This window comes from Typopeltis vanoorti, chromosome 1 (genome assembly GCF_054136105.1).
Source record: "Typopeltis vanoorti isolate ZY-2024b chromosome 1, IOZ_Tvanoo_1.0, whole genome shotgun sequence".
Lineage (NCBI taxonomy): Eukaryota > Metazoa > Arthropoda > Arachnida > Uropygi > Thelyphonidae > Typopeltis > Typopeltis vanoorti.
Genome location: NC_143549.1, coordinates 163668544 through 164245259, shown reverse-complemented (window position 1 = coordinate 164245259; position 576716 = coordinate 163668544). Strand labels below are relative to the sequence as shown.

The window sequence follows — 576716 nt, the reverse complement described above, 5'->3', positions numbered from 1 at the left end:
AGCTCCTTGCAAAGTAAGTCTAGCTTTCCAGGAGTCCATAAAATACCGACCGTCCATGTTCCTACTGACAGCTTGTCTTTTGCCCGTTTTAATTTTATTGCACTTCTTTCGGTAGTAGCTAATCAGTGGAGCATATGCTGTGTTTATTCTCTCAATTACTTCAGTGCACTCTGTATTTTTAAAAAAAACCGTCTACAGGTATTTTAATTCCCAAGACGTAGGAAGGTATGTACGTCTTGACGATACTTCGTGCTACTAAATGATAAACTATTTCCACTGATGACAATAGGCATGTGGCGTGGCTAGGCTTTAATGACCTCACTAGTCAACTACTAATATCGAAACTATATACACTGCTGCTGTATTCTTCTTACAGTAATGTCGTTTTAATAAATAGTTTATCAACATAACGATATTTTATAGCTTTTATTTCATTTCAATTTCAGTCACCTAAATTGACAATATTTTACATAATCATGTTAAGATACTCAAATATCTTAATTCATATTTTATCACCTCGCATGTTGCTCCTGGCACAGGTTTACCATCTTTGCTCCTACAGAATTACACTAAAAGTAAGGTGTTGTTATTACTACATTGGAACTTCCATTGAGACTGAAGAGTCATCACAGAAGACACAGTATCCACAAAATATATCTTAGCTCTCTTTGACCAACAATACACTCAAAAGAGATTCTGGCAATCCATTCTACTCATTCTCCAAGCAAAAATCTAGTCCTCACATATTTACTAACCACACTCATGTTAGTAAAATTTTCAAGGATGATCTCCTTGTTCTACCCCTCCCACCCTCTAGCAAATCTGAAAAATTTCTTCTACATCAACAATATAAAACCATTTTAGTAACTTAAATGGTTATCATATATACACCCATCAAAATTTCTTTAGCCTACAAACCCTCGATATACCATCATGCTAAGCGTCATTGCACAGATCGCTCACCATCTTAGTCACTGTTACATCTGAAGTCTCTCCACCATATCCTCATTTCCAAGATACCAAAATGACAGGCTCTTCGGGACAGTAATTGAGATGTGGCTGTATCATGGCTTATAAAAAAAAGGACTGAATAACTATCTCTGCTTGTTAATGTGTTCTTCAATAACTAAGTAATCCTATGAGCTGGTGTGATCAATTTTGCAATGTCATATGAACTTCGATTCTCTATTCACCACCACCCATTCCTAACTTCCTCAGTTTCCTGGAGTATAAGTCCATCAATGTGCTATACAGTTTGTGATCTTTTAATCCCAAAATGTGTAACTTGATACTTTCTTCATTACACTGGCAACCATTATTCTATTGACCTGACCATTGGTGATAAAAATAAAATAAAACCTACACCAAAGTTACTGCATATCCTATTTTTTTATAACACATATACAGGGTGTCCCAAAATTCACGCAAGATTTAAATTTAGCGCCATTTGTGTTGCCAACGAGGAAAAAAAAAAAAGACAGCGTGACAGCTGACAGTTCAGGGTTATTAAAAATCGAGCGCTACACGAAAGAACAAAGCATTTTCATTGTTGAGCAATATTTTAAAAATAATGAAGGTTTGGCAGCTACAGTTCGCAATTTTCGTACAAAATATGGTCGGAATAGCGATTTAACTTCAACTGTGAAAAGATTAATTTAAAAATTCAAGTAAACTGGATCAATTAGTGATCTTATACACTCTGGCCGTCGTTCAACAGAAGCAGTTCGTGAGAGTGTTGCTGAGAGTCCAGGAACATCAATTCGGCACCGTGGTCTTGAATTGGGCATTTCGAGAAGCTTTCTACAGCGTATTCTTACGAAAGAGTTGCATCTTTATGCTTACAAAGTTCAATTGACTCAAGAACTGATCACACACAGCCAAGAGAGTTCGTTGAATGGATTATGGAACAACAAGTGGATGCTTATTTTTCGAACAAAATCAATTTCAGCGATGAGGCTCATTTTCATCTTGATGGCTTCGATAAAATTGGCGCATTTGGGGTTCAGAAAATCCACGAGTAATTGTTGAGAAACAAATGCATCCACAACGTGTCACTGTTTGTTGCGGATTTTGGGCTGGAGGCATCATCGGTCCATTCTTCTTCGAAAATGCGGCTGGTAAGGCAATAATAGTTAATGGTACTCGCTATCGCGACATGATAATCCAGTTTTTTGTGCCTAAATTGCAAGATATGGATGTGGACGGGATGTGGTGTTAACAAGACAGTGCCACATGCCATACAGCCCGAGAAACAATTCAATTACTGCACGAGTCATTTCCTGGTCGTGTAATTTCCCGTTTTGATGATCAGAATTGGCCGCCCAGATCATGACTTAATGCCGTTGTACTTTTTTTCTTTGTAGTTTTTTGAAGTCTAAGGTTTATGCCAACAAGCCCACGACCGCCCACGTCTTGAAGGAGGAAATTGAGCGCTGTATCAACGAAATTCAGCCATATTTATGCAAAACGGTCTTGGAAATTTTCGACAAAAGAGTGCATATGTCCAGCAAAGCCGTGGAGGCCGTTTACCCAATATGCTATTCCATGCATAACCCTATACTGTATACTTTATGAATCAATAAGAAATTACAATTTTTAATTAAAAACCTGTATTTTCTATCAAAATTACTTCTTGCGTGAAATTTGGGACGCCCTGTAGATAGAGAACAAATCAATATTATCGGCCTATTTAAATCATCCTGCAAGCACTCTACATCACCTTAATTATAATGATACCAATTTGCATTATCAGTAAATCTGAATATTTCCCTTCATAGCATTTCCTATTATCGTGTACGTACAAATTAAAGTCGTCCAAGCATAGAGCCTCATGACATATGGCTAGTCACTTGCTTTCTCCTAGAATGGCTACTTTGGTTATAAACATTCTTTCTCTTAATATTACATAGTGATCAGCAATCATTTAAATAAATTATGGAGAATATCACCGTGTTAAGGATAATTACTTTAATTTCCCAATGTTTCGAATTTCATATTATATTATAAAGAAAAACCTTCATATTACATTTTTTCACTAGAGGTTGATCAAATGCCACTTTGGCATATTGTTTGAATTGTAATATAGAGATGTAATGTACCAATGGTTAAGGTCACATCTGGAGTAGACATCCATATATACAAAGAAAATTACATTACAATTCTCAACCATTATTCTACTAGCCTGACCATTGGTGATAAAAAATAAAACCTACACCAAAGTTACTGCATATCCTATTTTTTATAACATATATAGATAGAGAACAAATCCATACTATCTTTTAATATTTATATAATAATATAAATCAGCTAACACCTTTTATTCCCTTATAGGGAGTAGGCAAGGCCTTTATACCCTATTTAGCTTTTGGAGACTGAGTGGGCAGTTCAATCTCCACTGCTTTTAATATGGCCATAGTAGGGACCTAATCAATAATATTACATGAGTGTTTGTTACACATCCTGGAGTATTAGACCTTTAGAACAAAAGGTTATGCGGGTAGAATATGTGCTATCTGTATTCTTGAGATTTTTAGACTATCGTTATTAAGATTAGGGTGGTTAATTATAATTTCACAGGCCTCTTAAAATTTGAGCTATCATATTTTGGTGTGATGTAATGAAGAGGTGCCTTGCCAGTCAATTCTATGTAGAGTATTCAAGTCATAATCAGAAAGGTTACGTTTGCGATGGTTATTAAATTTAATGTGTAGTTTATGTTCTTACTGGGGGGGGGGGGGGCAACCCCGTTGTTTTCGCCAGGGAACCAGGGCGAACAGCGAAAAGTCAGCTACTGGAACAAATCTGAAAACACACTCCAACTTAACAACACCAGAGTTAAAGATTGGTACTATCACCATAAGAAGCCTGAATGGCAAAGAAATGGAGCTAGCTGAGGAATTAGATAAGTACCAGATCGACATAATATAGGGGTGACTGAAACAAAAAAGACAAAAACTGGTGAGATCTTTCTGAGCAATAAATACAAAATGTTATATTCAGGCAATAACAATCAAGGAAAAGAAGGAGTAGCCATAGTATTCAACACAAAATACGAGGCTAATCTTCTTGAATGGCAGGCAGTCTCGAGTAGAGTGATGTGAGCAAATATCAGAATGGGGAATTGGATGATGAGACTTATTTGTGCCTATAATCCCACAGAAGGTTCTACTAAGGTAGAAGTGGAGGAATTTTTTGATGCTTTAGAAAAAGCAACTGACACAATGAAAAAGGAAAAGTTGGTGATCTAAATAGCAGAGTAAGAAATGATTGTCAGACATACAAAAATATTTTGGGAAAATTTGGAGAAAAGAGCAAATATCTGTTGGGTTTCTGCTCAGGACATGGACTGGATATTACTAACACCATGTTCCAACATAAAAATGTGCACTAATTCACATGGAGAGAAGAGGCAAGGAATAAGAAAAGTCTAATTGACTATGTTATTATTGACAGAGATATTTTCACTCTGGTGCAGGACACCAGTGTACAGAGGATTTGAAATTGGAAGCGATCACTATTTAGACTTGAGCAGGATAAAATTCAATTTCATATTGAAAAGAATAACATGTAAGAAAGTTTGAAAGCGAATAAAAGTTGAGCAGCTCTCAGATGTGAACTGTAGACTAAAATACACAAAGATTATTGAAAAAAAAAAATGAAACAGTTTGAGAACAGGAACCAAACCTTGGAAATTCAGTGGCAAGCTTTGAAGAAAACCCTGATTGATTCAGCCAGACAGGCATGTGGTGAGGTTGTCTGCAAGGATAGAAAAATCAGAACTCCATGGTGGACACAAGAAGTTAAAGAGACAGTGAAGGAAAAGAAGAAAGCATATCAAAGGTTTCTGGCAAATAAGTCAGCTTGTGCTCTTTGAGAATACAGAGACAAATGTAAGAAAGCTAAACACTGTGTAAAACTAGTTAAACAAAAGTCATGGGAAGACTTTGGCAAGAACATAGAACATAAATATCAAGAAGGTGGCAAAATATTTTGGAGGTTGTTGAAGAAGCTTAGAAATGAAGGAAAGATTGCTGTAAAAGGAGTTAGAGATGATAAAGGCGACATGAAAACAGGAGAAAAAGATATCCTTGAAGTATGGAGTAATTACTTCAAAAAATTGCTAAATGAAACAAGCAGTGATAGCACAGTGGTAAAAAACACTCAACAGGCATATATCCATACTTGAAGTAGAAAAAGCCATCAAAGGCTTGAAATGTGGAAAGGCAGCAGGAGTAGATGATATTCGATCAGAAATGCCGAAGTAATGTGGTATATAAGTCTTACAGTGGCTGCACTGCATATTTGCCAGAGGTATTTCCCTACTGAGTGTTCCTGGCAAGATTTATGCCAGTATACTTGAGAAAATGGTTGAGAAGAATTGTGAAAGAAAAGCTTAGTGAAGAACAAGCTGGATTCAGGCCAAATAGAGGCAGTCAGGATCAGATCTTCACTTTACAACAAATAGTCAAGAAAGCATGGGAATATAACAAAGATCTGTATTTAAGTTTTGTCGATCTGAAAAAAGGCATATGACAAGGTGCTAAGAGAGAGAGAAGCTATTTAACACACTACAGTTATATGGTGTCGATGGGGCATTATATCAAGCAATACTTAGTCTTTATTTGAGTTGCAAGTCAGCAGTTAGAATTGAAGTACAGGAAGATGGTTTAATGTTAAATCTGGTGTGAGACAAGGATGTACATTATCCCCTCTGTTATTCATTATCTATATGGATCACATTATGAAGGAAAGTGGTATTAAACGTGATATCAGAATTGGAGATGTTAATGTATGCTCTTTGCTTTATGTGGACGATGTTATAATTCTAAATAAATCCGCTACAAGTTTGCAAGATTCCCTGACTAAATTGAATAACTGTTGTAATAGATATGGTATGAAGGTCAGCAATAAAAAGACAAAGACAATAAAAATAGGTAGAATCGTTGAAAATATCAACTGTGTTATGAATGGAGAACCTGTGGAACAAGTAAAACATTTCAGCTACTTAGGCACGATTTTTAGTGAAGATGGTAAATTAAATATGGAAATAGACAACAGAATCAACAAAGCTGTATGGTAGGAAGTCAATTGAATAAATTCATATGGAATAAGAGAGAAATTAGTCGGAACACTAAATTAGCTGTATACAAGACAGTGTTCAAACCAGTTTTAACTTATGGATCTGAGAGCTGGGTCAGAAGTAAAACATTTGACCAAAGACTAGAGACTTCAAATATGAGAGTCCTGAGAAAGATTATAGGAGTGAACAGATGGCATCAATGGCAGTATCATATTAAAACAGAGGATATTAGGAAAGAACTTGACATTGTCAGCATCCAGGAATGCATTAGCAGAGCTAATCTCAGGTGGTATGGTCACTTAAACAGAATGGGCGAAGAAAGATTAGCAAAGCAAGTGTTCTCTGCCAGGTTGGCAGGAAAACGACCCAGAGGAAGACCAAGATATAGGTGGATTGATATGGTACTGTTAATGTTGGAGTCTTGACAAGTAACAGACTGATTTGGAGGAAAATTGTAGATAGGAAGTTAGTAATGATGTAAATTTTTCATGCAGTACTATCATATCTTGTACATCCTCTTGAGGGTATATGTCAGGAATTTGATAATGACCTCTTTAGGATGAGATTATCATACAATAATAATAATAATAAACTATCCATTGCATTTTAATTTAAAAAATAAAAAAAATTTAACTTGGTGTACAAAACAGTCAACATGTCTTTTTTCAGCTTGTACCATGAAATGAAATTTCCTATTCAAATCCATAAACTTTTTATTCGATAGTTTTTTTTTTTTTTGTTTGTTTTGTTTAAAACAGGCTCACTAGCATTTCTTTCTTTCTTTTTTTTTTTTTTTGCTTTTGTGGATGTGCAATAACTAGGTAAACAATTAATCAGAATTTAGCATTGTAGAAGTTGATATTTCTTTCAATTTTAATAATAAAAATGGTTCAAATGTTCTAAAATTCTCAAACCAGCAAATCATTGCACATCTATACATGCTTGTGCAACCTCCTGACTGTGAGGGTCACATGTGATGCATGACCATAGAATGTTTTTGTGCATGTCTTTTTCACTTTGATGCTACCCACAGGATATATCTTGTTACTGCAAAAGATGAGATGAAAAGTTGATGATTAGTTCTTTTCTCTCTCTGAAAAATTGGAAACAAAAACAAATCTAACACATAAATATGCAAAAAAAGTTGGTAAAAATTTGGTTGGCCTGAAAAATTGAGTACATATTTCTGTTTAATGGTGATTTTTGTGGCATAATATCTCTTGGAGCATGTATTAGAAAATCATGGTCAAGTTAATCTGACCACTTGTTTTTATTTTAATGCATTCCAAAGTAATATCACAAATGTAGACATCACAGTCACTGCATCATTGTCCTCAATCATCCATTGAATATCCAGAAAAATCTACAGAACTCCTGTTATTCAAATGACTTTTTTATATTTACATTAAGGATAAATTTTAAGAATAGTGATCAGAGCTTATTCCACCTTTACCACAAGTTGTAAGACTTGCACTACTTTGCGGGTCACCCAGACTTGCACTACTTGCAGGCGCAAACTTGACTTACTTGTCTGTTTGCTTACTTGGGAAATGGATTAAAACCAGGTTTAAAATAGCTTGGTATCTTTAACACACACACATATATATATATACATACCATACTTATAAAAATGCAGATACTAAAATTTGTTTCTTATATTAAACATCAAAAGGGATTTCAAACTTTTGACGAAAGCACTTAACACATTTTTAGCATGCATACTGTATTTACTGTATGTACCAAGAAGACATAACATGAACCAACCTTTCCACTGTGGAAAAGTTATTTCGTTAAAAAAATGAAAAAGGTATTATTAATTACATATTAAACTTATTCTAAAATAACTGCATTAAGTCTTGAATGTATTTCAGGTATGGAATGGTTTATTGAATTCACATCAGAGTTAAACACAACCATACAGAAAGACATCAACAATTCAAAATCCTGTCCTAAATATTCATCAGTAATAAAATCCACTATTATTTTCATCTCATATACTCCTCCAGTTGGCTATGCCTTCTGCAGATAGAAGAATAAGACCAGAAGTATGGAATTTCCTTTATTACATGTCTGATAAGTAATAGATGCAAGTTATACATTATTGGCATAAACAGACTGAGCATAGCATTGTGGTATACAAGAAAACTGACTGTGCAAAATTTAAAAATTGTTTATTTTAAACATATCAATTTTTAATGCATTATATTTAGTTTTATGTCTAACATATACTGATGAGTTTTCTGTTGATTGTGATAAAATTATTTCTGATTAATGTGTAAGCAATTTGCAGCAAACTATATCTGCAGAATCAATATTATCAGGGCTTCAAGAATATAATTTGGTGTACAGCTACACAATAACATAACCTTTGGTATTACAGGATCACCAGGAGACCTAGACACCTTGAAAAATATTTACTTTGAAGAATATTAATTTCTACCTAAACCAATGTGCTCAAATAAACTCTTCCTGCAACAAGTCCCCTAGTTGAAGCACCTGATATACAGTTATCAGAATGTCAGAACAACTGTGGAAAAGCCAGCTAGACTTAACTATAGTTTATTAAATACTTTGTGATGATAAGCAGAGTAGTGAGGTCTGCTATGCTCAGTCAATAATTGACAAAGTAAAAGAAATTATAGGTTTAAACTTAAACCTGATATTTTAAATGATTTTTTTTCTCTATACTACTAAACATTTTTAGAAATATGCAGAAAACATTTAAAAATGTAATCTTAATAAATCTTTTTTTTTACAGACAATTACTTTTTTGCTCAAATAAAAAACACAAGATTTTTAAAAATAATATTAAAAATATACATATATATACATATATCATTATATAGGTGTAAATATGCGTGCGTGCACACGCACACGTGTGCATGTAATAAAGTTGTCCCCGATGAACACTTTTGTTTAAACATTTTCTTCAAAATATTACTACTTCAACAACAATTTAACATTGAATTTCTCTTTGAAATCTTGGAACGGAAACATTAACAATATATGAAGCATACCACGAGTTTCATGTACAAGTCTTATATGAAAGTTATCTAATAATTTTGTATATATAAAAAAGAAATCTTCAAAATAATTTCAACATGTAAAATGTTTTTAAGAAGTTTTGTGCTACTATACCCTCTATCTATCTATCTATCTCTTTCTATATATATATATATATATATATATATATATATATATATATATATATATATATACACACACACACACACACACACATCACATAAAATTTATTACATTACTTTTCTAAATTGAAATGGAAAGTGGTTCCCAAAACTTATCGCTGTAAAATGAATTGATAAATAATGGGATGAAATGACTAGATAGTAATTAAGCACAGTTATTGTTCTACCTACCGGAAATAAATTTCCCATTGCAATTATTTATATCACATAGATTATAAAATTAAACTCCAAATTTTTAACCAATTGCTCATGCTCTACAATGAAGCATCTTACAGAAGTTGGCAGCATCATTAATCTGATAATAATCATAAGTTATATAGAGCATGTATATCGAATACTTTTAAATTTCATATTCTGAATTAACTCTACATAATCAAACTAAAATTGGAGACATAAAAAAAGACAAACCTAATTTAAATGTTTATGGTACACAATGATGCAAACAGAAATAGAAATTACCTTTTAACATAATAAAAAGTTACTTATTAAAAATTGAACAATATATCAACAGTTTTATAATAGATACTGCATAACTGTTATTGTAGTAGGAAAAAAAAGAGATTCCAATTAATAACTTTAATAATATTGAACAGATTTATTATTATTATCAACTACTATTCTCTTTCATTCTCTCTCTCTCTCTCTCTCTCTCTCTCTAGTGATATTTTCAAATGCAGATTCAGATCACCATAACGTATATATTAAGTTTACAAAGAACAAATGTAAACATTATTTGTCCTGTAAAAACAGATCACATAAAGAGCATATTAATTTTTAAAACATCTTTTAATGATTTAACTGTAGATATCTGTAAGAATAAATTGTCGTTTTGAATCGAGGCATTAAGAATAAATTAAGAGCAAGACTCTGGAAATATACAAGCTCCTAGGCAAAAGCCATCTTCATGATAAGAGGTAGAATGTCATATAAGAAGTGCTAGCACAAGCTCTAGGTACTGGAAAGTTTGCGTATGCTAAGTCAAAACAGTAATTTGTATCAGCATCTTATTAATAGCTACAAATTTAGGAACATAAATAGAAAACCAGATTAAAAATATATATTTTACAGCTTTCACAACAAAAGCTTTAAGCTTTTCTAATAAGTAACATGAAGGACAGCACCAAGATTAGACATGCAGATCTGGCGGTAGGCAGGAAAGTTCACATGCCTTTATTTATCTGCAGCTTTCGGAGCCACAATAGGAGGAGAAATGGGCGTAGAATCATCATTAAATAAGGGATTTTTTACTTCCATTTCACCAGTCTGAAATAAAATATTTTATGATAAGTTATTAGTAATCAATTTATCATATAACATATCACAGTCCTATGAAGATAAAGAAATAAAAATTAATTTTGTTGAAAGCACTTATCCTTGTAATATTCTTTCTCTCATTTTTTAATTATTTCTCATTCTGCTCTTTATACCAAAATATCTACATAATTATATTCTGATAGTTATATTTTATTTGTTCTTTTATGCTTATATTAATTTCACTATTAATGACATGCCAGGTGAGCTTAACTGTTATAAGAATATAGGCAGTGGTGAGCTATAAGGAGCTCATGCAAGCCCTTTGTTAAATTTTTCTCAAATTTGCAAGCCCCTTGTTCTTATTTTTTCAAAAAAAACAAAAACAAAAACACAATTTTTTGAAATATATTAAGTGACAAACTTATACAGTAACCTAACAAAATTTAGTATATTTGGCAGTGTATAGATTGCAGGCATAGATTTCTGTGGCTAATTGGTTCAAAAGACATATTTCGGTGATTACACCACATTTTTTATTATTCAGTTATACAACATACTGAAATAATAGTTCCCAACAAGTTTCGTAAATTGTTGGATTTACATTTTCAGGGATAAATAGTATAACTTAAAGTTTAAACGAGAAATTAATAAATACAAATCATAACTGTCTGGCTATTCATAAACTCAAATAACAGAATGCAGATAAAAAACGTTATTGACGTTGAACAATACTGGATGATGTCACGTGTTCTTGTTCTCGTTCATACAGTCCGAGCTCAGATTGAGATAGATTTTTTATTAGAGCTGACCACACTTGGTGGAGAATCAAACCTTGATTTTTATTGCATTGGGTTGGGTTTTTCAGCATATTAGCAGCTTCTTTAAATTTCCTTATATATTTAAATTTTCATCATATGGAATGGAACATCAGATGAACTTATTTTAAAGATTATCTCAACAATTTGCACAATACCATAAAATTCACTTTAGAACAAGAAGAAAATACAAAACTTCCTTTTCTAGATATTCTATTAGAAGTTAATGAAGAAAATAAACTCTCCTTCTCAGTATATAGAAAGCCGACAACACAGGAAGATTTCTAAATGCAGCCTCACACCACCATCCTTCACAAAAAATAAGCTTAATTAAAACTCTTCGAGACAGAGCATACAATATCTCCAGCACACAAGAAAGATGTAATGAAGAACTAAAATACTTAACACAAATCCTCCAACAGAATGGGTATAAAACAAAAACCATCAAGAGAATCCTTAAAATGCCTCCAACTAACAACACAATAAAACAGCATTACAAAAATGCAATCTCGCTTCCTTATTTTATTATTCCATGTGAAGTAACCTGATGTGATTGTAAATTTGAATAATTCCACTATGTCCAGTGGAAACTTTTGGGTTAACAATTCTATTGTCTCTTTGTGACGGATATTAGTGAAGAGAGAGAGAGAGAATGTCAAAGCTTACTAACATGTCTGTATCTAGTTTAATGTTTTTTATCCCTTTATCTATGCAATTTTTTTATTGAAGAAGCTGAATGGCCCGTGAAGGGACGGAGAAGGTTAGACAGAAATCTTGACATTTTAGACATGGAACTGCCTATAGAATCCACAATAGGTCTAAGTGGACAGTTACTTTTATGTAATTTTGGTGAATCATATAGTCTAGGAGGTCTTGCATAGAGTCTTTTGAGTTCTGTTTTGAGTCTTTTGATGATTTCTTGATCTATGGATATTGTTTCATTGAATAACTCAGTTTTTTTGAACTGACCTTTGGCAGGATCATTATTAAGCTGGGAGTATGTATTGTAATCATGTAGCAGTAAATTCATTTTCCGATTGTATGATTTAGCATCTAAGAATACAGTGGTATTGCCTTTGTCAGCTTCGGTGATATCTATATTATTATTTCATTTTAAGGAATTCAGGGATTTTAATATTGTTGGTGTGGAATATTCAATTTTGATGGTTGGGCATCATACTTGCCAAAAGTCAGCTAAAAAAATACTCAACAAGTTATTGGATGAAACAACATCCACAGATCAAGAGACTATCAAAAGATTCAAATCTGTGCACCAATTATCAATAAATGATAACTGGCATATGTAATTGCTCATAAGAATACAGAATTGAGGGAATGTGGTCAGAGAAATAGACAGAGGAGAGGAGATATGGTAGAAGCATATAAATTAGTCAGGTTTGTGCTGGGGGGGGGGTGTCTTACAGTACAGATACAAGTGAGATTTTGCAACTTATGGTAAGTGATAGTGAAGAACTTAAGGTTATTCCTGGAAGCTGACTGTGTGGTTAAGAAGCATGTGACATCCAAGTTTTTGTGAGATCCAGGTTTTTCTCATGGCATGTGACATGAGTGTAGAATGGGTTACTTTTTTTTTAATTTGATTTTTATGGCACAAAGACATCCAAGGTCATACTGTGCCAGGATACAGGTCACAGTAGTACATATGGTAATTGGTTAGTAAGATAATCACAAACATCCATGCCCTTGCAGGATTCGAACTTGCAGCCTCTTGGCTGGTGAGTGAATATGCTAACCACTCAGCCAACCGGGCTGGCGAATGGGTTACTACTGTTGCGAGCAGCTGTTCGATGAATGTGTGAAAGGAGAGAGATATAAGAGGGTGGTCTGAAAAGTTCTCGGCCTAACAATGAAAAAAGGGATTTGCTTTATGGGAGATACTAAGGCAAGTGATGAGAACTTATACCATCTTTACAATGAGTTGCCCCAGTCCTGAAAATACTTCAGATGCAAATTTTGTTTCCTTACACTTGGATAAAGGATTAAGCCAAATATATAATTGATTTCTGGTGGTGGTGTTACACTTTTTGGATATCCTTCACATGGATCATCTTCAAGGCTGGTACGGCCACGTTTAAACTCAGCAGCCCATTTCTTAATTGTCGAAAATGAAGGAGAAGAGTGACCATAAACTTTTATGAACTTCGAATGAATTTCTTTTGGCGTTAAACCTTCTTTTACAAAGAATTTTATAACAGCACGATACTCAATTTGATCCATTTCAGGGGATACAGACAACACTTTGCATCAGACAGCTGTATGAAACAGACTAATGGTACCAACTTAACACTATCGGCAAGAGTTTTTCCACTGAAGCAGAAAAAATCTTGTAGATAGTGTTGCTGTATATGGTCGAGGCCAAGAACTTTTCAGATCATGCTCATATTTAGGTATGAGTAACAAGATGCCTCCATAGATAAGTTCTTGGATCCCTGAAGGCTATACAAAAAAATAATAACAGAAAACATCCCTGGTGATAAAATATCTATGGCCAGAACAGACTATACTTCAACTGATAAACTAAACATGCTCAAGTACTGTTATTTTTCACTCATCAGATAACTATTAAAAATTTAAAGCTGATAAAAATTTTAACAGCTATTATCAGTGATAATAACAGCTATATGACAACATTAAATATGCAGGAATTTACAGCAAATAGTATAAATGTATTTGGGAAAGAAATTGGGCTTTCACAACACTGCCTAAAAACTAAGCCAAGGAATAAAAAGTAAAAGGATGAATAGAACAGTAAGATGTAATAATTTCAAGGTAAAAACTGTTTCTGACACTGCTGAATATGCATACATTTCAAAATATAGTAGTTTAAAAATTCACTTGTAAATTCTTCATACTTATTCAAACATAAAAAATATGACTTAATTTTTACATTTCATGCACAAGAACTCCACTTACAGTTGCTAATCCTGGACATTCATAAACTGTATAATCACCTTCTTCATTCTCTTCTTCTGAATCTACATCTGAAGCTGATGCTTGACGAGCGGTACTAGCCCTGCCAAGAAGATATGTAAACACAATGAGTGAAACAAAAGCATACATCTGCAAGTACATAACTGTGGTCTACTGGTTTGTTTAATTAAAAATTTTGAGAAATAAGAGCACAACAACAGAAAAATTAACTTATTCAATTTCATCCACTTCCATTCCTATTCAGTATGCACTATAAACACTCAATTTCATCTGATGGTGAATAACTAATAGTTATTCACTATCAGTTTACCAACAAACTATATTAACAACCATACTAATATACTGTACCATGGGGAAATATTCAACAGTAGTTTAGAGAAAATGTAATGAGACATCTCGAAAGAAAGTGAACCTGAAAGAAAGCAAGATGTGGGACTCAACTATTTGATTTAATAATATTATCTCATACAGTGATAACAGAATCACCACAATGCCACTAACTGGGAGAATGATCACGTGGTTTTGACATGTGGAGTGGCTAGGCAGGTAGCTTTATGGAACAAGAGAGATGTGTGGAATTACAGAGAGGACTATGATAAATTAAGAAAACAGATTGGTAATATGCAGTGGCCAAATCAGTTGAAGAGGAGAGAAATCAGCAGTGCTTGGGACATTGTCTGGAATCAGTTATATATAGCAATGTCAGACTATATTCTTAATTCAGATAATAAATAAAGTAGAAATGAAATGGATGAATAATGGAATTATGCAGGAGCTTGTGAGAAAGAGGATATCATGGAAGATATATAAAGAACAGGTTACCACTCAACAGCACAAGGAGTATAAGATGTAGACTAGGAAGGTGACAAATGTAGTAAGGAAAGAGAAATTGGAATATATGAAAAGAGATGGGCTGAAGCAGAAAAGCAAAACCCTAGAGAATTCTATAGTTATATTGCTAGTAGAAAACAGAGTGAATATGGAAGACTGACTTTAGATGCTGGAGATGGAACATGAGTCACATCTGCTGAAGATAAGCGGAAATATTCAATGAGTATTATGTTAGTGTATTTCATATAAGGGGAGTAGCAAAAGTAGTGTTGAATAGCAATAGGAAGGAGAACAGAAGACTGATAGTTCAAGACTGGGAAGTCTTTAGAATATTAAGTAACCTTGATTTTAATAGAGTTGTGAGACTGGATGGAATATCACATACATTACGGGAATATGGAAAAGAACTGGCAGTGCTCTTCACTTGGTTGTTCAACAGAAGTCTGGCAAAGAGGAACAGTCTAAGAAGAGAGGAAAATAGTGCCGCTACATAAGGGAGAATCCAAGTCAGCAGTGTAAAACTAGGCCGGTGTGTATATCTAGTGTAGTGGTGAAGGTGATAAAGGCTCGTTCAAGACAGAAAGAAACCTAGATTGAAACGAAAGAACGAAAATGTACCTGGAGATCATGAAATAGAGAAGTTTTTAATGAAATTAATTATATTATGGTGAACAACACAGAAATACTACAAGATTTATTTCCCATAATGCTATGCATTATGGGAAATAAATCTATATACGAGTTGCCCCAGTCCTGAAAATACTTCAGGTGCAAACTTTGTTTGAGAACAAGGATAAAAAGAAACATCAAGAGATTGAAATTGTTAATGAAAAAAGCCACACTAGACATGTGAAGATATAAAAAAAACCATAAAGAAAATTTTGAGGAAGTAATGGAAGGAAAGTTTTAGAGAAAAAAAAAGCATGAATTAATCAGGCTAATCTGATAGAATAGAGGAAATAGCTTCAACAATAATAGTAGTTATTAAAAGTTTAAGAAAGTCATTACCAGCAAATAGAACTTCTAGAGGAAAAACTTCCTTTACAGATACTTGATTTAATCAAACAAAGAGAGAAGAATTAAGGAAAAGGAGACACAGAAGTAGCAAAGACAATACAGAATTTGTGGAAATGGGAAAGTTAGAAAAGAAATTAAAAATGACACCAGAAAATATAATTTACGAATAATTCAGAACATGATAGAAAACAAAAAAATCTCTGAAATTTTCCTTCCATATAACTCAAATAAGTTTTTAATATATGGAAGGACAATAAATGAATTCCAAATCTGAAAAATAAGTAAGCAATAGTACAATATAAAAGAAGAAATAATGAAAATATATGGCGAGTTTTTATAGGAACCTATACAGAGACACAGAAAAAAAGATACAAATCTCTATGAGGGTGATACAGAACCAGTCATTGTGATGGAAGAATTATGGAAAGCCCTCAGTCAGCAAAGAATAATAAAAGTCCTGGAGAAGATGGCGTATTAGCTGAACACACAAAATCAGGAGGTTCACAGTTTCACAAGGCATATTGGATATGTTTGATGATATTTTATCTATAGAAAAAATTCTGGTGCATTGGAATAAATCTCTAATTATCTTGTTACATAAAAAGAGCAGCAGAGATGATATCAATAATTATAGGCCAATCAGTTTGCTATCAAAACTGTACAAAATGTTTATATCCATTGCATTAAATAAGATCATAAGATTTTTGGATGATACACAGTCATATGAATTATGGAATTAGAATCAATGGAAAAAATCTCAATCACTTATGTTTCGTAGATAATATATCTCTTTTAGCAAAAAATAAAGTAAAAGCTTAGGAAATGCTAAATGACCCTAACAGAAAAAGCAGAAAAAAAGATTTAAAAATTAATGTAACTAAAACCAAACTGATGACAAATTCAGATCAAATCAAACTAAAATTAACAGATAATCATATTGAAATTGTGGATGACTATATTTACCTTGGTCAATTAGTTAGGCTCAAGGAAAAACAAGATAAAGAAATAAGTAGAATCACACAAGGAAACAAAGCATTGTGGCTCTATAAACACTATCTGTTAGGAGATTTACTCATATACCTAAAAATAAAGCTCTTTAATATATGCATTATTCCGGTGTTTACCTATGGAAGAGAGACATGGGAAACAACTAAAAAAAAAAAAAAACAGCTGGTTTGGGGACCAAAGAGCCTTGAAGAGAAGAACGCTCCACATAACAAAAGAGGGATAGAATAAGAAATATTAGAATTAAAGAGAGGACTGGAGTAGAAGATATTGTGAAGTGCTGAAAAGCATGTAAATGGAGATGGGCTGACCATATAAGTAGAGTGCCAGATGAAAGGTGGGCAAAATTAAGCACTGAGTGGATACCAAGAGAACGAAAGGTTACCAAAGAACAAGAGAACAAGACAACAAAGGTTTGACATGGGACGGAGGACTGGTTAAAGACAGAACTGGAAATTATAGGGGAAGGACTATATCTAGCAGTGGATGAAAAGCGGTTAAAGAAGACGAACATATTAGATAGCAAACTGTAACTGAAGCAAACACCACTATAACTGTTGCAATCTCATAACATTTCTAGATCTCTTGCTTCCTTATCTATATCAGTTCTATATTTATAAAATTATTTATAAAAATATTCTATTTAATTATTTCTTTATAAATTTCTTCTTGCATTGTAAGTTTTGTAGTTTCTTTCCACATTTTCTTTTTGATTAGATTCTCGTGGTTTTATCATGAGTGTACAGAGGATTTGAAATTGAAAATAACCATTATAAGTGCTAAGTAGGATAAAGAATGGATATCACATTGAAAAGAAGAGTACATAATTAAAAAAAAATAAAATAAAATAAAGTTGAGCAACTTTTACAGCTAAACTGTAGACTCAGCTATACAAATATTATTGAAGAAAGAATGAAAGAGTTCGAAAACAAGAAACAAACCTGGAGTCTTGATGGCAAATTCTGAAGAAATAGTGACTGATTCAACTAGGGAGGTATGTGGTGAAGTTCTCTGCAAGGATAGAAAAATAAGAATGTCATGATGGACACAAGAAGTTAAAGGAACAGTCATAGAAAATAAGAAAAAATACCAAACGTTCAAAATTGTACAAAATGTTTATATCCATTGTGTTAAATAAGATCATAAGATTTTTGGATGATACACAGTCATATGAATTATGGAATTAGAATCAATGGAATGTTTGCTAGGAACCAAACGTTCCTAGCAAATAAGTCAGCAGATGCCATAAAAGAATACAAAGAAAAGTGTAAGAGGGCTAAGCTGTGTAAAAGTAGCTAAACAAAAGTCACAGGAAGACTTTGGTAAGAATACAGAAAATAAATATCATGAAGGTGGAAAAATGCTCTGGAATTGAAAAATCTTAGAAATGGAGGATAGAGAACTATAAAAGGAATAAAAGATGATAAAGGTAACAAAAAATGAAGATAAGGACATCCTAGATGTCTGGAGCAATTACTTTGAAAGACTATTAAATGAAACAAGCAGTGACAGAACTGTAGTAGTAAATTTTCAAGAGAAATGCAAAGAGGTGTACATTTCAATACTTGAGGGAAAAGGTTACAGGAAAATTCATCGAAAAACAGTTAATCGAAAGACAATTCATCGAATGCAATTCATTGAACAGCAATTCACTGAAAAAGCAATTTGCAGAATAAACAATTCATCGAATGACAATTTAATGAATGGCATTTCGTCGAAAATGAAATTCGTCGAAAAGTCATTTTTCTTGCAAAGTTTAAAAATGTTCAGTAACAATACGGAACATTACTCATGATACAGACAACATATTGAAGTGGTCATTGAAACATAATAATTATTTTCATGCATTTTAGAACATTTAATGTAAGTGTACATACTGCTTCATTGTGCAGATAGCAATTTATCTGTAGAGAAGACATTTCGTTCTACCAAATTTTATCACAATAACTCTAGTCTGACTGAAATTAAAAATTTCATTAAATTTCATCCAGCCAGAGCGGAATTGCTAATATCATTTCGGAACTTCTTTACTGAAATTTGTACGCCTTTCATATACTGAAAGGCGTACAAATGAATAGGTGTTAGAAAAGATTAGTAGAACTTTAAGGCTGCTTAAGATATTGACAGAAGAAAGTTAAAATATTTTGGACACAGAAAGGATGGAAGGAGGACTTCTCAGAACAGTAATAGAAGGTAAAGTTCCTGGAAAAAGAGGCAAGGGTAGACCATCAATGAGATGGATGGATGCCGTGTGTGGAGTGACTGATCTTCAGAGAGTTGAGGCTGCCAAAAAAGCAAACAACAGGACTACATGGCGAGGCCTGGTGTGGAACATCATCGAGCATCGGAGTGACCATACGGCATCTGTAGATGCCCAGTGAACATAGAGAGAGATATTGGCAACATCTTAAATAGGTTTCTCTATTAATATTCTCAAAGGGTTTTTCATAATCAATGAAGGCCATGTCTGTGTTTTGTTTAGAAATTTTCTCTTCGCTTTTCAATTAAGGTTTTTAGAGCGAAAATTGAGTCTGTGCAAGATCGGTCTTCTGGAATCCATTCTGTTATTCTGGTAGTTTGATCGCTACAATACCGGTTAGCTTCACTTTTAATATTCCATCATATAGCAGAATAAGTCTATCGTAATAATAGCAGTCATCTTTACTTCCCTTTTTTTTAATAAACGGAATAATCTGTATTTTTCTCTAAGAGTTTAAAGTTTTGTAGTTGCAAACAAACTAAGGTACACATTGTATATAACGCATCACATTAAATGCATAGTATCTCATAATTTTTACAGACTATTAATGAACCGATATATATAAGAATTCGATACCGAATTTGCTGGGAATTATGAGCATAAAAATATCCTTGACAAATTACAACATAGTATTAAAGAAAATCTGCATTTTTAATATTAATGCAGTTAACAACCTAATTTAATCTTCCTTGCCGTCCAGCATATAAAAATGTACCTTGATAGCATACTGATCTTCTCACATTGAAATAAACATTGGATTAGCCTTGTTGGGCCAGCACTATACCCTCAGGCAAGATTATCTACTATTCCAGATACCTGAGGCACAAAAAAGTATCCTGCAGTGCCATTTCACATTCCCAGCATCAAGAATATTTCTGAGCTCTTAAAGAGCTCAAAAATAAAAATCAAGAGACCCTTTAAAGGAGAGGATTAAGATTATTTCATGAATCAATAAATGACGCTCAAACATTGCTTACTTTTATCTAGATAAATACTAATAGAGTTCAGAGTAGTTTCCTAATTGTCCATTTAAATATATATATCAGTGGCATCGAGTTCCCACTTAGGTTGAGTGTGCTGTCATGTGGCTTATGCAAACTGCACTACAAAATTCCTGCCATTTTGACAGTATGATTGAATTTTTATCAATGTATCGACGTATGAAAGTTTTAAGAGTGCATAGCACATAAGCACTCATATCAATTAATTACATATTAATTGTAGAATAACTTTGATTACTTTAAGTTTTTAATGAACTGTAAACAAATCTGCATGGAGTAGAGATCAATGTGTTTGTTTGAAGATATATTATGAGTTATGTTATATTATATTATGTTATCTTATTCATAATATAAGTAATATAAACTAGATAATACAATATCTGGTTAGTGTATATTTCACTTCGTTTTCTAAGAATTTTCTTTTGTTTATTGAGCTTCAGTATACATTTTACGCAATAATAGGATACATAATGTCCAATCATTATAGGAATTATCTGCACTATCGGGAATGCTACCATGGATTATTATATTTTTTATTTTTAGTGTTAGTGGCTGTTCTGTGTTTTCAATAATGGAAGATGGCTCACACATGTTAGTATTTTGCTGTAGATCAATAACTTCTTATAATACACAGAAGTATTGATTTTTATTCAGGAATAGATAAATTTTTAATAATTCTGTATTGTCCTAGGACTACAATAAAAATGTCCATATACTATTAAAGAAACTTTCCAATTTCAACAGATGCTATAGTGCACAAGCCAGAAGAAAGGTGGCTTTGTTTAACACTAAATACAGTAAAAAGACATTTGTGTACTATATTTAAGAACATTTAGTGTAATTAGAGACAACTTGAACGACACACTTAATGAAAAAAACTCTGCTTCCCAGAATATCCTGCATAAACACAAACAGAACACGTTTATTGTGGCAATAAACATAGCTAACTAAAGGCATTTGCCCTAACATATGCTTTAAATTTTCAGTTGCAGCTGAAAATTGGTTCTTTTTTTTTTTTAGTCTAATGTTATTTAAGATTATTACATGAATTTCTGAATTAATATCTTTAATTTAATCATGACTCTGATAAAAAATGTTTATTCTTTTAATACTTAGCGATATGACATCACGCAGTTCATTCTATTTGTAAATGATCAATTGTTTTTATTCCACCTTGTTTTTTAAAACTATTCCTATGTAGCCACTGAAGATGGTCTGTAATATTCAGATTGAAATATTTGGCAAATTAAATAATATTCTTGTGTAAACGTGTATATATTTTATAAGCTGAAAATTGTGTAACAGCTGTTTATAATAATCATTGGATACAGAAAGCGCTCAATTTATGAAAAGCAAACGTGTAACTCGAAATCAGTTTGAATTGCATTTCAGATACTCAATGTCATCCAGATACTTAACTGCTATTTTTAGATATAAAATTCTCCCAAAAATAGTTGCAACTAATATACTGAAAAACTTTGTGAAAATGTGTCCTCTCAATGCGGAAGCCGCATATATCCGCAAAAAGCTAGTACCCACCAGGGAAAAATGGAACGGCAGACACCCAGGTGAGAAAATCACGTGTTAATATAATTTTAAATATGGAAAGCATACACAGAGGGTTTACACTTCGTGATGAGATCAGATTATCACTGGCAAATACTAGAGTGAGACAAGGATAATTGGAATTTTTTAATACGATTTTTAAATACAGCCATATAATATACACAGAAATTGGAAAAAGTAATCACTTGGGGAAATTATTTTTTTTACAGATTGAAAAATAATTTTCGCAAGAAGGGCTGAAAGAATTCATTTTACTTATTTATACAAAAGTTCCAATCCCCTGTTTTTCTCTTAGGAATTATGTTAGCACATCATCATAAAATGAAGTTTTTTACTTCAGTTCCAACATCCAATGTATTTTTCAACAGCGATTAAGCTTAGGCCACACAGCCTTTCCTGTGTTTGTGTACCTCTATAACACGTATGTATTCTCTTCATCAGTGGTGCACCCAGAGGGGGAAACTTGGGGGCCCTTTCCCCCCCAGAGAAAAAGGAAAAAAACACTAGAAAATTTTCCGAAAAATCTTTTCCTAATTAAAATTCATTTTTTAAAAATTTATGTTGTGTCGTGTCTTCTATTTTTATACTACTTATTAATTAGCGATCATTGCAGATGCTCAGTCATAGGTCGTATGTGATGCATAGTGTGTATTCTCAATCATCTACTCCACTCACCCCATCCCCCCCAAAGATTAAATCCTGAGTGCGCTAATGTGTGAATATATGTAAATGTAAAAAGAAAAAAAAAATATGAGGATTTCTTTATTGTTTAACACAACATATCAAGATTCAGATTTTTCCCAATACATCGAATTTTTTTTAAAAAACTTTTTTGCAGTAAATACGTTTAAGTCTTTCAAAACTTGATATAGGTCATCTGTGACATGTTTATGAGCTTTGTTAAGCTGTATTCCTAGCGGCATAGGAACACTTTGGCATTGGGGAAGTTGCCAAGGGTGCCAGTGACATGCTGTGTTACCAAGTGTTACAGTGCAACTGTCTAACTATATATATTATGAATTTGTCTACAGCAGCGTTTCTCAACCTGTGGTCCGTGACTATGGGACAGGTGGTCTGCAGTCTGCATGCAGACTTAAATTAATTAAATAAATATATATTTTTTAATTATCTAAACAAATTACAATTGAATAAGTAAAAATTATTGAAATCAAATGGAGACTTAAAAAAAATGTCAGAATGTTCAAAGGCGGAAGCAATAAAACTATATTGTTGTTCACTTCACCCCTCTTTTATTATTCGTCATTCTGCCAGCAGAATGACAATAATAAAAGAGGGGTGAAGTGAACAATAATATAGTTTTATTGCTTATGCCTTCCCTTGCTGTTTAGTCAGATTTGAAGTGAACATGTGTTATCCACATTTCAACCAATGGCTTGTTGTTTATTGATTTTTATTATTGAAGGTTTCCCTCCTTCAACCAAGGTTCAGTATATCTTGAGAAGTGCTAAGTGATACTTGGACAAAGTGTGTCCTGAGTTAACCCCAGTATTATATATTTATATATTTTTCGGAAACGTTTTTTAATAATGGAAAAGTGGCTTAGAAGTAGGAGTTTGAAAAGAAGGGCAAATGAAACAGGTGATGCTAACCCAAATTGTGATACAAGTGTTGTAACGGCGAGTAAATTTGATACTATTAAAGAAGAAGAAACAAGCAATTCAAAAAAAAAAATACAGTAGGAAATATAACAGTTCATATTTGGAATTCAGGTTTACTTGGTGTGTAGATGAAAGTGAACAGAAACCTCAACGCGTTTTGTGTTATGAAGTGTTGTCGAACGAACGCATGAAACCTGCGAAACTCCGACTACATTTAGAAACTAAACATTGTAATGTGAAAAATGAGCCAATTGAATTTTTTCAGCGAAGCTTAGGGACATTAAATCATGGGAAAGATATAGTTTCGGCCATGGGTTCCATTAACAGCAAGGCACTGGAAGCATCCTATCTCTTAAGTTTGCGCATAGCGAAAACAGGGAAACCTCATTCTATCAGGGAAAATTTGCTACTTCCAGCTATAAAAGATGTGGTAAAAACGATGTTTGGCAACAAGTTACTAAAAGATGTTGATTTGATTCCTCTTTCAAATGACACTATCAGGCGCAGAATTAATGATATGGCAGGTGATGTAGAATCTCCGTTAATCGAGCCCTTATTATGTGTTACAAATAGACGAGACTACTGATGTTCCAAATGATGCGCAGTTAATATGCTATGTAAGATATGTGCATGATAACAACATTCATGACGATATTCTACTTTGCAGAACTGTCACCCCGAACGACTGGAGAAGAAATATTTCACACTCTCAATAATTACATAATACACAAAGGGATCCAGTGGGAAAAATGTATAGGCTTCTGTTTGGATGGAGCTCGTGCCCTTACAGGCAGACATAGTGGGATTGATTACATGGTCAAGGAAGTAGCTCCAGATATGAATTGGGTACATTGTTTCATACATAGGGAAGCGTTAGCCTCCAAAGAAATGCAACCAGAATTTAAAACTGTGCTATATAACACTATAAAGCTAGTTAATATTATTAAAGCTCAACCATTAAATAATAGGTTATTTTCAGTACTCTACGATGAAATGGGCAGTGAAATTATACAACTTTTGCTTCATTCTGAAATTCGCTGGCTTTCTAGGGGCAAAGTACTAACAAGGTTATTTCAATTAAGGCACGAAATTTTATTATTTGTAAATGAACGCAATTCTGATTTTGCATCACTCCTGGTGTCTGAAATATCTGAAATGTCCAAAATATATTTCAGACATTTCTTCGAAATTAAATGAACCTAAATCTCTCCCTTCAGGGAAATTCTTTAACCGTTCTTGATGCCTACGACAAAATAAAAGCATTCGAGAAAAAAACTGGTTTTATGAATTAATTACGTAAAAGACAGACAATTTGCACATTTTCCAACATTGGAATCCTTTTTAGTGGAAAATCATATTTTTGTTGATTTTGAGTTTCTGGAAAGGGTTTGCAACCACCTCAAAAATCTGAAACGGAATTTTGAAACATTTTCCGAATAACTTTTATAAGAAATTTCTGTGGGTTCGCGATCCATTTCAGGCTTGCATTCACGAGAACGACCTTTCATTATCGAAAAAAAAGAACAGTTAATTGAGCTTTCAAGTGACAGTGTTTCAAGTGATTTAAAATATGATTCCGTGATCTTGGTTTGGCTCGATTTAGGATCTCACCTTTAGTGAGAAGTGAATTTCCTGAATTATCTGCAGAAGCATTGAAAATCGTCATGCAGTTCTCTACAACCTATCTTCGTGAGAAAGGATTTTCATCGCTCCTTGAAATAAAAACAAAATACAGAAATCGTCTTCTTGTGTGCCGATCTTCGACTGAATTTGACCAATACTGCCCAATATCCAGCAACTCTGCAAGGGCCAAGAAGCTCAATCATCTCATTAAAAGTAAGTAGTAACATAATTAGATCATATTTATTTATTTAATAAAAATTAAAATTTTGTTCAATGATGACACACTTTTAATAGTTTACTTCCAATTTAATTAATTATGTTTCCATATGTATTCAAAACATGCTTTTAGATTTATTATGTTATAAATGGCACAGTTTTTCCGAAATGTTGGTAATTCCTACTTAGGTTTTTAAAAAAAATTACAAAAAGTCAAAATGACATATACAGGGTGTTTGGGATAAATTTGACATATTTATAATTAATTATATTTTTCCGTAAGTTACATGTATTAACACACACTTCTCTTCATTTAAAAGTTTGGACCCTTCTTCATTCATATACAAGATGTCAGAAAGGATGGATAGCTGGAACCCACCTGAATCATGGAAGAGAATAACTTGTATCATGATGATTCGTGCCCGCCATCAAAATAAGGATATTACGACTGCTGCCCAATGCTCCCTGAATACAGTAAAAACAATCAGGCATGAACTAGAGACTTGCAATGGTGACTACGAGGATGTAGCAAGAAGAAAGATCCCTAGCAGACGATCTGATTGCGTTCGTACAGCAGAATTCCTCGCAAATCTGCAGGAACAGGTGTTGAAGAACCCTGGCATTGGAATTCGGGCTTTGTTCGTGGAGTTGCTAACTGTAGTCAAGCCCTGGATAACAAGGGTAGCCAATGGTAGGCCGTATGTATGGCAGCAGGATTCGGCCCCTTGCCACAACTCTGGGAAAAGTCAAAAATGGTTGTCTGAAAATTTCTACGACTTCACCAGTCCAAATGTTTGGTCTCCAAACTCCCCAGACCTTAACCCCATGGATTATTTTGTATGGGGCGCAGTTGAAAAAGACACCAATCGCACTTCCAGTAATACAAAAGCCCAGTTAATGGATAAAATTAAAACAGTTTTTGCGGCCCTTCCCAGGGAGACTAGCATCAGCTTGTTCGAGGTTCCGAAGCAGAATTGAAGCTGAGATCGATGCTAATGGTGGTTATTTTGAGTAAATCTTGTTGATAGTATTGTAATTAACTCTGCCTATAATGTTTTTTTGTCAATTCATTAAATTTAATAGATACAAAGAAGATTTTCTTTTTCCTTACGAAACTGTCAAATTTATCCCGAACACCCTGTAGGGAAATAAATTAAAAACAGTATGTTTATTTTTAAAGTAAAACTTTAATTCTAACATTCTAAAATGTTATTTTTCTTGCTTTTCTGTTCTCAAAATTGTCGATGACATTGTTAACGTCTATTTCATTACTCAGTTGAAGTTTTACAGTCAGTAAGGCAAGATTTCTTAAAGCCAAAAAAAGTGCCGTCCAGGGCGGATCCCCAGCTACGCCTCTGTAACTTAGTGGTCCGTAGAATTGTTTTCAGCATTTTACTGGTCCTTGGCCTTAGAAAGTTTGAGAAATGCTGGTCTAGAGAGATAAGTCTAGCTACACTTAAGAGTGTTCCACATACTCGGATAATTTAATATTGCAACTACTGGAATGATTCATTTCGAATGAGTGGTAATCTCAGCTGTGCTGTGTAATGTTATTAATGGTTGAAGAGAATGGTGGGGGTAGTGGTTAACAGTTTTTTAAATTCAACTAATAAACGCAGTCGTTTTAATACAGTATCATAGGTTCAGAAGTTAACTCTGCTATACATTGAAGTGACCGGCTTACGAGAATACAATCTTTGGCATTGTTCGAAGTTACCTTAGCTTCCTCTACTCGAAAGAACACTTAAAATAACTTGAGCACTTATGGGGATTGTATTTTCGTAAGCTCTCAGGTCAAATTTAGGAAACTTTCAGTTTCTACATATATTCGTTTTGAACTCACGTTGTATCTTTAATATCCACTGTATCCACGTGGTTAGCCTAGTGGCTGTGCGCTTCACAACCATATGAATGGGGAAGGAGTGTCCCAGGTTCGATTCCCGTTGAAGACGTGAGGAATTTGAGGATCTTCCTCAGCCATAGCCAAGTTAGCCGGTCTTTGGCATGGGCAGTAGGGTTTTATCCACCAGTTTATCTGGCGTTTTTCATCCCGCAAGAAGGCAAACTGGCTCCGTGAACACACACAGATCTACAGCCATAAATACTTAACCCCCCACGAGGGGGCTCAACTTGCCCCAATAGGGACGAGGGAGAAAAAGGGAGGAAACTCAATACGAATAAATAAATATGTAGCCACTATTTCTATGTAATTTATTATACAATTTCTTGTCTTGTGACATTTTTCATTTTTTTTTTATCCCAATGTATGACAGATCATGTGGATTCATTCAAGTGCCAACAATCCGGAGCAATCCAGGACCATTTCAGTTGCATAAAAAATAAAAAGAAAAAACTATTTTCCTATAGGGATTACTATGAATAACTTGTGTGTTTCTCCTTATTAATGTAGTGCATCCATCGGCATGCTTTTAAAAGCAATATGCCCTAAAAATTAACAATTTTTGAAGAGTCATTTTATTCATCTGTTGCAATATACAGAGATTATAAAAATTAAGATATTTAAGAAAGGAAGTGCATCAGTAGCATATCATGATCTTCAGAGCCTTTGAAAAATTCGTAGCTATGCGTCTTCTTTCAGTGTCCCATTTTCAATAAAATATTGTGTTAGTGGCACCCTTCTGACACCAGCCCAACCAATGCATTCCGACCTCTGCATAACAATATATCTCTTAGCCTTAAATGGAAAATGTTTCTATTATAACAGTTGAAGTTTTTCATGGTAGTACGTGTGATATGAGATAAGTTAACGAAATAATTTTGTTACGAAGGATGAACATGATATGCCACTTCTCTTGATTCTGCACATAGTACGATGAAATCGGCAAACAACACTGCTTAAGTCAGAATCGTGAGTACATTGCAGTGAAATGAATAACCAGTGTGAAGGAAGTTTGGTTTTAAAATTTGAAGTGCCATGGTGTTTTTATAAAAGTAGTATGCTAAAAAAAAAATTTGCTTATACCGAGACATTGGGGTGGGGAAGAAAGAAAAAAGAAGACCATAATTGCTTGATGTGATAGTCAGAAAAAAGAAAATATCACAGAAATAAAGCGAACAGGAAGTTAGATAGCTCTAACATAACAACTGCAGATACTCCTGTGATTCATTTATCATTTTAGTTAGCTTTAAAATTATCATGAATTTTTATTTTTTTCCCCTCTAACTCTTTAGAATAGCAGATTGCACACTATCACTGCTTACTACACACATACAGAATATATATTTTAATTCTGACCATCTGAATTGCATTGCCTTTTAAAATTTGAAATGCATTTTTAAAAATTTTTTTCTTTTCTTTTCTGAAACAGTACAACAATTATTATTTATTATTTTATATTTTTTGAATGGGAGGGGATTTAGAATTTTCCATTTCATTGAAAGGATATAAGTTATGTACAGTTTGAGAAAACAATGTCTTTCCATTAGAAGCAGACTAAATGCAGCAAGTCAAACTACTGTTTTTGTTTATAGTTTGTTCTGATAAATATTTCTCCCTGCTTTGGGAACCTTCTAACAGCTAACATCTTTTGTTTGTTTGTGAGAAAGACATTATGGCGAAAATATTATTTACTACTTTTTATTTTTTTATTGTCGTCTTATGTGAATATGCCGCACAAGTTAGCTGTACAGCAGAAGAGAAAGATAAATTCTGGAACGTGCTAGATGAAGAAATGAGGGAACTGGAAGAAAACAAGATGGCGATTGTCAGATGAGACTTAAACAGATACATAGGGAAACAGAATAGGGACTGTGAAAGGGTGCATGATAGCCATGGAGTGGAAATGATGAACCAGGAAGGAGAGAGGATTTTGGACTTTGCAGTACTGTTTGATCTGGCAATTGTGAACTCCTTTTTCTGCAAGAGGGAAGAGCATTTGATAATATTTAGAAATGGCAACAACATAATAAATTTAGTTTAATCCTTTATCCAAGTGTGAGCAAACAAAGTTTGCTCCTGAAAGTATCTTCAGGACTGGGGTAAGGTGGTGCAATACCAGGGCAACTCCTTGCAAAGGTGGAGCAAGGTACTATCACTCCTATCTCAGTATCTCCCATAAAGCAAAAAATCTCCTTGCGGATATGTCTAATGTTATGCATTAAGGGAAGGGCCACTACCCAGACTAGTTTCGATCTTTATTGAGGTCTTCAGTGGGAGCCAGGCCCAAGTGGAGATACCAGCCAGAAGCATTAGCAAAGTCATCTCCACCTATAGGAGTTGCCACATGGTGTGCCACCTTTTTAATAAATTACTCTGGATTTAGACAAAGATGTTGAAAGTTTATTTTTCATTTGGTGGTGCAACCACCTTACCCCAGTCCTGAAGATACTTTCAGGTGCAAACTTTGTTTGCTCACACTTGGATAAAGGATTAAACTAAATTTATTATACTCTAACCAAGTGAAAAATAAACTTTCAACATCTTTCTCTAAATCCAGAGTAATTTATTAAAAAGGTGGCACACCATGTGGCAACTCCTATAGGTGGAGATAACTTTGCTAATGCTTCTGGCTGGTATCTCCACTTGGGCGTGGCTCCCGCTGAAGAGACCTCAATAAAGGTCGAAACTAGTCTGGGTAGTGGCCCTTCCCTTAATGCATAACATTAGACATATCCGCAAGGAGTTGTGTTTTGCATTATGGGAGATACTGAGATAGGAGTGATGTTAGCTTGCTCCACCTTTGCAACGAGTTACCTGGTGTTGCACCACCTTACCCCAGTCCTGAAGATACTTTCAGGCGCAAACTTTGTTTGCTCACACTTGGATAAAGGATTAAACTAAATTTATTATATTCTAACCAAGTGAAAAATAAACTTTCAGTGGCAACAACAGTTCACAGATTGCCTACGTTTTGACTAGAAGAAAACATCTTAAGGCAGTAACAAATTGTAAGGTAATCCCAACAGATCAAGTGGCGCAGCAACACTGGCTGCTGTACGTAGACTTTATTTTAAAGTCGAAGATAAGAACCTTTGGAAGTCATGCGAGGAAGAAAATTAAGTGGTTTCGCTTAAAAGAAGAGCGTGTGAGAAACCGTTTTAGGTAGAGGGTTGAATGATATAATCACGTAATCACAAGAAAGATAACCAAATATTTCGGTCTGGAAATAGCAGACCATCGTCAGTGGTATTACAAGAACAGTTTAAAAAATACAAGCTAGAATACTAACACTAGATCGTTAAAATTAGAACACGCTGCATGATGTTATATCACTAAGTATGAAACGGAATATTTTGAAGTAGAAACATGACTGAATTTGCTATAAAAAAATAAAATTAAATTAAAAAAAATTAATGAGTAATCTTGATTAGACTTTCCCAGATTTTTGATATAGATATACAGCCATTACGATTCAGGTTGGGGCGATGGAGCAAGGCCTCCATGCTTTCCTTGAACAAACGTTCGAACCTATAACGAGAGTTTCATGTGTTGTTGGATAGTAGAAAGTTCTTTCTGTAGATAATCAAAAGTGGAACAATTAGTTTTGGCTCTTCTGATGAGGCATTTTATAATTCCTGTTTTTTGACATTTCTCAAATCTTATAATCCTCCACAAAACAACAAAGTTTCAATACGTCGAGTGCCTATTCCTTATATCTCCGGTATTTCAGAACCTATCGCAAGAATTTTAAAGAAATATGATTTAACAACTACGTATTCACCTATTAACAAATTGTCTTCTCATTCTCCTTCTCCTAAAGACAAACGCTCACATTTATCTCTTCCTGGAGTTTATCAAATTCCGTGCAACTGTGATCTCTCTTATTTTGGACAAACTGGATGTTCTCTTGAAAAAAGAATCCAAGAACATCAATCATCCATTCTTCACAATAAATCTGAAAAGTCTGGATTGGCTCAACACGAGATTGAAACTGACCACAGCATCCTTTGGTCCAGGACTCGCCTCTTACATAGATCCCGTTATAGGTTCGAACGTTTGTTCAAGGAAAGCGTGGAGGCCTTGCTCCATCGCCCCAACCTGCATCGTAATGACTGTATATCTATATCAAAAATCTGGGAAAGCCTAATCAAGATTACTCATTAATTTTTTTTTTTTTTTAAATAGCAAATTCAATCATGTTTCTACTTCAAAATATTCCGTTTCATATTTAGTGATATAACATCACGTGCCGTGTTCTAATTTTAATGATCTATTGTAAGTATTTTAGCTTGTATTTTTTAAACTGTTCTTGTAATACCACTGATGATCGTCTGCTATTTCTAGACCGAAATATTTGGTTAAATAAATATCTTTCTTGTGATTACGTGATTATATCATTCAGTCTTATGTCGCAAGTATCCTTGAAACAACAAATTAGGGAGAAGGTGTTAGAGAGGATTTCAGATGGACTAGGAAGTGTACAAGATTGGTGGAAACATAATTCAAAGGCAATTCTAAGCTGTGCAATTGAGTTGCATGGTGAAACATCCGGAAAGATTAGAGAGCAGAAGGAGGGTTGGTGGTGGAATAATAATGTACAAGAAGCAGTGACGGCTAAGAGGAAGGCAAAGCAGAAGTGGGACAAGTCAGGAGTGGAAGAGGACAGAGAGGAGTACAGAGAGAAAAAGTGTGAAGCCAAGAGAGTTGTTGCACAGGCGAAGGCTATGGCATATCAAGACCTTTATGATCAATTAGAAACAAAGGAAGGACAGAGAAAGATTTATCGATTGGCAAAATGTAGAAATAAGGCATCAAAGGACATCATACATATGCAGCAGATCAAAGACTCTGGAGGAAGGGTATTAAGGAGGGATGTGGATATAAGAAACAGATGGAGAATATACTTTGAAGGGCTTTTGAATGAAGAACATGAAAGGACTCACAGAGAAGATGGGGGAACCTTATGAGAAGATGGTGCAGAACATTAGTAGAGTGGAAATTAAGGAAGTCATAAAGAGGATGAAGAATGGAAAATCGGTGTGCCCTGACAGGATCCCAGTGGAGGCATGAAGGCACTGGGGGAACGAAGAATTGACCTGTTGCGGGACCTGTCGATAAAAGTTTGTCAACAGGAAAATATACCTGAGGAATGGAGAGAAAGTCCTCTTATCCCCATCTACAAGAGTAAAGGGGTTGCACAAGACTAAGAATTACAGAGGATTAAAGTTGATGAACCACACAATGAAAATCCTAGAGAGAGTTCTTGATGGAAGACTGAGGAATGAGGGAGATTGCAAAGGAGCAATCTGGCTTCATGCCTAGTCGATCGATGGCACATGCTATCTTTGGGTTACAACAGATGATGGAAAAGTTTCGACAAAAGCAACTGGAGCTACATCTGGTATTTATTGATCTGGAGAAAGTGTATGATAGAGTGCCAAGGCAAGAAGTCTGGAGGTGTCTGAGGGAGAAGATGGGACCGGAGAAATATGTCAGGTTGGTACAGGAGATGTACAGAAATGTGAAGACAACAGTTCAAACCTGCCTGGGAGAGACAGAAAGTTTTCCATTGACAGTTGGCTTGCATTAAGTCCGTTCCTGTTTAATATTGTGATAGAGGTGGTGATGGAGGAGGTGAGAGAAGATGCACCTTGGACTATGTTGTATACAGATGACATCGTACTATGTGCAGAATCAAGAGAAGTGGCAGCTAAACTGGAAAGTTGGAAGAAAGTACTGGAAGAGAGAGGTATGAGACTGAGCAGAAGTAAGACAGAGCATGTGTTGCAAAGTGGATGGCAGCCAGGAGACAGGCTGAGGCCTAGTTCTTCTTCTTCTTCCCTACTCCTCACCTCCCCACCCGCTCTTCCCATCCTATTCCCTTTCCTTTTCTCCCAGCACCCAATCTCAAACTCGTACCTGAATATGCATTAAGGGAAGGGCCACTTCCTTCAACTTCTTTTTCTTCTCTTCGGGGACACTCTGACTCCAGTTATTTTCAATAGGCCAATGATGGCATCTTTACTTTCTCACTTTACTTCGGTCTGGGTAGTGGCCCTTCCCTTAATGCCCACAAGGAGATGTGATTTGCATTACGGGAGATACTAAGACAAGTGATGAGAGCTTAGTCCACCTTTACCATGAGTTGCCTCAGTCCTGAAGATACTTCAGGTGCAAACTTTGTTTGCTTACACTTGGATAAAGGAGTAAACTAAATTTATTATAGTCAAACCAGGTGGAAAAAACTTCCAACATCTTTCTCTAAATCCAGAGTAATTTAATAGTTTCCAATAAGGTGAGACACCTTTTGGAAACTTGTATAGGTAAATATGACTTCATTACTTCCACCTCTGGGTCTGGTTCCCACTGATGAGACCTCAATAAAGGTTGAAACCAGTCTGGGTAGTGGCCCTTCCCTTAATGCATAGCATTATGCATGCCTGCAAGGAGATGTGCTTTGCATTATGGGAGATACTAAGACAAGTGATGAGAGCTTAGTCCACCTTTACCACGAGTTGCCTCAATCCTGAATATACTTCAGGCACAAACTTTGTTTGCTTACACTTGGATAAAGGATTAAACTAAATTAATTATATTCTATAACTGAATTAAATAACAGTTTTTTCATGAAAATCAGCAATAAAAAGATGAAAATAGGCAGGAACATAGAAAACCTCAGCTGCATTCTGAATGGAGAGTATAGAATAAGTAAAATATTTCAGCTATTTAGGCACAGCTTTTAGTAAAGAAGGCAAATGTGTTCTCTATTTCAAAATTAAATTTGTAAATAAACAACAAAATAATCAAAGCTGGTATGGTGGGGACCCAGCTGAATAAATTTATATGGAATAAGAAATTAGCCTAGAAATTAGAATAAGTATACAAGAGGAAACAGTTGGAATTGAAAAGGTTTTAAAATGAAGAAGCAGAAAGGGAAATGGCCCCAGTCGAGCATGGAGAGATCACATCGAGTGAGTGGTATCAGTGGAACTAGCTGTAGATCCAGAAATGAGCTGTTGTGTTTGTATACAAATGCTAGAAGTATAAGAAACAAGGCAGATAAAATGGTTGCGCTAATTGCGTCTGTTCACCCAAAGATTGTCAGAATAAGTGAGATATGGTTGGAAGAGGATGACATCCTGACAGGAACAGAGATGGACGGGTATGATGTGTTTCATGAGGACAGAAGGGGTAAAAAGGGAGGGGGAGTGCTATTGATGATAGAGAAAGAGTTATGTCAATATAAAGTAGAGATGCAAGAGGGGAAATAGTGCCAGTGGTTTTGAGGCAGTATGGTGTGAGATAGAGGTGAATGGAATCAAATACTTGGTGGGATGTTGTTATAGACCAGGTAATGTGGATGGTGGTGATAATGAAATGTACAATCAAATTAGCCAAGTAAATAAGAAAAGGGTGATCATTATGGGTGATTTTAATTATGGCAATATACACTGGAATGATGAGATAGCAACTGGAAGTAAAGAAAATGAGTTTCTTGAGTTTTTGAGGGATAACTACCTCAGACAGTATGTGACAGAGGGCACACGAGGATTGAGGGTCCTGGATTTGGTCATCTCATTAGAGGATGTAATTACAAACGAGGAGTCAAATCATCCACCAATTGGTGAGAGTGACCATGAGGTGATTACCTGGGTGGTTGCCAGCAGTGCGAGGACCTCTGTGAGAAAAGGGTATATGTGGAACTACAAGGGGGGGGGGGGGGGTGATTATGAAGAGCTCAGGAGACAGCTTGCGGGTGTAGCGTGGAATGCGTTAGCTGGAAAAGAGATCAATGCAGCTTGAGGGATTTTCAGAAACTGTTTAGTAGATGCAATGTCTAAATGTATTCCAAGGGTGAGAAGGTTAAATAAGGTGGGTGTGAGATGGATGAATAAAGAGATTAAGCATGCGATACAGAGAAAAAGGGCATTGTGGAGGCAGCATAAGAGAAGTGAAAATAACCAATTCCATGAGGTCTACAAAGACCAAGCAAGGCGGGTGACTTGGTTGGTGAGGGTAGCTGAAGAGAGGTATGAACAGCAGTTGGCTAATGAAGCCAAAAAGAATCCTAAGGCGTTCTTTCGATATGTAGCCAGCAAAAGAAAGAATAATTATGGAAGGATGACATTGATTGGAAAAAATGGTATAAAGACAGCTGATGCAGAATGTGTGGTGGAGATACTTAATGAGCAGTTCATAAAGATCTTTCAATCTTGTGAATGTGACTTCATGGAGGGATTGAGAGCAGCTGAAGATGGGGAGGAGAGACTGGCTGTAGGTGAGCAAGAGGTGTATGGGGAGTTGAGTAAACTAGATGTTAATAAGGCTGTGGGACTTGATAATATATCACCACGTATTCTGAAAGAATGTGCCAGGGAGTTGACACCTGCCTTGACATATTTTTTTTAATATGAGTCTTGCACTCGGTCAAGTTCCTAAGGAGTGGAAGGAGGGCAAGATTGTGCCACTTCATAAAGGAGGTGATTGAACTCAAGCATCAAACTATAGGCCTATCTGTGTGTCAGGTGTTATGGTTAAGTTGTTGGAGAAGCTTGTGAGAACTAGGATCCAGAGTGGGATTGATAACAATGGTATTATTTTTGATGGACAGCATGGATTTGCTAAAGGGAGGTCATGTTTTAGTAATCTACTTACTTATTACAATAAAGTGACTGCTTCCTTGGACAGAGGAAAAGGATACACAGTAATATACTTGGATTTCGTAAAGGCTTTTGATAGAGTACCTCATGATAAGTTGACAGTCAAACTAGAGCAGATGGGGTTGGATATTAGATTGGTGCATTGGATTGGAGACTGGCTATCTGATAGGTATCAACAAGTTGTGTATGGGGGAGTGATATCCAGAAAAAGGAAAGTCACTAGTGGAGTGCCTCAGGGGTCTGTTTTAGGTCCATTACTGTTTAACTTGTATATTAATGATATAGGTGAAGATTTGGATGGAGATATCAGTTGTTTGCAGATAATGAAAAGCTGGGACGAACCATGAAGTGTAGTGAAGATGTTGTGGACTTACAGGAAGACTTGAATAGATTGAGTGATTGGGTACGGAAATGGGGATGTGAGTTTAATGTTGCAAAATGTAAGGTTTTAAAATTTGGAAAACAAAGATGGGATGCAGAATTTATGCTTGGTGAGAATATATTGTTGGAGGTAGAGGAAATAAGAGATCTGTGGGTGATAGTGGATAAGGATCTAAAATTTAGGGGACACATCGCCAAAATTGTGAAGACAATACAAAGGCTTCTGAGAATGATGCGGAGGACACTAACGTGTAGGAGTAGGGAGATTCTTATAAGGCTTTGATTAGGCCACACATGGACTATTGAGCCCAGATTTGGTCACCGGGTTTTCAGAAGGATGAAGAGATGTTGGAAAGGGTCCAAAGGAGACTGACTAAGGTAGTTTCTGACCTCTGGAATGTCGAGTATGAGGAAAGATTGAGAAGATGTAATTTGCAGAGTCTGGTGAACAGGAAGAAGAGGGGAGATATGATAGAGACCTACAAGTTGGTAAGGGGGTTGTTATAGGATCAATGCTGGAGAAGTTTTACAGAGAATAGTGGGAGATCAGGGGAGAACCAGAGGTCATCCCTGGAAACTGTATAAAGAGGTTGTGAGTAGGGGAGTGAGAGGCAGGTAATTTTCGTGCAGAGTTGTGAATGATTGAAATGCCTTGCCTGAGAATGTGGTGTCTGTAAAGAGTCTGAATGTTTAAAACATGGTATGATGAGCTGTGTGTGTGATAAAAGGACCTCCCAGATGAGTCTTTGACTCCATGAGGTCTTGGGGTGGTGGTAATAATAATAAAGACATGTTCAAATCTGTTTTAAGTTATGGATCTGATATTTGGAATAAATGAGATCTGAGTTAGATCTCATTAAATCTTATCAATAAAGGAAGTGATCACTGAGAAAGATTGAAAGTGAACACATGGCATAATCGTATTAAAAATGAAATAACAACACGGTTAGTATTCAAGAATGTGTTAGCAGAGCTAATTGCAGGTGGTATGGTCACTTAAACAGAATGGGAAAGATTAGCAAAAACAGGTGTTTGATGCAAAGATGGCAGGAAAACATCCAGAGGAAGAACAAAGTCCAGGTGTATTGATTCAGTCAGAAGTGCCTTAGAAGAACAAAATGTTAGATATAACAATACTGGAGTGCTGACAAGTAATAGACTAATTTGGAGGTAAACTGTTAACAGGATAACAGGAAATTGATGATGAAGAAATAAATACACATAGCAAATACAATAAACTGTACAGGTTGATCTACTTGCTTAATGATCCATTAATGCATGTGCAATCATCCATCATGTCTAGGTGAATAATCTGATCAATATTATTAATTTGATGGATAGGCCATCACTCACTAGTCATTTACACAAAGAGATTTGTTTGTGAAATGTAATCTCTCTCCTCATGAGGTGTTTCCATAGCTCAGTCAATGCACACTATGATGCACAGATTTGGTCACCTGGGTTTCTTGGGGGATCAAGAGAGGATTCAGAGATGAGAGACCAAGTTGGTCATGGGTCTGTAGAATGCTCGCTAAGAGAATAGGTTGAAAATGTGTGGGTTACAAAGTTTAGTTGATAGGTGTAAAAGAAAAGACATTACAGAAAATTATAAGATATTAAAAGAGTTTTATAAAATAGATAAAAAGGAAATTTTTAAATATATGGCAAATAGAGAATGAGGGGGTCATCCATGGAAGATGTGTACGAGTATGCACACTGATTTTTTTGAGTGGAGAGTGGCGAATAAGTAGAATGGAGTGTCAGAATTAGTTGTGAGCGCACCGACAATGAATGAGTTTGAGGAGAGATATGATACATTTTGTCTCTGTATAAATGTTAGTAGATGTCTACTGTGATGAGTCTCCGGACTCCATGGCAATACTATATAATAATAATAATAATATATTTACAGCGTTTAGTAATTTAAATATATCACCCAAATATTGATTCTCCTTAATCATTAGCTTCTGATATATCCTGAAATCAATGCCACAATTAATGCAGTGCCAGCCTGATATGTAAACAGTATGAACCACACATGCTGGTCATGCAACATGTTAAATTCCAGACTACTGTCATGCAGTGGTGTAGCTGGGAGGGGGGTGCGAAGGGGGAAGTCCACCCCGGACGGACCTTTGAACCTTTTTGAACTTTTACAGTTAATTCTAAAATGCAGTCACGAGCAGGGCCGGTCTATACATTGTATATCTATATATATTTTGTCATACTCACACAAGAACATGTAAACCGAAGTCTTGGTGACCCTAGGCAATTGCCTAGGTTCACCTAATGATAAAACTGACCCTGGTCTCGAGAGAACTCAGTTCCAAATATTATAATACTACTGTGAATTTTCCTCACAATTGCTGTAAGTGCTGATAGTTGTGAGATGAGTTTTTCTAAATAAAATCTGATTAAGAATTACCTACATTACTATGAAATAGATTTCGCCAAAGTTATTCACAATTTTGCTAATAGAAAAGCAAGAAAAATAACATTTTAGAATGTTGAAATTAAAGTTTTACTTCAAAAATAAACATAGCGTTTTAATTCATTCCATATATGTCGTTTTGACATTTTGTAGTACTTTTGTTGTTTATTGAGAGGGGAGGCAGCAAACTCAGGGACCAGTTTGACAGAGACAGCAAACTGCGGTCTCTAGTCTTTGGTCAAGTGTTTTACTTCTGACCCCCATAAGTTAAAACTGGTTTGAACACTGTCTTGTATACAGCTAATTTAGTATTCTGACTAATTTCTCTCTTATTCCATATGAATTTATTCAACTGAATTCCTACCATACCAGCTTTGTTGATTCTGTTGTCTATTTCCATATTTAATTTACCATCTTCATCTGAAATGTTTTACTTGTTCCACAGGTTCCCCGTTTACAATGCAGCTGACATTTTCAACAATTCTACCTATTTTCATTTTCTTTGTCTTTTTAATGATGATTTTCATACCATATCTATTACAACAGTTATTCAATTTAGTCAGGGAATCTTGCAAACTTGTAGCGGATTTATTTAGAAGGATAACATCTTCCGCATAAAGCAAAGAGCTGACATTAACTTCTCCAATTCTGATATCATGTTTAATACCACTTTCCTTCATAATGTGATCCATATAGATAATGAATAACAGAGGGGATAATGTACATCCTTGTCTCACACCAGATTTAACATTAAACCATCTAACTGTGCATCCTTCAATTCTAACTGCCGACTTGAAACTCAAATACAGACTAAATATTGCTTGATATAATGCCCCATTGACACCATATAACTGTAGCGTATTGAATAGCTTCTCTCTTGGCACCTTGTCATATGCCTTTACCAGATCGACAAAACTTAAATACAGATCTTTGTTATATTCCTATGCTTTCTCGACTATTTGTTGTAAAGAGAAAATCTGATCCTGACAGCCTCTATTTCGCCTGAATCCCGTTTGTTCTTCACCAAGCTTTTCTTCCACAATTCTTCTCAACAGTTTCTCAAGTATACTTGCATAGATCATGCCAGGAAAACTCAGTAGGGAAATACCTCTGTAATTCTCACATTCAGTTTTATTTCCCTTTTTATATATGGGCACTATTAGAGCTCTACTGCAATCATCGGGAATTCGTCCCTCTGTCCAGGCTTTCTGAACTATGCAGTGCAGCCGCTGTAAGACTTTTATACCACCATACTTCAGCATTTCTGGTCGAATATCATCTACTCCTGCTGCCTTTCCACATTTCAAGCCTTTGATGGCTTTTTCTACTTGAAGTATGGATATGTATTCCTGACTGTATGCCTGTTGAGTGTTTTTTACCACTGCTTGTTTCATTTAGCAATTTTTCGAAGAAATTACTCCATACTTCAAGGATATCTTTTTCTCCTGTTTTCATGTCACCTGTATCATCTCTAACTCCTTTTACACCACTCCTTCCTCGATTTCTGAGCTTCTTTAACAACCTCCAGAATATCTTACCACCTTCTTGATATTTATTTTCTATGTTCTCGCCAAAGTCTCGTCCCATGACTTTTGTTTAGCTACTTTTACACAGCATTTCGCTTTCTTACATTTGTCTCTGTATTCTCTAAGAGCAAAAGCTGACTTATTTGCCAGGAACTTTTGATATGATTTCTTCTTTTCCTTCACTGCCTCTTTAACTTCCCGTGTCCACCATGGAGTCCTGATTTTTCTATCCTTGCAGACGACCTCACCACATGCCTGTCTGGCTGAATCAATCAGGGTTTTCTTCAAGGCTTGCCACTGAATCTCCAAGGTTTGGTTCCTGTTTTCAAACTCTTTCATTTTTTCTTCAATAATCTTTGTGTATTTTAGTCTACAGTTCACATCTGAGAGCTGCTCAACTTTTATTCACTTTAAAACTTTCTTACATGTCATTCTTTTCAATATGAAATTCAATTTTATCCTGCTCAAGACTAAATAGTGATTGCTTCCAATTTCAAATCCTCTGTACACTCTGGTGTCCTGCACCAGGGAGTAAACATCACTATCAACAATAACATAGTCAATGAGACTTTTCTTATTCCTTGCCTCTTCTCTCCATGTGAATTTGTGCACATTTTTATGTTGGAACATGGTGTTAGTAATAACCAGTCCATGTCCTTAGCAGAAATCCAACAAGTATTTGCCATTATTATTAGCTTTGCTCTTTTCTCCAAATTTTCCCAAAATATTTTTGTATGTCTGACAATCATTTCCTACTCTGCTATTCAGATCCCCAACAAGGAACAACTTTTCCTTTTTCATTGTGTCAGTTGCTTTTTCTAAAGCATCAAAAAATTCCTCCACTTCTACCTTAGTAGAACCTTCTGTGGGACCATAGGCACAAATAAGTCTCATTGTCCAGTTCCCCATTCTCATATTTGCCCACATTACTCTACTTGAGACTGCCTGCCATTCAAGAAGATTAGCCTCGTATTTAGTGTTGAATACTATGGATACTCCTTCTTTTCCTTGATTGTCATTGCCTGAATATAACATTTTGTATTTATTGCTCAGAAACATCTCACCAGTTTTTGTCTTTTTTGTTTCAGTCACGCCCATTATGTTGATCTGATACTTATCTAATTCCTCAGCTAGCTCCATTTCTTTATCATTCAGACTTCTTATGTTGATAGTACCGATCTTTAACTCTGGTGATGTTGAGTTGGGGTGTGTTATGAGATTTGTTCCAGTAGCTGACTTTTCACTGTTTGCCCTGGTTCCCTGGCGAACACAAGGGGGCCTTGTTTAACCAGGCGACGCCCCAGCCGGCATGAAATTTTGTCATGTTGTACCATCATTTTTTATTTTGGTTTAACCAATAAGAATACAATTTAGTCGGCTAAATCCAAAATTGCTGAGTTATAAGTCAGCAGTCAGAATTGAAGGAAGTACAGGAAGATGGTTTAATGTTAAATCTGGTGTGAGACAAGGATGTACATTATCCCCTCTGTTATTCATTATCTATATGGATCACATTATGGAGGGAAGTGGTATTATACATGATATCAGGATTGGAGATGTTAATGTCAGCTCTTTGCTTTATGCGGACAATGTTATACTTCTAAATAAATCTGCTACAAGTTTGCAAGATTCCCTGACTAAATCGAATAACTGTTGTAATAGATATGGTATGAAGGTCAGCATTAAAAAGACAAAGACAATGAAAATAGGTAGAATCGTTGAAAATGTCAACTGCGTTGTGAATGGGGAACCTGTGGAACAAGTGAAACATTTCTGCTACTTAGGCACGATTTTTACTGAAGATGGTAAATTAAATATGGAAATAGACAGCAGAATCAACAAAGCTGGTATGGTAGGCAGTCAATTGAATAAATTCATATGGAATAAGAGAGAAATTAGTCGGAACACTAAATTAGCTGTATACAAGACAGTGTTCAAACCAGTTTTAACTTATGGATCTGAGAGCTGGGTCAGAAGTAAAACACTTCACCAAAGACTAGAAACCGCAGATATCAGAGCCCTGAGAAAGATTAGAGGTAAACAGATGGCATCAATGGCAATATCATATTAAAAATGAGGATATTAGGAAAGAACTTTACATTGTTAGCATCCAGGAATGTGTTAGCAGAGCTAATCCCAGGTGATATGGTCACTTAAACAGAATGGGTGAGGAAAGATTAGCAAAAGAAGTGTTCTCTGCCAGGTTGACAGGAAAACGACCCAGAGGAAGACCAACATATAGGTGGATTGATACGGTACAAAGTGCCTTAGACGATAGAAATATAAGATCTGATAATGTTGGAGTCTTGACAAGTAACAGACTGATTTGGAGGAAAATTGTAGATAGGAAGTTAGTAATTATGTAAATTTTTAATGTAGTACTATCATATCCTGTACACCCCTTGAGGGTATATGTCAGGAATTTGATGATGATGATGTAAAAAAAATATATATATATATATATATATATAATTACTAAAAAGAGGGCAAAAAACAAAAACACACACAAAAAAAAAACCCTTTCATGGGTGGGAGCCACATAAAAAGTGGTCATTTGTGATTAAAAAAAGAAGGGGGGGGGGGATGTATCACAGTAAAAGCATAGAGGACGTGACAACTGATCTGACTAGAATGTGAAGCACACTGACAATGAAGATAGTTATTTATTTTAAACTATGGTAGGGAAATGAATTTACACGGTATCACATACAATACAACACTGAAAGACATTTCTTAAAATGATATTCCAAAAATGTAATTAAAAAAAAGAGTATACATGTGAGGTAAATGATGAAGCAATGACAAATTTGATAGCAGTCAGAAATGTTTTGCCAATAAGCAGTATTTTTAAGTTAATTTTATTATCTTAGTTTAAATATTTAACCAAAAGTAATAATTTTTTGTATTTAATCAAAGTATAACACTTTAGCTTCATTTACAGATTGACATAAAAATTGCAGGTATGTGTGGATTACAACCATCTATTGTAAAAGAAGCACAAGACAGCAAAGTTACTGCCAATTGGAAGGCATTTTTCTCATGAACTGTTTAGTAAACATGCATATGTAATAAAAATTCTCTTGAGATAAATTCACAAGCAAGCTACACTGGTGTCCAAAGACTACATTTTTACCTGTACATGAAAACATTTTCATGACTAGAGCCAAATGTAAAGAAATTTATTGCCAACATACTAATAAATTATATTACACAAAAAACATGTTATTAATTTTGTACAAATTAAATTGCAATACATTTTGGTCAAAAGTAACAAATTTCCTAAGGACATAGTTAAGGAATTAATGTACAGTGCTTACAAAAAACTATGCAGAGAGACATTTCAGTATGGAATATGTCTACCCTGAACTGCAATACAACATCATACATGCTTAGCACCAAGTGATTCAGAAATTCTTGAGGTCAACTGGCCCACTCCTCTTTTAGAGCAAGGATAAAGCCTTGTTTGTTTTCTGGAGGGGAATTTCGAGTAGCAATGCATCACCCTACTGCATCCCCAACGTGTTCTATGGAGTTGAGATCTGGGGAGCATGCTGAACACTCAATTTGATTAATATCCTCAGTCTCCAGAAGTATCTTCACTGCTGATGTACAATGTGGTGCGCATTGTCATCCATAAAAATGAATTCTTCACCTACAGCACCACGAAACTATTGAACATGATGTTGAAGAACTTCATTGCGATATCGTTCAACAGCACTTGTAGCTCAGTGCATCTATTAAGCATAATGCCTCCCCACACCATGACCCCAGCAATACCATATCTATCCCTTTCAAGAACATTCTTGCGATGGTAAGCAGTACCACTTTCATGCCAGATCAAGTGTTGTCTAGAATCGAAGGAAACTAAAACAACTCTCACTGTAAAGAGTACAATAGCCCATTTGAGTCGTGTCCAATTTTTATGGATACAACACCATTGAAAATGTGCTCCACAATGACCTGTGGATAAAGGGATGGAGACTACAGAGCTTAGGGTGACCTGCTGTAGTGCATTTGCTGTTATAACCAAAAATCTGTCTTCATGATATATGGTAGAGCGAAGGCAACCTCTTAGCAAACATCTGGAACACATTGAAATGTTGCCCAGAACCGAGATTCAGCACTTTGTGAGATTCCAAACTCTCTGGCAATATCACTAATTCTGTGGTCTTCTTCAAGCTTTCCAATAATTCTTCCCTGCATGAAATCAACTAGTGACGTCTTTGAGACATATTACAAGTCATCCAAGTTTGCAACTTTATTCCTTCACAAAAAAGATCTTCCTGAAAACAAATTTGCTTGGCACTGCATTTTGCCTTTTATACTGTTGAGTGCTACCACATGATCCCTTTGCATGACATTCAAAAATTTAAATGTGTGCCTGCTTTCTAATCAAAATCATCAATTATACAAATTGCCACAAGCTGATTCATCTGAATTTGCAGTTGTAATCATCAAAAATAGTGCTTGTCCTTAGGTTTTAGACATTAGTGTATAATGAGGAATATATGATACAATGACAATTTTTTAAATTATTAATAACAAATTGAATTACAAATGTACTATGCAGTGAACATATTTAAAACAAAAACCAAACTTACTTTTCCACTGCTATCATTTGTTGTTTCTGCTGTTGATAATGGTACATCTGTGCACTTTGAGCCAATTTCCTGTCTCCATTAGGAGAAGTAGAATGTTCTTTGCTGGGACCTGTTACACCATAAGCAGGATAGTCTACTTCTGCAACAGCCTTGCTATTCTTCTGAATTCTAAAAATGACACATTTTGTAACAAGTGTTCCAAACACACACATAGAATTTTTCTACAAATACCCCCTGAGCCTATCATGTAAATAAATAAGTACACTCAACTACAACTGAAATTATTTCATATAATAAATAATATATACCATAATTGATGCAATTTTTATATCCACAATATATATACTATTAATTATATATATTCTTATATATTATAAAAAAATGAAATGTATATAATAAATAACCATAATAACTATCAAGATATGTCGAACTAGTAAAATAATGTGTGTGTGAGTAGAATGCAGTGCTGTAGTTGGGAAGAAAGGTATGATAGACATAATGATAAAATGGATATCTTGCAATGGTGTGATTTCATATGACTCTAATAATAATATGTAAAAAATAGTTCAGGATAATTTTTCATTATATATCAATAATTATTTCATAAACAGAGCCTCCATTGCTCAGCTAATTACAATGATGCCCTTTGGATGTTAAGACTCAGGTTCAAACTCTGTCTAAAATTGTGAAGAACATTTATTATTATAACACCTCCAGGGAGTCCAAAGGCTCATTGAGGGAGGTCACCTATTCTACAACTCTCTGTCTCCACCACTCATCTTACCAACCGCAACTATCTTCATCATCTACACCAACCACCATTACCAGTCTTTTCATAGACAATCACAACCATACCCACAGCAGAATTCAAACCCACAGTCTTTTGGTTGGAAAGTGGATATGCTAACCACTTGGCCAACCAGGCAGGATCACATGGCATTTATTAGGGCTTTTTAACAGAAGATGAGTTAGCCAGTTTCATATGAAAGTAGCAAGGTTTATCTGACTGAAAATTCAGGTTTTTCTTTTCAAAACAGCAAAACTAGCAGAAAATACATGCAACTGATTGACAATAGTGGACTATGTAGATAAGATTAATCCTATATGCTATATCAGCATCACATGTAAAGGAGAAAGATGAAATTATCATACATGAAACATCAACAAGACAGGTATGCAATGCAAACAAATAGTCACATAAAAAAAAAAAAATTAATGGCTTATCACAACACTATACACACACACATGCACTGCTTGGAAAGAAGTTAATAGACACCATACTGTGAGGAAGAAACAGCCATGACACCCACCTTAATAAGATGTAAAAGACCACCTTTTGCTGCAGTCACTGTCAGTGTCAGGGCAAACTTTCCACAAGCATACAATAGGAATCAATGGGAATTTTGGACCATTCTTCTTGTAGACATGTAATGAGGTGCTGAACTGTTGTGGGGAAGATGACCCTTGACCTCACCCAATGCTCATTCATCCCACAGATATTCAACAGGGTTGTGATTGTGGCTCTGTGGAGGTCAGTGAAGTGTGGTGATGTTCATGTTCACAAACCATGTGATTATGGCAGAAGCCTTATGACACAGTGCATTGTCTTGCTGAAAGAGACAATGGTCAATTCCATAGAAATGCCAAAAGTTAGGAAGTATTGCATTGTCCAGAATGTTCAGATATCTCTCTGAGTTCAATGTTAGAGTCACCACAAACAGAGGTCCGAGGCCAAAACAGGAAAAACAGTATCATACCATCACATCGCCACCTCCGAATTTCATAGTTAGAGTCACACACTCTGGTAAGAGACGTTCACTGGTTATCTGCCACACTCACAGCTGTCTATCTGCTTAGAAGAGTTCATAGCATGATTCATTACACAGCTTTCCGAGCTTCCACATCCCACTGTACATGCTCTTTGTAACAATGAAGATGATACTGCATGTTCGTTTGAGTAATGTTGGGCTTGCATATTGCATTCCTACCATGAAAACTCATGTTGTGAGTCTCAATTCTGAATGTTTTTTTTTGTGCAGATTGGTGTTCCAGTCGATGCCCAAAATTCCATCTTTAAAGTGTCGGCCGACAAATGGCAGTTTTTCATATAATCCTTCATAACACCTTATGGTCAAGTTCGGTCAGTGTGTTGGGTTCTTCAGGCACTTATAGATGACTTCCCAAGCTTCCATCTCAGTATGGTGCTCTTCTCCTTCTTTCTTTCCAGGCTTATAAGCCAAGCAGTGGCACACTCGGGATTTAATCTCGGGAGGGGGCTTTGAGTAGACAATTTGAGAATACACACTACACATCGCATATGACCTATAACTGAGCATCTGCAATGATCGCTAATTTATAAATAGTATTGAAATAGAAGACACGACACAACATAAATTTAAAAAAAAATGAATTTTAAATTAGGAAAAGATTTTTGGAAAATCTTCTAGCATTTTTTCGCTTTTTCTTTTTGAGGGGGGGCCTTGATCCCCCCCCCTTTGGGTGCGCCACTGAAGCCAAGTGGCTTGTTCCGTACTCAAGTACTCAATTTGCATCAAGTACCTTTTGGGTATTCTGCTTCTATTCATTCTCAGTAGGTGTTCTTTCCATTTTTCTCTAAAGCAAATGGTTGTTTCATTTAGGGAGTTTGTAATTCCAAATTTATTTCTGATTTCACTACTTTTCATTTTATCCATCTCAATATGGTATCACTGCTTACTGACCTGGGATGGCCCAATTTGTCAAACAGATAGGCCTGCAACTTGGCATCCTATCACAATGCCCTTTCAAATCCAGACACAGTTGCACTGACTTAGGAGCATCATATTCTTTCAATTTACACTAGCTACAAACACGTGACTCATTATAGTTCACCCACCGATTAGAGATCCCTCGACACTTCTGCACATCAGAAAAAGGAGAATCCATTCAGATAATAGGGTAATCAATCTATCTTCTGGGATGAGTTTGTTTATTATTACAGGTCGGAAAATTTAGCTTTTCTTTTACGAACATTGCTGTTTTTAAAGTGTAACTATTTTGCTTGTATAACAGTTGGAAAAACGTATGTAGAGTATTAACAAAATTAAAAAAGGTATAGCATAAAACAAAAATTTAACTAAGTTTATTTTTAAGAAAGTTTTCTATAAAATATAAATAATTATACAGAAAAACAGAAATTTTTTCAAATGAACTTAGTTATTTTAAACTTACAGTTGAGAGAACTGAGACACTTTAATGTCCTAAACTGATTAATTATTTATCACTTGTTGTGACTCTTTTAACAAACCCATGTAAAAAAAATGTTGGAAAAAAAAATACTATTGTCAAATCCTCTTAATCTTCAGAGTCATCTGAATCGGTGTCCGAATCGCCATCACTTTCACTTAAACTGATCACCAAAGGTTTGCATAATTTTTTGATGATTCAGTCTCTGTCCCAATACATATTTTCCAATGAGGTGACATGAGAACAATATTTTACCCAGTTTTGAACTGTAATACTTTCAATCACCTGTTCAGAAAGCTTAAAAAGTTTCGATATGTCAATATCCCCAGTTACATTGCGATGATGAATGAAACTTTTCACTTCTGCCCAAACACACTCAATAGCATTAATATCGCAATGATATGGTGGTAGCCTCAAAGCTAGAAAACCATGCTCTTTGAGCATCGTGTTGAATTTAAATAGTTTAGTTGTGGGCGAGTTTCTTTTGACCAATTTAAGCAATTTTCCGCATATCTGGGAAATGAGAAATGTTATTTGCAGAGAGCCATTCCATAAGAACTTGCTTCTTATTAGACCAATTTGGAACTTTGTTTAATCGAATAGAGTGATATGAAATGTTATCAATTATAACAAAAGCATTTTTAGGATGGTTTGGAATCAGTTTTTCTTCTGCCCACTTTTCGAAGATCGTAGAATTCATTTGCCCATGGTAATCTCCAATAGTTGAATTGGCTTTGTATAGTAAGTTTGAATTTGGTAAAAAACCCATTTCTCCACCCACACACAAAATTATTATGCGTTGCGAGGCATTTCCGGTTTGTAGCACTCCACATTCTTCTTTAGACTGCCAACATTTTCCATAAGTTAAATTACTATCAATCCAAGTTTCATCTAGATACACAATCGGTCTTTTCTCCTCCCTGAAACATCTTATTGCTCTCAAATACTGCGTTCTAGATAAAACAATGTCACTTCGCTCCATGATAAGTTTCCTTTTATTCTGGGAATTTTTAAAACAAAATCCGATTTCATGAAGTATTTTCCTTAAAGTTTCTCTTTTCAAAAAAAAATCAAAAAAAAAATAAATTTTTTCTTTAAGCACAGGAATCAATTTCGGAACAGTTGGCACTCTTTTCTCGACCACGTAAAATTTGTGAATAGTTCTTCTTATAACGTCTTCATCAAAATCATTGAAAGCTACGGTTTCGATGGTTTCTTTCTCTGGTGCTTTTTTTTAGGAGATTTAAATTTTGGCTTACCTTCACCTTTTGATTCCCTATGAATTCTTTTAACAGTTGACCCCGATACGCCTGCAATTGCACTTGCACGTTTCATGACTTGAGAAAGAGTAACAAGGAGACGGCCTTCTGACGATTCTTTTTCGCAGAATGTCAGCACATTATTCAATATTCTTTTGCAAGAGCTACTGAAACATTTAACAACAGAACTTGTTGACTGTACTGGATCCATCATACAAATTAATAATAAAAAATAATGCAAAAAAGTGACAACAAAAATCAAGCTAATACTAGTACAGCAACAGGCAAGAAAGCACGTGATTTTGCATGTTGGCAACCAATTCGTACATCCTTCATTTCTTTCTCCCCTTCAGCATGAATCGACTATTCTTGGCAAAATTCCAAGGATAGACCTACAAACGGTGGGCGAACTATACATGGCATGATGCACCTTGCCCAATGGGGGGTGTCCTTTGACTTATTTTGAAGCAGTGTGTGTGTGTGTGTGTGTGTGTGTGTGTGTGTGTGTGTGTGTTTATTAATTTAAAGCAAATATTTAATGTTTACTTTTTTTTAATGAGCAATTAAAATTGTTTTATTCCCATATTATTTTGCCGGACTAGTTGGCCGAGTGGTTAGTGCATCCGCTCTCCAGCCAAAAGGCTGCGGGTTTGAATCCCACGGTGGGCATGGATGGTGCATTCCAGGAAATTATAATAGGAAAATAATACATATTCAGTGTATAATTGAACATATGCATTTGTTGGCTATAGTAATTTTGTCTCATTGGTTTAAGACTGGTTGCTGAAAAATTTTTTGTATCTCCATATCAACCAAAAGAATAACATGACATACAGCCTGATATTGCAAAATATCTTTGTTAAAATGTTACCATAATGTGAGGAATCTTATAAGGAATTTTTGAACTGAAAAAAAAAAAAAAAAAAAAAAAAAAAATTCATTGTTCTCAGGATCTCCCTCTCAGAAACTTAAGTCTTTCAAAAAATACAAAATAGCTGAAGTACACACACATACATATAATCATACACAAGTAACTGACAACAATCCATTTAATGAGTGGAATGAAAAGTGGATCATAGAATGATCTCTCAGGATGAGCCTTGGGAGTCCATGAAGTGCGATGTTATAATAGCTTATACTGGGCAGTATTAGGTAACTACAGCACCACATCACAACTATATATAACTGTTTAATTAATTTATTTTATATTTAAGAGTTGTATTCTATATTTTTAATTAAATTTGTCAAGAATTTATATTCTTGTTTAATCCTTTTTCCAAATGTAAGAAAACAAAGTTTGCATATGAAGTAATGTCCCGAGTGACTAGGCTACTTATATATAGAGGCTAATGACTTAACATCAATTGGCTTAGTATCCCATAATGCAAAGCGCACATTTTTGGACATGTATAATGCTATGCATTATGGGAATGGCCACAAAATAGACTATAAATTAAAGATACCAAGAAATTATGGACTTGGTTTAATCCTTAATCCAAGTGTAAGCAAACAAAGTTTGCGCCTGAAGTATCTAGAGGACTGGGGCAACTCATGGTAAAGGTGGTGCAACTTCACATCACTTGCCATAGTATCCCATAATGCAAAGCACATCTCCTTGTAGAAATGTATAATGCTATGCATTATAGGAAAGGTCACTACCCAGACCGGGTAGACTTTCAACAACTATCTATCTCTAATCTAGAGTATTTTAATAATAAGGTGTGATGACACCTTTTGGCAATTCATATAGGAAAATATGACTGCTGCATTACTTCAACTTTGGTATCTCACCTCTGGGTCTGGCTCCCACCGATGAGACCTCAATAAAGGTCGAAACCGATCTGGGTAGTGACCCTTCCCATAATGCATTGCATTATACATGTCTGCAAGGAGATGTGCTTTGCATTATGGGATACTAAGGCAAGTGATGTGAAGTCATACCACCTTTACGAGTTGTCCCAGTCCTGAAGATACTTCAGGTGCAAACTTTGTTTGCTTACACTTGGATAAAGGAATAAATCAAGTGAAAGACTATCAACAACTACCTAGACTAGTTTCAAACTTGACTGAGGTAAGTTAAAGTAAAAGGATATCCTCCAAAAACTCTGAGTGGTCTACAAGTTCACTCTGAATGACACGGAGTGATCCTAAAGAATCACTACTAAATTCATCACTCCTGACCTGAATCACTCCAGGACAGGAAATTCAGCAGTGGCTCCACTCAGTGACAGGCAAAAACCTGCCACCAAGCAGAGACTCTCTATTTCCCAGGAAGCAAACAAACCCAAAGATGAACATTATTAAATGTCATCAGTAACAGCCAGACACAGAAAAGATACCAAAATCGAATTCATATACATGTATTTCCTACATTCAAGTAGTGAAAGAGTGTGTCACCTTATTATTAAAGTATCAGACTTTAATAATAAGGTGACAATAATCCAGTATCTCTGGATCAGAGATAGTTGTAGAATATTTTTTAACTGGTCATAATTTAAATTCTCTATATACAAGTAGCCCAGTCATGTAGTTACTTCACATGCAAACTTTGTTTAGTTACACTTGGATAAAGGATTAAACAAAAATATAATTTCTTGGCAAATTTAATTTATATGCCTAACATAGACTAAAAAAATATATACTTTTAGAATGATAATTCATGAATATTCTGATGCTTAATGCTAAATAATATAGAGTCCCAGAAAGACTGAAACGTTCCTCTGATGGAAGACAAATTATGCTAAATACAGCAAAGCAGTAAATGCACCTTTTTTTTTTTTTTTTTTAATGAAATACAATATCAATCTAATGTTCTAAATATTTTTAGACATCTACTTACACACTGCAAAGCAAATCTTTCATGTGGTCAAAACTGAATGTATGCTGCTCCTTATCTGCCATAGTAAAGGATGTCATGTTAATAACTGGACTGCACATGACAGAGGCAGTCTTTATATGTGCTGCCAACTTCAGTGCATACTAGTTTAAAAGCATGTGCCAGTGCCATTTTACCCATCAAAACTTGTTTATTAAAGGGAAGCAGGCAGGCACCTTAATAAATCAATATCAGCGTTATGGAATGCAATACCAGGACGAAGGTCAACCAAGACATTATTGAGCTCTGGAGCTTATGACAAATACCATTTTTTTCATAATAGTAGAATTTATGATTAATTTCCCTTTACTTATTATCAGATTATCTTGAAAATCAATGATTTTCAAGATAATCTGCATGTGTGTGCACTTACTGCATGCACACACACACACACACACACACTACTAGGAAATAAACACTTTCTGATATTTTTTTTAAATGAAAAAAAAAAAAAAAGTATATTATTAAACATAGAAAACAACAGCAATGAAAATTCGATCTATCAAATATCATTATTTATTTATTATTTTCTAATGAAAATCCAATACATTGAAATCTATCAACTTAACAAATGCCCTGTTAAATTAGGAAAGTTCCCTCACTATAATGCATTTAACTATACATGACTAAAAGTGCCAAATGAAAATGAGAAAATTCTGCATTTGTTTGATGAGATTACTGTCTAAGTTTCTGTAAATCCTTTAAAAAAGTGGAAAAAAAAATCAAGTCTTTTAAACTTAGATAATAATCCAGTCTTTTATATTAACTAGAAGCTAATAAAGATAATTTATGCTGGAATTCAAACTGACACTTTTTTTCTTTTTTTTTTTCTCAAGAATTAAAAACGGTTTGATAACTAAACTCTAAGTCCTATGCAAGTAATGAGTTACAAACCTTAACTCCAAAAGGAAGCATCTAACAATCATACATGAAACTTTACTCCGTCACTTTTAATATTTCACTATCTTTTATCTATGTATGAAGTTTCATATTTCAATTCTGAGGGAAATGCTTAAAAAGACTTGATAAACAGGATGAAACTTGTAAATTATACAGGGTGTTCGGGATAAATTTGACAGTTTTGTAAGGAAAAAGAAAATCTTCTTTGTATCTATTAAATTTAATGAATTGACAAAAAAACATTACAGGCAGAGTTAATTACAATACTATCAACAAGATTTACTCAAAATAACCACCATTAGCATCGATCACAGCTTCAATTCTGCTTCGGAACCTCGAACAAGCTGATGCTACAGTCTCCCTGGGAAGGGCCGCAAAAACTGTTTTAATTTTATCCATTAACTGGGCTTTTGTATTACTGGAAGTGCGATTGGTGTCTTTTTCAACTGCGCCCCATACAAAATAATCCATGGGGTTAAGGTCTGGGGAGTTTGGAGGCCAAACATTTGGACTGGTGAAGTCGTAGAAATTTTCAGACAACCATTTTTGACTTTTCCCAGAGATGTGGCAAGGGGCCGAATCCTGCTGCCATACATACGGCCTACCATTGGCTACCCTTGTTATCCAGGGCTTGACTACAGTTAGCAACTCCACGAACAAAGCCCGAATTCCAATGCCAGGGTTCTTCAACACCTGTTCCTGCAGATTTGCGAGGAATTCTGCTGTACGAACGCAATCAGATCGTCTGCTAGGGATCTTTCTTCTTGCTACATCCTCGTAGTCACCATTGCAAGTCTCTAGTTCATGCCTGATTGTTTTTACTGTATTCAGGGAGCATTGGGCAGCAGTCGTAATATCCTTATTTTGATGGCGGGCACGAATCATCATGATACAAGTTATTCTCTTCCATGATTCAGGTGGGTTCCAGCTATCCATCCTTTCTGACATCTTGTATATGAATGAAGAAGGGTCCAAACTTTTAAATGAAGAGAAGTGTGTGTTAATACATGTAACTTACGGAAAAATATAATTAATTATAAATATGTCAAATTTATCCTGAACACCCTGTATATATAGACTGCTGGATGTCTCTGCAGTATACAGAGTACTATAGGGGATCTCTAATATGTCCCTGAACAATGAAGATTTGCTTTTATGTTGCATAAGAAATATACATTTTTACTATCAAATTATGAAGAAAAAAAAAAAACTAAGCTTTTTTTTAACCAAAGAATTACTTATGCACAATGCACTGTTTAAGCTGCATGTTATATAAAGGAATTATAAAAAGAATTATTATTATTATGTGACACCTCCAGGGAGTCCAAAGACTCATCGAGGGAGAATGTGCCAACACCATTGAATGATTTAACCCCTTCTAACTACTAACCGCGCTCAAACCTGCTTAACTTTTTTTTTGCGAGCCATTAGTAGCAGAGGCTCTACCAATCAACCAACCTTTGCTGGCAACGGAAAGTTAAAAAGTGAGGTTTAGTCTCTATTACAGTAGCCAGTAAAATGAGCAGAAGATCTAAATCAGCACTCTTTGCTCAATACATAAATCATTTTACATGACAAGCAAAAACCTCTGGCAGCCAATAATGCCCCCCACCCCCACCCCTTTCAAGACAAAAATATTTATCAAGGCATTAAGGTTCTTAGGCAGTACGTCCTAATAAATTAGATTTTTGTTTTAAATTCTTAATTTTCCAAGGATTTGGCAGTAGCATTGGCATGCCTGTTGAATAAGTCTTACAACAGCACAGGTTCCAAGGGAATGGAAGGAAGGTAAAATTGTTCCACTGCATAAAGGTGGTGATAAGGCTGTAGCTTCAAATTATAGGCCAAACTGTATATCTGGAGTTGTGGTGAAGGTACTGGGGAGATTGGTGAGAAGCAGGATACAGAAATGGGTTGATAACAACAGTATTCTCTGTGGTTATCAGCATGGGTTTATTAAAGGGAAATTATGTTTAACTAACTTACTTATGTACTATAACAAGGTGACAAATACCTTGGACAGGGGATGAATATACAGTGGTGTACTTGGATTTTGCAAAAGCTTTTGATAGACTGCCACATGACAAACTGTTAAAGAAATTGAAACAGATGGGACTGGATAACAGACTTCTGAGTTAGATCAGTGACTGGCTGTTAGATAGATATTAAAAAGCTGTATATAGGGATGCAGTATCCACAAAGAAGAAGGTCATTAATGGTGTATTGAAGGGGTCAGTTTTGGGACCATTTTTTTGAAATGGTCATTTCAAAATTTGACCATTGAAAAAATTGTTGTTCAATTTGTATGTGAATGATATTGGGATGGGTTTAACTAGTGATATGCAGCTGTTTGCAGATAATGCAAAATTGGGGAGAGTAATGCAGAGGCAAGCAGATGTGATAGCCTTACAGCAGGACTTGAATAGATTGCATGAATGGGTATGTAAGTGGAACTATCAGTTCAATGTTGCAAAGTGTATAGTTTTGAGATTTGGTAAGCAACAATGGGATGCAAAATATACACTTGGTGGGGAAACTTTAAAGGAAGTAGAGGAGATGAAAGATCTAGGAGTGATGTTGGACAAGGACTTGAAATTCAGCGACCACACTGCACAGGCTGTAAAGGCCTCACATCAGATAATGGCAATGATGTGGAGGATCTTGACATGCAGAAATAGAGAGGTTATGATGCCATTGTATAAGGCATTGATCAGGCCTCATATGGATTATCGTGTACAGATTTGGTTGCAGGTTTTCATGGTGACAAGGATATGTTGGAAAGGTCAAGAGAAGATTCAGAAAGGTGGTTAGTGGTCCTCGGGATGTGGAATACGAGGACAGATTGAGAGAATGTAAGTTGCAAAGCCTCGTGAATAGGAAGAAGGGGGGGGGGATATGATTAAAGACATATAAGCTAGTCAGGGGTTGTTATCAGGTTGACATGGAAGAGATTTTTCATAGAATAGGAGAAGGGGGGGTAGAACAAGAAGCCATTGCTGGAAACTGTATAAGAGTGGTGTTGGTGAGTGGAATGCGTCCTGAGTGTGTTATGAATGCAGACACATTGAATCAGTTTAAGACATGGTCAGATGAGCACTGTGTGCAATAGTGTGTACCTCCCACAATGAGTCTCTGAATCCATGAAGGTCAGATAATAATAATAATTTTTAATTATTTTTATTAAAAGGAAGGAGAAAAAATATCGATTTACTTTAATTACTTAATAGGCAAACAATGTTTTTAATCTAAATTTCAAAGGTTTTGTGAGCACTTATGAAACAAAATGTTTGATATGGCTGTTTGATATTGGACTTATTTAAAAGAGATAAACTCTACCTCAAGAGTAGGTATATTTGCCTTTATTACTGCTTCTAATAATTTACTACTTGGTAAATAAAACAAATGTATATTTATACTTCTATATTTTTTATCCAAAGGCAAAATGAAATTATCTATTTTTTTAAAAACCAATCTCTTTTTGAAATTTGTCCAATACTCTATCATACTGAAATATATATTATAACATCCCTGGAAAATGTCTATTTCAATTAAAGAGTGCTGATTTAGATGCAAAAATTAATGAATTTTTGCCCAGCATCATCAGAGCACAAATTATAACTGTGACAATCACACAGCCACTATATTAAAATTAGCAACAATTTGTAACTGTGTGCCAATCTGTAAATGGCATAAACTAATGTCCTAATAAGTCACCCTCTATGGGCCAATTAACCATAAAGTTAATATTGAGAAGTCAACTATTTGGTCTCAAAATGATTGCCTCCCATATCTTTGGCAAATTAATGCAACCATACTTGTTGAGGTGTTTATTTTTTTTAATGGTATATATTAGAACACAGAATAATAAGTAAATAATTATTTATTAACTTATTGCTGATATTTCGCCAGTGTTATAACCAGCATCTTCAGAGCACAAAAACACAATTTATCACAATACGCAAGACTATAACAACATAGTGTAATCAATGGACTAGTTAAACAAAATTGTAGCAGCAACACAAAGACTAAAGTCCTGATTTTGGTGCCCTCTATCTGAAAAAGAAAATTGCAGCTATCACACAAGAAAGTGTGTTTCAGGGCTTCTGTTGCCTCTAAGAACAATTTCTCCAACTTGTAAGAGCTTCGGTGCAGTCCTTTTGTGTTCTTCCAGTTGATCCTGTGTGCAGGGGTATCCAGAGCATAGTCTGCTAGGCCCGACTTGCCATAATGATAATGCCGGATGTATCTTTTATGTTCACAGTTCTTCCTTTTGACTGTAATAGGCTTGATTACATGAGCAGGGTACTTCGTAGACTCCTGGATGTGATAAAGGAGGAATGCTGTTCTTGGGTGAACGGATAAGAGTTGCTAATTTGACACACGGTCTGAATATGGTGCATAGTTCATGTTTATTAAGAATTCTAAAAATCTTTTCAGATGTGCCTTTGATGTATGGGATGGTTGGGCCTAGCAGACCATGATCTGGATATCCCTGCACACAGGATCAACTGGAAGAACACAAAAGTACTGCACAGAAGCTCTTACAAGTCAGAGAGATTGTTCTTAGAGGCAACAGAAGCTCTGAAACACACTCCAAATCTCAACAAATATGAATGTATAAATTTGCCTAAAATCTGGGAGAGAGTCATCTTAAGAAAAAAACTAGTACTGGTTGTTTTTTTTCTCTGTTTAGGACTCTGGTCTTGTGCGATAGCTGCATTTTTTTTTTTTTTTTTTTTCCAGATAGAGGGCACCCAAATCAGGACTTTTGTCTTTGTGTTGCTGCTACAATTTTGTTTAACTAGTCTGTTGATTACATCATGTTGTTATAGTCTCGCATATTGTGACAAACTGTGTTTTTGTGCTCAGAAGATGCTGGTTATAACACCAGCAAAATATCAACAATAAGTTAATAAATAATTATTTACTTATTATTCTGTGTTCTAATATATACCGTTAAAAAAATAAATAACATGTATGACGAATACAGGTTGGGGGAATGCTTAATAGCAGATACCGATGCTAAAAATAGTTTTTCAGATCTATAGCAACTTCTGTATAAAACTGATGTCTTCTTCCATTTAATTGTATGTGAAGGAGTATTCTAAGAGATTCAGATACGTAATCATCTTTATGCCAAGTCGTGCCATAAAGATGATCATGATGTAATTTTTGAATTTTTCCAAGCAGATGTTAACTGATAACCAGACTGGCCAAAGCAGGCCAAACTGCAAGCACATGGAACTTTATACACTCCAGGATGTGCCAGAGGATGAAGTTGATCATTAGGATAGCAGATGAAGATAGCTAGCTGCATGAGTGGTTTAAAGTCATGAAGATCGTATTTGTACAGAACTTTAGCTATCTTTACTGCTGTGCCTTAATATATGGAATTGGAATATTTTTGCTGTGATAATGAGTGTTGGCTGTAGGAGGGATGGGGGGGTGCACATGTGTAGTGCCTGTGGTTTTTTTTATTATGTATTTTATCTATTTTACAAGGGCTGTAGAAAGCACTACACAGGTTCCTGAGCTCAATTTTAAGGGCTGTATCATTTCAACATATAGTCCTAGTTCAGTGATGTAATTTGAGAATGTTATACTGTTGAGAAGGGTGGTGGTGTGATTGCTTATATAAATACTTTCCTGTATGTGCAGGTTTTCTGTAAATGGAAAAGGATAATGAGCCATTAGGAAGTCTTGTCACTACTGTAACTAGAAAGGTGAGATAACTGCTTTCTTTTTCTATGGTGAAATTCATTTATGGGCCTCATGTGCCCATAAATGAATTTCAAATTTCACCATAGAAAAAGAACAAATAGCAAACACCTCATCAGTATAGCACAGACAGACCATTGGTTTCAGTGTAGCTGTGTGGAATGCTTGGTTTGCAAAATGTTCCATGTACAAGTTGGCTAGTTGGGGGGGGGGAGAAACCATGTTCCAATGGGGGAATTATTGATGCTATTTCAGATGAACATTTGCCATGGAAATACTTATAGAATAAACAAATTGCAGAGACCAAACATTTGTGTGAAAGTGAGGAGAGTGAGTTGGTAAGAGATGGGTCATTTATCAACCTAATTGCTCTCCTTTGGGTCAAGCAAATTGAGGGAGCTTTTAGGAGCCCCCACTCCAAATGTGAGAGCAGTATTTGATAGCTGGGCAGATTTGTGATTTGCATAAGGTTAACAAGGTAAACATGTGTTTATACCAGAAGAGGCCTGATGTTAGGGTAATTCCAAGAAGAGAAATCTCATCTTATTGGGAAATTTGGGTGTTATCAAAAATAATACTCAGGGAAAGCGTTTTTTTTTTTTTTTGAGAAATAAGATAGAACTGGGCTTTACTAGAATTGAAGTTGACAAGGTTATCTAAGCCCCATTGGAGGATGGCCAGAATTCAGGACAGTGGTGGTTGAAGTGAGTTGTGTAGAGTAATGTTTGTCAAATGAAAGGGAGGAGTGCAATGTACTGTCATCTGCAAAACTTGTATTGGGTTGGAGGTCACCTGAAGTAGGCATTGATATACAGAAGAAAGGGGGATGGTGAGAGAACAGAACCTTGTAGAACTCCAGCATTAGTTAGATGGTGAGAGGATTAGGGAACCGTCTACCATCACATATAGTGTGCATCCAGACAGAAAGCTGGCAATCCAACTGTAGAAGTCCTGAGACAGTCCAAATGATAGGAGTTTGCTTAGTAAGCCTTTGTGCCAGACCTGGTCAAAAGCTTAGGAGATATCAAGTGCAATCACTTGAGATTCACCAAATTTCTCCATGGCATTTATCCAGAGATAAGTGATATATGAGAGCAGATCTCCTGTTGATCAGTAGCGATGGAATCTGTACTGGTGGTCGCTTAATAGCTGGGTGACTTCAAGGTAGTGTAGGAGTTGAGAATTGATGGTTTTCTTTATCACTTTAGATGGACTGAGGTGAGTGAGATAGGGCAGTAGTTAGATGGCAGTGATTTCTCACCCTTCTTAAGAATGTACTGAATATAGGCCAATTTCCAGGCTTTGGTGTATATACGAGTGGAGTAAGAGAGTATGTATAGTCAACATAGAATAGGAGTCAGTTCTGGTGCACAGACCTTCAGGACAATTGGAGGAATGCCATCAGGGCCAGGAGACATGAGATAAATGTTTATATTTTTTTCCTTATCATAAGAAGTAACTAGAATAAATGGTGAGGTGAATTTGAATAATTCAATTATATCAGCTGGGAAATGTGGTTTAATAAGAGTGAGGGGTTTTTGCCAAATATACATTGGCGAACAGTAAAGCAATGCCAAGGCTCACAGTGATGTCAGAATTTGTCAAGGTTAACTTAATTTTATTAAAGTTTTAAAGTGCAGCAAATTTTTTATAAAAGAGTGAGAGTTGCTTAGGATAAAGGTTATTAAGTGATAAAATGTCATTAGGATAAATGTTTAGCCAGTTTGTAGGTCGGGGCAGTCTATGGTGTCAACAATTAGATGGAGTTATTAGGTTTATGAATTTTAGATATATACCATATATCCTGGGTGGTTTGACATGAAGAGGGTTAAGTTTTTTAGTAATCTCTTTGGACCAAGACGTAACTTATTGTAATAGTTTATATACTTTTATCTTTTGAGATTTGGTAGGATTCCCATTTAAAATCTGATAAATAGAGAACTCCTTAAGGAGATGACTCATTTTTCTGTTATAATCCATTTGGTCATAATAACAGTAGCATTTCCTTTGTCAGATCTGGTTATGATAATTTTTTTGTACACTGGTTTTATACAAAAGTCGCTAAAGGTATGAAAGATTATTTTTAAACCAGCATCTGCTACAAAGCACTTCCCTCAATCTCAACAAGCATGGTTGCATTAATTTGCCAAAGATCTGGGAGATAGTCATTCTGAGAACAGATAGCGTGACTTCTCGAAATTAACTTTATGGTTAACCGGCACATAGATAGTGCCTTGTTAGGAAATTAGTCCTATTACAAATTGAACTGCTTTCAATGTTTTAGTGTAGTGGCTATGTGCTTATCACAGTTATAATTTGGGTAGAAAACCAGCAAAATATTAGTAAGTTCAATTAATTTATTTATTTTTCATCTCTTGGTGTTGTTTATATTGTGAAGCACTAATAAATAGTTATCAACAACTAAGCCTTTTGATATGTACATAAATTTTGCATGGAGAAGAAGTTGCATGCTAAACTCATCAAATAGGCAAACTGGAACTAAAATTTTGAAAACCATTCAATCAGCTTGCTTCCTTAAAAAATGTCAGGACACCAACACTATTCCGAAGGGTCTAAAATTCAGAGACAGAAGTTCAATTCGGAAAAAGACATTTTTGCTTGCTGACAAGCCTGGCACTTAACCATGAACAGATCACTAGTGAAAATCGATTCCTTGCCATCACCACATACATGAAAAATTATCATCTGATATACTTAATCCAGAACTGTGATCAATCAGAAAATGCTGCTGCTAAAGAATTTAAAAAGTTAAGGTTCACTATTTCAAAAAATTTGTTTGAGGCTCTTTGCTATGTTGTTGAAGAGCCTCAAATTTTTTAAAATAGTGAACCTTAACTTTTTAAATTCTGTATTATACAAAAGTATAAAAATACACAAAATTCATTAAATAAATTTTGTATACTTTTGTATACAACTATGGCAAGAATGTATACAAAGTATACAAAATTTATTTAATGGATCTTTTGTCACAAGCAATCACAGAATACATTGTCAATGCACTTAGCTGAGAGCATAATTTCACTATCACTCCCAAAAAAAGTACCAGTTTTGAAAATAATGACAAACATTGAACATGGTATCTATGATCTCACCCAAGATGGCTATTAGCATTCACCCTGATGTGGCTAGTATTCTGAATAAATCCAGACCTCCCAAGAATAGCATTCCACTTAAGAAATATCAGCACTCAGAAAGTTATACAAGAACAAAAAAATTATCATAACCAAAGCTCACAAAGGAAATACTAATGTTATTATGGACCAAATGGATTATAACTGACAAATGAATCATCTCCTTCAAAACTCCTCTATTTAGATGGTAGATTGGGATCCTACCAAATTATAAAAGAAACAAGTATATAAACTATTCAAGACATTGCATCTTGGTCAAAAGAGACTACCAAAATACTTAACATGTCAAACCATACAGGATATATGGAGTGCCCAAAATTCATAAACCTAATAACTCCCTTCATCCAATAGTTGACAGCATAAACAGCCCACCTACAAACTGGCCAAACATTTATCCAAATCACTCCCCCTCCCAGAGACGTCGTGAGGAATTTTGGCACCTATGGCCAGGAAAGAAAATTACGCCGTTCTAAAAACAAAAACTTTAAAAATCTCAATTTTTGCGCCTATGGCCAGGAAAGAAAATTGTGCCGCTCTAAAAAAAAAAACTTTAAAATTCTAAATTTATGCACCTATGGCAGGGGCCACATTGGCCATAGCCTAACTAAGTCTCTGTCTCCTCCACACGCACACCACACACACAAAGGCAACTGTCCTTTTTTATAAAAAATTCATTGCAGCATTTTAAAACTTTAATAATAATAAAATTATCCCTGACAGATTCTGACACCATGGAGGGATTTGACATTATTTCACTATTCACCAATGTACCTTTGGCAGAGAACCTTGATCTCATTAAGCTACATTTCCCATCTGATATAATTGCATTATTCAAATTCACCATTTATTCCAGTTACTTCTTGTGGAAAAGAAAAATATATAAACAGCTAGATGGGACTGCTGTATTGAAGTAATATATTGGAGTAATCAACCATCAATTATTATTATTATGGGTATCTCCATGGAGTCAGTAGACTCATCGTGGGAGACCCAACCTATCAAAACAATATCTGTCATATCTGTTCTTGAATTCATTTACCGACGAAGAACTCGCAACTGAGTCAGGCAATGCATTCCGCTCATTCACTACCCTCCAGGAGAAAAACCTCATTCTCATGCCCTTGTTAACCAAGCTCTTCTTTAATTTCCAGGGATGACCTCTTGTTCTTCCGTCACTATCACACAGCTGAAACATTACCCCTGCATCAATCTTATAAAAACCTTTTAGTAATTTAAATGTTTCTATCATATCCCCTCTTCTCCACCTATCAACCAACCTCTGCAATCCACAAGCTCTCAATTTTTATATCACTCACTAACTTGGTCACTCTTCTCTGAACCCTTTTCACAGCCTCCTCATCTCCAAGGAATCAAGGTGTCAAAAGCCTTAGCAAAATCCAGAAGTACCAATGTGTAGCCACTGTGTATCAACCTTGGTATGTCTTCTGAGTCTGGTTCCCACTAATAAGACCTCAAAGGTCAAAATCAGTCTAGGTTGTGGCCCTTCCCATAATGCATAACATTATACACATCTGAAAAGATATAAGTGCTTTGTATAATGGTATGATAAGGCAATTAATATGATGTCATTAATTTCTATATACAAGTAGCCAAGTCATGAAGATACTTCACTTGCAAACTTTGTTTGCTCACAGTTGGATAAAGGATAGAATATAATTTCTTGGCAACTTGAATTTAATTTATAACCAAGTGAAAAACTTTTGTACATGCCATTCAGATATCAACCCTTGATATCTGAGTGTTAATTCTTGCAATAATACTTGCTCATTGCCATCTGGATCTTTTTAATGGCTGTTACAATGTCACTCATCCTGGTCTAAACTCTGATCTAAATATTGAACTTCATATCTCGAATTTAAATTACTAGCGGTGATCTTTCCATTTTCCTTTGGACAGCCCTCAACTTGTTATTCAATTTTTGAGTCAAAATCCATGTTTTGCTTCCACATGTTCATGATCATACACTTGTTGAATATTTTTCTATTAAGGTAAATTGGGATGTCTCTTTTGAGTGCTTCATAGTGTTTTCCAAAGGCTATCCTACCAAGATTAATAACATTGCACACAAATATTGCATAGATATTTTTGTTTTCACTACTATTCCATCAAGATAAATTTTAAATAATTAGTATTTCAAAAATAACAACATAATTCAACTCTTACTACAAACTAGTCATCTATGCAAATGATCACACTGATGGTAAACTAACATTTCCCAATTGCTACTTTCGTTAGTGTGTGCGCGCACGTGCATGTGCAAACATAAGCAGAGATAAACAGTCATGAGCAGAATACTAAATTAAAAGTTTTTTTTTTCACTTGGTTATACTCTAAATTAAGGCAGACAATAAATTATATTCTTGATTTCATCCATTATCCAAGTATAATGCACATAAAGTAACTTTACAATTGGGTTACTTGTATATAGGGACTAATGACTTCACATCAATTGCCTTAGTATCCTATAATGCAAGGCACATATCCTTATAGGCATGTATAATGCTATGCATTGTGGGAAAGGCCACAGTGGGAGCCAGGCCCAGAAGAGATACCAAGGTTAAAGTAATGCAGAAGCCACACATTTCCCATATACAAGTAGTCAAAAGGTGTCACGCTTTGTTATGAAAATACTCTGGAGTAGAGATAGATGTAGAAAGTTTTTTCACTTAATTATACTCTAAATTAAAGATTCCAAGAAATTATATTATTGGTTTCATCCTTCATCCAGCAAAGGTTGGTCAATTGGTAGAGCCTCTACTACTAATGGCTCACGCAAAAACTTAACAAGTTTGAGCACGGTTAGTAGTTGGAAGGGATCAATCGTTCGATGTTGTTAGCACACTCTCCCTCGATGAGTCTTTGGACTCCTTGGAGATGTCACATAATAATAATAATAATAATAATATATATGTAGCAAATAAATAAAAACTGTTTAGTGCCATTCCTGTGTAGTGGCATTATTTTGTCTTTCTTCCAATCCTCAAGCCTCTTCCACCCCCAAAAAGGACTTATTATACAACTAGGTCAAGGGCAAAATTATTGACTATAAATAATTAATTATTTACAATAATTGATTAACTGAATTATTTGTATAACATCCAGAGCTGTGATAGTAAATGCGATTACTTCTTCACAACAAAGTTATAGTTCCAAATATCATCCAAGGCATGAATATTTGAAAATTATTATCCAAAGAAGTTAAAATAGTTTCTTGAATTATAAGGCTATTCTACATCATCATCATGCTTCAAAAAAAAACTTCCACTTTCATTAAATTTCATATTATGTTTATATGTGGGAAACTTGCATTCTGTTCAGAGGACAGTCGAGCTTGCCAAGGCTATTGGCTGACTTTTGAATCTACTTCCACATCTTTTACTTCTAGATGGTTCTATTGCATCACAACACAGAAAATTAAATTTCCCAGACTTCTTACTTTCATTATAATTCTTACAGTGATCATCTCAATAAATTTCCTCCTCTTATCTTATCCCAATTCACAAGCAAACTGGCCAGAAGAAACACATACAGGGTGTATCAAAAGGGTGTATACAACTTTGCAGAACAGAGAATAACCCGGAAAACATACGAAAGCTGAGTGAGTGTCATACAATGCAGTGAAACACATCAATTTTTGGTCACATAACTTTATTACCAAATGATAATACTAGATGGCATGATATGTCACACCATTTGAAAATGGTGACTTTCGATGGTGCGGAGCAAGCACATTGTGTTTTTTGTTAGAGAAAACGAAGTCAACGCAAGTTCAGAGGAATTTCCACATACAATATGGCAAAGAACATCCTAATAGGCACATGATCTACATGTGGTACAAGAATTTTGTGGAAACAGGTTGTTCTGTGCATCATGTCTGCCGATTCTGTTGTGGAAGAAGTTCGGGAAAGTTTCCAGAGAAGCCCAAGAAAGTCAACCAGATAGGCATCTTGTCAAATTGAAATTCCACATGTGACTGTGTGGCATGTTTTACAACAGCATTGACATTTTAAGGCCCTACAAATTTACCCTTGTACAACATTTGAAGAAAGATGATAAGAAGATATTCCAGGATTTCTGTATAGAAATGATCAGTAGGATACAACAAAATGAGGACTTTTTTGGATACGATCGTTTTCAGTGACAAGTGCACTTTTCACTTAAGTGAGCAAGTAAACACTCACAACTGCAAAATTTCAGGAAGCGAAAATCCACATGCCATTGTAGAACATGCTCAGCATCCAAAGGCTAACGTTTTTGCACCATAAACAAGGAGAAAGTGTCTGGACTCTTTTTTTTTTTTTTTTGAATCTACCATTACTGGTGGTATGTATCTGGCGCTACTTGGATACCTAATACCACAATTAGACAATAATGACCACAATGGATACTTACATTTCCAGCAAGATGGACCCTCTCCTCATTACCTGAAAGACGTAAGGTAATGAGGAGATGTAAGGTTTTGTGGAAACAGGCTGTTCTGTGCATCATCCAAGGTCAAAGGAAAGGCTTCATCTGCCGATTCTGTTGTGGAAGAAGTTATCCTTCTACCAATCCAGATGGATTGGTAGAAGGGTGCCTGTAGCATGGCCACCATGTTCCCCCAACCTTACACTGTTAGATTTTTTTCTTGTAGGGCATTGCAAAAGACTGGAACACAGCTCATCCAATTTGCATGAGCTGTGTTCCAGAATTACTGCTGCCTTTGCTGAAGTTATGCCAGATATGCTCTGCTGTATGTGGCAGGAAATTGATTACAGATGGGATCTGTAGAATTACTGGAGACAGCCATATTGAATTTTAATTGTATGTGTGTTATGCTTCAAGTGTTATGCTACATTTGTACAGTAATAAAAATTGTTCATCTATTGCTATTTATCTTCTATTGAAGTTGTATACATCCGTTTGAAACATCCTGTACAATTTAACAGATATAATACACTGGACTCATAGCCTTAGCTGTCTCAGGTGTAATATCCCATAAAAAACTACAGCTGCTTAGAAATTAGTCCTTATTCAACCTATTGAGAAGGGTGCAAATCTTTATTATCAAGTTATTATCCAAATATTCTCACCTCAAGTTTTTCTACAGTAATGCAGAAATTCACTAATAGTTATTAGTTGACTATAGTCAACTTATATGCTACACAGAAAGCTCTCAACTATGAAGCGTGTCTGTAAACTAACTTCTGATTACACACACACACACACACACACACACACACACACACACACACACAGGTGGAGAGATTATAGTGGCCAGTTCAGAGGAGCAGTGACCATAGAAATACCCATAAAAGAGACATAATTCAGCAAAAGAGCATTTATGAGTTATGAGAAAGTGACTGGAGGGAGTCAGTGAGGAGGGATCATCACTTAATTAAGGTGCACCATTCCAAATGTAGTTTTAGGGTGGTGTGTTTAGGCCAGTATAGATTAGATGTGAGAGTTAAACCAAGAAAGGAAAATTGGCCCTTGATGGCTAGAGAAATATTGTAAAAAGTGAGGAAAAGAGAGAGAGAGAGGGGCATAGTTTGTCTCCCTGGAAAAGAGACAGAATTGCATTTTGATGGCATTAAAATTCACTAAGTTATACTCATTCCTTAATTCAGTGTTTAAGGCACTGAATTGAAGACCTTGAATCATGAGTTACCTGAGCACTACCAGGTTTTGAAGAAAAAAAAAAGGAGTGAATAGTGCTGTCATTGGCAAAGCTATGAACAGGATTCGATGTTAGAGAGAAGATGATCATTAATGTACAGGAAGAAGAGTGTTTCAACATTAATTGAAAAATCCAATGAAAGGAAACACCCACCATAGCCTGCAGTGAGCAGCTAAAAAGGAAACTGGAGTAGAATCTTTTAGTACAACAGAAGGAATAGCATTACAGCCATGGGACTTATTGATATTAAGGCAGCTGAGGATTTTTCTGATGTCCTCCTGGTGAAATTTCACAGGAGGCATATTGTGGATAATTTGTGGAATGACAGGAAGAGTTCAGCCTTGGTCATCTATATGGGAGGAAAAAACTTGTGTTAAGAGGTCTGCCATATCTTCAGGAGATGTTACCATTGTGTTGTCAGAATGTGTGAGAGAGAGATAGAAGCATAGAAGGACAAAAGTTGTGTCCTACAGCCTTGGCACATGATCAGAAGGCATGACTGTCATTAGGACAGGAGACATACGTGTGTTGAGGCTTATAAATATCTGCATTCTCTATTTGGCCTCATGGCCCAGACACATTAGATTCCTTCCTCAGTCACCTCAATAGTCTACATCCAAGAATCCAGTTTACAATGGAAAAGGAAAATAACAATAGTTTACCCTTCCTAGACACCTTAATAACATGCCTTCTTAATGGTAACTTTTCTTTCTCTGTATATAGAAAACCTACTCATACAGGCAGATACATTCACAAACTCTCCCACCACCACCCCTCCGAGCAATATGGCATTATTAAAACTCTGACCAATAGGGCCCACAATCTTTGTTCCAGTAAAACTGCCCTTTCAACCGAACTCAAACACATGCACACCATCTTCCTTTCCAATGGCTATAATGACTACAGAATTAAAAAAATAATCAAGTCCTTCCCCATTCCCCGTCCATCTCTTCAGGACTTCAGAAATGCCATTCCTTACATCCATGGTACTTTAGAAAAAATAGCCAGATCATTAAAAAAGTACAACCTCAATACAGCTTTTAAGCCCCACCGTAAACTTGCTACCCTTATTTGCTCCACTAAAGACCAGTTCCCTCCTCGTTCAGTGCCTGGTGTATATAGAATACCTTGTTCCTGTAAACTTGCTTACTTCAGACAAACAGGCAGGTCAGCATACATCCGGTTAGAAGAACACAGTTCTTACATCTGCAAACACGATTATGGTCAATCTGGTCTTGCAGACCATGTTTTGGATACATCCCACAGGATCTCCTGGAAAAAAACTACCATGCTCCACCATAGTAAATTCAAAAAAGAAAGACTATTCTTTGAATCTGCATCTGCACTCAGGAATCAACCTAATTTAAACAAATACGGATGCATCAAACTTCCCAAAATTTGGGAAACTTTAATTATCAGAGATCCCTCTTTACATCCCAGGCCACCTGCAAATGTCCATGGAGGGCGCACCACCTAGATAGGACTTTAGTTTCACTTTGTATTGTATTTGTGTGTCTGTGTTGTTACAAAAAGTTTTTGTAATCCCCAAAGATGTCTCTGTGACAGAGACAAAATATTGGAAGTATTAAATTAGTTTTAATCCTTTTTCAGTGCTGTTAATATTCCATTAAACCTCTAACATGAGGACAGGAGACAGTTTAGTGCATTTAGCTGTTACAAAGTTTTCTTGCAGTTGTCATGAGCTGTAATATATGCTGTAATATAAGCTGGGTGAGAGGCTGGAGTTTTTGACTGCAACCATTGAGCAAATGCTGAATTTTTGGTTTGGACTACCGTTGCTCAACTGTTAGAGAACCATGCTTTGGATAAAGGTCAAGGATTCTGCCTGGAGTGGGAAATAAAAGCACTTATCCAAGTGTAGTGATAATAATTTTATTATTAGTTAGAGCAGATGCTAGGATCAGAAAAGCAGAAGCAGTAATCAGACTATGGAGAAAAGGTCCTGAAGGTTATCTCAATTGGCACTGTTATAGTGACATAGAGTAGGATGCAGCAAATGATTGGGAAAAGGATAAGTTGTAGATAATGAAACATGGACAAGATTATGGTAAGAATTTCCAAGAATTACAGCTAATATCAACAGCATATTTGGAGGGAAAGCCAGTCAAGAAAAAGCCCAAGGTGTTGAGAGAATGAAAAGGATTAACTGGAATTCTGGTGAGTTGATGGATAATTTATTTTAAATCATTGTTGACAGCAAACAGTTCAGCTTTTTTTACTAACTTTGTCTGTGAAGTTGAGGAAGGAATCCAGTGAGAACTAAACATTGAAATCAGTGAAGAAGATTATTTCACTGTTGGGAGAGTTAGATTATCAGTGAAGTCGTTGAAGTTTGGAAAACATTACACGCAACAAATGAAGGTAATAAAGTGAGGTAAGGAGATCTTCAGCCATAGCAGATCATTTAAAAGGGATTTTAGGTCTGATAATCTTTGGCACGGGATATCAGAATGGACAAAAGCAATGATCCCTCCCTTCTTTCAAAAGACATCATGGAGGATATAATGGGGAAATGTTTTTTTGTGAGGAATTCTGATATGTTTTTTGGGAAGATATTTTTTTAACTACAGTGATTGGGATTTTTTGTATTGTGGATCATGGTTATGAGTAAAAAAAAAAAGGGAAATTTAAAGAGTAGAGGACATGAAGTGGGAGTGAAGGACTTAGGGGTTATCATTCCCTCACACAGAGTAACCAGACATCAAGCATGGCCTCATACAGTGCCCCTTGCAAGCTGCTATACTCAGACTACATGGCGAAGGCACAACCTGGCAAAGTACACAATAGTAGGATTATTTGCGAGTTAATCGGGAACCCCCCCCCCTTGAAGAGTACCATCAAGGTTCGGCCCATGCACATCTGTGGTTGGCCAGCCTGTAAAAACTGCTTTACAGCTGTCCTCAATGGAGGAGGTACTCATTTCCTGATTAAAAGATTTAGAAGGGAGAGAAAAAAAGAATGAAGAGAAATTTGAGGGAGGCTTTCACCTATACTCCATGTCACCAAAAAAGCTGGGTGGTGTATCATTTACTTCCACAATCTTGAATTCTAATCTCTAACCATTTTTTGCCAGAGTTTTAATAAGCTTGTTAACTTCAATGCTTGCAAAATTGAATCGTGTTTAATTATTCTCCCAAAAAAAAAGGACTGAGGGTCTTAGATTTGATCATCTCATCAGAGGATGTTATTATAAATAAGGTCTCTCTCTCCAGCTGGTGAGAGTGACCATGAAGTCATTACTTGGATGGTTGCCAACCATGTGAGGACTTCTGTGAGGAAAGGATATATGTGGAACTACAAAGACTGGTGATTATGAGAAGCTTAGGAGACAGCTTGCAGCTGTTGCATAAATGAGGAGTTGGGTTGAAAGGAGATCAATGCTGCTTGGGTGACATTCAAAAACTATCTAGTAGAAGCAATATCTAAATGTATTCCAAAGGTTAAATAAGGTAGGTGTGAAATGGATGAATAAAAAGATTATGCATCAATACAGAGAAAAAAGAATTATTACAGCAACATAAGTAGAGCGATAATAATCAATTCCACGAGGAAGCAATGAACAGGCAAGGAGGGTGTCTCGGTTGGTAAGGATAGCAAAAGTTCAGTGTGAGCAGGAGTTAGCTAATGAAGCTGAAAAAAAAAATCTTAGAGGGGGGGGGGGGTACTTTCAATATCCAGCCAGCAAAAAAACAGAATCTTTCTTTTAAGGTTACACAGTGATCAGCATTCATATTTATGAATTTAGAGACACAAAACACATGTGCTGAGAAGATTATTTTACTGATTATTAATAAAATAATAACTTGATGTCTCAACCCCTGTATTGAGGTCATCATCAGAAGGATATATCTATAGGAGCCATGCTACATGCTGTTGCAGTCTATAAAGGTAAACTAAATCTACGTTGTTAACTAATCTTTTTCTTAGCCTGACCTCTAGTGAATAAAAAAAAATAAAAAATAAAATAAAATAAATAAATAAATAAAAACTACAATAAACTCTGCTAAAGTCCTAATGTACTAAGATTCTTCTGGAATTGTAGAGTTTATATTTTATATTACAATTATTTTCTGGATTTGTACAGTACAGGTTGCTATTGAATGTTCAGTGGAAAAAAAAAAAAAACTTCACCAAGTCTTCTTGTAATGAGATTTTTCTTTGTGGTTGCTATGAAGGTTGTAGATGGGTCCTCCACATTCTTGGAATGGTTAGACTATCGTTTTTATTGAGATTCGGATTATGTTTCAGCATTTCACATGATTCTTTGAATTTCCGCTCAAACCAGGTTTTGGTGTGGTGTAGGGACTTGGTACCTTTCCAATCAATTCTGTGGTATGTTTGGAGTGCGTGGTCAGAAAGGCCGGTTTTTCCAAAATGGAGGTATTTAATGTGTTGTTTGTGTTCATCCTTCCTGATTGGGATGGTTCGCCCAGTTTCCCCTATGTATGGTATGTTACATGTGCATTGTATTTTGTAAACCGCTCGGTGAGCTAAGTGTGGCAGGGGATCCTTGGAAGAACTGAGTAGATGTCTTAATTTTGTCGGGGGGTTTAAAGGTGGTTTTGATGTATTTGTGTAGTGTTCTGTCTATTTTTTCGGAAATGCCTCTAACATATGGTATGGCAATAGCATTCTTGAAATCTTTTTTGTATCTCTGTGGAGGATCTTGTGAATGGTTTTTATACTGTATCCATTTTTTATAAAGGTATGTTTGATGGTCTCATATTCATGGTTAAGAGCTTGTTCATTTGAACAAATAGTTTGAGCTTTGTGTTTAAGGATGCTTATGACCCCTAGTTTTTGTGTCGGGTGGTGATAAGAAGTTTTGTGTATGTACTGGCCTGTGTGTGTAGGTTTGCAGTAGACTGAGAAGGAGAGACAGCCTGAAGGAAGATGTGTCACGAGTGTGTCCAGGAATGGAAGAGAGTTGTATTTTTCTATTTCAATGGTGAATTGGATGCATTTGTGTTGTTTGTTCAGGTGGCTAAGGAATGTATTTAGTGCTTCGTGGCCGTGGGACCAAATGGCGAAAATATCATCGACGTATCTGAGCCAAATTTTGGGCTTCAGGCACATCGACTCTAGAGCTCGTTGCTCAAAGTCTTCCATATAAAAGTTCGCTATTGGGGAGGGGGGGGGGAGTTGTGAGCCCATGGCTGTACCCTCTTTTTGAAGGTAAAAATTGTTTTGCCACACGAAATACTCAGAGCAGTGTAGGTGGGCAGAGAGGGCCGTGATGTCATGTGGAAATATGTTCTGTAAGAGCAAGATAGTATTATTAATTGGAAAATTGGTGAAAAGGGAAGTTATGTCAAAGCTGACTAATAGATCTTGGTCGTTGAGTGTAATGTTTTTAATTTTGTTTATGAAATGTTGTGTTTTTTTTATGTAGGAATGGGAATGACCTACCAATTCCTTGAGTGTGGCTGCTAATTTTTTGGCTAAGTGGTAATTTGAGCTGTCGATTCCTTCCACAATTGGACGTAATGGTGTGTCTGTTTTGTGTACTTTTGGCAGGCCATAAATTCTGGGTGCACGGGCATACTCAGGTATTAATCTTTTAATTGTTTCTTCCGGCCACGTGTTAACTGATTTAAGTAATTCAGTTGTTTTCTTTTTGTTGCATTACATGGGATTGTAATTCACCATCTGGTAGGTGTTGTGGTCCGATATCAAATGGTTAATATTTTCTGTGTAGGTTGTCCGATTTAAAACAACAGTGGCATTCCCTTTATCTGCTTTTGTGATAATAATGTCATTGTTATTTTTTGGTGATTTGAGGGCCAGCTTTTTTGTTTTGTTTAGTTTGCTGCTTAATTTTTTGGTTGAATTTAGTAAACAAGCAATTTCCATCTGTATTTTGTCAGTTAAATTGGCTGGGAGGGATCTTAAACCTCTCTCAATATGATAAATTATATCAAGTTTATTTACCGACCTCGGTGCAATGGTGTAATTTAAACCTTTCTCCAGCAGCGAGAGTTCACCTTGGGTGAGATTGTAATCTGATTGGTTGATAACCAGACAGTGGTCTGATGGTGGTTGGTTGCTCCTAACTTCGTTTGTGGGTGATTGGCTGCTCCTTTTGTTATGCCATTGTAATTATCTTGTGCTTTGCTGTAGTTTTAATGCTTGAAACTTCATTATTAATCGTTTTTTGTTTTTGAGTAATAGGTGCTTGGCCGAGTCGTCTGTGATCTTGTCCAAAATATCCCAAATTTCTGGATTAACGTAACTGGATAGCTCAAATTTTAGTTGTAACACTTTGGCTTGGATAGATGCGAAGTTTTTTCGTGCCTCATAGATCTGTTCCCTTAACAACGCTTTTTCTAGGATGGCATAGATACGGAGTGCTTTAACTGATGTAAATTTCTTCTTTAGTTTAATGCAGCCCCCCCCCCCCCCGAGATGGACGGCCCTGGGAAGAGGTATATGGGGAATTAAGTAGACTGAATGCTAATAAGGCTGTGGGGCTTAATGATATATCATTGTATAATTTGAAGGAATGTGTCAGGGAGTTGAAATCTGCCTTGACATATGTGTTTAATATAAGTCTACATGTAAGCAGTACAAGATTGTACTGCTACATAAAGGAGGTGACAAGATTTTATTGCTATATAAAGGAGGTGACAGAATTCAAACAGCAAATGATAGGCCAATCTGTGTGTCAGGTGTTGTGGTTAAAGTGATGGAAAGGCTGGTGAGAATCAATATCCAGAATTGGGTTGACAACAATGGTATTATCTTTGATGGACAGCACGAATATGCTAATGGGAGTTCATGTTTTAATAATCTATTTACTTATTACAATAAGGTGACAGCAATATCAGATGTGGGAGATGGTTATACAGTAGTCTACTTAAATTTTGCAAAGGCTTTTGATAAATTACTGCATGATAAGTTGATAAGTTGTATATGGGAAGCAATATCTCAGAAGAGGAAAGTCGCTAGCAGTGTGTTTTAGAACCATTGCTGTTTAACCTGTATGTTAATGATATTGGGGAAGATTTGAATGGGGATATTCAGGTGTTTGCAGATGATGCAAAGTTGGAATGAACTATGAGGAGTAGAGTAGATGTTGTTGCCTTACAAAAAGACTTGAACAGACTGAATGAATGGGCACAGGAGGGGAAATGCCAGTTCAATATTGCAAAATGTAAGGTTTTTAAATTTAGAAAACAAAGATGGGATGCAGAATTTACTCTTGGGGAGACATATTGTTGACAGTGGAGGAAATAAGAGATTTTGGGAGTGATGGTTGATAAGGATCTAAAATTTAGAGGACAACATGATGAATTCTAGCAATGATACTGACTTGTAGAAATAAGGAGATTCTGGTTCCATTGCACGAGGCTCTGATTAGCCCACATATGGACTACTGTGCACAGATTTTGTCACCTGGTTTTAAAAGGATGAAGAGATGTTGGAAATGGTCCAGAGGTGATTGACTAAAATAGTTTCTGATCTCTGGAATGTTGAATATGAAGAAATATTGGGACAATGCAATTTGCAGAGACTAGTGGATAGGAGGAAGAGAAGTGATATGATAGAGATGTGCAAGTTGGCAAGCAGTTGTTATAGGATTAACATTGAAGAATTTTTTCATAAAATAGTGGGAGAGAGGTCATCCCTGAAATCTGTATAAGGGTATGAGCAAGGGAGTGAGGTTTTGCAGGATTTTTGCATGGAGAGCTGCAAATGATTAGAATGCATTGTGTGAGAGCATGGTGCCTGCAGAGAATTTGAATGTATTTAAGGTGCGGTATGATGAGTTTTGTGTATGACAAAAGGGAGCTCCTAGATGAGTCTTTAACTTCATGGGGTCTTAGGATAATAATAATAATTAACATATTATAAGTTATAGTAAAAGGTAGAGCCTCCATAGGTCAGTCAGTATAGAAGAAGCCCTTTGGTCAGAAAGACCTGGGTTCGATTCCCATCCATGATGTGAGAAACCTTTATCTGGTCTCTTTTGACTAAAGGTGAGTTAGCTGGTCTCATATGGAGGTAGAGGATTTTTTTCACGAGGAAACTTGAGTTTTTCATGCCTCAGAATAGGCAAAACAGCCCTGTGAACACACACATCTACAGACATAAGACATTTCTGGAATAAGGATTAATCAACTTATTCTGAAGGATTTCAGTTTCGAATGCCTGCACAGTGAAGTGTGGGTCTACGTGTGATCATAAATCAGAATAGCAAAAGGTGGCACTTGCAATGTGCATGAAAGAAGCTGTGCTGCTCTTGGCATAAAGATAAGTGTTTTTATTTTATTAAATTTTAATTATTATTTGTAGTATTTTACTCACTTGTGCACTTAATTGTGTTTGTTTGAAAATTTTATTATGCAATGTTTTTTAAAAAGTATTTTACATGGCACTAATGTGTACAAGAAAAATATCAGCTAAGGCTTCCTTATTCAATGAAATTAACATGATGGATTTCGTATGTAGATGGCCTGATGAATGCCCTTTGAATCAAACATTACTGCACAAATGGCAACTATTCATAGCCTTGTTGAAATTGAGTCTTAAGGAATAAAAAATATTTTTTTTTATGGAGCCAGAAATATTTTATGTTGTACACGCAAGGTTGATTGATCAACCTATAGTACATTAGTACAGTATATGGGTAGTAGGTTGGGAAAGGAGGAACTTGTTTACATTTGATTTAAAAGACTGTATATTGTATTCCTTGAGAAACACAACAAGGGAAGACTGTTCCACAATACAGCAGTTGCGAGAATGAAGGAAGAGGAAAAGAAACTTGTTCAATGGGTTTCAAGGTGCACTGTAAAGGGATGTTGAGCAGCAGTTGCATGTGTTCCAATGAGCTTAGTACAAAGGGGGGAATTATTGATGCTATTTCAGATGAACATTTCCCATAGAAATATTTGTAGAATATACATATTGCAGAAACCAAATGTCTGTGCAAATGAAAAAACCAAATGAAAGTGGGAGAAGTGAGTTGGTAAGCGATGGGTCATTAATAAGTCTAACTGCTCTTCCAAAAATCTGGTTTACAGTCATTTTAAGATTGACTTAATGCTTGTAAATTTCTCCTTATCAAACAAAGATATGCCAAGTTCAAATCACTTTAGGCATTAATATCCAGACTATTTCCAAGGGGAAAAAAAATCTGGTAAGCTTTAATAGGAGTTGAAATCCATCTATTGTTATTCCTTATTCTTACTTATTCATTTCTTTGTTATAATACACAACGATGTTTAAACTGTAACTTGCATATGATATACGATACTTACATGTTAATGTGCAAGCACTGTTCATACTTTCAGACATCCTTTGTAGATTATTCAGATAAAAAAAAACAACAAAAGACAAAAAAATTTTTATTTTCAACCAATAAACCGTTAAAACAGGAAGTTCCATTTTTGTAAACTTAGAGCATTTTTATGAAGGTTTAAACAACTTACTTGTAAAAGCAATATCCAGCAGAAATAACTCCAAAAATTGCAGCTGCACTACATCCAGCAACTATGGCTGTAAACAATAACAATATATTTGGTTTTATGCACTATATATATCAAACATAACTATTTTTGACAGATTAATATAAAATGTGTGTGCCCCTCTGCAGGTCAAATAATAGCCACAAAGTTCTTCACTAAAAACTGGGTTCAAATCCCAAATAGAATGTCAGGAACCATTTATAAGGGCTTTTTAATTGAAGGTGAATCAGCTTGGTTAGCCAGTCTCATATGGAGGGTAGAAATGTTTTGCATCCTGCAAAACAGACAAATCAACACTAGGGAACACATGCAGATGATAGATATAGTAGACTATGCAACAGAAAGTTTCAAAGCTGAGTTAGTTGGTTGTGACAAGTCTGTTGAGTCCAACACATTAAGGCAGTGGTTCCCAACTTTTTCAGTTCACAGAGCCCTTAGCGTATCATGGTTTTCCCACTACATCTGAAGTCAGAACATAGGTCTACCTAATAGTTGTAGTGCGCAGTTGGTGTGGTTAAGTTGGTTAAGTTTAAAAAATAAATGAAACATGTATTTCAAATTTACAAACAATTTATGTAAGTATTAAATAAGTACATATTTTGAACAATCAAATCATTGAATAAATAAATCATAATTAGTTGGATGGGTGAGCCTGATGTTCATTTCTCAAATCTTGGAATCAAACTTGTACAGTGTCCATTAGATGTCCTTCCTATCATCGCATCAACACATCGATGGTCCAATTCTAAAACCACATGGGCTGTGTCATTTCAGTGAAAATATTGAAATATGATGATGATGATGATTCAAAATCACAGCAGATCCCAGGGCACCTTGCTGTAACCTCGGCTATTGGCCATCTGTGGCTGACTTCCCATGCATAGCTTCCACCACAACAGCTCTATACACAGATGATACTACAAACAATGGTTCGTTCCCTCCCTGCAACCTACACAATAGCAACTGCAAAAGTGCTAAATGCAATATCAGAAGTATAATAGGTAAAAAAAACAAACAAACTGCAAATTGATGTCAATGCAGACAAGAGCACTTCAGTGGTATTCACAAGACATGTGTCCCCAGATGATGACGTAGTCATGTTTGGTTCCCATTATATGGTAAGTAGTAGCCAAATACTTAAGGGTACAACTAGATAAATGATTTTGCTTCACAACTCATGTCGATCATATCTGCTCAAAAGCAAACAAGGCAGCTATACAAGTTACTCAACTGTCATAACTCGCTAAGCACAGAACTTAAACTACTCCTATACAAGATGCTGATCACACAACAGATTCAAATGTTAACAAACTACAGATAATTCAAAATAAATGTTTACTAATAGTATTCAAAGCACTGTTGTTCATAAGAAATATACAGCTTCACTGAGAGCTGGCATATTTCTGAGAACAAAAATTTCCTAAGTGAAAGGGCTGCAAAAGTTTCTTTGCAAATGCTGCCATCCACCCTATCTTATTAATTCACCAAGCAGTAGACTATGGTGCGCATGACCTTACAAAAAAAGATTCCAAAACATCCCAAGTGTGTTCAATAATCCAAGTGATCTAAGTGTTCGATAATCATCCTTAATCCAGAAATTTCTTGCAAATCCAATAAAAGGATAAAGGACCATAGTCACAATTAATCCATCATGCGAGAACAGTTAACTGTATAATAAATTTAGTTTAATCCTTTATCCAAGTGTGAGCAAACAAAGTTTGCGCCTGAAAGTATCTTCAGGACTGGGGTAAGGTGATACAGCACCAGGGCAACTCGTTGCAAAGGTGGAGCAAGCTACCAACACTCCTGTCTCAGTATCTCCTATAATGCAAAACACATCTCCTTGCGGATATGTCTAATGTTATGCATTAAGGGAAGGGCCACTACCCAGACTAGTTTCGACCTTTATTGAGGTCTCTTCAGTGGGAGCCAGGCCCAAGCTGAGATACCAGGCAGAAGCATTCGTAGGTCATCTCTACCTATAGGAGTTGCCAAATGGTGTGCCACCCTTTTTTAATAAATTACTCTGGATTTAGAGAAAGATGTTGAAAGTTTATTTTTCACTTGGTTAGAGTATAATAAATTTAGTTTAATCCTTTATCCAAGTGTGAGCAAACAAAGTTTGCACATGAAAGTATCTTCAGGACTGGGGTAAGGTGATACAGCACCAGGGCAACTAGTCTGGGTAGTGGCCCTTCCCTTAATGCATAACATTAGACATATCTGCAAGGAGATGTGTTTTGCATTATAGGAGATACTGAGACAGGAGTGTTGGTAGCTTGCTCCACCTTTGCAACGAGTTGCCCTGGTGCTGTATCACCTTACCCCAGTCCTGAAGATACTTTCAGGCGCAAACTTTGTTTGCTCACACTTGGATAAAGGATTAAACTAAATTTATTATACTCTAACCAAGTGAAAAATAAACTTTCAACAGTTAACTGTGGTATATTCCTTGATTTGACTCCCAATGATGAGACCTCAATAAATGATGAAACTGGTCTGGGTAGTGACCCTTCGCACAATACATAGCAACACATGCATCCAAACGTAGTGTGCTTTGCATTATGAGATAGCACAGCAATTAATGTGAGCAAATATCAGAATGAGGAACTGCACAAGACATTTGTGCCTATGGTGGTCCCACAGAGGGTTCTACTAAGGAAGAAATGGGGGAATTTTCCAAGGCATTAGAGAAGACAGATGACACAACAAAAAAAGAAAAGTTGGTCCTTGTTGGACCAACAAGGACTAAACAGAAGAGTAGGAAATGATTACCAGATAGAATGTTCTGGGAAAATTTGAAGAAAAAAGCAAAGCTAATAATATTGGTAAGTACTCCTGCTGAATTTCTATACAGGAAATGGACTAGTTATTACTAACACCATGTTCCAAAATAAAAATGTGCACAAATTCACATGAAGATGAGATGCAAGAAATAATAAAGGTCTCACTGACTGTTATTGCTGATAGTGATGTTTTCCCACTGGTTTAGTACATGAGAGTATACAGAGGATCTGAAATTGGAAGTGATCACCATTTAGTTTTGAACAGGATAAAACTGAATTTCATACTGAAAAGAAGAGTGTGTAAGAAAGTTTTCAAGTGAATCAAACTTAAGCAGCTTCCAGAGGTGAACTGCAGACTCAATTTTACAAACATTATTCAAGAAAAAATGAACCAAATCTTGGAGATACAGTGGCAAACCTTGAAGAAAACATTGTCTGATTCAGCCAAAAATGTATGTTGTGAAGTTGTTGGCAAGGATAGAAAAATCAGAATTCCATGGTGCACTCAGGAAATTAAAGAGGCAGTCAAGGAAAAGAAGAAAGTGTATCAAAGGTTTCTGGCAAAGTAAGTGAACTTGTGATCATAGAGAATACAGAGAAAAATGTAAGAAGGCAAAGCACACAATGTAAAACTAGCTAAACAGAAGTCATGAGAAGACTTCGGTAAGAAAATAGAAGACAGACATCAGAAAGGTGGCAAATATTCTGGAGGCTATTGAAAAGATCAGAAATGGATGAAAGAGTACTATAAAAGAAATCAGAAATGATATAGGTAACATGAAATCTAAAGATAAAGACACTTTAATTGGCTGGAGTAACTACTTGTAAAGACTGCTAAATGAAATAAGCAATGACAGCACAATGGTAAAAACCCTCAACAGAAATTCAATCATTAATACATATTAGTACTTGAAGTAGAAAATAGCACCAACATTTGACCTGAAAAGCTCAAATTATACACTGCATAATTCAGAAGGCTTGGTCAGAGAATCAAATTCCAGATGATTGGAGTAGAGATCTTGTAGTACGTAATCTATTAAAAGGCATAAAACTAAGTATGAGAATTACAAAAGAATATCCTCTGAGTATTCCTGGTAAGATTCATGCAAGTATACTTAAGAAAAGGCTAAGAAAAATTGTGGAAGAGAAGCTTGGGGAACAAGCTGGATTTAGACCAAATAGCAGTTGACAGGATTGAATTTTCACTTTAAGACAAGTAGTGGAGATGTCATGAGAATATAACAAGGATCTGTCTTTAAGTTCTGTAGATCTGAAAAAAGGCATATGACAAGGTGGCAAGAGAGATGCTGTTCAAAACACTACAGTTATATGGGACATTATATGAAGTAGAACTTAGTTTGTATTTGAGTTGCAAGTCAGCAGTGAAAATTGAAGGAGTTACAGGAAGATAGCTTGATGTTAAATCAGGTGTGAGACAAGAGTCTGGGTGATTTCTGTGTGTTCTTTGAGTATTTTAATAGTAAATTGATAGATACGATTATCTGTGCACATAGCTCCCATAAAGAGGAATACAAAGATGGCGTCCAGGTCACCAAATTTGTCTAAAAATTTTAACTTAAAGGATTTGATTTAGTGTACCGTTTGCAAAATGTATGCATTGAGGAGAGCGATTTGAGTCTAGTTAAACAACGATAGTGGAGTGAATGCGTGCAAAAAGTGTAAAGAATGTGAGGATTTAAAGAGTGTTTCAGGTCGTGTGAGTGATATCGTTGTTGAAAGTGAGAATCTAGATAACAGTGATATGCAAGGTATGAATGGTGATATTTGGGAGGTGGTACCTGATAGCTGTGAGAGTGGTGTTGAAAGTAAGAATGAAGGAAAACATACAGAATGAATGAATGAATCATCGGAGAATAAAAATGATGACACTAATGCAATGAGTGAGATCGCTCTATTACGCAGAGCGATACATAGGGCAAATCGGCAGCTGGACCGTTGGCAAAAATGTTTACCAAGCATACCGACTAATAATTGCCAAAAGTATGATAGAAAAAATAAGGGTATGATAGTGAGTGTAAACAAAATGAAAGAGCGAGTGTTGTATGGAGATTCCTTAGTAAGAGGTGTGTTAGTTGAGAGTTTAACAAAATCGTACCAACCTGGTGCGAACGTTAAGAATGTAAGCGAGTCAATTAGAATGCAAAAGCAGCGGGTGAAAGAATTGATAGTGGCAGCAGGTACAAATGATTTGAAAGGAAACAAAATGGCTATGAGTGAGGATGTGAAGGAATTGCTTGAGGTAGCAAAAGAGAAGAGTGAGAGAGTTAGGATGGTGAATCTGTAGCTGTGGTATGACAGTGAAGAGTATAGAAGGAGGGCCATAATTGCTAATGACTTTATGCGTGAATTATGCAGGACGAGTGGTGTGGAATTTGTAGATGTGTGGAATCAGTTCGATGGGCAAAAGGATTTATATAAAATGGATGGTTTACATTTGAATAAATTTGGTGTACGGAAACTTGAAAAGGCATTGTCGAATGTAGTGGAAGTGAATGTGCAGAATCAGGGAAACTAGAGTTATTAAGGGGAGGGGGGAGGAAGGAGATATGCAGACTTTAGGGGAACAGTTGAGTGTGTGAATGTGCGTAATATGCCCAAGCGAATAGGAAAGACCACGAATCAGAACGGGATAGTTAGTATAAGGCATCAAAATAAGGATGGGATAAATCGGCTTCTGCAATTTATGTATACTAATGCCAGAAGTATTAGGAACAAGAAGGAAGAATTTTTGACCTTGGTTAGCACTACAGGTTATTGGCATTAGTGAAACATGGCTGACAGAAGATGACACAGCTAGTGGGATTGAATGTAAGGGGTATGGTGTGTTCAGGAGTGACAGGGAGAATAAATGGGGGAGGGGGAGTGTTATTGATGATAGCTGATGAGCTACAGCCAAGGAGAATAGAAGTGGAACCGTAGGATAGAGAAAAGAGCACATTTGAGGCTATTAGTTGTCAGATTGAAACTAGTGGAACAAAATATACAGTTGGGTGCTGCTATAGACGAGGTGATGGAATCGATGGTGGGGATAGTATGCATAAGCAAATAGAAGAAATGAGTGGAGGAAGGGTAATTATTATGGATGATTTCAATTATGGTAACACTGCTGGAAAGAGGAGAGGGCACATGGGAGGAAGGAATTGGATTTTATGTGGTTATTAGGGGATAACTATCTGCGACAGCATGTAATGGAAAATACTAGGGGTCAGAGAGTGCTTGACCTAGTAATTGCATCTGAGAATTTGGCTGTAACGAATATGACACGTTGCCACCAATTGGTGAGAGTGGTCATAGGGTCTTGACTTGGGAGGCAGCTAAAGGTGTGGAATTTACAATTAAGACAGGGTACATGTGGAATTATCAGGCTGGTAAGTATGACAAGCTTAAGAGTTTGATTGGTTCAGTGCCATGGCATGTACAACTGCAAGGGCTAGAAGATGATAGTGCATGAGAGGCGGTTAAGAAGTGTTTGCATGAAGCAATGGCTGACTGCATACCTAGAGTCTGAATAATAACTCAAGTAGGGGTTAAATGGATGAATAACACCATTAAGCATGAGCTGCAAAAAAAGAAACAACTATGGAGGGAATTTAAGGAGAAAGGTGACCGGCAGGCACATTAATGGTATAAAGCACAGGCCAGAAGGGTAATGAGTGTGGTAAGAAAAGCAAAAAAGGATTACGAAAGAACATTGGCCATGCAGGCTAAAGAGAATCCTAAACAGTTTTTTCGATATGTTGCAAGTAAAAGAAAAAACGTATATGGCAGAATGATTTTAAAGAATGCCAATGGTAGGGAGGTAACTGAATCAGTTGATATAGTTGAATTACTGAGCAAGCACTTTGCAAGAGTATATCATCCAGGTGATAACATTAGAGTTCCATGTGATATTTTTCAGAATACCACATGGAACTCTAATCAGTAAACTGGAGAAGATGGGGATGGATATAGGATTAGTGAGATGGATAGAAGGGTGATTAATGGAGAGATACCAGAGAGTGGTTTATTCAGGAGTTGAGTCCAAAAGACGGCTTGTGACTAGTGGTGTGCCGCAGGGTTCTGTTCTTGGACCACTACTTTTCAATTTGTTCATTAACGATATAGGAAAGGATCTGAGAGGAAGTGTTCACTTGTTTGCTGATGATGCAAAGTTGGTTAGAGCAATTGTGAGTGCACAGGATGTCAAAATTTTGCAAGATGATTTGGATAGTTTGGAGGACTGGGCTAAGGAAAATGGATGTCAATTTAATATGGTAAAGCATAAGGTTATTATGCATTTTGGGGTGAAAAGATAGCAGCAGTATATCACATTGGTGGAACCGTACTCCAGGAGATTGATGAGGCCAGGGATTTGGGAATGCTGGTGGATAGGGAGTTGAAGTTTAGGGGGCACATCGCAAAAGTGGCTAAATCAGCTCATCAAATCACTTGGCTTCTGAAAAATACTTTAACAAGCAGAGACAAACAAGTTATTGTTCCTCTGTATCGAGCCTTGATAAGACCCCATCTAGACTACCGTGCCCAGATATGGGCGCCAGGGTTTCTTCTTGATGGGGAGGAGGTGGAGAGGATCCAGAGACGAGTGACTAAGATGATAGCAGGTTTGTGGAATGAACCTTATGAGAACAGGTTGAAGATTTGTGGGTTGCAAAAATTGGTTGATAGGCAGAAAAGGGGTGATATGATTGAGACATTCAAATTACTGAAGGGTTTCTATAAGATTAATCCAGAAGATATTTTTGAGAATAGGACTGGTGGTGGGAGATCTAGGGGCCATATATGGAAGTCGAGCAAGAATGTGGTTAGCAGGGATGTTAGAGCTAAGTTTTTTACTTGGAGAGTGGTGAATGAGTGGAATAAGCTGCCAGAGTCTGTTGTGGGTGCTATGACCGTGAATAAGTTCAAGGCGAGGTATGATAGATACTGTGTGAATGTCGAATAGTTGTTCTTGACATGATGTTAGGACCTCCCTCGATGAGTCTGTCGACTCCTTGGAGTTGCCTGAAATAATAATAATAATTATTATTATTCATCATCTATATGGATCAACATTATAAAGGAAAGTGGTATTAAACCTGATATCAAAATTGGGGGTGTTAATCTCGAGGCTCTTTACTTTATGCAGATGGTGTTATATTTCTAAATAAATCTAGCACAAGTCTGCTGGATTCCCTGAATAAATTGGAAAAACTGCTGTGATAATTTTTTGATATGAAAATCAGCAAGAAAAACAAATACAATGTAAACAGGCAAAAATACACCAACAGCATTCTTAATGGAGATCCTTCAGAACAAGCAAAACATTTCAGTTATTTAGGCACAATTTTTAGTTAAGATGACAAATTAAATATTGAAATAGACAACAGAATTAGCAAAGATAGTATGGAAGAAAGTCAACTGAATACATTTATATGAAATAAGAGATATTATTAGTCAAAACACTAAATTAACTGTATACAAGACAATGTTCAAACCAATTTTAACTTATGGATCTGACAGCTGGAGTAAAATAAAATAATTGATCAAAGACTGGAGATCATAGATATGAGAGCTCTGAGCACGATTAGGAGAGCAAATAGATGGCATTCATTGGCAGTATCATATTAATAATGAGGATATTAGGAAAGAACTTGACACTGTGAGCATTCAAGAATGTGTTAGCAGAGCTAATCTCAGGTGGTATTGTCACTTAAACAGAATGAGAGAGGAAAGTGTTCTTTGACTCAGAGGAAAACCAAGATCTAGGTGGATTGATACAGTAAGAGGTACCTTCGAAGAGAGAAATATATCTGATAATATATTTATTATCAGATATATTTCTATCTTCTATCTGATAATATGTTATCAGATATATTTCTCTCTTCTCCAAATTAATCTATCTATCAAGATAGATTAATTTGGAGGAAAGTTGTCAATAGTAAGTTAGTAACGATATAACTTTTTTTCATGTAGTACTATAGTACTATCATAATATCCTATACACCTTCCTTCCCCCCTGAGGATACATGTTAGGAATTTGATGATGATGAAGGTAATTTTTGTTTGCTGTATCCAAGTGTATAAATCCAAAGTTTGCTTACACTTGGATAAAGGATTAAACAAGAATATAAACAAATATAAATATAAACAAATAATAAACAACAATAATAAACAAGAACAACAATGCCAGCCTGGCTGGCCGAGTGGTTAGCATATCTGCTCTCCAGCCAAAAGGCTGTGGGTTCGAATCCTGCCATGGGCATGGATGTTTGTGTTGTCTGTGGAAATACTAGTGGCGGTGGTTGGCAGTAGATGGTGTAGTTGCAGTCAGTTGGTGAATTGAATGGTTATGACAGAGTTGTAAAGCAGGTGCCCTCCCTCGATGAGTCTTTGGACTCCCTGGAGGTGTCAAATAATAATAATAATAATATAATTTCTTGTCAAGTATAATTTAATATAGGTCAGATTATATCGATTCCACTCTTCTGATCCTAGCACCTGCTCTGATTTAATAACTAAAATTATTCTTGCTTAGATGGGTGCTTTTATTCCCCATTCCACTCAAAATCCACAACCCTTATCCTAGCCCTGTTGATTTTCCAACAGTTGTGCTAAAGCAGTCCAAACCAAAATTTCACATGTGGTTTGAGTGTCAAAAACTCCACTCCATAACTGGGGGGAAAAAAATAATAATCAAGAAATCCAAAGAAGACTTTGTAAGAGCTAAATGCAGAAAGTTGTCTTCTACTCGAATAGCACTCAAGCCTTCTGGTCCCTTGCCAAGGCTACAGAATGCAACTTCTGCCCATCCATGTTTGTACCTCTCTCATAGTGGAAGCTAAGGAAGACCGTGTGGCATCTATTTATTGGTTTCAACTCATGTACAAATGGCAAAGGCAAATCTTCTTCCATTATCCAACAAACTATCCATAGTATGCCTCCTCTGATAGTATGCTGGAAAGACATCAGAAAAACACTCAATTGCCCTGATGCTAATAAGTCTCCTGGCCTACACTTGTACTAAGAGCTTGTGCTCCAGAACTAGCACCATTTTTGTATAGCCTCTTCAAGCTGTAATACTTATCTGGCCTGTTCTCAAAACAGGGAGACTGTTCTGACTCTGACTTCAATCTCCCAGTAAACTTTTCCCATCTTTGGACACAGGCTACAGAAAAGTCTGGAGAAACTCAAGTGGTTGCTCTTGATATTTCCAAAGAATTTGATAGTTTCAGCATCATGGTCTTCTTACCAGGCTACCAATTATGGTATTCCTCCTACTCATTGTGAGCGGATTGTCACTTTCCATCATCAGCCTGAAGACTGCACACTATTTAATAGTGTGCAGTCTCAAAAATAAGACTTCCAAATGACACTATTGTCAAATAAGTTTTCAACAACCCTTTATGGGTAAAAGATGACAAAAAATAAATAGAAACTTACCTGGCTTTAGTGATAAAACCAATGTTTCAAATATTCTACCCACATCAAAGATTCAGATTCTATCAGCAAATTGCACCTCAAAATATTTTGATGAAGAAACACTGAACAGAGTAGGAGGGAGTGGAACCGAATTTTCCCAAGAGCTAACAACAAAGTATCATTAACTATCATTATGATTTATTTCAATGTGAATTGTTCTGGCTTTCACATAATTAAACCCCAATAGTATTTTTTTTTTTAAAAAGGGGAGACTCACCAACAAAATACACATCACTGAAGGAATTCTGCTTTTCTGTAACATCATCTGCCTTCTGCTTGTAGTGATGAGCTACAGGAATCAGTATTCTTCCTGCATCTGTCTGAGCATTTGTATTGGATGAAAACTCACTACTGGAAGATGTCTGTTGAACTGGCTGTGGTCGTGGAGACTTTTTTACTGCTTCTTGCATTTTTTCTTCATTATTTATAATCTCTTGAAGTTTTCCTAAAAATAATACCAGAGAGAAAGAATGACTACATAATACAACACATTAAACCATTTATAACTGAAATACATCAATATCCAATGTTTAAATTTTCTCATGCAATTTTATCCATATTCAATTCAGCATGGAAATGTTTCCATTCCTGCTTGTCAGTGGTGTTTATGAATGCATCACCATGCTGTGTTTTTTCACCTTTTTCTTCAGTAATAAGTGAAGGACAAAACATTACAAGTTAAATTATGATTTAATTTCCTTTTCAGTAATCAAACATTTAGTATGTAATTTGTTCCACATATTTTCCAGATATTTCGTACTGAAAATAACAGTACATCATCAGTGTGTAGAAACAAGATATCAAAGGAACTGGATTACAAAGTACATACAGCAGTCGGTGGTTTGCTGATTAAAAACTGTTGCCACATGCTATAAATTAGTATTACATACATACATCTTCAAGGCCCACCTTTCCTAATTGGGTTGTGGGGGCAACAGCTGCATGAGGAACTTCCAATGGTCACGATCCTCTGCCACAAGCTCAGGTGTTCTGGTGGGATTCCCAGACATGTCCACCCAAGGTTTTGGATATAATCTATCCAGCCCTTGGCCTTTCACGTGGTCCCCCACCCTCTGGCTTGGCAAAGAGGGCCTGCTGAGGGAGCCTCTCTGTGGCATTCTGACCAGGTGCCCGTACCAATGTTACTGTGATCTCTCAACATGGAGAAGCAACTGATGAGTATTGAGGGTTTCCTGACTTCCAGAGCTTCTGACTCTGTCGAGTCTTGTCAGCCCCGCAACACCTCGAAGGAACCTCATTTCAGCCGCTTGGATTCGGGTCCACATTCTTTTGGTCATTACCCAACTCTCATGACCATAGGTGAGGATGGGGACATAGACTGTATTGAAGACAGCCGGCTTTGCCTTCTGGCTTAACTCCCACTTCAATACTACCAAATGGCCAAGCTCCCACAATATTGAGCTTGCTAAGCCAATTCGAGTATCCAGCTCTACGTTCTATTTTCCATCATTTGTGAATATGGACCTAAGTATTTAAACTTCTCCACCTGCATGTAGAGTGCACTGGGATGGCTGTCTCGAGACCACAAATGTTTCAGTTTTGGCCACACTGATCTTCATTCCGGTATCTGCACAAACAGCTACAAACCTATCCAGGGTCCGTTGGAGGTCATCTGTGAAAGAGTTAAGCAGAACTAGGTCATCTGCAAAAAGCAGACATCCAGTGCTACATCTTCCAATTCTGACAAAATCACTGCATTGGCTGTGCCTATCAATCCAGTCCATAAATATTATGAAAAGGAGGGGTGACAGAACACACCCTTGGCAGAGGCCAACAGAGACTGTGAAAGGTTCAGACTTTGTGCTGTTTACCTTGACACAAAACTCTGGGCATTCATACAGGGACTTGGTGGCAGCTAATAGTTGGCCATCCACTCCATACTCCTGTACTACTTGCCAAAGCTTATCCCGAGGAACCCGGTCATATGCCTTCTCCAAGTCCACAAAACATGTGTAGACATCCTTGGCATATTCCCAAGATTTCTCAAAGACTTGCCTTAAAGTGAAGATTTGGTCAGTTGCGCTTCTACCAGGACGAAAGCCACATTGTTCTTCCTGGAACTTTCGAGTGCTTGGAAAGAACTCGTCAAAGTTCTTTCCAAGCACCTAGCATACACTATCCCAGACAGGCTGAGCAGAGAGATGCCACGATTGTTACTGCAATCCTTCTGGTCTCCCTTCTTGAAGACTGGTATTATTATGCCTGTCTGCCATTGCTTTGGTGCTTGCCCAGATATCCAAGCAGCCTGACACACTCGAGTCAGCCGGAGAACACCGTCTCGATTTAAGGCTTTTTAGCATTTCGGGCCGAATTTCATCATCGCCAACAGCCTTGCCCAATTTTAGCGATTTTATTGCTAAATGGATCTCTTCTGCTGTGAGACTAGTCATTGCCCCGATCTGCACCTCTTGGATGTCCACAACTGCTGGGCCACCCGGGTTAAGAAGGTTCTCAAAGTATTCCCTGCATCTGTGGAGGATATCCTTCTCGGTTGTTAAAAGTGCAGATCAGAGGCTTTAATTGCCCTTGCTGTGCACGATTTCCTCCCTCGATGGTCTGCCAGAATACTCTGTTTGTATTTGCGTAGGATGAGTCTAATCTTTCTCCAAAGGATTCCCAAGCCTTCTGCTTTGCTGTCTTTACTGCCTCAGCATACCGCAAATGCATCTCAGGTGACCTGACCCTAAGCCATGTTAGGTAGGACTCCATTTTTGCCCGGACAGTTTTTTGGACTTCTTGGTTCCACCAAGGTATCCTTTTCTCACTGCCCGTTGCCATGCCAAGCCGCTTTCTACCACAGCATGAGAGTGCAGAGGCAGTGACAGCTGTTCTGAACAGCTTCCACTCCTCCTCAACATCTGCAGTATGCTTGGGAATCTCTTTGAACCTGGAGGAGATGTCATATGCAAAATTCTTCCTCACAGCCTCATTTTCCAATGCCAACAATTTCACGCAGTATAGCTGTTTAGGCCTACCAGCATTGATGATAGCATCTGGTTTCTGAAGCCATAGACTGCACACCTCAAGGTGGTGGTCAGTTGACAGTTCTGACACTCTTCTCACACGAACGTTCAACACTGAGGAAAATAGGTCTGCTGTGACTATAAAGAAGTCAATCAGAGACCTTTGTTCTAGTGTATCCCTGTACCAGGTATGTACTTATGGACTTCTCGGTACTGGAAGAAGGTATTCATTATGGACAAGCTGTTAGTACAGCAGAAGTCCAATAATTTCACACCATTCGCGTTAAGGTCAGGGGCGCCGTTCCTCCCAACCACACCCCTCCATGTCTGGTTATCTGTTCCAACATGTACATTGAAGTCGCCCATTAGCAGGACTGATTCCATGTCTGCCACCCTGTCAAAAGCAGCATCCACTTCCTTTAGGAAGGCAGAGTATTCTGACTCCAGATTAGGTGCATAGGCTTGCACCACAGCCAAATCATGGTTTTTCATCTGAAGCCTTAACATACATACCCGTCCCCCCAATGGGATCCACTCAGCAACACAGTCTGACAGCTGGGGGCTTGTGAGTATCCTCATACCCACCTGAGCAGACATTGTCGAGCTCACACCAGCATAGTAGAGCTTCCACTCCTTATCCAGGTCGACAGTTCCAGAGCCTCTCCTCTTGGTCAAAGAAAGCCCGACTAAGTCTAGCCGGTAGCGCTTGGCTTCCTTGACCAGTTCCAATTCCTTCCCTGTCAGAGAGAAGATGTACCAGTTGCCTAAAGCCATAGTCTGGTGCCGTTGTCATTGCCATTTCCGTCCTTTTGCAGAACCATTTCTTTGCATTGCCCCTAAACACCTCCCCAAATGAGTAGCAGGCCCATTGATGGAGTTTCCTCTAGCAGAGTGCTGAGGAGTGGTGTCTTAGGGAGACTGTAACATATTTTTCGAACGAGTCCCTCTGCCTAAAACTTGAACGCGTCCCTTGGTAACCCGCACGAAGGACGATGCGGTATGAAAATTTTTTGATGGCCTGATCATGTTACAGTGTTTGATAATGTCCTGTTAGCACAAGACGAAATGACACAGCAAAATAGGAAAGAATCCCCTCAAATACTCTAATAGCATTCGGGGGAAGGAGCAAGAAGAGAAGAAAGAAAGAAGCAAGGGAGGAAGAGGCGGGACCAGTCTACAAATAATATAACAGATGTATATTACATGAAGTAAGGCATGGTCCAACATCAGGTACCTCGGGTTTGCCACGCCCGTATTCACAGTTGTTTAATAATATTATTAAACAACTATTTTTGCTGGTTACATAAGATAAGAATCTCCCAAACGTTTGGGAGAAAGAGACAAACGTTCTGATTCAGATTTGGCCGATGTAAAAGGGCTTCACAATATTCTTTGAAAAGGCATTCATATTTAAACCTGCATCTATGGAGAAGACAAGTTTTATCCCACTGGATATTGTGTTTAGTGTCAATACTATGTTGTGCAAGACCAGACTTCTGAGGTTTCATGTATTTATTATAATACTGATATTCTTTAATTCTTTTTTCTACAGAATGGCCTGTTTGTCCAAAGTATGTTAGATTATATTCACACAGTATCTGGTAAATGCCAGCTAATAATAGAGATTCCAGTTTGTCTTTTGTAGATGGCAACAGATGAGAAATTTTGTTGATAGGAAAATATGTGGGAATGAGATGATATTTCTTCAAAATTCTACCAATTGGTTCTGAGATGCCAGAAATATAAGGGATTGGAACCCTGCGGTCTGTTGAAGAATCCTGAGGTGTTGGAACATAGGAGTCCATTATCTGCTTGATTTGATTAGGGTGGTAACTATTAAATTCCATTAACTTTTTGACTTACACTTTGATAAAGGATTAAACCAAGTATATAATTTCATTATATGTGAGGAGTTCTTGTTGTAAACTTGAAGGAGAGGAGCATACCTTATGTGCTCTATTAATTAAGGACTTGATAACACCAATTTTTCGAGAGGTGTAAGTAAAGGTAGGTTTTAGATATGCTGGTTGACCAATTAGCGGAGGCTGTGCATGTAAGGATGTCCAAGAATGGTAAACTACCAGCCTTTTCTTTTTTCCATGGTGAACTGAATGCGAGGGTGAAGGCTATTGATCTGTTGTAGGAAAGTGGTAAGTTCATTTTCAGAATGAGGCCAAATAGCAAAGACATCATCAACATAACAAAACTAATGAGAAGGTTAGGAATGTATGAATGGATGAAAACAAGGTATCTTCTAGATGGTTCAAAAAATAGTTTGCCAAAGTTGGAGACAGAAGGCTACCCATGGCAATACCTTCAACTTGTCTATAGATCTTGTTTTTCCAGCTGAAATATCCTGATTGTATAACAAATTCAAAAATCTTTGCAATATCAGGAGGGTAATCATCATATAGTAAATTAACAGTGTCAGATAATGGAATGTTGGTAAAGAGGGAAACAATGTCAAAGCTGACTAAGAATGATGTCTTTGCTATTTGGCCTCATTCTGAAAATGAACTTACCACTTTCCTACAACAGATCAATAGCCTTCACCCATGCATTCAGTTCACAATGGAAAAAGAAAAGGCTGGTAGTTTATCATTCTTGAACATCTGCCTTAAATGCACAGCCTCCGGTAATTTATCAACCAGCGTTTATCGAAAACCTACCTTTACTGGCAGATACATCCATCAAAAGTCTGCTCATCACAACTCTCAAAAAATTGGTGTTATGAAATCCTTAATTAATACAGCACATAAGGTGTGCTCCTTTCCCTCAAGAACTTCTCACTATCAAAAAGTTAATGAAATTTAATAGTTATAACCCTAATCAAATAAGCAGATAATGGACTCCCATGTTTCAACACTTCAGGATTCTTCAACAGACTGCAGGTCCCACTCCCTTATATTTCTGGCATCTAGGAACTGATTAATAGAATTTTGAAGAAGTATCATCTCATTCCCACATATTTTCTGATCAACAAAATTTCTCATCTGTTGCCATCTACAAAAGACAAACTGGCACCTCTATCATTAGCTTGCATTTACCAGATATCTTGTGAATGTAATCTAACATACTTTGGACAAACAAGCTATTCTGTAGAAAAAATAATTAAAGAGCATCAATATTATATTGAATACACGACACCTCAAAAGTCTTGTATAACATAGTATTGACACTAAACACAATATCCAATGGGATAAAGCTCATATTCTCCATAGATGCAGGTATGAACGCCATAAATATAAACGCCTTTTCAAAGAAAGTTGTAAAGCCCTTTTACATCAGCCAAATCTGAATCAGAACAACTCTCTCTCTCTCTCTCTCTCTCTCTCCCAAAAGTTTGGGAGATTCTTATCTTATGTAACCATCAAAAATAGTTGTTTAATAATATTTTTAATAATATTATTTATTAATACTAATTTCTAGCATGCAGCAACAGTTTTTAATCGGTAAACCACTGACTGCTGTATGTACTTTGTAATCCAGTTCCTTTGATTGGTTGTTTCTACACACTGATGATGTACTGTTATTTTCAGTAGGAAATATCTGTACTTTCATTAAAGTTAATTACTGTGGTTATCATGTAATTTATTATTTATAATCATGCCACAGGTACCTTTAAAGATTAAACATAATCGGTATTCATTGTCATCATACTCATGAGGCTACCATGAATTCGTGTTACTGAGGGGAGAGAGGGAAAAAAAAGACAAGTGAGAAATAGTAACCATAAGTTGTTGTATTCAAGCAACAATGATCAGTGAAAGGAAAGATTAGCTATAGCAGTGATCCAAACTGTGTTCACAGAGCTCTGGGATCCTGCCAAAATATTTTTGACTTAAAATATTTTGGCAGAATAATTTCAAATATATTTTTGAAAAAATATTTTATCAAAAATATATTTTATTCTATAATCAGAATAAAATTATATTTTATTCTATAATCAGAATAAAATTATATTTTATTCTAAGTAAAATCAACAATTGTTTAAATCTGACAGCGGTTTTGTTTCCATGCATGAGAAGATAGCTTTTGTTTCTAGTCCTTAAAATTTAACCACTGTTTAACTACCTATAAATATTTCCCATTTGAGCTTATTATAATCCTTATTTTTTTATATTGTTACTTTTTTTTTAAGTATTACAATTCTAAAAATTTTAATACCTAAAAATATGCCCTGAAGTAAGCTATACTGAATAAGGTTCCCAAAGAAATGACAAGGGTTTCCATAAGTGTTGGGAGTTTAAAGACCACTGAGCTCTAGCATTCAATTCTCAATGCAAAATAAATTAAAGATACCGAAAAATTATATACTTGGTTTAATCCTTTATCCAAGTGTAAGCAAACAAAGTTTGCACCTGAAGTATTTTCAGGACTGGGGCAACTTTAGCTTCTATATTTGATAGAAAACTGAAATTCAGGGAGCATATTGCAAAGGTGGTGAGGGTAACTCAGAGGATTGCTGCAATACTGAGAAGGACACTGACCTGCAGAGATAAAAGAGTTATCATTCCGTTGTATAAGGCCCTGATCAGACCACATTTAAACTATTGTTCTCAGATTTGGTCCCCAGGATTTGAAAGGGATAAATTGACTGTGGAAAGGGTACAGAGGCGGATAACAAAGATGGTTTCAGGACTGTAAAATTACAGTCCTTGAAACTGAAAGAACTCTTCAATGTAGATATTGAAGAGTTCTTTCACTTGGTGGAACGGCGGGAAGGAGTGATAACAAGGGGGCCATCCCTGGAAGTTACAAAAGGAGGCTGTGCGCAAGAGGGTGAGAAGTGGTTTCTTTGCATGGGTGGTTGAACCTTGGAATGCATTGCCTGTGAGAACGGTTGGAGTGGGGATAATTAATGGGTTCCAGGAGTGGTATGATAGACTTTGTATTTCCTAAAAACGACCTCCCACGATGAGTCTTTTCACTCCATGGAGGCCTGGATGATGATAATAATAATAATAATATATGAATGGTCTATATATATATATATGCAATGAGTTAAAATGAAAACTCCATGATGCACAACAGTAAGTTGAAAAAGTAATCCATAAAATGAGGAAGTCCCTGACTAGTAAGTCAGCATATGCTCTTAAAGAATACTGAGAAAAATGCAGAAAAACTAAAAGTGTAAAAGTGGCTCAACAAAGTCAAAAGAAGAGGTTTTGTGGAAGAATATAGAAATAAATATCATGAAGATAGCAAAGATGCTTTGTAGGCTACTAAGAAAACTTAGAAATGGAAGAAAGAATACAACAAATTGAATAAAACATCATAAAGGTAATATAAAATCTGAAGATAGAAAAACTCTGGCTGTCTGGATAATTACTTGGAAAAATTATTAAATGAGGTAATAAACAACAGCAGAACATAATCAAGGATAAATACTTCAGGTAGAAAAAGCCATCTCATCCTGAAACGTGGTGGAACAGATGATATTAATCTTGAATTAAAAACCTCTTTGCTGGAGGCCACACTATATTATTATTATTATTAACATTTGACCTCCATGGAGTCAGAGACTCATCGTGGGAGGTACTCACTATTGCATACAATGCTCATCCAACCATGTCTTAAACTGATTCAATGTGTCCACATTTACAACACTCAGGCAATGCATTCCACTCACCAACCACCCTCCATGCAAAGAACCTGCTTCTCACTTCTTTGCTCACACCCTCCTTATACAGTTTCCAGCAATGGCCCCTTTCCCATTCTATGAAAAATCTCTTCCATGTCTACCTGATAACAGCCCCTGACCAGCACAGATATGGTCACCATGAAAACCTGGTGACCATATCTGTGCACAATAATCCATATGAGGCTTGATCAAGGCCTTATATAATGGAATCATAACCTCTCTATTTCTGCATATCAGGGTTCTCTGCATCATTGCCATTATTCGATGTGATTTCTTCACAGCTTGTGCAATGTGACCCCTGAATTTCAGGTCCTTGTCCACCATCACTCCTAAATCTCTCATCTCCTCTACTTCTGTTAAAGTTTCACCACTAAGTGTATACTTTGCATCCCATCGTTGCTTACCAAATTTCAAAACCTTACACTTGGCAACATTGAATTGACAGTTCCACTTACTTGCCCATTGATGCAATCTATTAAAGTCCTCTTGTAAGGCATTAACATCAGCCTGACTGTGCATTGCTCTTCTCAATTTTGCATCATCCACAAACAGCTGGATATCACTAGTTAAACCCAATCCAATATCATTAACATACAAATTGCACAACAATGGACCCAAAATTGATCCCTGCGGCACACCACTGGTGACCTTTCTCTTTCGAGATACTGCACCCCCATATACAAATTTCTGATACCTATCTGACAGCCAGTCACTGATCCAACACAGAAGTCTGTTATCCAATCCCATCTGTTTCAATTTATTTAAGAGCTTGTCATGTGGCAGCCTATCAAAAGCCTTTGTAAAATCCAAGTACACCACTGTATATGCATCTCCCTTGTCCAAGGTATTTGTCACCTTGTTATAGTACATAAGTAAGTTAGTAAAACATGATCTCCTCTTAACAAACCCATGCTGAAACCACAGAGAATATTGCTGTTATCAACCCACTTCTGTATCCTACTTCTCACCAATCTCTCCAGGACCTTCACCACAACTCCAGATATACAGACTGGCCTATAATTTGAAGCTACAGCCTTATCACCACCTTTATGCATTGGAACAATTTAACCCTCCTTCCACTCCCTTGGAACCTGTGCTGTTGCAAAACTCTTATTAACCTCCCAAACGACCAGGCTGTCTATAGACGTCCAGCTAAATCTAGATATGATTCAGCCCACCTGTTGAAAGAACAGAGATAAGAAGTGCAATCTGACCCTCAAGTCCATTAGAAAGTGTGATTAAACCCTCACACTGAAGAGAACAGTTAATCGGATTATCTCACGTTCATAGCTGCCTCTCAGTTTCCTATAACAAGAAACGCACTTCCTTGTTCTATGCTGGGTAACTGGATCTTAGTTATATCGGATAGACTAAAAATATCAAAATTATTTATATTTTTGTTTTCTCTTTTTCTTGTACAATACAATTTTAATGTCTGGACAAAATAAAGATCCTTGCACAATTTCTTCACTTAAATATTCCCTTACCTTGGAGAACCAATTTCATTTTTAATTTTTTTTGCATTAATTTTTTTCTAATCACTTACTCGACAAAACATTTTCTTTGTTCTCAAATAAATTAATTTACGATAATTATTTGAAATATTATTTTAAAAAAAAGAAAAGAAAACCGGCTGCCAACATTCCAGATTATATTATTTTTAATAATAATAAATTTAGTTTAATCCTTTATCCAAGTGTGAGCAAACAAAGTTTGTGCCTGAAAGTATCTTCAGGACTGGGGTAAGGTGGTACAACACCGGACAACTCGTTGTAAAGGTGGAGCAAGCTAACATCACTCCTATCTCAGTATCTCCCATAATGCAAAACACATCTCCTTGCAGACATGTATAATGTTATGCATTAAGGGAAGGGCCACTAACCAGACTAGTTTCGACCTTTATTGAGGTCTCTTCAGTGGTAGCCAGGCCCAAGTGGAGATACCAGGCAGAAGCATTAGCAAGGTCATCTCTACCTATAGGAGTTGCCAAATGGTGTGCCACCTTTTTATTAAATTACTCTGGATTTAGAGAAAGATGTTGAAAGTTTATTTTTCACTTGGTTAGACTATAATAAATTTAGTTTAATCCTTTATCCAAGTGTGAGCAAACAAAGTTTGCGCCTGAAAGTATCTTCAGGACTGGGGTAGGGTGATACAACTCCGGGCAACTCGTTGCAAAGGTGGAGCAAGCTAACATCACCCCTATCTCAGTATCTCCCATAATGCAAAACACATCTCCTTGCAGACATGTATAATGTTATGCATTTCAATATATTATTTTTGTTCAAAATCATCGAAATCGAATAATACTTCACAGATTTCCTTTAGGACGTGCTTGATCGACTTTGCTTTATAGAGAATAACATGAAATTCTTTAATCATATCACTAAATTTTATAAATTTTTTCGTTATATAGCAATCTATGGTTCTTTGTACTTTCTTGGTTTCCTTGTATAATTGGTCAATTCAAAATGAAATTAACAGTTATGATTTAAATTTATATGTATATATTTTCTGCATAATTCAGATATTATTATACTCCAATTTTTAAAATAAGCGATACATTTGCTTATATTTTATCATTCAAAATATGTATATCAAATGCATCAAATGTGAAATTTCATTTCCATATTTTTACAACAGAATTGAACTTTATTTCGCCTTTGATAGTTAACCTCCCCCCCCCTCTGCTGCATCACTATCACACATGCAAAAACTGTTATGAAACATAGGTACAGTTTTTATTTAATTAGTTATTTTTCTCTAGTAATTGTTCCACATAACTTTAATTTTTTGATACAGAAACTATGAGGTGATTATTATAAATCAGCAAATTATAAATCAGAAAATGTACATATTATTTCCTGATTAATATAAATCATGAAATTATGTGATATTCGGTCATAGGCCAAATTAATATTTAAAATCACTGTCATCCGATAAATGCAATATTCAAATGAATGTACTGTTTCCATTTCATCTCGAAGGCGAAATTTTAAGTTCTTTTTATAACACAGAATGACATTTTCGAAGGAATAAAATATAAGAGGAACTGGAATACTCTTTCCAGTTTCTCTTGAATTGGAAAGAGTATTCGAGGTAAACTATTTCACCAAAAAAATTAAAAAAATAATATAAAATAAAATATATAAATAATAACGTGAACATTTTCACCTTGCCAAAACTCAACATTGATGTGATATGGGTTCCAAATTTCTTGTTTCGGAGATATATATATATTACAAAGTTTTGTAATAAAAATTTCTACTACAATGAAGTTTGACAGAATCAACAATATTATTACTACCTTATTTCTGTTTCTCGTGTGGGAGAAAAACGGTAAAATGTCACTCTTATAATTATATCAGATGTTATAATGGCAAAAATAGTAAGAAAAAAATCATTTCCACTTTCTCTTCAAAACACAAAGAAAGAACATTGTAAATTCAGATAATGAAAAAGAAAATACTAGATATTTTTCTTCTGTTATCTGATTTTTTTTTCTTGTACTTCAAAGAAGAAATCACTGCATATAACATGGGGTATGCAGCAGGGAAAAAATCTGGAAATTTGTTACATTATAACGAATAGAGAAATCATGTCATGTCATATTAGAAAAAAATTATTCACATAAGATTCTAATATCAGCAGACACAACATTTTCTTCTAGGTTAGATAACTAAAATAGCTAAACCTTTGCTACTATATTACACTAAAATGAATGGGCATGTTCCCCAAGTGATTTACGTTTGTAACAATTGTCTTGCAAACGATTTATAAAATAAATTCTCTGAAATATCTGCAGATTGAATAGGTCTATACCCCCCCCCCCAAAAAAAGAAGATTATGAAACAAATATACACCTTTTCTTTTAAAATAATTCAAATCCTCTTTTTCAAGATAATTGTATCAAATAATTTAGAATTTTTCGATAATAAAAGTGAAACTGATCATTATAAATTAAGAAATTATTTTGGCATAAATAATGTATCAGCATGTAAAAGAAATGTCAGTATTTCTGTTAAGATATCTGTAATCAACAATTGAAAAGGAAACAAGACATTCTTGATGTATTCTGCACCACAGCTTGAGGCACTTTAAATGACTTTAGTATTCTCTCTTTTCTTTCTCAATTGCACTGAGAGTAATAAGCTTTTAGCTTTTCCTCCAGCTAAGACGATATTATCAAGTATTTCTAAGACATAGATTATTTCAGAAATAGCAACCAGCAGCAGCAGTAGTAATATTTAGATTTTATTAAAGAAAAACAAACAAAAATAATACTACTGAACTTTATTTTGTGTGGTAAAGTAAGCCCACACTTTAGAGAGCTGTTGTTGGGTCGGTGCCAAGAACAGTCAATTCATGTTTAAGGGGAGAAAGAAATAAGGCGATGTACGAATTGGTCACCAACATGCGAAATCACGTGCTTTATACGTAAAATTTGCCAACTGCCATACAAGCAAAATAGTTACCACTTTAAAAATTACAATGATCACAAAAGAGAAGTTAATTTTCCGACGTGTAATAATAAACTCATTCCACAATACGGATTGATTACCCTATTATCAGAATGGATTCTCCATGCGCAGAAGTGTCTAAGGGTCTCGTATCTGTGGGCATACTATATGCATATAAACAATTTTGCATGGTGAAAATATAGCATGCTATTTATAAAATTTCAAATTTCATATAATTTCAGCAGCCAGCAGAACAGCTAGTGGTGCACCCAGGATTTAATCTTCAAGGGGGGGGGGGGGGGGGGAGTGGAGTAGACGATTTGAGAATATACACTACGCATTGCATATGACCAACTGTATGACTGAGCATCTGCAGTGATCGCCAATACATGATACCGGTGATCTCTGGCCCGGCTCAGGCAAACAAAGTATTGCCCGAGCACTACTTTGTTCGCCTTGCATTCACAACGACCGTGATTCCCGAGAGCCAGACAATATTCCCACCTTATGTGACCGCTAATTCATAAGTAGTATAGAAATAGGAGGCACAACACAACATAAATAAAAAAAAAAATTTAATTAGGAAAAGATTTTGGAAATTTTTCTAGTCTTTTTTTTTTTTTCCTTTTTCTTTTGGGGGAGCCAGGGCCCCTCGGCCCCCTCCCTGGGTGCACCAATGAGAATAGCTGATTTTAGATTGCAAATAAATACTACAGAATTAGAAGCTTCATGGTAAAACAATCTTATTGCCGTATTTCTTTTGTCAAAACAGTAAAATGAAGTAATAGATTTTGAATGCTGTCTAGAAAAGCTTTCAAACCTGTAGAAATTTAGAGTAGTTATACAATTGAGTTCCAGAAGAGGATAAGGAAGGGGGGAGGGGGTAAGCATTAAAAAATCTTCAAAATTAGCAAAAATTTTGAATCATTCTGTATGTGATATTTTTCATATTATATTTTCAACATCTCTACGAGGATATGCACTGTATATTATCGTAATGTGCATAATACAAAAATAAATAAATAAATAAAAGACAAAGGCGAAGAATCACTGCTAAAATATCATTGGATATAAATTTTTGATACCAAAAAGACTCGCAATTGGAAACCGAGTAATGCAATTTAACATTTGTTGTTCATAAAGACAAAATAAAATAAAAAAATCATTTCTAAAACTGAAATGTGATGATCCATATAACCGTATTTGGCTAGGAACGAAAGTAAAAGGACATATTTATTTCAATAAATATTATTTAAAAATATAAATATTTGACATAATATTTTCAAAGCAAACATTTGAAAATTCTGAAATCCGAAAAAAATTTCTTCTATATTAGTAAAGTGAAAGAACAATCAGTGTAACTCTTCCGGTGCACTGATTTGTAAAATAAAATACACCAAATTTACTATTACTAAATAGATTCATTGCAAAGGTTGATCGGTGGTCATTTCAGGATTGATTATTTTTGCACATGTGAAATTCGTTTTGGGAAGAGACACAATAAGTCAATTGGGAAGCAAAAAAAGGTCAAATATCTTAGGACATGATAACTAATATTTAAGGAATTGACAGCGTATACTAGAAATATAGATTAAAGGAAATTCCAAGCAACACAATAGATATAAAGACAAGGAGACACAAAGGTCACTCAGCAACAGTTAATCCACTGATGGGTCTAGAGAATAGCCGTAAGGAGGAAGGTAATAGCATGATAAAAGGTAGAATGCCGATGAAGTTTTGATCCATGAAAAAAGCTACGGAGGGCTGACTATTTCATCCACCTCAGCTGGTTGGGAGGGGTTAAACAGGCATGCCAATGCTACTGCCAGTTCCTTGGAACATTCCCTTAAGATGTGTGGTGATATGTCATCAAATCCTATCGCCTTATTAACGTCAAGGTTATTCTTTATCATCATCATGCATATCAAGGATTTAGGCCTAGTATGGCCTGTTCTGGCCTTAGAAGTCATTGTTGAATCGTTTAAGAGGACGTCTTGGCTTTCTTTTTCCTAATGGCTTGTACTTTAAGGCTTGTTTTGGTAATCTTTCTGTTTTCATTCTTTGAACGTGTTCCATCCATTTATGTTTATATTTTTTAATTTTTTCTATTACTGGTTCTTGGTTTAATTCTTTCATAATTTCTTCATTTCTTTTGTGATCAAATAGGGTATACTTGGCAGATTTTTCTCATAAACTTCATTTCTGCTGTTGTTAATCTTTGTTTGTCGTTTTGTTTTATTGTCCAGATTTCGCTTCCAGGTTATTTATCAAGGTTATTTATTTCTTCAAATACCTCCTGCTCACTCACAATTAAACTTTCCTCTCCTATGTCCTCTACACTTAAGTTCCTCATGATTCCACCCTGATCAGGATGAAACACCCTTATAAATTGATCACGGAATACCTCACCAATGCCTTCTGCAGCAATTACCATTCTACCACTTTTATCTCTTAACTTCATCTTTTCATGATCATTCTTCCTTCTACTTGCCACATATCTAAAAAACTCTCTAAGGTTTTTCTTAGCCTGATTTGCCAATTTCTGCTCATACTCTACTTTTGTTTTCCTTACTAACTGAGTCACTCTCCTGGCTTGTTCTTTATATTCTTCATGTGACTAATTACGATTATTCATCTTGTACTTCCTCCAAAGTACTTTCGTTTTCCAGATTTCATGCTTAAGCTCCACATTCATGCATTTTACATGTACCTTATTCAGCCTTTTGGCTTTTGGGATACATTCGTACATTAATGCTGTTATGTATTGCTTTGCAAGTTCCCATGCAGAATTTATTTCCTTACTGCTCAACTCCTCGTTACAGGTAATAGCTCAAAGTTGTCTCCTAAGTTTGTCATAATCACCAGCCTTATAATTCCACATATATCCTTTCCTCGCAAAAGTCTGCATATGACTAGCCACAACACAGGTGACTACTTCATGATCACTTTCACCAACTGGAGGAAATTGTGAAACCTCTTTAACAATTACATCCTCTGATGAAATGATGAGATCTAGAACTCTTATTCCTCGCATGCCTTTCTTTATGTGCTGCCTGAGATAGTTATCTCTCAAGAACTGGAGAAATGCATTTTCCTTATTCCCAAATGCTATCTCTTCATTCCAATCTATACCACCATAATAATTACCCTTCCTTTGTTCACTAATCCAAGCTGTTTATACATTTCATCACCACCACCTTCCTAGGTCTATAGTAACATCCAACTAAATATGTCTTCCTCTCAACCTCCACGTTACACCACACCGCCTCATAACCATTGCCACACTCTTCCTATGCAATTATTTATGCAATCCACTACATACAGAAAGCCTCACAAGGTCAATCCCTGATGAATAAAACTGAACTCTCACAATACCAATTTATAGAAATGGAAATAAAAACAGAATGCAAGAATTAAAAAGAAACTTCCATACTCAGTGTTCAAGAAAAGATTTATGCAAGCATATGTGAGAAAAAGCTGAGAAAAATAATTAAATAGCAAATTTATAGTCAAGATTATATTTTTATCTTACAACTAACACTTGAGAAATCAAAAGAGTATAATATCTTTATTTTAATTTTACTGATCAAGAATGATGTCTAGAAAGTTTAATGTAGGGTTGTATACGCTGTTCCCAATTTATAAATATAATCAACATGGATCATATTTTATGGATATGCTCAGTTCTTTATCTCTATGCAGGTAACATTATCTACTGAAATAAATTTGACATATGTTTGCAAGCATCTCTTGCAAAATTATAACTACTGTGACAAACTTTCTATAAAAAAGAATCGGCATTTAAAAAATTATAATTATGCAAATAAGTAGCAGAACAGAAAACATTAACTCTATTCTTAGGAATGAAACTATAGAAAAGGTTATATATTTTAACTATTTAAGCACAATTCTATTGAATAAGGAAAAGAATAACAGAATAAGTAAGGCTAGTATGGTTGGAAGCCAGTTGAATAAATGGAAAAAGAGAAAAACAGCTAGAACACAAAGCTGGGAGTAGTATACAAGACAGTGTTCACTCATTCATTCCTTCTTAATAGCAGGTTCCTTTTTAAACCAGGCAACACCCCAGACAGCATGAAATTGTATCATGTTATACCATAATTATATTTTGGTTAAGACAAATAAGAATACAGTTTGGTCAGCTAAATCCTAAATTACCAGTCTGTCCTCATTCATTCAGTATCCAGATAGATAGATATCTCTTAACAGAAAGTATCACAAGAAGCTGATGATTGACCATTAGATCAGCATCTCTGGTCAGTTCTTCACATTTCTTAAAAGGCTATATGGAAGTCTTCTGGTTATCTAGCCATGACCTTTAAGTTAAGTCACCTTCAATTGACAAGCCAGATAAAAGTTCTTCATGTCCTAGATGAACTTCAAATCTAGGTGTTTTGAATCAAAGGAAATCATCAAAACCAATTGAGCTATGGAAACTCTTCAGACTTACTTCAATCACTCTCTCACAGATGTTCTGTTTGTTTCTGCCTTGTATAGATTATTCTGATGGGCACTGTCATGATAAACTGCTCTCCATTCCTTCCTATAAGTCTGTAAAAAACACAAGCTGGGAGTAGTATACAAGACAGCGTTCAGTAATATACAAGACATTATATTACTGCTTTAATCCTTTACCAAAGTGCAAGCAAACAAATTTGCACACAAACCATCTTCACAACTATACTACTTGTATATAAAAGCTTCTGATATCATATCTATAGCTTTAGTGAGCCTCTGTAGCTCAGTCAGTATAGAGGAAGCATTTTAGTCAGAAAGAGCTTGCTTCAATTCGGATCCATGATGTGAGAAACCTTTATTATTATTATTAAATAGCACCTCCAGGGAGTTCAAATTATATATATATATAATTAATAAAAAATAGAAAAAAAATTCCTTGGATTATCCATGATATGAATGTGGGCATAGGTTTACAAAAACCTTTTGTGGGCGGTATCAGGGCCGTGGAAGTGAGCATACAGGGCATGTGGACGCCACTACGAAGGGGGGCGCCAGGGCACGGTCTTAAGTACATTTTTAAGAAACAAAATTTTTATCATAAAAACAAAAAATTCTTAGAATGATCAATATTAAAATAAATAAGGCCAGATACACCGAATAAAAATTTTTAAAAAATTGTATATTGCTGGCTGTTTACAATTTTGCAGCGAGAGCAGGCTAAATGCTTGCCTCCAGAATCTAAAGTGAAATGGTGAACCGTTTTTATGTGCAGAAACGAATTTTCGTACAAAACATTTGTTGCTACGTAACCAGTCATATGGTACTGTAAAAACTCGATTGTAGCTTAAATATTCCAAAGCACATTACATTCGATTGTTTACTTAGGTTAAGTCCCATGTGAATACTGCAAAAATAAACTTTGTTTGTCTCTGTATAGTTTGTTTTAGATGTTATTGTAAATAACACTCTGGAAGTTAACTGTATATACTGCTTTAATAAGAATATGTTACAGTGTTGAAAACAAAGGCAATGTTTATATCGCCGAAGCTGCATGTAAAAGATCTACATGGCGGCATTAGAAAGATTGTTATTAAAATTTGTTTGTATGAGAAAGGCTTGCAGGCTCTAAGTGTAAACATCTGCTAAGTCAGTCAGAAAGGTTCAAACAAGTTTCCGATGGCCGGCAACTTACAATTAAAAGAAAGCGGAGGAGAACAAAAGGCGTGCCGAACTTGAAACTTAAGATGAAAGAATCCTACTGACTCTTTGGAGGTTGCCAAACTTCATGCAAGGTCTCAGAGGAGGTATAATAAAAAGGGACTGCACAGATCCAGAGATTGCCACAGAAGTAGAGGGGGCCCGATTCCAGAAGCGTCCACAGAGAGACAGGAGAGGTTGCCCAGTTCCAGACGCTGTCAAAGAGGAGGCAGTTCGGTTCCAGACATTGCAAGCTACCAACACTCCTATCTCAGTATCTCCCATAATGCAAAACACATCTCCTTGCGGATATGTCTAATGTTATGCATTAAGGGAAGGGCCACAACCCAGACTAGTTGCAACCTTAATTGAGGTCTCTTCAGTTGGAGCCAGGCCCAAGCAGAGATACCAGGCAGAAGCATTAGCAGGTCATCTCTACCTATAGGAGTTGCCAAATGGTGTGCCACCCTTTTTTAATAAATTACTCTGGATTTAGAGAAAGATGTTGAAAGTTGATGTTGAAAGTACCACCTTACCCCAGTCCTGAAGATACTTTCAGGCGCAAACTTTTTTTTTTTTTTTTGCTCACACTTGGATAAAGGATTAAACTAAATTTATTATACTCTAACCAAGTGAAAAATAAACTTTCAACATTTTTCTCTAAACCCAGAGTAATTTATTAAAAAAGGGTGGCACACCATTTGGCAACTCCTATAGGTAGAGATGACCTGCTAATGCTTCTGCCTGGTATCTCTACTTGGGCCTGGCTCCCACTGAAGAGACCTCAATTAAGGTCGAAACTAGTCTGGGTTGTGGCCCTTCCCTTAATGCATAACATTAGACATATCCACAAGGAGATGTGTTTTGCATTATGGGAGATACTGAGATAGCAGTGTTGGTAGCTTGCTCCACCTTTGCAAGGAGTGCCCTGGTGTTGTACCACCTTACCCCAGTCCTGAAGATACTTTCAGGCGCAAACTTTGTTTGCTCACACTTGGATAAAGGATTAAACTAAATTTATTATACTCTAACCAAGTGAAAAATAAACTTTCAACAACTGTAATACATCTTCATACTTCTTTATACAACATAAGAAGCTGCCAAATTAGGACTTGAGTTCTTTCATTTGTTACAATTTGAATTCTTTCACTTACTCACTGTTGTGTGTTAAATAAACTGTAACATGTTGTTTTGATGTGAGGATGCTGGTTTGAAATCCAGCGAAATATATACCAGTTAATAAACACCCTTTTATAATTTAGTTTTGTTAGTGTTGATACCATTAAAATAAGTTAACAACAAAAAAAAAAAAACTTAACAAGGTCAATAATGTGAATGCATTGTTAAATGGCCACTTAAATGGAAGGTGGAGATGAAAAAAATTAATAAAAAGTAGTTGAGACAAAAAACAGCAAGAAAAAATCATTGGGATAAGAGTCAGTCCAAGAAGAGAGAAATGGTTTTGACTGTTGAGCTGAGCATTATCAAATAAAAGTGGAGAAGACCTGAGGTCATTTTTATGAGGAAACAAGCAAAACTGTGTTTTCGAAGCATTAAAGTTGACTAGGTTGCTTTCATCCATTAAGTTCAGGGTACTTATTACAGATGATCTTGAAGCTTGAGATGTTTGAGCACTGCAAGGCTTGTCATATGAGTAGAATGATTGGAGTGTGCTATCATCAGTAAAACTATAAATAGGGTTTGCAGGCGATGACAGCAGGTCACTTATATAAGTCAGGAAGAGGGCGATTGATCTGACAGAAAACTGGCAATCCAATCACACAAGACAGTCCATACGACGATAATATGTTGAGAATCTCTCGATGCCAGACCCTATCCAAATCCCTTGAGATGTCAAGAGCAATGCAACAGGTTTCTCAAAACCTTTCCACAGAATAAATCCAGAGGCATAGGATGTAGGTCAAGAGATTGCCTGTGGATTTTGACTGGCAAAATTGATCCTGGCAGTAACTAATTAGATGGCCACTCTAAGTGTTGAAGAAGTTGACTGTTAATACCTTCTCAATTACTCTGAACAAAATCGAGATGAGCACAATAGGTTGATAGCTTGATGGTAGACATTTATCACCTTTGGGGGGAACTGGTTATATATGGGTTTTCTTTCATACTGTAGGGTAAATGCCAGTCAAGAAGGGCTTAGTGTATAGATGATAAAGAACAGGTGTTGAGAACATCTCTTGAGCACAATGGATGGAATTCCATCAGTTTAAATTTCATCAATTAGTTTAACTGTGTTTGGATAGAGTATTGTTAGAATGCACTACCATCAACAGAAGAATAAACTGGATATTAAGAAAAATGACATTAAAAGATGATGCAGAAGAAGTATAGGATCAATGGGGTGAAAAGGCACACGAGTGATAATACAATATAGAGTAAAGAGTCAAAGAGTCATAAGTAAGGCAAAACTCAATTATGAGAGAAATATGCTGCAGAACTCACTCTTAAAGAGTTCTATTATTCTGTGACAAACAAAATGAAAGTATGTTATACAAGAATAACTCTGTTTTTTACTGAGAGTAAGAAGGTGGGTGCTGCTGAAGAGGTAGTCGAATTACTGAGCAATCATTTCAACAGCCTCCTGAATACAGGGTGGAACTGATGTGATATATTGCTAGAGAGGAAATAGATGAGAGAATAGAGCTGGACTAGAGGCATTAAAGATTTGCAAAATCTTGAAGTGAATACAGCAATGGGATTGGAGAATAACAGCACAAGTTTAAAAAAAAAAAATTTGCAAGACAGTACATTTTTTTATGCTAATATTATCAAGATGATGAAGACAATGAAAAGTGTTGAGTGAGAGTGGTGCTGATGAGCAGGAATATAGGATTTGATTGTTTCTTTATTCGAGACCTTGATTCCATCATATCTGAACTAGTGTACACTGACCACTAAGATTTCGGGGAAATGTGGAAATAGCACAGGGGGTAGATTACTAAAATATTAATTAGGACACAACAAAATATTAATGGTATGATATTAACTCCCCAACCAGCCATGACATCCAGCTAAATCTGGATACAATTCTGTAACACCCATTGAATAACATGGATAGGAAGTGCAATTTGGTCTCACTATTTCATCCACCTCAGCAGTAAGACTGTAGGATATGACTAAAGTTACTAGATCATCTTGTTCATGGTGGACAGGGATTTGAGACATTGTTTTGTAACTTGTAGAAAGTTTTTTCACTTGGTTATAAATTAAATTAAACTTATCAAGAAATTATATCTTTGTTTAATCCTTTATCCAAATGTAAGCAAAGTTTACACATGAAGTATCTTTGCAACAAAGGATTAAACAAGAACATAATTTCTTGGCAAGTTTAATTTAATTTTCTTGAGTTTTTTGCTTGCATAACAACAAGCAGGCAAGCTACAAATTGTTACATGTGCTTTGAAATACTGAAGATGTGGTTGGCAGTGTTCTTGACCCTAGCTGTGGAGGAGATAAGTTGTTTTTTGAATATTTAGCTTTCTATGAGTGTTTTCATTAATAAAAAATCAGAGTGTGCTTTTAATTAATTGGGTTAGTAGTTATGTGTTATTTTGTAGTTATTTGTATGTATGTATAAATATATATCAATAAAGCGTGTGTGTGTGGTGGCAATGAGTTCTCTGATTTCAGCATGAGACATTCATTTTATGTAACATGTGCAAAATGTATGATCTAGCAAATGTAAACAATTTGTGGGGAAAAGGAAATCATGGTGCTAAAATATGTCAGGAATGTGTGATGATTAAGAAGACAGAGGAATGTGAGGTGTTGAATGCTAGCAGAATTTCAAGTGAGGAAGCAAATTAGATGGCAGGATACATGTGCAAGAAGGAAAGTGCTTACAATTGAAATGTTTTGGTGCATGATGGTAATAGCAGTCTGTGTGTGTTGTTGTGAATGAGAAAGGTGATATGAAAGTAATGCAAGATATGAAAGAAAAAAGAAGAACAGCTTGTCATAGAAATTTTAAGGCTAAGCTTCAGTAAGCGATTCGCAACACCATATGAAAGTTAGAGACTATAAAAGCATTTAGCCAACAGCATAAAAGCTATGAAAGGAAACAAAACATGGGAATTGATGGAAGATATGATATAAGAAAACAGGCAAAATGATCTGTGTGTTGAGGCTTAAGTGCTGTGATGACATCATGTTGGAGGTTTAATGAAATATTTACAGCACTGCAAAAGGATTAAAACTAATTTTAATGCTTCCAATATATTTTGTCTCAGTCACTGAGACATCTTCAGGGATTACAAATAACATTTGTAACAACACACTTAAATATAATACAATACTAAGTGAAACACTTGAATGACTAAAGTCCTATCAAGGTGGTGAGCATTTGTAGGTTGCAAAGTGGGATGTCAGATAATTAATGTTTCCCAAATTTTGGGAAGTTTTATGGAACCGTATTTATTTAAATTCGGTTGATTTCTGAGTGCCGCCAGAGATTCTAAAAACAGCCTTTCTTTTTTGAATTTATTATGGTGGAGCATGGTGATTTTTCTCCAGGAGATTCTGTGGGTTGTATCCAAAACATGGTCTGCAAGGCTAGTTGTGATGGCAGATGTACAATTTGTGTTCTTCTATCTGGATGGTTGCTGATATCAGTCTGTCCAAAGTAAGCTAGCTTGCATGAACAGGGTACTCTATATACTCCAAGCACTGAGAGAGGAGGGAGCTGATCTTTGGTAGAACAGATAAGGATAATAAGTTTATGGTGGGGTTTAAATGTTGTGTGGAGATTGTACTTTTATAAGGACCTGGCTATTTTTTCTGATGTGCCATGGATGTACAGTATGGTGATGGCATTTCTGAAGTCCTTTTGAAGAGATGGCCGGGGAATGGGGTAGGAACTGATTATTTTTTTAAATTCTGTAATCACTGTAACCATTGGAAAGGAAGGTGTTATGTATGTGGTTGAGTTTGGTTGAAAGGGAGGTTCACGTTCACTGGAACAAAGCTTGTGCAGGCTCTATTGGTTAGAGTTTTAATAATGTCATATCGTTGAGAGGGGTGGTGATGGGAGAGTTTGTGAATGTATCTGCCTGTGTACTATTTAAACTATTGAGGTGACTAAGGAAGGAGTCTAATGTGTCTGGGCCATGAAGCCAAATAGAGAACAAATCATCTACATATCTTAGCCAGATAGAAGGTTTGAGAGGGGCTTAGTCGATGGCTCGTTTTTTTCAAAATTTTCCATGTAAAAACTGGCAAGAGGGGAGGTGAGATGGGGGAACCCACAGTGGTTCCCTTATCTGTTTGTAGATTTTATTCATCCAAGAAAAATAACCAAAATTGATGGCAAAGGAAAAGAGCTCTAAGATATCAGAAGGAAAAACGTTTTTTAAGTGTTAAGGTGTCATTTAAGGGAATATTGGTAAACAATGAGGTGATGTCAAAGCTTACCAATATATTCTCTATTATTTAAATCAATTAAGGTTTTAAATTGGATAGTTTTTTTTACATAGGATGTGGTAAGACCAGTGTGTGTGGGGGGGGTCAGATAGTTAGTCAGCTGCTTAGATAGTTTGTAGCAAGGTACATCAGTGGCATTTACTATAGGTCTTAGGGGGAAATTAGGTTTGTGGATTTTTGGTAAACCATATGTCTGGGGAGGGGGGGGGGGGACAAGAACTGAAAGGTTTGAGGTTTTTGTAATCCAGCAGCCAGGAGGATACTCTTTTTAAGTAAATTTTTTTAATTTTTTTAACTTGCGCTTTTATGGGATCATGTTCTAGTGGGATGTAGGTAGCGCGATCTCAGAGAATAATCTCCATTTTTAGATTATATTCTGTGGTGTTAAGGGCGACTGTGGCATTACACTTATCTGCTCTGGTGATGACTATACGTTTTTCTTTCCGTAATTTTCTGAGAGCAGCGAGTTGTCTGGAAGATAAATTACTTTTTGGAGGTGACGAACAGGGCAAGGTTGTTGGTGATATCGAGTCTGATGTTATTAGTTGTTTCCGGCGCTAAGCGACAGATTCCACGTTTTATGTTGTACATTATATCTAGCACTGGCACTTCTTTTGGTGTGACAGCAAAATTGTGGCTGAGGCTTAGGGCACTGATGGCATTTTCATTAAGCCTGTTTTGTGATAGATTGACTACTGTCTGGAGCGTTTGAACTTGTGGTCAGTGCCGTAACAAGGGTGTGGTGAAAGAGGCACCCACTATGGGCCAACTAGGTTTGGGGCAAAAAACGTAAAAAATATAAATAAATAAATAGATATAAAAGTCCGCTATTTTATATTGCATTTTTAAATTTCGGCAATACGCTGCTTTAGACATACAAATTCTGCAACACAACGGAATTCTGCTACATTTGGTAACACCGGTGAGTTCCAATTCGTCTCGAGTTAGATGGCAACGACAGCACTTAATATCACGACTTGAACCACTTGAACATAACATTTCTTTGCAATTGTTCTCATTTTTGTCTCAATTAAATTGTTCCGTCGCGCCATTAACTATTAATGAATGTAATTTCCAATTTTATGATTTGGTAGAATTTTGTATTTCCAAATTCCCGTTTAATCCTAAATATTTGCATAGATAATCTAATACATTCTTCTGTTATTCTCCTAATGTGTCTATCTGCCAATCCCAAGTTTATTATCTTCCATATTATAATTTTAATCCCTTTATGACCTCCTTCGATATCATTCCATCCACCTGAATCCCTCGTTTCACGACCCACCCACAAAAATTATTCGCCAGCCCTTTTTACACCCATCAAACCCAGGATTCAATGAAAATCACAGTCTTCCCACCCTCAATATTTCCATTCATCTCTACTTTTTGTAGATAAGAAAATTTCAAAAATTATTTAATTATTATTAGTCTTGTTGTCATTCACAAGATCAGTTGTGTTGTTGCTGTGTGGTAATTATATATTTATTTATTTTGTGGGACATTATTTATTTAGTTAGATATTTTTGCTATTTTGTGGGACAAAGCATACTGGAAAGGACAGATAATTTTGTTTATATACAACACACTGGCATACTGAATAAGTGCTATAAATAATTATATTAATAAAAACACAAATTTAAATTAAAAAACACTTCTAGTGTAATATGCCATCAAAAAAACCTTCCGGTGCACAGTTTAAAAAAATAAGAGAACAGAAAATTGAAAATATAAAGAAAAATATAACTCCAATTGATATTTTTATTAAAAAATCATCTACACCTCTAGTTCATTCAAGCTTAACAATTGAATTAAATCTGTCTTCTACGTGTAGTCATGTTGATGTGAATTGAAACAGAAGAGAAAAGTACAATTGAACATCAAAATCAGGAAATCGAGAAGCAATGTAATGACGATAATTAATATGGTGGATATTATATTAGAAAATATTGATAATGCAAAATTAATAGATTTTAATGATTCCACAACATGGCACATAACCAATAGTAACATACAAATATTTGTTCAACATGGACCCGAGTTGTGCGATAATAAAGTGTTTATCCTGATACAGAAAATCAACATTTTGATAAAAAAATGGTTTGTAAAACGGAGAACAAGTACTCAGAAATCGGTTGATATATTGCAAGCAAAAAGATGCACTGTTCTGTTTTCCATGTATTCTTTTTGAAAAAAATCAGAATGTATGGACCACTGCGTGGTTTCGAGACTGGCAGCATTTGAATCCTATGTTACCACATCATGAAAATTCATTTCATAAAAAAAAAATTATGTTGAATGGAAAACTTTCAAATCAAAAATTAAGAAAGGTGGTTTTATAGACGATCAATTACAAGAAGCAATTTTAAAAGAAAAATGGAGGCATATTTTAAAAGTTATTTTGGATGCCATTCTGCACTGAGTACAAAATAATGACGCTTTGAGAGAAACTTTTGAAAAAATTGGTCATCTGTAAGTGGAAAATTTTTGAACACGATAGAATTAATTAGTCATAATGATTCTACTATTGAAAGTCATAAGAAAAATTAAGTTAATTATTTCTCTCCTATAATACAAAATGATATAATTAATATAGTTGCTTCTAAAATGAAACAGCATATATTATTTCAAATATTCAAAAACTGACACTTCTCACCAGGAACAGATAACAAAATTTTGCGCTAAGTTAACATTGATCTTAACACGAATAAATGTAGCATTGAAAAAACCTTTATAGATTTTACTGTGACACATGAAAAAACTGGCGAAGCACTTGCGAATGACATCGAAAAAAAGTTAATATCAGACGGATTAAATATTAGAAATATAAGAGGACAAATATGGTAGGTAAATACAAGGGGGTACAAGCCAGGATATTATGTTTAAACAATATAGCGAGGTTTGTTCCATACACTGCTTACAGACTTAATTTAATAGGTGTTCATGCTGCACAAACATCTGTTCAAATGAAATCATGTTTTGGAACAATTCAACAACTGTTTAACTTTTTTGTAAATTCTACTAGTAGATGGGATCTTTTAAAGGAAAAATTATCCGTTCGTCTTAAAGGTTTTAAGTGACACGAGGTGGTCTGCAAAAGCTAACATGGTAAAAGCCTTACGAAATCAAATGCCTTTAATAATACAATTTCTTAATGAAATGTGTGATAGACAAAGACAAGTTACAGTAGACTCTGTAACAAATGCTGGAATGTTGCTAAAATTATTAACAAAATTTAATTTTGTTGCACTATTAATATTTTGGGATACAATATTAGGAAAGATAAATAAAGTAAATTTACTTTTACAAGAAAAAAAAAAAAACCACAGTCGAAAATGCCTTGAAAATGATAAAAGCTCTAAAAAATGAAATTCAATGGTATCGAAATGATTTTTTTCGATTCGCTTCACAATTCGGCAAAAAGTTTAGCCAAAACAATAAATATTGAAACTTACATTCCAGAAAAGAGACGGCACAAAATAAAAAATATGCCTGGTGAGAAAGCTACTGATGATTCGTTTGCCATGAATGAAACTGCATTACTAAAAAAAGAAATGTGCGAAGTTTTAGATCTAATACTCATACAACTCAATTATAGATTTACTGCTTTAGAAGAGGTCTCAAATTACTTCAGTTTTTTAAATGGACACGCTTTAAAAATTATGCAGCTAGATGATCTCAAACGATGCGCAGCTAACCTGGCAATGAAATATAATAGCGACTTAGATGCTCCAGAATTTGTATGTGAAATTGAGAGTTTCAAATATCAAGTCATGGAAGTTTTTGAAAATTTAGGAGATATGGACGCTTTTCAAATGTTACAAAAAAATTACGAACTCTCATTACAAAACACGTATCCAAATCTAGATATAGCATTAAGGATTTTCATAACAATGCCTGTAACAACAGCTTCCTGCGAACGCTCATTTAGCAAATTGTAAAATCGTACCTTCGTTCTTCTACTGAACAAGAAGAATTGACAAACATGTCTATAATATCGACTGAAAAAGATATTACAAAAACATTAAATTATAACGATATAATAGATGTTAGTAAATAAAAAAGCTAGAAAAATTTCTTTATAAAATATGCTGAACTTATCTGTTTTTATTATATTATTTTATATTATACTTATGTCATGTATTTCTTTAATTTATTTGTAATTGAATATGAATAAAAATTTGTTCTTATTTAATAGATTATTTATTTATACAAATACATAATTGGATTTACAAGCAACTCATTTTGATGGGGTTAGTAATAAACATTTAACATATTGCGTTTAGTAAAATTTAACTTGTTACATTTAAATTTTTCAAAATTTTTGTCATTTTTTGAGTTAGGGGGTGCAAGTTAGACGCTTGCCACAGGTGCTTCATACCCTCGTTACGGCACTGCTTGTGATAGTAGTGATTTCGATTTACACAGGTTGTTATATATATATATATATATATATATATATATATAGTTTAGAAGTAATAAGAAAATTAGTTTTAATCGAAAATTCCCAGTGCTCTAAATATTCTATTAAATGTCCAACATGAAGACTCCTATGGAGGTGGCAGGGATTTTCTCCCGGAAACTCGGGTTTTTCATCCTGCATACAGACAAATCAGCCATTCAGAACACAAAATTTTCAGACAAAAAAAAAAAAAAAAAAACTTGCAGTGGTTGTGGGCGGTAGCTTGCGCTGATGTAGTTGATTGGTAGTAGCAGTTTGGTAGTGGTGGAGACAGAGAGTTGTGCAGTGGGTTTCCTCCCATGATGAGTCGGCAGACTGCTTGGAGGTGTCATGAATAATAATAATAATAATAAAAAGACAAAAAGATATGGTGAGTGGTGATATACGACTTCATGATTAGGGGTGTATGAAGGGGTGCGCCAGTAGTGTCCGGCACCTGCATGCAAAACTTTAGTTGGTGCCCCTATCCCCCCCCCCTCCAATAAAAAAATCACTTTAAAAAAAAGTTTTTTTAAATATTTCCTCCTCTTAGGCGCCTTTACTATCCTGGCGCCTGTGTGCGTCGCACATATGGCCGGTGCGCCCCTGAGTGTATGTAGCATGAACAAGCAATGCAAGGAGGTTTTCTAGGAGCAAAGATTTGTGATTTGACTAAAGCTATATGTAGGTAAGCAGGATGAGCTGATGATATGATTGTTTTGGTCAGATTTGAAAATGATTTGTAAGGAGATAAGAATGACAGAAGACATGATAATGTTGATTCATGAGGCAAAAAAGAAGAGCAGAAGAGAGTAGACTGTGAGTCTTTTCATAGTATGGCAGCAGTGAGTTTCAGCAAAGAGTTGTAAATGTGAGGACTCATGTGTGCATACGCTGTGTAGAAAATGGTGTGCAGAAATTATTATTCCATGAAAGAGCAATTGCGTATAGATAGAAAAACTAGATGTGTCTATGTAGTTGCATCAAGTTAAGAGATTGAAATTCTAAGTATAATAACACATGTAATGACACTCTCCAAAAGAACATCAGGGCCAGTTTTGCTAAGAAAGAAAAATGAAAACTGTAGAAATATGGTATACAGGATTTGGTTGAGGAATCAACTCCAGCTTCCTATTTAAAATGGCATGTTTTAAGAGTTATCTGAGCACTCATCAGCCTAGTTTTTTAATTTCCATGTGTATACACTAATGCCACAACCATTAAGAATAAATGCGATTCTTAGCATTGACACAGATAGTGAGACATTGTGGCATTGGTGAGACCTAGCTGACAGAACAGAGAGCCTTACAAGAAGAGAATGCGAGGGATTCAATGTATTCATGGAAAATATACAATATAGAAAGGAGCAGAAGGCAAATGGCTAATGACTGCAGAGAAACTGAATCCAACCATGAAATCTCCAATCAGAAGAATGCACATACATAGTTGTTGCCTTGCACCCATCAGAAAAACATCCACCTTTCTCGTTTATTCTAAGGATAAGCTTTCACCTTTTGGTTTTCCAGGTATCTACCAAATTCCTTGCTCTTACAGCTTATCTTATTTTGGCAAACTGGAAGATCTGCTTTTATCTGTCTTGAAGAACATAAGTCTGATATTAAATATCATGAGCCCAAATAGTATGGACTTGCTGAGCATGCTATCCACACTAAACATAGGGTTCACTGGAACAAGACAAGAATTCTTCATAAAAACTGTTTCCTGATAGAACTTCTTGATAAAAGAAATGTGGGAAACATTACTCCATTGTCCAAACTTAAGCAGATCTGATGATCTATGGAGTTAATGCTTTTTAAATCTGCTAATCTTTCCTAACAACTTTATTTATATATATATATATATATATATATATGTGGTGATCAGCTTTTACTCGGTTGTTATACATTTGAAAAAAATATAGATTTAATGACTACAAGACCGAGATAACATATAAAGATTTTAATGATAAATACTACTAGTTTCGGCATATAGCAGCCTTCTTCAGGTATTTATAAAGGAAAAGAATACTAATAAACATTGAATAACAAATTTAACAAATCTATTGAACAACGTATAGAAGAGCATAAGAGAGACATCTCTTACAAAAGATCTCATGCAACTGTGTTATCCAGTCATGTTCTTTTTTCAAATAATCCTAATGATGACCAACAAAGCCACTCTGTCTGCTGGAATAGATCAGAAAATATCTTTCACTGTGATGATGAGTTTGAAAGGAAAATCGTAGAATCAAGGGAAATCCTACTGAACCTGGTCCACTTAAACAACAATTTAAGTTATAACATCCCAGATAGCCATGATGCAGTTATTCAATATTGGCGTTCATGTGAACTTGCACGCACAATTGCAACAAACAATGGCACGCCAGTTGGAACAACTTGAAAAAATACAACGTTTTTATGTATCGATTATGTGAGGCAATTTGTACTACCTGTAATTTCCAGTTTGTTTAAATAATTCAATGTTTATTAGTATTCTTTTCCTTTATAAATACCTGAAGAAGGCTGCTATATGCCGAAACTAGTAGTATTTATCATTAAAATCTTTATATGTTATCTCGGTCTTGTAGTCATTAAATCTATATTTTTTTTCAAATATATATATATATATATATATATATATAATTTTTTTTTTAATTTTTAGTTAGGAAATTATAGATAATTTTAGTTGTCTTATATTAGCTACTAGGTTGGTACTTTTTTTAGAAATTTCTGTTATTGTTTGATTGCCATTCTGTAATTCTGTACTGAAGATGCCTGTGAAACTTTAGTGAAAAAATTCTACAAATAAATAGGTTTTAAAATGAATTTTCCTCCATTTTTATAGTTTGTTATATCTATTCATATGAGAGGTTGTCATATAAACTCAAAGGGATGGGTATGTAAAATAAACCTGTGATGTGGATATGAGAATGGCTGACTGACAGGTACTAGAAAGTGAGGCTAAGAGAAAGGGGGGGGGGGGGGGATGACCAGTAATGTGTCACAGGGTTATATACTTGGACCACTGTGTGTAACTTGCATATTAATATGATATTAGGGATAAAAAGATGGTGAGGCAAGTGATAAGGGACATATCTGATGCAGAATTCCTGCAGGCTGACTTGAAGAGACTAAGTGTATGGGAAAATGTTGATAAATGTCAGTTTAATGTTTCAAAAATGTAAGATTAAGCATTACGAAGAAGAATATATAACTTAGTATCATATTAATGAGAAAATTTGATTCAATGTTAACAGTGGACAGACAGTTAAAGTTTAGGGACAACTCTGGTAAAATGGTTAAGTCATCATACTGGATAACAGCACTGTTGAAGAGAACTTTGTAAGAAAAAGGAAGTTATTCTCATTCACATAACCAGGATGATAACTGGCCAACAAATTAAAACAAGAGCAGCAACTGTCCAACATCCCTTTTCAGTAGAATTGCTTCTCTTCATTTATTCCATCTACCTCTAGTACAGCCTTCCCCATAATGCATTTCCTAACTCCATCTCTTCAAGAAAAATTTCAACATATTTCTTCTTTCTCAATCCTTGCCTGCACAGCACTGATATGCTATAGGTTCTTAAACCCCTCATGTGTGGGATTTAAAAAAATTGCGCTTATGAGAACAGATAATGTGGTCTTTAAAGTGTAAGGAATAGAAACATAAAAGCCAGTAAGGAGATCTTATAGTACATATAAAAGTAAGATTTTGCAGCCTGTGGCAGGTGGAAGTAAACTCAAAGTCAATCTTTGCCAAGCAATGATGTGACTAGGAAGCATTTGAGGTCCATTTTCTATTCATGGAGAGTGGTGAATCTTCAAAGAGTGTTCAAGGGGAGAAATAGGTATTTAAGTATGACTGACTAAAAATAGCCTCTCCTTCATGAGTTCCTGAACTGCTTGGAGGAGCATACATCATCATCATAATAATAATGAAACAGTGAAATAATTAAATCAATATTTAATTTCATTTGCCTGCATGCACATTTACTATACCTTCTGCAATGTAATTACTACAATGACTGCATTACAATTTCCTTAATTACATATCTAAAAAACTAACACTTGTGATGAAAGACATAATTTTGTTCAAAGAAATTGTATGAATAACAGTTTCACCATATTCTTAATGACTAAGTAATATTAAGTTGCAAATCCAATTCATAACTCAGTTACATACCTGTCTGATCAGCAAGGTTCTCTTCCTCCTGCACATCCTTAACTGGTAGTGAAGAGAATACCTTGACATTAATATGCCCATTTGCACCCCTCTCTGCTGTTTCCCAAGGTCTTGTTGGACTACTTACTTCCCGTGAAGCAAACTTATTTTCTTTCAATGGTCTAATATTAGATGCACTTGCTGATATTTGATTAGCAAACAGTTCTTGGTTATCTCTCCAATCATTCTGACTTAAGCGAACAGGAAGTGAAGGATTCTGTTGAAGCGGCCAACGGTTCAATGACTCTTTAACATTAAAATATGGTCTAGCTTCACCTTCAGCATATGCATGATTTATTCTAGAAAGCTTTTCCAAATAACCTCCTTGAGGTGCAGTTTGGTATAACTTTTGAAATGCTGTTTGAGAATAGTGTAAAGGAAGAGGATAATTTGCATGGTATTCTGGAACATCCTCACCTAGCCGACTTCCTTCAACTAAAATATAAAGGAAATCAGTTTCATTTTCAAAAAGAAATTTTGCTGAATGTGAATGAATTTATTGTAAAAAAGAATTTTACACATGTATACACACACACACACACACACACAGAGAGACAGAGTTAGCACTGTTAGGAACACCCACAAATTTATATATTAGGCAAGATAACAAAATACCATGTTGATATCAACATCACGTGTCACTACTTTAAATGGGCACACACATATCCTCTGTAAGTGATCAGTAAACATTTGACAGTAATGGGGAAACATGGTGACGTAAGCCAATTTGACCAAGAACATATAGTTGGGGCACAGAGGGCAGGTGCAAGTATTTCATTAACAGCCAAACTTGTTGGTTGCTTCCATACCACTATATCAAGGGTATACCAGGACTGGATTAATCATGAACAAACATTCAGCAGAAGGGGTCACATTGGGCAGCCACGCATGGTTGATCCTAGAGGTGAGCATCAGGTGTAATGACTTGTATCTCAACAACAACGTTCAACAGTCACACAGTCCACCCACCAGTACAACACTGGGGTAGTTCAACCCATTTCCACATGCACCATATCTTGTTTCGCCTGGGGTTCCACAGCCGAAGACCAACAAGGGTACCCATGATGATAGTCAAACATCACAAATAATGCCTTGCATGGACCAAAGAACGTTGGCAATGGACCCTCGACGAATGGAAAAGGGTCATCTGGAGTGATGAGTCCGGTTTCCTGCTGCACCATGCTAATTGCCAGGTGTGCATTTGGCATAAACAGAATGAAGTCCTATCCACTGGTTGCACAGTTGGGGTTCAACAGACCAGTGAAGGTGGTGTTATGATCTGAGGAGCTTTTTCCTAGCGAGCCCCTAGGTCCATTGGTTATCATCTCACAAACACTGAAGGGTGAATGCTACAGGAACTACTCAGCTAACCATCCCACCCACATCTCCAGCAGGTCTATCCTAAACACAGCACCATCTTTCAACAGGACAATGCACCCTTGTCATTAGGCTCATACAACTACTCAGTGGTTGGAGGAACACAACAACGAATTCCCCTGACTGTAATCCAAATGAACATGTGTGGGATATGCTAGAACAGGATGAGAGAACTGCTGATCCTCTTCCACAGAATGAGCGTGAACTGAGGGAGTTGCTGCAGCAGACAAGGGTCGAGTTATGCATGGATGTTCAATACCTTGTGGAATCTTTCCTAGGCATCTGCAATTGGTCCACCTCTCTGTGCAGTCACAGAGAGGTGGACCAACATATTATTAGATAGGTGTTCCTAATGCAAAGCTAACTCAGTGTATATATGAATAGATAAGTGTAGTAGCAAGAAAGAGATAGAATCAAGTACAAAGACATTTAATATTTTAAGGTTAAGTTATCCGATATGATTATTTTAAAAATTATTTAACTGAAATCACAAAATATTAAAAATTAATAAATTATACAATATTATTTGTGTTTACAAATAACATTGCATGATTTCAGTTCACTGAGTCTATAAAATTACCATCAGAAAACTTTTTAAACTGATTGTAATTCAAATGCAAATAAGAAACCAAGTCCAACTTAAAAGATCACTTAAGCTAGTAGTCACAACACCTATTCAAAGCAAGATTCCTATTATTATTACTGTATGAGGCAGCTGGGTTGACTGAGTGGATAATTCTTCCTCTCTTTAACTAGTAAGTCATGGGTATGAATTCCCATCTCTCCTGTTGCACCTTGATGTAAGTGAATGCGTTTAGGTGGTAGATGAATTTCATCTTTTGATGTGATATCACCATCCTGCTTATTGGAATCATGAAGTGGCTTGAAAAATCCCTCATAAGATCATCAGAAAAGGATCACCAGATTACCTAATCCTTAGCCTATCAGCAGTACTAATGTGCAATAGTGTTATAGTCATTCGTAAATAATCAGATTAACATAAAAGATAAAAATAAATTAATTTAAAAAATAATAAAATACATATTATTATTAATATGTATTTTATTATTATTCGTGACACCTCCAAGGAGCTCGAAGACTCATCACGGGAGGACACCTACTGTACAACTCTCCGTCTCCACCACTACTGAACCTCTACTACCAATCAACTACATCAGCACCATCTACTGCCCACCACAAGTATTTTTTGTCTGTAAATTGTGTGTTCTGAAGGGTCGATTTGCCTGTATGCGGGATGAAAAACCCGAGTTTGAGGGAGAAAAATCCCTGCTTCCTCCGTATGAGATCGGCTAACTCACCTTCAATTGAAAAAGTCCATATAAAGATTCTTCCCATCACGACAGGAATCGAACTCAGGCCTTTTCCAATCGAAGGGCGCAATGTACCGTTATTCCTCCAGTTGCGCTACGGAGGCATATGATCCCCAATAAAGCGATACATTCATAACAAGAGAGTTCAGACTGATCTAACAAAATTAAAGGTTACTGGACATAACCTTGTATCTTAAATATATATCCCCTGATCTTACTACCACACATCCTAACAATACATATGGAATCGATCTAAGAATCCCAAAATAAGTGTATTTCACATTTAACTCTATTTACATATACCTTTGCAATCACAATCTGAATACGTATACATTAATGTAAATATTATTATTACTGCCATTGCCCTGCAGTTGGTCTGTAACAGGCTGGACAGTCTACGTCAATGGCATCCATCAATGGCGAGTGTGGTCAGCCACCACTTGCTCACTAGTGCATCCCTTGAAGGTATACTCATGGTAGATCCTTGATACGATTGCCCTAAAGAACCCTAGGGTTCTTACCACTTTGGAGATAGAATGACCAATCTGTCTTGCATCGATAATACATCCACGATCAAAGATGATCACTAAGATCATCACATTTACCCTCGTTAGTCGATTGTGATACACAGTTGGGAAGTCCAATGTCTGCCTATTTATCATCTGCATTTGGTTTGGGTATATTCACTCTGTGCAGGGGGGATGCCAGTGTCAACTTTATATCACCCCCATCTCTAATGTTTTGTCCACTGAATGTACTACTTTGGTTCCTGGCCATTCTTTATCTAGGATTTATTGCTTAGGAAAAAAAACATGGAATTGGTGTGCGAAGAGATGGAATGTATGAAGCCTCAGTTGATTAGAGTGCATGGAAAGATTAAGAGGCTTGATACAGGGTTAACTAATGCTATTAGATCAGATGTGAGAGTCCGAGATAATCATGTAGATCAAGTTTTCCCAAACTTTTCCGAACGACAGGAACACTTCACAAATCCTGAAATTTTCACGGAACACCTTGGTTATTTAGTAATGTATTAATTAATAATTGTTAATTTAGCTGATTTTTATTCTTAATTAATAATTGATCATTAATTATTAATTAATTAAACAAACATCATTAAATTAATTTGTGCTGATTTTCATTGACATATCCCATTCTGATCACCAAAAATTTATAATATTATAAGTACTTACGAGTGAATGCGCAGATTTTTTTCTCCTTTGTGCTGGTAGTTTTCCCCTCCTTTTGTACATCCTGGAGATCGTTTTGTAGGCTGGTGGTGGATGACTCACTATCTGTTGCATCACAGACACCTTCAATAAGATTTCTTAATACCAAAATTAAACAAAGTCCCTTGTCTCTTATTCATATTAAAATTTAAATCTGCAGGCCTATTACTTTTAAAAAATCACAGCACTACGGTTTCGAAACTTTCACCCTACAATATGAACTTGCGAAGAAAGTATTCAGTATTACTAGATTTGAGAATCAGATAGAGACTACCTTGATCTTCAATTTTAGTGGAAAAATTTTCTTTATACTTCCTTGCTGATTAGTCACTAACATTTGCAACACAGATATTATTTCTTTCAGTTTTGAGAACACGCCGCCCATTGTTGTAATCAGCTTGCAGATAATTTTTATGATCAGTCAAAAATGGCGGTATCCTCTTTCCCGATTGTTGAAAGATTTCTGTGTGAAAATTAACGATAATTCATGAATATTTCCATGTTTAAAAATACACGGCTTGGTCACTAACATTTGCTACACAGATGTTATTAGGCGTTCTGGGTCTGAGCTTTTCGACACATTCACGAACATTATTCTCCTCAGAATATTTCCACTATAAAATATTTATTCATAAAAAATGCTTAGAAAACTAAAATGACAAATTCCAGGAGAACTTCTCGCGGAAAACACTTATTCACCTTCCACGGAACACAGTTTGGGAAACCTTGAAATAGATGAAAGAGATGGATAATCAAAGGCATGAAAGTTTAGCTAATGTGCAAGGCTTTGTAACTAAGACAGAGATGAATAAGTTAGGAAAGGTTCAAGAAAAGAGTCAGGAGAATAAATATTGTGTAAGGGTCAATATCATATGGGGAATCTATGATAAAAAGTGTATATGATGCTAACATGACTAAATTGAATTTTTCTGGGGCAAAAATTCAGGATATTAGTGTTATTAGAAAATAGGTTGGAAAAGTGAAAGAGTCAATAGTGTTTGTGAGTACAAATGATATGAAAGGAGGAGAAAATGGAATTAGAGAGGATGTGAAAGTATTATTGGCAGAGGCAGCAGACAAAGGGGAGAAAGTGAAAATTACAAGTATATGGCCATGTTTTGATAGGAACAGATTGAACAGAAGAGCCATGATCGCAATAAATCAATTCACAGGTTATGGTAGGAAGAATGGTATACAATTCACTGATTTATGGAGTGAGTTTGAGGGAAAAAATGAATTATATATGAGGGACAGTGTTCATTTAAATAAATTAGGAGTTGAGGGTTTGAAGGAAGCATTGAGTAAAGTGTGGCCTAATATGCAGAAACAGGAAAACTGGTTTTGGGGAGAGATCAGATGACTGATCTCTCCCCAAAATGTGTATGTGCTGGGATCATGGAGTAAGTGAGTCTGGTGTGTCTAGCTGTCTTAGGTGTTTGTACACAAATGATAGAAGCATCAGAAACAAGAATGAGAAATTTATATCCTTGATTAGCACATCTTGGCCAGGTATAATTGGTATAAGTGAAACTTGGTTGACGAAAGATGATATATTTTCAAGAATAGTTCAAGGGTTATTCCAAATTTTAGAGAAGATAGAACAAAATGGGTGGTGGGGTTATTAATGATAGCAGATGAGTTGCAACCAACTAAGCTTGAAGTTTGTCATAAGGCAAGTGCATATGAATCTATTTGGTGTGAGATAAGGGCCAATAAAGTCATGTTTGTTGTGGGTTGCTGGTATAGACCTAGGGGTGAAGGGTAGATTTAGATGACATGCATCAGCAGATTAGCTCTATGAGTAAGGGCAAGGTAATTATTATGGGTGATTTTAATTATGGGGATATAGATTGGCATGAGGAAATGTCAAGTAGAGAAAGGGAATTAGACTATCTACCAATAACTGTCTGGACACTTTATCAATTTATAATTGATACCAGCAGGCCCTAATATCGGGTATGTCCACCTTTGGCTTTGATCACCTTCTGCATCCTTTGAGGGAGGCTTTCCACCAATGTGCAGCAGCCATCAAGTGGAATTTGTCTCGATTCCTTCATCAAAGCAGCACTGAGTTCAGTGACAGATCGAAGATGTTCTGCTCTGGGCTTCAATCGGTGCTTCACTTCATCCCACAGGTGTTCAATGGGGTTGAGGTCAGGATTCTGCACAAGCCAATTTAACACTTCTCTTCATACCATTCCATAACAGCTGCAGCTTTGTGGTGTGAGGCATTGTCGTCCTGATAGTAACACAGGTCTGTTCCATAAAAACTGCACAGTGTAGGCAGCACCTGATTATCCAGAATATCAAGATACTGAGCTACCTTCATGGAACCATGGACAACAACCAGTAATCCCACTCCAAACCAGCTGAATGCATCCCACACCATTACTCCACCACCACCACCAAACTTTACTGTGGTTACAAGTGTTCACCAAGCTGTCTCCACACCCTGCCATCAGACTGGAAACATGAACCTTGATTCATTGCTCCAGAGTATCATTTTCCACTGGTCAATTGTCCAGTTCACATGCTCTTTGCACTAGGCCAGAAGAGCCACCTTGTTCCTTGTAATGTTCGGTTTGTACCGCTGCTCTTTCATGAAAATCCGGTAAACTGAGTTATTTTCATACAGTATTAGTGCTCACCATGGTGTTAATGGCGCTCTGGAACTCATCATGGATTGTCTCTGCCAATTGTAGCCAATTTTTGTGTACCACCCGTTTTAATGCCCTCCTGTCCTTGTCAAGTCATTTTTGGCACCTTGGGTGTTTTTTCCTGCATTAGTGATGCCAGAACATCCCCATTTGTTGATCACATCACCAACCGTTGATATTGGATGCTCCAGTTGAGCTGCAATGGTGTGTATGGACATGCCAACAATGTGACAGCCCACGATGACACCTGTCTCTCAAAGTCACTGAGTTCATGTCATGTTGCCATACTACCTGTATTCAACTGCTATGATGAAATACTGCTTCCTACTATCTGTATGCCAGTTTTATTAAGAAACCTGGAATGTTCCGTAGCTTCAAATAACAGAGGCTGGACAATTATTGATAAATAGTGTATAATTTATAAGGTTACTAAGAGACAATTACTTGAGACAAAACATTTTTTGAGGAAACTCATGGATCAAGAATATCAGCTATGGTGTTACTATCTGAGAATGTGTCCTTATCCAAAATTGTCATTTAGCCTCCAACTGGAGAGAGCGATCATTCCGTGTTAACTTGGAAGGTGTTTAGTCATGTTGAATCTTCAGTTAAGAATGGGTATTTGTGGAATTATAAATCTGGTGATTTTGTAAAGCTTACAAAAGTATTAGTGCTCATCCTTTCCTTGCAGTATATTATGCCATGGCATAATATACTGCAAGGAAAGGATGTTAGTGATTCACAGGAAATAATTCAAAGGTGTTAGGCTGTATATCTAGGGGAAGAAGAATTAAAAAGGTTAAGGTTAAATGGATAAGTAGTACAATCAAGAACAAGCTATGAATAAGTTGTTGTTGGAGAATTTATAAGCTGAGATATGACCAACAAGCTCATGAACATACAAGACGTGAATTACACATCAAATGGTGATAGTGTGGTTGCGCACGTGTGTGTAAAGTTGTAAAGCATTGTAACCCACTCTCCTATATGATGTCTGGACATTGAAGGTAGGACTGTTAACAGAATGCAGTATTTTTGTAGGTCTGGTTGGCCAAGTGGTTAGCATATCCGCTATCCAACCAAAGGGCTGCAGATTCAAATCCTGCCATGGGCATGGATGTTTGCGATTGTCGTTGAAAATCTGGTGGTGGTGGGCGGTAGATGGCATTGGTGTAGTTGATGATGGTAGTTGCGATTGGTGGAGACAGAGAGTTGTAAAGTAGGTGCCCTCCCTCGATGAGTCTTTGGCCGCCCTGGAGGTGTCATGTAATAATACTAATAATAATAATAATAAAAGCCACAGGCAAGAAAGGCTACATGCATAGTACAGAATGCAAAATCACATTATGAAATGAAACTGGCTGAACATTCCAAAGTGAATCCTAAAGAATTCTTATGCTACATAGTGAGTAGAAAGAAAAACAAATATGAAAAATTATCCTTGAATTCTGCTGGTATAAAGGTAACAGAACCTGAAGAAATAGTTGAATAACTAAGTGGTTATTTTGTGAAGGTTTATCATCAGGATGAAGGTACAGTAGTAACTGATGAGAAAGGCATGGATATGATCTTTGAGTTGACAAACCGGAGGTATGTGAAATACTAAAAACTCTCAATATGAATTCTTCCACAGGATTAGATGGGATTTCAGTCCGGGTGCTGCGCAGATGCAAAGGAATTGGCCTTACCCATGACTAGGTTTTTTAATTTAAGTCTCAGCTCAGGTAGAGTCCCAAGAGAATGAAAAGAAGGTATGATAGTTCCACTGCATAAAGGTGGGTACAAAACAGATGTTGAAAATTACAGACCCATTACTATCTCAGGAGTGACAGTTAAAGTTTTGGAAAAGTCGGTGAAAGCTAGAATTCAAGATTGGATGGATAATAATTGGATTCTTTTTTAGAGGTCAGCATGGTTTTGTTAAGGGAAGGTTCTGAAATAAAGTAACACTAGAGTTGGATAAAGGTGCTGCCTATACTGTGATTTTTTTGGACTTTGAAAAAGCATTATACAGTGGTATCTCGCTAATCCGAACTAATAAAAACTGTGCTCGTTCGGATTAGCGAAAAGTTCGGATTAGAGAATTTACCCCCAAGAGACAACAATAACTAGCGTTTAAGACAAAAATAATCAGATTCTAATGATACGTCAATTTAATTCTGTAAATAAATGAAGTAACTAATAGAAAAAAAGCTACTGTACTGTAACGTAAAAATTTAGTTTGTATGTACCTGTATTGTTGAGGATTTTGATTTAATAAAATTGCATAGTTCAGTACATAATTTAATTTGCGTAAAAATATCACTTTCTTGTACAGAACACAAAAAAAAGTTTCACAAAATAACACAAAAAGTTTTTTTTTCTTTGTAAAAAAGTCACTGATTTTCTTTTGCTTCTTGGAAGCTAAACTTTTTTCGGATGCTTCTTCTCAGAGCTGCATTAGCAATACAATTTTGTGGAATGGTGCATCATTCTGCTTAGCCCATTCTATACACATATTAAAACTATAAACTGCCTCTTCATGTTTTACTTTTTTTTCTTCGATTTCTTCATCGTCATCATCGTCTTCTAATTCATTCTGTAACATCATATTTATAATTTCATCATCTGATTTGATTTCGAATTCACTTTCTGTTCTACCTGTAATCCATTCCACAACATTTGGTGAAATATGAACATCTGGATTTATATTTTTAACTAAATTATGTACGTTTTAAATTTCCTCATTTTGTGTATCACCGTAATCATCTTAGTAAATTCTAGAAGGCCACAGTTTTTTCCATAATGCTCAAATTGCTTCAGGTCCGAGGCTTCCCAAACAGCAGCAAACTGAGAATGCTACATCCTTCAAATCGATATTTTTTTATCGATGTGGTAACGTCATAATTTTGGGAAATTTCATTTAAAAGCAGGTCTTTAGGCTATTTTAATTTAATGGATTGTATTATGTTCTGATCCATTGGTTGCAACAATGGAGTACAGTTTGGAGGCAAAAACATAACCGTAAAATTTCCATCCGTACTAATCAATTCATCTGCCGGAGGATGTCCAGGACAGTTATCCAATAATAAAAGTGCTTTCTGTTCCAAATTCTGGGATTTTAAATAAGTTTTAACAGACGGTACGAAATCGTTGTGAAACCAGTTTGAAAAAAAGTTCGATATTCATCCATCCTTAACGTTGACTTCGGTACAAAACCGGAAGGCAGCAGTTCTTAAATGGTCTTAGGTTTCTTGATTTTACAATCATAAGTAACTTTAATTTAGGTTTGCCTGAGGTATTTGCACAAGGCATGATCGTGACACACTCTTTGAACATTTTTCGACCGGGTGCTGAGGCTTCATCTCTGTGAACTAGAGTTTTCTCTTTTAACGACCTCCAACAAAGACCACTTTCGTCCGCATTATAAATTTGATCATCGGTTAAATTTAATTCAAGAATTTTTTCTAAAAAAGCTTTTTGTAATATGGTGGAAAAGTCACTAGACAGTTTTTCCCCTGATATTGATAGGTACTGAATACCGTGGCGTGTCTTAAATTTTTCTAGTCAACCATCACTTGCTTTGAATTTCTGATCCGGGTAAATTTGTGAATGGAAATGCTTAGCTTTCTACTTTAAAATGTCTCCGGAGATGGGAGTAAGACGATTTCTTTCTTGAAGAAACCACGTGTAAACAGCAGAATCAAGTAAAGAAAAATCACTTGTTTTCAGAGTTTGTCTCTTGCTTGGTCCTTCTCCTGTGGTTGAAACATAAGTTAAAATCCTATCTTTGTTTTGTTTTTTATGTCACTGATTGTAGATTTGCCAACATTGTATTTAGTAGCAAGTTGTATGGCTGCTTCACCTTTTTCCAGACACTGAATTATTTTACACTTATCCGACAATGATAATGTTACGTGTTTTCTTTTATTAGGCTTCAACCCGGTAGCCATTTTAACGAAATAAATTTTAGTGTTAAAAACAGTAAAATAAAAAATGAAGTTAATAAACAAAAAAATTGTCTGAAAAATAAAATCGCTTACTAAAACAATCGATAATCATTCACTGAAAACTTACGAAAGCACAAAACAATAAACGACAACTCAGACAACGTTTGATTTCAATAACCAAAGAAAAACTGAGCATTATATACAATCAGGCTTTAAGCTAAGTCGTTGTTGAAGGAACGTAAAGATAAACAAACACTGTGCAATACTGGTGACTAATCAGTTCATTAAGGACAGCGGTGATACATGCCGACAATATGGTACGTACCGTACGTATATAAAAGCAAACGTGAACACACAATAAATCAAAATAGGTCTACAGTATAACTGTACAATCGACAATATGAAAAAAATACTGTACTGTAATAATAATAAAATAAATAATAACATTTAAAATAATAATTATTAAATAAAAATAATAGCACACAAAATAATAATACGTAATAAATAAAACGTTTTTTTTTCTTTCAAACCGCAGTTCGGATTACTGGAGGGTTCGGACTAAAGAGGTTCGGATTAGCGAGATACCACTGTACTGTACTTGAATCTGTTAAGGAAGCTAAAGCAAATGGGAATGGAACTGGATTGGTGAGCTGGATAAATGGGTGGCTGTTAGATAGGTATCAGAGAGTAGTGTATGGTGGAGTAGAGTGAAAGATTAAAAAAGTGACCAGTGGTGTGCCACAAGGCTCTGTTCTTGGTCCACTGTTGTTAAATCTGTATATTAACGATATTGGAGATAATTTGATTTCCAGAGTTGATATCCAGTTGTTTGCTGATGATATTAAGTTGGGAAGAGCTATAATAAATAAAGGTGATATAGCGATCCTGCAGGATGATTTGAATAAGCTTTATCAGTGGATCAAAGAATAATGGTTTTTCTTTTAATGTGGCTAAATATAAAGTTATTCACTTTGGATTGAAAATGTTTCCGTCTGTGTATTCTACTGATGGGATTTCATTTGCTGGAAACTGATGAAACCAGGATCTGTGAGTTATGGTTGGCAAAAAAAATCATTATTCCTCTTTGTAAGTCTCTGATATGGCCCCATCTGACTATTGTGCTTGGATTTGGTCACCTGCGTTTCTCTGTGATGTGGAGCTGGTTGAGAAGATTCAGAGGTGGGCAACTAATATGGTTTCAGAGTTGTGGAATGTTCCATATGAAGAGATTGGAGATTTGTAGATTACAAAAATTGGCAGATAGAAGGAAGAGGGGGTGAAAAGACAAACATTCAAGTTAATGAAAGAGTTTTATAGAATGGAAGTGGAAAAAATTATTCACTATATGACGGGTGGGGACAGAATAAGAAGTTATCATTGGAAAGTTTAATAAACCTTTAGTTAGAAAGAATGCGAGCTTGAGATTTTTTGCTACCAGGGTGGTGAATGAGCAGAATGGCTGGCCTACAGTCCTTGTTAGTTCGTCAGTAAATCATTTTAAGGAGAGGTATGATAGGAACAAGCCTCCATAGCTCAGTCAGTATAGATGAAGCCATTCGGTCGGAAAAGACCTGGGTTCGATTCCCGTCAGTGATGCAAGGAACCTTTATCTGGTCTCTTTTGACTAAAGGTGAGTTAGCCAGTCTCATATGGAGGTAGGGGGTTTTTTCGCCCAGAAACTCGGGTTTTTTGTCCTCCAGAACAGGAAAACTGGTCTCGTGAACACATGCTTCTACAGACATTGGACATCACCAGGAATAAGGAGCAACCAATGTATTCTGTAGGATTTCGGTTCCGAATACCTACACGGTAAAATCTGTGTCAATATCAATTACCTTCTGCCTCCCGTGGTGAAATTCTGATTGAATTGTGGATGGTATAATAGATACATTGTGAACTATGCAGTGGGCCTCAAGCGATGAGTGTTTTGACTCCATGGAAATGCCCATTAACAATAATAATAAATTTATTCAATTGGCTACTCAATATAACAGATTTATTCTACTATCTATATCTATATCATCCATATTTAATTTGCCATCTTTACTAAAAATTACGACTAAACAGATGAAATATTTTAATTCTCCTATTTTACTTGTCCTATTGAAAATGCAGGTAAAGTTTTCCGTTTTTTTTTTTTTTTTTTTTTTTTTCATGCTAAACTTGTAACAGCTCTTATTCAACTTAATTAAAGAATCCTGAAAACTTGCGCTGAACTCATTTTGAAGTAAAATATCAACATCTGCATTAACATTTGATATCTCTGAAAAAAAGTGACAGTTTACTGCCACTTTTTTTCATAATGTGATGTTACTTTTAGAAGATTATGCACTTTCTGTACTATAATAGCAGCAGTGTTACCTTTATCAGCCTTGGTTATAGTAATCTTGTTACGGTATAGCTTTTTTTTAAGGTTATTATTTCTTTTAGTGGAATTTTTCTTTTAGGAAGGAGGAGGGTGGGATTTGAATTTGGTCACAATTTTGATAAGTAAATGAATATTGCTGACTATTACATGAGGTAGATCATATAATATATCCTGCGGTTGTGATGTTATTTCTACTTAAAGTAGAAATAATGGCATGCTTCAGTGCGACTGCAAAGTTATGATCTCCGCTGAGAACACTGACAGCTTCTCCTGTTAAGGCTAGTGGTAATAGGTTAACAATGAAATAAACTCTTGTTTATTTTGTTCCTTGGTGTTGTGAATTATATCGCTAACTAATGAAAAACTGTCAACACTTCAGTGTTTCTACATGTTTGAAAATACTTTGCAGATGATATCACACGTAAAGCACTGAATTTAGTTAAATGGAAATTGAAACTGACATGGAAGTGCAAGAAGTTGGCCTTTTTGATGTTGGGATACTAATATCATCCCTAATTGTGTCAATTTAAACAAAAGTTTCGTTCAGCAATAGCTCAGCGCATTTACAAATGGTTGAGTCCAGCACATAATATAATACTAATTATCTAGCACATAGGCTAGATAATTAGTATTATTTGGCAGTTTATAAATATAGCTATCAACACTGTAGAATGAAACGTGAGCAGTCCTTAATATTTCTGATCTCTGAAGCTGCAATAACCAAACCATTCAAAGAAGTTATTAGTTGCCATAAAGAAAAAAAAAAAAATGAACTATGCCAAACGTGCTATAGACCAACCAGAACTGCTTAGGTGTGAAAGCATCATCACTAACTTTTATTACTATTATTGCACGTGGTACCTCCACAGAATCAAAAGACTCATCACAGGAGACCCAAACTATCCACACAGTATCTATTGTACCTCTCTTTGAAGTGAGTTGTGTATGTTTTGTCTTTCAGTATTTACTGACAGACAAAACACGAAAAACTAACTAGCAAACTATTCCACTCATTCACCCAGATCCGGATTAAGGTATGTCATCACCTTGGGCAGATGGCTGGTTGGTGGCTCCCTCTCCTCAAAAATAAAGTCCCAATTTATTTCCATAAAAAGACATTTATTTTTTGAAATCTTAAATTTATCTTACATTCTTTTTTTTTTTGTTTACAAAAAATGGTTTCTCAATTTAGGACATGCAAAAATATTGATCTATTCTGAGATATTCATTTTTCAAGCAAGCACATAATAACCAACGAGTTTACTCTATTCTCTCTAAGAAATTATCTTTTTGTTTTTCACTCACTTTAGCTGAAAATCTCTCTCTCTCCCTCCTGTATAGTTTATAATTAGCAGCATTAGATAAATCCTTACAGCAACCTCTTAAGTTTGGGAAGACAAGTTTTTCATTGTTCTTTTTCTTGATGGAAGAGTACATCTTATGTTGAGGATCAACATTTTCAAGTTTCATGTAACATCGGAAGTGTATTTTATATTATTATGAAAATTCATATTAAAAATATTCATTTATTAGACAAAAAAAAATCAAAACAGTTTTTGTGTGCCCTTTAAAACCACACACCATAGCAAATGCCTAGTTTTCTCATTTATTAATCAGAGACTGCATTTACCACTCTCCAAGCTAAAAATCTAGTCCTCACAACTTGCTAACCACACTTTTATTCAATTTCCAGGCAAAATGTCTTGTTCTGTCCTCTCTAGTTAAGTGCTGAAATATTGCCTCTGCATCGATCCTATATCAAACCCGTTTAGTAATTTAAATGTTTTTATTATATCCCCTCTTTTTTGCCTTTTTTTGCAACTCCCAAAGCCTCAAGTATCATGACAGAGGCATTCCACAGAGCACTCACCTTCTTGATCACTTGCATCTGGATCCTCACCACCACATCCTCATCTCTGAGAAACCCAGGTGACCAGAGCACAAAACTGTAGCCCACATGTCACAGTAAAGAAGAATGATAACTTCCTTATCTATGCTTGTTCAGAGTTCTTCAATAACCAAGTAATCCTATGAACTATCTTGCTAATATGCCTTCTGAATAACTATCTATGAACAGCCCCAAATCCCTAGTTTCATCAATTTCTTGGTATACATAGCTTGTAACCTTTTCATCCCAAAATGCATAACATTATTCTCCACATTAAACTGGTACCTATTATCTCTCACCCACACTTTAATCCTATTTAAATTAAAATACAAGCTCTATCTACTGTATACATAGCCTTGATTCACGGCTATCCTACCCAATTTTGTGTCTCAGGGAACAGATGAATATTTCACCATTAGTCATGTGCTTTCTCCTGGAATCTGCTACTCTGTATAATATTCTGATATATATATCCATCAGCCACCCTCCTATCCATATAACCACTTTCATAACTATCCTATCTGTTAAATTCTACATAATGGCACTAGATGTGGTATCCTGTTAAACACCCTTGCAACTCCAAGCATCACTGTGTAGCCATTTTCTTTATCCAACTCAGCCGTCACTATATTATAAAAAGTTAGTAAATTACTAAGTCATGGCCTTCACAGAGCCATACTGCCCCCCTCCTACACTCCCAAAAAAGTGCAATTTTCAACCACCCATTCCTAAACTCTTTGACCAACTTTCACCACCACTCCTGAGGTACTGACTGGTCTATAATTTGCTACAGCAGTCTTGGAGCCTCTTTTATGTAACAGAACTATTTTGTTCTAATTATATGAAGAGCCAAAGGCTTCAATTCGGCGACATATAAACTTATTTAAGTTAAGGGATATTGCATCCCATATTGTTTCATAGCCGAATAAGAAACTCAACGAGTTTCGTGCCGAATATAGTAAATATATACAGTTCGGTGAGTCCAAGCATAAGCAAATACCTGGATAGTGTTACAACTGACCTTAAAGGGAGTACAACACTGAGGCAACTCATGGTAAAGGCGGAGCAAGCCCCAACTGAGTTGCTTCAGTGTTGCACTCCCTTTCAGTTGTAACTTTATCCAGGTATTTGCTTATGCTTGGACTCGCCGAACTTTATATATTTACTATATTCGGCATGAAACTCGTTGAGTTTCTTATTCGGATATGAAACAATATGGGATGTAATATCCCTTAACTTAAATAAGTTTATATGTCGCCGAATTGAAGCCTTTGGCTCTTCATATAATTAATAATTTATTAGGACACCTTCTTGGCAATTCTCATAGTAGGGTATATGTAAGTTCTGTTCGCTACAAACTTGGTATTTCTAGGTCTACCTACTCACTGATGAGACCTCAATAAAGGTTGAAACCGGTCTGGGTAGTGACCTTCTCTCACTCATAATGTAGAACAGTAATACAGCTCCTAGGAGCTGGGTTTCACATTATTGGGAAATATCAAGAATAGTGATCAGAGCTTGATCCACCCTTACCATGAGTTGCCTCAGTGATGCACTCTCTTTAGGATCAGTTGTAACACTATCCAGGTATTTGCTTACGCTTGGACTCGCCAAACTTTATATATTTACTATATTCAGCATGAAACTCGTTGAGTTTCTTATTCAGCTATGAAACAATATGGGATGTAATATCCCTTAACTTAAATATATTTTGTTCTATTCCACTTCCTTGGGATTTACCAGAGCTGAGAATAAAAATCTAGTCTGAAGTGCCAATTCCTTTGTACATTCTTGTAATATACAAGCAGATATCCTAATCTTATCCCATGGCAGCATTTGCAATGAGATTTTGCAATATTTTAACTACTTCCAAATCATCAATCTCTAATAACATCTGTCACCACAGTATTCTCACTTGAATGATAGATCCTTGCACACTTTAATGGAAGAAGCTATTAATGCTTTCAGTAGAGGTCACAACTTTGCATTCACACCGAATCAAGTACCAATAAATAAATACCAAATAAATAATCGAGTATAAAGTTTAAATAAACATTCAACAGGATATGATCTACCATCATATCCAAAGTCGGTGTGTGCGTGAGATTTTTGATAAACGATGACAAGACCTGGTGTAAAATGATACCATGGTTTCCTTGCACTGGGTAGGTGTGCATAGTATATCCGAAAGCTTCATTTAATTTTTTTTTTACGAACCAGTTCATATATGGCATTTCCATTTTTCTGCCAAAGTACAGGATGATCTTTAACTGGTTGGATGAGAGGCTAATCCAGATTTGTGCTTTCCTCTTCCTTTCCGTATCTTTAAACACAAATTTGTTTACAAATGTGTCAAAGGTCTTTTTTTTTTTATTCCCTCCAGAAACTATATGACTTTTTAAACACCATACGGAAAACATTTTCTACTAGTTTCAAGAAAAAGACTGAACAATTAAAGGATCTTGCTACGGCGCACTTCTATGTTTGCTTCTAGCAGATTTATTTATGGGATCACTTGAACATAATGCCCTAGAAAAGTATCGACAGCAGACAGTATGAAATGCAAAAGTTGCTTCTTTCGCAGCTATTACCAAATCTTTGTCAACTGGTTTCAGTGCTTTTAAAAAAAGACCGAAGTGTTGAACAAGCAGCTGCTGTCAAACCATCTTTATGTTTGGCTCATTTCAAATGTTCTTTTAAGTCAGAATGTCCACCAAGAGAAGTGGCAAATTTAGAAAAGCAAAGCTGGGCGGGCCACAAGCATTATTCTAGAACGGGTATTCGTTTTGCAATTCACTATTAATTTTACAGCTTCTTTTTTGGCATTGCAACTAATTGAAATAAAAAAATATATATTTAATAAAAACTCATGGAAATATACTATGCGAACTAAATAAACCACCACCACAATTAATTAGAGATGACAACCACACGGTCGTGAGCCATACTGAGACTGACAGCATTATATAACAGAAAAACATCTGCTTTTATTTTATATCCATTCTTGCATTTTCTAAACCTGACAAAATGACGAACTTTGGGACCTGACCTTCAAACTGGGACGTATGATCAGCCTATTTATATAGGAACTCACAAGAACTTTAAACTTCATTTTATCCTATAAAAGAAGATGCCAAAATTGGGACTTCATATGTCCGTTACAATTTAAATTTAGTGTTCATGCCAAAATGATTTTTCATGCTTGCATAGAGCGACAAACTAGTTGAACTGTAAAGATGCTAGAAAACTAGTGAAATATTAGCAGCTATTTCTTTAGCTTTTTTATTCACAAAAGGTTGTGAACATATAGTACATTATTACCATGGATGAACTAAGTCTTTTATTTTTTAAAATTAATTTATATTTTTTCTGTATTTGTCATTTTCATCTGGTTCAAAAACCCTGCTCTAGATGCCAAACATAGAAATTTTCTAAGCTACTTCAAGCCTCCAGTTAAATGGGGAGGTCTAGCAGTGGGTGATGAAATTCATCTCCCACCTAAAAATAATTACAAACATTCATGTTTACAGTGGGATTCTAACCCACTGTAGACATAGATATCCACTCAGCCAACCAGACATACAAATAAATGCTTATTTTGTTCCTTGGTGTTATGATTATAATGCTAGACCTCTAATAAATTTCCAAAGTGCAAGCTGGTCCATACCATTCTTGTTATAAACTGTTTACCTGATGATTTTGGCGATCTTACTTTTTAGGCAAATAACATGGTAAAAGAGGCGAGTTCTAGGTTCCTAAAATGTACAACAGAGACAAAAGCATTGCATTGTAGGATATGAATACCAGCATAACTGATATCAGAAGATTCAGGTATACAAAATTTGAAGAAATATTGCACCGCCAAAAATATCAATGATACAAGCCTGACCACCAGTTAGGATAAAAAGGGAAATCACTCTTTCTCTCTTTTTGATTTACATAGTGACTAGAGTCTGCCCAGAATAAAGTATATTTTTAAGAATATACAGTAATAATTAAAGGTTACTCCAGGAACTTATTACTCTTCTCTAAGTTTTCACTATTCTGTGTGAAGATTTTAGAATGTTGGTTAGAGCTCGCATATAAAAAAAATGGGTTGAAAGAGAATCTATAATTTACAAAGAGCATCATGGGTTTACTACAGGAATGTCATGCTTGGGCAATTTGTTCACATTTTATAATACTCTCATGGCTGAGTTAGACACAGGGAGTGGCTACACTTGAGTTTTGCAAAGGGTTTTGATAGAATACAGCATATATGATAGGTGTGAATAAGAGAATGGATAACTAACAAATATCAAAAAGTGGTTATGAAGAGTGCGAGTGTGCAAAATTTAAGGTGACCATTGGTGTGTTACAAGGTTCAGTATTCAGTCCATTGTTATTTAATCTTTATTTACATTAATGACACTGGGAAGGGTTAGATAGGTGACATGCTGCTGTTTGCTAATGATTCATAGAGTAATCAGGAATGTGACTGGCATGTAGCACTTACAGAATGATCTGAATAGGCTGGAACTGTAAAAATGGTTGCTAGCTAATGTTGGAAATGTAAAGTCCTGAACTTTGATGTAACAAGACGTCTAATGGCATATTATATTGGCAGGATTATGTTAGAAGAAACCGATGAGGCTAGGGATGTTGGAGTTTTATTAGATAGGAAGTTGAAGCTCAAAGAGCCATACAGCAAAGACTGCAAATACAACTCAGAGGATAATTGCAACACTAAAACGAATATTGGCATATAAGGAAGTCATCTTGCCTTTTTACGGCCTTACATGGATTATTTGTGCGCAGACTCGTGGCAATATGGAGAATGGGGGGGGGGGAGAGAGAGACGAGACAGAGATAATATCGGGAGTGTGGAACGTAGGAATTATAGGACAGACTGAAAAGGTGAGAACTATAGACATTAGCAAACAGGAGAAAGCAGGATGATATGACAGAGACCTTCAAACTTCTCAAAGGGCTATGGAGAATACCAGTAATGGAATTTTTAATTTTATGGAGAGGGCATCCATGGAATGAATGCAATCAAGAGAAGGGCAAGAGAGCCAGATTTTTCTTTCATAGGGTGGTGCATGATTGGAATGGCTTGCCTATGGAGATGGAGTGCAAGTGGTGTGAATCTCAAGGAGTCCTAGACACCCTGGAAATCTCTGGTAATAATAATAATAATTTTTATTTATTCATTTCGTATAGGGGTTCCCCCTTTCTTCTCCCTGTCCCTTAGGAGTTGAGCCTTCCTAATAAGGGAATTAAGTATGTATTTTATGACTGTAGATCGGTGTGTGTTCATGGGGCCGGTTTGCATGTTCTGAAGGATGAAAAACCCGAGTTTTTGAGTGAAAAACCATCTACCTCTGTATGAGACCAATTAATTCACCTTTAGTCGAAAAAGACCAGGTAAAGGTTCCTCATGTCATGGACGGGAATCTAGCCTAGATCTTTCCAACCAAAGGGCTTCGTCTATGCCGACTGAGCTACAGAGGCTCTAAAAATAATAATAATATTATTATTATTTATTTATTCGAACCAAACAATTCCTTTCCGTGGATTCGATGGCAGCTATAGTAGCTAGAAGATCTGGTAACCTTCTCACTGAAAGCTGCTTAGCAAGAGATGAGATGGTAACAACAGATACACTTGTTGCTACTCCCGTTAGGACAGGATGCAGTGGCAACAGAATCGCAATATCCATACCAGCACAAACATCATATGATAGAAAATTAAATATCAGCAGGTTCAGTTTTATAAACATAGTATTAAGTTATTAATTATTAATATGGAAACTAAAAATGTATGTCAATATTTTCTTATGACATAAAATGAAAATGATATTCGGGTACGATTTTCTAAATATCTGCATTAATTTTATTCTTTAGCTTGTTAATTCTGAGACCTGTACTATTATTAATGTCAGTTCCTGGCACATTTATTTTGCAGTTCTTGTAACCCACAGATTATATTTGTTATGAGATCAAACTTCCACAGAGATACTTATACATATGTTATTAACCGTTCCGTTTCGGAGATTATCAGTTAGGATAGGTTTGTCTTAAAATTCTGAAGAAATCAAGCTTACTATCCATTTGTCTTCAAAGATCAGGTATGTAAAGTTTACACTGTACAGCACAATGCAAAAACATAAGCAATAGTATTGCCCTTAATCACCTTACCGGCCATTAAAGATCAAACACGCACCCTCAAAAGCTTCGTATCCATCATAAATTTCAATGTAATATCAAATGTATTACAATTTTAATATGAACTTTGCATCCATGGAAATGTGGACGTATATATACATCCTGCCCGGTAGCGTGGTTAAGCAAACGTATCCTTGAATACCTACGTGTGTATTTTAGCCCCCCCCCCCCCCATAAAAAAAGCTTGAAAATTATATATAAGTAGCTTTCATGACCGATTTACTACAAATAATGCAGCTCTTAAAGTATATTTTGAAGAAATTATAGAAATTGGCTCTTCCTCGCTAAAAATTGACGAACTCGGCTTCGGTTACAATAATAAATATATTTCTAATATTCGTGGTGTCGGCATAGCTTAGAGCTAGGAGATTAAGGTTCTGTCTTGCATCTTAAGATGATGATAATTGTCTATCATCTGAGGCAGTGTTTCTCAAAGTGTGGTACGCATACCACGGAGATAAGCGAAAGGTCTTCAGGGGGTATGTGGCAATTTTCGACTATGCATCATTAACGCATGGAATCATTATTAAGAAAAAAATAATTATTTTAAACGTATATATTTCTCAATAAGTTATATATTATGTATGAATTCTCCTACTCAAATTGCGAGTTACTATTGCCACGACGTTCAAGTCCTGGCTACAGTAACTCGCTTCCTGCAGTAAACATATGCCCTCCCCAACAGCGTCACTATACTGAAGATTCAAGAAAAACAAGTAGAAGGTACAGAGACATTTGCTGTCTGTGTAATATATTTCTCAACATATAGTGCAATTAGAAACAACTGGGATAAAAAAGGCACTAACTAATGAATCATATCTCCCCTCCAACAAAAACTGCTGTAGAGACTCAAGCAAAACTATGCATCATTAACGCATGGAATCATGCGTTAATGAATTTTGATAATGTCAATCAAAACCATATGTTGCACCTGCAACATATGGTTTTGATTGACACCACCCTGTCGTGAACGTGTTAAAACTAAGAAATATATAGTGAATGTGTTTCAGATATTATGGAATTCGGTTGAAGAGAATTAGCATTTCAACGCAACTGTTGGCTTGCCTTTTTCTTTGGTTTGCACAATCTTTTGTTAATACCGCACCAATCATATGCACTTCTTCATAGTTGCTCTATCTCTACTGGCCTACTATTGCTGTTTGTTTCAAGCTCTGCTTTTACCTCTCCGTCATTTGTGAAGAATGTTCATTACATATCTCAAGTCTTGTAAATTATTGGTAATTTTTGCTTGAAACAATGGGAAAGAAGATGAAGCTATTTGAGTAGATGACTTTGACGATGCATGCGAGGAAACTGTTCTCGATGCCAAAAGTAGCGATAGCGAATAGGAGCTTCTTGGTAAGTCACACCATTTTCAGTTCTTTTCTGAAAACTTTAGTTTCCGAAAATCCCCGCATATATCTCGCACCACGATTTTTTAGCTTTAATTTTAGGAAAAAAGTGCGAGTTATATTCAAGTAAATATAATTTTTTTAGCTTTCAAATTCTTAAGTATGGATCATTGGTTAAAGACTGGATTTATAAAACGCACAAAAGAGAGCAATATAGCAAATACAAGTAGCTATAAAGCAACAAGAAAACGTTGATATTGTATCTGGATCAAATGAAATTGATATGGGTGTATCATCTGACATCTCTAGAGAACCAACTAGGAAGAAGATGAAAAATCTTCGTAAGTATGATATGAATTACTTGAAATGTAATTCGAGTAATAATATCTAAAAACACGGCCTACAGATTGTAGTAACCCTTTATCTTTTCAAATAGTTTTCACCGCGCGACTTAAAAATCAAATTTTATCTTCGTTAAACTTGCGTTCAGCCCGTATCGCGCATGTAGTTATAAGTAGCAAATTTATATTAGAGGAAATACCCTTTAGCACGCATTACGTCAATTGGTTACCATATAAAGTGTTTATTGTTGAAAATTGTCTTCGTTTTCTGTCAGGAAAGCACATTAAAAATCAAAAGTGTGTTAATCTCAAGCTGAGCACTTTATTTTCTGGTGAGTTACATACAATATATAATGCTTTTTTTATGTAAAAAAATTATTTTTATAGTAATGGCCACTTAGAGGGCTTCTGCGATATGGTTGAAAACGAAATTAGTGAATTAATTGATTAGGAAATAGATTTAAATGAGGAGGAACTGATACAATTAATAGATGACGTCGAACCAAGTGGGGGGGGGGGAGTTTTGTCGAAGATTCTGATTGTGATGAATCCGTTAAAGAATTCAGTTTAAAGAAATTAGCAGAAGGATTGGACTTGGTGAGAAAGTTAGGAAGTAATTTTACGGACAATGATCCGTCAATGAAGCGCTCCGGAAAATTCATGAGACAATTGGATATTTGTTTAGCTCCATATTATGAACTTAATAAAAATTTTCAGCATAGTGGTAAGCAAGGTCTTATTATTGACTGCTTGATAACTAAACCAACCGAAGTATGCAATGAGAATTATACAAACGATGTCCAAGAGATTTCAAGTGATGACGACGTCAGGCCACTCGTAAATAAAGAACATCTACGAAATGCTCGTTTTGAAGACAGTGATGAAGATTAAAATATGCACTTTATTTTATTTTGCCTAAAACATTTATGCATTATGTGCAATGAAGTTTACGTACAATTTGTATTTTTTTTATAATTTTATACTATGCATTTGCTTCATAGTTTATGTTTTCTTAACTTACATGAATTACCTGAATTAAATAAAAATATTTTTTGTTGGGTATGTCATTATATAATTAAAAAAAAAAAAACGATTTCTGAACATAACCCTACTTTTTCTATGTGATCTAAGTCTCACATAACGCGGCTTTTCGATGGAACCTAACATTCGCGTTATACGAGGGTTAGGTGTGTGTGTGTGTGTGTGTATATATATATATATATATATAATCACCTGGAGAAGATAAGCTAGGTTCAGAACTATATAAATACGCAGGAACAAGATTCAAAGAAAGACTTATTTTTAAATAAAATTTATTCAATTGGTATCCCCCCAATAGAATAGAAAAAAGCAATTGTGATTCCTATCTTTAAAAAAGGTAATAGAGATGACCCTAAAAATTATAGAGGTATCAGTAGTATACTAAATTCCTGTTACAAAATATATAGCAGAATCTTAAATAGCAAACTAATGAAATATTCCGAAAACTTTATTTTAGAAGCAGAATGGATTTAGAAAAGGACGATCATGTATAAGACCCGGCCTTTTGCCTAAAATTAATAATAGAGAAAAGAAGAGAATACAATTTAGAAACACATATTGCATTTATTGACTTTGAAAAAGCATTTGACAGTTAAAAGAAACATATTATTTAACATATTAAAAGAAAGACAAATAACAAATAATATCCTAAAAGCTATCACAAGTATATATGAAAATAATCAAATACAAATAAGATTAAATCACGAGCTATCATATACTAGAGAGATAAACCAAGGGGTCCGACAGGGATGTCCCCTCTCAGCAACTCTTTTTAATATCTACTTAAATGAAATATTAATAAAATGAAATAAAAATTTACATCAAGGAATTAAACTTTCTCCTACAGTAAACTTAAACACTCTCCTCTTTGCCGACGACCAAATAATAATTACAAATTCTGAAGGTAATTTACAGAAAGCTATTTTAGATCTAAATGAGATATCTAAAGATTATGGTATGATAATATCAACAGAAAAATCAAAAACTATGGCCTTTAAAGGACAAGATCCAACAAGAACTAAAATAGTAATAGATAACAAGATCTTAGAACAGGTGAATTCATTTAACTACCTAGGATGCATGATCACATATGAAAATGAAAAAAGATATAAACGTAAAAATTGCAAAATATTTAAACATAACAGGTGTAATTAACTCTATATTTAAACCAAACCTAGTTCAAAAACAAACCAGACTAAAAGTATACAATACATTAGCCCTACCAGTCTTAAGGTATGGAAGCGAAATCTGGACAATAAAACAAAAAAGACAAACAAAGATTAACAACTGTAAAAATGAAGTTTATGAGAAAAACTGCAAAGTATACCCTACTTGGTCACAAAAGAAACGAAGAAATTATGAAAGAATTAAACCAAGAACCAGTAACAGAAAAAATTTAAAAATATAAACATAAATGGATGGAACACGTTTAAAGAATGAAAACAGAAAGATTACCAAAACAAGCCTTAAAGTACAAGCCATTAGGAAAAAGAAAACCAGGACATCCTCTTAAACGATTCAACGATGACTTCTAAGACCGGAACAGCCATGCTAGGCCTAAATCCTTCATACACATGATGATGATGATAATAATAATTATTATTAAGAGACCTCCAAGGAGTCAGGGATTCATCGAGGGAGGCCACATACCACACGCACCAGCTATCATACTTGTTCTTGAATTTATTCATGTTGCTTGTACACACAACATCCAATGGCAATCCATTCCAATCATGCACCATTCTATGAGAGAAAAATCTAGATCTCACCCCCCTCTTGGGGTATTCATTCTCAGCTTCCAAGGATGCCATCGTGTCCTTTCCCCCACCATCCATAAAATAAAAAAAAATTCCATCAACTGGAATCCTGTATGACCCTTTTAGATGTTTGTAAGTCTCAATCATATCACCCTTCTTTCTCTTGTTTGCTAGTGTCTGCAGTATACAAATTCTCAATGTCTTCATAATCAGTATTTCACAATCCTGATATTTTTAACACTCTCCTTTTCACTCTCTCAACTGTAACAGAATCACAACGGAAACCAGGAGACCATACTGCGCACAATAGTCCAAGTGAAGTCTTATCAAAGCCTTGTAAATAGGCAAAATAACATCCTTATCTTTAATGTCAAAGTTCGTTTCTACATTCCAGTTATCTTCTGAGTTGTATTTGCAACTTTGCATTATGGCTCTTGAACTTCAACTTCCTATGTACTAAAACTCCAAGATCCTTAATCTGACCAGTTTCTTCTAGCATAATCACACTAATGTAATATGGCATTTGGTAACTCATCACACTAAAAGTTCACTACATTACATTTACTAACAATGAACTGATAGCCATTTTCACATGCCCACAATTCCAACCTATTCAAATAAGTCTGCAAGTCCTGCATATCAGCAGCATTCCTGATTACCCTACCTATCTTTGCATCATCAGTAAATAGCTGTATGTCGCCTGTCAAATCCTTCCCAATGCCATTAATGTATAGATTGAATAACAGTGGACCAAGGACTGATCCTTGTAGTACACCACTGGTTACCTTAAATTCTACAGACTCACATCCCCCGTATAACTCTTTACGGAGGATGTGATACCTTGTATTAAGGTTTAACTCTTAATACAAAGGTATTAAGAGTTAAACCTGAATGTAACTAATTGAAATGTCATGTAACTGATCCCCCGTATACCACTTTTTGATATTTGTCAGTAAGCCATCCTCTTATCCATGTGATGTTTTATAACCCAAACCCATATTTTCCAATTTACACAAGTCTTCCATGCTGTATTCTGTCAAAATCCTTAGCAAAATTCAAAAGTATCATGGAGTATCCAGTCCCCTTGTCTACCTCAATGGTAACATTATTATAGAATGTGAGCAAGGTGCTAAAACATGACCTTCCCTTAATAAACCCACAGTGTTCATTGCAAAGTAGAGATTTTCTCATACATCTGAGTTTCTTCATCCAGTGAAGAGGTAACAGTAAGCTCGATGTTGCATACACCCAGTTGACAGCTTTTAGCAAAATAGGCACGCATTAGTTGAACAACATCTTCTGCATCTTCGACCCTCAGCACCATCTGCATTCAGTAGAGTTATTCTTTTATATTCATTCCTTCTTTTACTTTATCTATAGGTTTCAGAACTAGTTTCTTTTCATACTCAGACTTTGCTTTCCGTTCAACAATAGTGACTCTTCAGGACTGCTGCTTATAATTTTCAAAACGGACATCATCCTTGTGCACACGGTATTCGCTGGCGGAACCCGCTGGTGTGTGAAGGATTGAATCCTTTCTCGGCTTACTAACTGGCGCTTTTAATATAAATATCTGTAAGCAAGAGAGAATTGCATTAGCACTGTAGACAATTTTCATAAATTTTTAAAATTATTTTTTCTACTTTGGGATAACGATGGTAACGTAATTTAAAAAAATTTATTTTCTTACACTACTCATTCTCCAAAGGAAATAGGCGAGATTATTATTATTTGAAACTTCCAGGGAGTCAAGGGCTCGTCGAGGGAGGCTATAAATCACCCAAACCAGCTGTCATACCTTCCCTTGAATTTATTCATTCCACTCGCTCACTGCTCTGTGAGAGAAAAACCTAGCTCTTACTCCTTTCTTGAGTATGAACAAACTTAACTTCCATGGATAAAATTATATTTATAAAATTATAATTACGGGCGAAATAGGTGTATCTGGTTCTCCCACCACCAGTCCTGATCTCAAAAATATCCTCTGAATTAATCCTATAGAAACCCTTTAGCAATTTGTATGTCTCAATCATATCTCCCCTTTTCCGCCTATCAACTAATTTCTGCAACCCACAAATCTTCAACCTGTTCTCATAAGGTTCATTCCATAGACCTGCTATCATCTTGATCACTCACCTCTGAATCCTTAGTCCTAATATATTGGAAACTGATAGCCGATCGTCACTTTCAGTCATCACTTCACTTGCGTACATTTCTGTAGCGTGCTAGACGAAAGGCGATGTTCCTAATCCTAACTTGTAACCATCCGTATGTACTAGTGTTATATGATCGATGTTGCCGAGTTTAGGGGGTAAAAATCTGTATTTCTCCTGAAGAGAACAGAACTAATTCATTTGTAGACCTCGTGTTATGCAAGTAAACACGAGGTTACACAGGCAGAGTAATTTACTTAAATTTAAATACATTTTAAGGGAAGGCCATATATCCCAAACAGGAGCCGGAGCTCTAAATATACACTGCAGGAGATGACTGCAGTGGATATTCAGAGATTTAATAGCAATTGTACTTTGTATAAAAACACATAATTTCGTGTACAAACTTCTGTTTGTCTCAGTATAATACAAACACAAGAATGTAAATTTGTAAAGCGGCAAGAGAAAGAGACAAAACACTAATCTTATCTGAAAGTGAATTTTCATGGTGATGCTAAATGTACCGGGGGGGGGGGGGGGGGGGAAGCACAATTCAACTTTTGGAAGTGTCCAAAGAGTTTGCTTCAGCAATATTAGGATTTCACATTATCTACAGCTTTCTAAAGTATGCTACCAATAATGACTTAAAGTTCATAACGATCTCTAACGTTTACTTACTAGCTAAAACTAGTCATACGAGGTCATTTTATCATATGCCACCATAACATTAGATGAATTTAATCAATGACTGTTATATACAAATATTTCTCAAAATTTCTGAAGCTCCGCATCTTAATGGAATACTAAACATAAGCGTTGAAAAATATCAGCAAGTTATTTTCATATTTTTTGTACAGAAATTCTTTTTGTCTCTGCAAATTTACAGTGTGTCTTTACCTTAATAATATAGACTGAAGGATTTTCATTCAGTCACATTTTCATTAATTCAGCATTGGACCTCAATCAATATCTCTCACACCGATTCACCTAAATTTTATGAATGAGAGCAAAATACGATGCAATGCAAATCACTGAGGGAATGCAATGTATGTAATTAAAGCACACCAAAAGAATGCGAAACTTTCGATCTACAAACCTTTCCTTTGAAAGATTGAAAATAAGATGAGGGAGGACCGAGCGAGGCAAACTCTGTTTCACCAAGTTTGAAGTCTTTTTTGGGGGGTGGGGGAGGGGGGAAATTGCCCGAACATATTAAGACATCACTTGTCAGAGAAAATAATAGCATAATATTGAAGCATGCTGCTATTATGCAACTTAATGTAACTTAACGACATTTGACGTAGGCGCCGAGTGTATTGCATATATATATTTTTATTTATTTATTTATTTTTTTTTTTTTGTATTGCAGCATTACTCTTAAATTCCCACAGTACCACAAATGTTTGTGAAAGTATTCACGGTTCAAGATGAAATCAAGGACCAGGTGTGAGACTGCTTATTGGAAGCCTGAAGCGGCTTGAAAAAAAAGTATCATGTTTAGTTTCTAGACGACTAAGAGTTAGGAATCCTTTGTTCCCAACCCTTAGCCCACCGATATTACTAAATTTATGATAGGTTTACAACCTTTCATGGGTAGGATGAACAAAAATTCTTGATATGTTTAGGCATTTTTGAGTGATAGCAGATCAAAAATAATACTAGTGAAATTACATCATTCACATCTCAAATGCAATATAGTATTCACTAAACTGCAAATAAATCAGCATAATATATCCAAAAGATAGCATGTGAATATAATGCAGTAAGATCTTATTACCGCTTACTATATTTTTAAAATATGCGCAAACGTGCCACTAATGAAAAGAAGGAATAAAATAACCCCCGGTAACACTCTTCGCATTACTAGGGTCATTAAGCGCTAAATGTGCTCACTGTTTAAAACAAAGGAAATCAGTTCATATCAACATTTTAAACAATGTTAGAAAGTCCCATTTTCTAATGTACTAATGGTAAAAAACATCTAAATTATTTTCACAGCCTGACACGTGCGTTTCTATTACACTTTGTAGGGGAGAGAGAAAAGAGACAGAGCCTAAGCACTTCAACGTGAAGTTTTCGTTACCATATGGTAGCTTACCTGTAGTAGTAGGCTTGGTCCTACCATTACTTGAAGTTGCTCCCTGTATCCACAACCCCAGAGAAAAGAGGCATACAGCCCACAAAACCATGGGGAGGCCCTTGGGCGTGGGACACAGGGCAAAACGGGAATAATAATATCCTTTTTCACCGCCGTTGCGACTTGAGTGGCGGCAACAACGAAACAGAATGGGGCAGTTGTGATGCTGCACTGCTGTTGGTGTTTCTTACCCCTGTGCTTCGACGTACTAAAGAGATGTTACTAAGGTAACGATTGCCATGGAAACTCACTCATAGTACGGTTCACGTTCTGACAAACTGTTACACAATAAATCACAAAAAGCTCTTTCATATGGATCCCGACAATATCATTAGCAAGAAGTTATGAAGTGTTACGCATCTTCTCTTAGCTCTGAATTAATATATTTCAAATAGCATTACCATTAGCGTACATCAACATTTAAACTTGACATATGCTTATTCGTGGCTTATGAATCATATGCAAATTCATTCTGCATATCAAAATTATATATCACGTCATATGAAAGGAAACGCATTTCGTAAACAGCATTACGAAACTTTTAGTTAACACAGGTGTTCAAATATTATTATTCGGTATTTTAAAATGAGGTAAATGGACTTCATCTCACACTGTATAGTGGGTCTCTAACAGCAATAAGGAAAGAAATACATACAAATTCTGAAATCTATTTTTGAAATCTATATTTGTAACCTCATACAAAGTTTTTTTGTAATATGACTAATACACGATTTATCCTAGAGTAGCTGTGGTTCAACCGATTCCTATTTGATGTTTTTTTTTTTTTTTTTTTTTTTTTTTTTTTTTTAATCTTCCTGTGGCAGCGAGATAATTATAAGACAGAATACCGGTTTTGGTGTGTTCTGGATAAATCAAAGAGTACAAACTATTTGATTGAATTCAAACCTACAGATGAATTAACTGATCTATTGATTGCTGAAAGCAATGCAACTCCTTTAATATCCCTATTTTCAATATTTAACAGAAATGTTGACCTAAAAACTATGTAAATAGTGCTCCTCCTCGACATCAACTCTTTCACAATAAGTATGAACCGACTGATCGTACCACTTTTCTGGTGTGCTCAGAAGTTGAAACGCACTTTAATAAGTACAGAAGAATGGTTTGAGAACTATTCGTATTTTGACAAACTGTTCACAGTTCACTTATTCAACAAGTTGTTTTGTGCGTTTCGCATATAGGCCTATCCTATTTGAATTTTTTTTTTTTTTTTTTTTTGCAACTTCGCCCCAACAAAAAATTATACACTGAGTTAGCTTTGCATTAGGAACACCCACCTAATAACTTGCTCGTCCACTCCACCTCTGTGTAATCAACAGCTCGCAGACACCTAGGAACGGATTCTACAAGGTGTCAAACATCCTCTGCGTAACTCGACCCATGTCCGCTGCAGCAACTCTGTCAGTTCACTCTCATTCCGTGGAGGAAGTTCAGCAGTTCTCAAATCCCGTTCTAGCATATCCCCACACATGTTCAACTGGGTTACAGTCAGTGGAGTTTGGGAACCAAGGGGCAATGTGGTGAATTCGTTGTCATGTTCCTCCAAACACTCAGTATTGTACGAACCCGATGGAAAGGTGTGTTGTCCTGTTGAAAGATGGCACTGTGGTCGGGGTAGAATTCCTGCAGATATGGATGGAGATGGTCGGCTGACAGATCCTTGTAGTGTTCAGTGTTTGTAGGACCTACTGCATGCCAGGAAAAGCTCCCCAGACCCTAACACCACCTTAACTGTTCAACCAGGGAATAGAGATTCATGCTGTTTACGCCAATGCGAACCAGGCCATCAGCATAATGCAGCAAGAAATGGGACTCATCACTCCAGACGACCTTCTTTCATCTGCCGAGGGGGGTCTACTGCTGACGTTCCTTAGCCCATGCTAGGCGTTGTTTGCAATGCCTGACCATCATCATGGTTACGCTTGTTGGTCTCCGCTGTGGAACCCCAGGCGAAGAAAGGTACGGCACATGGTGCATGTAGAAATGGGTCGAACTGCCCCACTGTTGTACTGGTGGTTGAGCTGTGTGACTGTTGCATGTCGTTGCTAAGATACTAGTCGTGACACCTGACGCTCACCTCTAGGATCAACCACGCGTGGCTAACCGCAGTGAGCCCCTCTGATGTAATGTCTGTTGATAGTTAATCCAGTCCTGGTACATCCTTGATACAGTAGTATGGTAGCAATCGAGTGCGGCTGTTTCCGAAAAACTGGCACCTGCCCTCCGAGCTCCAATTCGGAGTCAAAATGGCTTACGTAACCACGTTTCCCCTATTACTGGCAAACGTTTACTGATTATGTACAGAAGATAGATGTGCCATTTATGGGTTTTTTTTTCCCTTTTTTTTTTCAAGAAAGCTATAGAGAAAACTTAAAAATATCTATAAAAAAAATTTCTTGCAACATAAACACGACATATTATTATTAAAAATTAATAATATAAATTAATAAAATTTGAAAACATAAGTTTTAAAGTTAAGGAAAATAAGAACATAAACATAAGTCAACATAAAGTATTTTTTTAATTAGTGTCGTTTTTTTATTAAAATAAGCGCGTACAAAATATATGAAGGGTGCAGGGGAAAAACAACTTCAGTCCACGATATTGACTTCCGAAAAAAACGTAATTAAATTTTCCTTGTTGTCAAAATGCAAGTAAACATAGCATAACAAAACAAAAAAATAATAGATATGGTACATTCATGTATATTAAGCATAATTAATTTAAATAGCACTTAAAAAATAAAAAAAACAAATGGTAAATAATGGCCTGAAGGCCAAATTGGACTGAAGTTGTTTTTCCCCTGTACTCTTCATATAATATCGAGGCTGTGGATAGCTAAATATAAGTTGAATTTTGAAAAAATTAATCCAGCAATGAAAAAAAGCTCTCAGATTCGACACTTGTTGGTCGATTGGTCATTAGGAAATTAAAAGCGATTTTTAAATATTTTCCTCTTATTTTTTCATACTGAAAATACTTCATTTACTTTTTTGTGCTTCTCATTCAGATCTTTAGAATTTTCTGTTTCTTATAAATGCATTCAATAAACTCCACGATTATAATATTCATTACTGAACATTTGCTCGTCGTACTAGAAATCCGTTAATTTTCGCCATGTATGCTCATTGTTTAAAAATGTGTTTTGATCTTTTAGTTCATAAGCATTTTAAAGTTACGTTAGCGATATACAAATTCACATCTCAACATCAAACTTTAACAAATTTTTTCGGTTTTTAATACTAATATTGCATGAGAGAGAAATTTAAGTTCAATTTCTGTACGTTTGATAACTGATTTCACGTTTGAGATTCTGATAATTTTTAAGCGCTTCAACATAGCCAGCACTATAAAAATGAGTTTTGGCATCCTAAATTATTGAAAGTTCGTTATGATATTCTTCCTTTACATATTTTTTGAGTATATGCGTTTTTGTTGGTGATCTGCGGAATATTCTGACTACTATTCGTATCTTTGCTATCAGAGCACTGAAAAGTCTTTGTAAGTTCTTGAAATCGTGGGGGAAGGGGGTGCTGCAACTTTCGAAATATACATACTGTAAGTACAGTGTATACATGTTTGGATAAAATATCAAAATGATGGTAAAAATTAAAAAAAAAAACATTGAAAATATTGTTTATTATCTATAAAATTATACAGTTTGGTATAATTCAAAATTACTTAAAAATAAAATATATTCTCCTTGTTTTGTTTCATGAAAAAATATTGTTTATTATCGATAAAATTATACAGTTTAGTATAATTCAAAATTACTTAAAAATAAAATCGGCACCGGAAAAAATAAAAACAATTTACGGACATTACAATTAAATCCTTTAATTGTAATGTCCAAATATTTAAAGAGACGGAGTAAACACGATAAGCACTACGAATGCTCTACTACTGGCGCAAACTGCATATAAACAACAGTGGAACTGCGCGATGGACAGTGCCGCATTACGCTAATAGCTCGCATCTCACTATGACGTGCATATGCTTGAGCGCGTAGCAATATGACATTGTGGTAAACACAGTGCTGCTAGCGTCCTTCGCCCTCCTAAGTGCTACAGGATGGATTTTTATTATTTTTATTATTTTTTATACAAAATAAGAGAATTGTATAGGATTGTCGATGATAAAATTAAATATTACGAGCAAATATAAAGAAATTAATAAATATATTTATATATCGAGAAAAAATGGGGGTGCTGCAGTTAGTTCCGCAGTGCCTATGCACGAGCCGCCCGAGTGGGAATCAATTTATGTCTCGTTTTCGTTCGTGGAAGTTATTACAATCATCTGTATCAGGCAATTCAACGACAAGGAACTATATTTTACAAAATTTTTCAACAATAACATGATTGCAAAATGCATTAAAAATGTTTTTCATTTACTGAAATACAAGTAGAAAACACTGAATTATTAGTAAATTTTTAGGCGAGTTTTGTGCCAATTGTGGTGAATCAGTAAAACCAGTATTGAACACTACTGGAAAACATACCCTAGAGATTAAACTTAGAACTTTTTCAGGCCTCCGATAAGCAAGGCAGTGGTCTCACAGTAGGCGATGAAACAGATCTCCCACCTAAGATTTCCAACACTGTGAAATCTTCAGCATTCTGAGGCACTACTAAGTGAACTTGTTCACTCCAAGTCTCATTCATATTGTTTTTTTTCTGTATCTTAATTTTATATTTGCGTTTCATATGACGTCGTTTTTGTTGAAACGCTATCTGTTAAATTAAAATTATACCAGTTTATTTGTGTGAATGCTTCTTAAGTTTTAAAAACATTGTATGGGCATTCATCGAAAGGAGGCGCGAGTAAATGTTATGGGAAAGCAGAAAAGAAATTTAAAAAAAAACTGCTGCAATCTTCACGCGTGCTCATGCACACCTGTCTCTTGTGTAAGATTTATCATTTATTATTTTAATGAGTAATATGGAACAAGGAATGCGAAATACGATAAAAGGTTTACATTTATATAGGAATTTTATGATTACTGCCCTAACATTTGATGAATTCGTAATATTATCTATATCAGCGGCGACCAAGCGAACCTTCGACTGAACCTCATTATCTAGGCCAAAAGAGAAACTGACGAAAATAAGGAAAATAAATATAGTACGCTCCAGAACATAAGGATAACGAATGGGGAAGAGAGAAAGACATTTGTAGACCAATGGTTTCGCTACGTCATTTATCTGATAAAAAGACATGGTTCAAATCTCAATAATGACGGAAGGAACTATCAGATGTTTTAAGGCAAATCTCATTTATTACTTAAGACAGAGACAGCAGCGTTTCTTTCTTCAAAACAGCCAAATCGCCAGTAAATGGACACATTCGATAGACGTAGCAGACAGACACTGCAGTGAAAAGACAGTAATTATCCAGTAAACTTTAAATGATACCAACTCAGTTTATAGAAGAAAAGGTGCCTGAAACACAATGTAATCGTGTAAGTGCAATTAAAATGTACAATGCTGTGTGATTTCAAACCTACACAAACGGTGTGGTTTGACAACGGGAGAAAATCATCTCTTACTTAAAGGTATATATATATACAGTATATATACACTCAAGCATTCATTTTACAGTAATATTCGAACCCGATGCAGAAGTTTGAAATGGTTTGAAAAATTAATCGATACCCACTCAATACCCCGCTAACGCAGATTCCCGATTATCAGACACTTAGCCAGCCAATACTAATGTACTATTGTTTAGAAGCTATCATGGATTTACATGAGAGACTCTGAACATAATAAACATGACCCACCGGCGCTTTTGAACTTTAGGAAGAACAAACCGGATCAACCATAAATGATAATATAACCACAATGGAAAGTGACCTGAAAAAAGGAAGATCTTAATTTGTTTTCAGAGACATGATTTTCTATTAATATCAGTCACACAGGAGAAATCACAAACCTATAACACGGCAATGTTCTGTGTAGGTAAGTGGTCAAGGGAGAAAGAAGAAATGTGATAACCTGAGAATACAACTTCCCAGCTCTAAAAAAAAAAAATAATAATAATAATATATAACAGAGATAGATCGAATGAAAGAAGAGGATGTGAAGCTGGGTCGAGTATATAAATGTTGACCAGTGGCTACTCTTGTTCTTGCAGGATTAGAGGAAAGCGGAAAAATGGTAGTAGCCTGTTCTGTAGAAAAATATCCATAAAAAATAATTAATAAATAAAATAATAATAATGAAAAGCCTGTGTAGCTCAGTAGAAACTGAAGCAGAAGATGATAAGGGGTGTCCAGGTGCACCGAGGGATGGTGCCACAAAAGAACTTGAAACAACCATGAAAAATGAAGGAAGCATTAAAAAGCAAATTATAAAATACAGGGAAATAGAATCTGAACAAGAGATTGAGAAAATTGGAAAAAAAGAGGAAAGTAGTAAAAAACAAAACGTACAATGTATAACTACTGTGGAGACAGAATCTGAACAGGAACAGGAAATGGAAATAAGTCAAATTGAGAAAAATGAAAAAACGAAGGGTGTTCAGGAAACCACTGGTAACATTAAAATGCAAAGAGAAATAAAGAATATATCCCCAGAGGAAACGAGTCGAGTGGCCTTTGTAACCCAAAACAGAGGAGGATGAAAGTAAAAGTCACTTCAAATATCACAAGAACAGGAAATAAAAAAATAAATAAATAACAAAAAAGAAATCTGTACAAATAACATAAACACACAGCATGAAATATAATATAACAACACACAGCATGAAAGTGATGAGCCTAAATTGTAATGGTCTAAATCATAAGGATACTCATGATTTATTAGTAAATCAAATATTTATATCCTTTCCAGATATTATAATGCTACAAGAAACAAAAATTTGCTCTATAGAACCCATTCAAAATTTTGAAAAAAGAATAACTGCCTATTATATCTTAACCCACCAATCTGCAAGTAATAATAGTAATGGACTGATAACTCTAATAAAACGCACCCCAGACATTCAGTTACTTTCTCATGAGGTACCCATAAGTTTTAGAAACAGATATAGTAGTAGAAAACAAAGTATGCACATTTGGACCAATGTATATGGATCAATAAAACCTGCTGGGAAAAAAATATTTTGGAAACAAATGAAACATCATCTAACGCAAAAAAAAGATATTGCCATAGTTGCAGGGAACATGAATTTTATAGAAAATAAGTTAAAAGACCAAGAGAAAATAACTGAAGTACCACAGAAGGAATACACTAACATCTTTAAAGACTGTAGACTTACTGATCGCTTCAGGTTTTTATATCCGATGAAAAAAGAATTCACCCACTTCGCTCCAGGCAATGCACCTAGAATACAGAATGTACCTTCCAATCTATCGAGGAATAACCGAGAAATACTCCAGTGGCTATATACTCTTGTTCTTGCAGGATTAGGGGAAAGCGAAAAAGTGGTAGTAGCCTGTTCAGTAGTGATCAGTGATACCTCAATGATCACTACATAGTAGAGGCTAAACTTATGTATTCGCAAAAAGAAAAACTAAAAACATTTATTAATCGTATGGAAATTTAATGAATTGTTATCAGAGGAAAGTGAATTTAATACGGAAGTAGAAAATATAATAGTAGAAGCTGAAAAATATGAAAACGCAATCAGTGCGTGGGAAGTATTTAAATTAAACATCGAAAAGGCAGATATCCGAATAGGAGGTAAAATAAAGAATCAGCAAAAGAGAGAACAGGAAGAAGATCTTTAAAAAGTTATCTAGCTTATACTACTCAAACAGAACAAACAGACAAGTAAAAGCAGAAATAAATCAATTAAAAAATAAAGTAAAAGAATTACAATACAAGGAAATATATTGTGCATGGTTACGGGCGCGTTTAAAAGCTGTAGAAAATGATGAAGGCAAAACATCCACTGCCTGGCTATTCGAAAGAGACAGCAACGAAAGAAGAAGGATAAAGGCTCTGCATTATGAAGGGGAAACATTGCAAGAAGATGGAGACTTACTGAGAGCTTCCTACAAACACTTTACAGCTCTATTCACAGGAAAAGAGAGTGATACCATTGAACGAAATAAATTCATGTCATTTCTACCCAAGATAACTAAAATGGAGGCTGAAGAGGCCCCCATTACAATAAAGCATCTCCGGAAAGGAAAATCTCCCGGAGCAGATAGTTTAACTGGTGAATTCTACAAAAGATACTTTCAAACGTTTGAAAACTTGTTTGTGAGGATGATTAAACAAATGTTAGAAACACAGGCAAAACCAGAAAACTTCAACGGTGGATACATCACATTAATACCAAAAGTTTCCGATCCAGAAAAACTGAACGATATAAAAAAATGGAGAGGTATAACATTGTTACACTGACTATAAAATAATCTCAAAAATCCTCACAAACAGAATACAGAGATGTCTACAGAAACTTGTATCGCCTAATCAAGCATGTGCAGTTAAAGGAAGAAATATAACAGATACCATAATACATCTTAGATGTATATACGAATACAATCAATTGACCAACAGACCATGCATATTACTAAGTCTAGACATCGAAAGAACTTTTGACACAGTGAGTCATGAATACATCTTTGAAGTAGCAAAAGTATTAGGATTTGGAGCAAACTTTAGGAACTGATTAAAAATATTTTATGAAAATGCACAAAGTCATAATCATAAATGAAAAAACTCTCAGCACCTGTCCAAATCAATTGTTCCGTACGACAAGGGGACCCTCTGTCTCTCTCTATGGCCCTCTTTGGTATTAGCAATCGAACCACTAATCAGAGCAATAAACACAAATAAACAAATTCAAGGAACAAATATTCATGGAGAAAGCGAAGCAAAAGTGCTAGATTATGCAGACGACATAACACTCACACTAGAAAATTAAAAATCCATGGAGGAAACAATAAAAATATTGGACTCCTTTGCAAAGGCTTCAGCTCTTGGGTGAACGTGGCAGAATGTTGAGAAAAAACTACTTGCCAGTATTAGGAATAAAAATTAGAGGTATACACATATATGTAGATCAATGGAAAGAGTTGTATGAAGCCATATTTTAAAAAATTAATAACATGCGAAATAGATACCTTTCCGTGAGATGCAAAGCTACGATTTGCAATATGTACTTAGCCTCCAGACTGTGGTACAAAATACATAACATTCCATACCACGGACAGTGGGCGGATAAAATTCACAGGCTCTTTGTAACATACATATGGGGTTCACAATATGAACCAATGCACCGTACAACATTCTTTCACGAAATAGAAGCTGGAGGTCTCGGCCTAGTTAACATACACTTAAAGCCCTTGATTATCAGAGCCATAACTGCAGTAAAAACACATAATAAATCATACCATGGATATGCCATTGCTTTTCAAAAGTGCCTCCCTGACAAGGTCATCAGCTCTCTTCCTTCGATCAAAAAGAGACCACCCAAAATGTTCACCGAAATGGCTGAAGAACACCGGCTTATAGAAGAAAATTACGGCGAGAAATTACTATATACGAAAACAAGAGTAATATATGCAAAACTAACTAGAACCATTTTTCCAATCCCTCAGCATCGAGAACAAAAAAGAGGGGAGATCAAACTAAGTTCAGTGTTAAACAATATATTTCGTCTTCCAATAAGATCGTTCTACAAAACCTTTTTCTTTAAAGTTCATCATGCATGTTTGCCAACCAAAATGTGGGTTGCAGGCAAAAGGAATACCACTAGATGGTCTTGCAACCTGTCAATTCTGTAAAGAGCCAGAAACACTTTATCACATGATGATTTATTGTAAACAAACAGACGTTATCTGGAGCCTTGCGAAACAATGGATGCCACAGAATCAAATAATTAATGAAAATCTAATATTTTGGCTAAACGAGAAAAAGTTAAGCAGAGTGCAAACAATCATAATTATCATAACAATGTATACTATCTGGACATACAGGTGTGATCATATGTATGACAGAACAGGCGGTGAAAACATCCAAACAAAATTTAATAGATACTTGCAAGATGTCATGAGGAATTCTATCCAATTGAAAAGGATGAACGCAAAGGAACGGGGGTCCTTGGGAATTCACTTACATCAAATTAACTAATGCAACCCTTTAGATAGCTGAAGAGAAAGAACATTCATAATTGTATATACAGTCATACCCCGACTTACGCGAATCCGGAGTTACGCGGTTTCTTATATGTACGTATTCCAGTCCCGTTTCACGCCTCACCACTAGTCGTATCTTTCAGGCGCGGGCCGCATTCGCCAGTGTCGCACATGCTGTGAACAAGCACTGACGTGTTTCGCGTGGTCTCCATTCATACACGATTTTTATAGTCTACAAACCTTCCGATTGTTTAATGTTATGTTCTTGATAAAAATTTTATCACATAAAAAATAATAATGCTATCCAAAAGAAGCAAGTTCGATTCTTCTACAGCTAGCAAGAAAAGAAAAACACTGACTTTGGAAACAAAACTCAACATTATTAAGGATTTTGAAGGCGGAATGAAAATTTGTGAGCTAGCAAAGAAGTTCGATCTATAGGAATTCAAAGTAAGAACAATCATAAAAGAAAGGTTTACAGATTTTGGAGGACATAGATTCTAACGAGGAACGAATTGTAGCCACAAGGCAAGGAATAAAAAAATCATTAGCTTGCTATGAAGAAATTTGCGTGACAAGAAAAAGACATTATGCCATCAGACGAATCTATTAGATTTTATGAAACCATCGACATCGAAATAACTTTCTTTTTTCTTTATGTACGAAAAACTACAATTATATTTCTTAAAAAATATAGGTGTTTTTGTAAACCTTTGGTCCCAATTGTATGTTTGTATATATAAATGACATGCAAAATTATACCCCGAGTTACGCGAATTCGACTTACGCGCTTTTTGTTGGTCCCACCTACCGCGTAACTTCGAGGTTTTACTGTATATGTATGTATGTATATATGTAGTCTTTCTTCTGGTGTGTGGGAGAGGGACAGGGCATCAATTATCAGGAATGCTAAGTGAACTTTAAGGACTCGAAATAAGTAATCAAATAATGGTGTGGTAAAATAGCTAACAATTAAAATTGTTAATAACAGTAATACAAAAGGTATTAAGATTTAAAAACTGAATGTAATTAATAATGTAAAGTCATGTAACTGTTCACTGTTAAAGGCTATGAGAATTAATTTCACAAAATGAATTACTTGTAACAAATAGTAATACCTTTAAGGAGGTTAAAGCATATGCAAACATATGATGAATATATCTATCAATGGTGTATCTATTTTACTGCTGTGTATTAATTTTTATTTGTATAATAACAGTAATACAAAGGTATTAAGAGTTAAACCTGAATGTAACTAATTGTAATGTCATGAGCTGATCCCTGTTAAAGGCTATGAGAAGTAAATTCACAAAATGAATTACTTGTAACAAATAGTAATACAGTAAGTACTCTTAAGGAGGTTAAAACAAATGTAAATATATAATGTATATATACTTATGTGTTTATTTTTACTACTATGTATTTATTTGTTATTGATCTGATAACAGTAGTACAAAGGTACTAAGAGTTAAACCTGAATGTAATCTGTATGTATATATCTATTTATGATGTAAATATTTCACTACTATGTATTTACTTGTTATCGTTTTAACACTTTCATTGCCAAGCCGAAAATTGGAATTTCGTGTGGTGGCCAAATTTTTTTTATTTTTTTATTTAGTTAGCGGCGTCAACGCGATAACGCGTGATCGGCCGTTTGGTGAGCACTCGTATCGCGTGACTGGCAATGAACGTGTTAATAAAATATACTCAGTAGAAATGGCGTTTGCACTCTACAGCGCTTGCCCGCACGACGGGCATTCGAATCTAGTCGCCGAATACAGGAATATTTTTCAAAGCCTTTTCTCGACTGGTTCCCGAGTTAGTCGATCTCTGGCACGGGCTAGCGGTTTTTTTACCCAGGAAACTCAAGAAAATCGGCCTTCGAACCCACACTATTTTCAGACATTAAAAATATTGTGTTAGGGACCACAAGATGGTGGCACTTGCTAGCTGCCTTCTTCACTGCGTACCAATTAATTAGTGATAGCCTTGGGCTAGCTATCTCTGATTGGTTGCCAGTGAAGATTGACCTGCCCTTTCGGTCTCCAAAAGTTAGATAGAGCTAAAACGGCCTCGCCTACGCCCTATATACGGGAATAAAAAGGTGTTAGCTAATGAAAAACAATAATGCAAACAAAAAAAAAAAAAAAAGAGTGAGAGAGTGTGTGTCCATGTAGAGTGTCAACTAGAGAGTTAAGTAAGAGAAGAGTCATCTGTTAAATAAATTGCCCTCTTCTGGATATAACTACATTTAGGGAGGATTTGGATACACAACCCTCCCAAATGCAAAACCAATATTTTAAGGACTGGCAGATTTTATGTATGTGTATATATATATATATATAAAATGATCCGGCACAAAAAAAAAAGTTACAAGACCTATAACACAGCCGTCTCATGTGTAGGTAAATGGTTAAGAAGCAATCTATTCATATGGTTCTTAAAAGGTTGGGCATGGGTAAAACAGTATGGGTAGGATTGTTTCAAAGAGCAGAGGCAGATGGAATGAAGCAAGATAAGAAGTTCGTTATGTTTGAAGTTGAACTATGTATGCGTGTTCACCAGTATCTGCTCTGTTTTTTACATATTAGAAGAACGTGGAAGAATGGTAGCAACCAATTCAGCAGAATAACTCCTATGAAAGTACTAATCGAAAAGGCATAATGAGGAAGCAAAGCGCCTATGGGAAAGTGACTAAATGGAGTCTGTGAGGGGGGGGGGGAGTCACCTATTAAGCGGAACGCCTTTTTGTATGATGACGACCAACCTGTATTTTCACCCATCACATGGTGAAGGCTTCTCTCGTTGCGGGAGAATTGAGTCTACGTCTCCCATGGCCCAGTCCATCCATATTTATATACATATTTGTATGAATGAATGAATGAAGGTGAAAGACAAGCACAAACATCCATGCCCTAGGCGGGATTCGCACCCACAGCCTCTTGGCTGGAGAGCGGATACGCTAACCACTCGAACAACTAGGCCGAACTTCTCTTGTATATCATCAAGAATTCTTAAGAAGGTTTTGGATGCTAGAACAATATTCCAAGGTTGGTCTGATCTGGGACCAACTTAGGAGTTGAACAGAAGAGAAGTCTTTTGAACGTAAAAGAAGATAAAATTGATCTTGAAATGATATTCGAACCTTCTTGCATTTTAATAGCACTGAAATTGACTAATGTGATCACTGTGTGTACAATATTATCCAACAAGGTTAACAAGAGTATAAGTGTGAGAACAAGGTTATCCAACCGCTTATGCCTACATAGTTTTTTTTTTTTTTTTTTAGATTTGAATACGTTTAGTTGTCACTAATTCGAGTATGCTGAACACAAAAATTACTATTTTTTCGTTATCGTGTGCATATTATAGTGTACAACATAACTCTTTGGAGGCAGTGGCGTAGCTAGGGAAGGGGGCGAAGGAGGAGGTCCGCCCCGGGCGACACTATGACCCTTACCCTATACGTCGTTTTGACTTTTTGTAGTATTTTTGGTAGGTATTGAGAAGCTATAAGGCTACGTGTTCCACGTAACCTTATAGCAACATTTCTGGTTTCATAATGCCAAGCTGCCAGAGGAATGGCCAGTATAAATTTGCTTCTGGTCGACGACTGGAGGAATTTTTCTGGGCTTTTTTTAAAGCGATTCTCGAGTTCATCTATCTTTAGCACAGGCAAAGTGTTTTTTTCTCTTTTTCTTCTTATCGGTATAAGCATAATCACGATTAGAGAAAACACTAATAAGGCAGTAGGAATCTACTTCTCTCCTTGGGTAAACTGCTTCACCCAAAAGTAAAATGTAGCAGAGTGGCTACCCTGCTACGTAATAACTAATAAGCCATTTAAATCCCATGGATAGTGGTCTAAACCAAATGAACAATAGTGATACTGCGTACGGGGAAGCCGATACGACTGACCCAGAAACACAGGGGCAAAGTGAAAAATATGCAATGTAGGCTGCAAAAAACAATCTCTTATATCTCAATAGTGAACATCCCAAACCCTGCTAAAACCAGGAAATGTAACACTAGAAGAAGATAAATCGGATAAATGCAAATAGTACATTGTGGGTTTTGCAGAAACCCACTGCACAGGAGAAGGATCGATCAATCTGAAGAAAGTAAGAAATGGCATCATATTCCACACTACACAAAACATTTAATAAATTTTCGTGATCTTCCGTACATATATTTAAATAAATAAATTCACGGCATTTTAACTTTTAGGAGCGTATTTCCTGGTATTTTAGAGATACACAAAATACTATTGATAAAATAATTATATCATGTAAAGTCTTTTATTCCCTAAGATGAATAAATGATGGCAATATAAAAATACTGCCATCATTCGGAATTTCTGTTTAAATGGTCATACCACCTAAGATTATTTCTGCTCTCATACTCCTGAAAGTCAATAATGACAAGTTAAAAATGAAGTATTTGAAAGAAATACTATTACATGACTGATGACATCTTTTCATTCCCCCAATTATCCTCAGAACTTTCATATCAGTGGTCTCTAATCTGAAATGTTTTATTTCCGACCCGACTTCAGATCTAAGTTAAAACTGATTTGGGAACATATTTTAAGTTTACATGCTGTAGTAATAAGATTTTCGAAGGACAGATCGGTAAAAATCTTCCTACATTTTCAAAAACATGTAGGAAAACTAGAAAAAGAAGATCCTACACGTACAAAAAAAAAAAAAAAAAAAAAAAAAAGAAAAAAAAAAAAAGAGGCGTTCAAAAGGTTTTTGTGAAACATATAAAGATATTTCTAAACCAATTCAGAATAGTTTTTTGAATTGGTTTCTCAATATCTCGATAGCGGTGTGTGAAAGTTTTTATACAGTATTCATTCGATTCATTATACAAGTTACAATTTTCTAGGTGGAAATATGGAAGTTCTCATTCCACAGCTACAATATTAACTCAGTGTGACTGTTAAATACAAGGTGTTTCAAAAAGAATGACCCGATTTCAAATAATTATATTTATTATATAATTTGATATATAATAATTATATATCAAACTCTGGGGCAAGGCCGTTCACATGGTACAAGTCGCATTCATTTGTGGTTGCAGAGATATACAATTTTCAAAGCGGGACATTCTTTTTGAAACAGCCTGTATTTCAAACAGCTTGCTTGTAAAAAAAAAATCTGGAAATCAGACTAAACGACTAGCCAAAAAAATTATACAAAAATTGGTTTTGTTGAAATTAATATAAAATTACTTGTTTACTATGCCAGTTGCGACTCTCTCTCTCTCTCTCTCTCTCTCTCTCTCTCCTTTTTCTCTAATTAGACAATATTTTGGCCTAAAATTAATTAATAAAGTAGTTGGTGTACTAATTTGTTCTAAAAATGAAATGATTAAAATAAATGAAATATGAAATCTCCACATTACAAATAATTACCGTTCGTTAAACAGCAGTCACCGTTTCGTCAAGGTCAAGTAACGTTTATTAAAACCTCACTGTTTACTTTTGTGCACACCGTCTTACCGTCTATTAGCTGAAAGGCGGTAACTGTCAAGGGAAGGAATTCAGGTGAGCAGTAGGATTTGAAGCATTAAAGAAATACTAACGTCAGAACTATAACACATGTTGGGTTGCTTAGTAACGAATGTAACTATGACAACATAAACGTCACCAACCACGTAAGGAAGTTTTATGTCTTCAAGTGTATGTCTTCGAGAAAGTTAAGCACATTATTTGTTTCGAGTACATAAGGCCTTTTGAGTTCCTTATGACAAAACTTTTTTACCGATAGTAAAGCTGAAGATATTCAAAGTTTCAAAAAGAGCTATTGCAATTATCGTTACGTTAGGTTAGTGATTCCTTAGGAAAGGCGAAAACCCGTTCAATGTGGCACGGCCTGTTGTGTATGTCGAATAACACTGGACGGATTCATTTCACAAAAAATATTGTTTTTTTTTTCAATCCCTGAAGTTAACGAAATTCTCCGATACATAGTGAATGGTTTGGGGATCTGTATACTGTTTACTTCTGCTAGTTGGCTGATATTTCACACGATGGATATTCCAATTCATCCTTAATCAACCTCCTAATCATGATTCTACCGTTTTATTCTCCACCACCATTAGATCCATGTTTTCACTCTTTAGAGAAGACATAATTAGTCAATGAACTCAGGTACCACAGACTGGCCGACTGTAATTCCCATTATGTCTTTCCCATTCGACACAAACAGAGCGTGTATTCCATACTGATTTCCCTAATGTTCCCTAAAACAATTCGCTAGATGAATGGAAAACTGGAGTTTCCAGGAGGAATGTTTTCTCACCTCCATAATATCGACTAGCTCTCTCAATTTAAAAATTCCCATTTCACACTGCTTATAATAAGATTCGACTCAATTCCCTTCATACCAAACGTAGCACCTCCTTAGCGACGATATACCTTTTGACAAGACCTGAGTTAAAATTCTGTCTAGGATGAAGGAACGGAGGATATTCAACAACTTCTTTGGAATATTCTGCTGACCTTCTTTAAGTGGCTGAAAAAACAAAGTTAATTGAACAAAATGAAAGCCTTTCTTCATAAAAGAAAGTAGTAGTCATCTTCCAATGAAATATTAGGCCTAAACAGTTACTGCCAAGTAAATTGTCTTTCATAAACTGAATTTCTAGAATAGATTGGTGAATCCTATTGCCACATGTGATGTCAACTGAATGTGTTCAGGGATAATTTGCAGTAAGAAAATCCATGTTACTAGGAACAAAACTCTGCTATCTTTGTCTCAGACCAGTGAGTTAACAATTTCATATTCAGATGGTATGGATTTTCATCCTATAAACAGCTAGTATCTTTGTACCAGGTTGATTGGGCACAAATCTCAGAGTAAAGTGAAGTTTCTTCTTGGAGAATAGAGCAGATAAAAACTGGTATGGAGCCAGTGAGAATACTGAACCTACTGGAATGCATATAAGGTGAAAAGGTGATTGGAGAAGTAAGGGGAAGCTGCAGTTTTTGTATACTAATGCTAGAGGCAAAAGAAAGATGGAAGAGTTTTTAGCATTAGCCATTGCAATCACACTAAAAGTTATAGGCATAAGCGAGACTTGGCTGACAGCAGAAGATGTGGTTACAGGAATAGAATGTGATGGGTATAGTACAGCTGAAAATTGCAGCCAAAAAAAGTAGGAGATCAAGAAGAAGTGAATGGTAATTCATTTGAGGCAATCTGGTATGAAATAGTGGCCAACAGATAAAATACACAGTTGTTTACTGCTATAGGCCAGGAGGGGTACAAGAGATAATGTGAAAGACATGCATCATCAATGAGTGCAGGTTGAGTAATTATGGAAGATTTTAAATATAGAGACAGACTAAAAAAGAGGAAAGATCACATGGAAAAAGAAAATGGAATTTATAAACCTTCTAAGAGAAATTACTCAAAACAATGTGATCGAGGGGACTTATTGGATCTGGTTATAGGATCAGAAGATCTGTCTATAAGTAAGGTGGCCACACTCTCTCATGATGATAAGAGCGATCACAATGTTCATTTGGGAAATGCAAAATATGTGGATTTTTCAGTTAAGAAGGGACATATGCAGAACCACAAGACAAATGATTATAACAAGCTTCAGAGACAGCTTGCAACCATCTCATGGCATAAGAATCTGCAGGGGAAGGATGTTAGCAGAAAATGGGGATAGTGAAGAGGTATCTGAAGGCTGCAATATCAGAATGTATTCCCATGGTCAGGAGGATAAATCAGGTAGGCATTAGATGGATGAATAGTATTATTAAGTAGGATCAGCAAAAAAAGAAAATTCGTAGCATTTATAAGAAGAAAGGTGATCAGCAAGCTCATAAGCAGTACAAAACTCAGATAAGAAGGGTGACTCAGCATAGTAAGGAAGGCAAAATCACATTATAATAAGACCTTAGCCAGGCAGGTCAAAGAAAATTCCAAAGAATTATTTTTGCTATGTGGCAAGTTAAAGGAAGAATGGCTCTGGAAGCATAACTTTAATGCTGATGGTAGCAAGGTGACAGACAGACATAACAGTAGAATTACTGAGTGACCATTTTTCAAGAGTAGCTATCAAGTAAATCTTAGTGTTTAGAATTTAGTCATGGCTAAATGTAATCTCAGATTCAAGCAGTGCACTAAAACATCAAAAAGAAAAATTTACATCAATAAAAGAAACATCATAAACAACCAGAAAAAGAATTGTTGAGGGAAAAAAAAGTAAATGATTAAGGAAGCAATGTACCAAATACCAGAGAAATGCCTGGGCAAAGTAAAAAAAAAGAAAACTCAGAAAACCTTGGATAACAAACAAAGTGACCTCATTGATAAATGCATGAAATAAAACGGCAAAATAGAAGGGAAAAAATAAAATACATATGGAAAATGCTAGGAGATTTAAGAAGATACCACACAGACATTATAACAAAGCAAAGAATCTGAAACCAAGTTCAATTTTGTAAAGCTCACCCAGGAACAAATGTTATTATTATTATTATTACGGGAGACTCCAGAGAGTCCTTAGACTCATCGAGGGAGTCCCTAAACGTCATACCCACACAGCTATACGACATTCTCACAGTATCTATCACACCTTGCCTTGAACTCACTCAACGTCATAGCACCCATAACAGACTCTGATAGCTTATTCCATCATTTACCACTCTAAAAGTAAAGAACCCAGCTCTAACACCCCTGCTAACCACACTCTTGCCCAGCTTCCATAGGTGTCCCCTAGTTCTTCCACCACCAGTCCTGATCTCAAAAATATCCTCTGAATTAATCCTTTAGAAACCCTTTAGCGATTTGAATGTCTCAATCATATCTCCCCTTTTCTGCCTATCAACTAATTTCTGCAACCCACAAATCTTCAACCTGTTCTCATATGGTTCATTCCATAGACCCGCTATCATCTTAGTCACTCGCCTCTGGATCCTCTCCACCTCCTCCTCATCAAGAAGGAACCTAGGTGACCAAATCTGGGCACAGTAGTCGAGATGTGGTCTTATCAAGGCTTGGTACAGAGGTACAATAACTTGCTTGTCTCTGCTCGTCAAGGTATTTTTCAACAACCAAGTGAGTTGATGAGTTGATTTAGCTACTTTTGCAACGTGCCCCTAAACTTCATCTCCCTATCCACCAACACTCCCAAGTCCCTGGCTTCATCAATCTCCTGGAGTACAGTTCCACCAATGTGGTATACTGCTGCTAATCTTTTCACCCCAAAATGCATAACCTTACATTCTGTCACATTAAATTGACATTCACTCTCCTTAGCCCAGAATCTATCCAAGTCATCCTGCAAGATTTTGACATCTTCTGCATTCACTATCGCCCTACCCAACTTTGCATCATCAGCGAACGAATGAACTGTTCCTCTTAGATCCTTCCCTATATCGTTAATGAACAAATTAAACAGCAGTGGTCCAAAAACAGAACCCTGCGGCACACCACTAGTCACAGGCCGTCTTTTGGATTCTACTCCTGAATAAACTAATCTTTGATATCTCTCCATCAACCACCCACCTATCCATCTCACCAACCCTATATCCATTCCCATATGTTGTAATTTACAGATTAGAATTCCATGTGGTATCCTGTCAAACACCTTTGCCAGGTCCAGCAGTATCACTGTAAACCCATTACCCTTATCCAGTTCAGATGTCACCTTGTTATAAAACTTAAGTTACTGAGGCATGATCTACCCTCACAAAGTCATGCTGTCCCCAGTACAGTATCTCATTTTCATCAATCCATTCCTGTATTTTTCCATTGACTACTTTCTCCAAGACCTTGACAACGACTCCTGATATGCTAATCAGTCGGTAATTTGCAACCGTCGTCTTGGATCCTCCTTTATGCAGTGAAACTATTTTCCCCTCTTTCCACACCTTTGGGACTAAACCAGACCTGAGACTCAGATTAAACAACATGGTCAAGGGCACTGATAATTCCTTAGCCGCTTCATGCAAGACCCGTGCCGGTATACCATCCAATCCCACAGATGTATTCACATTAAGGTTCTGTAATAGACTATTCACCTCCACTTCATTCATCACAATTCCCGTATAAACTAATGGTTCCTTCATTTTTTCAATGTCACCACCTGGATGATATACTTTTGCAAAGTGCTCACTCAGTAACTCTACTATATCGACTGATTCAGTGACCTCCTTACCATCATCATTCCTTAAAATCATTTTGCCGTGTACAGTTTTTTCTTGCTTGCAGCATATTGAAAGAACTGTTTGGGATTCTCTTTAGCTTGCATAGCTAGTTTCCTTTCATAATCCGCTTTTGCTTTTTTTACCACACTCGTTACCCTTCTGGCCTGCACTTTATACCGTTCTTGTGCTCTGGTCACCCCTTTCTTTAAATTCCCTCCACAGGGGTTAAATGGATGAATAACACCATCAAGCTTGATGGTGTTATTCATCCATTTAACCCCTACTTGTTTTACTATTCGGACCATAGGTATACAATCAGCCATAACCTCCTGTAAATGCTCCTTGATCACTTCCCATGCTCTATTGACATCCAGCCCTTGCAGTTGTACATGCCATGGCACTGATCCAAGCAATCTCAAATGTTGATAATGATTATCATTTAATTTCAGACAAAGGAATCTAATCATAACCTAAGGAACAGAATTACTTCAGAATGCAGAAGACCGAAGGAAAAGCAGAAGCACAAACATTGCTATCAGAATGATGAAAGAACGCAAAATAGATAATGTATACATCAATAAAAGAAATGCAGTACTGTGAGAAAATCAGAAGTACTGAGATAAGAAATGATAATATCTTGAAAGATAGAAAAGAGATGGAGATAGTATTTGGAGGAACTATATGGACAAGATTTATTTATGAATATTTTAGCTAAAAAGATGATTTGAGTTAGTTAAAGGATAGTATCAAAGTGGAACTGATAAAGAAAGCTGGGTGACATGATAAAATCTGAGTTCTTTTAACTTATTGAAGAAAGTTAAAGAAATGGAAAAACAGTGCGAGACTTTAAAGAAAGTATAATAATCTCAATACCAAGAAAGTTGATGCTGCAGACTAAACATTATTGCATAATTAACCTATTGTCACATGCTTCAAATATTCTTTTCAAAATAATACAAAACAGAATAATAAATAAAATGGAGAAAACCCAGGACAAAGAAAGCAATCCTTGCTTAGAGACAAATCATAGAAAAGACATATTGCTTTAGTGGATTTGGAGTAGGCCTTTGACCAAAACAGACTGGGAAAAATTATTCATGCATATGAAAGTGGTAACATAGACCAGGTAAAGAGGAAGGTTACATATGACTCATACTCAGAAGAAACAGCTAAAACTGGATCTAAAGCTATCAAAATAAAGAGGATTCAGGAAGGGATGTTCCCCATCTCCATTTATTTTTGGCTTATATACTGAAGAAGTTGGATTAGATTAGCAGATAACATTGAAGTGATCACTGATTCGGAAAAGAAAAGAAACAAAACCTGCAAAACATTTTGCAGGTTATGAAGAGAATTAACTATTTCTTTTAAGTGATTTTCATCCATGAAAGGTTGTAAACCTATAGTACGTTAATACCATGGTCAATGGTAAGGATTTTTTTAATATATTTTTATGAATATTTTATATTTTTAATTTTTTGTATTTTCTTTATTCATTTTTCACCTGGTCCAGAAATCCTGCTCTAGGGACCAAACGTAGAACTTTTTTCAAGCTACTTCAAGCCTCAGTAAGCAGGGCAGTGGTCTAACACCAGGTGATGAAATTTATCTTCCATTTAAAGGCAATCATATATATACAAACCCACAGTCTGCTATTTGAATAGCTGATACACTAATCACTCGGCCAACTAGACCAAAAATATATGACTATAAATACTAACAAAAACCGAAGTCCTGGTCATAAGTAGATGTCCAACAGTCACTACTAAGATCTTATTGAATAGTGAAATAATACTTCAAGTTTAAAATATTTAGAGAGTGTAGTAACAGAGGATGGTAGAAGTGAAAGATAATTAGAATGTAGAATTTCAGTGTTTGAGGAAGCTTTTACAAATGTGAAATATTTATTTTCCAACATAAATTTAGAACCACAAAAAAATTCATAATAATGTATGTTTTGAGTAGTCTTTATGCACGTGAAACATGGACTTTGTCAAAACCAGAAATCAGAAGCATTTAAGTTATGGTGTTGGTAAAGAGTACTGTAAATTAAATGGACAGAAAAAGTGACCAACAAGAAAGTGCCCAACAAGTAAGGGAGAGGACAGAAACATTAGGACAGTGGAAAGTATAAGAGAAAAAATGAATACAACATACTCTGAGGCAAGGTCATGGGTAAGAGACATGGAAGTGCTAAGGCAGAAATTTCTGGAACAGTGATTAGAAAATCCAAATGACACAGCTACATCCAAATGAAAAGGATGGCAATTGGATAGGAGCAAATAGCAACAGAAGCATTCTTTCTCATGACTCTGAAGACAAGAAATAGTTCTTTTATATATACAAACTGGAGAACATGAAGATAATCCAGAACTCAGGGTCAATTTGAGAGAGGCCTGAGTCAAAAAGATTAATTGTATATGATCCAAAGAACAAACTTAAATCAGGAAAATGGTACTCGAGCAGACACATGAACTATGAAGATTTCTGTGCAATTGAATCTGGAGACTTCTTTGGGATTGCATATAAGAGCTGGATAACTGACCTATAAAAGACAAACTCCCTCTGACCAGTTAACATAAATTGACGGAAAAAAAAAAAACTTAATGGAACTCTTCTCATTGTCTGATCCTTCAATTATCAGAACTTGCTGTGCTGATAATTGAAAGGCTTTGAACAGTTAAGTCATTATAAAACAGGAAGATATTGAAGTGTTAAATGTCTTACTGAAATAATGAGACTAAAAAACAAACAGGTTACCCTTCCACAAAAGGTTGTAATATATAGTACATTTAGTACTGTGGATAAGCTAAAAAGGAATTAAATAGCCAATCATCCTAATCTAGAAACCAAATGGAACTTTTCAAGCCACCTCAGGCCTCCAAATAAGCAGAGTGGTAGTAGTGGTGGTCTCATACTAGACAATGAAAAACAGCCTGTTGATTGGCGAGTGGAGAAGATATTTGTTTGAATTATTCATATAATGTCAAGATGTGAATAATGATTTAAAAAACTGTAGAATAATTATATGACCTAAGTAGTCCCTAACAACAGCAGCATCAAAGTTAAAAAAAAAAAAAAAAAAAAAAAAAAAAAAAAAAAAACACGAGCAAATCAAATCCAGAGAACTGAAATCTGCAACTGACAAATACAGAAAATTTATTTAATCAAAGTGTTCTTTATATCCTATAACACAAAACAAACTCCCTTGATGAGGCATATGCGATAACATGTTATGGTGATAATCAATCTAACAGATAAGCTTAGATTTTGATGGTTATTCATGACTTATTTTTCACAGTATTAACAACACCCCACACACTTTTATCACAAAGATGTTTTATGATAAAACATCTTTGTGATAAAAGTGTGTGGGGTGTTGTTAATACCGTAAAAAATAAGTCATGAATGGTGATAATCAATTCCCCGACTAACAGTGAGATTCATGATAAGCTAAAAGGAATTCTAAAAGGTTCACTGTCCTCTGTATACAAGTAGCCCAGCTGCAAAGTTTCATGTGGTAAACATTCATTTGCTTATGCTTGGATAAAACATTATTATTATTATTATTCAGGCCTCCATGGAGTCAAAAGATTCATCGTGAGAGGTCCTTTTTTGGAAACACAAAGTCTATCTTACCACTTCTTGAACTCATTGACTGTTCTGGCTCTAACCACTCTCTCAGGCAATTCATTCCACGGTTCAACCACCCTCCACGCAAAGAAATCGCTCCTCACCCTCTGCTCACAGCTTCCTTTCATAACTTCCTTCTTGTCAAGTATGTTATATACTTCCAACCCAGCAAAAACATATACTTACTATCCACAATAAAGTAATAACATGAAGCAACACCATTTATTTACTTATATGTGAGAAATATGATTTCTGTTATCAATACAGGTCTAGCTCCCAACCCAATAACAGTGAAAATCAGTCAGAGAAATAACTCATAACATAAGGCATCATACGTTATGGTATGATCATCATGCATGGCACTATACATCATCACAGCACACCTAGAAGAATAAGGACATTCTTTTAGAACTGTGCTCGATTCCCATCATGACAAGATAAATTTTTATGAGCTTTTCAATTGAAGGTGAGTTAGTCAGTCAATTTCATACAGATGTAGTAGGGGTTCATCTTCTGGAAAATCAGATTTTTTTTTATCTTGCATACAAGCAAATCTGCCAGAGAATACAAGCAATTAACTGATCAAAACACTATTAGTGGGTGGTCGACAGCACAGTGTAGACAGCAGACAGAGAATTAAGTAACATAGATGATGGTGGATGGTGTGCCCTCTTGAGAGGAGTACTTGAACATTCTGGAGTAATCATGTAATAATAACGTATACTCAATGAAGGGAGTGTGTTGCGCATTATAAGATATTGTGAAGTCAACTACCCTCCATACAACCAGCTTAATTATGATGCAGATGCTTTATTATTACATGACTACTCTACTTCGCTATATATATCTCATCCTCTCCACTACTACTATTTAATTCTCCAACTATGACACTACTACCATCAATGCCCATCATCAGCATTTTCTGTCTGTAAATTGTGTGTGTTCTGAAGGCTGATTTGTCTGTACGCAAGATGACCAATCTGAGTTTCTGGGAGAAAAAACACTGCTACTACCTTATAAGATTGGCAAAATCGCCTTCCACTGAAAAAGTCCATATAAGGCTACTGAAAAAGAGAGCCAAAAGGCTTCACTTTGGCAATGCAAACATATTCAAATTAAATGGATATTGAATCCAACATTATTTCATAGCCGAATATAGAAACTACAAGAGTTTCATGCTGAATATAGATAGAGACTATAAAAGTTTCGGCAGATACAAGCATATGCCAACCTTTCATGACAGAGCAACTTAGTAAAGGTGGAGCAAGATCTGATCACTGTCCTTAGTATTTTCCCATTATGTAAAACACATCTCCTAGGAGATGTATGATGTTATATATTATGGGGGGAGGTCACTACCCAGACCGGTTTCGACCTTTTTTGAGATCTCGTCAGTGGGAGCTAGACCAAGAATACTCAGGATGAAGTGATACAGAACTTGTACTTTATGATACGAGTTGCTAAAAAAGGTGTCACATTACAAAAGGCACCAAAAATTACTGAAAAAAAAGAGCCAGAAGGCTTCACTTCGGCAATACAAACTTAATCTTGGTCTAACTCCCACTGACAAGACCTCACAAAAGGTCGAAACCGGTCTGGGTAGTGACCTCCCCACATAATGTATAACATAATACATCTCCTAGGAGATATGTTTTACATTATGGAAAAATACAAAGGACAGTGATCGGCGCTTGCTCCACCTTTACTAAGTTGCTCTGTCATGAAAGGTTGGCATGCGCTTGTATCTGCTGAAACTTTTATAGTCTCTATCTATATTCGGCATGAAACTCTTGTAGTTTCTATATTTGGCTATGAAATAATGTTGGATTCAATATCCACTTAATTTGAATAACTTTGCATTGCCGAAGTGAAGCCTTTTGGCTCTCTTTTTCAGTAATTTTTGGTGCCTTTTGTAATGTGACACCTTTTTTAGCAACTCGTATCGTAAAGTACAAGTCCTGTATCACTTCATCCTGAGTATTCTTGGTCTAGCTCCTACTGACGAGACCTCAAAAAAGGTCGAAACTGGTCTGGGTAGTGACCTCCCCCCATAATGTATAGCATCATCCATCTCTTAGGAGATGTGTTTTACATAATGGGAAAATACTAAGGACATTGATCGGAGCTCACTCCACCTTTACTACGAGTTGCCCTGTCATGAAAGGTTGGCATATGCTTGTATCTGCTGAAATTTTATAGTCTCTATCTATATTTGGCATGAAACTCTTGTAGTTTCTATATTCAGCTATGAAATAATGTTGGATTCAATATCCACTTAATTTGAATAAGTCCATATAAGGATTCCCCTTATCACGATGAGAATCGGACCCACGTCTTTTCCAATTGAAGGGTTTAATGCTCCACTATTCTTCCAATTGTACTACAATGGCAGCAATTTGAAAGCAATTATCTTCAGATAAAAACCAGGATGAAAAAAAAAGTATTTCTTATCAAGTATAAAATGAAGCAAAAAAAAAAAAAAAAAAAACACTTGCAACAACGAAATGGAGATACAAATAGTTGACAGGCTCAAAAGGATTAAATTCTTTAAAATGATAACTTTTAAATTCTGTAGAACAAGATTCAATCTCTTACAATAAGGAAATAATCAATTACAGAAGTTACTGATTTGAAGTTACAAATAAAAAAATTACATGGAAAGTAATTTTTATATTTGTCTGCCATTTTTTTTTGTAGCATTTTTTGCAACAGAAGACAACAGTTCAATTTACAACCTGCAACAGTGGCATTCAGGACATAGTAATAATTGCAGTTGTAATAATAACAACATATTATCTGTTAATAAGAACCTGTAAGTTTACGAGCATAGTATTCCAACTTTTACATTTCAAGAATGTCATCATTTATTTCTTTTGAAATAAATAAATAAATATTTATTTATTTCAAAAATTCTAGAAGTAAATTTTATGTATTTTGATAAAATTTCATTATAACCAGTTTAGATAAAATTTTGAGGAAGGAAATTACTTTTGTTGACTGAGGAAGAAGAAAAAAGAAGAAATGAGAAGCAATACATAAAAATAATATGCATTAAGTATTGGCAAGCACACTGTATTTTGAATGACCTTAGGTTGGAAAGACCTGAGTTCAATTCATGTAGTGGCATGAGAGTTAGGTTGCGTGGAATCACAGGGGAAGCAATAAGGCTATGAGGCTAATATATTATGCCTGTTAATTGTATGCAATTCTCACTGGTAATGCTTATTTTCTGAGATGAAAAGTTTCCATATGAATTTGGCTTAAGTTGAATAGCGCTTATAAAGGAATAGCACTTTGAATCCTAGACTGGCTTAAACTTAGGTCTTTTCAACCAAAGAGTATTATCAATACGGAGTGAGCTATAAAGATGAAGCAGTACGAGAGAGAGGGGGAACAACATTTATAAGGACTTTCCAACCAATGTTAGTTATCTTGCCTGATACATAGGCAGTAAGAAGTTTTAAAAGAGGTATACCATGAGCAGACATATCGATACAAAATTAATAACAGAAAAAACTCACGTACAAAGATTATTTAATAGTATAATTTTTGCCTGTGTGTGTCACAGGCATCTTCAGTACATTAAGCTCAAATTAAACAATAACTGACAATTCCAAAAAGCACCACCTAAATACTGAAGATGCCTGTGACACACAGGCAAAAATTATACTATTAAATAATCTTTGTACATGAGTTTTTTCCATTATTAATTTTGTATCGATATGTCTACTCAGAGTATACCTCTTTTAAAACTTATTGCTAGACTTCACGGAGAATCTATTTCCAAACTATCTGCTAGATATGGTAAAGTATTGGTAAAGAAGGCCAAATGCATTAACAGATTAATATTCCTTAAACAATGTAAGATGGCCCAGGTTATTCCAACCTGTTGTAAAATAAAAGAATTTTTTAGGTACCCAAAAACTCATCAGATCTACTTCAAAGCTAGTAAGTCTCTTTTAAATAATCAGCTACACGAAGCTAAAAAATCTCTTGCCCTCTTAAATAGAGAAATTATGGATATAAAAAAATGCTCTGGAATCTGTTTTAACGGTTGAAACTTTTACTACTGTAATGTGCATATCTTCAAGTTCTTACTTAAAGGTCTTGAATGATTCTTGTGACAAGCTAAAACGCAAATTTCAATCACTGGTCAGCATACCTAGATCCAGTAATAATACTATTGATATAGATAAAGTAGTTATAAATGTTTCCGGACGTCCACTAACAGACTGTGAACGTTTTGTTTTATCAAAAGGACATGATTTCGCTGTTATGCCAAATAAGGTGCCAATTATGGATTTTTTTCATAACATAGACAGGGGTATTCGATCGATATCCCAAAAAACAGCCAACAGATTACGTTTTGAATGTGCACAAATTCTCTTTCATGCCAAGCCTCCTCGTCCTAATCTTTCTTACCCTGAGTTTAAAGCATTGAAATCACTGAAGAATAACAATAATTTAATTATTACGAAAGCTAATAAGGGGAAGGCTGTAGTGATTCAAGATAGGAGGGAATATGAGAGAAAAATGTCTCTTTTACTTCGCAACTATTCAACTTATAGGCCTCTTACATTGGATCCTACCCAGACTGTCTGGTATGTTGGGAAGAGACTTAATTCTCTTATAGATAATATATCTACATGGAATGAAGATCAAAAGAAAAAACTTAAAACCTTTTTCGGTCGTCCACCTAGATTGTATGGTCTTCCAAAAGTTCATAAACCAGGCATTCCGTTAAGACCAGTTGTAGATTGTATAGGTTGCCCCACTTACAAAATCTCAAAATTTTTATCAAATTTACTCTTCTCTTCAACTAGAAGAATGATACTTATATAAAAAATACTTTGGATTTCAAAAATAAAATTTCAGATCTTCATTTGGACGTTTCTGATATCATGATCAGTTTAGATGTTGTTTCTTTATTTACAAATGTGCCTCTTTAACAGGAATTTCCTTCAGACATTGTAAACGTATTTGATTTTGTAATAAATTCTGGTTATTTTTCCTTTAAAAATAAGTTGTATCAACAAATTGAAGGAACAGCAATGGGTAATCCTCTTTCTCCTGCTATCTCCAATTTCTTTATGGAACATTTTGAACAACATATCTTTGGCAACATTTCTCCCAGACCTACTCATTGGTTCAGATATGTCGATGACATTTTTGCTGTATGGAATGGCTCTTCGGATGAACTTCAACAATTTCTCACTAAGTTAAACGCATTTCATCCTAGGATCAAGTTTACCATAGAAGTAGAATCAAATAAGCAGTTAGCCTTTTAAGATCTTCTAATTCTTCGCCAACCAGATGGTAACCTACATTTCTCAGTTTATAGAAAAAAGACTCATACAGGCCATTATATCCATGCGGAATCTCATCACCAACCCAGTCAAAAGGCAGGAACTATTAAAACACTGGTTCATCGGGCCCACTCCTTTGTTCTTCAGATGATCTTTTACAGAAAGAACTACAATATATATATAACTTCTTCCTTTCTATCTAATGGTTATAAGAATTGCTTCATTAAAAGAACTTTGAGCAGTTTTAATATGTCTTCCTCTTCAAACACAGAAGAAATAACGCGCATTACTATCCCTTATGTACAAGGCATCAGTGAATGTATAGCAAAAGTTTTAAAGCCACTGAATATTTTTGTTGCCTTTTGACCGTTTAGAAAAATCTCCACCTTTCTCACATCTCCTAAGGACAAGCTTCCACATCTTAATCATCCAGGTGTCTACCAGATTCCGTGCTCTTGTGGATTATCTTATTTAGGACAAACGGGAAGATCTGCCTCTATTTGGCTAGAAGAACACCAATCTTATATTGAATACTTTAAACCTGAAAAGTCTGGACTTGCAGAACATGCCATCTTCACTAGACACAGAGTTCATTGGAGAAAGACAAGAGTTCTTCACAAAAGTCAGTTTCTCATGGAACACCTTTATAAAGAAACATGTGAAACTCTACTTCATTCTCCTAACTTAAACAGATCCGACGGCTTATTTGTAAAGTACTATCGCCCTTTATGGGAGATAGTACTTTACAAATCAGCTAATCTTTCCTAACTTTTTATTGTATTGATTTTTTTTAATTTTTATTATTATTGTTATTATTATTATTTATTTATTTGTTTATTATTTTTTTTTAAATTTTATTTTATTTTATTTTAGGAAAGTTATTGACCTTTTTAGTTATCTTACACCAGCTACTTAGGTAGTGCTTTTTGGAATTATCAGTTATTGTTTAATTTGAACTTAATGTACTGAAGATGCCTGTGACACACAGGCGAAAATTATACTATTAAATAATCTTTGTATGCGAGTTTTTTCCGTTATTAATTTTGTATCGATAGGCAGCAAGGTTTTTCATCTCAAGTAACATGCAAATCAGATAAACCTGTAATATAAAAAACCAACCTATCACATTAAAAGAATAATCATAAAGGATACAAACCTTAGGCAGTGAAAGGTTTGTTATAAGAAAGAGAAATGTAATCAGCAAATAGATTAGATCTATAGTCAAACAGAAAAGACCACTGAAACAGAAAAAAATAATAGAGCCCTGTGGAACCTCAGGATTAGTTGCAAAATTTGGGGATCAAGGATCCATCATCGCATGTTGTGTAACAAGAGAAAAAGCTAGTGATCCAGTTAAAAAGATGGAAGACAGACCAAAAGAAAGACTTATTTAACAGTACTTTGTGCCAAACTTATCAAATGTGCCAGAGATATCAAGAGCACCACTTGAGTTTCCTTAAACTCTTCCATAGCATTTGTCCAAAAGGTAGATTACATAAGCAACATTTGTTGTTCACCTGTGACAAAAAATCCATGATAGAAAACGTATGTTAGTTGAAAGGTTTCCAGATGGTATAAAGGTTGACTTAATACATTTCTCCATTACTTCAAAATAAACTGACATGGGAGCAACTGGATTGGTTATCTTATGTTTACTTTTTTGCTCAGAAGATGCTGGTTTGAATCCTGCAAAATATCTGCTGCTTAAACAAATACATATCTTATTTTGTTTTAATATAGTATTAAGATTGTCAAAAAAAAAAGTATAACAAGCACATTAATTCATCATTCATTACATCAAATGTACTGATGAATGTCAAAATTTGTAAGCCATTGTTTATACAGAATACTTTACGATTTTTGTGCAACTATTTTTATTTTATTTTTTTTTTTTTTTAATTAAATGCTAGATTTACTTTCAAAATAACTACAAGAAAATTCTTATGTCAGGAGTTTTTTAATGTTTGTATTTCAAGAAGAATTTCTTGGAACATAATATAAAATATTACTAGAAAATACAAAGAGGAGGTGATGTGACTGGGACACAGAGCATACCATGATATAATTGACAAAAAAATAAAATAAATAAATAAATAAAATAAAATAAAATAAAAAAATTCATATATGCTATGGGTTAATTCAAATTCTGTTATTATGTTATATTATAACATAATAACAGTGGTGGGTACCACTTATTATAACATAATAATTGGTGCTCCTAAATATTATATAGAAATCACCATGTTTAAATAATGTACTGCAGTTCATTGGTCTGTTGATTCCAAAACATGGACGTACCAAATTCCATGATTACAATTACATCTTCACATGCATTGTTAAAACTGAGAATCCTGTGCCTGCAAGCACATTGATCCATTGACTTTTCTCAGTGCACATGGATGAATTCATTTTAGTAGCTTCAATTACTGCTTGTAACAAATGCTGTTGTGTTTCTGGCTTACTGTTGCTGTAGATCCTAGACATGAAGCAGTCCCAAAGGAAGAAGACTAATGGAGAAGAGGAAGATATAAGGCAGGTGAATAAGGGGGACCATGACATAGGTCCACCTCTTCCTATCCACCTGCCAGGAAAACATACACAGAAGAATTGTGTTACCTGTCTTCTGGAGCATGGCTGTCCTGTATTCACATATGGCATTGTGTTGCAAGTAGTTTCACTCTTTCACTCTAAATACAGTGAAAGGTTATTTTGCAGAAAATTCCTGTAATAATCTGCTGTGAAAGAAAACTGTATGAAATGTGGCCAAATAGATGGTTGATTAAAAAATCTTAAACTACATATTTCTTAAAAACCTGTTGGAAAGTGTTTTATCACCATGTGTGGATTCTGCTGTGCCAAAGTGTGGAAATTCTGTTTGCTGTTTACCCATCACAGATGAATTTATGTAAAACTAAATACAGAATGTGAGAAAAATCATTCAAATGTGCCTGAGGCAGTTTGTAAACTTGCATACAGGGTATGTCAACTTGGAGAAAGGGATGCTGCACTTTTTGAAAATGATATGGATACAAGTTTCAGAGTGCAAAATTCTCCATATCTGGTGGATGGAACATGTGAAATTCTGCATACATCTGAGTGTGGGCTTTCACGCATTCAGAACATCATCTTCATACCTGTTGCACACATTCCACATTTACTTGTGGGGAGGAATCAGGCTCCCTGCAATATCAACACACACATCTGCAAATCTTGGGTGATGATGAACTTATGCAATGTGGCTATCATTGCCAATATTCTACTTCAGAAACATGTCCATTCCTGTCACAAAAATATCCCAATAGTATGTTGGCATATGCTTCATATGAAAACATCAAGGCATTACGCATATATACAACCAGACTTGCTGAGATACATAAGCAGCCTGAATGGCATAGGGTTATAGCAATACCACTATTGCAGCACATAACACAATAACAGAGTCGAAATGACATATCGCATATATGAACTTTTCTCTTAAAATGACCCTAGAACATTCTGTTGAAGTTTTTTGGTTACATTGCAGAGTACACTACATAAGATGTCATCATCATCAAATTCCTGCCATGTACCCTCAAGGGATGTACAGGATATGATAGTACTACATGAAAAAAATTACATCATTACTAACTTCCTATCTACAATTTTCCTCCAAATCAGCCTGTTACTTGTCAAGACTCCAACATTATCAGATCTTATATTTCTATCATCTAAGGCACTTTGTACCATATCAATCCACCTATATCTTGGTCTTCCTCTGGGTCGTTTTGCTGCCAACCTGGCAGAGAACACTTGTTTTGCTAATCTTTCCTCGCCCATTCTGTTTAAGTGACCATACCACCTGAGATTAGCTCTGCTAACGCATTCCTGGATGCTGACAATGTCAAGCGATATGTCATTTCGACTCTGTTATTGATATTAATATGATATTAATATGAATACGTTTTTAATATGATATTGCCATTGATGCCATCTGTTCACGCCTATAATCTTTCTCAGGACTCTCATATCTGCGGTCTCTAGTCTTTGATCAAGTGTTTTACTTCTGACCCAGCACTCAGATCCATAAGTTAAAACTGGTTTGAACACTGTCTTGTATACAGCTAATTTAGTGTTCCGACTAATTTCTCTCTTATTCCATATGAATTTATTCAATTGACTTCCCACCATACCAGCTTTGCCGATTCTGTTGTCTATTTCTATATTTAATTTACCATCTTCAGTAAAAATTGTGCCTAAGTAGCTGAAATGTTTTACTTGTTCCACAGGTTCTCCATTCACAACACAGTTGACATTTTCAATGACTCTGCCTATTTTCATTGTCTTTGTCTTTTTATTGCTGACCTTCATATCATATCTATTACAACAGCTATTCAATTTGGTCAGAGAATCTTGCAAACTTGTAGCGGATTTATTTAGAAGTATAATATCATCTGCATAAAGCAAAGAGCTGACATTAACATCTCCAATTTTGATATCATGTTTAATACCACTTTCCTTCATAATGTGATCCATATAGATCCATATATATTGGATTCCGCTTGGTGTCGCACTGATTTGATCGTCGGCTTTTGAGAGCTCCTGAAAAGATTAGTAGTATTTTGTGTTAACTTTGGCAATTTTACTAGAATTTTAAGTAGTATTGTTTGCTTTTTGTTTCTTGGTGTGTCTGTGCAATTTTTGTGTGTTTTCTGTTATTTTAAGTATTATTTTTAAGATAAGATAGCGTACATATGGCACCGATAAAGAAAAAAATGGCGGCCAGGTCGCCATGTTTGTTTAAGAGTTTTGATGTAAATGAATTTATGCAATGTGCTGTCTGTGAGACGTATGCTTTGCGAAGAGCAGTGGGAATCTGGTTAGAGGGTGATAGTGGAAATAATATGTGCAGAAAGTGTAAGGAGAATGAGGATCTCAAGCATGTTTCAGGTGGCGAGAGTGATATCGTTAACGATAGTCAGAATGTAGAAAATGGCTGAGTGATAGAAAACTGCATGGTAGTGCCAGATAGGTGTGAGAGCGTCGTTGAAAGTGTAAATAAAGGTAGAAATACAGAACGAATGGATGATTTGATTGATAATGAAAATGGTGAGATAAATGCGAGTAGTGAAATTGCACGTTTGAACGGTGCGATACACAGAGCGAAAAGGCAACTGGAGCGTATGGAAAAATGTGTGCTGAACGTACCAACTAATAACCGGCGTAAGTCTGTGACGACAAATAATAGAATGTTCGTAAACGTCAATAAAACGAAGGAGCAAGTGCTGTATGGGGATTCGCTATTAAGAGGTGTGATAGTTGAGAGTTTGACAAAGTCGTACCAGCCGGGTGCGAACATAAAGGACATCAGCGAATCTATTCAAGTGCAAAAACAGAGGGTGAAAGGCCAGGATGGTAACAAGGGTGGTAAGAAAAGCAAACGTGGATTACGAAAGAAAATTGGCCATGCAGGCTAAAGAGAATCCCAAACAGTTTTTTCAATATGTTGCAAGTAAAAGGAAAATGTTCATGGTAGAATGATCTTAAAAAATGCTGAGGGTAGGGAGGTAACCGAATCAGTCAATATAGTGGAATTACTGAGCGAGCACTTTGCAAGAGTATATCATCCAGGTGGTGACATTGCAGGAATGGAAGAACCAACAGCTTATACTGGAATTGTGATGAATGAAGTAGAGGTAACTAGTCTATTACAGAACCTCAATGTCAATACATCTGTGGGATTGGATGGTATACCAGCTCGTGTCATACGTGAAGCGGCTAAAGAATTGTCAGTGCCCTTGACCATTTTGTTTAATTTGAGCCGCGGGTCGGGGTGGGTCCCAAGGGGGTGGAAAGAAGGGAAAATAGTTCCGCTGCATAAAGGGTTCCAAGGCTGCTGTTGAAAATTACCGGCCAATCAGCATAACAGGAATCATTATCAAGGTCTTGGAGAAAATAGTCAAGAGGAAAATACAAGACTGGATAGAAGAAAATGGGATACTGTATCGGGGACAGCATGGTTTTGTGAAGGGTAGGTCATGCCTCAGTAACTTGTTCACGTATTATAACAGAGTGACGGCTGAACTGGATAGGGGTAATGGGTTTACAGTGATTCTACTGGACCTTGCTAAGGCCTTTGACAAGATACCACATGGAATTCTAATCAGTAAATTGCAGCATATGGGGATGGATATAGGGTTGGCGAGATGGATAGGAGGGTGGTTGACAGAGAGATATCAGAGAGTGGTTTATTCAGCAGTAGAATCCACAAGATGGCCTGTGACTAGTGGTGTGCCACAAGGATCTGTTCTTGGACCACTGCTGTTTAATTTGTTCATTAATGATGTAGGAAAGGATCTGAGAGGAACAGTTCATTTGTTTGTGGATGATGCAAAGTTGGGTAGGGCAATAGTGAATGCAGATGACGTCAAAATTTTGCAAGATGATTTGGATAGCATTTTTGGAAATTATGGAGACAACTACCGTGTTTGGATAAAAACTTTAGTTTACTATTACTAAAATTTTACAATTCGACATTCGACCTTTATGTCAAGGTCATCTTCTGGAGCGTACAAATATACACAGGAAACAAGCTATACTACAATCATACTGGTTCGTTAAAGACACTGACTAACCACTACCACAATTGTTGGCCTGACCTCTGGTGGAAAAAAAAATTATACATCGCTAAAGTCCTATTATTTGTGTTGTCTACTATAAACATATATTAACATCATTCCAGCCAGTTGGAGTGGAATGGTTTCTAATAATAGCAGATTGGCTAGAGTCCTGACTTGTGTTGATTCTTTCAAATTAGGTTGGCTGAATGTGTGCCATCCAGATCCTTGGAATTTTCATACCTTCTTTATTGTTGATATTTGGGTGGTTTATCAGGATTTCGCAGGATTCTTTAAATTTTCTTTCGTACCATGTTTTTGTGCGGTGTAAGGAGCAGGTGCTTTTCCAGTTGATTTGGTGTAAGGTGTTGAGTGCATGGTCTGAGAGGCCTGCTTCACCATAATGGTTATATTTAATGTGTCTAATGTGTTCTTTTTTGCGTATAGGGATTGTCCGTCCTGTTTCACCAATGTACGGTAAGTTACAGGTGCAGCGGATGCAATAGACTCCAGGATGTGCTAATGGGAGGAGAGGGTCCTTAGAGGAGCTGAATATGGTTTTAAGTTTAGTGGGTGGTTTAAAGGTGGCATTAAGGTTATAATGTTGTAGGATTCTGTTGATTTTTTCTGATAACCCTTTAATGTATGGGATGGCTATGGTTTTACTGTAGTCTAGATTCGTTTTTGTTGTGGTTTTATAGAGTATTTTATTGACAGTATTTTTGTTATAGCCATTGTTTATGAATGTGTCACTAATGATTTTTAGTTCTTGTTTCAGGGCCTGCTGGTTAGAGCAAATAGTTGTGGCTCTGTTTTTAAGGGTCTTTATGACTCCATATTTTTGTGCTTGGTGGTGATATGAATTCGCATGTATGTATTGGCCCGTGTGTGTCGGTTTTCGGTAGACCATGAAGGATAGATTGCCTGGAGGAAGATGTGTAACTAGTGTGTCTAGAAACGGGAGCGAATTTTGGTTTTCGATTTCGATGGTAAATTGTATGCGTTCGTGTTGTTTGTTTAGGTGGCTGAGGAATGTGTTTAGCGTTTGTCGACCGTGCGGCCAGATCACGAACACATTGTCAACGTATCTGAGCCAGATTGTCGGTCGAAGCATGGTGGAATCAAGAGCCCTTTGCTCAAAGGTTTCCATGTAGTAGTTCGCGATTGGGGGGGATAATGGTGAGCCCATGGCCATACCTTCCTTTTGTAGGTAGAATTTGTTTTGCCACACGAAGTAACCGGACTTTAGTACGTGGGCAAAGAGGGCCGTAATGTCGGGCGGAAATTTGTTCTGTAGTAGGAGAATTGTGTCATTGATGGGGACATTAGTGAAAAGGGCAGAAACGTCAAAACTGACTAATAAGTCGTCTTTGTTGAGTGTTATGTTTTTGATTATGTTTATAAAGTGTTGTGTTTTTCACGTAGGAGGGGGAATGACCTACCAACTCCTTGAGTGTTGCCGCTAATTTCTTGGCTAGGTGGTAATTGGGACTGTCTATTCCTTCCACTATTGGTCGAAGGGGCACATTTTGTTTGTGTATTTTTGGAACCCCATATATTCTGGGGGGGTGGGCGTAGTGGGGTTTGAGTTTTTTAACTGTGTCTGGTGGCCAAGACGTGACGGACTTTAATAGTTTTTCTGTTTTGTCCTTTATCCTCTTTGTTGGGTTATAATTTACCATTTTATATGTGTTGTTATCGGCTACTAGTTGGTTCATTTGCAGTATGTATGTTGACCTGTCAAGGACAACAGTGGCACTGCCTTTATCAGCTTTCGTTATTATTATGTTTTGTTTGGCTTTTAACGATTTAATTGCTGCTAATTCTGTTTTAGTCAGGTTGTTCTGTATGGTTTTCTTGGTATTTAGGACATTACTGGTTTCTAGTCGTATTTTGTCTGCTATGTTGTTAGGTAGGGATCTGATGCCTCTTTCAATGTGGTAGATAAAATCTAATTTGTTTACCTTTTTAGGCGCTATTGCGTAGTTCAGTCCTTTATTCAGCAACGTGAGTTCGCCGTTGTTCAGGGTGTGGCTTGATAAGTTAATCACATGGTTCTTGCTTGTCGGTGGTTGGTCGCTTCTTGTCTCCCTTGTTTGTTGTTCATTGTTGTTTCTCGGGGAGGAAGTCCTCTGATTGGCCGCCATATTTTGTCGTTGTTTCAACCTGTGGAATTTTTTCTTGAGTTTTTCTTTGTTCTTTTCCAGGGTATGCTTGGCCGAATTGTCAGTAATTCTTTCAAGTGTTTGTAGAATGTCTTGGTTAACATAGTTCGATAGTTCTAATTGTAATTCAGAAACTAGATTTTGTGTTGTAGCTAGGTTTCGGCGGGCTGTTTGGATCTGTTCTCTAAGCATTGCTTTTTCTGTGCGGTCATAGATACGAAGGGAGTCTATTGCATCCGCTGCACCTGTAACTTACCGTACATTAGTGAAACAGGACGGACAATCCCTATACGCAAAAAAGAACACATTAGACACATTAAATATAACATTTATGGTGAAGCAGGCCTCTCAGACCACGCACTCAACACCTTACACCAAATCAACTGGAAAAGCACCTACTCCTTACACCACACAAAAACATGGTACGAAAGAAAATTTAAAGAATCCTGCGAAATCCTGATAAACCACCCAAATATCAACAATAAAGAAGGTATGAAAATTCCAAGGATCTGGATGGCACACATTCAGCCAACCTAATTTGAAAGAATCAACACAAGTCAGGACTCTAGCCAATCTGCTATTATTAGAAACCATCCCACTCCAACTGGCTGGAATGATGTTAATATATGTTTATAGTAGACAACACAAATAATAGGACTTTAGCGATGTATAATTTTTTTTTCTTTTTTTTCCACCAGAGGTCAGGCCAACAATTGTGGTAGTGGTTAGTCAGTGTCTTTAACGAACCAGTATGATTGTAGTATAGCCTGTTTCCTGTGTATATTTGTACGCTCCAGAAGATGACCTTGACATAAAGGTCGAAACGTCGAATTGTAAAATTTTAGTAATAGTAAACTAAAGTTTTTATCCAAACACGGTAGTTGTCTCCATAATTTCCAAAAATGCATTCGGATCACCGTGCAAGCCTAAAAGAAAGGATTCAGATCATCCATGGAAATGATACTCACAAGCGCTGCAATCGCTATGGTAAGCTAAAGATTCGTATTTCTCTCCTGATCAATCGGCTGGCCTTTTTAAACAGATGCAGAGACAATAACCTCATTCCGATCTGCATCAGGCTAAAAAAGAAATTTACGTCCGCTAAGGCACACCACATTGAAAGAGGCATCAGATCCCTACCTAACAACATAGCAGACAAAATACGACTAGAAACCAGTAATGTCCTAAATACCAAGAAAACCATACAGAACAATCTGACTAAAACAGAATTAGCAGCAATTAAATCGTTAAAAGCCAAACAAAACATAATAATAACGAAAGCTGATAAAGGCAGTGCCACTGTTGTCCTTGACAGGTCAACATACATACTGCAAATGAACCAACTAGTAGCCGATAACAACACATATAAAATGGTAAATTATAACCCAACAAAGAGGATAAAGGACAAAACAGAAAAACTATTAAAGTCCGTCACGTCTTGGCCACCAGACACAGTTAAAAAACTCAAACCCCACTACGCCCGCCCCCCCAGAATATATGGGGTTCCGAAAATACACAAACAAAATGTGCCCCTTCGACCAATAGTCGAAGGAATAGACAGTCCCAATTACCACCTAGCCAAGAAATTAGCGGCAACACTCAAGGAGTTGGTAGGTCATTCCCCCTCCTACGTGAAAAACACACAACACTTTATAAACATAATCAAAAACATAACACTCGACAAAGACGACTTATTAGTCAGTTTTGACGTTTCTGCCCTTTTCACTAATGTCCCCATCAATGACACAATTCTCCTACTACAGAACAAATTTCCGCCCGACATTACGGCCCTCTTTGCCCACGTACTAAAGTCCGGTTACTTCGTGTGGCAAAACAAATTCTACCTACAAAAGGAAGGTACGGCCATGGGCTCACCATTAACCACCCCAATCGCGAACTTCTACATGGAAACCTTTGAGCAAAGGGCTCTTGATTCCGCCACGCTTCGACCGACAATCTGGCTCAGATACGTTGACGATGTGTCCGTGATCTGGCCGCACGGTCGACAAACGCAAAACACATTCCTCAGCCACCTAAACAAACAACACGAACGCATACAATTTACCATCGAAATCGAAAACCAAAATTCGCTCCCGTTTCTAGACACACTAGTTACACGTCTTCCTTCAGGCAATCTATCCTTCACGGTCTACCGAAAACCGACACACACGGGCCGATACATACATGCGAATTCATATCACCACCAAGCACAAAAATATGGAGTCATAAAGACCCTTAAAAACAGAGCCACAACTATTTGCTCTAACCAGCAGGCCCTGAAACAAGAACTAAAAATCATTAGTGACACATTCATAAACAATGGCTATAACAAAAATACTGTCAATAAAATACTCTATAAAACCACAACAAAAACGAATCTAGACTACAGTAAAACCATAGCCATCCCATACATTAAAGGGTTATCAGAAAAAATCAACAGAATCCTACAACATTATAACCTTAATGCCACCTTTAAACCACCCACTAAACTTAAAACCATATTCAGCTCCTCTAAGGACCCTCTCCTCCCATTAGCACATCCTGGAGTCTATTGCATCCGCTGCACCTGTAACTTACCGTACATTGGTGAAACAGGACGGACAATCCCTATACGCAAAAAAGAACACATTAGACACATTAAATATAACCATTATGGTGAAGCAGGCCTCTCAGACCACGCACTCAACACCTTACACCAAATCAACTGGAAAAGCACCTGCTCCTTACACCGCACAAAAACATGGTACGAAAGAAAATTTAAAGAATCTTGCGAAATCCTGATAAACCACCCAAATATCAACAATAAAGAAGGTATGAAAATTCCAAGGATCTGGATGGCACACATTCAGCCAACCTAATTTGAAAGAATCAACACAAGTCAGGACTCTAGCCAATCTGCTATTATTAGAAACCGTCCCACTCCAACTGGCTGGAATGATGTTAATATATGTTTATAGTAGACAACACAAATAATAGGACTTTAGCGAAGTATAATATTTTTTTTTTTTTTTTCCACCAGAGGTCAGGCCAACAATTGTGGTAGTGGTTAGTCAGTGTCTTTAACGAACCAGTATGATTGTAGTATAGCTTGTTTCCTGTGTATATTTGTACGCTCCAGAAGATGACCTTGACATAAAGGTCGAACGTCGAATTGTAAAATTTTAGTAATAGTAAACTAAAGTTTTTATCCAAACACGGTAGTTGTCTCCATAATTTCCAAAAATGCATTCAGATCACCGTGCAAGCCTAAAAGAAAGGAAATGATTTGGATAGATTTGAAGTCTCTGGGCTAAGGTGAATGCATGTCAATTTAATATGGCAAAATGTAAGGTTATACATTTTGGGGTGAAAAGATTAGCAGCAGATTACTACTTTGGTGGAACTGTACTCCAGGAAATTGATGAGGCATGAGATTTAGGAGTGTTGGTGGATAAGGAGTTGAAGTTTAGGGGGGCACATTGCAAATGTGGCCAAATCAGCTCATCAAATCACTTGGTTGCTGAAGAATGCAGAGACAAGCAGGTTATTGTTCCTCTGTATTGAGCCTTGATAAGACCTCATCTCGACTACTGTGCCCAGATTTGGTCACCTAGGTTCCTTCTTGATGAGGAGGAGGTGGAGAGGATCCAGAGGCGAGTGACCAAGATGATAGCAGGTCTGTGGAATGAACCTTATGAGAACAGGTTGAGAATTTGTGGGTTGCAAAAATTGGTTGATAGGAGGAGGAGGGGAGATATGATTGAGACGTTCAAATTACTGAAGGGTTTCTATAAAATTAATTCAGAACATATTTTTGAGAACAGGGCTGGTTGTGGGAGGACTAAGGGACATCCATGGAAACTGGGCAAAAGTGTGGTTAGTAAAGGTGTTAGAGCTGGGTTCTTTACTTGTAGAGTGGTGAATGAGTGGAATGCGCTCCCAGAGTCTGTGGTGGATGCTGTGACAGTGAATGAGTTTAAGGCGAGGTATGAGAGATACTGTATGAATGTAGAATAGCTGTGATGAATATGATTTGGGGCCTCCCTCGATGAGTCTAATGACTCCCTGGAGTTGCCCGTAATAATAATAATATTAATAATAATATAGATAATGAATAACAGAGGGGATAATGTACATCCTTGCCTCACACCAGATTTAACATTAAACCATCTTCCTGTACTTCCTTCAGTTCTAACTGCTGACTTACAACTCAAATAGAGACTAAGTATTGTTTGATATAATGCCCCATTGACACCATATAACTGCAGCGTATTGAACAGCTTCTCTCTTGGCCTTTTCCAAATCGGCAAAACTTAAATACAGATCTTTGTTATATTCCCATGCTTTCTCGACTATTTGTCGTAAACGGAAGATCTGATCCTGACAGCCTCTATTTGGCCTGAATCCAACTTGTTCTTCACCAAGCTTTTCTTCCACAATTCTTGTCAACAGTTTCTCAAATATACTTGCATAGATCTTGCCAGGAACACTCAGTAGGGAAATACCTCTGTAATTCTCACATTCAGTTTTATTTCCCTTTTTATATATGGGTACTATGAGAGCTCTACTCCAATCATCGGGAATTTGTCCCTCTGTCCAGGCTTTCTGAACTATGCAGTGCAGCCACTGTAAGACTCTTATACCACCATACTTCAGCATTTCTGGTCGAATATCATCTACTCCTGCTGCCTTTCCACATTTCAAGCCTTTGATGGCTTTTTTTACTTCATGTATGGATATGTATTCCTGACTGCATGCCTGTTCAGTGTTTTTTACCACTGTGCTGTCATCACTGCTTGTTTCATTTAGCAGTTTTTCAAAGTAATTACTCCATACCTCAAGGATATCTTTTTCTCCCGTTTTCATGTCACCTTTATCATCTCTAACTTCTTTTACAGCACTCTTTCCTCCATTCCTAAGCTTCAACAACCTTCTTGATATTTATTTTCTATATTCTTGCCAAAGTCCTCCCATGACTTTTGTTTAGCTAGTTTCACACAGTGTTTAGCATTCTTGCATTTGTCTCTATATTCTCTAAGAGCACAAGCTGACTTATTTGACAGGAACTTTTGATATGCTTTCTTCTTTTCCTTCACTGCCTCTTTAACTTCCTGTGTCCACCAGGGAGTTCTGATTTTTTTTTATCCTTGCAGACAACCTCACCACATGCCTCTCTGGCAGAATCAATCAATGTTTTCTTGAAAGTTTGTCACTGAATCTCCAAGGTTTGATTCCTGTTCTCAAACTCTTTCATTTTTTCTTCAATAATCTTTGTGTATTTTAGTCTACAGTTCACATCTGAGAGCTGCTCAACTTTTATTCGCTTTAAAACTTTCTTACATGTTATTCTTTTCAATATGAAATTCAATTTTATCCTGCTCAAGACTAAATAGTGATCACTTCCAATTTCAAATCCTCTGTACACTCTGGTGTCCTGAACCAGGGAGAAAACATCACTATCAACAATAACATAGTCAATGAGACTTTTCTTATTCCTAGCCTCTTCTCTCCATGTGAATTTGTGCACATTTTTATGTTGGAATATGGTGTTAGTAATAACCAATCCATGTGCTGAGCAGAAATCCAACAGATATTTGCCATTATTATTAGCTTTGCTCTTTTCTCCAAATTTTCCCAAAATAGTTTTGTATGTCTCACAATCATTTCCTACTCTGCTATTTAGATCCCTAACAAGGACCAACTTTTCCTTTTTCATTGTGTCAGTTGCTTTTTTCTAAAGCCTCAAAAAATTCCTCCACTTCTACCTTAGTAGAACCTTCTGTGGGACCATAGGCACAAATAAGTCTCATTGTCCAGTTCCCCATTCTCATATTTGCCCATATTACTCTACTTGAGACTGACTGCCATTCAAGAAGATTAGCCTCATATTTTGTGTTGAATACTATGGCTACTCCTTCTTTTTCTTGATTGTCATTGCCTGAATATAACATTTTGTATTTATTGCTCAGAAAGATCTCACCAGTTTTGGTCTTTTTTGTTTCAGTCACCCCTATTATGTTGATCTGGTACTTATCTAATTCCTCAGCTAGCTCCATTTCTTTGCTATTCAGGATGTTGAGAGCCTTTATACCTGATTAAAGCATAAGAGATATTTCTTTAGTGTAGGGAGATGAGCAGAGCAAAAACCCATCGCTTGAAGTTTTATAAGGAATGTAAGAAAATGGGAAGAAAAGTGGGCCTGAACTGTCAAGTGGTTAGCATATCTGCTCTTTAACTAACATGATGTTAGTTCAAATATCACTGCAGGCATGGACGAATGTTTGCAATTATCTTTAGGTGGAAGATGAATTTCATATCTGGTGTAAAACCACTTCCCTGCTTAGTCAAAATCTCTCTCCAAATATGCTCCATTTCAATCTCTTTTTACATTCGCTGTGACTAGCAATTTTACAATTTCATCTTAACATTCCATCTTTGGTCTTCCCTTGGCCATAGGTCAAGGAAAGTTATCAGTTCAGGCCAACTTGTGTCTGCATATATCTTGCAATAGGTCCAATGCATTTCCCCTTTGAATGCATAATGTATTTGATAACATCCTATACACCTCTTCTTGATCTACAGGATGCTATCAAATCCATTATGATACCAACAGCAGAAAGGAATCCTATCTGCAACCATCATACCAAGCATATTCATTTCCATTCTTTTGTTGGTAATTTTCAATTTGTGAACCACATCCTTAGTTAAATTCCACATTTCACCAAATGCAACAAGCAATTACAGATAAGGTACATGGGTCAAAAACATTCCTCTTCAAACTAATTGGAATACTGATCTGTCCCAGATAAACATATGAATAATAGTAATGAATGAAGAGGTGAAGCATGCAATCTGGAAGAAGAAGATGCACTGTGGAAGCAGCACAAGATGAGTGGAAGTCAGTGGCGACTCGTACATAAGCACTGCGACACTGCAGCACCCACAAGGAAAAAATAAAAAAATAAAATTTTGTCTGTGTTTATAAATAATAACAATGCTTACAACATTATATAAATGCAATACAACATGTTGAAGGATATAGCTTATGTTTTGACATTGATTGAATAGTTAATAATTGGAATTGTTCAATTAACGCTTTAGATTACGAAACAAATGCACTGCAATCTAACGCCAATTTCGTTTGCGATTGTCATCGCATGTTACGTTATTCCGGCACTGCTGTTTGGGCAGTGTATCGTATGCTTGCACACGTTATTTCTGTGAGATATGAAACGTTTATTACTGATGAGTGTTCATGGTGAACTTTTTTTTTTTTGTAAATCTTATTTTATTTTGTTAAAATAACATATGATTATTTATTTATTATAGATACAAGGCTGAATTATTATGAGTGTCACTGTTGAAAATATGAAAAGAATTATATTTTTTGAATTATCGTTACAAGAAACAAATGCACTGCGATCTAACGTCATTGCTATTGATACAAAACTTTTATTATTGGTGTTTGTTCACGCTCAGGATGAAATATTTTTAAGAAAGCAATTTTTTAATATGTAAATTTATTTATTAATAAATTCGTTACTGATTAGGGGGAAAAAGTTCTTTTCCCCCCCTCACCAGCTGCCACGGGTGGAAATAATCAGTTACATGAGAAGTACAAAGAGCAAGCAAGGAAGGTGAGTTGCTTGATAATTGTAGAAAAAATGTAGTATGAGCAGCAGTTAGCAAATGAGGCTAAAAGAAATCCTAGGGACTTTTTTCAATATGTGGCCAGTAGAAGAAATGATGATTTTAGGAGGATGATATTAGTCAATGATAATGGCAGAATGATAACCGCATATAGTAGAGATGTTAAATGAGTAATTCATTAAATATTCCATCCTTGTGAATGTAGCATAATATAGAACTTGAGAGAGCTGGGAAGAGCCACTGATGGTGCAGTGGCATAGCTTGAGCTTTTGCCACCCCTCTCAGTACACATCAAAAATACTACAAAAAGTCAAAAATGATGTATAGGGAGATAAATTAAAACACTATGTTTATTTTTGAAGTAAAACTTTAATTCCAACATTCTAAAATAAAATGTTATTTTTCCTGCTTTTCTGTTAGCAAAATCGATGACACTGTAGAAGTCTATTTCATCACTCAGTTGCTGTTCTATAGACAGTATGGCAAGATTTCTTAAATGCAAAGTGCTGCCTGGGCGGAACCCCCCCCCCTCCAGTTATGTCACTGTGATGGAGAGTAAGCAGAAGATATAGGAATTGAGTAAACTTGATGATGTCAACAAAGCTGTAGACTTCATGGTATATTGCTATACCTTAAGAGAATGTTGCAGGGAGTTAACAACAGCTTTCACTTACCTCTTTAATATGAGTATTAGATTGGCCAAGTTCCAAAGGAGTGGAAAGAGAGTAAAATTTTTCTGCTTCATAAAGGGAAGATAAGAATTATAAGGCTTATCACCTAGCCTTATCACCCCTTATAATTATAATGATAAGAATTATAAAGCTGGAACAGGCCATGCTAGGCCTAAATCCTTGATACGCATGATGATGATGAAGAATTATAAGGGGTGATAAGGCTTTGAATTATAGGCCAATCTGCTTGCCTGGAGTTGGGGGGGGGGGGGTCAAGGTATTAAATAGCAAGTGAGGACCAGGATTCAGAACTGAGTTAGCAGTAGTAAAATTCTCTTTGATAGACAGCACGGGTTTGCTAAAGGAAGATCATGTTTTAGCAATCTGCTTACTTATAATAACAAGGTAACAAATGCATTGGAGAAGCAGGGGATGCACATCCAGTAATATGTTTAGAATGTGCAAAAGCCTTCAATAGATTGCCACATGACAAGGTGGCAATTAAACTGGAAAAAATGGGATTGGATGGTCGATTAGTGCATTGGATTGGAGATATCATTCTCCCTAATACACAACCTGCTGATAGATATCAGCAAATTGTGTATGGGGGAGTGATATCGTAGAAGAGGACAGTCACTAGACGTATGACACAGGGGTAAGTTTCAGGAATGTTGTTGTTGTTTAATTTGTATAAATGACATTGGAAAGCACTTGAATGATGATATATAGTTGTTTGCAAATGATACAAAGTTGAGGAGAGTCGTGAGGAATAGAACAGATGTTGTAGCCTTGCAAGAGAACTTGAATAGACTGGATGAATAGGCAAGTGTGTGTGGGGGGGGGGGTGTCAGTTCAATGTGGCAAAGTGTAAGGTTTCAAATTCTGGAAAGCAATGATGGTAAGCAGAGTATATAAGATTGGTGAGGATATCTTAGAGGAGAGGAAAGATGTGGTGGTAGATAGGGAGCTGAAATTTCATGGACATTTTTCTAAAATTGTGAGGACAGCACACAGGATTATGGCAGTGATGTCAAGAACACTGATATACAGAAGGAAGTTATAATTCCATTGTACAAGGCTTTAATCAAGTCATACATGGATTGCTGTGCACAGATTGGTCACCTGGTTTACAAAAGGTTGAAAATGATGAAGAGTTGCTGGAGAATGCACAGAGACAATTGGCTAAGTTAGTTTCAGGTCTCAAGAATGTGGAGTATGATGACAGATTGAGAGAATGCAAATTGCAGAGCCTAGTGACCAGGAGGAGGGGACATGACTGAGACATATAAGTTGGTAAAGGGTAATTACCAGATTAATGTGGATGAGAATTTTCACATTATGGCTGAAGACAGGAAGAAAAAGAGGCCATCTCTGGAAGCTGCAGAAGGGGAGAGAGAGAGAAGTAGGTTTTTTGCATGGAGAGTGGTGGGTGATTGCAAAGGATTGACTGAAAGTGTGTTAAGTACACACTTAAGAGACAGTGGATGAATTTAATGACAGAGCTGTGCATGTGTGTGTGTGAAAGAGTGGTACCTCCCATGATGAATGTCTTGACTCCATGGAGGTAAGATGAAGATGATGATGATAGTAATAATAATAATTTTAAAAAGTTATATAAATTAAGTGGATATTGAATCCAACATTATTTCCAAGCCGAATATAGAAACTCTAAGATAGAGACTAAGAGTTTCATGCCGAATATATATATATATATATATAGAAACTATAAAAGTTTCGGCAGATCCAAGCATAAGCCAACACCTGGTTTAGGCTAGGGCAACTCGTAGTAAAGGTGGATCATAGTAAATACATCTCCGTACGGACATGTATGACACTATACATTATGGAAGGTCATTACCCAGATTGGTTTCGACCTTTCTTGAGGTTTCTCATGAAACTCTTAGAGTTTCTATATTTGGCTTGGAAATAATGTTAGATTCAATATCCACTGAATTTATATAATTTTACATCGCCAAAGTGAAGCCTTTTTGGCTCTTTATTTCAGTAATTCTTGGTGCACCTTTTGGCAACTCACATGGTAAAGAATAACTTCTGCATCACTTCAACCTCAGTATTTACATCTGGGTCTACCTACTCACTGATGAAACCTCAAGAAAGGTTGAAACCGGTCTGAGTAGTGACCCTCCCTCCAAAATGTATAGCGTCATACATGTCCATAAGGAGATGTGCTTTACATTATGGAAAATACTAAAGACAGTGATCAGAACTTACTCCACCTTTACTACAAGTGTCGCCCTAGCCTGAACCAGGTATTGGCTTATGCTTGGATCCACCGAAACTTTTATAGTTTCTATATATTCGGCATGAAACTCTTAGAGTTTCTATATTCAGCATGGAAATAATGTTGGATTCAATATCCACTTAATTTATATAATTTTACATCGCCGAAGTGAAGCCTTTTTGGCTCTTTATCTCAGTAATTTTAAAAAGTTTAAATATTATATACAATAATATGTTATATTACATACATACAACTAGGGTGTTAAATCCTGAATACTAATTCTGCAAGTCAGTATGCCAACCTCTTTCCAACTCACTAGCTAACTTTTACTTAGTATGCCAAGAGTAAAATGGCAACTTATTTTTTCAATATAGAGATTCTACATGAGTTCAATATCCACAAAAAAAAAAGTTTTAAAAGATGAGACCTCTGAGAAAATAAAAGGTGACCCATGAAGAATCTGCCACACTTTATTCTTCCTTTATTACTGAAATTTGTTAAGCAAAAAGTTTGTCATTGCAAAGTGAAAAACTTGAATGATTTCCAACCAGTATAGAATTCAGTGTTAAATACTTATTTTAGAATCAGAATTAAAATCAATAAAGCTCTTATAATAATTGTTCAAAATGTCTTCCTAGTACTTAATTATACATTTCTGCATGCTGTAATCATGTATGTGGTGTTCTCTTTATCGTCAGTCATTTCAGAATGTAGTCAGCAGTATCTAAAATTCTTCGATGCGCTGTGTACCTATATTAACATTTCATCCATATACTAATGCTTTCGATTAACCCCAGATGCAATATATCACAAATGATTACAGTCACTATTTTTACCACTCTTCCAAATCTAGTGGGTAGTTGGGATAATAACATATAATCAAAAATCTGCTGGAAAAAAAAATGTGTTAGGAGTTTTATGACAGAAATACATGCTGTCATGCCAATAAAGAAACACCCTCTGAAAAAAAAAAAAGATTCAGCAGCTCATTTGCAAAATAATTAACATATGTTTCCCCAAAGAGACATCTAGTTAACATCTAGTCCAATTAGCAAGTCTATATATATATATATATATATATATATATATATATATATGTGGTGATCAGCTTTTACTCGGTTGTTATACATTTGAAAAAAAATAGATTTAATGACTCCAAGACTGAGATAATATATAAAGATTTTAATGATAAATACTACTAGTTTCGGCATATAGAGCCTTCTTCAGGTATTTATAAAGGAAAAGAATACTAATAAACATTGAATTATTTAAACAAACTGGAAATTACAGGTACAAATTGCCTCACATAATCGATACATTAAAATGTTGTATTTTTTCAAGTTGTTCCAACTGGCGTGCCATTGTTTGTTGCAATTGTGCATGCAGGTTCACGTGAACAACGCATAGAAGAGCATAAGAGAGACATCTCTTACAAAAGATCTCATGCAACTGCGTTATCCAGTCATGTTCTTTTTTCAAATAATTCTAATGATGACCAACAAAGCCACTCTGTATGCTGGAATAGATCAGAAAATATTTTTTGCTGTGAAGATGAGTTTGAAAGGAAAATCGTAGAATCAAGGGAAATCCTACTGAACCCGGTCCACTTAAACAATAATTTAAGTTATAACATCCCAGATAGCCATGCTGCAGTTATTCAATATTGGCGTTCACGTGAACCTGCACGCACAATTGGAATAACTTGAAAAAATACGTTTTTTTTCAAGTTATAAAAATACAACAAACAATGGCACGCCAGTTGGAATAACTTGAAAAAATACAACGTTTTTATGTATCGATTATGTGAGGCAATTTGTACCTGTAATTTCCAGTTTGTTTAAATAATTCAATGTTTATTAGTATTCCTTTCCTTTATAAATACCTGAAGAAGGCTGCTATATGCCAAAACTAGTAGTATTTATCGTTAAAATCTTTATATGTTATCGGTCTTGGAGTCATTAAATCTATTTTTTTCAAATATATATATATATATATCCCATTTACAAAAGGCTGTGGTACAACAGTCATCAGCACTAGTGGGTGGGCTAAGGATTAGACAATTCAAAAACTGCCGTAGAGACCAAACAGAACATTTTTTAAGCTGCTTCAGGCCTCCAATAAGTGGTGGCGGTATCACATCAGGTGATAAAATACATCTACTACCAAAAGACATTCACAAAACATCCATGCTCATAGCATGATTTAAACCAGCCTTTCTCAATATTTTTATCCTGGAGGAACCCTTAAAATAATTTTCAGGTCTCAGGGAATCCCTGCATAAAAATTATTATATTCTATAATATTTATAGATATATATTATATATTATTATACATATATTATTTCTATGATGTTCACTTATTTTTTTGAATCACAATCTCTTGCAAAACTCCTAGCAACACCCTGCAGAAAACTAGGGTTTCACAGAACCCTGGTTGAGAAACCCTGATTTAGACCCACTACCTGTTGGTTAGAGAGCAGATATGCCATTCACTCGGCTAACCAGGTCAATAACAATTTCCAGTGTTGAACTTTCTTTTAACTGTTGTATAAAGATTTTCATCTCAAGTAAATATCTCATCTTCAAAAAGTGCCAGTACACATCAAGATCTGTAAACCAATCTCATTGGCTCATAATCAGCCTCTTCATAGTGCTGGACTTCATACAAATGATATTGAGGTAAATGCTTTTTACTTTGTGTCCTCCAAACAATCATTTTAGGAGCCCTAAGGAGGGCAAGTATTTGGCCAGTACTTGTTAATTCGAATGTTAATTTGAACTTAATGATTAGCAACCATTTAAAGAACAACACATCAAACAATTCAGCTTTGCAGAAGACTTTGTTGTACATCAATAAAAACTTTCTTATTTAGGATGACATGGTTGAGAAATGAGTATATTTATCAATGGCAGCTCACATACTTTCATTGCAAAAACCATGAAGGAAATAGATGTCAATATACTCATCATTTGAAACATTGTACAGCAACTTTTCAGAGGAAAAAAAACACACAATCAAACATGGTCAACCCAGTAATCCAACAGAACTTTGCAAGCTCTAAGAATTGTGAGAACCAGATCTCAACTAGCCCATTACAAATGGGCTAGTTGTCACGGTAGTACTGCCCTACACAGCCAGGTAGTACTGCAATTACTAGCAAGTAAATATATTTCTTCAAGTGTCAGATTCTAACTCAAACTGATATAAACATTTCTGCTTAAAATGTCTCATGGTATCAATGGGTGAAGTTTGGCAGATTTCTCTTAAAACATCCTGCATAAACAGTACTTTTTTTTTCACAACAGATCAGCAGAAATCAACTTTCAAATTATGAGATATTTCAAAAAAGCAAATCTTTAAAATATTTGGAAGTACTCATACATGTAAAAAGTATGCATTAAAAAAAAAAAAAAAAAAAAAAAACTACTAATCAGTCCACTACCAGCCTGGTTGGCCGAGTGGTTAGCATATCCACTCTCCAGCCAAAAGGCTGCAGGTTCGAATCCCGCCGTGAGCATGGATGTTTGTCTGTGAACTGATAACTAATTTGCTATAACATATTTGTCACCAGCAATGTCTGAAGAATAATTATTAAATTGAAAATTTATTCCATAAAATTAATACCATAAAATTTATAGAAAGTTGTTGCAACAGAAAATCATCATTTTGTATTGCACTTTCTATTTTCCATTATTGTAATTGCAATATTCCAATATGCAATATTGGAATTTTCCATTACTGCAATGGAAAAATTGTTGGATCTGCTGTTTCCTATAAAGACAAACTTGCATAAATTTACTTCATATTTATGAAAGTTTTCATAAAACATGTCTAGCCATGTAGTTTTTTGTAATGAACAGCAATTATTTGATAAAAACAGAATATAAATACATCACAATTTACAAATGACCATGAAAAAAGCACTCAGTGTTATACGATGAGGAGCTGCAACATGGTTTGTGCAACAAGGGAAAGACTTTTTTCTCAGAGAATTGCAAGTGATGTAGCAGCATTATAATAATCAGGTGATAAACACCTAGAACAAAAATAATATTAAAACAACTGATATAACCACAAGAAAGAATATATCTTAAAACACTTTAACCCCATGTTTCATCAAACTGTAATAATTTGTTCTTTTTCTTTTGAGATATATAAGAAGACATGTCAGAGGTTTTTAAGAAATTTGAAGACACAGAGGTGAGGGCCAGTATCAAGTTTTTCATGCTACAAGAAAAGTTCGCAACTGTAATGAACCAAACTTTATGTGCAACTTGAGGGGACTGTGCCCCAGCATATCCAACAGTTGCCAGATGGGTGGCTAAGTATTTAAAACTGGGCGTCCTGACTGAGACAACGGATATCCCCAGGTCAGGAAGACCTTCCACAGCGATCACACCTGAAAACATCAATTCAGTGCGTGCCATGATCCTCGATGAGAGAAGAATACCAGCCAAAAACATTTCAAAGACTCAGGAGATATCCAAGGAACATTATCCATCAATATCTGGACATGTAGAAGCTCTCAGCAAAGTGGGTCCCCAAATGTTTGAATGCCGAGCAAAAAAGAGAATGTGCTGTCATTTCAAGGAATTTGGGATGATTTTTAGAAATCAGGTGCAAATTTTTTGGCTTGTATTGTGACTGTTGGTGAAATATGACTTCATTACTATGATCCAGAGACCAAACAACAGTCAATGGAGTGGAGACACAAAGTTTCTCCACGCAAAAAGAAGTTTCAAACCCAAAAGTCATCAGGGAAAGTTCTTGCCATTGTCTTTTGGGATATGGATGGTGTAATCCTTACCATCGCTCAAAAAAGGTTAAACTGTTACAGCAGCAGTTTAATCAACAGCGTTGAAGGAACTGCTGAAGGGAAAAAACACTGCAGGGAAACTGAGCAAAGGCATATTGCTTTTGCAGGACAACACACCTGCTCACATTGCTCATGAAACCCAACAGACAATACACAATTTGGGCTTTCAATGTCTGCCTCACTCAGTGGTGTAGCTAGAGCTTTTGCTGCCAAGGGCAGTCCCTGATTTTGCCACCCTCAATACACATCAAAAATACTACAAAAAGTCAAAATGATGTATAAGGAAATAAATTAAAACACTATGTTTATTTTTTAAGTAAAACTTTAATTTCAACATTCTAAAATGTTATTTTTCTTGTTTTCTGTTAGTAAAATCGTCAATGATATTGGCAAAGTCTATTTTATAGTAATGTAGGTAATTCTTAATCTATTTTATTTAGAAAAACTCCTCTCACAACTAGCAACACTTACACCATTTGTGAGGAAAATTCGCAGTAGTATTAATACAGTATTTGCAACTGAGTTCTCGAGACTGTATTTTAGAATTAACTACAAAAGTTCAAAAAGGTTCAAAGTGTCGCCTGGGGCAGACCACCCCATCCGCATCCCCCCTAGCTACGTCAATGGCCTCACCCACCCTATTTGCCAGACCTGGGCCCATCTGACTATTTCCTATTCCCAAATTTATAGAAACACTTGAAAGAAACAAAATTTAAGTTCAAAATAAAAACAAACAAAACAAATTTAAAAACTTGTTGCACAAACCAGCTGAGGACTGGTTTGTGCAACAAGGGAAAGACTTTTTTATCAGAGAATTGCAAATGATGCAGCAGCATTGTAACAACTATATAACACTTCATGGGGAATATGTAGAATAATGTGTAAGTTACATGGTTCTACCTCAATTCCTTCATGGTGATTGCTTTTAATTTTTCAGGAAATAAGAACGTATACTAGAATATTAATCATAAAATATAATTTAATTAATATTTTAATAAAAGTTGTCATTTCCTGAAAAATTAAAAACTATGTATAACTAACGTTTAAGCTTATCTACAAGAATTACGATCCATCATGGTGATAATCACAACTTTTCAGCACACCCTCGTACAAATGTCATGTTAGGAATTTTTTAAGAAGAGTTACTACATGTATATAGTCCACAAAAAAAAAGGCTATGCAGTCTCTGAGGTGAAAAACTGTTATATTCAGTTTATATACATAAATTAGCAACTAACCAGAGCTAACCTATATAATAAACATTCAGAGAGACTGGATGAAGAAATAAAGACAATGTTAGAATATTAACTAATCATCAAAAAAGATGAGATAGTAAAAACATAAGACAGAAATGATCTTCAATACGCCTAATATTCCTTTGAAAGAAAAGTGCTTGAAAATATCATAACATAAAAAATTACAACATAGCAATAAAATGATGATCTCATCATATAGCATTTTTTAAGCAGATAATGCTTACTTTTTCTGAATTTTCCAATTAAAAGTGAAATGATTTTTATCTGGATAAGCACTATCAACCATTTTTTTTACTTTCTGGGTTATCTAACAATGATTTTATTTTCCTGAATAAATTGAAAATAATCACAAATGGGGAAAACCAGTGATGCCTTTTAACTAAATAATGTAGAACTACACAGAAAATTTCCATCATGGATCAAACGTGACTATAATCAGTTGAAACAAAATCTGCTACTATTACATATTTCAGAGGTCTCTTTGAGCAAAACTTTGGTTCCCAATGTGAAATATACAAAGATCACTTGTTAACCAAAAAGCATAATTCCCACATCATTAAAAAGATGAAAAATGATCTCCTTGAATCTAGAAACTACAAATAGTCTACTGAGCATATGAAAATAATTACAAGCTTAAGTAGTTCAAGTTCATTAGATTTAAAAAAAGAAAAGTGGAGGTTATGATCAGTGCACAACAATGCAAAACCCTACTTACCACACACAAAAATGTATTTGTCCAAGATCACCCCCCCTCCTTACTTGAATATGTCATTTTTTTTAATGGTAAGTGTGCGTAAATCAAAATGAATTCCATAAAGTGATTAGTGATGCTGCATTTATGTCTTCTTAAAGTTAAAAACATTTTATTTAAAAATTTTTGTATTATATAAAAAACATTCTATTTTATACAGTTTGCAACTACTCATAAAATGACTATCCTAGCTGGCAAAATCTACCTGCCATGTGCAAGTGGGAAAGCATATTTGCTGAGTCCTGGTTATACCTAGTTTTGTAAAACAGGTTGAAGAAATTCAATCCATTATCAGAGGATTATAAATACAAACATCCTCAAAAAATGGTCTGCACTTTATATGTGTAAACTAGACTTAATGGAGTCTCCAAATAAATAAATAATATATATGTGTATGTTGCACATTAGCAAATTCCATCAAAGAAGCAAGCAAAGTCTTAGAAATAATCAGTAGTATTAATTTAAAGGTTTTTAAGCAGAAATTCTAACTCCAAACCTAAAGCAATGAATTAACACTTATTGCCAGAAGCTAATATATAATATATATTCCATTAAAAAAATCTACTTTAACAAAATAATAATAAATAAATAACTATATTAATAACACAGTTACACAATTAACATCTCTTTGCACACATTTCCTTTTAAATATCAATAAAATGTGCCATATTTTACTTTTGAATTTTAACGTTTAACTGAAACCTTATCAACGAAGTCTGTATATCAATTTACGAAAATTTAGAAAGGAGTCATTACCATTGATGAGATTTTTAATTTATTCATTTGATTTTAAACTTATTATGAAAAAGGATAAGCAGTCAGTATGCACTACAAGTTGCATCAATTTTAAAGAAGCACGCTGTCATATAAATAACAGCAATCAGTATATCTAAACAGTTTAATATAGTATTTCAAATAATTTTAAAACAACTTGATCACTATTACACTGCTATTACAAATCAATATACTATGTAATACAAAACAATATATCATTTAACCTGTATAGTATCACAGTACGCGATTGCATTCGTCTATTGTATTCATCTATTAACATACATTCACAAGCGGCTATGATACTCTGACAATACTCACCATCTGATCTCTGTTCATCCTGGTAAGCATAATAGACAGAGAAGTAGACAAATAAATCAAGCCGTAATTTCATTCTCAAATTATTACGATGTTTACGTTAGCAAAAATACTACAGGCGAAGTATTGCCATACATTGTTGTCACCAGAAACACGGAACAGCCGCCATCATCCTAAGTTACCAGCTGAGGATTGTGGGTACTAAGCGAATAATCCAAATGTTCAAGAGATTTGAGTAAATTGCATCATTGATAGTCCTTTGATTTTTGTCCTTTTTTTTGGCTTTATTTCATCTTCAAAGATAGTAATGTAGTATAGCATTTATTAAAAGTATTCTGATAAATATCTGGAATCCTCCATTATGATAATTATCAAGAAATAACAAAAAAAGTAATAATAATCGACATGTGAACGAATATAACTCAGATATATGTACCTATAAAAAACTTAAACCTTGGTCGACTATATTATAAGAGTTAGGGGAAAATTACTTGGTTATTTATCCGAGTCAGGAACCCGAGGCGTGCACGGCTGCAAAATTTAAATTTGTGTAGCAATTTTTTAATTAAAAAAAAAAAACTTGATTTCAAGTCTAAACTTAGGGAAGAATAATTCATGTGTCACTACACCAGCTGTAAATTTTGTCATGTGTCAGTTTTTATTTTTCCACTCTAACAACGCAAGATATTTCATACGCTTAAAGAAGAAGAAAAAATTAAGCCAGAGGTTCTCAATGTATAAGACATAACACTACACCTATCCTCAAGGAGAGATACATTGGATACTTAAGGATGGAGAACTCTTTGAATCGATACAATTTAAGCGACATTTAAATGATGTAATCTTTTATCTGAGAAAATTAAGTAATGTAAAAAAGTTTATATCTCCACTGAAATCGAGGGACAACCACTTGTTAGATACGCGTTACTACAAGCAGTATCGTGTGTAATCGATGATGATTGGTTTGCGAAGCGACGATAGAAAATTATTTTCAAAAGTGTTACATTGACTCTGATGCACTTTTTTCCCCCTGTTCCTCTTATCTTTCCATTTATTGCCGAATTTAACTGGAACGCACCAACACACACACACAGTGTGTGTGTGTGTGTGTGTGTGTGTGTGTGTGTGTGTGTGTGTTCGTGCGCTCAGTCTAAACCAACTGAGACTCCGTAGCTCAGTTGGTTCAGACCAGCCCTTTGGTTGAAAAAACCCGGCTTCAAATCCTGTCTCTGGCCTGAGGATCCTTTATCAGGTGTTATCAATCAAATGGTGAGGTAGCCGGGCTCATATGGGGTGGAGGTTTTTTTTTTTTTTTTTTTTTCCGGAAACTCGGGTTTTTGGTCCCTCATTAGAGGTAATCCGGTCGGAAGAACACCTGCAAAATACAGACATAGCACAGTTGGGGAATAAGGATTAACTAACCTATTCCGACATATTTGTTTTCAAACACTTGAAAACTTTTTTTTTTTTTTTTGAAAACTTGAATTAAAAATCCAAAACAGATTACTTCTTGTAAAGTTCGGCAACTTTTCTCAGTAAATATAGTCATTCAGGCAATCGCTTTAGGACCGTAAACATGATTTACTGCAAATTATCAAATCCCTGTCTGACTATTATTATTATTATTGTTATTATTATTATTATTATTATTATTATTATTATTATTATTATTGCTATTTGACACCTCCAAGGAGTCCAAAGACTCATCGAGGGAGAGTGTGCCAACAGCATCGAATGATCGAATCCCTTCCAACTACTAACCGCTCTCAAACTTGCATAACTTTTTACGTGAGCCATTAATAGAAATTAATGAAGTTCAAAAGAAATTAAACATGAAAAAATATTGTTTATTATCGATAAAATTATATAGTTTGGTATAATTCAAAATTACTTAAAAATAAAATATATTCTGCTTGTTTTGTTTCGTGAAAAAATATTGTTTATTATCGATAAAATTATGCCGTTTAGTATAATTCATACGAACATTCTACTACTGGCACAAACTGCATATAAACAACAGTGGAACTGTGCGACGTACAGTGCCGCATTACGCTAATAGCTCGCATCTCACTATGACGTGTATATGCTTGCGTGCGTTGCAATATAATACTATGGTAAACACAGTGCTGCTAGCGTCCTTCCCCTTCCTAAGTGCTACAAGATGGATTTTTATTATTTTTTATACAAAATAAGAGAATTGTATAGGATTGTTGATGATAAAATTAAATATTACAAGCAAATATAAATAAATTAATAAATATATTTATATATCGAGAAAAATTGGGAGTACTGCAGTTCCGCAGGCCCTGTGCACGAGCTATCCCTGGCCATAGGTGAAGTTCAAACAAATCTACTTCGTTCAAGTTTATCTCGTCCTCTCAAGGTTATCATATGTGGCATCATCATTATGTATATATAATATTATTATATTATATATATTTACGGCTATTTTGCCTGCTTCTGTTATACCGTGTTCTCTGTGTTATATACTGTGTTCTGCATATTATCCTCAACTTTTGTGAGGTTCTCAAGGGCATGCATTTTTATAACTTGTATTAGATATAGTTTCTGAAAAAACTTTTAATGAAAGGGGAAAATACCGAATGACAAAATTTGTGTGTGTGCGTGTGCGTGATCTCCATTGTTGCTAGAAGGCGTGATTCGCCAGTTATTAGGAAGCTGCCAAGGCGTTATATTACTGTAATTATTTATTATTATTATATGACACCTCCAAGGAGTCCAAGGGCTCATCAAGGAGGACACTCCACAATGCTACACACATCTCACCATCTCCCACTACACACAAATACCATCTACGGGCCATCACAACCACCAGCAGTATTTTTTGTCTGTAAATTACGTGTGTTGTGATGGTTGATTTGCCTTTACGCGGGATGAAAAACCCGAGTTTCGTGAAGAAAAAACCCTGCCAGCTTTGAATGAAATCAGCTAAATCACCATCGATTGAAACAGTCCATATGAAGATTCCTCTCGTCACGACGAGAATCGAACTCGGGCTTTTTCCAATCGAAGGGCGCAATGTACCGTCGTTCTTCCAATTGCGCTAGGAAGGCACTTATTTATTAAATATATTTACGATGTGTGTAAATAGCATAATTTAGATTTATTTAAAAAATACAAAAGTTAGTGAACTGCTAGTGACACTGTTGAAGGTGCATATATATGTTATAATATATAAATAAATATAAAGATATAATATTTTTTATGCAGGGGTTCCCTGAGACATTAAAATTACTTCAAGGGTTCCTCTATGGCAGTGTTTCTCAACGTGGGGCGTACGCCCCACAGGGGGGAGTGAAATTTGAATATTTTGGGGGGAAATTTGAAAATGTACATGTACATATTTATATTATACTTTTTCAGAACTTGGCTGCCTATTATGCTAGGGGGGGAGGCATCAAAATCTTTGAGACGTTGAGGTGGAGCATCAAAATCTTTGAGATGTTGAGGTGGGGCATGATCCAAAAAACGTTGAGAAACACTGCTCTAGGGTAAAAAGATTGAGAAAGGCTTGTCCAAAAGCACATACACCGCCTAAGACTGATTTAAACATGAAGGTTCGTATTTCTCATTAAGATTTGTTCATTTAGTGAGTGAACATTTTTATTAATTTGTCTAATTTCTAGAACACTTATGTTACTTTATTATTTGTAATGCATCATATGTTTTCTTTTTAACATATTTTGCGCGAAACCGTTCATTGTCGTAATTTCCTTCTGAATAATTTTTTTATGAAAATTTTCATAGAATTCAACGAAAGAGAAATATTTTTATGAAGGGCTCCGCAGCCTCAAAAATTTTAAGAAATACTGTTCTAAAGAATGGTGAGCAGATCCTGATTTTAGCTAGAAAATACCGCTTTTTGAATATCAACCTCTCTCTCTTCACTTTTAATTAGCAAAATGTCCGGCTTTTTTGGTCTTTCTCTCTTATGCTAAATATCACAATCAGTACAGTAACGAGGGCATGAAGCGCCTGTGGCAAGTGTCTAACTTGCGCCGACTAACCCAAAAATGACAAAAATTTTGAAAAATTTAATGCAATATGTTAAATACTTACTATTAACCCCATCAAAATGAGTTGCAGTATGTTGCAGAATTTGTGTGTCTAAAGCGGCGTATTGCCAAAATTTAAAAATACAATATAAAGTAACGGACTTTTATATCTATTTATTTATTTTTATTTTTTACGTTTTACGCCCCAAACCTAGTTGCGCCCATGGCGGGCGCCTCTTTCTCCACGCCCTCGTTACGGCACTGATCACAATAGAAGTTGCGAAAGCTGCGCGTGTGTTTATTTTATTTTTTTAATTTTTTTTTATTTTAAATATATTGGCTAATAAACAAAAATGCTATTAAAGTAGCGCACCTTAAAACGACCCCATCTTGGTTATCTTTATCATATTATGATATTATATTTATGATATTATAATATAACAAAAAAGCGTATTACATATTTATGCAAGCGGTATATTTAATATGGCGTAAAAGCATGATAAAAAATATCATATCGCTGCATGCGAAGAGACAGTGATGCGACTCTTGTCGTGACTAAGGATTTATTTATTATTATTTTGTTTAGCTTATTTAGAGTTTAATAAGCCCTTAAGGATTGCGTTTAGTACTGCAGCGAAACTACCTTTTGCATTCCTTCGGTTCATTACTATTTCGGTGATCGTATGATGGCAATGCCATAACAATCAGTAACATTGCAGCTTTCACTGAGTCTAACGAAAGCAGGAGTCCTATTAATTTTTGTTGGTGGGAGAAAAATCGTTAGCCACACCTATGCTGGTACAGAAAATAAATTATGAGAATTTCCGTTTTTGTAGTTCTGGTTTCTTTTGGTGGAGTAAATAGGGAACGTGTGGTTATATTCTCTTACTAAACATCAACAGTTTGATTTCAGCTTTTTTTTTTTTTTTCATTGTCGTATATCCCATAACTTCTTAGTTTATAACAGTGGTTCCTAATCTTTTTCCACTTGTGTACCACTTTTAAACCCATTTCTATAAATTGTACTCCTTATTTTTAAAATAGCTGTTTTTAAATACTGACACTTTTGTTCAGTGTCTATCTTAATGTAAAATAGTGGAAATGAGGTAATGAGTTGGGAAAGGAAAATTATTACACTAAAAGTACAAACCACAGATTTAATTTTACAATATTCGTAACAAGAAATAAGTATAGCTTCATGTTAAATATTGATAATGATGATCAAGTATTTAACAAACTTTTGATTTATTATTATTAATAAATTCTGTAGAACTGTTTCTCTCTCTGAAAAGTCTGTAATAATCGGTACCACGCCCTCACTAATCATCATTCGCTAATGTGAGCTAGTTTTGAAGTGTCTCCATTACCGGTGATTCAAACTTAACCTTTATTGTTCCATAACTAACGTTTTGCATTTTGTTTATTTTACTTGTTTTTCCGCCATTACTGATTATTTTCGTGTACCCCTGAGCGGCCCAGCACGTACCCCCGGAGGTATGCGTGCCACTGGTTGGAAACCGAGGATTTATAACTAGGAAGTTATGAGGATAAGCGGTATGCACAATGATACGATGGTTAAAAATAAAGAACTTATTTCGAATTTTCTCATCATCATGTTCTTGTATAATTTAACGACATTTGCAATATTTCTTTTGGCATGGTTGAGAGTATTGGCTAACATCCGCAGATGCGAAAAAATAACCTGTAACTTTTGTTACAGATCATGAAAAATCAGATTATATATGCGAAAGGTTTTGGAATTATGAAGTCATGAAGAATGAGCATGGTGTGCTAAAATAGCACGTGACAAAGGAATGAACGAGTCATCGATACGGACACTAATTAAGAAGAAAAATAGAATCCAAAAACATGGAAGAGCCACAACATCTTATGTGACAAAATTGATCGTTAATCATAGAAGTCAAGTAATAGATAATATAGAACATCGTTTAATGATATAGATTAAAGGCAGCAATCAGGAAAAAAAATTCATTAAGTCTGATGATAATTCAAGTTAAAGTCTCTATTAAAAAGTAAAAGCAAACGGAAATTAAGGGGAAACTTTTTTTTTTTTTCAGTAAGTCATGGCTGGTTTTATAACTTTAAAAAAATATACGGGGTTCCATAACGTTCCCCCCCCCATCTCTTTGCTTTAATCCTTTAAAATTTTTATGTGCACTTTAATTGGTATTTCTAGTAAGTTTGCAGTAAACAAATTATGTGTCCCCCCCCCCCACACACACACACACCAGTACTATAATTGTCTGTTTGGAATGTATTACAATATAACATATTATAATAATATTTTAAACAGTGAGTTTTTGCATAGCGCGGAACTTTTAAGGCACCCAATAACCGTGCTATGCAAGAGGTTATTAAAAGCCAGTACATTATATAACTCTCTGTTAATTAACAATTCTCAGTAGGTTTGCCTGTGGTGAGATGAACAACCCAAACGAATATTGTCCCCTTGGATTGCCCTGTTGTCCGATTTGCCTGTATGCGGGACGAAAATTACGAGTTTCCGGGAGAAAAACCCTGCTACTACCGATATAAGCTAACTACAGCATAAAATATTAGAAATTGATTCAATTAAATTAAACAATATTTAATAGATTTTTGAACTAATTGACCATAGTTTATTATAGTTTAATACGCCCACTGTGGAACCCCCCCCCCACACACACACGCACACATTGAAAATGCATATTTAGTCTGAGCCAGTTGTCTAAAGCAATATCAGATGATAAGGAAATTATCAGGTATTTTAACTGGTATAGCACACGTTTAATTCAACAAACACATAGCATTTATGTTTAGATGGGCCGCAAAAAAGTTACTGAAAAACAAACTGGTCTGTGGCTAGGTGCGGTTTGGGAAACGCTGATCTAGATTAAAAAATAATAATAATTAAATCAAATTAAATTTGATTTAATTAATTTAATTTAAAGGAGGATTTTATGTTTTTATATATTTAAAAAATAAGTACTACTACATAAGTTCATACTGATAAGCAACTTGAGACACATTGTAAACTCGAAAATAGTGCACATGGTGATAGCAAACATTCGTGCTTTCTCACGTGTATGCTTGCTCTCAAGAATAAGGAGAATCATCTTTCTATTCTATACAGTTACTGCTACCACACACACACACACACACACACACACACACACACACACACACAGACAAAGAGAGAGAGAGAGAGAGAAATGCCCGCGCAAGCTGTTTGTTAACATAATTAGATCAAACACAAAAATTAGACTCATATGAGCTGGAAAATACACTTCGAATTCTTGTCAAAGACGAAAATTTCCTCGCAGTATAACGGGAACCTTCCCTAATAGACTCTGACCTTTTCTTACAAACAAAAACCATTTTGAGAACATACGTAGCTGGCAGATATAACACAAATATCTTATTTCTCAGCTGTGTCCGTAGATCGCTCTCTTACTCGATGTGTGAACTTGAATATTAGAATCATTTTGAAGTTGTACAGAACTTCTTGTTTTAGTTTTTTTGTTTAGTTTTTCAACGTCGACGATGCAACAAGAAAACCTCCAGTAAGCTAACAGCTACACATGATACAAATCTATTTGGGGACAATTCCTCTATCTATTTTTTTTATTAATTGCATATGTTTTTTGAAATAATAAAATCTGCTACAAAGACTTTAAATTTTGTTCATTATTCAATTTTATGTAAATACAAGTAAGAAAGGCTTTCGGGCTATGATACATTACTGTTATTACTGCCAGTGAAATAAAGGTTAAATAATCTGGAAATCCTGCTTTAGAGACTAAACACTTTTTTTTTCAGGTCATCTCAAGCCGCTAATAAGCAGAGTGGTGGTCTAGATTCCAACCCATCGCCTGTTGGTTGGAGAATATAGTTCGCCCACCGATTAGAGATCCCTCGACACTCCTGTGCATGTCAGAAAAAGGAGAATCCATTCCGATAATAGGGTAATCAATCTATCTTCTGGGATGAGTTTGTTTATTATTACAGGTCGGAAAATTTAGCTTTTCTTTTACGAACATTGCTGTTTTTAAAATGTAACTATTTTGCTAGTGTAACAGTTGAAAAAATGTACGTAGAGTTTTAACAAAATTAAAAAAGGCGTAGCATAAAACAAAAATTTAACTAAGTTTATTTTTAAGAAAGTTTTCTATAAAATAAAAATAATTGTACAGAAAAACAAAAAATTTTTCAAATGAACTAAGGTATTCTAAACTTAGAGTTGAGAGAACTGAGACACTTTAATGTCCTAAACCGATTAATTATTTATGACTTGTTGTGACTCTTTTAACAAACCCATGTAAAAAAAAAAATGTTGGAAAAACATACCATTATCAAATCCTTTTAATCTTCAGAGTCATCTGAATCGGTGTCCGAATCGCCATCACTTTCACTTAAACTGATCACCAAAGGTTCGCATAATTCTTCGATAATTCCGTCTCTGTCCCAATATATATTTTCCAAAGGTGACATGAGAGTAATATTTTCCCCAGTTTTGAACTGTAATACTTTCAAATGCCTGTTCTGAAAGCTTAAAAAGTTTCGCCATGTCAATATCTCCAGTTACGTTGCGATGGCGAATGAAACCTTTCACTTCTGCCCAAACACACTCAATAGCATTAATATCGCAATGATATGGTGGTAGCCTCAAAGCTAGAAATCCATGCTCTTTGAGCATCGTGTCGAATTTAAATAGTTTAGTTGTGGGCGAGTTTCTTTTGACCAAATTAAGCAATTCAATTTTTCGCATATCTGGGGAATGAGAAATGTTATTTGCAGAGAACCAATCCATAAGAACTTTCTTCTTATTAGACCAATTTTGAACTTCGTTTAATCGAACAGAGTGATATGAAGCGTTATCAATTATAACAACAGCATTTTTAGGAAGGTTCGGAATCAGTTTTTCTTATGCCCACTTTTCGAAGATCGTAGAATTCATTTACCCATGGTAATCTCCAGTAGTTGAATTGGCTTCATATAGTAAGTTTGAATTCGGTAAAAAAAAAAAAACCATTTCTTCATCCATACACCTTTGTGTGCGGATGAAGAAATTTCCGGTTTGTAGTACCGCACATTCTTCTTTAGACTGCCAACATTTTCCATAAGTTAAATTACTATCAATCCAAGTTTCATCTTGATACACAATCAGTCTTTTCTCCTCCCTGAAACGTCTTATTGCTCTCAAATACTGCGTTCAAGATAAAACAATGTCACTTCGCTCCATGATAAGTTTCCTTTTATTCTGGGACTTTTTGAAACAAAATACGATTTTATGAAGTATTTTCTTTAAGGTTTCTCTTTTCCAAGGAAAATTAATTTTTTCTTTAAGCGCAGGAATCAATTTCGGAACAGTTAGCACTCTTTTCTCGAACACGTAAAATTCGTGAATGATTCTTCTTTACTCTGGCACTTTTTTTTTTTAGGAGATTTAAATTTTGGCTTACCTTCACCTTTTGATTCCCTACGAATTCTTTTAACAGTCGACCTCGATACCCCCGCAATTGCACTTGCACGTTTTATGACTTGAGAAAGGGGAACAAGGAGACGGTCTTCTGACGATTCTTTTTCGCAGAATGTCAGCATATTATTCAATATTCTTTTGCAAGAGCTACTGAAACGTTTAACAACAGAACTTGTTGACTGTACCGAATCCATCATATAAATTAATAATAAAAAATAATGCAAAAAAGCGACAACAAAAATCAAGCTAGTACTAGTACAGCGACAGACAAGAAAGCATGTGATTTCACATGTTGGTCACCAATTCGTACATCCTTCATTTCTTTCTCCCTTTCAGCATGAATCGACTATTCTTGGCAAAATGCCAAGGAGAGATCTACAAACAGTGGGCAAACTATAAATACGTTAACCACTCGGCAAACAAGGCTGACTTTAAGGTAATTAATTTTTCTCGAAGGAAAGTATTTAATAACGAAATCGTCTGGAAGAATTGAATCTCAGATGGAAAAATAAACATCGAAATTTATTATGGGAATAAGATGGTAGGCGTAATAAAAATAACAAAAAAACATAAAAAGTAGGTAACGATTCCAACTCATTCTGCTGTTTCACGTGTAGAATTGTGGAGACAGACCACCATGTCAGATGCAATTTCTAATACGGGAGTTTGTCTCTATAAATAATTTTTAAGAAACAAGTACAATAATGGATTTCCCATGATCAGCCCGAAGAAGATAAAAAGTAAATAAATAAATGCTCGTCGAAATCGTATTAATACTCGCCGACGGAACAGCTGCCGTATTTCCGTTTGAATACATTTTAATTGAATCGCCATTTTAATTGAATTGACCCGTGCTATTTATTTGCACTAAATCTTAATGCATCCATTGAAATCGATTTTCAGTTTCTCTAATCTTATTCCTCAAGAGATGCTGATAAAAGCTAAATAGATTTTGTTTCTTTTATGTATACTGATTGATTACAGCGAGGAAATTGGCTATGCACGAGATAACCAAAAATAATGGACAGATGTATATGGCACATATTATGATAATGAATTGTTTGCTATATCTTTTGCATTCACCAGAGAAACTTTATGGCTTTACTGTATTTGTAAGTTGATGGCTTTTTAAATCATTGTAATTCTCCTATAATGTATTGTACAAGGGAAAATGCTGCAGTTCGATAATGAAAAACAAACTATTGTCGACCTGCTTGTAATCATTATATTTTATGCAAAACGGTCCATTTTTGTCTATCTAACCAGCCAGAAACTATTTGTCTGTCTATCCGTCTGGTGTCTTAATGATTATTTAAAGTTAACTTAAAACAAGAGTAAGTAATCATTTCAAGCTGCAAATGCATTTTTTTTTTTTTTGTCTTTCTCTTCTTTCTTTTTACCTAACACGAGCAGCTAATTTCATATTATTTTCAGTTAATGCTAAATGAGTTCACATATCATCATTCATTTTTATTTTAATTATTTATTTATTTATTACTTGGGAGAAATCTACAAGTCCGCCTATATTTATGTGCTTCCAGCCTGGTTAGCCCTTTTCTTTCTTTTTTTTTTTTTTTTTTTCAGGCATATCACGTCTGTTAAGGGAGTATATATTCTCGCCGGTTTGCCTACTTACTCTTGTTTTAAGTTATTTGCAGAGAACGTTTAGTAATGGGTAGGTCATTTTACACTACCGTGTAAAATGACCTACCCATTACTAAACGTGGAGCTATGAAAATAAGATGCCAGTTTGATAAGTAAGCTTCTATGGCAAACCCGATCAAATAGGTTGAAAATGACATCTAATCCATTTGGTGTCTTGTATCCAAAGATGGATGATGAGGATCGAAAGCGAGAGAAACCTCTTGTTGGTCACTGATTAACTGAGAGGATTCCAGGTCGCGAAAGTGTGGTGTCGTTGACTTTCGCCATTATTTTCAAAAAAAAAAAAAAAAATTAATGTGAGGGTGATTATACAATAATTTGATAGCAAATTTTTATCAATGGAATGAGCTAAATAGTGATTGTAAAGACATGTAGAAAATGTAGAGGCTGTGTAGAATATTGATATTAGACCGAAGGAAAACGTTTTGGCCACATTTGAGAAGGAAGTAAATATGATCATGGAATTAACAATTTTTTTTTAATATATTCAAGGCTCTTGAATATATTAAAATACATTTCTCGCTGGTAAAATCCTGCGAGAGTATGCAGCGCGCTATTTTTTTGCATTGTAGGAGATGATTTGCCTAAATTATATATTCAAAAGAAGAAGAATGACGTGATACTAGAACGTAGGGTTTGCCTTTGAATGATATTACTATGGTTCCATTTGGGTGTGAGAGTAATGGACGAATGGAAGGAGAAAGGGTGTGCCCAATGGCATCGACGAATAGTAACAACACACGACCACTGTTTGAACCGAAGGCGAATTTTCTGCATTTATCATTTCAAAACAAGATTTGAATTTGTTGATTTTGTAGAGGTTTTCTTCCAAGTCATTTGTGATGTGACTTGTTACTTGGCCAGTCTTAGTAGATGTAGAACGAGCAAAATATTAAATAACTGCTTAGTATTTTGAATGAAATTTAGGTGCATGCATGCATTCATTCCACCTGGAATTATCTCAGGATCTGGTCACAGCAACTATCTGGACCAGATGATCAGAAACAACGATCACAACTTCGGCGGGATGCTATATCTCTGACATATCTCTCTGCAGAGGACACCCAGTTTCCAGATCATAGCATGACCTCCACAATAATCACGCATACATAAGTATACTTCAACTTCTTCCAGAAACGATTTGGTAGAGTCACTGTAAAAATTATGTGTTGGTTGAAAAGCCTTCCTGAAGGCTTACCATAATAAAGTTTTGTGCAATCTATGACCTGATGTGCAGTAGTAAAGCGTTTAGCTTTATTACTGCACCCTCGAATGGGAGAGGTTCTAGGTCTCTAAAGGATGTTTGACAGACCTAAAAGGATAACCTGCACTGCTTGTAAGAAAAGGGCGAATTATGAAACATGTTCTGCTTTGGCAACCAAATATGATATCAGCCACGATGTATCGCATCGGGGAGGAATGATACAATATTACACGAATATATATATGAGTACCTTGAGTGGGGGGGGGGAATACCACAGGTAAGGATTGGGGGAAAAGTTAATCGACCTTTATTTTCTGAAAGTGTTCGTGGTTGTTAGTTGTTTGGGCACACTTCATGCGGAAGACTGTTCCAGAGGAGGTCAGAGGCAGATGGAATAAAAAAATTAAAGGGGAATTAAGTACGGTGTCTTTGTAATCGTACTGAAAAGTGATCAAACTGGACAGTCGCTATTCTTGTTTAACAAGCCCAATTGAAAATGAAGGGATGATAGTTGCCAGTTCAGTGGAGATTGGTAGAATTGGCTTAGTTCGATAAGGTGTATGTTGCACATGGCCACCCGTTAGTAGCTCTAATGCAATGAATGGCTTACAATATCGCGTTTATCTACTACTAAGGTGGCAGGGCTTTTTCTCGCGGAAATCTGATTATAATCAGATTTTTCGGATGAATAATTATTCGTCCAAAAAAGAGACAAGCTATAGAGAGGAACATACACGCAGTACGGTCGACAGGGTGTAGCATAGAGGCAGCCTGCCTCACGGCGTGGCTTAATAAGGGCATTCGTTCAGCCATATTGCGGTAGGCGCCGTTGCTACAATGCAGAAAGAAGTTTTTCCAAGCTTAAACTGGTTAAAAATTATTTGCGAACAGTAATGGCCCAAGAAAGATTGGTTGGCCTAGCAACTTATAACTTATAACGTTATAGTTATAAAACTCTTTATAACTAGAACTTATAAAGAGTTTTATTGTGCGATATCCCAGTAGAGCAAACATTTAATTAATATTATTATGCGATTGTTTTTCATTAATGTTTCTCTTGTAATAAAAACAAAATAGCAATTGAAGATTCTCTTATAATTTTGTCTTATAATCCATCAGGGGCGATATTTAATTGTTTGTCTCAGGGCGCGATCTAATCTTGCGACAGCCACGCATACACGTAATTAACAAATAAAACATTCTAGCCTTATAGCCTTAGCTGCTTCGGCCATAATTCCAGTCAAACAAACAAACCAAGTGCATTGCTCCTGTCTAATCAAAGCTGTAATTTCAACTTTGAATCGCTAGGCAATTGATCAAAACGAGGCCGAGGGACCATAAATGGTTCTGAGACCTCTTTTTTTACCCCCCCCCCTTTCAGGATCAAACGTCAGTATATCTCTTTGTTCATTTTTAAGTACATTAGATGCAGACCACGACTTTATAATCGTTATATTTCCATTTAAAACTATCCCATAATGCAGTGGTCACCAAAGTGGTCGGTATCGATCCCCAGGGGTCGATATAACATTGTTAGGGGGGTCGATTCGGGCTCAGGGGTCGATAGAAAAATATATATAAGTCATCATTGTACGGGTAATATTTAATTCGGTTAGCTTGAATTATCTTCATCCTGAATGACAACGCAATTAAGAGTGAATCGTGGGAACAGGTGACATGAATAGGACCTGTAAGATGGAGCAAGGTCATGAAAATAGTTACGGAGGCCAATCAAGTAGGCCAAAATGACGTATTTACCAATAAACGGATGTCAGTGGTTCCCGCCCGGCCGGCGCGGGGTGAGCGAGATTGCAACACGTGCGCGGTTGCTTATTTACTTATACTTACACGTATACGATCCCAGTCTCATTTTTGCGCATCGACATACAACTGAACGTTAATGTTCTAAAATTCATCAGCATACATATTATAATTCAATCGTTATTCATTCACGAACTAAACTTCTCTACGTTAAAGAGTTGAGCAGGGCTGGTAGTTTTGTACATCCTATAGAAATACGTGAGTAGGTATATTATCTAGACTTATTACTTTTGCTTACTGACTTCAATTGTAATTATTTTGTTACAACCCCAGTAACCACAATGCCAGTTTCAGATTCTAAAAAGAAATGCAGACAATATTCTAACGAATATTGTCTGCATGTAAGCCAATAAAATAATATATATACAGTACTATATTATACATACAGTAAACACTGTAACTATAAAATAAACGATCTAAAAACTCACATAAGCGTCTTTTTTTGCTTGTCCTATTATAATTACGTAATAGTAAAATAGAGGGGGGGTCGATAAAAAGTCAAGAAACTCTTGAAGAGGTCGACAGTCAAAGAAGTTTGGCGACCCCTGCCATAATACATTAAAATAATGCTATAATATCACGCAACCCATGCCGAAGGTCTTACATTCGATGGGAGTTCTGAGGATGTCCTTTATGGAGGTTTTTGGTTTCTTAGTGCAAACAATTGCTTGCCTTAGTGTAAACTAAGAATATTTTATGACTTTTAAGGTTCTCCCTATAAAATAAGATAATTTAATATTTGAGTGAGCTTTCTCTCTGCCAGTTTATAACAATGTTTTTTTTTTTAAATTTTTATAATATTTATTTTTTGTTGTTTTATAACAAAGCTTTTTATTTTTATACCATTCACTTAGGCTAGGTAAGATTTCGTAGTCTCCCTACGAAAACTTCTGATTGTATTTTTAAGGTATTACTTTTTCCCATACTTAATCATATGTATGTAGTAGTTGTTTTTTTTTTCTTTTCTTCTTAGTTACTTATATTACAGTCCAACAATCAATAGCAGAATATTACTGTTTTAATGCCTACTTTCTGAGTCAATAATAATTCGAACTTCATATATTCAACATTTGATAAATTCGGCTTTTTCTAGAATGAAAAACAAATATTCAAAATTATTCGAATTTGGAATTAACATTTGTTATGACCGATAGATGGCAGCAATGAGTTATTGCATATTAATACTGCTATCATCAATTATTAATTTTATTCAGATCCATATTGGAAATCTCTTACACGATTTTTTTTTCTTTTTTGGGGAGGAAGACAAAATTAACAGTATCTAAAAATATTTTCTGTACTTCTGAAATATACTGGTCACGTAGTTTTCAAAAAGATGAAGATGTATTGGAAAAGGTCCGGAGATGATTGATTAAGGTGGTCTCTGAAATGTTGAGTTCGAAGACAGATTGAGAAAATGCAATTTGCAGAAATTTGTGAATAGGAGGAGAAGGAGGGGGGGGATATAATCGAGACATATAAGCTGTTAAGAAGTTATTACCAGATTAATGAGGGGGACGTTTTGCATAGAATGGGTAAAAACAGGGAGAGAATAAGGGTCATCCCTGAAAGCTGGATAAGGAGGGTGTGAGAAAGATGAGCAGCAAGTTATTTTGCGCGTAAAGGTAGTGAGTGATTAGAATTCATGCCAGAGAATGTGGTGAGCGCGGAGACAGTGAACATATTTAAGGCATTGTATGATAAATTTTGTGTGTGTGTGTGTGTGTGTGTGTGTGTGTGTGTGTGTGTGTGTGTGTGTGTGTGTGTGTGTGTGTGACCTCCCATGATGAGGCTTTTGACTCCATAGAGATTTTTTAACATTTTTTATGTCTCAGATAAATTACATACATACTCTTCTTCTTCTTCTTTTCCATCTAAGACGGGTTGAGTTGTCCCTTGAGCAGAATCTTCCAGTCTTCTCTATTCCTTGCTGTTCGAAAAAGTTCCTTATATGTACTGCATCCCGAAATGTTCTTTATTAATTTCAGCCAGGTAATTCTTAGTCTTCCGAGTCTTCCTTTTTCAGTTGGCAAAGTATTGATTTGGACGTTAGGAAATCTGTCTGCGTCCATAGTGGCCAAACCATCACAGTTGTTGTGTTCTAATTTTTTCTATTATTGTCTTTTTATACAATAGTTCTTGTCTGACTGTGCTGTTTGTTTTCTTTTCTATCCAACTTGTTCTATGTATTTTTCTTAAGCATTTCACTTCAAATGTCAGCAGTTTTTTTCTACTCTCTTTTCTTAACTGTTCACGCTTCTGCTCCATAGATGACTGTTGGTATAATTATTGCTTCATATAATTTTATTTTGGCTTGCTTAGATATCTTGTTTGTTTTCCAGATTTTCTGTAATTTTCCCATGGTGGTCCATCCTGTCGCTATTCTGTGTTTGATTGTTTCGAGTTCATCTATTGTTTCTGTTAGTTTTGATCCAGGATATATGAAGTTATCTACTTATTCTATTTGTTCTCCATTTAGAGTGGCTGAGATAGTAGTTCTGTTCCTGTCTATTTTCATCACCTTTGTATATTTATTGTCGTGTCATATGTTTTACAGGTTTCGTTTAGCTTGTTTATCAACCTTTGTGGTTCATTTTGGGTTCTTGCAATAAGGAAGAGTTCATCCGCATATCTGATATTATTTATGTTTAAACCATTGACATTGATTCCGGGCTCATTGTCTATTGCATTCTTTACAGCTTCATCTAGATATATGTTGAATAGGCATTGGGATAATGGGCATCCTCGCATTACTCCTTTTTGGATCTCTATGAGTTCTGTTGTGAGTGTGTCCTTTTTAATTATTGCATTTGTCTTAGAGTAATATTTTATCAGAAACTGTATTACATATTTATCTGTTGCTTTTTCTAGTAGAACTTTAAGTAGGATTTCTCCATTGATGCTATCGAAAGCTTGTTTAAAGTCCACAAAACCACAATATAGTTCTTTATGGTCTTCCCAGCTGAGCTCTGCTAGTTGGTGCAATGTGAAAATCTGGTTTAATGTTGAATAGTTCCTCAGAAACTAGCATGTTGTATGCTTATCTAATGCCTATATAATTCTTACGAATATTTCATAGGTGTGGGAGAGTAAATTGATTGGTCTGTAATTTCTGCAGTCTCTTTTGTCTTCTTTCTTGTATATTGGGATTATTTTTTCAGTTCTCCAGTCATCTGGGATCTTTCCTGTTTGTAGTATTCTATTGAATTGGGTTGTTAAATATTCTATTGATGTGCTGTCTCCATATGACCACAGTTCAATAGGGATAATATCAATGCCTGGTGCTTTATTGTTTTTCATCTATTTTGTTGCATATCTAACTTGTAAAATTTTTGGCTGGTCGTTATTTTCTTCTGTTGTTGGCATTGTAGTTTTGTTTCCTTGGTAAAAGATAGTCTTAAAATGTTTTGACCAGATTTTTCTTATATCTTCAATATTCCCAGTTTCAGTCATCTTATTGCTTATCATTGTTACTGCTTTTGCTGAGAATTCCTTTGTAATTTCTCTTATAGTGTCATAGAAGACATTTAGGTTGTTTTGTTGGTATACATCTTGGCATTTCTTAGCGATTTCTTCTAACCTTTTTTTTCTTATTTGGCTTTTTCTTTTTCTTTGTTTTTTTGCACAGTCAACTTTATTTTTAGTCCTCTGTATTTTTCTCTATTCTCTTCATTGTTTTGTTGATTTCCAAGTATCTTGGCCTCTCATTTTTCTTCTATTGTAGTTTGGATTTCTTGGGTTATCCACCGTTTGTTTATTTTGGGTTTGATACCTAGAGTGTCTTTTGCAATTGATAACGCTGTTTTTTTCCTTTTTCCCAGTATTTTCCGCTGTTCTGGAAGATGGAGGGTTTTAATTTCAAGCACATCTGTTCTAAAAATAGACTTCTGCTTGAGCTATCTTTTAGTTTTGATAGGTTGATGTTTTTTTTTTCTTTTCTGATATTGTTCTTTATCATTTATATGGCAGTTAATATTTCGTGATCAGTGTCGAAATCAAAGCTTCTTAATGTTTGTACATGATTTACTGATCTTTTCCATTGTTTGTTTATGATGATATATAGTCTATGCGGTTCTTTATATTATCATCTGGGAATGTCCATGTATATTTATTATTAGGACGTTGATAGAAAAATGTGTTTGTAATCATTAGATCGTTTGCTTTACAGAAGTGGAGTAATTGTTCTTCTCTGTCGTTCAGTTCTCCATAACCACATTTCTCCATCACATCTGTTTTGTCTGCTGTGAACTGTCCTATTTTAGCATTAAAATCTCCCATCACTATCACGAGTTCTCTATTTTTGGAAGTATCTATTTCCTGTTGTAGTTCTTCATAGAAATTTTCTATTTCTTCCTCTGAATGGTTACTGCCTGGTACATATATTTGGGTTATTTTAATTGTTTGACCTTTTTCTTTTGCTTGACATTTGACTATTCTAGGAGACACTGGTCGCATTTCAATAATGCAACTCCTTCTCTGTGTATGTTATCTTTTCTTCCTGAGAAGTATAGTCTTCCTTCTGGTAAATCCATGAATCCATCTCCGCACCAGTATGTCTTTGATAAACCCAAAAATACTCCATTTCAGTCTTTTTAAATTTTCCTGGACTAATTGCAATTTTCCAGGTCGGTATAATGATCTTATACCGACCTGGTGGCTACGTTTTTCACATCCTTTGCTGACCAGATTGCTGATTTCTCACCTACTCTATGTGGTCTTCGAGTAGGCGCGTCGGCTGTCCCCTACGCAGTAGCACTATCTCTGTTCGTAGACTTTCTCCTGCTCATGAAAGTTACTGGCATAATAATGTAGCCAGCTTACCATGCCTCTGCTACATCCTTTGGTCCACGACTCTCTTTATTCAGAGCAACCCATTTGGTTTTCTCCCTTCACCACCCGGGGGAGGTGCCTGGTAGGAGTGTGGTCTCCCCCAAGACATATATACAACAATAATAATAATTTATGTATATATAATATTTATAATACATTACATGAACACTTTTCTTCTTCTTCTTCTCTCTTCCATCATCTATGCGGATGATGATGAGACCGAATGAACTTTTTCCACTTTTGTCTGTCCCGGGAGAGTTCGGACTCTCCCGGGACAGACAAAAGTGGAAAAAGTTCAGTCCAGTTTGGTGTCGCTTGTTGTGATTTGGTTTTCAGGTCCTCTTTTATTTTGTCTATCCATCTAATTCTGGGCCGTCCTTTGGATCTTTTACCTTCCATCGTTGTATTCAGGGCTTTAGATGGTAGTCTTTCTGTTCCCATTCTGGTCACATGGCCAAACCATCGCAGTCTTCTTTCTTGGATTATGTCTATTATTGTTATTTCTTGTTTTAGTCGTTTCCTTATGTCTGCGTTTCTTAGTCGATCCAGCAGAGATACTCTAAGTAATCTTCTTAGCCAACCCACTTCAGTAACTAATAATTTTTTCTCTTCAGCCTTTGAGATTCCAGCATTCACTTCCATAGAGGAGTATTGGGAGGACCATTGTTTCATAGTGTTTCATGAAAACAGCAGATACTTGCGCGTACATAATATTCTTTAAATAATAATAATAATCATTGTTTACAACGTATATTATTATAATATTAACAATTATGATTATTAGTTTTTTTTTGCATTTTTATACTCTATATATCAATAACAATAAATATAATTTCTCTACATAATAATTTTTTTAATAATAATTTTTTTCTATTATCATCATACAGAGTATTTACATATGACAATTAAGACATATTACATATTCTGCTCTGTACAAAATTCTGTACGCAGTTTAAGTACCTTATTTCTTTTAATATTATTTGCTTTGAATATAAATACACTTTTTTTTTCATATCAGTATCATCATTTATTATTATACACGGTAATGAACACATTACAATAATTTGCAGTCTGTGATTATGAGGATTAGTTGAATGAGGCGGGCTAATCCCACCTACTTCGAAGCTAGGGTTAGCTTTTATGAAGAGAGTGGGATTAGCCTTCACTATTTATGTTGTTTGGTACTGTTTATGGATGGAATGTAGGCGTTGGATGCTGGTGATTTGTGATGTGTATATAAGTGTTAATGCTATATTAACTGTGTTGATGTAGTTTCCAGAGTTCGTGTTTCAATGTTCTGTAGTTGTCTATGTCTATGTCAAGAATTTTAAATTTCTTGGTAAGTTGTTGAGTAGCGTGGGTATCAGGTGTGATCTCACAAAGGAACCATATGAGTTGTTGAAGTCGTGTTATGCGATATGTGTGTGTCTCTGTTGTTACGATAAGTGACGTTGAAGTAATTCCTTAGTAACGTTATGTAGTGTTTCAGATTTTTAATGCTCAGGATTCTGTGTATCTCCATAAGTGGTTCGGATATTGGCTGTTTATAAGGTCTCCAAATCACTGTTGACACAATTTTCCTATGTAATATTTCTAATTTTGTTAGGTGGCAGTTTGATGTGTTTGCGTAGACCAGTGATTTTCAATCGTTTTCATAATATGGCACACCTAGACTAATTATTAAAATTCTGCGGTACACTAAAAATATATTCTTTTAATTTTTTTGATGATCTTGCAAAAAATAGGCATAATTTTGATTGATTTACGCACACAAGATATTAATAATAGTAATTACTTATCCTTTTTGCTCCAAAATTTTTTTAACTATATTTTTGATATTTTGAGTAAGAAAAACAATACTCAAAAATATTTAAAAAAATTTTTATTGATTTTTTCAAATGAATATTAAATGTATTAAATAATCTTGCAGTTAATTTTAATGAGGTATCTGAGCTTGATGTTGTTTCAGAATGTCTTTTGTGCGAGGTCGAATTTTAGATAGGCATACTCTTAAATCATCTTCCAAGGCTTCCAGGCGCAATCTATATTTGTTCTTAATAATATTCATTGCGGAAAAGCTTGTTTCGCACAAATATGACGTGGAGAATGGAAGAAGTACTTTTATTGCTTTTTTTTTTTTGGTAATATTGGAAAATTCACTTCTTAGAGATAACTAAAACAAAGTAGTATCTATTGTTAAATGTTTTAGTTTTAAACCTCTGTCATTTCTTATATCTGTCCTCTTTTGTAATCTTTAAATTTCCCAATTTACACGCGCTTAAGACAAACGGATCTCTTATCCAATCGAAGGATGATATGTGAAGTAAGGGAAAATATTTTTCCATATTTGTATTTAGTAATCTTAAGTTTTGTAAAATTAGATCAATTAGATTTTCATTCAGTTTGCACTTTTTCGTTAGTTCAAACATATTTACTACATTTTCTTTTCTGATTCTTTCTTCCCAAAGCATTAGTTTTTCCTTGAATGCGTTAATTTTGTCAGTGGAAGTAAGAATGTTTTCACACTCTCCCTGCATACTTTTATTAAGTGTATTTAAAGATTGAAGTAAATCAGCAAGAAATGCAACCTTATTGCACCAAAGCTCGTCGCTAAGAAAATCTGATACCTCAGATTGTTGAGTTGTCAAAAAAAATTGAATTTCCTCTTTTAGTTCATAAAATCTTGATAAAATTCGTCCACCACATAACCATCTCACTTCTGTATGTATTAATAACTGCGTGTAAGAAGCTTCCATCGAGGAGCATAGTACTGCAAACAATCTCGATTGTAACGGCCTGGCTTTTATATAATTATTTTTTATAATATATAAAAAAGTACTCGTCTAGTACTTTTTTAAGCTCAGGTACCAATGATTTTGACGCTGGCACTTCTCTGTGGAGAAAACAATGTTTAAATATAATTCGAGGATTCTTATTTTGAGCCAGTGTAACAAATCCTTTTACATTTCCTGACATCGAGCGGACACCATCCGTGCAAACACTGATGCAAGAATCCCAAGACAAGTTATGCAATTAAAGTAATTATCAACAGCATCAAAAATATATTCTACCTTTGTTGTTTCCGGAAGTGGTCGACAAAATAAAAACTGTTCTATAATATCTTCCTTATAAATAAATCTAACGAAGGCTAGAAGTTGAGCCTTCAGCCTTCAGTTACATCAGTTGATTCGCCCAACTGAATAGCAAACATATCTGCTTCTTTAATGTGAGATACCACTTGCAACTCGACATCTTTGGACAAATCCTGAATACGTCGATAAATGGTGTTATCTGACGTATCACCTATCTAGGAATTTTTAAAATCTCCTATTCATATTCCTCGCCAAAAATGATATTAACAATTTTACAGCATGCTGGCAGAATTACAGATTCTGCAATTGTGTAAGATTTCATTTTTTAGCAACAATTTCTGCGATTGCGTAATTGGCTTCAGACACAGTTACAAATTTAGTCCATCTATTAGCTTGAATAGTTTTATCCGGTACAAGTCTTTTAAAATATTCAGCCGGTTTTTCGCTCAAGTGAGAATGTTTAGATTGCAAATGTCTTTTTAATTTACTTGGAACCATAGCGTTGTTTGCTAATTCTTTGCTACAAACTAAAGAAAATAAAGGAAATAAAGCGAAATGACAAATAATTTTTGTCGTAATGGCAAACGTTAGTTTTTAATTTAGTTTTAGAAGAACCAGTACTAGATATGGTATCAGCTGCTGATGTGCTGGGCAAAACTAGCTTCACTTTCTTCATTGTCTTCAAATTTTCTTTTTTTTTTTTTTATTACAAATTTATCCATGTTACAGGAATCCTATTGAATAAAATTAACTGAATAAAAAAATAATAATAATAAAAAATAAAAGAACACTTACCAGCGTTACCTTAAAAATAAAAGAATTAAATGAAGTTATTTGTGAACACACTTATCAAAAGATTAAAGCTAATTAAACACACAATTTTAAATCGATCACCAACCGTAAGTTTCGTAAAATATAAATAAGGTAGCTTCAGGTGCGGATGGAAGATTAGACACTAATAAATAAATACGCAAATTACGACATTATTTCTTTCAATTAATTTGTTTTCACAAATCTCGGGGCACACCGGTTGAAAATCGCTGGATAAAAACAGTTATACGGTACCTGAGTAGAGATTTGCAATATTGAATATTTGAATATAACAGAAACCATGCCTATTCAACTAAAAAACCTGGTATTTCCTTGCCCGACTCTATCGACGGTGCAAGACGTGCATTTACACTGGGCGACAAGTTTTTTTGGGGCGGAAAAGTTGGCATTAACTATACAAAAAATAAAGGAGAAGGGGCGGCAAAATATGCTACTGCAAGGGGCGGCCAAATTCCTAGGGGAGGTCCTGCTTGCCGTAAAAAGCACATGACACTGACGGCCCTACCTGTCCATATATAATATTTTCTGTGTACGAGATTTTCATAAACAAAAGTCAAAATCAGATAAAATATATTTTAAAAAATTCAATGGATAATATTCAAGAAGAAAAACTAAAAAAAAAAAAAAAAAAAAATTAATTTCTTTTACTACAATAGGGAATACCCGAGGCCGTTTAAGCCCATCTAACTTTTCGATCCTAGGGACAGTCATTAGAAAAGAAAATTAATAGTTCCATAAATGTCATAAGCTTTTCTATAGAGTACGGACTGCGCGATTTGAGTGTTGATATTACGGCCACTTTAGTTTTCAAATGGTTTTCCTTTATTAGTGTGCATACACTAGCATGCATTTCCTCGATTTAACAGGAACTCTGGAATATCATCCAACCCCCCCCCCCCTAAAAGAAGAATATCTGATGGTTGTATACTTTCTATCATGATATATGACATGCTCTGATCTAACAAATGAAATTAGTCTTGCTGGGACGAATTCCTTTATTTTCCATTTCACTCAAAATTCCCGACTATTATCAATGCTAGTGTACGCCAAAGTCTCTTTACTTTCATCTGTACGCTTACATTAATGATCATCCACGCACATTAACACGTTTCTTTTATTCATTTAAAACCGAGAGCCTCCGTAGCTCAGCCAGTATAGATAGATGAAGCTCTTTGGTCGAAAGACCTGGGTTCGATTCCAGTCTATGACGTGAGGAATCTTTATCTGGTCATCTTTCGTCGAAAGATGAGTTAGCCGGTTTCATACATTGGTAGATTTTTTTTCACCCGGAAACTCAGGTTTTTGTCCCTCAGAACAGGCAAACCGGCTACACATAGGGATTTACGTCATAAAAATATATATACTTAATCCCTCATTAGGTGGGCTCAACCCCCCCCCCCACCAAAGGACGGGGGGAGAAAGGGGAACCCCATTCGAATAAATAAATTCAAAGCCGTTTTAGACTCAAGTTTCGAGATATTTTCTAACCAATGCCTTAACCATTGGTTAGAAAAGATTCTTGTCGTTCTCATCTCAAGTGGAGTGACGATAATCCAGTGAATTTTAATGCTACCAAAACAGATTGTTGAAAAATGTAACGTCCAGTGAAAGTGGGTTTTCTATAAACTGTTTGGTAAATTACCTGATGGTGAGCGGATGTCTAACATTCTTCAACAATCCACACATCATCCTTCTCAAAAGACAGGAATCATAAAGACAGGAATTTATTTATTCCTTCAATACATCGATTGGAACTCGATGTATTGAAGGAATCAATACGTCGGGTTCCAATCCCATAGAGCGACTTTTATTCCTATTAATAAACTCTCAACGTATTCCCCCTCTTCTTTAGATAAACTCTCTCGTATGTCTCTTCCAGATGTATACCAAGTTCCGACTGCCAGCGTTCCTACTTCGGACAAACTAGACGCTCGATAGAAAAAAGAATACAAGAACATCAATCATATATTTTCCACAAAAAATCTGATAAGTTTGGATTAGCTCAACACGGAATAGAGGCAGACCACAACATCCTTTGGTCTGAAATACGCCCTCTGCATGGATGTACAAATTTGAACTCCTATTTAAGGAGAGTGCAGAGGCCATGCTTCACCAGCCTAACTTGAATCGGAATGGCTGCCTATCCTTATAAATATGGAAATGTTTGATGTGAATAACTCATCACTAAAGTTTTTGATTCTTATTAAGACCAAAAGCGATATTTTATAAAAACATAAGGTATTAAGAAACCAACTAGATATACTACGTCTATCTGATGATCTGTTAAGTATGATATAAGTTATATATATATATATATAATGTGTGTGTGTGTGTGTGTGTGTGTGTGTGTGTGTGTGTGTGTGTGTGTGTGTGTGTGTGTGTGTGTGTGTGTGTGTGTGTGTGTGTGTGTGTGTGTGTGTGTGTGTGTGTGTGTGTGTGTGTTTTAAAGAATTGAATGACTAGAACCGAGATTTAAGTAAAAAGGTTTTAATATAAAAACATGACTAGTTCCGGCTTGTAACTGCCTTCATGACATTAAAAAAGAAAGAAAAAAGAAAAAACACTAAAACACTGAAGCTTAAATAAGCTATAAACATCATAGAGAGTCTCTATATATAATTGACATTAAATCGTTGCGGTTGTATTTAAAGCTGTTCTTTCGTTAGTTGTATTGTTGGGAGAGTGCGTGCTAGGATTAGGATTATTTAGATAGGGAGATTTAGATTAGGAGAAGTAGTATTAGCCGAGAAAAGTATTTGTCGGCTAATCCTAATGATGAAAGCCAAAGTCACAAAGCCTGCTGGGAAATATCTACTAACATCTTCCGTTGCAATGATGAACTAGAGAGAAAAATCGTGGAATCTAGGGAAATCATCTTCAATCCTGTTCATCTAAATAATAACTTAATAATGCACTGGCTCGCTGTCTCTTGTAAGTAATGTCCCTCATGTGTTCTTCCATAAGCAATTCAAGAGATTTGTCTGTCTGCCCAAAATAAGGAATATCACAATCACACAATATTTTATATACATCAGGGTATTTGAGATGATGATGACAAGGTTTCGGGTAGCTTATTAAGAAACAGCTCTTTGGAAGTGGAGTGAACAAGGTTCTGATATTGTATTTTCTTAGAACTTTTGCTAATTTATGTGAAACTGTACTTATGTAAGGAATAGATATATTGCCTTTGAATCTATTTGTTTCTTTTTCTATTTGAATCTTGTGTGTGTGTGTGTGTGTGTGTGTGTGTATACACACACACACACACACATATATATATATATATATACGAGATGCAATTTATTTTACACTGTTGTGATTAACCTTTTTTCAGTGAAAGCATACCGCTATTGGCGATTTAACATCACGAGGCTCGTTCTATTTCGAATAAATCAATTACTTGCATTCTTTCTTGTAACAACTGACGTTTTTTGAAGCCACCACTGACGATGGTCTGTTAATTTCAGACTGAAATATATGGCAGTATATTTAATAAATAATACTTTTAACTTATGTTTTCGTGTATATATTGTATAGAACTAGGTACAAGTTTCTCTAAAAACAAGAATATAATGGAGGAATTTGGGGTTGCAGGCCTTTGTCTATCAGTGGACATAAAATGGCTGATGAAGAAGGAGAGGTCTCCCTAAACCAATACTTTTGAACCTTAATCTATTTTTAATCATAAATTACTTTCTTATCAGGATTATTATAATTAAATCAGGATTAGTTGAACTTAAGTTTTTGTATTCTTATTCATTTTAATTCAAAAATCAGAAAATGTATCAATGCGTAAAATGAATAATCATTCCGCTAACGCCTTTTAATCCCAAAGGGAACAAATAGCGCTCTTTTAGGCTTACTTTTTCGAAGATCGCTGGGGCAGTCGGTTTTTACTCTAAGCCGATTGAGCTCAAGGCTATCAGTGATATTTAATACGCATCGGGGGGAGAGTATGGAAGATAACTACCACTATAATTGTTGTCCTAAATCCTAACACACATCCAGTGTGAGTTCTACGGGCGATTATTTTGAGTTGGGTGATTAAAAACCATTTTTCGTATGGGAACTCTATTGCCCATGCGAAAGATTGACTGACTCGGGAATTTGGTAAACAAAATTAAAAAGAATATAACTATATAATACATATAAATAAATAAATAAATATGTATTTATTTATGTATGTGTATCTTACATTTTTCTGTATATTCTCTCAGAGCACGTGTCCTGAAATACAGAGAAAATTTTATGAAAGAGAATGGGGAAGATTTTGGTAAGAATATCGAAATTAAGTATCAGGAAAAAGGTTCTGAAAGCTATTTGCATCTTATTACAAAAAGAGGAAGGAGTTCTCTAAATGGAATCAGAGATGATAAAGGCGACATGAAGACTGAAGACAAAAATATTCTAGATATCTATAGTAATATATCTTGTTCTATCACATCTTGTTGCAGTTAACAAAAACTGTTAACTGCAACAAGATGTGATAGAACAGTCATAGAAGACATTCAGGAAGAAGAGTGGCGAATGCGTCCCTATTCACATTTTAGACATTATTATTTTGAATTTTTTGTCTCTTTCTTATGATATACTTTTAAACCTTTAGAGCCAACAATATATGGGCGATTCGAACTTTTATTACATAGTTTTCTGAAAGATGGAAGTAAAGGTCTTGTTATCGTTGAGCATCTTTAAATGAATAATAATAATAACAAATCTACTCTTAGTATTATGCACTGACTAAAGTTGACATTTCATATTGTCTGATCATTGCTGCTTGTTTACTCTAACAGAATAGTATTGCTTAGTTCAAATTTGAATCTTCAAGTACTTTCATTATGACTCGAATTACTATACAATAACTAGTGTCTATTTACGTAAATGAATAAATAGATTCTGACATTGAAATTGCTGCAATGATCTGCTAATTATCAGCTAATTATATCCAATCGTTTATTTGTTGTTATGGAAATTTCGTCAGTACAAAAATTAATTAATGTTATAATATAGCGAACTGTTTACACACATTTAAAAATATTATAAATGCTAAGATATTATATCATTTCTGTCTAGATATTGGAAAGCAAATCTTTAAAAAAATCTGAGTATCAGAAAGCAGAAAACCGTTAGAGAAGAAAGTGAAAGGAAATTATTTTAATTGCTGACAATGTTTTGGAGAAAATAAATGAAATTCCGAGAGAGTGGGGAAGGGAGGAAAATACCAGTGCTATAGTTTTAGATGAATGTAGCAAAAATACGCCACTGATAAAATCGAATGTGAATTTACCTTTTACTTCCGTGCAAACCATAACCGATGAATTTCAAGAAAAACTGGAAGATAAAATTTCCATTAAACAGATTCTGTCGGTTCAGGCATATGGCCAAGTAATTTGAATATTAAACCAAGGGACGATCTTCTTGAAAATTATCCTCCTGAAGTAAGAAATTTTAACTTTACAAAAGACTGTACAGGTAGAAAGTTTTCGGAAACTTTTTACACGCCAATTCTACCAAATTATGACAAAAGTATTACGTCCTGGTTACTTTATTCTACCTCCAAGGATTCTGTAATATTGCCAAAACTCTTGAGAAGGAAAAAATCAATTGAAGAATGAGAATGGATGTAAAGATTGGCAGTATTTATCATATCTAAAAAGTTCTCGACCTCGACCATAGATGGCAACACTATCGGCAAGATTGCTTTTTCTAAGTTGGCAGATCTGTCGTAAGCATCCATGTGAAATTGCAAGTCATTTTATCAAGTAGTTTGCTTTATACAGCTGAAGCAAAAGTGTTGTCTGTATCCCTTGAAATGGATAAAATTGAGTATCGTGCGATTATAAAATTCTTTGTAAAAGAAGGTTTAACGCCAAACGAAATTCATTCGAAGGTCATAAAAGTTTATGGGCACTCTTCTCCTTCGTTTTCGACAATTAAGAAATGGGCTGCCGAGTTTAAACGTGGCCGTACCAGACTTGAATATGATCCACGTGAAAGACGTGGATCATCTCCAAAAAGTCCATATTTTGCATGAAGAATTGCAAATGAAAAAGCTTTGCACAAGATGGGTGCCGCGCTTGATCACAGCAGATCAAACACGCACTCGCAATGAAATCTCTTAACAGCGCATCTGCCCAAAAAGGTATTTTGGGAATGGGAAAATTAAGGGATGTGCACTATGAATTGTTGAAACATCCACCCTATTCCCCAGATTTGGCTCCCTCTGTCTTCTATCTCTTCCCAAAACTAACTTGGAGCGTTTTAAGAAGAATAAAAGTGATTTTGTGCGTCGATTTATTACTATGGATGAGACTTGGATTCGCCATTACACACCACAATCCAAACAGCATTCAAAACAGTGGACAGAAACCGGTTGTTCAGCGCCAAAGAAGACAAAGTCGGTTCCATCAGCAAGAAAGGTCATGGCATTGGTGTTTTTTTTTTTAGGATGCTAAAGGCATTTTATTTATTAATTATCTTGAAAAGGGTAAAGCAATAACCGTGTAATATTATTCCGATCTTTTAACCAGATTTTTTTAACGAAAAAATTCGTGAGAAAAAAAAATACCCCGCTTGAAGAAGAAAAAAAATCGTCTTTCTTTAGGACAATGCACCTGCCCACAAAGATATTTTGGGAAAGGGAAAATTAAGGGATGTCCACTATGAATTGTTGAAACATCCACCCTATTCAGCAGATTTGGCTCCCTCTGTCTTCTATCTCTTCCCAAAACTAAAACTCTTCCTCGTTGGTCAGCGTTTTTCTTCGAAACAAAAGGTGATTGCAGCTGTAAAGGGATATTTTGCAGATCTTACTGAGAACCACTACAAGGACGGGATAATGACGCTGGAATAAATGTATTAGTCTGAAGGAAGATTATGTTGAAAAATAAAAATAATTTTGAAATTATAAACTCCTTTTTTCATTGTTAGGCCGAGAACTTTTTAGATCACCCTCGTATATTCTCAATATACACGAGTGAAGTAAAATGCACATTGACAATACGTATTCAAAACGGAAATATTTAAATATAAATAAGAATCCATTCTGAAGAACAGAAACCGTATGAAAATGAGAAAAATAATATTGCTGTGCTGTTGTTTAACGCATAAATATACATGATTCAGTTGTTTGCGAAGCAATGTCTAACGTTCAGAGGATCATAGAAGAAACTTTATGAGCGTAAGAATCGGAATAGTAGAATATCTATTTAGAATACAAGCCTCTACACAAAATAATATTACACATAACTAGTTTTTGGCTTCTAAAAACTAAACCTAATAACCACAAACAAAATAACAAAACCTGAAAGACACAATACGCACTTGTTGACGAGTATAAACAATATCGTCCGGATTCTCAATTTCGAAACACTTGGAGATGAGTCTGTAAGCAAGATAGAATGAGAGGTTGAATGATACAAATATCTACGTTCTGATGTTATCTCTCTTTCGATTAAAATCTTCAGCCAATGGTGTGAAAGAATCATTGAATTAGTTTTCACTACTTTATCTACGAAAAATTAGCATAACTGTAGTAAAGCAGGTTCTGTTAAAAGTGTAAAGAGAGAAATTTTGAATGGCACTCAAAAACGTGTTCTATCATTCTTTCAGTTTCTTCCCAAGTTAGTCAATCTTTGTCACAGCAAATAAGGTTTCGATGTCCAGTTAGGGTTTATGAGTAGGAGATTGCAGCAGTTGTTTATCATTTTCCCCATACCTGAAGTTTTTAAATCGTCGTCGCCTAACAATAACGCCTAAGGCCGGCTACCCACTGATTTCCAAAAATAAAAAAAAAAGTTAGCTTGGCTGAAAAGTTCAATCCTATCCCTTTAGGGGGGGGGGAATGCGTTTGAGGATTTATTTGGATATTATTTTCTTTTAAAAAAGTAATACCCGTGACATGAGAAGGAAGGGGGAGTATGAACATCATTTACAGATTATCCTTTATTTATGATAACATGAATCAGTTGAACCGATTCATGTTATGGAATTAAGCATATGAAAATATGGGATATGTAGAACTTAATTTAGCTGATCATTTTATTGTCGCAGCTTCTGATCACTTAGTTTTGAATTTTCTTTTTGCAACTATAGTATTTGTCTACTCTGTCTTTAAACTCAATTTTATTTATTTATTTATTTTTTTAAAACGAAATTAACCGAAGGTGAATAAATATAACGATAATCCAATATAAAATTAAGGCAACGACATAAGGTATAGTTTCCATACTGAGGGCGCCTTCCTGGTGAGTCGTGATTTCGTTAGCAAAGGAACGCGAAGTAATGTGCAAGTAACTTTCGGTTACATTGTATCAGAACTTGCGTAATCAGGGCCAGAAGCGAACATCTTAACTCCTACATATGAGATTGGGTGACTTGGAATCGATTCCAGTCGCAGTACGAAAGGATCTTTTATAAAAGCTTTTCAGTTAAAGGTTGGTCACTCAATCTCATGTGGAGGAGTTACGGTTTCAATCCCCCCCCCCCATCCTCTTCTGTTATCTCGGATTTTTCATGTCTCAAATCATGCAAACCAATCATAGAACACATATAGTTCACAGATGCAAATCCTTTCCCCCGATAATAATAACTTTGGTTTAATTAGATGATATTGTAACTGTCCTTATTGGACTCATAACCATCATATCATTGGACACTAAATAAGTTATATCGTCTCTGTGATATTAAGTACGCATCTGATTCTCTTTAGTCATCATCATCATGCTTGTCAAGGATTTAGGCGTGAGTGGCCTGTTCCAGCCTCAGAAGTCATCGTTGAATCTCTTAAGAGAACGTTCTGGTTTTCTTTTTCCTAATGGTTTGTAATTTGAAATTCAAGAATAATTGAATGCAATTTGAAATTCAAGGCGTAAGGTAATATAATATTGCTGTGCTGTTATTTAACGCATAAATATACATGATTCATTTTTTGCAAAGCAATGTCTAACGTTCAGAGGATCATAGAAGAAACTTTATGAGCGTAAGAATCGGAATAGTAGAATATTTCTACTATTCCGATAATAGAAAGGGAGAGAGAAAAATTCTAATGAAATTTTATTTCAATATTTCAACACAAGCTCAAAATGTTTGTTGATCGTCGAAATTAGCCTGCCAAAGCGTCGAGTAGTTTATAGCGATAAATGAACTAGTTTTTCTTATTTACTGGTCTTTTTTTTTTAGGTACCAATCTGAGTGAACTACTTTCAGCACTCTGAACTGCCCCTCTCCTCTAGAAGAAGAAGAAGAAGAAAATGTTTAAAGTTGTCAATTGATCATTATGCAAATACTTTGACATCTGCGGTAATCTAAATGCCATAATTAGCCCTACCATTCCTATTGTATGGAAGTGAAATCTGGACAATAAAACAAAAAGAAAAACGCAGATTAATAACAGCTGAAATGAAGTTTATGAGAAAAACTGCGAAGTATACGCTATTCGATCACAAAAGAAACAGAAATTATGAAAGAATTAAATCATTAGGAATCAATAATAGAAAAAATTAAAAAATATAAACATAAATGGATGGAACATGTTGAAAGAATGAAAACAGAAAGATTACCAAAACAAGCTTTAAATTACTAACCATTAGGAAAAAGAAAGCCAGGACGTCTTCTTGAGAGATTCAACGATGAATTCTAAGACAGAAACAGGCCACTCTAGACCTAAATCCTTGATAGGCATGATGATTAAGAATTATAAACACGTTAACACAAGAATATTTTAATGTTTGTGAAATATTTCAGTCTGAAACTAACAGACTATCCTCAGTGGCTTGATAGGAACAGTTTTTTACAAGGTGGAATACAAGCAATTGATCATTCAAAAGTAGAACGAGTCGCGCGATGTTATATTGCTAAGCATTAAAGAGAGGTAAATTTCATCAGGTGATGAATAAATTATAGTAGTAATTCACAATTTCATATAACAATCTTAATTTATAAATTCAATTAAAGATAACATTAGACTAACGTAAGAAATACAGGTCTCAATTAATTTTTTTTTTTTTAGTGTGTTATCCGGATTACACTTTCCCATATTTTTGATACGGATATACAATCATTTCGATTCAAGTTAGGGCGTTGAGGTAAGGCCTCAGCACTCTCTTTGAATAGGCTTTCGAATTTATAGCGATATCTGCGTAGAAGGCGTCTTGGACCAGAGAATGTTGTGGCTTGTCTCTGTCCCGTGCTGCGCCAATTCCAGACTTATCGGATTTGCTGTGAAGAATGTATGATTGATGTTCTTGTATTCTTTTTTCTATAGAGCGTCCAATTTGCCCAAAGTACGACAGATTGCGGTTACAAGGAACTTGATATACACCAGGCAGAGACACATGCATATACGTTGAGCGTTTATCTTTAGAAGAAGGGAAAAGTAGGTGGATAATTTGTTAATAGGGATATAAGTGGCTGTTAAATCATATTTCTTCAGAATTCTTGAAATTCGTTCTGAAATCTCGGAAATATATGGAATTGATTATTGAATCAATTCCATATATTTCCATAAATTGAATCAATCGACGTATTGATTCTTTGTTGTTCCGGATTGGATTGTAGGAATCGAACAGATGTCGTGTAGTTTTTTCGGAGAAGCCATTTAATTTAATGTGATGTTTGATAGTTGAAAGTTCTTTCTGTAATTCATGGGGAGTTAAGCAATTAGTTCTAGCTATCGAATTAAATATTTTATGATTCCTGTTTTTGATAAGGATGATAGGCAGATTGTTTGAGAATGTAATGTCCAGTAAAAGTGGGTTTTCTGTAAACTGTTGTTGTCAGAATACCTGAAGGTGAGCGGAAAGGAGGATGTCTAAAAAAGGATAATAACTTGTTGTCTTTTTCAATCTCCATGGTAAACCTAATACGAGGATGTCAGGAATTGATTTTGGCTAAAAAGGAAGGTAAGGAATCTCTGTTGTGAGGCCACACTGAAAAGATGTCGTCTATATATCTCGCCCAATATATAGATGAAAATAGGAGTTTTTTAGATGTTCCAAATAAACGTTGGCTAGACCAGGTGAAAGTGGACTTCCCATGGCCGTTCCTTCAACTTGGTTGTAGAATTTGTTTTGACACAAGAAATATCCAGAGTGCATCCCGAAATCGAATAATTTTACGATATCTTGTGAGAAAATGTCAGCAAGTAATTTTAAAGACTCTTTGAGAGGTACATTAGTATATAGAGATTCTACATCGAAGCTCACCATAAGATCAGTAGGTTGTAATGAGATATTTTTTAATTTATTTAAGAAATCCGAAGTGTTTTTCAAAAAAGAGCATGATTTGCCTATATGCGATTTCAATAATTTCGCTAAATATTTGGCTATGCGATAAGCAAGTGAATCAGTACAGTCAACTATAGAACGGAGAGGAATGTCTGTCTTATGAATTTTTGGTAGACCATAAAATCTAGGAGGTCTTGCAAAATGTGTTTTTAACCTTTCTATCGTGTCTACATCTAAACTTATCACCTTACTTCAACGTCCTAACTGGAATCGAAATGATTGTATATCCTTGTCAAAAATATGGGAAAGTTTAATTCAGATAACACCAAAAAAAAAAAAAAAAAAAAAAAAAGAAATTTAAAAAGTAGTCGAATTAAGGGTCTCAATTTTTAAAATTTAGACCTTTAATTCTTGCATTAATCTAATGTTATCTTTAATTGAATTTATAAATTAAGATTGTTATATGAAATTGTAAATTGATACCTATAATTTATTCATCACTCTGATGAAATTTACCTCTCTTTAATGCTTAGCAATGTAACATTACGCGGCTCGTTCTACTTTTGCAAAAACTGTTCCTATCAAGCCACTGAGGATAGTCTGTTAGTTTCAGACTGAAATATTTGGCAAACATTAAAATATTCTTTTGTTAACGTGTCTATAATTCTTAATTTAATGTCACAAGTGTCTCTCAAGAATAGGCATGATGATGATGATTATTATTATGCGACACCTTCAGGAAGTCCAAAGACTCATCAAGGGAGGGCATCTACTCTACAGCTCTGTCTCCACCACTAAACCCACCCACCCACCCACTACAAAGAACCGCAACTACACCAACGCCATCTACTGCCCACCACAATCACTAGTATCTTCAAAGACAATCACAAACATCCATACCCACGGTGGGATTCGCCCTCGCAACCTTTTGTCTGGAGAGCGGATTCGCTAACCACTCGGCCAGCCCGGCTTATGATGATGATGATTATATTGATTCTGTTGCATGCATGTTAAAAATATTATTCAACTGTTAAATAAATTATATAAAATTGTCACAGATGTATATTAAAATAATTCAAAAACAGAAACCATCCTTGGCAGTGTCTGATATTTAAAAAAAAAACAAAAAAAAAAAAAAACGCTTATTTCAAGAAAGGAAAGGGAGGTGAGAATTTCCGTCTTCTCTAAATGTTGGCTGGTTTTAACAGGCTAAGTTGGTACTCACGTAACAGAGAACAAGGAAGGTAGAAATAGTTGATCCAGGGTTGGCATACTACTGTACTTGGAAATGCCTTCCTAGTGAGAGAGTAAAAAAAAAATTAAATCACTGAAATATCAGTTAAGAAAAATAAAAATACAAAATTATCACCATTAAAAACTATGTTAGGATCAACTGAATGTATATTATACATTTTTGAAACGAGATTTTGATTTCATTGACGATAAAAATATTAAAGTCGTCATAACATGAGTGAGACCCATCAGACAATTTTTAATTGTTAACTGGCGCTCCTGAAGAAAAGATAAATGTATCACCAAAATCTGTTGTTAGATATTTTCTTCTAAAATATTTTATGATTATCATATCATCATCATCACAAACTCTACAAAAACCAAAGACTCATTGCGGAAAGCTATTAATATTCACTTATATGCTTCGCATTCATCATTCCCAGCCAGTACATTCCTCTTAGTTAGCATAGACGCTGTCTTTTGGTTGAAAATATTTGGATTCGAATTCCGTTAAGGACGCAAAGAACTTTTAGTGGGGCTTTTCAATGGAAGGTGAGTTAACCGCTCTCACATTTTACTCCAACACTCAGTGGCGCACTCAGGATTTAATCTTGGAGGGAGCCGAGTTCTCATAACTTAATCTTGGGGAGGGGGGGTGAGCAGAGATGAGTAGACGATTTGAGAATACACACTACGCATTGCATGCGACCTATGACTAAGCATCTGCAGTGATCGCCAATACATGATACCTGTGATCTCTGAACCGGCTCGGGCAAACAAAGTATTTCCCGAGCACTACTTCGTTTGCTTTGCGTTCACAACGGCCGTGATCCCCGAGAGCCAGAGGGTATTCCCACCTTATGCGACCGCTAATTCATAAGTACAGTAGTAGAGAAATAGAAGACACGACACAACAGAAAAAAAAAAAATAATAATAATAAATTTCATTAGGAAAAGATTTTTAGAAAATTTTGGCGCACCCAGGGGTGAGCCAGGGCCCCTTGGTCCCCTCCCTGGGTGCGCCAATGTCAATACTTATTTGCTTTATGATAAATTCATAACAATACAACATTCCAAAAATATTTTTAAAAAATGTGTTCATCATTCCCTTCACATATTTATAACATATCACTTCCGATTTCTTGTTTTAGATTCCCTCGTGCCATCTAGTAAAAACTCAAACAATTCCACAAACTCCTCTCACAAAATTTCTGCAAGCTATTCTGATCGATTCCAAAATCCCAGTGACTAGTCTTTGGACGTTTGCCAGTTTTCTTATTCTCGGAAATCCATATGAAATATGGAAGAAGTAATCGAGATGCGGTCTTCCTCCTAAGTTTTCGTGTGTTTGAATAAAAGCGATATATTTTCTTTAGCTCCATCATGTATCGCATATTCAACATATGAAAATATACAACGGACTAACGAATCGATGAACAATGATCTAACATGACACCCTACTCATAAACAGAATGATAGCTTAGGAGTTAAGAAACTGAAAACTTCTTAGGTTTCAGTTTCTTAAAACTGAAAAATGCCAAAATAGACTTACAAGTAGCTATTGCAGCAGTGGCTGCCCGTACATAAGCACTGCAACACTGCAGCACCCCCAAGGAAAAAATGAAAAAAATAAATTTTGTTTGTGTTTATAAATAATAACAATGCTTACAACATTATATAAATGCAGTACAACATGTTAAAAGTTACAGCTTATGTTTCAACAGTGATTGAATAGTTAATAATTGGAATTGTTCGATTAACGCTTTAGATTACGAAACAAACGCACTGCGATCTAACGCCGATATTCGTTTGCTCTTGTCATTGCACGTTACGTCATTCCTAACTGTAACTGCTCAAACGGCAGTGTATTTTTAGTCTGCTTACGCGCCTTATTTCTGTGAGATATGAAACGTTTATTATTGGTGCGTGTGCGTGGTGAACTATTTTTTGTAAATCTTATTTTATTTTGTTAAAATAACATATTATTATTAATTTATTATAGATTCAAGGCTGAATTATGACGAGTGTCACTGCTGAAAATATGAAAAAAATTAATTAAATTAAGGGGATATTAAATCCCACATTGATTTAAAACCGAGTAGGAAACTCAAGGATTGGAATCAGAGAGTTTCATGCCGAATATAGTATAGTATAAAAAATTAAAAAACTATAAAAGTATCGGCGAATACTAGCGTGAGCTGAATACAAGTAGTCTTAGAACGTAGTACAAACACGGGCAACTCGTTGCAAAGGAAAGTTCTGATCGCTAATCTTGGAAAAAGAAAGAAATGAAAAGAATTATATTTTTTCAATTATCGTTACACGAAACAAATGCACTGCGATCTAACGCTGATATTCGTTTGCACTTGACATTGTTATTATTGGTGTTTGTTCATAGTGAGGATTATATCTGATGCTAGTTCACTCAATGAGTTGTTCAGCTTATAGGCTCTTCACTCACTCCGTCTTAAATGAATAACTCCTACCATATTAAAAAAAAAAAAACGGCTTTGGTGTAATCACTGTTTATAATAATATATTTATTTCAGGGAGAGCGACAGAGGGAGCTATCGGCACTATTATCATGAGATTCGTTGCAATCAGCAGGTGGCAATTCGTGCTAGTACCTCGAACTGTGACCGCGGACTGTTGCGCACCTCTAGGGATCTATTGTTTATCTGGTACGGTTCTTAGTTACCTTCGCGGCTGCTCACCTCCCTTTCAGGAAGTGAGATCACGTGGTTTAGGAGCGTACAGGAAACACAAACACAGACTGTTTTAAAAAAGTGTCTCTCACGATATCCGTTTATTATTATTTTCTAGTGGACCTACTTAAGCTAATCTTAGTTATTGTGCGAGTTGTCGACTTAATACTTACAGAATTCGTGCACGATTTATTAGGAACTATTTTCTTCTAAACTAGCATGTAGTTATGTATCTTCCCGCCCATGTTTCTCTGTATCGAACGGAGTTGCTAAGTGGAGATAATTCTCGGTACCTAGCGGCAGGAATGCCAGAGTGACACTTTAACATGTAGTGAAGCCGGCGCGTGGTGTTTGTGTGTGTATGCATATATCCGTCCAAGAAATGTGGCTGTCTACAAGATGGTGAATAAATGGCGATGGAAGAGGAAACAGACACTAGTGTGCAGCAATTACGTCAGGTTTTTGACCTTTGCGACGAAACAAACTGTGGCTTCATTCCCGTCCATCAATTGCGTGACATTGTGAGAAAAAATCTTGGCAGCAGTGAGGAGGTAAGTTGACCACTGGTCATTTGTGACTATGAATAGTCCTTGACCTTTCTGCTTGCTTTGGATTCAAGCGGCTAGGAATTTGAAGCTTATTTACAACAGTTCTTAATCGGAAAAATTATGCAGAGTTTAATTTAAGATGTCAACCAACTGTTGATTGCTTTGTTTTTTTTACTGTCAACATATTTAGAATTGTACATTTAAGAAAAAATTAAGAAAATGAACTATGCAAGCTTCTGTTTTTAATTTCGTAAACAATATACTTTTACTGTCTAAGAATTTAATTAAAAACTATTCGGATTTTCTTTTCTTTAAATATTTAAATTTAAATGTTTCATATGAATGTGAATATACAATCGATGCCAGCTAAAATACACGGAGGCGAAAGTAGCAACCAGATTTGTTGTTTGTTGAGTGTTTAAACAGAAAATATAATAATAAATAGCAAGAACAATAAAAAAAAGCGCAAATTTAAGACTACTTCAGTACGAGATTCAGTGAAGCTGTCTCATACTTTTTTGTATTTTCTTAACACTATCGACAAATGGGAATTAATCATATATCTGTAGAAGTGCTTTATTTTCCATTATATTCTCTAGTTTTTGTTCTCGTTAGTACATATATTATAATATAAATATAAATCTTTTATATTTGTTTCATAACCTTTCTATAACCAAGAATGGAACCAATTCATTTTTCTCTCTTCATAAACTTCAAGTCAGACAACATTTGATTATCACAATTCTTTCGGATGAGATCATAAACCGCCCTAAGCAGTTTACTTCGAATGAAAACGCCTTTAAAGCTTCACTTTACTCTTTTATTGCAAACGTATTTAATTTGTGAATTTTCCATATTATTATACTTTTAAGAGTTAAGTCATAATAGTCTCTGTGTGGGATGTAGCTGACACTATTTCCTTTTAGCAAAAACCAGGATTCCAACCACACAATTTTCGGAAAGACCTAGATTGTAACTTCCTATTTAATCACACTTGGGTGTGATCGATTTATTTCCGTAATTAAGCTGTTTCAGACGTGCACGCAATATTTTTTTCCTCCTCGCGAGCATAGAGAAAGAACTGTTTCTCGATGTAATATAGTTAGGTCTCTATATTAATAAATCGCTAACATCTAAAAGGCTTGTTTGCTACCTCAGTTCAGTTGAATTGCTCGGAATTAACCCCGAGGCACCTCAGTTTCACAGGGGAAAGTGTTAATTGTATATGCTGTCTAGCCCGTTTGCGTGTTTTATACGTGTATGTGAAGGGTGGGTTACGAGACCAGAAACCATCCACCGGAAGCGTCATTGCACTGTGGTGTGTAATTTTATGGTAGTGGGAAGGTTTAATAACTGTCAATACTTTGGGAAAATTTATGTCCAGTTAGAAGGCCTTTGGAGGAGGAGGAGGAAGTGGGGGGGGGGACTCGTCGTAGGAGAGTTGTGTTTTTGAAACGTTTTTTTTTTCTCCTTTTTCAAGTTTTGTGTATTCATTTAAATTTTGAAAATAATAATTTACATTTCTCATGTATTTCTCTTGTTTGTATTAATTAACAAGCTTGGTATCGATGTCATGTTGACATTTTTATTCGCAGAAACGAATTAACTGTTGGTGTCCTTTTCAATAATTGTACTGCGGTTTAAAATTTACGCCTGAAAAAAAAAAAAAAAAAACGTAAAATTATTAACTACTTTTATTTCTATTTTATAAAACGTTTATTAAGTCGTCTTTTTATTTAAATTGTAATGAAGTTTTGAAATGTTACAAATATGATTTAGAATAAAAATTTTAATTTTACCTTATTCACAGTAATTATCGTAGTGGTTTTTATTTTCGGGCTAAGATTTGCCTTATAAGGCATATAAGGCAATAGATACATTTACTAAGATACATTTGCCTTATAAGGCATATATTGAAAGAATTCTGAATCATTTCAACAATACGAATTAAAAAAAAAATTTTTTTCGTGACTTGTCATTACATTAGCACTATAGAACACATTACTTAATCTTCAAGTATTGCTTGTCTTCGACGATTAAGCGTTTAATAAGGCATCGAGGATATGTTTAGTGAAACAGACTTCAATGCAGTAGTTGTAATTCCGACTCTGTCTGCATTAATTACTTTGAGACAAATCGAAAGAGAAGTAGAGCGTGTTCGCTTTTTTTTTTTTTTTTAGATTCTTTAACTCTGCAGTTAGGTCGTTTAAATATAGAAGACTTTTCCGCAGATCCCATTGTTCATGAACCGTGACTTCATATAGACGTAAATTATCTTCAAATTATCAGACTCTCTCTTATCTCCATCTTTCTTTCCCATTATCATTTAATGATGTGCAAATATTCGACATCAAGTTCACCTCAAGCAGTGATAGTGGGATGTAATGTATGAATAAATCTTAACGATTTTAAATTATTATTGCCTTTTTTTCTTCCTATGGTAATTATATCTGCGTGATGCATATCACACAGCCTAACGTTTTTATTTTATTTTATTTTTTTTTTTAATAATTTCCTCTAGTAGATATGTTAATATGTTCTTCCACACCCATTAAACTGAGAGTGTGATTATTTCTCACCACTTTTGTTTGGTGTGCGGATTCATAGATCACAAATGAGTACTCGAATTTTGCATTTTATCGTTCAGTTTGTTGATTATTAACGCAAGTTCGATATATATATTTCTCTCATCCCATCTGATTTTCAAAATTGGTTTAATTTTTAGGTAGTGTGAAGAAAATTTACAATCTTTACGTTCTCTTGTAGTACCGTTGACATATGAAAGTGGAAGAATATGGCGATTCAGTCAGAGCTTTCAAATGAAGTTTCAGTTATCTGACTCAAGGTCACTGTTCTCTCTCTCTCTCTCTCTCTCTGTGTGTGTGTGTGTGTGTGTGTGTGTGTGTGTGTGTGTGTGTGTGTGTGTGTGTGTGTGTGTGTGTGTGTGTGTGTGTGTGTGAATTAATCTTAACGATTTAAAATTATTATTGCCTTTTTTCCTGCCTATGGTAATTATATCTGTGATGATGTATATCACACAGCTTCCCCCCCCCCCCCGAACGAAATACACGAACGAGTTATTTTGTTCAAGGTATCTCCTTCAGCATTCACGATTTCATTCTCGAATATTTCTCTTTTTCTTTTAATGAATATACTTCATAAGCAAGACACTATTGGACTAAATGGTATAAGAAATGATATGATAAAAAATATACTAATATTAAAAGTATACTAGTTATTAATGAATCATGGTTAGTCACCATAATAATGCTGCAGGTTGAAATAGGTAAGGCGTGTGTCTTTCACGGTCATGTTGCCCACTTATTTCTCTCATCCCCCCCACATCTTAAGAATGCTGCTTTGGATAGATATTGTCATTGTATTCAATTTTTGTTACTTATTAATCTTTGTTATATTTAATTTCTAATAGTATACTAGCAGAGCCTAGTAAAGAAAGCTAAAACCCACTTCAAGAAAATTCAGACTATACTGTTAATGTCTTCTGTAAAATTGTTATTATCTTAAGTCTTGTCTCTTTTTTTTTTGCCCATTTCGATGTCTTATATAACATGATCAGGGTTATAAAGTTGCCAAGATTGTTTTTCATATCGAGAAAGAACAAACTTAGATATTTCATATTGAAATAAAACGTTTAAGAAAATGCTCTCTTTATATATATAATTATGGACTTCTACTCGGTTGTTGTGATACATTTTTAAAAAATATAGATTTAATGACTTAAAAACCGAGTCATTTGACCAATGACTCGGTTTTTAATTTTAAGTCAAATGACTTAAAATTGCAACACAATTATGTGTTGCAATTTTTACCTGTAATTTTCAGTTTTTTAGATGCTTCAATGTTTATTACTATTCTCTTCCTTTAATGAATATCTGATGAAGGCTGTTATAAGCCGAAACTAGCTATATTATTCTCATAAAAAACTCTATAAGTTACCTCGGTTTTTAAGTCATTAAATCTATATTTAAAAAAAAAATAATAATAATAATAATAATAAAAATATATATATATATATAATCACGGATTTGCATTTGTGAAAACAGGTGTTGCTACTTATGTGTCAAAAATAGCCTTTGTTATATAAGGCTATAATTTCCTTTATTAAGCACAACAGAAATTGATGCTATTTAAATTAACAGAAACCAAAAAATCTCCCATTAATTCCGCAGTCTTAAACATGACTTTAATTACAGGAAAGGTTTATAAATATTTTAGAAACTAAATCCAAGCATTGCGAGTGTCATGAGTTTCGTGTTGATATCATTTGGAACAAATTTGTGTTTTGTGTTTAGGTCAGCTGCATTCTATCATTTCTTTTTCTTGACGTCGATGCTATATATATATTTTCTGATTCGGAATGGAGGGATTGGAAGCAAAGCCTTTGTAATAAAAAAAAATAAAAAAGTCACATATTTCAATACTGCATGTGTGATATCGATGAATTGAGAGGACAGGTTGTGTTAGTTCTGGAGCACAAACTTTCAGTACAGCAGGAGAAATATTAAGGCTAAGCGACTTGTTAGTATGAAGACTATTATTGAGTATTTTTCTGATGACTTTCTGACGAAAGATCAGAGAAGGCACACTAGACAGTTCGTGAGATGGGGGGGGGGAGATTTGCCTTGGTCGTCTGTGGAGTAAAATTCAGATGCGCCAAGAGATCTGCCCTAACTTTAGGAGATGTTACTCTACCGCCATGAAAGGGCAGTAAGTTGTGCCTTAGCGGCCAGAAGACTAAGCCGCCATTCGAACAGAAAGTAAAATTGCTGCATTTGGCAAAGTTGTGTTTTCACTAAACTTTTGTTTTTCAACCAGTTCAGAGGGATAAATGCCTTTGAAACTGGCTTTAAAAGAAGTATTATGTTGATTCTGTTCAGTGACAGGGTGTTTTGATAGTTTTAATGTGCTAGGAATTATACTGATGTAGAGCTCTCTGTCACAGAAAAACAAATTTGTGAAATAGAGAATCAGTTTCAAGAGATGTCCATGATGACAACTTGAACCAAAGACATGCCATTCGATGAACTGTTGTGTGTGTGTGTGTGTGTTTATCCAACCCGGCCAAGAAAGACTGTAAGCCGTTCATTTACAATCTTTCCCCTGGATTAGTAGTATTTGCACCGTGTGGTGGCACAAGGATTAGGTAACCCGGGTACTTTACTCTAGAAACCAAACATGAAACTTTTTCCAGCGCCTCTTCATGCTTTCAAATAAGCTCTTCCGAGTAATAAGATTGTACAGGATTTTATTTTATTAATGTATCACACTGAGAGGTGAAGGTCATGGACCAAATAACACTTTTACAAACATATATAACAATGGATTCGAACCCACACCTCGGCCTATGTCAGTTGAAGCTGAAAGATTCATTCACTAAGCCAACAGGCAGATTAAATGTTGATATTTGGTGCAAAATGATGTGTTTAATTATTAAGAGGACTCTTAATGTCAATAGAGAGAGAGATCATAAGATTAATTCGAATTGGAAATGTGTCTGAAAAATGATTAAAATAAATCAGCACTTTTTTACCCAAAAAAGTCACCTTGACCACGTCTTGGCTGGCCTTTTCTATTCACAAAATTTAAAAACTACCTCGAGCATTTCACTTTCACTCCATACACGACATCCAGAAATATGCTCTGCCTACTTTTTCTTTTTTTAACAACTCTAGAGAAAACGATTTTGCTATTTATTTCGAAAGCCAGATAGTACTAGAAGTAATTTTTAAAGCATAACGTACTACTATGTAATAGCCCACTATGCAGGTAATAATCACGATTACCGGTAACCCCCCCCCCCACCTTAAAAGTATTCATTAGGAGACATGTCGTGATGAACTCTGTATAATAATAATAATAACAATAATAATACCGCATGGCCTCTTTTCTCAGAATGAACCAAGATTTTTTTCACACACACACACATAAGGAATGGGCCGAGTCCTTGTTTCAAAATTTAGAAACTCATCTATTAAAAAAAAAAAAAAAAATGCCACGTAGAGTAAAATAAAATCGACGGAAGCAGAATAATGTTAAATAAATGAAGAAGATTACGCAAATCAAAATCTATATCATAAAACTATTCACGCCACCCTTTTTCGTTTACATTTATAATTAAGATAATATAAAATAAATGAGGTTCAAATTGAAATATTTATATTGATGAACTAAATAAAACTTAGTTTATCAAAATATACAGAAAATCTACCATATGTTTTTTCCCCTCTCCTCTGTGTTCTGCACTCCAACAGAACCCTGAATATCAAGCAGTCTACAAATGGGAAATTTGAAAAACTCATCAGTGTGTGCGTGTATCGCAATAGTAGTGAACCAAATAAGATATACGAGAGACTAGATGTTTAGATTTATAAAAATATTTTATGAAATACTCAAATTATGCAATTCCTCATTGGAATTTCTTGAAAAAAAAAAAAACTTCAGAAAACTATCGGTGAGTAAATGTATATTTTGACCAAACGTGTCAAGAAGGCTAAGCAGAGTTCGACGAAATGCTTGCTTTCAAGTCAAGAAGATGGATTTTAAAGTTACTTAAAGATTCTCTCGATAACAGAGTTCGATTGATGCCTTAAATTTCTAACAGATGTCTGCATTTCTTGTGCCTTTCATTCTCGTAACAGAGAAATGAATACGTTTCGTAAACTTGTATTTTTCTGTCAGTACTTTCTGCGGTGCCCGTAGAATATTGTTGTCACGGCTAATGTTACATTCCGTTCAGAGATGTATTTGGTGTGACGAAATGCAAAAAAGTCTTCAGCATCTAAACAAATTCCAAATGCTGTAATTTTATTGTGTTTACACGTGCTCTACGGGTCAGTAGGAATGAGACGTGTGAATGCAAATCCCGGAACCGATTCCATGGTTCATTGACTACAATGGATTCACCCTACGCCAGACAAAATACTCCTGCGAATGCCACAGAAGCATCATTTCACGGTAGCCACTGCTTTAGCAGTGAATGAAGAGAGGCATTCGTTAGAGTTGCTTGTGTTTGTACTTAACGGAGTCGAGATATTTTATTTGCATATGTCCGAGCTAACTGTACACGCCCCAAAATACAAAGTAAACGTAAAAGACGTTGTAGCAAAAATAAATACGTCAAACAATTTAAAAATTATGGGTGTTTGTAAGTGCAGACAGGGAATATGGTGGTCAAGAATATAAAAATAAATAAATAATACAATTATTTATAATAAAGTTCAACAGTATTAATTATGTCTATCTGTAAAGGAGCGTTTTTTTTATTTTATTTTATTTAAGAAAAAAAAAAGTCTCAATTTCATTTCCATGATTTTCATGCATTATTTTGGAATACTGTTTATTATTATTATTAACCTGGCATCCCCACAGAGTCCAAAGACTCATCGCAGGAAGTTCAACCTAACCACATTTATTTATCGCACGCGGTGTAATTATCATCCCCCCCCTTAAACTAATTCACTGACAAAGTACTAACAACCGTTGTTGGTGCTTTGTAGCGACAATTCATTCTATTTGTTCGCTACTATCTAAGTAAAAAAAATATTTAAAAAAATCAATCTAGTCGTCACACCCCTTCAAACTACACCTAGTTATAATACACGTAGTTATTTCTTTGTTGTGGTAATAGCAGTATATTAATAACTGTGATGTCATATTAAAGTGAAAGTAATTGTCGGTAAAAACAAACAAAAGGCCATCATAAGACATGTACGCAGAGTTTCAATGGGCATTGAGATTCCAAGGTCACATTACGCGGTTCGTAACAGCTGATAATTCAGCATGCTCACAATATTACAGCCTTGTATTGTTTTGGGTAACCAGTGATTGTCACTGTAAAAAGTGTCGAGTCACCAGACGTAAGTTAGAACAAAGCGTATACATAGTTAAATTTGTCAATTATATAGTATTGTGTCTTCCTCTCCAGCGCCCTCTAGAATAACGATTTCGTGTAACATGCTAAAAAGAGCGCGCTAGTGCATGCTTATTTTCATTCTCAAAGGAAATTTAGTTTTAGTTGACTCAATCGCGATGTATGATCGACAATGTCGGTTAATGTAGCAAACGGAAGGATAGACGTGGACATATCTACAAAATATAGTACTGCATTACAGTACATAAAAAAAAAAAAAAAACACTGAACATATACGTTTCAAATATAAAAACGTTTACAGTGTAAAGAAAGTAATTTTTCATATGCTACCGATGAATTTTTTTTCCCTCCTGCAGACTGCTTAATCTAATTTCCAACGTACTTGGCTTTTCATAAAGCATAAAAGTTAATGAAAGGAGATTAAAATCAGCGCTACCGCAATGAAAAACATTGTTTGCTTGGGATATCCAAGATACAAACAAGGTATCTAGAAAAGTCTATTGATTCGTTTCTAAACGAGAAAAGAAAACTCTTGTAAATATTAAAATAAAAAGAACAGCAAATAAAAACAACAGGAGCGCTGTTTTTACGAAGCAACTAAGACTTGATTACTGAAGTCAGTAATTAGTGTTGCGAGATGAAAAACCCTGCTACAAGCCGATTGAGACAGGTTACCTCCCTCGCCTTCAGTTAAAAAGGAATTTAAAAAAAAAAAGTTCTTAGCATCGGATTCGAGCCCAGATATTTTAAACCAAAAGGCAAACATCACTCATGTGTATATGTGTTTGTGTATGGTGTGTCTTTATATTAATGAAGTGCGCGCGCGCGCACACACACACACATACATACAGCTGAGACCGCTCTCAGCAGTGAAACACAATAAATAAAATAATTTCTTTTATTGCTGTCGTAGAAATAATTAAATAATCCTTGTGAGGTACATATTTTGCCAACGAAATTCATTCTGGTTAGTTCCTGCGAATAAAATTTCCCCTATTTTCAGTGGGACTGCAACTGATCGAGCGCCTTAATAAACAAATTTTGTTGAATCTTTTAACAACAACAACAACCTACATCAAAGTTTATTCTGCATCATCCAGTCTATGGTGCGCGATTAAACACTCAGTAAATCTAAGATTTCCTTTAATAAAAACTGAAAGCGTCTATCAGTGAAAATGAATTTTATTTTACTCCACAAGTTAGAGGTGCTTGAACTAGAAATATTTCCCTATGTGCTAACTGTATCGAACAATAAAATCTGACGCAGACCACACCAAGCTACTATATAGGGTTGTCCACCATCTTCAGGTTCCGATCTTTTAAAATGTTTCTAAATGATCATCTAAAATAAGTAACTGGACGAAAATGATTGTTTTTAGGTGGAATTTTAACCTGTGCTGTTGCCAAAGAAACGAAAGAGTCGATTGACAAAATAGGAAGTACAGCGGGAAGATTAATTAGTCTTAAATCAAGTGTTTGTTTGTGGAGGGGAGTAAATCACGTGTGATTACATGTAAGTTTCTCTGTTTTATTTTACAGTAAAAAAAAAAATATCATTGTGCCTTCATTTCAGATTCAGTTTCTCGGATCATAGAAACATAGGATTCTTACCAAAGGAAATGGTCTTTGTTGCACTAAGGAAAGCAAGTGTTATAAAGCACCGTGATGGTTACAAAGCTCCTTATTTCTCTCACTGGTATCAAATGGTATCATATTATCAATATAGGCGATATAATTCCATTTGGTTGTACAGATCTGAGTTCGTATCCCGTCTAGGCTGCAAAGAACCCTTATGAGGACTTTTCAGTGGAAGGCGAGTTAGGTCTCATACGGAGGTGAAACATTTTTCCTAACTCGCCTTCCACTGAAAAGTGGAAGGCGAGTTAGGAAATTCACAATTAACAGACATAATTAACACACAATTAACAGACATAATGGCATTGTAGCCGTTTTTCTTTTGCCGTAATTTCAAACAACCACAACCATCTCTCGCTTTCTTTCTAATAATCGTCAAAAGAACTTGTCATTTTGTATTTTCCCCTTTTCTTTCTTCTTGAGATGAGATGTGTTGCTTACCTTCATTTAATTTCCTTCTTCATTACTTGAATTCAAATCGCCAGAATTGGTGCATTCTTTTTCTGCAGGTCGTTTTGTATTCTCTCAACTAATCTTCAGAAAATTACACGACTCTTCTACTATCCACTCTCCACGCTAACGACCTTAAATAAATTATCCGAGCAATTCCATTAGCGTCAAGATGACATTCCATTACGTAAAATGAAATGAGGTTTCGGTCATAAATGTGCACGTACTCACACACAATCACGCAAGATTAAAAAGCATTGGCAGTGACCCAACAGTATGAAGTTGTGTCAAATTTTTTCTCGTTGTCCACTTTAGCTGGGATTTCCGTACTTTCTTTTTCTTTCTTTCTTTCTCTATACTTTTTGGTATGGTGAAAAAAGGAAGGATCCGTTTTATCCATTTATTCTTAGACCAAATAATCGGCTTTTATATACTTTTGGGAATCTCTGAAAAGGGATTCATTATTCTTGGGTAGGAACGAAAGTGGACCATTTTTTTCAGATTTATAAATGGTCGTCCTTCTTCCAACGCACTATGAAGATTCAAAATTGCACTGGTGTACAAAGCCACAATATTTGCTTGTATAACAATATTTACATGTATTTACAATTTTAACTGCAGAGGTTATATTAAGTTTTTTTCTCTCTTTTTTCCCCCTTCTTATTTTGGTTATTGTTGTTCATCTTTGGATAATTTCTCACTATTCTTTCTCTTCAGAATTATAGCAACGAAAGACAAACTCTCATGAGACTACAGTATCAGTTTGTTGTTACATTAATCTAGACATTTCATGACTAAACAAATTCATCCGTGCAAAATTTGCATCGATGAAAAAAAAAAAAAATTGTGGCGCTAGTGCTGGTAGTCAAGTAATTACAAAAATACCATGCCGACATTGTACTCTAGCTAGTGGCGTAGCTAGGACTTTCTGCCGCCCAGGGAGATCCCTGAGTTTACTGCCCCTCCTCTCAATACACACCAAAAATATTAAAAAAAAAGTCAAAACGACGTAGGGAAAGAAATTAAAACACTATGTTTATGTTTATTTTAGTTGTAAGTATAGTTGTTGAAAACTAATTATTAATTAAGTAATAAAATTACTAAGTTAATATAAATAGAAGAATCGTCGAAAAATAAAATTGTGTCTCACGTGAAAAGTGCCGCCCGGGGCGGACCTCCTCCTCCGCACCCCCAGCTACGCCACTGCGACATTGTTGGTGTTACTGAGATAACGCATACCAAAGCAAGTGAGATTCTTCCAAGATATAAATTCGCACAATGAAGGTGATAATAGCTTTAGTATCCATTTCTAAATTCTAAATATAAAGATAAACTTCGTGAATGGAATTGCGAGTTACGAAAACAAACGCACATAATAAATTATAAAAAGCTAGTTTTCTTTAACAGAGTTAAAGGTAATATTATAGATAAGGAAATGTTTTAGGAAATTTTGAACAAGGCCAAGCTATCAATAATGGCAAATTCCCGCTAGATTTCTACTCATAACGCGGATTCGTCATTAATAAGGCGTATACCAACATAAAATGTGTATAAATCGGACACACACACACACACACAGATGATGCACGAAACAAGGAAAACCTTACCGATTGTATTATGGTTGGTCGTGATATCTTCCGGCTGGTTCAAGATGCTAACCTAGCTGACTGAATAGATAGCGCTTCTACTTTCCAGCTAACAGACTGCATTTGAATTCTTCTGAGAGCACAGAAGTTTGTCTTTGGTGGCAGGCGAATTTCATTACCCGGGTGAGACCACCATCCTGCTTATTGAAGGCCTGAAGTATTCGGACTACACAGTAGAATTTCCAGATCATCTGAACCTTAGCAGATGCAAATACTTCCAACATTTCTTTTGAAGTATTTACATTACCTACCAATTGTATGTATTTCTCCGATTTGCCTGTTTTAGTGATGAAAAAACTGGAGTATCTGGGAAGGATAATCCTGTTATCTCTATATGAGACTAGTTCGAACCCAGTTCTTTGCAGCTTAGGGTTGAATGTAGTGACATCCTTACGACCGCGCTCAGGCAGGGAAATATGCGGTGAAGTTATCTGCAGAGAGAAAGAGAGAACTCTGAGAAGCACATGAAAGTTATTAGTCAGATATGCTTTAGTAAATATGCATGTGCTATTCGCTAATCAAAGTTACATAAGAATATATAAAAGAGAGGGAAATGTTGTTGAGACTACGGGGGGGGAAAGAAAGAAATGGAAGAACAGCACGGAGTAATTACTTAAAAAACATGAAAAACGCATTATTAAAAAAAAAAGAGGCCTTATACATTGGGATACGTGTTTTTTTTTTTTTTTTTTTTGTGTGTGTGTGTGGGTGGGTGAAGATGGAACGGTGTATATCTCAAAAGAAATCCAGAAGGAAAGCGTATAATCACAAACATATTTCGATATATCGAATCCACATAAATTCCTTTATTTGAAACCAAAATGGCAGAAGGAATAATCGGAGAATAATAAAGATATAAAGTAATTGATGCAGTCAGATGTGCTTTAGAGGACAGAAAAAGGTAAGAAGGGGGGATCATATCACTTTACAAATAAGAGACCATTTGGAAGAAAACTGTTGCCTGGAAACAAGTACATTGTAATAGAATTATGCAGTACATCCTTATGTGCACCAAAAGAAGATTATGACAAATTTGTTACGAAACCAATCTGTTGCATAATATTAAACAGGGGAAGTCGATATAACCGCTATGTCTACATCAATCACAGCTTGTACGAAGCACTCAGTGACAGTATCAAGTCTAAGTATTGAGAACATATGTAATTTGCACTTTGCAAAAACACATTATTAACATTGTGGGAGGCTTTGCAACCTGGAATCCTTGCCAAATGATTCAGTTGGTCCCCTCAAGGTATTAGACGCTGGTTTTGATGTATAATAAAGCATTACTAGTCGTCTTTCTTTAATTCTCTTTAAGTGGAAATTTAAAAGGAGGGAGAAAAACTATTTGCAGAAAAGGTGAGAGATGACAATGCAGCAAAATGTGTCTATTGGATCAAATGTGCCGTAGAAACAATCTGATAGAGTACATATTTTATTGAAATAGGGCAAGAATACTTGACTTTTCTGTGTGTCTGTTTGTGTGTGTGTGTATGTATATGTGTGTAGGGGAGGGTGGGGGGGATTTACGCTGCGTAGTAGAGTCTAAGTGAGCAATCATCCTATGGGAGAGAGCTCCTAATCTGGGTGTGTTCTGAAGATAGTTGCCAAAACTTAAATTTCTTGAGATTTCCACTAACATTACCAGCTAAAAAAAAAAAAAACGATAGGTTTCTCCTCAAATTGACTCCATCGAACCTATCAAAGAATGGGTAGTGTAGAAAATAGGTCTGAGCAGAACTACGAGAAGCACTCACATTACATCATTAAAAATATACATTGAATTAAAGACGGGGCTTCCAGAATTTTGAGGCAACAACACGCATTGCAATAGTAAAATATGCTTAATAAGGCGTTGAATAAGAGTTAAATATATTTCTAGTCAGAGAACTTGATCATGAAATGACTTCAAGTTAATGAAGAGAAAACCCAGAGCCTATCACGCTGTTGTTTTGTACTCCAAAATCAAAACAGTAAAAGTCAAAAGTAACTCTCAAAGTATCACCGATTTCCTAATAACGCTAACGCAACGAATTGTGCTGAATGTTTTATCGAACATACTATCGATTGTTTTTATTTTAGAATTTGACTTCACTAGAAAATTAATTCAGTTTCTTGTATCATTATGAATTCATATTTTTTTAAATATTCGTTTTTTAAGTCTATCTCACAGTTAAAGTATGCGTTAAAGCATTGTATTCGTTATGCCACCTTTCATTTTGGTTTTGTATGTGAATATTTTATAAGGAAGTAATTGAAATAATACTCGCATTTTTTTTTTATCGTAAAAATATCCTCCAAAACTATCAAACAATATAACGTTTCTCCTACAGCGCACGTCTGTATTGTACAAAGGGGAACACAGATTGCCTCTTCGTGCGAAATGAGCACTTGCAAAAAATATAACAAAAAAGAAACACTCACCTGGGAAATAGTTCGCGTTCTTCGTGTGAACTACTGACCTGTTACCCTCGCATTTACGTAACCACATACTGTGTATGCGTTCGTTCTATAACCAACAAACAAAGCTCTATAATATTACGAAATGGACATCATTTCTTCCCTCTAAGCAGCTTAGAATATCTTTTCAGTAGATACCAGCTTTTTTTTTTTTTTTTTTTTTTTTTGTCCCACGAATGGAATGAACACATAACTTGTCAAAAAATAATAAGCTTAACAGACACTCTCTCTCTCTCGGAATGTGGAAGTGCTTGATCTTGTGACTTTAAAGCACTGAATAATAGTGCGTCATATTTACCTTAGAGATTCTTTTGGGAATTGTCCCCAGTTCGTGTAGATGGGAAATAAGATGCGATTAAGTCATTGTACTGAGTAGTAGAGAAAAGAGCACAACTTAAGACAGATGTTTGCAATTTATGCATGTGAAGTTTCCAGTGAATAGAAGTGATCGTTTGTAATTTTCACTTTCGAGATCACATAGGTTTTCTGCATTCCGTTTGGAGAATAATAAGCATCATCCGTTTTTTTACTGACAACTAGTTTTAGTGCAACATCAGAATTAAATGACATTGCAACAACACTAGCTAATGAAAACCGAAAAAGTAATTCTAAAACCGAATTTGATGTCGAAACGAATCTTGATATGTATGAATAACGAAGTCATATTGCCTCTTTATAAGGCTTTGATAAGACCACACCTGGATTACTGTGCACAGATTTAGTCTCCCGGGTTCCAATGGGATAAAGAAGCCGTGGAAAGGATGCAAAGAAGAGTTACAAAGATTATATCCGGATTATGGGATTTAGATTATGATTACAGATTGCAAGTATGGGATTACAGAATCTGATTAACAGGAGAAAGAGGAGTGATATGATAGAGGTCTATAAACTTTTGAATGGATGCTAAAGGATATCATCTGATGAATGTTTTCGTTATTATGGAAGGTGGGGAGAGAACACGGGACATCCATGGAAGTTAAGTTTGTTCATAATTAAGAAAGGAGTAAGAGTTAGGTTTTTCTCTAGCAAAGTAGTGAGTGATTGGAATAGTTTGCCTTTAGGTATAGTGGGTGTATCTAGTGTGAATGAATTTAAGAGAAGTATGGCAGCTGGTTTGGGTGATTTATAGCCTCCCTCGATGAGTCCTTGACTCCCTGGAGGTCTTAGATAAAAAAAAAATAATAATGTATTGCTAAAATTTAAATACAAATTGCATTTATCATGCTGTAATAACTCTTCTATAGAGCTATATTGGGAGTCCCACAGAATATTGCGTCCATCCAAAGGTTTTAGTGATGATCTTTCTGAATGAATGAAGGCCGACATTGTTTTCCTTCTGCTGAGGTCAAAGTTGTTGGCTTGCTTTGCAATATGCTGTCTTCGACCTGCTTTTGTAAATATGTTATGTTCTAGTATGCCCCTGCAATTATCAAATCCCATGAGAATTTGTACTATAATAAGTATCAGAATGTAAACAGTGTCATAATTGCAGAAGGTCTGTGGTATACATAGGTCATGTTATCTATAGTTAAGAAGTTATGCAGATATGTTAACAAAATATCAAAGCCACAAGGAAAATATTGATTTTTCTTAGAGTGAGGCCATAGGAAATATAACACCGAATGACATATCGCATAAAGTTCTTAGTATACATCGTATCTTGTGAAATCCTATTCAGATATTACAAATATTTCAAACAAAGTACTGAAAATTTCTCTTTTGAAGTTTAGAAGCGCGTCATCGCCTGTCACTGGAGTAATAAAGAATAGTGTTAAATCCAGAGCCGCCAGTCTCAATAGGATGAGGAAAACAGAAGTAGTTTTTCAGATAGATTTGAAGTTCCTTGGCTTTGAATCCTGAAACACGGTATGAAAATCGGTAATGAATAAAATAAATTCATAAGTACCTGATTCCGTAAAAAGGTTCAGGCTTTGAATCTCATTTTAGAAAAACGTTTTTTTTTTTTTTTGTTTTTGTTTATAAAGACATTTAGTTAGCTGAACACAAAAGGCCGAGAGGCTGTTCTAATAGGAAGGTATTCATTAAATTTTATTAAATCTATGACACCTTCACCAACGGCTGCGTGTTAGACAGGAGACGATCCTAATGCTAATCCTAAATAGTATTAATTTGTATTTTTAGGGTCGATTTTTCTGAGTTGTTTGATTAAAAATCTGAATTTTTCCCCTTGAAGGTGGGGGAAAAAACCTTACTTACTTGCTTGTTCCAAAGGTTGTCTAATCCTGGAATCGGTTGAAAACTGTCCTATAAAAAAGATTCCTCTAGTTAACAACTAATCGACTCCGTAAGGCTTTCTTTCTTCATGGAGTTATGGGACTACGCATGCCTCTTCATTTTTATGTATTACATGGTATTCAACGATTGTATTAACAAATAGGATATTTTTTCTTTATAATTTGACTAATGTTAATAAATGTATACTGTATATGTATTTATATGAGTTTTCGAAACAAGCACCCCATAACATTCTTTTTGTTTTTGTTTTGAACCTAAAAAGAATCTTTGAAAGCCTTTCACTTTAAATTTTGAATCCGTTGAACTGGTCACTGTAATTCCTCACTTACTTTTTAAATTTAAAAATAAGACAACGCACGCGTTTTTGTGTTACATTACACGGACTAAGCGACCTGACTGGTTTAACAGTTCCAAAAATATAATATACATTAAAATATATATATCAATGCGAACATCGTAATTTAATTTTGCTGTTAGCATTTAGCATTCTTTCAAATCGACTGCCTATGGGTAGTGATATTATTTTTTAATTGTTTCTAAGTTATTTATAAAAATGGCTCGATTCCTTTGAGTCAGTACAGAAGATATAATCTTGTGTTTATTACCATAGTTATGTATCAGCACTGGAAGTATTTTGACACAAAGGAGCTATGAAAGTGGAAATAACACAGAAGAATGTGGGGGGGGGGGGTCTTAAATGGTCTGGATTTCTTTCAGAAATGAAAGAAAGAGAGGTCAAAGTATGGTCAAAATGGCCAGCCGTTACGTATTTAGTCCATTAGCTGTATTAGCTGTGAATAAGAATTTTAATTAATAAGTTTGTTCCTAATAATCGTTCTAAGGAATTCAATGTCGTAACTTTCGTATATGACTACTCGTCAGACAAGAACAGTTGTTTTCACAGAAGAATGGATGCATCCTGTATCTGAAATGGTGGTGGTTTGGATTGACGGCCGAAGCAGCTAAGGCTATGAGGCCAATCTAGTATGTATATTAATTGAATATGATCTTCTGGTCGGTTTGCCTGCTTCTGTGGAATGAAAAACTTCACTACCCCGTATAAGACCGACTAACCTGTACTTGAAAAACTTTTATAAAAATCCTTCGCATCCTATTTGAACCCAGGTCTTTCTAAGTCATACTCCACAGTATAATATGTCATGAATAAAGTTTTGAAAATAAATAACAATAAATATGACTAAATTAGAAAAATGTAATGCAAAGTAAAAGAAATAATAATAAAAAAGATTCATAAACATTAGATATTGAACTATGCTTCAAAAAGGTTTGCAAACTTGGTAGAATGTTTTGGCTTATTTGGCGAAATATAAAACCTCGCAATTTTATATTTCGAAATATAAAACCTCGCAATTTTATATTTCGATTGACAGAATGTAGAACAAAAACACATTTTTCAGCAAAACGTTTTAAAATCTAATTAACCACAAATATAAATGTCTATTTATAAGTTATAAAGTAACCCTTCAGTTCCTTAAAAATGAATGTATTTTATTGTACTGCATATCTCTGTATTTCCGAGGCACATTGTGATTACAGACAGTCTAGAAATTAGTTTGTATTATGTGTCATAAATTAATTTTCATTTTTTTAAATTTATTTATTTACATTTGTGTTTCCTTAACTGCATTACTAGAGAGGTGCGTAATTATTGTGACACATGGCAACAAGTAGATCTACGTCTGGCCAAATGTACTGTCTACAGCTGAAACGATCTCTTGAAGCAAAATGAACATCCATGTGGATGTATGGTCAAATACGCTGTCTAACTGTAGAAAATATAACCTTCTAATTATCTTTTATGTATATAATTTAATTACAGTATTATATTTATGCGGTTGGGTCAAGTGCATATTTATAATGTATATTATAGAGTCACGTTGATCCAACAAACCACCTCGTTGAGTTAACGTGATCCCTCCTCCAACAATTTATAAATGAACTCTTATTTTTTTTTTATTATTATTTTCCTCAGAAATACAAGATTGATAGATGGGATGGCAAATTGCTTTTCTATCTTTAAGCTCACGTGGCCTGTCATGACCACTTAACTTAGTTTCATTATCAACCTAACCAATGTAGTGATAGGGCAATTAAGTCAGCATATTCAATGCGTGTGTATTTCTGCCTTGTTTGTCTATTTTGTGAGAGACTTTCCCCGAATAAAAAACCTTGCTACCTTCATATGATACGTTCATTTGATCGTTCATTTTAAATGTCTTTATCAAGGTTCCTGCTGTAATAGATGGGATTCGAGAACTCAGATCTTTCATGGCAAAGACGTTGCATCAACTGCGTTTACGCAGGAAAAGGAGTTTCGTGTGTTTTTGCTATTAATATTAAAGTAATTAAAATAATCGTATTACTGAAAATTAAATAGCATTTTCATAAGGGGAAAAATAATCTAAAAGTTACCTTGATTAAGTGGAAAGAAAGCCAGAGAGAGAGAGAGAGAGAGAGAGAGAGGTATATAATTACTAATGAAATAGGTTTGAATCTGGATATTTTTAGAAGAGCCTATACAAAGAACCTTCTTAAATTTCCATTACAAAAAAAAAAGTGTTGCATGTTAGATCTATGATAAAAAATACAATGTGTATTATGTAAATGTGGTGCTTGTTTTCTTTTGACATCCTTTACCTTCAGTCAGGTTAGATTTTTGGGAAGAATCTTTTGTCCCCGCATCTGGGCGGGCTTAGAAATGACTGTCATTGAGTCAGAATGGGAGTTTCTGACTCCCATTCTGATGTTTGTATATTTTCTTATTTGTTTCTCATTTTCTCTAGTTTTGAAAAACACCAAAACGACAGTAATTTCGAACCTACATGTAGTACTCAATGTATCAAGTCAATTTTTCTCAATTTTTTTTTATCATGATTAGGATAAATCATGATCAGCACTTAGGACATCTGACGCAGACTATCTTGATGTGTGAAATATTATCGAGGTGATACAGGAAACTGATTTATGACACTAGTTCTAATCAACTTTCACGCTGATGCATTGAACACCGGAAGAGATGTCTACAACTAACAGTGAATCTCATACTCGAAGCAGGCCGCTGAGCATATCCATTACTATAATCACCGTTCTGTGTACACATGCTGTGCTCGGTAGGTGCAACCTCATCATCCCTCCTGACTTTTTTTTTTTTCTTTCCCTGCCCTGCATCGGTCTCATTTGCTATCTCTATTAACAAGTAGAGCTTCAATATCTCGCCCATTAGACACTCGAATTCATTTTCTTTTCACTGCCCTTTTCTACCTGATTACAAGTTGCACTTATTACCACAAAATGTACGAGCATTTCTACTTCATGCATCCTTGAATTTTCAAGAGCTGTTATGTGTGCTTTTCTGTTACTTTCCTCCACACGAGACCGTTCCGCTCATTAACACCGCTAGGTTTCATCGTACCCTTGTTCCACGGCACTAGGAATAGATGTTTGACCTTATCAGTAATTTCCACATGCAATGATATCGATACGAACTACATCAGACTAACCAACCGGTTCTAACGCTCCTCTTTAAGTACGTTATTATTATTATTTATCGAATGTTTTATTCACCGTTACTTCTTTCACTTTTTTACGTTAGAAGTTTTTAATGTTTCATTCGTATAAGTGATGGAGGCAATGAATTATTAAGAAGCAATATATATCACCAGCTCTACTAAGAACCCACATAAACCCTAGTTCGTTAAATCAACGTAAAGACCAAGTGATTGTTTTCCCACGCCTTCTCCCAGTAAACATCAATAGACCATACTGACGTAACTCGTCTACCTGTTTCTCACGTCATGGAGATATATCAGTACATTAAAGTCATAATTTTAATTATATGAAGAGCCAGAGGCTTCAATAAGTAATTTATTAGGACACCTTCCTAGCAATTCTCATAGAAGGGATGTAAGTTCTGTTCGCTATAAACTTGGTATTAACTAGGTCTGCCTACTCACTGATGAGACCTGAATAAAGGTTGAAACCGGTCTGGGTAGTGACCTTCTCTCATAATGTAGAACAGTAATACAGCTCCTAGGAGCTAAGGTCACATTATGGGAAAATACCAAGAATAGTGATCGGAGCTTGCTCCACCCTTACTATGAGTTGCCTCAGTTTGCACTACCAAATGGGTCAGGTGTTCACTATCCAGGTATTTGCTTACGCTTGGAATCGCCGAACTTTATATAGTTTCTATATTCGGCTAAGAAACAATATGGGATGCAATATCCCTTAACTTAAATAAGTCATAATTTTATTTTATTTTGGTTCATGATCGTACTGGGTGTGTGTGTGGGGGGGGGGGGGGGAAGCGATCACTGAGAATACTTCCATGTGTGCTATTAATGTTTTTGAGATTACCTTCAGTGTACTGTGAGGTAAATAAAGAGAATATTTCCATAGAAAACAAGAAACCATTTATCCTGTGGGGCGTCTATTGATAAAAAATGTTATCACTTATCATACGATCATTTCATGATCTTTGAACAGGCACATTTTCTAAGCTTTGTTTTTCGTGTGAGGTAAAAGCCACACGTGGCTTTTATCAAGTAGTACGTTCGAGTTGCAACACCAAGCTAAAACAACAGCACAACTAGTTAGTACCAGTTATATTTACAAATATTAATAGAAATTGGCAGATTCTAAAAAACCTTATCAACACGTGCTTAAAGTGTAAGGAAATTTCTCTTTTACGGTACCCTACTAATAAAATACCAAACATTCTACTGAAAGACTTGGGTTCGATTTTCATCATTTATTTTTTCAGAATTTATAAAGACTTGTTATTCTCGAAGAAGACGGAAACTTAATATTGGGAATATTTTTCACTAAAGAAACACACACACACACACACACACACACACTTTGTGTGTGCGTGTGTGTGTGTGTTTATTTGAAATAAAATAAAGAAAAATCAAAGAAAGAATTTGTCTTATATTTAATTGGATGAAATAACAATCTCAACACAATACATGCTTCATGTTAAGATTATCTTTATATGATTCATTGGGGTGGGAGCTCGGGGGGGTCTACATGTGACAGTTTTCCTAAGATAGATTCCATGCCAGTCACAGCCATGGCAAATGGGGACTTACAAAAATAAAAGTGTTGAAGTGATCATCCTGTCCTGTCTTGAGAAATAGCTAAATTTGTGCATATTTAAGTGAACTATAAAGCAGGAAACTGAGGAGTATGCTAGCTCTCTCTCTCTCTCTCTCTCTCTCTCTCTCTCTCTCTCCATAGTATCGATTGCTAGATGGAAAGAATACAGTGCATAGGAAGCATTTAAGCAATACTTAAATGATGCCATTTCAGAATGTGTCCCTAGAGTTCGAAAAATAAATAGGGTAGGAGTGAAGTGGATGTACAATCTCATTAAGAAAGAGATTTTTTAAGAAAAAAGATTATGTCAAAGAAATACTGTGTGCATAAGGATAATGTCCGTTATGAAAATTATAAAGGGAGGTCAGAAGAGTTACAACTATTGTATGAAAAACAGTCTAAATATGAAGAGAAACTGGCTCTGCATGATAAAGGCAACCCCCCCAAAAAACTTAATCGTTATGCTGTAAGTAAAAGAAAGAATAACCACTGAATGCGGATAACAGATGTAGAAGAGATTGTTCGTCTAATGAGTGTCCATTTTGCTAAAAACTATCATCCTGGTGTATGCAACATTGTGCTCACGACTATCTCGTCACTGGATGAAGAAAAGCAGGTGTATGAGAAGGAAGTACTATTACTGAATAAGCCGAATAAGATTTCGCCAATAGGAGATGATGGGATATCAGCATGGATGCTAAAAGAATGTTCAGCTGAACCTGCTTCTTTTTATCAGGTTATATAATTTGAGTCTCAGAACAGGGAAGATTACACAGGAGTAGAAAGCATGTATGATAGTCCCATTGCACAAGGATAGCTAAAATATGATATGTTTAACTATCGACCTATCAGTATCTCAGGAGTAGTGGTGAAGATTTTGGAAAAGTTGGTAAGAGCTCGCATACAAAAATGCGTTGACAGAGAATCTACCTTTTGCAATGAACAGCATAAGTTTACTAAGGGAAGGTCATATTTGAGCAACTTGCTCACTTTCTATAACAATATTACCATTGAACTAGACAAGAAGAATGGATACACCATGATACTTTTGGATTTTGCTAAGGCTTTTGACAGAATACAGCATGGTAGACTGTATTCAATTGGATACAATTCAATTGATGCAGTTGGAGAATATGGGTTTGGGATTATAGAATATTAGCATGGATAAGAGGATGGCTGACTGACAGAGATCAAAAAGTTGTAGATAGGGGATGTGAGTCTGCAAGATTTAAGGTAATCAGTGGTGTACCACAAGGATCAGTTCTTGGTCCACGGTTATTCAATCTGTACATTAATGATATCGGAAATGATATTTGACAGGCGACATACAGCTATTTGCTGATTATGCAAAGATATTCAGGTTAATCAGGAATGCGGCTGATATGCAGTACTTGCAGAATGATTTGAATAACCTGGAATTGTGGGCATGTGAAAATGACTATCAATTCAGTGTTAGTAAATGTAATGTGCACTTTGGTGTGATGAGGCCTAATGTCATATTACATTGGCGGGATTATGCGAGAAGAAACTGATTACAGTAAGGATCGTAGAGTTTTAGTAGATAGGAAGTTGAAGTTCAAGAGCTGTGATAAATATGATATCGGGATTGTAGATTGAAATGACAATAGCAAACAGTAGGAAGAGGAAAGATATGTTTGAGACTTACAAACTTCTGAAAGGATTATACATTATTTCAGTAGATGTAATTTTTCGTTTTATGGAGGGCTGGGAAAGAACGCCAGGGCATCCATGAAAGTTGAGAATGAACGGTCAAGAAAGAGTGAGAGCTACATTTTTCTCTCATAGAGTGGTGCGTGGTTGCCTTTGGAGGTGGTGAGTGCAAATAGTGTGAATGAATTCAAGAAAATGTATGGTAGCTGGTGCGGATGATATGTGGCCTTCCTTCATGAGTCCCTGATTGGAGGTCAGTTTTTAATAATAATAATAAAAACTAATTAAAAAATATTTATTTTTTGTTCAGCAAAATCTTCTACAATTTTATCAAAATTTAAATTTCTTGCTTCATCGCAAGGGTGGACTCCCTATTGGTTTCCTGGCTCTGTTCCATGCGGTTATCTGATTTTCCCAAGCAATTAAATTAGAATTTCGATGACACGAATTTCATCGATGTTTCTTAAACAGAAATGGCAACTTCCTTTAAATTAACTTCCCTCTCCCTGTTATTTACAATATGATATTATTCGAAATACATGAAGTATTAACTTTTGTACGTTATTCATATTAAAAGCTTATTTCTAAATAAGATTTAACTAAAATGTTATTTAACCGCAACAGTTTAAGATTGCACTTTTTTTTTTTTTTTTTTCCTATTTCAAATCCAGTAATGATTTTAAAATGTGTTTTGCTGGAACTGTTATGTTTTAATTTGAAATCGCAGAAAAAAAAACCATTTAATGTTTCGGTTTTGACGCTTTTCGATGAATTAGAAAGATCATCATAAGAGATAGAATTTTTCCCAGATTTTTAAAGGACTACACGTGTATATTCCGAGTTGTGCATGAGAATGTGTTTCGTAAATATACTCTTTGATCGTGAATTATTTTTCCAATTTTCATTTGTGCTAATTACATCAGAGTTTTTTTTTTTTTTTAGTTTAACAAAGCAGGACAAAGGACTCTTTAACACGTTCATTGCCAATCACGGGATATCGCGCGATGCGAGTTCTCACCAAACGGCCGATCACGCGTTATCGCGTTGACGTCGCTAACTAAATAAAAAAAAAAAAAAAATTGGCCACCACACGAAATTCCAATTTTCAGCTTGGCAATGAAAGTGTTAAAAATACAGACTCATAGTTTATGCATTACAAATGAATGGGAATCAACATCGAATTCAGACTATATATGAACTCTGGGAATGGGGATGGGACAACCGCATGCTTCAATACTGCTAATATCTTTAAACTGTAGTCAACTTCGTACACGCCTGCAGTTTGTGAAGGGCGAATTTCACTGCGTGCTATTCTGCTAATTCCATGGATTCCACACTGTGGGAGGGAGCATAGCGAGGCGTGACACGGTGTCAAGGAGAATGCGAAGTAATCCGAGTAACTACTTCAGTTAGGTTGCGGTTCAGACAATGCCGAATTTGTAAATTGCATTAAGAACCCCGCCATATGAGAAATTTGCGCTGAAAAACAAGGCAGGGCTAAGCATTCTTCCCCTTTTAAATAATAAATTGCAAATGGATTCGTCTTACCATTACAATATGATATTATTCGAAGTACATAAAGTATTAACTTTTATACGTTATTCATATTAAAAGCTTAGTCCTAACATGTATTCATTTATTGAATTTAAATAAATAAAATACGTTTCAAAGTAATTATATGTAAATATATTTAATGAAAATAAAAGGGATGCAATGAAAATATTTTTTATATTAGTGATGAGTCGCTACAGAAAGTTTGGACACCGTCGTACAAGTTCGTGCCTTTCACTAGCGATCTACTCAAGGACTTGAATGATATCCATCGCTTTAAGTCACTTAATTATCATTTTTTTCCTGTTTTTCATTCGTAAGTTCCACCGCATTAGATTTTATGCTATTTTAATCTTCTCCACTCACGCGGGTTTTTCCAAACCCGTGACTGGCAAAATGTCTTACTGGTCTTATCGCAGATAATTCCCAAATCAATTCAAGAAATACACAACATTAAAACCGGATCTTGTTAACACTATCGTTTAACGTGTGTAATTAAGAATAGTAAAAGGTACGAATTGGGGGGGGGGGATCAGAAAGTTATCTGTTGAATGCAGTTTTGAAAGACCAAAGACTCCATAAACGATACAAACAAAGGAAGTTGCAATACACCGGATTGAATATTAGAATTTCCTCTGAAACAAAGTTCTACACCAGTTTCTTAGAAATATCAGGTAAATGACAACATCACTCGTTGATGACGTACGCATGAAATAGGAAGAACTGACACTCAAATGGAAATCAATAGTGGCTATAAATACTTGTTGCGAACTATGAAGAGGAGGAGCATCTGACTGGGGTAGTTGAGACTATTATTTTTTTTAATTTTTTTTAAAAATTTTTATAAATACAGAACGCTATGCATCTTGTGACTGTATGGTGCACTGGCTTGAAGGTACGTTTGTTGGGAGAGAGAGTCGTTTACTTCCTGCAGCTTAAGCAAACGCCCATCAATAACTAAACAGTATTATCATGTGTGGTAGATTCTAGTTATTCCAAAGACACCCATGTTTTTAACAATAGTCCCAACATGGGAACGATACATAAAATGAATGTAGCAAAACTTTAGTTCTTTCCCTTAACTTGTCTCTGCAACCTTTAAAAGGAAAGCCACGCCCATACATTTATTCATTTAGCACTGCAATCCACCCATTGCAATCCTAGTTCCACGATGCTTCCTCATTATAGAAAAATAAACAAAGAAAACTAAAGACTTTGTGGCACACCAGCACGAAACAATAATTTATATATGGAAGACTTGTTTAGTGACCGAAAAAATAAAATTAGGGAGCAATAATTTTTTACTTTCCACCGAGCAGAGAGATGTACACAGAACTAAGAGTTTCGTCCGCTAACGTTAGCTTTTTTTTATTCCCGTATAGAGAGTAGCCAACGCCGGTTATAGCCTATCTAACTTTCAGTTTCATATTAATATTAAATGATTTAGCATTTTTAAACGATTTCTATTAATGAAAAGATATCGTTGAAATGAATTCCAGTTTCGATTATTGCTTATAAATTTCGACATCATTTTGTTTACGTTCAAACTATCGATAAAAGCAATTGTTCCAAGGCGCTTGCGCTATGAAATGTAGGCCGTTAGATAAGGTAAACATATAAAAATCGAATGTATTTTGTATTCATAACAAACATATATTTCGTCACGCAAAAATTCTATAGGTTATGTTTTATTCATAAAAGGGTTTCACAAAAAAGATCTTTAGACAAATATTGACAAAAATTGACTTCCCTGCATACTGCTGGAGACTAATAAATATGTATAAACAACAAAGAAAATAATTTTTCATCTGTATATCAGGCATCAACGAGGAGAGTGAGGAACCAGCCTCGTCAACCCAACATGAGAGGGCGTAGAAAAAGACAAGTTTTATAATTTTTCTTATAATTTTAAATAATATATAGGTATGTAATGTGCGCAGTGTTACAAGTGTATATCTCGTAATTCTTTATATATCTTTTAACTGAAATAAACATTTATATTAATCATAATAGAAATGATTGTTTTAATCTAATATATGTATATATGTTAGAGATACCAAGCTATTTTAAACCTGGTTTTAATCCATTTCCCAAGTAAGCAAACACAAATAAGTCTAGTTTGCACCTGCAAGTAGTGCAAGTCTTAGGCAACTCGTGGTAAAGGTGGAATAAGCTCTGATCACTATTCTTAGTATTTCCCATAATGTAAAACACATCTCACTATATATATATATATATATATATATATATAAATATATATATATATATATATATATATATATATATATATATATATATATATATATATATATGATGAGAGATAGAACGCCGGAAGGTTGGTCGATTGGTAGAGCCTCTGCTACTAATGGCTCACGCAAAAAGTTAAGCAACTTTGAGCGCAGTTAGTAGTTGGAAGGGACATCGTTCGATGCTGTTGGCACACTCTCCCTCGATGAGTCTTGGACTTCTTGGAGGTGTCAAATCATAATAATAATACCCCCCATATATATATATATATATATATATATGCATATACACACACACACACACACACACATACATGTATATATATATATACAGGGTGTTCGGGATAAATTTGACATATTTATAATTAATTATATTTTTCCGTAAGTTACATGTATTAACACACACTTCTCTTCATTTAAAAGTTTGGACCCTTCTTCATTCATATACAAGATGTCAGAAAGGATGGATAGCTGGAACCCACCTGAATCATGGAAGAGAATAACTTGTATCATGATGATTCGTGCCCGCCATCAAAATAAGGATATTACGACTGCTGCCCAATGCTCCCTGAATACAGTAAAAACAATCAGGCATGAACTAGAGACTTGCAATGGTGACTACGAGGATGTAGCAAGAAGAAAGATCCCTAGCAGACGATCTGATTGCGTTCGTACAGCAGAATTCCTCGCAAATCTGCAGGAACAGGTGTTGAAGAACCCTGGCATTGGAATTCGGGCTTTGTTCGTGGAGTTGCTAACTGTAGTCAAGCCCTGGATAACAAGGGTAGCCAATGGTAGGCCGTATGTATGGCAGCAGGATTCGGCCCCTTGCCACACCTCTGGGAAAAGTCAAAAATGGTTGTCTGAAAATTTCTACGACTTCACCAGTCCAAATGTTTGGCCTCCAAACTCCCCAGACCTTAACCCCATGGATTATTTTGTATGGGGCGCAGTTGAAAAAGACACCAATCGCACTTCCAGTAATACAAAAGCCCAGTTAATGGATAAAATTAAAACAGTTTTTGCGGCCCTTCCCAGGGAGACTGTAGCATCAGCTTGTTCGAGGTTCCGAAGCAGAATTGAAGCTGTGATCGATGCTAATGGTGGTTATTTTGAGTAAATCTTGTTGATAGTATTGTAATTAACTCTGCCTGTAATGTTTTTTTGTCAATTCATTAAATTTAATAGATACAAAGAAGATTTTCTTTTTCCTTACGAAACTGTCAAATTTATCCCGAACACCCTGTATATGCATGTACGCAATAATATCAAACAGTGAAAGCTGAATAATCTCGAAACCAAATATCAAATAATGATTTTCGATTATAAGCTGAAATTAAATGTTTGGTTTCAAGACATGGCGACCACCGTTACCGCTAGATGGTCTCATTTTAAAATGTAAGTCAATTTTTATAGGTATCTGAAGATAAGTAAGGTAACAGAAGTGTTAGCAGAATTATATCTGCTAACTGCATGTGTTAATGCCTAGTCAGTTTGTGGCAGGGAAAAAACCCTACCACTTCTGTATAAAACCGGCTAACTCACCTTCAGTTGAAAAGCCTTTATAAAGGTTATTCGCCTCTTAGACGAGTTTAAATCTTTCTTACGAAATGATATTGTCGTGATGACTGAGCTATGAAGGCTCCGAATTGGAGCAAGAACGAAAGCGTTATGCTTTGATAGATTTACAGAGTATGGCAAATATGAATCAAATGCAGTGGTAAAACAAAGGTTGGTGAGCAAACTGTACCCCCCCCTAGTATGTGCACGTACACATACCAAATATTGTAGTGTAGGAGAGATACCTAATTATGTCAATATTGATCTCATGGTGGTCGATTCGCTAAAGTTTTGAATTCATTTCAAATCCCACTAAATGAAGTCCCATTAAATGATATATTTATTGATGCGGCCTTCACATTAATTTTAAACTTGGCACTAACCCATAATTCTTATGATATTTCTAGTCAGTTGAGTTCAAAAGTTTAATTACTTTAATAATTGTTATTAACTGAGCATTTGTGTGGAATTTTGCGAAATGTGAACTTAGCCCTGAGCGAGAGGAAAATAATTTTATAACTATTAAATCGCTAGGAGTTTGTTCAATGATAGCGGTTTTTAACTGTTGGTTTACTTGTACATATAAAAGCTGTGGTTGGAATTGGTTCGTTAGAATTAGGGCAACAAAAAGCGTCTGAAAGCCATATGCAAACAGTGTGAACAGGCAAACGTACAAGTGCAGTTCTGTATTTTCTTTTTAGAACTCGTAGTTAAATACTAAAGACGCACGCACACGCACACACAGACACACACACGAGAGAGAGAGAAGTAATAAATGTGGATTTTTTTTATTGCACCAGCAAATATGGAAACTATTTAGACAACTCTAGGAATAAGATGTGAATGAAAGCTTGAATATAAACAAATATGAATGGTGAATTTAGATGAAACGTTTAATATAAGATATTACAAATAACAAAACAGAAAGTGAACCCCAAATAAACAAAAGTTTTGTGTTCACATTAGAGCATTTATCCGTTAAGAATTTCAAGATAAAACTGCCTTATTCTTATCTTCCAAAGCTATTTGTAGTTTATTCCTCCCCTTTTAAGTATTTAAAAGATAGGAACAGTTCACATTAGGAACTTGAAATAGTTATCCAAAGATGGTGAGCTTCGTAGTCTGTTCATTCGTAATTATTAGAGCAGCATGCACTTTCGGCAAAAATTCGCCCGCAATTGGTACGCACTAAGTTATTGGTCTGTACTAGTTACTCTGTTTAGCGGAGTGAAAACCGTTTTCCATTGAAAAATCTTCCTTCAGAATCTTCCTGCCTTCTTCCAGAGCCCCAACCAACTGAGTACAGATTAAAAGCCGGTAAGGAGGTGGCTGAATTCTAAAAAGTTCTTTGGGTCTGTTATTATAAATACCTTTCCACTAACAACATAAGCTTTAATCAGTACAAATTTCAATCGGTGTTAATCTAAATTAGCTGATTGGTAGATAGTTTCTTTGCTGGTCTGTTTGGCCGAGTATATATAGCATTTTCACTTTCCATTCTATAGATTGCCCGTGATGTAGGTGTTTTGGTGATAGATGAGGTTTCGCCCTTTGTGAGACCTTGCTTGCTTGTCGGCGATCTCAAGTGGCTGAAAGGCTCCCTATTTGGTCTTCAGAATGGAGTTTACCGGATTATGTAACTCTTAGCTCACCTAGAGTACTGATGTGTTGCTGGTTTACAACTGTTCATAAGTGGAATTCATATAAAAAAGAAAGTTTTTGTTAGTTTCTTTTGCGTATTTTTTGTTTTACTTAAAGTAAACATGTATGTGAATTTTCATTCAGATTTGCTGGATCTTTTTCTCAGCTCTCTCTCTCTCTCTGTAATTATTTTCAATCTATCTCGTAGGTTATACAGGTCTTTTGCAGCTTTTGCAAAGGTGAACCGATAAGAACCTGCTCAGGATAAGCGAGATCTGATACAACATTAGTAAGCGTTTATCTCCTCTGTATCCGATCTTAGCCATACAGAGATTATCTTATGGTAACGACAGAAGCTTTGTGATACTCACTTAACACTTATTTGTACAAATGAAAATAATCATAACGATCGAATTTTCTAAACAGAATGACGCAATCATATAATTTTTAAATGCCCAATTTTAAATATTGTTAATACAACATTCTGAAAGTGGTTTCGAAAATAAATAACTGAAAAATCGATGTCTTAGAAACATTTAAAATAACTCACACAGAAGAGACTCAAGTCCTTGATCTTGCACCTGTGTATAGTCCCCCCCCCCCCTCCAGAATGTAGAAATCGATAGGCCATGTGGATTGTTGACCGTCAAATATATTTTGTCGTACTAGTTGAAAATACTGGAATGGCGAGAAGGCTCATAGTACTTCGCCATCTATCATTCCTGGACTGCAACTGTTTATTATTTTTAATAATGTAATACACATAACTGTTGCTGAACAGTTACTTCACAGAAAGTAACAAAACATAATGGACTTACATTGATGTAATAGCAATAACATCAAGGACATTGCGCAAGCCTGGCTTATTATCGACATACGCTTTATGCATCGAAAAGCCTGTAAATTTATTATCGACTTGTTTTACGTTTGCAGATCGATAAAATTAACATCTAACTTAAAAAGAAGCAGAAAAAAAATTAAATTGCTTTTGCTTACTTGCAAGTTTCTGTAAAATATCCTATACAAGTGTGTTTAATTACGATCTGTACACCCTCCCCATCTAAAAAAAAAAATTAAATGGACTCCACCATTTTGTTCATTATGAACTTGCGTGTCGTAACCTTCATATTCGTTGACGTGGCCTTGCTTAGCACGTTTATTTTATAGAAAATCGAATCCCATTATATTTACGCCATAAAAGAACATGCGTGGTAATTTTGTGTGCCAAATACACATTTTACATCCCCTGGCTGTGTTATTATAGAATCATCTGTTGTATAACCAACGGCAATTTTGTTTGTTCCATTCGCATGCATGAAGATATAGCGTGCACTTTTTGGAGGTCGCACGCAACAAAGTAGCGGTTCTTTCCAGTCTGGTCCCAGCCTTGGACATCGTACTTCTTTCTATGGTTTGGTCCTCAACATTTCGTGAGTTACTAGAATGGAAACTTAACCTGATGGTTTCGCTTTCCAAACGAACAGGCAATTGCGAATGGTTAAAAACGGTAACAGAGAGGAGGTGCACTGAAATTAAATATCACATTTGTGATAAATCAGACATAAAGATCCACTCTGTTTCCGGGATTTTAAGTTCCGTTAACTCAGTACAAATATTAAGTCATGCAAACTCCAGACCACCACGTTTCCCACCTCCCTCTGAAGTTAATTACACATCCATGAGAAGGTCGTGTGCGGAATTCATCTGAAATCCGTACTCGTAAAGGCGTCTTATGTTTACGTGATTTTATTTTTCTCTGCTGGGAGTTATCCTTGGGGAAATTCCTCCTGGGAGTGCACCCTTAATTCCTCTGATAATATCGTTAATAACGAAGTGTTAAACTGCTTTAGCCGCATAAAACATCCGTATGTTGTTTCGGTAGAATAAGCACACCATCCTTGAACTTTCGGATCGATGGTCCGTTATTTTTTGCACGCTCTATAAGTCCTCCATGTAGCATCATTCTCCGCGTACAAACACACGTCTTCATATATTTAATATTTTACAATTCGTTGCTTTTAGGTCCTTTGCTTAAACTCTTTACCGATTGTGGAATGCTTTAGTGATGGGGGGGGGGGGATTTGCGGTAAAGTACCGAACCGAATAAGAATGTACTCAGAATAATGTACTGTTTGATTCCTAAAAATAGAAACACTTACTTAGGCGTATCTGTTATTTCAATTTGTAGTCGAATCAGGTTAGGCTTAGCCATAAATCGTAGCAATGACTCACCATTTATTAAGCAGATATTCTGTAGTAGCGCTTCTCAAATTTTAACAACACGATTAATCCACATTTTCAAATAACATTCAAATAACTCTCAAGCGATAGAACATTCTAATGTTAAAATTACTTTAATGTGCTTACTGTTCACTTTTTTGTTTATCCAAGTATTCAAGCGAATATGCGGACCAGGGCAGAGTCCGTGTCTTTTAAGTAGTGCAACCCGTGGCACCTCTGATGCCGATGGTTACATTCTTGTAAGTTCTCTGGTCAGTTTTGAAACGTTGTAAGTTTGTCATATCTGGTTATAATAATGACGGATTCATAACATCCTTAACATGTATAATATTAAGGATGTTGACTTCCTACTCATAATGTACGATGTATAGTTGTCCATGAATGTTTTTAAATCCCCATAGCATCTTTGTTTATTATTGTATATTACATGAACATTTAAAATAATACAAAACTTTTGTGTTATTTTAAACTATGACACGAATCCCGATACTAATCAATCATTTTATCTCTTACCGTTTAATTGCTCTTTCTAAAACAGAATATTTCACATAGACTTTGCCCATTGCTTTATCTCTAAAGCTGCTTTATGGATAGTAAATGATCAAACATCATGTAGCAAGAGTTATCATCGTGCACATCAATTTTCTTTTATTTCACATGTAGCCTGCCTGTTTCAACGAATTACTGTAATGTGCGTACTATTCGCGTTGTTTTTATTTTCGGGACTCCTGGCATCCGTGTTTTTTACGTACTGCGAACGGTGGCATCTCCAATGCCGAAGGTTACATTCTCGTAAGTCTCTGGTAAATTTTGAAACTTTTTTTTTTTGGTTTGTCATATCTGGTTATAATAACGACAGATTTATAATATCCCTAACATGTATAATTTTTTCAAAGGTTTTATTTCCTCGTAATGTACAGTGTATAGTTGTCCATATTTTTTATTTTATTTTTTTATTTTATTTTTATTTTTTTTTTAAAGTACGGATTTAGCTTTCTTTATTGTTATGTATTATACACCATCGTAACTTTGAGACTAAATTCAAATTGATAATATTTATAGAGATTCCTTAGCATAAAGGCATCCTTCCTCTTTCTAGAAATCTTTGTATTAAACTATGATAAGAAGCCCTCAACTTAATAATTTTATCTCATACCATTTAATGAATTTTTCTCTTTCTAAATACAGGATATTTCATACGGACTGTACCTTCATACTTTATCTCTAACGCTACTTTATAGATAGTAAACAAACATCATTTAGCAAGAAGTTATCATCACCTTACTCATCAACTTTTTATTTGACCTTCACCATTAGCACTGCAATGTCCAGCCTGTATTCAACTCCCGTTCGGTTCATTCATTGATGCAATGGTTTGGTAAATGTAAATATGTTCCTTAACATACGAAGAAGTCCAGTGAAAGTTATTTTAGAGAAACATAAATTGTGCACTGTTGAATGGAGTGTGAACCCTTGATGGGCTGTAATCACACTTTTATTCCTAACATTGTATGATGTTAGGAATACAAGCTGATCTAAAATAATGTGTTCATTATTTTAGATCAGCGGTCGTCAACCTTTTCAGACTCGCGGGCCACATTCAACTTTTATTTTTAATAATCGGGCCACAAGCGTTTAATTAAGTGAAAAAATATTTGCGTTATCAATTTTATTATATCAGTCTTAAAAAACAGAAATATTTAAAGTACGAGATATGAAACAAGCATGAAAATGAAACTCAAAGAAAAATTATTATCACTTATAAACAAAGTAATATAGCTTATGCATCACAATATGTGTGTCTCCCTGCTTTTTTGGCAAGCATCGATAAAATTTTTGGATATTTTCTAACGAAAATGCGTTCTTTAATATGCGCCAAAATCTCGGTTGTTGTCTGATGAAGTCGCCTTTGTTATCCCCACTCATGATGACTCGCACCAAGTTGCACGGCGATATCAAGAAGTATAGGTATAAAATTATTTTTAATTTATTATTCATATTATTATTATTATTATTATTGTTCCGAGCAACTCCAAGGAGTCGACAGACTCATCGAGACCTAACATCATGTCAAGAACAACTATTCGACATTGACACAGTATCTATCATATCTTGCCTTGAACTCATTCACGGTCGTAGCACCCACAACAGACTCTGGATGCTTATTCCACTCATCACCACTCTCCAAGTAAACAACCTAGCTCTAACACCCTTGTCAACCACGCTCTTACCCAGCTTCCATGCATGGCCCCTAGTCCTCCCACCACCAGTCCTATTTTCAAAAATATCTTCTGGATCAATCTTATAGAAACCCTTCAGTAATTTGAATGTCTCAATCATATTACCCCTCCTTCGCCTATCGTCCAATCTCACAAATCTTCAACCTATTCTCATAAGGTTCATTCCACAGACCTATCATCTTGGTCACTCGTCTCTGGATCCTCTCCACTTCCTCCCCATCACGAAGAAACCCTGGTGCCCATAACTGGGCACAGTAGTCCAGATGGGGGTCTTATCAAGGCTCGATACAGAGGAATAACAACTTGTTTGTCTCTGCATGTTAAAGTATTTTTCAGAAGCCAAGTGATTTGATGAGCTGATTTAGTCACTTTTGCAATGTGCCCCCTAAACTTCAATTCCCTATCCACCAACACTCCCAAATCCCCGGCCTCATCAATCTCCTGGAGTACGGTTCCACCAATGCGATATACTGCTGCTATTCTTTTCACCCCAAAGTGCATAACCTTACACTTTGCCACATTAAATTGACATCCATTTTTCCTAGCCCAGTCCTCCAAACTATCCAAATCATCCTGTAAAATGTTGACATCCTGTGCACTCGCAATTGCTCTACCCAACTTTGCATCATCATCAGCAAACAAGTGAACACTTCCTCTCAAATCCTTTCCTACATCATTGATGAACAAATTGAAAAGCAGTGGTCCAAGAACAGAGCCCTGCGGCACACCACTAGTCACAAGCCGTCTTTTAGACTCCACTCCTGCATAAACCACTCTCTGGTATCTCTCCTTCAACCACCCTCCTGTCCATCTCACTAACCCTATATCTATCCCCATCTGCTCCAGTTTACTGATTAGGGTTCCATGTGGTATCCTGTCAAAGGCCTTGGCAAGGTCCAGTAGTATCACTGTAAACCCATTATCCCTATCCAGTTAAGCCGTCACTGTGTTATAAAACGTGAGCAAGTTACTGAGGCATGATCTACCCTTCACAAAACCATGTTGTCCCTCATACAATATCCCATTTTCATCTATCCAATCCTGTATTATTTTCTTGACTAATTTCTCTAACACCTTGACAATGATTCCTGATATGCTAATCGGTCGGTAATTTACAACAGCAGTCTTGGAACCACCTTTATGCAGTGGAACTATTTTCCCCTCTTTCCACCCCCTCGGGACTAACCCAGACCCGAGACTCAAATTAAACAAAATGGTCAAGGGTACTGACAATTCTTTAGCTGCTTCTCGTACAACACGAGCTGGTATACCATCCAATCCCACGGATGTATTGACATTGAGGTTATGCAATAGACTACTCACCTCCACTTCATTAACCACAATTCCCGTATAATCTACTGGTTTATTCGTTTCTACAATGTCACCACCTGGATGATATATACTTGCAAAGTGCTCACTCAGTAACTCAACTATATCAACTGATTCAGTTACCTCCCTACCATCGGCATTCTTTAAAATCATTCTGCCATGTACATTTTTCCTTTTACTTGCTACATATCTAAAAAAACTGTTTAGGATTCTCTTTAGCCTGCATGGCCAATGTTCTTTCGTAATCCTTTTTTGCTTTTCTTACCACACTCGTTACCCTTCTGGCCTGCGCTTTATACCGTTCATGTGCCTGCCGGTCCCTTTCTCCTTAAATTCCCTCCATAGTTGTTTCTTTTTTTGCAGCTCAAGCTTAATGGTGTTATTCATCCATTTAACCCCTCGTTGATTTATTATTCGGACTCTAGGTATACAGTCAGCCATTGCTTCATGCAAACACTTCTTAACTGCCTCCCATGCACTATCAACTTCTAGTCCTTGCAGTTGTACATGCCATGGCACTGAACCAATAAAACTCCTAAAATATTACAAAATGTATTATTTAAATAATTCAACATACTTGCCACATGGCATATAAGTATGGTCAACCTTTTATAGGCCGCCAAAAATGCACGTTTGGGTCGCCGGTTGCCGACCCCTGTTTTAGACCATTCTTCTTTCAACACTTCTTTCAAGTTTCTTAACATATTTTCCTCAAACCAAGTCGCAATAGTACCTGCAATATATTATGGAGTACTGTCGATTTGAAGAAGGAGTTATGGTTCTGTAAAACGTTCATAATATAGGAAGTATTTGCATCATCTAAATAACGGGATAATAATAATTATCCAGTTTTTTCTCTGCAGACAAAAATACGAAATCATTAACGAATAAGAAATGATCCTCTCTCAGAGAGAGAGAGAGAGAGAGAGAGAGAGAGAGCAATCTTAGATCCTCACCTGGGGCACAATTTTTTTCCTCGGCCTGATTGGCCGAGTGGTTAGTGTACGCACTCTCCAACTAATAGGTTCGAGTCCCACTTCTATCATGAAGTGGGACTCGAACCTATTAGTTGTTTGTGATGGATGTTTGTGATTGTCTTTAAGTGGGAAATGAATTTCATCGCTGAGTGTGAGACCACCGTCCTACTCACTGGAAGTTTGAAGTGGCTTAAAAAAGTTAGATGGTTGGTCTCTAGAGCAAAGTTTCTGGACTCTGTAAAAAAATAAATAAAAATAATACATAAAATGAAATAATCCTTAGCGCACCCACGGTACAAATATACGACTATAGGTTTACTAATAACCTTTCGTGGAACCACATAAAAAATGAATTTGGATCGAAACTTGTCGATAGCCCAAAGAAATTTTTCTAGGCCTCTTCAGCCTAGGTCGAACACACTTAGATCAAAGTTCTAGAAAAAATTTCTTCGGCAGTAATAACCTTAAACCTTTACTCTATTAGAAAGATGTTCATTGCTTAGTCGTTAATTATTTTCTGCAGAGGAAAAATTGAATACGTCTTATTAAGAAAGTTGAGGTATTGCCTTCTATAACTACGAGAAATCTGCTCAAGTGACTGCATGGAAATCGTGGGATAACACGCGTTGACTGACTTTAATCTTAACGGAGATTCTCTCATTTTTACGTATTTATTCATTTTTTCCCTCACTTTTAGTTCCTCTTTAGTTTCTGTTCAGCAATCCTGGTAAAGTTGACTGTTGAAAACAGGAAAAATATTTCTACAGAAAACTACAATTAACATTTTCAACTACTAAATGAAAATGCATACTGAAAAACAAATTGTCGGTACAAGTGCAGAACTTAAAATCACATTGAGGTTGGAATACTCAATATTAGGTATTCCATCTATTAGCTATTGGGTATTCCATCTCCGTATATAAGTAGACAAGTTTAACCCATTGGATCTCAGAAACGTTTTTTCTGATTTGCCCAAGAAGATAAAACTACATGCAACTGTTTATGAATTCAAGCAGGTCTTATTTTTCACTCATGCGCGCAAAATGGCAGCACTGAAGTTCTCTTAACCATATTCGTTCTACTCTTGCATATAAATATTTTAATCACACTTTAAAAAGCAGGTCAGGCGAGTTACATTACCTATCTACAGTATATTATAATGACGCCGTACAGAGTAGAGTGGAATGAAATTATAAGACTTTATTTTGTCATAGGACGAATTGCTGTTGTGATGTGTTCCCTGATCAGTGAACAGTTACTGTTGTGTGTACGTTTAATGATATATAAAAAAATGCTTTACGAGCAAAATCTCAGCAAAAATACCACCGCTTAAAGTATTTGAACTGCTAAACCATCAGAGAAAAACATATTTTTCTCTTTTGCTAGCAAATGAATTGAATCTGTGAAGTCGATTTAGAAAAGACATTTCAAATCGTTTGATCGGTTGTAATTTCAAAACAACAACCAAAGTAACTAAGGTTTATGATTCCCGTCTATACGATACAGTATGAGACCGGCTAACTCACCTTCAGATGAAGAATCAGTCCCTTAAAGGCTCTTCACTTCTAAATGTGATTCGAAAGTAGGTTTTTCCAACCAAAGCCTGAGCTGCTGCTAATCTCAAACCCACTGAAAACGATAAATATTCGCAAATGCATTATGTGATTCTAGAAAAATCTCTTCACGATGATGAACTAGCAGCTTTCGGTTATTTTCCAGACGGCGATTTTTATTGTTGGATCATTATTTTCCAGCGACAATTAGTACCTTTTCGACAGATTTATGACTAGACGACATGATCTTGGGGGATAAGAGTGTTGCTTAATTGTTTTATGGCACTTTATTTTGAAAGGTTACACTTTTTTTTTCTTTAAATCATGAATCGTTCTTATTCATCTCATCTTATCCCATCGATCTTTACGTAACAGACCCAAATAGCCTGGTACGGATAATAATTTGGATTCTTATGAACCTAGTATCGCTGTCAGTCAATATGTGTTATTTTCTGACCGGTTTGTCTGTTTTTGGGAAAGAGGGGGGAAAAAAGTTTCTAAGAGGAGAAAAAAAACTGCCACTTCTGTATAAAACAATATAAGGTACAGGAAAACCTCACTTAACGCGAATTCGATATGTGCAATAATTAGTTAGCGCGACAGTGAAATGATACTATTTCCCATTTTAAGTGAGGGATTAATCAATTAACGCGTTTTTTTTACGTTATGCAAAATTTTACGTAACGCGAAATTTTTTTTATCGAAAATCTGCAGTGAGTGGAAAAGCTGGAAGTCATTAATATACTTGAAAGTTGTGCTAGTAATACAATGATTGTGCGAGACCTGGGATGCAGCAAGTCTACAGCTTGGACTATATTAAATAAGACAAAGAACAAGGAAAAATTGTCATTGCTTCTTTAAGCAGGCAGATCACCCGAAATAGAAGCATTTAATGATCTAGATGGAGCGTCTTCTATCACTCTGGATTGATGATTGTAACCAAAAAAGAATACCTCTTAGTACAGGGAATATTCAGGCAAAAGTTCTCAATATTTTTACTTCATTGAAAGAGACCAAATTTTAAGCGTGAAAGTTTTATGCGAGTTTAGGATGGTTTGACCGTTTTAAAAGTCGAGCTGGACTGCATAATGTAAGAATAACTGGGAATCTGCTAGTGATGATAAAGATTCTGCGGTCAAGTTTCTTGAAGAATTGTAAAAGATAATTCACGAGGGTGATTATGACGATTGGCAAATATTTAATGTCGACGAAATTGGTCTCTTTTGGAAGCGTATGCCAAAAATACTTTCCTAGCTAAAACTACAGCATCTCAACTTTATACAAAGCATCTAATGATCTTCTTACGCTTTTATTAGCTGGCAATGAAGAAGGCAACTTTAAACTTAATCCTATGTTAGTTTATCGTTCGCAAAATCCAAGATCTAACATTATTAAAGAAATCAGCACAATTGGAAAAGAACTTGGATTTAATGAACTGGATAATGAAGATGTGAGAAACTTTCTACATTCCCATTCAGAACATTTAAGCGAGAATGCTCTCCTTCAGGTAGAAGAACAACATACATATGAAGAAGAAGATAAGGAGTGCGAAGAAGAAGAAAATGTTACGACTAAGACACTAATTGAAAGAACTTCAGCTAGTTTTCAATCGCATTGAAAATGCTAAGGAAATTTTGTTTGATGCTGATCCTGATATGGAACGAAGCTTAGAAGTTCACCGAAATTTTGATAAAGCGATCGATAGTTATCGGAAATTGCATGACAAGATGAAAAAGTCTAGCACGATTCAAACATCTTTACTTAATTTCTTTTTTTTTTTTTTGTAAAAAAAAAGTAGCTCAAATGTTTAGACATTAAATAAAAGACTAATCAAATGTTTAGACATTAAATAAAAATTTAAGCAATTGATTTTTTATTAACTTTGATGATTTTATTCTCTAATATAGCTTATACTGTAATTTTTTCTCCTCCAAATTTACGCTAACTGATGGATGAATTATAATTATTCCTATTGTTTATTTTATTCACTTAACGCGATTTCGCTTAGCGCGCATTAATTGACGGAGTAATTAATCGCGTTAAGCGAGGTTTTCCTGTATTTTCAGTTGAAAACACCTTATAATGTTCCTCGCCTGCTGGAGGAATTGGAATCTTAGGACTTTCCAACCAAAGATCATCCTCTCTACCAGTGGCGCTTTCTGCAGTTTAGATCATACTTAAATATTAAATTAGATAATAAGTACTTATAGCGTAATGTTCGTTTTACTTTGAACGAATAGTATTCTATCTTTCCTATCATTATCGTACAGTACAGTATTAATTCGATGTAAGAAATCAAGCTTACAGAGAATCGATGGTTGAACACAGAATTCTCGATAACAAAAATGTCCGTGATTATCTTGTTTACGAACCGAGCCCTAAATATCAACTAAAATAATTCCAGACACATTAAACTAATTGCTATCTATATTTGGTCTCTTTAAGCGGAATCTCTGTGCCAGTTGGAGAAACAACAGTTTGAAATAAGAAATGAAACTGCACATTTTCATTTTTCTATAAAATAGATCAATAGTTGTTCTGTGTCCATCCAAATAATGATCCAACAATAATTACTCCTTGACTGCTCCAAGATCTTCTTAAATTTCTTCCTTTACCTAATCTCTACAATGTTTTCGTCTACAGTGATTTTTTTTAAAATAATCAACTGCTCTTTTACTAAAAGAATCTTTCATTTTAAGTCTAACCTATAACTTTTTATTAGACTATCTTCTACGAGAGGTCGAGCAATCGGCAGAAAAAAATCAGCAAGGAATAGACAAGAATTTTTTTGTACAAAATGTAACTTTTTTTTCCCTAGGGAAAAAAACACATTTACCTTAAGTTCTTTCAGAAATTGTTTCTCTGACTGCATTAAACGTCCCAGCCACTTGGTGTCTCCATAGCTCGACTTCTCGTAGAAGGTTCAGATTGTCTTGTCTTCAAGAGCTAGTACAAATTCTCGAATAGTTTCATTTTAAGTTCTTTTCATTTATATTATTGAAGTCCTAAATTACTGCTTGTATATTTATTTCACGTAAACTCACTCCATAAATTTCGATTTCTTGGTTCTTTGGTTTAATGCCTGCTTTCTCTAACTCAGCGTTTGATGCCAATAAAACTAACCATGAGATTTTATGCACCTGCGGAAATTAGGCTTCTGCTTGTTCCTTGTGGTCTCCTCCAGCTGTGCATCGATGACTTCGCTTTGATTTCCGATGAAATCGTTTCAAGTGCGAATCATCGTCCAAGGTTTTTCATCAACAAGTGTCGCAAAACGTGTCGGATATATTATTTGATAAATGATGTCAGTTGAAATGAATTCTTTATTGAATATATGGTTTCTAAACTGTTGAAAGAGAATTAATAGGAGAAACTGCGTGGCCATTCCAATAGAAATGAATTACACGAAAACTAAACAGTAGCATCAGCAATGAAAGTGTTAAATAATCTTGATTTGTGTACATTTTTCAAGACTGGTCTCAAAACACGTCAGGAAATTTAACAAAATAATCCCCATTTCGTGACTCTGTTATCAATGGCCACAAGACCCTCTTTCACTATATATTTTAGATCCATTGGCCTATGTCCAGTGTTCACCAATACCTTTTCAACTAAAGATGAGTTACCAAGTCTTCCACATCTCATACGGTGGTGGAAACTTAATTTATTAATACTTTGGCGCATGTGACGCTTCAACAGAAAAAAAAAAAAAAATGCACCCGTAAAGCATACAGCAACCAGAGTCCATTTCCAACGGCATTCATACTTAATAGAATCTTCGCTATGTATAACAAAAAATATCATCACCATTGGATCGAAATAGCTAGAGTCTTTAACTCTCACCTACTTGCTATTTTTCACTAGGGTGAGCAGGGTCGGGCCCCACTTAAAAAAGTGCATCACTTTTGTTTAATAAAAAAAAAAGTCATATATAACATTAAACATTTATTTAAAAAAGTGTACAATAAATTCAAAATTCGATACATTACATACCATACAAAATACAAACATTAAATAAAAAGAGAATTTTTAAATTTTTATTGCCTCATCCACTTCCTCATTTTATGGTTAGCGAAATCTTTAATCATCTCGTCATAATCAATTTTCATTGCCAGGACATGTTCTATTAATAGCAAAGCTAAGCCGTTTAATCTTTCCTGGAGCATTGATGATCTACAGAAGCTGTTTATTGCTGAAAATTTACTAAACGCCTTTTCACTTTCAGCAACTGTTACTGGTATTGTGCAAAAAATTCTGATTGAAGTACATATTTCGGGAAAAACACCGTGAAGTTGAAATTTATAAATGGTATTTAATAAATCTAGTCCTGGTATAACATCTTTAAACGTGGCGTTATAAATCTTTTTTATGTGATAGATTTTGTCTTTCAGAGATGATGTTAAGCCTTTCGAATATTTTATTAAATTATTGCGCGGGTCAGAAATTTCTTGATGATTCATGGTTTGAAAATTTAATATTGGTAAAAATAAATTCTGAATGTTTTTTAAAGATGTGAAACGCATGTGAAGTTGCGAAATAATTTTATCCAGTTTAAAAAAATATACAGTTCTTTTAAAATGTCCTTGTGTATCATCCCCATCTGCACTTTCTTCATCTGCTAGCTTTATTCTCTTCGCTTTCGACCGTTTTTCGACATTTGGGGTTATACCCAATTCAATTGCAGCAAGTATAGCTTCAGAGAAAACATCTTGCCACTTATTTCTAAAATGTTCAAGTTCTTTCAGAAGAGACTCAACATTTGCTGTTGCAGTATCAATCGATATGGTACTAGATTGCAATATTTTATTTCGTTCGTCAATGGAAGCTAAAATTTTAAACCAAATTGTTGCAAAAAAGTATTGCTTTGAAACTTGAAAAATATCGTTTTAGAGCAACAGCTTCAGAATGACCTTCATTTGATAATTTCCCACTCAAAATTACATCCTCTGAAGCTTTTAAAACACTTGGATGCTTCTGAGCAACCGGTCTAACCGCATCGATTCTACAACTCTAGCGAGTTTGAGATAGACCATGAAGAGAATAGCCAGTTTTTTCTAATAAAATTTGCCATCTCATTGGGCTTGAGCTAAAAAATGCAAATAAACGCTCCAAGTTTCCAAAATATATTGTACTTTCCGAACAACATTTAGCTGCATTTACGCCCACTACATTCAGTGAATGTGCTACACATCGGGAATAAAGAGAAGTTTCATTTTCTTTCTCAATAAAAGACCGAACACCTTTTATTTTTCCACTCATATTTGCAGCATTGTCACATCCCTGACCTCTGCAGTCTTGTATGTCAATTTCTAGTTGATTGAAGCGTTCTAGTAATTTTTTTTGCTATTTCTTCTCCAGTTTTATGATAAAAATCAAGAAATTCTATAAACCTTTCAAGAATTATCCAATTTTGAGTTAAAAAAATCCCTGAAAACATATCGTAGTATTAAAACATTTTGTTCGATATGTGACGAATCTGGAGTTGAGTCACAAATTATTGAATAATAAATGGACTTCTTTCTTTCGCTTAAAATTTTGTTTAATACAAAATTACTGCAAATGTCAATGAATTCATTTTGAGTTTGCCACGATAAATAATGGGCCTGAAGTCGTTGGCCGGTGTTTTGCGATTCTTTTACCTTTTGTAAATGTTCTTTTAGTATGGGATCATAATGCCCAACTAATTCTAATATCCCCAGAAAGTTCCCATTATGTGGATTACCAATTTGTTGATTAGCACCACGAAATGATAAATTTCTGGAACGCTAAAAATAAAATTACATGAAGCAACCTTTTAAGCAATTCATAAAATGTTTTTGTTTCGTTAATAATTAAATTTCCATTTTGTTGTTTACTCCGTTACCAGTTAGAGATCGTTCTAATTGCCTCCAGGATAAGTAGCACTCTTTATGAGATCGCTATTTTTCATGATCAGGCAAACGTGTATATAACATTTGCCACTTTTGTTTTAGAGGACAAAACCCTTCTGATTTACTTAATCGTTGACAAGTTTACTTTTTGTATTATTGCTAGATAATAGGCAGGTAACACAATATAAGGCTTGTTTGCTTGAACTCCAGCGTAACTAGTCTCGAACTAACTGATCATGGCCAGGGCCGGCAGAAGCGGGCATGCAGAGCATGCGGGCGCTGCTACGAAGGGGCGTCGCCGCCGGGGCACAGTTCATAAGTTCATTTTTAAGAAACAAAATTTTTATAATAAAAACAAAAAATTCTTAGGAGATGATCAATATACACCGAATAAAAATTAAAAACAATTGTATATTGCCGCCTCTTTGATCAGCTGGCTGTTTACAATTTTGCAGCGAGAGCAGGCTAAATGCTTGTCTGCAGAATGTTGTGTCTACTGCAGTCTATCTAAAGTGAAACGGTGAACGGTTTTATGCGCAGAAACGAATTTTCGTACAAAACATTTGTTGCTAGTTAGCCAGTCATATGGTACGCATCTCAGGCTACTGACAGTAGCGCAGTGCAGACTATTATTTTGTCTCTGTGTCGTGTTGTGTAATAATTTCTTGTGGGTATAAAATAGAAATGAAATCAAAAATTAAAGAAAAGTTATCCGGTGCAAAAAAATTGTAAGCGTCATGCTGCGAAAGAAGCAGATATTAAGAAACAAACTGGGACTCTTAATAAATTTATTAAAATATTCTGATGCAGATTGTAACCAACTCGATACATCAGAGTTGACGAACCGCGCACATCATCCAGTTTGCATGAAAGTACTATTGCAACTATTGAACAAGATAACAAGACGCATGATTTAAGTGAAAAACAGTTAGGAGAAGATTTAGTTGTAGTTGACCACGAAATTAACACATTGTTAGTCTCTGTAAATTTAGACGATCCAGGTGAATGGGAAAATATTGATGAAAAATTACGAGTTGGTTTAATTGAAATGGGGCCTGTTCAAAAGAAAAATATAATATATCCCAGAGATACATATGGTCGTAAATTTGGCGACACGTATTATAATAGAAAAATAGAAAATGGGGAGCTCGTGCCAAGAACATGGCTCATTTATTCCGAAACTTTAAATTCTGTTTTTTGCTTTTGTTGCAAACTTTAAGCACCTACTGAATCAAGTAGTCTTGTAGAAGGTTATAACGATTGGAGAAATGTAAGTACAACTTTGCATAGACATGAGACTAGTTTAACTCACTTGAAAAATTTCTTGAAATGGAAGGAACTTGATAAAATTTTAAAAAACAAAACTACCATTGATTGCCAGACTCAAAGCATGTATGAAATGGAAAAGAAACATTGGACGAGTGTTTTAGAACGCTTGATTGAAATTATAAAATTCCTTGGTAGCCAAAATTTAGCTTTTCGCGGATCATGTGATAAATTATATGAAAGGAATAACGGCAATTTTTTAAAATTAGTCGAACTGTTTGCGAAGTTTGATCTCGTTATGGAAAATCATGTTGAAAGGGCCCTACAACGAAACAATAGAGTACACTATTTGAGTAAAGACAGTCAAAATGAAATATTGGAAACTTTAAGTAACGCAATCAGGGATACAATTTTATTATCAATTCGAAAATCTAAATATTATTCCATAATTTTAGACTGCACATCTGATGCAAGTAAAATAGAACAAATGACCATTATTATTCACTTTGTTTCCTGTGACAATGGAATTGTCAAGATCAGGGAAAACATTTTAGGTTTTGCAGATATATCAGATTCCACAGGACGTGGTTTATGTGCAACAATAATGGAACAACTGGAAAAATGGAACATTCCCATTGATAACATGCGAGGTCAAGGGTACGACAATTGGGCAAATATGAAAGGGAAAAAATATGGGCTCCAAAATTTGCTTTCGAACAAAAATCCTCGAGCTTTTTACGTGCTCACACTCTAAATTTAATCATTAACAATGCAGCCAAAGTGAATGCAGATACAATTAGTTTCTTTGCAGTTATTCAAGAAATATACAATTTCTTTTCATTCTCTTACAAACGTTGGTCAGTCCTTTTCGTAAAAAATTTAACATTGAAACAGCCATCAGAAACGCGATGGGAAAGTAAAATTAATGCAATCCGCCCTCTACGATATCAGTTAGGAGAAATTTATGATGCACTTTTTTAAATTTTAAATAATGAAAATTTTAATAAAGAAACTCAGCAGGAAGCACAAACATTATGTGCTAAAATAAAGGAGGACTACAAATTTATTTGTTCTCTTATAACTTGGTATGATTTACTTAACAGAATAAACCCTGTGAGTAAAATACTTCAAAACGAAAATATGAACATTACACTTGCTTTAGAATCTATCGAAAACTTAAAAATATTCTTACAAGAGTATCGATCAGATAAAAATTGTAAAGAAGTTCTAAAAACGGCAAAATAACTGAATGAAGAGGTGGATGGAGAACAAGAATATAAAACTGGTACTGAAGTTCGACGACGAAAGAAGACACGACAATTTGATCACGAGCATCACGACGAAACGCCACTATCACCAGAAGATAAATTTAGAGTGAATGTGTTTTATACACTTCTAGACGTTGCAATATGTTCGTTAATAGAATGTTTTGAACAACAAAAAACATATTATGATAATTTCACTTTCTTGTATAGATTACTACAAATTAATAATGAAGATTTACGAAAAAATTGTGACAATTTAGAGATTCTCTTGAAGGACGGCGACAATAAAAAAGTAAATGCAATAGAACTATTATATATGACGAGTTATGTGATTTCCGGGATATTTTTCGGAAGGATAATTTAAATATTCAAAACCCTTTCGATATTCTTAATTTTATTGTGTCCAATAATTTATCTTTCCCTAACTTTTCAATTGCTTTAAGAACTATTAACCGTACCTGTTAATGTAGCGAGCGGTGAACGTTCCTTTTCCAAGTTGAAATTGATTAAAACCTACTTAAGAACAAGTATGTCACAAAAAAAGGCGTTAATTTGGCGTTAATAGCTATTGAAAATGATATATGTGCGGAATTAGACGTTAAGACCATTATTTCTAATTTTGTGAATATGAAATCAAAAACCCTAAAATTTTAATTAAAAAAAAATGCAAGTATATTTATGTAATTTAATTTATTTTCTATTATTTTGTAAAGATGTTATTTTTTGAATACTTATATTAAATGTTCTAATTACTTCTGAATTCTTTTCTTATTTTCTCATCTATCTTGAGTTTCTTTTATTTTCCTAAAAGATAGTTCCACCTTATAAAAATTATTAAAACATTTTTACAAGTTACTAAATTCTTAGTAACTTGTAAAATGCAAGAATTTTTTAAACTTTAGTTCCAATAAATTTTAACTTTAATTAAAATTCATTTTAATTTTGTTAGCGATTCGGGTCGGTGAGAAGGCTATAATCCCTGTATCATTATATTCAACGATTAAAGTGAAGTGGCTTTATCAAAATTTCCTTTTAACTTTTGAGAATTTTTTGAATATTCAGGTTTTTAATGATTATCCTTCCTAGTCAACACCCCGGTTCGTTACATTTAGCAAACCAACGTGTGGTTGTTCTGTCAAAATTTATTTAAGAAATTTCAAATAATTAAAATTTTTATTATCGTGAAAGAACCACACACGCCCGGATCGTTACGGGGCGCTTAGATAGAAATTGCATGCGGGCGGCAAAGACCCTAGCGCCGGTTCTAATCACGGCCATTTGGTAACTGAGAATAAAGTAAATATGAAGAAAATTTTCTACCTTTACAATCTTTTGGAATTAACTTGACCATATCATCTAACTCAGATTCGGATTTTAGTCCTTTAACAATCATTAATTGCCGATTTACATCACTAAAGAAATCTAGCCAAGTAACTGAATCTTCGTAATTTATAACTTCGGTAGCTTTTAAGTTGGTAGTCGCTTCAGCTTCACCTCCAGTTGACGTAAATTCTTCATATATTAAATCGTTGTTACCAACTGCATCGGTTGTAGTGCTGATTGTTGCTTCAATTCCAGGTCCAAGCAGCATTTTTTCTTCTATTTCAGAGTTAACTGCTGCAGGTCCAGGTGAAGAAGATTCTTTATTACTTTTGTCAGCAGTTAAACTATTAGCACATTGTTTACTTGAAATTTCAATATCTCGGTGATCTTCCATCTTCAAATATTTCAGTAGTAAATGCTTGTTTTTTAAATCTTCTTTTGCCTTCTCACGATCCCTTTTCTCCTTTCGTTTTTGATTTCCAGATTTCTGATGATACATTTCTGTTGGTCAAATTTTTATTATTAAAAATATAATTTTAATAATAAAAAAATCAAATTAATAAGAATACGTAATTTCATTTTTTAGCGCACTGCCTACACTATACAGTTGCACACTTTACAAACAATAATAAAACCTTCGTCTATCAAAATAATAACAAGAACGAAGTGTTCTGGCAGGGAACATTACTGTGAATGCAATTACTAGTTAGCGCAGCCAACTGCAAAACAACCTTGCACGAACGCCTATTGACGTCATCACCCGCTATAACTACAGCGATCAGCGCTGAGAGACTCAGTGTCTCCCGGACACTCACGGCAAGCTAAAGAGCGTAGCCGTCTGTCTAAAACAAAACACAGTATCATTCTCGATATGCCATTATTATTTATCATTGTTGTATTATTACGAGAATTAAAACCATGCATTATAAACACCCGACATGTCACATAAACACAGTTATGTGATATGTCGGGACCCCGTGACAAAAGTCTCAGATGTCACCTCCCCTCTCTGCGGCCCTGAGGGTAAGGATGCCTTTGGGAACTGCGATGCTGTTCAATATTCGTTAGAATATTGTCTGCATTTCTTTTTAGAATCTGAAGCTGCCATTGTGGTTACTGGGGTTGTAACAAAATAATTACAATTGAAGTCAGTAAGCAAAAGTAATGTCTAGATAATATACCTACTCACGTATTTCTATAGGATGTACAAAACTACCAGCCCTGCTCAACTCTTCAACGTAGAGAAGTTTAGTTCGTGAATGAATAACGATTGAATTATAATATGTATGTTCATGAATTTTAGAACATTAATGCTCACTTGTATGTCGATGCGCAAAAATGAGACTGGGATCGAATATGTGTAAATAAGCAACCGCGCATGTTGCAATCTCGCTCCCCCCGCGCCGGCCGGGCGGGAACCACTGACATCCGTTTATTGGTAAATACGTCATTTTGGCCTCTGGCTATTTTCGTGACCTTGTTCCACCTTACAGGTCCTATTCATGTCACTGTTCCCACGATTCACTTTTAACTGCGTTGCCATTTAGGATGGAGGTAATTCAAGCTAACCGAATTAAATATTACCCGTACAATGATGACTTATATATATTTTTCTATCGACCCCTGAGCCCGAATCGACCCCCTAACAATGTTAATATTTGAGTTAATAACAAAGTATATATTTGAGGTGGTGCACTTAAAACTAATTCAGTTAGACTGCTAATTCAGAAGAGAGTAATCCGATTAACAGATGACCCTCTCTCTCTCTCTCTCTCTCTCTCTCACACACACACACACACACATACATATTCATTCCAATGACTCTGTATACATTCATAGACACTTTTTTTTTTCCCCTTATGTCTCTTCTACGAGAATAGATATTTCACAGAAAATGTTCTCTTGAACTGGCCATCACTATTTCCTCTATTTTCTTTCACTGTAAGAATTGATTCATCTGTTGGCTAACACTCATTTACTGTCTAGCATGAAACCCACTAATTACGGTAATTAATTTTATCTACCTCTATTCGTTAGAACAGCTTCCCTCTTACCCAAAGACTATACTGTATAAATGTAAGCTATTAAAGAAACGCCTCAACAGAAACAGATTCCTGTTTTTGTTTTTTTTTTCTCTCTTCCTTAATCTCTTACCCTCACATACCTCTGATGAGTTTCATGCTTTCCAACTTTTGTGTGTGGGTTTGTGATATTAAAACAAAAACATGATCTCTCCGTTGATGACACAGAAAAGGCTTGCTGCTGAACTGCAAATTACGTTCCATTTTTATTGTATCTTTATTCATTTCTTCTGACGATACGGCTGGCACTTAAGAATACATCAAGAGGAATTGGTCTCAAGAGACAGTTAAATAGGACTTCCATTTATAATAATAATTACTCATTAAATTATAATCTCATCTGCTCATTTATGGTCCAACACATACTATACGAACAACATGAATATGAAACGGAGGTGGCAATCTTTGCATCGGAAACACGGATCTTTTCCCTACCTACAAAACAGAGAACACGTGCTGTTTATAGACATATACTTTCCTGTTAACCGTAGTCACTCTAGAAGAATAACAACAACAGGAACCCAAAATTTAGAACTTTTGAATTGCAACGATTTCTTTTAGACGTCTCTCACTGCTACCAATGAAGAAAAATAGTACACGTCACAAGTGACTCATAAATTCATAAACTCAGAGCATTCATAAACTTTTAAATTCATAAACTCAAAGCAAAATGTAGCTCGTTACATAATGCTTATTTCAATAATGATGCGAAATAATTCTTTATTTTTCCGTAATTCGTATTCTGAATGAAAAAATGACATGAAAAATCTGTGTGTGTGTATCATACCAGCAGTCTCATCTTAACTCAAGTGTATACGGCAGACTTCGCTATTAAAGCAATTTTCTATTTAATCCATGTTTCTACTATTTCTCTAAAGATTAATGGACTCTGACGAACTTGTGTGTTAATATAAAGTCGAATCCTCGCGCAACGAAGCACATTAAATTAGTATTTTGGATTAAGTCTTGACGGGATTTCTTTAACGTCTTATTATTACGAAGGCGATCCGCCAGTTTTTTTTTTTATTTTTCATCCTCTTAATACCTTCGGATACATCTTGCACGCTTAATGCATTAATAGCATTCCGCTGTTTGTAGTAGAAGTTTCCGCGTTCCTAGCACGTGCAGACAACACACACTAAGTTATGTACTTAAGGTCGAGGAACTGAGGAATTTCTTAAAGAGAATCTTGGAGCAAGTAAATAACAAACAAAAGAATTGGCATAATGGATAACTGGAGGCTATTCGTGTTCTGCACTTTCTAAAGAAGACATCCACATAGCATTCCGTTGGAAGTAATAATTAATTTGTCATCAGAACTATTCAACAAACAAAAGTCAGTGAATTCTAATAATGCTCCACACCATTACTATAGATAATATATTCAGTGCTTTGGACTTTTTCAGTCATTCAAATCGGATCTGTATCATCAATCTAAGGTTTCCCAACTATTTTTCAGTTAGTGTTGAGTTAGTTACTTATGATTTAAGCAAGAAATTAGATACTGATTGATTTTGCTTTCAAAGAGATGAAGAAGAGTCATAGGTTCAGTAAAACATTGATTAACTCTTGAATCGACTGAAAAGAGACTTAATCCAAATGGAATCGAACTTATAATAGTTAGAATAATAATATGCAGATCTTCTAAGAATACTCTATCCTTCATCAGTACAATTTAAAGGTTTTGATGTTGAACGTAAAGCTGCATGTCATCCTATTCATGTTGGATCGCACACACTACAAGTAAAGCGAAAATTCCAGGGTCATTACTGCTTCTTTGTGATATTTCGTGCCAGCCTCTTCCTTCTATTCAGTCCATGACTCATCGTCACCTCTTTTTTTTTTTTTTTTTCATTGTTATAGAACCTCATTTCCTTGGCTTTCCCAGTTCCTTTCTACCAGTACAAGAAGACCTGTTTGGAAATTAGAAACTGAGTAAGAGAAACAATGAAAGAGTGTCAAGGTTGAGTCAAGGCGATAGTAGTCACACACGTAGGTAATTCACCGTTCCCATCACTGCTTGTCCCGACGTATATTAAATAACCATTCACAAGCTGCAGGAAACGGGCCCGGCTCTCTCTCTCTCTCTGTGTGTGTGTGTGTGTTTTGGAAGCTCCACTGATAATTTTTAGCCTGGCTGGAAGAAACGCAAACCATTACTTTTACGGTCTGGAGAGCAGCGCGCGAACACACACACACACACACACACACACACACACACACACACACACACACACACACACACACACACACACACACACACACACACACACAGAGGCTTCCTTCTTCAGCTTGTGGAAACAGTTACGGAAACAGTTGTCGCTTTCACCTGGAGTGGGGATTTACCGTAGCCAGGCATCTGGGAACGGAAGCGGGTTGTATCTGGGTCCATTCGCTATTCAGAAATGTATGCGTTGGCAGGAAAGAAACCAGGTGTCTTACCGAGATTGACAAGGTACCGTTAGCTACCAGGCGGTGATGAGGATGACCTAAGAGAAAGCGATTATTAGAGCGACACTCTGTAATCATTTGTTCTGATTCGAGCATTGAGCAGTTGAATGATTCGGTTTGTCCTGAAGGATTATTTTACGAGCAGAAATCCGTTATTATTTAATCAAATCGCTGTTCATTTGCTATATGACTCTGTATTGAAGAAATTGCTCATTTGGGACCATTCTGGACTTTTCTTATTTTCGAAAACTTACAAAAGTGTTTAATATTTAGAATAACTAAATCTGTAATAAAAATATTTCCATTTAAATGATTTTCAGGGACTATAGAGACAAAATTCGCAATATTTATTAACTTAAAAATCATCTTTTGTGAAAAGGATTGATACAAATAGGCTACTCTTATATGGTCATGGAGTTGGCATTCTATTGCGTAGTTCTGTTCTTCCTTAATCGATTATAATATTAGCCATATTTCCTCATTACGTTTAAATAACTGAAACACATTAGTCTAGATGTTGTCGATTATTATCGTTATATTTCAATCCTATCCTGATATCAAGAAAGTAAGTTATGAATTATTAAAATTTTATTTGAAAAAAAAAATCAATACTCGAAATGTTATCACGGTTTGGAATAGAACGTCTGTCACTATCAGTTTATTATCTTCCTTAAGTGTGTTTCTTTTGAAGGCTTGATTATTGGTACTGGTTAGAATTACGGCGAAAGCAAATAATACTTCCGAATTAGAATTTAAGAAAATCCAGGAATATGATTTGATGTAGAATGAGGGTGTGGACGCTATCACCGCTCTTATTCATAATCTTTTTGGATCACATTATGAAAGAAAGTGGCATTAAACCCGATATCAAAATTGGAGATATTAAACACAGTTCTTTACTTTTTTGCAGCTGATGTTATATTCCTAAATAAATCTATTATACGTCTTTTTGATATGAACATCAAAAAGACAAAAAAAAAAAAATCTGTGAAAATAGCCACACGAAAAACATAAATTCCATTTTCAAAGGAGAGAGAGCTGTAGAAAAAGTAAATTATTTCAGCTGTTTAGGCACACTTTTAATAGAATAAGAAAGCTTGTATAATAGGGAGGTAGTTGATTAGAGCCCACATAAAATGGAGGTTCTGAGAATAGTAGAAGAGCAAACAGATGGCATCAGTGAAGAATTATATTAGAAACGAAGTCATTTAGAATGAACTTGACATTGTTAGTATTCGAGAGTGCGTAAATCTAGTGGTAGGAAAATTTAAACAGAATGGAGAGGAATGCTCCTACCACTAGATTAGTAAAACATGTTTTTAATACCAGGTGATAGGCAAGACCCACAGGATTATTTAAATGTGCTTTGATGCAATTAGCAATTCCATTAGAAGATCGTATTTTATAACATTAAATTGGAAGAAAGCTAATAATAAATGCAAACTTAAGTTGGAATCCAGTTTAATACAAAGAAACTCGAAATTTTTTCCTCATCTGAATGCAAGTTAATCGGTCTCTTACAAAGGTAGAAGGGTTTTTCCATCTAGCAAAACATTGTCTAAATATAATTCACTGTCTTCATAGCCTTAGTTGTTTCTGATAATTTAAAAAGAACCGCAACACGGACAAATAGGCGAGCCTTCTCCACTCATCTCTCAAATAGTGAACACATTTAATGACATCACAGCTACGTTATCATATGCTGTATCTCTTCTGTCTTATTGAAAAAGAATTTCATAATCATTTTTTATCTTGAGCATTATCAAGATTTCTATAGAAAAAAAAATCAAAATTTCCTTCGGCATTCAAAATCATCATCATCATTATCATCATGCGTATCAAGGATTTAGGCCTAGCATGGCCTGTTCCGGCATTAGAAGTCATCGTTGAATCATTTAAGAGAACGTCCTGGTTTTCTTTTTCCTAATGGCTTGTACTTTAAGGCTTGTTCTGGTAATCTTTCTGTTTTCATTCTTTGAACGTGTTCCATCCATTTATGTTTATATTTTTTAATTTTTTCTATTACTGGTTCTTGGTTTAATTCTTTCATAATTTCTTCGTTTCTTTTGTGATCAAATAGGGTATACTTTGTAGTTTTCCTCATAAACTTCATTTCTGCTATTGTTAATCTTTGTTTGTTATTTTGTTTTATTGTCCAGATTTCGCTTCCATACATTAAGACTGATAAGGCTAATGTATTGTATACTTTTAGTCGGGTTTGTTTTTGAACTAGGTTTGGTTTAAATATAAAGTTAATTACACCTGTTATTTATAAATATTTTGCAATTTTTACATTTATATCTTTTTTCATTTTCATATGTGATCATACACCCTAGGTAGTTAAATGAATTCACCTGTTCTAAGATCTTGTTATCTATTTCAAAATTCAAAATATTATATTTTATTTCGACCATCATATCTCCTCGGCTAGGAATAAGCATCAAAGTTAATATTCTCTGCTACAAACTACTATTTTGCACATCTTTTTCTTAACATTTTTGCTTAATCGTTTGACGTCTTTTTATTTGACACTGGATATACAACTCTTTTGCACTCACTGAAATTATTTAAAAATAATGGTTAGGAACTAAAATACACAATTCATCACACTCACAACACGTTCAAGTGATACCTCGTGCCCATTCTGTTGCTACCATTAATTCTATAGAAAAATACTTTTTTAAAATCTAATAGTGTTTGTGTTCAGTGGGCACTCTCTATAGTCATTGTCGAATACAGACAAACAGGGAACGTGACGTTTTTTTTTTTATGCAATGTTAATTTCCTAAAAACAATGCTTTAATCAGAACCATATTTTCTTAGTCAATGACCATCTTTCATGTGCCAATTTCGGGCTTTTAAAACACATAAGCTTTTTTAAAAATATGCTGTTTACTTGATTTTGCAAGTAAAATTCAATTTTGTTGGCGCAGTCAAGTAGATTTTATCGTCAAGAATGAGCGGTTTGTTTTATTAGCACAACTCATCAAAATCTACCGTGGAACATATACCGAGGGTGGTCTGAAAAGTTCTCGGCCTCGACCACAGATGGCAACACTATCAACAAGATTTTTTTTTGATCAGAAATCATTGATCAGAAGTTTGGTACATCTGTTATAAGGATCCATGTGAAATTGTAAGTCATTCTATCAAGTAGTTTGTTTTATACAGCTGTCTGAAGCAAGAGTGTTGTCTGTATCCCTTGAAATGGGTAAAATTGAGTATCGTGCGGATATAAAATTCTTTGTAAAAGAAGGTTTAACGCCAAAAGAAATTCATTCGAAGTTCATAAAAGTTTATGGGTACTCTTCTCCTTTGTTTCTGACAATTAAGAAATGGGCTGGCAAGTGTAAATGTGGGCGTACCAGCCTTGAAGATGATCCACGTCCAAAAAGTGTAACAACACCAGAAATCATTGATCAAGTGCACAATATGGTCTTGGATGACCGGCGAGTCAGTGCGTGAAATTGCTGACACAATAGCCATTTCAAAAGAACGTGTAGGATATATTTTGCATGAAGAATTGCATATGAAAAAAAAAAAAAGCTTTGCGCAAGATGGGTGCCGCGCTTGCTCACAGCAGATCAAAAACGGATTCGCATGAAAATATATTAACACTGCTTGGAGCCTTTTAACAAAAATAAATGATTTTGTGCGTCGATTTATTACTATGGATGAGACTTGGATTCACCATTACACACCACAATCCAAAGAGCAGTCGAAAGAGTGGACAGAAACCGGCTTTTCAGCGCCAAAGAAGATAAAGTCGGTTCCAACAGCAGAAAGGTTATGGCATCGGGTTTTGGGATGCTAAAAGCATTTTGTTTATTAATTATCTTGAAAAGGGTAAAACAGTAACCTGGGAAGATTATTCTGATCTTTTAAGCAGACTAGACGAAAAAATTCATGAGAAAAGACTGGTTTGTAGAAGAAAAAAATCATCGTTGAAAGTATTTTCTACACATAGTTCCATGTCCATTGTTCATCGGAAGAGCATCAGTAATATTCCTCCCCCAAACATTTGAAGATATACAGTCAGTCACCATCCATTCAAAAATAAACCTGCCTCATAGAACACCTTTGCTGTTCTCAAGTATCACGTATCACTCCCCCCTTTTAGGTATTGTGTTTTCCTCAAAAAAGTACTCTCCGCAATGTGTTTTTCTTCTAGAAAAATCTAAAGCTACCCCCCCCCTCCCCGTCTTTAATTACATATTTTAAGCATTATTTGCCACATGAAGAGTTTTGTGGTAATATGGTAACCACTACTCCAGTGGATTGCGATTTTTCTTAAAATTTATATCTTGAATACCACCAAAAAAATAATAAATACATAAATAAAAAAATCAGTTGATAACCAGGAGATTGGTGTGGCCTGTACAGAATGGTCCGAGTAGGATTTTTGGGGTTCCCCTCCTCAGTTATCGGAAGATAATGTTCGTTGAATTTGAGTCCTTTTTATGATGCTTGGTGACATAATGAGTACAACGGTACTAATGCTGCATTATATCATGAGATCGGCCTGATATTGTGAAAGGAATTCGTATCGTTGGTGTAGTTGAAATAGAAAATGCATTGGAGGAAAAAAAGAGAGTTATATGAACTAACGATTTTTACACTAAAGATTGATTCTTTGAACATATTCTTGAGACAATGAAAAAGTTTGAAAGTGAGCAAAATATGGAGTTTAATTATCCTTAAGTCACCACAAAAAAAAAAAAAAAAAAATATATATATATATATATATAAGCTAATTTAATTTATTAATGGAGTACATATACGAGTAGTAATCGGAATACACACTGTTCTTTTCTCGCTGAAATGAGTCGTTACTTTTCAGTGGTAACCTAAGAATAAATAATTAAATGCCAGGTTTCTGCTCAGCTTTGTGCCTCAACATCACCAACCCTTACTTTGAAAATCGTTAAAATCATTTATTCTCATCGAAACATTAACGTACAGAGTCGAGAGCCCTTTATCGAAAAGCAGCTGCGAACTACACACACACAGCCAAGGAAACCCTCCTTTCTTCCCCCCCCCCACCTCCTCCCCAGACGTGATTTGTATTGTCGTAAGAGCAGCCCTACGGAAGTTAAGTATAACGACATTTCTGCTGAACCACTCAAAAAAAAAAAAAAAAAAAAAGCGCAAACCCAGGCGTTACGATGTGCTTTGTCATAACTCATTGCTAACATAACCGTCTTCATTCGGTTATATGCTGGCGGATGTTGTGCTGTTTGTCATTAATCAGGGCATTAAAATCTTTTATCGTTACTGTACATGTAAAGGCAGATATGGGAATTAATCACTGCACAGTGATGAATTCACATCTCTTTCTTTACATACACAACGATAGCTAACTACCAATTTTCAGGGAAAGACAACGTATACTGTTATATTAATTAAAAAACTTTAATACTTCCTAAATTTCGGTAATGTTACATTACCATCTTCAGGGAACATGAAATTAATGATATGTGCACGCAGGAACTTACAATGAAGAAATATGGCTGAAGACAACAACTGAAGTCGTTGTCTTCAGCCATATTTACCTAGAGTCCTAAAAGGTGCCACCTAGTGGGTTCAATGTTCTAAGAATGCAAGCCTCCCATATTTGGGGCAGTCTCATGCATCCAAATTTGTTGAGGTTTGGGGAGTTTTTAGAGCTGAGGCTGATTCCAGGAATAATCTCTCATATTTATACTTGCTGCGGTGAAGTAAGGTGGCTTTCTTCCAGCGTATTTTGTGGCGGGTGTCCAAAAAGCATCGTCAGCAAATCCTGAGTGGCTGTTTTAGTGGAAACGGATATAATCCTTATGTTCAGATATCCTGATATTAGCTTTCCTGCCTGTTTGGCCGTAATAAGACAATTTGCAACTACAAGGGGCCTGGTATACTCCAGATAGGTCTAGGGCAGTGTTTCTCAAGCTTCAGATATCCGCGTACCCCTTCTTAAATTTTCATTATTACCAAGAACTCCCTAATTAATTAATCAAAAAACAAATCCATTAATTAATTAAAAAGTAATTAATTAAAAAAATAATTAACTTACAATGTTAATTAAAATTAAATATCTATTTTATTTGAATTTATATGTTCATGTAAACAAAAAATATGATTTATTTTTAAATTTTAGTTTTCTAGAGATGTCAGACGACACACTCCTATCAATTTCATTTGATCCAGATGCAATATCAACATTTCTGGTTGCTTACAGCTACTTGTATTTGCTATATTGCTCTCTTTTGGGGGTTTTATAAATCCAATCTTTAACCAATGATCCATACCTAAGAATTTGAAAGCTAAAAAAATATATACCGTATTTATTCGAATATAACTTTTTTTACCAAAATTAAAGCTAAAAAATCGTGTTGCGAGATACGTGCGGGAATTTTCGGAAACTAAAGTTTTCAGAAAAAAACTGAAAATGGTGCGACTTACCAAGAAGCTCCTACTCGCTATCACTGCTTTTGGCATCGAGAGCAGTTTCTTTGTGTGTAACGTCAAAGTCATCTACCCAAATAGCGTCATCTTCTTTCCCATTATTTCAAGCAAAAATTACCAGTAATTTACAAGCCTTGAGATACGTAGAGCAGCGAAGAACTGCATATGATTGGTGCGGTATTAAATTAACAATAGATCGCGCGAACCAAAAACAAATTAGCATTTCAACAGTTCAACCGAATTCCATAATATCCGAAACACATTCACTATATATTTCTTAGTTTTAACACGTTAACGACGGGGGTGGTGTCAAGCAAAACCATATGTTCTACCGGCAACATATGGTTTTGCTTGGTCTATACAGCAGTTTCTGTTGGAGAGGGGGATGTGATTCATTAGTTAGTGCCATTTTATCCCGGTTGTCTCTAATTGCACTGTTTGTTATATAATGACTCCTTTAATTATGCATAGCCAAAAATTGCCACGTACCCCCTAACGATCTTTCGCGTACCCCAGGGGGTACGCGTACCACACTTTGAGAAACACTGGTCTAGGGGAAGTGGCTGGTCCTTGGGGGAGCAGATAAGAGATGCCAATTTTTTTTATATGGTTTATAACAAGTTTTGATTCGCCCACATACAAATTAGCCAAACATTTAGCCAAAGTACTTAGACAATATACTGGCAACACACCTTCACATAAAAAATTCAGCCCACTTTAAAACCAGTGTAGAAAAACCTCTCAATCCAGCATGCATAATGTTCAGTTTTGATGCCTCCTCCTTATTCACCAATGTCCTACTCAAAGATACTTTGGACCTCATCCAAGCCAAATTTCTTCCCGATATCTCAGCCCTATTTCAGTTTACCATGAACTCATGCTATTTCGTTTGGCAGAGAAAATTCTATAAACAAACAGATGGGACAGTTATGGGTTCTCCACTCTCTCTACTTCTGGCCAACATCTTTATGGAGACTTCTGAAGAAAAAGCCTTAAACTCGGCTCTACTTAAACCTACTATTTGGCTATGCTATGTAGATGATGTGTTCGCTATTAGGCAGCATGGCTTGGACACACTCCACAACTCCTTATCACACTTAAAAACAATTAACACCTCAGGATCCAGTTTACCTTGGAAAGAGAAATCAATAACAATCTCCCTTTTCTAGACACTCTGATTACACGCCAGCCTGATGGATCCTTGGCTTTCTGTTTACAGAAAACGTACACATAAAAGGTAGATACATTCACCAGCAATCGCACTTCCCCCCTCCCAACAATATGGGATAAAAACCCTATATAACAGGCCAAAATTAATCAGTTCAGAAAACAATGCCCTTACCACTGAACTTAACCTTATTCTTAACACTTTTGTAGCCAATGGCTACAACTCCCATAAAATCCAAAAAATATTAAAACCAATTACCCCCCCCCCCCATAACAGGGACTACTCTAAATCTATCACCATTCCTTATATTCGGGGTACTTCTGAAAAGCTAACAAAAATCCTAAAAAAATATGACTTGACAACTTGTTATAAACCATATAAAAAATTGGCATCTGACCATGCGTCGTTCTAACATCATGACGTTCGACCATGATGTTAGAACGTCATCAACAGATGACGTTCTAACATCAGCTGTTGGACTGATGTTAGAACATCAGTCCAACAGCCAAAACTACTACGCAATTTAACCCACTAGGTGGCACCTTTTAGGACTCTAGGACCGACTTCAGTTGTTGTCTTCAGCCATATTTGTTTAGTGTTAGTGCCTGCGTGCACATATCATTAATTTTATGTTCCCTGAAGATGATAATGTAACATTATCGAAATATAGGAAGTATAAATTAAAGTTTTTTAATTAATATAACAGTATACGTTGTCTTTTCCTAAAAATTGACAGTTATGTGTCACCAACGAATAAGTTTATCTACAAGAATCACAACGATAGCTAGTCTTACACAATTTATATTTCTAACTACGCATTTCAACTACAAGAATCTGATTGCTGTGATAAGATAAGCAGCCTAAACACGCACAACGTTCTGAACAATTAGAAATATTTTTAAATAACATCAGTCTCTTCTATAACTGCTTAACAGTTACCACCTTTGTTAGTCCTTACTGTTTATCTACTAGTTTGTATGTTTACACCCGAATAAATCCTTTGTAATTAAGGTCAAACGTCGTATTGTCAATTAAAATAAATGTTATCAACTTATTCCGGTATTCTGCCTTATAAACTTTAGTCATATATATATATATATATATTCCATTTTCTGTCACTTCTTTTCCGTAGTGATGACCAGTTGTTGACTTTAGAAGGATGAATCTTTCTTTCAGCAAAGACCGACGTCCATTGTTCAAGGTGCGATAACCTTTGTACGCCATTGTACTGTAGACCGCAAACAGCCGTTGCCTAACCAGAGCACGATAATATAACTGATAAGCTATCGTTATATCACTGGCGATATGAGTGTCGTTTTCTAGCACATTCCATTTTTCATCGAGTTCTCCTGTCACTAGGGGAGGGAAAGAGGCACCGTAAGTGTAATACCATAGTATGCCTACATGCTTTTCTATTTGTGCAAACAATAGAAAAAAAAAACTCCCATAACATTCAGTATTATCTTGAAGGTGGTCGCTGCCCAACAGCTAATATATAAACTTGAGAGATGATGACGAAATCACTCTACTGGATTTAATAAAGGTCTTTTGTTTTCCAAATATAAACACCTCTTTATAATAGAGCAATACTCTCTATTTGAGTTGAGTTGTCAAGCAGGTTTACTCTTCCTCTTCCTGACCTGGCTTTAAATAATTCGGCGGTCGACATCTCGACAACATTTTGATTGGCTCACTACCGTACTTGTCGTGTGTTAGTGCACAGCTATCCGTAAATTATGAAACGAATTCAGTAGGTCAGGGGATCTTAGCTGGGTGTCGAAGTACATGACGACTATTGTCATGGAAGCGGAACGTCGGTTCCCTACCCTCTTTTAACGAAGGAGGAAACGAGAAAGCCTTCCTTTGAGAGTGTCATTAGTGTCCCTGGAGATGTATAACTGAATGATGACGATTTTAAAGTAGGCTGCGAAACCCTATTATTCCTAATATCCCGCCTGGCAGATGGTCTGCATTGTGTTATCTTAACTCAGTTCTTTTTCTTTCTTTTTTGTAAATTTTTTATTCGTGTTTTGATATCGTTTGACGCAATTTTCCCTTTGAGGATACGCCTCACAAAAGGAAGTTCGAAATTCGAGACAAGATTTATACTCGATTGAAGTTGAATTTGCCATTGTCGAGGGTAAACCAGTCGCAAATTTTGACCACATTTAAAAACCGCTGCTCAAATAAGAAAGGGCGATTGATGCATTCAAATCGCGGTGCTAAGAGTTATCTTCGAATACTGCAAACCTAAATCTGTTTTGTGAATTAATAAATTGCAATAACGACAAAGGAAAGTCACATAATTTTAGATATTACTGTTAGCTAAGGCATTTTACTCACAAAAATAAAGTCAAGAAATTGGCAGTGCTGTCTGCTTTAAAATCTATTGTGTTTTACGTTGCTGTTCACATCAGGTTTTGAATTAAACAGATTTCAGGTATTTCCCGTCTTCGTAGTTCTGCTCATCATTATTTCCAGCACAAGTATACAAGGATGACGATTTCCTTTCATTGCCATGTCATTCACCCAAACTCCTATCTTCTGTTATATCTGTTAATCCAACGTTATGGCCGGACCTGTTGGTAACCCCTACTAGGGGGTTCGTCACACTTTATTCTCCTACCTGGTCGTATCCTTTCATTCAAGTGTGCATTTTGCAAATACGGTCTTTACGCAAGAGTTCCCAAACGTGACGGTGCGTGAGAATTGTAGCTGCTGTAAAAGAAGAATCCTCAAACACGCCGTCTTTTCGTAATTAGTCAATAAATTTAGTACTCCCACCAGTGGCGCACCCAGAGGGGGGGGGGGAAGGGGACCTTTTCCCCAAAGTAAAAGAAAAAAACACTAGAAAATTTTCCAAAAATATTTTCCTAATTAAAATTCATTTTTTAAAAAAAATTATGTTGTGTCGTGTCTTCTATTTCTATACTACTTGTGAATTAGCGATCATCGCAGATGGTTAGTGATGGTCGTATGCGATGTGTAATGTGTATTCTCAAATCGTCTGCTCAACTCTTCCCCCCCCCCCCAAGATTAAATCCTGAGTGCGCTCTGTCCCCCACCCCTGTTTTCCTTCCCTTCCCTGTTAACGTTATATTTGCGCACGCGCGTCTCTGTGTGTGCTTTACCAAAGTTTCATGTTTAATTAGTGTGGGCAGTGCATACTTCAGTTCGATAAGCTTAGTTTAAAACAAAGCAAAAAATGAGCATGTCAATAGTAGTGTAAGTGCTAATTTTCACGCAGACTTTGGAAAGTTACTTTAATAAAGATCAGTGTTTAGTATGTAATATATACTAAATTTTTGTATTATAGTTTTTTGAATTTTTGTAGTATAGTTTTTTTTTTTTGTAGTATAGTTCTTTTTTAATATTTTTTTACGTATATAATGTACGTGAAAAACTTTGTATATAACATACACGTGATATTTTAGTTTATTTCTCACATTGCCTTTACAAGCGTCCTCTTTATAATTTATAATTTCTTGGATTTTAGTCTTATTGCGTCATTTATCAAATTTCAGCTGTTAGTTTCAAACAGAAAATGTTGAAAAGAATAGACCTCTAAAAATGGTATATCCAATTTTTAATTTTCTTATCTATCAAATACACAGCAATCTCAGGGGAAGGGAGTAAATGAACTTGGAGGTTCACATGCAGCACGTCCCTCTCCACAAAAATGTTACATTCTGATAAAAATAACAATCAAATAAGAGAATATAATATTCCAAAAAAAAAGGAGTATTGGCTGATTCATGTTGCCTTAAAGGAAATATGAATTTAGTAGGCATATCTTAGTATTATCACGCACACTTTTCCGAGTACACATTCTCTTATTTGATTATTTTTTTAAATTAATTTTTCATGTTTTATTTTTATTAGAATATGCAATTTTAATTCTCATTAAATTTATGAACAACAAAATGTGAAATGTCTCTGAAAAGTTAGAAATTGGAAACATTCCACTTGCAGCATTTCATGAATAGGTTTCCGTAGTAACCTGTTAAATCTATTTGGAGTATGCATGATGAGCTTAGTCGATCTTAAATCTTTTACAAAATTTAAGATTTATTTAGTACGAAATTAATGGTGAAAAATGCATTCATTGTATTTAGATGGATTATTATACAATAGTAGTTTCGCTTCACTCACATTTAACATAATTTATCTGTAAATCGTATACTAGAGAACAAATGATTTAGTTTATTTAAAATGTAAATATAATGACAAAAAAATGGAAACATAATATTTAATACTTCCCTAGCCTGAACAAAATGCAAATGGTTTCCATTTTTTTAAAAAAAATTTTAAGATGATCTTTTGAATCTCAATAACAAACGCAAAACATAAATCTCACAAAAGCATTATTTTGAGCAAAGAAAATACATCCGAAATTTTTTTAAATTTTGGTAAATTTAGAAAAATTTATAAATGATAAATTTGATAAATTTGCTCCTGTCTTATATGTAAGTAGTTGTAGTGATATAATCACCTTTAAAATGTGTTCTAATTGAACTGTCTCAGTAATATGAAAAAGTAAGTGTATTAATTATCGAAATTGATTCAGTGGTTCCTGTAAACTAGTTCTTCAAAAAATTCAAGCCGCGTGTTGAGTCAAACGCCAGTCTCACCTTGACGTTACCTATTAATCCTTCTTCAAGGTCAACAGTCGAGATATGTCCAACGCTAATTGTAAATGCTGTAAAGGTAAGATAGATAGATGAAAATGAAGCACCTCAATGTTCTTTGGAATATCGCGAATATTGTCATCCCGCACGTATAGGAATACCGGAATCTAAATTTCATAAAATGTCTTTCGTAAAATGACAAGAAATTAAAATGGAAATGTCAGATTTGTATTAATAGTTCTCCTAAAAATGACTTTAATACTCAAACTAAACTAAATAGAAGCAATGACGGTTTGGATTTAACCAAGGCAGTAATCAAATATGACAGAGAAGCTGATGTTAGGGTTTTCCTAAGAAAATTCAGGGAACAGGTTTTGGAAGACCTAAATGCCATCATAGTAGAAATTAAAGATGATAACTACGCGATAAAAAAAAAATGGGAACTCTATTTAAAGCAGAATTAAATGATCTGAAGGCATAATTGGAATATAGCTTTGCATGCATTCAAGATCTTAAGAACAAAGCCGAACGCAATGAAAAGCTAATTAATGACCTCTGCACTAAAAACACTGAACTAACAAACGAAAATAAAATACTAAAAGCCAAAAAGAATGATCTGAAATGGGAAGTTAATGAAATTCAACAGTGCTTCAGGATGAACAATACTGAAGTAAATGGTCTACCAGAAGCTCAAAATGAAAATTTTCATACTATTACTGAAAGATTGGTAAATCTACTTGGAGTAAAAAAAAGAAGGCATCATACACGTCCACAGAATACCCATTAACAGAAAAACCGATATCAAACCAGTTATTATTCAGTTAGAAAGTAAGATTACTAAAAATAAATGGATGACGGAGGGAAGAAAACTCCAGATTACAGCTCAACAAATTGATGAACAGTTAAAACCCGTTTCCGTCTACATAGATGAACATTTGACTCAACTTAATAAGCAACTTCTTTATGAAGCAAACGAATGAGAGCAAGTGGTGCAGTTAAATATGTATGGGTAAGAGATGGCAAACTATTCATGAGAAAGAATGACAACACTAAAGTGATACGGATAAAAATACCGGACGATCTCAACGAACTCAAACAAAGAAGGCAGTAAATCTAAATGTTACCTATGAATAATTGGAGCAATATAAACCTAATGGATTTAGGATTTATCATGAATAATTTAGATTCTTATACACCTGTAAACTGTAAAAAAATATATAATTTAACTTCTGTTAAGAAATTTTTTGATACTATTATAAATTCATCCAAGAATTTCAATATATATCACGTTAATATTAGATCTATAAGGTCAAATTTTGATAATTTAATGTTACTTTTTACAGAGATCCAATCATATATAGATGTACTAGTCTTAAGTGAAATATGGATCAAACAGCTTGAGGTTGATCATTATTCTCTCACAGATTACGATATGTATTATGATTGTTGCGATTATAATCGTTCAGGTGGATTAATTCTATATGCTAAAAAAAAATTATAAATTTCACAGACTGGAATTAAAAGTGCAAAGTGCTGAAACTGTAATGATTTACGATACAGCAATGAATATACTTATAATTGCTATATACCATGCATGCGATGGCCCAGTAGATATCTTTCTAACAGAGCTAAAAGTAGTCAGAATAAATTTGTAATTGGCACCAATTATAAAAAATTTGAAAGATACATAAAACATTATCAACTGCCACAAACTGACTTATTAGACACAAATCAGTTTCAGTTATATGATGAATTTATCAAAATGATTAAATATGTAGACACTAAATCGTAATATCATAAAACAGTTACTACAAAAAAAAGAACGTTCACACACACTGAGTAACAGATGAACTAAAAAATATGATAAAGACAAAAGAGAAGTTTACTATAAGCATAAAAAAAATCCATACAATTTAAATTTTGAATATGACTATAAAAATTTCATTAAACATCTAAAGGAAAAAATAAAACAGGCAAAAGAACATTCTCTGCTATCGAAATTTCTTTCTTGTTGTAATGATAAAAGTAAAGAACGGAGGTTGGTCAATATGATAATAGGTAACACAAAACAGAAAACGCGAGAATTTCCAGAGGGCAATGACATCACTGATATACTTAACAAAATGAATAACCACTTTACCAACTATGGCAGTTGTGTTTTCGACCCTGCAGAAAGGGCAAAGTATGTCAGTCACCTTCCGTGGAATTCTATGTATCTACATGCAGTAAACGAAGATGAAGTGAAGAGTGTAGTAATCGGATTAAAAAAAGGGAAAAAAGTGGGATGTGACAACATAAATGTTAAAAAGTTAAACATTATCATTAGGCATAAATTACAATTCTTTACAAATATCATTAATAAATCCTTTGAACATGGTAAATTTATAGAACACCTAAAGACTGCTTCAGTTGTACCGTTATTTAAAGGAGGAAATAGAAATGAAATAAAAAATTACAGACCAATATCTATACTATCCACAATCTCAAAGGTTATTGAAATTCTGATAAAAAAAACGCTTAAATAGCTATTTAAATACAATATCCTTTTACGCTACTAATCAATATGGGTTCAGATCCTGAAAAAGCGCTACTCGAGTTTCATAAAAAGATCTATAGTGGAATAAATGAAGGAATGCACACGGCTGCTGTGTTTCTTGATATATCTAAAGCGTTCGACTGTGTTCATCATGATCTATTGCTATTAAAAATGTCCAAATACGGCATTAGGGGAATTACTAATGACTGGTTCAGATCCTATCTGAATAATAGAAAACAATATACCAGCTATGATATATTTAAAAGCACAACAAACATAATAAAATACGGAGTCCCACAAGGGTCAGCACTAGGACCCATCCTATTCATAATATATGTTAATGATCTATGTAAATACAAAACTTTTTGGCAAAATGATATCCTTTGCTGACGATACGGCTTTAGTATACACCGAAACAACCCTTGAAAATCTAAAAAATCGGACTAATAGCAATATGTTAAAACTAAGTATATGGTTTAGCAACAACGGATTTAACATTAATACCGACAAAACGAGATATATGCACTTTACATTTACAGACAAATTAGATCTTAGTATAACTATAAAATGGCATGAAAGGAAATGTAGTGATACTCTAAATTGTAAATGTAGCTTAATCAAAAAAAACAAAAACCGTCAAGTATTTGGGCCTCCATATCGATAGCAATTTGAAGTGGAACTCCCACACCACTTTCTTAACAAATAAGTTTAGGTTTCATAATTAACAGAATATATTATGTTAAAAAATTTGTAAATGCAACATTCTTAAGATGTTTATACTATTCCTGGGTAAATTCTTCACTGCAATATAACATTACCTGTTGGGGAGGAGACTATTATAACAATCTGCTTCCATTGATAAGAATACAAAACAGAATAATTAGAGCCATAACTACTACCGACTTTGCACATTCAACCAATGATCTGTATATCGTTCATAATATTCTACCATTTCAGAAACTATATCTCTATGGTTGTCTGTTATATGTAAAAAAGAAACACTGAAAGTTTCTTGGTATATAATGTAGACTATGGATTGCGCTGGTCGAAACACGCTGGAAGTACCTAAGGCTAACAAAGAAATTTTTCATAAATCTTTCGAGTACATTGCGACGAGCAGTTATAATAAACTTCCGAATGAAATTAAATCTATAACCTCGGAATATGTATTCAGAAAAAGATTGGGAAACTACCTTATGGGATTAAAGAATGTTGACAATTATTTTAAACGTATAGTATAAGAGATCATTATAACTCATATATCATAACCAATTAAGGTATTGATTTGCAAATTGGTTCATTCAATTAGGAATTAAAATATCAACATGTACATTATTATAACTGGTAAGGGAGCCCTCTTAAATGCGATCCCCGGACTCTCAGTGTCTGTTTTAAGATAATTACTTTTCTAGTAACCAATATGGCGACGGCCCTTGGTTACACATATTTGCATTAACTAACTTACATTACTCTAAACCAATTACTTATCATAACTTTGAAACCATTCGAAATATATTATATTCTATTTGCATATATGAGAAAACTTTTTATTAACCATAATAAAATAATAGCCATAATAAGTGTTAGTACCAACAGAATACTTGAATTTTATTTTGTAACATTGTACTGTGCATTGAATTGTATTTTGAAATATTGTCATAATTATACATGTTGAATAGTATAACATGTATAATTTGTATGCGTGATGTGAATAATAAACATTAATTAATAATAATAATAAAAAAATTCTAAACACAGTACTTCTATATTTGCAATACCATCTCTCAAAATACAAATGAAATGAAAGAAATATTTAGTTTCTTTAAACAGACATTTACTCAGGTTTTACTTCTGTTTATCGGGAAAGTTGGAAATTCTGCAGCAATTTTTTTGATGGGCGTTAAAAGTCCCGGAAAGAAAAAAAAAGGCGGCATATTTAAAATAACTCCTAAGAAGCAATGCGAATTACGAATTTGAATAAACTTTCCTTAATTATCTGGAATAATAAATTTATTAATGAAAATCAATAGTTAATAAGTAGATCACTATTATTTACATATGCATATAAACCGCACTTGCTTTTTATGGGATTCGTTTCATTGGTTATAAATAAAGAAAGAATTATGAAGCAGTTATTCAGATTAAGTGAACATTGAATCCAACATTACTTCAGAGCCTAGTAGAGAAACTACAATAGTTTTTGGCAAAAACTCTTGTAGTTTTTGATGGCAAAAGAACTGTTCAATGAAAGTTCTTTTGCCATCCTGTTTCTCATCATACTGCTCTGCGTTTCTTTTCTTTCTCAAGATCTGCTAAAATGTGTTTTGTATTCTTTCTGTGTTCTCAGAAAGAATACAAAACACATTTTTGGTATGCCTAGCATACGTTAAAAAATGATACGGTAAACCATGTTAGTGAAAAGTTTGAACAACAACGGTATGATCTTAGATTCTTGATTTTTCCAAAGATTCTATATTTTGAATACTCTATTTCTGAGTAGGAATAGAAATATGAACTTAAAATGTTTTGGAGATAACTTATCTGATTTATCAGTGCCCGTATGCACATACAGCCAAATAAGTAAACTAAATGACCTTAATCATATATCAACGGAGATCAAATAATATGATGCAATGGAATTTTATCATTTATGGCATTATCATTATCTTATAAGTGATAAGCTTAATGAAAAATTTGTGTGTGTGTGTGTTTAAGTTTACATTGAAATGTCCCCAAATTCACTTTAGACAGGGAAACAGGTGGAACAGAAACAACTGAAACAAATAAAAATTTCAGACAAAATCACTGACTAATATTAATTTAGTATTATAGATCATCGATATATAATACTAAAGACATTTAAATGCACACAAGAGATAACAGGAGAGGCAAGATGTGGGATTAATTACAACAGAGAATTTTTCCCACCTAAACACATTCAAGTTGCAGAACGCCATGACTTGTCGCAAAGATCTCTTTCAGTTAATGTCAACTGTAAGCTGCTAACTTCACCTGGGAAGCACACCACTCAACTAAATAATTACTTATCTTTTCTTTTGATGCAGTAACGTATTTTTTATTATTCAAATTCGTGCTATATGAAATATAAATATAATTCATTCATTATTTTCCTTACGTAAACTGCTTATTTTCTTAACCATCAAAAAAGTGTAGCAAAAACAGATAATTTCCTGCAAAAAACGAATTTAAGCAACTGTGCAGGCACAACTTCACGTGACTGTAGAGAAAATAAACGGGAAACTATACGTTTGCTTAGGAAAGATAAGTCGAGGCAGTCTATTATTTATTTCTCTACTTATCCATTTAAAATCTTCGGTGCTAACCGTTATTCATCAACAATCTTATGATCTTGTTTATTATTTAGAATAAGTTTTAAGGTTAAATCATTAGTTTATTATTATTATTATTTTGAACTCACAAAATGCAACCATATTGTTATGTGGGAATGAACCTCAGTTAGGAACTGGCCATCTACTTGTGATATTCAGCAATCCCCACCCGCCCACCCACACACAGTCCGGCTCGCCTTGTGCCAGTTTATGTAAAAACGCTTACACTAGTCAACATATTTATTTCAGGCAATGAAGATCAATAAATACTGGTGTAGGCAATGCCTATTAACACCTAAGATGTGATATGTTTTTTATTTTCTATCCGAAGAATTATTTTGTTCTGGTAATGAACCAGATGCTTAGCTAAATTTTTACCTGCGCAGCGAAAAGATATGAAAACAATGAGTATTGATAATGCACTTCATGTTTTAAACTTTATTTTTCTTTCTTTTTTTGTATTAAACAAAAAAAGTTCAAAGCATCAACTTCGATCAAAGGTTTATCTTTGTCTTTGTTGTCGAGCGTCTACTGAACCATTCTTTTATACAATCATTCTGCTAACGCATTTCAAACAGTTTGTCAATAATCGGTGGATCTGATTAAACAACTCTAGTGATGCTTCAAAGAGCCCTTTGTGCAATATTCTTTGAAAAGAACCTATCGAATCGTGGTTAGGAAGAAATGGGTCATATCTGCATTTTCATTTCATTCCACGTGTGTCGAAATGGCTCAATGAATATGGTCAGTTGTTGTCACTCATGAGCACAGTACCTGTCAAAGTATGGCTTATCTCTGAACGCTAAGCAGCAATCAGCGGAGTTATCTTTACACAGCTGACCGACCTCTATTCAACCAACTCTGTGACGTAAATACTAAAGCTCTTCATTCCCAGACACCTGCATAGAGCATTAACCCACAAAGTCCATCTCGTAAACCAACATTCTGGGATCGCAACTTAGCTTATTCTTGGAAAAGGACACAAAAATTACAGCGCGTGAGTCTTTCACTTGTCAATGGAACCATTCGCAAACACGCTCTTCCTAATTAACGTAATCACGTGGTACGAACTCTTTCTACGAACGTCATAAATGCGATCCCTGCAGTAAGCCTGCATTGATAAGAACTTGTTTTAAGGTTTATGGGATACTTTCATGGGCGTACAAGGGACAGTTTTATCGGCAAGATGTGGGATTAATTACAACAGAGAATTTTTCCCACCTAAACATCTAAAAGAAATAATATGGAGTTGAAAAACTAAGGATTATTATTGTAAATATTTGATCTAAGAATGCGCTGAGATATAATGCGGTATTTGATAAAAACTCACTATGCAAGGTTCGCCAGTTTACTTTCTATGTCCAGTCAATTATATCTCTTTAATAAAAATTTAAAAAAGTAAACAAAATGATTATTATGTCACTGAACGACCTCAAATCGATGGTATTTTACATGAAAAAAAAAATCGAATAAATAAATATCATATATGAGTTGAGAGAGAGAGCTATTGTGAGATAATTCGGTGTGAAATCACTAGAAAGTGTTCGCGTTTGCAAGCTGAATTCGTCTTAAAAACACGACTTAAAATAATCTCAAGTCTTAAATAATTCAGTTTGGAGTTCCGATCATTACAAGAAAAAAATAATTAATGTCTTAACAATGTTGTTCCAATCAGTGTACACTAAAATTCAGTCTTGCTTTAATATAGATTTGCCAGATGTCTTTATTTGCACTACCGCTGAAGCTAGACATTTCACTTCACATTTTTTATATTATGTAATGTAATATTTTAGAATATGTGATGTGATGACAACGCCATCTTTGTTTATCGTGAAACAACTGGCTTTTATGTGGAAAAGAGACATGAATGAACTGCCTACATTAGCAGTTTATATTCCCTTCACTAATAATATTGAGTGGTGCAATATGCAAAGCAAAGCTGGCTGGTGCATCAGCTAATCCGATGCTCGAGTTCTTTGATGCACAGTTAAAAATAAATAAATCATAACATCATTTACAGTATCATAGTTCCCATAATAATTACCTCTGACTTCAGATTTTTCATATGCGACAATTCAATCCTATTACCGGAGTAGGTTAACAGGCACATCTTGTAAAACTTTAAACCATAAAAACTTTATATATATTTTATAAAAATAATTTAGCTTATAAAAGTAATCAGTAAAGCGTCTAGAATTATTTTCTTTCACGTGTCTTTGCTTAGACAAATTCCCTAAAAAATGAGAGCAAAAAAGAAAAAAAAAGCAAGCAAATTCTAGCCAACAAAAGTTATTGTTAAATATTGATATGTAAAATAAAACAAGAAGAATTATAAAACTCAATTAAGTTATCGTTATTCAATACATGCATGTTGATATTCAGATTGGTTTATTTGGATTTTGGGTGGAAACAACTCAAAACCCACCGTATTAGAAAAACCCTGCTACTTCCGCCTACCCCCACCTTTATTTGAAAAGCCCCGATAAAGGGTCCTTCGCGTCCTAGACGGTATTCGAACGCAAGTCTTTCTAACCCAAGGGTATCGTCGAAAGCGACTGAGATATGAAGGCTCTCGTTGATATTCAGAATAATCATTTTTATTAATTTAAATACACTGGAGAACCGTGAAACATGACTACATGGAAACAATATCAACCTACGATTGCCACTTATGACCAACCTACAAACTGTTTTATATATAACCTATCCGTTTATGTATGAATACGAAGACATGAATCACCATCCAGGAATCAAATGTTGGACATTATATAATTTTTCTACTTAAGTAGGAGAAGCAAGAAGATAAATAGATAAAGTAAGTTATAAGCTATTAATTTTGATTATGGTAGCTGGTCGAAAGGAACATGCTAACAAACAAAAAAAGTAATGTCCCGGTGTTCCAGGACAGGCTAGACCAATTATTATTACTAATTGGAACGGTATTCATTTTGCAATCAAATCTCAAACAGCAATATTTTTAAAGCTTAAAAACACAGCTTTTCTAAAGTTTCTGCATGCTCCATATAACTTACTTATCTGCCATAAAGTAGCTTATTCGTATCTTCAACTGGGTCTTAGCTCAGTCGGCCAATATCGACTTCGACTGCTCAAGAAACTGTAGCAGTCTTTTACCTATTAGTAAACTACTTTCAAACAGAAATGAAGGAGTTCAGGACCATTGATATCATTATAAAGCGATGAATCCACTCTTACACTTTTCGTACAAATGAAAGGGCTAAATCGGAAGAATCCTTCGCCTGAAAACCACCATAGGAAGATATAGATTTTTCATGCTCATATTTCCACGTTATCAGCTGCAGGAGCTGCATTTCATTGCTGCTTCATTTATTAATAACGCAGCAATTAAATGATGCATAAATACATTAGTGTGAAAATTCGTTTTTAAAATTTAAGAAACTAAATTTAAGAATACCGTGTAGCTCAGTGGATGTGGCGTTTGCCAACCACAGCGCTTGGCCGCACGAAGGAAGACTTGGTTTCGAGTCTAGTCGGCGACTAGAGGACATTTTTCTAAGCCTTTTTTCGACCGGTTCCCGAGTTAGTCGATCTCTGGCACGGCAAGCAAGTTTTTCCTCCCGGAAACTCGGGCTTTTCGTCCTGTAAACTCAATAAAATCGACCGTAGAACCCACATCATTTCAGACATTAAATATATTGTGTTAGGGTTAGGGACCACGAGATGGCGGCACATTTAAGCCGTCTCTCTTCACTGAGTACAGCTTAATTAGTGATAGCCTTGGGCCATCTATCTCTGATTGGTACCAGTGGAGATTGAACTGCCCACTCAGTCTCCAAAAGTTAGATAGGGCTAAATGGCCTGGCCTACTCCCCGTATACGGGAATAAAAAGGCGTTAGCTGATTTTTTTTTATTTGAAATTTAAGAATATTTTCAAATTTCGGCGTAAATTTGAAATATATACAGCGATACCCAAAAAAGTGCGGTTAATGCGTGCTGAAAATATTAAGTACTAGCTGAAACAGGAGTGAGTGGAGCATTAATAACACGGGTTTCAGTGTGATGCATTCGAAATAGTTACTGTTGGTACAAAAAAAACATGATTAGACAGATCCTTAACAGGCATTATTTCGACAAGCAATTTAAACATGATGAATGGATTGATATAACCTCGGTACCAAGATGTACATTAAAACAATCAGAGCACAAATCAAAGTTAAAAAGGTTACAAACAAAATCCCCACATCTATAACACGATAGTATTGTGCGTGAACAAGTAAGTGGTTAGAAAGAAGAAAATAATTTGTTGATTCCTTGAAGACTTGAGGGTTGTAATCATTGGGGGAAAACAATACGAGGAAGACTTGACCAAAGAGGAGAGGTGAGGAACAGAGGAGAATAAGAAGTTGGTTCGATAAGTTTGGAGCTAAACTGGACATCTTATTAAACTAGTTAATTCACCTTCAGTTTAAAAGCCCTTATAAAAATTCTTCGCTGGACGAATCCAGCGAAGAATTTTTTAAGATTCCCACATAACCCAGTTCTTTCCAAATCGACCAAAATATGTTACAAAATCCTCCCATATTGTTGCTTCAATGTAAAGAATAATTATTAATGCAAATTCTAATCAATATACTGGAATTGCCTTTCTGACGAAACTACTGTGATTGTACTATAATGCATCTTACACTAATCATAAACCACATTAGAGTGAAATCCACACTGTTTGGAACAGCGTCATGCGAGGAATTGCTGTATTTCATTATTTTTACAAATATAGAGCCATATACGTCCATACAATTTCATTCCAGATACTAAATCCGCATTCTTTATATTTCTGTTGCGTGCCAAGAAATTTTTTTTTATATGTTCGCCACAACTATTTTATGGTTCTATCAATCGAATTTCGAAATATGCCTTTCATATTCATTTGAGACTTCTTAATACCCTGGCATTACAAGAATACCATTGTTTTATTCTTGGGATCTTTAGAATGTAGCCTGAGAGTTCTACCCTGTCGAAATCCTTTTGGAAAGCCTGAAAAAGAAGGCGGGAGATAATAATCATATTGTGTCTTATGTATATTCATGTATGCGTTCTTTACAACTCTCAATGTATAAATCAAGTGTATGCTAGACTTACTCAGTTTTATAAATCGTTGATTACTTTCTCTGTCTTGCAAAAATCGAAGAAGAAGCTATTATCACCTGTCCACTTAACAACAGCTAAGAGACTTATCGGGAAAGTGTCTATCACTGTTCTTCGTCGGTATTACTCGGAACTATCCATTACTCTTCTGTTTTTTTAATGGCGGTCAAAGAACTCTTGATCAGATATCGATTTCTTCTTCATCGTCAACCCAGATGCTTCCTGTCAGAAATCTCATCCACAGATCATTTTAAATACACAATGAAGATGCTGATAGTTTCTGTAAATTAAATTATTATTCTCATATATCATCCCATATTGTCATCATTAATGAACATATAAATCATCCTTAATAGCCTTTCTTCATAATCACAACACTGTCATTATCAATAGTAATCAACGATATTGATAATGATATTGATAATGACGATATGGTGATATTTTATTCACCATATCGTAGTGATTTGAACATTTTTAGAATATGAAAATAAATCCTTAATATGACTTCATCTTTTTCCGACAGGTAACGATACTGTATGTTCTATTATGGCATTCCGAAAATGGAATCTCTTTTGATGTCCACGCCAGCGAAACAAAATGTTCAGCCATTTTTGTGGTGTCAGAATATCACACAAAAGATATTTATTGGTGGATGTAACCTGTTATACGGAAAATGCTATATCGGATCATAAATTGATGGTGCAGGCAGTTAAACACACATCAGAAATAATGTTAATGCTCTTTGACACAGCAGAGAAATGCTTTTAGCTGCTTTGCTTGTGGGCCTCTATGTTTGTTCAACACCACATCATATTGCGATACGTTTCAATGTTTGCATGTCCTTTCTTATTCACTAAATTCGATCTGTTTAACTACTGAAGGTCTTTGGCTGGAACTGGGTTCGAATGCTGTCCTGGACTCGAAGAATTTTTATAAGGGCTTTTAAACTGAAGGTGAATTAACCAGTTTAATAAGATTGCAGGATTATCCTTTCCGGAAACTTTCATCTTGAAAACAGGAAACCCCTCTGAAAATACTGTGGCATTTATAGTCTTGGTTTCTCTGGCTATAAGTGGTTGGAATTTTCACACATGCTAACAGTTTTTTTGTCGATCGCAACCAAAGTCTTATACTTTACAATACAATGGGGTTTCCGAAATCCGGACTCTCGCAAATCCGGTTTCAGGATACCTTTGCAGTCTGTGTTGAACAATCAATACTCGAAATGGTTTAAACAAGCGCCAAGGACCTATTTTGACTAAAACGACCAGATAATCCGATTGCCCAATTGCTTGTGAGTGCAATGAAAAGGTGATTATTTCATACATAAAGTGCGTTCTCTACTATCTGTTCTATCACTGAATAAGTATTAGATTAAAGAAATGGCTGCTGCTCCAAACTGAAAATCCAAGCGATTTTACTTGGCAAAATTGAGTTTCATTGCTAAAAGATTGGGAAAACGGAAATGCCTGTTAAAAACGTTATTGATAAACAAACAAAAAAAGTGTTAAATCAAACTGTCTACATTATTAAACATCCATCTAAGCATGCTTTTACGTATGGACGAAGCAAACAAATCCTTATTGTGAATGCGCCACAATTATTCGAAAATGTAGGGTAGGCACACTTCAATCTAAATTTAATGAACATTTTGTGGACGAATTAAAGTGTGAAAATCTGAACGAAGAAGCTTAGACAAATGTATCGGAAAAGTGTTACAAACAAGGTTCAGTCGAAGTATTAAGAAAGACAGTATGAGAGGTTAGTAAATGTCCCCCCCCTCCTTCCTTTATGTGAGGCTACTATGCATGCATAATATCATTTTGCACTATTTAATGATCCCTTGATAAACTAACCATTCCAACATACACAAACATGTTTTTATGTTTAGTTACCAGTATAACGTCGAACGATGTTATTTTGAATGTTGATATATTAATTCCATATTAACATTCTAAATGCACATTCCTGAATGTTTTCTTTTTTTTTGTACGAAGGAGATTAGCAGTTAGCAGTTATATGCACCGCTATCATCTACTATACTTTTCTGACGTTTGAGCACTACACGTGCATCAGACCACAACTGATGCTTAATAAATCGTAAATATTTCCTCATACTTGCAGCTGTTCAATGTAACCTTCGTACAGTTTTCTGCAGCTGTTTAATGAAGCAGAAAATTCCTTATAGACCGAAAGATGAAGATCGATAACTATTTTAAGAACTGCAAGCATTCTTTCATTTCACAATTATTTGTATTTATTTATAAAAATTCCAAATATGTGAATAACAAAAAGAAGTGTGAGTTGATTTTCTCATATTGCTTTACATGTTTATTGTTTATAACGAAAATACAATGTTCGAGTTCATATAATTTCAGATCTCTCTCTCGCACGCGTTCTTCAAGGAATCTCTGTAGATATCAATATACCCTTTAGATGGAAAGACCCTGGGTTAGAATTCCGTCTCGGAAGCAAAGAGCCTTTATGAGGACTTTTTAACTGAAGGTGAGTTAGCCGGTCTCATACAGTGTATAGGTTTTACCCCACAAAACAAGCTGATCCACCAGAAAAGATAGATAATAGATTTAGTATACTGACCTCTTACCGTCAATATATATTGTCTTTTCTTCAATTCCTCTTCTCTCTTGATTATCTTTTACATTGTTATACAGATGTACACAGGCAAATTTTGAAAGATTACAAACATTAAAGTTTTCTTTTAAAAGCAGCATATAATTTAATTAGCTTTCAGTTTATTCTAATTTTATATTCTTCTTCTTCTTCTTGTGCTTTATCCCATCTATTTTGGGTCAGCCTTCTTACATGATGCGACCTTACGTGCACGATCCCAACCGACTTGTCGCAGAGCCTGACGTTGGGAATAGAGGGTTTTTTTGTAGAAGTGCGTGTTCACGGGGCCGGTTTGCCTATTCTGAGGGATGAATATCTCGATTTTCCGGGAGGAAAAAATCTCCACCTCCGTATGAGACCGGCTAACTCACCTTTCGTCGAAAGAGACCAGCTAAAGGTTCCTGATGGGAATCGAATCCAGGTCTTTCCGACCAAAGGGCTTCGTCTATACCGACTGAGCTATGGAGGCTCTGGTTTATACTAATTTTACATTACAAATAAATATTAAATGACAAGATGTGCTTTTTTTATTAAATGGCAAGTCTGTGAACAACGTATAATTAAACAAAAAAAAAAGAGTATAAATCCGAGTCTCATCCCCTTTCATGTGTTTATGACTATGACGCAACAGCTAACAATTTGTAACTATTATGGCACTTTAATTGTGTGAAGGTCAATAAACTAAGTCTTAGTACATGCAACAGCAGCTGATAATGGCCGACATCCCTGGCCTCATTACCAACCATCACGTCTTGTTTGTTAATTAGGGTTTTAATGTGATTCTTATCTTTTCTTCCATAGGACGTTGATCGATTAATCCAATGTCTGGATCCGGAAAGCAATGGAGTAGTCACCTTCTCCGACTTCTGCCGAGGGGTCAATTTAGCTATGCAGAATGGAGGTGAGTAGATTTTCATGTAATTACAGACTTCCGTACAATTGTTTGTTAACTGCTTGTCCTGCTGATAAGAAAGTCTCGTAGGACTATAAAAAAAAGAAGTCAGATTTATTGTATTCTAATTGCCCAAGAAGAAAGTGTCCTTAATCACGCTAATTACAAAATACCAAAAGGGATAGGTCACACGTTACATCATCGTAGTCAAATTTATTCAGTTATTTAGAACCCCTCCAGGAAAATTTCTCACACACATACACACAAATTGTTGGATTCATTTCGACTTGAACAACAATCTCTTTCCAGCAGGAGACATGCAAATAGTTGTTAGTAAATTATTCGCACAGATTACATAAAATCTAGCAAGACTACTTTGAAGGAAATATCATGGCCATGGTGAATAGGATATAAATATTAATTAAATCATAGGAAGTGCGATGTAATTATCACACTATCCACCATTTGATTTGTCTTGTTTTCCAATGCGTAGGTTTCGGTTTTCTGTTTGAGGAACTAGCAATAATACTTCGTTGTGTATCTTCCCTTCCTGCAAAACCAGGTTGTCTTGAACTTGAAATTGAACGTGCGTGTCTTGAATAATTCAGAAGAGTTGGAGCGCACTTCCGATAATGATGTGACAAAAATGAAATACAACTCGGTTGATTCGATAAGGAGTTTGTCCTATGTCTGTATTGAATTGGGAGCGTAGGTCGATGCCTTTTTTTAGGCTATGAAAAATACTCGAATACAGTTCCAAATGCATAACACGTCTGAGAATAATTATTCTATTACTTTACGCTCCACTAAACTAATTATATCTTGGAACATGCAAGATTTCACCCTCAGGGAATGCTGATACATTTCGTTTCTTCTTATTGGAGGCATTTAAAAAGCGACAAATTATATCATGTTTTACAGGGCATTTTATTGAGAAGGCTTCCTCTGTCGTAAACTAATGACTTTGGAAGTTGACTTCTAAATTTGGACTTGCCGAACTCGAATATGCTCGGAGTGAACTAATTTAGATCTCTTGAAATAGCCTAAATTCCAGGAATAGGCACGCCAGAAATCTATCGAAATTATTATCTGGAAACCATTTTACAGAGGCGTACGAACCATCGCGACAGTATTCTGTGTATCTTACAAATTTGCAGCAAAAGTAGACTGCAGGAATGGAATAATAGTTAATACCATCTATTTTAGTAATGCCATATAACAATTCCGATTATAAATTTTGTTGTATACGTTATAATTGAGAACAGAATTAATGAAATCCTACGTTATATAGATAAATACATACAACATTATATTTTTATTTCCAATTTAAGTTAGAATTTTTTTGTTAACGAAAACTGGTAAAGTCAGTGCATTAAGCATTATCCAGTTTTAGCGGAAAGGTATTTGCATGAAAAACAAACAAAAAAAAAATAGATAAAATCTTATAGATCACTAATTAGGTTAAAGTCTTTTTGCTTATTACTAGCAATACTAAGCCAGTAATTAGCCAAAAGGCAATATTAAAAAGAAAGTGCTATCATCCATGAAACTGAATCGCTTAACAGCAATCATCAGGTTAATGACAGCAGCTATGAGGGGGAAAATTGAGGAAATGCTGAATTTTGTATTCCAAAAAATTAAGAAAACAAGTAGTAAGCCTGTCTCATAAACTGTTGATTTCAATCTTATATCTTGACTATAAAACAAGACTGTATATTAAGACAGAGGCATACTTGAATGAAGTGCAACCAAAGTTATCTTTTTGAGTGTTCGCAAGAAATCAGTTGTGTAGAATTACTGTTACCTGGATAGGATGCAGGTATATGGCCCAATGTTCTCTTTTCTTCTTTTTTTTTTTTTTTTGATGCTGCGCTGTCTTCACGTTGTTAATATTAATAGTCAAGCGACTGATTATGAATTTATTTGCAAAAGTTTTGTGTATCATTGAATGGTGAAACGGGTATATGCGTAGTCGCAGAAATTGATTACGTGCCAACTTCAATTAGATGGAATATGTCTGATCATGTGTTTCGGAAATAAGTATTATTTTTCTTGAAAAAAAAAAGTTAGACCATCAAGTGGAAAATAGTAAGAAGAAGAAAAATAAAGAGACGGAATGGAAAAGATGCCAAAAATGGTGTGGATGAGTAAAGAACAACTGAATAGAAAACGTTTGAGGAGAAATTTCATCATAAATGAATTTAGAAAATGGTTTAAATCCTAGGTTGCCAAACGTTTTCGGGCCATCGCCCGGTTTGCAAGACATAAATTTTGTAACGCCCCCTATTATAACAGTTTGAATAAAACCATATTTCAAATATTTGAGAGTGAATAAAACCATATTTCAAATACTCAATACTGTACTGTCGACATTTCTTCATATATTCAGACATAATGAAGTAATAAAATTTGCAAAAATATTCACAAAATAAAAGATTTAATTTATACTTTGTATGACTCCACTTATCTATCACACTTTCGACTGATGATTGTTGGCAAAGCACACAAAAAACACAAAATTTAGGAATAAGAAAAATAACTTATTCCTAAACCACTGGTAATTTATTGATTTGAAATCTAGCCCGAATCGACTTGCATGCATTGACTTGTTTGCGATACCATCGTACTCGTGCTTTGAACAAGCCACTGCAAGCACCCATATTCCTGTCAAAACATGCTGAATTGAGTGAATTACCTACGTAATAGTTGACCGACATACTACTAGTTAAGACTCGTCTACTGCGTGGATAGACTAAAGCCTGTATGGCACAATCAATTTTTACAATAGCAAAAAATGAATAAATTTTTTAAGTATATAAAAAATAGAAGTTAAAATATCCTGTATGACACGTTCAATTTTTTATTTTTCACGCAAGCGCATTCTGTTCGTCCAACCATGACATTGTCCGAATAATTATAAATAATAATTAATAAATAAAATAATTACACAAGATATAAACAACAAAACTACAAAACATAACCACAGAAAACAGTATAATAAGTTTCGAATAATATTTGCCTTGTTTTTTCCCTCTAGTTAGCAATATAACTTAGTACTAACTAGGCTAACTAAAATTTACGATTTTATTTAATTCTTGCGTTATTATTTTCTCGTAATATTAAATTATATAAAATTGGGTTTATTTTTGTACAAATCAATTAGAAAATTGGTTTTATATATTTTATATATATTTTGAAATGAAATATAACGAATATATTTGCTACTGTAAACATAACCCTATTATACACACATATATACATGCTCTATTTTCTCATTGAGATCTATTTCTATTTGACATGGTAAATTTTCAAATGATTAAATAATTGAAATAGAAAATTGATAAAAAAAAATTGATCGTGTAAGACGGGCATAAGATGAATTAAAATTCAATATTTAAATTTTAAATGATTATCTAACTGCAAAATCACGAAAATAATTAATTTTTAAATATATATTATTACTTTCTTCTATAAAGAGCCACCGATCCCTAGACCACCTGAACGGCCCCAAATGCTTCTGATCCCACTATAGCCCCCCCCCCCCCCCCCAGAAGGCTTCAGCGCCCACTTTGGGAACCTATCATTTAAATGAACTCGGTTGTAAATAAGTTGTACTAAATATAGAAAGGAGCCCAGAAGTCATCGTAAAATACTGTTCGGCAAATGTTATTGAGGAAACGTATTAAGAAATCGGAGTCTCTTAGAATAATAAATGAAGTACTTATGGCAGATAAAGTCAGCCTAAGGAGAGATTGTTAATTGTAGGGTTGACAAAATAACATGCTGATGAAAAAATAGCTTTAAAGATACACATTGACCTAAACATAACTTTCATCTGAAATATCGAGTATTAGTACTAACAAAAAGGAAAAAAATACCTTAATTTTACTTAAAAATTACCAAAATTACCTTAGCAAAATGGGGCTTAGTGCTAATTAAGACTGACTAAATTAAGTTTCTCCTTTAGGTTAAGAAAAATTATAAAGTTACGAGAATGTTAGGTGGTGAAAAATGAGAAATCTGCGATACTCGGATAATAGCAAAACCACCAAGCAAAGGTAAAAAGCGGTTTGGTAGTTAGTGAAAGAATATCATTTATGCACAAAAGGAAATGACTGGATGATATAGGAGAACGTTAGACACACCAGCACACTGAAGTTGGAGGATGAGTCATGACTTCTCTCACATGCAGACAGTTAAAAATGCACAAAAGGACCACAGAATAGAAGTTGAACCTTGGTACTAAGCCTGATCAAATGCCCTGGAATATTGAGTGCAACAGTTTGGAGTTTCTTTCCATTTTGATCATTTCAACAATCACGTTTTCCCTTTAACTTTTTTATAACTAGTGAGACTATGAAATTTTTTTTTCAATCTGATAAATTATCCTAGTTTATCAAAAATGCACTCTTCAGTAAAATTATTAAATCAGTTTATTTTTATTCCTTCATATACAAGAGGGAAATAGAGAGAGAAAGAGCATATAACCAAACAGAACTGGTTCTGGTCTGTTCGGATAAATTTATGCTTGTATTGAGAGGAAGGAAAATTCTTTAAGCGTGTACTGCATTGGAGGTAAACCACGAGGAAAAATTTAAGTCGTGATGTGAAGATAAAAAGTCGCACGTATATGTAAAGAATACGTGCATCTCATTGGTTGAAAAATTTTAATAATAGTGAGTAAAATAAGCTACATAAGGATTTTCTAACATTACTTCGATATCCAAAAACAAGTACACGAAATTTTAGATTTTGCTAATCCACTAAACGAAAATCTGAGGCACCTGAAAAGTGTTACAAATTGGCTATCCAATTGTCTTGATATGCGTTGCATTTTTTAATCCAAGAGCACACAGCAGGACCCTTGGTCGAGTAATATTCCAGAAGGGGTAACCCATTCATGACTGTGCAGTATTTCTTCCGATCCTCATTATTCGTTATTATTAAACAGCTCGAGGAATTTAAAGCAGCCTAAAAATAAGTTTTTTTTTTTTTTGAGTGTGTGTGTGTGTGTTCAGATATCCCGCCCCCTCCGTTCCTTGGACAAGCGGACGATTAGCAGTCTTCCAGTATTAGTGTACTGTGATATTGCTAAAATCACTTAATAAAGATTCTTAATGGCAAAGCTCACAAACAAAATAAATCATGGCAATGCATAACTGGGAATGAAAAAAAAAACAGATCAAAGAACAAGAAAATAACGATACAGTAGAAATAATAAATGAGTATGCCAAGAATGAGATTTGAAAATTACATAATGTGTCAGTCAGGTTCTTTTCCCATTCACTATAAACGAAATTATCAAATCACGCGAACGTAATGAAGTGCGAGATCTGGAACATAAATATCCCCATTTCCGTCGTGTCCAACAATTCCATCAAAATGTGCATTATTTTGTGTAGAATTCAGAAGAAACAAGACTTGAAATTTCAGTGCCTTTATCGTTCGTTGGTTACAATAGCTGTAGTAGAGCTATTGCATGATTATGTGGTTTTGAATTTTACAAAAAAAAAAAAATCTTAATTTAGATTTTAAGAGTGAAATGATTAGAGTAAGTTATAATTGTTTGGCTGTTTCCTTGTTTTATTAAAGTATAAAGAATAATAATAAAATGTAAAAAATATAAAAATAAGATAATAATAATAAAACTTCAGCCCACTCACGTTCCTGGAATCACATAATAATACTTCAAAGAATAGTTATTAATAGTATTAATTATTACTGAGCGCACTATTTTCACCTCTGAAGATGGATAATGATACCGCATAATTCAAGCAAACACTGCTTTCCCACCCCCGTACTATTCATAGTTTTTCTTCATTATTTACAACGGTGACAATCGGATGCCATTTAGGAATTTGTTTATTTATTTTATTTTTTTGAGATCTTCTCAATCCATAAATTTGTTTGATATCAGTCCTTTGACTAGGAAGCTATAAAGAAATAATTTACACTTCCGTAATTTTTCACTTACCCCCCCCCCCCTCCAGAGAAGAAATATAGTCTCATCTATAGGAAATTATCCAATCAGTTGCGATGAAATAGTCCCATAAAGATGTAAATGGGATAGTCAAGGATTTCTTTTTAATGCTTATTTATCAGCTTAAGATTCGTTTCACACTTCTCATCTACAAAACGGTCCCCGCATCATGTCTTTCCTAATTTCAGAATTGTTGGTTAAAATATGTCTGTTGGTATGGAATCAATATGTTGTTGGAAGTGGTAAGGAATTGGCTTGAAAATCAACTACCTCTTATAATATTTTGCATATCTTATTTATTACATGACTTTATAACCTGTTGTTAGCATAGTTTCATGACATTTATCCTCCCATTATTCTTCGCACTTAATTTTAGTTTAGAGGGTCGATTGAACATATAATCTCGTAGTGTAGCAGTAAAGAGGGAACCGTATTAAAATGAGTCCAATTGTAATTCCATGCAGGTCACGTGACACACACACACACACACACACATATATATATATATATATATATATATATATATACACACACATCAAGAATTCTGAATCTCTGGAACATGCTCACCTGTATACTCGCAGCTGTGTTCTTTAAAAGTTCTCGTGAACAAATATTACATACTTGACATGACATTTCGGCACGATTCCAACCAGCCGGCAGGCAGGTACATCTTCAATGTTACGTCTTAAATATCAAGGGCACATTCTTTCATCGTGATATTAATTGCCGTTAACATCTTAGTATGCACTTTGGGACTCTGCCCTCTTTTGTCCGTGCTGGATGGAGGTATACCATAGAAAACGCACGAGGACTTGAATTACACCTTTTATAGTTCACTGTGAAGTGGACCCTGAGATTTCTTGTAGAGGAATGAATGTATTGTTTCCAAGGGAGAAGAGATATCGTGACTATTATGATATTTTAATTAATGCAAACCTACTTTAACTAACGTTTCAGTGTAAGTTTACAGTGGAATAGTTCTGTAAGGAGAAAATACATCGTTCATTAATTCATTTTGGGCTTTCCTGACAGGATGAACCATGATGTTTGTGCATAATTTCATTATAAAGTCCTGCTTTAAAAATCTTAACTTTGTAATGAAGGTATTTGGCATCGAATGCTTAAAAACGTGGTTCATAACCAACTTCATATCAACACTATTCGTTTTTAGATTTTAGGAGAATTCAAGTTTTTCCCATTACATTCTTCAAACTAACATTATCGTTCCAAATTGAACTACGGTATGACTCCACTGCAGCAAAACATGATCATACTGTGATGATGTTTTAACATGCAGTAACAAACTCTTCTAACTACATGTTATAGTTTTCATGACTTATTTTGGATTACAATACAACTTCAAAAAAAAAAAAAACATAATATGAGAATAAATTATTACTATTTAGATATTGGTCAAGTGTAGGTGAATAACTATTTTAATTACCAACTAGTTTCGCCGGCTTATGCTGTCGAAACTAGTTGGTAATTAAAATAGTTAGTCACGTACACTTGACCAATATCTAAATAATAGTTTATTCTCATTAATCCTAGTGGTCAAGAATCAACAATTTTGAAAGCCGTAATATGTTACAACTGTGGATAGTTAATCTTTTTTTTTTTTAAAAAAAAAAATCTTAAAATCTGGTCTGCAATCATTATTTATAAACTCAGAAATTTAGTTTTCTCATAGAACGCATACTCACAGTGAAAAAAAATTGCTATAGGAGATGTAACACTTCAGTTCGAAATTTAATTATAGAAACGAAATGGGACCATAGACCACCTGAACTTTTTTTCCTATCGTGAGTTGCTTTGATAGTTATCATCAATATCGAAAAGGAATTTTGCATCTATACAGACGAGTTGTAGTTCCCACCCTCCACTGCAGTTCTTTCGTAAGTTAACATTCTTTAACCCCCCCCCCCCCCCCAGTTTTCATCGTTTCCTTAGATATTTGGTTTTCGTTTGTCTGAGAACATAGTTTAAAAAAAGAGCAAAAGACTTGATTTCCCATCAAGAATCTCGCCAAGAGACAGAAACGGATCGTTTCCTGTACGTAAGTTAAATTCAATTTTAAAATAGTTTTTTTTTTTTTTCTTCTTCATATCTGCTTCGGTTTGGTAAAACAGTATACCTTTCAATGAAGCAGATTTTGGCTCTGACGCGTATATCAAATCAAAACTTTATAGTTTGATTTTAAATGAAAATCAAATTAATTTTGATTGATATCTTTAAATGTGTTGGTAATATTTCGAAAAGCTCCATTACAATAACGAATGACTGTCACTCAAAACAGCGCGATGTAGTTAAGCGTCTCATGTGAATGTCCTGATTTGACTTCGATTAACGGCAGTGTAAATGTCAAATCATGGGGAAACTCCAATTGAATTCTTATTTCGGGCGTACTTACAGAGTCTAAAATGTAATTGTATTTGATCTGGCAATCGTACTTTGACCCAAGGTTGGAACTTACAAGAATGGTTTTATAATTTTTAACAGCCAACAGAAAAACACTTAAAAAATATGCCCGCACTTTACCGGAGAAACAGCAAAAATTACTTTATTTGATAACAAAAATGAATTTTTAAACCAAATCCAATAATAGAATTCACTTAGTTGGAAAATTAAAATGCCTTAAATTGATTATTCGATAAAAGTCGGATCATAATTGGACTCAATTTTGAAACAGCAGATGAATTTTGCTTCTACCAAACTAAGTATCTCTGGTTAAAAACATCGGAAATCCTGGCTATGATCTAATATGGCTTGAGAGATTTAATACATGGTTTTCCCCTCTCCTCAAAATTGTTTTCATCCCCGTGCACTTAACCATTGAACAAGATCACTGCAATAATAATAATGAAAAAAAAAAAAAACATAAGTACACTGGCTTCAGATTTTTTTATTTGCTCCGGGAATTGCAAACAATCCATTCTTGTATTATGCGTAGTTGTCACCCTCCCTCCGTCGATTATTTTATTAATTAATAAATTTCGGTGTTATCATATTTGTCATGTGAAACTTTATTTTTGTCCCAATTTATAAGTGAGAAATTGGCTATCTTGCTTTCGAACAAGTGGGACAGAATTCAATAACTTCAGCATAGATTTTTGAAATCCCCTCCACTCTATTTTGCATTTCACACACGATTTTCTGCACTAGATACTCGCATGCTTGATACGATTACGTAACTGTGTTAATAAGGAATTCCTTTTAATTTGATTCTCAAAATGGTGCGTAAACGAAATTTCCTGTTATAAATCTACTTGTAAATTAATTCAAATAATGAACTGCAACCACATTCACTATCTTTACTTTTACAACTGCTATTCTTTCACTTCTGTACAACAAAATGTACAAAATATCCAATAAATCCTAAAGATTTGAAAGGTTAATTCCCTCGTAATTTCCCACATATGCATTGAATTAATAGGATGCTTCCTTTTGTAAGGTGTACCATAGAGGAAACAATCCTTTTTTTGAAATCCTCCCGGAATTGTAAACATATTATTAACGGACAATATGGCAACTAGTTTTCACGGTTCTGAATTATGATGAAAAGCCCACGAGGACTGTGACGGAACATGCATCATCAACACCATTTAAAACTACGACGAAATCATAACCATGAACTTTAGTGACGGGATGAGAGAATAATAAAGAGAGTTAGCATTTTATACGGTTGGACTACCATCCCTCACTTATCAAAACTTGCCGGCTATGAAATCAAGCGATTCACGCATTTCCATATGCCGAAAGAAGACAGTAGCGACTCCTGATGGATGAGGAATGTAGCGTGAGAGCGATGATTTGTGGAGGCCTCGTCGTGGATACCGGCAAAGAGTTCATAGTTATTTACTCAGTGAGAGTGACTGCCATACTGAATTAAAAAAACAAAAACGAAAAATTTATGAACCGATGGAACATCTTTGCTATTGCTGACGTATTAGTTTCATGTTGCGCATGTTCAATGTCATTTAATACCCTTAATTAGGAAGTGAAAATAATTAGTTTGACTTAGTTTTCTAAAATGGAAAGCAGTTTTACCAAAAGCTAACTGGTATCCAAAACAATATTAAAATTGACTTCTTTTGAATTGTTGGCTTACCAGAGGATGAAAAAATGTTTCATCAAAAAATTCGTGTAGATCACGTTTTTTATTTTCAGAATATTTATGACAGTACCATGTAATAGGTGGATTAAGGATTAACTAAACCGGAAATTCCGCTTTTAGAGCCATGTTTTTTGAAAACCGCTTCAGGAATTCATTCCAACAATGAAATTCATCTGCACCTTTGGTAAACATTCATGTTATAATGATTCGGGTATAAACCAGTTGGTTGGACCAATAATCTAAAATGCTTTGTTGCATTAAAATATCGCTGTTAGTTTTCTATTTATTTATTTTAATGTGATCTGTCTACTTTATTGCATAAGTGTACTCGAATGAAGAACGTTTAGAAATAATAACGCTCACTTTTGACGACGTAACCTACTTTGTTATATAGCACCTGGTATAAGCAACAATCTCTTGTTGACATGGAAACGAAAGACAAACTTGCATTTTACGACACCAAGGATCAAGCCTTCTAATTACAGATGCTTTGTAACAATACTAATTAAACATACAGGATGAGACTCTAGAGTAGTTACGAAAAAATTTAAACACAAACCTGCTTTAAGTAAATAAATAAAAATCATTACAGAAGAATTATATGTATCCTATATAATTTCTCTTTAAAGTACACTTTTATTTAAAATGAATATGAATATTCGCTGGATAAAAAATAACAAATGCACTTTTGTCTCACGAAGTCCTTCTTACTCGATATACTGAAGGAAATGGCTTTTCAGAGATTCTCTACTTCCTTTCTTCCTGTTCCCATTCAACTTTTCCGGATAGATAAATTGTGTGTTTATTCTTAAGTTTAGCGTTGCAGTTGTTCGTGAGCTCGGAATTTTCAGTCTCTTCTTATCCTTATGTGTTTCTGTCTCCCACACGAATTCAAAAAATACAAAATTGATAGCAATATTATGTACTTAAAGTTAATAGAGCATAAACAAGAGTGTTTATTTCCTCTTTGGTTTCAGGAAATGACGTTCCTTAAACTGACACCAGTATGTCATTTCACTTACTTAGTGTGGGCAAAGAAGGAAATTACGTTGGGCTGTGGTTAAGTTCTGGAAAACAGACGAACTAACTATGATACCAATTACGAATATATAATATGAATGGGGAAAAACATCAGTGCGTTACGTTGATAACAGTAGGACACATAGAACTGGAATACTGAAGTGAATACAGTAATAGAGATATCCTATAGAACAGGGATTAAAAACAGCCGGTACTGAGACATTTCAACGTAATACTCTAGTAAATGGGTACTACGTGTGGGAACTGATCTACTTTCACTGTTTAGATAGACTTAACAGTTATATCATAACCCCCCCCCTATTTTTTTTGGTACTTTCTAGCCATTAATCAGGAAGTGCTGCTGATCATTACATCTGCTACTTTTCAAATGTAGTATTTGGTTTGAATGGACATTCTTATGTATTCACATTATATACTCCCAACTTCCAGCGCTTCTCTCGTAGCGCAGGCTGGGTCTTCTTCACAAGTTGCTTTGATTCCAGCATCTGCAATCGTATTGAGTCAGAAAAACGTGAACCCATAATTACACGTTCTTATACTCTGTGCATTATTGCGTGACTTCAAAGAAACTTGTCTCCACTACTTTATCTTCCAACGACACTACCACCATCTAACGCCCAAATAGTATTTATTTATTTTTGTCTGTAAATTGTTGTGTTCTCCTGACCAATTTGCCTGTATGTGGAATGAAAATCCCGAGTTATCCGAAGGAAAAAACTTACCCCCGTATGAGATCGACTAACTCACCTTCAACTGAAACAGCCCATATAAATTCCTCTCGGGTCTTCGATTGGAAAAGACCCGAGAATCGGGTCTTTTCCAATCGAAGGACGCTATGTCCCATTGTTCTCCCAATTTTGCTACAGAGGTGTTTTGCTAAATTTCTCGTAATTCTGATGGTTTCTTATGGTGAACTTTTTTTTTTTTTCAACATTTAATCCCATGGTATTTTGCCATGTAGAACCTCAGAACGTTGAAGTCTCTAATTTCGATTGAAAATTAACGTCATAACTTACCACGACAACGATAAATTTGCGTCTGTCAGGTGGTATGGTGTCAGCCTGGTTGACTAAGTGCTTAGCGTATCCACTCTCCAGCCAAGTTTGTGGGTTCGAATAGTTTCCCCGCCAACTATTTGTAGAAATGGCATCTGCAACTTTATCACTTTAAGCAGAAGGCTTCACTCTTCAAACCCTGATAAGTACGGAAGTGACCATACGTCATCAAAATGACTCCACAGTTGAAGAACTAACTAAGGTGGTACGGTAGAATAAATGTTGGTTATCAGGAACGAAATATACACTATTAGCAAAAGTATTTGGGCACTTAGTTGTGGTTAAAAAAAAAAGCGTTTTAATTGCGTTTTTATTATAATTTTTGAATGATAGCAACTACCCTTTAGGGCAGGAGTGTCAAACTCAATTGGACCGCGGGCCATTTGCTATAAAACTATCTCAAGTGGGCCACAAAAATTTTTCGACTAAAAAACCTGCACTAATTAGAATCGAAGGGAAATGAAAAAATGAGTATAAGTAAATTGGAAAATTTATAACAAAAATTTTATTTATTCTAAGTCATTACAAGACATATAATAATATGTCTTGTAATGACTCAGTCTGTTACTTGTCAAGACTCCAACATTATCAGATCGTATATTTCTGTCGTCTAAGGCACTTTGTACCGTATCAATCTACCAATATCTTGGTCTACCTCTGGGTCTTTTTCCTACCAACCTGGCAGAGAACACTAGCTTTGCCAATCTTTCCTCACCCATTTTGTTTAAATGACCATACTACCTGAGATTAGCTCTGCTAACGCATTCCTGGATGTTAACAATGTCAAGTTCTTTCCTAATATCCTCGTTTTTAATGTGATATTGCCATTGATGCCATCTGTTTACGCCTCTAATCTTTCTCAGGATTCTCATATCTGTGGTCTCTAGTCTTTTGTCAAGTGTTTTACTTCTGACCCAGCTCTAAGATCCATAAGTTAAAACTGGTTTGAACACTGTCTTGTATACAGCTAATTTAGTGTTCCGACTAATTTCTCTCTTATTCCATATGAATTTATTCAATTGACTTCCTACTATACCAGCTTTATTAATTCTGTGGTCTATTTCCATATTTAATTTACCATCTTCACTAAAAATCCTGCCCGAGTAGGTGAAATGTTTCACTTGTTCCACAGGTTATCCGTTCACAATGCAGTTGACATTTTTAACGATTCTGCCTATTTTCATCGTCTTTGTCTTTTTATTGCTGACCTTCATGCCATATCTATTACAACAGTTATTCAATTTAGTCAAGGAATCTCGCAGACTCATAGTGGATTTATTGATAAGTATAACATCGTCCGCGTAAAGCAAAGAGCTGACATTAACATCTCCAATTTTGATATCATGTTTAATACCACTTTCCTTCATAATGCGATCCATATAGATAATGAATAACATAGGGGATAATGTACATCCTTGTCTCGCACCAGATTTAAAATTAAACCATCTTCCTGTACTTCCATCAATTCTAACTGCCGAGTTACAACTCAAATAAAGACTATGTATTGCTTGATATAATGCCCCGTTGACACCATATAACTGAATCGTATTGAATAACTTCTCTCTTGGCACCTTTATCATATGCCTTTTCCAGATCTACAAAACTCAAATAGAGATCTTAGTTATATTCCCATGATTTCTCCTCTATTTGTCGTAAAGTGAAGATCTGATCCTGACAGCCTCTATTTGGCCTGAATCCAGCTTGTTCTTCACCAAGCTTTTCTTCTACAATTCTTCTCTACCATTTCTCAAGTATACTTGCATATATCTTACCAGGAACACTCAGTAGGGAAATACCTCTATATTTCTCACATTCAGTTTTATTTCCCTTTTTATATATGGGTACTATGAGAGCTCTACTCCAATCATCGGGAATTCGTCCCTCTGTCCAGGCCTTCTGAACTATGCAGTGCAGCCACTGCAAGACTTTTATACCACATACTTCAGCATTTCTGGTCGAATATCATCTACTCCTGCTGCCTTTCCATGTTTCAAGCCTTTCGTGGCTTTTTCTACTTCAAGTATGGATATGTATTCCTGACTGCATGCTTGGTCAGTGTTTTTTACCACTGTGCTATCACTGCTTGTTTCATTTAGCAATTTCTCGAAGTAATTACTCCATACTTCAAGGATATCTTTTTCTCCCGTTTTCATGTCACCTTTGTCATCTCGAACTGCTTTTACAGTACTCTTTCCTCCATTTCTAAGCTTCTTCAACAATCTCCAAAATATCTTGCCACCTTCTTGATATTTATTTTCTATGTTCTTACCAAAGTCCTCCCATGACATTTCTTTAGCTAGTTTTACACAGTGTTTAGCTTTCTTACATTTGTCTCTGTATTCTCTTAGAGCACAAGCTGACTTATTTGCCAGGAACTTTTGTTATGCGTTCTTCTTTTCCTTCACTCTTTAACTCTTTAACTTCCTGTGTCGACCATGGAGTTCTGATTTTTCTATCCTTGCAGACAACCTCACCACATGCCTCTCTGGCAGAATCAATCAAGGTTTTCTTCAAGGCTTGCCACTGAATCTCTAAAGTTTGGTTCCTGCTCTCAAACTCTTTCATTTATTCTTCAATAATCTTTGTGTATTTTAGTCTACAGTTCACATCTGAGAGTTGCTCAACTTTAATTCGCTTTAAAACTCTCTTTCATGTTATTCTTTTCAATATGAAATTCAATTTTATCCTGCTCAAGACTAAATAGTGATCTATTTAGTCTTGAGGAGGACTAAATATAGATTAATATAAAAAAATGAATATTTTTATTATATTAATATTTACAATAGATAGCATTTAATCCAAATTAAACCGAAATTAAATTTTATTTGAATAAATCAAATATTTATACATTCTAAAAAAAAGTATAACCTCATTAATAATCAACCAAAAATTCATAGAGCCTCCTGTTAGTTTTGAAATTTTTTTTGTTTGTATTGAAATAAAAATACCTCTATTTTTTTTCTTATATGTTGGTGAATTTTTTAAATGTTACTGAAAATATTTTGAGGAAAAATGATAATATTTTCTGGTTAATATATATATATACTTGCATAATATAGTAATTTAATTTCAGTATTTTATTTTTTTCCCGACATTTGACAACGTTCATTATTGACCAGCCTGCCAAAATTTGGACTCAAAGGTTGTGAGCATACAACCTTCATTATGGCAGAAAGATTGACGTCAGTTAGTTCTGATCTGTGGGCTGTTGTGTTAACTTTCATACATGAGAATAATTGTTCACATAAATAGGTGCTTCAATTAACAGAATATTTGCTGCAAACTTTTTTTATTTCCGGATATTTTTGACCTATATAACTGTATTTTTGGAACACAAACTTCTTGGTATTTCGATTTTAGAATGAAATCATTTTGGAAATAAGTTCAATTTGAATACAAATAGGAGCGTTTTCGAAATTAAAGGGAAAAGGATCTGTAAAAGCGAAAAAAACTTCTTCTTGCTCCTTAAAATCTTAAAATCGCCTATCAAATTATTCTTTTATCTTTTCTAGTTTAGGACAATATTGAGAAAAGGTAAAACTTTGATTCTTATTGTTCAACTGTTCACATATAGGAAAGTAATTTAGAATATTGTCTTTTAAATTATTTTGAAACAAAACTAATTTGCATCTAAAACTTGCCAGTGCATTCATGCATGTATGTTATTAACTGATCTTTCCCCTGAAGTTTGACATTTAAATCATTCAAATGTCCTATAATATCAACTAAGAATGCTGGATCTTGTACCAATGTCTGATCATTAAGAAATGCAACATCATGATTTTTCATTTCTAGGAACAATTTAATCTCCTCTAAAAAAAAAAAAAAAAAAAAAAAAAAAAAAAAGCTTTTTAGAACCTTATGACAAAATAAGCAACGAATCTCTGTATAATAAGGTAGCCCTTAAAATTCACTCTCCAAGTCTTTAAGAAATTGTGCAAACTGGCGGTGATTGAGGCCTCTGGATAGGATGAAGTTCACAGTATTTGTCACAGGCTTGAGTACGCTGCTCATTTCCAATGCTTTGGAGAACAGGACCTGCTGATGAATAATGCAGTGGAAAGATTGCAGTTTCGGAATGTCTGAGTACATTTCCTTTAACTTTGCAAGTCTTAATACAAAAACCTTTATTTTTGCCTGTCATTGCTGGAGCACCATCGATTGTCACTGCTACGAGCCTGTTCAGAGGAAGTTCGTATTTTTCCAAAATGCTCCACACGGCGTCAAAAATGTCTTCCCCTGTAGTGCTTCCATGGATGGGAATCATTTCCAAGAATTCTTTCAGTAATATTTATATTGTCGTCGCAACCCAGAAGAAACAGCAACTTGAGTACGCTGTTTCTTCTGGCTTGACGTTGAGCACGACGTGCGTGAATATCGAAACTTTCGTCAAGTGCTATTGAAAAGCACTTTACGTTTGCGGATATTTCTTGCAACTGGTCACGCAGATTATTTACAATTTCGGTTATTCTTTCGATCACAGTATTTCTGGACAAAGAAATATCGCGAAATACTTGCACATGCTTGGGACATACGTTTTCGTATGTCCCAAATTTTATCATACACTCCTTAACCAAGGAACCGTCACTAAAAGGTTTTGGAATGTTTCGCTAATAAATAGCTGATTCATTGTCTTTCATAATTTTTGAAAATATTTGTTGTTGACTTTGAAGTGAATTCTTCATACTTCTTAATTTTTCTTCTCTCAGTTTACCCTGAAAGTGTGAATTCTTTGTGAATTTTTATCGTAGTGCCTTTTTATATTATATTCTTTGGAAACACTAATTGTTTTGTTACAAATAATGCACACAATTTTGTCCTTTGTTTCAGTGCAGAAGTAATTCAATTCCCATTTTTCTTGAAATTTTCTCCCCTCATCAGCAATTTTTCTTTTTCTTGTTGGCTTAGAAAGCGACATTGCCTCGGTGAATAAATATATTATTAACAATTTTTATAAAAAAAAAAAAAAAAGCACAAAAGTGTAGACCAGGCAATGATACTATTGCAAATAAAAATAAGTAAAAAATAATAATAAAAGGGATTCTCTCACTGCCGGGTTGTCGTTGAATCGTGTTAGGCGCACTGACTTCAATGATCACTAGTAACATTACTGGCTTAACGGGTGAAGCAAAAGCTTTTCATATTCCCGGCTATCTTAATAGAGACTGTGACGTGAGAGAGTTTATGAGCTAATTGTTCGCCCTGAGTGGGCTAGGAGATTAATCCTCAGTGTTGGGGATTGAGGATGGCTTTAGGTCTTTTGTATTTAGAATAGTCCATTGCATCATAGTCAACAGCCAGTTGGATCAGTCTGTTAGGGTGCACAGTTGCTTTTGAGAAGAATTTGGTTGCTATAGTCTGCATGAAAGTATAAATATAGGGGACCTCCGTGTCTCGGTGCAGTTGGACAGTTCGGATGAACCATGGGGCGCCCAGGATCATTCTAAGACACTTGTTCTGAATGCGTTGTAATTTGATAATATTCGAGTTTGAAGTATGGCTCCAGGCCGGTGAGGCATAGGTGAGTATTGGACGAACCATCAGTTTGTATATGAGAAGTTTGATTCTGGTGCTCAGCTTACTGTTTCTGTTAATTAACGGGTAGAGCTGGGCTATGGTTTTTGATATGTTTGCACAGAGAATCTTGATATGGGAGTTGAAAGTCAGTTTTCTGTCCAGTACTACACCAAGTTATTTGATCTTTGTTTTCCACTGAATTTTTGTGTTAAATAGGAGAATATCTTCTTTAGGAAGCACTGATCTTCTAGAGAATAGGACGGCTACGCTCTTCAGAGGATTCACCAGTTGGCAAAATATTGTTCAATTCGCAGTAGGTTTTCTTGCAGTTTCTTGATGGCTAGGTGAGGCTTTAATGATCTGGCCAATATCGCTGTGTCATCAGCGTAAAGAGCTTTAATTGAAGATAATGGGTTGTGTGGTATATCATGCAAGTATAAGGAGAATAGGATTGGTGCTAGTAAGGACCCTTGTGGAACTCCAGCCAAGATGTGTTTCTGTGTAGAGACTACTCCACTTAATCTCACTTGCATGCGCCTATCGTATGGCACACCGGATGATATTAGTTTGTATAGCAAACCATAATGCCAAACCTTGTCAAATGCACTGGCTAAGTCTAGGAAAACAGCCCCAGTGCATTGACGCCAGTTAAAACCTGTGATGATATGCTCCACCAATCTGTGTATTTGTTGTGTGGCGCTATGCAACTGTCGGAAGCCAAACTGCTCCTCAGGCAGGATATTTAATCGGAGTATTGAATCTTGAAGCCTAGTAAGAATTACCTTCTCGGCAATTTTTCCGAGATTAGAAATGAGACTGATTGGTCTGTAATTTTGAGGCAAAGTGGGATCTTTTCCAGGTTTATGAATTGGTATTATGTACGCCAATTTCTAGTAGGAAGGGAAATATTTGTAGTGAAGGATGGAGTTGATTATATTTGCTAAATGAACAATAGCTTTACGTGGTAGAAGTTTTATAACTTTGTTGGAGATACCATCGGGTCCAGGAGCCTTTTTATTCTTGAATTTCTGAATAATAGCATATATTTCAGCAGGTGAGGTGGGTGCAATTTGAGTGGAATGTGTGAGAGCTGAATTGAGCGAATATCTGACGTTACGGTGGAGCTTGTAGATATGACTAATATCAAGGTGGTCGTATGCGGGTTTGCATTGTTTTTCAAGATGATTTGCTATTGCCTCAGTTTTATCAGCATCAGTGTGGATGAGATCTGAATCTGTTTGAAGAGGGGGAAGAGGTTTATTTCTGTTTTTATCTTTCGGATAAGATTCCATACAGAATGATTGTCAGTGGAGATGGAAGTCCGTTTTCCCAGAGTTGAGTTCTATGAGCTGCGAGTGCATCTCTCACTGCAGAATTGAACCTGTTTAAGATCCGCTTGTCTTGTGGCGCACTGGTGTTGTGGTATCTTTTTCTAGCCTTATTTTTTCCCCTAATCAGATTCATAATATCTTCAGGCAAGTGGTTGGATTTGTGGGTAGTTGCAGGGGTAGTAACTGCTGCACAGGCTGCTGTAATCTGTTCTGTTAGATTTTTGACAGCTGTTTCAATTTACTCTTTTGATTTAATGATGGGAACAGGACCAATATATTTTGGAAGCACCTTGGAGAGCCTTTCCCAAGGAATAAATGAGTGCCAAGCATTCTACCTGGAATAGCCATTCCACCAACAAAAATGGACAGATACTACAGAACTATGCTGATTTCAACAACCTTCATGTAATAGGTCCTGCTGATCCCACCCATCACAACACTTATGGTAGGGCTGATGTATTGGACATAGCCATACTGCAGCACATTAGACTCCAATACAATTAAAGCTAAAAAATCATGGTGCGAGATATATGCGGGGATTTTTAGAAACTAAAGTTTACAGAAAAACAAAACTGAAAATTGGGATGACTTACAAAGAATGTCCTATTCGTTATCTACTTCCGGCCTCGGGAGCGGTTTCCATGTGTGCATTGTCATGCAGTGGAATCATATGATTGATGCGGTATTAACAAAAGATCACTTACGAAACCACAAAGTCAAGCTAACAATTTTTGGGTTGAAACGTTAATTCTCTTCAACCGAATTCCATAATATCTGAAACTGCCATAACAACATTCACTCTATATGTCTTAGTTTTAACACTTTTTACGAATTTTATTGCAGCTTTGTGTTTGAGTTAGTGGGTGCACTCACACACATCTAACTAAAAACTATTGTGTTTAGTTAGATACTGTGTTTGCCGGTGCAACATATGGTTTTACTTGAGTCTAAACAGCATGGTTAATATGGGAGGTGACATGTGATTCATCAGTTAGTGCCATTTTTATCCCAGTTGTCTCTAATCGTACTAAAGAAATATATTACACTGACAGCAAATGTCTCTGTACTTTATTCAGTGGTATAATAAAAGTACTTGTTTTTCTTGCATCTGCAATATAGTGACAGTTGGGGAGGACGTCTTGTTTACCGCGGGGAGCAAGTTATCGTCCCAACATGAAAGTGGTTAACTTTATTTTCGTGTGCGATGTATATGCAAAACTTTTTAATTTTTTTTTTTCATTAAATAAAATCAGGATACAGGGGTGCGAGTCATATGCGAGGGCGAGTTATATTCGAATAAATACAGTATTTCTGTTTTATTATAAAAAGCAGCCATTTTTTAAAATCTTTCCTTGAGGCGTCGTGGGCAGCACGCAGCCCTCCAGTTTGACTCCCCTGCTTTAGGGAATGCTTTCAACCAATTTCTAATACGTTGCAACAGGAATATTCTTCCATTCGTCGTGCAATACTACCTCAGTACTACCTGATGACAGTCGCTATGGTCTGGAGCGAATTCGGCGTTCTAATTCGCCCCAAAATGTTCGATGGAGGTTGAGGTCTGGACTCTGAGCTGGCCAGTCCAATACTCCAACTTTTGTGGAAACCAGTCTCAGACACGCAGTGCAGTATGACATGGAGCATTGTCATGCTGAAGCATGCAAGAGTCACTGCAGAAATACTTCCATAGCGTCGGAAGTAACATGAAGTTGTCCAAGTAGCCATCTACGCGATGGTTTGGGGAACGTTCACCAATGGACCAAGACCCCACCAACTGAAACACCCCATATCATTATCGGGCCTCCATCAAACTTGAGAGTTGGAATGATGTAGTCCTGGCGTAATCGTTCCCCGGGTAATCTCCAGATCCAAATATGACTATCAGAGTGAAACATATGGAAGCGTGATTAGGCGCTCCACAACCCTTTTCCAATGATGAATGATGTGAAAGGTACCAATGCAAACGTCGTTTGACGTTGTGTGTGTGTGTGTAGTGGGGGGGGGGCGTGATGTGTGGCTTGTTCGCAGCTTGTCTGCCCTGCTATCCTAAGAAATGCAACTCTGCAGACAGTTTTAGTGCTGACAGCTCTCCTTACAGCATTTTCTAGGTTGACTGAGAGATCCGCCGCTGATGGCCTACGGGATGCTCGAAAATTCCTAGATGGAGCTCACCGATCTCGGTCAGGGAGTGTCGGCGGCCTCCCAGGGCATTTTCCTGCTGTGGTAGCACCAAAACTTTCCATCTATACGAATGACATAGGCAATGGTGGGTTTCAATATGCTGAGATGAGTAGCATTGTGATGGACAGAACTGATGTGACACCCAACTACCATCCTAGGTTGCAGTCGGTCAGTTCAACTGAACATGGCATCGAGTATACAGTGCAAAACATGCAGCAAATCCCATGTTTTATTACCAAACCACTCCCTGAATATCTGCATGTGCCAGATTCGAAATTTGCATGGCACTCCAAATACTTTTACCAACATAATGTATTTGTCCACCGCTTTCATTCCTTCTGCGTTCGAGTCTAATTTTCTTTATAAAATATTCGGACAGCTGTTTTTTAAGAACGAAATAATCGGTATTTTAGCCGTGTTCGCCTAATCTGCAGTTTATAAAGAAAACGTTTTTTTAATACAATTCATTCAGGTGACCTGCACTACCATAACTGTAAATCAGTACTCGGATACCGTTTATATTTTTCAATGTTCCATGGATGATAACAGGAGTTAAGTATTATGATTTTTAATATGTTAAGGTGATGTTTCTGACTGAATTTTTTCTGAGGGAAAAAAAACTGACATACTCCATACACACGAAAATGGTCCCCTGTCAGATAAGTAAACTGCCTATCTTCCCTTAGTCTAATTTAAGAATGATCTTTGTCTTAAAAAAAAAAAAACTCTAGCTAAAACATATAGGAAATCAATCTCTAAAATGGGTCATGTCAATAAATATGCAAAGGATTTAAAAACAAGCTTAACTTTTTGTTGTTGTTGTTTCTGCAACCTAAAATCCTTCTAACCATTGCTTGAGAATACATGGCAAGTTCTAGAAAGATGCTTCAGTCGCTAGCGTGAATTAAATCTTAAACCCTTCTGACTCTAAAGTGTTGTCACATCAGCTGAGTGTGTAAGGAGGGAGAAAAAAGTGCGTGAGAAGATAGGCAGTCAAACAGAAGGAAGACATTTGTAATTAGCGAAGTGCGATGAACAATTTACTTTAATTTCTACAGACTTCCTATTAATTTTTTTGTGCGCCTTTTGTTAGGATGAGCATGAAAGAATTTCAATGGCTACCTAAGGGCAATGACAATAGCGTTGTATTGCTATTGTTACACCTAACAGCAGGCGTAGTCTAAAATTGATGAGTCAGAATTTTATTAACGAGCGCTTGTATTTAATGTTGTATTGTGAACAAAATCGTGTGAACATTTAAACGTACTTAATGGGAGAAGTTCCTTTTTGTTGTGGCTTTATTATTAACTTTGAAATTGTCCTACACTACGACACAAAAGTAGCGGTTCGCTTTTAGGTTATAGCAATAGTATGAGAGTATAGTTTATTAATCTCTTCTCTGACTTAAGTTGTCTAAAAAAACATTGTCTACATAATGTGTTTCTTTGTTTAAACGGAATCACTTCCTTTTCCTTCTCGAAGTTTGCAGTCGCCATCTGAAGTTGGTGAAGAAAATTATTAGAAACAATTTTATGCACATTCGAAATTCAGTGTCAGATAAAGAATATGAGGTCCTTATGAATTACAGTACTCACTGACTGATAAAATTTATGAACAGACGAAAGCATTTCCTTTTACAGTATGCAGCGCGTTTGTTTATAATGTAGATGATCCAATGGATCATATTAATGGTGGTTCTTAAGCTTATTTTCATTATTGGCTTTATTAGTTTCCACTTATGAATCGGTTCTGAGTGTTCTGTCTTCTCCGTATCCCAAACTGCTTGTTAAGTCAGAATATTATACTTATGTACCCGGGGCTTGCATCTCCAAGTTTTAATAAATACTTGACAACGTGTTAGATTGTTTTGGAGAAAGTATTCGATGTTTGTTGAGCCCACCCCTCCCCCATAATTTTCTCTCGAACTAAGGCTACCAGAATGGCCATTTTAGCAGTCTTTTATGAAATGATGTTTTATATTCCAAAGATTTAGAACGATATGCTTCCTCTACCTGTTCTTAAAGTCTTGAGCTTAATCTTTAAAGGAATTTTTATCTTGCTTTTCTCCTTGAATGAAAAAGGAAGATAGGACAGTCTTAATACATTGGCATATGCACCCCATAGCAGCTCTAAGATTAAGCTGACGTTAAGCTAATATGGGAGATTGAGGAGGCATACAAATACATAAGAAGGAAGCTGTGATAGAATAAAGATCGTTTGAACGATATAATCAAATTTGACAATTGTCAAAACATCGAAATTAAGGTCTGTTGAGATTTGTCAAAAAAATCATATTCCTAGCGTTGTTACTTCAGATTTCTTCAATATATTAGATTGAAAATTATTGAAAATCTTCAATATATTAGATTCAAAATAGTCGAATTTGTCTTGTACAGTTCATCCATACAGACCAGACACTTTCTCCTACGAAAAACTAACAGAACTATTCGCTACGTATCTCGTGCTATCGAATAGGAAGCGTGGCTCAAAAGACAATGCACACAATTCGCTCAGTGAATCAGAAAAACTGACACAAAGCAGTGCAATACAAACGTGAATCTTGACTTAGTCTTTTTTTTCCCTTGATGGATGTGTCCATTCAAATAAGATAGTAAAAACATGTAAGACAAAAACAGTCTCACATTCAGGAAGAATAAGACCCAAATGATGAAAACCAAATAAAAAGACGACTGGCTTTCAGTATATCGTTCGTAGTATCTTTTTCGTATTTCTAGAATTTCTTCCTTGATGTTTAGCAAAGTTTGTCAGCTGAATGATTTGAAATATCTAAAAGAAAGTACTATTTCTCGGTCGAACAGATATAATAAATTATTTTTAGACTTTATATCTCATGTGTGTACGTTTTCCAGTTATAGATCAATCACAGGAAAGTTACTGTAAGTATTCTTAATTTATTTTTGCTTATTCCAAAAGAACTCATTAGGTGCTTAATGGACCTTGTCTCGAGTATTTTTTTTTAATCTAAAAGTATGACAAAATGAGTTCTTCCCGAAGGATTTTTTTTTGTGAATTATAGCTTTCTCTTAACATCCTCTTTGTTCAGGAAACTGAAGAAAGTTGGGATGGAGGAGCGGACATAGCTACACTCTAATGAACTGTAGCTCCGAACTTGCTTTTCTGGTGGACCCCCAAGCACTAACGAATAAGACCGTTGTTTTTACGCCCCGACATTGCAAGACTCAGCTCATTGAGTTAATACTAATTATTATACTAAAGTCTCTCGTATTTGTATTTTTCTTGGAAGCTGTGAAAGGATAACTTAAAAGACAAATGTAAGCGACGTTAATTGGTAGTTTAAAACAGCGCTTCCCAAACTCTGGGCCGTAAGTTTTGCTGAGGGGGGGGAGGCGTGAAATAATGAAAAATTTTAAATGTTTTAAGGCTAAGCAGATTTTTTTAATCTTAAAAGAAACGCATTTCATTTTTATTATTTCTTTGTTGTTATTTTTTATATTTTAATGGAAAAAATCGCACACTGGTGTTGGTTCACAAATTTTGCTTCCTGCGTATTTGGGTGCTTAATGAATATTAGTAAATATATTACTGAAGAAGAGAGCCAAAAGGCTTCACTTCGGCGATGCAAAATTATTCAAATTAAGTGGATATTGAATCCAACATTACTTCAATTCGACGATGTTGGATCGCCGAAGTGAAGCCTTTTGGCTCCCTTTTTCAGTAATTCTTGGTGCCTTTTGTGATGTGGCACATTTTTAGCAACTCGTATGGTAAAGTATAAGTTCTGCATCACTTCAACCTGAGTATTCTTGGTCTGGCTCCCATGGCGAGACCTCAAAAAAGGTCGAAACCGGTCTAGGTAGTGACCTTCCTCCCAACATAATGTATAACATCATACATCTCCACTACATTATGTGCAATACTAAGGATAGTGATCGGATCTTACTCCACCTTTTTACTAAGAGTTTCCCCTGTCATGAAAGGTTTGCTTACGCTTGGATCTGCCGAAACTTCTATAGTTTCTATATTCGACATGAAACTCTTGTAGTTTCTCTATTCGGCTTTGAAATAATGTTGGATTCAATATCCACTTAATTTGAGTAAATATATGCTTATTCATATAAGCATATACAAACGCAAAATTTTGAATAGAAATATAATAATATATGTCTGTATTACGATGTTTTTTCCCGATGGGGGCCCGTGAAATATTTTAATTTTTCCAAAGTGGTGGGGGGGCCTTTACATCTATAAGTTTGGGAAGCACTGGTTTAAAAGAACGCTTGCAAAAGAGGGGGAGATTAACCCCGCGAATAGTCGATCATATTTATCTCTTGAACGATTTTGGGAGTGAAATCTAACACTTTGAAAGGTATTCCAGTGATAAACGCAGTTTCTTAATTCTCAACTACGTGTTTGCGACCTTTTTATTAATTCATTTAACTTTTTTTGAAATATGTTAAATTCTTTAGGAAATGGCTTTTTTCATTTCTGTTTAGCAAGCCGAATATTCTTCTTCCGAGAACTAAAAGGATGAAAATTTTGCCATTTCTACTAAGTACTGTTCCGACATTCGCTTAGTGCATTAAGCTAATATGTAACATTTTGCAAATACACTTGGTCAGAATAGCGTAACCAGACGTAGCTACGGACAGTGTCAAATACATAGCATTAGCGTGTGCTCATTCAGCTGAGATGACTACTTGTTTTACGTAGGTGTTGACGGAAATCTGAATGCCAAGGAATCGGACTTCATCGAAGCAAATGTAGATAAGAGGTGAAATGTGTTCTGTCCTCAGTACTTGATGGTGCGTTAAAGCTCACCGACGTTATTTTAAACGTCGACGTACGTTTCGTATAAACTATGTAGACGTTTATCTTCTTCAATTCAAGTAGATAAAGCATAACAAATCTTGCTGACTTTCTTCTTAAATATTTTACAGGTTCTGCCCTGGAGGATCTCGCCTTGCACCAGTTTCCTGCTCTCAGCTTCTGTGTAAGTAATTACATAATTTTCTACATTCAGTTTTACGTTCCTGTTTAAAGATCTGGATTAGAAATTTAATGCAAACAGTTCATAAAATGAAGTTTTTGGCAGCTCCTCCGTGATCTTTAAATCATGAAATGCGTCATATTTAAATTTAAATAGATTTTTTACCGAGTACGTTGTACAATTATTCGCAGCAAATCGACTTGATTAATCAACTTTAAACCTTTATTTATTCTTACTATTTATTCGTAGGATAATCATGCTGGCATAAAAGCTAAAATAAATTCTTAATGTTGTTCAAAGTTGTCAGATGTATCATTGATTTGACGTTGATTAATTTTAACATCAATCTTTTTTCCCCTATATTTCGTTTCGAGACTATGACATCTAATTAGTTTAAACAGAAATTGGAAATATTATTTTAAGACTTAGTCTTACTCGATATGTGTAAATAATATATTTTACGAAAACCACTTTTTTTCTAAATTCGAATAGCTAGTCTTTCGGCTCTTGTTAATGAAGCCAGATGTGAATGTAGTCCTCTAGTATTAAAAAAATAAAATTTGCCGGCTTCTGTGTTCATTAAACTGTAATAATAAGAACATTTGAGTGTGTGTAGTGGGGGGGGGGGAATGCCTCCTCATGTTATATTTTAGCTAATGCAAAAAGTATCTCCGCACTGTGATCATTAGCACCAGATTGCCACGTGTAAATTTATGTTTATTTATGGAGGATTTTAAAGCTGTAAATGGTCTCGATTCGTTGCTTGTTTCAAGAAATTTTGGCTTTTGAATTATTGGATGAATACATCGAAAGAAGGGGCGTTACTAGTAGATAGGTATGTAGGAATAAATCTCTCCAGATAGATTCAATACTGATTTCTTGGAACTCTAGATACCAAACATGAAACTTCAAGGAAATTTTCTTCTAATTAGGAGGTGGTTTCAAATCAGATAATGAAAATCATCTAAGGACTTTCACCAACATCTGTACCACGGTGGAATTAAAATATGACACTTTTCATTTAGTGGATAGTGCTCCTCTCTTCAACCTACTGTGTGTTGGTTGGAGAGGAGACACTATCCATTCGGCTAACCAGACCTAGCGAGATTAAAGGATAACTATAGAATTTGAATAATAAAATCAATTACGGTACTTAGGTAAGCCTTTCAGGAGCGTTAGAGAATGAGAATAATTATTCTAAGCCCTCTTTTTTTATAATTATTTTTGGTTATAGGACTCCCATTTGGCTCCATCATTCTTTGTTGAAGGTTCCCCGATGCCAACCATCATTATTCCATCATCTCTGGTCGTCCAGGCATTCGCCATCTTTCATATGGATGCCATTGGGTGATTTTGTCATTGTCCATCTATAGCTTTTCATTCGTGCAATATATCCTGTCGATATCCATTTTTTTTTAAATTTTATTTTAAAATCTTTTTCCCTTATAAGAAAAGAAACAAAAGTGTTGGATATAGGAAAAGAGAAAAGCTAACGATCCAAATATTGCGATAACCGGTATGACTAGCATATTTCTTCTTTGTCACTCACTTTCCTTGAAGCTAGAAATGAAAATCAATATTTTAGTTTTGTACCTGCTGTTTTCCCCATACATATCTAATTAATTTGCAAGTTTAATCTAATTTTGCTATTGATAATACTCAACTAGTTTCATCAAGAAAGCCTACATTTCACAAAAAACGCAAAAAAAAAAAAAAAAAAAAAAAATCAGAATTACCTCTCGCCAAGCTCTTTACGACACAGCTCGACCTTATTCTCCAAGATTCGGTCCTTTTTTGTCTGGGAGGAGATTTTCCTGTTTGTTCTTTTTGATAACACCAAGTCTGCTTCTTCTTTTTTTTTTTTTTCCCTTTCGACCTACCATCCTGAAAATCTCTCCGCAATCTTTGCTGTTTTGATATTACATTGAACATATTCTCTTGCATAGTTACCTAATTGAATCTGCTTCTACCTCTAGAAAAATATTTGGAAGAAATGCATAACTCTGTTTCTTTTCACAACCTGAAAGTTCTCAATAAGGCGATTTAATCGACATTATAGTTTATCTATTTCTGTCCTGTATCTTTCAATGGCACAGAAATTCCTTTAAGATTCTGTTCCATGTTTGTTTGTTTTTTTTTTTTTCAATATCCACAGACCAATAAGAAAGGTTCTCGATTTTCATTAATTTTTGCTAAGCCAAAATGTTTTTTGTTGACATCTCCCTTACTTGCAGCTTTACATATGCTTCATGGTATATTATGTATCCATCAGGAATATTTACTTCCGTTTAAAAATTACCACAATTCTTATTGTATGACGCTTTGAAATGTTTCAATCTATAATATATCTAGAAAACTTCCTTTGGTTAGTTTCCTGAAATTATTTGTTTTAAAAAATCATCATATCCAAATATAACTTAATTCGAAATGTTAGTGTATAACTTGCAACCAAATTTTTGCTTGTCCTTAAATTGATTTAAAAAAAAAAAAAAAAAAAAAAAAAAAAAAAAAAAGGTAAATTTACGCAAGTAAATAGTTATTAATATAACTACATATACTGAAAAATGTCTTTCATTCCCTGTTTAGACTTCTGAAATATTTGCAGAAGATGGAGACGAGGACGAGGGATTACAGACTCGTGCATTTTCTTCCAGTTCCAATGCTACTTCTGGAGATACTGACAGTGGAGTTGCCATTTCATCTGATGCCATCCATGACGTTACCGATTTTGGAGAAAGGAGGTAATGGAAACTACAGTGCTTAAAAGCTAGTCATTGAAACAATCTATTCATTAGCACTAAAAAGTCTGACAAATATTATGAATTGGCGTCGGTTTCCACTTCATAATAAGTTGTAAATTATCCCCATAATTTACTGTTAATAGTTTAATTATGATTACCTAATATCTTACTTGGATTTGTATCCATAAAACTAATTCATCTCTCCTCTGCGTAGCATCGAATGAAACCCATAGCTTCCAAAAAAAAAAAAAAGTTTCATTGCCATTGAATGAAGCAACTCTTCTTAAAATAATTTAAATTTCTGAAGTTTCCCCTTCCTACTTCGTTGGACTTTTTTTTTTTTATCCCCATTTCGCTACTCTCCAGCTGTCACTAATTGGAACAGACTCTTGTCAATATTGCATTTCTGCATTCATGTGCCATTTTGTTTATTGCCTACTGGGTGCAAAAACAATCATGCATGCAGCACGTGCCATGAACGACGCTTGACTAGAACTGTACCTGTCACACAAATCCCCGAATAGTGTGTTAAGTAGCTATTCAAGAACCTTGACCGGAAAAATGGAATTACAGCTGTATTGTTATATATATAATTCGAACAGTAGCTGTTCCCATACATGGGAACAGCTATACTTTCAAGTATTAAAGACGCTTATAAAAAAAAAAAAAAAAAAGAAAACGGAGCAGAATCAGTCTGAGACAGGAAAACGTGTATCTGATTACTGGAGTATAACACCCATTTGATGCCTCATGCTTCAACGCTTGCAAGGAATTCATGAAGTGGAGACGTTTAGTATTTGGGTGGTGTTCAGATGCACGTGAATTTGTAGGTCTAACACACATTTTACACATCGATAATCAAGATATCGGAAGTCTTCGTTCTGTACTGTCCACGCTACCCTTTTTATTGTTAGAAAAACGACAAAAACATCCTTCAGTAAAGCGAAAACCAACTCTTTATGCAAGTACTTGATCTGCCGAACATTTAATGCCTTCAACTATTATTGTGAAAGTAAACCATTCTACATGGATTTTTTTTTTTTTTTCATATAAAAACTTGTTTGCATTATAATACTATGCAGAATACCAAATAGTTAAGTAAGAACGGCAAACCTCCACGCCATCTTGAGTTAACATGGAGTCTGGGTTAATCAAAGCGGCATGGAATTATACTTTTCTTAATATCACATATCTAGCTAATCATTTTAAACATGGCAATCCACCTGCAACGTTTCCGCATTGTGTCGTATTAATGGACACTGAATTGATCGTGTCATATCAGCGCGTTGTGGTTCTTTTTCTTTTCATCTGTCGTTTTGGCTCTTTGAGAGGGTAATAAGAGTCACTATACATCGCTTTGAGTTGGACATACTTCTAACTATATTATTAGAAGCGCCGCATTTTTTCCATTCAATCATTCATCATTTTTTCATTCACATCTGCGAATGCACCAATGTTTTCAGGTGTGAGCGTGTTGTTACTAAAGTCTTTCGCAGATTGCTATCAGCCAGATATAATTGGAGATCACTTCATATAATTATTTTGAAAACTTCTAGCATAAAGATGGTTCCTATTTTTTAATTATTTATTTTTCGATGTACTTGATGCATAGGAACAATTTGAATCTTAATTCGCAACAGTCTACTGGGAAGAAGAATCTCTCAGCAGAAATATTCAGTGTAAACCGTGGGCATCAAAAGTCATTTTAAATTGGTTCCAAGGGCCACTTTTTTAAAACTATCAAAATTTTTAAATTCATTATAATAAATTATAATAATGAGACTTATAATGCATTTTCAGCTTTCAGTTAAAAAATAGCAGCTTGCCGCTCTTGTCATCTTCGTTTCAGAAAACAAGGCAATCTTTGTCATATGGCCGTCGCAATAATAATAATAATGCCGCACTTCGTGCTCTGGATTTCTGTTAATAATATAGCTAACAGTTGCGCGCTTATTGTCGATTACACTATCTTATCTTCAAACTTTTGAGCTATTTATTATGGCTGATCCTTTCTTCAATGCAACTGAATCCTTAGAGCCTATTTGCTGAACTTGTTATTAAGATTAAGAGTTTTCACTAAAAACATACGTTATTCTTGTGCCTTGTCGTAAAACAATAATTCAGAACGTTTACCACTGGTAGCAGCACGTTTTCCCACTTTATACTTTATTGTCCCTGTAATACTCTCGTATCCTTTTCATGCAAGAGTAGAAAGCTAAAAAATTATTTGACTAGCTATTTGTTATTTATGATATTTCCAAATAAATGTTAAACTTTTCTCTGAACCCCTCAGAGCCTTAGTTGAGTAAACTCTCATCCACTACTATGGAGATTTCACAGTATGGTATTTATTCGAATCAACAGTTCCTGATTTTAAGACATCAGGAAATGAAAAGAGCAGAAACGCCCTGATAGGGTACTGACCATCAAGAAACTTGGATGGAACGAAACATCTAAAGCCATGAAACTAGCATGCTTATGTGCTTGCTAAGTGCTTCACTTTCATCTACTCCTGGATACTTCTCAATTATCCTTCGTATTGTACTTCTTAAAATAAGTAGTATTTTTCAATCAAATACTGCTGCATGCGAATCATGTAACATCATTAAGATAAACAAGCAAGGAAACAATTTCGCACAAACATATAAAAAGGAACCTTTCGAAATACTACTTGTATAGTAGCCCTACATTATCGCATCTGAACCCTCGGGTTGTTTTTGACATGTAAACAAGCTTAGTTTTGCATGACCAACTCAGAAATTTAGTTTCAACTGCTCTTTTTGTTACATCTGCTATGTTACGATAACCTTCCTCGGACGCCTTTGTTCATCGAAAAACTGCTCACGAACAGTACTTTATATAATAGTGCCTGTTCCACAATCTTAGGAACATCTTAGTTCTGTCTCCTTTATTTTATTTATTTTTTTTTTCAGCGGTCATTATCTTCATAAGTAATCTTTATCTAAAGTTTGTTAATCCCAGGGGCGGCTCGTGCATAGGCACTGCGGAACTGCAGCACCTCCAATTTATCTCGCTACTCTATAATATATTTATTAATTTATTTATATTTGCTTGTAATATTTAATTTTATCATCAACAATCCTATACAAGTCTCTTATTTTGTATAAAAAATAATAAAAATCCATCCTGTAGCACTTAGGAGGGCGAAGGACGCTAGCAGCACTGTGTTTACCACAGTGTCATATTGCTACGCGCTCAAGCATAAGCACGTCATAGTGAGATGCGAGCTATTAGCGTAATGCGCCACTGTCCGTCGCGCAGTTCCACTGTTGTTTATATGCAGTTTGCGCCAGTAGTAGAGTGTTTACTCCGTCTCTTTAAATATTTGGACATTACAATTAAAGACATAACATTTGTTATACTATTTTTTAAGTAATTTTGAATTATACCAAACTGTATAGTTTTATCGATAATAACCAATATTTTTCATGTTTAATTTTTTTTTTTAAATTTTTACCATAATTTTGATATTTTATCCAAACACGTATACGCTGTACTTACGGTGTATATGTATATTTCGAAAGTTGCAGCACCCCCACGATTTCAAGCCACGAGCCGCCACTGGTTAATCCTTACGTTTTAGGACTAAATATTAAGATATGCAAGGAGGATTAAAGAAGCTGATATATCATATTTGGAATAATATGACTAAGGCTATTCACAATTGCAATTTTTACATAATTTAATTATTTTGTAACACCTTTTCTCTCTCTCTCTCTCTCTCTCTCTCTCTCACCAGTGTATAAAACTTTAACTGCTTATTCCTTTAAGTGGTTAATTTATGAAACAATAATTTTCACTCACTCCATCGTCTAAAACCCAAGTCCAAAGTAATGTTTACAACTCGCAAGCCATTACGCGATTTATTTCAGGTTAAATTATTGTTACGGATTCTCGCTTTTGCAAAATAAAAATATTAACATATAAATATTTCATTTAAATGGCATTCATGAATAAAACAAGTAATGTGTATAATACTGAGTAAAACTGTGATTAAAGTTATTTCGTGTCTCTCTCGAGTACTCTTGATTACCGCGTGTCTTCCAGCAGAGGTAGTTTTAAAGATCAAATATGATAAAGTTCAAAAAATTATTGGCTTCAAGGACCTGAGATTATTAGATGTTCCACGGGACAAACGTGAGCCCTAAATGTCTTTCTGTCATAAATTATTCTTCTATAAAGACAATCAAATTTATGTTCAGAAACGACACAAAGTAATATCTATGACCTGGAGTATTGTGTACCATGATCGTTTTCACCGGATACCAACACTAGTCATTAGTTACTATTATGCTATTCATTTCAACGAAGTCATGGGTCCATTGTGCAGTAGGTAATATTTTCAAAACGTAACGCCATGATGGAAAACAAACAGTTCTAGGCATTGTTATATTAGTTAATCATTTCAATACATATGTATTATATAATCAGAAACTCGGCCACAATAGAAGATGATGTAAATTGTACATGAAAGTGGCAATTACTTCGGATTCTTTTTACTCATAGCTCGTGTACTTCACATACACAATAGCATTGTGACTGGCAATAAGCTCCCATAACATTTCTGGCAAATCTTGTTTAAGCTCTATTACTTGCCCAATAGCGCATTTTATTTACATGATATACGACAATGGATGTTTACAACAGTAACGCCTTCTGCACCTCGTGACGGTAATTAGCCTTGTTTCATTACCTTGTATATTCTTTATTGCATTGACCCTAGAGGGCGCTACTAGGAAACGTTTTTGGATTTTGCTATTTTATCTGGGTAACGATTTTCCTTCATTACGAACATCTGAACATCTTTAAGGTCAAAAAGGACAACATTCGAAGGTGCTATTCGCAATTTATGTATGTTTTTTTTTAAATTAAACATACAATATTAAATGCAAAAACAAACAATAATTAAAGTATAGTAGTATTCTGACCTCTGAACCACGTTTTTTAATCTCAGCATTATACTCGTATTTTCAAGTACGAAAATACTACTGCATGCAACAAAAAAAAAAAAAAAAAAAACATCCTTCACACAAGGAAAACTTTCTTAATTTAAATATTCACCATTTCGGAATCGTATTTGCGTCAATTCTAAACCTCTTGCACCTTTCTACCGATGTGTGTCCTGCGCAGCAATAATTATAAAGCTCGATGCTTTACGATAATATTTCCCTGTTTTTTAAGTTTGTTCAACAATCTTTCATTCTTTTAGTTAAGAGTTCCTCACTTTTAATACGACTGCAAAAATATAGCCAGTCTTTTCTTTCTATTCGTAGCTCGAGTCCCAGTGTAAGTGATGGAGAAGAGAAATATTACATCGGTGGAGGGGGCAATGAAAATGGCCTTCAGAGACCTTACTTAAGGTGAGTAAATTATAACTTGACTGTGCTTGTTGAACACCGACCTTGAAGGCTCTCTCTGCGTGTGCCATAATGCATTACTGTAGCTGTGTTCTGTTCGTCTTATTGTTTGGCCTTCGTTTCTTCAACGAGAGAAGCCATTTCAGTCTCTTTATGCGATTCTTCGACTAATATTGACTTAGGTACGGCTGAAACCTGCTGCCACAGCACAACAGAATTAAAAAAAAAAAAAAAAAAAAAAAAAAAAAAAAAAAATCCCGCAACGTTGCACTGAAAGAGCTGACGTGAACGTTCAGAGAATGCTTCGGATGACAAAATATCAAATGCCTGTTTAATCATGATTAATATCACGTGCATTTTCTCCATGACTTCTTCTAGATATTCATCCCATTCAATTCTTGCAAAGTTATCTATCTTTGTTGGATAGCAATAAAAAAATAATAAATAAACGAAACGTTCTTGCCTTCATTACCGTGCTAATTATTAAATTGCTAAGATAAGCGCCATCTTGAGTGAATCTTTGGTAATAGAATTTTGCAAAAGAAATATGTATGGCATCTCGATTTAAATTTATCAACCAGTAAATTAATATACAGTATATAATTTTATAGTAAAAGCTTTTATTATTTTTTTTTAAGTTCCCTGCCGCATTACAAAGATCCTTGACTCTTGAAAATGGTACGTAGCAGTTATAATTCCATTGTTTTCACAGTCATGTGTACACGCCTGTGAAAAGTAGTCAAAACAATGCTATTCATCATGATACTGGCGCATTTTAAAAGCCAGACTCATTCTAAATGCCATCGAGTTGGAAGTTTCAGTCTATTATCAAATCAATCAGATAGGTTCATCGATGCTCCATTCATTTCTTATCCGTCCCGGTTGAGTCAAGGAACTCGATTCAGAAAACTTGCCATTCCTCTAGGGGGTAAGTATTTCATGCCTGTAGAACTGTGTTCAGGGGCCAGTTTGCCTGTTGTGAGGAACGAAAACCCCGATAAGGGTTCCATATGTCGTAAAGTGAGGAATCTGGATCTTTTCAATCAATGGGCTCGTCTACATCAACTGCGCTACGGATTCTCAAATGTTGCTGAAACGTACAAACCTGCGTATGCTCAGCTGATGCTATAGTCAAGTGAACGAAATAATCGAACATTTTTAAGCTTTTGTTATTATATGAAATGTTTTAAATTTATACGACGAATTAAATATAGGATTAAACTATGCGTGCACTTGTATCGCTAAACTTTTGTAATATAGTATAATAACACAGTTAAATTGAAGGGGGGGGGGGGTCAATAGTACACCCCGAGGGAAGGGAATTTCTCTGATCAAATAGTCAGCACTTAATTCCTTGAGTTACTTTGCTATTAATAATCCAGTGTAGCCAATACTTAAATTGTTTTCAATGTTCGGTTTTCTCCGCTCTGTTATTTTACACTTTCGTAGACTATTCTTTCATAGGCATACACCGTTCACAATTTAAGTTCTGTTACAAGCGACGCTATTCGGAGAATTAATGGGCTAACATAATGGCTACCATTTTTCTTCATTTTTATCAATTATTTTAATCTTTTTTTAGACCTCGTAGATAATAACGTGCTGGATCACTTGTAACCATGACATCGCGTGTCGTATAGTTGTCCAGTTGGTGTCTGAAGGAACATTGTCCATTTAGCAATTGTTCAAGTTCGCAAATCGTTATAGTGATGTTGGCAGAGATGTAATGCAGTTTTGCTATCTATTTCTAGTTTATCGCATGATACTTTGATTTAATTATCTCGAAATTCCCGTTTTTGTTTTATTTGGCATAGTGCATCGGGTATTACCTAGTTTTGAACATGGTATCATCAGGGAATTAATTGAACGTTTTTGTTTAAGACACAAAACGGATTTAAACATCTTATTCCGTCAATTTGCGTAGTTCCATATCAGCCTGTAAGAATTCTGTTCTGTGCGTGCTCTCTTTCAAATGCAGATTCTTAATACGTAATGGAAAAGCTTCAACTCGATAGCCAACGTTTCTCTTCTCCAATCAGCATTAGTCCGATTCTTATTCCGGATACTTCTGTACCCTTCTTTTCCATTTTTATCATTACGGATCTGTAGTTTGCTTATTCTTTTCAGTGTGTGCAAAGTTTCTTCTCATGGTTCGGATGCTCATAGTATGGTATCTCAGAAACAAAGGTGAGATGTTTCTTTTGGTGGCAATTACTTTGAACAGTAACGTCACTGGGAGGTTTGAATGGTGTAGAACAATATTTTCTCTCTAAGTTGTGCACTTATGCATGCACATTGGTCAAAAAAGGGAGCGCAAACGAATCTCTTTTTTTTTTTTTTTTGCACAATCTTTCCTTTCAGAATTTCTGTTTCACAGTCGATTTTTGAACGTACTATAAAATCGAACTAAATAAGTGACTGCTCACTTTATTTAGTAATTTCTCCAGTGTCTTCGTTCTAATCCTGTGCTATGTGGACAAACTGACTGACATCTACAACTTGCTTAAAGAATATTTGTTTCGAGTGTCTACTGTCGAGACAGTACAGTCACTTGAACTCGTGCAAACGTGATGGATTTTTGTATCCACACAGATTCCTAATGTCAGCTATAAAGGAAGCAACATTAATGAGAAATATTATTTAGCGCATTGAGTGTGAGAGTGGAAACTGTCGAACAAAATGTTTTCCGTGCATACACGATCGGCGATAAATTACAGAGAACATTGATGTGGAGAATCTGCTATACAGCAATACAAGTAAAAATCGAAGATAGTAAAAGCAATACTACATATATCTAAATTACTGTACAAGTGATGATATAAATAGCCGCTAGGCGAAAGAAATCGTAAGAATAATGAACAGAGAAAAAAATAACGAAGAAACTGTACAATGTGGTCATCACCCTTGCGTTACGCGCACGCACACACAAGCGAGATAGGATCATTTTATATGATATTTTTTTTTTATTTATTTCGATTCATTCCACTATTTCTTCATATTTCGTTGGACATAATCTCGTTATATAATTTTTCTTTTTTCAGTATTTATTTTTTCCGTTCGCGAGATGTTCTAATGGACGTGAATGGGTGCACTTACTAGAGATAATTCAATTATTATTATGATTATGGCTTCCCCCCCCCCCCCTTATTTTTCAGTATCTATAGTATCATTCCCTCTTGACTGACAACGGCAACACTTTACATTTTCAGTGTACAGTATTTGAAACAATGAACATGATTTGAGCATGCATGTTGCACAAACGGAATTTCAACTTTTTAACTTTTTTGTAAATTTTTTTTTTTTTTTTTTTTTGATAATGTAACTATTCAAAAAAAAAAAAAAAACTTTGGGAGTGATCTAATATGAGAATATTTTTGCTCGGACTTTTATGATGATCCAAGACGACTTTTTTCTCAGTAGAGAACACCCAATAAAAAGCAATCGCAATTTCAATCTTATATTAATATTTATTTCACATCTTTTGATAATGCACGCTAAATACTCATTGCTGCTAAATTGCAACACTTACAAGATACGTGCACTAACACGTGCTTTGTGCTTCTGCTAAAAAGAATCCACAGTACTTGCTGAGATCATTCTCGTTTATAGTTATCTGCATGTTAGACAAACATCTTAACATCTGTTATGCACTCAAAAACAGCTCGCATTTTTGCAGTTTTGCACTGCTTCCGATAATCTTCCGTTGTGTATTTTATGTTTTCCTAATGTCTGTGTGTTATTGTGTTAATAGTGACCCCGTATATTTTCCTGTATTTGTTCTACTGTAGTTCCGACAGTTTCCGAAGTACGAGCAGTACCGGTAGTCTTGGCTGTGGACGGAGGCGACGATCTCACCACCGCCACAGATCAGGGTAAGTGTAAGAAGTGAAAGACTTAGGAATAATAGTCCTTTAAAAAAAACTTTAGTAATCATTCTATTTTTAAAAGTATTACTAAAGGACGTGTTATTCTCATTACAGCATCATGTAGGAAATTAGTTTTTCATAGAAGGTAAAACAATTATTCAGTCCACTGTAATTTCATGTGTATATGAAATTCTGCGTAACAATATTGAAATCAGTACCATAACATTACTAGAATAGCGAATATTCAACAAAATTGAACTATCTTTCTATTGCTTGTGGCATAACAACCATTTCAATAATAAATCGCCAAAAATTTCGAAGATATGTTGAGTGTATCTCGTTCTGGAATGTTTTGTTTTTTTCAATCACGAACTCGCATTTTTGTGTTGTAAGAATTCACATATTTGTAGCAATCTGTTTACTTGTGATGTTAGAAATCATAATTTAACGCTCAACCAACAAAGATTCGCTCTGTAAATAGATATGCCTGGAGGACTGTGCATGTCGTTAGTCATTACATTGCAATACATGTGACCTGACCTGTTCGTTTTTAATGATTATGCATATATATAAAATTACATAAATTTTATACTTGCATAATAAATCGTAACGCAATTTTAATTATTTTACAGGCCCAATAGGTTGTCTTCCAGTGCTATCGCTAGGTAAGTGATACTTTCGCTCGTTGACAAAAAAAAAAAAAAAAAAAAAAAACTCATGTATTTATGACTACATAAAAGCGAAATTGCTCTACATGTGATGTAGAGAATTTGTGAAAGGTAGATTAGTTCAACTCATGTAATGATTTCTAGACATTGCATTTTCCTGTTTTTTTTTTCTCATATGTCCTTCTACCTAGAAAAAATTGGTATTGTATAGATAAACTAAGGGTTAAATGATCCAATAATTTGAAAATCCCACTATAAAACCGAACGAGATAATTTTTAAAGTTACGTTTGGCTTCTAATAAAGGTGACGGCAATGGAAATAATCCACCTAGAACCTACAGCTTTGAAAATCGGAGCAAAAGACGTACATTAATTTAAGATATTGATCGTGAGAGCAGAAATTATTATACAGATTACAACAATACAGCAATCTCCTTCATTTCTTACCTATCAGCTTTCATTTACCATCCTTCTTGTATTTCCTGTTATGCAGATTCAAAATATGACTTAAAATACAAAAGAGTGGTTTGTTGAATGTACTCGGAACGGTGATATGGGTGACTGAGTGAGTCTATTTGTAGGTAAGCAGACTTGGGTTCGAATCCCACTTTTGATGAAAATTTGCACAATTATTACACGTCAAGTGTGACACGAATATTGTTTGTTTTCCTCGCTGTTAGTGTTATCTTTTAAATGTTCCTACATAATTGACCTTTTTAGTTAATGTAAGTAATTGACTTGATATTTCAAGCAAGAGCGCTTGACGGAAAGAGAAATTGAAATCCCACTGCAAATGGGTGATTTCCGTCCAGATGGAGAACTTATACCCATTATAAGGGGAGTGGGAAAATACCCTGGAGTTCATTTTAGACTTTCTGATTTACTGGCTTGCTCAGCTGCTTAGAATATTCTTTGTCAAAAAACCCTGTTCTGGATAAATGATCACCAGAAATGTGAAGCTAAAACACTTTCATTCATACTGAGGAAATTGGTATAAGTACGCTCTTTAAATACTTTCGCAGTAAAATGGATTGGATGGTCTTTCGCACAGACAACTCGAATTTTCAACCCTGCATCTCAAACCAACCATAGAGACTCGCACTGCTAAGTATGAGTATCATGGTTCATGGTCACGAGAAGTTGGGGCAGTACTCCGTTCTCCCTTTCCTGAAAGCCTTTGCGCTCAATGTCAATGAAGCTGAAGGATAGACTCTTTAAAAACTTAAAACTAAAGTAGCCCCACCTATCCCCCTATAATGTTTTTTTTTTTTTTTTTTTTTCAAGCGTCAGCCTAAACTTTTGTTTCAAATGTAACATGAATTTCTGTTGTACTATTGCCATTAACTTTGGAATGTTTTATACATATCTTGAAGTAACTATTTTTTAATACGCTTCAGGAAAACGGAGTAAACTTTTATGTGAAATAATCCTTTCGACGGAACTGTTTTTATTTACTTTTGGAGAATCAGACACATTTAAAGTGAAGGAATTATTCCGTGTTGGATTGCATGCAAAATCACTGTTCAAGTAATTATACCGATTAACTTAATAAAAATTGTCTGCAAATGACCTCATTCTTCATTCTGTTTAGATGGAAGTGAACTTAACTTAAGAAAGTGATGGAGAGTTTTTCATGGAACACTGTTTGTAGAATAAACGTAGTCATCTTCAAAAATATTTTCTCAAGTTTGGTACAGTGTATGACGATCATTTAAAACTACCAATGACTTCAGACAAGTAGATATAGTGGAAATTACAAAGATGAAAAATATCCAATGATGTCACTTTTTAAAAGACTGTAGAACAAAACATGGAAACGAAAAATATTTTTAAGAAATGAAACGCTTCGTTAAACAAAACTAAATATACTTCAGTATATTGTAACTTCGTCTATGAAATATTAATGTAATTCAAGGTTACTCGACAGTCGAACAACTTAAAAATTGGTGTTGCAGCAGACATTAGGAACTCTGCCAGATTTACGTGAATGCGGCATCGCCCTGAACAGTAATGAGAACTCTCATAACGGAACCGTGGGCACACCTTTTTTGATGATCGCACGAGTGATAGCGATCTCGTCTTTATTCGACGTCACATATGTTGAACTTTTAGCATATGCGCATTAGTTTACAGTAAACGGTTGTACAAATTGGAGTAATACTCAGAGGGTATGAGTCGAAATTGTTTCAATGCTTATTTACTCTAGGACACAAATTAGGATTTCCTGAAGGTTGTAGAAAGTATATCCGTTTGTGACGTTAGGAGCTGCGATGCTTTGGTTTGTGTTTAGTTGTCAGTCAGGCAAAAACATTTCATTTTTGCTCTGCATGCAATTACTCTTTAGACCGGCTTGAATTGTGTATTCATGCGGTACTTTATTGGCCAGGAGATAATTTTTTGCATGCGTTGTAATCGTTTCATTTGGTGGACAATAATGAAATCTGATTAAATGTCCTGTTGACTAATGATGTCTGGGCGGCATTTTATCTGCTGTGTCGAAGTGTGTGAGAATAGAGTAGTCGCACACAAGATATTCTGAATGTATTCGTATTGTTACCTGTTTCAATACGTAGTATAAGAATAGAAAATCGTTTCATTCCCCTCCTGCTTTCTGGAGTGTAACTCTGGTCCTTATCATTTCGGAAAAGCATAAAGGATGTCCTTGCAAGATTTTCCACACGCAAACGATAACATTCCAACAAGCAGTAGTTAAAGGCGACTCGAGCTAAAAGCAGCTAGAATTGGACTATTTAATGGACTTCTAATCATTCGTCTGGTAAAAAAACAAGGGACAGAGTGAGAAGTTAGATCTAATCACCTGATTTTTCACTTACTATTCTCTTCATACTTACTGGTTTTAATAATAATAATCACATTAATAATCACAGCTGACCCTCACTATAACAAACGTGTAGGATTCATAAGAATTATCTTGCTTGCAGGAAGTAGTTTGTCTTAGAATTTCATAGGGCGCCATTTGGGACTACAGTGAGTGAATTTGTGATAGTGGTGTTTTGTTGCGAGTCGACTGGATATATCCTAATTCATTATTGTAGTAGATATTAAATGAATACCCTAGATGGTAGTTACTAGATAAATTGATAATCGATTTGCTGTTATTAGCCTTCAAGAGAGTAGTGGTATAGCAAGATTGGATTCCCCTTCTTATTACTTCATGTATGACTATAACTGATTTTTTGAAGGCGACCCGACTAATTTGCATGAGACGGCCTTCGTTGGAGGCACAGCAGGTTCTGTTCTATACATGGGTCTATCTGGCACCCCTAGCATAATGATAACTTAGTTAACATTGGAACAAGATTTCTAAATCAGTGGAATTTCTCTCTCTCTCAGAGGCTATACTTGAATTTACATCGCACCATTCTAAAGTTTTTTTGTTTTTGCTTCCTTAATGCATCAATTAATCTTGTAATTATGATATCGCTACCCTAATTAATTACTAGTATATAGATAAATAAATTCTTTTGATTGGAAAGAAAAGTCTCCAAGTAGGTATGGTGGGCGTTCTGTCACTACTCTTAAAGGATATTGTATCAGTGTACTGTGTCTTACAGTACATGCTGTAAGTCACTGTTACATTTTAATGTCAGTAGCGCAAGCTGTTTTTATACACTATTAGTCATGCAGCGGAAGAATGAAATAGAAATAAAATTAATGTAAATATCTGCATTGGCGTTGTTCTGCATTCGCGGCACTTCCGACCTTCCATTAAAACTATAATACGTGCGCATAACGGTAATAAGGAAGTTCTCAACTGACTAATGCCGAGCTAAGTAAACAATGGCTTCTACTGAAGACGGGGATCAACAGCCAATGCAAACACTTGTGTGTGAGAGAGAGATCCACTGGAAAATGGGAACATCCGGAATGAGAGAAATTACGGTCAAAGGGCAAATATTTATTGCAAAATGCTAGACCGGAGTGGCGCTAAGCCACCATCAAGGAAATGGAAGCACAGTGGTCCATGTTAGCCTAATAAACATAACAATAATCCAGTGTTTATCAACTCACTTTATGCTTTTCATGTGTCAAAATGTGTGCCTCGTAAATGCATGTCAGATCAGACAACCTGGTAATGACCACATTGGAGAATACTTCTTCGCAAATCAGGAAAACCATTTAGCGCTAGTGAACTTCATACGACATCTTTTGTGTTACTAGACTGAATCTGATTCTTCGTGGAAAACAGAAAAGCCAGCCAGAAGCACACGCTTTACTGTCATAACACATCATAGCCTTTATTGCATCGGCCGTAAATCCAAAACACTGATTCTTTGCTTAGGATAGAAAAAAGATTACCAATACTGAGTTAGTAATAGTCTAATAAGATGGGGGGGGGGGGGCGGACCAGAATTTTGGAAAGAATGTTACAAAATATTGTGTAAAGTTAGTTGGTTTTTATATCCAAGAAAATTACTGGTCCTTATTAATGGCTCTCAGGTGAATCACAGTTGCAGGTTTCCTTGCCAAGCACATTATTCTATTTCAGGATTCCTAGATTTTTCCTCCTCGTCTGAGTTTTTCGTAATAGGCCCTGAAGGACTTTAAGTCTTTTTTTTTTTTTTAATGACTTCTATAATTTTCTGTACCACTATATTTCTATAAGTGTTTACTGCGTATCTTCCCCTCCCTCCATGTTTCAATTATGAAGTCAAATAGGGACGAGGAAATCGCCATGTTAAAGTAAAACTGAGGCTAAAGATTTTCTCGTCTCTCTTTGACATAAAAAACGTGGTGATATATAAACAGCAGTACATCTTTAAGTAATTAATGCCTCAAATTGATAGTCTATAATTTATTCATGATTTTAAAAATGAAGTATATATTTCCTCATTTCTTATGTTCACGATCTTTAATCTGGCTACGTTACATTGCTAGCTGGTGAAATTCCAAATATATATTTTCCTCACCAAAAACTAATTTTCACCCCCGTTGAGAAACACTGTTCTAAATCCAGGTCCTCATTGGAGGCATGTTCCCGATCACTGAATCAATCCTGCAATCATCTTTCTTGGAGGTTTATTTTATCTGCCGATATTCATGGCTAAATATTTGTGGGATGGGGAGAAACTTACTTTCATTGCAAAAAGATGTTATTTTGAAGAAATATTCCTCCAGTCAGCGACAAGAATCGAACTTTTCTCTTCCAAAGCTCTACAGAGGCGATGTTACACAAATACTTATGATGAAAAAATTGACTTGTTTTCATGAGTGTTTCTCCTTGTGATTTGTTTTCACAAGATGATTTTGCAACCCAGGTGTATTTCCTTAAAGGAATAGATTGAACTGGAGAGGCTTCCTTGTACTTCACGAAAGGACTGGTTTTCCTTTTCAAATGAATTTTTTTCTTTGGTTATAGATTTCGCTAAATCTAAAACTTAACAAAGCCACTCTCTGCACTTGGTAAAAAATATTAGAAAAATTAGCGATTTTTTGAAATAGAACCAGTTATCGGAATAATTGTACGACCGCAATGAATAATATTTGTGCGTTTGGAAAATGTTAATACATTTATGTTTTTCGAAATAAAAATTCTCAATTGAATTAGTTGATAACAATGGAAAAATCTCAATCTTCCTCCTCCTCTCTATATCTGAAGGAACCCCCTCCATCACGAGTGATTCGTATTCTTCCTACGTCTCTTCACTAAGGAATCGGAAGAATTTCTTGCTATTCAACAAGATGCCTTTGCCTATTTGGTTTATTCTTAAATTGATTTCTTTTTTTATCTGTTCACTCTATCAAAAATGTCTTTGTTTAGTATCCAAAGCGATCTGTACGAAATATTCTATTCGCAGAGCAGTTTTTTTTTTAAGTGACGCCATTTTCTGCACGTTAAGGAGGAGACGAAGTTCAAATTGACCACGAGAAAAATCGTTTATGTGAAACTACTCCTTTCACGTTTGGAATGCATTAACAAAAATGTGCTGCTACAGTTGCGATAGAAGAAAAGCGTTTCACTGTTACTGCATGATATCTATCCTCTATTAGACCAACAGAACAAAGAGGTGAAGTAGGTCACTTTACTCGACTACGTGAAGCTGTTAATGCACTCCACCTCCTGGTAGAATCAAATCGTGAGTCACATGTACAGCGGAGTGGAGCCATGCTTCTTTACGAAGACATTAATGAAGCGATGGCTTGTTACAATTCTTGACTTTTTGAACAGAAGATCCTCTTATGTTACACGTGTTTTGAATTCACTTTGTTCTCGGGTGTGACTCCGTTTCATTAGTATTTTAATAAAATTTCGGCATCTTTTACATAAATTTCTCGCACCATCTCAATCTGGATTTCAGTCAAATCACTTTTAGTAGCAGATTGTTAGGCAAAACGTTTCGAATACAAAATACTTCATTACGGAAATACTATTTCGAAACGCACCTTTCTTGTGATTGTCGAGATCATTCCCATATTTGACAATTTGTCAGTTTTTTTGTGATATAAGATTTTATTTCCTTGACTGGTTTTCTGATTTTAAGGATCTTTTCATGTGACTAGATGGGCGTTGTCTACAGCAGACTGTCTGTTCTGGTCAAGTTATCGAGGAATTAGCAGCACAATGATTGTTTCATTGATGTCATTAGCACCATTTCCTTAATATAGGGCGTATCAAACAAGAACGGTACTTTCTGACACAGTTTTTCACGTAGAAAAAGGAAGCTCAACATCATACTAATACCAAGTTATTGTATTGACGTTTACTTCAACCGAAACGTTGAAATGCGAAATAGAATTACTTAAACTTGAGATAAAAATCTTTATTATTAGTGCACAAATAAAAGGCCGAAAGTCATTTTCTACTGACCGCAGAGTGGGATTTATTTAATTTGTATTTATTTTAAATACAGAAAGTCACATCAAATGCCACTAATGACTTATTTTAGCACTTCGTAAGATAACTTTTTAGCCAGGAAAATTTTCTTTTTTTACATTCCCTAAATTTCTCACTCAGAATTGAGATCAAAAATTCAAATATTTTTAGTGATCAACTTTCTTAACATCAACTTCTTTTTATTCTATGTATTAAAAATTTTAAAGCGTGGTAAACATACTCCCAAGAAGAAATGAGAAAAATGAATACAAAAAAAAAAAAAAACGGTTTGGCACTATTACTCTTTTCCAACTCGAATCTCTTTCTAGTTGATGTGGTAAGTTCCGGTGGCACGGGAACGACGTCTCCAGGATTGAATCCAGTTTTAGGACTCAAGGAGTGTTTGAGGACCCTTCGACTGAAAATGAGGTAACCAGTTTCATACTGGGAGAGCAGGATTTTTTTTTCCCTCTTCTGAAAACTGGAGTTTTAGTCCTGCAAACCTTCCTGAGAACAATAGACAACTGGCTTCATAGCGTTAGTTGCGTCGGTCGTAATTCAATTAAACCAAATGCTAAATAATGTTAAGTTTTCTTCCTTCATTTCTCTTGTACTTCAAATGTTTATTTTCTGTCAATTAAATATTACTAAATCATAATTGAAGCATGCAGACATTTCATCACATTAATTTTAAAATGTGCAGTTAGTCACGAATTGCATTTGTGGATTACTGTATTTTATATTTAATTGTCCCCCCCCCACCTCCTTTCATCCTTCCAAAATATATATCTTCTGTATTCAAATACCTGAAAGTCCTGCGATTTCTACACTGTAGAAAATAACCCACATATTAAGTTTGTTCAAGCAGTTGATTTTGGTTCTAACCCAATTCCCTGATAATCAACATCCCAGGATTCATATATCCTTAATTCAGCAAAGTAGCTGTGCTTAAGATCTACACTTGTTTTTACTACGACGATTTAATATTAGCATTATGCCTGTTGTAATATTTTCAAGTGAAATCGGCAGACTTTTGATTATACTGAATACGTTTATTGCTGTCAGAATATGCTGGATGCAAACAAAGACAGCAGAAAAGTACTTGTTATTTACCAACTTGCGGATACATGATAATTGGACTATACTACTTTGCTACGCAAAACAGTGACTTGACTTTCAATATGCTTTATCAACCGACAACATTAACGTTTTAAAGTTTTTTTTTTTCCCCCTCTCTCTCTCTCTCCTGTTAACGCATAGCCAGTATATGTCCACCTATTGATAACCCCATAAAGATTTTAGATTGAATTTCTATTCTCTGCTCTAAGAGTTTTATTGAAATATATTTCGAACGACAAAATAAATTTAAAAAAATAAATAAAGCTGACAAACTGAGGCTAGTACTATGGACTAAGTAACTGTTGCTTGACCGGTCTAGTTGGCCCAGTGGTTATCGTATCCGCTCTTCAGCCTGCGGGTTCGAATTCCGCCAAGGGCATGGATGTTTCGGATTGTCTTTCATCTTCACACATTCATTTCCACAATTATATAAACACTCTCCCAAGATGGAGTGGGTCACCATGAGAGAAGTAGACCCACCCCTCCCACAATGGACGAGGCCTTTACCCAGTGGGGAAGATTATAGGCTGAAGGGGAAAAAAAAAAAAAAAACTGTTGCTTTGATTATGATGTTACTGTGCAAACAAATGCTACGCCAAACGCACCTGTTTTATCAAATATTATTTCCATACCGTTTAGTTTTCTGACTATTTTCTTTTCGGTTGCCTTTTCAATATGCTTATGACTAATGTTCTGGATATCAGCCATTAAAATATTGAGAAGCATATTATACGTACATATTATTTATACTCTGGGTAATTTCGTCATTTAAATCAAAACTGCAACTTTGAAATACCAAAAAAAGTATTTTCTTGCCTTTTTGTAATTATTACTAGTGATAAGAGTTGTCTTGTGTCTGTTAACTCGGACAGCTTATTGCATGTGCTTCATTGACTACATAATACAAAATGATTTTTTCTTTGTTTCATTTATGAGATTCATAACATTTTATGTATTTCCGTACGCTTTAATTCAAAATATTTTTAACATTTGCAAATCGTATGTTAAGATATTCTTCTTAAAAAGAATATGCATTTGATATAAAATATCAAACACACACGAACTCTTCCAAAACCTACAAATACTTTCGTATCGCGTGCCTGGAAAGTATATTCCAAAACCCATATTCTATATTGGGAGAAAATTGTTTTCCATTCTTGTTTCAAACTTGTTTTCAAACGTTGTGATTATGTAAATACAGATTAAAATATTCAAGTCGATAGGAGAGAGACTACTACAGAAATCTAATGTTGTTAGATATTTGTATGCAGATACTCATTTTTTTTTTTTTTTGGTTTTGTTTTTTCAGCCAACTTCTCCGAGAATACTCAACATCCAGTCGCAATTCAAATAGTAGGAGAAGCTCGCTGAGTTGCGATTCGGATGACATGTGTACAGAACAGATCTCTCTTGAAGATGATGTTAATGATCTCAACCACAAGGTCAGCGTTTTTTTTTTTTTTAATTTATATATATATATGACTGCATAGTGCAAGTTCCTTAATATGTTAGGTATGTTTTAGGCTCCCTAAGGTAATGAGTGGGGGAAAAATGGAAAAAAATCTAAGAGTATTTTTGTTTTCGTATTTAAATACCTTTTTTTTAAACGGTGCAATTAGAAAGAATGGAATGCAACCAGACACCAGTAACAAATAATTTTAAGGCACAAATAAATGAAAAGATTTTAGAATACTGAAAGAGAATGAATTAAGACCAAGAGGAATAAATTAGGCATGGCTAAATTCACAAAAGTGAGAATATTTTAAATAGCTTTTGAATTTAAAGATTCTTGACACCATGCATGTTTAAGGTGTTTCTTAATTTAAATATGCTAACCAGTGTTAATAACAGTAACGTAGTAGATGATTATCATTGTCTGCTGTGACGCGTCCACCATTTTTCTTGTTGGACACATGAAGTGGGATTAAATTATGTATTAGTATCTAAAGTATAACTTCTGCTGGTCTAACAAAACCAATGGCTCATCCATGGTATTTGATCTTTTCGTGGAGAGAGAGAAGTGTGTGTGTGTGTGTGTCATCGAATTCATCCAGCAGTGCCAACGTTGACGCCGACTAATCCTGATCACTAGATAAACAGAATATTGTGTTGCGAAACTCAACAGGGGTAACGAGACGAAATCAATTGAACCGGTGTAAATTGCTTTCAACTTTGAACCCACGTTTACTGTATGCTTCTAGAATTAAAAATACCTTTTCACGCATCGAGAAACTGTTAACGCACCCATTCATTCATTTCCTGACATTACATTTTAACCCCCCCCCCCCCCCGAGGACACAATTTTCATCTCGTATTACAGGTTCCTTTTCCGGTCTACGGCCATTATTTCCGAATTTGGCCTTTTACAATCGGAAGTGACCCTCTTCCGTCCCTCGAATTTTATTAAGCAGTATAGTACTGGATTGTGAAGGCGGATAAATGTAGTTAAAAGTGTAAACAAAATCGGAAATATTTCGAGTTATATGTAAATGAAATACATCTATATAATATGCACTCTTCAAAAGACCTTTCTTGAAGCCAATGTTATGTAACCATATCTCCTCAATTGAAGGATAAAAATTAATTATATTAAGTAACAAAAGGTTTTGCTTTAAACCTAAGTTTTTGGAAAAAGAGGACATAATAATAGGTAACTAAATTTACACGATCTTTGATTCCATGGAAGCGCCACATAAAGAACTCCTCGCCCTTCTGTGACTCCTCTCGCTACACCACGCAACTTGCTATTTACACCACCGCTCACTAATATCATTTTTTATGTTGTGTATGTTCTCTGGCGATTTTTCTGTATATGTGGGATGAAAAACCCGAGTTTCCTTGAGGGAAAATAATTTTACTGCCAATAATTTAACGCACCTTCAATTGAGTGAGGCCCATAGAAAGATTCCTCTCGTTGGATTCCTCACTAAAATCTAACTAGTCTTTCTTGAAGGGCTTATTGTCCAGTCGTTCTTCCAGCAGCATTACGGAGGCACTTGAGTATTATACTGCTTAAACATATGATCTCCAAACAATCCCCCAATATTCGCATTTTATTGCTGTTTTTTTTTTTTTTTTTTTTTTTAATTGAGGTTAGCGGAGCTTTCATAACGGGACTTCCATCGCAGCCTAAATATTTGAAAACGTTCAACCTTCTATAAATAGAAAGTGGATCTCGGTACTGATCATATTTCCGCTAGTAAAAATTACTCAAAGTGACAGCGGTTATGTTCACATGATTTCTTCAAATTTATACTGTCAATCATATTTTATCATTAATAAGGGGGGGGGGAGACTATTTTCATCTCGTATTCCCACTTGTTATAGTCTTAACTCTAAATGGATACACATGGTGTGCCGGTCTCAAGAAATACCCTATATTCTGTAGGCATTTAATTCATCACTGAAGCTCTGTCGTTCAAATAAAATAATTTGATACATTGGATTTAGAATGGGGAGGGAAAGCTCTAGAATTGAATAATAAGGACCTACTTCCTATCCTTCTGATTAAAGGTGACGCACGTTTTCGAGACTTTAAATGGGTATGGAACATTCGTGCGATTGGCTTACTCAAGCCATGTAGGGACCTTTCTTTGACGGAGTCAAAAAAAATAACTTGCAATTAAAATTACTTTCTATATACATAATAATATTTAACTTCCGTTTCCATGTTTTTTGTATATTTGATACGTGCTTTTGAAATTTTGTACATCTATTTCTAGAGATGTACTCGACTGGTTATAGTTCGAAAACTAGAATAATGTAGATTAAAGTAAAATAAATATAAAGCTCGGTTAAATACCATTCAATTCTCCCGCATACCAATATTTTAGAAATGACTTATCTTCGAAGCTTTTTTATTTTATATTTATAATAGAGGGCAGTACTGCAGTAACAGTTCGCATGCACTATTGTTGACTTTTTTTTTTTCGGTTATTTTCTAAGGTGAATGGTTCTATTAAAGGCACTAATGGAATGGGTGTTGATCACGAATAAATCCTTTAGATTCAAGGCGATCATGACAGTACATATCTGTATTTATGTGATTTTGATACACTGCATGTCTATTCACACCTTTAAATCAGTGTTTCCCAACCTGGGCCATACGTCCCACAGTGGTGGTGGTGGTGGGGGGGGGGCAACTATAAAATGATGTTGCATTCATCACCGATCTACTCAAAAAAAAAACCGCCATTGTCGGCGATAAATTGTCGATGTTGCAACCCTGGCTTTCCGAGAAAAAGAAGCTGACATCACTAGTACAGCAGTCAACATAAATACAGATCAAGAAGAACCTCTCAGTAAAGCAAAATGATGAGTCTACTAGAACTTTATTCAACATAAAAGTAACAATGACATGACTTTCTGACGAGACAGAAACGAAATACCGAAATTCAACTAGTTTTGCAAAAAAAAAAATTACTGTTGCCCTTCCCGTTGTCATATTTAGTTGAATGTGGCTTTAGTGCTGTAAATGACTTGCTACTGAAAAAAATAAATCATCTGGATATCACAAAACATGGAGATTTGAGATTAAAAATGACTAAATTAGTACCTCAAATAAAAACTCTTTGCAGCAGACATCAATCTCAAGGATCGCATGAACTTGGATTTTATTTTCCCGAGTTCAGTTCGATTTATGTTTTATAATATAATATACAAAGTGTAATATAAAATTTATATTCATTGAAGAAAGTCAAATTAAAAACAGTTTTACCTATGTTCCTTTTTTATTTAAAGTACATGTTTATATTATACTTTTTCAGAACTTGGCTGACTATTATGCTAGAGGGGGGCATCAAAATCTTTGAGGCGTTGAGGTGGGGCATGATCTTTGGAAACACTGCTTTAAATCTCGCATACTACTGATTAGATGATTACGATAGATGGAGATAACATAGATAAACTCTAGGCGTTTGAACCACAAATAAAAATAGCCGTATCCTCTTCAGCTACACAGGATTAAACAACGCTGTCGTAACAGGACCCACTGAACCAACCCACCACAGCCCAACTGGCACAGCCGACATCCTAGACATCGTCATTCTACACAACATCAAATACCAGCACAGCATTCAAGCACTGAACGAATTATCATCAGACCACAACTTCACTTAGGGAACAAAGATCAGTCAGCTCCCCCCCCCCCCAAAAAAAAAAACCTCCATCATCTGGGAGAAACTTAAGAAAGTGCTACCAGAACACATTGGTCCGGTTCCCCATATAAAAGCCTAGGAAGAAATAGACACGGCAATAAAGAACCTCACCAATCAAATCAATAAAGCCATAACAGCAGCCACAGTATCCACGATTACCCACAAACAAAATCGTCTCCCGGAAGAAATTATGGACTTAATAAGGAAAAAAAAACAGACAAAGAAAAAGATATCACAACACTCGTGCTCCCCAGGACAAAACAGCCCTCAACAGATTAAACAAATCTGTCCGAGAAGATCTCCAGAACCACAGGAACTAACAATGGGACAACAAGCTCACCTCCATCTCCACAGCAGATCATTCTATATGGAAATTCCTAAACAACCTCAGGAACAAGCACAAATCCCCCCCCCCCTCTGCAAGCAGAGCAACACCTTGCATACACAGATGCTGACAAAGCCGAAGCCATAGCAAGAAACCTTAGAGAAACAATGCAGTCCTGCATATGAGAACCTAAACATCAGCCACGTATACAAGATCCATCGTAAAGTCAGGTTCACAGTAAATCGTCCCGATGTCAATCCAAGTCCTATAATGCCTACCAAAATAATCGGCATCATCAACCATCTCAAGATCAAAAAAGCCCCAGGTCCTGACGGTATCACTAACCAAGTCATCAAGGCACTACCACGCAAAGCCATAGCACATCTGGCAAACATTATAAACTCCATCCTCAAATGGCAGCACTTCCCCCAGTCATGGAAAATAGCTGACATCATCCCAATTCACAAACCAGGCAAAGACACACACCTACCTGAAAATTACCGTCCCATCAGCCTGCTATCCAATTTAGGGAAAATAGCTGAGAAAATCATCCTCATCAGACTCCAAGATCATGTCAACCAACTAAATATCATTCCAGAAGAACAATTTGGCTTCCGTCAAAATCACAGCACCACCCATCAAATCCATAGACTGGTAGAATACATCACCACCGGATTTAATTGGAATCAACACACTGGAGCTGTCTTCCTAGACATCTCAAAGGCTTTCGATAAGATCTGGCACCAAGGCCTCCTCTACAAACTTATCATCGCTAACCTTCCACTAAACATGATACACCTGATCAAATCATACTTCTCAAACAGGAGGATGCAAGTCAAAATCAATGAAACAGTCTCAACCCAACGGAAAATCCTCGCTGGAGTTCCTCAAGGATCACTGCTAGCCCCGATCCTGTTCAACATCTATATGGCAGACATCCCTCAAAATCCTCTCACATCCACCATCGCCCTTTATGCAGATGACACGGCTATTCTAGCCAGATCTTGCCAACCACATCTCGTTACCAAAAAACTACAAGACACTATCCTGAATCTAGAAAAATGGTTTAAAGACTGGCGACTACAATTAAACCTCCAGAAAAGCACAACGATACTCTTCACAAGAAGACGAGCATCCCCAAAAGGAGACATCACCATGTTCAACTCTAAAATTCCCTGGAAAACTGAAGCAAAATACCTCGGAATATTTCTCGATAAGTGATTACGCTTCAACAGCCACATCAAGAGCACATGCACCAAAGCTTCAAAAGTTATCGCCCAGCTATACCCCCTTCATCAACAGACACAGCAAACTAAGCTCAAGAAATAAAATACTACTGTACAAGACAGTGATCCGTCCCACAGTCATATACGCCTCCCCAGCCTGGAGCCATACCTCCAAGACAAACATCCTCAAGATACAAAGACTACAGAACAAATGCCTGCGCATGATTCTGGACGCCCTGTGGTTCATCAGGAACGCCCAGATCCACCGGGACATAAACATCCCCTACATCTCTCCACTACTACGCTCCCTAGCAGAGAAATTCTTTATGAAGACATCTACGCATCCAAACCAACTAATACAGCAAGCCGGAAACTATGACAGTAATGACCACTGGAAACATAAAAGACCGAAAGCCATCCTAACACCCAACGACGAATAGCCACTTCTGCCCACTCAGGGCGAGCTAAAATAGCTCACAAATCTCTCCCATCACTGCTCCCCAAACAGACAACAGGGAATATGAAAAGCGTCAAGCTTCACCCTCTGCGCCATTTATGTCCTGCGAGGCGTTTGACAAGATTTTCATTGCCACGTTCGTTTCAGTAGTGCACTAAACTCAAATTCGGAGTGTTAAGCTCCAGTAGCTACAGCCATGGATGGTGATAAATGCAAGGTGTAGCATAAATGATTTTATCATGGGCGTTGAAAGATGAAACATGAAATAAACATGATACTGAACCAACTAAACTGTTCTCGTAATAGCTAATTTATCATATTTTCAGTAGTTTACGCGACGTAATCTTTCATACTTAGACTGACTGAAATATTACCTTGGAATTGGAAGGAAGGAAGAGGGCGATCGCTAAGAAATTTTGAAATATTTAGTGCTTAAATATTTAATTGTAACGCATTAAATTTTTTGAAATTTTCTGCACAATAAACAGACTTTGGCATCTGGTTTATTAAATATAATTTAAATAAAGGAAACTTAAATCTTTGTCAGTCATTCTTCCTAACACAAAACTAAAATTCTCCTTCATTAATAAATACTCCCGACAATACGTTATACGTACATGCACACAACCATTATTAACTTAAAACGAAAACTTCTTCGGTCAAAATTACGTGTAGTTCGAATTGCGATTAAAAAAAAAAAAAAAAAAGATAGTACTAAGTATCATTTTGTTCATTTAGAGCGGCTGTGTGAACAGCCGAGTTTTTGAATTCTTGATTTAATTTCAACTTTATTTATAAAAGAAATACATGCGAGTACTCGAGGAGACACGTGTATTAAAAGCAATGGATTATCAGTCGTTCCCATATAAAGATGTTTATGCTGCATCCAGTCATATAAAAAGTGCAATAAAGTTTAGAAAAAATGTATCGGGTTTGGTCTGAATTTCCAAGTGTTTAAGAATATCGAAATGCGCATACATACTGAATACACAAACATCTTATGCTTATCTGAAACTTTATTTTCGTATAGTGTACTGTCGTCTGCTGCGCAAATCGTTAATAAACATGCTATTTGTAAAGGAGACGTTTATAATAAAAAGTTGATACCTAACTTAAACTGTTTTGATATTTGGACGCTATTTCGAAAATTTTAAAATGAATATTAAGCAACTTTAATATTCTTACAATATAACATTCTGTATATTTCGACAACTAGTTGGAAATTAAGAAACCAAAATAAATGAAACTTTTAATTACTGTAAAACTGAGATTTATATTATCTCATATACTTTAAACCGATTTGAATACAGTATGGATTTGATTTCAGGAAATTTGCCGACTTCGCAACTTTTGATTCTCCCACATTGCATGCTAATTAATACAAATTAGTTCTCAATTTGTACTTAAATGAGCTATAGCCGAATAGGCACTTTATTTTCTTAAGATATACGTTACAGATACAGGAGATCGTATGCAACTAGATAGTTTTTACATTAATCACAACATTTCTTTCCTAATGAAAACTCTCGTGAAAAGTCAAAACAGCATCCATTGCAGAGTATATAGCCCAGATTCAGAACTATTCTGAAATTGGGTAACTAATTCCAATGAGGTAAGCATCCTTTAATTCATAATTGTGCACATAGTTGAAAACTATCAAAATTCAGTGTGGGGATATTGAAGTGTTTTCCCTCGAATGTGGAATTGTCGCAGGGTTGTCAAGTCTTTAATCTTTTAAAATATTTATGAACTCTGGGTTTAAAACATTTAACGCCAGATCTGGTAAATATGGATATTGTTTCCCATCTTCTGTTGAAGAAACGCACCAGATATATCAACTTCTGGGTTATCCATATAATCCCGCTGATCATTTAAAACTGCGCAATTCTTTTTATCATTTCTTGACAACGATAGTTATTCAGAGCAAATGTCTTTCACTTATAATTTTAAAGAAAAATTTAATGCAAAGACTTTGTACTTCATATATCGTATAAATTGTACAAGCTGTGTTTCAGCTTAATTGGCTAAAATGAGTTTGTTTTATTTAAGCATAGCTACCTATGGCTTAACTCGTCAAAATCAGCAGAGCGACATACTCTGCTTTGCTGACGAATCTTGTAATGAGAAAGAAATATAAATTGCGTACCCCTAATTCCGATCACACTCGGTATACTCATCAATAATGTAAAAATAAGTCGGGTATTTTTAAACCATGTTTCCTACTAGCCCATGTACTATTATCGGATGCAGTATCTTGGCTTAGCACTGTACCTTCAAGTTTCTAGGCCCTACATTCATTGATCGGAGACCATATCATATGTTTCAACTACTTCATCTTCCCTAAGTAGGATGGTGCATTTGTGCACTTTCCCACATATCCACACTTTTCTGTCCGACCAATAAAGAATGCAATGTGGTTCATCCCTCCTAATACTGCCAGCTTAGCGAATAGCGTCCTTCCTCTGTCTTTAATCTTTCTAATCAGACTGTGGATTCGAAAATTCATAAACATGCATGTTTAGGAATGTCTTCAGGTAGTAACAAATTTTCGTAGCACGGTATGAAACTACCACCCATTTTATTGGAGGTATAGCATGGCATGGAAAAAAGTTACCATGTTTTGGTCTCTAGAGAAGAGAAACCAAAATTATCTAACCTTACATGCACTGTCATATTTTACAACCTATCGTTGGTGATTTCAAATAAAATATGTAATGGACTCGTTAGTGCTCTACAGAACATTCACGATGTTTTTTACTTCACTATAATCTTGCGTTTTCTCCTAATCCCGATCACACTCGGTATACTCATCAACAGTCTAAAAATAAGTCGGGTATTTTTAAACCATTCTTCTTACCTGATGACCAGCCCATGTACCGTTCATCGGATGCAATATCTTGGCCTCATAATTAATTGCTATAGTTGATGTCTGACTCATGTGCAGATGCCTTTCCATAAAAATACTGCGCATATCTAGTCGGTTTCCTACTACTACTAACTTGATGGATAGAAATCGAGATCCTACTTGGTGGTTTCTACATCAGCCTTCTGAGTACGCTTGGATTCCATATGCTGACCCCCCGAGTGTGTACTTTCTTTGGCTGAAGTAGTCTTCACTTTTGATAATTGTCCACAGGTGATGTTGAGCGAGGCAATATTCTATCAGCGTCGCGAATTGATAGGCAATTTGATATGACATAGGATACGTTTCCCCTACTAGGCATTGACAGTGTGTACAGAAGTAGTCGACTCTAGGGATATCCATTGATTTATGTAGCAATACAGACCATGCGTGACAAAAATAGAATTTCGTTTAATCTAAAACAGGGAATGTTCGGACAGATTTCCTCATAGCCTACACTCAATTTTCTCTCTCTCTCTCTCTCTTTCTCTCGGGTTATATTTAATGTCGTGCCATTATGCTGAATTTTAACAGTATATTTTTGTTTCTTGCAGATCTTTCGCATACCGCTCAAAATATTTAAAGAGAATGCTGTGACAAGATTTTAATCACGAAATCTTTCCCGCAGTGCGATTTAATCAGACTTTATTCTAATATGCGTGGAGTGTGTGCGGGGGGGGATTGTGCAATTATTATACATAATATAAAAATTTAATATTTAATTCGTAATCTGACTTGCAATTTTGAAAACTTGTCTATCAAAGGGGGATGGGAAATCTTAGAATAAAGTCTGCTTTGAAACTGCATTTTTAAACGATTGTTTATCCCATAGGTCTTTCTCAACAACAACAACAAAGAAAGGAAACTCTGTTGGAGACCCCATCCACGAGAGGTTTGTCAACCTACAGTACACATGTACCGTGGATGGGCAGATTTAATGAGCACGTGAAAAGTAAATCCGAAAGATTTCATTTTCTCGATTGCCTACTGACAAATACATATGCCAGCATCGAGTCAACGCATATCTTTGTGTGCTCTTATGCAATCCGATATAACTCTTCATGACTTCGGTTACTTGAGTACTAAACTATCCATTCCTCTTTATTGTTATATCTGATTTGTAAATGTTTTGATTACTTGGATTATTAATTTTATTTACCAAAAAATTGATGTGTAGCATGCGTACTAATTTAATTGACATTCCAGGTGCACCAGTTACAAGAACAGATCAAAGTCCTCACAGAAAGCCAAAGTAGTAACGATGATCGGTATTCGAGAGTCAAACAAGAAAACGCAGTGCTCACGTCTCGGTAAGTTCAATCTTGGGTTGTGTGTGTGTGAGAAAGATGTATGGTGGCCACAATCATAATTCATCAGAAAATAAGCAGTTTTTCAGGCTGACCATAAAGATTGAAATTCCAAAATAATTCAAAGGTTTAAGATTTGCGGGTATTAACCCCTCCGCAATAAGATGAAATTTTGAAGCTCTTGCCTTTTTTCCCTTTCTAATGGATATAAGACACAATCTATTACACCTCTGTTCTCTCCAAAATGATGGAGAAAGTCACCATAGTTAACTCCTCCACTACTTAGAGGTCCACGAATTAATCAGCAACCACCAGTACTATTCAAGAACCACAGCTGACCTTGTAGCTTACATCACCCACTACTAGACACGTACCATGGAAAGTTTCGGAGAAACTTGTGCTGTCGCCCTTGACATTTCCAAAGCTTTCGACCATGTGGGGCATCGAGGCCTACTACACAAATTGTCATCCTTCGGTCTTCTTGTTACCCTCTGTAACTGGGTAGCCAGCTTTATCTCCGGTCGTTCTCTGTGAGTCATTGTAGATGGCTCCCTCTCTTCGAGTTTCACTAACTGGAGTGCCTCGAGGCCCTGTCCTATCACCTACTCTTTCTCCTGTACATAAATAATCTATTCACAATAACCGCGAAATCCCATCCACAGCTTTGCAGACGAAACTACTCTCCATTTATTCTACTCATTTGACAAACTCTTCAGTATTCTGATATTCCAAGCTACAAGATCATCTGCAACTAGTGCTTCAAACATAGATGTACGTACTATCATCCAATGGGGACAAGGACAACCTTGTTATGTTCGATGCCACCAAAACTTTCTTGTCTTTATCGCGCAAAAGAGATCCCAGCTCACCTACCTTATTTACCCTCGGTAATAAGCAAATCACCAGAAAAGATCAGATCGCTTTGTTTGCACTAATTTTGACCTTCATTATTTTCTGGCATAAATACATCACATCAGTAGCCTCCTGGGCATCCAAGAAACTGGCATTCTCTTTTGTTCAAGAGCCTATTTTACACCCAACCAACTCTTCACTATATACAAATCCGTCCATGTTTAGGATATTGCTCACATGTTTAGGGTGGTGCACCTAAAACTTCTCTTAAAATCCTTGACGCCATCCAGAGGTGTGCAATAAGGCTTATAGATGATCCCTCTCTCTCTCTCACCCAGATTTACTTCAACCTTTATCTCACAGGCGCAGTGTTTCAAACTGTGTTTATGCTACTAATACTTCCATGTCCACTGCTCCAGTGAATTGGCAACTATGATTCCTCCACTTTCTATTGCATCTGTTAATGCAAGAGCTGCAGCTGCCCATCATCGCTTTATTGTGCAACTGCAAACTCTCAAAACCAGCTTCTATTCATCCTCTTTTATTCCGCCCGCCTCTGTCCTCTGGAACAGCCTTCCTCAAGAAGTATTCCCAAACAACTACAACCTGTAACTCAAAAAAAAAAAAAAAAACCCCTTCTGTTATCTCAATTCTCATCTGCACCTCACACACAGCACTGATGTGCCAATAGGTCCCGTGACCTCTCGTGTATGGGATCAAAAAATAAAATAAATACACACACTAGAAAATAAAGGCAAGTGTTCAAAATGTGTTCAAATCTGACCATCAGGTTGACTATGAGAATTGAAATGGCCTGATTGTCTTATACCTCTTATGAATTTGTAACATGGAATTAGTCGATAGACTTTGATCTCGTCAATGGTGTGTGATTTTTTCTAGCGAAATACGAGATGAACGCGACTTCATATTTATCTTAATACAAGTTCATGATGAACTGATTATAGTCACTGAAATGCAAATTAAATGTTGAGACATTTAATTTGCATTTCAGTGACTAGAATCAGTATGTATGCCATGTATAATATCTGGAGATATTATACATGGCATACATAGGCTACAATAGTTTCACTTCCTTTTGCATCATTTAAGATAATACAACACATACACACAAAAAAAAACAGTATGAATTCTTGTGATAATGCAAAACGAACTTTCAAGCTGTGCTGACATGCTTATGAGTCACTAATGCTATTTTTTTTTTTTTTTAAATATTGTTGAAAGTTGTTAGTTAGATAAAGGAATGTTAAGAAAGCTGCATATGTAGATCAATGCATGTGAGGGAATCTTTTTCAAAACAGGAAGAGAAGTAGAAGAATTTCGAACAAATAAAAATTGCAGTTGCTTGGGTAGCGAAATCAAATGAAGCGTTATACAAATGTGATTAGTAGGTTCGCAAGTTTAATGATCTGCTTTCCCCAGCTTGAGTGAGCGTAAGGGAACTTTAACGCACTATTTTTGTGAGTACACTCAAAAAGGTTCGAAGAAAACTTTCTTCAGTGAATTATTGAAACCAAACTTAGTTCTTGTGCATCTTATCGTCGGTGTAAGAAGTCTTTAGGAAAAAAAAAAAAGAGATCGATGAGGTATGATCCAGTGTTTGACACGTAGTAATGATTTTCTGTCATCCTAGAAATCGAAAGGGGATGAAGTTTTCGCAATTAATGTCTTTTGAATCTTAAGTATTTCCATGATTAGATAAACAACGAGGTATTTCGAAAACAGTTGTTGAAAAGTAGTCCGGAATACTTTTTATAACTGTCACATCTCCCACCACAGTTTTATTTTAATGTGTGGTCTTTATGATTTCTTTTGGCTATATAGCACTGCCTCTCATTTTATTTTCAAAGAAATGAAAATAAACATCACGTGATCAAATTCTGCGCCTGATATACTATCTGATGCATGGGCCTAAAATTGTAGAGATAAAAATGAACACCGAATTTGACATAGCGACTTTGATTTGTTTTTAACAAATCAAAAGGTATGATTCGATGTACAGTATATTTTTCGTTATTTAAAGGGTTCCTGTAGTGGCTACACTTTTCAAACAACTTACGTTAGGTATAAAGTATTTTTCATACTTTGAAATTGAATACCGATAAATGAAAACTAGTATATAATACTTCCTTAAAACTGTCGATCGATTTTAAAAGCAACAAAAGTCGACTAGATGCCGACGTTGTATACCTCCAACTCTTGTCTATATCAGACAATTATAATAACATTCTTGGCTTATTTTCAACTTAATAAAATATTCATTTTATTAAGTTGAACATAGCATGTTTGGAAATTATGAGGAATGTTTTATTTGACATGTGAGAGATATAACTAGAGATATTGACTTCCCACCATACCAGCAAAGCTGGTTTGGTGGGAAGTCAATTGAATAAATTCATATGGAATAAGAGAGAAATTAGTCAGAACACTAAATTAGCTGTATACAAGACAGTGTTCAAACCAGTTTTAACTTATGGATCTGAGAGCTAGGTCAGAAGTAAAACACTTGACCAAAGACTAGAGACCGCAGATATGAGAGTCTTGAGAAAGATTAGAGGCGTGAACAGATGGCATCAATGGCAATATCATATTAAAAATGAGGATATTAGGAAAGAACTTGACATTGTCAGCATCCAGGAATGCATTAGCAGAGCTAATCTCAGGTGGTATGGTCACTTAAATAGAATGGGAGAGGAAAGATTAGCAAAACAAGTGTTCTCTGCCAAGTTGGCAGGAAAACGACCCAGAGGAAGACCAAGATATAGGTGGATTGATACGGTACAAAGTGCCTTAGACGATAGAAATATAAGATCTGATAATGTTGGAGTCTTGACAAGTAACAGACTGATTTGGAGGAAAATTGTAGATAGGAAGTTAGTAATGATGTAATTTTTTCATGTAGTACTGTCATATCCTGTACACCCCTTGAGGGTACATGTCAGGAATTTGATGATGATGATGATGAGATATAACTAATCTGCGCCATGCGTAGGCTATCAACTATTTTTAATTCATGCATCTAACATTCCAAGCTGAACGGACTGCCGTAAAAATAAATTTAAAAAACCCAAAAAAACTAAGCGGACTGTGGGTGTCCTCGTTGACTCACGCTTGAATGTCCTTGACACTCGGAACTTAATCGACGCTAATCATCAAAAACATTTGGATGTTTTTGATTTCATTTTGTATTTTTAAACGATCAAATAAGAAGGAGAAAATCTAAGGAAGACAAACTGTTTTTTTTTTTGTTTTTTTCTTCGAGTAAGTCCTATTGGTACTAGTATGAAAGCTTTCTGTAGTCCTGCAGATCATTTGGATTAGACTATGAACTTCTTCCTGCCAAATGTTGATGATACTGGGCTTTATCCTGCACAAAGATTAGCGAATACACTCGGCCACTTAGGCCAGATTGGGTAACAATATATTGTCTCCAAAGTTTCATCTACAAGTTGTAGGTTTGTCAAGTCTTGCTGCATGGATCTCTTGAAAACTTTTAGGGAGTAAATGATTTTCGTCTCTCAATGTGACGATCACTACATTCTTTATTAGAGGTAATGATCTATAGTAGCATTAAAGACTATTCGTGTCTCAAGGGCGGGATTCCTGATTTATTTGATCTCTGACCACTTATTAAATAGGACTCGAAAACATTCTGTCAGAGATCTTAAGGAACTTTGCCATCCATCACCAACTGTAAATCTCGCCTTTAGTTAATAATGATATGTTTATTTTTTCATCTTCCATATAACATTACGTTCTTATTGAAGATACTGAGACCTTGTTTGGCTTTACTCTTTAGCGATACTTAATCGTCCTGTTTTTACTTTGTACTTAGTCGACGATTTATTCAAAATATAACCTGTCTTCTTTAATATAGAGAAATGCAAAATCTAATTGACAATAGATCCAACTTGTCTCATGACAAACAAAACCTATATGCAAGAAAAAGGGCGGTCATCTCTGTTTTAATTGCAGTCTAGTCAAACGGGGATACCCTTTCTGGTAGGTTAAATCATAGAACGATACCTTTAATTTGGTATGTTCTTTTGTACAGTGCATAAATCAAAAAAACTCGAATGGAGAGCATAATGTACTCTCAGTAGCAAAACTGGATTGGAACGGCTTCTTAGTGGAACGTTGGAATAGTGTATACCCACTCTCACACACACAGGCTGTGGGTTTGATGTTTGGATGAGCTCTTTAACACTCAACTAAAGATCGTTAATACAGAAGGAAGAGCATAAGTGAAAGAACGGAGCCATGTTAAATCCAACATTAGTTGCCGAGTTTGATGATAGAGATCTCCACCACTTCTCGTTATCTGCGATCGAAGAAGCTGGCAGCCCATTTGAAAAGATCAGAAGACGGATATAATAACTTACATAAATAGAGATTTCTGTTAAACCTGATTAGATGCCTCAAATATCAATCTGAGGCATTGATATTTGAGGCAGAATCCATACCAGCATCCATTTGTCAGTTGAGGTTTCCAAGTGGTGTAGCAAACTTAATTCTCCATTTCTTTTTTAGAAGCGAAGTGAAAAAAATTAGACAATTTAGTGGTAAAGATAGTGAGTTGGAGAAAATTTTTATCTCTGGTTTAAAAAAAATAATGAAAGAGGAGGACATGAATGCAAGAATTGAGGGGGAAATAAGATGCCAGGAGATTTGCTTTTCCGCAAGTAATGATGCAGTAGAACCATCAGGGTAGAACCTCGTGGAAACAGCATTGACAAGTAATAGTCAATAGTTTGACAGAAGACCAGATAGTAGGACATGATGCAAGTTTCCTGCTTTTGGCCTTTTCGAAACGAGTTTTGGATGTGTGGATAATTTATTTCCAACTATTTCGGGCTTTAGCAAAATCTAAACAATATAGAAATTTCAATGAATGGCATTTGCAATATGCTTGATTCTATCTTGAACAGACATGGCAGCGTGCACACTTTTTGGGAAAGTAGAGCTTGGGAATAGGAATTGAATAAGGGGTGAGAAGTTAATTCACCTTAGGAAATATGGCATACAAACTACGAAAGTCATTCCACTGGTATTCTAATTAAGCTACACACATGAATGAGTGGCTGTTTGAATGTTCTCATGGAAAAAAAAGAAAAGGAAATCAGTACTTGAATGTGGTCTTGAATACTCAGAAGACAAACAACATTTACAACTTAAGAACTTCTTACTAGTGAGGAACAGATCTAGAATAGTTTGTTAGGTACCTGATCAATGATAGAAAATGCTTTTTTAAATTTAAAGTTTTTTACGTTCACAGCTAATTTTAGAATAAAATTTCGAATATCGTATGCACTTTGTAAGAGCAGTTTCTATAGTCAGTGACTGGTAGACTTGCTTTCAATGAAAACAGATTATTATTACTACGTGCCACCTCCAGGGAGTCCAAGGACTCATCGTGGGAGGGCACACTACTCTACTTCGCTAAATACATCTCCTCCTCTTCAATGCTACTTAATTCTCCAACTACGACGCTACTACCATCAACGCCATCTATCGTCCATCATCACCAACAATAGTATTTTTTGTCTGTAAATTGCGTTTTTTCTAAAAGCCGATTTGTCTGTACGCGGGATGAAACACCCGAGTTTCCGGGAGGGGAAAAAAACCCTGCTACCACCGTATGAGACTATAGTTGATTTATTTTATATTAAGGGTTAAAGCTAGATAACGGCAAGGAAACCTCAACCTCGCCTTTTAAAGGATGCGGAGAACCGACCAGGGTTTCTGGCCTAAATGTCCAATCCTCATCTTCACATGGCGCATCCTGTTACCTGGACACTGAACGAATGAGGGTGAGCAGGGAATTTTGAACTTGACCGAAATTGTTCTTATTGACTTAAATCAAAATCCAAAATGATGGTACACCATGACAGAATTTCATGTTGACTGGGGCGTCGCCTGGTTAAACAAGGCCCCATAGTTTTCGTCAGAGAACCAGGACGAACAGCGAAAAATCAGCTACTGGAACAAATGCCAAAACTCTTGATAAGAAGTTAAGTAATAACCCAACTTTTTCATTTAGTGCTATCGTAATATCCTGTACCCCCCACCCCCTAAAGGGTACATATCAGGAATTTTTGATGTTGTTCCAGCATACAAAAATCATATTAATGTCGAAACAGTCTTATAGTTAATTTCGGAAATTAAAACAAAGCTTAACGATTTTTTTAACACAAATTGACGTTAATTTATACAAATTTCCTATTTTCCCATAAGTGTATTTCGGTGACTTTATTTATACGCTTTCCAGTGAACAGGGTAAATTCTTCCCTAACTAAATTTGAATTACTTTAATGCTTACTGAATCATCCTTTTAATTAAAAAATTATTAATTTACATGTGTAATTATCAGACCAGTAGATTTCTGCTTCACTAAGCGAATAGTACATTCACTGCTAATGGCGCATGCGTCTAAGCCACCACTTACACGTAGAAAAGAACTCGCATATAAACCTTTCAATCAACCTTAGACTGTTCTAGATATCTAAACTCTGAAACAATCATATTCATGCGAATGTCGTGCATATTAATAACCACCTGTTGATTTGAATTCGTTTTGCCTGTGGACTTGTCGTTAACGATGCTTACGAATATAGATCAGAGTCAATGAGCCGTGCTTAAACATACACGTATATCTCTGCATGAATGCAAAACAAGAAAGGTGAGCATTTTTTTTTCTTTTAGTAATTACTAATTCATAGTAAAAAAATAATCTTGCTTAAAATATATTGTCAAACAACAAAGTTGCTCACATGTTAATAAAATATGTTGATTTGTTAACAACTAGTCTCACAGATAGCGGTCGTCCCTCGCATAATATTTGAAAGTAATACCAATAGTTGAAATCCTTGTGACGTACTTGAAACAAAGCAGTCACAAGACTGGAAAGTACAATCTCATTAACTGTAATTTACGTTTAGTGCTGCGAAATGAACTGTTATTCGTGATTTCTCATTTCAGTATTTATTATTAAATGACACTTCCAAGGACTCATCGCGGAATGTATTGTACACCACATAATTCACCGCTAACGCGCTACCGTTTGCCAATAGTATTTTTGCTTGTTAATTGCGGGCATTCTCTGGCCGATTTGCCTGAATGTGGGATGAAAAACTGTCGTTTTCTTGAGAAATATGTTTGAATGATTTTTTTTTTTTTTAAATGAAGTAAAGTAAAGATAAAAACATCTTATTTGTGAATAAGATATTTTTCAAGAATAAGATGTTTAATAAATCCTCTGCATAAGCATATGATTTATTAAAGTTCAATGACTTATACTTAGTAAGGAAAATTTTACAATCCGCCGAAAAATAAAGTAGGCCACTCAAATATTGTAATTAGACCCACTGTTGTCCGAGTCATTTTGATCAAGACAGAACAATGATAGATAAAAATAGTTATATTGGATGATGGATTCAGAACTGTTGAATAACATGGCTGATTATGCATAACGTTTTATCGAGTTTCCTGTGGAGCCCTGCTTTTTACAGGAAAACTAAGCCCATAATAGAGTCAACCTAGCGAAGCTAATGTCTTCCATCAAACTGAAAGGCATGGCTGCTGTTATAGAAACAAGTAAATATGTAACTAGAAGAAAGACCAGGCATGAATTTGTCTATTTCCTGAATTTACTAATATTATTGTCAGAGCAGGCAACTGATAATTCTGCATAGATAAAGAAGTAAGATGCAACGAATAGGTAGTGTGTTTCTTGTAAAGGATATTGCACCGAAAGGTAGATCCCAATAACTTGTAGTGAACATTGCTTTTCGCAATAACAGGCTATATAGTATATTAGAACTTAAGGAATATCTTTAGAAAAATTTGTGACAACTGATGAAAAGTTTTCCATCAGTTGTCACAAATCTTCTGATTCTTCTCCCATTCTCTTCCGCATCGCAAATATAAATTTTTTAAAAAGTCTTTAAAATTCATGTATTAAACTTCATTTCCACATGTAACCTGAACTATCATCCACATTCTTATATTTCGAAATCATAAAATAGAAACAAAATTCCGTTATTCATCTAGCAGATTTGTGAATATTTTAGACTTCAAATATGCTAAGGGCTCTAATTTGAAAAATTTTCTGTGAAAAGGTATTTTCTGTGTGTATTTAAGGTTATTAAAAGGAAAATAACTTTTTTATTTCTTTTGATATAAAAGATCCAGAATAGTAAGGATGATACTTGAAGTATTTTTTTTTTCTTTTATCCTATTTGGGATTTATTCGATTTATCGTATTTGTTAAAGAGAAAAATCTACTATTCTGCACGTAACGCACATTTTACCGAATTAATGTTTGTTTCATTCACAGCGTTTGTAAATTAACTCATATATATATAAACCAACGTATTTTAAGCAATAATTAAATGCATTTTAAATATGTTTTATAATAATATGCATACAAATGACTCTTTTAGAAGTGGATGATTTATAATTTTTAATTATGGGGCAGTTACGGATTAAGTCGGCTGAGGGCACCAGAAGGTAAAATTTATGGGGGCCCTAAATGTTTATATATGGATATGCTACAAAGAGAACTATGGCTTCACTATAACAAAAAAATAAAAATAATAAAAATTTAAATACGCATAATATGTGATTTTATATTTTTTCAAAACATTGCAATACATTTTTCTTTATAATAAAATCTGACATAAAATGTATTTAAAAAAATATAAAAATTAAAATTGCAACAAAATAAAATATTTTAAGAAAAAAAAAGAAATATATTTAAGTTAATATATGTTAATTTTTTTCTTCGATTTTTCTTTAGTAAATTCATCAATTTTCGAAGTATCGATGTTATTTAATACTTCTCGTTTCATATACATAGCGCCATACTGTTTAACCTTTCTTTTGACATCGTACTTCTCAGGTAGTTTTTTACTTTTTAAGACAAAAAAAGAAAAATCTTTCACCCGATGAATTGGAAATAATAGGAATAGCCAAAAAAAAAAAAAAAAAAAAAGTAAAATAATTTCTACATTTGGAAAAGTTGACGCTTAGGGCCCCCTTCGACCGCAAAGTCCGACACCCGCTTGATCCGCCTCTCTTACGGAGTGCTACCCAAAAGTGTACAACTTGCAGCATCTAGATTTTGTTGTATCGTCTGAGTATTTATAGAGGGAATTTGTTGGACAATTTTGAAATTAATGAGAAGGAACGAAGATTTCGCTTTTATTTTTTATTATTTTTTTAATCTCATTAAATGGCTTCGGAGATCCGTTTGAACCGTTGTAAACAGCTCTTATCAGGAAAAGTCCATCAGAGGCGGAAGAAGCAAAGTAGATATAGTTGAACATCAAAAGTGTGATTGTTTAAGTAGGCTGTGCATCAGAAATTTTCTAGACCAAACTGTCGAATAATATTACTCGACATTCTAAGCCGTTTAAAGGAAAGATATTCACTAATAAAGTACCAGTGAAATTTAACCGTTTAGTAGAAATCCTATATTTGTACCGTAAGTGTACGCAAATGATATTTAAGATTTTCAAGAAATCAAACGACTAGACTTACAGCATTGTAGTCAGTGGTGTGTTGGTAAATTTTTAACAACCGGCTCGCTTTGTGAAAAATTTGATTCTTCAGATGTCTTTGTTTCTGCTTCTTCAAATTTTGTCCTTTTAATGTTTAAGAAGTTTCGTTCTATTTCATTTTTTCAACTAACGGCTATCCGCTTTTTCGACCGCAAAACCTGATTAAAATTATTTTAATTATTAAAAAAAAAAAGAAAAAAAACGAAATAAAAACATATATTAAAGAAAATTTTTCTTTAACTCTAATTACCTACAACTTACCTATTATCAAATGAAATCCTGAACAAAAAAAATGTAACACTAATATTACCACTCGTAGTCGATCAAATGACCAGAGAAACTGTAGCCGTCGCGACGAATTTTTGTATTTATCAATAGTGCAACAATGTTGCATTTCCAAGAACTTAATGTTGCAAGTTCTTAGAAATTCGCCGAAAAATAAGGCATTATTGTTTATTCAAATACCCAGTTCGGGAGTTTTGATAACATGTTTGTGTTTTAATGAATACAGACATTGTTTAGTAAATAAAATCGTTTCCAAATTCCCGTTCGTAAATTGATTTGCGTTTTTTGAATTCTCCTTTATGCATTTATTTTTGATAATAATATATGTAAGTGTTTATTATACAATTTCAAAATATTTACGAGAAAAAGTATATACCACCATTCATCATCTATCCTTTCATAAAGAATTTTAATAACCGGCTCGCCCGATTTAAAAACATTAATAACCGGTTCACTAAATTTGAAAAATTTAACAACCGGCTCGCACGAGCCGGTCCCAACACACTACTGATTGTAGTCTAGTTATACAGATGTATAAACGTACTGTGAACTGGCCCATAGAGAGAACTGTTTTTTCCTCCTCCAGAAGTTTCCTCGTGCGTTCAGTTGTCGAATTAATCAGTCATTAATTACTACTTGAACCATTTTTCAAACGAATTTTTACTATCTGTATGCGGTAATCTACATATGCTAGTTATCAATTAGGCGTAATGATAATAACACTTCAGTTTTTTGTCTGCTAAAATGCTTTTTTTGTGAGAAGCAAATCGTGACGAAATGTTGTCTAAATGTGTGAAGTTAGGAGTATGGTCCACACTTTTGTGATGTAATCAGGGGGTCCAAGTGACTGGTAGATGGAACAAATTATAGACGCGAAGTTCGGTAGAGCACGGTGATAAGCAGAAATGCCGGTAGGGTCCGGCATTTCTGCTTATCGCCGGGGAAAAAGGCATACCGGGAGAACAATACGAAGGAACAGAAACAACTGCTAACTTATATCTCCAATTAAGTCATTGCTTCACTGTTTTTTTTTTTTTTTTTTTAGGATCGGGCTCAAATGTTTGCTAAGGTTATTCAACTAAAGACTTCAGTTCCATAACAGAACTAACATAATTACCTGACGTTCGTGTTCTTCTACAGTGGATTTGAAGATATTTTGTATTATAAAGATTGTTTTGAGTTTTATGAACAGTTGAAGTTTGTTTCGTAATATACCGTACAACTGCCGTATTGGATATTCAGTGTCCACTTGAGAGAAAAAAAAACTTAACGGTCTATGTGTTTTTGTCAGATTTTGACGACTGACGTAACTTTATATGGTGCTTGTGCCCCTAATTCTGGCTGAGAATTTCTCTTCCCCTATTATTTAAGCTTTTCCTGCTGCTGCAAGAGCAGGCCTGTTTGGCCGTGTGAAATCATCACCAGTTATTGGACGCTCGAAGTAGAGTTTTTAGCATTGTTTGTTTATCAGGATCTCAGGAGGGATATCTGTGGTATCCTGTCTTAAGGTAAGATATCAATAGCTTTGAAATACCAAATTCTTGGTCTGCAGAAGCTATTTGTTACTTCATCCTTTCAGGGTTAGGATGATATAGTTGTCTTCTTCGATATCATAATTATATGCAGTGGAAGAAAGTGAAACCTAGGAGGAATGGCATCCTTTCTCCTTTGAACTATTGCATAGATACGAATAGTTGTTATATTGCATATTGCCAAGTCTTAACATATTGTGTCTTCAGATATGAAAAACTGATATGGAAAAAAAAATTCAAATCCAACTGTCATTAAAGGAATGCTGATAAGAAACGCCAACCCTTTAATGCACAGTGCCCAAATAAATAAACACGAAGCATCCATATATTAAGATAGTAAATCTAAGTATTCGCCAATATTTTTATTTCATCTTTTGTATTATGAATATTTCGGAATGTTCAAATGCAGGTTGAATTCTTTGTGTGTTTCTATATTTTTCCCCATTAGATAACACGGTATTGGCTATTACGGCTTTTCAAATACGTCTTTGTACATGCCAAGAGAAACGAGTTGTTGAGATTTTCAGGTTACAAATATCAATCAAGTCACATTTTATCATATTTCCCACTTCCTCAATCGGTATCAACAAAGCCCCTTAGAAAAGATCTGGATTCGAACCCATCTAGGACGAGAAGCTTTATAAAACATATCTACCACAAAAGTAAATCCTGCGTTTGAATAAAGTACTTAACTTGGCATACTTATAAGTTTCTGAGTTTTTATTTATTTTTATTTATTTATTTATTTTGACATCTGTGCAGATTTTGTATGTCTGTAAATACTAAACTTGACTTATCGCGGAGGACTTGTAATTCATGCGTATAGATAATATATGCCGTATTCATATATTTCCCTACATCGTCATGCAAATTTTCATATATTTCTTCTACTCCGAAAGTTCCGGATATTGGAAATTTTCCGAATTATTGGCAGACTTAATTTTCTTGAATAACAAATGAAAGATGATCTGTCATATCAAATTTCATAACACGAAACGCTAGAGCGCGCTCGCTTCAAGTGAATTACACCTTTTCTTAGGTGTTACCAAAAGCGATGGTAAGCAACACGCCTTTCGGGGTCGTCTCGTCGTGTATGTTGATCGTTTTTCAAACTAGAAGCCACAGTTCAAGCGAAAGTTTTTGTCCATAAGTTTTATGCCTGTCTCGTACATTTACTTCGGAATCTTACATTGAAATAGTGTGAGTGAATATAATATTTATGAAATTTGTAATTAATAACACAATGAAAAGCTGTTTACATTTATTATTATTACTGGAGAGTGATTTTAAATAGCAAAATATTTGGACTTGATCAGAATCTTAAGACTAGAAAGCTAATAAAATGTAATCTAACTGAAAGTTACATTTTATTTTACCTTCCTACCCCCACCCTTCCCACGAAATTCTTAGATGTGGAAAAGAAAGGTAACAATTTGTTTTCAACATAAATATTTGCCGCCTAAGTCCAGCATACACGAGCATAAATCGCCAGAAATTACCCGATTTTTGCTCAACTGTTCAAAACATTGTGTGTGTGTGTGTGGGGGGGGAGATATATATATTCAATTCAACTGTTGTTTGTTATTGCATATCAGCCTATCCTCGTTACAGACATCCAAGATGATTTGGTAGCGGGATACAAACTTGTATAGGGTAGGTCATTGTTCGTTATGCTTCACCATTCTAGCGTAGCTAGGGCATTTGGAAACTGGAATGCTAATTGGATCATGCATCGATGCGTCTCTCACACCCATACTCCCATCCCAGTTTGCATGTTCAAATAAATATGTAATTTGTTAACGAAACTGGTGTGTAGTCATTTATCCCACTTTATTATTGCTTTTGCTTTTCAGAGATTACGTTATTGCTTTTGTGATCTCTTTATCCTCATGAGCTCGTTAGCGTACTCAGCATGTACAAAGTTATAACTAGGTATACCAGGTATATTATTTCTGAATACAGTATAAGAAAATGATAATAAACATTGAACAAGTGCTGTTAGCCAAATGATTACTCAGGCTGCATGCTGCTAAAAATCTATGGTAAGGTGTGCTAAACCAGAAGCAGTATTATTTGAATCTGTATTTAGCATTAAAAGTCAACTTTTAGTTGACAATAATTCTGTTGAAGTTGCAAAAGATAAATCGCAATTTTTGGCATTTTCTCTCCTATTTGGCAATTGTAGTGTTATTAGTAATCCAGAACATACAAATAGAAGCTGAAGCTGGCAGTGACGCAACCAATGACTTGTGCGGATTGGAATAACTTCGACAACTAAGGCAATGAGACCAGTGTCTTTTGTCTGTATTGTGGGATGAAAAACGAGTTTCCAGATATGCTAACTATTAGAAATCCACTCCAGAGAAACGTCTTGTAGCATTTTTTCTGTCCCAAGATGTCACACCAAGTAATATAACGTCCTGTTTATCATACAGCAGTGCAGAAATATCTGGTTGGAGGTCAACACTCTTAACAACATTGCTCCCTGTTCTCATGCCGTGCAAATAAAAGATATTGGTGACCTTTACTGTTGTACAGAACCATTAATAAAACATCCGCGACCGCCGGAATTACAAGAAAATCTTCTTCTTCTGCAGCTTCTCCCACTTAAGTGGGGGGTCACTGTTTGTAATGAGTCTCCTCCACACCTTCCTGTCTTGGGCTGTCACCACATCCAAGTTCTTCATCTTCAGGTCCTCTTCTACCAGCTCCCTCCATCTCTTCTTTGGCCGCCCACGCTTCCGCCTTCCTTGCACATCCATCTGCATGACCCTTCTTCCCACATATTCGTCCTCCCGCCTCATCACATGACCAAACCATCTCAACCTTGCCTCCTGTATTTTCGCTCCTAAGTTCGTAACTTTCATTGTTCCCCTGACATAGTCATTTCTCAGACGATCCTTTCTGGTCACACCGCACATCCACCTAAGCATTCTCATCTCTGCTACTTCCATCCTGCTGATGTTATTTTTCCTCAGGGCCACAGTTTCTATAGCATATGTCATAGCTGGCCTCACTACTCTCCTATAAATTTTGCCTTTCAGATTGATCGGCACCCTCTTATCGCATAACACTCCAGCCATCTCCCTCCAGTTCCTCCAACCCGCTTGTATCCTGCATCCCACTTCCTTCTCAGCTCTTCCATCTTCTTCCACTGTTGAACCTAAGTATCTAAAGTCTCTCACCTTCCTGATGACATTTCCTTCCAGCTCCAGATCTGTCTCCTGGCCGCCACCGCCCACTGCGCAACACATATACTCTGTCTTACTTCTGCTCAGTCTCATACCTCTCTCTTCCAGTACTTTTCTCCATCTTTCCAGTTTAGTTCCCGCTTCTTCTCTTGAATCTACACACAGCAAGATGTCATCTGCATACAACATTGTCCAAGGCGCATCTTCTCTCACCTCCTCCGTAACCCCTCCATCACAATATTAAACAGAAACGGACTTAATGCTGACCCTTGATGCAAGCCAACTGTTACTTGAAAACTTTCTGTCTGTCCCAAACAGGTCCTAACACTTGTCTTCACATTTCTGTATATTTCCCGCACAAACCTGACATATTTCTCCGACACCTTCTTCTCCCTCAGACAACTCCAGACTTCTTGCCTTGGCACTCTATTGTATGCTTTCTCCAGATCAGTAAATACCAGATGTAGCTCCCTTTGTTTCTCTCGATATTTTTCCATCATCTGTCGTAACCCAAAGATAGCATCTGTTGTTGATCTACCAGGCATGAAGCCAAATTGTTCCTTTGCAATCTCCACCTCCTTCCTCAATCTACCATCAAGAACCCTTTCTAGAATCTTCATTGTGTGGGACATCAACTTTATTCCTCTGTAATTTTTACAGTCTTGTGCATCCCCTTTACCCTTGTAAATGGGAACAAGAGTACTCTCCCTCCATTCCTCGGGTATATTTTCCTGTTGGCAAACGTTCATGATCAGGTACCACAGCAGGTCAATTCCCTCTTTCCCCAGTGCCTTCCATTCCTCCACTGGAATTCTGCCGGGACCCACCGATTTTCCATTCCTCATCCTCTTCATGGCCTCCGTCACTTCCATTCTACCGATGTTCTGCACCATCCTCTCAGAAGGCTGCCCATCTCCTCTGTGAGTCCTTGCATTTTCCTCATTCAAAAGTCCCTCAAAGTATATTTTCCATCTGTTTCTTATGTCCACATCCCTCCATAATACTCTTCCTTCAGCGTCTTTGATCTGCCTCACATGTAAGATGTCCTGTGCTGCTTTATTTCTACATTTCACTAGTTGGTAAAATTTTCTCTGTCCTTCCTTTGTTTTTAATTGATCATACAGATCTTGATATGCCATGGCCTTCGCCTGTGCCACAACTCTCTTGGCTTCTTACTTTCTCTTTTTGTACACCTCTCTGTCCTCTTCCACTCTTGACTCATCCCACTTCTGCTTTGCCTTCCTCTTAGCTGTCACTGCCACTTGTACATCATTATTCCACCACCAACCCTCCTTCTGCTCTCTAATCTTTCCAGATGTCTCACCAAGCACCTCGATTGCACAGCTCACGATTACTTTTGAATTATGTTTCCACCAATCTTGTACACTTTCCAGTCCATCCGAAATCCTCTCTAACACCCTCTCCCTAAAACGATTCCTCACACTCTCCTCTTTTAAGCGAAACCACTTAATTGTCTTCATCCTATGGTATCCAGAAGTTCTTATCTTCGATCTTATTTTAAAGTCTGCGCACAGCAGTCGGTGTTGTTGTGCTAATTGATCTGTTGGAATTACTTTACAATTTGTCACAACCTTAAGATGCTTTCTTCTAGTCAAAATGTAGTCAATTTGTGAGCTGTTGTTACCACTCCTAAATGTTATCAAATGTTCTTCCCTCTTGTAGAAAAACGAGTTCACAATTGCCAGATCAAACGCTACTGCAAAGTCCACAACCCTCTCTCCTTCTGGTTCATCATTCCCACCCTGTGGCCACCATGCACCATTTCACAGTCTCTATTCTGTCTTCCTATGTGCCCGTTCAAGTCTCCTCTGACAATCACCATCTCATTTTCTTCCAATTCCCTCATTTCTTCATCTAACACGTTCCAGAACTCATCTTTTTCCTCTGCTGTACAACCAACTTGCAGGGCATATACACATAATACGACCACCCGCTCTTCTCCAAGACCCAATTTCATTCGCATGATCCTGTCGTTCCTTCTACCCACGTCCAGTACTTCACCCTTCATTCTGCCACACACCACAATTCCTACACCATTTCTTCCCTCGTTATTCGCTCCAGAGTAGAACAATTTATATCCATCTCCCAGTTCCTTTGCCTTTCCCCCTTTCCACCTTGTCTCCTGCACACATAAAATGTCCAACTTCCTCATCATGTCTGCCACCTCTCTTCCCCTTCCAGTCATGCTTCCAACATTCAGTGTTCCCACTCGCAACATCCTCTCCACCTGCTGGGGTCGCTTCTTTAACCGCACCCGCCCTTGATGCGGTAGCCCTCGTCCACTTCTCGCAGCTGTAGGGTGATGTGGCTGCGCGTCGCTTAAGGGGTATGCCCTAGCCCTTATATCATTTTCTCTTTGACTCATAATCATAGTTTGAGTTGGCACTGAAGTTTTCCGACCGGATGCCCTTCCTGACATCAACCCTCGCATTTATCCGGGCTTGGGACCGGCACCTATTGAGGCTAGCTATGGAATTACAAGAAAATAACCCGCGCTATTTTCGCTGATGCGAATAATCACGCTGAGGACCAAGTAGCTATCTGTGCCGTAGCGTATTCAGACAGGAGCATCTACTACGCTATCGAGGTGCTGTTCGGATTGCATCAGACGAATGTTAAATCTGCCATTATAATCTGGAGAAAAATTGCAGAGTACTGGGGAAAACATTACCCTTCTTCTGTCTAAAAAAAAAAAAAATCCTACACTCTTCCGGCATGAAAACTCATGGTAGTTGACATTTTGGGACAGCAAAGAAATTATTTGCAAATTTTCTGTTAGTGAGCTTGCACTATCAGTGCAGTTATAGCGAAATGTAACGTTTGAATACAACCATCATTAGGACAAAATGACCAACGCATAACCGATCTGATCAATCGTTTTGACTGTCCGGTGAAGGGGAGGGGGAGACCAATTCTTTATTCCACTTCATCCTAGCGCTCAACGACTTTCACCTTTTGACCAATATTTTACCAGTCAAAGTAAGAATCATCCATTTTGTAGATAGCAATCGCATAAACATTTTTATGTTCACATACGAAAAGTATGTTGCTTACAGACGAGTGCTACTATTTATTTAGTTGTATAACTAACACCAGAGTAAAATTATATTGTTTTATATCTCCTAATTGTATATTCCGAAAGATTGCTAGATCTTCCGCCAGCAATCGCTAAATATGGGACCAATCCAGTCCCTGGCAACCTAACTAATCTATGGGGGGGGGGGGGGTGCAGTTGTATGAATATGGCAATGTTTCTTATATATATTATTTAAACTGCTTTAAATGTCTCCTCCCTTCCCCCTCCCCAATATCTCGCTTTTCAAATTGGAAATGTTGTTTCTGCCGCTTGAATGAAAGAAAAGTAAGCTCCCAAGTGGAAGTGGCCGCTTATGAACTTAATGCTCTGAAAAGGTACTAGTAATTATTTTATTATGCACATTATCCATTATATGCAAATAATGGATATTTTATTATGCACATTATCCATTATATGCAAATAATGGATACTGTGCAACAGTGAAAAATGTTAACCAGGTTTTTTTTTTAAATATTTTTTATGAAAGCAAATGATGCTAGATGGATTTCTCAAATAAAACTTCAGAATTTCATACTAATATTTGTATTATTCAATTTGCGTGGTTGTTGTTACAATGTTCATCCGCAGTAATGTGGACACTTCTAAATCCTTATTATATTTAACTATTAACTTATATATAATGTTGAAATGAATGTTGCAAACATTTAATTTTAAATGAGTTATTTACAATTGATGAATTTGAATGACTTTTAAATAGATTCTCATTGCAAGATGATACCATGTTAACTGGAAACTACCATTAGAACGGGGCTTTAGGATTATATAGCATTTTCTTAGGTGAAATTCTTTTATATAATCTTGGGAGGTGGGGTGGGGGAAAGTATTCCTTGGAGTATTACTACTTCTACTGAAGGATGAAGGAGTGGCTTTACTTTTTATGTATCCCAAAATAATGAATAAATTTGAAACAATTGTTCAATTAAAAAAAATGAATAAATGAAAAACAATTGTTCATTGGCGTTCTGGCAGATTTCTTCGTTGTACTGAATTTTTATTAGTAACTGGTAGCATATTGGTCAAGTATAAAAGGCAATTAAAAACAGATCCCATCCTTAAAAGCAAATCTAAGACAACTTTCTAAGGTCGTAACCCCATTGTTAGTAGTTATATAAAAGCTTGAGAATTTTGCATAAAACAATGCAGCACAATCTGTATTGGAATCGTTGTGATATATAGATACTTAAAATTACCCAAATTATACAGAGCTTGAGTTGCCTCGGTGTGCTGAATTCACTTCTGACAAAGGTGGTCCTAGATAAACACTTCGTGGAAGGCAATATTTTCGCAGCGGCTACTGTTTCTATGCAAACTTTGTCATTCAGCAATGCGTACATTGTATAAAGATGAAACAAAACAAAAAAAAAAAAAAAACGGAAATGGAAACGTGTCGACACAAATTTAATATCACCTTATTAAATGACGTGCTGAATTTTGCATACAGCAAGATTCGACACATTATTCATCTGATTCAAAAAAAAAAATCGTCATCAAAGCTCTGTGGCACAGAATCGATCAATCCTCGTGTTCTCATACTTGAATTATACATTGGATATCGTGAAATCCAACAGAATTGGCTTCTTCCCACGATCTACCACAGAAAATTCAGCACATTCTTAACTCTTACAAGCCTGTTACTAAGAACCCACTGAACCTGTACGGGGTTTCGATTTCTTATGTTGCTGGCATCTTTGAATCTGTTTCGAAGATTCTCAAATCTAGTGGCCATGTATTTTTATCCGGAAGCTCAACAAATTCTGTTACCTTCCAAGAATAAACGGTCTTTTCTGTTCCTCCCAGGAACAGGGAAGACCGTTTATCTCCAACTCTGCGATTTTGTAATTTGCCATCTCTTACTTTGGACGAACAGGATGTTCTGCTATCTAGCCATCACGTAGTCTTTTTTTCAACAACTTGATGTCTATAATAAGTACTCTAAGACTCGTCTACCACACGGATGCCCCTTGAAATACATGTAGGAGCGTTTATTCAGAGTGCTGAAGCGCTACTATATCGCCACGGCTTGAACCGTAATGACCATCTTTCTATACTTGAAGTTTGGGAGAACCTTATTAGTTTTTTAATCGCGTCTCGCAGTCTACTCTACTGTATTACACTACGAGTAGCACGCGACTTGTATCTTCTGAAACACATTTCAAGTGAAATATTTGATTTAAAGTTATTAAATCTATCTGTGTTTCTTTTCTTGTTTTCGAATATTCAGCCTTACAGAGGTAATGCTGAAGTTTGTTTCGAGTATCATCTAGATATATATTTACAAACTCGGGACTATAATATAATTGAAAATTAAATAATTTCAAAATTACAGAATCTCTTAATGTATTAAACGTGCCCGAATTACTCTTCTCTATAATTTCTGTGGCGTGGATAAAATCCCATTAGTAGTAGGTTGGAGTCCCTCTCCAGATAAGCATGGTTGAAGAGGATAGGCGATTTTGTTATTAAATAATTCACTAGAGAACTTTTGATTTGATTTGACAAATCGGTACATTATACTTTACGTTAAATACATCTCTATATTATGTCCAAATAATATTCATTGTAGTCGTATAATTAAATTTGACTAAATACTGATTAGCACCTCTGAAGTGCAATTGGAAAATTATACAGTGTACTCTTCGATTGGAAAAGACTTTAGAGTCATCGCGAATTCTGTTTGGCAACAGAATTCGTGATGACTCTAATATTCATGGACATTTTCAGGTGGTTAGGTAGCAGGGTTTTGTTCCTACAGACAGACAAACCGCCAATGAATAAATACTATTAACAGACCAGAGTACTGTGTAGTGAAGATGGTGAATTGTGTAGATTTAGTGGCCTTCTGTAATGAGTCTTCAGACTCTCAAAATGTTAATTGAATTCTTGTGCAATTTTACCCATTATATTTCAAAATTGGCTCGTTTAGTAATTTAAAATATTATTTTGTCTGTGAAAACGGCATTTGCTTCATAGTACTAGGTTTCCGGAAGAAAGATAAGTTCGATTCTAGTTACCGACTAGAGGAACTTTTCTATTCTTAAGCTGGTTCCCGAGTTAGTTGATCTCACTAATGGACAAGTAGGCTTTACCTCTTGTAAACTCGTTTTTTAAACCGTAGAACTCATGATTTCGCACCATACATACTGCTGCCATCTCGTACACCTTAGCACTATTATGCTAAGGTATACGAGATAAGGTGTATGTATGGTGCGAAATCACTCCTTCTGGATGCCCTTATGGCTAAGGGTGGAGATTGAGTGGCCATCGATCTTAAAGTTCTAAAACAGCCTCGCTTACTCTTTGAGATAAAAATAAATAAATTTAATCTTAAACATGAATAAATGTGCAAAGTAGCATATGCATTATATGTTTTTATATGTTATTATACTGTTATAATAACATATAAAAATATTTATAATGTTATTATAACATTACAAATAGTTATACTTTTAGATATATTTCTTTCAATGAATAAGAAAATATGAAACACGGTTTTTTTTTTTAAATTCCACTCACGAAAAGTTATCCGTAACTTGTTACAATATATTATTGTAATATTGCGAGTGGAATGAGAGTACTTAATCAGAGAAGGCCTCTGTATAGACCAAAAATTGAACTTTTTAAGTCACTTCAGGACCTCCAATATGTGGTATTTGTTATCATGAAATCGACATGACTTCCAAGCGAAACTGATCTTTAGACTTCAAAATTTACATGCATCCATTTCTCTGCCTTCTGAGCGGTGTCCCCATGACTTCTGGTGGGGTAGTGTACAAGTATGTTCACTTAAAGAGCACCGCCCTACTGCCTCGTATAACCACAAGAGGCCACTACTCGTTCCGCTGCTTATTTTTGAATGGCATGGCTTAACGTAAACTCGTTTTCTGGATTTATTTATTCACAGCCTTCAGCGAGAAGGCGTTCACATCCGTTAGTCACTAACTGTACCGTTGCCACGTCATCGGTGATGATGCAAATACTGAACCTGCTCCCAACGATAACTATTCTGATGCCAGTTTTGTGAGCACATAGAACAGCAGGACTTGGTAGCTTTTGTTTGGTATGTTACCATGACTACGTTTGTACATTTACAGGAAATTTGCGACGAAAGCGAACATTTGACTATCTACAGGGCTTAGTCAAGATATCGTAATTAATATTCGCAAATCGTATTATCAAGATCTCAAAGATTATGTAGGTGTACAGTGAAGTTTATTTCCCAGTACGGGTAAGCCAATTATTTCATGCTTTACTAAATAACATTCGCCCTTTCGTTTCGCAAAATGAGTGGACTTGAGTTTTTCCAATTTGTTTTTCTTGGTGCATAGGAAATGTTTAGGGTTTTACTCTAAAAGAAATCACATTTCTTTTATTTCTTTCCGAGGATACTGCTTTAAAGCAATTACGAGATAATGAATAAACGCTTAAAATGTCAGACAGCATAATTATAGGCGATTGTAATACTGTATTCCCATGCCATAAATGGAATGTGAAAGATTTAAAAGAAATTGGCCTACTTGAAAACATATTGGAGAGTATTTGCAATTCTGAGGATTCGGTGTCATGTGTGCTGATTTTGTATTCTTTTAGGATATAACTCTAATTGCTTTATAAAATAAAGGGCTAGGAAACCTGTTACTTTTAATAAATATATTTATGATGCATTGTGGTTTTGATTTAATATTTTTGAAGCTCTAATATAAAATGTAATGCAAGAAGCAAAGCTAATATAGCTTCGATGTTGGAACATGCAAATCTCGGGAGTACAGTATTTTGTCTCTTGGGGATTGTACTCTGATGTCGATGCTATAAAAAGCTTCAGTGATGTAGCTAGAGCTTTTGCCCCCCGGGGCGGTCCATGAATTTGCCGCCCCTCTCAATACACACCAAAAATACTACAAAAAGCCAAAACGACGTATAGGGAAATAAATTACAACACTTTATTTTTGAAGTAAAACTTTAATTTCAACATTCTGAAATGTTATTTTTTTTTGCTTTTCCGTTAGCAAAATCGTCGATGACATTGGCGAAGTCTATTTTATAGTAACGTAGGTAATTCTTAATCAATTTTATTTAGAAAAACTCCTCTCACAACTAGCAACACTTACAGCAATTGTGAGGAAAATTCGCAGTAATATTACAATGTTTGCAAATGAGTTCTCGCGACTGTATTTTAGAATTAACTGCAAAAGTTCAAAAAGTTTCAAAGTGCCTCCCACTTCCCCTAGCTACGCCTCTGAAAAGCTTTCTTCCTTGAATTAGATTTCATACTAATTGGAGCTTCAGAAATATTGAAATCATAATGCACAGTATCATAGAAACAAAATGATACAAGCCTGTCTGTTCGATGAGTGTTTGACTGTAGGAGAGTTTATTACATTAATCCTTCTGAGATTACTCATCGAGGTGGGGGTGCCATTACCAATTACTATTATATAATAAACATTGTATAAGAAATATGCAGATATTACAAAAATCCACAGACTTATTGCAGGGGGGAAATTTTCCATGATATTTATCATACTGAAGCTTAAACTTATTCACAACACATTCAGGCAATGCATTCCAATCGCCACTCTCTCTACCCTCTTATTCAACACTTCCTTGTGCAATTTCCAAGGATGACCGCTAGTAATATTAAGCTACTGTAATAACTGCAGCTCCAGTGGAAACCGGAACCGGCGATTTTAAAAATATATATTTTTTTAATGTAACAGTTTTTTTAAAAAAAAAAACGCTAACTGGTGCAAGGATATGCATTTTCTGTTTTGTGTTTCTTAGATTTCTAATGGAACGTTAACATTTTTAGTTGTAACCTCCTCATCTTATCTAACTGAAATTAATTGGCCCAATTAATGGCATCTTTATTCTTCGGAAGCTAAATATTGGATTTTTAACACTGCCTTATTATCTGAACCCCCCCCCCCTCCATTAGTATATGTCGTAAAGACTGACTGTGTTTTCTAGTTACTCGATTTCTGATGTTTTTTTTTTTTTTTTTTTATCACAACTGTTTGCATGCTGTTTCGTTTAGAATTACGGCTGAAGCAACTAAAGCTATGAGACCAGTGTATTATGTCCATTGTTCCCATGTGTTCTGGCATGTTGCTTGATTTATTATTAACAACTACAACAGAAACACCCAAATCTGGGGAATGTGTGTTGGGGGAGGGGAGGAAACTGACGTTTCCATATGAGACTGTCTGTATGCCGGATAATTTTTTTAAAAAAATGTTTGACAGGTTCAACCATCGCTTTCTACAATTGACTTAGTGAACTGCTTAACTGACTCCTAAAATAACCACAAATAACACATCTATCCAAATGGAACACGAACAACACGCACATTTATGATTTACATTACATTGTACAAGATTTCAGAACATTTTTTCTCACATGAACCGAGCTGTGAAAGTTATTATTATCACGGGCAACTCCAAGGAGTCCCTAAACATCATGTCAAGAACAACTATTCAACATCCACACAGTATCTATCATACTTTGCTTTGAACTCATTCACAGTCATGGCACCCACAACAGACTCTGGCAATTTATTTCACTCTCCAAGTAAAAAAATCTAGTTCTAACACCCTTGCCAACCACACTCTTGCCCAGTTTTCATAGATGGACCCTAGTCCTCTCACCACCAGTCCTGTTCTGAAAAATATCCTCTGAATTAATCTTATAGAAACCCTTCAGTAATTTGAATGTCTAAATCATATCACCACTTTTCTGCCTATTAACCAATTTCTGCAATCCACAAATCTTCACCTTGTTCTCATAAGGTTCATTTCATAGACCCGCTATCATCTTGGTCACTTGCCTCTGGATCCTCTCCACTTCCTCCTCATCAAGAAGAAACCCTGGCGCCCAGATCTGGGCATAGTCAAGACGAGGTCTTATCAAGGCTCGATGCAGAGGAACAATAACTTGCCTGTCTCTACTCTTCAAAGTATTCTTCAGTAACTAACCAAGTGATTTGATGAGCTGATTTAGCCACTTTTGCAATGTGCCCCCTAAACTGCAACTCCCCTATCCACCAACACTCCCAAATCACTGGCCTTGTCAATCTCCTAGAGTACAGTTACACCAATGTGGTATACAGCTGCTAATCTTTTCACCCCAAAATGCATAACCTTACACTTTGCCACATTAAATTGACATCTATTCTCCTTAGCTCAGTCCTCCAATCTATCCAAATCATCCTGCAAAATTTTGACATCGTGTGCATTCACTATTGCTCTACCCAACTTTGCATCATTAGCAAACAAATGAACAGTTCCTCTCAGATCCTTTCCTATATCATTAATGAACAAATTAAGTAGTAGCGGTCCAAGAACAGAACCCTGCAGCACACCACTAGTCACAGGTCATCTTTTGAACTCTATCCCTGAATAAACTACTCTCTAATATCTCTCCATCAACCACCCTCCTATCCATCTCGCCAACCCTATATCCATCCCCATATGCTGCAGTTTACTGATTAGAATTCCATGTGCTATCCTGTCAAAGGCCTTAGCAAGGTCCAGCAGTATCACTGTATGCCCATTACCTTTATCCAATTCAGCTGTCACTGTGTTATAAAACGTGACTAAGTTAGTGAGGCATGATCTACCCTTCACAAAAACCATGCTGTCCCCCATACAGTATCCCATTTTCATCTATCCATTCCTGTATTTTTCCCTCGACTACTTTCTCCAAGACCTTGACAATGACTCCTGATATGCTGATCGGTTGGTAATTTGCAACAGCAGTCTTGGAACCTCCTATGCAGTGGAGCTATTTCCCCCCTCTTTCCACCCCCCTCGTTATTTGTAATTCGTAAGTTATTCGTAAATCATTGATAACATATTTTTGCATTTTAATGCACAATTGGAATTGGTAAAGAGTTATTTTTGGCTCTTTTTTTTTTAAATTAAGGCCTTTTTTAAATGTCAGTTATTGAAAGAAAGAAAAATGATTGGAGAAAGTTTATCAATACTCAAAAATAAGAGAACAATCAGAACTGTAGAGAAATAAATTGGCCTTGCAGACATTAAAGTTGTGCACCAAAATAATTGAAAATATAATTATTTTAATTATCTGGACAAGAAGAATTTAAGAATCCTTTCTTAAGATCACATGCTGTTTACTATATTAACTGAACTGCAAGAAGTTGATGAGGCAAGGGACTTGGGAGTTATTGTGGACAGAGAACTTAAGTTTAAAGGATTTAAAGTCTTAAGTTTTAAGAATTTAAGAAAGCGATCCACAATAAAAACGGTATTTAAACATTAGAAGTTAGAATACAATAGACCTCCTATTATGGGTTTTATGGATGTGACAAGATTCCACACTGAACTCTATTGCATAAATTAGAGCAAATGGGTATGGATTCGCATCTGATGATTTGGATTAGAGGATGGCTGGTGGATAGATAAAGAGTGGTTTATGGAGGAGCTGAGTCCAGGAGAAGGCAAGTGACTAGTGGTGTGCCTCAAGGCTCAGTGCTTGGTTCTCTATTGTTTAATTTGTATATCAATGATATTAGGAATACTTTGAAAGAAAATATACACTTGTTTGCTGATGATGCAATATTAGGAAGAGCGATAGTCAATTCAGATGATGTAGATATCTTGCAGGATGACTTAAATAGGCTGACGGTATGGACTAAGGTAAATGGCTGTCAGTTTAATATGGCTAAGTGTAAGGTGATGCACTTTGGGAGGATGAGATCACATGCTGTTTACTATATTAACAGAACTGAACTGCAAGAAGGTGACGAGGCAAGGGACTTGGGAGTTATTGTGGATAGAGAACTTAAGTTTAAAGGGCATATTGCAAAGATTGCCAAAATATCACATCAAATTATATAGCTGTTGAAGAACACTCTAACAAGGTAGGGATAAGGAAGTTATTGTTCCACTTTATAAGGCATTAATAAGATTGCATTTGGACTATTGTGCACAGATCTGGTCACCTGGATTTCTTGGTGAAGAAATGGTGGAGAGGATTCAGAGGTGAGTTACAAAGATTGTTGTAGGTCTGTGGGATGTTCTCTGTGAGGATAGATTGAAGATCTGTGATGGGCTCCAGAAACTAGCTGATAAACTTAGGGGAGGAGATATGATAGAAGCATATAAATTATTAAAGGGATTTTACAAGATTGATACTGATGACATTTTTAAGACCAGACCAGAGCAGGAAGGGAGAGGATGAGGGGCCATCCCTGGAGATTATGTAAGCGTGTTGTTGACAAGGGTGTTTGGACTAGATTTTTTACTTGGAGGGTTGTAAAGGGGTGGAATGCATTGCCAGAGGTGGTTGTGAATGCTTCGTCTGTGAATGAATTTAAGGAGAAGTATGATAGGTATTGTGTAAATAATGGTTAGTGTGTCAATGTGGAGTCTCCTGCGATGAGTCTTTTGACTCCATGGAGACACCGTAATAATAATAATAATAATAACTAAATTTTGATAGTTGCTTCAGCTGTGATGAATGAAAATAAAAGTATAAAAATTTTAAAAAATGCGGCTGCAGATTAAGGATATAAACTCTAAGAATAACTGGATATGTTATCATTTTACTGGCTGTAAAAATGACTTGCAAAAATTATGAAATACTTTGATAATACAGCTGATAAGAAACTTATGAAGATATCAGCAGAAAAAGGCATTATGGCAGTTGCTAAAGAAGATACAATATTTATCATTATTATATGACACCTCCAGGGAGTCCAAAGACTCATCGAGGGAGAGTGTGGCAACAGCATCGAACGATTGTTTCCCTTCCAACTACTAACCACGCTCAAACTTGCTTAATGTTTTTGCAAGCCATTAGTAGCAGAGGCCCTACCAATTGACCAATATCTAAATTGAAAAAAATATAATTGAAGAAGTTAATAGGATAAGTTATTAGCAGACTCCTTCAGGCAGTCAGACATCTTTTGAAGGAAGATGTAGATCACCTTACACTACTGCCTTTTAAACACATTCATGCTGGATGTGCTCACTACTTAACAGGTAAACTGTTCTACTGCTGTGAGAGAAAATTCTGACTCTCATCCCCTTTTTTAACTGCATGGATTTCATAATTTCATGGATCTCTACATGAAATCCATAATGTGCAGTAAAAAGATAAGATGCTGAGGCTTTAATCTCTTCCATCTTGCAGTTAGTATCCTATGCCTGTATAAATTGGTCGTGGGATAAGTTTGCCTGTTTCGAGTGACAAGTTTCGGGGAGGAAAAAACCCTCCACTTCCATGTGAGACTGGCTCACTTACCATTTGATTGAAAGTTGATAAAAATTCCCCTCATTATAGATGGGATTCAAACCTGGGTCTTTCCAACCAAAAGACTCATCTATACTGAGCTGTGGTGGAGGTGGGGGGGGGGGCTTCATCCTCTCCCTATCCTCCATATAATGGAAATTTTCATCAGTTGATAACCCATAACACTTTTTCAGAAGCTTATAACCCTCTTTCATACCAACATACTCTGAATCTGTCCTTTTAAGTTATATTCCATAATCCCAACATTATCTCTTTATCCTCTCTGAAACCTAGAAGACCAAATCGTGCATGGTAGTCCAGTTATTATTATTATGTGACACCTCCAAGGAGTCCAAAGACTCATCGAGGGAGAGTGTGCCAACAGCATCAAACGATTATCCCCTTCCAACTACTAACCATGCTCAAACTTAACTTTTTGCATGAGTCATTAGTAGCAGAGGCTCTGAGTATAAGGATTCTAGATGTGTGGTGGAGGAAGCAAGTTTAAATTGTAATAGATCAAACCCTCTCATTATTAAAAAAAAAAAAAAAAAAAAATGGTGGTCCAGTTATGTAACAACAGTATTACACAAAGCAAAGAACAAGCAATAAAGGCTAATAATCATATGATTATCTTAAGCCATAACATAAGTGAAAACACATGCTAACACGGTCAATAGTAGACAAATGAAACAGCAATTATAACAAAATTAAGTGCAACCGTTAAGTGATTTGAGACCAAGACTGGGAAAAGTGTAAAAACATATGGAAAGAATTCTAAATAACAGATGGGGTGGTGGGGGGGGGGGCAATTCGACTATTGTTAATATTAGATTTTTTTTTCTTCATAGATCATCCATTTAACTTATATGAATCTGAACTTTGCTTTTAAATTTAATTTTTAAATCGATATCACTTAAGTAAATTAGGCTTTTAAATTAGATAAACTATTCTGTCTATAAGTGCAATGGATAAATCATTTATGAATTTATACTTGAAATGTTTTTTTTCAAGTATAAAGAGTTATACAAGTTAGATAGGGTAAACGGCCCAACCTACTCCGTATACGGGAACAAATAGGCGTTAGCTGATTTTTTTTTTTTTTTTTTTTTTGAATGTTTTTTTTCAGAAGGATTTAATCCATGCATCATCTTTGTTTGGGCTCCCACTGATGAAACTTCAATGAATCAAATCAGGTCTGGGTGGTGACCTTCCCTTAATGCATAGTGTAATGCATCCCTGGAAGGATCTGTGCTTTACACTATGGGATATTATGGCAATTCATGTGACATTATCAGCCTCTTTATATAAATAGCCTAGGGATGAAGATACTTCATGTGCAAACTTTGTTTCTTACACTTGAATAAAAGATTAAACAAGAATATAATTTTTTAGCAAGTATAATTTATTTGTTATGTATTCATTTTTTATTTATTCAATTTATTTGTTATGTTGTATATTATTCAATTTATTTGTTATGTTGTGAACAAACATGGAAAGAAACAAAAAGTCGAGATAATTAAGTCAGTTTAATTATTGAGCTAATCTTTCAGTTTGGTCACCCAGTCAATTTTCATAGGTATAGAGGTAAATTTATACAAACATAAAAGGGAGGGAAATAGACTGAGTATCCTGTCATTGTAATTGACACCAGCTGTAGATATGGTAGGGTGATCTAAAATGCCAGACTGATGGTTTCTAGTTTTGATCACCCTACCATGTACACACATGGATCTACAGCCATAAATACTTAACCCCATCCATGAGGGGGGGGGGGCTCAACTCACTCCATATGAATAAATAAACCATGTACTAAAATGTACTGGAGTTAATTTAGTATCCACAAAATTGGCGAGAATGTTAAAAGCTCATAACACCAGAGTGGTTTTTAAACCAACTACCATGATCAGATAAGTCTTAAGATCACCCAAAGATGAGGTACCTTTCTTCAAATTTCTTGGAGTATATGAAATTCTATGCACATGTAGCATTTCTTACATTGGACGGACCTCTAGAAGTTTTGAAATAAGACAGAAGGAACATGTGGGGGATGTCAATCACAATAGAATCATCACATCTGATTTAGCTCATCATTTCTCAACATCAAATCACGTTATAGATTGGAAAAACAGTTCTATGCCTTACATCGAGAATGACTGTAGACAGAACTTTCAAAGAAGCAGCAGTGGTGCTGCACACAGGCAATAATTTAAATAGAAATTAAAGAGATATGGAAATCTTCTTAAAAACATATGGAAATATCTCATCAATTCTCTCAGCTTAACAGAACTACAATACACGAAAAACTATACAACACGTGGTCATGTACCAGATTCTGACTGAAGCATTCGAACACATGCATACCATCAAACACGAATTATCAAATGTAATTGCCTAGCAGTTTTCATATAATTGTATGTTTTCATATAACTTGATGCATTTGTTTTCACACCAGTACAGCCAACAAGTTCTTAGTTTTAAAACATTAGACCAAATAAGAACAATTTATGTACTGGAGTTGTCAGAACTTTGAAGCTGCTCTATTTGTTTAGGTTGGGAATGCTTTAAAGCTCTGACAATTCCAAAAACAGCTTTGTGGATTTAAATATGCATTTATATACTAACATTTTTTTCAATGATCAATGTAAAGTGTGGTTTTCAGTCCTTGAATTGGTCTGAAATGTTTCTCTTATGACAATCTCATTGTTATCATTTATATTTTGTTCATCTTTTATTCATTTCCATAACTGTGCCCTCCTATCTACATTCTTTATAATGCTCAAGTTATTGCACTTTTTCAGTGACATATACAACTCCACTGTTTCACTTTCACACAAACTACAGTTTTGTCATTTGCTTTCGAAATCCTTAATACATTTATTCACTATTCCTACTTTTCATCCACAAACTTTTTGCTCTCAATATTAAATATACCTCATTAACATGGCATCTTGGAAAATCTCATCACGTTAAATTCTCTAAATGGTAACAGTTTGCTAAACAGTGTTTCCTCCTGAAAAATTGAGTTTTCATCTTGAAAGCAAGCAAGCTGGCCAAAAGAATATACACACACAACTAAGATATGTGCCTTTAGTGCTTTAGCTGTAATTCTTAACATGCACATTCAGAACAAAATACTACAAATGAGCATGGTATCATTTAATTAGCTTAGAAAATCAATCATCCTCTAGCATGTTAAACAAACTGTCCTGTCTGGGCATAAGTTATTAAAAGGATTTTACAGGATGGATATAGAAGAAATTTCTTCAGTACATGATAAGGACATGAAGACTTGTTTTTTTTTTTCCTTTCTTGGAAAGCAACATGAATGGAATGAACTACTAGAGGTAGCTGAGTGTTTTTTGGGGGGAATGAGATTTAGGGAAAGGTATGGCAGATATTATTTGAATAATAGTGAGTTTGGGTATCCTACCTTGAGTCTTTGAATTCCATGGAGATGTCCATGTAATGTGTTTTGTTATTACTTCAATTTTTTTCTTAACTATACTAAGCAAAATTATAGTTTAGCTTATTGGCTAGGTCTAATACTTAGTCAATAACTTTTGGTTAGATAGCAAAAGTTATACTGTAGTTACTGAGTGCGTTCAGATTTTGAAATGTTTGTTAAAACTAGTTATTATTATGGGTATCTCCATGGAGTCAGTAGACTCATTCTGGGAGACCCAAACTATCAAAACAATATCTATCATACCTCTTCTTGAATTCATTTACGGACAAAGAACTCGCAGCTGAGTCAGGCAATGCATTCCACTCATTCACCACTCTCCAAGCAAAAAATGTAGTTCTCACACCCTTGTTAACCACACTTTTCTTTAATTTCCAGGGATGACCTCTTGTTCTTCCATTACTATCACACAGCTGAAACATTTCCCCTGCATCAGTCTTATAAAAACCTTTTAGTAATTTAAATGTTTCTATCGTATCCCCTCTTCTCTGCCTATCAACCAATCTCTGCAATCTACAAGCTCTCAATCTATCAATGTAGGGAGCATTTTTTACATCACTCACCAACTTAGTCACTCTCCTCTGAACCCTCTCCACAACCTCCTCATCTCCAAGGAATCCAGGTGACCAGACTTGAGCACAGTAATCCAAATGTGGAGGTATCAATGCCTTATAAAGGGGAATAATAACCTCTTTATCTCTGAATGTTAGTGTGTTCTTTAATAACCAAGTAATCCTATGTGCAATCTTGGACACCTTAGCAATGTGCCCTCTGAACTTCATCTCCCTATCCACCAACACCTCCAAGTCCCTAGCCTCATCAATCTCTTGTAGCACCATTCCATCAATGTGGTACATAGCTGGTAATCTTTTAATCTCAAAATGCATAACTTTACACTTTTCCACATTGAACTGACATCCATTTTGCCAGCTTATTTAAATCAAACTCTCAACATCAGCTTGATTTTTTATTGTGCTACCCAACTTTGCATCATCCGCAAACAACTGAATATCTCCCTTCAAGCCATTTCCTATATCATTTATGCACAAATTAAACAATAACGGCCCAAGCACAGAGCCCTGAGGCACACCACTGGTCATCTGCCTCATCCTCGACTCTGCTCCTCCATACACTACTTTCTGGTATCTCTCCATGAGCCATTCTCTTATTCATATCACCAGTTTAGTATCCATCCCCATCTGTTGTAATTTTCACAATAGTATTCCATGGGGTATACTGTCAAAAGCCTTAGCAAACTCCAGAAGTATCACTGTCTAGCCATTTCCCTTGTTTAACTCAGATATCGTTCTATTATAAAAAGTTAATAAATTGCTACGGCAGGATCGATCGTTAACAAAACCATGTTGGCCCCTATAAAGTATTATATTCTGATCCACCCATTCTTGAATTCTGTCCTTAACCAACTTTTCCAATACTTTTACCACCACTCCCGAGATGGTGATTGGTCTGTAATTAACCACTGCAGTCTTAGAGCCACCTTTATGCAAAGGAACCACTTTGGCTTTCTTCCACTCCCTAGGGACCATACCAGAGTTCAAACTTAAGTTAAATAACCAAGTAAGAGGCGTTGACAATTCATTTGCCCATTCAAGCAACACCCGAGCTGATATTCCATCTAAACGTACAGCAGTGTTTGCATTTAAATTTTGCAATATGCTAAGTACCTCTGATTTATTAACTTCAATTCTCACATTAGTTATTGCTATAGGTACAGAGATATCCTCATTTGGGTGATAGACTTTTGAAAAGTGATCACTCAGTAGCTCTACTATTACATCTGAATTGATCACCTCAATACCATCAGCACCCACTAAGGTTATCCTTCCAAATTCATTCTTTCTTTTACTTGCCACATAGTGGAAGAACTCTTTGGGATTATTCTTGATCTCCTTGGCTAAGGTCTTCTCATAATCTGATTTAGCTTTTCTTACTATTCTGGTAACCATCCTAGCTTGACTGCCTTTCTCCTTGTAAATTCTCCATAACACTTTCTTTTTTTTTGCAGATCAAGCCTGATACTACTACTCATCCATCTAACGCCTACCTTGTTTGTCTTCCTGACCATGGGAATACCTTCTGATATTGCCTTCCTCAGATACCCGCTGATTTTATCCCATGCACTGCTAATGTCTTTCACTTGCAATATGTTCTGCCATGGGACGGCTGTAAGCTCACTCTGAAGCTTGTTATAATTACCTAACCTGTAGTTTTGTATATACCCCTTCTTAACAGAAAAATCCACAGATTTTATAACCTCCCAAGTCAATATCACATGATCGCTTTCACCAATTGGAGGTAATGAGTACACCTTACTTATGCATATATCCTCTGAACCAATAACCAGGTCCAACACTCTCACACCACGTGTCCCTTCAGTTATGTGCTGTTTCAAGTAATTATCTCATAGAAGATGTATGAACTCCATTTCCTTTTTGCTTTAATAATCACTAAACCTGCACTCATTGCACTAATTTGCTGATGCATGAATTCGATATTTCCCCCTGTATACTCCCTGGCCTATAGCAGCATCCAACTGTATATTTGGTTGCATTGGTCACTATTTCGCACCAGACCGCCTCAAATGAACTCTCATTCACATGTCTATAATCTTGATATACTACTTTCTTTGGCTGCAACACATCAGCTATCATCAACAGTACCCCTCCCCCTGTTCTATCTTCTCTATCCTCCCTGAAAATACTGTACCCATCACATTCAGTTCCAGTGACCACATCTTCTACTGACAGCCAAGTTTCACTAATGTCTGCAACTTTTGGTGAGATTGCACTGACTAATGCAAAAATTCTTCTCTCTTATTTCGAATGCTTCTTGCATTGGCCTACAAAAATTTCAGATTCCCTCTAGTTCTTGTACCAGATTTAGAACTGATATATAAGTCACTAATTTCAGTAGTCCCATGTCGATTTTAATCCCCTCTCTTCTGCAGTTTATTCTGTGAATAAGGATCAATAAATATACAATCAGTGCTAAAGTTTCTCTCTCTTACACTCAACCTTTTCAATATTAGTTTCCCTGCCCAATTACTTCAACTTGTTTAGAAAACAGTAACTTCTTCAATCGCTTTATGTCTTTCCATGTTCAGATGCAGCCCATCTCTAGCATACAACTGTCTTTTTCCTTCAAACACACTCCAAACATCAACAAATTCCAGACCTCTTTTTTTGCACGGAGGCTCAGGGTGGACAGGGGTACACAGCATGAGAAAGGCAGATGCTCCAAGAGGAGGTGTTGGATTCTGATTATATAGAGATTGGAGTAATTATTATTTGTTTCAGAATCCAACATGATCTTCCATCACATAGGCTAGACTTGTAAATATTATTTAATGTAATTCACATGTTTATAATTTAATATTCATATAACTACCTTTAACCTTATTTAATATTTAATTATTTAATCAAGGATATATGTATTAATAATGAAAAGACCTGTATTAAATAATATTAAGCTATTTTATTTATTACTATGTTAATATTATAAGAATTTGTATTTGATAATTTAACTGCACATTAATTGAAATGTAAATATTCTTTATTTATTCCTATTTGTAGAAGTTTAGTGTTATGCAATACCTCAATTTTATTATATTTTGTTTGGTTGTCATGGAGACGTATGTAAGTGAGTGAGCATGTTTTGGAACAGCACGTGGGGAGAACGTTGAAAATTATTGAAAAGAGTTTTAGTCAAAGAAATCACGAGAACAATTTAGGCGGGAAGAATGCATATATAAAGGAAGAACGCTGAAAAAATATATACATTGAGATGAAGTAGGATCCAACAGAGGTGAGAGCATGTGTAGGCAGGAAAGAAATGGGATGACCACGGATCAAGAGGAAACAGATGAAATTGAAAAGGGTTCTAAAATGAAGAAGCAGAAAGGGAAATGACCCCAGTCCAGCACGGAGAGATCACATCAAGTGAGTGGTATCAGTGGAACTAGCTGTAGATCCAGAAATGAGCTGTGGTGTTTGTATACCAATGCTAGAAGTATAAGAAACAAGGTGGATGAAATGGTTGCACTAATTGCATCTGTTCACCCAAAGATTGTCAGAATAAGTGAGACATGGTTAGATGAGGACGACATCCTGACAGGAATAGAGATGGAAGGGTATGATATGTTTCGTGAGGATAGAAAAGGTAAAAAGGGAGGGGGAGTGCTATTGATGATAGAGAAAGAGTTGTGTCCATACAAGGTAGAAATGCAAGAGGGAAATAGTGCGAGTGGTTTTGAAGCAGTATGGTGTGAGATAGAGGTGAATAGAATCAAATACTTGGTGGGATGTTGTTATAGACCTGGTAATGTGGATGGTGGTGATAGTGAAATGTATAGTCAAATAAGCCAAGCAAATAAGAAAAGGGTGATCATTATGGGTGATTTTAATTATGGCAATATAGACTGGAATGATGAGATAGCAACTGGAAGTAAAGAAAATGAGTTTCTTGAGTTTTTGAGGGATAACTACCTCAGACAGTATGTAACAGAGGGCACACGGGGATTAAGGGTCTTGGATTTGGTCATCTCATCAGAGGATGTAATTATAAATGAGATGCCAAATCATCCACCAATTGGTGAAAGTGACCATGAGGTGATTACCTGGGCGGTTGCCAGCAGTACAAGGACCCCCTGTGAAAAAAGGATATATGTGGAACTACAAGGGAGGGTGATTATGAAGAGACAGCTTGCAGGTGTAGCATGGAATGAGGAGTTAGCTGGAAAAGAGATCAATGTAGCTTGGGGATTTTCAAAAACTATTTAGTAGATGCAATGTCTAAATGTATTCCAAGGGTGAGAAGGTTAAATAAGGTAGGTGTGAGATGGATGAATGAAGAGATTAAGCATGCAATACAGAGAAAAAGGGCATTGTGGAGGCAGCATAAGAGAAGTGGAAGTAACCAATTTCATGAGGTCTACAAAGACCAGACAAGGAGGGTGACTTGGTTGGTGAGAGTAGCTAAAGAGGGTATGAACAGTAGTTAGCTAAGCTAATGAAGCCAAAAAGAATCCTAGGGAGTTCTTTCGATATGGCCAGCAAAAGAAAGAATGATTATGGAAGGATGACATTGATTGGAGGAAATGGTATAAAGACAGCTGTTGTAGAATGTGTGGTGGAGATACTTAATGAGCAGTTCATGAAGATCTTTCAGTCTTGTGAATGTGACTTCACGGAGAGATTGAGAGCAGTTGATGATGGGGAGGAGAGACTGACTGTAAGTGAGCAAGAGGTGTTTGGGGAGTCAAGTAAACTAGATGTAAATAAGGTTGTGGGACTTGATAATATATCACCACGTATTCTGAAGGAATGTGCCAGAGAGTTGACACCTGCCTTGACATATTTTTTTAATAAGAGTCTTGCACTTGATCAAGTTCCTAAAGAGTGGAAGGAGGGTAAGATTGTGCCACTTCATGAAGGAGGTGATCGAACTCAAGCATCAAACTACAGGCCTATCTCTGTGTCAGGTGTTGTGGTTAAGTTGTTGCAGAAGCTTGTGAGAACTAGGATTCAGAGTTGGGTTGACAACAATGGTATAATCTTTGATGGACAGCATTTGCTAAAGAGAGGTCATGTTTTAGTAATCTACTTACTTATTACAATAAAGTGACTGCTTCCTTGGACAGAGGAGAAGGATATACAGTAATATACTTGGATTTTGCAAAGGCTTTTGATAGAGTACCTCATGATAAGTTGACAGTCAAACTAGAGCAGATGGGGTTGGATATTAGATTAGTGCATTGGATTGGAGACTGGCTATCTGATAGGTATCAACAAGTTGTGTATGGGGGTGCGATATCCAGGAAAAGGAAAGTCACTAGTGGAGTGCTTCAGGAGTCTGTTTTAGGGCCATTACTATTTAACTTGTATATTAATGATATTGGCGAAGATTTGGATGGAGATGTTCAGTTGTTTGCAGATGATGCAGAGTTTGGACGAACCATAAAGAGTAGTGAAGATGTTGTGGCCTTGCAAGAAGACTTGAATAAATTGAGTGATTGGGCAAGCAAATGGGGATGTGAGTTCAATGTTGCAAAATGTAAGGTTTTAAAATTTGGAAAACAAAGATGGGATGCAGAATTTAAGCTTGGTGAGAATATATTGTTGGAAGTAGAGGAATTAAGAGATCTGGGGGTGATAGTGGATAAGGATCTAAAATTTAGGGGACACATCGCCAGAATTGTGAAGACAACACAAAGACTTCTGGGAATGATGCGGAGGACACTGACGTGTAGAAGTAGGGAGATTCTTGTTCCATTGTATAAGGCTTTGATTAGGCCACACATGGACTATTGTGCCCAGATTTGGTCACCGGGTTTTCAGAAGGATAAAGAGATGTTGGAAAGAGTCCAAAGGTGACTGACTAAGGTAGTTTCTGACCTCTGGAATGTTGAGTATGAGGAAAGATTGAGAAGATGTAATTTGCAGAGTCTGGTGGAGAGTAGGAAGAGGGGAGATATGATAGAGACCTACAAATTGGTAAGGGGTTGTTATAAGATCAATGGTGGAGAAGTTCTACAGAGAATAGTGGGAGAACCAGAGGTCATCCCTAGAAACTGTATAAAGAGGGTGTGAGTAGGGGAATGAGAGGCAGGTTTTTTCGTGAAGAGTTGTGAATGATTGGAATGCCTTGCCTGAGAGCGTGGTGTCTGCAAGGGGTTTGAGTGTGTTTAAGACACGGTGCGATGAGATGTGTGTGTGTGATAAAAGGACCTCCCAGATGAGTCTTTGACTCCATGAGGTCTTAGGTAATAATAATAATATCATTCATTATCATCGCTCGTCTACTTAACTGGTAATTGTCAAAACGAGGCAGCACTAACACTATCCTCTCATTGACACTTTTCCTCTTCACAATATCTAACAGTGTTCTTAAATCTTTTGCTACCCGATTTATACCACTACTCAGGTGATTTGTACCCACAATAACTATCATCTTGTCTGCTTCATGCCCTCTCTTTATTGCTAAAGCCACTCTTTCTATTGTCCCACCAGCCAAGCACTCCTCAGACATATCACTCTCCATACCCTTAATCATAGAATCACCATATATCTTACCACTCTTAACTTCATTCAAGTTCACACAAGCATCACTCATGGACTCATTTTCTACGCTATTCAGCATGACTCTCCCAGTTTCATTACTCAACGCTCTTTTACTTACCCCCCCCCCCCCCCCCACTCTCACAACATCTTGTTCCTTCTAGACCTCTTGTGGTTTTATTTTGTTGGCTCCCAATCACTCCCATACTATTTATTACTGCATCATTCACCAAAGACTCGCCCATACGTAATCCTGTTCTAGTCACTTCAGCTATAATAATAATAATAAATCTCACACTGAACTACTCTTGCTCTCTGTTAAATCAGATGTCTAAATTTTATAGACAAATTTAGTTTCTGAAGTGATTCTGTAAATAAGTGTGATTTCTTTTGATACAAACTTGTGAATTGTATGTGCAATGATATTCGTGAATTTATCAAGGAAAGTTGATTTCATTTTCCTTTCAGAATACAACCTAAATGTCTTGTGCATTTCCTAAACTAAATAGAAATCTATTTGTTGGAAGTTTTTTCCCAACTTGGTTAGTCTATAATAAATTTAGTTTAATCCTTTATCCAAGTGTAAGCAAACAAAGTTTGTGCCCGAAGTATCTTGAGCACTGAGGCAACTCGTGGTAAAGGTGGACTAAGCTCTCATCACTGCTTGTCAGTATCTCCCATAATGCAAAGCATATTTCCTTGAGGACATGTATAATGTTATGCATTAAGGGAAGGGCCACTACCCAGATCGGTTTCAACTTTTATTGAGGTCTCATCAGTGGGAGCCTGACCCAGAGGTGGTGATACTAAGGTGGAATTTCTTCTTTAGAAATAGATGTGCTTTTAATTAGCTTCTAAGTATCTAGAGAAATTGTTTAGCATAATTGCATCTAAGCTGAATAACTTGGTCCTCAATGAGTCCTTGAACTCTGTGCATGTTCTGTGTAATGAATTGCAGTAGCTCCTAAAACAATATGCATTTTTTGCATATTGTTTCCTTTGTTTTATGCATATAAAAGTTTCAGATTTATTATGCTTTTAATTTTCAGTTATGTAAAATTGCTACACAATACTATTCTTGCAATTTCAGACTGTCAAAATTATTAATTCTGATATTTCAGGATACATTCCTTAGAAGAGCAAATTAGAGAGTTAGAAGTTAGATCTGAGCAAAGATTAAAAGATGAAGAAAAAAATTTCAAAGATGTAATGGTAAGCAGTTTTAAATGATGTAATGTTATTTTAAATATGTATAGGCCTTTTTATTGAAAGTTTGTTATAAATTTAAGTGTTGTGAACCACTTTTTTTTCCCAGTGTTCTGTATTTCTTGCTGTCATATGCAGATATTATTGTCCACCATTAATGGAATATGTATAATTAAGCTGCTGCTTAATTATACTGCTCATTCATTTAATTCTCACCTGATATATCTTCATATAGCTAGGAATATCATCGGTTATTATTCCATACAAACCTCCCCTCGACAATTTTCCATGTGCTGACAACTTTTTGATGTCATAGTATACTTTTCCAAGCTTCTATCTCAGTTGGTCATGATAATTTGCTTTGTACTTACTTCTTAAGGAGTATGCAAGGATATTTAAAATATAGATAGCAAGAAATGATAATAGTAATTAGTGAGAAGCTGAATTACTGAACTGTTATTTTGCCACTGTGGATATCATCCAGGTGGAAGCAATATAGGGATGGATGTCATTTTGATTTAAAAATTCCATATCTCCTTGTGGTTAGTATAACATGATCGCTTGTCCATTTTGGAGCAAAGGGGGGGTGGCATTAGTTATGGACAAATCAAACTCTGGCTCCTTTAAAAAGATGCTAGTTTTAATTATTATTAGAATAATTATTCCTCAGCAGCTTAATTCCATTTAGCTGCTGACCTCTTTTCTCCACCAGATTTGGAGGAAAGGTCATCATGAGGCATAATATAGCATATATTATGCCTTATTATCTGCTCTCCAGCCAAAAGGCTAGAGAGCAGATACACTAACCACTCGGTCAACCAGCAGGCTGGTTTGAGAAATTCTTCTGTCATCTGCAATACAATACCTTTTTTTCCCATTCCATTCTGTCTGTCCCTCCTAAAACTACTCAATTCTTTAGATTCTGTTCCCATGACTTTATCCTATTCTGTCAGTCTCATGCCAAAACATTCCCCTGTATTCTTGACACTTACGGCATTAGTAAATACAGCCTCTTAAGACCACAGCTTACAGAGCAGCTTTCTTTAGTTTTAAATCCAAAAGTCAATCAGTTATTCAACTACATCTGGCAAAATATAGCCAGCTTGTATTTCATTGGTATTGATCGGAATGTACCGAAAGATATACTGAAGAAATTTATAATTTAATACACAGTGCTTACACATGACACTGATGTGTAATATGCAACATCTTGTGTATGTGGGTGAGGGGAGGGATGTTTTTAAACATTTAAAAAAAATGGTCATGATTGCCTGGTGAAAAAAAATCAAAGCCGCATCAACGATTGCTTGGGTTAGCTGTTAATAAGGCTATGGGAATGAATGATATATCGCCACATATTTCTAGAATGTGAAAAAGAGTTACCCATGCTCTTGACTTGGCTATTTAAGGGAAGGCTTGTAGTGGGGAAGGTTCCTAAGAGTGGGGGAAAAAAGGCAAAATAGTACCTTTCTGCAAGCATGATTCTAGGACAGACTGGTCTGTATATCTGCAGTTATGACCAAAAATATATAACCCATTGGAAAGAGAAGGCAGGGTAGACCTCAAAAAAGGATATTGGATGGATAATAAGACTGGAACAGACCAGTATGGTCTATACCCGTAATTAGTGTTATGATGATCAAAGTGTTGGAAAAATTGGTTAGGAATAAAATAATCGATTGTAATTAGACACAACATTTTTTTTATGATGGTCGGCATAAGTTTGAGAAGGGTAGGTCTTGTTTTAAGCAATCTGCTTACAAATTATAAACTGAAGAATGCATAGGAAAAGGGAGAATCATATGCAGTGATTTTCATAGACTTTGCAAAGGCATTTGATGATTACTACATGACATATTGGCATATAAGCTTCAGAAGATGAGTTTGAATAACAGATTGGTTAGATGAATTGAAGACTAACATTCTAAATGAAACAATGAAAAACGAATTTATAATTTCAAAATTATTTTTATTTTTCAAAATAATCTCCCTTAAGACTAATACATTTATTCCAGTGATGCTCCAGTGCTATTATCCCATCCCTGTACTGGTTCTCAGTATGATCTGCAAAATATCCCTCTACAGCTGCAATCACCTTTTGATTCGAAGAAAAACGCTGACCGGCAAGGAAGAGTTTTAGTTTTGGGAAGAGATAGAAGTCAGAGGGAGCCAAATCTGGGGAATAGGGTGGAATTTCCAACAATTCATAGTGCAGATCCCTTAATTTTCCCATTGCCAAAACACCTTTGTGGGAAGGTGAGTTGTCCTGATGAAAGATGATTTTTTTTCTTCTGCAAACCGGGTCTTTTCAAATGAATTTTTTCATCTAGTGTGGTTAAAAGATCAGAATAATATTACCTGGTTATTATTTTACCCTTTTCAAGATAATTAATAAACATAATGCCTCTAGCATCCCAAAACACTAATGCCATGACCGATGCCAATGTCGCACTTGCTGTGAGGAAGTGCGGCACCCATCTTGTGCAAAGCTTTTTCATTTGCAGTTCTTCATGCAAAATATATCCTACACGTTCTTTTGAAATGCCTATAGTCTCAGCAATTTCACACACTTTGACTCGCCGGTCATCCAATACCATATCATGCACTTGACCAATGATTTCTGGTTGTTACACTTTTTGGACGTCCTTCATGTGGATCATCTTCAAGGCTGGTATGGCCTCGTTTAAACTCAGAAGCCCATTCCTTAATTGTTGAAAACGAAGGAGAAGAGTGTCCATAAACTTTTATGAACTTAGAATGAATTTCTTTTGACATTAAACCTTCTTTTACAAAGAATTTTATAACTGCACGATACTCAATTATATCCATTTCAAGGGATACAGGCAGCACTCTTTGCTTCTGACAGCTGTATAAAACAAACTACTTGATAGTATTACTTGCAATTTCACATGGATGCTTATGACAGATGTACCAACTTAGAAAAAAAAAATCTTTCCGATAGTGTTGCCATCTGTGGTCGAGGCCGACTCATAACTTTTCAGACCACCCTCATACGATGTAGTGCTAGTTAACATTTTGTGTGTATTGACCAGAAATCTTCAAATGTTTGCTGATGATGCAAGTTTGATAGAATTATCAACAGTGTTATTGTTGATGTTAATTCTCTACAGAGATTTGAATAGACTTTTAGCTTGGACAGATGAGTGGAGTTGCAGTTTTAATATTTATAAATACAAGCTGTTCCATTTGTGATGCAGAGATATAAGGCTACCTACTGTATTGATGGAGCTGTGCTTAAGGAAGTGGATGTGATTTGGGATCTCGGAATGATGGTAGACAGTGGACTAAAGTTCTGAGGACACATTGCAAGTATTGCTAAGACATTGTATTGCTGTTATAAGTACATAGACATGTAGGGATGAGGAAGTAGTGGTGGTGATGGCTCTAAATAAGGATTGGTCTGACCACACAGGGACTATTGTGCACAAATTTCGTTGCCTAGTTTTCAGTGTGATGTAGAAATATCATTGTCAAAAGTGATATCGGAACTCTGGAGCATTGGTTATGTAGAGCAGTTGAAAGACTGAGAATTGCAGAGTTTGGTGGATAGGAGGAGAAGAGTAGATATGATAGACCTTTCAGTTAGTGAAGGGTTTCTACCAGATTAATACAGAAGGAATTATTATTATTATTATTATTATTATTACCACGGGCTACTCCAGGAGTCCTTAGACTCATCGAGGGAGGCCCTAAACATCATGTTCACACAGCTGTTCAACATTCTCACAGTATCTATCATACCTTGCCTTGAACTCGCTCACTGTCATAGCACCCACAACAGACTCTGGCAGCTTATTCCACTCATTTACCACTCTAAAAGTAAAGAACCCAGCTCTAACACCCCTGCTAACCACGCTCTTGCCCAGCTTCCATGGGTGTCCCCTAGTTCTCCCACCACCAGTCCTGATCTCAAAAATATCATCTGAATTAATCCTATAGAATCCTTTTAGCAATTTGAATGTCTCAATCATGTCTCCCCTTTTCCGCCTATCAACTAGTTTCTGCAACCCACAAATCTTCAACCTGTTCTCATATGGTTCATTCCACAGACCTGCTATCATCTTAGTCACTCGCCTCTGGATCCTCTCAACCTCCTTCCCATCAAGAAGGAACCGAGGTGACCAAATCTGGGCACAGTAGTCGAGATGAGGTCTTATCAGGGCTCTGTACAGAGGTACAATAACTTGTTTTTCTCTGCTCGTCAAGGTATTTTTCAACAACCAAGTGAGTTGATGAGCTGATTTAGCTACTTTCGCAATGTGCCCCCTAAACTTCATCTCCCTATCCACCAACACTCCCAAGTCCCTGGCCTCATCAATCTCTTGGAGTACAGTTCCACCAATGTGGTATACTGCTAATCTTTTCACTCCGAAATGCATAACCTTACATTTTGTCACATTAAATTGACATCCATTCTCCTTAGTCCAGAACTCCAATCTATCTAAGTCATCTTGCAAGACTTTGACATCTTCTGCATTCACTATCGCCCTACCCAACTTTGCATCATCAGCGAACAAATGAACTGTCCCACTTAGACCCTTCCCTATATCGTTAATGAACAGATTAAACAGCAGTGGTCCAAGAACAGAACCCTGTGGCACACCACTAGTCACAGGCCGTTTTTTGGACTCTACTCCTGAATAAACTACTCTTTGATATCTCTCCATCAACCACCCAGCTATCCATCTCACCAACCCTATATCCATTCCCATATGTTGTAGTTTACGGATTAGAATTCCATGTGGTATCCTGTCAAACGCCTTTGCCAGGTCCAGCAGTATCACTGTAAACCCATTTCCCTTATCCAGTTCAGCCGTCACCTTGTTATAAAACTTGAGCAAGTTACTGAGGCATGATCTACCCTTCACAAAGCCATGCTGTCCTCTGTACAGTATCTCATTTTCATCAATCCATTCCTGTATTTTTCCCTTGACTACTTTCTCCAAGACCTTGACAACGACTCCTGATATGCTGATCGGTCGGTAATTTGCAACCATAGTCTTGGATCCTCCTTTATGCAGTGAAACTATTTTCCCCTCTTTCCACGCTTTCGGGACTAAGCCAGACCTGAGACTCAGATTAAACAACATGGTCAAGGGCACTGATAATTCATTAGCCGCTTCATGCAAGACCAGTGCCGGTATACCATCCAATCCCACAGATGTATTCACATTAAGGTTCTGTAATAGACTATTCACCTCCACTTCATTCATGACAATTCCCATATAAACTAATGGTTCCTTCATTTTTTCAACGTCACCACCTGGATGATATACTTTTGCAAAGTGCGCGCTCAGTAACTCCACTATATCGACTGGTTCAGTGAACTCTTTACCATCGTCATTCCTTAAAATCATTTTGCCATGTACAGTTTTTTTCTTGCTTGCAGCATATTGAAAGAACTGTTTGGGATTCTCTTTTGCTTGCATAGCTAGTTTCCTTTCATAATCGGCTTTTGCTGTTTTTACCACACTCGTTACCCTTCTGGCTTGTACTTTATACCGTTCATGTGCCTGCAGGTCACCCCTTTCTTTAAATTCCCTCCATAGTTGTTTCTTTTTTTGCAGCTCAAGCTTAATGGTGTTATTCATCCATTTAACCCCTCCTTGTTTCACTATTCGGACCTTAGGTATACAATCAGCCATAACCTCCTGTAAATGCTCTTTGATCACTTCCCATGCTCTATCGACGTCCAGCCCTTGCAGTTGTACATGCCATGGCACTGATCCAAGCAATCTCCTAAGCTTGTCATACTTGCCAGCACGGTAATTCCACATATACCCTGTCTTAATCACAAATTTCACACCTTTAGCCACCTCTCAGGTCAAGACCTTATGATCACTCTCACCAATAGGTGGCAACATGGTCATATTCATTACAGTCAAATTCTCAGATACTATTACCAGGTCAAGCACTCTCACACCCCTAGTATTTTCAATTACATGCTGTTTCAGATAGTTATCCCTTAATAATTGAATAAAATCCATTTCCTTCCTCACATGTGTCCTCTCCTCCTTCCAATCAATGTTACCATAGTTGAAATCCCCCATAATAATTACCCTCCTTCCACTCATTTCATCAATTTGTTTATGCATACCATCTCCACCATCTATTCCATCACCTGGTCTATAGCAGCACCCAACTGTATATTTTATTCTGCCAGTATCAATCTCACACCAAATAGCCTCAAATGAGCTCCTTTCACTATCCTGCAATACTTCAATTCTCCTTGGCTGCAGTTCATCAGCTATCATCAATAACACCCCTCCCCCAATTTTATTCTCTGTGTCCCTCCTAAACATACTATAACCTACACATTCTATCCCACTAACTATATCATCTTCCGTCAGCCATGTTTCACTAATGCCAATAACCTGTGGCCGGGAAGAGCCAATCAAGGCCAAAAATTCTTCCTTCTTGTTCCTAATACTCCTGGCATTAGTATACATGAATTGCAGTGTTCCCTTTGTCCCACCCCTATCTTGATGCGTTATTCTAAATATCCCATTCCCATTTTTTGTCCTTATTGCTGGCTCAGGTACATTATATACATTTTTACACTCAACTGTCTCACTGATGTCTGGATATCCACTTCCCCCCCTCCTTGGTAGTTCTAGTTTCCCTGGTTCTGCACATCCATTTTCACTTCATTCAGCAACACTTTTTCCAGTCTCCGCACACCAAGTCCATTCAAATGCAGGCCATCCATCTTGTATAAGTCCTTTCGCCCATCAAACTCATTCCACACGTCCACAAATTCCACACCACACCATCCGCATAACCTGCGCATAATATCATTTGCGATTATGGCCCTCCTTCTAAACTCCTCTCTGTCATATCGCGGTAACAGATTCACCATTCTAACTCTGTCACTCTTTTCTTTCGCTACCTTTAACAATACTTTCAAGTCCTCTCTCATAAAAAATTTATCACCTTTCAATTCATTCGTACCAGCCACAATTGTTATTTCTTTCACCCTCTGTTTTTGCATTCCAATGCTCTCACTTACATCCTTAAATTTCGCACCCGGTAAGTACGATTTAGTTACACTCCCATCTATTACTCCTCTTAATAACGAGTCACCATACAACACTCTCTCCTTCATTTCGGAAACTCGCCCACGCTGTTTATTTACGTTAGCCGAATCACTCTGGAAAGAGTTTTGCAGATGCTCTAATTGCTGCTGCGCATCTTGTATTACTGCGCACAGCCTAGCGATCTCACTTCCTACAAATAATTCCTCATTTTTTTTATCATTCAAACCATTTCCTCTTTCTGTATAATTGCTCTCACTCTTTCTTAGATCACCGCTCACATTGCCATCTTGTACACCGCAATTCCCTATCGCGCCACTATTTTCACTCGCATTCTGGCTTTCTTCAACCATAATTGTCTCACAAACTGACACGTACTTCGACTCCTGACTTTGCATACACTTTCTACACATTCTCCCACCAATTATAAAAAGAGTGGATGTTAAGATGGGAAGAATGAGAGACCCTCCTGGAAGTTGTAGAAAGATGTGATGAAGGATGTGAGGAATTATTGGTGAGTGGAATGGTGGAATGCATTGCTGGAGTGTGTTGTGAATTGAGAGTGCAAATAACTTGAAAGTTCATTATGATAGACATGTCTGGTTGAGTGGGTCTCCCATGATGAGTCTATTGATTCCATGGAGGTTACTGTAATAATAAGAATAACAAAGGTAATTTATCCTAAATTAAATTTATTATAATTAAAAAAAAAATAGATTATGCTTAAATTTATCACTTCAGAAGCAGTTTTTGTCATATTTGATATTATTCTCAAGTGTACATTGCAATACTGTTTACTTTTGCAGACACGGCAAGAAAGAGAGAAAGCCCAGGAAATGGAACACTATGTCAATAGGTAATTTTCATATTTTGTGGAAAATTCTTTTTACATATAAATTTCTTTAGCTTCTATGGAGGTAATTTGATTTTTTTTTTGTAAGTAATATTTTTAAGCAATATTAGTGTTTTTTTCATCTTCATAGGCCTTAGGTCTTCCATGCAGTCAGGAGTTGTATTTTTTTCTTTTTAACAACTCCCACCCCTATAGTATATCAGTATCATAGGTGGGCTACAGATTTTCCTGATCATTTAGTAAGTGTGTATATTTTTTTTACATAATCCAGAAACCCTGACCTAGAGACCGACCATGGAACTTTTTTCAAGCCTCTGGTAAGCAGAGAGCAGTAGTCGCACCCGACACTGAAGTCCATCTCCCATCTAAAAACAATTGGAAACATCCTGCAAACAGCAGAATTTGACCTAGCCTGTTGGTTGAAGAGTTGATATGCTAACTCCTCAGCCAACCATGATAGCAAGTAACATGTAGGATATCTGCAAAAGTTAACATAATAAAACTTGAACCCATTCATTTTCTGTATTCATACCACTCCGGCAATCTTCTCTTCATCCGGGAAGTACCTTTCATGCAAAAAAAAAAAAACAACTCCCTTGCTCACCCTCCCCTTTTGTAACTTTATATCCTTGTTCTACTGTTTGGAAATTGTCCGTGCATTCAGCTGATAAGCTCCTCTTAATTAACTACCTTCACAGCCATTTATCCATTCTAAAGTTTCTTAATTCCCTTGAAATCTAGGTGAAATTCTAGATTTGCATAGTCGAGATCTGGATTCCATCTCATTGAAATCCAGATCTGTGCAAGTCAGATTAAAGCCTTTATACCATTATAGATTTTAGTTCATTGCCATTCCACCAAATCCTCTGAACCTCCCAGTAAGATCCCATGAATAAAATATACATCCTAAGTTTAAACCTTCTGCACTTAGTTAAATTGAATGTATCTATTCATTTTCCACCTTTTATAGCAATGATGCAGGAGATGGTATAACATTAACATTTTATAACATTAATATAAAGATTAGTGATGGTCCAAGGACAGTTTTTCAGACTTCCATGCTTCATCTTTCCCCTTAAACACTATTATTTATTATTATTATTATTTTGGGCAACTCCAAGGAGTCTACAGACTCATCGAGGGAGGCCCTAACATCATGTCAAGAACAACTATTCGACATTCACACAGTATCTATCATACCTCGCCTTGAACTCATTCACAGTCATAGCACCCACAACAGACTCTGGCAGCTTATTCCACTCATTCACCACTCTCCAAGTAAAAAACCTAGCTCTAACACCCTTGCTAACCACGTTCTTGCCCAGCTTCCATGTATGATCCTAGTCCTCCCACCACCAGTCCTATTCTCAAAAATATCTTCTGGATTAATCTTACTGAAACCCTTCAGTAATTTGAATGTCTCAATCATATCACCCCTTTTCTGCCTATCAACAATTTTTGCAACCCACAAATCTTCAACCTGTTCTCATAAGGTTCATTCCACAGACCTGCTCTCTCGTACACAACGTTTTGGTGCAGATAGCAAGTCAGTATACTAATTGTTCATTAAACAGTTAGTATAGAAGCATGTTTTCTGGTGTTTAAGAAAATAGAAAATATGTAGCTGTTAGGAGGCATATAGAAGAATATGACCAGAGTACTTTGAAAAAAATTTATTTTTTTCAATATACTTTTTTGACTAGTCAGATTACATGCTTAGTCAAATTGCCCTAACATCTCATAAGGCAAAACATGAGATACTTCATGTGTGCATAATCATGAAGGTTAATGATTAAAACAAGAATAATTTCTTATGTAATTTATTTTAACCAGATGGGGGGAAAAAAACTTTCTGCAATGCTGAATATAGTTCCTTGGGTCTTGAATGTGAGAGAATAGGTTAAGTGGAAGAGAGGAAATGAGAGAGAGATATGGGAATGATAGAACAGGAGAGAATAGGAATAGTGGAAGAGAGGGAATGAGGGGAATGCAAGGGAGCACTGGAACCAGGGATAGAGTGATGTCAGGAAGGCAGATAAGTAGGGTAGCATAGAGAGAAAGTGTTAGAGGAGAGAGAGAGAGAGTGAGGGATATCATTAGTACTTGGGAAATTGTGAAGAAATATTTGTTAGCAGGAGTAGTAAGCATTCCACAAATGAAGAAGAGGACACAATTTGGAGTAAAGTGGATGACAAACAATATTAAACAAGAACTGCATGTGAAAAAGAGGTAATGGAAGAGATATAAGGAGACAGGTGAAGAGAAGATGCATGAAGAATATAAGATACAGGCCAGGAGAGTGACTAGTATGTTAAGGAAAGCAAAACTAGAATATGAGAAGAGATTGATCCTAAGATCCAAAGAAAATCCTAGGGAATTTTTTAGCTATATGGCCAGTAGAAGGAAAAATGACTGGAATAATGACATTGTGGGATAAAAATGGGAATAGAATGACTGTTGCAGAGGACATAGTGGAATTGTTCAATGAACACTTTATTGGAATATTTCATCCTGGAGGAGTAAATTTTAATACTAGAGGGATAGGGCAGGTTCGAGGTTTAAAGGTACACGTACTGAGTACTCTGGATGTCAGTAAAGCTGTGAAACTGGATGGTATTTCACCACGAGTTTTGAGAGAATGTGCTAAAGAACTGATAGCTCCTTTGACCTGGCTTTTCAATTAAAGTCTGGCTGCAGGAAAGGTGCCCAGGGAATGGAAGGAAGGTAAGATAGTGCTATTGCATAAGGGTGGTAGCAGACTGGAAGTGTCTAATTATAGGCCAGTCTGTGTGTCATCAGTACTTGGTTAAGATCTTGGAGAAATTAGTGAGGGACTGTATACAGCATTGGGCAGATGAGGGTAATGTTATCTGTGAGATTCAACATGGATTTGTGAAAGGGCGCTCTTGTTTTAGAAATAAGTTAGCCTTTTATAATAAAGTTACAAGAGCAGTAGATGAGGGAAAGGCATATACTGCCATTTTCTTGGATTTAGCGAAGGCATTTGACAGGGTGCCACATGATAAGCTGATATTTAAGTTGCAGCACATGGGTTTGGATGTTGGGTTGGTCTACTGGATTCAGGATTGGCTGTCTGATAGTTATCAGAGAGTTGTGTATGGTAGGGCAGTTTCAAGGAGGCAGAGAGTTAAAAGTGCTGTCCAACAGGGCTCAGAACTGGGGCGTATATTGTTTAACCTTTATATCAATATTCATTTGTTTGCTGATGATGCGAAGCTGGGAAGGGTTATTAGTAATAGTGCAGATGTCGTAGCCCTGCAAGAGGATTTGAATAAGCTAGACAGATGGGCAAATGAATGGGGGTTTCAGTTTAATGCAGCAAAATGTAAGGTCTTGAGGTTTGGGATGCATCGATGGGACGCTGCATACTCTATGGGAGGAGTGCCATCCCTATACTGGAGGAAGTAGGGGAGACGATATCTGTTGTTGATGATTGATAGAAACCTGAAATTTAGGGAACATATTGCAAAGGTGGTGATGATAACACAGAGGATTGCTGCAATAATGAGGACACTGACCTGCAGAGATAAGAGTTATCATTCCCTTGTATAAGACTCTGATCAGACCACACTTAGACTATTGTTCTCAGATTTGGTCTACAGGATTTGAAGGGGATAAATTAACTGTGGAAAGGGTACAAAGGTGGATAACAAAGATGGTTTCAGGACTGTAAAATGTTAGTTATGAGGATTGGCTGAGGGAATGTTTGGTGGATAGAAGGAGAGGCGATATGATTGAGACATTTAAACTGTTGAGAGGTGGTTACAGGGTTAACACTCGGGAGTTGTTTCGCTCGGTTGAACAGCGGGAAGGAGTGATGACAAGAGGCCATCCCTGGAATTTACGAAAGGAAACTATGAGCAAGAGGGTGAGGAGTTCTCATTCTCACCACTCTATCAGGCAATGCATTCCATGCAGGAATGCATTGCCTGATAGAGTGGTGAGAATGAGAACGGTCAATGAGTTTAAGGAATGGTATGATAGACTTTGTATTTCCTAGGAGGGACCCCCCCACGATGAGTCTTTTGACTCCATGGAGGCCTGAATAATAATAATAATGTAAGTAGATGACTAAAACAAGTCTTACCCTTCAGAAACTCATGCTGGCCATCACAGAGAATCTTATGTCCATTAATCCAATCCTGTATTCTATTTCTAACCAATTTTTTCAATACTTTGATCACAGCAGCAGATATGCAGACCAGTCTATAATTGGAAACTTTTGTTCTCAAACCATGCTTTTGGAGAGGTATTATTTTGTCTTCTTTTCACTCCTTAGGAACCTTCCCCACTGAAAGACTTCCATTAAATAACCAGATCAAGGACATGGCTAACTCTTTTTCATATTCTTTAAAAATATGGTGATATGTCATTCATTCTCCCACAGCCTTATTGATGTCTAACCCAAGCAGTACTTGCTACACCCACCTCTAATTCTTTTACCTTTAATTCTCCTAATCCTTGCCTCACTTCTCCATGTTGCACAGCATCATTCACACCACTATGACATACACTGCTGAAGTGTGCATTAAATAATTTCACTATATAATAAATTTAGTTTAATCCTTTATCCAAGTGTGTGCAAACAAAGTTTGTGCCTGAAAGTATCTTCAGGACTGGGGCAAAGTGGTATAACACCGGCCAACCCCTTGCAAAAGTGGAGCAAGCTAACAACACTCCTATTCACTATATCATTTGCTATGGTTACTCTGCTACCATAACTATCCACCAGTGTCAACCTGCCATAATTATTTTTCCTCTTGTTTGCCACTAGAAGAAAAATTCTCTTGGATTAACTTTGACCTGACTGCCTAATTTCCTTTTATATTCTACTTTTCCTTTTTTAATTATGCTTTTCACTTTTATGGCCTTCAGTTTATATTCTTCATGCATCTGTTCACTGCAAACTATCTTGTACTTCTTCCTTCTTTTGTAACACTGTTTGCTGGATCTCACTGTTCATCCATCTTCCTCCTTTTCTATTTTATTCGCTTAACTCTTGGTATGCAGTTATGTATTGTTTGTGTTAGATACTGCCTTTTTATTTACTATGCATTGTCAACATCTTTTATACATAATTCATCAACCCAAAGTATTGACCCCATATAGACCTTCTCAATAACTTTTTCCTGTTTGACTATCTTCTAAACCAGTAGTTCATTATCATTTTCAGCAAAAGGTGGCATTTACATCCACATCCTGTAAGGATATCACCAAATCTAACACCAATAAACCTTGTGTTGCTTCCATCATATACTGCTGCTTTAGATAGTTATCATGCAGAAAGTAACAAATTCACACTTCTTATTACTATACACTATTTCTTCTTTCTAATCTAGATTCATATAATTAACATGTTCCATTATGATTATCTTCTTTCTTTTACTTACCCAGCTAATTTGTCTAAACATTTCAGAATCTCCACATTCCCCAGCATGTGATGGAGAGGGACTGGGGGGGGGGGAGTAATTGGATCTGGTCATAGTATCAGAAGAGCTATCCATAACCTTGGTTATGGATAGGTAACCTTAATTGAGTTACTGAGTGAGCGACTACTTTGCAAGGTTATATCGTCCAAAATGAATGGGGTATCCGCGATCTTACGCCGTTAATGGCCAATAACGTGCGACTAGATATAGCAAGTATTCTAAACAAGGCTAAACCTCCAAAAAAGCAATATGCCACATAATCAAATAATTGCCCTAAAAAGTTATATAAGAATAAAAATATTATTATTACAGAAGCCGATGAAGGAAATGCAATGATTATCATGAATCAAGAAGAGTATAAAAAATGCAAGATGTCATGGTTCCACCGTATCAAATTATATATCGAGACCCCCCACAATGTCTTAAAGGAAAAAAGTCCGAAAATTACTGAAAAAAGTGATGTCATGGCCCAAAGAAAAATCATCAGGAAAATAATACCAATTCATGTTAAACCACCCCGTATTTATGGATTACCAAAAATTCACAAAACTAATATCCCCCTACACCCCATAGTCAATAGTATAGAAAGTCCCACATATAAACTGGCCCAGCATTTAGCCAAGTCGCTTGCCCCCCTTACTGGCAACTCCTCTACTTTTGTAAAAAATTCAGTCCATTTTAAAACACTGGTTAAAAATCTTATCTTAAAAAATTCAGACATGATGTTTGTTTTGATGTCACCTCTTTATTACCAATGTACCACTTATAGACACTCTTGATTTAATCAAGTCTAAATTTCACCTGAATATTTTTGAATTATTTAAATTTACTATGAATGCAGGTTATTTTACATGGAGAGGAAAATTCTACAAACAGATCAATGGTACTGCTATGGGCCCCCCCCCCTCGTTAGCAAATTTTTACATGGAACACTTTGAAAACAAAGTACTTACCACAGCTACATACAAGCCACAATTATGGTTACACTATATAGATGACGTGTTTGCCATCTGGCCCCATGGACAAGACACTTTGGTGCGTACACCTACCTAAACAGCCAACATCCCATAATCCACTTCACAGTAGAAAAAGAATCGAATAACTGTTTACCATTTCTTGACACATTAGTCACCCGCCTTTCAGATGGATCACTATCTTTTTCCATTTACAGAAAGCCTACACATACAGGAAGATACCTACATAAACAATCACATCATCATCCACTCCAAAAGTATGGCATTTTAAAAACACTTGCACACAGAACCAGAGCCATTTGTTCTAACTATCCCTACAAAATAGATAAAATACTACATAGGCCCATTATTCTGCCCTCCCCTAATACACAACAAAAACACAATGTGACCATTTCTATTCCCTATGTCAGAGGTACATCATAAAAGATAGCCAAAGTATTGATGAAATATGGCCTTCACACTACTTTCAAACCTCATGTCAAACTAGCAACTCTCATCTGCTTGCCTAAGGATAAACTTCACCATTTAGCACACCCTGGAATGTATGAAGTTCCCTCTGACTGTGACTTGGCCTATTATGACCAAACAGGAAGATCAGTTAACATCTACCTGGAAGAACATGAAAAGTACATTGGCTACTATTACTATGGCAAGTCAGGACTGGCAGACCATGCTTTGGACACTCCTTCACACAGGATTAGATGGAGGAAAATGAATGCGCTATTTAGGAGTCTTTACAGATCTGAAAGATTATTTTTTGAGTCAGCAATGGCTTTGAAGAATTCTTCCAACCTCAACAAATATGGTTGCATTAATTTGCCAAAAATTTGGGGGACTGTTAACTCAAGAGAAACTCCCACATAGCTCTTTCCCCCCCCATTAGAGGGCCCAAAAAAATAGGACTTTAGATCTTTTGTCCATTGCAATTGCATTGTTTCATTCACTCACTGTCGCATGTACAAGTGTGTTGTGCTCTGACGATGCCGAGTTGAAATTCAGCGAAATATAAGCAGTTAATAAAATATCTATTTGATGAAATTGTGTGGTCTTGTTAATACCGTTAAAAAGAAGTCATGAATAACCGTCAACACCTAAGCTTATCTGTTAGAATCATCCAAATGAAGTTACCACTGTAACATATGTGACAGATACTGTGGGAATAGAGGTGGATGAATTGGAGGTTGTTAGGATATTGCAGAATCTCAATGTAAACACAGCTGTGTGATTAGATGATATATCAGCTTGGGTTTGAGAGAATGTGCAAGGGAACTGCCAATGTCTCTGGTTAGGCTCTTTAATTTAAGTCTCAGCTCTGGTAAAGTATACTAAGGAAGTGGAAAGAGGGCAAAATAATTACCTTGCATAAGGGAGGTTCTAAGATGCAGTACAAATTATATACTAATCAGTATCTCAGGAGTGGTGGTAAAAATACTGGAAAAATTCATCAAAAAGAGAATTCAATTATGAGTAGATAAAAATAAAAAGGGTTAGTCATGCCATAGTATTTTACTAACTTTTTATAATGGAATAACAGCTGAGTTGGATAAAGGAAATGGCTACACGATGATTTTGCTTGATTTTGGAAAGCCATTTGACACAATACTACATGGAACTCTATTATGCAAATTAGAACAAATGGGGATATGACACTGTTATGTGGATAAGAGGGTGACTGCTGGACAGATATCAAAAAGTAGATATGGAGGGACAGAATCGAGACAAAAACAGGTGACTAGTGGTGTGCCACATGGTTCAGTGCTGGTACCACTGCTGTTTAATTTGTACATAAATGATATAAGAAATAACCTGAATGGAAACAGTCAGTTTTTTGCTGATGAAGCAAAATTAGGTAGAGTAATAGTTAAGGCAATGTGGAGAGCTTGCAGGATAATTTCAAAAGGCTGTCAGTATGAACAAAAGATAATAGGTGTCAGTTTAATGTGGAAAAATGTAAAGCTTTGCATTTTAGGATAAGTAAATTACAAGCTGATTGTACCAAATTGATGGAACTGTACTCCAGGAAATAGATGAAGCTAGAGATTTTAGGGGACATATTGCCAAGGTTGCCAATAAGATTAATTGGCTATTAAAAAACACTAACAAGAAGATATAAGGAATGTATATCTTCTTGTTAGTGTTCTTCTTCTTCTTTATAAGGCCTTGATATGTCCACAAATCTGAAAACAAACCCCAACTCAACATCACCAGAGTTAAAAATCGGTACTATCAACGTAAGAAGCCTGAATGGCAAAGAAATGGAGCTAGCTGAGGAATTAGATAAGTACCAGATCGACATAATAGGGGTGACTGAAACAAAAAAGCCTAAAACTGGTGAGATCTTTCTGAGCAATAAATACAAAATGTTATATTCAGGCAATGACAATCAAGGAAAAGAAGGAGTAGCCATAGTATTCAACACAAAATACGAGGCTAATCTTCTTGAATGGCAGTCAGTCTCAAGTAGAGTAATGTGGGCAAATATGAGAATGGGGAACTGGACAATGAGACTTATTTGTGCCTATGGTCCCACAGAGGGTTCTACTAAGGTAGAAGTGGAGGAATTTTTTGATGATTTAGAAAAAAAGCAATTGACACAATGAAAAAGGAAAAGTTGGTCCTTGTTGTTGGGGATCTAAATAGTAGAGTAGGAAATCATTGTGAGACATACAAAAATATTTTGGGAAAATTTGGAGAAAAGAGCAAAGCTAATAATAATGGCAAATATCTGTTGGATTTCTGCTCAGGACATGGACATGGTTATTACTAACACCATGTTCCAACATAAAAATGTACACAAATTCACATGGAGAGAAGAGGCTAGGAATAAGAAAAGTCTCATTGACTATGTTATTGTTGATAGTGATGTTTTCTCCCTGGTGCAGGACACTAAAGTGTACAGAGGATTTGAAATTGGAAGTGTTTAGTCTTGAGAAGGATAAAATTGAATTTCATATTGTAAAAAATAACATGTAAGAAAGTTTTAAAGCGAATAAAAGTTGAGCAGCTCTCAGATGTGAACTGTAGACTAAAATACACAAAGATTATTGAAGAAAAAATGAAGGTGTTTGAGAACAGGAATCAAACCTTGGAGATTCAGTGGCAAACTCTAAAGAAAACATTGATTGATTCTGCCAGAGAGGCATGTGGTGAGGTTGTCTGCAAGGATAAAAAAATCAGAACTCCCTGGTGGACACAGGAAGTTAAAGAGGCAGTGAAGGAAAAGAAGAAAGCATATCAAAAGTTCCTGGCAAATAAGTCAGCTTGTGCTCATAGAGAATATAGAGACAAATGCAAGAATGCTAAACACTGTGTAAAACTAGCTAAAATAAATCAGGGGAAGACTTTGGCAAGAATATAGAAAATAAATATCAAGAAGGTGGCAAAATATTCTGGAGGTTGTTGAAGAAGCTTAGGAATGGAGGAAAGAGTGCTGTAAAAGGAGTTAGAGATGATAAAGGTGACATGAAAACAGGAGAAAAAGATATCCTTGAAGTATGGAGTAATTACTTTGAAAAACTGCTAAATGAAACAAGTAGTGATGACAGCACAGTGGTAAAGAACACTGACCAGGCATGCAGTCAGGAATACATATCCATACTTGAAGTCGAAAAAGCCATCAAAGGTTTGAAATGTGGAAAGGCAGCAGGAGTTGATATTCAACCAGAAATGCTGAAGTATGGTGGTATAAAAGTCTTACAGTGGCTGCACTGCATAGTTCAGAAAGCCTGGACAGAGGGACGAATTCCCGATGATTGGAGTAGAGCTCTCATAGTACCCATATATAAAAAGGGAAATAAAACTGCATGTGAGAATTACAGAGGTATTTCCCTACTGAGTGTTCCTGGCAAGATCTATGCAAGTATACTTGAGAAACGGTCGAGAAGAATTGTGGAAGAAAAGCTTATTAAAGAACAAGCTGTATTCAGGCCAAACAGAGGCTGTCAGGATCAGATCTTCACTTTACGACAAATAGCCGAGAAAGCATGGGAATATAACAAAGATCTGTATTTAAGTTTTCTCGATTTGGAAAAGGCATATGATAAGGTGCCAAGAGAGAGAAGCTATTCAATACGCTGCAGTTATATGGTGTCAATGGGGCATTATATCAAGCAATACTTAGTCTTTATATGAGTTGTAAATCAGCAGTTAGAATTGAAGGAAGTACAGGAAGATGGTTTAATGTTAAATCTGGTGTGAGACAAGGATGTACATTATCCCCTCTGTTATTCATTATCCATATGGATCACATTATGAAGGAAAGTGGTATTAAACATGATATCAAAATTGGAGATGTTAATGTCAGCTCTTTGCTTTATGCAGATGATGTTATACTTCTAAATAAATCCGCTACAAGTCTGCAAGATTCTCTGACTAAATTGAATAGCTGTTGTAATAGATATGGTATGAAGGTTAGCAATAAAAAGACAAAGACAATGAAAATAGGCAGAATCATTGAAAATGTCAACTGTGTTGTAAATGGAGATCCTGTGGAACAAGTAAAACATTTCAGCTACTGAGGCACGATTTTTACTGAAGATGGTAAATTAAATATAGAAATAGACAACAGAATCAGCAAAGCTGGTATGGTGGGAAGTCAATTGAATAAATTCATATGGAATAAGAGAGAAATTAGTCAGAACACTAAATTAGCTGTATACAAGACAGTGTTCAAACTAGTTTTAACTTATGGATCTGAGAGCTGGGTCAGAAGTAAAACACTTGACCAAAGACTAGAGACCGCAGATATGAGAGTCCTGAGAAAGATTATAGACGTGAACAGATGGCATCAATGGCAATATCGTATTAAAAATGAGGATATTAGAAAAGAACTTGACATTGTCAGCATCCAGGAATGCGTTAGCAGAGCTAATCTCAGGTGGTATGGTCACCTAAACAGAATGGGCGAGGAAAGATTTGCAAAACAAGTGTTCTCTGCCAGGTTGGCAGAAAAACGACCCAGAGGAAGACCACGATATAGGTGGATTGATACGGTACAAAGTGCCTTAGACGAGAGAAATATAAAATCTGATAATGTTGGAGTCGTGACAAATAACAGACTGATTTGGAGGAAAATTGTAGACAGGAAGTTAGTAATGATATAATTTTTTCATGTAGTACTATTATATCCTGTACACCCCTTGTGGGTACATGGCAGGAATTTGATAATGATGATATGTCCACCTCTGGATTATTTTCCTGAGGTCTGTTCTCCCAGGTTTTTTGGGGATGAGGAAGCACTGGAGAAGATTTAGAGGTGAATGGTGAATAACCAAGGTGGTGAGTGGTCTGTGGAATGTTACCTATGAGGATAGATTGACTGTGTATGTGGATTGCAGAAGTTGGTTGATAGGAGAAAAAGAGGGGATATGATAAATATTTAAGTTGCTTAAAGGGTTTTATTGGATTGATGCAGATGAAATGTTTCAGCACTTGGCTAGAGGGTCAGAAAGAGGTATGATAGATTGTGTAGATAGTTTCGTCTCCCGTGATGAGCCTTTGGACTCCATGGAGGTGCCCATACAATAATAATAAGAACAGCATCCTATTAGATATACTAGTCTATTGATCTCAACTTCAGACCAAACAGCTTCTAAATCTTCACACATACTACTTTTTCCACTTCCACTCTTGCAGGACACAATTCTTCTACTATAATTGATAATATCCACCTCCTCTCTTCACCTTCCTATCCTTTAGGGAAATTCTGTATCCTACCATTTCAAGTCCTCACAGTATATCATGCTCAATCAACCAAGTTTCATTTATTCCAGTTATCTTTGGGTGTACTGATTAAGTCAATGCTACAAATTTAGCCCCCTTTAGTTCTGATATTTGTATACAAGCATAACAATTCTCCACTCTTTGGGACCATCCCATCAATACCGTCACTCTCTTTCTTCTCATCATTCCCTAACTCTGATTTTCATTCATATTCTTGTCCTGCTATAATCACTTCCTTGCCTTCTGTATCCATCCTCTTCCTGTCCTTCCACAACCTGCTTCTCATCCTCTCTCTGACTCTTAGTGGTACTAATTTCATATGAACCCTGTGTACTTGTAGTAAACAATTGCTCCACATGACCAATACCAAATCCATTCAAATGCCTTCCATCTGCTTTGAATCATTCTAGCTTCCCTTGGAATTTATTTCATACATTCACAAATGCCTGATGCAACTTAGCCATTTGTCATTCAATATCATTGCTCTCCTCTTCGGTTCACTACTGTCATATCTGGGCAACAAACTGACCACTTTCCCAGTGACATTATTATCCTTCACCTCCTGCAAGAACTTCTTTAAATCCCTTTCCACATTCTTGTCTCTCTTCAAGTTGTTTGTGCCTACTACTGCTACCACTGCTAAAGCCTTTGATATCGGTTTTATTGTACTGCCACCTGGATCTGTCTTATGCATGTCATTTTTTGCCACACTATCATCTTTAGATACTTGCTTCTTATTAACCTTCTTGTCATTTACATCCGTTTTTCTCTTCTTTAAATGTTCAATTTCCTTCTCCATACATTTAACCTGACTCTTCATTTTTCTTGTAACATTGTTCTCATTTTTGGAATGCCCTCACATACTATAATATGTTCTTTTTTATCATTTAATCTAACACTCCATAAATCTTTAATTTTTTGGGTGCATATATAAAACAATTGTTGCATCATATCCACTGCAAAAAGGCCAGGGAAAATCTATCTGAGAGTTGAGACCTTCAGTGTTGCTGGCATACACTTCTTTATTGCCACTGCTGCCTTTTCCATAATTGTTGTACCATCTTCTGTAATCATTATTCCTAAATAATTATAAGCCTTTACTATATAAGTAAAGTGGATATTAGCTCCAGCATTATTTCAAAACTGAATGTAGAAACTATGAAACTTTCGTTTAAAAAAAAAAAAAAAAAAGTCGACCAGAGAGCTTATGGGAATACGCTCATTGGCATTCATGAATTTCCTTAGCACGGACTACTTAGAAAACATAAACACTGCCCAAGTGTCTATATATTTTTCAGTGCGTAAAAAGTATTTGCACACTAACCGAGAGTTCGCTTACGAAAAATACATCTGTCCGGCATTTCAAATTTCTTAGTACTGAATGAGAGTTTTTGCTCTCTTAAGGTTTCTGCCTGATCTCTGAAGAAAACCAACCAGTTCGAAACAGCTGTCAAACCAGTAAAACCTTATCAGAATGGACTAATAGAAAGTGAATATATAGACACTTGGGCAGCGTTTGTTTTCTAAGTAGTCTGCACTAAGGCAACTCTTGAATGCTGGTGAGTGTATTCTCATAAGCTCTCTGATCAATTTATTTTTACGATAGTTTCTACATTCGGCATTTGAAATAATGCTGGATCTAATATCCACTTATATAAGTTTGCATTACTGAACTGAAGCTTTTTGGCTCTTTATTTTAGTAAATAAGCCTTTACATTTTGAATGAATCTCATTGACACTCTTAAATTTGTGTTTTTTGTTGCTGGTTTTTTTTTTTTTTTTTTTTTTTTTTTTTTTTTTTTTTTTTTGCTTATTACCATAATACTTGGTTTTTAGCTGTATTTAATATATTAAGCCATAATTCTGACTTTATAGTATTGCAACCATATTTTGTAATGCTGTTTTTGATTTTGCTATGAACACATATTGCTAACATCATTTCCCTCCAGATCATGGCATGGCATGGTATTTCCCCAGGCTGGCTCCTCAGCTTGTCATAATCATCTGTTTTGTAATTCCACACACACATCTCTTCACTAACTGGCCTTATAGCTTTAATTGCTTTGCCTGTAATTCACAACAACAACCTTAACTGAAAATTCTGCATTCCTGATTTCTCTCAGATAATCACTCTGATAAGTGCAACTTCTATGATTACTGACAGCATTTCTGCTGCTCTCAACAGATTACACACTCCCCCCCCCTGCCAAATGCTTCTCATTTAATGTGCTGCCCCAGGTAATTATCTCTAAGCTGCTGTATAAATTCTGTTTCCTTCCCTTTCTGTGACCATTTCTCCTTCTAATCTAACCAGCAAGTATATCAGAAAGAGTAAATAATAATACTGTATAATTTTTTTTTTTTTAGTATTTTGCTTTCGTGCCATTCATATACTGATGCACTTATATCCATAATCAAAATAATCTTTCAAAATCGATTTTGTGTTTACTCAAACAATCTGTTCAGCTGCTAAAATATTCTCATAGATTTAAAATATTACTGGAGGTCACTTGTTCAGAGATATAGCTTTTTTTTTTTTTTTTCAGGTTATGTGTTTTACAACATGAATACGTGCAACTTAAAGAAGAAAGTGTAGAACTTAAATCACAGCTAGAAAAACTGAAGCAGGTAATGTTTATTTTTACTGGAATCTTACCAATGTTATGTATGGGTGTTAGCCAATGATTTTCTTTTTATATCTTTTGATGTGATGGACTATCATTCACTTATGGGGAGCTGGCTCATAGTATGTATAGAAGTTATTTGTGACTGTAGCACAAATGTGACCAGGCCTTACCTTATCATGATTAATAGCTAAAAGACTTAGTTTTTTTTTCTATATATTAAATATACTGTATATATAAATCTGAAAAATCCTAATGGCATCTTAATTACCCAAATATTAGTATGTCTGTATATACTTTTGTTTCATTACACTCCTATTAGAGGAGTACATCTACCATTGATGCCATCTGTTCACTTCCCTAAATCTTCTGAGAACTCTCATATCTGTGGTCTCCAGTCTTTGATCAAGTGTTTTATTTATAACCCACTCTCAGATCCATAAGTTAAAATTGGTTTGAATACTGCCTTGTATATATGCCAGCTAGTTTAGTGTTTTTGATTAAATTTATTCAGTTGACTTCCTACCATACTGGCTTTGCTAATTCTGCTGTCTGTTTCCATATTTAATTTGGTATCTTCACTAAAAATCATGCTTAAATAGCTGACGTGTTTTGCTTGTTATATGGGGTCTCCATTCGGGATGAATGGAGAAAATTAATGACCATCTGCCACATGCAGATTAACTGGACTGAGCAATGTTAAAAAAAAAAAACTGCAAAAAAAGTTAATTTTTTTTATTGAAAAAAATGCTGACATCATTTCTCACTAACAAAATTCAGATTTTAAAAGTATTCTTTTCAGCCATCCTTTATATGCCATAAACACTTGTGCAAAAAAAAGGAGAAAGAAAGAAAGAAATATATATACATATATATCTATATAAAATGTGTGAATCCCAGCCATGAAAAGTTGTAAAACTACATTAGTATTGGGTTCTGTGAGCCTAAAAGTTTCAGATAATCTGGAAACTATTTTTTCAAGAGCAAATGTGAAACTTTTTTTTTTTTATCCAAACTTTTGGTACTGTAAGTTGGGTGGTTTCACATTGGTTAGGCTGGTTAGCAATGATATTTGCTGTGATGAGAAGTAGTTCACTGCCATTTTTTAAAATATTTATTTAATACATTTTGATATGCATATTACAAAAATAAAAAATGTATAAAATAAATAAATCTGCTGACACAGATTTATTATTTTATTCCCCAAAGAGAGAGAGTGAGGCCACCTACCTTTTGAAGACAAGGGTGCAGCTATCAACCCTTAGCCAATCACAGAATAGCTGATTCAAGACTATTAGTGACTTTAATTGGCACCCAGAGAGAGAGAATAGCAGACAAGTGCTACCATCTCATGATCTGTAACACTATATATATAAAAATAAATCATCTAACACCCTTTATTCCCTTATTATAGGGAGTAGGTTAGACCTTTTAACTCTATCTAGCTTTCAGAGACTGAGTGGGCAGTTCAATCTCTACCAGTAACCAATCGGAGATAGTGGCCCATCACTAATTATAAGTGACAACCAGTGAAGAGATGGGCAAACAAGTGCTGCCATCTCTTGATACCTAACTCTAACAAGATATGTTCTTGTCTGAATTAGTGTGGGCCCTATGGTCATTATTCTTGAGTTTATAGGACAAAAAAACTCGTTTTTCTGGGAGAAAATACTTGCTTGCGCATGCCAGAGATTGACTAACTTGGAAACCAGTTGAAGAAAGGCTTCGAAAAAGTTCCTCCAGTCAGCCACTAGACTTGAACTGAAGTCAATCTTCAGGTGGCCTAACACAGAAGATGCACGTGTCACTTCCACTGAGCTGAGAACACTAGTCTTGTGGAACACTATATTATTGTCTTAAACAGTGTGACATAAGGCTACACAAGTTTTTTTTTTCTTGTATATATTACAATAATTACATAAACAAAATGGTCTTATTAATGTTTTGGAATAGATTAAAATCAGAGAAAATTATTAAAAATACTTTAGGCCAGTGTTTCCAACAAGGAGACCAGAGGCCAAATTTTTTATGGGATAGAAGTTTTTTTTTTTTTTTTTTTTTTTTTTTTTTTAAAGGAAAGAATAAAGAGAAAATATGAATAAATAAGTTTGAATATTATTTGTTAATTATTATTTGACACGTCCAGAGAGTCCAAAGACTCATTGAGGGAAGGCACCTGCTCTACAACTCTGTCTCCACCACTCAATCCACCAACTGACTGCAACTATACCAACCACCTACTGCCGACCACCACCACTACTATTTCTACAGACAATCAAAAACATCCATGCCCATGGTGGGATTTGAACTCGCAGCCCTTTGACTGGAGAGCAGATATACTAACCACTCGGCCAGCCAGGCCGAGTGGTTAGCTAAAGAGAATCAGAGTGTGCATCACAAACTACTAATTATTGTAATATTTACGAAGGTAGTTGGATCTGTTTTCTGTTTTTCAGTTTAATGATGTGGAGTTTGATCAAGCAAATCATTTTTCATAGACAAGTGATCTTGCCCTTTTCTTGTTTTTTCTTAATAGATACAATGATATTAGTACCTGTGGAGGCCCTTTGGTGGGATTTCTTAATACTGCCAGATGGACAGAAGAAAGATTACTGCTATAGATTCAATTCCAGTAGTTACTGATAGGACCTTTTTTTTTTTCAGCCCAAGTTAGTCCCTCATTCCCACAGGAGAGTAGGATTTTTCCATCCCAGAAGCTCAGGTTTACAACCTTGCAACTCTGAAAACAGTACCATGGAATTCACTATTTCAGACAATAATAAAAGTTAGAATTACAGTATGATGTAGATGTCTGCTATACTCTCATCCCAGTGCTTTATAATCAGTAGCCGTGAGTGAACTCAACTATCAGCGATGGCTAAGAGTGCACATTAAGTTTCAAAAGTTAGGTATAAAAAAGTTTTGTTACTACCATTGAGGAATAAAAACGGAGTTAGAGGATTTACTTATTTTACCAGTAACACTACAACTAATTCAAAGATGTGAAACACTAAAAAAATTGAATTAACATTTTAAATCTAGCAGTGATCAACCTTGATTATCGTTTTCTTGGTTAACCAAAAACTAATCTAAATTGCCAGAAGAAAATACGGATTGTAAAGTGTTAACTGCTGATGATTCAATCAAATGGTCATGGATTTTAACTAACAGATGTTAAACTAAAACTGTAGTTTTATCATAGATTTAGTTTCCATCTTTTCACAATGCCAAACAATAATGCCACTGATTTTGAAGTTTTTGTGTGTTTTTCATTGGATTCTCAAGCAATATTTCAATAATCATATCCTTGTCATTTATTATTTTTTTTTAACTGCAGTCTCCAAAGTAAATGTTTTTGACATCTAAATATAAGCTCAACTTTCTTTATGAAAGCATTCTTTCTCCTCAAGAATAAAGTTTTTATTACTTCTTTGAACTGATTTAGGTCATTTAGCAGAAGAAATCTAATTACATAAGCTGATTAGAATTGGATAAGTTAATTGCAGCAGTAATGTGGTATTCTGGAAAAATTCAGTAAATGTTGACTTCACTTCAAAATACACCAGCAATCCAGCTTTTGCTCAAAAAGAATTATCCACCCATTACCTGTTAGTAATGACCTCACTTCAACATGCAGTAAGAATAGCATAACTGATGTCTATATTTTCACACAGAGCAGCAAAGTCTTTGAAGAAATAGCTTGTCAATGAAAGAAATAACATACCCCTATAGTAGTTGGTACAAGAGTTGAAATTTATATTCAGTCTACTTTCATTCTGCCTTTATACTGTTGTTGCACACTCAGTTTTTGAATTTAGTGTTAGGTCTGTACATTCCACAGAGCCACTGCCATCTTGGTCACTTGCCTCTGCTCTGAATTCTCTCTCCTTGGCTGGCCAAGTGGTTAGCATATCCACTCTCCAGCCAAAAGGCTGTGGGTTTGAATCCCGCAGTGGGCATGGATGTTTGTGATTGTCTGTGGAAATACCAGTGGTGGTGGTCAGCAGTAGCTGGCATTCGTGTAGTTGTGGTCGTTGGTGAATTGAGTTGTAGAGGTGCCCTTCCTTGATGAGTCTATGGACTCCCTGGAGATGTCAAGTAGTAGTAATAATAACAAAAATAATTTCCTCATGCCCAAGAAACCGAAGTGACCAAATCTGTGCATACAGCAACCATGCCATAGCATTAGGGAGGCTATTATTTCTCTTTATATTTCCACTTGTCAATGTGCTCAACATCTAAGTAATACTATGAGCTATTTTGCAAACTTTTGCAGTGTGTTCTCTGAACTTGAGCTCTCACTCTCTACCATCACCTCCAAATCCCTGGTCTCTTCAATTTTCTGAAATTCAGTACCATCAATGTAATATGCAGTATGTAATCTTTGCATCTCATAAGCTTGCACTTTACCACATTAAACTTACAACTAACCATTATCCTTTGACTACACTGCCAGTTTATTTAAATCATCTCTACACCACCTTTATTAAGCAATATTATCCCTGGTACAGACCTGAGGCAATCCACTGGTCACCTTGTGGATTCTACTCCACCATATACGTACCTGCTAGCCTCGACACCATATCTGGTGTCGAGGCTAGCTGGTGAACGGTCGTGCTATCGGAGAGCTCCTGAGAGATTTGTGTATTTTGCTGATTTATTGGTGTTTTGGATTCAATTTAATGGACTTAAGTGTTTAATTTTGGTATATTATTAGAGCTTTATTAACGTGGTTAGTGTGCTAAAGTGTTTTATAACGTAATCTATGTCGGAAGTCGCCGCTAGATGAATTCGTAATGAGTAGTGTTCGTGCAAGCTCCAGATAAGATAAGTATCATTTTCAGTTATCGATACAAATTACTTAATATTGTGTAGTTTTGTTTTATTTGCCTTGCGTATTTTAGTGCGTCTATTTTTGGTGTGTTATAACGTTTAATTTGACAAAATACGTTACGGATAAATATCGCACCTGTGCGTAGGAAAATGGCGGCCAGTAATGAAGGTTCGCCATCATTATCAAAGAACGGTAGCATAAAAGAAATGAGTCAGTGTACTAGCTGTGAAATGTACGCTTTGCGGAGTGCAGTCGGAGTGTGGTTAGATGATGATAAAGGATTGAATGTGTGTAGAAAATGTAGGGAGAATGCGGAATTGAAGCGTATTTCGGATCGTGAGTGTGATATTTTTGTCAACCTTCAAAATGAAGGAAATAGGGATATGACAAGAAACGGCAAAGTTGTACATGAAAATTGTGAGAGTGTGAATGTAGAAAGTGTGAATGATAGTATAAATGGTTTCTCAGAGAACAAAAAAGATGCGATAGATACATTGAGTGAGATCGCGTTGTTGAATAGTGCGATATAAAGAGCAAAACAGCAGCTAGAGTGCATGAACAAAAGTAGACTGAATGGACCAACCAATAATAAAAGGTATGACAGGAAAAATAGACGTATGAATGTGAACATGAACAAAATGAAGGATAGAGTGCTGTATGGAGACTCGTTAGTACGAGGCGTGTTAGTAGAGGATTTGACAAAATCGTACCAACCTGGTGCGACCATAAAGGACGTAACTGCGTCTATTAGAGAGCAAAAGGAAAGGGTGAAAGAAATGATTGTTGTGGCAGGTACGAATGATTTGAAAGGAGATAAAATGGAAATGATAGAAGACCTGAATGAATTGTTTGAGGTAGCAAAAGAAAAGAGTGAGAGAGTTAGAATGATTAGTCTTTTGCCAAGGTATGACAGTGAAATTTTTAAAAGGAGGGCTATAATTGCAAATGACTTTATGCGTGGGTTATGTATGACGAGTGGTGTGGAATTTGTGGATGTGTGGAGTGAGTTTGATGGGCGAAAGGATCTATATAAGACGGATGGCTTGCATTTGAATGGTTACGGTGTAAGAAGACTTGAGAAAGTGTTGCTGAATGTAGTGGATGTGCAAATTCAGGGAAACTAGATTTGTTAGGGGGGGTGGGTAGAGATACAGTCCTTATGGAGGCAGTTGAATGTAAGAATGAATATAATATGCCAGAGCAAATAAGGACAACAAATCAGAGTGGGATAGTTAATATAAGGCATCAAGGTAGGGTTGGGGCTAATGGGGGTCTTAAATTCATGTACACTAATACTAGGAGTATTAGGAACAAGAAGGAAGAGTTTTTGGCCATGGTTGGCACTTCCAGACCACAGGTTATAGGTATTAGTGAAACATGGCTGACTGTAGATGATATAACTAGTGGGATTGAATGTGATGGGTATAGTGTGTTCAGGAATGACAGAGAGAATAAAATGGGGGGAGGAGTATTGTTGATGATAGCTGATGAGCTCCAGCCAAGGAGAATAGAAGTTGAATTGCAGGATAGAGAAAAGAGCACATTTGAGGCCATTTGGTGTGAGATTGTGGCTAGCAGAACTAAATATACAATTGGGTGCTGCTATAGACCAGGTGATGTAAAAGATGGTGGTGACAGTATGCACAAGCAAATAGAAGAAATGGGTGGAAGGAGGGTGATTATTATGGGAGATTTCAACTATGGTCGCATTGATTGGAGTGAGGAGAGGACACATGGGAGGAAGGAACTGGATTTTATGCGGTTATTAAGGGATAACTATCTGCGACAGCATGTAATGGAAAATACTAGGGGTCAGAGAGTGCTTGACCTAGTAATTACATCTGAGGATTTGGCTGTAACAAATATGACCACATTACCACCAATCGGTGAGAGTGATCATAGGGTCTTAACTTGGGAGGTGGCTAAAGGTGTAGAATTTTCAATTAAGACAGGGTACATGTGGAATTATCGGGCGGGAAAGTATGACAAGCTTAGGAGTTTGATTGGTTCAGTGCCATGGCATGTACAACTGCAAGGACTAGAAGTTGATAGTGCATGGGAGGTAGTTAAGAAGTGCTTGCATGAAGCAATGGCTGACTGTATACCTAGAGTCCGAATAATAAATCAAGTAGGGGTTAAATGGATGAATAACACCATTAAGCTTGAGTTGCAAAAAAAGAAACAACTATGGAGGGAATTTAAGGAGAAGGGTGACCGGCAGGCACATGAACGGTATAAAGCGCAGGCCAGAAGGGTGACAAGTGTGGTAAGAAAAGCAAAAAAGGATTACGAAAGAACATTGGCCATGCAGGCTAAAGAGAATCCTAAACACTTTTTTAGATATGTAGCAAGTAAAAGGAAAAATGTACATGGCAGATTGATTTTAAAGAATGCCGATGCTAGGGAGGTAACTGAATCAGTTGAGATAGTTGAGTTACTGAGTGAGCACTTTGCAAAAGTATATCATCAAGGTGGTGACATTGCAGAAACGAATAAACCAGTAGATTATACGGGAATTGTGGTTAATGAAGTGGAGGTGAGTAGTCTACTGCATAACCTCAATGTCAATACATCTGTGGGATTGGATGGTATACCAGCTCGTGTTGTACGAGAAGCAGCTAAAGAATTGTCAGTACCCTTGACCATTTTGTTTAATTTGAGTCTCGGGTCTGGGTTAGTCCCGAGCGGGTGGAAAGAGGGGAAAATAGTTCCACTGCATAAAGGTGGTTCCAAGACTGCTGTTGTAAATTACCGACCGATTAGCATATCAGGAATCATTGTAAAGGTCTTAGAGAAAATAGTCAAAAGGAAAATACAAGATTGGATTGAAGAAAATGGGATACTGTATCTGGGACAGCATGGTTTTGTGAAGGGTAGGTCATGCCTCAGTAACTTGCTCACGTATTATAACACAGTGACGGCTGAACTGGATAAGGGTAATGGGTTTACGGTGATTCTACTGGACCTTGCCAAGGCCTTTGACAGGATTCCACATGGAATTCTAATCAGTAAATTGCAGCATATGGGAATGGACATAGGGTTGGTGAGATGGATAGGAGGGTGGTTGACGGAGAGATATCAGAGAGTGGTTTACTCGGGAGTAGAGTCCACAAGACGGCCTGTGACTAGTGGTGTGCCACAGGGATCTGTTCTTGGGCCAATGCTGTTTAATTTGTTCATAAATGATATAGGAAATGATCTGAGAGGAACAGTTCATTTGTTTGTGGATGATGCGAAGTTGGGTAGGGCAATAGTGAATGCAGATGACGTCAAAATTTTGCAGGATGATTTGGATAGATTGGAGGTCTGGGCTAAGGAGAATGGATGTCAGTTTAATGTGGCAAAATGTAAGGTTATGCATTTTGGGGTGAAAAGATTGGAGGCAGTTTACTGCATTGGTGGAACCCTGCTCCAGGAAATTGATGAGGCACGAGATTTGGGAGTGTTGGTGGATAGGGAATTGAAATTTAGGGGACACATTGCAAAAGTGACCAAAACAGCTCATCAAATCACTTGGTTGCTGAAGAATACGTTGACAAGCAGAGACAAGCAGGTTATTGTTCCTCTCTATCGAGCCTTGATAAGACCCCATCTGGACTACTGTGCTCAGATTTGGTCACCTAGGTTTCTTCTTGATGGGGAGGATGTGGAGAGGATCCAGAGGCGAGTGACCAAGATGATAGCAGGTCTGTGGAATGAACCGTATGAGAACAGGTTGAGGATTTGTGGGTTGCAAAAATTGGTTGATAGGCGGAGGAGGGGAGATATGATTGAGACATTCAAATTACTGAAGGGTTTCTATAAAATTAATTCAGAAGATATTTTTGAGAACGGGGCTGGTTGTGGGAGGACTAGGGGACATCCATGGAAACTGGGCAAAAGTGTGGTTAGTAAAGGTGTTAGAGCTGGGTTCTTTACTTTTAGAGTAGTGAATGAGTGGAATGCGCTCCCTGAGTCTGTAGTGGATGCTGTGACAGTGAATGAGTTTAAGGCGAGGTATGATAGATACTGTATGAATGTCAGATAGTTGTGATGAATATGATTTGGGGCCTCCCTCGATGAGTCTAATGACTCCCTGGAGTTGCCCGTAATAATAGTAATAATAATAGTAATATACTACTCTGTGGTGTCCGTCAGGCCACCCCACTACCCATGCAAGCAACTCATATCCATTCCTGCTTGCTCCATCTAATGTAATAGTTTCCCATGCTGTATTCTGTCAAATGCATTTGCAAAATCTGGCAGAATCATAATGTACACATTTCTCTTATCCAACTCAGCTGTCCCTCTAATTTACTTTCTCTCTGTAAGATGAACAAATGAATTGGAAGTGAATGGTTTCGGTATGCATCACTAGGTAGCAGCATAGTCTAGGATGATAACATTACATGTAGTAGATGTGCATGCATATTTTGTAGCTATTTTCAACATTCTAAAATGGTAACAATGCTTGAGGAGTATGCAGTTGTCGAATGATATTCTATTATATGTTTCTTATGAACAAAAATTATTTCCTGCAAAGGACATTTAGAGGATATAAATGTATTCTGTTTATGGCAAGAATTGTTTGTCATGTGCAGCAATTCAAACTGGTCCAGAAAATTTTGCAGGAACACTCGGCACGTCACGGTGAAGACTCATTGGGCTGCTCTGTTGAGATTGCGACAGAAGCCACTGTCATATAGGTGAACAAATGATCTGAGATGATAAGTGGATAACAACAAACAGCATAAAGAGTGCAATAGGTCTTGGTCTAGCTTACAGCATAATGAATGGTCATTTAAAATTTTCAGAACGTGTAAACATGCTGGGTATCCAGAGAACTGTGCCCTCAGCACAAAATGAACCAAATGTTTATGACTTTGTAATATTTCTTCTGCCATGCAGGCAAATGAGAGATGTAAACAATATTGTTAGGAATGAATTATGGGTTCACCACTACCAACCTGAATCAAAGCATGCTTCAGTGCAATGGAAACATCCCACTTTGCTGGCAAGCAAGAAGTTCAAGGTTTTTCCATCAGTGGGAAAGCTCATGGTCTTTTGGGATTCCCAAGGGGTATTGCTGGCCCATTTTAAGAAGCATGGTGAAAATGTGAATGCCACATATTGCTGTAAAATTTGATTGAAGCTTCAGGATGCAATTTACCAAAAACATCCAGGCCTACTGATAGGAGTATTTCTCCTGCATGACAAAGTGAGATCTCATATAGCTACAGGAGCCCTAGCGAGAATTGAAGAACTTCAGTGGGTACTCCAACATCTGCCTTACATCCCCAAGCTCTTCACCTGAATCCTAAGTAACTACCTTTTTTGCCTGCTGAAACAGCACCTCGGTGGCAGACATTTTGTTGATGATTAGAAGGTTGAAAACAAGGTGCATAGTTGGCTAAGACAACAGACAAAAGAATTCCATGCTGTTGCTGGTTTTGAAGGACTAGTAAAGCAATGGGGCAAGTATATAAATGTTGATGGGGAATTATGTAGATAAATAAATGCTTTGCAATGTTTATTTCATTTGGCTTATTTTTTTATAACCATTTGTAACTTACCAACTTTCAGTTGTAAAATATAAATAAATTATAAAGACAGGACCTGTCTTTTACAAATCCATACTGCTCTATGAGCAGTATGGATTTGTAAAATCCATATTTTACAAATCCATTTTAGTGTTTTGGGATTCCCAATACCCCTTGGGAATCCCAAAACACTCATATTCCTATCCACCCATTCTTGAATTTTACCTTTATCTAACCTTTCATTCACTGTTCCTGAGATACTAATTGACGTGTAATTTGCTATTTCTATCATGCAGTCTCCTTTATGTAATGGAACTATCTTGTCCTCTTTCTGCTCCCTTTGAACTTTGCCAGAGCTGAGAAATTAAGCCTGTTTGTCAGAGGCACTGTTGCACATTCCTGTAAGTCATAGACTAGCATGTCATCCAATCCAACTACTGTGTTCACAATGATATTTCTCAGAATGCAGAGCACTTTCAGTTCTTTTGTCATTTCTCGCATCAGCCTCTGTCACATTAGCAACTGCATTATCTTCACTGAAATACAAAATGATCCTTAAGTATTTCAACTATTTCTTCTACTTTTGTTACTTTCTTATCAAACTGTTTAAATTATTCTTCCACAATCATTATTTCTATGTACTCACTACATATGAGGAGAAGGAAAAAAAAAAACACTCTAGGATTTCCTTAGCTGCTTAGCTAATTTCCTCTTATGCGATTCACCCTTCTTGCCTGCATTTTGAATTGCACGTGGGTGTATTACTAACTTTTTTATATTCCTTTCACAATATATTTTCTTCTTTGCAGCTCCTACTTTTGATGCTACTCATCCATTTAATTCCTACTTGATTTAACCTCCTGGCTCTCAGCATGCAGTCTGATACTGCTCCCCTCAAACAATCCCTATCTCCAATGCACTATCGACATTCTGTGCTTGTAGCTTCTTATGTTGTGACATGTCTCTAAGCTACCTATAGGTTTAACATCACAACTTTGCAGTTTACACATATTCCTTTTTAACTGAAAACTCCAAGTTTAGCAACCTCCCAAGATGAAATTGTGTGATCACTTTTCCTGATTGGAGGCAGAGAGGCTACCTTGGTTATGGTGTATTGTCTGGTGCTATTACCAGATCCAGATCTCAAACACTGTATCACCTCAGTCACATGCTACATCAGATAATTATTCTTAGTAACTGTATACATTCCATTTCAATTTACAAGTTTCCATTTGGCATTGTAATCTGAAAGGATATGATACTAGGAATACAGTCAGAAAATATTTTGTAAGGGAAAAATTAATTATGCTAAATTTCTTCAGAGGAGAGCTCACAACAGTGTGTTTGTAAGGGCTGTTTATAAATAAAGATGAAACAAATTAAGAAAATAATGTTAGAATCCTCTAACATCCAATTTACAGACCAACTATTTCTGCTGAATCACTACCTATTTCCTCTTCAAGCTCTGTCTGTAGAACTGGAATAAGAAGACAGTTGCATTTATGGATATTCATCACCAAGGAAGATGATTTCACTGTTTTAGATTGTTTGTGTACAGAAGATTAATAATCATCAAGATAAAGTATAATAGTTCAGAATAATTTAGAGTTCAGAAAGCTTGAAACAGCAAATGAATTTGAGAGCGAGACAAAATTGAGCCAGAGGCACTCAAAGCATTATATATTCCTTTGAATGGGTATTAGGGTCAATTTTCATTCAGATATCATATGGCAATTAAGAGAGGGTGGATGAGATGATTGTGATGGTAGGAACAAATGACTTGAATGGTAATGTAAGTAGGGCAGCAAGAGATATGAGATTCTTGCATGAGGGTGTACGAAAGAAGACACAGAAGAAAGATTTGTGTGTGTGTGTGTGTGTGTTGCCTAGGTATGATAGTGACGAGCTGAGCAGAAGAGCGGTGAATGGCATAATAGCGAGAATGTGTCAGAAGAGAGGATTGGAATGCATTTGAGAACAGAGAGGAATTGTATGCGAGAGACCACTTGCATTTGAATGAGGAAAGACGTAGGCATCTGGAGAGATTGCTGTTCTGAACGAGTCAGTGTGGATGGTAGCAGGGGTGGCCTCGTGGGAATAGATAATTGGGAGATGGGGGACAACATCAGGTAATGCTGAGCCCAGTGGAGTCTAGAGGGGATAATGCTGGGTATAGAAACAATGGCATTTTTATGCTTTATACTAATGCCAGGAGCATTTGGAATAAGGAAGATGAATTGGCGGCACTGATAGCATCACCCTGGCCAAAGATTATTGGGATCACTGAGATGTGGTTGACAGAGGAGGATATAATAACAGGAATAGAAGTTGCTAGGTACAGCATTTTTCAGCAAGATAGGAAGGGACAGCGTGGTGGTCGAATACTGCTTATGATAAGTGACAATCTATGTCCTTTAAGAGTGGAGGCTTTGGAAGGCTGTGACACTAATGACTTTGAAAGCATATGGTGTGAAGTGGAGGTGGGCAAGACAGGATATTTAGTGGGGTGTTGCTACATACCAAGAAACACAAAGCGTAAGGACCAGGAGATTTTGAGACAGTTGAGCATGGCAAGTGCAAGAAGAATGGTTATGGGAAATTTTAACTAAAACAGTATAAATTGGGGAGAGGAAGCTGCATGTAGCATAAGGGAATGGAATTTCTAGAATTCTTGAGTGACAATTGTCTTAGGCAACATATAACAGAGGGAACAAGAGGTTCAAGAGTTTTGGATTTGGTTATAGCATCAGAAGAGTTGATAATAACTGAGATGACCTCTCTCCCACCAGTTGGAGAGAAAGTGACCATATGGATTTCACTTGGAAAATGAATAGACATGCAGGAGTATCAAAGAGATGGGAATGTATGTGGAATTATAAAGCAGGTGATTATCATAGTCTTAGACATCAACTTGGAGAAGTTTCGTGGAGGGAGGAATTGGAAGGCTGGGATATCATTAGTGCTTGGGAAATTGTGAAGGAATATTTGTTAGCAGCAATGGTAAGCTGTATTCCACGAGTGAAGAAGAGGACACAATTTGGAGTAAAGTGGATGACAAACAATATTAAACAGGAACTGCAAGCAAAAGAGAAGCTATGGAAGAGATATAAGGAGACAGGTGAAGAGAAGATGCATGAAGAATATAAGACAAGGGCCAAGAGAGTGACTAGTATGGTAAGGAAGGCAAAACTGGAATATGAGAAGAGATTGGCCCTAAGATCCAAAGAAAATCCTAGGGAATTTTTTAGCTATGTGGCCAGTAGGAGGAGAAATGACTGTGGAAGAAGGACATTGTGGGATAAAAATGGGAATAGAATGACTGATGCAGAGGACATAGTGGAATTGTTCAATGAACACTTTATTGGAATATTTCATCCTGGAGGAGTAAATTTTAATACTACAGAGATAGGGCAGGTTCGAGGTTTAAAGGTCCAGGAGGAGAGTGTGTTCCAAGTACTGAGTACTCTGGATGTCAGTAAAGCTGTGAGACTGGATGGCATTTCACCACCAGTTTTGAGAGAATGTGCTAAAGAACTGACAGCTTCATTGACCTGGCTTTTCAATAAAAGTCTGGCTGCGGAAAAGGTGCCCAGGGAATGAAAGGAAGGTAAGATAGTGCCATTGCATAAGGGTGGTAGCAGACTGGAAGTGTCTAATTATAGGCCAGTTTGTGTGTCATCAGTAGTTGGTTAAAATCTTGGAGAAATTAGTGAGGGAACATATACAGCATTGGGTGGATGAGGGTAATGTTATCTGTGAGAGTCAACATGGATTTGTGAAGGGGCGCTCTTGTTTTAGAAATATGCTAGCCTTTTATAATAAAGTTACAAGAGCAGTAGATGAGGGAAAGGCATATACTGCCATTTTCTTGGATTTAGTGAAGGCATTTGACAGGGTGCCACATGATAAGCTGATATTTAAGTTGCAGCACATGGGTTTGGATGTCAGGTTGGTCAACTGGATTCAGGATTGGCTGTCCGATAGGTATCAGAGGTGTTGTGTATGGTGAGGCAGTTTCAAGGAGGCAGAGAGTTAAAAGTACTGTCCTGGGACCTATATTGTTTAACCTTTATATCAATGACATTGTCCGTGGATTGCAAGGGGATATTCAGTTGTTTGCAGATGATGCAAAGCTGGTAAGGGTTATTAGCAATAGTGCAGCCCTGCAAGAGGATTTGAATAAGCTAGATAGATGGGCAAATGAATGGGGGTTTCAGTTTAATGCAGCAAAATGTAAGGTCTTGAGGTTTGGGGAACATCGATGGGATGCTGCATACTCTATGGGAGGAGTTATACTGGAGGAAGTAGGGGAGACAAGAGATCTGGGGTTGATAATTGATAAAAACCTGAAGTTTAGGGGACATATTGCAAAGGTGGTGAAGGTAACACAGAGGATTGGTGCAATAATGAGAAGGACACTGACCTGCAGAGATAAAAGGGTTATCATTCCGTTGTATAAGACTCTGATCAGACCACATTTAGACTGTTGTTCTCGGATGTAATCTTCAGGATTTTAAGGGGATAAATTAGCTGTGGAAAGGGTACAAAGGTGGATAACAAAGATGGTGTCAGGACTGTACAATGTTATGAGAATTGGCTGAGGGAGTGTGGACTGCAGAGTTTGGTGGATAGAAGGAGAGGTGATATGGTTGAGACTTTTAAACTGTTGAGAGGTGGTTACAGGGTTGACACTGGGGAGTTCTTTTACTTTGTTGAACAGTGGGAAAGAGTCGTGACAAGGGGCCATCCCTGGAAGTTATGAAAGGAAACTATGAGAAAGACGGTGAGGAGTGGTTTCTTTTCATGGAGGGTGGTTGAACCATGGAATGCATTGCCTGATAGAGTGGTGAGAGTGAGAACAGTCAATGCGTTTAAGGAGTGGTATGATAGACTGTGTTTCTGAGAAAAGACCTCCCACGATGAGTCTTTTGACTTTATGGAGGCCTGAATAATAATAATACAATGCTTGAATTTCTAATGTTCTTACTTAACTTGTAATCCTTTTTGCATAATCTTAACAATCAGCCAACCTTTCAGTATATTTTTTGCATATGTTGTGAAGATATGGAAAATCTATTAAAAAGATGTAAGCCATCTTGTTACATGTGCTTAATGTCATCAAGCTTACGTATATTTTAAGATTGCTTGGAAACAAAGGCTATGAGACCAGTATGTTATTTCTGTTAACTGCATGTTCTTCAGCTGGTTTGTCTATTTTTGGAGATAAACCAATTTCTAAACCCTACTCTTGATATATTAGATCAGATAACTTCATCTGAAGTTATCTGATCTGATATATCAAGTTATCTTGCATCCTTTGACAGGATTTTAATTGAGATTTTTCCAGCAGAAGGGCAAATGTCATGTGAAAGCCTTGTAGCTGCACTTTAGAGATATATTGTATTTTAAGAACTAACACCCTTGTGATATTTGTATCTCAGAATACAATATCACAAGGAAGATTGACATAAACTGACATTAAAGTCGTCGTTGTTAGTAGTAGTATCGCATGGAACCTCCATGGAGTGGGAAGAGTTATCATTAAAGATCCACACAATATTTGTCACAGTAGCACACTCGGGGTTTAATCTTGGGGAGGGGGGGGGGAAGTTGAGTAGAAGATTTGAGAATACACACTGAGAACTGAGCATCTGCAATGATCACTAATTCATAAGTAGTATAGAAATAGAAGACACGACACAACATAAATAAAAAAAAAAAAATGAATTTTAATTACGAAAAGATTTTTGGAAAATTTTCTAGTGCTTTTTCTTTTTCTTTGGGGGGTGCCAGGGCCCCTTGTCCCCCCCGGGTGTGCTGCTGATTTGTCATACCTCTCCTTGAACACATTGACTTACATAGTACTCATAACAGACTCTGACAATCCATTCCATTCATTCTCCACAATCCAATCCAGTTATTCACCACTTGAAGAGTGGTAAATTTGCCATGTCATCCATTTCGATAGATGACTTCTAGCCAGGTGCTAACTTTGGTAACTTAAAAAAAACTGGAGACTGATAAGCATAAGAGGGAGAGGGGATATGAATATCAGTCTCCAGTTTTTTTCAATTACATACCTCTGTATCTTCTCCATCACTTCTCATTTCCTGCACTAATTCAGATGTAGCTGTATCAAGGCCTTATAAAGAGGAATAATAACTTCATTATCTCTGCTTGTTTATCTATACTTAAACAGTCAAATTATCCTATGAATTGCTTGGCTACCTTTTGAAATATGTTCTCTGAAATTCAACTTCCTACCCTCCACCACCACCTCAAGATTCCTATTCATCACTTTTCTGGAGTATCGATCTATCAATGTGATATATACAGTTTATAATTTTAGCATCCCAAAATGCATAATTTGACACTTTCCACATTAATTTGGTACCATTTAGCTTTTATCCATACTCATTCTATTTAAAAATTCCTGTAAGCTCCTCTATGTTGTCTCAATTAACTATTTCACTACCAAATTTTGCATCATCAACAAATGACTGTTTCTCTTCAAATTATTTCCTATATCATTTATATACAAATTAAACAGCAGTGGCCCAAGCACAATCTTGCAGCACACTACTGGTCACCTGCTTTCTCCTAGATGCTGCTCTTCAGTATGCTGTTCTTTGGTATCTGTCCATAAGCCACCCTCATATCCAAATTACCAACTTCATATCTCCTCTCCCATTTGTACCTATTTGCAGGGCCGTCGCCAGATTAGATAGCACCCTGAGGCAAACAATTAAATATTGCCCCTGATGGATTATAAGACAAAAATATAAGAAAATCTCCAATTGCTATTTTCTTTTTCTTATAAGAGAAACATGAATGCAAAACAATTACATAATAATAATAAGCTCTTCTAAATTTAAATTATAAACTATGTCTGTCTCCATCAATATAGTTGCTAGATCAACCAATCTTTCTTGGATCATTGCTGTTTGCAAATAATTTGTAATCAGTTTAAGCTTGGAAAAACTTCTTTCCACACTTGCTACACTAACAGGAATTGTTAGCGTAGTGACGGCGCCTACTGCAATATGGCTGAACGAGCACCCTCATTAAGCTGCGCCGTGAGGCAGGCTGCCGCTATGCTACATCCTGTCGATGGTACTACCTATTTGCATAAGAGTTCCATGTGGTATCCCTTCAAATCTTTTGCAAAATCCAGCAGTATCATTGTGTAATCATATTCCCTTTATCCAACTCAGCTGCCACACTATTAGAAAAAGTTACTAAATTATTAAGGCATCACCTACCTGTCACAAAGTCATGTCATTCCCCCTTCCACAGAGTATCATATCCTTATCTATCCATTCCCAAATTCTTTCTTTGACTAACTTTTTCAATACCTTTACTGCCACTCCAAAGATATATGGTCCATAACTTGCTGCCACAGTCCTGGGGTCTCCTTTATGCAATGGAATAATTTTGCCTTCCTTCCACTCCTTGGTACTTTATCAGAGCTGATACTAATCAGCCTAATCAGAGACAATGCCAGTTCCTCTGCATGTTCTTGTAATACATATGCTGAAATCTGATCTAATTCCATGGCTATTTGCATTGAGATTGTGCAGTATCCTGAGTACGTCATCAATTTCCATTCTCAAACTAGTTCCTATCACATCAGTCACAGCAATATCATTTTTCGTACTGTCCAATTTTTTGCATTTTCTGGTTAATGGATACTACCTATTCATCTAACTACTACTACCTAATTTATTCTCCTGACCTTGGGTGTAACAGTCTAATTTTTCCCCTTTCAGATATCCCTTGACCATCTTACTTGCACTACTAATATCTTTTCTTTGTAGATTCTTATGCCATGGCACTGCTTTAAGCTGTATATTAAGCCTCTCATAATCACCTGCCTTGTAGTTCCACATATACACATTAACTGAAAATTCCTCATGTTTGCAACCTCTGGAGTCACAATTTCTTGACCAGAAGTAATCTGAGTAACTTGGAGAATGGCACTGGATCTTTAACCAGATCCAGTGTCATTCTCAAATAGAGTCCTCTTCCTAACTTGCTGTTTCAAGTAATAATCTCTTAGTAGGTGAATAAATTCCATTTCCTTCCTACCATGTGATCTTTCTTCCTTCCAATCTCTCTCTCTCTCTGTTTAGTTGAAATCCTCTGAGACAATTACTTGACCTGACCAATGAGTGCAGGTCAATAACTTGACCTGCACTCATTGGGCTAATTTGCTTATGTCTTTCATATCATTCCTTGTACCCCCCCCCCAGCCTATACTAGCAACTTACTGTGTGTTTTGTCCAGATTTCCTCAAATGAACTGCCATCCACATGATCTCTGTCTTCCTGATATCCTAATCTTTTTAACTGCAGTTCATTGGCTATCATCAGCATTGTTAACACACACACACACACACACACACACACACACACACACACACACACACACACAGCTCCTCACAAAATATTGCATATTAAAATCCCCTAACAGAGATGTCTTAGCTACAGTAGTTATATTATGCATTAACCTCCCTACCAGCTGAGGTGGATGAAATAGTGAGACCAAATTACACTTCTTATCCATGTTATTCAACGGGTGTTAGAGAATCGTATCCAGATTTAGTTTGATGTCTATATACGTCATGGCTGGTTGGGGTGTTAATACCATCCTGATAGTATCTACTTTAATACAAAATATTATTATTATTCAGGCCTCCATAGAGTCAAAAGACTCATCGTGGGAGGTCCTTCCTAAGAAACACAAAGTCTATCATACCACTCCTTAAACTCATTGACCGTTCTTGCTCTCACCACTCCATCAGGTAATGCATTCCACAGTTCAACCGCCCTCCACGCAAAGAAACCACTCCTCACCCTCTTGCTCACAGTTTCCTTTCGTAACTTCGAGGGATGGCCTCTTGTCATCACTCCTTCCCGAACCTCCCCAGTGTCAACCCTGTAACCACCTCTCAACAGTTTAAGTCTCAATCATATCGCCTCTCCTTCTATCCACCAAACTCTGCAGTCCACATTCCCTCAGCAGATCCTCATAACTAACATTTTAGTCCTGAAACCATCTTTGTTATCCACCTTTGTACCCTTTCCACAGTTAATTTATCCCTTTCAAATCCTGGGGACCAAATCTGAGAACAATAGTCTAAGTGTGGTCTGATCAGAGTCTTATACAACGGAATGATAACCCTTTTATCTCTGCAGGTCAGTGTCCTTCTCATTATTGCACCAATCCTCTGTGTTACCTTCACCACCTTTGCAATATGTCCCCTAAACTTCAGGTTTCTATCAATCATCAACCCCAGATCTCTTGTCTCCCCTACTTCCTCCAGTATAACTCCTCCCATAGAGTATGCAGCATCCCATCGATGTTCCCCAAACCTCAAGACCTTACATTTTGCTGCATTAAACTGAAACCCCCATTCATTTGCCCATCTATCTAGCTTATTCAAATCCTCTTGCAGGGCTACCACATCTGCACTATTACTAATAATCCTTCCCAGCTTTGCATCCGCAAACAACTGAATATCCCCTTGCAATCCACTGGCAATGTCATTGATATAAAGGTTAAACAATATAGGTCCTAGTACTGAGCCCTGTGGGACCCCACTTGTAACCCTCTGCCTCTTTGAAACTGCTCCACCATACACAACTCTCTGATACCTATCAGACAGCCAATCCTGAATCCAGTTGACCAACCTGACATCCAAACCCATGTGCTGCAACTTAAATATCAGCTGATCATGTGGCACCCTGTCAAATGCCTTCGCTAAGCCTAAGAAAATTGCAGTATATGCCTTTCCCCTCATCTAATGTTCTTGTAAATTTATTATAAAAGGCTAGCATATTGCTAAAACAAGAGCACCCCTTCACAAATCCATGTTGACTCTCACAGATAACATTACCCTCATCTGCCCAGTGCTGTATATATACGGTCCCTCACTACTTTCTCCAAGATCTTAACTACTGATGACACACAGACTGGCCATTAGACACTTCCAGTCTGCTACCACCCTTATGCAATGGCACTATCTTACCTTCCTTCCATTCCCTGGGCACCTTTCCTGCAGCCAGACTTTTATTGAAAAGCCAGGTCATAGGAGTTGTCAGTTCTTTAGCACATTCTCTCAAAACTCGTGGTGAAATACCATCCAGTCCCACAACTTTACTGACATCCAGAGTACTCAGTACTTTCAACACACTCTCCTCCTGCACCTTAAAACCTCGAACCTGCCCTATCTCTGTAGTATTAAAATTCACTCCTCCAGGATGAAATATTCCAATAAAGTATTCATTGAACAATTCCACTATGTCCTCTGCATCAGTCATTCTATTCCCATTTTTATCCCACAATGTCCTTCTTCCACAGTCATTTCTCCTCCTACTGGCCACATAGCTAAAAAATTCCCTAGGATTTTCTTTGGATCTTAGGGCCAATCTCCTCTCATATTCCAGTTTCGCTTTCCTTACCACACTAGTCACTCTTCTGGCCTGTGTCTTATATTCTTCATGCATCTTCTCTTCACCTGTCTCCCAAAATGAAAAACCATGCAATTCCTGTTTAATATTGTTTGTCATCCACTTTACTCTAAATTGTGTTCTCTTCTTCTCTTGTGGTATACAACTTACCATTGCTATTAAATATACAACTATTTCTTAAAATCTAAACTATTAAATCTGTCACACTCATAGAAAATAAAGTAGTACAAATTAACTTAATATTATTAATTAAAATATGAACTAGTATAGACATTCCCTAGCACAGAACTTTGTTAAGAAATATTTTATTTTAATTTTTAATGTAAAGGCAAACTATTGCATTTCTACCATTAGTTATTAGATCTGTTAAAGCACTATAGACTTGAGTAGATAATATTCTGTAAAAGAAAAAAAATTAGTATGATAAATTATTTGACACTAATGTTTCTATGCAGGAAAAGCAGCAACTTCAAGAAAAGCTCTCAGATAATGTTACAGAATTAACTAGTCTTCGTGAAGAACATAGGCTTTTACAAGAATTAGCATGTAGAGAAAGTGAAAAATTTCGTCAAGAGAGAAATGCTACATCTGAGGTAAAAATAATTTTAAAGGAACTTAAATATTGCTTTTATTTTTAAAGAATCCTTAGTTTTTATATATATATGTTAAAGATACCAAGCTATTTTAAACCTGGTTTTTAATCCATTTCCCAAGTAAGCAAACAAACAGACAAATATGTCAAGTTTGTGCCTGCATGTAATGCAAGTCTAAGTGACCCGTAAAGTAGTACAAGTCTAGGCAGCTCGTGGTAAAGGTGGAATAAGCCCTGATCACTATTCTTAATATTTACCCTTGATGCAAAGCCCATCTCCTTGAGGAGATGTATGATGGTATGCATTAAAGGCAAGGGGCCACTACCCAGACCGGTTTCGAACTTTATTGAGGTCTCATCGGTGGGAGCCAGTCTTAGAAATACCAAGGTTAAGTAATATTACTTAACCTTGGTATAGTTACCAAAAGGTGCTTTCACCTTATTAAATAAAAATCTCAGGATGAGAGATAGATGTAGAAAGTTTTTTACCATAGGTATAGCCTGGGTAAATTAAGGGTAAATATTAAGAATAGTGATCAGAGCTTATTTCACCTTTACCATGAGTTGCCTAGACTTGTACTACTTTACAGGTCACTTAGACTTGCATTACATGCAGGTACAAACTTGACTTATTTGTCTGTTTGCTTACTTGGGAAATGGAGTAAAAACCAGGTTTAAAATAGCTTGGTATCTTACATATATTATACCCAAGGTAAAAAACTTTCTACACACACACACACACACACACATATATTATTCATTTGAAGGAGAATTTGATTAATAATTACTTGAATTGTTGAAAATTTATTTATCACTAGGTTAGACTATAATAGATTTAGTTTAATCCTTTGTCCCAGTGAGAGCAAACAAAGTTTGCGCCTGAAAATATCTTCAGGACTAAATATAGTGTTGTACTATCTTATCCAGTAAGTAGTGCAACACCAAGGCAACTCGTGGCAAAGGTGGAGCAAGCTACCAGGCACTTCTAACCCAGTATCTCCCATAATGCAAAACACATTTCCTATGTGGATATGTATACTGTTATGCATTAAAGGGATTGGCCATCTACCCAGACTAGTTTCGACCTTTATTGAGGTCTCTTCAGTGGGAGCCAGGCCCAGAGCTGGAGATACCAGGCAGAAGCAGTAGCAAGTCATCTGTGCCTATGGGAGTTGCCAAAAGGTTTATCACCTTTTTTAAAAATTACTCTGGATTTAGAGAAAGATGTTGAAAATTTATTTATCACTAGGTTAGACTATAATAGATTTAGTTTAATCCTTTGTCCCAGTGAGAGCAAACAAAGTTTGCGCCTGAAAATATCTTCAGGACTAAATATAGTGTTGTACTATCTTATCCAGTAAGTAGTGCAACACCAAGGCAACTCGTGGCAAAGGTGGAGCAAGCTACCAGGCACTTCTAACCCAGTATCTCCCATAATGCAAAACACATTTCCTATGTGGATATGTATACTGTTATGCATTAAAGGGATTGGCCATCTACCCAGACTAGTTTCGACCTTTATTGAGGTCTCTTCAGTGGGAGCCAGGCCCAGAGCTGGAGATACCAGGCAGAAGCAGTAGCAAGTCATCTGTGCCTATGGGAGTTGCCAAAAGGTTTATCACCTTTTTTAAAAATTACTCTGGATTTAGAGAAAGATGTTGAAAATTTATTTATCACTAGGTTAGACTATAATAGATTTAGTTTAATCCTTTGTCCCAGTGAGAGCAAACAAAGTTTGCGCCTGAAAATATCTTCAGGACTAAATATAGTGTTGTACTATCTTATCCAGTAAGTAGTGCAACACCAAGGCAACTCGTGGCAAAGGTGGAGCAAGCTACCAGGCACTTCTAACCCAGTATCTCCCATAATGCAAAACACATTTCCTATGTGGATATGTATACTGTTATGCATTAAAGGGATTGGCCATCTACCCAGACTAGTTTCGACCTTTATTGAGGTCTCTTCAGTGGGAGCCAGGCCCAGAGCTGGAGATACCAGGCAGAAGCAGTAGCAAGTCATCTGTGCCTATGGGAGTTGCCAAAAGGTTTATCACCTTTTTTAAAAATTACTCTGGATTTAGAGAAAGATGTTGAAAATTTATTTATCACTAGGTTAGACTATAATAGATTTAGTTTAATCCTTTGTCCCAGTGAGAGCAAACAAAGTTTGCGCCTGAAAATATCTTCAGGACTAAATATAGTGTTGTACTATCTTATCCAGTAAGTAGTGCAACACCAAGGCAACTCGTGGCAAAGGTGGAGCAAGCTACCAGGCACTTCTAACCCAGTATCTCCCATAATGCAAAACACATTTCCTATGTGGATATGTATACTGTTATGCATTAAAGGGATTGGCCATCTACCCAGACTAGTTTCGACCTTTATTGAGGTCTCTTCAGTGGGAGCCAGGCCCAGAGCTGGAGATACCAGGCAGAAGCAGTAGCAAGTCATCTGTGCCTATGGGAGTTGCCAAAAGGTTTATCACCTTTTTTAAAAATTACTCTGGATTTAGAGAAAGATGTTGAAAATTTATTTATCACTAGGTTAGACTATAATAGATTTAGTTTAATCCTTTGTCCCAGTGAGAGCAAACAAAGTTTGCGCCTGAAAATATCTTCAGGACTAAATATAGTGTTGTACTATCTTATCCAGTAATTATCCAGCAAACTTTGTTTGCTCTCACTGGGACAAAGGATTAAACTAAATCTATTATAGTCTAACCTAGTGATAAATAAATTTTCAACATCTTTCTCTAAATCCAGAGTAATTTTTAAAAAAGGTGATAAACCTTTTGGCAACTCCCATAGGCACAGATGACTTGCTACTGCTTCTGCCTGGTATCTCCAGCTCTGGGCCTGGCTCCCACTGAAGAGACCTCAATAAAGGTCGAAACTAGTCTGGGTAGATGGCCAATCCCTTTAATGCATAACAGTATACATATCCACATAGGAAATGTGTTTTGCATTATGGGAGATACTGGGTTAGAAGTGCCTGGTAGCTTGCTCCACCTTTGCCACGAGTTGCCTTGGTGTTGCACTACTTACTGGATAAGATAGTACAACACTATATTTAGTCCTGAAGATATTTTCAGGCGCAAACTTTGTTTGCTCTCACTGGGACAAAGGATTAAACTAAATCTATTATAGTCTAACCTAGTGATAAATAAATTTTCAACATCTTTCTCTAAATCCAGAGTAATTTTTAAAAAAGGTGATAAACCTTTTGGCAACTCCCATAGGCACAGATGACTTGCTACTGCTTCTGCCTGGTATCTCCAGCTCTGGGCCTGGCTCCCACTGAAGAGACCTCAATAAAGGTCGAAACTAGTCTGGGTAGATGGCCAATCCCTTTAATGCATAACAGTATACATATCCACATAGGAAATGTGTTTTGCATTATGGGAGATACTGGGTTAGAAGTGCCTGGTAGCTTGCTCCACCTTTGCCACGAGTTGCCTTGGTGTTGCACTACTTACTGGATAAGATAGTACAACACTATATTTAGTCCTGAAGATATTTTCAGGCGCAAACTTTGTTTGCTCTCACTGGGACAAAGGATTAAACTAAATCTATTATAGTCTAACCTAGTGATAAATAAATTTTCAACATCTTTCTCTAAATCCAGAGTAATTTTTAAAAAAGGTGATAAACCTTTTGGCAACTCCCATAGGCACAGATGACTTGCTACTGCTTCTGCCTGGTATCTCCAGCTCTGGGCCTGGCTCCCACTGAAGAGACCTCAATAAAGGTCGAAACTAGTCTGGGTAGATGGCCAATCCCTTTAATGCATAACAGTATACATATCCACATAGGAAATGTGTTTTGCATTATGGGAGATACTGGGTTAGAAGTGCCTGGTAGCTTGCTCCACCTTTGCCACGAGTTGCCTTGGTGTTGCACTACTTACTGGATAAGATAGTACAACACTATATTTAGTCCTGAAGATATTTTCAGGCGCAAACTTTGTTTGCTCTCACTGGGACAAAGGATTAAACTAAATCTATTATAATTACTTGAATTAACAAAGATTAGTTATTTGTGCTGTTTGAAATATAATTATTTTGTACAAACACCATTAATTAGGTTACTTTTTTTTACAAATCTTCCGTCTTTTTGTAAAAAGCAAACTGTTGTTTGCTTTTGTAGTATTTGTGATGTGTTCCTGAGATTCTCTCCCATAAATAGAACCATATTTTTACTTCTTCAAAATCCATGTGAAGTTGAGGAGAATAAGTTTCACCACTGCTTAACTTTTTTGGTCTTTAGTTGTATCACATAATTATTAAGTAAATGTATCTTTGTTATGTTTATGCACTTTCTAGCATGTTTTTCTGTAATGCCAATAACATTATCACTTGCTTCAAATTCAATCTCTGTGTATGAATAAAAATATTACGATATTATCATTCACTAATCTAATGCACATATTACTGAATAAAATTCACTATTAGCGAATTTTAATAGTGATATTATTATTATTATTATGTGACCCTCTAGGGAATCCAAGGACTCATCATGGGAGGACACTCTACTCTACTTTGCTAAATACATCTTGCCCTCTCCACTACTACTTAATTCTCCTACTTCGACACTATTACCATCACTGCCATATACTGCCCATCATCACCAGCAACAATACTTTTTGTCTGTAAATTGCATGTGTTCTGAAGGTAAATTTGTCTGTACTCAGGATGAAAAACCCAAGTTTCTGGGAGAAAAACCCTGCTACCTCCGTTTGAGATCAGTTAACTCATCTTCAATTGAAAAAGCCCATATAACGATTCCCCTCATCATGATGAACCCAGGTCTCTTCAGTTGAAGGGTGCAATGTTCTGCTGTTTTTCCAATTGTGCTACAGAGGCACTGTAGCACTGATCATATCATTTCACTAACTGAAGTCACAATAAATGAAACATACGACGCATTTAGTTCAGCATGAGAAACTAATGACAAAGAAGCTGACTGTTGGGCAGATCACATGCTCATCATTGTGAGGGATGAGTCATTAGTTGGACTTACTCTTGCTCAACTTATGAGTTTCTTGAATGTTCCTTATTGTAACATCAAGTTGGGCATGAGAATAAAATGAAAATGATTAAATGTTGGGTTGCACAAGTTCAAATCTGTGTAAACAGAAGACTTCCTGTATGTAAAAATTAAACTTTGAGAGAGATTTAATTCTGAAATTATTTTAAGAATAAATTACATGTGTATTTTATCAGATATTATGAGAAATCAATGGAACTATTTCATGATTAGTTTCCTGTCATATTATTCTTCAGGTCAGTTTGTCAGGTCTCTTAAGCAAGCCTAGAGTCCATTTAGGACTCCAGGCCTGACTTTGTTGCGTTTCTTCAGCCTCATTTGCCCAGATGGCAATGTAAAGTTGCTGAAATATAGGAAAGTATTAAAGTTATTATAATTACTATTGTAGTATACGTTATTTCCTGAATAATAATAGTTATGAGTAACCAACATATAAGCCTGTCTACCAGAATTACCATATCTCATTCTATTCTTGAGCTCTGTAAAATGAAAAATACTGGTACTGTGACATTTTAAAAGAAGTTTGCAGGTCTCTATCATAATGTCACTCTTTCTCCTGTTTGCTAGTGTCTACAATCCACACATCCCTAATTTATCTTCATAATTTTCATTTCACAATCATAATATTTTTAACACACTCCTTTGCCGTTTCCACTGTGTCTACATCACCTCAGACCATACTTGCACACAATCTAGGTAAGGTCATATAAAGTTCTAAAAGAGGCAAAATGACTTCTTGATCCTTATAAGGCAGTCTGTTTCAACATGATCATTATCCTCTGGGGATTGTATTTGCAGTTTCAATTTACATGCAGCTGAATATATTCCTTTGGTTATCCATAATACCAATAATATGTAAATAAGTGATCTAAGAGTAGAACCCTATGGCATTCTACTTGCTATTCTTCCTTTTTCTGGGACATTGCTTTATCATACCCTTGTTAATATCTGGACTGAGTTATTAACCATTCTATTAACATAACCAATCTATTAACCATTGTTAGGCTCTATGAAATTCAAGAGCTTTGTCCTTTTAATCCCCCAACTATGTCAGGATATCTCTTTTTTTCTATATATAACAAGTCATCTACTTGCACTGTGTTCCAGGAAATTGATAGTGCAGACTAAATAATAACGAAAAACTTTAATTATTACTTCTTATATTTTTCCAAAGTTAATTGGAATCTTCAGAGATTAATACATTGGTATCAAACATGTGCATGCAGGCACATTTCACTAACAAGTGGTACAGGAAAGATACAGGCTGGCCTAAAGTCCTATAATTATGCCATGTATTGACTTTTGGTTGGATGTTCTTGGCTGCTGGGCTTAATGTCTGTCAATGAAGATTTTTCATATTAGAGACAGTTTGCAACCATATTTGTTTCGGTTGGGTAGGAACTGCAGCAGATTCAAGGAAAAGCCTCTCAAATTTGAATTTGCTTGGGTAGAGTAAGGTGGCTTTTTTTCCAATGGATCCTGTGATGGGCGGTGGGGGGGGGGGGGGGGATCCAGGGCAAGGTCTGCTAATCCTGAGCAGCCATAGTGGTGGAACCAGAACCAGATATATGGATTCTGATAGACTCCTAAGTTCATATAGGCTTCTTTATGGCCTTCCAAAAGTCCATAAAGAAGATGTACCATTATGCTCAGTTGTAGATGGTATAGACTCACTTAGCTACATACTAGCCCAACATTTAGTCAAAGTGCTTTCTAATACTTTTGGCAATACCTCATCACATATATAACACAATTGGACATTAGACTAGTGCATTGGATTGGAGATTGGCTGTCTACAACCACTGAATTTACCTGTAGTGTAATAGATATCCTGCAGCTGCAACTATTCATACTGTGTCAAGACAGACAGGACAGCCAACATGCATATCTGAAATTCAGCACTACATTTGGTTCCACAACTATGGCTGCTCAGGATTAGTAGGCCATGTCCTGAATACCCAATCACAGGATCCATTGAAAAAGCAAATTTAAATTTGAGAGGATTTTCCTCAAATTTGCTGCATCTCTTACCCACCCTAAATAAATATGGTTGTATCACACTGCCTCTCGTATGGGAACCCTCATTTTCAGACAATTTCAGCCCTTTTTGAATTCCTTTGGAGGTGTGATGAAATAATAATAATCATAATCATTTAATAACCTGGTATAAATAAAACTGATGTTTCTGGTGTCTCTCATTCTTAAACAGTCAAGCTAATTGGTGCAAAAAAAAGTTGTAGGTTTTCTTAACATTAAAATGAATTTTGTATGCAGGAATCTTTGATTCTAGATTCAAGCACCTTGTGATCATTCTTTTTGCCTTAACTCTTGATATGTATCTGGACATTCCTTGGTGATTTAGCTTACACATTGCTAATGTATTATGGATTTTGCAATTTTTATTTATATGCAGGATTAATATTTTGTACTATTTAAATCATACATATTTGGTCATAAAATACTTAAAAAAAATGAGATTTTTTGTGGTTATGAGACCATAAGTTTTTTAATTAATACATAGATTAATATAATCCCACCTACTAGTTTCGCTAGCGACTGTCTAGCTTTGTCAAGGCTCGAATGGTACATACAAAAAAAATGAGAGAATACAGAAACATTGCTAACTGTTAGGCAGTTAAGTTTGAACAAATACATGCATGTGTTGAGAAGCTTCAGTCAGTATCATGGATACATGTTGTATGCACATGCGTTGCATGATTTTTCACGTATTGTAGTTCCGTTAAACTGAGTGAGTTGATTAAGTTTTTCCATATATCTTTCAGTATGGAGCCCTGATTTCTGTTGAGGTTGTTACCTGTTCTTAATACCATGCCGCTTCCTTGAAAATTCTGTAACTGTAATCATCATCTAAATACAGCATAGAGCTATTTTCCCAATCAATTGCATGGTTGGAAGTAGAAAAGTGATGTGCTAAGCCTGAGGAGACTGTCCTGTTGTGATTGACATCCCCAACATGCTCCTTCTGTCTGATTTCCAGGCTTCTTGAAGTTTGCCCAATATATGAAAGATCGCACGCACGTGGAATTCTATAAACACCTGGATATTTGAAATATGATACACTGTCTTTAGGAGATCTTAATACTTATCTGAGAACTGGGTGACTGTTCCTTGTTTTGGAGATTGTCTTTATAAAGGAATTTGTTGATGATGTTTTTAGGAAAACCATTCTGTGATAGTGTTATAGCAATTTGAGAAAGTTCTGTCTGTACCTCATTTTCTGGATGTAGTTTCCTTATTTATGAATGTTCCAGTGGAGGAGGTCATTAACATTATTAAAGATCTCTTCCCTACAGACATTACACGGTTGTTAAATCACTGCCTGAAATCAAATTTCTTCAAAGCAAACAACACAGTTTACCAACAATTTGAAGGCCTAGCAATGGGTAGCCCACTGTCGCCATCTTGTGCAGACCTATTCATGGAAAAGTTGGAAAATGAAATTTTACCAAAATTATTATTATTATTATTATTACCACGGGCTACTCCAGGAGTCCTTAGACTCATCGAGGGAGGCCCTAAACATCATGTTCACACAGCTGTTCAACATTCTCACAGTATCTATCATACCTTGCCTTGAACTCGCTCACTGTCATAGCACCCACAACAGACTCTGGCAGCTTATTCCACTCATTTACCACTCTAAAAGTAAAGAACCCAGCTCTAACACCCCTGCTAACCACGCTCTTGCCCAGCTTCCATGGGTGTCCCCTAGTTCTCCCACCACCAGTCCTGATCTCAAAAATATCATCTGAATTAATCCTATAGAATCCTTTTAGCAATTTGAATGTCTCAATCATGTCTCCCCTTTTCCGCCTATCAACTAGTTTCTGCAACCCACAAATCTTCAACCTGTTCTCATATGGTTCATTCCACAGACCTGCTATCATCTTAGTCACTCGCCTCTGGATCCTCTCAACCTCCTCCCCATCAAGAAGGAACCGAGGTGACCAAATCTGGGCACAGTAGTCGAGATGAGGTCTTATCAGGGCTCGGTACAGAGGTACAATAACTTGTTTTTCTCTGCTCGTCAAGGTATTTTTCAACAACCAAGTGAGTTGATGAGCTGATTTTACTTTCGCAATGTGCCCCCTAAACTTCATCTACCTATCCACCAACACTCCCAAGTCCCTGGCCTCATCAATCTCTTGGAGTACAGTTCCACCAATGTGGTATACTGCTGCTAATCTTTTCACTCCGAAATGCATAACCTTACATTTTGTCACATTAAATTGACATCCATTCTCCTTAGTCCAGAACTCCAATCTATCTAAGTCATCTTGCAAGACTTTGACATCTTCTGCATTCACTATCGCCCTACCCAACTTTGCATCATCAGCGAACAAATGAACTGTCCCACTTAGACCCTTCCCTATATCGTTAATGAACAGATTAAACAGCAGTGGTCCAAGAACAGAACCCTGTGGCACACCACTAGTCACAGGCCGTTTTTTGGACTCTACTCCTGAATAAACTACTCTTTGATATCTCTCCATCAACCACCCAGCTATCCATCTCACCAACCCTATATCCATTCCCATATGTTGTAGTTTACGGATTAGAATTCCATGTGGTATCCTGTCAAACGCCTTTGCCAGGTCCAGCAGTATCACTGTAAACCCATTTCCCTTATCCAGTTCAGCCATCACCTTGTTATAAAACTTGAGCAAGTTACTGAGGCATGATCTACCCTTCACATAGCCATGCTGTCCTCTGTACAGTATCTCATTTTCATCAATCCATTCCTGTATTTTTCCCTTGACTACTTTCTCCAAGACCTTGACAACGACTCCTGATATGCTGATCGGTCGGTAATTTGCAACCATAGTCTTGGATCCTCCTTTATGCAGTGAAACTATTTTCCCCTCTTTCCACGCTTTCGGGACTAAGCCAGACCTGAGACTCAGATTAAACAACATGGTCAAGGGCACTGATAATTCATTAGCCGCTTCATGCAAGACCAGTGCCGGTATACCATCCAATCCCACAGATGTATTCACATTAAGGTTCTGTAATAGACTATTCACCTCCACTTCATTCATCACAATTCCCATATAAACTAATGGTTCCCTCATTTTTTCAACGTCACCACCTGGATGATATACTTTTGCAAAGTGCGCGCTCAGTAACTCCACTATATCGACTGGTTCAGTGAACTCTTTACCATCGTCATTCCTTAAAATCATTTTGCCATGTACAGTTTTTTTCTTGCTTGCAGCATATTGAAAGAACTGTTTGGGATTCTCTTTTGCTTGTATAGCTAGTTTCCTTTCATAATCGGCTTTTGCTGTTTTTACCACACTCGTTACCCTTCTGGCCTGTACTTTATACCGTTCATGTGCCTGCAGGTCACCCCTTTCTTTAAATTCCCTCCATAGTTGTTTCTTTTTTTGCAGCTCAAGCTTAATGGTGTTATTCATCCATTTAACCCCTCCTTGTTTCACTATTCGGACCTTAGGTATACAATCAGCCATAACCTCCTGTAAATGCCCTTTGATCACTTCCCATGCTCTATTGACGTCCAGCCCTTGCAGTTGTACTTGCCATGGCACTGATCCAAGCAATCTCCTAAGCTTGTCATACTTGCCAGCACGGTAATTCCACATATACCCTGTCTTAATCACAAATTTCACACCTTTAGCCACCTCCCAGGTCAAGACCTTATGATCACTTTCACCAATAGGTGGCAACATGGTCATATTCATTACAGTCAAATTCTCAGATACTATTACCAGGTCAAGCACTCTCACACCCCTAGTATTTTCAATTACATGCTGTTTCAGATAGTTATCCCTTAATAATTGAATAAAATCCATTTCCTTCCTCACATGTGTCCTCTCCTCCTTCCAATCAATGTTACCATAGTTGAAATCCCCCATAATAATTACCCTCCTTCCACTCATTTCATCAATTTGTTTATGCATACCATCTCCACCATCTATTCCATCACCTGGTCTATAGCAGCACCCAACTGTATATTTTATTCTGCCAGTATCAATCTCACACCAATTAGCCTCAAATGAGCTCCTTTCACTATCCTGCAATACTTCAATTCTCCTTGGCTGCAGTTCATCAGCTATCATCAATAACACCCCTCCCCCAATTTTATTCTCTCTGTCCCTCCTAAACATACTATAACCTACACATTCCAACCCACTAACCATATCATCTTCCGTCAGCCATGTTTCACTAATGCCAATAACCTGTGGCCGGGAAGAGCCAATCAAGGCCAAAAATTCTTCCTTCTTGTTCCTAATACTCCTGGCATTAGCATACATGAATTGCAGTGTTCCCTTTGTCCCACCCCTATCTTGATGTGTTATTCTAAATATCCCATTCCCATTTTTTGTCCTTATTGCTGGCTCAGGTACATTATATACATTTTTACACTCAACTGTCTCACTGATGTCTGGATATCCACTCCCCCCCCCTCCTTGGTAGTTCTAGTTTCCCTGGTTCTGCACATCCATTTTCACTTCATTCAGCAACACTTTTTCCAGTCTCCGCACACCAAGTCCATTCAAATGCAGGCCATCCATCTTGTATAAGTCCTTTCGCCCATCAAACTCATTCCATACGTCCACAAATTCCACACCACACCGTCCGCATAACCTGCGCATAATATCATTTGCGATTATGGCCCTCCTTCTAAACTCCTCTCTGTCATACCGCGGTAACAGACTCACCATTCTAACTCTGTCACTCTTTTCTTTCGCTACCTTTAACAATACTTTCAAGTCCTCTCTCATAAAAAATTTATCACCTTTCAATTCATTCGTACCTAAACCATCGATATGATGGAGATACATTGATGATAATTTCATCATTTGGAATGAAAACATGGAAAACCTACAGGTGTTTTTAGAGAGAATAAACTCACTTCATAACAAAATTAAATTTACTCTAGAAGTTGAAAAAAAACAGAACTCTCCTTCCTAGACATACTGGTGAAAAGGCAGGAGAATAATTTTAAACTTTCCATATACAGAAAACCTACAGATACTGGACTTATTTATATTATTCTTCTAACCATCATAGATCACAAAAACATAGCATCATTCACATGTTACGGAACAGAGCCAAAAAGTTTATTTCAGACGAAGAAGAGGTACAGACAGAACTTTCTCAAATTGCTATAACACTATCGCAGAATGGTTTTCCTACAAACATCATCAACAAATTCCTTTATAAAGACAACCTCCAAAACAAGGAACAGTCGCCCAGTATGCTTCAACAGTAGTCATCCCTTATGTTGATTCAGTCTCTTCAAGATTAGCGAGAATGTTAAAATCTCACAACATCAGAGTGATATTTAAGCCAAGTATATCAGACAAGTATTAAGATCTCCTAAAGACAGTGTACCATATTTCAAATATCCAGGTGTTTATAGAATTCCACGTGCGTGCGATCTTTCATATATTGGGCAAACTTCAAGAAGCCTGGAAATCAGACAGAAGGAGCATGTTGGGGATGTCAATCACAACAGGACAGTCTTCTCAGGCTTAGCACATCACTTTTCTACTTCCAACCATGCAATTGATTGGAAAATAGCTCTATGCCGTATTTAGATGATGATTACAGTTACAGAATTTTCAAAGAAGCGGCAGTGGTGTTAAGAACGGGTAACAACCTCAACAGAAATCAGGGTGCCATACTGAAAGATATATGGAAAAACAATCAACTCACTCAGTTTAACGGAACTACAATACACGAAAAATCATGTAACGCATGTGCATATGACATGTATCCATGATACTGACTGAAGCGTCTCAACACATGCACACATTGTCATGCATATGTTCAAACTTAACTGCCTAACAGTTAGCAACGTTTCTGTATTTTCTCATATTTTTTTGTATGTACCGTTTGAGCCTTGACAAAGCTAGACAGTCACTAGCGAAACTAGTAGGCGGGATTATACTAATCTATGTATTAATTAAAAAACCTATGGTCTCATAACCACAAAAAGTCTCGTTTTTTTTATTTCTTACTATCTAAGAAAAGAGACTAGTCATACGGTCACTTTTAACAATGCAAGAATAATGAAAAAAAAAATGAGGCAATAATTGAAGCTGCTATCATGAAGTACAAAGAAAATAATTTAATCAGATTTCAATTTTAGTTCATTGCCAATTAGGCAACAGGACTAATGTGCAAACCAAACTGGGTTGAAAGTTTTAAGACTTTCTTTCAAATAAAATTATTCTGATGAAAAAAAATTAAATAGTTATAAAATGTCCAGGTTAGGTCCAAGTTTAAAATCATTAATATCACAACATAAAATAAACCTTAATATGCAGATAAAACAAGACTCTCCCCCCAAACTCTTTAGGTAGAGTGGAATTTGACTATATTTGAATTCTTGATAACATGCAACTACATTCTTTTGGTTCATTTCTTGTTAGTCTTTTTGTAATTCTACTTCATGTTTCTCTGGCCAGTATTAACCTTAAAGTACAGCAGCCTCAGTGTTGTGTTGCTCCTTCTGTATTTCATCCACCAATGAAAATATTGCCACTCTCCTTTTTGTTCGTTTTATTAAATCTGTTGTGCCAGCCTTCTACCACATTAGTTCTGACTTCATTTCCCATTTCTTTCATACAAAAGTTTTATGTATGTAATCTGTGACATCCAAATGTTATGAAATTGTCATTGTTTTCATTCAGCTGATCTAATATCAGTTAAAATGCTCCCATAACATCACTGAGAGAGAGACAAAAGCCTGTTCTATGGCACTCGAAATCCATTGATTTACTGCACTATTGTCTAAATTGTGTTGGCTCTGAAGTCCAGCTTCTTGAATTTTTCAGGATATTGACTGTCCAAAATGAAACAGGCACAGATATGTCTGGGCATATGGAAGCACATCGACAAGTGTGTTTATAGTAACTTTTCGAAATCCATCATAATTGATGATGGTCATCTTTGTATGGTTGAAATTTGCATTTCTCTTGCTGTTTAAGCCTTTGTCCAGGTAATGAATTATCCAGGTAATTCTCTTCTTGTTCACTCTGCATAGGGGATGCACACTCAATGGGCAAAACATCAGAGATAGGGATGATGAGGAGTTGATACTGGCATTCTCCCTATGTAGAGTGAAATGTACCCAAACCAAATGTAGACTGTAAATAGGCAGCCATCAGGGCTTCCCAACAGTGCATCACAATTGACAAACATGGTAAATGTGGTGATGTCAGCGACTTTGATCATGGATGTATTATTGACACAAGACAGATTGTTCATTCTATCGTCCAAGTGGTAGGAACCCTAGGGTTCTCAAGGGCAACTGTATCAAGGGTCTACCATGAGTATACCATCCACAGACATAACAGTGCCCAGCAAGAAAGTGGTGGCCGACCACATGCCATTGATGACAGGGTTGACATAGACTGTCCAGGCTTGTACAGACCAACTGCAGGGTAATGGGAGCACAAATCGCATCCAGCTTCAATGTAGAGGTCCAAATGGTACAGCATACCCTGTATACCATGGGCCAGCGCCCTAATAGTGTACCATTGTTGACAGCATGTCATCAGGCATTGTGCCTTGCTTGGTGTCAGAACCATCAAACCTGGGCCTCTGCAGAGTGGACCAGATTCGTATGGTCTGATGAATCCCATTATCAGTTGTGCCAAGCTCACAGGAGGGTGCAGGTGTGGTGTCGACAGCACGAGGCCATGAGCCCGCATCATGCCAGGTCAGCTCTGTTCAAGGAGGCGGTGGCTCTGTGATGGTTTGGGAAGCCCTCTCATGTGATACATTAGGTCACTTAGCATGTCTGTAGAGGTCCTTAAATGCTACAAGCTACCAGAATGTGTTGACTGATCACCTACACACTTTCATGGCCTTCGTACATCCTACAGCCAATGGTTTATTTGAGCAGGACAATGCCACCCCAACGATCACCTAGGCATCACTTGAGGAACACTCATCTTAGTTTTGGATCATCCAGTGGTTCCCCTTAATAACTTTATCCTTCTGTTCTCTCCCTTATTATCTACAGTAGTTATCAAGTAATTGATAACTACAGTAGTTATTAGTTATAACTACAGTAGTAGTAGATATTTGTAGTTATCAAATAACTATTAATATTCAATATGCTCTATCAGAACTGAATTTACAGAACCTCTTGATATGTTATTTTGCCTTTTCTTCAGGTCATTACAAATCTTCAACATGAGTTAGATGAGCTGAGATGTTATCGCCAAGAAACAGAGACTATAAACAGAGCCCGAAGTCCGAGTCTTTTAGAGTTACCAGCACAATACAGGGAACTTGAAAGGGAATTACAAAGGGTGAAAAAAGTAAGTAAATATGCTTTGCAATTTGAAGCAGTGATGCATTTATTTTTTGTGAATTGTGTGAGAATGACTGAGGTGTAATCTTTTTTTTTTTTTTCCAAAAAATTTATCCTAATTGAATCTTCAACAGAACCCAGGTTTTATGGAAATAATTTTTTGTGAAAACTGTTATGAAAATTCTCATAATGTTAGTTTTTACAAGGATGTTATGAAATATGAATTAAGGTAACAAAATGTGGAGAAGGAGAAAAAGTAAGAACAGTATTTTAATTGATAAGTAAATACTCATGAGATGTACCATAAGTGTTATGCACAAAATTTAAATATTAATCTTTGCTTTAAAGCAATTTTGACCTAAATTAAAAAAAAAAAAATAGTCTAGTATTTATATGGGAGAAAAACTTGTGCTGAGTGAAGGGATGTAGATATACCAGGAAAAGTAATTGTGTTGAGTAGTAACATTTTATTTCAAAACCAGTCTTCTTGTGTGTATATGTGTGTGTGTGTATACACATACACAAGAAGACTGGGTTTGTCTTCCTTATTGACTAGTAGAAGGCAGTCGTTATTTAGATGGTTCAAAATTTAATTATGCTTATCTGTTTGAACTCTGAGAAAAATTAACTTAAGATATATTGCATTAAAGAGTTCCTCCCACTCACTTCAAAAATTCAATTAATATACAGATTCTTATCTTTCTTTTAAACAAAGCAATGTTGATCCTTATAACAAATTGCATTTGCTTGCAGAAGAAAAGGAAAATGGAGGAGGGGGGATAGGAGATCTAACATAGGGAGAGGGGATGCATAGTAACCTGGATGGCCTGGAATGCAAAGTGAATAATTGTCTGGGGAAAAATCTTGATTGGAAAAAATATATATAGGATAGATGTAATGGAGAGGACAAAGTCTAGTGTTGAAAAACCATGGCTGAAATCTGGCATGGATAAGACTGGTTATAATGTAAATAAGCTTATACATTGGTTACACACAGCTTTTAATTTTTCAGGAAATGACAACAACATATACTAGAATATTAATTATTAAAAAAATTAATTAATACCTTCCTATATTTTGGCAATGTTACATTGCCATCATCAGGGATCTCAAAAAACAATGATAGTACATGCAGGCACTAACACTGCGCATATGAGGCTGAATAAAGGCAACAGAAGTTTAGGTCTGGAGTCCTAAGCAGTGCCCCCTAGTGGGCTAAATTGGATTGTCTTGGCTGTGGTTGACGATCTTAAATGTATGCTCCCCAAATTTGGGGCAGTCTGACTGACATATGTAACAAAATATACGAAACTGGACACCTGCTAAAAGATTTTAAGCACTCAACGTTCCTACCAATACCTAAAAAATCAAAGACAATCAAATGTGAAGAGTACAGAACAATCGGTCTGATCAGTCAGATAGCAACAGTTATGTTATATATCATCCTAGAAAGAAATAAACATAAAATCAAAATGGAAATTAATGAAACACAATCTGGTTTCCAGGAAAATAAAGGAACTAGAGAAGGACTCTTCAACATTAGAACTATTATAGAAAGATATCTGGAGAAGCAGAAAAAAGTCTACTTATGTTTTATTGGCTACACAAAGGCCTTTTGAAAGTATACAACATGAACAATTAATCAAATGCATCAGAAATTTAGGAGTAGATGGTAAAGATACCAGATAACTGATAAATCTATATTGGGAGCAAACTGCCTCAATAAAAAATATCAGGAGAAATCTCGGAGGAATTCCCAGTAAAGAAGGGTGTCAGACAAGGCTGTGTTCTTTCTCCTACATCCTCTGTCCAAAAAGAATATATTTTCGAAAAGAAACTAGTGGCGCCACTTGTTGTTGAAAGCAGCAACCTTCATTAGTATTGTGTCAACTGTTTATGACATTTATTTCATTAGAAGCTGAGTTATAGTGCCAAGAATGACAGTGTGTTTTGACGAACGGTTAGAAAATGAGTTTCAAACAAAGAGCTGTGATTGACTTTTGTGTTAAACTTGGTAAAGTTTTACCGAAATGCATCAAATGCTTCAAAAAGCATACGGTGATGAATGCTTATCCTGCACTCAAGTTTACGAATGGTTTGAGCGATTTCAAAGTGGTCGCGAGACGCTTGAGGACGACAAAAAGCTGGGCCGTCCAAAAACTGGACTTAGTGAAGTTAACATCCAAAAAAGTGTGTGATTTCATCAAAGAAAACCCGAAATCGTCCATGAGATTGATTGAAGATAAATTGGGGATTCCAAAATCAACTGTGCACAACATTTTGACTGAGAGTTTGGGCCTTCGTAAGTTGAATTCGCGATTTGTTCCCCACAAGTTGACCAACGACCAAAAAAGTATTGAATTGAGCATTGTAAGGCCCTCATTAAAACCACTCATAAGGACTCAAACTTCCTTGAAACAATCGTTACTGGTGATGAAACATGGTGTTTTGAGTATGAGCCCAAAACAAAGCACCAGAGTGCTGAGTGGAGACCACCAGAAGAGGGGCATCCGAAAAAAAAGTTGCTTGGAGAAGTCAAAAGTAAAGACAATGCTGATTTGTTTCTATGATTCCAAGCGCATTATCCACAAAGAATTTGTTCCAAATGGTCAATGGTGAGTTTTATCTCTAAGCAATTGATAGCGAGAATTCTTCGTGTATGGCATGAATATTGTGATGCAGGCAGCTGGTCACTTTGCACGATATTGCACCATCTCATCGTTCGAACATTCTGAGACAGCCTTTGAGCAAAAACCAAGTTTGTGTGTTTTGGATCACTCACCGTATTCACCTGATTGATCACACTGTGACTTCTTTCTCTTCCCCCGACTTTATTTGCCGATGAAAGGAAAGCTATACGACACCATTGAAAACGTTCAAGCAGCAGTAACCTCGACCCTCAACAGTATCCTAAAAACCAATTATAAAAAACTCATTTAACGAATTAATTGACCATGTCAAATGCTGTATCAAAGCTGAGGGAGAGTATATTGATTGAGATCAATTATTTGAATAATTATAATTGGCCTGTGTTTTATTTTCTATCAAAAGTTCAGTTTATGGACAGGGGTGTATATTGTTTAACCTCTATACTGAAAATATCTTCCAGCAATTAGAAAAATTTAAAGGAATCAGCATAGGAAACAGGAATGTAAACAACTTAAGATATGCAGATGATACAGTACTGCTAGCTGAAAATAAAAAAAGATCTTCAAAACCTACTAGAAGAGATGCTGAAGCTAAGTGAAAAATATGGACTTAATTTCAACTACAAAAGAACCAAAACCATGCTGGTAACAAGAGAAAAAGGGAAAATACCCAATATAAATATTAAGATCAGAGAAAATACTTTAGATCAAGTAGAGAGTTATATATATTTGGGTGAACTAATTACAGAGAATGGAAAGTGTGATAAGGAAATATTAAGAAGAGAAATTACTAGATCAACCTTCATTAGCATGAAAAACATTCTGACCTCAAGGGGGAAATTCACACACAAAAACAAGAATTAGGCTGTCTAAATGCCACGTATGGAGCAGAAACCTGGATAACATCAAAATATTATGAAAATAAACTAAAAGCCTTTGCAATGTGAATCCTCAGAAGAATTCTTAGTCCCATGCACGATCAAAAAAACTAATTTAGAAATATTAGAGATGATTGGAGAAGATAGGAATCTGTTGAAAATCATTAAGAAAAAGAAAACCACCTATCTTGGTCACATACTAAGGCATGAATCCCTACAAAAAAAACACTTCTAGAAGGAATGATACAAGGAAAAAAGAGAAAGGCAAAGCACAGATTGGATGGGGAATATTAAGGACTGGACCTTTTTGTCCTATGAAGAATTCAAAAGAGAAGCCATACATGGTGGAAGCTCATGGTAGTCAACCTCCTGGAAGATGACATCTGATAAGACAAGAAAAATAGAGTGGCCTTCTTCCAGTGTATCCTGTAGTAGGTGTCCAAAGCATGGTCAGCAAGTCCTGAGTGGCTGTATTGGCGGAACTGGATGTAACCCGTGTTCGGATATCCTGATTTTGGCTGTAGTATGACAGTTTGCAACTGCAAGGGACCTGGTATACTCCTGGTAGGTCTAGGGCAGTGGTGGCGAACCTTTTTATGTAAACGTGTCCAAAATTTACCAAAATAATTGCTGACGTACCAGGCAGTTTTTAATCATAAAAAAAAAATTCAGCTAATGCCTTTTTATTCCCATATACGGGGAGTAGGCGAGGCCATTTAGCCCTATCTAACTTTTGGAGACTGAGTGGGCAGTTCAATCTCCACTGGTACCAATCAGAGATAGATGGCTCAAAGCTATCACTAATTAAGTGGTACTCAGTGAAGAGAGACGGCTCAAATGTGCTGCCATCTCGTGGTCCGTAACCCTAACACAATATATTTAATGTCTGAAATAATGTGGGTTCTACGGTCGATTTTCTTGAGTTTACAGGACGAAAAACCAGAGTTTCCAGGAGGAAAAACCTGCTTGCCCGTGCCAGAGATCGACTAACTCGGGAACTGGTCGAAAAAAGGCTTAGAAAAATTTCCTCTAGTCGCCGACTAGACTCGAAACCAAGTCTTCTTTCATGCAGCCAAGCGCCGTGGTTGGCAAATGCCACATCCACTGAGCTACACAGGCTGCAGTTTTTAATAGGGAGATTAATTTTCTATTAATTTTTCAACTTTATTTATTTATAATATTTTATAAATGATTATTTATAATTTTATAAATAATATTTTTTATTTATATTTATATTATTCAGTGTGAAATTGATTTGAATGATGTTGGTTTGAAAAAAAAAAACAGTAGTGAGAAAAATATTTATGCATTGTAACTCACCATAGAAGTCAGCTTAGCAGGGGGAAGCAGCAAAGAATGTCAACTTATCAGTGAAACGCTTAGCATATTTATTTGAATATAACTTGCACCCCTGATTTTACTTTGCAAAAAAAGACATTAAAAAGCTTTGTATATACTTTGCATACAAAAAATGTTTAAACATGTTCACATCGAGGCAATAGTAACTCACTCCCCGCGGTTAACAACATGCCCTTCCCAGCAGCCATTACACTGCAGATGCAAGAAAAACAAGTAGTTTTTATTTTTTTATTAGCCTTTTGCAGTCTGTGTAATATATTTCTCAACAAATAGTGCAATTACAGACAGCTGCAATAAAAACGACCTTACTAATGAATCACATGTCCCCTCTCACAGAAACTATGCTGTATCGACTCAAGCAAAACCATATGTTGCATCGGAAACATAGTATCTAACTAAAAAACTATTGTCCAATTTTTCAATTACATGACCGGCGGGCTCAACTCACACAAAGTTTCAACCTTTGGTTGAAACTGTGTGTGAGTTGAACCCTTCCAGTCATGAGAAGTTCCATTGGAACAATAAACAACACCCCATCGTGAATGTGTTAAAACTAACAAATATATAGTGAATGTTGTTATGTCACTTTCAGATGTTATGAAATTTGATTGAAGAGAATAGCATTTCAACTAAACAATTGTCGGTTGTCTTTGGGTTGTATGATCATTTGTTAATACTGCACCAATCATATGCATGTCTTTCTTGTGCTCTCTCGTGTCAAACAAAATTTCATTTGTACATATCGTAACAATTAAAAAAAATTTGAATAATTTATAAGCATATAAAGGATATCACCTGTAAATTGTTGATGTGCCAGCAAAATTCTCGGACATGACACCTCTGGCATGCATGCCGTAGGTTCACCATCTAGGGTCTAGGTTGGGTGGAGCAGATAAGAAATGCCAGTTTCTTATTTGGTCTGTAACTGGTTGTAAGGCCATATTTCTTTAGGATTTTTGTTAATTTTTCAGAGTCACCCCAGATATATGGAATGGTGATAGATTTTGAGTAATCTCTGCTTTGAAGGGGGTTGTGGTTACATGATTTTAATATTTTTTGGGGGTTGTAGCCATTGGCTAAGAAAGTGTTAAGGATATGGTTTGGTAGTTATTATTATTATTTTTGGCAGGTTGCTTTTTGGTGGTTTAGCTTGGGTGAGAACATCCAGCCTGAGGTTATTGGCTATATGGTTGGGAAGGCTGTGGATACCTTGTTCTACTTGTATCATTATTTCACCTGCAGGAATTTTCTTTGGTGCTATTGTGAAGTTATGGTCACGAGCGCGTAATTGCTTCAGGATAAGGGAAGATAGGTTTATTACCATGTTAGGAGGTATTTGAGGTTTGGAAGCAGAGTGTTTTTGTAGACATTTCAAATTTCTTAAATGTGCAAACATCAAAGAATACAATATTGGATATTGTATAAAGAAAAAAAAAAAAAGCAATATTTATTTCATATTGGATATGAACACATACAAGGTATGTGCAACAATGCCAAAATTGCCTTGCAGACTAGAAGATGATTTTCACAATTAAGGATGAAAATTAAGATGTTGAGAGTTTATTTTTCACTTGGTTAGACTATAATAAGTTTAGTTTAATCCTTTATCCAAGTGTGAGCAAACAAAGTTTGCGCCTGAAAGTATCTTCAGGACTGGTGTAAGGTAGTGCAACAGCAGGCAACTCGTTGCAAAGGTGGAGAAAGATTCCATCACTCCTATCTCAGTATCTCCCATAATGCAAAGCACATCTCCTTGCAGATGTGTAATGCTATACCCTACCCCAGTCCTGAAGATACTTTCAGGCGCAAACTTTGTTTGCTCACACTTGGATAAAGGATTAAACTAAACTTATTATAGTCTAACCAAGTGAAAAATAAACTCTCAACATCTTTCTCTGAATCCGGAGTAATTTAATAATAAGGTTGCACACCCTTTGGCAATTCCTATGGGTTGGGATGACCTCTCATTGCCTCTGCTTTTGTATCTCCACTACTGGGCCTGGCTCCCACTGACGAGACCTCAATAAAGGTCGAAACCGGTATGGGTAGTGGCCCTTGCCTTAATGCATAGCATTATGCATATCTGCAAGGAGATGTGCTTTGCATTATGGGAGATACTGAGATAGGAGTGATGGAAGCTTTCTCCACCTTTGCAACGAGTTGCCTGGTGTTGCACTACCTTACCCCAGTCCTGAAGATACTTTCAGGCGCAAACTTTGCTTGCTCACACTTGGATAAAGGATTAAACTAAACTTATGATGAAAATTAATTTATGCCAAAAATGATAATCTCAGTATTCCACAACACCTGGCTGTGTCCCCAGTTGTCTGTAAACAAATGACTAATATTAGGAGCTAAAGTGTTTTTTTCCTAATGTTATAGAATGTGGAACAAACATAGGAAAAGCACAATGTGCAGCCATATCCCTAAATAGCCCAGGTATTGTGTATCTTACTATAATGAAGATTATATTCTTTAATATTTTGTGTTATTTCTCACACTATAATTATGTCCATTCAACACAGCTTGTTTGCATTTATTGCAAGTATATTAACAGTAATGTTGCATCAATTTTTTTTTATGTCAAATTAATATTGATTAAATTACCCTATACAGGAAAATCAAATGCTTAAAGAAAGCAATGAAGAACTGCAAGCTCAGCTACTCGGTTCTCGCCTTCAGGAAGGATGCTCACTCATTCGTGAACAGAGTGCTACTTCACTGGCAGAAGAATTTGCTACACTTTCAAAAGATGAGGTTGGTAAATGAGTTTTTCTTTTGTCAGTGCTTATAATTATGAACATTAAATTTCTAACTGACATAAATTGATACTACTACTTATGATTGGCCTACTATTTGAGAATTCAATTTTGCTAGGCAGCATTACATATTTCAATTAATTTCTTTGCTTTTTAGTAGTGCTATCAGTCTCCAATAGCTTTTTTTAAGCATCTTATGTCCTTCATTAAACTCTATAGATTTTACTTAATTTATTAACAAATTCATTCTATGCTAATAAATCATGTAAGTAAAATCCATATGAAGTTTTTCGTGAATTACATTTTAATTCATATCAAGTTATCTTATGTCCTCTCATCAAGCATCCTTACTATTGTATATGTGCTCTTTAGCTATATCAGATTCTTACATTTTTTAAAAAAAATTTTTTTTTAGCAGCAGCTGATTTTGAATGAATAAATAAAAAGGAAAGAGTAACTTATTGTTTTATTTTATATTGCCATACTAGTTAGTAGTATGCTTGCACAAAGTTTGTGCTTCCAAAGAGGAAGTTGAATTAGAGAGAAGAATAGAACAGCTACTGCTTAGAATAGAGAAGACATTTTGAAAAGTTGGAAGTGCGAGAGAGAGAAACTGTTTTCAGAAATTCTTAAGCCAAAAAGTGTTATGAGGGAAACTGTTATCTCAAAATTAATGGATGAATTTCTTTCAAAGGAAATTAAGATGTGATATAAGCTGTTTCTCTTAAGGAGGAAACTATATATCACTTCAATATGCTGTAAATCTGAAAGAGAGAAATGTTTTTTGTCTTTAAGGATAAGAAAAGAAGTTTCTACAAGGTAAAAGGAACTTTAAAATTATCTTTGTATTTCAAGAAAATACATGTATGAGACTAAGTAGTTATATTTTAATGGCCATTATTGAGAACAGAAGAAACTACTTTATAATTTTGAAATTTGTGTATTCTCACTGAATCCTATGATCTTGAAGAGAAGAGACAGGAAATTTGGTGTGGTGTTTATTTTCTTTAAGTCTGATGTTAAGTTTGTGGGCTCTTTAGGAGATGAGTTTTTATTTATAATTGAAATTTGTATATAGTGGTTGCAGAACAGAAACATTTACACTAATATTAATTGTTTGTAAATAAAATTCTTTTTAAATTTTCTCTCTTAATTTTATAATATCCCAGATATGAATCTGTGATATTAACTAAAAAGCTAATAAATCATTCAGCTACATACAACTAGAGACAAGATGCTATCGTATAGTGTAGTTAGAACTGTCTTCAAGGCAGTTGGGATTGCAAATGACAATACACAGAATAGAGAATCTCATGTATTGTCATTTGCAAGAGGCAAAGGAAGAAAAAAATCTGTCTCTAATATGTGGCTGACAGCTTTCCTGGGATTGAAAAAAAAAAAAAAAAAATCACTAAAAAATTCCTCTTATCACGCAGGACTGAACTGACATTCCCAAGCAAATGGTGCACAGTTTAACCACTCAAATTAGATTTCAAAAATCCCCACACTATATTGTAAGCTCCTCTCAATCAGTTATGTATCAGGCTCTGCAGTTTATACTCCCAAAACTTATCCTCTAACTCAGATTTCAGAGCCCTGAAATTATCTTTGTTACCCAGATCTGTATACAGTAGTCTAGGCAGGGCTCCAGAAATCAACTTACTGGACAAGTTATCAGAGACAAGTGAATATATAGATTTGTTTTATATGCATTTAAATAAAATATATTACCTTATTTTTGTAGCATATTTTAAAAAAAAAAATCTTATTCACTGGACTGCTGCCAATGAATTTATTAAAGATGATTTATTGACAGTTTATTTACCTAATTAAAATAAAAAGCCAAAAGGTAGTTTTCTGGCAATTGAATAGATATTAAATGGATAAGAATCCTATATTATTATATAGCCAGCAAGTGAAACTCAAGATCGTTAACTACGATCTATGAGTTTCAACGTCGAAAAACTATCGGCGAAGGCAATTCGAAGCAAAGGTGGAGCAAGCTCCCTCACTATTCTTAATATTCTCTCATAATGTAAAACACAGCTCCTAGGAGATGTAATACTGTCGTTACATTATGAGGGGAGGTCACTACCCAGACCGGTTTCAACCTTTTTTGAGGTCTCATCAGTGAGTAGGTAGACCTGGAAAATATCAAAGCTTAGTGAAAAGAACTTGCATACCTTCACTATACGAATGCCATAAAGATGTGCTTGTATTTTGTAATTAAAATAAAAAGCCAAAAGGCTAGTTTTCTGGCAATTGAATAGATATTAAATGGATAAGAATCCTATATTATTATATAGCCAGTAAGTGAAACTCAAGATCGATAACTACGATCTATGAGTTTCAACCTCGAAAAACTATCGGCGAAGGCAATTCGAAGCAAAGGTGGAGCAGGCTCCCTCACTATTCTTGATATTCGATATCGTAGTTATCGATCTTGAGTTTCACTTACTGGCTATATAATAATATAGGATTCTTATCCATTTAATAAAGTTTATTTACCTGTTAAAAGTTAGTTTGTATGAAGATACTTTAAAGGATGGGCCTTGCTGCTGATTTTGAAAGGTGAAGTAATTTCAATGTATGCCAAGAGGTGGCACTATTTATCTTACCCTCTCTTATAATTATGCCTCTCCTGTTTGCAGTGTAATTGAGAAATTTCAAGAATTCTGAAACCTTTTTATTTTTGCATGACCTGCAAGTAATCACCACTGTTACAAAAAAATAAACTACCATTATACACAACAAATAACTTGTTCTTGTTAAATTCATTTGTTTCATTGCCAACTATAATACCACATAAGACAAAGGATAGTTGTGGAAACTGTTTCCAATTGGTTACAATGTATATTATACTTGACAAGAAACCAATGAACTCGATCATGCCAATGTGAAGTTGATTAAAAGCAACTTCATGGACTTAATCTACATGTATATCTATTTTATATCAGGTACCATAATGCAAAAAAACATCACTACCCACACCAGTTTCAACCTTTGGGGATCTCATCAGTGACCCAAACTAAGTTTAAATCAATGTAGAAGGGATTTCCATATACAAGTAAAAACAAGATATATTACCTTATTAACTATCTCTCATTCAGATTATTTTTGACTTCCTAATGTTAAATAATAAAATTATGAAATATTTTTGATAACTTATTTAAATTAAAAAAATCCTTAAGTTTAGAATTATTTTTTCTTTCAGGCCACAAAAACTCTTCAGGAATTACAAGATGTAAATGATAAACTGAAGCACTATATTGATAGCATACTGTTAAATATCCTAGAGAATCATCCCCAACTGTTAGAAGTGAAAACCTGACAGTGAAACATGGACTTCTTGTTCTCAACAAAACTGAAGCAGCTAAACAGCACATAAATGAAACCTGTGAGGAAGAATGGGCATTAAATTATGTTAATTAACTGATTGAAAACTGTGCCTTCAGTGAATAAGCATAGTGTAGATCACTTAAAGGAATGATTAATTTTCTGCAGCCATCTGGTAAATTTACATTTTCTTCCTTGGAAAGAAAATGTTATTGGTTCATTCAAGTGTGCTGCAATTTTTTTTTTATTTATAGAATAGATTTAATCAGAATGCCTGTGTGACTTAAATCTATTTGAGTTCTGTTTTGATTAAAAAAAAAAAAATTGACCTGAATAATTTGCCATCTGCTCAGAACTCAGTAAAATTGTTTACTGTGTAAACATCTGAAGTTTCCAGTGCTGTTCAAGTATCAGTGTGCCTTAAACATAAAAGATCAAATTTTAATAACTACTTGCTTTCTTTCTTCCTTTGGGAGTAACAGCTTCTAAAGTAGATATTTCACCATTTTCAAAATGTTAAACTAAATCATGCCAATGTGAATTATTCTTGATGAAATTTTGTAACTGAGCCAATGCATATATATTGATTTCTTGACTTAACTGGTATCATTGGTACAAATGCATTTCATTTTGTGTAAGTAAATCATTCATTTTCAACTTTTATCTACTATCCAAATATGTAATTTCAGCCAACCAACTGTAATTACTCAAGTGATCATACTACTAAATTAAGAAAAAAAAAGTTTGAAGAGTGTTAATTGTGTATTTTCAGATAAATAAAATTGTTAAATATTTTACAAAGTAATAGGTGTCTTTCTGAGTGACTGACTTCCATTCTGCTAATTATCCCAAATTCAGATGGAGAAAATTTCTATAGTAATGTTACACAACACAAATTCTTCACTTGTTATCAAGTAGGGAATGTTGATTCACATGGTTCTTTTTATTAATCAATGAAAGTTTAACCTGTACATATTTAGTATAATCTACAAATTAAGGAGCAAGATAATTTGGAATAACCATACTCCTTTCAGGACTAAACATGACTTGATCAGGCTACCAAAAAAAAATAGCTAAAATTTTTATTACTCTGAAGGAAAGCAATTATTAACTTTGTCAAAATCAAATTAAAAGTAGACAACTATTAAAGCACTATTTATTTTTTTATTGCTTTGAATTTTTTGGAATTCATTTTCAAAACCTCACAGCAAGAGTGCTGTTCGAAAAAAAATTCACATAATCAAATTCCTGCCATGTACCCTCAAGGGGTGTACAGGATATGACAGTACTATATGAAAAAATTACATCATTACTAACTTCCTATCTACAATTTTCCTCCAAATCAGTCTGTTACTTGTCAAGACTCCAACATTATCAGATCTTATATTTCTATCGTCTAAGGCACTTTGTACCGTATCAATCCACCTATATCTTGGTCTTCCTCTGGGTCGTTTTCCTGCCAACCTGGCAGAGAACACTTGTTTTGCTAATCTTTCCTCTCCCATTCTATTTAAGTGACCATATCACCTGAGATTAGCTCTGCTAACGCATTCCTGGATGCTGACAATGTCAAGTTCTTTCCTAATATCCTCATTTTTAATATGATATTGCCATTGATGCCATTTGTTCACGCCTCTAATCTTTCTCAGGACTCTCATATCTGCGGTCTCCAGTCTTTGGTCAAGTGTTTTACTTCTGACCCAGCTCTCAGATCCATAAGTTAAAATTGGTTTGAACACTGTCTTGTATACAGCTAATTTAGTGTTCTGACTAATTTCTTTCTTATTCCATATGAATTTATTCAATTGACTTCCCACCATACCAGCTTTGCTGATTCTGTTGTCTATTTCTATATTTAGTTTACCATCTTCAGTAAAAATTGTGCCTAAGTAGCTGAAATGTTTTACTTGTTCCACAGGTTCTCCATTCACAACACAGTTGACATTTTCAATGATTCTGCCTATTTTCATTGTCTTTGTCTTTTTATTACTGACCTTCATACCATATCTATTACAACAGCTATTCAATTTAGTCAGAGAATCTTGCAGAGTTGTAGCGGATTTATTTAGAAGTATAACATCATCCGCATAAAGCAAAGAGCTGACATTAACATCTCCAATTTTGATATCAGGTTTAATACCACATTCCTTCATAATGTGATCCATATAGATAATGAATAACAGAGGGGATAATGTACATCCTTGTCTCACACCAGATTTAACATTAAACCATCTTCCTGTACTTCCTTCAATTCTAACTGCTGACTCACAACTCAAATAAAGACTAAGTATTGCTTGATATAATGCCCCATTGACACCATATAACTGCAGCGTATTGAATAGCTTCTCTCTTGGCACCTTGTCATATGCCTTTTCCAAATCGACAAAACTTAAATACAGATCTTTGTTATATTCCCATGCTTTCTCGACTATTTGTCGTAAAGTGAAGATCTGATCCTGACAGCCTCTATTTGGCCTGAATCCAGCTTGTTCTTCACCAAGCTTTTCTTCCACAATTCTTCTCAACCGTTTCTCAAGTATACTTGCATAGATCTTGCCAGGAACACTCAGTATGGAAATACCTCTGTAATTCTCACATTCAGTTTTATTTCCCTTTTTATATATGGGTACTATGAGAGCTCTACTCCAATCATCGGGAATTTGTCCCTCTGTCCAGGCTTTCTGAACTATGCAGTACAGCCACTGTAAGACTCTTATACCACCAACTCCTGCTGCCTTTCCACCTTTCAAGCCTTTGATTGCTTTTTCTACTTCAAGTATGGATATGTATTCCTGACTGCATAATGTCAGTGTTTTTTATCACTGTGCTGTCATCACTGCTTGTTTCATTTAGCAGTTTTTCAAAGTAATTACTCCATACTTCAAGGATATCTTTTTCTCCTGTTTTCATTTCACCTTTATCATCTCTAATTCCTTTTACAGCACTCTTTCCTCCATTCCTAAGCTTCTTCAACAACCTCCAGAATATTTTGCCACCTTCTTGATATTTATTTTCTATATTCTTGCCAAAGTCCTCCCATGACTTTTGTTTAGCTAGTTTTACACTGTTTAGCTTTCTTACATTTGTCTGTGTATTCTGTAAGAGTAAAAGCTGACTTATTTGCCAGGAACTTTTGATATGCTTTCTTCTTTTCCTTCACTGCCTCTTTAACTTCCTGTGTCCACCAGGGAGTTCTGATTTTTTTTATCCTTGCACACAACCTCACCACATGCCCCTCTGGCAGAATCAATCAATGTTTCCTTCAGAGTTTGCCACTGAATCTCCAAGGTTTGATTCCTGTTCTCAAACACTTTCATTTTCTTTTCAATAATATTTCTGTATTTTAGTCTACAGTTCACATCTGAGAGCTGCTCAACTTTTATTTGCTTTAAAACTTTCTTACATGTTATTCTTTTCAATATTAAATTCAATTTTATCCTGCTCAAGACTAAATAGTGATCACTTCCAATTTCAAATCCTCTGTACACTCTGGTGTCCTGAACCAGGGAGAAAACATCACTATCAACAATAACATAGTCAATGAGACTTTTCTTATTCCTAGCCTCTTCTCTCCATGTGAATTTGTGCACATTTTTATGTTGGAACATGGTGTTAGTAATAACCAGTCCATGTCCTGAGCAGAAATCCAACAGATATTTGCCATTATTATTAGCTTTGCTCTTTTCTCCAAATTTTCCCAAAATATTTTTGTATGTCTCGCAATCATTTCCTACTCTGCTATTTAGATCCCCAACAAGGACCAACTTTTCCTTTTTCATTGTGTCAGTTGCTTTTTCTAAAGCCTCAAAAAATTCCTCCACTTCTACCTTAGTAGAACCTTCTGTGGGACCATAGGCACAAATAAGTCTCATTGTCCAGTTCCCCATTCTCATATTTGCCCACATTACTCTACTCGAGACTGACTGCCATTCAAGAAGATTAGCCTCGTATTTTGTGTTGAATACTATGGCTACTCCTTCTTTTCCTTGATTGTCATTGCCTGAATATAACATTTTGTATTTATTGCTCAGAAAGATCTCACCAGTTTTGGTCTTTTTTGTTTCAGTCACCCCTATTATGTCGATCTGGTACTTATCTAATTCCTCAGCTAGCTCCATTTCTTTGCCATTCAGGCTTCTTACGTTGATAGTACCGATCTTTAACTCTGGTGATGTTGAGTTGGGGTTTGTTTTCAGATTTGTTCCAGTAGCTGACTTTTCGCTGTTCGCCCTGGTTCCCTGGCGAAAACAACGGGGGCCTTGTTTAACCGGGCGACGCCCCAGCCGGCATGAAATTTTGTCATGTTGTACCATCATTTTTTATTTTGGTTTAACCAATAAGAATACAATTTGGTCGGCTAAATCCCAAATTGCCAGCCCATCCTCGTTCGTTCAGTATCAAAGTAGATACCCAACAGGGTGCACCACGAGAAGGTGAGGATTGGACATTAGGTCAGAAGCCCTGGTCGGTTCTCTGCATTCCTTTAAAGGCTATGTGGAGGTCTCCTCTCAGTTATACAGCTTTGAGCCTTAAGCACCCCTTAAGAAAAAAATTCACTAATTTCTTTATTCTTGACTAATTTTCTAGATTGAGAATTCACTGTAAATATTTTAGCTAAGAAAATAGCATGTATTCTAAGCAAGAATGCTGTGAGTTACAATCTCACTGGTGTGTGAATGTCTATAAGTAATGTGAATATACCATCTTATATACACCATAACTACCATCTTGCTTACTGAATACGTTGAAGTGTTTTGAAAAAAGCTTCATGTTTTTTGGTAGTTAGACAGGGTTTCCAGATAATCTAATCTGCTGCAGGCTGAGTTAATTATGGATAACTCGAGGCTAACTTAATTTTAACTGATTTTCCTCTAAGTTAGAGAACTTACGTACATATGGTATGCACGTACATACTATATATGCAAACTATAATATACATAAATACCATATGAAAAATTATTAAAATTGAAAGAAATTGCCAATCAATTGGTTAATGGAAAGATATCCGAAAATGCGTACAGGAAGTGATAAGGAATTGGCAAATATGCTACAAGATTATATTCTAGTGCAGATGTGGATTCAAATCTTGCTGCAGGCATGGATATCTATGAAAGTCCTTAGATGGTAGACAAGCCTCATCACCAAGTATAAGACTACCATCCTGCTTCATGGAGACTTGAAACATTTCATGTTTTGTTTAAACAGCAGAGTTTTTAGATTATCTAACTCTTAACTTTAGTATTAATACTAATGTATTATAAGTTTACTGCTTTTACTGGATTTATATAGCTAAATAACATCTCATGTACAAGAAAGCAAATTTTAAAAAATTGAACAATGACATTTAAAGGTTGGATTTTGTAATGGTATTTCATTTATAAGAAAAGTCCTTATAAATTGTCACATTCTCCCTTGAGGAGAATGTGACAATTGGTTTTCCTGGTGAAAGATAAAGGATATCAGTGATGCTATAAGGATGCAGAGAGTTGAGGTGAAAGATGTTTATTTTGGCTGGTACAAACAAATGATTTAGCAGGTGACAAGTGTGATATGCAAGACATGAGAGTTGCTAGTGCATGCAAAAAAGAAGAGTGAGAAAGTAAAAGTTGTCTTGGTGCCATGGTATGAGAGAGCGCTATCATTATGAACAAGTCAGTGTGCAAATTGTGTGGAGTGAGCTTGATGGAAGGAAGGATTTATGTAAGGTGAGTGGTTTGCATCTGAATGGTGGTTTCAGAAGTCTTGAGTTTTCAGTGAGTTTGGAAGTGCAGAGTCAGGGAAACTAGAACATACTTCGAATTCAGTGGCCATAAATTATTACTAACGAAGACCTCTGGAAAAGAACAAATCAGCAACCTTTAAATCAGAAAACGAAAATTTAGATAGATTGGATATACACTTCTGTCACAGAGCTCTGGAATGGAATCCACAAGGAAAGAGTGTGTGGTCATCCTGCAAAATATGTAGATAGATTTTAATAGAATGTGAGAAGAAGAGTTTTGCTGAACTAAGATAGCAAGGATAAGGAACTGATTTAACACATTTACAGACACTCCTGATGGAATCTGGGAAAGAAGAAGAAAAGCTGAGAATTACAAAGGAATTTCTCTACTGACATTCCTGATAAGATTTATGCAAGTATACTTGAAAAACAGCTAATACAAATATACTTTAATACAAATAGTTGAGAAATCATGGGGATATAACAAGGATCTGTATTTAAGTTTTGTAAATCTGGAAAAGGCATATGACAAAGGTGCTAAGAAAAAAGCTGTTCAAAATGCCCCAGTTATATGGTGTACAGGAAGATAGTTTGATGTTAAGTCAGGTGTGTGACAAAGGTATACATTACCTCCACTGTTATTCAATGGATCACATTATGAAGGAAAGTGGTATATTGAACATATCAAAACTGGAGATGTTAATCTCAGCTCTTTAATTTATGAAAATGATGCTATACTTTAAATAAATCCAGGACAAGTTTGCAGGATTCCCTGACCAAATTGAATAACTGCTCTAATAAATTTGATATGAAAATCAGCATTAAAAAGACAAGGACAATGAAAATAGGCAGGAACATTGAAAACACCTGCATCCTGAATGTAGAACCTATAGAAAAAGTAAAACATTTCAGCTATTTAGGCACACTTTTTAGTGAAGATAGGAAATTAAATGTGCAAAATTAGCAAAGCATGTAGGAAGTCAACTGCATAAATTTATATGGAATAAGAGAGAGATTAGTCAAAACACTAAACTAGCTATATACAAGACAGTGTTTAAACCAATTTTAATTTATGGATCTGAGAGCTGGGTTAGAAATAAAACTCTTCATCAAAGACTGGAAACCATAGATATGAGTCCTGAGAAAAATTAGGGGCTGAACAGATGGCATCAATGGCAGTATCATATTAAAAACAGGAATATTAGGAAAGAACTTGACATTGTTAGCATTCAGGAATGTTAGCAGAGCTAATCTCAGGTGGTATGGCCACAAACAAAATGGGAGAGGAAAGATTAGCTAAACAAGTGTTCTTTGCCAGGATAGCAGGAGAAAGACCAAGATGTAGGTGGATTGATACAGTGAAAAGTGCCTTAGAAGACAGACATATAAGATCTAATAATATTGGAATGCAGATAACATGCTAATTTAGAGGAAAATTGTTGATAGGAAGTTCGTAATGATGTAACCTTCATGTAGTACTATCATAAGATCCTGTAACACCCCCATCTGAGAGTATATATCAGGAATTTGATGATAATGATGTTCATAGACACATCTACATTTCCATACCTGTTGCTATTTGTTCATGTCAAAGCGTCTGGAACAGAGTAAATTATTTACAGCTTGTACTGTTCAAATGATTTTGACCAAATTTGGAATGTAGTTATTGCCAAGGCTTATGGTCCTCTGAAATAGTTCAGACTAAAAATGAAAGGAAGGATTGAAACAGTGAGTCACTTCTTTTGCAGACACCTCTACAAATTGCATCATTCTGCCAAATTTGGAATGTAGCTGTTTCTTAGATCAGTGGTAAAGGTCTTTTGCAAACTTTCACCTAGTTGGTGAATAAAATGAAAGAGAATCAATTTTGAAATATACATTTGTTGCTTAAGGTCCTCTGGCAATTTTGGCATAACAGGAACAGCACTATAAAGGAGGAAAAAAATAAAATGCTGTCAGCTGCAAATACCATAGACAAAATTTATAAAACAGTAATGGAATCACCAAGCTCATTCTATTATTGCTTTACAAACTAAAAAAAAGACTTTTCACATAAAAAGTGCTGAGGAAGCATGTAGCTACAATTTAAAGAAATTACTAGACTTCAGACTACATAAAACAATAAATTACAAACAACTGTTTGCCACCTCAGTACTTAACATTTACACGAGCAGAGAAGATAAGAGTGAGGAAATATTGCTAATGACTGCAGATGAATTATATCCAACGAGAATATACATACCTCATGACGATGATAGTATCAGGCAATGGGTTGGAAGCTGTTTAGTGTAAAGTAGAGGTCAAGAGAGAAAAATATGTAGTTGGGTGTTCCCAGACCTCAGTCATCTGAGGACAGTGAACTACACATAAGAATTTTTCCGAGGAAGGCTACCATTATGGATAATTTTAATTATGAAGAAACAGAGTGGGGAAAGAAAGGAAGGAGAAAGCATGCAATACAAAGGAAAGAATCTATAGAGCTACTGAGAGATAACCTTAAACAGCATGCGAGGGTAGTAAAATGAGGTGAATGAATACTAAATTTAATAGCATCTATAAATTCGATGACAAAGCCTCTAATTGAAGAGAGTGATTATAGTTGTGACTCAGGATGTGGCAATTCATGTGAGAATTTTATTAAGAAGGGAATTATGATAAACTGAGAAGGCAGCTTGAAGCAGTGCTCTGACTTAGAAACTACATGGTAGAGGAAATCGCACAAGGGTATCTGAAAAAAGCAATTTCTGACTGCATTCCCAGTTAAGATAATAAATCATAAAAAAAAGTAATAGCTGCATAAAAAGAAAATGCTATAGATCCAGTAGGGGTAATGGCCATGGAGAGGAAGGCAAAATAAAAGTATGAAAAGAAGTTAGCTAAACAGGTCAAGGGTAATATAGAGAGCATTTTGTTACTGTGTGTTGGGGGGAGTAAAAGGGAGATTATCACAGAAGAATAACCTTTATGAATTACACCCTCTGTCCAAAAAGAAATTCAACTTTTGATAGAAAATAAAACACAGGCCAATTATAATTATTCAAATCATTTATTTCAATCAATATACTCTCCCTCAGCTTCGATACAGCATTTGGTACAGTCAGTTCGTTAAATGAGTTTTTTTATAATCGGTTTTTGGGATACTGTTGAGGGTCGTGATTACTGCCGCTTGAACATTTTCAATGGTGTCGTATCGCTTTCATTGGCAAATGAAGTTGGGGAAGAGAAAGAAGTCACAGGGTGCTCAGTCAGGTGAATAAGGCAAGTGATTTAACATGCAAACTTGGTTTTTGCTCAAAAACTGTCTCTCAATGTTCGAACGATGAGATGGTGCAATATCGTGCAAAAGTGACCAGCTGCCTGCATCACAATATTCATGCCATATGCGACGAATTCTCACTATCAATCGCTTAGAGATAAAACTCGCTGTTGACCATTTGGAACGAATTCTTTGTGGATAATTCCCTTGGAATCGTAGACACAAATCAGCATTGTCTTTACTTTTGACTTCTCCAAGCAACTTTTTTTCGGATGCCCCTCTTCTGGTGGTCTCCACTCAGCACTTTGGTGCTTTGTTTCAGGCTCATACTCAAAACACCATGTTTCATCACCAGCAACGATCATTTCAAGGAAGTTTGAGTCCTTACGAGTGGTTTTAATGAGGTCCTTGCAATGTTCAATTCAATACATTTTTTGGTCGTTGGTCAACTTGTGGGGAACAAATCGTGAATTCAATTTACGAACGCCCAAACTCTCAGTCAAAATGTTGTGCACAGTTGATTTTGGAATCCCCAATTCATCTTCAATCAATCTCACGGACGATTTCGGGTTTTCTTTGATGAAATCACACACTTTTTGGATGTTAACTTCACTCACTCCAGTTTTTGGACGGACTGGCTTTTTGTCGTCCTCGAGTGTCTCACAACCACTTTGAAATCGCTCAAACCATTCGTAAACTTGAGTACGGGATAAGCATTCATCACCGTATACTTTTTGAAGCATTTCGGTAGAACCTTTATCAAGTTTAACACAAAAGTCAATCACAGCTCTCTGTTTGAAACTCATTTTCCAACTGTTTGTCAAAACACACTTTCATTCTTGGCGCTATAACTCGGCTTCTAATGAAACAAATGTCAAACAGTTGACAACACTAATGAAGGTTGCCGTTTTCGACAACAAAAAGATAACAGGTGGCACCACTAGTTTCTTCTATTTTTGAAAAGTTCGGTTTCTTTTTTGACAGAGGGTGTATAATGGTAGGAAAGCGGGTGGATTAGAAATAACTGAATTGTTGAGTGATCATGTATCATACTACTTCCTGGCATTTGCCAGAAGAGATGGATATGCAAAATAAGCTTGTGATATAAATAAGAGAATTCATTTTGCTATATAAGGTAATGAATTTTGAATTGATGGGATAAGTTTGCAGGCAGTGTATTATATTAATGGGAATATGCTGAACGTAGTAAACACATCAGATCACTAGAATGCTGAAATGAATACTAACTTGCAGGAATAAGGAAGTTATTCTCCCACTTCTCAAGGATTGGATAAACCACATCTCGACTACATATGGTTACTCATGTCTGATGTCAGCTACTGAAAGAAACTCAAACACATCAAATTGAAAATAAGTATCATTAATGTATCAAGAGAAAAGAGGAATTGCTGAAAGAATTAAAGAAATATAAGTCAACATAACTGATGTTACTGAGACAAAGAAGTTTAAAATGTCAATTTCAAAAACTTACTTTTTTTAAAATAGGTTTGTTGTCATAAACAAAAACTAATGAAATATAACATGTTTCACTACATAAATATCTGTAGATTATCAGAGTGAAAAAAAAAAACTGTCAACTGCATACATCAAACACTAATTGAAGTGACAAGCACAATAATATTATAAAATTCACTATAGCAAACTAGTCAACTCTTACTTTTGCAAACTTTTAGGGAATTTTTACACTACTAATAGCAGATTACAAGAGTAATCTGCTATTAGTAGTGTAAAAATAATCACAATTTATAATTAAGAATCTTTTTACAATTGTTTCTGTATATTAGAATTTTATTAAGTTTGGTTTTGCGATCATGTATAATTGGCACTTGCAATGTGCCCAAAAAGAAATTGATATTTGTATTAAAATAAAATGCGAGGTGTATTGCACTTAACAGATATCAGATAATTGTAATAATTTCAGTGAATGCTTATGTAATTCACAGTTAAGAGTGCAGTGATATCTGTTGTTCATCATAAAGATATTCTCTTTTCTCTAATGAGGAGAGTGTCAGCCATTACTACCAAACCTCTTGCTTGCCATTTAGATAAAGTGTACATGCTCAGCAAGGAGACAGGAGGGTGATTGACAGGTGACAGAGCATTCAGTACCTGAGAAAATGAGAGAGAGAGAGAGAGAAAATCAAAGTTTGAGAATGCAGACCAGAGAATTTGGTTTTAGGAAGTTTTTAAGAAAACTTGACAGTTGGAATATATTAATAAAAGATTCCAAAAAGGGAATCTTAGCAGGGTGAATTCTTCAATTGGAAAAGTGGGACTGTCAACAAGTGAATAGTAAATAAAAGGAGATATTAAATAACTCCTTTAATTTCCTATTTTAGTGTTTGAAGAAATGCTAAATGAAAAAGTTCTGTCTCAAGGACACTTGTTCTGATATTATTTTATCAGAACAAGTTTTACCATGGTAATGAATTTGTGCATCATGTAATTATACTGCCTAAGGTAAGAATATTTATACTCCATTGAAACAGTGAGGATGAATGGTAAAATACATGCTAAATAAGCAAACACTGTATAGTCTTATGGCTGTTAAGAAGTTTTATATTTTTAAAAAGTTCTGATGAACTGATTCTAATGATACATTTATAGGAATTTGTTGTGAAAAACAAAGTGTTCAGTTTAGTAGACTAAGTACATGTTAAATCAATAATAGAATGAGTCAGTTCAGAATGAATTCAGCCTCTAAAGATAAAGAGATTTCAAAAGTATAGTTTTAATTTAGAAGGCTTTGAATCCAATAGTTTTATAGTTTTTCTAGATATTAATTGTATTTTCCATGTATATAATTTTTATTTGGTCTGAAGTCAATCATTTCCTGGAATCTAAAAGGAATAGAGTTAAAATTCTTTGCACCAATCAGACTGAATGCTTGTAGATTTACCTAACACTCAGTGTAAAAAACATTCTCTTTACATGGGTATTATTTCTGGGATTATTTATTTCTCCATACTTCTGCTGTTAGGCTGTTAAAAGGGGGTTTGGAAACGTGTGTGTGTGTGGGGGGGGGAATTGAGGCAAGGTGGGAAGATTAATTAGAAAACCCGGTTTTTATAAAATAATATATATAAGTGACCCACTTATCCCGAAATGTTCTGATGACGATAGCATGATCGAAACTGCTCGCCCCGTTAACACTCTCCCCTGCCCATTTCCCATAAAACCCTTAAATATAATAATATATATTATTTTTAAAAAACCTGGGTTTTCTAATTAATCTTCCCACCTTGCCTCAAACACCCCCCCACGTTTCCTACCCCCCCCCCTTTTAACAGCAGAAGTATGGAGAACGAAGACATCCAAACAAGGTATGTGCAAAATTTCTTCCTCTATTAGTCTGCATATATTTACCCTTAATATACACTTATAATACCATGAGTATTCCTGAGTAAAAAAACAATGTATTTAAAATAAGGGACACTCCTACTAAATGAAAACAACAAAAAAATAGCTGTAAAAATAATAATTCTCTTTACAGAGATATTAACATAATTGGCACAGCTGACAGGAATTTTAACATAACTGGTACAGTTAATGTGATTGTTAACAGTAGCATAACCACATTGTGCCTGTGAAGCGTCAATCAGGAACCATTTTAGACAATTCACAGCTTGCAACTTTGTTATAGTGAGAGCAGACTAAAATGCAATAAAGATAACTACAATGATACATTAGAAGTCATTAACAATATAAACTATGAGAAATTAAAGTTCATCATCATCATCATCATCAAATTCCTGCCATGTACCCTCAAGGGGTGTACAGGATATGACAGTACTACGTGAAAAAATTACATCATTACTAACTTCCTATCTACAATTTTCCTCCAAATCAGTCTGTTACTTGTCAAGACTCCAACATTATCAGATCTTATATTTCTATCGTCTAAGGCACTTTGTACCGTATCAATCCACCTATATCGTGGTCTTCCTCTGGGTCGTTTTCCTGGCAGAGAACACTTGTTTTGCTAATCTTTCCTCTCCCATTCTATTTAAGTGACCATACCACCTGAGATTAGCTCTGCTAACGCATTCCTGGATGCTGACAATGTCAAGTTCTTTCCTAATATCCTCATTTTTAATATGATATTGCCATTGATGCCATCTGTTCACGCCTCTAATCTTTCTCAGGACTCTCATATCTGCGGTCTCTAGTCTTTGGTCAAGTGTTTTACTTCTGACCCAGCTCTCAGATCCATAAGTTAAAACTGGTTTGAACACTGTCTTGTATACAGCTAATTTAGTGTTCCGACTAATTTCTTTTTTATTCCATATGAATTTATTCAATTGACTTCCCACCATACCAGCTTTGCTGATTCTGTTGTCTATTTCTATATTTAATTTGCCATCTTCAGTAAAAATCATGCCTAAGTAGCTGAAATGTTTTACTTGTTCCACAGGTTCTGAATTCACAACACAGTTGACATTTTCAATGATTCTGCCTATTTTCATTGTCTTTGTCTTTTTATTGCTGACCTTCATACCATATCTATTACAACAGCTATTCAATTTAGTCAGAGAATCTTGCAGACTTGTAGCGGATTTATTTAGAAGTATAACATCATCCGCATAAAGCAAAGAGCTGACATTAACATCTCCAATTTTGATATCAGGTTTAATACCACATTCCTTCATAATGTGATCCATATAGATAATGAATAACAGAGGGGATAATGTACATCCTTGTCTCACACCAGATTTAACATTAAACCATCTTCCTGTACTTCCTTCAATTCTAACTGCTGACTTACAACTCAAATAAAGACTAAGTATTGCTTGATATAATGCCCCATTGACACCATATAACTGCAGCGTATTGAATAGCTTCTCTCTTGGCACCTTGTCATATGCCTTTTCCAAATCGACAAAACTTAAATACAGATCTTTGTTATATTCCCATGCTTTCTCGACTATTTGTCGTAAAGTGAAGATCTGATCCTGACAGCCTCTATTTCGCCTGAATCCAGCTTGTTCTTCACCAAGCTTTTCTTCCACAATTCTTCTCAACCGTTTCTCAAGTATACTTGCATAGATCTTGCCAGGAACACTCAGTAGGGAAATATTTCTGTAATTCTCACATTAGGTTTTATTTCCCTTTTTATATATATGGGTACTATGAGAGCTCTACTCCAATCATCAGGAATTCGTCCCTCTGTCCAGGCTTTCTGAACTATGCAGTGCAGCCACTTTAAGACTCTTATACCACCATGCTTCAGCATTTCTGGTCGAATATCATCTACTCCTGCTGCCTTTCCACATTTCAAGCCTTTGATGGCTTTTTTCTACTTCAAGTATGGATACGTAATCCTGACTACATGCCTGGTCAGTGTTTTTTATCACTGTGCTGTCATCACTGCTTGTTTCATTTAGCAGTTTTTCAAAGTAATTACTCCATACTTCAAGGATATCTTTTTCTCCTGTTTTCATGTCACCTTTATCATCTCTAATTCCTTTTACAGCACTCTTTCCTCCATTCCTAAGCTTCTTCAACAACCTCCAGAATATTTTGCCACCTTCTTGATATTTATTTTCTATATTCTTGCCAAAGTCCTCCCATGACTTTTGTTTAGCTAGTTTTACACACTGTTTAGCTTTCTTACATTTGTCTCTGTATTCTGTAAGAGTAAAAGCTGACTTATTTGCCAGGAACTTTTGATATGCTTTATTCTTTTCCTTCACTGACTCTTTAACTTCCTGTGTCCACCAGGGAGTTCTGATTTTTTTTATCCTTGCACACAACCTCACCACATGCCTCTCTGGCAGAATCAATCAATGTTTCCTTCAGAGTTTGCCACTGAATCTCCAAGGTTTGATTCCTGTTCTCAAACTCTTTCATTTTTTCTTCAATAATCTTTGTGTATTTTAGTCTACAGTTCACATCTGAGAGCTTCTCAACTTTTATTTGCTTTAAAACTTTCTTACATGTTTTTCTTTTCGATATGAAATTCAATGTTATCCTGCTCAAGACTAAATAGTGATCACTTCCAATTTCAAATCCTCTGTACACTCTGGTGTCCTGCACCAGGGAGAAAACATCACTATCAACAATAACATAGTCAATGAGACTTTTCTTATTCCTAGCCTCTTCTCTCCATGTGAATTTGTGCACATTTTTATGTTGGAACATGGTGTTAGTAACCAGTCCATGTCCTGAGCAGAAATCCAACAGATATTTGCCATTATTATTAGCTTTGCTCTTTTCTCCAAATTTTCCCAAAATATTTTTGTATGTCTCACAATCATTTCCTACTCTGCTATTTAGATCCCCAACAACAAGGACCAACTTTTCCTTTTTCATTGTGTCAGTTGCTTTTTCTAAAGCCTCAAAAAATTCCTCCACTTCTACCTTAGTAGAACCTTCTGTGGGACCATAGGCACAAATAAGTCTCATTGTCCAGTTCCCCATTCTCATATTTGCCCACATTACTCTACTTGAGACTGACTGCCATTCAAGAAGATTAGCCTCGTATTTTGTGTTGAATACTATGGCTACTCCTTCTTTTCCTTGATTGTCATTGCCTGAATATAACATTTTGTATTTATTGCTCAGAAAGATCTCACCAGTTTTGGTCTTTTTTGTTTCAGTCACCCCTATTATGTCGATCTGGTACTTATCTAATTCCTCAGCTAGCTCCATTTCTTTGCCATTCAGGCTTCTTACATTGATAGTACCGATCTTTAACTCAGGTGATGTTGAGTTGGGGTTTGTTTTCAGATTTGTTCCAGTAGCTGACTTTTCGCTGTTCGCCCTGGTTCCCTGGCGAAAACAACGGGGGCCTTGTTTAACCGGGCGACGCCCCAGCCGGCATGAAATTTTGTCATGTTGTACCATCATTTTCTATTTTGGTTTAACCAATAAGAATACAATTTGGTCGGCTAAATCCCAAATTGCCAGCCCATCCTCGTTCGTTCAGTATCAAAGTAGATACCCAACAGGGTGCACCACGAGAAGGTGAGGAGTGGACATTAAGTCAGAAGCCCTGGTCGGTTCTCCGCATTCCTTTAAAGGCTATGTGGAGGTCTCCTCTCAGTTATACAGCTTTGACCCTTAAGCACCCCGAAATTAAAGTTGAATATTTCAAATGTTTGCTGCCAGCTTGCTCACGTTGCTTTCCAGCAATTATCATAATAAATACCCACGCAGGGCACTGTTATGTCATGGGACTGATATAAAAAACTGAGATGAAAAGTATTATCTTATGAAAATAGCACAAGCAACTATGATTGCTATTAATGATTCCATGTGAACAAATAACTTGACTATATTCCTTAAAGCAGTGCAATAAGATATTTTCTCCCAAGTATGCAAAGTAGTTATATTCTATTCATGGTGTGGTGTGCAAGTTGCATACAAGACATGCACAGTTAAGCTTGGCTACCCCTAATATTTAAATCATTAGGTAATGGCAAGTAGAAATTCCAGTGAGGTACAGAAGAGAGATACTTTCTGTATCTGACATCTGTATTTGAAAATGTCGATGACTTCTCTGTATGCAACAGTTTATAAACTGCTTTCTTAGATTACTATTTAGGAAAATTGACTATATAAGACACTATTCCTTTTACAGTCATCTCATGCAAAATGCCCTGTTTTTCAGTTGGTAATGATGCCAAATGTTTGTGTAGGCTAATGTAGATATTGAACATGAAGATAATGAATGGATTATATAAGCGGATTTATGAGAAACTTGTAAATATATGCAACATTGCATATATATATAAAATATGCATATTTTATATATATAAAACTTTTTTTTTTAAATCAAGACATCTATTATTGCTTTTTAGTTCCACTGTAAATTTTATATTTTGATCAGGTGTCAAAGAAATGAAAATTATTTTTTAAAGATTGCATGAATATTTCATCCATATATTTCCAAATAGAGGGTCTTAAGTTGGCTCGATTTGGTTAAGTTGGCTCAAAGGGTGCTTAAGGGTCAAAGCTGTATAACTGAGAGGAGACCTCCACATAGCCTTTAAACAAATGCGGAGAACCGACCAGGGCTTCTGACCTAATGCCCAATCCTCACCTTCTCGTGGTGCACCCTGTTGGGTATCTACTTGGATACTGAACGAACGAGGATGGGCTGGCAATTTGGGATTTAGCCGACCAAATTGTATTCTTATTGGTTAAACCAAAATATAGAATGATCGTACAACATGACAAAATTTCATGCCGGCTGGGGCGTCGCCCGGTTAAACAAGGCCCCCGTTGTTTTCGCCAGGGAACCAGAGTGAACAGCGAAAAGTCAGCTACTGGAACAAATCTGAAAATAAACCCCAACTCAACATCACCAGAGTTAAAGATCGGTACTATCAACGTAAGAAGCCTGAATGGCAAAGAAAGGGATCTAGTTGTGGAATTAGATAAGTACCAGATCGACATAATAGGGGTGACTGAAACAAAAAAGACCAAAACTGGTGAGATCTTTCTGAGTAATAAATACAAAATGTTATATTCTGGCAATGCCAATCAAGGAAAAGAACTAGTAGCCATAGTATTCAACACAAAATACGAGGCTAATCTTCTTGAATGGCAGTCAGCCTCGAGTAGAGTAATGTGGGCAAATATGAGAATGAGGAACTGGACAATGAGACTTATTTGTGCCTATTGTCCCACAGAAGGTTCTAGTAAGGTAGAAGTGGAGGAATTTTTTGAGGCTTTAGAAAAAGCAACTGACACAATGAAAAATGAAAAGTTTGTCCTTGTTGGGGATCTAAATAGCAGAGTAGGAAATGATTGTGAGACATACAAAAATATTTTGGGAAAATTTGGAGAAAAGAGCAAAGCTAATAATAATGGCAAATATCTGTTGGATTTCTGCTCAGGACATGGACTGGTTATTACTAACACCATGTTCCAACATAAAAATGTGCACAAATTCACATGGAGAGAAGAGGCTAGGAATAAGAAAAGTCTCATTGACTATGTTATTGTTGATAGTGATGTTTTCTCCCTGGTTCAGGACACCAGAGTGTACAGAGGATTTGAAATTGGAAGTGATCACTATTTAGTCTTGAGCAGGATAAAATTGAATTTCATATTGAAAAGAATAACATGTAAGAAAGTTTTAAAGCGAATAAAACTTGAGCAGCTCTCAGATGTGAACTGTAGACTAAAATACACAAAAATTATTGAAAAGAAAATGAAAGAGTTTGAGAACAGGAATCAAACCTTGGAGATTCAGTGGCAAACTCTGAATAAAACATTGATTGATTCTGCCAGAGAGGCATGTGGTGAGGTTGTCTGTAAGGATAAAAAAAATCAAGACTCCCTGGTGGACACAGGAAGTTAAAGAGGCAGTGAAGGAAAAGAAGAAAGCATACCAAAAGTTCCTGTCAAATAAGTCAGCTTGTGCTCTTAGAGAATATAGAGACAAATGCAAGAATGCTAAACACTGTGTAAAACTAGCTAAACAAAAGTCATGGGAGGACTTTGGCAAGAATATAGAAAATAAATATCAAGAAGGTGGCAAAATATTCTGGAGGTTGTTGAAGAAGCTTAAGAATGGAGGAAAGAGTGCTATAATTAGAGATGGTAAAGGTGACATGAAAACGGGAGAAAAAGAAAAAGTATGGAGTAATTACTTTGAAAAACTGATAAATGAAACAAGCAGTGATGACAGCACAGTGGTAAAAAACACTGACTAGGCATGCAGTCAGGAATACATATCCATACTTGAAGTAGAAAAAGCCATCAAAGGCTTGAAATGTGAAAAGGCAGCAGGAGTAGATGATATTCGACCAGAAATGCTGAAGTATGGTGGTATAAAAGTCTTACAGTGGCTGCACTGCATAGTTCAGAAAGCCTGGACAGAGGGACGAATTCCTGATGATTGGAGTAGAGCTCTCATAGTACCCGTATATAAAAAGGGAAATAAAACTGCATTTGAGAATTACAGAGGTATTTCCCTACTGAGTGTTCCTGGCAAGATCTATGCAAGTATACTTGAGAATTGTGGAAGAAAAGCTTGGTGAAGAACAAGCTGGATTCAGGCCAAATAGAGGCTGTCAGGATCAGATCTTCACTTTACGACAAATAGTCGAGAAAGCATGGGAATATAACAAAGATCTGTATTTAAGTTTTGTTGATCTGGAAAAGGCATATGACAAAGTACCAAGAGAGAAGCTATTCAATACGCTGCAGTTATATGGTGTCAATTGGGCATTATGTCAAGCAATACTTAGTCTTTATTTGAGTTGTAAGTCAGCAGTTAGAATTGAAGGAAGTACAGGAAGATGGTTTAATGTTAAATCTGGTGTGAGACAAGGATGTACATTATCCCCCTCTGTTATTCATTATCAATATGGATCACATTATGAAGGAAAGTGATATTAAACATGATATCAAAATTGGAGATGTTAATGTCAGCTCTTTGCTTTATGCGGATGATGTTATACTTCTAAATAAATCCGCTACAAGTCTGCAAGATTCTCTGACTAAATTGAATAGCTGTTGTAATAGATATGGTATGAAGGTCAGCAATAAAAAGACAAAGACAATGAAAATAGGCAGAATCATTGAAAATGTCAACTGTGTTGTGAATTCAGAACCTGTGGAACAAGTAAAACATTTCAGCTATTTAGGCACGATTTTTACTGAAGATGGTAAATTAAATATAGAAATAGACAACAGAATCAGCAAAGCTGGTATGGTGAGAAGTCAATTGAATAAATTCATATGGAATAAGAGAGAAATTAGTCGGAACACTAAATTAGCTGTATACAAGACAGTGTTCAAACCAGTTTTAACTTATGGATCTGAGAGCTGGGTCAGAAGTAAAACACTTGACCAAAGACTAGAGACCACAGATATGAGAGTCCTGAGAAAGATTATAGGCATGAACAGATGGCATTAATGGCAGTATCATATTAAAAACAAGGATATTAGGAAAGAACTTGACATTGTCAGCATCCAGGAATGCGTTAGCAGAGCTAATCTCAGGTGGTATGGTCACTTAAACAGAATGGGCGAAGAAAGATTAGCAAAACAAGTGTTCTCTGCCAGGTTGGCAGGAAAATGACCCAGAGGAAGACCAAGATATAGGTGGATTGATATGGTACAAAGTGCTTTAGACGATAGAAATATAAGATCTGATAATGTTGGAGTGTTGACAAGTAACAGACTGATTTAGAGGAAAATTGTAGATAGGAAATTAATAATGATGTAATTTTTTTCATGTAGTACTATCATATCCTATACACCCCTTGAGGGTACATGGCAGATATTTGATGATGAAGTTGGCTCGATATATTTTTTCAACCCTTTCCATGTTAAAGCATGACAACTGTTGAAGCATTTATTACTTGCAGCATTTTGGAGAGATGCTGCAAACACTATGATGTGGTAATGCAGTACACTAAAAACTGAATAAAACTGTTTTTGGCCCTTGCTGGAGGAAGATGTAATATTTTCGAAACTCATTTCCTCCGATTTTGGAACATGCTGCTTCATGCTAAAGTAACCGTCTTGGATCAAAAACTTAAACAGAAATAATTAACACAAATAAAATAATTAAAACTAACCTTATAGTTAGAAAGAGAAGGGAAGAAAGCTTTCGGGGTGCTTAAGGGTCAAAGCTGTATAACTGAGAGGAGACCTCCACATAGCCTTTAAATGAATGCGGAGAACCGACCAGGGCTTCTGACCTAATGTCCAATCCTCACCTTCTCGTGGTGCACCCTGTTGAGTATCTACCTGGATACTGAACGAACGAGGATGGGCTGGCAATTTGGGATTTAGCCGACCAAATTGTATTCTTATTGGTTAAACCAAAATAAAAAATGATGGTACAACATGACAAAATTTCATGCCGGCTGGGGCGTCGCCCGGTTAAACAAGGCCCCCATTGTTTTCGCCAGGGAACCAGGGCGAACAGCGAAAAGTCAGCTACTGGAACAAATCTGAAAACAAACCCCAACTCAACATCACCAGAGTTAAAGATCGGTACTATCAACGTAAGAATCCTGAATGGCAAAGAAATGGAGCTAGCTGAGGAATTAGATAAGTACCAGATCGACATAATAGGGGTGACTGAAACAAAAAAGACCAAAACTGGTGAGATCTTTCTGAGCAATAAATACAAAATGTTATATTCAGGCAATGACAATCAAGGAAAAGAAGGAGTAGCCATAGTATTCAACACAAAATACGAGGCTAATCTTCTTGAATGTCAGTCAGTCTCAAGTAGAGTAATGTGGGCAAATATGAGAATGGGGAACTGGACAATGAGACTTATTTGTGCCTATGGTCCCACAGAAGGTTCTACTAAGGTAGAAGTGGAGGAATTTTTTGAGACTTTAGAAAAAGCAACTGACACAATGAAAAAGGAAAAGTTGGTCCTTGTTGGGGATCTAAATAGCAGAGTAGGAAATGATTGTGAGACATACAAAAATATTTTGGGAAAATTTGGAGAAAAGAGCAAAGCTAATAATAATGGCAAATATCTGTTGGATTTCTGCTCAGGATATGGACTGGTTATTACTAACACCTTGTTCCAACATAAAAATGTGCACAAATTCACATGGAGAGAAGAGGCTAGGAATAAGAAAAGTCTCATTGACTATGTTATTGTTGATAGTGATGTTTTCTCCCTGGTGCAGGACACCAGAGTGTACAGAGGATTTGAAATTGGAAGTGATCACTATATAGTCTTGAGCAGGATAAAATTGAATTTCATATTGAAAAGAATAACATGTAAGAAAGTTTTAAAGCGAATAAAAGTTGAGCAGCTCTCAGATGTGAACTGTAGACTAAAATACAGAAATATTATTGAAAAGAAAATGAAAGAGTTTGAGAACAGGAATCAAACCTTGGAGATTCAGTGGCAAACTCTGAAGGAAACATTGATTGATTCTGCCAGAGAGGCATGTGGTGAGGTTGTGTGCAAGCATAAAAAAATCAGATCTCCCTGGTGGACACAGGAAGTTAAAGAGGCAGTGAAGGAAAAGAATAAAGCATATCAAAAGTTCCTGGCAAATAAGTCAGCTTTTACTCTTACAGAATACAGAGACAAATGTAAGAAAGCTAAACAGTGTGTAAAACTAGCTAAACAAAAGTCATGGGAGGACTTTGGCAAGAATATAGAAAATAAATATTAAGAAGGTCGCAAAATATTCTGGAGGTTGTTGAAGAAGCTTAGGAATGGAGGAAAGAGTGTTGTAAAAGGAATTAGAGATGATAAAGGTGAAATGAAAACAGGAGAAAAAGATATCCTTGAAGTATGGAGTAATTACTTTGAAAAACTGCTAAATGAAACAAGTGATGACAGCACAGTGATAAAAAACACTGACCAGGCATGCAGTCAGGAATACATATCCATACTTGAAGTAGAAAAAGCCATCAAAGGCTTGAAATGTGGAAAGGCAGCAGGAGTAGATGATATTCGACCAGAAATGCTGAAGTATGGTGGTATAAGAGTCTTACAGTGGCTACACTGCATAGTTCAGAAAGCCTGGACAGAGGGACGAATTCCCGATGATTGGAGTAGAGCTCTCATAGTACCCATATATAAAAAGGGAAATAAAACTGAATGTGAGAATTACAGAGATATTTCCCTACTGAGTGTTCCTGGCAAGATCTATGCAAGTATACTTGAGAAACGGTTGAGAAGAATTGTGGAAGAAAAGCTTGGTGAAGAAGAAGCTGGATTCAGGCCAAATAGAGGCTGTCAGGATCAGATCTTCACTTTACGACAAATAGTCGAGAAAGCATGGGAATATAACAAAGATCTGTATTTAAGTTTTGTCGATTTGGAAAAGGCATATGACAAGGTGCCAAGAGAGAAGCTATTCATAGCTGTTGTAATAGATATGGTATGAAGGTCAGCAATAAAAATACAAAGACAATGAAAATAGGCAGAATCATTGAAAATGTCAACTGTGTTGTGAATTGAGAACCTGTGGAACAAGTAAAACATTTCAGCTACTTAGGTACAATTTTTACTGAAGATGGTAAACTAAATATAGAAATAGACAACAGAATCAGCAAAGCTGGTATGGTGGGAAGTCAATTGAATAAATTCATATGGAATAAGAAAGAAATTAGTCGGAACACTAAATTAGCTGTATGCAAGACTGTGTTCAAACCAATTTTAACTTATGGATCTGAGAGCTGGGTCAGAAGTAAAACACTTGACCAAAGACTAGAGACCGCAGATATGAGAGTCCTGAGAAAGATTAGAGGCGTGAACAGATGGCATCAATGGCAATATCATATTAAAAATGAGGATATTAGGAAAGAACTTGACATTGTCAGCATCCAGGAATGCGTTAGCAGAGCTAATCTCAGATGGTATGGTCACTTAAATAGAATGGGAGAGGAAAGATTAGCAAAACAAGTGTTCTCTGCCAGGTTGGCAGGAAAACGACCCAGAGGAAGACCAAGATATAGGTGGATTGATACGGTACAAAGTGCTTTAGACGATAGAAATATAAGATCTGATAATGTTGGAGTCTTGACAAGTAACAGACTGATTTGGAGGAAAATTGTAGATAGGAAGTTAGTAATGATGTAATTTTTTCATATAGTACTGTCATATCCTGTACACCCCTTGAGGGTACATGGCAGGAATTTGATGATGATGAAGAAAGCTTTCATGTTTCAATAATTTATATGTGCTGTTTTCATCTCATGTAAGTTGACAATTACTATATTGAAACCACACCAAATTTTTTTCAAACAACAAAGTTTATTGTTGCATATAATGCATTTTGACTGTTGCAATCTATTTACAGAGGAAAATTATATACATTTACTAAAACCTTCGACAAAATGTACAGTGGTAAATCATGAATCTAATTAAATATTAGTACATAAAATGCAATGGTCTGCATACTCTATAATCTGTTCACATTTGTCATACTCTAAAACTCTCACCACATCCACATGTACCTTTAACATTTGGATTATTAAAGACAAATTCACTAGACAGTTTTGTCTCCACATAATCCATTTCTGTTCCCAGAAGAGTTAACTGTGCTTTAGCATCTATCAATATACAAACACCTAATGGGAAAAAAACATAAAAATAATTAAATTATATTATTAAAAATTATTAAACAATATTAAATTATTGTGTAAATATAAGGAAATCTTTAAATTTAATGTTTTAAATTTATTCTATGTATCAAGATTTACAGCATTAACAAAATTTTAAACAATCAATCTCAAAAATGAAATGCAGCTATCATCTCCATTACTCTAATAGTAATGACCAGCAGTCAACAAATTATGCAAAAGCTCGCCCCCCCCAAAAAAATTTACTCGCCCAAGTCCCCCCCACTTCCCATATTTTTAATCATATGTTCTAATATGCACCAGAAGTTTCAAACCAGTGCTATATCATTGTTTGGAGAGCATTTCCTTTGTGTGAGAACCATTTTGAGAAGAAAAAGTCAATAAATAATAATAGGAAGAAAAGTAAAAACATTTTTTTTTAAGTTTTGACATTAATATAACACAATATAATGGCCCTTTATATTATTCTGTTTTCTTTTCTTAAAGTTAAAAAAATAAATTTTGTTTAGAAAGTTATTTTTAACTAAATTAAAAATATTGTAAAAATATTCTGTCCAGTCTGCCAGCTGGAAAATCTACTCACCATGGGCAAGTGTATCTGTCAAGACCTGGTTATGACTGATTAACAGAGAGGAGCCACTTTCTTTTTAACCAAATGAAAGGAAGGGAAATACATAGTTTTGAACAGTGGATAATTAATTACTTAAGGCCAGCTATCTGATCCAAAATGAAAGCAAATCAAAATGAAATTAGAAATATTACAAGTCTAGCCACTTTACCAAATGAAAAACATTTTCATTCACATTCTTCCAACTGAGACCATATTCTTTCCTCAATTCCAGGAGATGGCAGTCAAGAACTTCTGCAACAGCAAGATCATATATATGAGAATGAACCTTAGGGTAACATTAGGAGAATTCTTAACCATTTCAGTTGATTTTCAGATAATAATCAGCATCAAATTTACATGGTGTTGCAAGACAGCATTTCTTAAACTCATTCAATGTCTTTTTGCATGTTATCCAGCAATATATTCACCCAACTGGTTTTCTCACTCCTTCATTTACCCATTTCTTGTGTTCCTATCACATACATTTTACTCTTATTCACCAGACAATCTCTCAATCTATCCTTATAGCTAACATTCAAGCAACCTGATATTATACTACCACTCTTCCCTGGACTCTTTCCAAACTCTTTTCCTCTTCATCATATCTAGAGACCTCATTTTCCTAAGTTATTTGAATATTGTATGAATGACTGTAACAGTCAGGTATATAACTTTTAAAATTGTCAAAAACTGTAGTTTTTGAAAGTCCTGTAATTTGTAACTTTATGGAAAGTTACAAATTACAGGACAAACTTCTATAGATATAAAAATAAAGAAAAAAGTAAAATCATATGAATGTATGATTACATACATTCATACTTGCAGGTAAATACACAACAGAAGCAACTTCTATTTTAACAAATGTTCTTACCATCTTGAACTACTTCAACATCCATTTTGCCTTTTTCCTTTGCATAATCAAGAGAATAAGTAAGACCACTGCATCCTCTCTGACGAACTCCAATTTTTAAACCAATCTAAAAAAAAAAAAGTTCATCAGTTACAGTATTGTATTTAATACTGCTGGTAAGTGTATTCATAACTGTACTATCCACCATATCAAGAGTATGCATAAAATAAAGGGAAAATCAACACAGGGAATACTATAAACCATTTTCTAATTAAAAACTGTAATCTAACCAGTTAAGAAGCTATAAATTGTTTAACCACTCAACACATAGACACAAGAAGTTTATTAACAAATTTAAATTCAGATAAGCAAAATTTATAGATTATCTTCAGTGAAATGACAATTCAAAATGGTGGCATAACACTCGATTTCAAAAGAAATGAGTTGTGTTAGAGTTGAATATGATAGCGTATGATTTTGCATTTTCCTCCCAATAGTAACCTGGAGGTAATTTATTCCTACATGTAGCTTCCAAGTGCTGATTAACATTTATATTTCTGTATTAATATTCATATTTATTTATATTTTTAAATCTATATATATGTATTCTGACAACAAAAGCATTTAGGAATGCTTTTGTTGTCAATCTGTTTTTTGATGTTTTCCCATTCTTCTTTCCACAAGTTTAGGCTTCTTTCCTCTGCAAGTGTTTTTATAGCAGATTTCAAGTACTTTTGGGAACTTGTTTCTAGCTGCTTCTTTAGCTAGCTGATCTGCACTCTCGTTTCCTGCTATCCCAGTATGTGCCTTCACCAGAAGAACTTGATCTCCCATCCCAATAGAGTGAGATTCCAAACCAGATTTCTTGTCTATTCTATCAATGCTATATGGTTGTTCTGGTTTTCTATGCTATCTATAGTGCTTCTACTATCACTGTAAATTGTTGCTGTCTTTTGATGAGAGGTGCTGAGTTCTAATTCCCAGAGATATGTAGGTGAATGAACTATAACAAGTTGTTCTGCTTAGTTACTGGAATAGAGGGGATGCAGTCTAGAGCAGCATTCTTGTATAATGGACTGTCTGTTATATGGAATGAAAGAACAACAGGTGCTCTCCCTTTAGTTTTTGCTGCCATCAGTGTATATATGGAAATCATCACTTTCAGAGCTTTCCTTTTCCTTAATATGTTCTCTTTGCTGGGTGATGCCACCTACTGCAGTGAAGTGGACATTTGTAGCAATTTGATTAATGTTTGGAATGTGTTATATCTTCTGGAAGTGAATTCATATATCAGAGAGAATTCTTGCATTTGCGGGCAGATCAGTGTTAGACCAGCAATAATGCAAACTGCCTTGAAAGATATTGTCCCGTATCCTTTAATTACACGTATGGCTATAAGGCGTTGAACTCTGTTTAGCTTTTGTCAGTTTTTCTTTGATTTTAGTGCATGTTTGCAGGCAGGTGCAGCATAAGATATCAATAGTAGTATAGCTCCAGTATATATATTGTTTGTAGCACTCATTGGCCTAATCCCCACTTAATCCTTGTCAACTTAGCTAGAAGGTTTACTATTTGTAAGCTTTTTTTTCAGCACCCAATGAGATGTGCTTGTTGAAGGTAAAATTTTTGTCTATTGTTACTCCTATGTATTTTAGCTCACTGGCTACCTCAAGAACTTCCCTGTTTAGGAATGCTATTAAAGGTTGTTTTGATTTTTTACACGAGATGTGGAACACTTTTGATGCCATTGAAGGTAATTTTCTTCTCACGTGCCCACTCTGCAATTTAAAGAGTTCTTCATTGGCTGTTACTTTGAACTGTAAGACGTCACATCCCCAAATCATTATCAGTGAAAGCTATGACTTTTGTTTCAGTAGTGAAAGGGAGTCTTAATAGCAAGTTGTACTAGATTTTCCAGAGACCTGGTCCACAGCAGGAACCTTGCAGACAGCCTCATTTGACTTCTTTCTTTACAGCTGTGGTTTTTAATGTCATGGTTGCTTTTCTGTGTGTAAAATAATTTTTTATAAGGATTTTTTCAACATTGTGGATCTCTTAATTGATTATGGTTGGCCACCATGCAGCATCGAAGGCTCCTTGTACATTGAGATCAGTAGTACGTTTTTTTTCCCCTTCTTCTGTAGACTATCTCTTCTATGAACTCTAACTTCCATAACTGCTCTACTGTGCCTGATTGAGGTCTAAATGAATACTGATTGCTGCTTAATAGGTCTCTTGAGCACACAAAGTGAACTGATTATATGAGAGGATATGAGACTGTGTGTGTGTGTGTGTGTGTGTGTAATAATAAAATTAGTGTTTGCCACATAAGAATCAGACATTCCCAAATTTTAGGTAAGCAAAGTCATCTCAGTAGTTTAAGTTAGAGCAATAATATACAGCTGACCTTCGAATAACATGGGTTTGAACTGTGCTGTTCCATTTATATGTGTTTTTTTTAATAAATATATTGGAAAATTTTTTGGAGATTTGGGAAAATTTAAAAAAAAACTCGCAAACAAATCGTGTAGCTAGAAATATCGAAAAAATTAAGAAAAATTAGGTATGTCATGAATGCATAAAATATATATAGACACTAGTTTATTTTATCATTTACTACCATAAAATATATACAAACCTATTATAAAAAGTTAAGATTTATCAAAACTTATGCACACAAACACACAGAATGTACATGGCCATTTGCAGTAAGAGAAATGTAAACAAAGATGCAGTATTAAATCATAAGTGCATAAATTAACTCTTATTAATTAGTTAAATTAATCAGCATAAAATAAAAATTTTATAACGATTCATTCATTAGTGTATAGGCTAGGCTACCATAAAACAATCATATTGCTGCTTCTTTATTATCAATGCATGAATCATTATACCTGTAAATAAATATCAATTTCTTTTTCACATTATCTTTTCATTTTTGATGTCTGATGTTAGTAATCTATATAACATCTACAATGTTTTGTATCTATTAAGACAATATTGATGTAGGTACTGACAGACGACATAAACATACGGTATCGATAAATACAGTACAGTACTGTAAATGTATTTTCACTTCCATATGATTTCTTTTAATAACATTTTCTTTGCTCTAGCTTACTTTATTGTAAGTATATAATACATACATACCATACAAAATGTGTTAATCAACTGTTTATCAGTAAGACTTCCAGTCAACAGTAGGCTATTAGTAGTTAAGTTTTTTTTTTTTTTTTTTTGGGGGGGGGGGTCAAAAGTTATATGCGTATTTTTGAACAATGTGCAGGGGGGTGACTTTGCTCCCAACTCCCACATTGTTCAATGTCAACTGTAGTTACTCTTTCTGAATAAGAACTCAAATTTAAACAGCAATAATGTAAAAGTTGGGTCATAAGCCAAACTTTGAACTGTTTTGCATGATGTATGATTCATGTTCCTGTGGTCCCTTCTTGATAGAACATCTTGGTTTTCCAACATAAGAAAACAATCTCAAGGACCCTGGTAAATGTCTAGGACAAAAAGGGAGATGGTTTATCCTTGGTGGGAAATAATGTAGAGAGAGAGTATGTTAACAGGAAAAAATTATGTGCAGATCCTTGAATCAGTTATACCTTGAAATCAGTTCAGAGATTTTAGCAATGCACTGAATTGGAACTTTACATACATGCTGGAATTATTATTATACAGGTATCACCATGTATTCAGAACACTCATCCTGAGAGATCCATTATTCACACATCATCATCATCATCATCATCAGTGGCTTTTAACAGGCGCTTAAGCACCCATGGCCTTCCAAGTATCCTTGGACTTCCCAACCATAATACGAGGATAAGGCAGTCACCCCTATGTCTCTAAGTATTCCTGTCTGCAAATTGCATGTGTTCTACTTGCCAGTTTGTCTGTTTTGAGGAATGAAAAACCAGAGTTTCTGGAAGAAAAAACCCTCTACTTTCCTATGAGACTGGCTAACTCATCTTTTGTCAAAAGAGACCAGATAAGGTTCCTCACGTCACTGACGGGAATCAAACCCAGGTCTTTCTGACCTGGGTTTGATTCCAGTCTATACTGACTGAGCTATGGAGGCTCCATTATTCACACACTAGCCATAATTCAAACAATACCTATCATACTTATCATACTTCTCCTTAAACTCATTCACTGATTAAGCACCTGCAACCACCTCTGGCTACTCATTCCACCCATTCACTACTTTCCAAGCAAAATGTCTAGTCCTAACATCATTGTTAACTATATTCTTAAATGCCTCAATAGCATCAATCTATTCTCATAAGGAGCATTCCACAGACCTGCCACAATCTTCACTCACCTCTGGATCTCCTCAAGTATTTAATCCTCCACAGAATCCGGGAGTCCAGATGTGACCTTATATAGAGATAAAATAACCTCTCGATCCCAGTGTGTGTGTGTTTTCTTCAAAAACCACACAATCTGATGTGCTGTTCTGGTTACTATTGCAAATATGCCCTCTAAATTTCAACTCTTTGGAATCATCACTTTCATTTCCATCAATATAGTACACAGCTTCTGATCTCATCCCAACGTGCATCACCTTACACCTGGCACATTAAACTGGCAGACATTTACCTTTATATAGGCGGTCCCCGGATTACGATTAGAAACATTCCTGAGAATGTCTTTGGGTCAGATTTGTATGCAACTTGGATCCCTGATGAACAGCATATACAGTAATAATAATAATACTATAATGGCTCATATGTGGCAATAGTAATACAGTGTAATACTGTAATAATAATAATGCACCTGTACTGTAATAAGTTACAGAAACTATTATGCTCTTTCTTTTAATTCAGACAAACAGAAGGTAGGCTAATATTAATCAGATGATGATGGAGATAGTGTTGGAAAGGATGGAGTGGTGCTGGAGAATTAGGATCAGATTCTAGTTACATTTACAAGTTGTAATGTGAATCCCATTGGTCACTTTGTAGATGCTATAATGGCAAATGTTTTATTCTCACATACCAGTGATGTTTGCACACCAAATGAATCAAAAGCCTGCTTGTCTACTTTCTATCTTTCAATACACCAAATTGGCCTTTATTAGAAAAAGCATCTTTAAATTCCATTGAGGATGCATGCAGCATTTCTAAGAACTTCTTAACAGAAGTTGAGTTAGTCAGACTATGTTGGAAAATTTTCTCCTCCTGAAAAGAGACAAATTAACTATAAACACATTCTGTTTATTGATGTACTATATTCACTTCAGTCTTCTGTCACTTAGTTCATATTTTTAATGAGTACTTTAAATAGATTCTTCATCATAACTTTTTTTTTTTAAATAATGTTTAGCAATGTTTAATAAAAAGTGGCTCATCTGTTTTTAGAATAACAGAATGTTCAACTTTGGAGAGAGAGAGAGAGAGAGAGAGAGGCAAAGCATTCCCTCTGTAAAGCATGTGTTGAACTTTTTCAACAGCTTTTTCATAAACTTAGCATTATTCTAAACTTCCTTAAATTACCTAAAGCTCTATTCAGTAAGGCTTCACAAGAGGATTCAGTTCTATCAACGTCACATTAGAGCACTACTAAGATATAATGAAAATACTTCCTGGAGACCTGAATCAGAAGAAAAAAAAGGAACCAAAAATTTTGTGATAGAAGATCATAATTAAGCTTACAGTATACAAGTATGTAGCAAAATCATCACTGTCTGTAATTCAAGAAAAGGCTTTCCAAATATCAATTAAAGATTGAGCTTGAAATTCCCTAAGCAACAAGAAATCCATGTAAGAGTTTCAAACTTAAACTTCCTGTTTAATTGAATTCAATCATGCCTTAAGGAATCCTTAATCAAAAGACACAAGTTTCACATTAGTATTGAACCATGGGGATTCCATCAAAGAAACTTATGTGGAATCCCTCTTATTAAAATATTTGTCAAATTGAAAGGTTTTCTGTTTCCAAGGAAACCAAAGTCATTTACAATCCAAACTGAGCAGCAGCTAGATCATCTCTTAATTTGAGATCCTCATAATGTCCAACTGACTGACTATAAGACACTAATGGTCAAATCTTTATGATCAAATTTCTGTTTAGAACGCTTATCCTCACTTCATTAACTGAACAGTGCAAAACCTAGAAATGTGTCCTAATTTATTGTACCTATAACAACTAAACTGTTCTTTGCTTAGAATAGACCTTTTCTTTACATTATCAGAAATATCCTTTTTGGTTACTTCCTTCTCTTGAATTGATAAGCCTTCCTTTATCAAGTCAATATTTTCAAAAGTGTTCTTGAACCTTTCACAAAGATACAAAATTAGTATCAATTGTGTGATTAAGTTATCAATTAACTGAGTGGTGGATAATTTCATATTCTGATTGTGTCCTTTCCATCTATCACCTATCTGTTCAGAACTTTGTACTGTACCAGCTCACACAAAACATTGATGCACTATAGGTTCTTGTATTTCTTTAGTTAAGATCACTAATTAAATTCTCTCTTTCCCATGCAACTTCAAGCAATTGTCTCACTATGTCTATCCCCTTATCATATAAGAGAGTTGTTTAGAAAAGTTTGGTAAATTTCTAATAGATGGCGACACAATACATTCATTCATACCCATTTTGCATGTATCATCTTTTTCATGACCCCTAGCAAAATTTTAACCAAGTGCAATGCGTACTTCCCATTTGGGAAACATTTAAAATGACTGTGTTCGCATTTGTCATAAAAATGGAGAAAAACGAGTTTCGTGTAGAGATAAAACACTTATTTGAAGAAGCAGAGAGCCGTGCATATCAAAGCCGAATTAGATGCAGTTCATGGAGACTCTGCACCAGCATTAAAGACTATTTCTTTTTGGATAAATGAGTTTAAACGTACTCATAAGTCCATCAAAGATGAAGAGCGCTCCAACCTGCCCGACTGAGGTCACTACGAAGGAAATGACCGACAAACTCCACAGTATCCTGCATGAAAAATTGCACATGAAAAAGCTGCGTGTGCGATGGGTGCTGCGATTGCTGACTATTGATGAAAAACACATGCGAAAAGACATTCAATGCAGTGTTTGGCAATGTTTAATCGCCATTAGCAGGATTTTTTGTCAATTTGTAACTGCAGACGAAACCTGAATCCACTGCTACACACTTGAGTCCAAGCAGCGGTGGACAATACCTGGTGAAAAAGTACAGACCGTTTTGTCAGCTGGGAAGGTGATGCCCACTGTTTTTTGGAATTTCCAAGGAATTATCATGATAGACTATTTGGAAAAGTCTAAGACAATAACAGGAGGCTATTATGCATCATTGTTGGACCGTTTAAAAGAAGAACTGAAGAAAAAACTGCCAAGATTGTCGCTGTCGTGACGTATTCTCTTGACGTTCAAATCCGCCATCTTGCTAAAAGTCACTTTCATAAAATAAAGGAAAACTAATTGTAAATTAATCACTGATCTAAGGGTAGAGAAATTTCTATTATACTGCACCACTCTATCCTTAGATAAGTCTATATGAAATAGTAGGATCAATTTAAAATTAGTTAGCAGTCTTTTCACTCATTCAGGCCGAAGTATTTATTTTCTGTCTTTGGGATTCCCGCTAGATTCGAATTCTTGTGAACAGTGCAGTAAAAAGAATTTCAGGCAAATACAACAGTTAGGTTAACAAATAAAGCATTTAATATAGGTCATACAACACTTACATAAATTTTACTTCTAATTTTAAACAATAGAAATAAGTCAAACATTAAGTCAAGTCAATTACATTAGCACAATCTTCCAAGTCTTCACATACACCTTCTTAGCTTCTGGATTATAAAGTTTTTACACTTAAATGAATATAATAGAACATCCAATCTAATTAGTTTTCACACATTTTTCAGTCATGCTATAAGTTCAAAATATTACAGGATCTAATAGCTGAAAGTATCTCTTAAACAATTCCTATCTCCAACTCTCAATCACGAAGGCTTTCCACAGTTAAAGTTAATAATTCATTATGATAGACCTTACTGGAAATGGTTCCTAGAACATCCATTATGTTGTGAGCAAACTTCTGGAATTTACTTATCACACTTAAAGAATAAAAACACATCTACAAAACTTATCCGCAGTTATACTTAAAGCACTATCAATTACGCTTCAGAATTCTTGACATCAATTAGGGCATTTCAACTATCCTTATTACCACTCATAAATTAATTATAACACTGTGAGGTTCTCTTTAGGGCAAATCGGAAATAAGCTGCAATACTAGATCAGCTGGGTTTATTCAGAATTCTTCCTTGAATGTCCAGCTTTTTACTTTATCCAATTGTAGCTTTAATTTTCCTTCTATTACTACTGCTGATTTCAATCTCAGCTAACTATAAAATACGTTACGTTCTTGCTCACTTATAAAAATTATCCACTTAACTCCCACCCTTAAGAACCTTTTATTTACTTCTACTTCTTTATTTTATCACTCTGCTTCCTTTCACTTCCAAGTTTCCGTTCCAACTCCTTACTTTCTATTATATTTTTTTTTATTCTCTCTTCAGCCCACGCTCTGTTCCACTCACGCTCGTTTATTTCATGCGTCTCCATGACAACAGACAAACAAATATTCTCGCCAATGTTAGACAAGGCTATATACTACTACATTGAGTCATTAATACGTTAAGCTTTATACACAAATAGGAATAATTAGAATATTTGCTTTTCAATAAATGCGTAGTTAATATTGCAAACACAAGTTTTTATAATATTGACATAACAATAATCAAAATAGCTTAATAATAATTAATACAGAATCTATTTACCATTAACACATTTCTTTGATTAAATAATTAATTGATATAATTAAGGTAGTTATATGATATCAAATTATATTTACGTTATTTACATTAAATAATATTTACAACGCAGCCTTTGTGATGGAAAATCATGTTGGATTCTGAATCAAATAAGATTTATTCTATTTTCTACATAATTAGAATCCAACGTTTAAAAGAAGAACTGAAGAAAAAACTGCCAAGATTGTTGCACAAATAAGTGCTCTTTCATTAAGACAATGCACCGTCCCACAGATCGGCTGTCGCAATGGCAAAATTGCATAAATTGATGTTCGAATTGGTTCCACATCCACCGAACTTGGCCCCGCGTGACGTCTTATTGTTCTCAAACTTAAAAATTTGCCTCGGTGGGAAAAAATTTCTTCGAACAAGGATATCATCAAGGCTGTGAATGACTATTTTGCATAATTCGACAAATCCTACTTTTTAGATGGGATGAATAAAATTGGAAACTTGATGGACCAAATGTGTAGACCTCAATGGAGACTATGTTGAGAAGTAGTGATTTTTTTCAAAAAAAAAAAAAAAAAAATGTGTTTAACTTATTTTTTTTTTACCAAACTTTTCAAACAACCCTCGTACAGTCTTTAACTCTTGTTTTAATCCATTCCTAAACTGATGACATAATCCTATCCATAAATTCAACATCTGACTGGGGATGTCAACATTTAACTACTGCAGTAGGTCTATCACAATACTAACAGACAGATTTCTTAGGAACCTAAATGCATGTATGAACCCTCCATAAGTTTGGAGCAATATCCAGCTTTCTGGAAAACTTAACAGTCGACTTAAATGTTTCATAATCAAACTTAATCTCTTTGGGGTACTAGTAAATTGTTTTGCCTTACCATGGAGACTTGATTTTAAAAACTACTAAAAATTGGGCCTCGGACCAACTGCCAAGATTTCTAACAGTTTTACATGTTTTAAAACAAAAGCTGTTTCAATGCTATCTGAACCCTCTCCTGAAGAATTATAAACCATGTGAGCCATATTTATTGATTATGTGAACTCTGTTCTGCAAATCAATACCATCACTTATACTGACATAGCACGTTTTGGACTAATGAAAAAGCTTAAAGAAAAAAAGAAATACAGGGAGGAGGAGGAGAAAGAGAGAACTATAAAAAAATTAAAGATAAAAGATGACATAACTAAAGATAACAATATTCAAGATGTCCAGATGAATTATTTCTAATGACTGTGAAACAAGCAGTGACAGAACAGGGACAGAAAAGAAATATAAGCAGGAGGGATGCTTAAAGGTTAAAACTAGATAACTCGGAGAAGACCACAATGTAGCCTTTTAGGAATGCAGAGAATCGACTGGGGATGCTGGTGAAAGTGAGGATTGAACTTATAGTTCAATCCTCACTTTCACCTGGATATTAAATGAACAAAAACAGGATGGCAATTTGGAACTTTGCTGACCAAACTGTAATCCATGCTGGCTTAAACCAGAAACAAATATGATGGCACAACATATTTGTTTACACAGTACTTACACAGTGAAATATCATGCTGGCTGGGATGTTGCCCACTTAAACAAGGCTCTTGTTATTTTCATTAGGGAACAATGGACACTGAAAAGTCAGCTACTGGGTACAAATGTACAAACTTAACAGAACTGAAGATAGGTACCATCGATATCAATGTAAAAAAATTAATGGAAAAGAAGTAGAAGTGGCAGAGGAATGAATAAACTTCTACATCAACATAATTTGCATTACTGAAACAAAGAAGACTAAAACTCTGTTTATTATCAGAAGACTAAAACTTCTGATAATAAACAGAGGATGTTATTGTTGTAATAGGTTTCACGGTATGATAAGAACACAGATGGTTAAGAAAATAACTATTTATTAACTTAAAAGCTAATATTTTGCTGGTATTATATCCAGCATCTTCAGAGCACACAACACAAAGTTTGTTACAAATGCAAGACAACCACAATCCGGTGTAACAGTGGGGCTAGTATAAGTAATTGCAGCGTGCAACACAAGACTCAAGTCCTAATATGGCGGCATGTAGGTTTAAAAAAAAAAAAAAGTTCAAAGTTTTGAAATAGTAGTCCAAATGATAGTCTTAGAAAGTTTGAAAAAAATATAAAATAAAATAAAAGATAAGTGATAAATATTAATTTGGTCTTAGGATGACTGTCTCCCAAATCTTTGGTAGATTTATACAGCCATACTTGTTAAGGTTTGGAGTATGTTTTAAGGCTTCTGTTGATTCTAGGAACAACCTCTCTGACTTGTAGAAGCTTCTGTGCATTACTTTTGTTTCTTTCCAATTGATCCTGTGTGCAGGGGTATCCAAAGCATGGTCTGCCAGACCCGACTTACCATAGCAAAAGTGTGGGATATATTTTTTCTGTTCACTGAGGCGGATGTCCGCATTTCTTCCTGTTTGTCCGTAGTAGGCTTGATGGCAAGAACAGAGCACTTCATAGCCTCCTGGATGTGATAAAGGAGTGCATTTGTCCTTAGGTGAATGGATGAGAGCTGCTAATTTTACATAAGGTTTAAATACTGTGCATAGTTGGTGTTTGTTAAGCACCCTAGATATCTTTTCAGATGTGCCTTTAATGTATGGGATGGTGATGGTTTTGTTGTAGTCTTCTGTGGTAGATAGAGGGGATTTATGGGTAGCATTTAGTATGTTATCTATTTTATGGGGATCAAAACCATTGGTTAAGAAGGTGTGACGTAGGTGAGAGAGTTCAGCAGTGAGAGCAATGTCATTGGAACAGATTGTTCTAGCTCTATGGGTTAGTGTTTTTAAGATACCATATTGTTGAGAAGGGTGATGGTGTGATTGTTTGTGTAAGTATCTCCCTGTATGTGTGAGTTTTCTATAAACCGAAAATGATAAGGAACCTTCTGGAAGACGTGTGATCAGTGTGTCCAGGCAGTCATTGGCTTCTAGTTCCATTGTAAAGTGGATTTTAGGGTGCTGGCTATTTAGATGCACTAAAAATGTATTCAATGAGTCTGGGCCATGTGGCCAAATAGCAAAAACATCGTCAACATAGCGTAGGAGACTAGGTTTGAGAGTGGCTGTGTTGATAGCTAATTTTTTCCAGATGTTCTATGTAGAAGTTGGATAAGGGGGGGAGAAAGAGGTGAACTCATAGCTGTCCCATCTAATTGTTTGTATATTTTCCCTTTCCATGTAAAATAACCTGCCTGTACTATGAATTTAAATAGCTGAAATATATCTGGGGGAAATTGTGAATTTAGTAAGTTAAGTGTTTTAATCAGTGGTACATTAGTGAATAATGAGGTGATATCAAAACTCACCATTAGGTCTGATCTATTTAAGGTATGGTTTTCTAAAATACTTTTTAGGTGGGTAGAATTTTTAACAAAAGAGGGAGAATTGTTTGTGTAAATGGTTAGTAATTTTGCTAAATGTTTAGCTAGTTTATATGTAGGACTGTTTATACTATCTACAATAGGATACAAAGGTGTACATTGTTTGTGTATTTTAGGAGCACCATATATTCTGGGTGCTTTAACGTGCAAGGGTTTGAGTTTTTTGACAATTTCTTTAGGCCAGGAAGTGATTTTGTTCAGTAACTTGCACACCTTATTCTTTTGTGAGTTGGTGGGATCTCGATCTATGATTTGATATGTAGACCGGTCTTGGAGCAATTAGAGGATGTTATATTCAATTAACAGTGATCTGGAAAAAAAGAAAGGAGGAGCAGGTATAGCATTCAACACAAAACACAAGAAGAACTTCTTGATAAGAGGCAATTTCAAGTGGAGTTATGTAGGAAAATTTCAAAACTGGGAATTGGACAATGCAGCTAACATGTACCTACATAGGGTCTACCTAAGGAGGTAGTAGAGGAATCTTCAAATCATTAGAGAAGGCAGCTGACAAAGAAAATGGAAAAGCTAGTTCTTGTTGGAGATCTAAACAGAAGAGTAGGAAAAAGAATTCCAGACCTACAGAAATGTTTTTGGAAAACTTATAGAAAAGGATAAAGCTAATACTAATGGTGAGTATCTGCTGAATGTCTGTTCAAGACACCGACTAATTATCACTAATACCCATGTTTCAGCATACAAATGTGCAAATTCAAATGGAGAGAAGACAATAAATAAGAAATAAGAAAGTGATCATCATTTAGATTAAAGCAAGATAAAAATAAAAATCATATTGAAATGAAAGATATGCAAGAAAGTTTTCAAAATAATTGAAGTAGCTTTTAGAAATAATACAACCACCACTATTCAAGAAAAAATTTAATTGTTAAAAACAAGATCAAAACCTTGGGATCTCAGTGGCAAATTGAAGAAAACATTGATTCACAGTTGTCTGTAAGAATAGAGAAATCTAAATTTCATGGTAGAATCAAGAAGTTAAAAAGTCAGTCCAGGAAAAAAAGAAATCATATCCAAAATTACAGCAAATAAGTTAGCAGATGTCCTGGGAGAATATAAAGAAAACATAAGACAGCCAAGCTAATGTGTAAAAGTAGCTAAACAGAAGTCATGGCTTTCCATGACTTCAGTAAGACAGAAGATAAATATCATAAAGTTGGTAAAACGTTCTAGAGGCTATTGAAAAAAGCTAATGAATGGAGGAAAGAGTACTGCAGAATCCCAAACAATAAAAACATTAAAATTGAAGGTAGAGATATTCTGCATGTCTGGTAATTACTTTAAAAAACTGTTTCATTTGAAATAACTAGTCAGCAAAACACAAATGACATAAGAAACCTGAAATATAGAAAGGCAGCTGAAGTTGATGACATTCAAGCAGAAATGCTAAAATATGAAGGTATAAGTTTTACAGTAGCTATATCACATAATTCAGAAGGCCTAATTAGAAGATAAAATTCTGGATGATTGGAGTATAGCATCCATCTATAAAAAGAGAAAAATAAAACAGAATGTGAGAATTAGGGAAATTTCCCCACTGAGTGTTGTTCCAGGTAAGATTTATGCAAGATAAGGTACTAAGAAAAATTGTGAAAGAGGAACTTGAAAAAAGCCATATGCCTAGTTGTCAAGAGAAAAACTCTTCAAATGGTTTTAATTATATGAGATAAATGGAACATGGTTTACAGACAATTCATTGCGGAAAAATTCGTTGAGTGGAAAATTTTAAGCTGGGAAAATTCATCGTGGAAAAAATTCGTTGAAAGCATTATCCACTATAAAATTGAAATGATATTGCACTGACACCAATATATGAAAATTAAATGTAGTGCAAGATGAATTTCACAAAATATAGTTTTTTTTATGTATTTATGTATTATTTGTTTAGATTTTAATTAGATTTTCATAATATTTTTATTCTTATACAATGAAAGTAATATATTATTGATGGGTGTCTGAACGGTTCGCAGAATAAGTATTCTTAAATGTGATGCCCCATTCTCCTACCTATTCCAGTTTTGTAAATATTAATATTTCATCAGCAAAACCTGCAGTATTTAAGTAATAAAATATATTTACAACTTTTTTAAGATGAAACAGAATTAGGAAACTCACCGATCAATAATATATTACTTTCATAACATATTATTGAAGAAAAATACCTCTCTACAGCTGCAATCACCTCTTGATTCGCTAACCAGCCAGGAAGTTTTAGTTTTGGGAAGAGATAATGGGCAGGTGCATTATCCTGATGAAAGATGATATTTTTCTTTTGCAAACCGGGTTTTTCTCATGAATTTTTCGTCTAGTGTAGTTAAAAGATCAGAATAATATTCCCGAGTTATTGTTTTACCCTTTTCAAGATAATTAATAAATAAAATGCATTTAGCATCCCAAAACACTGATGTCGTGACCTTTCCTGCTGATGAAACAGACTTTGTCTTCTTTGGCACCAAACAACAAACTTCTCTCCACTGTTTTGACTGCTATTTGGATTCTGGTGTGTTATGGTAAATTCAAGTCTCATTCATAGTAATAAATCGATGCCCAAAATCAGTTTTATTCTTGTTAAAACGCTCCAAGCACTGTTCAGAGATTTTCATGCGATTGAGTTTTTGATCTGCTGTGAGCAAGCGTGGCACCCATCTTGTGCATTTTTTTTCATCTGCAATTCTTCATGCAAAATATATCCTACATGTTCTTTTGAAATGCCTATAGTCTCAGCAATTTCATGCACTTGACTTGCTGGTCATCCAATTCCATATTATGCACTTGATGAATGATTTCTGGTTGTTTCATCTTCAAGGCTGGTATGGCCACGTTTAAACTCAGCAGCTCATTTCTTAATTGTCCAAAACAAGCACTGTTCAGAGATTTTCATGCGAGTGAGTTTTTGATCTGCTGTGAGCAAGCGTGGCACCCATCTTGCGCTAGCTAGCTCTTGCGTAGCTAGCTGACTTCATATGGAGGTGACAAGGTTTTTCGTCTCGGAAACTGGTTTTTCATCCTGCAAAGAAATCAGACAGACAATACACTGCAATGATAACCGTACCAGCTTATAAAATGCAAAATTTAATAATGGACTTGAAAAGATACATTTTTAGACAATCTCTGCACTGCATGTAATATCAGCAAAGTCAACTCTGGCATACTCAAAAAGCTGACATTCACACTGGGTAACAGCAACTGTGCAGTCAGTTAAAAAAAAAATATATATATAAGTCTTATAAACTCAAGGAATTATACAAGCTTGTCCAGAACAGGCTTTATAAACATCCATGCCTATGGTGGAATTTTTGCTAAGAGGTTCAAAAATAAAACTTTTGCACAAAGAGATAAAACTAAGTGACAGTATGTGCATTGCCTATAATTTTTCCACTTTTAAAGTTTTGATATGGTTAATAAATTCTTCATTTAAGATAAATCTTACGTTTAAGAGATATTTCCTGCTAAAATTAATAAGTAAATGTTTATTTTCATGATTCTAATTGATATCTGGAAATATACTAAACAACAAAATTCATTCATATCAAGAAAGAAACAACCACATTTAATTAAACTTTGGCTGATTAAATAAAATAGAGCATGACAAGGCTTCCCTTCCCCAGTTTGTTTATAAAAGCAAAATATCCTAAAAACAAATACATAATCAACAAAAGTGCTAACATTTGGAATTTAATGCAATTTAGCCTGAAAAGCACTGGTAACTGACTCAAAAGTTGACTGACAAAAGCACCTTTAAGATTAGAAAATGGAAATGATAAAAATGTATTTCATTTTTATTAGTTTTATTTAGTTATTAGTTTTATCAGTAATTAAATGATAAAATTAATTTCAAAAACAGCAATTTCATCTATTTCTATATATTAAACAAAGTTTATGCTCTATTTTCAGCCACAAAGGATGATATGATAAACCTCTATGCATCACAAGAACCAATGCTGTTCTTGAACAAGGGCTGGTTTTTTCTGGATCTGAAAAGGTGCAAACAGCATGACTGGATTTTGATAAAATTTATTATGAAAACCATAAGATTTAAAGATGTTTGATTAGATGTTAGTATGGCTGAAGTAACTAAGGCTAAAAGGCCAGTTATGTTACATCCATTGCTTTTCCAATGTCTTTTTCAACCCATGTGCACCTCTTCAAGATGAAAAAGCATATGAGACTAGCTAAACTCATTTTGTTACATGGTGATCAGCACCTGATTGAGAGGCTTAAGTCAAATTAATCACATCTGTTTGTTTACCAGTGTTTAATGATCTGATATCAGGACTCGCCATTTGATGAAATTTGGTACGGGAGGACACATTTCAGTGTGTGTGAGATTGATTACATCTCACATATACACTAAAGTTCACTGTAAAAATTTATGATTTAAGCTAAATAAATCATTCCTGCCTGTTCACTTATTAATGATCTAACATAAAGGCAGGCAGGAATGATTTATGTAGCTTAAATCATAAATTTTTATAGTGAACTTTAGTGTATATGTGAGATGTAATCTATCTCACACACACACACACTAAAATGTGTTCTCCCATACCAAATTTCATCAAATGGTGAGTCCTGATATCAGATCATTAAACACTGATAAACAGATAGATGTGATTAATTTGACTTAAGCCTTTCAAGCAGGTGTTTAACAAATGTGATATGAGAAATACATATTAAAAAAGCACAATGAGAAAAAGGTTTATGCTGTGGATATCATTAATTTAATCCTATTGTGTCTGTAAAGAATGATACTGGAAGTTCTGAAATCTCAGTGAATGTATTTCCCAGTTCTTTGGCTGGAATAACAAGAAAGGATTAGTTGCTTAACACAAAAATCAAATTGGCATGTATCGTACACATAGATGCAAAAGAAAATGAATAAGAATGACTTACTATACCAGAATGATCTTTTAATAATTCCTTCACCTTGGTAACAGCTGCAGGAGTCTACAAAAATGATTAAAAAAAAAAAAAATTAAAATAAAAGAAATTAAAAAGCAAAAACATTATGTTATCAACATAGTACTTATTTTATTATTATGTTTTTATTGCAAAACATATCTACTCATTGAAGAGAATTATAACATCAGTGGAAAACTCATGTAAAATACTTTATTAGTGCACAATTTCATCTAAGTATCATAGGCATCATCAGTACAAGATCATAAAATGGCAATTAAATATTAACAGACAATTCTAAAAAGCACCACCTAAGTAACTAATGTAAAATAACTAAAAAAGGTCAGTAAATTTCCTAACTTATTTAAAATTTATTATATATATTTAGACAATATAAAGTTAAGAAAGATTAGCTGATTTAAAAGGTACAATCTCCCACATAGAGGATAGATGTAGACAATCGGATCTGTTTAAGTTAGGACAGTGAAGAAAAGTTTCACGTTTCTTTATAAAGCCATTCTATGAGGAAATGATTTTTATGAAAAACTCTTGTTTTGTTACAATAAACTATGTTTAGTGCTGATAGCATGCTCTGCAAGTCCAGACTGTTCAGGCTCACGGTATTGAATATAAGACTTGTGCTCTTCTAGCTGAATAAAAGCAGATCTTACTGTTTATCTGAAATAAGATAATCCACAAGAGCAAGGAATCTGGTAGATGCCTGGATAATTAAAAGTTGAAAGCTCGTTTAAACTAAAGGAAAGGATTGGAAGCTTGTCCTTAGGAGAAGTGAGAAAGGTGGAGATTTTTCTGATGGGGCAAAAGGCAACAAAAATATTCAGTGGTTTTTATGTCTTCACTTATGCCTTGCACATAAGGGATAGGAATGAGAGTTATTTCTGAATTTGAAGAGGCAGCGATACCATAACTGTTAAAAGGAAGCTTTTTTTTTTTTTTGATGAAAGAATACTTAAAACCATTAGATAAAAATTTGATTTTTTTAGAATTACAACATATTAATAAAAATAAATATAACCCTACAAGTTTCATAAGTCAGACTTACACCATCAGAGGTATTAACAAGAGTTAAGACACACACACACACACACACACGAATCTACAGTCTTAAAAATACATACTTAATTCCTCAATAGGAGTGCTTAACCCATCCTAAAGGATGGGGGAGGAGCCATACAAAATAAATTGGAATTATCATCATTGAGAGGTGAGGTTACATCTCAGGTAGCACAGTTCTTCATTTCTGTTAATGTATTGGACATACTGTATGCCCTATCTCAAAATGTGTTTATCATTCTTATCTTTTGTAATGAACATTGGCGTGAAGCGGTATGTAAAATCTTCTGGTGAGGTAGGTTTTCTGTATGCTGAAAAGAATAATTTTTTTTTGTCTTTGTTTATTTTGACAAGGATATCAAGGAACATTAATTTTTTTGCAACCTTCTAGTTCAAGAGTGAATTTTATATTAGGATGCAAGCTGTTCAGATAATCTTTATAATGAATACTGATCATAAATGTCTTACAAGAAGGTTCAAGGAAGCCTCACAAATGCTAAGGATCCCCACACAATGTAACAAAAATCAAGGCTTAATACTAGACCAAGTTTGGTCTGCTTTCATTAAAAATTTAACTCCAGTTTGGACACTGCAATATGATGTTGCTATCTAGTAACAGTATCTATTTGTAATGTTCTTGTTTTCCTTTTCTCTTTTACCAAGAAGTTCACTATTTATATAATCTTCTTAAGAATATTGTCATTTTCCAAATGAAAAAAACATTCTGCCACTGCAATAGTTAGAACTTGATTAAATTAGATATTGTGGATTCTTTGTAGAGTTGATATAATTCATGGTTATCTAATCCTCTAGAGACCATTATCATTTACTGGGCCAAATGTCTTAATCAAGATTTTTCTTTTAAAAGGTGAAATCAGATTCACCACTTTTGACATAATAATCCAGGTTTCACATCTATAGGTAACAACTGAATGGATTATCAATTTACATATTTGTACTCTAGTCTTTCAATGCAACATTAAGTTCACCACTACCTCTTCACTGGATGAAGAAACTGAATTGTATGAAGAGGAGGTATTAGAGCTGTTGCACAAACTAAATAAGGATTGGCAATAGGACTGATGTGATATCAGCATGGGTGCTAAAATAGTGTTTAGCTGAACTGGCTATTTCTTTAACCAGGCAACATAATCTGAGTCTCAGAACAGGGAAGATTCTGCAGAAATAGAAAGAATGTATGGCAATCCCATTGCACAAGGGTGGTGCAAAGACCGGTGTATATTAATGATACCGGGTAGGATTTGACAAGTGACATACAGCTATTTGCTGATGATGCAAAGATAGGGTAATCAGGAATGCATCATCAGCAAATAGCTGTATGTCACTTGTCAAATTTTCCCATGCCTACAATTCCAGCCTATGCAAATCATTCTATCATTCTGCAAGTATTGCATATTGATTTGCAGCTGGAATTGTAGGCATGGGAAAATTAATGTCAGAAAATGTTAAGTCATGCACTTTGGTATGATTAGATATGCAATGTCATATTATATTGGTGAGATTATGCTAGAAGAACCTGATCAGGCTAGGGATCTTCTAGCATAGAAGATAGGAAGTTGAAGTTCAGGGGTGAACCTCAACAAACAAATAAAACAAAGATTGCAAATTGCAATGCTGAAACGAACGTTCACATGTAAAGATAAGGATGTGATTTTTCCTTTTTACAAGGCCTTGATAAAGTCTCACTTGGACGTACGTAGTCCAAGTGCGTACAGAATTATGTTGTAATTCTGATACAGTGGAGAGAGTGCAAAGGAAAGTGCTAGAAATGGTGGAATACCGATTATGAAGAGAAATTGAAACTGCAGATATTAGCAAACAGGAGCAATATAATTTAGAAACTTCTGAACAAAACCTACAAACTTCTGAAAGGATCATACAAGATTTCAATTGATGGAATTTCATTTTATGGAGGATGGGGAAAGTATGAGAGGGCATTATCCTTGGAAACTAAGAATGAATGCCACTGAGAAGGAAGCAAGGGCTAAATTTTTTTCTCACAGAGAGATACATGATTGGAATCGATTGCCACTAGATGTTGTGTGTGCAAGTAGTGTGAATGAATTCAAGAATAAGATAGTTGGTGCTTGTAGTATGTGACCTCCCTCGATGAGTCCCTGGGTAGCGTCTCTTAATAATAATAATCTTTTGAGCTGAATATATGTGAGAGATATCCCCCTTTATTCTAGTCTGCACTGCTACCATCTTATTTGGTTGACTTGTGATTATTACTCCTAAATATTTAGATTGCTCGGCATTTTCTATTTCAAGGTTCCCAATTTTAAAACTCTTATCAGTTAGATGATTCTGCCCATCATTATTCTGATTTTTGTTAATTTTAATCCTATGTAATGTGCTAATTTTTTAAATTTCAGATATGTTTCTTTTGCCTTATTTCATTCTGGATATGATGTTAATATCATCTACATTGATTTGTTTATTATAGGACCTTTAATATTAGTATATACTAGCAGCAATTAAATAATACATTCTAAAGTTTAGTTAAAAAGTATTGGAGCTAGACTATTTTAATCCACGAGTTATTGGAATGAGATCTGTTAAACCATTTTGTATTTTTAACCTGTGCTTCTGAATTTTCCATTGTTAATCTTGTAGGTCTTACTAGTTCTTTTATTCCAAAGTGTGTCATATCCTAATCTCATCAATTTTCTCTATTCATGCTGCTGTATGCTTGTTGGAAATCAACAAAAATCTTATGAATGTTAATATCAAATTCCCACAATTTCTCTAATAGTTGTTTAGTTATATGTATCCGATTTGTAGAATTGCCTTTATTGAAAGTAGACACCAATTATCTTCTCCATAATGTTAGAATGATAAGATAAGCAGCCATGATAAAGAAGTACTCTAACATGTAGGGATAAGGAAGTGATTGTGCCACTGTGTAAGGCACTGGTCAGACCACACTCGGACTATTGTGCTCGAATCTGGTCACCTAGTTTTCAATGTGATGTGGAGACATTGGAGAAGGTCCAGAGATGAGTGACTAAGATGATGTCAGGACTGTGAAGTGTTGGCTATGGAGAGAGATTGAAGAAATGTGGATTGCAGAGTCTGTGGATAGAAGGAAAAGAGACGATATGGCAGAGACATTTAAGTTAATGAGAGGATTTTATCAGATTAATCCAGAGGGGGATTATAAAAAGAGTAGAAGGTGACAGGGAGAGAACCAGCAGAGGTCACCCCTGGAAGTTATGTAAGTGTGGTGAAGAGGGGAGTGAGGAGTAGATTTTTTACATGGAGACTTGTCAGGAAATGGAACGCATTACTGGAATGTGTTGCTAATGCAAGGAGTGTTAAGGATTATAAGATTCTATATGATAAATATGTTGTCAGTTGAATGAACCTCCACAACAAGTCTGCCGACTCCATGGAGGGTGTAATAATAATAATAATAACAACAATAAATGTTTAATCTGTTCAGAAAAGAAGTAAATTACTTTTTTGTATGTTGTGCATAAAATATTCATGGAAATATTCTCTCCATCTGTTTTTTTATTTATTATTATTTTGTTTGGTAACATATTTACCTGTCCATCTTTAATTTCTATGGTTGTTCTTCATATCATGCTCTGTTGTGCATATAATTTCATTAATGGTTTGTCTTTTCTTTCTTTGACAGATTTTATCGGCCTATTGTCTTCTTTATATTTTCCTTGTTTAATTCTAATTGGTCTTGCAATAAATTTTTTACTTGCTTTCTTTTCCTTTGCTTATTTTCATATCCCATAGTTTCTTCTGCAGTATTCAGAATCCATATTTTAATATATGTCCAGCTTCTTCTACATCTTGTTCTATATTTTCAGCCTCTATTTTTTTCTTTGTATTGGATATTGGTTTTAACTCCATTTTCTTTAAGCTTCTACAAATTAAATGTCATCTCCAACTAAACCACAAACAATATTACATCCTCTTCCTCCTAGCTTTTGATGCAAAACATAGAAGGAAACTTGGAAAATGAGTGTCATGTAATTCCTGAAGAAAATGACTATACAGTCATTCCTCAACTTGCGTCCATTTGAGTTATGTCCGCTCGAAGATAGGTCCGTGATCCCATAAGGTAGTGTTTCCCAAAGTGTGATGCATGTACCCCGGAGGGTACGCGAAAGGTCGTTAGGGGGGAATGTGGCAATTTTCAGCTATGCATAATTAAAAGTCATATTTTTCAACAAACAGTGCAATTAGAGACAACCAGGATAAAATGGCACTAACTAATGAATCACATCCCCTCTCCAACAGAAACTGTCAAGCAAAACCATATGTTGCCGGTGGAACATATGGTTTTGCTTGACACCACCCCCGTCGTTAACATGTTAAAACTAAGAAATATATAGTGCATGTGTTTCAGATATGGAATTTGGTTGAAGGGAATTAGCATTTCAACTCAACTGTTGAAATGCTAATTTGTCTTTGGTTCGAGCGAGCTATTGTTAATTTAATACCGCACCAATCATATGCAGTTCTTCGCTGCTCTAAGTATCTCAAGTCTTGTAAATTACTGGTAATTTTTGCTTGAAATAATTGGAAAGAAGATGACTTTGACGATGCACACAAAGAAACTGTTCTCGATGCCAAAAGTAGTGACAGCGAGTAGGAGCTTCTTGGTAAGTCACACCATTTAGAGTTTTTTTCTGAAAACTTTAATTTCTGAAAATTCCTGCACGTATCTCGCCACACGATTTTTTAGCTTTAATTTTGGGGAAAAAGTTAGAGTTATATTCAAGTAAATACAGTATTTTTTTAGCTTTCAAATTCTTATGTATGGATCATTGATTAAAGATTGGATTTATAAAACCCCCAAAAGAGAGCAATATAGCAAATACAAGTAGCTGCAAGCAAGAAGAAAACGTTGATTTTGCATCTGGATCAAATGAAATTGATAAGAGTGTGTTGTCTGACATTTCTAGAGAACCAAAATTTAAAAATAAATCATATTTTTTGTTTACATGAACATATAAATTCGCATAAAATAGATATTTAATTTTAATTAATGAATGAATTTATTTTTTTATTAATTAATTAGGGGATACTTGGTAATACTTGGTAAAAGAAGATGAAATAGAATATAAAAGAATAAGAGCCATAGCTAAAAGAGAAGTCAGAAAAAGACAGAGAATCATGGAATAAATTTGTTTCTAATTTAGAACATGATTTATATAAAACAAGATCCAATGTATATAAGATTTTGAAACACTTAAATGCAGATACCAAAGAAAACAAAATTAAACACTGAATTGAAATTAGAAGAATTTCTAAATTACTACACAAAACTGTGGACAGACAAATATTTAAAAAAAAAAAAACTGGCAAACAATTAACAAAAATGAAAAGGAAATAACTGAAGAAGAATATGAAATTAGCCTGAAAGAAACAAGAAACGGAAAATCACCTGGAGAAGATAAGCTAGGTTCAGAACTATATAAATATGCAGGAACAAGATTCAAAGAAAGACTCATTATTTTTAAATAAAATTTACTCAACTGGTATCCCCCCAATAGAATGGAAAAAAGCAATTGTGATTCCTATCTTTAAGAAAGGTAATAGAGATGACCCTTAAAACTATAGAGGTATCAGTATACTAAATTCCTGTTACAAAAGATATAGCAGAATCTTAAATAACAAACTAATGAAATATTCCGAAAACTTTATTCTAGAAGTACAGAATGGATTTAGAAAAGGACGATCATGTATAGACCCGGCCTTTTGCCTAAAATTAATAATAGAGAAAAGAAGAGAATACAATTTAGAAACACATATTGCATTTATTGACTTTGAAAAAGCATTTGACAAAGTTAAAAGAAACATTATTTAACATATTAAAAGAAAGACAAATACTGAATAATATCCTAAAAGCTATCACAAGTATATATGAAAATAATCAAATACAAATAAGATTAAATCACGAGCTATCATATACGAGAGAGATAAACCAAGGGGTCCGAAGGGATGTCCCCTCTTAGCAATTCTTTTTAATATCTATTTAAATGAAATAATAATAAAATGGAATAAAAATTTACATCAAGGAATTAAACTTTCTCCTAAAGTTAACTTAAACACTCTCCTCTTTGCCGACGACCAAATAATAATTACAAATTCTGAAGATAACTTACAGAAAGCTATTTTAGATCTAAATGAGATATCCAAAGATTATGGTATGATAATATCAACGAAAAAATCAAAAACTATGGCCTTTAAAGGACAAGATCCAGCAAGAACTAAAATAGTAATAGATAACAAGATCTTAGAACAGGTGAATTCATTTAACTACCTAGGATGTATGATCACATATGAAAAAGAAAAAGATATAAACGTAAAAATTGCAAAATATTTAAACATAACAGGTGTAATTAACTCTATATTTAAACCAAACCTAGTTCAAAAACAAACCAGACTAAAAGTATACAATACATTAGCCCTACCAGTCTTAAGGTATGGAAGCGAAATCTGGACAATAAAACAAAAAAGACAAACAAAGATTAACAACAGCAGAAATGAAGTTTATGAGAAAAACTGCAAGGTATACCCTATTGATCACAAAAGAAACGAAGATATTATGAAAGAATTAAACCAAGAACCAGTAATAGAAAAAATTAAAAAATATAAACATAAATGGATGGAACATGTTCAAAGAATGAAAACAGAAAGATAACCAAAACAAGGCCTTAAAGTACAAGCCATTAGGAAAAAGAAAACCAGGATATCCTCTTAAACATTTCAACGATGACTTCTAAGGCCGGAACAGCCCATGCTAGGCCTAAATCCTTGATACGCATGATAATGTACTTGGTAATAATGAAAATTTAACAAGGGGTACGCAGATATCTGAAGTTTGAGAAACCATGCCATAAGGGAATAAATAATATTTTCAACTATACTTTCGAACAGGAAGGAAGCGAGTGTAAAGTAAAAAGGTTCTATTTAGCAACAATGCATCATGCAAGGTGGCAAGCAGATTCAGTGGCAACCTCCCTCAGCAGTCAGCAATTGGCACATCTTCAACAGTTCCTCTGTTGATTTTCAGTTTGAGAAATAGGTTATTTGTGTATTTATCATTAAAAATTTTGTGATATTTTGTGGCCCTTAATGCCCAATCAAAAAACCTAGCGAAGAAAAAGAAGTGAACAATTGATTTTGAAACGAAGTTGCAAGTTATAAAGCAACATGAGGCTGGTAAGCCCCCTCAATGTGATCACACATGACTTTGGATGGTCCCATTCTACAGTACGACCATTTCGAAAAATAAGGATAATATCGAAGAGGCTATGAAAGAATCTGCTTCCATTAAATCGATGATAGTAATGAAGCAACGACAAGGTCCTATCAGTGATATGGAAAAGGTACTCGCATCATGGATAGAGGACCTGAACCAAAAGAGCATATCCCTTAGCACTATTACCATAACCACTAAGTCTCTTCAACTTGTTGAAGGAGGAAGCAGGGCCCAATTATGACTACAAATTCAACGTTTCTTCCGGTTGGTTCATGGGATTCAAGCAGCATTTTGTGCTGCATAATGTATGGTGAATCTGCAAGTGCCAATGAGAAGGCTGCCAAGGAGTTTGTGGAGAAATTGGATAAAATTATTATGGAGGAAAATTATTTGCCATAGTAGATATTTAATATGGATGAGACTGCCTTGTTTTAGGAAAAAATACCCAAGCAAACATTCATCCACAAAAAGCTAAAATCTATGTCTACTTTCAAAGCTTTTAAAGACCATATTACAATTCTGTTGGGGGGGGATAATGTGGTTGGATATAAACTGAAACCATTTGTGATATGGCACAGTGAGAATCCATGAGCCTTCAAAAACATTAAGAAGCGTACTCTTCTGGTTCATTATTGGAGCAATAAGAAGTCATGGATGACTCAAAAATTGTTAGAGGATGCCTTAATCAACTGTTACGCGAGTGAAATGGAAAGCTACTGTGTGAAAGAAAGTGTAGAATTTAAAATTTTATTAATTCTAGATAATGCTCCAGTTCATCTACCTTATATTAATGATCTTCACCCCAAGATCAATGCCATGTTTCTCCCTCCAAACACTACTTCATCGATCCAACCGATGGATGAGAGTTCTTGCAGTGTTTAAGGTTTATTATCTATGAAGAACTTTTTTCACAAGCCATTTCTGCCAGTGAAGGAAATTATCAGACTCTCATGTAATTCTGGAAAGCATTCAATATTTATGATGCAATTAAAAATATTGCTGTGACATGGGATGAAGTGACCTCTCAATGTACATGTGGAATATGGAAAAAGACATTAAAAAGGTTTGTGCACAATTTTGGAAGTTTTGAAAAAAAAAATGAAGAGCTTTGTAAACTGAGTGAAGAAATAGTGGACCTAATAAACAATCTGAAAATCTCAAAGTGAATGATGGTAACATAATTCAACTGATAAAAAGTGCTCGTGAAAAGTTGATCAATGAAGAATTGGCCAAACTGGAGGAACATGTTGCAGAAGAGGAAGAATGAGAAAAGGAAGAGAGAAAAGAGAAACAAGAAGAGGTAGTTAAACAATTCACAGCAAAGGGTCTTGCAGAAATGTTCTCTGCAGTTAGCAATGTTCTCCAAATGGCTGAAGATATAGACCCCAGTGCTGAACGCTACTCATTAGTAAAAAGGAAAGTACATGATGAGTTTGCTTGCTATAAACAGATTAATGATGAAAAGAAGAAGAGGAATAAGCAAAGAACATTGGACATTTTCATCAAAAAAAAACAAAGGGTTACACCAGAAGAACCACAGCCTGGTCCTTCCAATAAGAAGGTAATGAAGATGTGATTATGCAGGAAGATTTGGGAAATTAAATAGGAAAATTAAAATGACAGTATACTTATTACGGTTAAGTCCCTAACCCATATAACTCTGTTGATTTAATGTATCGCTTTACACCCTGCCGGATGGAAAGAAATCCCGATGTAAGTCGAGGGATGACTGTATGTCATTGACCAGAAGTAATTAGGATGACAGCATGTGCAGTATGTGTAGTGCAGATGCAGGATATTCTCTGATAACTGAAAATTCCAGAAAACCACTTAACATGCAACAGTCACGTAACTGATGCTACATCCATTGACTTCAGCCACGTGTTACCACACTAAGCACACAATAAAACATAAGAAACAGAAAACTTCAAGGGGAAAAAAAAATCAAAACATCATACAATACATAAAATAATTAAAATGAAAACAGTATTAAGAGAAGAAAAAAAACATTAAAGAAAAATAAACATAATATAAGTTATATAATACAAAGCAAAACAAGCAAATATACCTTTATCTACATAAACTAATTAATTTCTTCCTATAAATTTCATGAAGTTTTCCACATAAAAATTATAACAAGTATAACACCATTCCTATCAACAAAATGAAAAGCAAAAATACAGACTGTTTTGCTCTTGGACTCCTAAAGAGAAGGAACTCACTCTAGTATGATATGTTAATCAAGAGGGTTGTTCCAGTGAATTAACTGTATAACTGTTACATGATCATGGGCAAAATATCAGAATGAGAAAGGCACACTACATATCTATTCTGTGATGCCCAGGCAATGGAGTGACTTGTCCCAACCAAGATGTTCTATATGAAACATCTTTATTATCACTTCTCCAATTTTCAACAATGAATAAAGTCACATCATGTATGTTACAAAATCAGATGAAGTAACTGTTACGCCTGCTGCAAAAGCACATTAGTCTCGGTCTAGTACTGCTTCAGCATGGCGCAATCAGTTAGCATCACCTCATTTTGTGAAAACAGGACATTTTGAAAAATTCCATGTGTAGTGATTTTATTTCTTCATTCTGGGTGAGGAAAACAAAATTTTGAAATTGTGAACAAAAAAGCATCATTTAAGGATGTTATGGCAAAAAACTTACATGGCTTGGTTAAATGCCACTAAACCGAAGAAGATTCAAAAGGAAAACTGACTGAATTGCATTGAGACTAAAGAAAAAGCTGATAGACTTTGTCCCAAAAGGTATGACTTCCTTAGCAATCATTCTGTAAATTTTTATAATAACTCAGCACTTAACTCATCAGAAGACAAACCGACTTCGACAGCTCAAGACATATTCAAGAGCAAAAATGGAGGACAAAAAGCCTGCATAAGACAGAAGTGACATAAAATATCTGTTTTATGTAACTAGCACTCTAATCTATGAACTTCACAGTTGTTGGCAAACTATTTCTCATCACCATAAATACATTTCTGATGGATTAGCAAATGCACATCCAAACACTGGTGATGACCTTTATTGTGATCAGATCATGGCTAATGTGTTTTGAATAACAATGAAATTGCATCAGCTAAATGGAATTACTTTCCCCTAATTCTGGCTTGTGTGCCATAACCATTCATAAATTTCAAGAAGGAACTTTCAATTTGGCTGTGTATAAATATGAAAAGAACCACAAGAAATCATTGGTTTATGCTAACTTATCCATAGTTACTGATATAAATGGGTTCTACATCATTTTTCCTATGTTTGACAAGACTTTTCGCCATGGATTGGAAAACACACAACTGATAGTGCCTCTCCAAAAGGAGTTTGTAGGGTTAGAAATAATATCTTTTGAGAATTGCGCAAGACTCTTTACTCAAGTTTTCAAAGGCAGAAAAGATAATCATTCTTTCTCTTAACTGTCAGTGTTCTACTCATTCCAAAGATGTAATGACACAGTTACTCAGCAATGCCAGATATTAATGCTCTGTGAAACCTGGCTAAATAATGATGAATGAGTTAGCATATCTAACTTTGATGGTGTCATACAAATGAGGCAAGACTGTCAACAAGCTGGTGGAGCTGCAGTACACCTAAACAAGAATATGCATACATTAATCCCCATCTTGACATTATTTATTAACAAACAATGGAATATCCATAAGCCAGTGGAAGATATTCATGCTGTTAAATGCCTTTTGCCTAACAAAAACATTCTCAACACAGTCACACATATTTCTCCAAACTAATCAAAATGACAGAATGCAAGTGAGAGTTTGGGATCGCACAATGGTGGCATGCTGTACTTTCATCTCAGCCTCCAGAATCACTGACAGTCATCAGCAGAGCTATTGTTGATGGATAAGGACATAGAGTTGGCTGGCTGGCTACCTACTAATTCCCAAAAACTTAGAACTAAAGGAGCTCCATTTATGAAAAAGTTCCATACTTTTTCAGGATCAGGAAATCTTACTCTACATGTCTGTAGAGTAAGATTTCCTGATCATGTAAAAAAAATTAATAAAAAAGTATAAAAATTAAAAAGAAAAAAAATCTTATTCCATATGCAGTTCCAAATGCATATTTACAAAACATTTATAACCTTTAATGGAATGAGTCACAGGGGACAAAAAAAAGTAAATAAATGTAGGATATCATGGATCCAGTCATATTTTATAGCCAAATATAAAAAGAAACTTAAAGAAAGTTTTGAAAATTAGCCAGAGAGCTTATGAGAATATAAGCTAAGAATCAGTTGTCATGATATGCATTACTTAAAAGACAATGAGCTCTGCTCAAGAGCCTGTATGTTCAGTTTTTATTAGCACTTAAATTAAGTATGGCTTGACAGCAGTTCCAAACTGTATCATCAGAGACCAGCAAATCTCTCTCAATATTACCATGACAATTGAGTGTCAAAAAGTTAAAATTTATCATAAGCTTCTGACAAGATACTGCATAGAATACTAATCAGTAAACTGCAGTGCATGGGGGGGGGATGGATAAAAAGCTGTTGAAGTGAATAAGAGAGTGGCTGATGGAGAGGTATTATAGTAGTTTAATCAGAAGTAGAGTCCAGTAGAAGGCCTGTGACTGGTGGAGTACCATAGGGCTCTGTTCTTGGTACACTATTATTTAATTTGTTCACTAACAATATAGAAAAGGATCTGAGAGAAACTATTCATTTGTTTGCTGATGATGCAAAATTGGGTAGAGCAATAACTACTATAGATGATGTTAAAATTTTGCAAGATGATTGGGATAGACTGGCAGTCTGGGCAAAGGAGAATGGATGTTGGTTTAATGTAGCTTAATGTAAGGTAATGCATTTTGGGGGTTGAAAGATTAACTGCTGTATGCCACATTGATGGAACTGTACTCGAAGAAATTGATGAAACCATAGATCTGGGTGTGTAAAATTTAGAGAGCATATTGTAAAAGTGGCTAAAGCAGCTCAACAGATTACTTGGTTACTGAAGAAAACCCTGGCAAGCAGAGAAAAGCAGATTATTATATTTCTTTATAGAACCATGGTAAGACCCCATCTTGACTACTGTAGGTAGATCTGGTTACCTGGGTTTCTTGGGAATGAGGAGCAAAGGATCCAGAGGTGAGTGACCAAAATAGTATCAGATCTATGGAATGAACCTTATTATTATTAACATCTGATCTCCATAGAGTCAGAGACTCATCATGGGAAGTACACACTATTGCACACAATGCTCATAAAACCATGCCTTAAACTGATTCAATGTGTTTGCATTCACAACACACTCAGGCAATGCATTCCACTCACCAACCACTCTCCATACAAAGAACCTGTATGAGAACAGGTTGAAGATTTATGTCTTACAGAAATTGATTGACAAGCAGAAAAAGGAATGATATAATTGAGAGATACAAATTACTGAAGGGTTTTTACAAGATTAATGAAGTGGAAATTTTTCATAACAGGCCTGGCAGTGGGAGAACTAGAGGCCATCCTTGGAAACTAAGCAAGAGTGTAGTTAGTGGGGGTGTCAGGACTAGATTTTTTTCTTGGAAAGCAGTGAATGAGTGGAATGGTTGCCCGAGTCTGTTGTAGATGTCAAAACTGTGAATTAGTTCAAAGCAAAATATGATAGATACTGTATGAACGTTGATATTACTTGATGTTATGTTTAGGGCCTCCCTTGATGAGTCTAAGGACCCATGGAGTAGTCCATAATAATACAGCGGCTAATGACTTCATGTCATTTTGCTTAATATCCAATAATCCAATGTACCCTTCCTTTCACATGTGCATAATGCTATGCATTATGTGAGAATTACTACCCAGATTGGTTTCAATCTTGATTGAGGTCTCATTAGTGGGAGCCAGATTCTGCTTCTGGCCTTCACTTTATGTATAAACTTTGCTTACACTTGGATAAAGGATTAAACAAGAATGTAGTTTCTTGAGAAGTTTAATTTAATCTGTAACCAAGTGAAAAAAAAAATTTCCACTACTACCTATAAACTTAGAAAAGTTTCAAAAATTTACCAGAGTTTATGAGAATATAATCTTTGGCATTAGCACTGCACTGGTATTCGCTAACAAGGCAAACCAAAGCTGAAAGTTTTCTCCTCATCTCGCTGGTAAATTTTTGATGTGTTTCTTAAGTTCCTTTCTATATTTGGCTATAAAAATGGATTCATAATATCTTCTATTTTAATATCTAAATGATAAATGTTAAACGATAATCCTTTCTCCCCCTCTTTTTTTTTTTAAATCGTAGACTCACTTAAAATACTTTCACACAAAAGTCGTTTCTGATCTTATGTCTTTTCTACTGATATTTTCACAAAAAGTAATCTGTCTTACTGAACTGGCTTCCATTATTCCTTCACTTTCTTCCAAGAATAACAACTGCTGGTCAACATCTGTTTACAGTTGTTGCTTCAAACACGAACCTACTTTCATCCCATCTAATGCTGCCCTCAGAACATCTTCACATTTAATAGTATTTCCAAAAGATTACAACTTCTAGCTATTCAAGACACACACATGAACAGGTTTCCTTTTCTCTTTTAGATATGTGTATATGCATGCTTGCAGATACACAGGTAAGATACTCATGGCTCTTTTCAGCCTACGAGATGAGAACTCAATGCAGTATGCTACACATGCATCTTAGGCCAGCTTTGCATGAAAACATCATCCCAATAAGCACCAAAATGCAACACTCTTACATCTCTTAAATATACTACGATGTAAGGCAATTTACAATCGGGGGGGGGGGGGGGGGGATTGTATTAAGATAAATTAGTACGAGTCAGATACTCTCAACAAAGAAAAAACAATGGAATCATTTTGCTTTGCATATAAAATATGCAAACAATACTATACTACACTTGATAAGAAATTATAGTTGTGATTACTGTATATTTAATTCAATCATCAATACCCAACACAATCTGTGATCTATATTTCAAGGGAATCAGCAAGAAAGCTGGAATTGGCATGTGGGTTGACTACTTATCACTTATAAATAAAAAATCAATTGTTTCCTTTAAAGTTCACTTACTGAAAGCTTGTAGACAGTAAATGAAGCAAATTATTGTTATGTGACATCTCCAAGGAGCCCAAGGACTCATTGAGGGATTTTTCTATTTCATGTTAAATTCTGGCACCTACTCTGCAACTATGTCTCCACCACTCAATCCACTAACTATAGTAAACTGCATCATCTACTGCCCATGGCAGGATTCAAACCCACAGCCTTTTAGCTGGAGAGCAAATACACTAACCACTCGGCCAACCAGGCCGGTGTCAGAATTCTCAGTCAGCAGAGTTGGTATTTTAATCATTTATAATAAATAAACTTCTTATAATACAGACTATATATATATATATATATATGTGTGTATTTTTTTTTTTTTTTTCTATTTCTAGTTATAAAGTTCATAAGCATCAGGATAGAAAAACAGCACGATCAGAAGGACCATTTTGTTCTTGTTTGATTTTGATTTTTCGCTATTTTGGTCTTGTTTGATACATCACCATTGTGATGTATCAAACCATCACCATTGTAAAAGTTAAGCAGTTTTATGTTATTTTAATCAGTGTATTATTATTATTATTATTACGGGCAACCCCTATAAAATAAAACAAAATTATGGAAGGTTTAGAATGCATACCCACATACAGTGATCCCTTAAATTATCTCACCTTCAAATAAATGAACCTTCAATGAACTTCACTGAACCCCTTGACGAACCCATTCAAAGGGTGGTTTAATTGTGTGAAATGAATTCGAGCATGTGAAATTAATTCTGGTACTCCATGCAATCCTACCTTCAGTTATTCAATCAGAAAACTGCTCTCCCACTATAAATTAAAGATACCAAGAAATTATATACTTGTTTTAATCCTTTATCCAAGTGTGAAAGAAGAACTGCTTTCCCACTATATTTAGATAATTGAAGGATTACTGTATTTCCAAAAGAAAATGAATGAATAGTGTGTGCTTAATTATCTGACCTTCAAATGTTCTTGCATCTACAGTACTTCAATGGAGGCAGTCTCACCACTGTTCTTTTTTTTTTTTCTTTTCATATTTAATTTCCAGTCTCTTGCTAGTTCATCTTTTTGATTTCTTTTCTTTGATCTGTTTATTCCATTCCAATCTCTTTTTTTATCCACTCATTCATTAGTTGTAATTAACATTCTTCATATATCTTTTTTATTTATTTATTTCATTCATTCATCTTCAAGGCCCACCTATTTATTTTTTTTTATTCCATCAAATTTTGTTTTATTAACTATTTTCCTTAATGCTTTCCTTTCACATTGCGCATTTTTAATGTTGCTACTATTGTTTCACATACATAAGTCAACAATGGAATACCGCTAATTTATTATGTATTCTTACTTTAGTTTCTTTTTGTTAGATCTTTATTTTTCCATATAGTTGAATAAAAGATCTAAGTAGTTTATGACATTCAGAGATTGTTCTTTTACTTCATTCTGTGTTATATTTTCACTATTCAAAGTTATTCCTAGGTATTTAAATTTCATTACTAATTCCAATATTTTTTTCATGTAGTTCTAATTTACATACATTGTTCTTTTGAAGTCATCATTGTTTTTGATTTCACTATATCATGTTAAAACTGCTATACATTTGAATTTAAACCACTGAATGTGAATAACTGCTTTTGGAATCATTTCCTGCAAGTAATTGCTATTATGCATTTTTGGTGATATCTTATTACCATTCATTTTTTGTATATATATGAGGTGTGGCTATTAAATAACGAGACTGGTTGCAAAATTGTGGTTTATTATTGCAATTGTATAACTTGTTATCTTCTTCAATGTACTTCCCCTCTATCTATACACCATTGCATCCAAATTTTCTATTTTTGGAAGCAGTGCTGCAAGTCATCAGGTGTTATCTGCTTCAGTAGCGCTGCCGTTTTCTCGTTTACCTCATCCGCTGAGAAAATGGGTGCCCTTCAATGCAGATTTCAACTTTCGAAAAAGGTAAAAGTCACATGGAGCTAAGTCCAGCGAGTAAGGTGGATCCAGAAACAAAGAGACAATTGATGCACTGGAAAACTCCCACATCACCAAGAATGAAAAAAGCAAGAATGAGCAAGTCAAAACTGAAAGCAATGCCGATTGTTTTTATTTTTAATATCAATACCATGGTAATGGTGAATGGGTACCAGAGAGGGTCAGACAGTTAACCAACATTATTACCTTGAGGTTCTGGCAAAGCTGAGAGAATGAGTGATGAAGAAGAGACCCAATCTGTGGAAGAACAATGCTTGGATTCTCCATCAGGACAATGCTCCAGCCTACAGTGCACTGTCTGTAAAGCAGTATCTGGCTGATAAGAAGATCCCAGTGTTGGACCATCCACCAGACTTAATTCCATGTGACTTTTACCTTTTTCCAAAGTTGAAATCGGCATTGAAGGGCACCCATTTTCAGTCAATGGATGAGGTAAAGAAGAAAATGGCAGCACTACTAAAACAGATAACACCTGATAACGACTTGCAGCACTGCTTCCAACAATGAAAAATTCGGATGCAACGGTGTATAGATAGAAGAGGGAAGTATGTTGAAGGGGATAACAATTAAGTTGCACAATTGCAATAATAAACCACATTTTTGCAACCAGTGTCGTTATTTAATAGCCACACCTCGTATGTTTCAATATACTTGCAGTGGTATATTTCTTAATGTCAGTATCTTTCATGAAGTATAAAATATCCATATTTATGCAGTTCCTAGGTTAAGAAATAGAGAATTTTATGTGCAACTGCACTAAACATTTAATCAAGCTGTCAAACAAACCTTTGTCATCTTAAAATGAATTTTCTGCCAGTTTAAAGCCACAATGTTGAAAGAGAATCTTTATTTTTGCAAACAAACTAAATGTTGCATTAAAGTAGGAAAGAAGAAACTATTAGCTTCTTGGTCATGAACATGCTCCAAATAATTTCAAGTGTGTGCATGATCAAGACTGCAAACTTTCTGTGAATCCACCTTTGTTCCAAAGAAAGTTACATAATCTGAAGAGCACAGGAATAGAAACACTTCTGCACTGGGGCACTTTCCAAGGGCAATAAGAGCCTAGTTATGCTTAGCGAGTGGAATCTCATATGGGATTTTTCAACTGAAAGTAAGATAATCCATCTCATAAAAGAGACAGGATGCTTTTTTTTCTTCTCCCGAACACTCATTTTTCATTTCACATACATGCAAATCTACAAGTGATCACACACAATTAGCAGACATAAATACTGTTAATGGACAGAATATGGTATAGTACATAGTAGCAGTGAAAACGGTGGGTTTCTGGAGAGTGCCGTTCTGCAAGAAGTCTTTGCACTTCTTGGCTGCATCTCATATAATAATGACAACGTCTACATATAATATTGACAACGTCAATTTCGGGGGGGGGGGATTAAAACATTAATATTCATATTACAGCAAACACATTTTTCATTTCTTCAATATCCATTTATCAATATTTTTAATGTTTTGTAGTAATAATATGATCCCCAGAAAACAGGCTATTTATTGTGCCATGTTCCTGCAATCGTTATTGTATTCTTCACTTAGATAAGCATTTTTTGAGTGCACATGGTAATAATAGTATTTGTTGATTTTCAAATTTCAGCATGAATAATGTTCTCAAAAACGTGCACAACCTCTAACGCCAGTTCTCATAATAACGTAATTCTCACCAGTGCTATTGCTGCTCTCGTAGGAATTTTTCTTGCCTTCGAAACTGTCCGAATAACAGCCCCTACAGAACCTGCCATAGAACTTCACAAACTTCTACGTTGGTACATGAAGCAGCAAACGGCCAGAACACCGTACTACGTTGCAAGATCCATGTTTCAATATATGCCGCTACATCAGAAATTCCAAAGAGGGCAGCAAAATCACTAAAAAAAGTTTTAATAAAAATATATTATATTTTATATAAAAATTACTATTATTATTATTGCTTTTTTTTTTGGAACAATATGCAACGTTACAGCATACCGGTACTTTAATTATCGGTAGCACACACACATCATTATTATTATTATTATTATTATTATTATTATTATTATTATTATTATTATTATTATTTCGGGACTCCGGGAGTCCTTGGACTCATCGAGGGAGGCAGTAAACATCATGTCCACACAACTATGCGATTACATTCTCACAGTATCTATCATACCTTGTCTTAAACTCGTTCACCGTCATAGCACCCACAACAGACTCTGGCAGCTTATTCCACTCATTTACCACTCTAAAAGTAAAGAACCCAGCTCTAACACCCCTGCTAACCACAATCTTGCCCAGCTTCCATAGGTGTCCCCTAGTTCTCCCACCACCAGTCCTGATCTCAAAAATATCCTCTGAATTAATCCTATAGAATCCCTTTAGCAATTTGAATGTCTCAATCATATCTCCCCTCCTCGGCCTATCAACTAGTTTCTGCAACCCACAAATCTTCAACCTGTTCTCATATGGTTCATTCCATAGACATGTTATCATCTTAGTCACTCGCCTCTGGATCCTCTCAACCTCCTCCCCATCAAGAAGGAACCGAGGTGACCAAATCAGGGCACTGTAATCGAGATGAGGTCTTATCAAGGCTCAGTACAGAGGTACAATAACTGGCTTGTCTCTGCTCGTCAAGGTATTTTTCAACAACCAAGTGAGTTCATGAGCTGATTTAGCTACTTTTGCAGTGTGCCCCCTAAACTTCATCTCCTTATCCACCAACACTCCCAAGTCCCTGGCCTCATCAATCTCTTGGAGTACAGTTCCACCAATGTGGAATACTGCTGCTAATCTTTTCAACCCAAAATGCATAACCTTACATTTTGTCACATTAAATTGACATCCATTCTCCTTAGCCCAGAACTCCAATCTATCTAAGTCATCCTGCAAGACTTTGACATCTTCTGCTTTCACTATTGCCCTACCCAACTTTGCATCATCAGCGAACAAATGAATTGTTCCACTTAGATCCTTCCCTATATCGTTAATGAACAGATTAAACAGCAGTGGTCCAAGAACAGAACCCTGTGGCACACCACTAGACACAGGCCGTCTTTTGGACTCTACTCCTGAATAAACTACTCTTTGATATCTGTACATCAACCAACCACCTATCCATCTCACCAACCCTATATCCATTCCCATATGTTGTAGTTTACAAATTAGTATTCCATGTGATATCCTGTCAAACGCCTTTGCCAGGTCCAGCAGTATCACTGTAAACCCATTTCCCTTATCCAGTTCAGCCGTCACCTTGTTATAAAACTTGAGCAAGTTACTGAAGCATGATCTACCCTTCACAAAGCCATGCTGTCCCCTGTACAGTATCTTGTTTTCATCAATTCATTGCTGTATTTTTCCCTTGACTACTTTCTCTAAGACCTTGACAACGACTCCTGATATGCTGATCGGTCGGTAATTTGCAACCGTAGTCTTGGATCCTCCTTTATGCAGTGAAACTATTTTCCCCTCTTTCCACACCTTCGGGACTAAGCCAGACCTGAGACTCGGATTAAACAACATGGTCAAGGGCACTGATAATTCTTTAGCCGCTTCACGCAAGACCCGTGCCGGTATACCATCCAATCCCACAGATGTGTTCACATTAAGGTTCTGTAATAGACCAGTCACCTCCACTTCATTCATCACTATTCCCGTATAAACTAACGGTTCCTTCATTTTTTCAATGTCACCACCTGGATGATATGCTTTTGCAAAGTGCGCGCTCAGTAACTCCACTATATCGACTGGTTCAGTGAACTCTTTACCATCGTCATTCCTTAAAATCATTTTGCCATGTACAGTTTTTTTCTTGCTTGCAGCATATTGAAAGAACTGTTTGGGATTCTCTTTTGCTTGCAAAGCTAGTTTCCTTTCATAATCCGCTTTTGCTTTTTTTACCACACTCGTTACCTTTCTGGCCTGCACTTTATACCGTTCGTGTACCTGCAGGTCACCCCTTTCTTTAAATTCCCTCCACAGTTGTTTCTTTTTTTGCAGCTCAAGCTTAATGGTGTTATTCATCCATTTAACCCCTACTTGTTTTACTATTCGGACCCTAGGTATACAATCAGCCATTACCTCCTGTAAATGCTCCTTGACCACTTCCCATGCTCTATCGACGTCCAGCCCTTGCAGTTGTACATGCCATGGCACTGATCCAAGCAATCTCCTAAGCTTGTCATACTTGCCAGCACGGTAGTTCCACGTATACCCTGTCTTAATCGAAATTTCCACACCTTTAGCCACCTCCCAGGTCAAGACCTTATGATCACTCTCACCAATAGGTGGCAACGTGGTCATATTCATTACAGTCAAATTCTGAGATGCTATTACCAGGACAAGCACTCTCACACCCCTAGTATTTTCAATTGCATGCTGTTTCAGATAGTTATCCCTTAATAATTGAATAAAATCCTTTTCCTTCCTCACATGTGTCCTCTCCTCCTTCCAATCAATGTTACCATAGTTGAAATCCCCCATAATAATTACCCTCCTTCCACTCATTTCATCAATTTGTTTATGCATACCATCTCCACCATCTATTCCATCACCTGGTCTATAGCAGCACCCAACTGTATATTTTATTCTGCCAGTCTCAATCTCACACCAAATAGCCTCAAATGAGCTCCTTTCACTATCCTGCGATACAACTTCAATTCTCCTTGGCTGCAGTTCATCAGCTATCATCAACAATGCAAATACCATATCGCTTAATTCGACTTTTCCTGCTAGCAAGAATGAGTAATGGCACCTATTGTTTTCCATATATATATATATATATATATATATATATATATATATATATATATATATATATATATATATATATATATATATATATATATGTAGAAAGTATTTTTACCTTGGGTATAAATATGTTAAAGATACCAAGTAATTTTAAACCTGGTTTTACTCCATTTCCCAAGTAAGCAAACAGACTAAAAGTCAAGTTTGCGCCTGCAATTGATGCAAGTCTAACTGATCCCACAGGTAGTGCAGGACCAGGGCAACTCGTGGCAAAGGTGGAACAAGCTCCGATCACTAATCTTAATATTTACCCTTAATGCCAAAACACATCTCCAAGAAGGGGATGTATGATGTTTTGTATTAAAGGCTCGGGGCCACTAACCAGACCGGTTTCGACCTTTATTGAGGTCTCGTCAGTGGGAGCTAGGCTAGAATTAGAAATACCAAGATTTAGTAATACAGAGCTTGTAAGTATTTTGCCAAAACAAGTTACCATAAGGTGTTTTAACCTTATTGAATAAAAATCTCTGGAGGAGATATAAATGTAGAAAGTATCCACCAATAAACATGCGAGCAGTATTCTAAGCATGGACGGATTTGTATATAGTTATGAGTTGGTTGGGTATAGAATAGCCTCTTGAACAAAAGAGAATAGCCAAAAATACTTTCTACATTTATATCTCCTCCAGAGATTTTTATTCAATAAGGTTAAAACACCTTATGGTAACTTGTTTTGGCAAAATACTTACAAGCTCTGTATTACTAAATCTTGGTATTTCTAATTCTAGCCTAGCTCCCACTGACGAGACCTCAATAAAGGTCGAAACCGGTCTGGGTAGTGGCCCCTTGCCTTTAATACAAAACATCATACATCCCCTTCTTGGAGATGTGTTTTGGCATTAAGGGTAAATATTAAGATTAGTGATCGGAGCTTGTTCCACCTTTGCCACGAGTTGTCCTGGTCCTACACTACCTGTGGGATCAGTTAGACTTGCATCAATTGCAGGCGCAAACTTGACTTTTAGTCTGTTTGCTTACTTGGGAAATGGAGTAAAACCAGGTTTAAAATTACTTGGTATCTTTAACATATATATATATATATATATATATACTGTATATATATATATAAGCGCTGGTTATTATTATTATTATTATACGAGTGTCTCTAGAGTTAGACATGTTATCCTAATGGATAACATATCTAACGTGTTACACATGTTATCCATTCTCAAAATCTTTGTCACTCGGCTATGGATTTTCTCCACCACTTTTCATCACCGAGGAATCGAAGTACGCTTGTTCACCGTAATCCACATATGGCCTTATAAAGGAGGACACTAATCATCCTGTCCCTGCTAAAAAGTGTGTTCTTCAACAACGATGTAATTTGAAGAGCTGTTTTGGCCACATTTGCAATATATCCTCTAAATTTCAATGTCCTGATTATACTCACCCCAAGTACCAAGCTTCATCAATTCTCTGCAGTTCAGTTTCATCAATATAGCACAGCATGTGATATCTTCCTCCCAAAGCGCATTACCCATACACTTGGCATGTTAAATTGGTGGCCATTTACCATTGCCCTTACTGCATACCTATTTAAGTCATCCTGCGGTATCCCTACATCACCTTCATTGATTATCGCTCTTCCGAGTTTTGCATCATTTCAAACAACTGGATATTCCTCGTCAAATAATTTTCTATATCACACTGATGTACAAATAAAACAACAGTGAACCAAGTACTGAGCCCTGTGGTACACCACTGGTCACTTGCCTTTTCCTGGACTTCATAAACAATTCTTTGATCCATCGGCTATCTTCTAATCTAAATTACCAAATTCATATCCATCCCATTTGCTTCAATTCATGCAATAAAATTCTATGTGGAATCTTGTCAAATGCTTTTGCAAAGTTCAGCAGTATCACCAAATAGGCTTTGGTTATCCAAAGCCTATTTGGGGATACCGTGTTGTTCCTTATAGAGTGTCATATTTCTGTCCACCCAATCTTGAATTCTGACTTTTAACAGCATCTCTTGTACTTTAACCTTCAGTCTTGATATACTATCAAGACTAAGGGATTTCTAATGATAGTTATTTCCCTTCCCCACCATGGAAATGTATATGACAGAGTAGACATCCACAAAAGATAATAAGTATGGAAGACAACTGGCGCCATAATGTTATCTCTAATCCAAATATATATTATTGTTTAAAATAGCGTCAGTTCTACAATCAAATTTTCTTGAGTTACGGTATTAAATCCGAGTTTCCGAGAGAAGCATGCTGATCACGTGTATCATAGATCGTCTAACTCTGGAACGACCGTATTCAGGCTTGGAAAAACATCCTCCGTTCGGCAACTAGAATGGATCTTATAATGGTTTTTCTTCGTGTAGCCCAGTACTTCGGATGTAAATGCCAGTGTTTTTTTTTTTTTTCAACTGAAGATAGATTTTAACAGGTTGATTGATCATCCATCAGAAATTAGGCTAGAAACGCACGTGAAACAAATTCTCCTCATAATGCTAGTTTATTTGAGCATAATTCCAGTCAACTCTGGCCAGTTTGTGAAAACACGTTACAGCTGCCATCCATGAAGTATGTGCTTTTCACATTATATTTGATATCCCTTTGAAGAATATCACTCAACATACAAGAAGAAAAAAAAAAGTAGAGAAATGAAAGGGAAGTGTGCCCGTGTTCTAGAACCCAAAATATCATCAGTCATGCTGATCTTAAAACGAGCAAATTATTACTATCTTTATCTGATTATGCAGATAAAGATAGTAATACCTCATTCTTATTACTTAAAGTGTGACCGCATAATCAAATTACACAAGTATAGAACCAAAAGGGTTCAATTTGGCATATGTAAGATAATAAAATGGAACATATTATGAATCCAACCATAATTCATAGCCAAATATAGAAAGAAACTTAAGAAACGCTTCGAAAATTTACCAGAGTTCTTATGAGAATATAACTTTTGGTATCATCACAATTGCCTATGTCTCCATTAATTAAAATACACAATCACTTCCCAGGAGCTTTTAAGTTCTGTTTTTACTGGTGCTTAAATTAGGGTTTCACCTGAAAGCTTGGCCTGAAATTTTAATGATTGGGTTGAAATACTGCATGGAAAGAAGTCAACGGTCACCATAGTGTGAGGAACAAACACCTTAATGAGATTGGACCTTTTGCTGCGATGACTGCAGCAATCCTACGAACATGCTTTTCACAAACGTACGATAGTGATCAATGGGAATTTTGGACCTTTCTTCCTGTACATGTAATGAGGTCCTGTACTGTTGTGGAGTGGACGTCCCTTGGCTTCATTCGACATTCCAGTTCAACCCACAAATGTTCCAATGGTTGAGATCAGGGCTCTGTGGAGGCCAATTAAGTGTGATTGACGTTCTTGTCCACAAAACGCAATTATAGAAGCAGTCTTATGAGACAGTGCATTGTCTTGTTGAAATAGACATTGGTCAGTTTAGATACCACAAAGTAGGAGGCATTGATTGTCCAGAATGTTCAGATACTTCATGGTGTTCAATGTTCGTGGCGCACAAACAGAGATCCGGGGTCAAACTGGTAACACCGCCACCTCCGAAAATTCATACTTCTGGTTACACACTCTGGTATGAGACGCTCACAGGGTCTTCTGCCATAGCCTTCCATCTGCTCGGAAGGTGATGTAGTGTGATTGGGCGCAACTTTCGAACGCAAAAGGGAAGTGATTACGGTAAGTTTTTTTTAAGTTTAGCTCACTACTAGCATTAACTACGCTAATTAGTTGCTACAAAATAAAATAAAAAATTGGCAACTCGTCTCCACACCTGTCATTACTAATGGAAGATCAGTGATGCGATGTTTAGCTAGCATGCATAAACCAAAGTGCACAATGAAATGTAGGTAAGCTGCTTACATCTCATTGACCAAATCCTAACTTTAAAGTTTATTCTTTCCTCTGTCACACTTATACGAAGACCATGCAGACTTCCGGAACCAGCTCTGACAGAATAGGGTGGTTAATCCGTATTTCCATAGTCCTATGGTTGTAAACTGCGTGTGTTTTGCCAAGTTTCCAGGAAGAAAAACCATAAGACCCTCATTTGAGACTGGCTAATTACCCTCAGTTGAAAATCCCTGATGAAGGTTCGAGTTCTAGGTGGAATTTGAACCCAGGTCTATCCAACTGAAGGATATCGTCCAAACCTACTGAGGTACGAAGGTATAAACATCAGCAGCAGCTGTTAAACATCCATAGACAGTTCAGCTTCAAATTGACCAACATAACTTCTCATCCGTATTCTTCATTCAATCCATCTTAATTATACTGTTTTGCAGGGTAAGTAGGCAATGTGGTGTGTCGAGGGCATTCTTTAAGGGGCACTGAAGTGAGTCGAAAAAATAAGATAAAAATAAGTTTTAATATTAACGTTTATTAAATGTGGATATTCACTAAATATATTGTAATAAATATACTGCGAATTTTAATAACATTTAGCAAAAACTGCAAGTTGTTTTCTTTTGTTGTTATGTGTTATAGAGAGCTGTCAGAAGCACTAAACGAGCCGGGCACGCGTCCGTGGCATCATGTTACAGGGGGCGCTTTACATTACCAACTTTCTTTTTTACATGGGACGCACATTCGTCAGTTAGGACATGAGGCGCGCAAGTGTATCTGGCTAAACCTCTATTACGAAGTGACATTTAGGCATTTTTTTTGTGGAACAGACCTCACATGTCGATTGTAAATAAGTCACCAAACTGTTGATTGCTGTACACGCAGCGAATGTGTAGCTATATCACATTGACTTAAGTAGATTCAAAATTTAACCTAAGTCTTTAAAAATCAGCGAAAATTGATGCATTTCTTTAATCATTTATTTTCATTTTTTTACATTGAATTTTTGTCTTACCGAATTTTTTGTTCAATAGATTTTTTACTTCAGAATAAATTTCTCAAAAATCTGAAAGTTTATCCACGTACCTCTTAGATAAATTAAAAGATTTAAATTTAAATATTAAAAATTTGAGGAGACGAGGATACGATAATGGGGCAAACATGCAAGATAAACAGCGGCGTTTGCAGACACTTATCGAATATTAACTCTCGAGCACTCTTTGTCCTGTGCGCAGTACACACATTAAATTTGATGATCGCTAATGCTGCTCAAGTTAATAATAAAACAGTGAGTTTTTTTAGCACTATACAAGAAATTTGTCATTTCTTTAGTGCTTTGACTAAATGATGTATGTACTGAAAGAGTACACCAAAGTTGCACTTTAAACTTTATCTGATACTAGATGAGAAGCGAAGATTGACGCTCTTCGTTCGTTTAGATATAATACAGTAATGGAGAAGTTTTAGATTATTTTGTGGAAATCTATGATAATATTCAAATCAACGACAATAGCGCAAAATATGAAGCAAAAACACCTTTGAAAATTAAAGATTATCGATTTTTGTGTTCACGTATAATCTGGTATGAATTTTTTGCTGTAACATCTTGTTAGGGGTTAGATACCAAGCGATGGTAGCACTTGTTTGCCAGCCTCTTCATCGGTGGCTGCTATAATTAATGATAGACATTGGCCAGATATCTCCGATTGGCTACCGGTGGAGATTGGCCTGCCCATTCAGTCTCCAAAAGCCAGATAGGGTAAAAAGACCTCGCCTACTCCCTATTAGGGAATAAAAGGCATTAGCTGATTTATTTTATTTATCAATGTAGTGAGTAAAATGCTCACTATCCAAATACAAATTTAATGAATCGGCAACAGCTAGATTTAGATTTAGAAAATTCTCCTGAGTTCGAAGCACACACACACACACACACACACACACACACACACACACACACACACACACACACACACACACACACACACACACACACACACACACACACACACACACACACACACACACACACACATACCGTATATGCTGGCGTATAAGACTACTCTGAAATACTGCAGAAAACCCCTCGAAAGCATGGGTCGTCTTATACGGCGAGTATAAAAAGGGAAGCTTAATTTCTTGGATGAATATTTAGGTGAATTGACAATTAACATTTATCTCTTTAGGGGTAAAGCAAGATGCTTTTCATATTCCCCGCTATCTGTTGCGGTTACAGTGAGGGTAAAATGTATGAGCAGTTTGCTCGCCCTGATTGGGAATGCAGATTATGCATCGCTACAGGAGGTTAAAATAGCTTTTGGTCTTCTATGTTAGAATATGTCCGTTGCCTCGTATGCTGCAACTTGTTGAACCAAATCGTTGAGGTGTATAGACGTCTTTAGGAAGAACTTAGATGCTCAAGATTGTAGGAAAGAGAAAATATAGGAATTATTTTTATCTCTATGAAATTGATTGTTTCTAACAATCAACATATATTATACATGTTGATTACATGGGGCGTTCAGAATCATTCTCAAGCACTTGTTCTGTACTCGTTGTATTTTGACAATGTTAGTATTAGAGGTGTGGCTCCAGGCAGGAGAGAAGTAACTGAAGAGAGGACGAATCTTCATCTGGTATAGCTGCAATTTGATTCTGTTACTTGGCTTGCTATTTCTATTAATTAGCGGATAGATCTGAGCTATGATTATAGATGCTTTTGCGCACGCAGACTTGATGTGTTGGTTGAAAGTTAGCTTTTTGTCGAGAATTACACCCAGGTATATTGTTTCTGTCTGCCAGGGAATTTTAGTATTGAATAGTATACATATCCTGCAGGAGATATTGGCCTTTTCGAGAAAAGAATGGCTGAGCTTTTTTGGGGGTTGACTTCCAATTTCCATTTGGAGAACCAACCCGCCAACTTTAGAAGGTTTCCTTGAAGCTTTCTGGTAATGAAATGTGGTCAGAAAGATCTGGTTAATATTGCTGTATCATCCGAATACATGGCCATGATGGAAGACATCGGATTGTGCGGGATGTCCGACATGTATATAGAGAATAGCAATGCAGATAGTAGGGATCCCTGCGGCACTACAGCGAAGATATGGTGCTGGGATGAGGTAGAACCATTGATTTTAAATTGTATTGATCTATTCTGAAGATATGAACGGATTAGATGAATCATTTTTAGTGAGATACCAGCTGAGATAAGTTTGTGTAGTAGTCCGAAATGCCAAATTTTGTCAAATGCTTTGGATAGGTCTAGAAAAACAGTCTATGCACTTGCGCCAGTTATAGCTGGTGGTGATGTATTACACAATTATGTGGATTTTCTGGATAGTACTATGGTGTTGCCGAAAACCGAACTGTTCTTTAGGGAGGATGTTTAGGACATTTACCGAGGTTTGGAGTAGTAAGAGGATGACCTTCTCCTCAACCTTACCCATGTTGGAGATAAGATTGATTGGACGATAATTTTGTGGTAGGTGTGGCTCCTTGCCTGGCTTATGTATAGGGATTACATCAGCCAGTTTTCAGGTCGAAGGAAAATAGTGAAATCTTAAGATTGCATTTATTTTAATGGTCAGGTGCACTACAGCTTTTAGAGGTAACAGCTTGATCACCCTGTTTAAAATGCCATCTGGTCCAGGAGCTCTTCTGTTCTTTAAGTTTTTAATAATATTATATATTTCACCAGGTGATGTGGGGGCAATATGGTCTGCACTGGTATCAGGAAGTTTGAGTGAGTGTCTGACCTGTCTGTGAATTTTATATATGTGATTGAAGTCTAGATTTCCACATGCAGGTTTGCACTGCTCTTCCAAATTTCTTGCCATGGCCTCTGCCTTGTCCGCATCAGTGTGTACAAGGCCCTGGTCAGAGAGTATTGGGGGAAGAGATTTGCCTTTGTTTTCGATATTTCTTAGTAATCTCCAGACAGTAGTGATGAGTAGGTGAGATAGAGGCTAACGTTTCTTCCTATAAATGGTCTCTATGAGCCTTGAGTATATCTCTCACAGCCCCAGTAAGTCTGTTTAGATTTGTTTTAACTTGTGGCGCACGAGAGTGTTACGAAATCTTTTCCTGGCTCTGTTTTTTCCCTGATCAAGTTCATAATGTCTTCAGGAAAACGATCGGGCTTGTGAACAGATTTGTAGAAGGTGGCTACCGTTATGGCGGAGTTAATTAGTTGGGAGAGGCTTGTAACTCAAGATTCTATGTCTTCTTTTGTATGTATGTATGTGGAACAAGGCCAATACTATCCCTGAGCACTTCCAACAATCTTTCCCACGATATAATATATAGGAGTGAGGGGCAGGAGACAGGTATTCTTGTCTTCCCATCTGAAGTAGTATTGGGTTGTGATCAGATGACAACTCATTTAATGATATTAGGCTGTATTGAAGATTAATATCCCGCAGGATAGCTATATCCAGGATGTCCGCAGTTCCAAACGTACAAAGATGAGTTGGTTCGGTGGGGCCTGCCACAACAGCATTGTGTGATCCTATGAAGTTGGAAAGGATGCAACCGTTCTTGTTGGTGGGTCTGCAATTCCATGCAGGGTGCTTGGAGTTCAAATCCCCGGCTATAATGGTGGGTTCTCTGACGCATAAGATGGCATTTAGGTCAGAGTGTAGTTGAGTTTTTAGGGGTGGGTTGTAAGCAGAGTAGATTTTCAGTCTGCCATCCGAGCTGGTGAATACCTCCACGCCCATGATCTCAAGATTAGTGGTTGGAGGGTTGTTCACAGAATTGTGCTTGATGTGGTTTTTAATGAAGATGAGAGTGCCGCCACCATGTAGACCAATCTGTCATTTCTGTATAGGCGGTAACCCCTTATTTTAGGGTTATCTGAGGGTCTTAGATGTGATTCACTGATTAATATAACATTTGGTTGATATCTGTTAGTGAAGTCTTGAAGCTCCAGAATTTTGTTTCTTAGGCCATTTGCATTCCATGCAATGATCTGCAAAGAGGCTGGAATAAGTTTGTTTCTACTCATCAATTAGCGCTGTGAGGATGGCTTGTGTTTCACGGAGAAATCTTTTGGTGGAGGTTGCTGAAGGATTTGACCAGCCGAAGTCTTGTAACATGTTGGCTAGAGAAGCTGTAATAACAGATGTTAGGTTTGTAGGTGCTGATTTGTTTGTACGGGCCATCGTTATATAAGAAAATAGGCAGTGTTTATAAACAGATCAGATTAATTTTTTGTTACATAAATTTATTTAAAATATTACAATAGATGTAATTGCTAAAAAACAAATGATAATAATTATTAACGTCAATTTCGATGTTAATTTTCTTCATCATCTGCTGAAAATAGTTCTTCACATTCATTGTTTAAATGAACGTCATATGGATCCCATTTCGAATCTGGTGAATTGATTTCGTTTTCATTGTCATCAGTGTTCCACAACAGATCATCTTCCGTACCATCCATAAGATTAGAGATACCACACTTTTTAAATGATTTTATTAGAGTCTCTACTTTTACTTTATTCCATGCTTTGATCACAAAATTGCACAACATATCAAGTGAAGCAGCGCGCATAGATACACCATTTTAAATAATTTTTCACGAGTCAGCATCCAATTATTCCGCTCTTCTCGCATTTCATTTAAATTTCAATTACCGTTAATTTAAATCGAGCTTCATACTTTCTTCGTTTTGTTGCTGATTCTATGATTTTAAATGATAACAATTTTAATAATCCTAAAATTTAAAAATGTGAAAAATTAATAATTAATTAAAATTGGGGCTAATCACTTTTAATTAGGGTAATTTCGTAAATACTAAATCTATGTGATGCAAAAAAATAACGGATATGCATAAATATAAAAATAACGGATGTAACAACAATACTTACCGTTGCATTAATACGAGAAAGAAGAAATTGGGGGGGGGGGTTGTATTATACAACCAACATAAGCTTTAAACCTAAAAATATCTTAAAATTAAGTCCTCGTCTTATACACCGGTCGTCCCATACGCGACATATGCGGTCGAGCCTTGTGCTGATTCCTTGACTTGTCCTTGTGTAATCCGGACAGTAGGTGTTGTGAGTCCTCCAGATGTCTGTTAGCCGGAGATTCTTGAGGTGAATTTCCAGATGCCTATAGCCAGCAGTGCCTAAGTTGTGATTTCCCCCTACTTTGTCATAGGCAGGGTCCGCCATGCAGTTAAAGCCCCCCCCCCCCTCCATCCCATCAGGATGACATGATGGTCACCATACAAATAGGTATAAAGCAACTGGAAGAATGTTGATCTTGATGGTGGGTCTACCGGGGCGTATATGTTAATGAACCTAGTAGTACAGCCCGGTACTTTAGGTCGATGGCGAGAATTTTCCCTTCTGCGTCCTTCTGGATGTTATGGAAGGCTCCGAGGAGGGGCTAGGATAGGTACCCCTACCCCGGCACTGTGCCTATTGCCGAAGCTCCAGAATAATGTTAAGGGGTACTTTTGGCTCAGTTCCTGTAGTGAAAAAAAAAAAATCTGTTTCTTACAGGAACAAGAGCCGGATGTTAAAAGCTGGCATTAGCTTCCACACCTCCTCTTGTTTAGATGTGAACAGAGCCCTCTGATATTGAGTGAGTCAACAAAGAAGGGGGGTGGCGGCATTATGAGGCTTAACTATGTTATAGTTGGACTAAGTTCTTAATTTGCAGCCGTTTGACATACTTGATTAAGGATTCGATCTATTGGGGGAAGGCAGAATATCCAGCCCCCTGTAACTGGCTTCCTGTTTCGTACACGAGCTCAAAAGGACCTCGAACTCATGTCGACTGTTTTTATTATGAAGCTGGTGATCTTATTGTCAGATGTTTTGTAGTGATATCCATTAAACTGGAAGTCAGTATATTTGCTTATTTTAATGTTAACACTTTCTTTTCGTTGGGGGAGAGATTTCCACCTCCATTTGCTACTCCGATGTTGTGTCTGTTGTTCTCCGGGAGTGGCTTCGATGTTTTTTTTTTTTCGTTTTTCGGAGAAGCCTCCTCCTTTCTTTTTTTCGGTGTTTATTTTGGAAGTGGCAGTTCTTTATCCCCCTTCTGCATCTTCATTTCTTGTGCAGGGGGACGCTGGCTACTGCAGTGGAGGTCTTGAGAGAGTCGACAGATGAAGCTTCCTCTGATGTTGTTGTTGTTGAGGGGGGGGTAGTTGGTGGAATGCTAATCATATCTTGATCGTACCTTCAGTTGTTGGCTGTTATTCCGTAGTTAGTGGTGGTGGTAAAGTCGAAAGTATCTGAGGGGTAAACTCTCCTCAGCGGATGTTGTTCCTGGGGGGGGGGACAGTTTCTTCTGTTGTTGTTGTTGGACGCGTTTTGATTTTTCCCAGGACGACCTGTGAAAAGGACTTTTCCCTGGTGGTGTTGACATGTTCAGGAAATTCTGAGGCATCTCTCGTAAGCAAGGTAGGTAGCGAGCTGAGTGGTTCAATAGGAGCTCCTGTTCGCTCTGCAAATGTGTACAAGGACACAATGTTATTTTATGCTCCGTGCTGGAGCACTTTCGGCAGGGGTGTGGGCACTGGCTGGAGACGTGACCCACTCCGATGCAATTGAAATACTTGGCTCGGGGGCAGTCACTGCCCAGATGTTCAACCGAGCCGCATCTCAAACACTATCTCTGCACTCCGGGGTAATTCACCATGACACGCGACGTACCGCTTCCAAATTCAGCAGGATACTGCAGACTGACCATCCTTGCAGCTATCCTGGCATTTCTTGGGTTTCAAGCTTCCCCTTTTTGGGATCACAACCCACCACGGTCCCAAGACGAATATTGTTCCGAAAGACTATAACAGACTTTTCCACCTTATACAACAACTCTGCCCATCGGTTGTTAACACCGCCGAGATCCTGAACAGGAAGACTTGGTATGACCACTTCTTCAACATCTCCGTACCGACGTTCCGGATCTAGGGATTGACAACAATATCCTCTTCGGCCACCTCTCCAAACATCGAGGCTACCCATCGAGAAAGGACCTGGCATGGAGGATAGTCTACGGACACCTTCCAGTCAACGTCAACTTGTGGTGGTCCCACAACACCAGGAAACCCCTTCTGTGACTTCTGCCAAAGCCGGAAACGGTAGACTACGCCTTTTCACGAGTCCCATGTCCAACATCATCTGGAGGAGGCTAAGCGACGTACTTTGCATCCCCCTCCTACCAGGAACAAGTGATCTACTTGCAGTTCGCTCCACCAGCCAACAACAGGCAGAACTTTCTGGTGTTCATAATCAATTACCTAAAATACCACATCTGGAAGGTAAGAAATTCTCTGCTAATCATCCCAGTCTGTTGGATTTCTCTCGGATCATCCTTTACATGTTTAAGGAGGTTTTTACATCTTGAGAGAGAAGCTTTGGGTGACACCAGATTTAAACAACCAATGGTGTACACCTCGTCCTATGTACTAACAGGAATAACACCATCAAATTCAGTTTGCTGCTGCTTTAACATCTCCATCTGCAACAGCATCTCCACTTCTAGCCATGTTTCTGGTCTTTGTGTTCCCTATGAGTTCCACTTGGTCTATTCAGTTCCATTGTCTCCCACGGAGGTAACCTGGACGAAGAACCCAGGCAGCACAGGCTTACTCGAGGCGGTCTGCCCTGAACGGGCAGATCACCTGGGCATCGGTTACCTTCGTGGTGGTTCCCATCAGAGACAGACCTTAGGAACTGGTGAAAAGAGTTTATCATCTGATGGTATTGAACTAGCAAGATGTGCATTGTGAGCTGAGGCCTATTTTCTTCTTCTTTCCCACTTCCCCACCTCCACACCCGCCCTTCCCATTCCTTACCTGTCCTACTCATGTACCCCTCCACCCCACCTGAACTACACTGTCACTCCCTCAACCTCCTTTTTCTTCTCTTAGGAGCACTCTGACCCGTTTTATTTCTCAATAGGCCGATGATGGGTTTTCTTTACTTTCGCCAGTTCCGTGACGTTTCCGGTCACAGCGTGAAGACGCTGTACCAGGATTTCCTTTGTTCTACCAGTATTTGCCTTCTTTGTATTTAGTTATTAATATTATTATATATTAACTTTGTCGTTGTTGTTTGTGTTTCTTATATACTACCCCTACTAACCTGCTGGTAGGGCTTTCCAGTGCTACTGGATTAGAGTCTCAAGACTCTTAATTTATTTTTTTATAGAACGCAGAGACCAGTAAAATGAGTAAGATGATCCCCGTACCCTAGGACCAGGACCTTAGGAGTGGATATTTCAGGATTGGAAGATCCCAGAGTCCTCACAACAACCATTAAGAGTTAATAAGAGTCCAAAATATCTATTCCTTCACTCCTGTGGTGGAGGACGATTTCTGATTGTTGTAAAAAATTTAGCTTCGAGAGATAAACTTTTAAAGGGTTTCCCTGTCCAGGGAAAGCAGTTTACCCCAACCATGGTGGGGTCAGAAGTGAGACAATTAAAAATCGATCGTTTTCCCATGGAGTACTTAGAAGCAGGAGACGACTTGCTTATTCAAAGATTCAGTACGTTGGGGAAATTGATACCATAGAGAATAACATCTCCAAGGAGGACCCCGCTTGGTAATCTGGTGAAGTGACCTTCACCATGGACATGAATCTTATCACATCGGTACATCACGGGTCATGATGAACTACCTCGGGGTATAGAGACAGTGTCTGTGATGTGGCTCAATTGAACATCTGGGTAGTGACTGCTGCAGAGCCAAGTGCTTCAACTGCGTCAATGTCGAGCAATTTCTGGCCAGTGCCGCATCTCTGCCGAAAGTGCTCCGGCACGGAGCACAAAGTAACATCTTGTACTCTGATCACGTTCACAGAGCAGGCTGGGTCACCAATAGAAGCACTTACTCCTCAACCTGTCCGAGACTCTGGTGAGTTACTAGAACTTCTCAACACCAGGGGGGGAGAAGACATTTTCACAAGCCGTCTTGGGGAAGATTAAAAAAAAACAGAAGGGATGTTAACTTCATCTGTGCCTTCAACAGTCGAGGGCACAGATGAAGTTAGCATCCTATCTGCTACCAACCCCTCAACAACATCAGAGCAGGCTTCATCGGAAACCAAGACCATCCTCGGAGTAGTCACTGTCCACCCTGCACAAGAAATGAAAACGGAGGAGGGGCAACAACAACTCCTCCCCCCAAGGCACCATCAAAGAAGCGAAGGATGTTGCTTTCCCCAATAAACAAAAAACATCGAAGCCACTCCAATAACAACATCTGAGTCTGAAATGGAGGTAGAAACCCCTCCTCGAAAAGAGGAAAGCATCAACAGCAAAATTGAAAAATACACTGCCTCCCAGTTCAATGGCTACGACTATAAAGTAGCAATTAACAAAATCACCAGTTTTAAGATCAAAAATAGTCGTCATGAGTTTGAAGTTCTCTCTAGCTTGTGTGCAAAGCCGGAACCAGTCTGCAGGGTACTGGATATTCTCCTTCTCCACTATGCATAGACTCTTTGATAAACTATGTCGAATAACTGACTATAAATGATCTAGGCCGACTGTAACAGCTCGTAAAATCATAATGCTGCCACCCCCTTCTGTGTTGCCTCACTCAACATTCAAGGGCTCCGTTCCCCATCTAAATGAGAGAAGGTGTGGACGCTAATGCTAGCGTTCAACATCCGGCTCCTGTTCCTACAGGAGATACACTTCTTCCACTAGAAGAACATGCAGGAACTGACACAAACGTATCCCATTACCTCATTTTGCATCTTCGGCAATAGACAGATCCGGGGTCCTGTACGTATGCTTGTTTCCCTCCTCCTCCGCTGAGCATTCCATTAGATAGAGAGGGATGCAGAAGACAGAGTTCTCACGATAGCCTGGAAGTATCAAGGGCTGCACCATCAGGTTCATCAACACCTATGCACCGGTAGATCCAAAATCTAGATCAAATTACGTCCAGTCGCTTTACACATATTTGTATGGTGCCCATCACGTCATCCTGATGGGGGACTTCAACTGAGTAACAAACCCAGCTTATGACAAAGTAGGGGGAAATCCCAAATTACTGTAGGCACTGCTGGCTATAGGCATCTGGAAATTCACCTCAGGAATCTGTAGCTGACAGACATCTGAATTGCTCTCAACCACTAATGTCGGGATTACACGTGGACAAAACAAGGAATCGCCATACGGTTTGACGGCTTCTACAGGTCACCATCCCTTGTTTCCAGAGTCGAGACCGTAAGGCACATTGATATCAATAATGCCATCTCGGACAACAAATTAGTTGTGCTCACATACCTTCCTTTAGAAGCAGTAGAAGTTGGTCTGACCCATTGAAGGTACCCCCGAGACTTCCCGTCCCTGTTCTCGGGCAAGCTTCACCAACTGAGCTCCACCTGGAGCACTGCTAGCTGGGAATGGGACGCGTGGGCACAACTGAAAACCACCATCAAAGAAAATATGATTAAATGGGGCCAAGAACATGCCTTCCTCAGAAGATCTCGGCTCAGTGATCTATACAAGGAAAGAAGCTGAATCGTGGCCAGCCAACGCCAAGGCTTTCCATGTCACAACGCCATCGTGACATTAATCTTGACATCGAAATGGAGAGACAGAAACAGGTGGAAGAAAAGAACACGAAGATCAGACTCCACCTGCACTCGGAAGATAGGCAGTCAGTTGCGTTTTATAATAGGTGCTACGTCAATTTTCTGCAGGAGCGAACCTTTACCACCATCACTGAAGGAGAGTATGTACACATCACAAAACCTGACCTCCTGAACGCTTTCTGGGGGTACTACACTGTTTTCTATCAAGACAACAGTAACCTCCCACAGGATTACTCCTGTTGAAACATTGACCGCCTTCCCTGCGCATATCCAGGCAGGGTTGGATTAACGAATAAGCGAGATCGAAGTAGCAGCAGCACTCAAACAATGTCGAACGAAGAAAGGTGTGTTTAACAACTTTCTCAGCACCGGAAACGTGCAGCGAGAATTCATGGAATGCCATACAGTTTTTATGCACAAAGCACTCCATACGAAACTTCTTCAACATCTTAGAGGAATTTAAATTGTAAACATCCAACCCAACAAAAGCAAAATCAAAACGTATGGAGACTGGGACTCAAATGACATACTCGTGGGTCTCGTCCCTACAGATGACCCTCAACATATTGGGGGGGCGTCTCATTTGCTGCGTAGCACGTATTCTACATTCATCATCTAATAAACATAATCGTCGAGAGTCTCTGGGCTCGGACAGCTGTCACTCTCCGCCAGGGCGACCGTCGTCAAGATTATCTTATACCCTGCCTACTAGTAAGTCGTCGACTTTATGAACATCAATGAGGATCGGGAAACCCGTGTAATTCTTCTGGGGCAGTTAATGCAGAGAAGTTGATATCAAGATCCTTCAACTTCCGGAGAAGCTGTGGGGATTCTGCCTTCCAGTACTTGACATCAGATACCGCATTATATCACAGCAGGATACTGACACCGACCATCTTTGTAGCTGTCCTTTACGGTATTTCTTGGGTTTCAAGCTTGTCCTTTTTGGGATCACAAACCATCAAACCCACAAAGCGGAGATTGTCCCGGAGGAATATAACAATTATGCCAGCTTATAGAACAACTCCGCTCGTCGGCTGTTAACACCGCCAAGATCCGAAACAAGCACACCTGGTACCACAGTTTCTTCAACATCCTCCGTACCGATGTTACAGATCTAGGAATCAACAATATTATCCTGTTCAGCCACCTATCCAAACATCGAGCTACCCATCGAGAAAGAACCTGGCTTGGAAGATAGCCTACGGCCACCTTTCAGTTAACCTTAACATCTGGAGGTTTCACAACACCAGGAACCCTTTCTGTTACTTCTTCCCGCGGCTTGGATACTGTAGAGCACGCCTTCCACGAGTGTCCACTATCCAACATCAGGAGGAGATTAAGCGATGTGCACCGTATGTCCTCGCCGTCTTACTGCAGGAACAAATTATCCACCTGCAGTTTTCCCCACCAACAAGCAGAAGTTACTGGTATTCATCATTAATGAGATTAAATACCACATCTGGAAGGTAATGAAGAAATCTTCTAACCGTGCTAAGCCTCACTGTCTGTTGCGACTCTCTCGAGTCCTCCTCTACAAGTTTTATAGCCCTTTGAGGAGGTTACTACATCTAGAAAGAGAGGTTTTGGTACCAGATTTAATACCCAGTGGTGTACATCTGTTATCCTGTGCACTAACAGAAATAAAACCATCAAGTTCTGTTTGCTGCTGCTTTATCATCTCAATCTGCAGCAGCATCCCCACTCCTAGCCATCTTTCTGATTTTTGCGTCCATTATTATATGTTTATTCGATTTGACTCTGTTCCGTGAGCTTCCAAGGGGGTAACTCGAAGGAAGAATCCAGGCAGCACATGCCTACAAGAGGCGGTCTGCCCTGAAGCGGCCGATCATTTGGGCACCGGTAACCTACGTGGGCTTTTCCACCTTTTGAGAGTCCACTTTTACTAGGAGTTGCATCAGACCTGAAAATACTTCAGACTCAAAATTAGATTACTTGATTGTTTGCTTTCTTGGGAAAATAGGATAAAAACCAAGTTTATAAAATTTCTTGGTATCTTTAATGTATAGAAAACTTTGTATATATATATGTGTGTGTGTGTGTTAAAGATACTAAACTATTTTAAACCTGGTTTTATTCCATTTCCCAAGTAAGCAAACAGACAAATAAGTCAATTTTGTGCCGGCAAGTGTTGCAAGTCTAGCTGACCCTGCACGTAGTGCAAGACAAGGCAACTCACGGTAAAAGTAGAATAACTCTGATCACTAATCTTAATATTTACCCTTAATGCAAAGCACATCTGGAGGAGATGTATGATGCTTTGTATTAAAGGCAAGGGGCCACTACCCAAACCGGTTTCGACCTTTACTGAGGTATCATCAGTGGGAGCCAGGCTAGAAATACTAAGATTTTAGTAATACAGAGCTTATAAGTATTTTACCAGATCAAGTTACCATAAGGTGTTTTAACCTTATTAAATAAAAATCTCAGGAGGAGATATAAATGTAGAAAGTATTTTACCTTGGGTATAATAAATGTTAAAGATGCCAAGCTATTTTAAACCTGGTTTTACTCCATTTTCCAAGTTGGTAAATGTAGAAAGGTAAAATACTTTCTACATTTATATCTCCTCCTGAGATTTTTATTTAATAAGGTTAA

General features: G+C 35.8%; 3 protein-coding genes across 8 annotated transcripts; 1 reads left to right on the top strand and 2 right to left on the bottom strand.

Annotated features, from left to right (window-relative positions):
• Positions 1 to 8125: 8125 nt before the first annotated feature.
• On the bottom strand, positions 8126 to 206732 carry LOC150110597 (uncharacterized). Of its 2 annotated transcripts, none has more exons than XM_090395067.1 (7): positions 206575 to 206732; positions 120331 to 120804; positions 87723 to 87950; positions 77205 to 77271; positions 44944 to 45111; positions 14289 to 14388; positions 8126 to 10548 (listed from the first exon to the last, which is right to left on the bottom strand). In XM_090395067.1, exons 1-7 carry the CDS (start codon positions 206645 to 206647, stop codon positions 10456 to 10458), a joined length of 1203 nt encoding a protein of 400 aa, XP_090251193.1. In that variant the 5' UTR covers positions 206648 to 206732; the 3' UTR covers positions 8126 to 10455. The 2 variants fall into 2 exon arrangements, with proteins under 2 accessions (XP_090251193.1, XP_090251191.1); XM_090395065.1 differs by lacking the exon at positions 206575 to 206732 and adding an exon at positions 150097 to 150423.
• Positions 206733 to 244879: 38147 nt separating this feature from the next.
• Positions 244880 to 494670, top strand: LOC150110596 (rab11 family-interacting protein 4A-like). Of its 4 annotated transcripts, none has more exons than XM_090395061.1 (16): positions 244880 to 245223; positions 324625 to 324724; positions 350851 to 350903; positions 353487 to 353641; positions 358936 to 359022; positions 362808 to 362891; positions 363518 to 363550; positions 372817 to 372949; positions 382780 to 382883; positions 423348 to 423438; positions 431294 to 431343; positions 446032 to 446113; positions 467390 to 467527; positions 482746 to 482892; positions 490387 to 490527; positions 493744 to 494670. In XM_090395061.1, the coding sequence occupies exons 1-16, from the start codon at positions 245083 to 245085 to the stop codon at positions 493858 to 493860; spliced, it is 1656 nt and encodes a 551-aa protein (XP_090251187.1). In that variant the 5' UTR covers positions 244880 to 245082; the 3' UTR covers positions 493861 to 494670. The 4 variants fall into 4 exon arrangements, with proteins under 4 accessions (XP_090251187.1, XP_090251188.1, XP_090251189.1 ...); XM_090395063.1 differs by lacking the exon at positions 244880 to 245223 and adding an exon at positions 323430 to 323491; XM_090395064.1 differs by lacking the exon at positions 244880 to 245223 and adding an exon at positions 323652 to 323697.
• Positions 494671 to 517554: 22884 nt separating this feature from the next.
• Positions 517555 to 555689, bottom strand: MagR (Iron-sulfur cluster assembly 1 homolog MagR). 2 transcript variants are annotated; one of them, XM_090395059.1, is made up of 4 exons: positions 555541 to 555689; positions 536467 to 536520; positions 519379 to 519484; positions 517555 to 517885 (listed from the first exon to the last, which is right to left on the bottom strand). In XM_090395059.1, exons 1-4 carry the CDS (start codon positions 555616 to 555618, stop codon positions 517737 to 517739), a joined length of 387 nt encoding a protein of 128 aa, XP_090251185.1. In that variant the 5' UTR covers positions 555619 to 555689; the 3' UTR covers positions 517555 to 517736. The 2 variants fall into 2 exon arrangements, with proteins under 2 accessions (XP_090251185.1, XP_090251186.1); XM_090395060.1 differs by lacking the exon at positions 555541 to 555689 and adding an exon at positions 554645 to 555507.
• Between the last annotated feature and the right edge of the window lie 21027 nt (positions 555690 to 576716).

Bases quoted from the DNA above. Each gene is read 5' to 3' on its own strand.
- LOC150110597 (XM_090395065.1), bottom strand. From the start codon at position 150,187: ATGGTTTTGTGGGCTGTATGCCTCTTTTCTCTGGGGTTGTGGATACAG. The intron at 87,951-120,330 runs GTATGTAACTGA...TATTATTTTTAG, and splicing joins GAACCTTGCTGATCAGACAG to GAAAACTTCAAGAGATTATA. The intron at 10,549-14,288 runs GTAAGTGGAGTT...ATTTTATTTCAG, and splicing joins AATGTCCAGGATTAGCAACT to ACTGGTGAAATGGAAGTAAA.
- MagR (XM_090395059.1), bottom strand. From the start codon at position 555,618: ATGGCAGGTTCTGTAGGGGCTGTTATTCGGACAGTTTCGAAGGCAAGA. The intron at 536,521-555,540 runs GTGAGAATTACG...TCATTTTTGTAG, and splicing joins CGAGAGCAGCAATAGCACTG to ACTCCTGCAGCTGTTACCAA. The intron at 517,886-519,378 runs GTAAGAACATTT...TTTTCCCATTAG, and splicing joins TGTTGAAGTAGTTCAAGATG to GTGTTTGTATATTGATAGAT.
- LOC150110596 (XM_090395061.1), top strand. From the start codon at position 245,083: ATGGCGATGGAAGAGGAAACAGACACTAGTGTGCAGCAATTACGTCAG. The intron at 324,725-350,850 runs GTGAGTAGATTT...AATATTTTACAG, and splicing joins TTTAGCTATGCAGAATGGAG to GTTCTGCCCTGGAGGATCTC. The intron at 446,114-467,389 runs GTAATGTTTATT...GTTTCTATGCAG, and splicing joins AGCTAGAAAAACTGAAGCAG to GAAAAGCAGCAACTTCAAGA.